The 576,716-nt window shown below is 36.7% G+C and overlaps 3 protein-coding genes and 3 pseudogenes across 25 annotated transcripts, besides 20 other annotated features; 4 read left to right on the forward strand and 2 right to left on the reverse strand.

The window, feature by feature from the left end:
• Positions 1-13,590: 13,590 nt before the first annotated feature.
• On the reverse strand, positions 13,591-290,993 carry DENND1B (DENN domain containing 1B). 19 transcript variants are annotated; one of them, XM_011509249.3, is made up of 24 exons: positions 283,567-283,921; positions 281,711-281,775; positions 244,429-244,639; positions 223,874-223,917; positions 182,963-183,012; positions 180,880-180,999; positions 167,143-167,212; positions 161,078-161,158; positions 155,898-155,957; positions 154,533-154,586; positions 151,554-151,664; positions 126,502-126,602; positions 120,774-120,819; positions 115,916-116,017; positions 104,051-104,176; positions 91,995-92,096; positions 61,865-61,955; positions 55,576-55,616; positions 54,765-54,833; positions 49,802-49,858; positions 48,807-48,914; positions 21,714-21,796; positions 20,571-20,787; positions 13,591-19,815 (listed from the first exon to the last, which is right to left on the reverse strand). In XM_011509249.3, the coding sequence occupies exons 3-24, from the start codon at positions 244,478-244,480 to the stop codon at positions 19,303-19,305; spliced, it is 2,298 nt and encodes a 765-aa protein (XP_011507551.1). In that variant the 5' UTR covers positions 244,481-244,639; positions 281,711-281,775; positions 283,567-283,921; the 3' UTR covers positions 13,591-19,302. The 19 variants fall into 19 exon arrangements, 18 of the variants coding, with proteins under 18 accessions (XP_011507551.1, XP_011507550.1, XP_047303667.1 ...); XM_011509248.3 differs by lacking the exons at positions 244,429-244,639; positions 283,567-283,921 and adding an exon at positions 290,833-290,993; XM_047447711.1 differs by lacking the exons at positions 244,429-244,639; positions 283,567-283,921 and adding an exon at positions 284,500-284,542.
• Positions 81,108-82,307: an enhancer, noted in NCBI's record as "CDK7 strongly-dependent group 2 enhancer chr1:197541395-197542594 (GRCh37/hg19 assembly coordinates)". NCBI's record gives its function as "activates an origin of replication core promoter dependent on BRD2, BRD4, P300/CBP, MED14 and CDK7 cofactors, with strong dependence on CDK7, by STARR-seq in HCT116 cells {active_cell/tissue: HCT116}" and the evidence as "EXISTENCE:reporter gene assay evidence [ECO:0000049][PMID:35650434]".
• Positions 182,528-182,728: a silencer, noted in NCBI's record as "peak643 fragment used in MPRA reporter construct". NCBI's record gives its function as "represses an SCP1 promoter by STARR-seq MPRAs in K562 erythroleukemia cells {active_cell/tissue: K562}" and the evidence as "EXISTENCE:reporter gene assay evidence [ECO:0000049][PMID:32103011]".
• On the forward strand, positions 197,536-199,691 carry EEF1A1P32 (eukaryotic translation elongation factor 1 alpha 1 pseudogene 32; annotated as a pseudogene).
• RPL24P5 (RPL24 pseudogene 5) lies at positions 244,447-244,992 on the forward strand (annotated as a pseudogene).
• Positions 255,398-256,346, reverse strand: FAM204BP (family with sequence similarity 204 member B, pseudogene; annotated as a pseudogene).
• Positions 283,671-284,180: a silencer, noted in NCBI's record as "silent region_1661". NCBI's record gives its function as "represses an Ori minimal core promoter by ATAC-STARR-seq in GM12878 lymphoblastoid cells {active_cell/tissue: GM12878}" and the evidence as "EXISTENCE:reporter gene assay evidence [ECO:0000049][PMID:35858748]".
• Positions 284,331-284,530: a silencer, noted in NCBI's record as "silent region_1662". NCBI's record gives its function as "represses an Ori minimal core promoter by ATAC-STARR-seq in GM12878 lymphoblastoid cells {active_cell/tissue: GM12878}" and the evidence as "EXISTENCE:reporter gene assay evidence [ECO:0000049][PMID:35858748]".
• Positions 284,822-285,116: a silencer, noted in NCBI's record as "tiled region #12429; K562 Repressive DNase matched - State 5:Enh". NCBI's record gives its function as "represses a minimal TATA promoter and a strong SV40 promoter by Sharpr-MPRA in K562 cells {active_cell/tissue: K562}" and the evidence as "EXISTENCE:reporter gene assay evidence [ECO:0000049][PMID:27701403]".
• Positions 285,491-285,540: an enhancer, noted in NCBI's record as "active region_2276". NCBI's record gives its function as "activates an Ori minimal core promoter by ATAC-STARR-seq in GM12878 lymphoblastoid cells {active_cell/tissue: GM12878}" and the evidence as "EXISTENCE:reporter gene assay evidence [ECO:0000049][PMID:35858748]".
• Positions 296,720-297,220: an enhancer, noted in NCBI's record as "H3K4me1 hESC enhancer chr1:197757007-197757507 (GRCh37/hg19 assembly coordinates)". NCBI's record gives its function as "activates a minimal SCP1, AML or CMV promoter by ChIP-STARR-seq in primed H9 embryonic stem cells {active_cell/tissue: H9 hESC(primed)}" and the evidence as "EXISTENCE:reporter gene assay evidence [ECO:0000049][PMID:30033119]".
• Positions 309,081-309,821: an enhancer, noted in NCBI's record as "H3K4me1 hESC enhancer chr1:197769368-197770108 (GRCh37/hg19 assembly coordinates)". NCBI's record gives its function as "activates a minimal SCP1, AML or CMV promoter by ChIP-STARR-seq in naive H9 embryonic stem cells {active_cell/tissue: H9 hESC(naive)}" and the evidence as "EXISTENCE:reporter gene assay evidence [ECO:0000049][PMID:30033119]".
• Positions 311,303-312,042: an enhancer, noted in NCBI's record as "OCT4-NANOG-H3K27ac-H3K4me1 hESC enhancer chr1:197771590-197772329 (GRCh37/hg19 assembly coordinates)". NCBI's record gives its function as "activates a minimal SCP1, AML or CMV promoter by ChIP-STARR-seq in naive H9 embryonic stem cells {active_cell/tissue: H9 hESC(naive)}" and the evidence as "EXISTENCE:reporter gene assay evidence [ECO:0000049][PMID:30033119]".
• Positions 319,585-320,321: an enhancer, noted in NCBI's record as "OCT4-NANOG-H3K27ac-H3K4me1 hESC enhancer chr1:197779872-197780608 (GRCh37/hg19 assembly coordinates)". NCBI's record gives its function as "activates a minimal SCP1, AML or CMV promoter by ChIP-STARR-seq in naive H9 embryonic stem cells {active_cell/tissue: H9 hESC(naive)}" and the evidence as "EXISTENCE:reporter gene assay evidence [ECO:0000049][PMID:30033119]".
• Positions 322,321-323,279: an enhancer, noted in NCBI's record as "OCT4-NANOG-H3K27ac hESC enhancer chr1:197782608-197783566 (GRCh37/hg19 assembly coordinates)". NCBI's record gives its function as "activates a minimal SCP1, AML or CMV promoter by ChIP-STARR-seq in primed H9 embryonic stem cells {active_cell/tissue: H9 hESC(primed)}" and the evidence as "EXISTENCE:reporter gene assay evidence [ECO:0000049][PMID:30033119]".
• Positions 322,622-322,916: a silencer, noted in NCBI's record as "tiled region #8821; HepG2 Repressive non-DNase unmatched - State 22:ReprW, and K562 Repressive non-DNase unmatched - State 24:Quies". NCBI's record gives its function as "represses a minimal TATA promoter and a strong SV40 promoter by Sharpr-MPRA in HepG2 and K562 cells {active_cell/tissue: HepG2 | K562}" and the evidence as "EXISTENCE:reporter gene assay evidence [ECO:0000049][PMID:27701403]".
• Positions 323,280-324,237: an enhancer, noted in NCBI's record as "OCT4-NANOG-H3K27ac hESC enhancer chr1:197783567-197784524 (GRCh37/hg19 assembly coordinates)". NCBI's record gives its function as "activates a minimal SCP1, AML or CMV promoter by ChIP-STARR-seq in naive and primed H9 embryonic stem cells {active_cell/tissue: H9 hESC(naive and primed)}" and the evidence as "EXISTENCE:reporter gene assay evidence [ECO:0000049][PMID:30033119]".
• Positions 399,683-400,240: an enhancer, noted in NCBI's record as "OCT4-NANOG hESC enhancer chr1:197859970-197860527 (GRCh37/hg19 assembly coordinates)". NCBI's record gives its function as "activates a minimal SCP1, AML or CMV promoter by ChIP-STARR-seq in primed H9 embryonic stem cells {active_cell/tissue: H9 hESC(primed)}" and the evidence as "EXISTENCE:reporter gene assay evidence [ECO:0000049][PMID:30033119]".
• Positions 411,358-411,507: a silencer, noted in NCBI's record as "silent region_1663". NCBI's record gives its function as "represses an Ori minimal core promoter by ATAC-STARR-seq in GM12878 lymphoblastoid cells {active_cell/tissue: GM12878}" and the evidence as "EXISTENCE:reporter gene assay evidence [ECO:0000049][PMID:35858748]".
• On the forward strand, positions 411,473-416,205 carry C1orf53 (chromosome 1 open reading frame 53). The gene is made up of 3 exons (NM_001024594.3): positions 411,473-411,756; positions 414,639-414,740; positions 415,992-416,205. The coding sequence occupies exons 1-3, from the start codon at positions 411,493-411,495 to the stop codon at positions 416,061-416,063; spliced, it is 438 nt and encodes a 145-aa protein (NP_001019765.1). The 5' UTR covers positions 411,473-411,492; the 3' UTR covers positions 416,064-416,205.
• Positions 411,678-411,927: a silencer, noted in NCBI's record as "silent region_1664". NCBI's record gives its function as "represses an Ori minimal core promoter by ATAC-STARR-seq in GM12878 lymphoblastoid cells {active_cell/tissue: GM12878}" and the evidence as "EXISTENCE:reporter gene assay evidence [ECO:0000049][PMID:35858748]".
• A 5,101-nt stretch (positions 416,206-421,306) lies between the features above and the next one.
• LHX9 (LIM homeobox 9) lies at positions 421,307-444,321 on the forward strand. Of its 5 annotated transcripts, none has more exons than NM_001014434.2 (6): positions 421,307-421,402; positions 426,722-426,840; positions 428,815-429,017; positions 430,147-430,502; positions 436,434-436,636; positions 437,845-444,321. In NM_001014434.2, the coding sequence occupies exons 1-6, from the start codon at positions 421,375-421,377 to the stop codon at positions 438,100-438,102; spliced, it is 1,167 nt and encodes a 388-aa protein (NP_001014434.1). In that variant the 5' UTR covers positions 421,307-421,374; the 3' UTR covers positions 438,103-444,321. The 5 variants fall into 5 exon arrangements, with proteins under 5 accessions (NP_001014434.1, XP_011508083.2, NP_001397856.1 ...); XM_011509781.3 differs by lacking the exon at positions 421,307-421,402 and adding an exon at positions 424,917-425,594; NM_001410927.1 differs by lacking the exon at positions 421,307-421,402 and adding an exon at positions 424,917-425,594 and having other exon boundaries at positions 440,762-441,431.
• Positions 426,786-427,512: an enhancer, noted in NCBI's record as "H3K4me1 hESC enhancer chr1:197887073-197887799 (GRCh37/hg19 assembly coordinates)". NCBI's record gives its function as "activates a minimal SCP1, AML or CMV promoter by ChIP-STARR-seq in naive H9 embryonic stem cells {active_cell/tissue: H9 hESC(naive)}" and the evidence as "EXISTENCE:reporter gene assay evidence [ECO:0000049][PMID:30033119]".
• Positions 430,318-430,840: an enhancer, noted in NCBI's record as "H3K4me1 hESC enhancer chr1:197890605-197891127 (GRCh37/hg19 assembly coordinates)". NCBI's record gives its function as "activates a minimal SCP1, AML or CMV promoter by ChIP-STARR-seq in primed H9 embryonic stem cells {active_cell/tissue: H9 hESC(primed)}" and the evidence as "EXISTENCE:reporter gene assay evidence [ECO:0000049][PMID:30033119]".
• Positions 540,925-541,099: a silencer, noted in NCBI's record as "fragment chr1:198001212-198001386 (GRCh37/hg19 assembly coordinates)". NCBI's record gives its function as "represses an EF-1alpha promoter that drives an FKBP-Casp9 reporter gene in an ReSE screen in K562 erythroleukemia cells {active_cell/tissue: K562}" and the evidence as "EXISTENCE:reporter gene assay evidence [ECO:0000049][PMID:32094911]".
• Positions 565,538-566,162: an enhancer, noted in NCBI's record as "H3K27ac-H3K4me1 hESC enhancer chr1:198025825-198026449 (GRCh37/hg19 assembly coordinates)". NCBI's record gives its function as "activates a minimal SCP1, AML or CMV promoter by ChIP-STARR-seq in naive H9 embryonic stem cells {active_cell/tissue: H9 hESC(naive)}" and the evidence as "EXISTENCE:reporter gene assay evidence [ECO:0000049][PMID:30033119]".

Consider the following 576,716-nt stretch of genomic DNA (forward strand, 5'->3'; position numbering starts at 1 on the left):
CGTTTTATGAAGCTAGTATCACTCTAATACCAAAACCAGGAAAGGCCATAACAAAGAAAGAAGACTACAGACCAATTTCCCTGGAGAACATAGATGTAAAACTCCTCAGCAAAATACTAGCTAACTGAATCCAACAGCATTTCAAAAAGATAATGCATCATGATCAAATTAGTTTCATACCAGGGATGCAGGGATGGCTTACCATACCCAAGTCAATAAACATGATACATCACGTAAACAGAATTTAAAACAAAAACCATATGATCATCCCAATAGATGCCAAAAAAGCATTTGAAAAAAATCCAGCATTCCTTTAGGATAAAAGCCCTCAACAAAATAGGCATAATAAGGACTTAATTCAAATTAATAAATGCCATATATGACAAACCCACAGCCAACATTATACTGAACGGGAAAAAGTTGAAAGCATTCCCCCTGAGAACTGGAATAAGACAAGGATGCCCACTTTCACCACTTCTATTCAACATAGTACTGGAAGGCCTGGCCAGAGCAATCAGACAAGAGGAAGAAATAAAGGGCATCCAAATTGGAAAAGAGGAAGTCAAACCATCACTGTTCCCCCATGATATGATCATATACCTAGAAAACCCTAGGCTCATCCAAAAAGCTTCTAGATCTGATAAATGAATTCAGTAAAGTCTCAGGATACAAAATCAATGTATACAAATAAGTAGCACTGCTATGCACCAACAATAACCAAGCTAGAATAAAATTAAAAGCTCAATCCCTTTTATGACAACTGCAGGAAAAAAAAAAAGGAATATACTTTACCAAGGGGGTAGAAAGAGCTTTACAAGGAAAACTACAAAACACTGCTGAAAGAAATCAAAGGTGACACAAACAAATGGAAACACATCCATGCTCATGGATGCATAGAATAAATATTGTGAAAACAACTACTGCCTAAAGCAATCTGCAGATTCAATACAATTCCTATCAAAATACCACCATCTTTCTTCACAGAACTAGAAAAACAATCCTAAAATTCTTATGGAACCATAAAAGAGCCCACATAACCAAAGTAATACTAAGCAAAAAGAACAAATCTGGTGGCATCACATTACACAAATTCAAATTATACTACAAGGCTATTGTTACCAAAATGGCATGGTACTGGTATAAAAATGGCATGTAGTCCAATGGAACAAAACAGAAAACCCAGAAATAAAGCCAGATACAGCCAACTGATCTTCAACAAAGCATACAAAAACATAAATCAGGGAAAGGACACCCTATTCAATAAATGGTGCTGGGAAAACTGGCAAGCCATATGTAGAAGAATGAAACTAGATCTTCATCTCTCACCTTATAAAAAATCAACTCAAATTGAATAAAAAACTGAAATCTAAAACCTGAAACCATAAAAATCCTAGAAGATAACGTTGGAAAAACTCTTCTGGACATTGGCTTAGGCAAAGAATTCATGACTAAGACCTCAAAAGCAAGTGCAACAAAACCAAAAATAAATAAATGGGACCTAACTAAACTGAAAGGCTTCTGCATAGCAAAAGAAATAATCAGCAGGGTAAACAGACAACCCACAGAGTGTGAGAAAATATTCACAAACTGTGTATCCAAGAAAGGACTAATATCCAGAATCTACAAGGAACTCAAACCAATCAGCAAAATAAATAAATAAATAAAATAAAATAATAAAAATAATAATCCCATCAAAAAGTGGGCAGAGGGCATGAATAGACAATTCTCAAATGAAGATATACAAACAGCCAACAAACATGAAAAAATGCTCAACATCACTAATTATCAGGGAAATGCAAATTAAAACCACAATGAGATACCACCTTACTCCTACGAGAATGGCAATAGTTACAAAGTGAAAAAAACAACAATGTTTGCATGGATGTGGTGAAAAGGGAACAGTTCTACAATGCTGGTGGAAATGTAAACTAGTACAACCACTGTGGAAAACAGTATGGTGATTCCTTAAAGGACTAAAAGTAGGACTACCATTTGTTCCAGCAGTCCCACTACTGGACAGCTACCCAAAGGAAAATAAGTCATTATAGGCAATGACATGCACATGCATGTTTATAGCAGCACAATTCTTTATTGCAAAGATATAGAGCCAACCTAAGTACCCATCAACCAAAGAGTGGATAAAGAAAATTGGGTAGATATACATAGAATACTACTCAGCCATAACTAGGAATGAAATAATGTCTTTCTCAGTAACTTGGATAGAGCTAGAGGCCATTATTCTAAGTGAAGTAACTCAAGAATGGAAAAACAAGTATCACATCGTCTTACTATAAATGGGAGCTAAACTATGAGAAATGCAAAGGCTTAAGAATGATGTAATGGACTTTGGAGGCTTGGGTTGGAGGGAAATTTGGGAGGAGAGTGACAGATAAAAGACCACATATTGGGTATAGTGTACACTGCTCAGATGACAGGTACAGTAACATCTCAGAAATCACCACTAAAGAATTTATCCATGTAACCAAAAACCACCTGTACCCCAAATATTATCAAAATTAATATGAACAAAAACTTAAAAAATAAAACAAGTTCATAAAGTAATACTTCTTCACGTTCCTTCTAAGCAGCAGAATTATTCAGTTCACTCATTTCCATGTGTTTTGACAATCTAAAAGACATTAGAATGATTTTAAAAATCATGAAATATCTTGCATTTGTGCCAAGAACAATACAATTAATTGAAATCAAACATATCATCTAAAATCTTAACCTGGGAGAAAAAAATGTTGGTAGCAGAGAATACTACACGAAACAGAGGACATAGAAATTTCTGAAAGAAGTTGATTATCTTGAAAGATTTTTTGCCACCATCAAGGTCAAAAGAGCAGCAGAACTCTAAAAGACATGTTCTGTTGTGGAGGGAGGTAATAATGGATTGAAAAGAGAGGGTAGGAGAAGACAATTACATAAATACCGGTGACATTTAAAATGTGACAGGATGAGAAAGTTAAAAAAAAAAAAAAGAAGTTCACCCTGTAAGCAAGGTCACCCAAGATAAATTACAAAACAAGATGCCACTAATTAGATTGAAACTCCAACATTGCTCATTATGGTATTCAAAGTATCCAGCATATCCAGATAATATCATGATCTGCCTTATAATGTGCCAAGGGTCAAATTTGGCCAGGATTCTATTAAATAATTTAAATACATCTAGTTTTAAATGACCTCTAAATTCTTTCCTGCCAGATTAACATTTTAAAAATAATTAAATATATAGAACAAACTAAATGTTAGTTGCTTGTATATACTTTTCACTTTGAATTTTAGAATACATAATGATCTTTACTGTTAACACTGCACTTTATTCACTGACAACATTACTTAAAGAAAGAGATTATGATTGGATAAAAAGTTTCACATTGAAAATACTCTTCCAATAAATCAGGAGAAGCCAGACAATATTGATCCTTTGGTTTGTGTAGCTCTTATAAGTGCATATAATGCTTCCCTATAATTTAATTTGAGAAGCTTTACCCATAATTCATGCACAAAACACTAGAGAATTAACTTCCTCCAGGATTTGGAGCTTTAGAAAGAAGTTCCTGATTACTTGCCTGTGTTTCTTTCACACTTTCAGCGTAACTTCAGAGTTAGTTTTAATTGAGACTTTCAATTTTACTATTATTGAACTCAACAGTATTCCTTTTGGCTTTGGTTTTGCATTTCTGATGTGATGTATAGTAAGCCATTTCCAAAGGATGGATAATTTATTTATCATATTCATGGAGAGTAAACAGATCCTTCCAAAGCTCTGCCATCTTGAACTAGTGGTATTCCATGCAATTTCAACACCAAGCTATTGAGTGTCTGCTATGAACCTGATGTTATATTAAGAGCTGGAGATTCAAAGATAAACAAAACAAAATTTGTGTTTTTAAGGGAATAAGTCATAATAGAGTCATAGGAGACTTGCCATCAAGGCCATCAAGGTCAATGTGGATATCAGATTAATTCATGTACATAAAAATCAGTTACTCACTTAATTTTTTTCCTCTGATTCCTAGCAGAGCATCTAGGAGCAACAGACACAAATAAAATATTTGAGCTACCTGTGAAGCAGGGTTTAGGGAAAGCACAAATAGGTAAACAGTCACAAAACCACAGAGAACTGTCACAATAGAAATTATACCAAGAGGGTATGGAATCTTTACCAAGAATATGGGGAAAAGTGAAGTTATAATTATCTGCAGTTGTAGCTTCATTCAACTTGGCATATTCAGAAAACTGCTTGCTTATCTACACTGCCTTTTTGAATTCCATCTTGTCTAAATAATGAGAATATTTTTCTTCAATTTTATGTTTATTGTATAGTCAATCCAAGTTGCTTTATTTTTCTAGTTTTCAAGGAGCAACATTTTATCACATGATTTATTTTTAAAAATCATCTTCCGTGGGAGCCGTTTGCTGTGGTGGTCCGATGTACTCTGAATTTTAAAGTGCACCTACAGAGTGACTTTTCTTTACTTCTATAGGGGGTTTCAGAGTTGCCACTTGTTGTCGACTACATTTTATTGTAATTTATTAGTTTGGGAGTACTATGCTATGTGCATAATAAACAGAATTTATGTACACTATAATCTACTACAAAACCACATGAAGCAAATACTGAAGTTTGATTTTTGTATACAGAATTCTCTGTTTGTTTGTTTCTAGGTTTATTTTTCCATCCAGATCCCTAGGCAGACAAAAGCTTTCTTTGTTAGTTTTCTGGGTCAGAGATTGGAATGCTTCTAGTCCCACCTTAATAGACTAGGCATTCCATCAAGGGTCTTGACACAGAGGTCTTAATTTCTCCTTCATACCTCTTGAGGATCAAATGCTGTATCTGCCGAATCCCTGAGGATATTAATTTGATATTAACTCATAGGAACTATACCCATACTTACCACCTGCCACCTCGTTAACTCACCGATTTGGTTTGTTTGTTTGTTTTGAAGCCTCAATTATTCGTTTTGGGAGACATAGCAAATACTTTAAATATTTTTGGTATGTTTTATCTAACACTCTTGCCCTAATGTTGAAAGTCATTAGATTCTTCCATGCTACAAAAAAAAAAAAAGCATGATTTATTCGTGACTTTGAGTATAGTTTGTATGGAATCTGTATGGAGTGGGAGAAAAGAAGGTCAGTAAGGAAAAATGTTGACATGTGCATTAGCCTTCCTAACGTTACATGGAAATGGAATGTTTATAACTAGACTTTATGTCAATGATGAACTTAAGGAATACATTTTTGCCAGAAAATTTTAGAATGAACCTTTCTTTTTAAACTGGGAGAGATTTCTGATACTGTATTAGTTCATTTTGCACTACTATAAAGAAATACCTGAGGCTGAGTAATTTATAAAGAAAAGGGAGTTATTTGGCTCATCGTTCTGCAGGCTGTACAGGAAGCATGGCACCAGCATCTGCTTCTGGGGAGAGCCTCAGGAAGTTTTCAATCATAATGGAAAGCAAAGAGGGAGCAAGAAAGGAAGAGGGGAGGAAGTCCCAGACTCTTTTTAACAACTACATCTTACATGAACTCATAGAAGAGAACTCACTCATTACCATGGAGAGGGCACCAAGCTGCTCATAAGGGACGCGCCCTCATGACCTGATCACCTCCCACTAGGCCCCACCTCCAACATTGGGGATCACATTTCAACATAAGATTTTGAGGGGACAAACCTCCAAACTATGTCAGATCCCACTCACAAAAGACTAATTGCAGGCCGGGCGCGGTGGCTCACACCTGTATTCCTAGAATTTTGGGAGGCTGAGGCGGGCGGATCACCTGCGTTCAGGAGTTCGAGACCAGCTTGGCCAACATGCTGAAACCCCCATCTCTACTAAAAAGGCAAAAATTAGCCTGACATGATGGCGGGCACCTGTAATCCCAGCTACTCTGGAGGCTGAGGCAGGAGAATTGCTTGAACCTGGGAGGTGGAGGGTGCAGTGAGCTGAGATCACGCCATTGCACTCCAGCCTGGGCAACAAAAGCGAGACTCCATCTCAAAAAAAAAAAAAAAAAAAAAAAAGACTAATTGCCATGCTGATTGCCCTACCACTATAACAACAGGAAATTCAGACAGAATATATGAAACATTGGTTTCAGATGTAAGACAACACAAAGCAAGGACTTTGATCCATGAGAAAAGAGAAATGAGTAAAGTAAGTTCTACAATTGCATGGACTTACTGCCTAGAGGCAGCAGTTATCACAGTTATCAGGCTGCAACAATGTGAGGGGGACCCTTTCAAAGCCTAGTATTCTCACTGAGCTGAAGAGACAGAGATTGTATTTGAAGAGGCCATGGCAGCTAGAATGTGCGAAGCAGAGTAGAGAGAGGATTGTTACAGATATCTACAGAGAGGTCCCAATGAGTCTTTGCCTTAGATCCACAAATATGTGTGAAGAAACTACTCCAGGTCATAAAGACTTATGAGAAAAGTGTAAACAGAACAATTTCCAGTTGTCAGACAGTTGGGAATAGTTTAGTTTTTCATCTGAGGGGAAAGACCTCCTAACATGGGGGTACTGAGAAGAGTTTTCCAATAGATACTGACTCAGTAAAAGGCCTAAGCTAGCTTCACAATAAAGACCACTCTGGACCCATAGTAATAAAGCTTAAAGCAAGCTTTTAAAAGGTAAATCTCATTTGTAAGGAATTTAACTGCATCCCAGAATAAAATGCCAAGACTATTTAAAGCAATACAATGAAATCTGGCATCCAAGAATATTTGGCATCCCATCAAAACTTACTAGACATGCAAAAAAGCAGGATAATATGTCCCATTGTCAAATTTTAAAAATCAATAGAAACAGGCCCAGAAATAACAGAGATGATACAGTTTGCAGACAAGGACCATAAAACAGCTATTACAAAAATTTGGAGATGATATAATGATAAAATACATGGAAGACACACACACACACATACACACAAACCCAGATCGAATTTCAGGAGGAGAAGTATAACATCTGAAATTTAAAAATATACTGGATATGGTTAATCAACGATCACGAGAAACTGAAAAGCAGCCAAAGATAAAAGACACTATTTATAAGGAACAAAGTTATGAATTACAGCAGATTTCTTGTCAGAATCTATGCAGTCCAGAAGACTGTAGAATGACAATATTAAAGCACTGTAAGAAAAAAACCATTAACCTGTAAAAAAAAAATGCAAAAAATAATTTTTCAAAATAACAGAAATGCAGAGAATCTATTGCCAGCAAATTTGCACTACAAGAGACAGTAAAGGATGTTCTTCAGGTATAAAGAGAAATGATGCATATGCAAATACACATCTACAGAAAGGAATGCAGAGTGCCAGAAATGGTAATTGTGTGGGTAAATATGAAAGACAGTCTTTTTCACTTATTAATCTTTAAAGGTAACAGTTTCAAACAATTTTCAAAAAATAATACTGTATTCTACAATTTACAAGATATTTAGATATATATAAGACAGAAATACCAAGGACAGAGTGGAAAACTGGATGTATATCACTATCAGGTTTTTACACTGTATATGAAGTGATATATTTTTAAAGGAAGATCATGATAAGTTTATGATATGTATTTTAAACCTGAGAGCAAACACCAAATAAAATTTTAAAGAGCGATATAATATAAGCCATAGTGATGACAAAGTATAATCATGAGAATCATTCAAGTAATCCAAAAGAGGCAGAAGATAGGAAAAAATAAATAAATAATAAATGGTACAAATACAAAACAAATATAAGTATAGTGAATTTATTCCAATGCATATCAATGATTATATGAAATGTGAAAGACCTAAACAATGCAATTGAAAGGCAAAGATCATCAGGTTGGACAAAAATGGAAAACTCAGTGAAATTCTGTATACAAAAAACCTTCTTTAAATATAATGGCACAGATTGCTTGAATGTAAAAGGGCAATCGTATACCATGCAAACACAATCAAAATAAGAGTGATGTTGGCTATAATTACATTAGAAATATTTTTAAAATAAGGAATATTACCTTGGATAAAGAGGAAAATTTCATAGTGATAAACAGGGCAATTTATCAATGAGGGTAAAATCAAAAGTGTGAACAGCCTTAATAAAAGAACTTCAAGCTTTATAAAGCAAAAATTGATAGAGCTCAAAGGAGAAATAGAAAATTTTACAATTCTACTTGGAAATTTCAACACTGCTCTCAACTGATAGAACATGTAGACAAAAAAATTAAAAATGATATGAATGACTTGAACATTATCAATCAAATGGATGTCATTATTTATAGAACACAAAAGAATATATATACTTTTTTCAATGCACACAAAATATGCATCATAAAACAAGCCTTAATATATTTAAAAGGATTTAAATCATGCATAATATGTTCTTACATAATCTAATTAAATTAGAAATTAATAACAGAATGACATTTGAAAAGATCTCCAAATGATAGGAAAGTAAACAACACACTTCCAAATAACCCATAAGTCAAAGGAGAAATGTTAAAAGAACATATGTATTTTGATCTGGCAGAAGAAGAAAGGTTAAATATCAGTATCTCCTTAAGACAAAAGAAAAAGAAAAGATTAAACCTAAAATAAGCAGAAGCAGGGAAATCAAAATGTTAAGCCCCTAGGAGAGAGAGTGAAAGTGACTATTTAATGAATAGTTTCCTTTTGGGGTGATGAAAATATTTCAGAACTAAATAAAGGTGAGCTTGCACAACACTAATGTACTAAATGCCACTGAATTGCACACTCTAACATGGTTAGGTTTATATGCTAAGTAAATTTTACCTCAATAAAACAAAATGATAAGAATATAAAGAAGTGATATAGAAACTGATTTAAAAATTGAGAAAACCAATGAAACCCAAAGTTAGACACAAATTATTAATATCAGAAATAAAAGAGGGAATATAGTCACATACCCAACAGATATTAAAAGAATGGTAAAATCATATTTTGAACAACTTAATGCAAGTAAATTTTAAAACTTAAATTAGACAAATTTCTTGATAGATATAAATCATCAAAGCTCACCTGAAAATGAAGAGATGAGCTGAAGAGTCCTCTATCTGCTAAGTAATTGAATTCATAGCTTATAACTTTCCCTTAAAGAAAATTCCATGCCCAGATGGCTGCACTGTTGAGCTAAACCAAACACTTAATGAAAAAATAATAATAATTCTACACAAAATAGTTCAGAAACTAAAAGGGGAGAAAAATTTCCCAAATCATTCGATGAGATTTAGGTTAGCTCCGATACTAAAATTGTAACAGCACTAAAGAAAACTACACACCAATATTTCTCATAAATGTAGACACCACAATTCTTAACAAGGTATCCGAAAATTGAATGCAGCAATAGATTTTTTAAAATAATACACTATGATTAAGTTGAATTGATCCTAGGAGTACAAGGTTACATTCACATTCAAAAGTCAAGTGACATTCTGTTTAGGTAAAAATTTTTTAGAAAACAAAAAGCATAAATGATGAAAAATAAAACTGATAGACATTCTCAAATTAAAAACTTTTTTGTAGACACTGTCAGGAAAATGAAAAGGCAAGCCACAAACTGGAGAAAAGGTTTGCAAAACATGTATCGGGGACTTTTATCCAGAATATTTTTTTAAAAAATCCAAATTTTTACAAGTCAGTAATAAGAGAAACAATACAAAATGCACAAAATAGTTGAATATACTCTTCTCCAAAGAAGATCTATGAATTGCCAATAAGCACATGAAAAGATTCTCATGATCTTCGGTCATAAGAAAAATAAAAATTAAAACCAAAAGGAGATACCACTACACACAAACCAGAATGGCTGAAATTAAAAGGATTGACAATACCACCATGTGAAGTGAAAAAATTCATTTATGTAAAATTCTTGAAAAGGCGAAACTATAGTAAAAACATATCAGAGATGGCCAGGGATTAGGATTGAGAGGAGAGGCAGCTGCAAAGAGCACAAAATAACTTTTAGGGTGAGGAACTGTTCTCAGTCTTGATGTAGTGGTGGTTGCATGACTACGTAATTGTCAACATTCACTGAATTATAGTTATGAAATGGGTGAATTGTGATGAATGTAAACCACATTTTAATAAAGCTAATTTGAAAACATATGAAAGATGCACCTTGAAAGGAAAAGCATCTTCACATAAAACAATAGTTGTGGGTGTCAGGAAAGCAACTTCATAATCCTATAAAAATCTTGAAATCAAAACACCCAAGGACTTTTAGTTCACCTTATAATTGCACATTAAGAATTAATTTTGAGACCCCACAACAATCCCTAAGAACAGTATTCCCTTATTTTTATACAAAATTATCCTTTGCCCAAAATATGTGTATGAGCACCCATGTCTTATCTATAATTATTGATAAGAAATATTGGTTACATTTTTCTAGTAGAAGGTTTTTAAAAGATACCAATTACAAGTCTTATCAATTCTAATTTGCTTAGAAATTCAAATGATTTTTAACAGTTTGTCAACAAGCGTGTCATATATATATTTACATATATATTTACATATATATTTACATATACACACACACACACATATATATATATATACACATATACACACACACACACACACACACACACACACCTATAAGGTAAAGCAGAAAAGCAGAGCATTTCTCCCTAACATCTGTTTTACAAGTTGGGATTTTTGCCTAATGGGTTGTATCCAACTTGGACGTTTATCAAATCTAAGAAAACTTAGCTCTTTTTCAAAAATATATTTTAAGTATTAGATTTTGGAGAAAACAGAATTAAATACTAAATGAATGTTATATATTATATATATGTATTCATAAGATGTGTGCTATTTATATCTAGATATATATTATATATCTAGATATATATTCATAAGATTACATATGTACATATTCATAAGATAGATATCTAATGGATATATATCTGGAAATAGATGATAGATAGATAGATGATAGATAGATAAATAGATATCTTAAAATTAGTCCCTAAATTAGAACTGGAGTTACAAAAAGTAATTTGTATATTTTAAATACATTATTTACAATTAATGTTTAAATGGTGTTACTAAAAAACACATAAATCTGAAATACACTCCATATTTAAAGTAGGTTGATTATAAAATAACAAAACTGAAGAATAAGTAGTTTAAGTGCTGCTCTTGAACATGAGAAAAACAACTTTGTAGATGACATCTGTGGATATTCTGCAAGAGATCTTTAGATGTTCTCAGCAGCTTTAAGTGTCAATAATGGCTCCATATGAAAAAATTCACAAGTTATGCCTTTGTATGTCCTCAAGCATGCTCCTATAGTTTTTAATATAGTTATACAATAATCCAGGTAAAACTCCCCACTCCACCAACTAATATGCGCAAATACAATTAAGAGAAAGAGAGAGGAGATAGATGCCATGGAGAACATGTATATATAAGACAGATTATTTGAGATGAGATTATAAACTATGCTGGAAAGTGTGGAGAAGGAAAGAAAGAGAAAGAGGAAGGAAGGAAGAAGAGGAAGGAAGGAAGGAAGAAGGAAGGAAAGAAGGAAGGAAGGGAGGGAGGGAGGGACTGAACATTAATGCAATCTCCCAAAAAGATTTAGGAAATTCTGTACTCAAGATAAAAACAAACAAGCAAATAAGAAACTTGCATAGAATATTTTGTCAAAAAAGGATTGTCCAATACTTGTAGGAGAAAGTTGAGATAGAAAAGAAAGTTCTGTAGGGAATTTATGATAGTCACGCCATTTGAGTTTGGCCCTGTACTTCTGTCTAATAGCAAGGGGGCTAAAGCCCAGCTGTGGGGTTCAAATCCCAGCTTGGTCATTTCATGCTATGAGACATTAAGGATATAATTTATCCTTTTTCTATCTTGGTTTCCTCAACTCTACAAAAGACTAATTAAGTACCTATTCCAGAAACTCTAGGAGCATGGTCCAGGCATTTGTTTTGTGTTTGTGTGCATGTGTGTGTTTGTGTGTGTGTGTCTGTGTGTGTTTTCTGTATTTTTTTCTTTAAGAAAAAGATCTCCAGGTAAATCTAATGAAAGACTAGGTTTGGGAGCCTGTGGATGAGATAAAAGTCTAAGATTCTATAATTATATTTTGTGGTTGTTGTATTCGACTGTTCTTGCATTGCTATGAAGAACTACCTGAGACTGGGTAATTTATAAAGAAAAGAGGTTAACTGAGTCACAGTTCTACAGGCTGTACAGGAAGCATGGCTGGGGAGGCCTCAGGAAACTTACAATAATGGCAGAAGGCAAGGGGAAGTAGGCACGTCTTACATGACCAGAAGGAGGGAGAGAGAGAAGTGGGAGGTGCTATACACTTTTAAACAACCAAATCTCATGAGAACTCTCTCACCATCACAAGAACTGCAAGGGGGAAATCTGCCCCCATGATCCAGTCACCTCCCACCAGGCCTCTCCTCCAACACTGAGGATTACATTTCGACATGAGACTTGGGCAGGGACACAAATCCAAACTAAAGCAGTTGTACACACCAAACCACCATGAATTCACACTAAATTAGATACTTAGGAATATTTTCTCTTTCAAACTATATTGCAGCTGCTATATACATAGAAGTTTTTCAATAAATATTGAATAATTCATTCTAAGAAGACACTTATTTTAGAGAAATAACGCTTTGGGGGCATGAAGTAAAAAGGCCAAATCAATGGCAGAATCTGGGGAATTTTTATTCATCTGGAACCTTCCACAATATACTCTTATTTTTGTGCTATTAATGCACTATTTTCCATATATGTACAAAATTGTATGCATATATAATAATTCATTGTTACTTCTAGGAAAGGAAATTCCCAGACCTACTACCATAATACTACTCTACGTAGGTTATTTTATTTGTATGTAAACACAAGCTGAGATTTTTTTTCTGCATCTATAAAATGAAGATGTGACCAGGCCTCTCATACAGAGACACTGAGGGTAATGAGACTAATAATCCCTTTGATGGTGGCAGGCAAAGTTTTCACAATCAAAATCAACAAAAATAGCGGAATCTTAGGCTTGCAGGGATAATATTTCTTTTCTTATTGTCAGGCTTTTGCTTCTTCTATATAAATAAGAAAGGTTCAGCATATTAATCCCAGATATTCTGCACCCAGAGGGAAACGTTGTGCTTATTTCAATAGGAATTTGACCTTTGCTTTAGGTGAAACCATCAGAGCTCTTGGATGAGAAGCTCATCTTTCTGGTCCCTGGAACATTGTTCATGTACACTTGACTACATTTCATCTCTGTCCTTAAACCTTAAGTGGGGGTCAATAAACACAGTTGTTTGACTTGGATAGTACAACTCTTATATTCTTAGTGACATTATAATTACTTAACAATTCTCCTATGACTTTAGAGCCTAATAAAATCCGTTGACTATACATAAAAGAATAAAATAAAGTATACCTCTCAGGTAGGCCTGTCAGAAAGATGCAGGCTTAAATTTACACTGCAGCAGTTACAAAGCTCAGAGATAAAGGTATTAGGGTTCTCACAGCAGTCTAGCTAGAACACTATTGGGGGATAACTGGGCAATTGTAAAAGAAGAGTCATCACCATGCAAAGTTTAATTGTGACCAATTTTATTTTAGAACTGCATTTTTGGGTGTTTTATGGTAATGTAGATTTTATTCAATATTTATTTTTGCATATTTTTAAAAAAATTCCCAAAGCGATGCTTTTATACACATCTTCCCAATAGTAGTCAAGTTTGGAGATGATTTATACTGTAGCCTCAAGGATGCAAGAACAATGAAGTAAAATCACAATTCTGGGTAGGTTTTTACAGATATCTGCTACCAAGACGAGCAAAAAGCTCAGGGTTTTCAGTCCTTTTAAATAGTTTTTCATCTAACGCAAGAGAAATAAACTTTGGAAAAGTTCAATTTTGAACCCCTCCTGTGGCTTTTACATAAAAAAGCTTTATGCATTTATGTTGTAGGACTCAGGCAGTTCATATTAGTTGCTGTTTTAGGCACTGCTGTAAGTACTAAACTACAACAGACTCAAGAAATCCACTTTTTCAAATATGATTATTAAATGGCTCTCAAAATAACGTTATGGAAGTTACACTGTCAGAAGGATGGTGACTTGACATGTGATGCACTAAACATGCAGGTTTTAAATTCTGCCTTGTCCTAAACATCATATAATCAACCAAAGTGTAGATTTGATAATGGACCTCAACAAGGCTCACATTTGAGAAATGAAATAACAGAGATGAATAGACTTATAGGTTCATCATATCAAAGAAGTAATCATTTGTGACTTTCCAATATTTTAAAATAAAAGATTGAATAACTTTACTTCATTCAACTAAAATGTGGCTTGAAAAAAACATAGCATTCTGGATATAAAGCATTCTGTTAACATTGCTCTTCAGTACCTTGCTTTATTATTATTTTTTTGGTATGTCTGCATGTTGCATCCAGAGCTACAGATTTTCCACAGTGCTTTTCTGCCTCATTCAAGTATAATAAAGTAGAAATCTATAGAAGCTCTAAGATTAAACAAACTGTACATCATACAAAAAATTAATTTACACAGTCAAAAAGTATTGGCAATGCCCTTTATAAATCTTATCAAAGATTCATCACAAAGGATACTACAATCCACATATGTAATCATCAGCATACAAATGCCATTTTGATTTAGGTGGTGCAGAACTGAGTATCTGTTAAATGTACACATGTAGAATCAGCAATTTGTACCGTATATATTTCTTTTAAAGTAACAGTATTGTCAATCTAATCTAAGGTACAGGATTTTCTTATTGCATATTTATTGTTGCTGAGGCAGTTAGTTATGATACAACAACACAATATCCATAATAATTTTAAATAAACAAAAACATTTCTCCTGGCAACAATATAAAGAATATATTTTTTTCTGAAATCAATGAGAACATTGCTACATACAGATTTACTCAAATACTGAAAAACATGACCTTAAGGCATCTGCCAGAAAAACAGATGTACATATTTATATGAACTAAGTTATGCAAGAAAAATTATTGCACGAAATCCTATTTTCAAAATAAAATATTCTTCTGTCTAAATGTATATAATTCCTTATTTCTTCATCAAATCACGTTAACTGACTTGCTCAAAACCACTCTGCCTCTTAAATAAGGTGTAACAACATACACTAACAATATTACTGGGTTTGACCCAGGAACATTAGTACTGACATAGGGTTTGTAAAAACTATTTCCTACATTAAGAAGTGCTTTGGAGGAAACTAGATTTGGGGATTCATTTTACATTCTTAAATATTCTGATTTACAAATATCTTAAGATTCAGGGTCTTTTATGTCAAACAAAATGGAATTTGTATAAGAAAATTTATTCATGAAAATAATCAGTCTTTTCCTGAAAATCCACATTTTCTACAAGAGAATGAAGGTCTATTGATTATGAGACATTCACAGTGTTCTCCTCTTGATCAGGAGTCTACTTGTTCACCTTAATTAAGAAACAATTCATTAGAATTCCTGAATCCTATTATTAGGATATTCGCATAGAATAGCACTAGTAACAGCAGTCACATAGTTTTTATTTAGAAGGGAGAGACTGTTTCTACAGAACGCTGTTATTCATATAAAAATAGTAAAAATTGGATTCCCATTAACATGCATCCACACCTTCAGTTACTCCTAAACTGAGTACAGTGGCTCTAAGTATTGAAAAGGAGCATCATTCCATTATAGAGAGCCCTGTGCAGCCTGGTTATCTGATAATAAGATAAAGACACTCAGTTTCTAAAAGAGTCTCTAAATCTGCCCCTTAAATGTGGGTATCTTAGCAGCATAATATACTTAGCATAATAATTGAGAAAGTTAATGAAATTAGAAATGATACTATGGTTCATACTTAGAGCATGCTTTAAATTAAGCAGCCAGTTTTTGTTCTTTTTTTTTGAACTTTTTGTGTGTTAGAATCTCAGCTAATAACTTCCAGGCAAAACACATTATTATTATTATTATTATTATTATTATTATTATTATTATTATTTTAATAAAAATTTGCAATTCCTTTTCCTTTGTTCCTTCAGAGCAGGGACTATGTCAGTTATTTTATTTCCCATATCCTCAGTTACTGTACCCTGCATATGACTGGTACAAAAAGTCAATGAATAGTTTTTAAATGAACATGTTATTAACTAATTTTAATTAACTGAAAAAATAATCATGCTATGTTTTGGTGCTTTTCTAAGACACATTAAAGTAGGTAATCATCAAAAGATACCACTTAGTAATATTTTCACTTAAAAAAATAGCTCCTAAATTCCAATATTATTTCTCTATACCCCTGAAATACCACGGATGCAATATCTAAGGGTAAAAAGAAAAAAGTGAGAGTGGGATTCAGAAAGAACCATGACTCCATTGCAGGCCAGATAAAGACTATGTACCAAGGCCAAAAGTCTTTTTAGTTTATACAATTCTGTTGTATAACAGGTGTTGCTTCTTTGAAAAATAATTTCAAAAAGCAGAGGAACTTACAAATATTTGATTTAGTTACCATAGAAAATATGGGCACTGTAGAATATAACACTTTCCTTTATTTCGGAACTCACCCAGTTTAATTTCATTCTCACTATAACCACCATAATACTAGGAAGTCTAAGTTTAAGAGCAGACTTTGAATATTCAAAATTTTACTGGTTTGAAATACAAATACTTGGTAGTATTATTCTGGATGTTTTTAAAGAATAACATGCAGAATTGTTTTTCTGCCTTTGTTTTTAAAATAGAATAAAACTGCTAATTTTGCATTAAAATAAGGCACAAATCACTTTTAAATACCTTGAGACAATTATTTATGAGTGGCTAAATATCCTCAAAGCAACACAGTATTATAACCAAACACCTTGAAAGGTGGCTGAAAAGTAGAACAAAATTTGGATTTCTGAAGCCGTGATGTTGATAAAGCAAATGGACTAAAAACCAAATTTGACCCATGCTACACTCACAGTTGTTTTTCAGACTGAGTTCTGAAAAAAACAAACAAAAAACCATACCTCATTTCAAAATTCATATTAAAATGCTGATTTGCATTCTTTTCACAAATTATGAAGGAATATTTGCCAAGCAGATTAACAACCAGAGTAACCTTTTTTCCTTCTGATTTAAAACAGCTCTTTTGCTATATGGACTTCTTCCATTATAAACTTCAGTAAAGTAAGTTGTAATTTTGTAATAAGCTTATAAAGGCAAAATTTGACAAGAACCTTGAGACTTCTGTATTAAAAAATAAGGATTAAACATTGTTTTCCTTAATGTATACAGTCCATACTTATAAGGGAAACAAGAATTGTCTTCTTATATAATCATAATGAATAAGTGTCCCAAATAACACATATCCATTTAGATTTTGAAACGTAGGTTTTAAAAAAACTTGGTCATTTTCTTTAAATTATTTCAAACCCTCTTCTAGGATTTTAGCTGAAATTATATTCTTTCAATAAATATTTAGAATATAGTCTTATTGGGGTTCTTTAATGATTTCTTGAACATCTTTTCTAAAAAGAAATGTAAAAAAAATCATGATTGGGGATGTATAAAGTGGATATACTGAAAATGCTAATAACAATTTAACCATACTATCACTGCTTTTTTCCCTGATTGTGCCTGGTAATCTAGTCTATCATGAAGTAATTAGTACATGATTCCTTCTCAGATGAATTCCAAAGCTCAACAGTGAATTTGAGAAAGAAGAAACAAATTTTCTATACAGAATTCCCAGTTATTTATGTAGATACTTCTCTGCCCTAAAGAAGGGGAATTATGACTCCTCACTCCTGCATGTAGTGACTTCCTTCCAAAAATGACAGCATGGAAAGGGCAGGAAGAACTTTAGAGTGACAAACGCTACCTCAGCCAGGTTATCAAGGTCCCTGTCAGCATTCACAAATCATGTTGACAGTACGTACCCTTGATATGACCTGATGAAAATGGCACTTTACTTCTGTGATCATCTCCTCAAAACCCACAATCCCAGTCTAATCATGAAAAAAATACCCAACAAACTCCAAGAGAGGAGCATGCTACAATTTATCTGACAGTACTCTTCAAAGCTGTCAATGTCATCAAAAATAAGGAAAGTCTAAGAAACTGTCACAGGCAAGAGGAGCCTAAGGAGACATTCCAACTCAATATAGTGTGGTATTCTGAATAGGATCTTGATGTGGAAAATGGATATTAGGAGAAAACTAAGAAAATCTGAATAAAGTATGGAATATCAATATTGGTTCACTAATTGGGGCAGATGTACCATAGTAACGTAAGATGTTAGTAACAGGGGTAGATGGGAACTCTCTGTACTATCTTTGCAATTTTTCTGTAAATCTAAAACTTCTAAAATACAAAGTCAATTATTTTAAAAAGTAAATTTGAGATGATGATATGAAGCATTTTGATAGAGAATTATTAGTTAAAAAAAGATTTTTTTTTTTTTTTTTGTCAGGACGGTTTATGTTGTATTTGGCTTTCTTGGGGTGGACCCCTAAATAGCAAAGGCATACAGAGAGACTGAAAACTCGTTAGAGTGTCTCATTTGTAAACAGAAGTCATTAACTTCACATTGTAATTCAGCACTTCCTATATTTCACTGAATGAAAGGTAAGTGTATATTTTTATACTTTTTGGAAAACATGGCTATAGTGCTTTATATAAGCAAATTAAATATTTCCATTAAGAGAGCTTTTTAATCTTGAAAAGATGAATTTTGACCTTGATTTGATGAATAGAAAAAGGCATTATTGCTCTGCAGAACACTAATAACTTATCCTTCAAACTTTATACATACTTTCATACATTATTTAAGTATGCTTAAAAAACAGCTTTAAGATTAAGGCAATTAGTGGGTTAACAGTTTCATCAGCTTCAGGCTAGTTTTGATAAGTTTTGATATCTTGATCAGTTCATGCTCAACCAGATTAGTATAGTAGCTACTGGTTATGTGCATGGGTTACATATGCATTCTTAGCTTAAATAAAATAAACGGCATTAAGCACCAAACACTGGGAAATCTCATGGTCAATACATACTTTAAACATACATACACACTAGTACCTGATTTAAAAGCACAGTAGAATTCGCTTTATATTTAAAAATCAATGCATTTCATATATCCTCGAAATGAACAAGTGAGAAAAATGTTGCAAATGCAAAAAAAAATTTAAATAGTATGAGTTGCCATTCCTACAAATAATTCTGTTTATTATACAGATTGCATTGAATCTCAAAATGTCTCCATAGAAGCTTGGATGCAAGATTTAAGTTTGGTTTCCATTTGTGTTTTTGTCTGAAATGTTCAAGCTTTGTTGGAAGTCAGATGTCATATGACATAATGACACTACTTCATGGAGCAGTCCAATATCTTCTGAAGTCTCTTTGGCTTCTTTCCCTTCTTTCTCCCAAGGAACAAAAGTCGATGAATGCCGCCCAAGACCGGGTATAAGCAGATCATCTGAAATCTGGCTTAGTGTTTCCCTCTTTTCTGTTTTTCCTTTATCAGTCTGGGAAACTTCAGGGGAAGTGAGTTGGAAATCCAGTCCTGAAGTAGGGTCACTCACATTGTCAGCACCGAGGTGCTTGTTACTGTTTTCCTCTTTCAGGATAAACAGAGAATCTGTCAAACCACTAGAGGAAACCCGCTTCCTAGGAGATGGAGGGAGGTGTTTGCCATGGAGGGCACTATCGTCTTGCCCAAGATTCCACTCTGCTTGGTCACCAGAACCACCACAGAGGAAAGCCAGGTTATTCTCACTAGGAGCATTAGATTTATTCTGAAAAAAAGAAGAAACAACAAACTCAGAAAACTTTTAATAAGCATTAATTTAGTTCTTTTTTCTCTTTTGAAATAAATGTTAATAGCGTTAAGTTCCTCCCAGAGAAAATACAGCATTGAGAGTCAATTTTAAACATTTCCAAATGGCTCTATTAACAGGGATGAAATGGAATGGACTTTGGTTTCCACTGCCTTGCAGCTGTCACCTAACAAATTCAAACTAGATTATATAATTAATGCCAAGTTCTGAAGTCACTTACTATCAGAACAGGATTGTCATTACTCATACTTCTATCTCTGCTGTTTTTAAGCATTCAGTTAAATTTGCATAAAATAATGTTAAAAAATAAAATCATGTTCATTTTTGGGTAAGAAAAATGATTTGAATGAATACATTTACTGAAGTTTTTTTGAAAACTCAGGAAATATGGGGAAAAAGTGAAAACATTTCACATTTTAAAAATTCCCCAGAGACAAGTATAAAATTAGGTTGCAAGAAAACATTATTGCTTGACAAAATAATTTCAATTAATGACAATAACCACTAGAACTAGATAAATGAAAGGGAAAATACTAGAATTTTAATAATAGAAATAATTTCTAGTGATTAAATTTTATCATATTTTTGAAGTTTTGACCCTTACCTACTTAGAGGTTAAATGCTTCTACCAACAAAGAGTATAAGATCCAGTAATCACAGCCAAGGCAAGAATATTTTCTTCTAATTTTATAAGTAAAAAAAAATCTACTAACCGTAGGTTTGTAATCAATGTCATCCATTGATCTAAAGAAATCCAAGCTCTTTGCAGCTGCCAGCTTCCCCTGATCTGAGCTGTGTGTGCTCAATGTATCAAGAATCTCTCCTAGTAAGTCCATTTCACCTGAGTAAGGAGTCTTCACTCTTGTTTCAACAGAGTCATCACTCTCATAGAGATAAGCAGAAGCTTCTTCACCATCTTCAGAAGATAACCTGAAGAAAAATAAAACACGCAGTAGTAGGTAAATAACCATATTTGCTGCATGTAAGTAATCTCTCACCAGTTACATTACATTAATGAGAGAGTTAACAACAAAATCAATAATTAGTTCATCACCAAATTCTTTACCGTGATGTGTATACTAATTCCAATATGGAAATATTTTGTGCATGCATTAAGAACAAATAAAAAGTTTACGGTACCTTATGAAACTGAAAGTAGAAGCAGGGCTTTTCACAGTTTAATTCTGTGGAATTTGGGACCTTTACTTTAGGAATATTAGACTGAACTACTTGGAAAGTCTGCTATAGCCTAAATTCACTTTCAATATTTAATATGGTTTTCCTTTATTTAATCACTTATTTTAGAGGAGAATGCATATTCCTTTACATAGACAGAGATATAGTTAATGAAGAAAAAAGAATGTTCATTTTGTCATTGTCATACATCAATTGTAAGAAGCTAAACATATATTATTTCCCTTATATTAAAATTAATTTTTAACACTTTTTATTAAATTTTCATCTTCTGATATCACCATAGACTTAAGTCTACTGTACCCTCAATTCCATTTCTTTCTATTGACTATTATCACCATTCCTGATATTTAACCTTCCTCTCTTCAGAATGAGTAAGAGCCTAATTTAGATGGGCTTCTATTGCCCCTTTAACACTATCCCAGATATCTCTGTAGACATTATTGCTTTCCAAGAACAAGATATTTAAGGTCCATCTTAGTTTCCTGTCCCAAGATATCCCCCATAACATTCCAGGAGCACTGGGTCCTTTTGCTGAAGAACACTGTAAAAGGGCAACATCTGAGCTCTAAGAGTGCATACTCTTTGAAATACCCTTTATCACCAAAAACTTCTGCTGTTAAGCCATTCCACTTAATAGGACACCAAAATCCATTACTTACTTGCTTGCTCTTTCAATGTCATCATCATCTTCATCATCATATAGAGCACCATCAAGGCTCTTAAGAGGCCTTTTTAAGCGTGCCTGGAGAGAGAGATTGACAATAAATTGGCATTAGCAGTTTAAAATAAGTCTCTTTAGCAAATTTTAAAGCAACAATGTGATTTCATAAGAAACACTTTTGCAAGAAATATGCATTCAGGGTTTTTGAATATTATCCAATAACTTGACAAACTGGGACAGGAAGAAAGGGAAGCAATAAGGTATATTTATCTCAACACTTACTAACTTCTCAAACCAATAAAAAAAAAAAAAACCCAACAGATCACTGGATTGAATACATATGCACAGTCACATAGACTTTCAGGCCCTGATTTAGGGATACTTGACTTATACTCAATTATACCCTCATGCACCCATCACACAGTTTCAACAATTAACAGTATTTGCCAATTTTGTTTCTTTTATCCCCAGCCCACACTCTCTTCCACCCCAAGTATTTTAAAGCTGTGCTTCTCAAATCTTAATGTGCGTATAAATCGCTTAGGGACTTATAAAAATGTAAAAGTGTAGATTCTGGTTCTATAGTGTTTCTGAGTCTGAATTTCTGCATTTCTAACAAGCTCTTAGGTAAGGTCAATACTGCTGAATCTGGGGGGTCACACTTTGAATCATTAAGTTTTTGAAGCAAATCCCAGGCAACCTATTGATTCACCTGAAGTACTTCACTATGTATTTTTAACAACTTTTTAAAAAACATAACCAAAATATCATTATCATACCTAGCAAGTTAATAATTTTTCTTTAATATCTTATAGTACTCAGGCCATATTCATATTCCTCTATTTCTCCCCATATTTTTTAGTACGTTTCTTTGGACCAGAATCCCAACAAAGTTAACATTGTATTTGGTAGATATGTTTCTCAGGTCTCTTTCAGGGGACTCAGTTCAACCTTCCCTCTCCTATAAGCCATCCATACCCTTTAACATGCTATCCTGTCCTCACTTCCTATAAATTGGTAGCTACCTCTGGAAGCTTACCCTCAGTTTCTTTTTCATCTTCCTTTGATTTTGGCAAGAATATTACATGGGTATTGATATGTGCATTTTTACTGTAACATGTATAGGCACATAATGTTTAAATATCTCATTTTTGGTGGTACTAAGATTCATTAATGACTTCAGGTATGATTCGTCAAGCGATCCATTATACATTTCATTATCAACTTTTGACCTGAAGGTTTTAGCATTCCATGATAACGACTGGCTAAATCCACTATTTCATTAGGGGCTAAAGAATTATGCTTTTCTAGAGCATTCCTTCTATATTTATTTGCTGGCATTCTATAAAGAAGAGCTTTACCTTATCAACTATTTGACTATTCCAAAATACAATGTATGGGACAGGCAGGACAAATCCTTGATTTCTTTCCTTTTAACAATTTTGAGAGTGATGAGCTAAGCTAGTGTCCTAACAATCTCTAAAGGCAAGTCATGAGGGTCTTTTTTTTAAATTCCCATTATTAGTAGATACTTGATGTTGTTCAACCCACCACAATTCTTCTTCTTGATGTTCAAATTGTTCCATCTTTGAAATACACCATGATTATGTTTTTAAAATAGTCCTTATCTTTTAGAGCTATAACTTGAAATATTCCCAGATTAAATGATATGCTTTTGGGTATTTATTTCAAAATAATTTAATGGTGGAGAAAGAGAATAGGTGAGGCTGTGACTGAAATAAGATTGGCCATGAGTTGATAATTGGTGAAGGCTACATAAATGGTTTCTGGGGATTTTTGTAAGCTTCTCCTTCCTTCTGCATATGTTTGAAATTTTCAAAATAAAGTTGTTTTTTTTTAATGGCCCCATCTGTTACCAGTGGTAGCCCTTTCAAGTTGATTCCTGTGTCCTTTGACATAAACTCAGAAGTGTTTAGTAAGTTTCCTGTTTTTGGCACAATAAGATGTCTCATTTCAACTTAGAATTTTTCTGCATCAAACCTGGAATCAGCCATTTCTTCTAAAAAACACTGGTTTCTGTAGATGGGAAATGGCATTTAAATTTCGAGTCTGGGTGCTATGGGTGCTTATGGCTGCAAACCATCCTTTTGAATGAACAACAGTAAACTTGAATTTGGAGACTTCAACCATGACACCAGAGAGGAATAACTTTCTGCCTTCTGATTTTGAGTTCCCAATCTAGATAATTGTCTTCTTTTATTGCAGCCACAAAGAGTAAGCAAATTTATGGAACCTATAGGACTGATCCCTACTCCACTCCCTTTATGCCACTGCTTGTGAGTGGCAAAAAGGAAGGAATGAGTAGTAAAATATGCTCTTATAACCCCTACTCGGAATGTGTAGTGAGGTTTCCATAAGTTCAGGGATTAGAAATGTATCTGGGGCCTCTAACTGTCTAAAACTGGGGCCTATCACTTTATCACTATAAGTTTAAGGTACATGAGTTAAACAGAAATCTGCAGAGTAGCCTAAGAACAAAGCCACCACTCACAGCAATATTTCTGTGGGAAAAATACATTTCATGTACTCTCTCCAAAACTCACAAAATATGATACAATCCTTTGTTTCTGAAGACAAGCCATTAGTATTACACTGAGCTCTGTATATGCTTGGCTTTATACCAGCTAGCAGGTCCTGCATTTAAGTTTTTGTTTACAAATGAAACAAACTGAAACAAAGTCTATGAGGAAGCTGAGACTTTATATTGCTATCAATTAAAATCACTGCTACTTAAGAACTAATACAGGAAGATTAGATAATACATACTCAACAGTGTTTATATTTGTAGAGTACTTTGCAAAACACTCTCACATACACACAGATACTACGAAGTTAAATTAAGTCAAGCCTTTGACACTAAACAGCTCTAAGTCTAATGGACCCTACAATAAATCTGGAGTTATTCCAAGAGAAGTATATAATTTGCCCAAGCACACACACTTTATCAAAACTAGGAACCAGAAAACAGAACTTATGTCTTTCCCTATTGTGTTGCAAGTCCCTTGTTCATTTTCTTCCACAAAAGTTACCTTTATATTCTGTAGCTGTCTGCATATACTATAGCATCTCTATTTTTTAAGTCCAACTTTTTTTATGAAGCTACTGCTTTTTCCACAATCAAACATCTACGTCATGATATAAGCTTCACAGATACATTTACATTTTAGTTTCATGTTTCCTAGCTAGACAAGCATTCTATCCATTTCTATATAGGGATGTTAAACAGTATATCTTATGATAAGTTTTAACACTACAATTAAATTATAAACAGAAGTAAAACTGATTAATATGTTGTTTTCCTTTCCTTGGGTGTTGACCTTTGTGTTATCCATACTTATTATACATGTACTTATGTACTTAAAATTATATACATATATGAAATAAGCTTCTTCTAATTAATAGTCATTGAATATATATCAACCTGCATTAGGAACTGCAGTTTATATATAAGAAATAACAACGTCCAAACAGGTGATAGAATATGTCAATTGCTTGATGACTTCTACATAATTGTGTTAAGGTCACAAAAAAAGAGAAAAAATTAAGGAGAAAGATAATCATAATGTAATCGACATTTAAGACAGAGAAGAATAGCAGTAGAGATAATCTGGGTCCATACAAGCTCAGCAGCTGATGGTGTTCTGGTGGGTTGCGACTCTGAAGCACAGTGCTTTCAGGGGAAATAAAGGACAGTTTTCCCCATGTTCGGAACATAACAACACAGGGAAAAAAGGCCTGGTCACAATCTTAAAAATAAAGGTCTTTTGTGGGGAAATGGTAGTAAGTAAGTTTAGACTGCAGAAAACATATTGTGTATTCTTAAGGGTGCCAATACCCAGCCAGTAACAGTACATCTTCATCTAGGTTAACAAATCACAGACATATCATTATTAAAAACATGCATATTAACTATGCAGGACCTGAAATGTAAATGACTATGATAGAGAAAAATAATCTGAACCCACACAATAAAAATAAAAAATATATACATTATTTTAACACAATTGGGTATAGTGACTTATCCTTCAACATCCAGCTCAAATGTAGCCTCTGGAAAGCTTTATCTGCTAAGTGTTCCTCTGTATGGCCACATATTTGGTAAACATTTGGCAAATGTACTATTAATCTCATTGTGTTATCTGCTCGTGTGTCTGCCTGCACCACTACACTCAGAGCTCTCTATAAGTGGGATTCAAATTTCATACTTCTTTGTGCCCTTTGCACCCTACTGTATGCCTTCCTAGCATGGAAGACAGTAGTAGCATGAATGAGGATGTGCTTACTGGGTGTTTGTGGATTAAAGAGATGCTAGAAATTCAGAGAATAATTAAATGTGGCTGTTGCCTTACTTGGGGGAAGTACAGAATAGCAGCTTACAGAAGTTTCTCAATAACTATTTGCTGATGAAAAGAAAAAAGGAATAAATGACATTCACTTGCCTTTCATTCATTAGGTCCTGCAAGTTCAAGGTCTGCACCCTAGGGTTCCCTTTGTTCTAACCAAAGGTATCACCATGGCCTTCTTCAACCCCTTATATTTGTCCTGATTTGTCCTAGCACAGGACCTTTGCATATGATTCCTTTACAAGAAACACTTTTCTCTTACATTTATCCTCTTTGCACTGTCTTTGTCTATACACATCGATTTTCATTCAAAAATACGTAGTAACTGCCTACCCCATATTGAGTCTCTATTATTCTGTCTTGTAGAATGTTACAGTCTGTAAATTGCTGACAGAGTGATCTTTTTAAAAGGCAAACCTAATCATGCTATACTCCTATTTAAAGAAATCCTTCAATGGCCCCTTACAGTCTTCAGGATAAAGCTCATACTACTTGCCTTGCACAGAGGGATCTGGCTATGGCAGCCTCTCTGGAGGCTTCACCTGCCATAAAGATGTTTGCTCCACACTACTAAACCGTCTCCTTCTCTTGTATACTTCTCAATGTCTTCTGCCTCTGTCCTACACGTGGGCTGACATGCTACCAAAACTTCTTTCTTCCTGGCTCTTCCCCCCAGCCTCCCCATGTTTTGTTTGTTTGTTTGTTTGTTTTTTAGTTATCCTTCAAACCTTGGCTCAAGAGTTTATCTTTCCAGGAAACACTCCCTTGCTCACCAATTAATTTATATGCCATTACATTCTCTCTCCCACCGTACAGTAGGCTTTTGAGGGCAGACCCCTTGCCTTGCTAATTTATCTCTTGTGCCCTCAGAATCTAGCACATTGTGTCATACATACTAGTTCCAGGAAAACTGCAAAAGACTCTGAAAGGAGCAAAATGATTATGAGGTGTCTGACCAGTGGAATTATGAATGCTGTCTAGAAGGTCCTGTGGGGGTTATCAAGTTTTGTAGTGCTCTGCATCTTTCATTGTCTTCAACTATCTTGCCAGGATATAATTGGACAAATTGTATAACCAACGCCTTATCTTAAGTGGCAGTAATGACAATCCACTAGAATGGAACAAAGAGGTTGTTGTATTTATGCAGTTAATGCCCACAAAACCCTCCCAGGAAAACTTACATGCTGTCTGCCTGAGAAAGTCCAACCTTATTGGGGTAAGGAAGGCCTTTTTCTAGAAAACCAGGAACCTTAGCAAATTTGGAGAATCTCAAGAGGAACTCACCTTAATTTACAGATGTTTCAGGTAAACCATATGGTGGCAAGTTTTCTTGGGCTTAGTTGCTTAGCTTCAAGATAGCAAATAGCAGAGACTATATAGGCTCAATCTGAGGTTTCTTATGAAAATTTACATAAGTAAGGAAATTCTGAAGGCTTAGCTAGTCAATACTGCATGGCTCTAGATTTACAATGCAAACTCAAGAAGGCTTAAATGGTTAATTAGCTTTCTGGTTGCCCCAACATAAATAGGCCAAATCTAGTAAGAACAGTCTTCTTTTTGTGACTAAGAACAATCTTAGAGATTATTATGAACACAAGTGGGGAGACTGTCGGGAAAACTGTGAAAGACTTTGAAATGGGCAAAAAAAATATTGCTATCCTCCCAGTGGAATGCTGAGTGCTGTCTAGCATTCTTTTCCAGGTTTTTCTGATACTATACAGGTCTGCACCATTCATAGGTTCTATTTTTATAGCTCTGTAAAGATAGAAATTAACTTGTGAAAGACTGACGGTAATGCAAATGTTTCTTGTCCATAGAGATGCAAGTAAATTTTGTCCAGTGAAGATGTAATTATTACATTGTGGATATTATGGTTTTGTATCTGTCAGCATATACATTTCAGTACTCGAGTGTTTCTCTTTTTCAGATTGTCCTTTATACCACCTTACTGGGGTTTCCATATTAATTAATGAGCTAATTAAAATATGAGTCATAAGTTTATTTTTATTGTAAAATTATTCTTTAGGTCAGGCAGAAATGTTTTCTGAATAAATGAATATCTTTATACATAGTAGGTAGTTTTTGCTGAGAACCTATTAATGAACTGATAAGAAAAACATAAAGGATAAAGTACTATACTAGTTCACTGACATAAACATTTTTAGTGTCCATGAGGCACAGAAGGGTATTATATTCATTCATTCAACAAAGATTAAAGAAATGCCTGCTTTGTGCCAGGCATTGGGCTACACGCTAGAGCACAGTGATAACTAAGAAGAGGCCCCTTGTCCTCATGGATATTATATTCTAGTAAATGAGACATGAATTAAATTGAACAGTCATACAAATAAGCATAAAAATTATGACTTCGGTTAATTTGTACTAAACTATGATTGCTATGAAAGCCCTTCAGGAAGTTGACCTAGTGTGGGAGGTCAAGGGAAGTCTTTCCCTGAAAGATATTTGAGTTGAGCTCTGAAAAGTTAGTAGGTTAGTTAGATGATGGAAGATGTAGCAATATGTGCAAATGTCCAGTGGTGGGACAATCAGGGCAAATACTAAGGAATGAAAGGTAACTATTGGTGCATTGTGGATTGGGGCTTATGTTGGTACATGGGATTTTTTAAGGGGCCCATTAAGACTTGCAGTTATCCTCTTAATCACTAGATGGCAGACATATATTAAGAAGGCAAAAGCTGGAAATTTAAATTCAAGGGGGATTATAATAGTAAGGTGGGGGAAATCATAGATTTAGCAGGGAAGTATGGGAGATGAGAATTTAGTAGGGGCAGGCAGGCATGGGATAGCCTCTGGACTTACAGGTCCTGATAATGAAGAGCAATAGAAATCCATCTAATCAAGAAATATTTATTGAGAACCTACTGAAAGCTGCTACTGCGTATTCCCTGAAAGTCAGTAGCTGTATCTCATTTTTCTTTCAGTTCTTAGCATCTCTTCACTTCAACATCCATTAAGCACTTATTACATGCATACTACTGCCTTCCATGCTGTGAAGCATAACAAAATAAATGAAAAAGATGTTCCCTTTTCTCAAGACACTTAAAAAATATAGGGTGAAATGCCAAAATACTACATATAGTAGAGCAGTTATAAATAAAAACTTTATTCCTCATTGTATGAACATAATTGATAAACTTTTTGATCATAGATGAAAATCTTACATTAAATGACCATTAATACTGATAAGTAGTGTCAAATTGTTGATGTTCCTAAATAATGAAAAAATAGGTCCAGTCAGCTAATAATATAACTGTAACTACATATTATAAACATCGGTAAATTCTGAGATCAAATAAGAAGGTATAGAAGTTTCTGAACTGTACAGACCTGGTGTAGCTATCACATTAACACTGGTTATTTCACTAGTCATGTTGATGCTGTGCAAATTAGTAACTCTCTTGAAAGACAGTACTGTGCAAAACAAGGGTACATTTTTTTGGATGTAAAATACATCATGAGAAAACAAAATAAGCAAAGTTTTATATCATTCTGATACAAAGAATTAAGAATAAAATGGGGAATTGGATGTCACACAACCTCAATTAGACTGCTCCTAGGGCCTAAACACACATAATTGTAAAAGTTTTGCTCCCCTGAAAATGTAAAATGTCAAGTACACATCTAATATATGTAAAAATTCATGAAGTGAACATTCGTATAACAAGGGATGCTTGCTAAGAATGTGAAAAGGTACTAAACTAATGAAAAAGGCTATCAGCATGCAATACAACTTACTAGAGGAGATATTCTACTAGAAACACTGACCCTACAGGTGGACACTAAGTGAAAAAATATATACTGGTAAAGACAAGAAGGAAAAGTATTTTATATGAAAGAAAAAAATGTAAGAAAATGTACACAAAATGTGACAGAGGTAGAAGGACCAAGACACAAAATCATAGAACTTAATGTCTGAGGAGATCTCAAGAAATAAGTTTAGTTTCGTTACAGTAAGCAAAATAAATCTTTCTTTTCACTGCAATGGTTTCCAGAAAGTGAATCAGAAAGTAGAATGATGAAAATCACTCCCCTGATGCACCAAGGAGACTGTTAACCTTGCAGTTACCATTTTGATCACCAGGTGGCAGACAAATATTAAAAAGGCAAAATGCAGGGTAAATTTAAATTCCTGGGGTTTGGGAGGGGAAGGAATAAGGGATATAGGCAGACGAATGAGAAAATATAACTTTTTAGACATAAGAAAATTAAGATGCTTGTAATACATAAATTTTTTGAAAGTAGGTACAATCTGTACTACCCTCCATTTTACAGTTGAGGCAACTGAGATCCAGAAGTGTTACCTTGCTTATCTAAAGTCTACAACAAATCCCCAAGCTTATGTATTTTGCAGCCTAAGAAAAAAATACCTGCATGAAATAATATGTGAATAAATTAAATAATAATGTATAATTATAATAGTGACATCTTAAAATGCATGGCAGTTTATAATTCAAAACAAGCTTTAAAAAGATGTGTTTTAATTTGTATAGGTAATAACTAAAGAGTTAAAAGACTTACCCATGATTGACTTGCTTCAATGTGTTAGCTACTTTATGTACTGTATTTTATTTCATTTAAATATCTACTATACAACAAATTTGGTGAACATTTTCTCTATTTTACATATTAGGAAACCAAAAGATTAACAAAGCAAAGTGACTTGGGCAAGACAAGGTAAATCATAAGTGACAGAATGTGACTCCAACCCAAGTGTTCTGACTCATGAACAGAACTGTTTTCATCATAACTATGCTAGATAAATAAGTCCAGAGAGACCCAGAAGAAATAAATGTCCAAGAACTAGCCTGAGAAAGGCTAGCTCTAAAAATGGCAAGCTATAAATCTCATTTTTTAAGGCAAGTGGTAGTTTCAGAATAATAAGAGTGCTAATGTTCCAGGTAGGTGAGATGTCAGGATGAAGAGACAAGAGCTGAACATACTTTGCGAAATATGCTGAAAACATACGTGTCAGGGCAAAAAGGCAAACTGGAAGATTATCAAGATACGTATTTGGTGAAGTCTGATGAATTCAGTTGATTAAGGGCTGTTATTATTAGGCTAAGGACACAAAATTTTACACAAGCATCAGAATTACATTCCTTGAGCAGGTGACTGCTATGTGAGACTAGGTCACTAGGAAAGATTCTGATGTGGCCGTAACACATCCAAGGACCCTTTACCAATTCTCCCAGTCCATAGTGATTTCAGAATCCTTGTCAGTTTTATTCACTTATTTCTCTACCACTCAACTGTCATCTGATATATTCTCCATTATAAAGGCAGTGTTTAATTTTAAGTACATTCCTCTCTTACCAAATCCTTGAGACTAAGAATCATATCTTTTCATTTGTTTTGCTTCTAATATCACTTCCACTTCAACTTAGAAGGTAAAACCTGCAAGAGAATGTCACTCCCATCCTAACAATGAGAAAAAGCTGGATAATCTTTTTAAAAAATCATAATTTTTGTTGAACCTATGAGACCTGTGTTGCAAGTCAACCAAGTAAACTGAATTTCATATATTAGAAGCTCCTCCAAGGAGAGATGAGAGACAGGATTAATTTCACCATTGGCAAAGCACAAGGGAAGAGGTAGCTGCCATATAAACAGGTAAGAAAAAAATCTGCTAAAATGTCAATAAGGTCTTAAAGGCCAACCATGGGCTAACATGTCAGCTTAGAATAGCTGAGCGTCTCAAAGACAGGGGGAGTTTGCACACGCAAGCTCTTTTCCATATGTAAATTTCTTTAATTTTATTTCCAATTGAGGTAACTCTACTACCTCGTGCTCATAAGAAAAATTGGGAGCAGTACAGGAGACTGAAAAGCACTCCCCTTGGTGGTTCAGGCTTGCAGGAAGTGACAGGCTGCACAGGGACAGGCATGAAGTCCCAATGACCTTTGAGGACATTCATTTATATAAAACAAAAGCCTTAAACTGCTGACAAACTCACTGCCTCCCAAGACTGCTGGGGGAAATGTAGAAGTAAAACCTTTATCTGCCCTAGGGAAGAATAAGAAGCCTTCTTAAGAACAGAATCCTATATTGATACCAAGCAGAGGTCTACTACCACTGAGCAGGGCAGAAAAGCCTCGGCCACCTAAGACCAATCACAGATATAAGGAAGTTTCTCTGCCATGAAAAGAAAGTGGAAGGATGCTAAGAAAGTCCCACTCCTAAGGCACGGGGGCGCATGGCCCACTTAAGACAAGCATAGAGAACACATAAGGCTAGGATCAACTAACTAGTCACAGATGTTAACTGCTTTGGAGGGGCAAAAACATTGAAAGAAAAGCCTCTATATAGCTCAGGGGTTCCAGGACTGCTGATAGCTCAGAGTGAAGCAAGAACACTGAGAAAGCTTTCCAGTACCTTCTTTAGAAGACTCTACTCTAAGCACAAGATAATAGCAGCCCATTACAGGCAATGATATCAACAAAATCAAAATCCAGTTCATTTTCCGATGGACTCAGCCTCTTATACAAACAGCATGATAGAAGAAGAGCCTGCCAGTTTCTAGGTGTAAATACTATTTAACTGTTTCTACCCATTTCTGGGTGTAAATGCTGTTTAACTCTTTCTATACATGGGGTCCATTGTTCAATTAAGAATTATAAGACATGAAAAAGCAAGAAAAATAAAGATGGACAACATGCATGAATAGATGGAACGATAGCAGAGAAATGGAATCTATTTTTTTTTTAAGTCAAGTGATAAAAAAAACTCAAATGATGTAAGACATGAAGAATTCTTCTGATGGGCCCATTGGAAGACTAAGGAAAGATTCTGTGCTCTTTAAGACAGGTCAATAGAAATTATTCAAAATGAAACACAAAGGAAGAAGAGAGCAGGAAAAATAAGACAAACAAAAAAATCAACAAGAAGAAACAAAACAGAGCATCCAAGAACTGAGGGATATTAGAAACCAGTCTAATTCATTCTGCTCCCAACGCATAGTTGGCATTCATTAATTTTTTTTTGGTATGTTGTTGTTAAAAGTTGACAGGATATAAACAATATTACTAATATTTATGAAACTTCTGGTGACTGCTGGAAGAACAAATTCTGTCACTACACTAATTCTAATCTTCACAATAACTCTATGGAAGTGGATATAATTATCAATATTTTATAGATCTGAGGGCTAAGAGGATTAGAGAAGTTAGGAAAGTTACTCAAGTTCACATACCATCCAAGCGGCACACTGTTCTGATCCTGATCTCTTATACTACAAAGCCTGGAATCTTTACATTCCCGCAGGGGGTCTTTCTATTAAGTGATGAGGGTGATGGTTGGATGTAAAAAGGAAGAGTAAAAATAAACATCAATGAAGTAAAGTCTTTCTGAATTTGTAAATAATGGTCCTTAGTAAGTTAAGAGGAGATAAGTGATCTTGAAAGCTCTAGATCAGCAGGCCTAGCACAAAGTAGGTGTTCAGAGGAGGTATACAATCTCGAAAGCTGTAAACCAGCACACGCTAGATACTGGTTGTGTTGAACTGAATTAGACAGACTCTCCATTATGGTATGTCCATTATGTTCACAATGCATTAAATGCTTATTAATGCTAAGTTGGGGTCTGTTCTAGAATTTGACTAAAGAAATCTGCATATTAGATTTTAGAGAGAATATGAGAAATCAGAACTGACCCCTTTACAGACTGCTTTTACTGAACACAGATTAGGAAGTTTAGTTTCTATCTAAAAGATCCCAGAAACACAGTAGTTTATAATTCATTTCCCCATTGTTAATCAGAAACTACATAAAAACCCATTCAATGGCAGCACTCTATCAGGGATTCTAAAAGACTGTCTCTCACTGAAGTGTGTTAATAGGTAGAAAGAAGGTCTTGTATTCACAGGAGGTCTCATTATTCACCTGTGTTTATATGTAGTATGGTTGTGAACTGTTAATACTTTTAGCCAACTTTTAAAGATAGTTCATATGCCAAGTAATTATATCAATTTTAAATTTTTAAAATACATTGTTTCATTATTTTTTTCTGGTCTTTAATATTTGAAAATGCAAATTCTACCAAAGACCCTGCACTAACTTTTCAGGACCAAAAGATTATTGATCAGTGCAAATACAAGTTTTATAAGACTATTAAATAGTATTCTCAAAACAAAATAAATAAGTCAGTAACCCTTTGATAAATGGTAAGCTATTTGCAATTTCACTTTTGTTGACAGGGTTTCAATATTTCAACATTTAAAAAGGTTTCTTAATACATGACAAGTCTACTGTATTATCAGTAAGACACAGAATTCAGTTCCTCTCACTAACTAATGTGAAGATGACTTTTCTAGCTGGGATAAATAATTTAGAAGTCAGTACTGAAGAAAAGAACCATATTATTTTCAATCACCTTAGTAAATTATGTTTTCAAAAAATATACAGCTAAGGGTTAAAATATTTGTTAGTAAAATAATTATAGCTGCATTTTATTTCTCAGATTTACCATATTAATATATAATGAACATAAATGTGTATGTGTGGAATCACACATAAGTAGAGTATTAAAATGCTTCTGGTGTTAAATGAATCAAAGGTCTTAACAGAAATTGCAATTATATTTTGGTGTCAGAATCAAATAATACTAGTTTTCAAAAGCATTTACTATAAACGTCAAAGACACTAATAAAGGCAAAAAGAGAACAGATCTGTGAAATAACTGATATTATATTCATATGTTAGAAAAGCCATAAAGAAACTTCAGAGAAGGTTGAAAAACATAGTCCTATTTTGTAATTAGTATAGGCGCACAGGCCAACTTAAGATATTTATGTATTATTCTAGTGTTTTATGTTAGGAAAACATGTTAGGAAATATAACAATGTGTAGCAGATACAAATCCAGCTCAAATTATAAGATCCTATTATACCCCCATAGTTAGAGATCTATTGACATTTCTGAAAATTCCTTTCTCTTGGGGGACACTAATAGGCAGCAGCAGTAGCCCTACAAAGAAAAGACTGGTTTTTCCTTTCATCAACACCAGCATTGATCTCTGACAAACTTTAAAAGCAGCTCTATATTCAAAACCAGAAGAAAATCAGCATTTCTTTATCCTAAGATTCTTGGAAAACAATAATAATTTGTTTACAAAAGGTAGGCACTTTTGGAATAGAGAACTGTTGTTAATTTAATCAAGACCCCTTACAAACAAAAAAGGCAACAGGGAAAAAAAACAAAGTCAAATAGGACAGAATATAGGGAGGAAAAAATATTAATGATGTGATTACTGATGTAAAGTCTAGAATGGTAGTATTCACTAGATTTACTAAATGGAGAAATTGAGTACCTTTGTTTTTGTTTCAAGACATTGTAATAAATGTCAGTCATTTCTGGCAATAAATTTGAAGAGTAAAATTACAACATTAAGGTACATGTCAACTTTAAAATGTCTCAAAATATATACTGAACATGTTCACATAAAAAGATTATCTTCCATTATATGTTATTAATATACTAGTATTGTTCAGCAGAGCTAAACATTTTAAAAATGAAGTCCAAGCAAGTTATTGAAAGGAGCTGGTTTTGAATTATTTATTTGATAGAATTATGTTCTTGAATAATCTTATGACAATATAAAGGTCTCAATGTGTATTCTGTTGTGTTTCTAAAAGACACACTATTCTGAAAGGCGCTAAAAATTTTTTGTGTAACTATCTTCTTTTAAGGAAAGTACTACATAATGTCCACTAGAGGGCACCCTTGTAATCCATAACTGATTTAAAACAAACATTTAATTATAATCAAATTTAATATTTTGGAAATTAATATTATTTCAACAGAGAAACAAAAGAGAAAAATAACTTTCTGTCACATTAACAATATGGAGAGTGTATTTTTCAAAGTGAACTCAAAAGATCAATTTATAAATTATTGACATTAGTATTAATATAATTAGTCTACATATATCTTTGGAACGCTGACTGCTAAAATGTGTTTTCATTTAGGCAGTATTTTTTTTATGGACATGGACGTGTGTTAAAAGAAGAACATTCACTTAACTTATTTCAAAAGAGTTGATCACTTGAAGGTTTTTTTTTGTTTTTGTTTTTTTTCTGAGGCAGAGTTTGGCATGATCTTGGCTCACCGCAACCTCTGCCTCCCGGGTTCAAGTGATTCTCCTGCCTCAGCCTCCCGAGTAGTTGGGATTATAGGCATGCATCACTATGCCTGGCTAATTTTGTATTTTTAGTAGAGATGGAGTTTCTCCGTGTTGGCCAGGCTGGTCTCGAACTCCTGACCTCAAGTGATCCGCCTGCCTCGGCCTCCAAACGTGCTGGGATTACAGGCATGAGCGACTGTGCCTGGCCTATCGCTTGAAGTTTTACAATATTTTCTTATTACTTTAACATTTCAGCTTGATAACAGTGTTCTCAATACTGAGCCAAATTACACAGTGATAAAAATAAAGATTGTCTTGCTTATCATGATTTGATTCAATTATTTGTATTATTTTGTAAACGTTTATTTTACAAAGTAAAGTATTCTTTCTAATTTTCTGCCCCACTCTCACCCCATGTAACAACTATCTTTCTTTTTTTGATTTACAATCACTTTTTTTTTGGTCAAAAGTAAGTGGTTACTCTCCTCTATAAACACTGAGTACACCATTTCTTTCCTGACCAGTAAGGCAAACTATTCAATAGATAGTATTTTTCCAAAGATCCCAACAAGTATACAGTTTTCCGAAATCTATTACATCATCCGAACAAGAAACATTGTATTTAATTACATTTATTTTATTCCCAGAGTCCAATGAATTCCTATGAATGAAAGTGTTTCATAAATACAATACTATAAACCACACCCTACTAGGTGTGGACATCCCATCTTTTCTTATGCTTAGGAACTAAGTAATTTAAGAGAACCTAAGATATTCTTTTCTTATAAGTTTCACAGAAAATTACATCTGTAGCATTTTAAAATATGACATTTATTATATATAAAAATAAACTATTTGATTGCTCATATTTTTAAATAAGATGCTAACATATTGAGATTTCTCTTAAGTCCCTGTTCAATCAAAACATGGCTTTGAAATGCTTTACTTGTAAGTCTCTGCATGCATAAAAGTATATATGACTTCTGAGCATATTTTAAAATATAAAAGTATGTTACTCATCAACTATAAAATGAACTCATAGCTATTGTGCTATGTTCCACAAATCCATTAGAATGTTTTATAAACCATTAAATACATAAAGATCCAAAAAGACAAAAAGTTTCATTTCTAAGTGTGATATCACCTTGTATAATGGATAAAAATATAAAATCACAGATTATATTTTATGCTTAAAACATTCTTATGGCCGGGCGCGGTGACTCACGCCTGTAATCCCAGCACTTTGGGAGGCCGAGGCGGGCGGATCACGAGATCAGGAGATCGAGACCATCCCGGCTAAAACGGTGAAACCCCGTCTCTACTAAAAATACAAAAAATTAGCCGGGCGTAGTGGCGGGCGCCTGTAGTCCCAGCTACTTGGGAGGCTGAGGCAGGAGAATGGCGTGAACCCGGGAGGCGGAGCTTGCAGTGAGCCGAGATCCCGCCACTGCACTCCAGCCTGGGTGACAGAGCGAGACTCATCTCAAAAAAAAAAAAAAATTCTTATTTGTGCATTCAAAAGATAACTCTTTATACCTCAAAACTATTAGTCTGTATGTGACTATATTAAGTAAAATAAACGTCCACCAGTTTAATAGTGCTTGGTCTAATAGTAGAAATTATGACTATTAAACATATTTCTATTTGTAAACACTTTATTTGGGTAACATTCCAAGTGAGAGTATTTATCAACAAGCATACTGCTTTGTATCACACTGCAAATGAAAAATAACTTTCCACTCATTTTCTCATGCTGTTTTTACATAATTAACTGGAGGTTGAAAATCTAAAAATATTGCTATTTTTCCCGACATGAAATAGTTAAGAGTGATATATATATATATATATATATATATATATATATATATATGTGTGTGTGTGTGTGTGTGTGTGTGTATATGTATATATGTATATATATGTATATATGTGTATATATGTATATATATGTGTGTATATATATGTGTGTGTGTGTGTGTGCACGCGCGCACATGTGTATGTGTGGGTGGGTGGGTGTGTGTGTGCATATGCGTGTGCCAGGGTTTTAATAGGGCTTAACAACAAAAAGCTTCAGTCCCCCACTTTCCCTAGGTTTTGTTGTGGTGATTTTGCCTTGCTTAGGGCCATCCATCTGTTAATGTCGACTTGTAATACAGCTAAGCTCTCATGCTTGTTCACTAGTATAGTTGAGGTGTCTGTGAGTCTCATGAAGACACACAGAAACATACACATTATAACTGCTAGACTAAGCCACGCATGGCTAATATGGAGCAATATCTCAGATATATATAACTTTTACATATTATTTAAAGAAATTTCTTATTCTTAGAAAAGAAAATGTTAGTAAATGTTTACAAGTAAGTATTTTTAAACATAATCTCAGATTATAGATTTATGTTATCTTATATTTTTCACTAAGTCTCCAGTATTCTATTCTAAAATAAAACTGATGAAAGAACATAAGTACATAGGATTAAGACTGTTCTGCACCATGACCAGTGGCTATATTCTCAGTGGACTCACTGGCCCTGTTTTCAATAAAACCAGAGAAGGATCCTTTCCCTGGAGTCCTGTTAGGCTGGGGCTGCTGTTGGAACTGTCATCTTTACACAAAAGGGAAAAGGGTTGGGTTTTACAAATGTGGAGCCTAATTGGGAGATCTTCATGGCTGTACCCTTGACATTTATTTAAGCCTCATCAACAAAACGAGCAACAGCCATACTAATTAGCAGACCAGCACACAAATTACTATTTGTTGGATGTGGACTATAGATTCACAATCTATTCCAAAGATAAGCTAAATAATGGAAAACAGGTTTAAAACACAGGCTTAGAACTTTGTTCTTTTCTACAGCACACAGATTGTAAAACTTCATAATGTTTTACTTTAAAATACATTCTTGGAATTTAAATGATCATAATCCCATTTTCATCTTTTGAAAAACAGATGAAAATAAAGTCTCTCACTGACAAGTCTAGCTGGAAACTGGAAATGTAAAGTTCTTTAGACAACTGAGATCCACTTCTGAAATGAATAATCAAATGGACTAGGAATAGGATGAGTGAAGACTATACTCAATTTTACTCACAATAAAATGACATACTCAAGGTCTTCTAAACTTATAAATAAGATATTTCTTGGTACAATAAGTTTTATATTTCTATTCAAGTCATAAACTGGGATCTATGATCATCCCTACTTAGAATGAAGATGGATAATTTTAGGAGTCCTAACTACTTTAGTGATTAGAGATTATTAGTGATCCTGGACTATAACTACCAAGAGAGAAATCAGATGGTGCCACTGCTACAGAGACCTGGAGTTCAAGATATATGATATGGTAACCATAAACAAACAGCTACCGATTATCAAGTACTTATTATGTGGCAGATATTTTATATACATTATCTATAATGCCTATAGCATCCTGGGAAAATAACTTGTATTATTATTTTACAAATGTAAACATTAAGGCTTAGGGATATTTTGTTTTGCTCAATGTTAAATCCTAGTACCTTTTTCAAAGTTAAGTTCTGTCTGGCTCTAAACTCCATATCCTTATTTCTAACTATCCCTCTTCTACAATCACTCCATCCAACATAAAGGCATGACAATAGTGGTTAGGTACCTAAGTTCTAGAATCAGTCTGCCTGCTTTTTAATTCCTATTCTGCTATTTATTACTTGTAGAACTCTGGGCACATTTATTAGTCTCCATTTGTTTCTAAATCTGAAAAACGCGGATAATAATTCTTGCCCTGACTGGATTGTTGGAAGTTTTAAATGAATCACGTAAATACAAACATACACAGACAGCCTCACTGTTATCAAAAAACTGTCCATCTTTTCCAGGTCTTCTGAGGCTGCTCTAGGGCATTTTTCTACTATTTCAACTGTATAAAAATTGAAGTTTGAAAAATAGTAGTAGGAACATGAAAATTATCTAGATTACAAAAATCACAAAGGTCCCTGCAGAAATTTGCCTTTAGGCAATTAAATTCACCACATAACAAATCTTTTTTTTTTTTTTTTTTCTTTTTTTTTTTTTTTCATTTATTTTTATTTTATTTTATTTTATTTTTTTTATTATACTCTAAGTTTTAGGGTACATGTGCACATTGTGCAGGTTAGTTACATATGTATACATGTGCCATGCTGGTGCGCTGCACCCACTAATGTGTCATCTAGCATTAGGTATATCTCCCAATACTATCCCTTCCCCCTCCCCCAACCCCACCACAGTCCCCAGAGTGTGATATTCCCCTTCCTGTGTCCATGTGATCTCATTGTTCAATTCCCACCTATGAGTGAGAATATGCGGTGTTTGGTTTTTTGTTCTTGCGATAGTTTACTGAGACTGATGGTTTCCAATTTCATCCATGTCCCTACAAAGGATATGAACTCATCATTTTTTATGGCTGCGTAGTATTCCATGGTGTATATGTGCCACATTTTCTTAATCCAGTCTATCATTGTTGGACATTTGGGTTGGTTCCAAGTCTTTGCTATTGTGAATAGTGCCGCAATAAACATACGTGTGCATGTGTCTTTATAGCAGCATGATTTATACTCATTTGGGTATATACCCAGTAATGGGATGGCTGGGTCAAATGGTATTTCTAGTTCTAGATCCCTGAGGAATCGCCACACTGACTTCCACAATGGTTGAACTAGTTTACAGTCCCACCAACAGTGTAAAAGTGTTCCTATTTCTCCGCATCCTCTCCAGCACCTGTTGTTTCCTGACTTTTTAATGATTGCCATTCTAACTGGTGTGAGATGATATCTCATAGTGGTTTTGATTTGCATTTCTCTGATGGCCAGTGATGATGAGCATTTCTTCATGTGTTTTTTGGCTGCATAAATGTCTTCTGAATAGACCAATAACAGGCTCTGAAATTGTGGCAATAATCAATAGTTTACCAACCAAAAAGAGTCCAGGACCAGATGGATTCACAGCCGAATTCTACCAGAGGTACAAGGAAGAACTGGTACCATTCCTTCTGAAACTATTCCAATCAATAGAAAAAGAGGGAATCCTCCCTAACTCATTTTATGAGGCCAGCATCATTCTGATACCAAAGCCAGGCAGAGACACAACCAAAAAAGAGAATTTTAGACCAATATCCTTGATGAACATTGATGCAAAAATCCTCAATAAAATACTGGCAAACCGAATCCAGCAGCACATCAAAAAGCTTATCCACCATGATCAAGTGGGCTTCATCCCTGGGATGCAAGGCTGGTTCAATATACGCAAATCAATAAATGTAATCCAGCATATAAACAGAGCCAAAGACAAAAACCACATGATTATCTCAATAGATGCAGAAAAGGCCTTTGACAAAATTCAACAACCCTTCATGCTAAAAACTCTCAATAAATTAGGTATTGATGGGACGTATCTCAAAATAATAAGAGCTATCTATGACAAACCCACAGCCAATATCATACTGAATGGGCAAAAACTGGAAGCATTCCCTTTGAAAACTGGCACAAGACAGGGATGCCCTCTCTCACCGCTCCTATTCAACATAGTGTTGGAAGTTCTGGCCAGGGCAATCAGGCAGGAGAAGGAAATAAAGGGTATTCAATTAGGAAAAGAGGAAGTCAAATTGTCCCTGTTTGCAGACGACATGATTGTTTATCTAGAAAACCCCATGGTCTCAGCCCAAAATCTCCTTAAGCTGATAAGCAACTTCAGCAAAGTCTCAGGATACAAAATCAATGTACAAAAATCACAAGCATTCTTATACACCAACAACAGACAAACAGAGAGCCAAATCATGGGTGAACTCCCATTCACAATTGCTTCAAAGAGAATAAAATACCTAGGAATCCAACTTACAAGGGATGTGAAGGACCTCTTCAAGGAGAACTACAAACCACTGCTCAAGGAAATAAAAGAGGACACAAACAAATGGAAGAACATTCCATGCTCATGGGTAGGAAGAATCAATATCGTGAAAATGGCCATACTGCCCAAGGTAATTTACAGATTCAATGCCATCCCCATCAAGCTACCAATGACTTTCTTCACAGAATTGGAAAAAACTACTTTAAAGTTCATATGGAACCAAAAAAGAGCCCGCATTGCCAAGTCAATCCTAAGCCAAAAGAACAAAGCTGGAGGCATCACACTACCTGACTTCAAACTATACTACAAGGCTACAGTAACCAAAACAGCATGGTACTGGTACCAAAACAGAGATATAGATCAATGGAACAGAACAGAGCCCTCAGAAATAATGCCGCATATCTACAACTATCTGATCTTTGACAAACCTGAGAAAAACAAGCAATGGGGAAAGGATTCCCTATTTAATAAATGGTGCTGGGAAAACTGGCTAGCCATATGTAGAAAGCTGAAACTGGATCCCTTCCTTACACCTTATACAAAAATCAATTCAAGATGGATTAAAGATTTAAACGTTAAACCTAAAACCATAAAAACCCTAGAAGAAAACCTAGGCATTACCATTCAGGACATAGGCGTGGGCAAGGACTTCATGTCCAAAACACCAAAAGCAATGGCAACAAAAGACAAAATTGACAAATGGGATCTAATTAAACTAAAGAGCTTCTGCACAGCAAAAGAAACTACCATCAGAGTGAACAGGCAACCTACAAAATGGGAGAAAATTTTCGCATCCTACTCATCTGACAAAGGGCTAATATCCAGAATCTACAATGAACTCAAACAAATTTACAAGAAAAAAACAAACAACCCCATCAAAAAGTGGGCGAAGGACATGAACAGACACTTCTCAAAACAAATCTTTTAAAAGAATTTGGATACTTGAGCCAGTTCTAACATGACAGTGATGCTACTCTTCAGTAGCCTTACAGTAGGAAGAAAAGAGTGTATATTATTTCCACTTGTACCTGTTTTCACCTTTTTTAATGAGGTTCAACAGCTAGTAAACTAAGCTGTCTTTGAGAGAGGTATTAATGAGACTGAGCATTTCAAATAATAGAAACAGCACAGAAAAGACTAAATGAAGAAAACTAAATTTCTGTCTTCCAAAACAAAAGTCTTTGTCTCTGCTAGGTACCTCCACCAGAATGTGAACTCTTGTGACACTGAAAAGATTTGTGGATCTAAAACATCTAACCTATTTCTTTGGAATGACTGGGTAATTCATAAGCAACTTTTTAAAAACCAAAACTTTGCGGATTATGAATCATGTAGCTGTGCTTTTCTCTTCTTTTTGGCTGTGCAGGGAATAGGCCTTAACAGCTTCTTAACTACATTTAACATTTTCTCTGCCTTAAAACTTACCTAATTTTAATACAGTTTAATCTTTTTAAGGTTCTTTGTAAGATATTAAAGTATTTTTGGAAATAGGTAGAATATAAATGAATAGACATTAGTTTCTCTGACATACATGCTGATAACTAGACTTTAACCACATCCAAATATTTCTAGAAACATTACATATTTAGTTGAAAATCTTAATATACTCAGATACCAATATTATTATACTTGGAGAGTTAGGAGTAAGAGAATTCCTGGATTTGGTAATCATCATGCGACAGTATGCCCGTGGCTCTAGCATCAGCTTTCTGCCTCTTCCATAACATACTGTATCATATTTCACTTAAATCAATGGGGCTGGATTATCTCCAGAAAAGTGAACCAAAGAAGCTTCTGCAATATCAGACTGCAAAGAAAAGGCAGCAGACTATGGCTGATGCCTTTTGATTTCCTTGCCCAATGTGCAAATATAGTACCCTAAATTCATTTCCACCTGTAGCCTTTTTTGCTAGTGTAAGTGGCTCAATTCTCAGGAGAGAAGGCAACATCAATCCATTAGGGTAGGCTGACCTTAAACTTATCAAACCCCAGATTTGTGGTACAAATTTCCAGCCTCCAGGCATTTAAAAATGCAGATCTGTTTTTGTTATTTTGCAAATATGACTTTTTGGCAAATAGCATTATGGCAGTTCCCCCTTACCCACGGGGGATATGTTCTAAGACCCCCACTGGGTGCCTGAAAGTACAGTTAGTACCAAACCCTATACAAACTATGTTTTTTCCTAAACATACATACCTATGATAAAGTTTCATTTATAAATGAAGCACAGTAAGAGATTAACAACAATAACTGATACTGAAAAAGAACAATTATAGTAATACTCAGAACAGCATGTCATTAAAAGTTTATGAATTATTTATTTCTGGGATTTTTCATTTAATATGTTTTGACCACACTAACTGTAGGTAAATTAAACATTGAAAAGCAAAATAGTGTGAAGCAATCAGAAACAGTAGACATCTTGTGAGATATTGTCACAGTCCTTAAAACCACTTCTCTGAGAACTGCTTCCCCTGTTCACCCCACTCACCTCTACTGCCCTTCCTGTGTCCTTGGTAACATGGTACTCTCCTTGCCTCTCTGGCTGGAGTTTATTGAACGAAGAATTAATGCCTGGTCCAAGTGAGCTGATTACATTCTTCCTTAAGGAACTGGATTCTAGAATTATTATCCATTTCTAGTGGCTGCTTCAACTGAGGGCCTATAAGATCTGTGTCAAGGACACAGAGAAGCTGAGAAAACCAGTCTACAGAATGCACAATGAACAAATAAGCAGAAAGAACAGGCCAAGCATTAAAGGGGGAGTGGGAGGGGAGGAGAGAAATGAAGGAACAGGGGATGGGAGAGGGAGGAAGATGGAGAAAAGAAGAGGAAGAAGAAAAGGGACAGAGAGGGAGAGAGGAAAAGAGGGAGAGAGACGGAGGGAGGGAGAGAGGGAGAGAGAGAGATTGAGAGAGAGAGAGAGAGAGATAGATGAGATGAGATGAGATGAGATGAGATGACATGAGATGAGTAGGGAGAGAAGCTGATATTCTTCCCTGATTACTTTTTCCATTTCCTAGTTCTAATCCTACCGGAAGCCTAGATATATTCCTGCAATTAGATGTCCTAAAGAATGCCTATATCCTTATAATAAATGGCTTGATATTATTTTATTTAATTTGTGAGTTTGCTAACACTATTAAAACTAAATAATTAAAATCAAGGATTTGATGATAATTTCAATGTAAACGTACCCGCTCTGCTTTTATAAATAAACTGTTGGCCACCAATTGGCTATCATTTCAAAGCAGTAACAACCCAACATCAATTCAAAGAAGTAACATTAGTAATGCAAGATAGCATGGACTCTGGAAGCCTTGGGAAAAAAATTAAGGGTGAAATGTAGCAGAAAACAATTGCTAGAGGGCCCAAAATTTAGCTCTTTGTCAAATACATATGTGAATCTAAAACTAAAAAATCAAATTTCAATTACAGAAAAAAATGCAAGCAAAATCCTAAATTATAATAGATATTAGTAGGCAGGATATGAACTCTTAAAAATTTTGCTATTAAGATATATACAACACAGACCAGGCTCGGTGGCTCATGCCTGTAATCCCAGCACTTTGGGAGGCCGAGGCGGGCAGATCATGACATCAGCAGATCGAGACCATCCTGGCTAACATAAACCCCGTCTCTACTAAAAATACAAAAACAAAATTAGCCAGGCGTGGTGGCGGGTGCCTGTAGTCCCAGCTGCTTGGGAGGCTGAGGCAGGAGAATGGCGTGAACCCAGGAGGCGGAGCTTGCAGTGAGCCGAGATCGCACCACTGCACTCCAGCCTGGGGGACAGAGCAAGACTCCGTCTCAGAGAAAAAAAAAAAAAGATACATACAACACACAGATATATTTACCTATTTATATAATGGGACACATAACGAATACAAAGAAACATACATACTGGGTATACATGTTTCCTGAAACTCAGATATTTATCATTTGAAAACTAAAGATTGTTATTCAGATATTATCAACATTTGCATCACAATTCTAAACATGTATGTTTAATCAATTCTTATACACCAGGTAGGAAAATCATGTTAGAATTCTTAAAGAATAAGCCCTACTCCTCTCAATTCCTGTTATAATTATTGCTGTCATGTCTACTGTAAACCATAAAATGCTAATCAATGCAGATAACTGAATTAATGATAATATATAGTAGCCCTGAAGACTTAGTGTAAGTATACACTGAATGGAACCCATTATTCTATAAGGTTTTCCGTAACCTAATACAATTTTCTCTATCAGAATGTACAGTGTGAGGACTATAGTTAATAATATTGTATTGTATACTAGAAAATTACTAAGAGAATAGATTTTAGGTGTTCTTACTTTGCAAAAAAACAGGTAAGATAATAGATGTGTTAATTTGCTTGAGGGCAGTAATCATTTCGTTATGTATATGTATATCAAAACATCATGTTATACACGTTAAATATATATAATAAAAAAAGAAATTGTCTCTAGAAGTTAACAGAAAACAAAAACAGAAATCAGTAATGTATTTTTTAATTACATTATCATAAAAATGCTATGCATGTTAAAGGAAAGAAGACTTTAAAATTTTTTTTTAAGATCTACTTTACAGCATGGTGAATATAATTAATAACAGAGTACTGTACATTTTAAAATTGCTAAGAGAGTAAATTTCAAATGTTCTTCCCGCAAAAAATGTTAAGTATTTGAGGTGATGGATATGTTAACTAGCTTTATTTAATTAGTCCACATTACATTCATGAATCATAACATTACTTTAGACCCTATAAATTTATATAATTATAAACCATCAACTTGTAATGAAAAATAAATTAATTAAAATATGAGGAGCTAATAGTAGTTGTCGTAATTTGAAACTGATATTTAGGAAATGTGTTTCTCCAATATAAATAATGTTTTTTTACATCTTAAAGTATCCTATAGGTAACAAAGATCTCATATTCGTTTTCACAGAAAATCTACTCGCCATGGTAAAGATAACCTAAATGCTCCATATTAAGCCATAAACATTTTACAACAGTATTTGAGATGTTAAAGCTTGAAAACAGACAAGAATTGAACATATTAGTGGTGGGAAAAAAAACAACAGAAAAATCAATAGCAAATCCATTATTAGTTCACACATTAATAAATGTTCTCCAGTTAACAGCAGTAACAAGAAAAGGTTTCTGACTTCGGGAATAATTATTTTATTGAAGGGCTTATTTTAGAACAGACAATCAGTACTGACTATCAGTATGCTACAATCACACAATTCTAATGTGAAAATATCAGCTTAATAAATGAATAATCACGAGGAAATACTCAGTATGTTACAAAAACAGTCCCATGAAAGCAGAGAATTTTTGTGTTTTCCTTTTATATATACCTGGTATCTAGAAAAGTGTGTGGCATATAGTGTTGATGAATGACTGAATTAATGGGATTTTTTTTTTTTTTTTTTTTTTTTTTACAAAGGACTAGAGTTTCAGTACAGCTTCACTATCCTTTCCCATTCTTAAAGACTGTTGTTACGGTTTGAATTTTGTCCTCTCAAAATCTCATGTTGAAATTTAATTGCCATTGTAATGGTATTAAGAAGTGGGACTTTTAAGAGGTGATTGGGCCATGAGGGTTCCACCCTCTTGGGTGGGATTAGTGCTGTTATAAAAGGGTGAGTTTGGCCCCCTCATCTCTCTTGCCTTTCTGCCTTCCACCATGGGATGACACAGCAAGAAGGGCCTCATAAGGTGCCAGTGCCTTGATCTTGGACTTTCCAGCCTCCCGAACTGTGAGAAATAAACTTCTGTTCTTTACAAATTACCCAGCCTCAGGTATTCTGGTACAGCAGCACAAAATGGGCTCAAAGACAAAGACCCTGGAAGCACCTTATGGCCATGTATACTTCTGTGGTGCCTGGCTATCCAGGAAAGCTAACTGAGCATCAGAGATGGCTTTTCGCCTCCTTCTGCCACTGATCAGTTATGAGACTTATGGCAAGTGTTGTGACCATTCTAGCTATCAACTTTCTCATCTGCAAACCTTGGCAACTGTTATAAATGAAGCTTTGCAGCCACTTCCAGTTCTGTAATTTTGTAGCTACAGTCCACTCAAGAATTCTTTTTTGAAGCTAGTTTTCTAAGGCCACTTAAGATACAATTTTGTATATACCAATTTTGTTTAGTTAGAGCCTTCATAAATGTACTTATGAAAAAAAAACCAGGAACACTTATAGCTATGATTCTGAACACTCAGTCACTTGAAACAATATTTTAAGTAGCATCAGCATATAAAAAGAAGCTTTAACTATTTATAGCAAATAAAATAATCTAACTTTAGAATAGGATAGACTTATAGTAGTTCAGATTTTAATTTCTATAGACTATTTTAATGGCCAAATACCCATGTATAAGATTGATTTTATTTTTGTAGTAAAGGAATCCTATGATTTCCAGTTTATCATCAAGCTATTCACACTCTATAAGAATCACACATTCAATTGTCTTTTCCTTCACTGGACTATGAGATCTATGAGGGCATGGGCTAACAAAGCATGTAGAGACCGATATCTGAAACATTTGACTCTCAATCCCCTTGTAGCCTTCCCAGGTTCCACTAACTCCTCCCCTTGACCAATACTGCAGGTTTTCATATAAGATAAAAAATTAGTGGATCCAAATTGTTCCTAAATAATTTACTGGAATTATATAATTTGAGAATGTGGGGGAATGAAGGGTAAATAACCTTACTTACCTGAGCAAGCTTACGCTTTTCTGAGTTTCCTCCCTTTTCATTGTGTAATTTGTAAACTGGTGTATATTGTACAGAACTAGAACAGGTCCCATAATCTTCTTCATTTTCCTACACATGAAAAAATATACAGGCAATAATTGTAAAGTACTCCTTTTATTACTAACGTATTAGATTAATAAACAAAGTATCTGATATACATACAAGTAGCAAAATAACACTTCAGCTTTAAGTGTAAAGAATCTATTTAAGAAGAAAATGCATTTTTCTATAATCAAAATTAATAAATTTAATTAAATAAGGTTAATGATCTTAATTATTTATACTGATAAATTTAATTTAATAAAAATAATTAAAAATCTTTGATTACTTTGAATAATCTGAATAAAATTTATATAAAGATAATTTGCTATCACTACACTGGAAGATTTAAGTAGTATGTTTTCTCCAAAGGTAAAAATTCAAAACATAACTGATAATAAAATCTGTGAAGATACAAATTAAAATCAACACACATATACACATATTTACATATCTGCAATATTCATAACTTAAATACATACATAATATTTTGTAAATTAAGAACATTCTTCATTTTAAAGTAACTACTATTGGAATGAGACTATCAAAACAAATGCTGGCATTCCTGGGTTACTTCTACACAAAAGATATCTTTTAAAAATATTCTTAGCATAAAGCAAGAACTTCAATTGTGATATCAAGGCAATTAACTTTATGAAAACATACATCCTGTTAAAACATCTTTGAAGATTTCCATAGTTCTGTGATAAAATATTCAAACAGTAAAGAGATTATTCAGTGAATGCATACAGAAGAGCAGATAGTTGCCAGAGGGCTTGTTATAAAAAATACATTCTTGAACAAAGGGCTAAGCATATTTCAAATGTCATTAAAAACACAAATTTCTAATTTGGAAGTATAAACTTCAAACTAATACAAGAATCAAGGTAAAATGGAAAAAAATGAATATGACATACCTTGTGTTTTAGTTTACTCTTCACTTCCTTTAGTCCCAGCTTTGCATGATTTTTTGCCTAGAAAATGATAATGAATGTGCCTGGCTCAGGATGGTTCCATTACCATTTAAAGAATAAGTATACAAGATCAAATTTAATGACAATTACTAAATATTCATATGATTTAGAAAAAGAACAGATTATAATCTAACATTCTATTTTCAGGGATACGCATATCACTTACTATTTTATTACACCTAAATCAGTTGGTAAAACCATTAGTCTCTTCTTTGTATACAAGTATCATACAAAGGCTAACATTTAGACTATTTTGTTTCCTAAACTATAAAGAACACAAAAGGAATAAACCAGATTACAATGTTAAAACTGTAACAAACTGGAGGAACAGAGAAAGTACATCCCCGCAGCAAATTATTTGGGTAGATGCTTGAACTTGAAAAAACTTTGGCAATTTTACAAAGCTTTATTAAGAGCTTTTACAGGCAGACACAGAATTTTATTAGCAGAGCCATCTTAATGGAATGGTATTTCATATATAGTTTTTCTGGTAAAACTTAAAAGTCATTTAACAATTTAAAGCTATCCTCATGTTTCACAGGGAACCTGGCCCCAGCATTTGAGTTTCTCACATCCTGCTGTGATTCCTGTGGGGTATAACTTAACTAAAGACAACTGGGGGCTTTCACAAAAGCCTTAGCCTTTGTTCCACTAGAAATTCCTACTCACAGTGGCAAAGGTGAAAAAGAGGAGAAAAGGAATTCATATTTATTTTGTTTCCTAAATATATGACTGTGTGCTGGGTGCTTAGCATGCATTATCTTAGGTAGTTATCACAACAATTCTGTAAGATTAGTACTACTATGATCACATTTTAAAATAAGGAAAGTGACTCAGGGAGACTGTAATCTAGCTAACTATCCTCGAATCCACTTGATCACACTAATCTTTTCAGATGCTCTTTAGTATACAGAGTTGAAGCTACTAGTGTCAGTCTCTTCCATGGTTCTATAATTCCATAGTGCACTGATTCATTAAAATAATTGTTGTCCCATGTCCTCCTCTGACTTCCTTCAGATAACCTGGAAGGCCGGATATAGGTTCTCTCTATCCTTTTCAACTTACCAATTTGAAGCTTAACACAATGCAAGTATTCTCCAGAGAAATGCTCCAAGCAAATGGCTTTGGTAATAATTTAAAATGGAGACCTAACAAGAAAGATGACTCTGAAAACCGTTTAGCCAAATAAAATATGAATTCCACTTTGCTGTTATTCTTAAATTTATACAAGTGTGTATGATAACTCTAGTTTTCTTTATGGCCCCTATCAGCATAGAAAAACATATGCATGAAAAGCATAGGAAAAAAAATTTTAACTATAAAAATAAGTATAAAAATGTTATAAGAACAGGATGGAATCATTATTTGCTTTGACAAACACATATTCAGTATTTCTGTAGTATGTTCAAAGTGCAGAGCAAAGTGATAGGAAAACAAATATAAAAGTAGGGACAGTATCTCTTACTGTACCTTCATGTTCTGCTATAACTCCAATGATGAGTATAAGGCCTAGTTCACGATAGGCACTCAAATAATTTATTGAATAAATGAGATAGAGGTAAAAACATGATTCCTACTTTTGAAAAATTTACTATCTATAGAAAACCAAGGTAAGTAAATTCTGTTATACCACACAACAGAAATTAGGAGTTTTATTCATAGCAATTTGTGGTCAAAGAAGGAATTTCAGAGTACACATTTCAGAAAATGAGCAGTCTGGAAAGATCAGTTTTAGAAACAATTACAAAGATCACAGAATGACTGACTTACCTGCCCCAAACCTCCTGATTCAGGGATGATATGATCACAAGATAAATGATAAAAAAGTGATTAGGTATATTCTAAAGATCTTAATTCACCTGAAATTAATTTAGGGAACAATCCTCCAGAGTAGAAACCTTTTTTATTTATTTATTTATTTATTTATTTTTTTCCCTGAGACAAAGTCTCACTTTGTGGCCCAGGCTGGAGTGCAGTGGCACAATCTTGGCTCACTGCAACCTCCACCTCCCAGGCTCCAGCAATTCTCCTGCCTCAGCCTCCCAAGTAGCTGGGACCATAGGAGCACGACACCACACCTGGATAATTTTTGTATTTTCAATAGAGATGGGGTTTCACCATGTTGGCCAGGCTGGTCTCAAACTCCTGACCTCAAGCGATCCACCTGCCTTGGCTTCCCAGGTGCTGGGATTACAGGTGTGAGCCACAGCACCCGGCCCAAAGAATAGAATTTTTAATTTGAAAAGATTTTACTTCCTTGCAGAGAAGAGTTCAAAATAAAATACTCCACTGATTAGAATGATAAATTTTAAAATAATGAATAGGGTTTTGAACATGTTTGCTTCATTGCTGCGCTTTTGTGAAAAATATGAGTGAAATTAAGGCAAGACACATATTTGGCAAAACAATACAACTTCTCTAAGCCTAAAAAAAACCCTCAACTGCCTGCTCCAGAAGAAAATGAAGGGCTATTGACTGTGAAACCATTTTTAGAATCTTAAATGAATGTGAGAAACAAGGATCAACATTACTTTGCTTTTTCACATGGTAGTTGTGTACTATTTCATTGTAAAAAAAAATCTCTTCAAAAACTGCACTTAAACCACCAGAGAGGTTTCCTAGGAAAGCCATAGAACAACCAAAAAAAACGCAGAGGCTGAGGTTTCTAAGGGAAAATGATAACCTTGTCTTATTTTGGCCTTATGGTTAGGGATCAAATAATTCTAATTTTGGGACTGTATTTTTTAATCAACTCTATAGATTAGCTTCCCTACTATAAAATTTAATATTTGAATGGAATTTTTAAACAGAAAGGGTGGCCACATTCATATCACAATTTTAACTCAAGGAATAACAGAAGTTCTAAACTTTTATTAAAATATACTATTTTATTATTAATTCAATCACATCAACTCACTTACCGAGAAAAGCTTTTGAAGACAAATTCTTACAAAATCAAAACCCTTGCCTTAAATATTTTTAGAAATATAAAATATCCGACCTATTGAATTTTAAAAAATTTATTGAACACAACACACTAGCTTCTCTCCTGGGAAGTTACTAGACTAGTATTGAGAGAGAAATGTACACAGACAAAACAAGTGTTGAAACAGAAGGTCCTACAGATACAAAAATACGTATATAAACATTTTTGTGTAGGGTTGAGAAGACAAAAATATGTATAAAAGCTTTTTTTGTGTACGGTTCAGAAAAATTTTTTCAGGGGAAATAATGTCTGAACTAAGTCCTGTAAAATGAACTGGTGTTGACTAGGTGGATAAAGGCCAAGAAACTGACATTCCAATTAATAGGAATGGCTTGAGCAAGAATCAAAGGGCAGAGGAGAATATCTCACATTCATGAAATGAGGAGTAGCTAAGTGTCTTCAGAGATATGGAACGTTCTGAGGAGTAGGGGGAAAAGGAACTAGACATGAAGGGTTGGGTTTTGAAGGGTCTTAATTGTCATATTAAAGAGTTTTTTTACTTTATCATTTATTATTTACTTTATTATTCTTACTATTATTCCCATTATTTTTTTTCTGCAAGTCTTACAGCAGCGGTGTCCAACCTTTTGGCTTCCTTGGGCCACATTAGAGAAAGAAGAATTGTCTTGGGCCACACATAAAATACACTAACATTAACACAAGCTGATAAGCTAAAAAAGAAAAGGAAAGAAGAAGATGAAGATGAAGAGGAAGAGGAAGAAGAGGAAGAGGAGGAGGAAGAGGAGGAGAAAGAAGAAGAGGAAGAGGACGAGGAGGAGGAAGAAGAAGAAGAGGAGGAAGAAGAAGAAGAGGAAGAGGAGGAAGAAGAGGAAGAGGAGGAAGAAGAGGAAGAAGAGGAAGGAGGAGAAGGAGATGAAGAGGAAGAGGAAGAAGAAGAAGAAAGAAGAAGAAAAGAAGAAGAAAAGAGAAGAAGAAGAAGGGAGAAGAGAGAAGGGAGAAGGAGAAGGAGGAAGGAGGAAGGGGAAGAAGGAAGAAGGAAGACGACGACGACGACGACGAAAGAAGGAGGAGAAGGAGAAGGAGAAGGAGAAGAAGAAGAAGAAGAAGAATTCCAAGAAAAATCTTGGAATGTTTTAAGAAAGTTTAAGAATTTCTGTTGGGGCTGGGCGCAGTGGCTCACACCTATAATCCCAGCACTTTGAGAGGCCAAGGCGGGCAGATCACTTGAGGTCAGGGGTTTGAGACCAGCCTGGCCAACATGATGAAACCCCGTTTCTACTAAGAATACAAAAATTAGCCAGGCATGGTGGTGGGTGCCTGTAATCCCAGCTACTTGGGAGGCTGAGGCAGGAGAATTGCTTGAACCTGGAAGGCGGAGGTTACAGTGAGCCGAGATCGTGCCACTGCACTCCAGCCTGGGTGACAGAGCGAGACTTCGTCTCAAAAAAAAAAAAGAATTTGTGTTGGGCCACATTCAAAGCTATCCTAGGTCACATGCAGCCCACAGGCCATGGGTTGGACAAACTTGCCTTGGAGACTCACTGAAGAATGTTAATAAACAGTCAATGCATCTTTGAGGGAAAAGACCTCGCTATATTTTTCTTTTTTTTTTTCTACTTGAGCCGCAAGTACACAGCAAGAATGTAAAATGTTGTTAAATGAAATAATGACATTTTACAAAATGGTACCCCATCAATAACTGTTTCAATTTGCTGCACAACTTTGCCGATAGCTTTGGAATAAAATGAGAACCATTTTTAGATTATATAAAAGAAACTACCCTCTGCATGCAATGTTATAATTTTAACAATTGAATTTGCTTTGGTCAATATTAATCCTAATTTTTTTTTAGGTTTATTTAAAAGAAAAATAGAAAATATTCAGAATTTATATGTCTATCACCTAGGAAAATGTTTTATAATTTCATAAATAGGATTGTTAAATATCAAAAAAACTTACAAATTTATATGCTGTCCGTACAGCAGGGGTTGCTTTGGTCATTGCTGTGTTGAACAGTGCACCTCCTTTCTGCAAAAGAAAAACAGAAACATATTTCCAAAAACTTTTAGCTAAAATATCCTGAAAACAAAGTATTACAGTAAGTTGCATATTTAAAAAAAGGGCTTTACTCACAACTTAAAGACCTATACAAATTATTTCATGTTCAGTGTTCAGTGTTTTCAAGTTTCTATGTACTTTAATAATTTCAAACAAAATGTACACTTTCCACCTTGTTCTTTAGTTGATATAATACATCACTTAAAAATCATTTCTTCCTTGAAGCTTAGGTAGACTTGAGCAATATGACTAGTAATTTGAATATATTTAAAGCTTAATAAGAAAGAAATACAAGTTTATCAGCTGTTTTAATATCGGGCAAATAAAGTCTCAGTCTGGGGGAGAAAGTTTCATATTTAAAAATCATATTAACAAAACTATATTACCACAAATTATAAAATTGCCATCAAATCCTTCTACCCCACCTAATTTCTTCTTCTGGAAAATAATATAAGAAAAACAACATTTGGCAGTAAAATCTTGCTTTTCAAAATGAGCCATTTATCTTTGGACCAAAACTTTCCATTTAAAAATTATCTTAATGAGTATCAACAAACTATAAACGTAAAATAAGAATATTTAAAATGTGACAAAATATACAAACATTTCAAATATTTCAAATAAACAGCATAAGTATAAACAGCATACTTTTGCTGAACATTTCTCCATTTATATTAGAGTGAAAGAATAACATTTGAAAGCTTATGATTACCTTGACTGTATGCACCCATTGTTGATATGACCTCGGGTTCCCTGGAATATATAAAAATGAGATGCCAGGAATGGTTGATCAAAAATAAATCTGTAAACCAAAATTTATCAAGAACTAGTATTTGCACAATTTTTAGTAGGCAAATTTTATATGCAATGTTGAAAAGTAGTTCTAATAAAATCCAGCGATCAACATATCTGGTTCCAAATTCATAAATAATTTAGTCAATAAGATGATATCAGAAGGTAAAAAAAGAAATACATATACAACTTACCTAATCTTTCCCATCAACTGATCTCAGTTAGATTTCAGCTACCTTCTTGTTTAAAAGCTTAAATACTCCCTAAGTCGCAGGGGTAAAAAGTCACAATAAAAAAACAAAATCCCAGGCCTGGTGTGGTGGCTCCCACCTATAGTGCCAGCTACTTGAAAGGCTGTGGCCAGGGCACTGTTTGAGCCCAGGAGTTCAAGGTTGCAGTGTGCTAAGATTATGCCACTGCACTCCAGCCTGGGAGACAGGGCAAGACCCCATCTCTTTTTTTTTTTTTTAAAGTCCCAGTGGCTACTCAGACACTATCCAATACAAAGAACCCCTAAAACATACTGTTCTCCTCTACTCTGTGGCTGTGGATTTTAAAAGATGTATCACCTTGCTCTTACAAAATAGAGACAAAATGATCTCAGCCCCAAAATTTCTTTCTAGCTGTTATCTTTGCATCCCTAATCAACATCAGGCAAGAAGTGTCCAGCTCTGGATTCACTTCTGTATTTAAAATCTTACTCTAATTTAAAAGAAATATCAAAAAACAATTTTTATTCTGAAAAACATCTCTGACTACTCAGAACACAGCATTGCACCTTTTCTGGAGGATGAAACATGAAGACAAATTTTTTTTCTTAACTTGTGAAATAACTACAGCAAAATGTAACTACCTAAAATAACCTTTGTAAAAATAAGTTGCCCTGTTTAAAAGGTGTGAGTTTCAGGTGGTATTTGGCTTGACCAAACTTTTAAAAGTATATTTCCCTTGTAAAATAATAAAACATTCCAAGTTATTCTACCAATTTATTTCTCAAGGAGATTTTTTAAACAACAACAAAAAAAACCCTGCAGATCTTTATTCATCCAGATTATTCATATATGTTTCTGTATTAAAAAGCTCTCATCAGTTCATATACTTTTTACTTCTCTACTAAAAATGGCTGAGTGGAAATCACATATTTAAGACTTTGTTATTATTCACAGTATTCTGGAAAGTGTTTTAATTATTTTCCCAAAATGAATGTAAGAAAGTGGAAGAAGAAACAAACACCAGTTTAGCATTCTGTAACCTTTGTCAATCCAGAAAACAATTCTTTTAAACCTCTGAACCACAAAGAAACTAGCTATGATAAAAGTTTCAAACTATCGTAGAAAGGTTAGGGTCTTATTTAGAACTATGAGGAATTTAAAAAAGCTAATTTTCAGCTCTGTACAAGTCATCGCATGTTTTTATCTACATTATTTGAACTGTACTTTTCTACTGTAAAATAGGCAAACAGTGCCATAAGCAGTCAGTTCAATGAGAAGGAAGTGGGCTTTGGAGTCCAATGGACCTTTAGAGCTCAGGCCTACTCTATCTTTGTGAAGGATGTGATTTGGGATGAGGTCCTTAACTTGGCTGAGCATCAGCTTCTTCATTCATCAAATAAGCATAATAGTCATTGTCCTTCAGGATTATTGTGAGGATGAAAGATAACGATTAAACAATGTTTAGTATGGTACATAGTATATTGAAGAAATATCATAAATGATCGTTATTACTATAAATAATTTGCCAAAATAGAAAACTGAGGTTCTATGATGATGTATTATTCAGCCATGTTCTCAAGGCTAGCAACTGAAACAGAATAAGAATCTAGGAATTTAATCCCCGGTTCATTATTCCTTCAACTCTGAAAAACTCCCTCTAAGACTGCTAAATAAAATATGATTAAAACTTAAGTTATACAGAGTTTCCTCTGTATCACACCCAAAGCAATTATATTTGAAAGGGAAAGGGGCTGCTCAAGGCTAATACCCTGAAAAAGAAGGTTAATAGAGAGAATTACCGGTAATAATCTAAAATTTCATAGTATAGGGGCAAAGAAGAAGTCCCTTGCTTCGATGTTATGAAAACATGGTACAATTTAGGTAGATTCCTATTTTAAAAGTTTTAAGGGCTAATTGTGCCTTTAAATTTTACTGCTTTTATGATTTAAGGTTCCTATTTCCACAATATTTATGAGAAAAGTACATTATTCTTTAGCAGTGTTAGAAAAAGGCTGTTATTCTAAAAATTAATTTGAATGCTAAAGAAATCCCTCAGAATCCTTCTTTTAAAATAACTGGATTATGGCAATAATAGGCATTACTGAGGAAATTCTTAACATTATTTTTGTTAATAAAACTAGTGATTTTCTCACACTTAAGGACAAAATATCTATTTCTCATTTATGCCAAGACTTTCTCCTCAAATGTACTTGCTTAAATTCCAGTAATTTGTACTCATTTATCTCAAAATGTAAATTGGTCTAAATTGTTCAACAAGGCCAGAAAAATGCCACTAAACTGATATTACCTACCACGTCTTCAAATTCCTTTGATACCTTAGTCAGTAAAACTAAATAAGAATGGAAAAATAAATAAATGAACAAATAAAAGACTCATCAGATTATATGTGTAAACTAAGGAAGAAACACATGCTAGTGATAGAGAGTAACCACATACTCCTCATAAAATGAATCTGAAAATATTTCTCCTGTTTAAAGTTGATGTAAATGTAAAAACTAGTTTTATTTTAAATGAAAAAAAAGTATTTAAAGAAAGAATATGTTCTTAACTACTCAATATTTCTTACCTGCTTTTTCACAGACCAACACTGTGTTTACTTAAATGCATCCTTTGTTCTACTCCTGTCCTGTTTTATTATCTTTTAAACTCCATGGTTACTCTTCCCTTCACACATTCCTTTTAAGTTAAGTTAAAATTTTCCTTTTAAGTTAAGGTGGAAGATTTTGCAAGGGTCTCATGAAGGAATAAGGTATGACGTGGATTTCCTTAATAGTCCTGATGAGGGCTCACAGGGCAGAGGCAGTTTTTGAAAAAATGCATGTATTCACAGATTCTTTAACCATACAGTTCCAGATTCAAATGTGAATCTAGATGTTCCTTATCTGATTGTCCTGCACTGTATATTTTTAATCAGAGCCACAATAATGATAAACCTCCATCATATTCATATTCATTTTATCATAACCATCGGCATTAACAAAAATAGTGTATAAACTACTACTGCAATGATAAAGAGGAGAAAATAGATGTTTCTCTCAAATTTCCTAATTATTGTTGCTTAAAGGAACACAATTTTTTCTTAGCTTTAGTTAATGTTAATTTCTGCCACAGTGGTCTTTCTAGGACTTCATGTGTAAAAAATCTACAAGAAATTCAAAAGAGATGAGAATTTTGCTTTGATTCAATCAGAGTAGGAAAGGGTTAAGTATTACTCTTGTTTACTGAATGTTTTTGCATTAAGAAAATCTACTATAAAAAACAGTATATCTTTGAAGCCACATAGACACATGTGGAATTGAGACTCTGGCCACTACTGGCTGTGTGACCTTGAGTAAATTATTGAGCTGAATACTCAATAAAAATGAGGTAATGAAAGTACCTCCTTTGCTGGATTAAGAAAATGTGGCACATATACACCATGGAATACTATGCAGCCATAAAAAATGATGAGTTCATGTCCTTTGTAGGGACATGGATGAAGCTGGAAACCATCGTTCTCAGCAAACTATCACAAGGACAAAAAACCAAACACCACATGTTCTCACTCATAGGTGGGAATTGAACAATGAGAACACATGGACACAGGAAGGGGAACATCACACACCAGGGCCTGTTGTGGGGTGAGGGGGGGGGGGAGGGATAGCATTTGGAGATATACCTAATGTTAAGTGACGAGTTACTGGGTGCAGCACACCAACATGGCACATGTATACATATGTAACTAACCTGCATGTTGTGCACGTGTACCCTAAAACTTTAATTAAAAAAAAAAAAGGAAGTACCTCCTTGGGTGTTGTGAGGGTTAAATGAGATAATATTTGTAGAGCTCCTGGGAAAGTTTCTGCCACATATTAGTGCTCAATAAATATGAGCAATTATTATATTACTATTATTATGAGATAAACAACAAAGTTAGATCAGTTTACTTCTTTGAAGAACAGGTTAATTTCATGACATCGATATATTCTTCTTTCTCACAAGGGTAATGTGAATGACGTATGTTTGGAACTGACCTCTAGGAACCATTTTATAAACACACACACACACACACACACACACACACACACCCCCTAGATAGATGGATATCTTCTAATTAATAGTTAGAACACTGCTAATTTTTATTGTATAAGTCATCTTTTTATTTCAAATCCTAACACATTTTGCTTTATTTTCATCTACAAAAAAAGTCTATGTATAAAATAACATAACACAGAATAATTTAAAAATAATGCTTGACAGGCACAAATTTCTAACGGACTTTCTTGCTGTACTCACTGGAATTAATATTTGTCAAATTAGGCTTTCCTTTTAGATAAGTACTGGCTCTCTCAAATTAAAATAAGAGTTCAAAACCTTTTCATTTTAATAAAGAACAACAAAGTAGTGGGCATTAAGTTGTATTGAAAATGCAGCAGTTTCTAAGTCAGATACTTATCGGTAATCATATTCTCCTAATCTTTTTTAAACAATAAGGCTTTTCGTGAAAAATTTTAGTGGGCCCTCCCACCAGAAAAGCCACCTATCTCTACTCTATTCAGAGGTACCTGGACCAATGGTTAAGACTACAGAATTTAACTGTACAAAAGGATCATAGTTCTAGCCTCTTATTGTCACAAAATGTCATCTTCAATTCTATAAAAGCTACTAGCCCCACGGGTCATAAAGATAATGAGACAGCAGTTATGTAAATACCGAATAGATGCCTTAAGCAACTTGTCCATGGGCTGACAAAATTTTGCTTGTCTGAGTTGAGAAGTAAAAAAGTGTTATTTTAACACAAAAGTTCCATTGAAGCTAAATTTTTACCCATGAACTGAAGGAAGCAAGGAGCTGAATGATTCCACATTCAGCTTACTTTCTGAGTCAAGCAAACTAACTTTTCCCCAAGCTAAATGCTTTCAATGAAATGCTACACTTACATCAGATAAAGGTCCGCAACTACTGAGTTCATTTGTACCTCCTTTAATGAACCAATTATCTCAATGGTTTCTATATTTTCATGGTGGGAAAATGAATCTTAAAAATAACGTTAAATTTTGTGAAATGTGTAGATGAGTACTTATTACGTTTTGTCTTTTCATGTGTCATTTCTGAATTCCAGCATCTATTTATTTACATATAGACTGAAGTTTTTTTTCCTCAAAACAAACATACAAAGAAGTTTAAAAAATTGCTATTATACCAGGCCAAAAATTAACACACTAAGATACAGAATACAAGGATTTTTGTTTATTTAGTACACTTAATATTTAGAACAGTGCCTAATACATTGTAAGCACTCAGCAAATAATGAATGAACACGACATTTCAAGGACTCAAGCAAAATGCTCTGCAAGTCAAGACTATACACCACTACAATCGTGCAAAAATATCAGTTTGTAAATTATTAATTGCCTAGATAATTATAACAGTATTTGAACATTTACACTAGAAGGATTAATTGTACTTATGGAATGGTAAACTGGAAACTTTCTTAATGCTGCAGTGATCTATAAAGTCAAAAAGGTAAAGACATCTGTATAATAATAATACAGTTACTTAAATATGTATAAAGAATTTTGGTGTTCAGACCCTTCTTTTTGGATTGTATTACCAATCATAACCTCAGTTCTTAAATTCATACTCAGTAATAACCATCACTAGTAGTTTTCTAGCAGAGAATACTACTATTCAGAAGGAAAGACAGGAAGATATGAGTTGATTGGATTTCTGTATTACTAATTTCCAGCAATATTAAGAGATTATCGAGGCCAACAGCTGCCAATTCAGGAGGCCAACTTAATGCCTTGAGTAACAGGTATCAGGCAAAATAAGCTAATTCCATAGCTTTTATAAGATGAAAAATGTATTTAAGACATTACATATTTAGGAGGAAATCATTAGTTGTTTATGAAATAGGTTTTATCAGACACAAGTGCAAAGACCAAGAAAATTGTTATTGAGAAAATGGATAATCATATTGTAACTTGTCTTTACCTCCACAAAAGCCACCTGAAGTGATCTCTTCTTCAAATACATCAGAGAAACCCCTTCCTGCATTTAGTTTTGCCAGTCGACCATCGATAAACTAGAATTAAAAAGTGTCAAATAAAATGTATCAAATAAAATGTTATCCAATAAAATGTTAATTTTTCATTTTATAAGGTTAGATTTTTACTTACATCAAAAACATTAATAACAGACTCTTGTATAAATTACACATATATGGTGTATATATACACACACACAAGAAAATTCTCAAACAATGGAAAGAACAGGTGCTCAGTAGACAGCAGCTAATTAATTAAATTGCAAATGTACAGCAAAGAGTCTAACTCTAACTTATTAGCAAAAAATAGCAAAATGCAGTAGTAAAGATCATAGGCTCTGGATAGGTTGCTCAATGCACAATCTCTACAGAGGAGTTTGTACAAAGGTACTGTTGCCTTGCCAAGCCATTTACCCATGGGGCTCTGTCTTCCCCAGCCAGGCCTGTTTACCCAGTACCTGCCTCACGGTGTTGCTGCAAACAACAAATTAGATTAACCTAGGAAATGTGACACAGCAAGTATCTGTGAGATGTTAGACATTACCTGTTTTCAGCTTATTAACTTCATTCAGTAAAATAAAACACTACTTGTCTAACCTATTATATTCTAAAGCATAATAGAGCACCAAATAATTTTAACCATTTACAATAAAATCAATACAACTTTCATAGTTCCTGGCATACATTCTCACTGAATGACAGGAATTATGATTATTAAGTTAAATACAGTTGAGGTAAATGCATACTGACTTGATATGCATGAGGTTATTTTAGGCAATATTTTTCAGTGTTCTTAAAAAAGAGGTTGGAGGAGTGGGAAACTGAAACTATCAAAAGCACCCGAAGATCTTTTTCGAAGTGCAGAAATCCAGATACCCTGGAGACTATCTTCCATTGCCTGTTCTGCTCCAGTCCTCACCTGTTCCAACATACATAGCATACCAGAATCTCACAGTATTAATGCTGCATTTGAAAAGTATCCTGGGTATTTTTATATGACCAACCCAAGGTGAAAATCAATGATTATACACACACACACACACACACACACACACACACACACACACACACACACGTATTACTAGCAGCACTTGGTTACCTTTTATTTTGTTGATTTGTGGCACCTAGAATTTGATATGTTGTGGTTTACTCCATCCATAATTATGATGAGGTATCTTTAAGTCTTCCTTGCTTAAGAGGCAGGGGATAACATAGGAAAGATTTACATGCTTTTTGCAAGGAGGACTTGAAGATGGATTAAAACTTCCATCTTTTGGATGCATCCAAAAACTAACTAATCCTGACCATTTTTTACCCTAGAAATTTAAATTTTACCTGAACTAAAATAAAGTAGCTGGTCTTTAAAAAGAGAAACTCAGATACTTCCTTGGTTTTCTGTTTGAACGGTTAATGAACAAAACTAATTGAGATGAGTTGTATAGGACAATACAATATTCCTCAGCAGCAATTTAAGATAATTAATAGGCTGGGCGTGGTGGCTCACGCCTGTAATACCAGCGTTTTGGGAGGCCGAGGTGGAGGGATCACAAGGTCAAGAGATCGAGACCATCCTAGCCAACATGGTGAAACTCCATCTCTACTAAAAAATACAAAAAATATTAGCTGGACGTGGTGGCGCACACCTGTAGTCCCAGCTACTCAAGTGGCTGAGGCAGGAGAATCTCTTGAACCCAGGAGGTAGAGGTTGCAATGAGCCAAGATTGCACCATTGCACTCCAGCCTGGCAAGACTCCATCTCAAAAAAAAAAAAAAAAAAAAAGAGGGGGTGGGGAAGAGAATTAACAGCAGTAAGTCACACCAGTTATAAGACTTTGATTCAAAAATCTCTTACAGAAAAAATTAAGAAAGAATAGAAAATGAATCAACAGATTCATGTTCAAAATGTGCTTTACCCAGACCAAGGGAACAGAATAGAGACACCTGAAATAAAGCTGCACACCTACAACCAACTGATCTTTAACAAAATTGACAAAAATAAGTAATGGTGAAAGACACCCTTTTCAATATATGTGCCAGGAAAACTGGCTAACCATATGCAGAAGAATGAAACTGGAGTCTTACATCTCAAGATATATTAAAAAAAATTAACTCAAGGTGAATTAAAGACTTAAATGTAAGACCTCAAACTAAAAACCTTTCTCCCTAGAAGAAAACCTTTCTTCCTAGAAGAAAACCTAGGAAATACCTTTCCAGACACTTGCCTAGGCAAATAACCTATGACTAAGTCTTCAAAAGTAAATGTAACAAAACCAAAAATTGAAAATTGGGGCCCAATTAAACTAAAGAGCTTCTGCACAGCAAAAGAAACTATCAATGGAGTAAACAGACAACCTACAGAATGGGAGAAAATACTGGCAAACTATGCATCCAACAAAGGACTAATATCCAGAATCTATAAGAAACTTAAACCAACAAGAAAAAAACAAGTAACTCCATTAAAAATTGGGCAAAGGACATGAACAGACACTGCTCAAAAGAAGATATAAGTGGCCAAGAAACATATGAAAGAATGCTCAACATCACTAATCATCAGAGAGATGCAAATCAAAACCACAATGAGATACCACCTCACAGCAGTCAGAATGACTATTATTAAAAAGTCAAAAAGTAACAGATGTTAACGAATTTGTGGAGAAAGGGAACACTTATACACTGTCGGTGAGAGTGCAAATTAGTTCAGGCCCTGTGAAAAGCAGCTTGGACATTTCTCAAAGAACTAAAAATAGAATTACCATTCGATCCAGCAATCCCCATATTGGGTATATAGCCAAAGGAAAATAAATAATTCCTCCAAAAAGACACTTGCATTTGTATGTTTATCCCGGCACTATTGACATAGCAAAGACATGGATTCAACCCAGCTGCCTTTTACCAGCAGACTGGATAAAGAAAATGTGGTACATATACACCATGGAATACTTTGCAGCCATAAAAAAGAATGAAATCATGTCATTTGCAACCAATAAATGATGCTGGAGGCCATTATCTTAAGCAAATTCATGCAGAAATAAAATCAAATATTGCAAGTTTTCACTTAAAAGTGGGAAGTAAACATTGGGTATACAGGGACACAAAGATGGGAACTATAAACACTGGAGAGTCCAAATTGTGGGGAAAGGTGGGAGTGGGGCAGAGGTTGAAAAACTACTTATTGGGTACTATGTTCATTATCTGGGATATGAGATTATTAGAAGCCCAAACCTCAGCATCATGCAACATACCCATGTACCAAACCTACATATGTACCTCTGAGTCTAAAATAATGAATGAATGGAAACAACTATTAATGGAAAAATGTGGTTTAATCATCCTTTTATCATCATCTAATGCTTTTGAGTGAAAACTGTGGTAAGACAGGTTTAAATAAACATAGCCTAAAATAATGGAATCTTAGATTTTTTAGAGCATGAGTTGTTCTCACAAAACTTAGAACTATTTGAGGACAAGGACCATACATTACCCATTTTCACATCTTCATTATGCTTGGCATACAAAAGGTTTCCTATAGTATAAATTAACATGGAGTGTGGAGTATCAAAGGCCTGCATCACAACTTGGCCACTTACTAGTTTTATGATCTTGGGCCACTTGTCACCTCTAAGACTATTTCTCCTTCTGTAAAATGGGAGTAATAAAAATACCTTATGCGGTATTGCAAAGAGCTAATTAAAATAATATAAAGTGTCTGCATTGTGTACACCCAATAAATGCTAAATAATAAAGTCCACTTTCCCCAGTACCACCACCTTTTCTATCTCTGTCCAATTTTTATGAGCTTCCCAAGGGAAGGATCACTGTCTTTCACATGTATGCATCTTCAATACCTGGCAAAATACCTGCCATAAAGTTTGAACTGAGTAAATGTTGTGGAAAGACGGAAGTACACTTTAACAATGCTGAAGTTCATATACTTCTACCCAGTTTTAAAGGCAAATAATTATAATGCATAGAACTAATTCATTTCATTCTATCTTGAGGTCAAAGCTAGGAACTTATAATGTTGGCATCTTTGCTATACATAATGGTAATTTTTAAATAAGGTGGTTTAAAACGCATGCAAAATTTGACTTGCACACATTTGTAACACAGTATTATAAATCAAAGTGATCTCATTTGATGGACTAGTTATAATTTTTTTAAAAATAAAGTGAAAGCAAAATGATAAAGTGAAAGTAATACATTACTGACAAATAGAACAAACTAAGACATCCTTTAAAGGACTTAATTTGCTCTAAAAGATTAAGACTAGAAGACTTGCTAAAAGGTTTTCATTTTTGTGTTTACTGGAAATAATCCATCCATTTCAGAAATAAGTGGAACAGTTCAAGTCTAAAAAGCGATAAATCCCAAAACTATTTACTGATTATGCATTTTTGAGTATGAGTAACTACTCTGTCTTACTAACCTTGTGATTTGAGCCAACAGAAATTAATCACTCAGTAAAATGACATGTGTTATCACTGACTTTGCAAACAATCCTGTCAGTGGCAGACACCAATGTACACAATGAGTGAAAATGTTTGTTCTTGTAACAAAAGATTGATTTCATGCATATACATACATATATTATATGTAGATGCATATAAATAGACATCCAGGAATAAACTGAAAAGCGTTATTAATGAGAAGAATGCTGAATTTAACAGTTTTTCAAACACCTTTTTCTATTTTTATTCAATAACAGCTATTTTTCCCCCAAGTGGAGTTGGTTCATGGTTATACCACTTTAATAACTCTGGAGCATTTCATAATAAGTAAAAGAGATAAGAAAATTTTTAGTTACTGATGCAGAGAAATAATTTTGAACTAATAAAAAATCATCTCTGTTGGAAAAGCTGTGACTCTATAATGTGCTATCACATGTTGCCTTATAAACAGTTACCTATTTCATTTAGTAAACACATATCTACAGGTAATTGGAAGACATAAGCTTTGAAAGAATTAGTTTATTATTATAAGTAATGACAAATAGCATTGTTAATAACAATAAAAGTGACATCGATATAACATAAAATTAGGTTGCAAGTAGATTTTTAAAAGAACTTAAGAATTTGCTTTAAGATGATGCTTTTATATAAATCTTAATATTTTTCTTTTTATTCCAAAAGAAAAAAATTAAAATCTAGATCTAAACATGTTAATCACACCAAAACATAAATAACATAACTGGAAATCTTACAAAAATTCATAGATATTATCCCATAGTATGGATTCCATAATTTCATAAATTATAAATAGATAAAATTGATTTAAATAATAATACATGTAATTCTCAAGATCAATGACATTATTCCCTCTAAATCATCAACAATTGCAAGAACCAGATTTTGTTAATCTTTATGACATGATCTTTTTGCTTTCGGAGATGACAAGGATTTTAGGAGCTATGAGCCAGGAACCGTGGACAAAAACAAATATACATGTTACATAACACCAGAGGCCACGCTCTAGTTTTCAATCACGGGTCTGTTACATCAAAATAATATATATATAAAATCATTAATAATTAGTCCAGTCCATTATACTGGAGGGCACTCAGGTTTGCAGGTTTCCTTTCAACCTTGCTTATGACATGATCTTAAAGTACTGTGACAGGTTACAAGATAAATATTTTCAAGCAGCAAAACTGCTTCTGGCTCTTCTTTTTGATATTGATGTCACTAAGGTTTTTAGAAGTGTTTTTATCTTCCAATAGCCACCTAATACGACACTGAGTCAATTTAAAGAAATTATCTGTTGCTTTAAATATACTTCAGTAAGTAATACTGTTAAATGAAAATTAACATTCACTATTCAAATTCATTTTTTAAATACAATTAAATATAAAATGAATGTTTCAAATATGTAATATAAAGAATAGACTCCATAGGAGGCTTCTTTCCAAAAAATATAAAGAATATGTTTTGATCAAAGTCACAGATTACACTTCAATATAGCTGCCAGTAAACTGGTAGGAATGTATATGTCCTCTAAGAGATAAGTCATATGCCTTTTACAATTCTTTAATTATTTACCAGTCAGTGTATTTCCAGCATTGAATCTAAAAATCCTAAAACAAGTTATGCTATTATCAGTGTTCTAATTCCCTTAGTGGTCTAGACACATGTTATATAAATATTTAATTGCAATCACTCCATCAAAACTCTATGACAACTGAATTTCAGGATTCTAGTATCATTTTAAAAGAAATATTTGATCTTTTTTAAATCCTTATAAAAAAGATTCTGGTAGAGAGATGAGGCAGTGGTGCAATTCTCTGCCGAGCTGAGGAAGTAGCAAGATTCAGTGTTGTTTTTTGTGTTAACATGGCAGTCCTGTTACTGAAGCAAAGCTGCAGAAGTGCTGAAGCAACACAATAAACAAATCTACACACCCAAATTCCTTCTTCAGCCTGGAGGAAACATTACCATGGCTCAGAAATTTATCTCACATTAGAAACCCTTCTTAGGTACAAAGATAAGAGGTAACTAATAGATTCAAGTCTTGAGAGCTAGAGAAAAATAGTTTTAAAAATCAATCAGCAATTTAAGGAAAAATAAATACAGTAAAAAATTGCTTTCAAAAATAAACTAATTTCTTATGAATCTTTAAAATTTGCCTTTTTATATAATGCTCCGGGCTAAAAATTTAATAAGTCTAATTTAAATATTTCTTCTTAGAAATGTTCAGTAAACCTTGACAGGTTAGTGAAAACTACACTGAAGTGTTACAATAAATTACATCAACAGATATTTATAGACACCTGCTAAATGCAAGCCATTCAGTTAGTAGCTATATATAAACACAAACTGCCTACAACAAGTGGGAATAAGCAAGGTAGGTCAGCTCAAACTAAGAAAATTAAGTATGTGGGAGAATAGAAATAAATTGTTATTTTTATGCCATTAGGTAATGAGATGACTATCAGGCTCCAGTATACTAAATTAGACTACCATGGTATCATGAACAGGAAAACACTATGAAGAGTATTAAGAGCCCACTCAGTGCAATGTACTATTAAAACTAATAACCTAAAATAACAGTAATAAGACAACAATACTACTTTCAAGGATATGTCAATTGACATTAAATAATGTGCTAAAGAATTTAGTCTGCTGAACCTTATGATCACCAGACCAAAAGAATCAACTAATTATATTATTCAGGGAATATTTCGCTGAATATATATGCTATATTCCAGGCACTTTCCTAGACACCTGAAATACAGGAATAAATGAAGCAGGCAAAAATCCAAGCCCTTGTGATGCTTAAACATGTAGCGGAGGTAGGGGAAGAGAGTTTTAGCATGAAATAAGAAACAACAAATGATGTAGTATGTGAGAAAGTGATGAGTGTTAGAGAATAAGATAGACTTCCTAAGGGAAGTTAGGAAATCTAGGGCAAGGAACTTTCTATTTTAAATAGTGTGGTCAGGGTAGGTCTCATGAAGACAGCATTTAAGCCAAGTCTTCAAAGCCATGAGGAGGTTTAATGGGAAAAGAGGATTCCAGGCAAAGGGAATAGCCAGAGTAAATACCCACACTGGAGTAGGAACAGGCAGGTACTCAGCAGGCCTGTGGCAGGCTCCATGTATCAGGAGAAAATCCCATCAGCCATAATGACTATTTGCACTCAAAATTTATAAACCTCAACCTCCAATAGGATTTGAATACCAAGCAATTCTATTTTACTTTGCAGTCACTCCATTCACTCTCCCCATCCATTTCACAATGTCCTATCTTCTTTCTCCTTAAATGTTTAACGACCTCTCCCATTCTCCTTCAGTTGACGATCTTTCTTCCTAATTTCACCAAAAAAGAGAAAATCGAAGTAATTAAAAGAGAAATTCTACAAGCTCTAAGTCACACATTTACCTACCTCACCCATCTGCGCTCACAGACTGCCTTTTCTCCTGTTATGAATAAACTGCCTGTGCTCTTGCAAAGACTAACTTCTCTAACAATTTTTCCTTCTCTCTTCTGAATATAGTTTTATTTCTTAACTAGATCTTCCCAGCAGCATACAAACATGTTATTTCTTCTCTTGACCCCACTTACTTCTCTAGTTATGTGCTATTCCATTCTTCACAGCAAAATTCAAAAGAGCTGTCAGTACTTTGTGTCTACGTCCTCTCCTCTCATGCTTCAATCACAATTTCTGTCTCACCACGTCAGCAAAATTGCTCTTGCTAAGGTCATCATATATCCATGGTTACTAAATCCAGTAATCAATGCTAGGTCCTTGTTTTAATGAGCCTGTCATGAGCATTTGACAGTGTTGATCCCTCCCTCTTTGGTATTCTTGTTGGCTGCTAATATAAAGTACTCTTCTGGTTTCTGTCCTACCTAATTGTTCATCCACTCTTTCATAACCTCCGTTGCTAGTGCCCTCTTATACTACTTTCTTATCATTTCTATTTATACTTTTTCCTTTGGTAATCTCATCTAATCTACATGCTGATGGCTTTAAATTCTACCTACATGCTGATGACTCCAAAATGTATATACCTCCAGTCCAGTATTCTCCCCTCCTCCTTTATCCATCCACTTACCTAATCAATATCCTGCTTGCATCTCCAATAGATATCTTGACTTAATATGTCTGAAACTCAACTCTTGTTCTTCTTGACGAAATCATCTTCTGCCCACAGTCTTCCCAATCTCAATTTTAATTGAGACAAATACTTCCTTCCAGTTTCTCAGATGAGATAACATGGAATCATCCATGACTCTGCTTTCTCTCATCTTTATATCAAATCCTTCAGAATATCTATTGGCTTTATTTATAAAATAAACCCATATTCTGACCAAATCTCATCATATCTTCAATCAACAGTTCCACACTGCCATCAATTTCTCACCTAGATGACAGCAATAGTTTTCTAAATCTTCTTTCTCTCTGTTTCCACTTTTGGCCACCCCACAGGATACCGCTGAAGTGACACATATTCCAGGAAATCTACATTGACTATATTATTTTAAATTGTAATCCTACCCTCACCTCTGGTAGTCCCCATTTAACATACCCTGTTCTATCTACTTTCCCATAGTACTTCTGATCTTTGAAGATCAACATTAGTTTTAAATTATAATTTGTTATTAGAAATAAAAGTTTCACAAAGTCAGAGATTGTCTTCTTCTTCATTCTCTGATGTACCCCACACAAAACACTTCCTATTATACAATGGATACAGGCATATCTCATTTAATTGAACTTCACTTTACTGCACTTCAAAGACAGCTTTTACAAATTGAAGGTTTGTGGCAACCCTCCATTGAGCAAATCTGTCAGTGCCATTTTTCCAACAGCATCTGCTTACTTTGTGTCCCTGTGTCATATTTTGGAAACTCTTACAATATTTCAAACTTTTTCATTATAATCATATTAGAATTACAGGATTATATTATATGATTATAGTTGTTATGGTGATCTGTGATCAGTGATCTTTGATGTAACTATCATAATTGTTTTAGGGTGCCAGGAACCACCCCCACATAAGTCAGCAAGCTTAATTGATAAATGTTGTGTGTGTCCTGACTGCTCCACTGACTGGCTATTCTCCCATCTCTCTCCCTCTCCTCAGGCTTTCCTATTCCCTAATTAATAACCTTACAATGACCTCCACGCATCCAAGGGAAAAAGCTAAAAATGATGAAGCTTGTTGAGGAAGGCATGTCAAAAACTGAGACAGCCTGAAAGCCAGGCCTCTTGCACCAAGCAATTAGCCAAGTTGTGGATGCAAAGGAAAAGTTCTTGAAGGAAATGGAAAGTGCTACTGCAGTGCCCACACGAATGACAAGAAGGTGAAACAGCCTTATTGCTGAGATGGAGAACGTTTGAGTGGTCTAGATAGAAAAAGTCAAACGAGCCATGACATTCCCCTAAGCCAAAGACTAATCCAGAGCAAGGTCCTAACTCTCTTCAATTATATGAAGGGTGAGACATGTGAGAAAGCTGTAGGAGAAAATTATGAAGGTAGGAGACATTGGTTCATGAGATTTAGGGAAAGAAACCATCTCTACACATAAAAGTACATGGTAAAGCAGCAAATGCTGATGCAGAAGCTGTAGCAAGTTATCCAAAAGATCTAGCTAAGATTATTGATGAAAGTGGCTGAACAACACATTTCCCAATGAGGATGAAACAACCTTCTATTGGAAGAAGATATCATCCACGACATTCATAGCTAGAGAGGAGAAGTCAATGCCTGGCTTCAAGGCTTCAAAGCTTCAAAGGACAGGCCAACTCTCCAGTTAGGCGATAATGCAGCTGGTGACTTTAATTGAAGCCAATGCTCATTTGCCATTTAAAAAATCCTTGGGCCCTTACAAATTATGCTGAGTCTACTCTGCCTGTGCTCTATAAATAATACAAAGCCCAGATGACAATACATCTGCTTACACCATGTTTTACTGAACATTCTAAGCCCACTGTTGAGATCTGCTGCTCAGAAACAAAGACTCCTTTCAAAACATGACTGCTTACTGACAATGCACCTGGCCACCCAAGAAACTCTAATGAGATATAAAAGGAGATTAATGTTGTTTTCATGCCTGCTAAAACAATATTCATTCTGCAACCCATGGATCAAGGAGTAATTTTGACTTTCAAGTCTTATTATTTAAGAAATACATTTCATTAGGGCTACAGCTACCATAGGTAGTTATTCTTCCAATAAATCTGGGGAAAGTAAATTGAAAACCTTCTGGAAAGGATTCACCATTCTAGATATCATTAAGAACATTCATGATTCATAGGAAGAGGTCAAAACAGCAACATTAACAGGAGTTTGGAAAAAGTTGATTCCAACCAGCTCTCATGGATGACTTTAAGGGGTCCAAGACTTCTTCGAGGAAGTAACTGCAGATGTGATGGAAACAGCAAGCAAACTAGAATTCTAAGTGGAACCTGAATACGTGACTAAATTGCTGTAATATCATAATAAAACTTGAACAGATGAGGAGTTACTTCTTATGGATGAGGAAAGAAAGGAGTTTCATGAGATGAAATCTACTCCTGGTGAAGATGCTGTGAAGAGTGTTGACAATAATGAATTTAGAATATTACATAAACTTAGTTGATTAAGCAGCAGAAGGGTTTGAGAAGATTGACTCCAATTTTGAAAGAAGTTCTACTGTGGATAAAATGCTATCAAATAGCACCATATGCTACAAAGAAATCTCTCATGAAGGTAGGAGTCAATTGATGTGGCAAATTTCATTGCTGTCTTATTTTAAGAAAAAGACAACCACCCCAACCTTCTACAGCCACCTCCCTAATCTGTCAGCAGCCATCAATACTGAGGCAAGAACCTCCACCAGCAAAAAAAAAAAAAAAAAAAAAAAAAGATGATTTGTTAAAAGCTCAGATTATCATTACCATATTTTAGTAATAAAGTATTTTTCAATTAAGGTATGTACATTTTTTAGACACAATGCTATTGCACACTTAATAGACTATAGGACAGTATAAACCTAATGTTTATATGCACTGGGAAACAAAAAACTTTGTGTAATTCACTTTATTGCAATATTCACTTTATTGTAGTGGTCTGGAACTGAACCCACACTATCTCTGAGCTATGAGTAAAGAATACTTAAAAAGTGTTTCTTAAATTTTAGTGTTCTTACTTTTTATGGCATTTCATTAATAATGTATATTTCTGGGCTTTAATCCAGGCCTCTTTAATCATTAGTTTTGAAGGTGAGACTCAAGAATATGCATGTTTAACAGGCTCTCCAGGTAAGTCAGTCTTACCATAAGAGAGCAAGCAGTCTGAGACTACACTCTGAGAAACACTATTTAGGATATTGAAATCAGTTAACAAGAGATGCTGGGAGAAAAAGTATCCTTTATCCTGATAAACTGTCTCCTCTTGTACATTTCTTCTGTCATTATGTCTCTATATTCCCCCATGTCACATTACATTTTATCATTTTTTCATGTTATAAAATACATGCTTGATGCAATTACCATCTCCTATCTATTCATAACTCAAATCTTTCTTAACACTCCAAAACTGTTGAATCTTCATTTACTAGTAATACAAGTGCTGACATTAGCTATAGATTACATACCATGAATCACTATCATGAAAAAGAATAATAGGAAAATGTAGAAATCTGTAACAATTTTTTATGTTAAAAGCTTTTAAATATCTTCTGAAAATCTGTAGCTAACATAAAAGGAAATATTTCACTTTGGTCCCACTCCTTTTATTCAACATCTTATTATGTCAGGGAAAGTAGATCACAGCACAAAACAGAGCAAGTGCTCAGGATCTCATAGAATTTCCACTTCTACATGCTACACCACTATGTGACTCCAAGTTTAAAATTGTAGATATCATTTTATTTAAAATACAGTAACACTTTACTCCTATAATTTTCTTTTTTTTCTTTCTTTTTTTTTTCTTTTATTTTATTATTATTATACTTTAAGTTTTAGGGTACATGTGCACAATGTGCAGGTTAGTTACATATGCATACAAGTGCCATGCTGGTGTGCTGCACCCATTAACTCGTCATTTAGCATTAGGTATATCTCCTAAAGCTATCCCTCCTCCCTCCCCCCACCCCACAACAGTCCCCAGAGTGTGATGTTCCCCTTCCTGTGTCCATGTGTTCTCACTGTTCAATTCCCACCTATGAGTGAGAATATGCAGTGTTTGGTTTTTTGTTCTTGCGATAGTTTACTGAGAATGATGGTTTCCAATTTCATCCATGTCCCTACAAAGGACATGAACTCATCATTTTTTATGGCTGCATAGTATTCCATGGTGTATATGTGCCACATTTTCTTAATCCAGTCTATCATTGTTGGACATTTGGGTTGGTTCCAAGTCTTTGCTATTGTGAATAGTGCCGCAATAAACATATGTGTGCATGTGTCTTTATAGCAGCATGATTTATAGTCCTTTGGGTATATACCCAGTAATGGGATGGCTGGGTCAAATGGTATGTCTAGTTCTAGATCCCTGAGGAATCGCCACACTGACTTCCACAAGGGTTGAACTAGTTTACAGTCCCACCAACAGTGTAAAAGTATTCCTATTTCTCCACATCCTCTCCAGCACCTGTTGTTTCCTGACTTTTTAATGATTGCCATTCTAACTGGTGTGAGATGGTATCTCATTGTGGTTTTTATTTGCATTTCTCTGATGGCCAGTGATGGTGAGCAATTTTTCATGTGTTTTTTGGCTGCATAAATGTCTTCTTTTGAGAAGTGTCTGTTCATGTCCTTTGCCCACTTTTTGATGGGGTTGTTTGTTTTTTTCTTGTAAATTTGTTTGAGTTCATTGTAGATTCTGGATATTAGCCCTTTGTCAGATGAATAGGTTGCAAAAATTTTCTGGTACCAAAACAGAGATATAGATCAATGGAACAGAACAGAGCCCTCAGAAATAATGCCGCATATCTACAACTCCTATAATTTTCATACAGCTCTTAGATAAGTTTCATTATATTAATTTTCATAAACTCCTCATCTACTAAAACTGTCAAAATATTTTCATGCATATTCCTTATAATAGGGAATCACTCATCAACTTTTCATTTATTTATTTAATAAACTTAAATGCCTATTATGTATTAGCTATTAGGATACAAAAACACTTAAAGCATGAACCTTGTTTTTACAGAGTCTACAACACAAGAAGGAGCCAAACAAACCAACAAATATCATATGGTGCTAAAAGAAGGGAAATTCATAGAAGTATGAGAGGTAAAAAAAAAAAATTCCTGGAAAAGGTGTATCTGAGCTTGGTCTTAAAGAAAGAATAGACTGAGTTGTGGAATGTAAAATGGAGAGAGGATATTCAAAGCAGAGAAAACAAGAACAACAAGTATATGTGCATTTCTTCATTCATTTATTCCTAGAGGGACAGTAAATCATAAAGACTAATGACAGTAAATAAAGACAGAAATAGTGACAGTAAATAAAGATTAGAACAGAACTAAATGAAATAGAAACTAGAAAGGCAATAGAAACGATCAATGAAACTGAACATTAGATTCTGAAAAATTAAACTGACAAACCTTTAGCTGGTCTAACTAAAGAAAAAAATAAAGAAGCCTCAAATAAGTAAAATTGGAAATGGAAGAGGACACAGTTCAACTGATACTACAGAAATATAAAGAATCATAAGAGTCTACTATAATCAACAATTATACACCAACAAATTGAATAACCCAGAAGAAATGAATAAATTCCTAGATACAACCTATCAAAACTGAATTATTAACAAATAATGAAATAATGAACAAGGAGACTGAATCAGTAGTCAAAAATCTTCCATCAAAGAAAACCCCAGACCTGATGACTCCACTGCTGAATTGTAACAAACATTTAAAGAATACCAATCCTCAAACTCTTCAAAAAAACTGAAAAGAAGAGAATATTTCCAAAGTTATTTTATGTGGCCAGCATTACTCTCACACCAAAGCCAGACAAGGAGACTCCAAAAAGAAAGCGAATTACATCCAATGTCCCTTAAACATAGATGCAAAAATCTTCAACAAAATACTAGCAAACCAAATTCAACAGTGTTTTAAAAGGATTATCCCTGGAATGCAAGGATGGTTCAACATTCACAAATCAATAAATGTGATATACTACATTAACAGAATAAACGGCAAAAACCTTATGATCACATCAACAGATGCACAAAGGCATTTGACAAAAATCAACACTCATGATGAAAACACTTAACAAATTATGTATAAAATAATTTATCTCACCACAATAAAAGGAAAAATATAACAAGTTCACAGCTAATATAATAGTCAATGGTAAAAAGCTAAGATAAGGAACAAGACAAGAGTTCTCATTCTCACCATTTCTTTTAAACACAGAAGTAGAAATCCTAGTTAGAGCAATTCATGAGGAAATAGAAATAAAAGGCATCCAAACTGGGGAGATGAGGGGAGGGAGGGAAGGAAGGAAGGAAGGAAGGGACGGAGGGAAGGCAGGCAGGGAGGGAGGGAAGGAGGGAGGGAGGGAAATTGTTTGCTCATGGCATATTACATGCGGAAAACTCTAAAGACTTGAGCAAAAAAACTGTTGGAACTAATAAGCAAAATCAGTAATGTAGCAAGATACACAATCAACGTATTAAAAAGTAGCATTTGTATACATTAATAACTATCCAAAAAGAAAGCAAGAAAATAATTAAATTTACAATAGCATAAAAAAATACTTGGGAATAAAATTAACCAAAGAAGTGAAAGACCTATACAATGAAAGCTATAACACTAATAAAAGAAACTGAAAATGACAAAATATATAGAAAAATATTCCATGTTCATGTGTTCATGGATGGAAGAATTAGCATTGCTAAACTATCCATACTACCCAAAGGGATCTACAGTTCAACGTAATTCCTACCAAGGTTCCAATGATATTTTTCTCAGAAATATAAAAATCAATCCTAAAATTCATATGGAACCACAAAAGACCTCAAATAGACAAAACAATCTTGAATAAAAGGAGCAAAGCTGGAGACATCACATTATCTGATCTCAAAATATACTATGAAGCCATAATAACCAAAATGGCATGGTACTAGCATAAAAACAGATATACAGACATATGAAATAGAATAGAAAACCCAAAAATAAATCCATACATTTCCCATCAACTGATCTTCAACTAAGGTGCTAAGAACACAAAATGGAGAAGGACATCCATGTGCAGAAGAATAAAATAGGGCACTTATCTCAGATTATATATAAAAATCAATTCAAAATGGATTTATAAACATAAGACCTGAAACCATAAAACTACAAGAAGAAAACACAGGGGAAAAGCTTCTCAACACTGGTCTGAGCAAAGATTTTTTGGATCATGACTTCAAAAGCACAGGCAACGAAAGCAAAAATAGACAAATATGATTACACAAAGGAAATAACAGAGTGAAGAGACAATCTCTGCAATGGGAGAAAATATTTGTAAATTATATCTGATAAGGAATTGATATCCAAAATATATAAAGAACTCAAACAAATTAATAAGAAAATAAATAACCCAATTAAAAATGGGCAAAATATTTGGAAAAAAAACATTGATCATAAGAAGACATACAAATGGCCAACAGTGAAAAAATGTTCAACATCACTAATCATCAGAGAAATGCAAATTAAAACCACAGTGAGACATCATGTCATACCTGTTAGGATTTTTATTATCAAAAAGACAAGAGGTAAGTTTTGGCCAGGATGTGGAGAAAAGCTAACCCTTGTACCTTACTGGTGGGAATGTAAATTAGTATAACCATTATGGAAAACAGTATGGAAGTTTCTCAAAAAACCAAAAATAGAACTATTATATGATCCAGCAATTCTGCTTCTAGGAATATATCCAAAGGAAATGAAATCAGTATGCTGAAGATCTATCTGCATTACATGTTCAATACAGCATTACTCAACAATAACAAATATATGAATCAACCTAACTGTCCATGAATGGATGAATACAAAAAGAAAATGTGGTATACACACACACACACACACACACACACACACACAATGGAACACTATTAACCCTTTATAAAGAAGAAAATCCTGTCAACTGCAACAACATGATTCAATCTGGAGGACATTATGCTAAGTAAAATAAGCCAGGCATCAAAAGACAAATAGTACATGATTTCACTAAAAAAGTCAAACTCAGAGAAGCAGAGAACAGAATGGTAGTTACCAGGGGTTGGGGTAAAGCAGACAAAATTTTAATTAGACAAGAGGAATAACAAGTTCAGGAATTCTATTGTTCAACATGGAGAGTACAGTTAATAACTATAATGTATAGTTAGTAACTATGTATTAAATACTTGAAGATTGCTAGGAGAGTAGATTTTAAACGTTCTCGCCACAAAAAATGTTAATTACATGAGTTAACTGATATGTTACTTAGCTTGATTTAGTCATTCCACAATCAAAATTGATGTTAATTAATTTAGCCATTCTATAATCAAATTCCAATATCAGAACATCATGTTATATATCATAAATATATACAATTTTTATTTGTCAAAAAAATAATGGCCAGGCACACTGGTTCATGCCTGTAACCCCAAACCACTAGGAGGCTGAGGTGAGAGGATCACCTGAGATCAGGAGATCAAGAATAGCCTAGGCAACATAGCAAGATCCCATATCTCCAAAAAAAAAAAAAAATTTAAACCAGGCTATACCATGGTTACTGAATTTTCCTTATGTGACATAGGAATTTATCTCCAAAGAAGTACTGAAGATTAGCTGAGAATGATCTCCCCTCTCCAAAACTACATGGGATTTATTTTATCAAATAATAAGTACTCAGATGTTTCCTCACAATAACAATATAGTTATCCAAGGCCCACCAGAGACTTTCGAAATAAATTTTTATTCAATTACCTGGTAAGAATAATCTTAAGAAACAAAACTAAGATTTTTCAATTTATGTCAATAAAATTACATAAACATTTGATAGAACTGAGGGCATGTTTACAAAATGGAATGGTGATTTTATTAGAGGTGGATGATCTTGAGGATTTTTACCCTAATATTATAATTTATACACTTTAGTGAATGTACTATGTTATCTTAGTGTTCTCTTTTGGTCATAAAGAGGTTACCTTTAATGAAACAGAAATCTCCCTATGTCCCTAATCTTAGAGTCTTTACTTATTATTTATGGTTGTTATCACTGTAATAAGCAAATATTTGAGTATTCAAAATCGCTTTTTATGTGTAATAATAAAAAACATGTTAAGGAGAGATTTGACTGAAATTTATTTAGCACCCAACATTGACAAGGTCCTATGCAAGAAACTGGATATATAGAATGCAATCATAAATGGTCCCAGTATTAGAAAGGTTCATAACCTATTGAGAAAATTGATATGTAAATGAATAAGACAGTTATTTAAAATGTCAATATAAAAAGACATATATGAACATTATCTCTGATTTCTTATTTCTCTCTACTCTAACCCATAAGTAAGAGTTGACAATTCTACCTCTCAAACAAACAAATTCTGTCCTGCTTCACTCCATCTTGTTTACTACCACCATCACTTCTCTCCTGGACAACTGAAAAAGCCTCATAATTGGACTTTTGCCACCTCTCTCTCCTCTAACATATTTTCACATGGTAATCTGGGCAACCTTTACAAAATACAGATCAGATCCAATCATGTGCCAGCTAAAACTTCCCTACAGCATACTGTTCCATTTAGAATAAAAGGTAAACTCCTTATGCCTTCAAAGCCTTGTATGATCTGTCCCTTTTATGCCATTCTAACCTCATTTAGTACAACTCTTTTCCATGCCCACATTTCATTTATTCGGATCTTAGAAAATGCCAAGTTCTTTCCCTCCTTTAGGTCTTTGTAACAATTCTCTCTACCTGTAACCATGTTCTTCTTTTCATATCTCAAAACTGATTCCTTCTTTAGACGTAGCTTAAATATCACCTTTTCAGTAGTGCCTTTTCTAGTCACTCAATCTAAATTGGCCATCCAGTCAATGTCTCATATACTCTGAACTTTTTGCTCACTGATATTTTTCTTATTTGCTGTTTGTTTGTTAACCCATTTCCTTCACTAGAAATATCAGCTTCATAACAGAAGGCTACACATCTCTGAATCTCAAGTGCTTGGAGTAGCAGCACCTGACACAAAATAAATAATCCATATGTAATTGTTAGAGTGAATAAACAAATAAAATGTGTTCAAACTAATAGACACACAGAAAAAAGAGTACAGACTTAGTGACAGGGAGGGACACTCAGGGAAGACTTTAGAGAGGTGAAAATACATATTAAAAAGAGAAATTACAATAACATGGGATAAATGCTACAAGTGAGATATGAATAAAAATCTAAAGGAGGGATCAGTTCCAAGATGGCCAAATAGGAACAGCTCTGGTCTGCAGCTCCCAGTGTGATCGATGCAGAAGACAGGTGATTTCTGCATTTCCGATTGAGGTACATGGTTCATCTCATTGGGACTGGTTGGGCAGTGGGTACAGCCCACAGAGGGCAAGCCAAAGCAGGGTGGGGCATCGCCGCACCCGGGAAGCACAAGGGGTTGGGGGATTTCCCTTTCCTAGCCAAGGGAAATCGTGACAGACTGTACCTGGAAAAACGGGACATTTCTGCCCAAATACTGCGCTTTTCCCATGGTCTTAGCAATCAGCAGACCAGGAGAGTCTCTTCTGTGCCTGGCTCAGTGGGTCCCACGCCCACAGAGCCTTGCTCACTGCTACCGCAGCAGTCTGAGATTGACCTGTGAGGCAGCAGCCTGGTGAGGAGAGGGGCGTCCGCCATTGCTGAGGCTTGAGTAGGTAAATAAAGGGGCCGGGAAGCTCGAACTGGGCGGAGGCCACTGCAGCTCAGCAAGGCCTACTGCCTCTATAGACTCCACCTCTGTGGGCAGGGAATAGCTGAACAACAGGCAGCAGAAACTTCTGCAGACTTAAACATCCCTGACAGCTCTGAAGGGAGCAGTGGTTCTCCCAGCATGACATTTGAGCTCTGAGAATGGACAGACTGCCTCCTCAAGCAGGTGCCTGACTCCCTGTAGCCTAACTGGGAGACACCTCCCAGTAGGGGCTAACAGACACCTCATACAGGCAGGTACCCCGCTGGGACGAAGCTTCCAGAGGAAGATCAGGCAGCAATATTTACTGTTCTGCAGCCTCCACTGTTGATACTCAGGCAAACAGGCTCTGGAGTAGACCTCCAGCAAACTCCAACCGACCTGCAGCTGAGGGACCTGACTGTTAGAAGGAAAACTAACAAACAGAAAGGAACAGCATCAACATCAACAAAAAGGACATCCACACCAAAACCCCATCTGTAGGCAAGCAACATCAAAGACCAAAGGTAGTATTCTCTGACGGTAGTTTGAATTTCTGTGGGATCGGTGGTGATATCCCCTTTATCATTTTTTATTGCGTCTATTTGATTCTTCTCTCTTTTTTTCTTTATTAGTCTTGCTAGCGGTCTATCAATTTTGTTGATCCTTTCAAAAAACCAGCTCCTGGATTCATTAATTTTTTGAAGGGTTTTTTTGGTCTCTATTTCCTTCAGTTCTGCCCTGATTTTAGTTGTTTCTTGCCTTCTGCTAGCTTTTGAATGTGTTTGCTCTTGCTTTTCTAGTTCTTTTAATTGTGATGTTAGGGTGTCAATTTTGGATCTTTCCTGCTTTCTCTTGTGGGTATTTAGTGCTATAAATTTCCCTCTACACACTGCTTTGAATGTGTCCCAGAGATTCTGGTATGTTGTGTCTTTGTTCTCGTTGGTTTCAAAGAACATCTTTATTTCTGCCTTCATTTCGTTATGTACCAGGAAGAAGTTGAATCTCTGAATAGACCAATAACAGGCTCTGAAATTGTGGCAATAATCAATAGCTTACCAACCAAAAAGAGTCCAGGACCAGACGGATTCACAGCCAAATTCTACCAGAGGCACAAAGAGAGCTGGCACCATTCCTTCTGAAACTATTACAATCAATAGAAAAAGAGGGAATCCTCCCTAACTCATTTTATGAGGCCAGTATCGTCTGGATACCAAAGCCTGGCAAAGACACAACAAAAAAAGAGAATTTTAGGCCAATATTTCTGACAAACATTGATGCGAAAATCCTCAATAAAATACTGGCAAACTGAATCCAGCAGCACATCAAAAAGCTTATCCACCACTATCAAGTCGGCTTCATCCCTGGGATGCAGGGCTGGTTTAATATACGCAAATCAATAAATGTAATCCATCACATAAACAGAACCAATGAGAGAAACCACATGATCATCTCAATAGATGCAGAAAAGGCCTCTGGCAAAATTCAACATCCCTTCATGCTAAAAACTCGCAATAAGGTATTGATGGAACATATCTCAAAATAATAAGAGCTATTTATGACAAACCCACAGCCAATATCGTACTGAATGGGCAAAAACTGGAAGCATTCCCTCTGAAAACCAGTACAAGACAAGGATGCCCTCTCTCCTATTCAACATAGTGTTGGTAGTTCTGGCCAGGGCTATCAGGCAAGAGAAAGAAATAAAGTGTATTCAATTAGGAAAAGAGGAAGTCAAATTGTCCCTATTTGCAGATGACATGATTGTCTATTTAGAAAACCCCATCATCTCAGCCCAAAATCTCCTTAAGCTGATAAGCAACTTCAGCAAAGTCTCAGGATACAAAATCAGTGTGCAAAAATCACAAGCATTCCTGTACACCAATAACAGACAATCGGAGAGCCAAATCATGAGTGAACTCCCATTCGCAATTGCTACAAAGAGAATAAAATACCTAGGAATCCAACTTACAAGGGATGTGAAGGACCTCTTCAAGGAGAACTACAAACCACTGCTCAACAAAATAAAAGAGGACACAAACAAATGGAAGAACATTCCACATTCATGGATAGGAAGACTCAATATTTTGAAAATGGCCATACTGCCCAAGGTAATTTATAGATTCAATGCCATCCCCATGAAGCTACCAATGACTTTCTTCACAGAATTGGAAAAAACTACTTTAAAGTTCATATGGAACCAAAAAAGAGCGCGCATTGCCAAGACAATCCTAAGCAAAAAGAACAAAGCTGGAGGCATCACGCTACCTAACTTCAAACTATACTACAAGGCTACAGTAACCAAAACAGCATGGTACTGGTACCAAAACAGAGATATAGGCCAATGGAACAGAACAGAGCCCTCAGAAATAACACCACACAACTACAACCATCTGATCTTTGACAAATCTGACAAAAACAAGAAATGGGGAAAGGATTCCCGATTTAATAAATGGTGCTGGGAAAACTGGTTAGCCATATGTAAAAAGCTGAAACTGGATCCCTTCCTTACACCTTGTACAAAAATTAATTCAAGATGGATTAAAGACTTAAATGCTAGACCTAAAACCATAAAAACCCTAGAAAACCTAGGCAATACCATTCAGGACATAGGCATGGGCAAGGACTTCATGACTAAAACACCAAAAGCAATGGCAACAAAAGCCAAAATAGACAAATGGGATCTAATTCAACTACACAGCTTCCGCATGGCAAAAGAAACTACCATCAGAGTGAACAGGCAACCTACAGAATGGGAAAAATTTTTTGCCATCTACCCATCTGACAAAGGGATAATACCCAGGATCTACAAAGAACTTAAACAAATTTACAAGAAAAAAAAAAACCATTAAAAAGTGGGAAAAGCATAGGAACAGACGCTTCTCAAAAGACATTTATGCTGCCAACAGACATATGAAAAAAGGGTCATCATCACTGGTCATCAGAGAAATGCAAATCAAAACCACAATGAGATACCATCTCATGCCATTTAGAATGGTGATCATTAAAAAGGTAAGAAACAACAGATGCTGGAGAGAATGTGGAGAAATAGAAAAGCTTTTACACTGTTGGTGGGAGTATAAATTAGTTCAACCATTGTGGAAAAAAGTGTGAGGATTCCTCAAGGATCTAGAACTAGAAATACCATTTGATCCAGCGATCCCATTACTGGGTATTTACCCAAAGGATTATAAATTATGCTACCATAAAGACATATGCACATGTATGTTTATTGCGGCACCATTCACAATAGCAAAGACTTGGAAACAACCCAAATGTCCATCAATGATAGACTGGATTAAGAAAATGTGGCACATATACGTCATGGAATACTATGCAGCCATAAAAAAGGATGAGTTCATGTCCTTTGCAGGGACATGGATGAAGCTGGAAACCATCACTCTCAGCAAACTATCACAAGGACAGAAAACCAAACATTGCATGTTCTCACTCATAGGTAGGAACTGAACAATGAGAACACTTGGACACAGGGCGGGAACATCACACACCAGGGCCTGTTGGCAGGTAGGGGCCTGGGGGAGGGATAGCATTAGGAGAAATACCTAATGTAAATAATGAGTTAATGGGTGCAGCAAACCAACATGGCACATGTATACCTATGTAACAAACCTGCACATTGTGCACATGTACCCTAGAACCTAAAGTATAATTTAAAAAGAAAACAGAAAAAGAAAAAGAAAAAAAAATCTAAAGAATAGAAAAGACAGAATGATCAATGTAAGAGTTGACGTTTGAAGAGGCTATGGCGGAATGACAGGAAGCATATTAATACTGATGGTGTAGTATGGCATAGACAAAACCTGACATTGTGAAATGTATGTGTGAAGGAACATTCAATGTGATTGCATATTACATTAGAATAGGAAATTGGAAAGGATTTGGAGCCCAAAGAGGCACCAAGCACCTTATATAGTGTGATACTCCATGAAAGTGGCAGAACCAGGATACAAATCCGGATCTACTGGATTCCAAGCCAATATTCTTCACAGGGGTACAGACCTGCCATTAGTGACACTCAATGGTGTGACCAAGAACACAAAGCCAAAGGATGTATGTGGTATATTTAACTGAAATTTTAGTTTTATTTTAATATGAAGGTAAGAAGAGGGTAATACAACCAGTATTTAAAATGTTTTCACTTTAAAATAAACACTGCTATGTTGTGATATAGAATGTACAACATGTATAAATGTTTTGGAAAAATGCAGAATGCTTCCTAAACTGTGCCTGTCAGTGGGCTTCTACAGCCACCCCCTTATACTCTTTAAAAATATGTATTCTCTTCTGCCATGGGGGGCACTTTTTTGGATAGAAAAGTTTGAGAAATACACATTTTTATTACTCAATGAAAGGTAGAAAAGGTTTTGGGGGAACATTAAAAAAGAGTTTTCCAATTTGAATCTTTATCATTTTCCTCCCTGATAAGAGTTAGAATTTGGGCAAGCAGAATTATTTTGAATATCTATTTAAATATATGTGAGTTCCTTCACTATTAAATAAGTTTCCTAACAGTAATCTAGATTATCAGTTAAAAAGGCCTATATTCATGGAGAGCCCGTAAGTTTATAGTTCTAGATGAGGCTCTTGGATTGACACACTAAATTCAATCAGACTGCATGAATAAATAAAATGTGTTTAAAGTAATATAGGCACAGAAAAAAAGGAGTACAGACTTAGTGAGGGGGAGGGACACTCAGGGAAGACTTTAGAGAGATGAAGTCAATATAAAAAAGATAAATTACAATAACATGGGATAAATTCTATAACTCAGACATGAACAGAGCTCTAAAGGAATAGAAAAGATGAGATGATTGACCTAAGGGTTGACATTCAAACTATTATAGCCACTTGCCATAGCTACATTGCGGTATAGAATATACAATGTATAAATGTTTTGGAAAAATGCAGAATGCTTCCTAAAATGTGCTTATCAGTGAGCTCATACAGCCACCCCCCATACTCTTTAAAAAATGCATTCTCTTCTGCCATGGGGGGCACTCTGTTGGATAGAAAAGTTTGAGAAATACACATTTATATTACTATATGAATGGTAGGAGAGGTTTTGGGGGAAAGGTTTGGTTTTGCCGTGGTCCTTAGCCATGGTGAATGTATGGTAAGATGAGCAGAAAAAACTTCAGTTCCAGGGGCCTTAATAACAAGCAATGTACAGAAGAAAATAATTTCCTTCATTGTATCAGTATGAGATAAAAGTAAGAGACCTGAAAATAATGGCTTAAGTCTTTGTAAAGCTGCTAGCTAAAGAAAGACGGTAATGTCAGAGTTGTGGATTTAAGGAACTGTTTCTGGGATTCCTTCCAAATCCATTACCTGAAGAGAAATTCATACAAATGGAACCCACTATCATCCATCTAAGCTATGTTTATTTCAAAGTATCATGGAATGTTAGAGATGAGAGGTATCTCAAACTCAGTGATCTTTTACTCTAACTCATGTTACAATGCAGAAACTGAGACCAAAAGAGGTTAAGAAGTCAACTGTCAATGAAAATACAGCCTATTACTGGATGACGTATAAACATTAAAAATATATATGTTTTAACACAATACTTTAATTAAATATTAACAGTTTAAATAATAATAATAAAGCAAGGATAGTTGGTAGCTTCTGCTTTGTTGACTGAAAGAAGGAGTGTCCAGGGGAGGGGAAGATTTTGATCAAAGGATACAAAGTTTCAGTTAGACAAGAGAAATAGGTTTTTGAGATCTACTGCATGGTACAGTGACCACAGTTAATACTAATGTATTGTACATTTCAAAATTGCTAAAAGAGTAGGGTTTTTGTTTTTGTTGTTGTTGTTGTTGTTGTTTCTTTGAGATGGAGTCTTGCTCTGTTGCCCAGGCTGGAGTGCACTGGCACAATCTCAGCTCACTGCAACCTCTGTCTCCCAGGTTCAAGCTATTCTCCTGCTTCAGCCTCCAGTGTAGCTGGGATTACAGGCGTGTGACACCTTGCCTGGCTAATTTTTGTATTTTTATTAGAGACGGGGTTTCACCATGTTGGCCAGGTTGGTCTCAAACTCCTGACCTCAGGTGATCCACCCCCATCAGCCTCACAAAGTGCTGGGATCACCAGCATGAGCCACTGTGCCCGGCCTAAAAAAGTAGATTATAAATGTTCTCAGCATTCTAAAAAATGTGAGGTGATAGATATGTTAATTAGCTTGATATAATCATTCTACAATGTGTATGTGTGTATCAAAACATCACATTGTACCCCATAAACACACACTATTGTCAATTAAAATTTTTAAAAAATAAAATACAACAAAAATTATACAATTGAAATATTTTTAAAATGATAAGTAAACTAGGAGAACACTGTCTTTCCTTATACCTATGTAACAAACCTGCACGTTGTGCACATGTACCCTAAAACTTAAAGTATAATACAAAAAAAAAAAGTCCCTCCCTTTAAGGGACCTCCCTAGTTAGCCTCACATAGTAGCTAGAACTACAGGTGTGCACCACACATCCAGCTAATTTTTGTATTTTTTGTAGAAACAGGGTTTCACTATGCTGCCCAGGCTGGTTAGACCTCTTTTAAAGGCTTTCCGAGTGATTCAGATAGGTCCACCAATTAGATTATCTAGAATAGCTTTCCAAGTGATTCAGATAGGTCCACCAATTAGATTATCTAGAATAATCTTCTTTATTTATAGTCAAATGATTAGGAGTTTTAATTTTATCTTTAAAATCCTTTCATAGCAAAACCTAAATTACTGTTTGATGGAATAATTGGGGATGGTAGCCTAGCCAAGTGGACACATTAATGAAACCAACACGAGGGGGGCAAACTCAGTTTTTGTTGGGAAATGTCCTCATGTCACTCATAATTAAAAGGTGTTTTGTTTGGCATAGAATTCTATGTATTTTTTCTCAACACACTGAAGATATCATGCCAGTATCTTCTAGATTCCATTGTTGCTGCTGTGAAGTAAGCTGTCAATATATTGCTCCTTTGAAGGTAATCTTTTTTCTCCTATTTAAATAAATTTCCATTTTGTTTAGTGTTTTATAGCTTTGGATGTATGAATATACACTGTGTGTGGGCATAGATTCTTTCTTCTTTATTCAGTTTGGATGTTAAGACTTTATAAATTTGTAAATTTATGAAGTGTATTTTCATTGGTTCTGGCACTATCCTTTCAACTACTGTCTCTGTTCCATTTTCTGTCCTCACCTATTAGAACTGACTATATGAATTTAAGGACATTCTTAGTCTACCCTCTATGTCTATCAACTTCCTATATTTTCCATTTCTGTCTTTCCATACCACATTTTGTATAACTTCTTTTTCAAATATATCTTCAGCTTAGCAAACCTCTCTTCACTTAGATTTGATCTGCAATTACACACATCAACTTATTTAATTTCAATTATTACATGCTTCCTTAACAGAAGTTTATTTGCTACCTTTTTGAAATTGGCTTTGCACTCTTTGAAGTTTTTCTTCTCTGAACATTTTAAGGCTTGTTTCTTCTTTCAACATGTTAAACATGGCTATTTTCATATTCTATTTCTGATAATTCCAATACTTAAAGTCTTTGCAAGTCAGTTTCATCTGTTGTTTCTGCTAGCTCTCATTTATAATTTCTTTCATTGTATTTTTAATAATTTTTCTTTCTTTTCTTTCTTTCTTTTTTTTTTTTTTTTTTTTTTGAGATAAGAGTCTCACTCTGTCGCCCAGGCTGGAGTGCAGTGGTGCAATCTCAGTCACTGCAAGCTCCTCCTCCCAGGTACATGCCATTTTCCTGCTTCAGCCTCCCAAGTAGCTGGGATTACATGCACCTGCCACCACGCCCAGCTAATTTTTTTTTTTTTTTTTTTTTAGTAGAGACAGGGTTTCACCGTATTAGCCAGGATGGTCTCGATCTCCTGACCTCATGATCCACCCGTCTCGGTCTCCCAGAGTGCTGGGATTACAGGTACCTGTTGCTAGGATCTAATAATTTTCTCCTGTGAGTCACTGCGCCTGGCCCTTTTAATAATTTTTAACAGCAAAATTTCCTTTTGGAATTTTAGCTGGAAGAATTATTTGATGCCTGGCTGAAGGTGATTTCCTGAAGAGGGAATATATGTTTGCCTCTTCCTGAGGTCTGGGGGCACTAACATTTAGGGTCCTTTAAATTTCGTTTGAGTTTTGTCAGCCAAAATCAGAAAATATTAATTCAGGCTGCAAATTTCTGTGCAGACTGACATGTGGTTATTTCTTAACAGCATTTTTCCCTTCCCTCTACCCAGCACTAATGCTTTGGATGTATGAGTTTCCTTACAGATCCCCAGGAAACTGACTGAGAAAGTAAACACCTTTATTTCTAGTTTACCTGTACATTAAGTCTTCTCAGAATTACAGGAACTGGGTCTCCTATTACACTTCTCATCTTGTAAAGTGAGCACTAGGCTTTGTCTCCTGTACTGTCTCAACATAAGGAGTTCTTTAAATATTACGTTTTAAATTGTAGTATGTAGGTTATTTATGGATCCTACCCTGCCATATTATCAGAAATAAAACTTCACTTTAACTCTTTCCTTAAAATTATATGCTGCTCTCCTGGGTCAGAGTCCTCTCAAATTTGAAGCATAAGTTGTTCTAAGAGATAACCTGAATAATTCTAGACCTATAATGGATCACAAAGTCATAGTCATAAATCTTTTGTACCTAATAAATATTTTTATATTTTTTCAGCCATATGAGTAGTATCTTTGAGGATTCATCTGTGTTAGTTTTTTACCAATTGACTCTTCTTTTAGAAGTTTGTGAAACTCTGTCAACGAGAATCTTTTCAATCCTTTCAGGGCTATCTTCACGTATCACTTTTTTAAGAATCATGAGCATATCAAGTTCTAGAAGACAGCCAATTTGTGCAAGTAAGACTATCCACATTGTCCACATAATTAGTTCTTTGGTTGACCATTTTCATATTTTACATTTAACGTCCTTGAACAAACTGTATTTTTTAAAAGTCCTACACAGATATGTATTTTGTTAATGTAATTTCTCTAAGAATGAGGCAGACATTAAGATTTGCTGAGCATCAACAAGGCACCATGCATTGTGCTGAGAGTGTACATGTGTTAATTCACATAAACCTTATAATAATCCTGTGAGGTAGGTGGTAATATTTCTATTTTAAAGAAAAAGAAATATGTACTCATGTAAAACAGATATTCTGCGATACAGTCAAAATGCAACCCAACTATACATGACTCCTAAAAAGTAAACTCTTCTGTAACTATGCAAAAAAATTACTGTTTTATTAACTTTATTAAGTGGTAAGGAACTAGTTACAGAAGTTCATGATCAAAGGGAAATAAGTTAGATATTCTACCTACCCATTCAATCCCTAACCCCCATATAATTTAATCTTCACAACTCAGTTTTGATAATGGAAGATAGTGCCTCTTCTTGATAGAGAAAAATACAAAAAGGTACTGATATTTTACTCAACAAGCATGCACTGCATGACTAGCTTAGGACTGTACTGTGCTATACTTCAGCATTTATAAAGCACTATCACTTGATCTTCCTTTCAACCCTGGGAAGTAATTGAGTCTATGCTTGGAGACCTCTAGGGACAAAAAGCTCCAAAAGCAGCCCACTCTATTTTTTGGAAATTCACAGGACATCTCTGATCCTGAAATCCATGCTCCTTAAGTTTGTGTACAGGATAACCTTAACCCTTTCCTTAATGTAAAACTTCACTTATTGGAAGACAGGTATCTCCCCATGCCCCAGAGTATTTTGTAATCTCAGATTATTTTTTAAAATTTCCTCAGAAGTAGTAGCATTAATTGTTGCCATGCTGACTTCTTTACTGACCTAATTTGAAGGTTATTTTGAGTGATATAGTATCTTCCCTTCTAACAGTTCAAAAAAATTATTAGACTGTCAGCTTCTCAAGGGCATTACTGAGTTTTTATTCATTTTTGTATCCTGGCCCTGAGCACAGTTTATGACACACAGTAGGTCTTCATTAAATGTTTAATTCACATAGTAAACTTTACACTTAACATTGTCATGCGGAATAAGAAAAACAAGTGTTAAGAACTTAATTCAAATTTTGTATACAGAAACTAAGACAACCCAATTTAAGACACTTGCTATGATTACACAATGGAATGACAGAAGCAGTGCATCCAAAATTTCTGAAATCTGATGTCTAGTTACTGCTTTTTTGAAATAGCAATTATATTTTCTGAACCAAAAATCAGGACAAACAGCATAACTATGAGTCTTATTATTAATTCTGAATGTATGAGTATTAAAAAGTCTTACAAAGCTTAAAAAGTTAAATATTCATTTTATGAACTATTTTATAAACTATATTACAATGGAATAATCCTATCAAAATACAGTTTGTTAGTTTACCGTATCAATCCACCATACCAAAATAACTTCTTCTAAGATGCCTTGTATAAGTAAAACTAGTCATGTTGCTGCTTCTTCTGTGAATGTATATTCTTCCTCAATGAGACTTTAAGCTCAGCCACATTTGATGAGAAATTTTTAATAGCAAAGTTATTATATAATATTTCTAGAGTGCTATGTCATAACTAGCTACGACTTACAAAATAAACAAAAATTTCCTGACATTCTAGAAAAGATGCTACTCAGGGTTTGTACATAGTTTTATAGTAATACAAATGTGTAAAACTGACAATGTTGTCTTACAAAAGAAAAATGTGGAGGTCCACTCTTACCTGCTTAAAAAGCTGGAGGTTAATGGCAGTTTCCAGGAACTGTTTCATCACGCTTGAGCGGTGCTTTACAAAACTCTCCTCACAGAAAGTGATGGGCTCACCCTAGATAGAAATAAAGATTTTAAGGGCATCAATAAAAGGTTAGTCAGAGAGAACTAGTCTCTTTAAATAGGTATGTGAAGAGTGATAGAGGAAGCGTAAGGTGCAGAAGCAACAGACCCTTCCTTACACAGAATAGTTTAGGCTAGTAGAAATATTCCTCTACTAATAAGCCTGTACTACACCTTTCTAATCCAGGATCCCATGTACTCTTAAAATTGCTCAATTTTACTCCCTCAAGTAAAAGTAAATCCCCTAAAAATAAAGATTTGACATCATCAGATTGAATTATGAGTATTAAACATAGCACACATACCTGAAAATATCACATAATTTTATTGCATCCTGATTGGAAAACACTGTTACTATAAAAACTGCTGCATGATATTTGACATTCGCACTTAGTTGTTATGATCATTAATTTGTTTTTTAATTAATGAAAAGATTTTACAATCACCTTCTCTTCATGATTGCAAAACAATTCAGGCTGGATACTTTCCAGGATAAGTCCTACTTGGGATCTGCTTTCATTAATCCTTTGCGTTAAGTAATCATATTTTTGCAAGCGTCTTGTGGTAGCTCTACCAAATGCTCCTCCAAACCAGCAAGGACTTAAATCTCAAGTCCTACTGATTCCATTTTTTTTCTATTTATTCCTTTGCATGAATGCAGAAAATCATCACCCACTGGCTAATTCCTACCACCTGCTATTTCCCTCATCAGCCTGAACAGCCCTTTAGCCCATTCAACACAAACAAAGATAAGTGACTAAACTTTATGACAAAAATGAAAACACAGATGAATAAAAATGATTCCTTCATTACAATGCACCTTGTAGCAATATTTATGTCATAGGAAAAAGAAAAAGTGTGCCTGTTTACTTTGTAATAGAACTTTGAAAAAAAATAAGAATAATTTAATTACAATTATAATTTAATCTTAAGGAAGACTCAATATTATTACAGATATCTTTAAGTACAATTCTGAAAATAGGTTCCTGTATAAATAAAATAATGAGAGTAACTAATTAAACTATTACCACTTTCTGATAAAGTTAATACACTATAGAACTGTACTGTCACATTCAGTAGACACTAATCACATGTAGCTATGTAAATGTAAATTTATGAAGATTAATTAAAATTTCAGTTCCTCAGTCATACTAGCCACATTTGAACCGCTCAATGGTCACATGTGGTTAGTGGCTACCATATTGAACAGCACAGATATAGAACATTTCCTTCAGCATAAAAAGTTTTCCTGGATAGCACTGCTATAGAAAAAAGAAAACAAAATTCAAACAAATTATTAAAGAAGACAATTCGATAAACTCTTAAGTGGTGTCACCTACCATCAGCTACCAGCCAATGATTCATAATAAAAATGTCATTACACATTTTTATACAGATGATTGCCAATTTTTTTCAGAGGGGAGGGGTTGGGGAGGGTGTCATTCTGCCATGCAGGTAGGATTATAGTGGTTCATTCATAGCTCACTGCAGCCTTGACCTCCTGGGCTCAGGTGATCCTCCCACCTCAGCCTCCCAAGTAGCTGGGACTACAGGCACATGCCACCATGCCCGGCTAACATTTTGTATTTTCTGTAGAGAAAGGGTTTCGCTATGTTGCCCAGGTTGGTCTCAAACTCCTGGGCTCAAGTGATCTCCCCACCTCGGCCACCCAAAAAGCTGGAATTCTAGGCATAAGTCACCAACCTAGCCTATTATTGCCAATGGTAAAGAGCTACAGATGACCTTTAAATTACATATTTTTTAAACCGGACTAATTTACATAAATATATTTTGGATGATCACAAATGTACTATATTTTCCACTATCACAGAATTTATAATCTATCGGAGGAAGGCAAGCCTGTTAAAAATAAAGGTCTATTGTTTTCTAATCTCTAGTACTAGCATCATCCCTAGTTACACTGGGAGCCCGATAAATGTTTTATGACTGAATTTTAAAAATAAAATAAAAATAGCAAATGAGCTAAGCCTTATTCTATATGACATATCATCTTCACAAAAATAAATACAATTTTAAAAATAAATATAAGTAATTGCCTCTAATGGCAGTTCTGGCATCACTGCTATTACAAAGTAATCAGGACTAATAGTAACTTTAGTTTTTATGGGATAGATTTTTCCTTAAACATGTAAAGATGTATTTCAAGACAAGAAGAAATGGATGAGAGACTAAAGTCTATGCTTTCTTAAGAGTTGGGCATAGTTTAATCATTAGCCTATGTGAATTAAGCTAGAAGAATTCTGTCCTCATTAACCTTTGAGTACTTTCAATCTCTCCAGAGAACAGGTAAAGAAAAAGCTCAGATTTGCTGTCCATCCACTTGTGATGACACAAATCATGGAAAAACTTTGAACTAAACCTTCAATTTGATTAACACGGTTTATTTACTAAGAATCTCTGATAATAACAAAAGGCAAAGCACTGACACATCAGAATTTTCTCTCAAGGAGAAAAATAAGTCTTTATTAATAATGCTTTAAAGTTGTATATATTAATATACAAGAACCTCAATTACTGCCATCACTGGAAGCCTCAATTACTGTCATCCTTAAGGCATATGTTATGAAAGAGATATTAATAAATGACTCTTGAGTATGAGTTCTTTAAAATCAAAGTTGAATTGAATGACATGAGAAGAATTCTGCCTATGATTTTAACCCAGGTTATGAGTATTTGAAGTTCATGTGGTTAACTACATTGTTAAACATTTCGTGGCAAAATCAATAGGACTAGTTTGTCAACTGATATGCAGTGATGTTTTTCAAAGTGTGATCCAAGGTCAGACTTTTCCACAGGATCTGTAACAACAAAAGTATTTTCATAATAATGTAAGTCATTATTGTCACTCTTCACTCTCATTTTCTCCTGAGATCCAACAGTGTTTCCCAAAAGCTACATGGTTGGCAATATTGCAATAGACTGAATACGGAATCAAATATCAGAATCCAGCTGACTTCTATTAAGCCAGATATTAAAGAGATCTGAAAAAAATGTAAAACAATGATATTGTTCAGACTAAATTTTTTTAGGAATATAGCAATTTTTCACAAAAATGTTTTATATTCATATTTAATTAGTTTATATTGCTTTTTAAATAAATGTATATTTTTTCAGTTTTAATTTCTAATATGGTAAGTATTTATACATATACCTCACATAAATTAAGGTTCTTTGATAATTTTTAAGAGTATAAAGACATCCAGAGACCAAAATGTTTGAGAACCACTGATATCGACAGTAACAAGTAGGGGTCAAAGGTGACTTCCAGATTTCTAGATTAAGGGTCATAAAATGACATTATTTATTAGAGACTGAAAATATAGAAAGAAAACCACATTTAAGGAGAAGTTGATAAAATCAATTTTGGCATATGTTTTCTGTAGTATTCCTACTGGAGCCTGAGACAGGGGTTCTTGGTTCAATTGATTTTCGCAGATCACTCTCAGGAAAAAGGTATTAAAGAAAACAAGACGGGGCAGAGGAAAAAGTCAAGCAAGAACATGGTCTCAACTGGAGACAAGCTTCAGCCGAATCCCATGGGAAAGCACTGACTGTATCACAGAGTTAATCCCACTTTGAGGCAGAGAGGCCAGCTTCTTATATCCCATATAAGAAGTGGTCTTTTTCAATGGTGAGAGGTGCAAAGATGAGGGTTGAACACAGTTTTCCTGGTGAGGCACTCCCATTTAGCTAAGTGCAATTTTTCACAAAACGGCAACAACAAGTACAGGGGATCTGGGCAGGGCACCAACAGTATCTACTACAGATGTCTGTGAAATACATGAAGATATGTAGCACAAAGCTAGAAACTCGTGTTAGGAAAATTTGTTATTTAATACATACTTAAGAATTATCTGTACAGACTTGAATATTAAAGTTGAGTTGATCAATCTACTTACAGAAAACGACTTATGCAATTGAGAAATACCCATCTATAATCTATTTTTTTAAATGTTGTATTATTCATTCACAGAAAAGTAAGTAAACATATGATTCTGTAGAGACACAAAGTAACCACGTAGAAACATAAAACAATGGAAAAGAAAATCTCTTCATGAGATAATTCTGACATGAGAGAAAAACAACTGAATATTTTGCTCCATAAAACAGTGATGGGGCAAAAAGAAAGGAATCAAAAGCAGTCATTTCGATGGAAAGCCCAACAAAGGAACATAAACAGCTATCAGGAAAACATAATCTGCAGTAGAATCGGAATAAAGTTTATATTACAGAGAAGAGAAACAGATTTTCTTAGGGACTTATTTTCTGCCATACATTCAAGGTTATTTTCATATATCTTATCTGTGAACTCTGGAGGTCGGGGACTAAATTCTTGATCATCTTTGCATTCCCTATGGCAGTGGTCCCCAAACTTCTTGGCACCAGACGCGGGTTTTGTGGAAGACAATTTTTCCACGGACCAGAGGAGTGGGGAATAGTTGTGGGATAATTCAAGCGCGTTACGTTTATTGTGTACTTTATTTATATTATTATTACATTGTAATACATAACGAAATAATTCTACAACTCACTATAATGTAGAATCAATCAGTGGGAGCCCTGAGCTTGTTTTCTTGCAACTAGATGGTCTTATCTGGGGGTAATGGGAGACAGTGACAGATCATCAGGCATTAGATTCTCATAAGGAGCATGCAACCTAGATCCCTCACATATGCAGTTCATAATAGGGGTTTTGCTCCTATGAGACAGGAGGTGGAGCTCAAGCAGTAATGTGAGCCATGGGGAGCGGCTGTAAATACAGATGAAGCTTCATTCCCTTGCCTGCCACTCACCTCCTGCCATCTGGCCTGGTTCCTAACGGGAGCTGGGGATCCCTGCCCTGCAGCACCCAACCCAGTACCCTGCATTTTGAGTGTTAAATAAATATCTGCTAGTTACTATATGAATTATTTATATAGAATAATTAAGCCACAAGTAAGTTATGGATGAAATACAGCTGTTTTTCTACCCTAGTATGCTGCTCAACTTCAGAGTGATAATCATTATTGACATAATGTTTGTGTTTGTTTGTTTTAAGAATAAGTATCTTTCAAGTTCTATATATTGTACCGGGAGTAGAAAACTTTGTAAGAACAAGAAAATACTTAAAACATAGATTAGATCTTATACTATCAGGACGTGTATGACTTAGCAAGAGTTCACTGTGAAAGAAAATTAGGGCATCAGAAAGAATGATAACGTAAAAAATGTGAAATATAATCCAAAACATCAACATTATACTTATTCAGTTCCTTAATGCACCTGGACTCAATGTAATGTCACCATTACAAAAGGAGTATAAACAAACTAAGCAAAAATGTCTGCATATTGATGGCTATTTTAAATTTAAAATATCTGAAAGACTCTGCTGTCAGATATCTCATGGGAATGTTCAAATATTTGCAGATTCTCACAGGAAATAATAATAAATGATTTTCAGGTTATACAGCATTTTTCTTCTACATGTCCCAATGCTATTATTATGTAAGATACAGCAACTCTACTTTCAGAGTATATTAACCATGGAAACAGTAATTTTCTTCCATTGTTGGCACTTTAGCTAGAAGTCAATGAAAAAGAACCTCACAGTCAAACTATAAAGTTTAATCATCAGCATCAAAATATTCTATTTGTACATATTATTTTATTACTTTATCCTCAAGTTGCTGGATCTGTCTTGAAAAAAGAAAAACTACAGCTACCTACTAATGTTCTATTTACCTATGATTCAGCAACTTAAGACAGAAAAAGGAACTAATTTTTCTAAATTAGACATTGCTGTTTCTAGCTTTTTGTGTGAATTTAAATACTTAGAAAAAATTAATAGATTGTGCATTAACTTTGTTCATACTATTAAAAATTACATTTTTCTTCCCCACAACTTAAGGCAATAAGAAAAACACTCTCCATTCTCATAAAACATATCAGTGATATATAAATGGAACACTTACTACCCAAGTCCCTAGTTCTAACTATTCCAAAGTACTTGAGGAGAAACTGTATATTATTACTGAAGCAATTAAGCAAAATTCTCTCCCTACTAATTAGAAATGAGCAGAAAGAAAGTGCCATAAAACAACTTTTATCCATTAAAAAGCCAGATGCACACCAAATATTTCTTTGGTGGTAACCATCTCTCAAGTCAACAGGTCTATCTGTGCTCAAGCAAGAGAAATGACATGAAAGGATGTGTAAAATGTTTTAGTAACCATAAAACTGTGAGTAGTACTTTTCAACTTGGATTTTTAAAACTCTAATAAGTTGACAATTACAAGTTTCTTAAATGTAAATGTTAAGACAAAGATTTAGTGAATGGCCTTTTAAATTATGGATGCCAACCCTGTGTTTAAATTGCTTGAGCTTAATCACTAAATACAACAACATTACTTACTGATAATGTTTTAAAGAAAATAATCAAAAAATGTTTGAAAGATAACTCCTCCACCTTGTCAAACGGAGGACCGGATTACTAACCAATCTTTATTCTTAAAGTAACTTATTTTTTATCCATTAGCAAGGTTCAAGGCAGCCCAGGAAAGCTTGAGTGATGGAAACACATGACAGCACCTTAAGCATTAAAGGGAATAAACTTGAGTGTTACTTCTGTGCTCTCAGGCAGGATAATCAAGTATGTCTTTGAATATACTAAACAATATTTTAACTCAAACAAACATTTCTTCAGCATTAGCTGTTATTTAAAAATTTGACTTATTTTTTTATAGCTTCTGACACAAGTGATACAAAGAGGTATAACTAAAGACCATTTCTTAGTTATTTAATACAATCATTTAAAAGTATTGTCATGTTTAAGGCAGTGTTTTCCTTTCTGGAAAGATGCTTTGTTTGTGGTTATGCTAAAGGGATTTTCCTTACTAAATCTACTGATTTTAATATTTTATTTTTAATAATGACGACGTAAACAGCATTTACTACATGGCAATCCAAGAAGCATCATTACTTTTTTTTAACAAATGCGAACACCAAAGCACTAATAGGTTAATTTGCCCCAAGTCATACAACTAGTTGGTCACCGAATGAGGATGAATCCAGGCAGTATGGTTACAGAGTCTTGTGCTCTTACCGCTTTTCTTCCATTCATTTAGTACATTAATTTTATCTCACATTTTTCAATTCTTAAAAAGTAGCTAACTTACTGTTGGCTAAAATCCAAAAAAAAGAGTAAAATATTCATTACTTTATTTAAATTTCCAACAACTTTAAGGAGTTTTATATTTTTCTCTGTAATTAAGGGTAGGTACAATTTATTTGCCAATCATGCCAAGGTAACATTTAGAGAGTGTGGATTACACACTGTAAGTAACAACAATTTAGGGTTGCCAGCTTAGACGTTTTAAGTACTTAATTTATAAAATAAGTTACTCTTTAGCAGAATTTAGCTTATGTATTTAGTATCTGTATAGGGATATGCAAATCATCCTAGTGGGTATTTTTCTCATAATCCACATCCACTGGTTCCCCAGTACTCCTGTCTTCCTTCCTAAGGTCTTTGAGATTTGAGCCTTCAGGATATTCACAAAGGTCCTTTCTTCCTCTTCTTCAATAAGACCATAATAGCCACACCTGTCTCCCCGCCTCTGGTCTTGCTCAACTTTGATCTAACATGAACATCATAAAAGTGAACTGTCTAATATACAACACTAAGCACTGCATTCCCATGATAAATAATTGTAAACACTGTGCATTAATTGTAAGATAAAGCTGAAACTCTCCTGATTGAAGGTCATTTATGACTGGTTCTGCTGCCTCTATAGGAGCGAATCCTAACCCTTTTTGGTTTTATTCTTTTTTGAGAACATGGTGAAAGACATGAAAAATGCACATTTTCAATAGTTATCTCCCAGGTTTCTTGTTTCCCATACATTTAGAAGTATAATTTTCTTTTATAATTTTCGGATTCGTTTTGTTTATTACTGCTAGAGAAGAAATGACTATATCACCCTTTATCACTATAAGCTCCTGTGGGGATGGGGGCAGGGCACATGCTGAACATTATTTTTTGGTCCAGAAGCTTCAGAGAGGTCCTATTATAGCTGCATTCAACATATATCTGATAAACATAAATTATATCTATAATGCATCCTAATAAACAGAAGAAGTATATTCTTATACAATGAAGCAGCTTGCCATTGACTTTTACTTTAGATGCTTTTCTGCAGAAAGAGAAAAATAGACAAATCAAAACTCCCTTTCAGTACAATATATTCAGTCCTGCTGTGTAGAGCATTAAGACAAAGAAGGGAAGAGAAGAATTAGAAGACTAAAGGGAAGAGGATGAAGCAGTTTGAGTAGTAGTAGTTACTCCAGGTAAACAAAACCATAAATGGAAAGAGACAGCATAAATATCAAATAATTTCTCCAATTTATATACCCATTATGAGATGCCTATACCACCTGTTTCCATTAAGAAAATTCCTAAGATTTTGTATTCAGTTTGGTCTTTCCATTAGTGAATACTGAATGCCTTTCATGTATCTTCATTTAGAAGTAATGCACGTTCAGGAAACATATCTTAAGAAGTGTATCACGGCCGGGCGCGGTAGCTCACGCCTGTAATCCCAGCACTCTGGGAGGCCGAGGCAGGTGTATCACGAGGTCAGGAGATCAAGACCATCCTGGCTAACGCGGCAAAACCCCGTCTCTACTAAAAATACAAAAATTAGGCGGGCATGGTGGCGGGCACCTGTAGTCCCTGCTACTCGGGACGCTGAGGCAGGAGAATGGCATGAACCCGGGAGGTGGAGCTTGCAGCGAGCTGAGATCACACCACTGCACTCCAGGCTGGGAGACAGAGTGAGATTCCATCTCAAAAAAAAAAAAAAAAAAAAGCATCATATGATAACAGAGGCAAAGTAGAACAGAAATATGCCACACTAGAGCAAGAGAGGGACCGTGAAAAAAACAGATTCAAACCTAAGCCCCACTCTTCACTAGCTAGAGAAACAGTGAGGTTACTTAAATTCTATGAGTATCATTTTCCTCATCTTTAAAATATAAAGAGTAATATTTTGAAGGCTTGTAAAAATTCAGTAAGAACACTTATCTAAAGGGCCTATCAATGCCTGGCATCCAATGGGTGCTCAATGGTCAGTTAACGTTTTAATAGTGATCAAAAATTATGAATATCAGTCAAAATAACAATGTAATTAACAAATCATATATGAATAAGGCTGAAGAAATGTGTTAAAATAAGTATAATTAATTCATAGAAAGAAGGGGTCAGTACAAACACAAACTACAGCTTCCAGGATCATGAAGGAACTAGACGGCTATTAAAAGTGAGGATTAAAAGCGTTGCCAGGAAGAAAGAACACTATAAGTAAATGTGTGGAAGCCTGAGAAGCTTGGGACATTCGAAGCCACAGGCAGAATTCTCTGAACTGAGGTCAAAGTTTAGGAAAAAAGGATAACAGACTGCCTGCCCATGGTAAGGGCCTTGAATGCCAGGTGAAGAGATGGCACCTGAGACTGATCTGTCATTGGTCTAACCTACAGGTTTAGTTTTGTTAAAACTAAGGGAAATAATGGTTTATTTTTATGTGTATAAACAATCATAAAATTTTAAAAAGTAATGTCTAGTAAAATAATTCACATTATTAACACCTACTGAGTAATATTTTCCTTTCCAATTGTACTATAGTAGCAGGATACTCCTTAAATATGTTTTTGAAACTTCTCTCTGCACTTAGCCCTTTTTTTAAATATCAACCAAAATATATTTGATTGATATAAAATATTTTTGGTTGATATTAAAAAAAGGTCTAAGTAAAGAGAGAAGACATTGGTCTATTATATCAATGACCGAAAAGAATTATAAAACAAAACATTAATATACTTTTAATAAATTATGATACAAGTAATGTATAAAGATAATGGTTGAAAAAGCATAGTTTATGCACAAAAAGAAATAAATCATTTTCCCTAAAAACTATCTCTTGTGAAAATAAATGGAAAATAATCATCTAAGTGCATTCAGTATACATTAAAAAGGAAGCTTTCATTCAAAGACTGAGTCAGAAAAAATGTAAAGGCATAGAAAATGAAAATACTCCTAAAAAAAAAAAAACTAGCAGCAGAAATGAAAACAGGAAAATACCAAATGTAAAAAGAAAAAAATGTAGGCAACTAAACAAATAAATTTATAACAAAATGTGATCAATAAACAAGAAATATACTCTAAGATAAAATTAAACATTTTTCACAGATAGTAACAATATGGCTTTCAAGATTTTTTTTTAAAAAGTCACTGAAATCTTATACTCCTATCTGTGCAATGAAGCTTAAAGGGTGAGAAAATTAAACAATGAAATCTACAGTAACTAATATTAAAGATGGGATATTTTATTAATTTCAGTCAGCACCCAACAAACTGATAGTTTAAATCATTTTAGAAAATGTTCTCACTTTGATTTGCTCCTTTCTTCAAATCTGAAGTACTCAAAAAATTTTAAAATAAAAATGAAGTTTAGTTTATAAAGATGAATACGTACTTAAATATGTCAAAATTCAAGTAAAGTGATATTTTTAACTTTCCTTCCCATACTGTAAACTTGAAATCAATCCCTATTTTCAAACTTTGACATAACCAGAATCAATCACCAATTTTGTGTTTCAAACTCATTTTTATGTTTTAACTGATGTTGAACAATTCAAATACGAATATGCCCTACTGTAGTATAGATTATTGGTTTCCAGTCTTTTAAAGAATGAGACCCTTATAACTATGAACAACTTTTTAAGACTCCCCCATGTGAGATATGTATACTCTGTATAGTACTATGAATTATATAATGCTTTAAAAATATACACATATCTCAAAAAGATTAGCAAGTAAACTAGACAAACAAGCAGCTGAACTTATAAAAATAGCAGCGGATCTGCCCATGCATTTAAGGAATCCTTCCAATAATTAGATGACCTTTTAGAGCTATAAGGACCACTTGAGTGGGAACCACTAATTCAGAAGTCAGTTTAGAAAAGATACAACCCATTCACATTTGCTTAGTGCCTCAGAGTTTACAATTGAGTTTAACTGAGTTACAACTGAGTTATCCTGAAAGATAGAGGGGGAAGGTATAAGAATTCTCATTTTACAAACATGAAGATCAAAATCTAGAGAGACTAAGGAAATGGGTCAAGGTTACGCAGTTTAGTAACAACTCCTATTAGATAGCAGGTCTTCTTATTACTAAATCAATGGTTTTATCTCTTACAACTTATTCACCCAGTGAAGGAAGAATAGTGTAATAATTTCTGTAAAATCAGCCTAACATGCTCTAACCAACAATTCAGAGAGAGCAACAAATGTATTTTGACTTGCACCTTTTTGGATACTCTTAAAAACTTGGCTATAATTCTACACAATAATAATTAGGGTATTAAAACAGAAAGAATGAGAAAATGAGCTAAGATATGCTAAAGAGATAAACCCACCTTAGCAAAGGGTCATGAATTAGGAAGACAACAAATTTCCAAATATTGTAAAACCTTCAAGTTCTATTTTTCTTAAGTATCACTTTGTACCTGTCATTTCTAAACTCATTAATCTAATAAGCCCAATTGTCTTGTGAATTTCTTAATGATCTTAACAAGATCAGGTAAGTGTTTTAAAATACAGTAATACAAGTCTTTAATTAGTTAAGGAGTAAGTATTCCAATCCTAGAGCATTAATAATGTAACACAAAGACTTTGGGAAATACTAATGAAAGAGTACTAAACAAAACTAAAAATAAAAAGTCAAAAATTGGAGATGAAATGTATGTTTTGAAACACATTATTTTGGATCTTAAAAGATTTCCATGATATTTTTTGAAGGTGTAATATTAAAATGATGTCTCTTTTTTTCTGTCTCATTCCAAAGAACCATAAAAAAGCAAATTAAAACAGTGATGAAACAAAACGCTTACAGGTTTGTATCTCAGTGCATCTCTGTAGGATCCAAACAAAGCAGCCTGTGCTCTAAGAAAGGCCCTAGCTACTCCATCACCCGTAGCTGTAGACTGCTTCTTCAGTTTATTTTTCAAGGCCGAGACCTGCATGACAGAGAGGAACAGTTAAATTAACACCTCAGAAATTGGTACAGCGAGGTAGGAACCCAATCAGCAGGCAAACCACAGTGTCTGTAGGTCAGCCAAAAATTCATCCTCCTCCCTGATAGCTTATCTTTTTAACTGCAGAGAGCACCTGCTGGTCTGTTAATTGAAACGAAAGCAGGAGAGGAGAGTAACGTGCTAATGCAAATTGGTTTATGCTCTCTTTTTTTCCCAAGGCCTCTTGACATAAATAAGCTTTAATTATTTTACAATAAACTGCTTGTGAGCCACATTTCTACAGATTTCTAGCAATTACAACATGTGTCTACTTGTTTTGAGATGAAGCAGGTTAGGTTTTGTTCGTTTTTGCTATGTAAGGTTATTTGTTACAGGTCCTCCAGGATCACTTACCATTTAATTTTATTTTTGGAAGTCTCATTTGCATATATAATTTTCCAGTCATTTGTTGAATAGTTTTTGTCATTATGAGATAAAGAAGAGGGGAGAAGAGATAAAGTTATTGAAATTATACCATGAGTGGAGAATTTTATGCAAATGTTATACATTGTGTCATTTAATCTTCACCACAGTCTTCTAAGAAAAGCATTCATATTCCCATTTATGAATGAAGAAATAGAGGAACAAAGATGTGAATTCATTTGCCCTTACTATGTAGCCAATAAGTGGCAAAGCTGGGATCTAAACCTAGTTCTGTCCAGTTTTTTCCACTACCACATGGTGGGTTTGAATTCAGTATCATTGCCTCATGAACCGGTAATCAGATTAAAACACTAATGTTTCAAATCAAAGAAAAACTTACCTAAAAATGTGCATAATTTTAAAAGATATTTAAGTTTGTTTTAATTTTTCATACATTTTTCTATCTTTTAAGTGCTATGTATTTTAGAAAATGCATATTATTTATGAACAGAATTTTAAGTGAGATCATACTCCTGATGTAAACTCTTATTTTTTAAGGAGGAGGAGATATAAAATGCTCCTATGCATCCAATTCACTGTACCAATTCCTTTCACACAAAATAGAAAACTATATTCTGTTCACTTAAAAATATTGGTTCTCATATATATTCATCAATGCTTAAAATGGAAACATATTAAGTTGTGTAACAATTCTGTTTTATTTAGAAAAAAAACTGGTACGACAAATTTTGGAAAGAATGCTCACTTAACAGAGCATATTCTTACCCTTATGAAACTATCATATAACAAAATAGTCATTTCTCCTTTTTAGGTATATATGTGCATACATATATATGCAAACATATACACACATACATACACATGCACACATATACACACACACAACACATGCACACATATACACAAATACACATGCACACATATATCTATGCAAGAAGGGTTATTTTTATTTCTTTATGCAAGTAGCCCTGACTTTGCTTGTATATGATTGTAATTGAACTGTCAACCTAATTAACAACTAAACTTTGAATAATGCTAATGAGAAATGAACACAGCATCAGAGGAAAGACCAGCTCTACAGGTGATAAAACTTCACAATAGTGACATTTTCCAGTGTAAAGTCACAGTTACTGTGATCTGATCAAAGAAACAGACCCCCATTGGGTCCAATTATAACCACAGTTTCGAAAAAATTATTGAGTTATGTTCATAATCTATGCAGAAAGGCCTTTGCAGTGTAGGTCTTCTCCCCATAGCTGTGATCTTTTCAATTTATATCCAAGCTCCATAGATTCAGATAAAAATTGAGAGCCTAATTCATTTAGCCCACAAAGTGCATAAATCAGGATTCATTTAAGAGGGATTTTTATTATTAAAATCTAATCTCAATAAATGCATATTTTTTGGTAACCCACATATTCAAACAATAATAATTACAAAAATAAATCTAAATTAATGTCCTTTATTCTGAAACTTCTAATGCTACTTTTAAGTTTCAAATGCCTTCAATAGCAATGGGAGTGCATATCAATATACGTATTTAATTACTACCTCCACCCCCAAAAAAGATTACGATGTAAGGAATATGATTCCAGTCTTTTTAAAGTATTATTATATATAAATAGTTTTTTTAAAAGATTTTTACTTTAGAAAATAAAAAAAAATTAAAATGCACCTTACATCTCTGCAAAAGAAAATTCCTTAATGTGTATTTTTAAAAATAAAACATGAAATTCACAACTCAGTTCTCCACAAATCAAGAACACAATGTTCTCTGGACAATCACAACACATATGCTCACTAAGAATACAGGCAAGTCAAGCCATTCCTCAGCCTTTATTATACCAGATCCTTGACTGCATAATTGTTGCCTGAGTTATAAGGGAGTATTAAACACAATGCCACAAGCCATTCCAAACCAAATCATAAATATGCAGCCTTCACTTCCAAAACTAGTCAATGATAGCTCCTGAGATCCCTGTGGATGTGTAGAAAATAGGAAAAGAATGTACCTGTTCTAGAACTATGCTGGCCAATAAGGTAGCTATCAGTCATATACACACTTGATATTTGACTTGTCTCAACTGAGATTTGCCGTAAGAGTAAACAGACACTGTATTTAGAAGACTCAGTACAAAAAAAACTCAATAATGTTCATATTGATTATATTTGGAAGCAATAATATTTAGGTATAGGGTTAAATAAAATATATCGTTAACATTAATTTCACCTATTTCTTTTATGATTTAATGTGGCTACAAGAAAACACAATCATACATGTGGCTCACATTTTATTTTGGACAATGTTATTCTACATGAGTATACTATCTAATTTCATACAGATTTTAAACTAAAATTGCCTGGCAAGAAATATAGTTATATTTCTCCTTTGCCTCTTTCTACATTATTTCAACTTTTACAAATTACATAAAAATAATTTTTCCTTGACCTACTCTAGTGGGCTTCAATTGTCAGTACATCTGAAGTTGTTCCTGTTTTTCAGAGACCAGAAGGGCAGCTAAGTGTTTCTACATGGGCAAATGAATGCTCAAAAATAGTCTGTAAGAAAACAATTGTTTTTTAAAAATCAGTTTTAGATATAAGGATATTAATATAATATAAAATCATTGCATCAACCTGGCTGTGTTTCTGGTCTTTACATCACTGGAGTAAATTATCACCAGTTACCAATGCCCTTTGCAGTGCTAATTAGCTTTTAGCAGTTTTTATCTATAAAAATGATGGGGTCTGTCCTGTACTTTTTAATACCTGGTCTAGGAAAGAGCATTTTCTGCTTTAATTTCCAAACTTCTAACTTTAGTTATGAAATAAATATATCTCTTCCCATGAAATCCTAAGGCTTATACTCACACATAACTCTGAATTCAGAAAAGCATTTGGAGCCTTAGTCATATGGCTATTATCACATAATCCTATTAATACTGAAAAAGTATCAATTGTTTTCTCTTTTTATTCTTAAGAAAGCAAGCTAGCCTCAACCTCCAATGGCTAAGAATTACTTCACAAAGGACATTTTATTGTATTGTCTTTAGAGATTTTACACTCTGTAAATACATTTTTTAGTCTAATTTAGTATTAGGATAGATCACAAACGAAAAGTTAAACAATGAAAAGAAAATTCAGAAATAAGCATCATTTCATTGCTCTTATCAAATGTTTTAAATTCCTTTCAGTGAGAATTCAGACCTCCAAGCAGCCATCCATGGGAAGAATTATAACCTGGATTTTAGCACGCTGGGAATTCACTGCAGCATGAATAATATTACCACCAATTCCCCACTTTTACCCTCTTAGCACTAAAGTGACTATGAATAAAAGGACAGAATTACATAAGTAAACACAGCAAATAGGTACATGTTAAAAGAGTGCAAGCCATGTGCACTCAGTCTAAGTAATGAAGTAATTATACCAAAGGACAGTAAGCCAGGAAGGCAGAGCATAAAAGGGGGTTGAGTTTTTCTGAGAAGTAACAGATTTTTTCTTTTACTTAACTTTTAGATGTGATTTCTAGATATGCTTTTGCAGTAAAAATATATTAACTGCTATACCTAGAAATTTTTATTTTACTTTTAATGATCACAAAGAGAAGCATCAGGGTAAAGAAGAGAAGATAAAAATAAGTGTTCCAAAATAATATTTAGATAATCTACACAACCTAAAACACTCCTAAGATATTTTTAAATATTTCCTTTCATATAACTAAACTGCTCTCTAAAAACTACATACATTTAGAAAAGTTAAAGTGTCAAATAATCATCTGTAGAACAAAGTTATAAAGTTGAAAACTTTTATTCTCCCTTGAATCATGTTATAGTTATCACATGAATTAGATATTAAATCCCTACACTTTTTTAACCTTTCTAAAGTTCAGTTTATTAAGAAGCAAAATTAACACTTCTCTCTTAATAATTTTCTAACAAGTCTCTATTCGAAGATTAAAACAGTAACCTTTAACATTTATTAAATGAAAAGCATATGATATACTTACCTACAGAGCATATCATTACATTGTTTCATTGTATGTTTAAAGTACCTGTCAAATCCTAACGAATATGGCATCATCTACAAGTATACAATGAATTTCCAATAAAATCCAAAGGTCTTTAACAAGAACTACACATCTTTTATGATCGCCCCTGCCTATCTCTACTATCTCATTTTGCATAATTCTTTTGTTTATTTCACTACAGCTATATAGGTCTTGAATTAACCAACCTCTTCCCCACAGGAAAACCTTTATATATGTTATCTCTCCTCTCCCTCTTCTTCCTCCTCCCATCTGGCTTACTCATACTCATCATCATTGAGGCCAATTCTGCAGAAAGATGTTCCTGATACACTGAGCTTGGCTGGACCACAAAAGGCTGATCTGAGAGTGCGGACTAGTAAAAATGGCATCTCAGTTTGGCTAAAATTATTTTCTTATCAGTTTACTTACAGCAGAGATGGCTTTAAGTCCACCAACATCTATTCTCCCTTTCTTTGCTAATGGAAATCTTAAGTTTGGACTGGTGCATATTTAACAAAACTAGGTTAACTCAGCTAGTTTCCAACATCCCTTGGAACTTGCTGTATCCGTATGGCTGGGTTCAGACAAACGGAATGTGAGTTGAGGAACATGACATTTTCAGGCTGTCCCTAAAAGGGATATGAATACCCCTCTGTGGATTCTCCTCTTTACTCTACGGCAAGGTAGACAAAGAGCATACCTTAAACCTAGAGTTGGATGCTATGTATTGAGGATGGCAGAGTTGTTCCACATCTTTGGAAAACTTACCTCTTAATTGTTATACAATAGAGAAATACATTTCTATTTTGATCTAAGAATGAGTATTCAGGTATTTCTGTTATAGCAGCTTAGCTTGTACCCTAATAAATATACCAAACAGTATAAAGGATAATAAACAGTATAAAGGATAATAAACAAACAGTATAAAGGATATATGAGAGATATGAAATAAGAATATAGACCAAGCTCCTAACTGCTTCCATACTTTCTCATACTGGTGCACCTGAAATCCCATCCTCAGTGCAACTGGCACAGCATCAGGTTCCTGCCACGTCATAAGAAAAATGAAACCTCAGGCTTGCAACCTTTACTATTAAGCTGGAGAAGAACACTTGAGCCCCCGAGAATTTATGCACTACCACATAAGATAATGCCTTGCTGCACCACAGAGACACACATGGTTTTTTTCCCGTGCCACTGAGCTACAACAGGTCCAGCCTCTACCTATCTCACCCTTAATCTAAATTAGGATACCACTGTAATTCTCTCCAACTGCACCCTGTTCTTTTATAACATTTGTCTCTATTTGTAATACTAGATGAGTGTTAACACACCATAAACTCTATGAAATCAGGGTATATGTTTGCTTGTTCACCACTATATACCCAGTTCTTAGCACAATGCGTGTACATAGTAGATACTTGATAAATACCTGTTGAATGAATAAATGAACAAATCTAACAATCTGTTCCATGCACAATTCTACATTTATTCCTCCAGTTGACTCAATCAAAGTATCTGTGATGGTGCTCAGAAACATAATTCATTTAAAAGGTCACCAGGTCATTATGATATCGGCAAGGTTTGGGAACTGCTATTGTGACAGTGCTCACAATATTACACACAAAAAGTTGCTTGGATATGGAAAAATCAAGAATTTAAAGGACCAGAAATAAATTGCAAATAATTTTAACAGCCAAAATCAAGGTTTACCTTTTTTAGAAAAAAAAAATATCTGCAGTAACAAGAGAAAGAAGCATGGGAGGAAGACATTAAAAGAAAGGCTAGGTAATTTAGTTGGAAATGAAAAGCCATGAGAAAGCCAAGGAACTTCATTGAGCACTTAAAATCACTAAAAGTAACAAACAATAAATCAACTTTAGAATGGCAGAAGTACAGAGACATAAAGGGGGGTATTACCAAAGCCTGGATCATTGCTGTGGGAAAGCCAGGTTCTCTTACTCAATTGAGAGAAACTAACAAAAATATTTTAAATGTTTACAAGCACAGTTAAGGTTTTCGGGTTTTGCTTTTGTTTTCTTTGTTCTAACATTTAAGGTTTATATTTTCAAAATATACACCAAGAAAACAGTTGGGAGAACAGCAAAATCTATAATAGTTTACCTACAAACAAAAAAACTACTTTGTAAATAATTATATCTCTGATAATAACTATTTAAAAGAATAGCTGAGTTTCCACAGACATTCAGCTGGGTATGCAGAAGCACAATGATTGCCATCACAACATGGTCTCTTTTTCTAAATACAGGAAATAAAAGGTTATGCTCATAGTCAAAAAGTATACTTTATATATACGTCCAGGTTTCTCATTTTCATTATTCTTATTAAAGTCAAATGGAAATATCCTTATAAAATGTTCTAGGAGGTAACTGTAAACAGACTTTAAAAGCAAGTTTCTATTACAAAAGATAAAAGAAGTGTAATTATATTTCCTTTCAGCAATCACTTATTGAATGCCTATTTACAAAGCACAGTACCAAGGCTGTGTGGTGGAGGCAAGGTACACCTAGATGCCTGAGTTCTAACAATTGAAGACTGAGAGGAGAAAAAGCATGACTATACTTTTCCAAGGGCAAACTGAAAGCAATATTTGTCTCCTGAAGTAATAAAATGTTCTCCAAGTTACTCTAGAAGCTGAATGAATCTTTCTAACCTGACCACCCTAGAAATTTGTTAGGGACTTCATTTACCATTAAACACAATAAAGATTACAGCAGAACTGTGGCAAACCTGGAACTAATATAATATTCTCTGGGGCCCTTTTTTTTCTTTATAACATATATTATGACAATTTAACATGTTAAACCTTCATGTTAGATTACAGGAAATATTCAATGAATTAAACATATCCATTGACAATCTGTGTGGTTCTAAGAGTTTAATTTGCTTACATAACTTAATATTTTTTGAAAAGTTTATTTTAGAATTCCCTGAAAAAACTAATTCTCTCAAACTTATCCCCAAATTAATAAATTCACTTGAATGTAGATATTCAAATATTTGATATCAGAATTTTAGAGGTTTTCTCCAGTTCTTACATGCTCTTAATGATTTTTGGTGATTCAGAGCAATTTGTGTCTTTCCTTTTTTTATCACAATAAAACCACTTAATGCACTCCTTCTTATGATTCCTGAAAGCTTCACCATAATATGTATGATATTTTAGATAGCATCATTATAATAAGGTCTTTTCAACGTTTTAGTAATTAAATATGCTTCATACAAAATATAGCTATCCTGTAACATACAGTGGTCTACAGTGACTTGTACAATAACTCTTAAGTGTACCATATTTTCTATACACCCTCATAGTAGAAAACAGAAAATCATTTTCCAATAGTATTATATTTAAGATGAAAATGAAGTTTTAAAAATAGTGCTGAAAATCCTAATTTAAATCAAATGGATCAAACTGATATTTCTTTAACAAGTTTAAGTGGCAAGTAAGCTTCTATAATATATTTTAAATGAGTTATTCATTACATTGTATATCACATTTATATGAAAGGGACCATGGTCTACTGTTTCGGGCACAGGCCTGAGGATCAACCTCTATGAACTGAATCTATAGATATACCATTAACAGTATACTTTCTGTGCCTTGATTTTCTTATCTAAAATAGGAATAGCATATTGACCTATCAATATTATTACTATTCTTACAATCTAATAAGTTTAAATTATTAGAGACCGTTAAGCAATACAGGTAAAAAAAAACTTGCCTGTTGTAATGAATATTCTAATACATGTAACCTTTTCAGATGTCAATTCTAATGTGCTTTCATCTATAGGAATTTACAATTGTTTAATATTCATATGAGAGAATTCCTAAATATTATAATTCTAATTATTAGCTTAATTCCTAGTAAGAGAGTAATTCTATTTATATTTGAAATAGTAACAACCTCCAAATTGCTTTTTTAAAACGTTAATGATAAAAATTAAAATGAGCAGGAATATCTCAGAAATATATTTTAAATTATTATGCAATTAAAACTAAATTCTATATAGATTTGGAATAGGAGGTTTTAATACTGCATTTTCATAAATTAAAATCAAGTCATTTGAGATTTCAAATGTTATATTTAATTCAATTGGTTCTTTTTCTCACCCTTATAAACATACTACAATAACACTAACTGTGATTGATGCTGTAACTGAGTCCTAACATTTACTTTTTTTTATTTCAAAACATTCAAACTATACTACAGATGTTTGAAGGTGTCTATTTGGCACAGCCACTAAAAAATAAAGTCACAATATATTAATAGACAAAAACTACAAGAGTATATTTTATTGGATCTACTGCCTTTAAAAGTTATTCCATGTAATAATCAATATCATTAAAATCACTCCCAATAAAATATGTTTTTTTTTCTTTTAATGATCCAAATCTATAGTGAAATGATGAAATCAAAAAACAAGTGTTCTTGTCAGAAGACAGGAAAAGAGGTTTTCCCCCTCCCTTAACGAAAACAAAGGAATCCTGAAAGCTTTGCCCTGATTTATTTTTCCAATTTTAAATACCTTAAGAGTAGCGGAACTGCTACTGGCATGGTAGTATTTCTAACAGTCAATAAATCTAAAATATTATGTGTGAATATTGGAATGAAGCCATTAAGAAGATTACAGCATGCAACACAGCAGAGGGTCCACAGGAAAAAAGAACTAGTAATTCAGGACAACTGTGACCACTGACCTTTGAACAGCCAAGACCACTGGTCAATCTGACACAATAATAGAGTACACATGCATAGAAAGTCAACCAGCCTGTAAGTATAATTTAAATGCTTTGGTGAAGGATTTTAAAAGGACCCCCCCCAATTAAATCTCAGTTAACCTATTAAACAATCAAACAATACTAATAGTAACATTTTTCAGGTTTCAAGTATATTTTATCAATTTAAATCACACACAAAAAATTTTAGTAAGATCATTTGTGATTTTAACACAACTCATTTAAGACATTTACAATTGTCCTGTTCTGTCTAGTGGGGCAGGGGAGCTTCTAAAATATGATGTGATGCTTCATCCTATTTCCACCAAAATTGTAAGAGATAACTTTAGAAAACTGATGAAAAAGCTATATTTATTAGAAATGGGTTCTAAAAATCACCCAAAAAATTTTTAGAAAATTACTATAACTTTAAACCATCTCACACTTTCAGTAAATGGTCCTAGCTCCATCTCAGAACTATTTTTATTTGTCTATTCTTTAAATTTCTTTATAAGTCTGTGTCCCTGAATTTCAAGCATATATTTAGTTAATCAATCTACACCACCTTTCAGTATAATTTTTATCTATATTTTTAAATATTTCAGTTATGTTTATATTGTCATTTATGAGTAAATAACAAGATAGTCTCTTCTGTCATTTTATATATTCAGGCCTTTACATGTGTGAATATTATTTACTTCTCCATATATTTAAATACTTACATGTGTGAAATATTATTTAACTTCTCCATATATTTAAATAAATGTTCTAATCATCAAACTAATTCTACTAGGAAAGTAGTACTTTTCAATTTAAAAAAGAATCACCCATCAAAAAAATAAAATTTCAAAGATTATTTTTTCAAGAATCATCTATCATTGATTGAAGCTGCCTATAAAAATTTTAATATCACGTACAGAAAAGCTGAATTTCTTTCTCTTTTTTTTCTTCTTTCTCTTTTTAACAATCTTTCTCCCTAAGGCATTAACGGTAGGAAGTACATGCATATAAGGAAAGCATTCTTAAAAGTTGGGATTCTATTTTCATAATTATTTCTCTATCCATTGAATAATACTTTGATTAGTTTTTAAATGAGTAACTCTAATAATTTCTTTGTGATTTTGTTTTTGCAAAAATTTTATAATGAGGTAATCTAGTTATAATGAGCTAAAAAGATGTAATTTTTCACTGGCCTAGGATTAGATTTGTACATTCATAGCATAAGTTTTACTACAGTAAGATAAGGTAGTTGAATTTTAATATGTCTCAAGGTCAGCAAGTATTTTACGGTATTATGGGCATAAATAATCTGATTTTGACTTTAAAATCATATTTTTCCTATCATTAGACAGAAGGACAATCAAGGCTGGTATTAGTGTATTTTTGAGTTTAGGATTTTTAAATTCACTTTCTCAAACTCCTTAATAATGGATTTCAAAGTAGTTCAATATTACAGAAAAATATGCTCTGAAGGCATTTTTATTCCCAAATTTTAATATCCATATAAAGAATAAATGCTTTGTTTTTTTAAAAAGGAAGTTATTTTAACTTAGAACTATGTTATAAAGATATTTTTAAGTAGCCATTAAAATATATACAGAAACAGTACTAGTTTGCATTTTTGTCCTGTACTAAGGAATATGAAGGCCAAAAATAATGCACTTTTGGAGACTATTTAACGTGACATACAGAATATGTCCCATTATAAGCTGCAGACACACGCACACACACACACAACCCTCCGCAAGATCAAAGACCAGAAGAGAACTGGCACTTAATTTATCAGCCTTTACAGACAAAAGACAGTTTTCGTCATTTCAAAAGGATCAGATGTCTTTTATGACAAACTGGGTTTGCAGTTTAATTTACAAATAGAATTCTAAGTAAGCAGTCTTTGCTCTGCCAAAGCAAATGACAAACAGTGTAGGTTTTCATTCTTGCAGCCCTCAGCAGGATAGAAAAGATTAAAATAAAACTGAAATAATTTAGAGAAAACAAATAAATGTTTCAGAAAGTTGAGGGAGATCAAAGCCAGAATTTTCTGACCCCAACTGTACAAGCATTTCTTATTATATTGACCAGTAACATCAGATCATTAATTAAAAGGAAAAGCGCTGGCAGGTGGCAGGGAAGCAAAAGCCGATAATTGGCCCCCTTCTTCTTCTTGCCTTCAAAAACTCTCTCATTCTTTTGCAAGACATGCCACTAGGCAGACAGAAATGCCTACTTTGTAATATAATGATTAAGATGAGATGAAGAGACTTAGGTTTAAAGAAACTCTGCCTAATGAATGCATCTAGCTTTTTAATTATGATCTTACTTTTACAATAAGGAATATGATGTTCCATTCAAAATCTCAACTGCTAAAAGGTAAAAATATTAAATATAGAATCAACATTGATTTCTCTCACACCCCATGCAAATACCCAACCCTTTTATTTCAGATATTAAAAGTGGGAAAAATAACTTAGTAATTCAGAGGTCCAGGAGAAAACATATATGTTCACCACTGAATAGCCTTCATACTTACCACATCACTTGGTAGGTTGTTCAAGTCACTAAATGGTGATTCTAATGTGTTTGTATCAACATTTAACATAACAACATCTTCCAATGATTTGTTTTTCACTCTCTATAAAAAAAACACAATTATGAATACAAATCAGTATATTTACTTTACAAAGTTATGATGAGTTTGGAAACAGAAAACATTATCTTAATGCATTAGGCTTGGGAAAAGAAAAAAGGAAAATCCTATATTATGAAAGGATAGAAACAACTTTGCCTCCTGAGAAAGTCTGACTACAACTCATACGAAAAGATTTAGTAAAAATGCTTAAAATTGAATATTTCCTCATCTTATATTAAACATAACTACAACAAAAATTCTTATAAAATAGGCACAGTTATATCAAACTGTAAACAAATTATATTCTTTAAAATTTACCCATTTAAGTTCAGTCCCATGAAACAAGAATTCATGGCCAGCTCTATACCTATGTTTAGCATAAAGCATATTGCAAGGATAACATAAACCAATAACTATGACTACAGCATTAAACTATAATTTAAATTTTTTGTCTATATTCTATACAAAAAGGTATATGTTGGTGATGAGGACTGAAAGCTGAATAAGAGAGAATAAAAGGATAGCAATATGGAATTTATTGTTAGTAATATTTCTCACATGAATTTCAACAGAAGGTACCAAATTTAATAGCCTATCAGACTATCTTGACTTGTCCCATTTGTTTGAAAGTTTAATCAAAATAGTCAAATTATCTCAATATGTCTACAAATAATAGTAAATAAGAATTTTATCATAGTTTTCATCCTTAAAGAAAATACTTATGGTTCATTTTTCCTACTTAAACTAATAGGTATACTTAATTCATATAATTTTATTAGTCTTATTTAATTTGTAACAAATAGTATTATTCCTTAATAAGTGCTCATTAATTAAATACATTCATGAACTCTGAATTTCATAATTGTATAAGTCAACTAGCAATAGGTTAATAATTTGAGTGTAGTATTTTTTAAGTGGTGGTCTACAATAATAGTCATTTTTGAAAACTGTCACTTAAAATCTTATTATTACCTTATATTTTAAATTGGCCAAACTGGTTATTCTAAGTTGGTCATAATTAAAATTTCTCTGATTCATTTACAATTTCAAATCTCTGCATATTAGAATGTTAAACTTTCTAAAGCAATGGTAGTCTAAAGCAGAGAATTTCCACATGTTAAGAAAGGCATAATGTCTACAGTGAGGACAGATGATTCTAAAAATCTGTCTTCTTTATTATAAAGACTTAAAAGATGGCCATTTCTAAGATATTAGCAGCGAATCACTTATAGTGATACTACTGCAAAAATATTTACAAATACACTTATTTCCTTTTCTTTTCACATATATGCAAAAAGCTTTAAATACATATATGTGTAGTTACCTATAAAGTAACTATAGTATAACTACAGTAACCTATTTTATAAGTAAAAATATAAATTATGTTAATTGCATTTGTGTGAAAAAACATGTCATAATTTTGATTTTCATCTTCAACTTTAAGTTGTCATTTTATGACAGAAACTATAAAGATAATCTAATAAACCTGATGTATTTGTTAAGGGATAAAATGAGTTAGTCTGTAAATAGCCTAAGATAAAGCTATGTGCCCCCAAAGTGTTTCGTGAGGACATTATCACTCAACTCAGAACAAGGAAATTGGTACTACTATGACATGTACAATTTTTTCAAAACTGCTCTTAGTTTTAAAAATCTGGTAATTGCTGAATATTAAATTTTATTTAAGGGACCACTCGAAAAAGAATAGAAAAATATATTCATTTCAAATTAATAAACTGAGATTCCCTAATATGAAAATAATTCTATTAATACATTAACAAAAAAGGAAAAAATAGAGTGTAACAAATTTTTTTAAATTTGGATTAGTATCACTATTTCATCTATTTTTTCCCTCCAAATTAGACTTCAGCTATTTTTTTTTTCTAAATAGGCATTGGAAGTCATGTGGTATATAAAATGGTACCTCCTTCTGTGTCTCACTGTTACATCTCATAAAGTTATGAGATACAAAATTAAGAAAATTTAAAAAATTATCTTTTTCTTCAAAAATAAGAAAATAATATTAGACATAGACTGAAATGCTTATTAAGAACAACTGTAAGGTGGTGAAGTTAGTGAAGTCTTTCTCACACCCTCTATGTTTAACTTTTCCATACAATATGGCTACAAAGGTACTTTTGCACATTAATACAAAGAAATGACATAGTGGCAGCAATCACATGATCTTATAAACCTGGGTCAACATTTTATTTAGAATCCATTGTATATTAAAACAAACAAGATAATCCTCACATTTGTAGCCTTTACTAATTTATTCCTAATGACCTGCAGGCTTTAGTCTGCCTTGAGTTCATCCCCAAAGTCTAGTTTTCAGGCAGAACAAAATGTCTTTAGCCTTTATTTTAGAAGGAAATTTGTATTTTAAAAAGATCTGGCCATCCTTTACTCATAATTTCATTAAAACAACTGAAAGAAAGATGTTAAGGGATATGAATTTCATGACTTTGAACAACTACATTTAGAAGTTGTTACATTAGGTTGGTGCAAAATTAACTGCAGTTTTCGCCATTAAAAAAAAAAATAGCAAAAACCGCAATTGATTTTGCACCAACCTAATAACACAATAAAATGTGTTGAAACTCTCTTGACCAAGAGAGAGGGAATAAGAAAATATTTTAATTATTCCTTAAAGAAAAAATTGGTTGTAATTGCCAGGCAAAATGCAAACATTTACTCAGTTCAGTCTTACATACTAAATATGTAAATAGCTGTATCAATATTTTAATTATGAGACCATTTTGGTAAAATTAAAAAGCATAAAAGCTAGAAATTTTAGTGAAAAAATCCGCCTAATAGTGGCATAACAAGAATGAAATTTGCAGGATTTACATCATCTTGTAATAGATTAACAAGAAAGTTGCTGAATGATATCCAATTGTTTTAAAAGAATTCCTGAAGTCCCCAGTATAGCTTCTCATTCACTAATAAACCAATTAAATAAAATAAGGCTGACTATTAAGACACTTAGATAAGTCCAGAGTATGAAAAATACAGAGATTTCAACCAGTCTAATAATGGCTTCAAATATTCTCATTTAATAATAAGAGCCAATTTAAAGTTAGAATGGATTATTCTCTAAGACAACACTTTTTAAGGAGCAAATAATTCTTAAATTTGCTACTTAAAAACAGTATTGGTTTTATTTATAGGTATCCAAGAATATATGATAAATTAAATTGAATGTTTAAAATATATACCCTTTTATACAGTATTTTGGAAACGCTGAATCATTTGCTTTAAAAGTTGATGTAGAATCATTATGCAAAAAAAAAATTAACATCAACAGGTAACCAACAACTTTAAATATTTTTCATCTCTATAAATAAATAAACATGTTATAAAAATTATGTATCCTATTAGATTCATTAAGAAGCGACAAGTACACTAATATAAAAATCAAATTTGATGACTTTTTAGAAGAGAATCCAACCAAGGTTAGATTTTAAATGAAGTCAAATTACTGATACATTAAATGCTAGTCATATATTCCACAATCTAATAACAAATTAAGTACCTACTCATTCATATTTTATTTTATGTAATTTATCCTTTCACTGAAAGTACCTTGGCATGTAAGAATAAGTTTTCTAGAAATGAATAAAAAATAAGGAGTCATAAAGGTATCCAACTCAGACTTCAATATTACAAACAAACCTACTAAAGATATTTATTTAAATATGTTTTTTTTGTTATTGTTGAAACAAATAAAAAATGTTGCCCTAGCATTTTGTGATAAGAAAAAATGCCGGAACCTAGAGTACCGGTCGGAATCCACAACCTGGACCTCCTAAAGGGGCGTGACTCTTTCCCAATATGATCCTCAGGAGTTTTAAAATATATCAACAGACTCATCTTTGATCAAAGTAAGGACTGATGGAGGGTATACAGTGATGGCAAGAGGAAAACCAAAGCTAACTCATTTAGGTTGCTTATTAGAAACTGGGTTAAAGTACAATCTGTACAACCAGCAAAAAAAGACAAATTTATCTGAATAAAACTGATAGCATCTAGCATAATGACACCACTCAATTGACCCAAGACTTTGTTTTAATTAAAGCCTTTTGCTTATTTTATTAGATGCTGATCCTATACCAAGACCTTCCTGGAAATCTCACTAATTTCAAGTTCATGGTGTTAATAGTTCAAGATCTTTCACTATAGGAATAACTTAAGTGACAAAAATAATTTTAAAATGATGTGGTAATTGTGGAAAAAAATTACTAAATTTTATATTCCCCAACAGAACTGAAAATTAAAACTTAAGGCTATATTCTAAAGTTCATGATTAGTATATTAAAACCACATTTAAAATGTACACACTGATAAATGGGAACATAATGAAGTCTGCAAAATAAAAAATTTTACTTCATGACTCATAAGTACATAAATTGTGACTTTCAAAATATAGGTCTGAAAAAGAGATATAAATGATCTCAAGTTGCCATAAAAAAAGGCAACTGATCAAGGACTGAAGTTTTAGTATTTAAAACTTACCATATGATTTCTACCAAACATAACCTATTTTTATGGATTTCATGCCATAAAAAATGGTCATTTAGTATGTTAATTTAAATGTAATTATTTCAATGTTGTCTTTTTAAAAATGATAAGCATACTCTAAATATGAAACTAGTCACTTCTTTGTCCTATACCACTGATATTTCTTCAAAACAAAACTGTTTTAACTATTATTTTATGAGTTAATTTTATCACTGTCTCATGTCTGAAAGATACTCACCTCTATGAGGCTGGAGTGTATTCCAATCAGGTATGGCATTGGGGCACTAAATTAAAAATATATATATGCATAGATTCATATAGTTCATTAAAACTGAAACAACAGTATAAGTAATTCAAAATGATTAAAAATTAAATGTATTAAATGCTCAGTTCCAGCATAACACATTATAGATATTCAAAATTATTCAATATATAAAGCTCAAATTTAATCTTAGAGGCCATTAATATATTTAAAATTAAGATTGCTTTTTATAAACATCATAAAATCATTTATAATTTAATCAAGAGTTATAATGCCTAAAAAGTTTGTTTGTTGGTTTGTTTTTACCTTAAGAAGAATATCCAGGTCTAGGCCATAGTCTGAATTGAATCTTTTCCGTATACCTCATAGCAAATATATCTTAAATAATCATCAAATTTATTAACATCCGTTTTGCACATCTTTTCCTATTCAATTAAATTCTTATTTCTATGATATTCTTAATATATATATTCATTGATACATACCTCCTATGTCACCAAATATTTGGATCAGAGGGTCAGTCTGCAAATATCTATCAAGACTTATTGTTTGTCAGACACTGTTCTGGAACTGGATGTACAAAAGGAAACAACTTCCTCACCTACTGTGCTATCTTTCCCCTCATGTACATTGTCTTTTATTTACCTAATTTTATAAATTCAGATTTATCCAACTTTCACTTTTATTAATAATTTTAATAAATTTAAAAATACTCAAGTGTGAGAATAATCTTGAATTAATTAATTCAACACATGATATTTGGAGCATAGCAGGTGCCAGGCCTTAGGGTAGAAACTTGGGAACAATAATAGACAATATAAACTGAATATATTCCCTATGGATTTTATACTCTTGCAAAAAATATAGATGTTAAATTTTTAATACACAGAATAAGAATTGCTGGTTATTTCAGAAATACTTCTCACGAAATACAAGAAGAAAATTATTCAACTTGACATTTCAAACCTAAAATATTATCTAACAGAAAAACATGAGAATTGACAGATATCTACGAAGTCAATAGCAGATATATGAATAAATAGCTATTTTAAAATAAAACATTTTTGGCAATTCTTTTATAGGCATCTTTGTGCTCTATTATGACACTCTTTTTCTGTTAATGCAAACAGATAATCCTCTTTCTCAAAAGATTTGCATAATTTTCTAAACATCATTGTCATTATTAGAACAGAGCTGTCCAAATTTCTGTGTGTTCACTTTGCTACTGAGAACCAGCAATAGATTACACAGCCACCCTGACAGACCCAGAGATTTCAAAGTAACCTTAAAAAGTTCCAAATTTATTTAAAGATGGCTAACCACCAATCTATATATCCAGAATTTACAAAATAAGTGTTAAAGTTCTTATTTTACTCCTCGTTAGCCTGTACATTCTAGTTCATTACTTCTTATTGTACTAGATTCTAATTCCCAGTTGTCTTTGCCCTTTGTAGCTTTGTTCCTTCCTATTTTTTTTTTAATTTGAATGCAAGAGACCATCTGGAATTGATCTGATATTCTGGATACTTCACTTGGCTGAAAGTTGAAAACTGTTTATAGGCCTTGATATCCTTAAGACCTAACAGATTTTCTACCTTCAAAAGGAAACAGGAGGAACAAATGTGTACTGTTCCACTACTTCCCTAATTCAAGTTCTCATCCCTGTATTCCTTCTAGGTCTCCAGAGAAGAAGACATAAAATGCATATCACTAACAAATCTAGGCTTCCACAACAAGGTTTTGATACCTTTAACAAAATGAAGTTAGGCCATAATCTTAAATATCTCAAGCCCTGCCTATGTTCAAAATAGCATAAAATTATTAAAGTCACTGTGTAAACTTCCAATTAACCTCAGGTTAGTTTATTCTATTCACAAGATTTATAATACAGAAAAGCCCATGCTGTCTGAAATTTCAAAGTACATTTTAATGAAAGAGTTTTAAAATAGGTAAGCCTTCTAAAAACAATAATTACTAAGTCCATTTTACAAATGTTGGTGGGATAAATGGGTGGGTCAGATTTTCTTAAAATCAGAAACAGACTGCTAAATAACCTACTGAATACATCTAGGAAAACTTTTTTTTTTTTTTTTTGAGACGGAGTCTCGCTCTTTCGCCCAGGCAAAAACATTTTAAACTTTATGGAAGATATACTTATCTTCAGAAGTATAAAAAACACATTGATAAAAATTGTTAAGCTGACATAAAAATATTCATTAAAAAGCTTGTATGCAAAATTTAATCATATAATAACTTGAAACTTTTAAAATGGGATCACTTGTTATCTCCACATGTTCTCTTCTCACCAATTTCTCACAAAATCTAAAACACAGATGTTAGAACTGTAAACATTATTAACCTAGAGACTAATTTCCTAAAATAATTACATTTTGCAGAATATAGAGTGAATAGTTGTTTCTTTCTCACAAAAACTGGATTGTGTAATCCTAATATGAAATCACCCAAATCTCATGAAAAGTAACTTTGCAAACCTAGCCTTAAATTTCCTAATTAGATAAGGGCATTAACAAGCCAAGAAGAGATTCTTGGCAACACAGATGTTTTGTCCTCTATGTGAAAAACTGTCCTAAATCTTTCTTTCAATGAAGTTATTTTGCAAAGATAGGATACAGAAGCCTCCATATGATTGCTGCTTCTTTTTGGTAGCAATTCACCTGTACTTAAGAATAGCTTTTTTTTTCTTTTTAGGTTTTCATACAAAGAGACCACTCATGACACAGACTATAACAGCAGTCTATTGGGGTAGTCTAAAGAATACAATTTTCCATTTTTTTAAAGAAAAAAAATACCTATTCTCTCAGAAGCTAAATCTGCTCCTTTCATAAAAAGAAGAGTCATATAGCCTAAATAGTGACTCAACCATTCATGAACAAATGATAGATAATTACAATTTTACTAGTCCTACAGTCACACTACCTGCCATGTGTTTATGGACTTAGATAGGTTAAGACTGTCTTGCAACATCATAGACTTGCCACATTAAAGTACTCTTACATTGGCTGATTAGGGGAAAATGCAGATGGTGTCATTTCCTCCCAGGCACCTTCCCTAAGCTACCAGGGACTGTAGGCCACTTCTTCTTATGTGTTGCCATCCATGGTCCTTTGTATGCCTATTCTGTAATACTTATAGTATTGCAGTATTACACTGTGCTGTGTGTGTGCATGTGTGCACATGTAAGTATGTGTGTATTTCTTGCTATCTGTGAATCTTGCAATGGCATAAACTAAATCTTATTCATTACATTACACACTCACAGCTTGGCAAATATTAATAGATGGTCACTAAGTGTTTAATGAACAAGTGAATGGATGAATGAATCAACAAAGTAGCAAGGCTTTATTGGTGGACCAAGATGCGATATCCATCCATGGTCACAAGATGGCATTACGGCTCTCCACAGTCCAACCCACACCAGAGCTACCAGTTGCAAAAACAGAAATACTTTATGGAGGTAGGATTACCTCAGGATTCAGAAAGTTCCAATCGTGCCAAAGAGTTAGCAAAGATATATCTTTTCCTATCAAATCTTCATGACACTATTTTTGAACTGGAATATTCATAAAAAGTATTTAATCAAAACTATGAGATTGAAGGGATGATCTGTAATTTTTTTCCCTTTTACATGTAGATCAGTATGATTTTTTAACCTCAAGGATGGAAATGGAAGAAAACTGTTTACCCTAGGAAACAGTTTAGTTTACCAAGTTTTCTGATGGCTATTCTTTAAAAAAATAATTATATTATATTACTCCGTTCCTATGATAGAAGCTGAGCCTATCATTGTGACCTTAAGGTTCAGGAAGTTTCAGATAACTTCTTGTTTGAATATCACTGACTTACTCTTTGAACCAGGGAGGTTTTTGGCATGCAAGCTCTTAGAACTCAACCCAAAGGCTATTTCAGACATTAGACACTAGAAAGAAAATTCCAGGGACTGAAATATGAAACAAGCTTACTTCATTGAATTTTATGGCAGGGGTAGAAACGATTAGAAAAGATCTGGAAAAAAATTAGTACAGAACTGCCTGTGTCATATAATAATTTCTAAATAACATTTTAGAAAGTCTTAAATGTGTAATTCATTACAGATAATTGAACTTAATTAAAGGTGTGTTATCTCTTAAGAGGTTAGAACATTTTAATAGAAAAATTAAGATGGCACTAACATCATATATAAAACGTAATTCTAAAGATATATTATGTAAAATCATATATCAATATATTTCCAAATACTGCTGTAAAATATATTTTTAAATAAATAAAGTTTAATTACTGAACAGTATATACAAAGATCTACTGCATATGTCAACATAAATAAATGAGACCCTCCCTTTAAGGAATGCTAAAATATTATAGGTATGTTGGTTAAAGGAAAACTCTAAAATGAATAACAAAGGGCCTATTTATTTTATTCTTAGACTTGTGTGTGTGACACTTAACAATATAAACTACATTCCTATAGTTTCCTGCCAAACAGTTTCTCCTTTCTAGTTCTCAAACAGCATAATAGCAATGGTAGGTCACTGGGCACCTACTTCACAGCATTATCAATACTAATAATATTACCATGCTGTGGAAACACACCAATATATTAACGTAATCAATATGTGGCCAAGTACATGTGTTGTCACTACAATCACTTGTTCTGAAGAGGCTCAGTCATAAAAAGTTAATAGAAACCCTCTGTGTATGAACTTAAATCATTTTTAATCCTTAATACTTTCTGCCTTTTATGAAATAAGAAAGTTAAATGAGTGCATTGATTCTAAAAGTGCTGTGTTTTAGTAACATTAGCTGTGAAATAAGCAAACACATTAAGGTCAAAATTGTTTCCTTCTATGTGTGTGCACAATGATTTAGAGGAAAAATCCCATCACATTTCTTAAGAATTAGGCTATACCTGCAGAAGATGATTATGCAATGAAGATAACATTTCCCCCCCTAGTCTTGAAGAAGGCCCAGAAGCTGCTATTTAGAAGTCTAATCCTTGTTTAGACTCATGATAAATATGCAGACTCTTCCAGGTGAAGAGAACAAGGAGGGTCTAGAGGCCTGGTTATTGGGATCCTTTAGGAATTGTGTCTAATGCCAGGAAACTTTTCAGAACTACTCCCAATACTTTTCAACATTGCTTTTCATGGTGGATCAAGGCTGAGACTTTGACTTAAACAAAAAACAAGAATTCTTGTATTAGAGACAACCCCTTTATCAGTACTTGGTATTTGGTGTGCTATTATTGAAAAAAGAGGGGTAAAGAAGTGTATTCTGAAGTAAAGGTAACAAGAGTATGCCCTGACAGAGACAATGTGGTTGCTGGCAGATTTGCCAGACAAATTCTGACACCTGGGATACTGGGTTCTCTAACTGACACCATAACTTCTATACAGTTTTCCTAACACAACTTAAGACTGTTATTTTTTTCTATTTTGCATTGAGTTATCTAAATGACTGCAGAAGAAATTCACAAAATCTAAAGAACTTTATGTTTGCTAGGTATAAACTTGCGCTACCTTTGTACAGAATTATTCTGTCCTTCATAAAAGCCATCTTTACTATTTATTAAAATGTAAGTTTCTGTGATTTCTTTTAAATATGCCCCCAAGTTTACCTAGTTCACAAATAAACAGATAATCTAATCATGAAACCTAAACTTAAAGGAGTCTGGCAAAAGCCAGCTTACCAGCAGTAGTCCAGCAGGTGTGGAGGAAGCACTGGGATGTATATGTGTTGCCAATACATTGGGTATAGAAGAGCAGCTGATCCATGGATACAGGCAGTTAACTGAAATTTGTAAAAGGATAACAAAAATAAGTAGCTGCTGACCTTCCAAACAAAAAGCAATGTTCAATGTATCAACAATGAACAGTAATCACAGAACAATTTACATAACTACATAAATCACATTGTCTTTATCACTTCTACATGTAAAAAGTCTTACATCTCAGAGGCCCCTCTGAAACATATATAAACAGCAAAAGAAGCTTCTTGGGAATCATGTAGATAGTTATAATCATCTGAAAATACCGAGTTTGGGATTGAAAACTTAGAACATAAGTAAAAGTAAAACTGAAAAATTAGGTGTGCATCTTAGAAAAATTGTAGGAAATTACAATTTGTACAGCATAGTTTGTGTATCACTCAGATTAATATAAGATGATTAAATATGGAAAGGAAGAGAGGCTGAAAGCTCCTGAGGGATATCATTAGGGCAAATTGCCAAAGAATGAAACATGAGCCAGTTAGGAGAGTCTGGAAGCTGCAATAATATCAGGGGACTTGAATGTTCGACAGTTGGAGCTTCAGTAATGTGTGAACTGCGGGTTACGGTATCAAGAGACTCTGTTCACTGACACATAGAATGTCACTATTGACCAGCAAACTGCCCAAGCTTGACAGCTGTACTACAGGAAGCCAAGTATATCATAATTTCATATTTAAACTGTTCATTCCAGATTAACATTTTGTTTCCTAGCTTTATATCACAACAGCTGTAATTACACTGTTGCTATTTTAAAGGTAATTGCCATTTTAATTGTTTTGTTTTGGTAAGCAGTTAATTAAACATTTTTTAGTACTTAACAAAAGGATATCACTTTTTTCTCCCATCTTCTGACCCTCATCAGAATTCTTTTAATGTGACTTTCTTTCCATTTTAAATTATATTTCTGTAGATGTAAAGTCATTTTTATGCATAAAGCAATAATTAAATCAGCATTCTTAATCATTTTAAAGTTTTGCTATAGTCTGTATTTCAAGGTTACCGATTAAATTATTTTATTCAACTTGAAGATCAGAATTAAAAAAAAATCTGAAAATGAACCAGACTTTCTATAAACCGTTTTCTCTATTATTATACAAAGATATTTAAAGAAACTAAGTGATAAGCACAATTAATTTAAAAAAATGAATGTACACAAAGCTATCCAAATCCTATTATTAGCCACATTTGTCTATGTTTAAGTGCAAAATAGATCCATTACATAAAGTAAATTAAAATAACTCGATTTGAACCAAAACCAAAAATTTTTATTCAAAGTATATGCATCTTTGCCATATGTATTATATTTTTTCCAGTCATGTTTTTAATCAGTTTTGTATGGCAAATAATGTATTTTGATTTCACTTAGGATGTTATCATTAAAGGATTTTACTACCTTGTACTTACAAGCTTTAATAGGTTATGATAGTATTCCTTCAATAAGTATTACTTTTTAAATTCCTTAATTAGAGCCTACAATATGCCACTAGGAGGCATTCAAATACTTCCATTTAACAATTATAGACCATGGATTTATTTATGTTACAAACTGCAGCTAGAGGGAAATGAAAATGGGGTTGATCTAACTCATTGTGTCAAATTCTCCAAGAGCTCTCAGGTACTCCTTAGTTGTAAATTAGGCCTCTTTAAGACTGTATTAACTCTTTCCACCCCCTTTTTAACCTGATGGGCTAAAAGAGCTTATGAAGCGTTGAAAGGCAGCTAATTATTCAATTTCTCAATCTGCACACAGATGACTTTTTAAACAGCTCATTTAAAGCCTTAAAAACAACAAAAAAGAGAGAGTGTTCTTTTTTTGTTACTGAGCAAATAAAAACTGTAGCAAGAGGAAAAACACGTTCTTAATGTGAGGTATTATATTTAATACCTCACTTTATTTCACTGGGCAATTTATTTCACTGGGCATACCCAGAGTCCAAAGCACTCTACTAAATGCCATGTAAATACTTTCCCTGCCTCCTTACTGGTCATCCTTAAATGAAGTTTTATTAGTTATTCGCTAACAAAATTCAACATTATCTGATGAATTTGACTGATTTCTTAGAGGATGGTTTCTGTAATTATATGCAGAGTCACAAAATTTCTGCAATGGCCAGCATCTGGTAGAGGGTTATGCCTGCTAATCAAGATCTACCAGAAGAGAACCGAGTCTACAGGACTTGGCAACTTTCTGGATGTGGGGTATAGGTGACAAGGAGAGGAAAAAATATATGACAACTCCTTCCCAACCACAGTTCTGGAACTAAGCAACCAGAATGAATTATTAAAGGTAATATAGCAAAAGTGTCAGGTTTAAGTAGAATTATAAGGAATCTGCTTTGGCAAATATTTATTCTGTTAACCATGAGACACCTAAATGGAGATTTCCAAAGAAGACGGAAGCATCCCAAAGATAATCCTCCATATTCACCTAGTAGCATGCAAGAGCTGTGAAACTTAAAAAAAAATGAGAAAATACTATTATGGCATATTCTTTTACAGATGATAGCAAAGTTGCAAGTAAATAAAATAAAACAAATTTACTAGAAAATGTAACACATTCATATGTAAATTGCATAAAATCATAACATGTATATTACAGACACAAAATTAGGGCTCTGCCACCAACAAGCCATGTGATCTCTGGCACATCTACAAATATAACCATGTCTCAGTTTTCTGATCTTTAAAATAAGAACTCTATGCTAGATGATCTGTAAGTATTTTCTCTCATAGATCAAACATTCTTTATTTTTAGATCAGATGAATTCTATCTTTTTTATATTCTTATGTATTGAGATTTCTTCTACCCTGGTGGCTAACGGAATACTATGACTGGACTATAATTCAGATCCACTTTCAAAATATATCTAAAAGTTTAAGTGCTTTAAAGTGCTTTAATAAAGTAGGTGCTCTAAAGTCCATAAGGTAATTATGCAACTGAAAATATTATAATAATTTTTTTGCTTAATTCAACAAAAATTTTGAGTGCCTGCTATATGCAATCGAAATCCCTATGAGGCAACAGGGACACAGTACTAAACAGAACAAAGTCCCCGTTTCTATGGAGCTTATGTGTTAGTGGAGAAAGCAAACAATAAACAAGTAAAATAAATATTGTCAGAGATTAGATCTATAAAGAAACCTAAAGTAGGGAGTGATGGGGGTGGGGAGCTATTTTAGATAGGAGGATTACAGAAGAACTCTAACGTGGTGACATATGAACTGAAACCTAACTGAAGGGAGAGAGTAAACTCGTGGATTTGGGAAGAAGAGCATTCCAGGTAAATTAAACGAGGCATTCAGAAGTCCCAGGTGAGAACATGCTTGGCATCTTCACAGAGCAATGGGGAAGTCAGTGAGATCAGACTGGAGGAAGTGGGAGAATGGCAGGAGATGAGGTCAGATAGAGAAGCAGAATCAATGATGGAGAGCCTTCTAGGACACGGCAAAGACTCTAAATATTATTCTCGATGACATTTTTACATACCTCTGAAGAGAGTGCTATCATAATAAACTATTTACCTGGAACATTTGAGAATATACAAATTAAAGAAAAATATACAAATTAAAGGAAAATAGAGCCTTCTAGGACATGGCAAAGACTCTAAATATTATTCTGGATGACATTTTTACATACCTCTGAAGAGAGTGCTATCATAATAAACTATTTACCTGGAACATTTTGAGAATACACAAATTAAAGGAAAATAAACTACATATTTTAGAAGTTTGGTTTGCAATATAAAGTACTACAAAGAAATGAGAACAATTTAATAAGCCAAGTAAGAAGAATCTTATTAATTTAACATTATTTATGATATATTGAATCTTTAAGCTTAAAGAAAAATGAAATATCATATAGTCTTTCTTTGGGCTAGAATTACCCAAGTATCATATGTCTGATTAGTGACAGGGCCAAGACTCCACATTGCTTTTCTAATATCGTCAGTTGCTTCTTTAATACCACAATTGTTCCTCACGAAAGCAGAGAAAAGGGTAAAGGGAAGAATTTCCATGTTTCAGTTCAAACATATCTCTGGCATTATACCCTGAAACTGAATAATACACTGTTATAATTTTCAGATAAAAATGAATTTACCAAATAAAGGTTTATGGAAAAAAATTTCTTATCTTTATGTGACATATGATATTTAAAATGCACATATATTTTCATAAAGCATACCCAATATATTGAACTAATACAGTTCCAAAGAGCTGACTAATGCAAAATAGAAACATTGGTAATACTGATTTACTATGGACTTCAATTACAACATAAGTATATATGGGAATCATGAGAAGGGACAAGAACTAATGCCTGTGAAACCAGACAGAGAAACCTGACAGCAAAGGTCTGCAACAGTTAACTCAGTCATAGAACAAAGGCATTTGAAACTTCTGGTCCCAGGTCACCAGGTCTAAACATAGGTAGTGCCATTGAAAATAATAGCAACAACAAATGTTTACATAATGTTTACCATGTGCCAAGAACTGTTATGAGTACTTGAACTACTCATACCTAATCCTCACAACAACCTCATCAAGTACTATTATCATTACTTCTACTTATCAGATCAAGGCACTAAGACAAAGTTCAACCAACTGCCCACGATCACAGAGCTTATCAACAGCAAAGCCAGGATACAACTGGAGGCAGGCTAGATCCAAAGTATAGTAACCACTATTTCAAACTGCCTTCAATATACAAAGATTTTAAATTATCATCATTATGAGGCTTTGAATAGCATCCACTGACTGAAAATATTGTGTTTTATACTAATTGTATAATAGAGAATGCATCTTTGGACCGGACAATCAAACAAGAGCCATTGACCTTTGTATGAGAAATCTATGATAGACAGAGATCTGATTTACAAAACTTTCCTCAGGCAACACAGACTGTAACTACAGCAGGTAACTAATAAAACAGACTCTCCCAGAAAATGTTAAAAGGATAAGATCATTGATACAAATTCTACAAGTTATCATCTCAACTTATGTCTATGAGTACACCTAAGTTTGAAACTGAACCAAAGTTGTCCTGCTTTGTGATACAAAATCTGATTTGTTCCTTCTTCTTAAACTATATTTATTAGAAGAAATCAGTCTATTAATAAAACTAGAATTGTTTTAAGCAATTAAATAGGCATGTATTTTGAGGGAGGAGAAAAAGACATTTATCAGATTCCCATGGACACAGCAGAAAGACAATCCATCTAGTATAATCACCACTATGAAAAATAGCACAATTTTAACTAGCATGCCTTACAGGTAAAGGTATCATATAGACACATTGCTACTCACACTATTCTAGCCTCTGTATCACCTATCTAGATTGTGCCTCATTCTTTTGTAGAAATCCTACACTTCAGCTAGAGTTATAGGAGTTACTGCAGGGTTAAATGAGTTACTGAGGGGCAGATTTATATTCCCTAAGAAAGCATTTATTAATAAAATCCAAGAAACATGTATTAGAGACCTCACCTGATTTTTAACTGAATCAATACTTAATTTAGAAATTTAAGCATCATAAATAACTATAAGTATAAACAGTAAACTGTTGCAGATGGGAATGTAATGAATTCCTCATAAAATTTTTAAAAAATTAGTGGAAACCATAAAGAAAAAAACTGTTTAAACACATTTAATTTATATTCACATTTTAAAGTTCAGACCAAAAACGGGAGCAGCAGGGTATCTGAAAACCACAACATTAACTACTAAATAGTCTCACTTAAGAAAAACTCTAATATTCAAATTAAGTGAGACTTATAAGAAAATGTTTGGAGAACAGAAATTTTACATAATGCAAAAACAATATTTTGTACATTTTTTAAAAATAGAATTTATTTCTTAGAATACTTTTACATTCATAGCAAAACTGAGCAGAAAGTACAGAAATGTCCCATGTTCTCCCTGCCCTCACACACCCATGGCTTCCTCCATTATTAACATACCCAACCACACTGGTACATTGTTACAGTCAATGAACCTATATTGATACATCATTGTCATCTGAGTCCCTAATTTACATCAGAGTTCACACTCTAGGATAAAACAAATTTACAGTGACATGTATCCACCATTATAGTATCATAAAAATGCTCTATTAAATAATTACATATAAATCTAACAAAATATGTATACAATCTATATAAGGAAAACTAAAGACTCTGATAAAAGAAATCAAAGAACTAAATAAATGGAGAGATATTCCATGTTCATGGGTAGGAAGACTCAATACTGTGAAGATGTCAGTCCTTCCAACTTGATCTATAGATTACAATCCCAATCAAAATCCCAGCAAGTTTTCTTGTGGAAAACAAGAAGGTGATTCTAAAGTTTCTATCGAGAAGCAAAAGACACAGAATAGTCAACACAATTCTGAAAGAACAAAGTTGGAGGACTGACACTATCTGAGTTCAAAACTTATTATAAAGCTACAATATTCAAAACAGTGTAGCATTTATAAAAGAACATACAATTAGATCAATGAAACAGAATAGAGAGCCCACAAATAGACCCACATAAATATAATCAACTAATCTTTGACAAAGAAGCAAAGGCAATACAATGAATAAAAGACAGTCTTATCAATAAATGGTGCTGGAAGAAGTGGACATCCACATGCCAAAAAAATGAATCTAGATACAGTCCTCACACTTTTCATGAAAATTTACTCAAAATGAATCACAGACCTAAATGTAAAATGCAAAACTATAAAACTCCTAGAGGATAATACAGGAGAAAATCTACATGAACTAGGGCTTGGCAATGACTTTTAGAGACAACACCAAAGTCATGAACCATGAAAAAATTAATTGATAAGCTGGATTTCATTAAAACTGGAAACTCTAAAAAGCAGAGCGCCTCTCCTCCTCCAAAGGAACACAGTTCCTCACCAGCAACGGAACAAAGCTGGATAGAGAATGACTTTGACGAGTTGAGAGAAGAAGGCTTCAGACGATCAAACTACTCTGAGCTACAGGAGGAAATTTAAACCAAAGGCAAAGAAGTTAAAAACTTTGAAAAAATTTTAGACGAATGTATAACTAGAATAACCAATACAGAGAAGTGCTTAAAGGAGCTGATGGAGCTGAAAGCCAAGGCTCGAGAACTATGTGAAGAATGCAGAAGCCTCAGGAGCCGATGCGATCAACTGGAAGAAAGGGTATCAGTGATGGAAGATGAAATGAATGAAATGAAGCAAGAAGGGAAATTTAGAGAAAAAAGAATAAAAAGAAACAAACAAAGCCTCCAAGAAATATGGGACTATGTGAAAAGACCAAATCTACGTCTGATTGGTGTACCTGGAAGTGACAGGGAGAATGGAACCAAGTTGGAAAACACTCTGCAGGATATTATCCAGAATTTCCCCAATCTAGCAAGGCAGGCCAACATTCAGATTCAGGAAATACAGAGAACGCCACAAAGATATGCCTCGAGAAGAGCAACTCCAAGACACATAATTGTCAGATTCACCAAAGTTGAAATGAAGGAAAAAATGTTAAGGGCAGCCAGAGAGAAAGGTCGGGTTACCCTCAAAGGGAAGCCCATCAGACTAACAGCAGATCTCTCAGCAGAAACGCTACAAGCCAGAAGAGAGTGGGGGCCAATATTCAACATTCTTAAAGAAAAGAATTTTCAACCCAGAATTTCATATCCAGCCAAACTAAGCTTCATAAGTGAAGGAAAAATAAAATACTTTACAGACAAGCAAATGCTGAGAGATTTCGCCACCACCAGGCCTGACCTAAAAGAGCTCCTGAAGGAAGCACTAAACATGGAAAGGAACAACCGGTACCAGCCACTGCAAAATCATGCCAAATTGTAAAGACCATCGAGGCTAGGAAGAAACTGCATCAACTAACGAGCAAAATCACCAGCTAACATCATAATGACAGGATCAAATTCACACATAACAATATTAACTTTAAATGTAAATGGACTAAATGCTCCAATTAAAAGACACAGACTGGCAAATTGGATAAAGAGTCAAGACCCATCAGTGTGCTGTATTCAGGAAACCCATCTCACATGCAGAGACACACATAGGACATAGGCTCAAAATAAAAGGATGGAGGAAGATCTACCAAGCAAATGGAAAACAAAAAAAGGCAGAGGTTGCAATCCTAGTCTCTGATAAAACATACTTTAAACCAACAGAGATCAAAAGAGACAAAGAGGGCCATTACATAATGGCAAAGGGATCAATTCAACAAGAAGAGCTAACTGTCCCAAATACATATGCACCCAATACAGGAGCACCCAGATTCATAAAACAAGTCCTAAGTGACCTACAAAGAGACTTAGATTCCCACACAATAATAATGGGAGACTTTAACACCCCACTGTCAACATTAGACAGATCAACGAGACAGAAAGTCAACAAGGATACCCAGGAATTGAACTCAGCTCTGCACCAAGCAGACCTAATAGACATCTACAGAACTCTCCACCCCAAATCAACAGAATATACATTTTTTTCAGCACCATACCACACCTATTCCAAAATTGACCACATAGTTGGAAGTAAAGCTCTCCTCAGCAAATATAAAAGAACAGAAATTATAACAAACTGTCTCTCAGACCACAGGGCAATCGAACTAGAACTCAGGATTAAGAAACTCACTCAAAACCACTCAACTACATGGAAACTGAACAACCTGCTCCTGAATGACTACTGGGTACATAAATAATGAAATGAAGGCAGAAATAAAGATGTTCTTTGAAACCAATGAGAACAAAGACACAACATACCACAATCTCTGGGACACATTCAAAGCAGTGTGTAGAGGGAAATTTATAGCACTAAATGCCCTCAAGAGAAAGCAGGAAAGATCCAAAATTGACACCCTAACATCACAATTAAAAGAACTAGAAGAGCAAGAGCAAACACATTCAAAAACTAGCAAAAGGCAAGAAATAACTAAAATCAGAGCAGAACTGAAGGAAATAGAGACACAAAAAAAACCCTTCAAAAAATTAATGAATCCAGGAGCTGGTTTTTTGAAAGGATCAACAAAATTGATAGACCGCTAGCAAGACTAATAAAGAAGAAAAGAGAGAAGAATCAAATAGATGGAAAAAAAATGATAAAGAGGATATCACCACCAATCCCACAGAAATACAAACTACCATCAAAGAATACTACAAACACCTCTACGCAAATAAACTAGAAAATCTAGAAGAAATGGATAAATTCCTCGACACACACACCCTCCCAAGACTAAACCAGGAAGAAGTTGAATCTCTGAATAGACCAATAACAGGATCTGAAATTGTGGCAATAATCAGTAGCTTACCAAACCAAAAGAGTCCAGGACCAGATGGATTCACAGCCGAATTCTACCAGAGGTACAAGGAGGAACTGGTACCATTCCTTCTGAAACTATTCCAATCAATAGAAAAAGAGGGAATCCTCCCTAACTCATTTTATGAGGCCAGCATCATCCTGATACCAAAGCCGGGCAGAGACACACCGAAAAAAGAGAATTTTAGACCAATATCCTTGATGAACATTGATGCAAAAATCCTCAATAGAATACTGGAAAACCGAATCCAGCAGCATATCAAAAAGCTTATCCACCATGATCAAGTGGGCTTCATCCCTGATATGCCAGGCTGGTTCAATACACGCAAATCAATAAATGTAATCCAGCATATAAACAGAACCAAAGACAAAAACCACATGATTATCTCAACAGATGCAGAAAAGGCCTTTGACAAAATTCAAGAACACTTCATGCTAAAAACTCTCAATAAATTAGGTATTGATGGGACATATCTCAAAATAATAAGAGCTATCTATGACAAACCCACAGCCAATATCATACTGAATGGGCAAAAACTGGAAGCATTCCCTTTGAAAACGGGCACAAGACAGGGATGCCCTCTCTCACCACTCCTATTCAACATAGAGTTGGAAGTTCTGGCCAGGGCAATTAGGCAGGGGAAGGAAATAAAGGGTATTCAATTAGGAAAAGAGGAAGTCAAATTGTCCCTGTTTGCAGATGACATTATTGTATATATAGAAAACCCCATTGTCTCAGCCCAAAATCTCCTGAAGCTGATGAGCAACTTCAGCAAAGTCTCAGGATACAAAATCAATGTACAAAAATCACAAGCATTCTTATACACCAATAACAGACAGACAGCGAAATCATGAGTTAACTCCCATTCACAATTGCTTCAAAGAGAATAAAATACCTAGGAATCCAACTTACAAGGGATGTGAAGGACCTCTTCAAGGAGAACTACAAAACACTGCTCAATGAAATAAAAGAGGATACAAACAAATGGAAGAACATTCCATGCTCATGGGTGGGAAGAATCAATATCATGAAAATGGCCATACTGCCCAAGGTATTTTATAGATTCAATGCCATCCCCATAAAGCTACCAATGACTTTCTTCACAGAATTGGAAAAAACTACTTTAAAGTTCATATAGAACCAAAAAAGAGCCCGCATCGCCAAGTCAATCCTAAGCCAAAAGAACAAAGCTGGAGGCATCATGCTACCTGACTTCAAACTATACTACAAGGCTATAGTAACCAAAACAGTGTGGTACTGGTACCAAAACAGATATATAGATCAACGGAACAGAACAGAGCCCTCAGAAATAACGCCGCATAACTACAACTATCTGATCTTTGACAAACCTGACAAAAACAAGCAATGGGGAAACGATTCCCTATTTAATAAATGGTGCTGGGAAAACTGGCTAGCCATATGTAGAAAGCTGAAACTGGATCCCCTCCTTACACCTTTTACAAAAATTAATTCAAGATGGATTAAAGACTTAAACGTTAGACCTAAAACCATAAAAACCCTAGAAGAAAACCTAGGTGTTACCATTCAGGACATAGGCATGGGCAAGGACTTCATGTCTAAAACACCAAAAGCAATGGCAACAAAAGCCAAAATTGACAAATGGGATCTAATTAAACTAAAGAGCTTCTGCACAGCAAAAAAAACTACCATCAGAGTGAACAGGCAACCTACAACATGGGAGAAAATTTTTGCAACCTACTCATCTGACAAAGGGCTAATATCCAGAATCTACAATGAACTCAAACAAATTTACAAGAAAAAAACAAACAACCCCATCAAAAAGTGGGCGAAGGATATGAACAGACACTTCTCAAAAGAAGACATTTATGCAGCCAAAAAACACATGAAAAAATGCTCACCATCACTGGCCATCAGAGAAATGCAAATAAAAACCACAATGAGATACCATCTCACACCAGTTAGAATGAACATCATTAAAAAGTCAGGAAACAACAGGTGCTGGAGAGGATGTGGAGAAATAGGTACACTTTTACACTGTTGGTGGGACTGTAAACTAGTTCGACCATTGTGGAAGTCAGTGTGGCGATTCCTCAGGGATCTAGAACCAGAAATACCATTTGACCCAGCCATCCCATTACTGGGTATATACCCAAAGGATTATAAATCATGCTGCTATAAAGACACATGCACACATATGTTTATTGCGGCACTATTCACAATAGCAAAGACTTGGAACCAACCCAAATGTCCAACAATGATAGACTGGATTAAGAAAATGTGGCACATATACACCATGGAATACTATGCAGCCAGAAAAAATGATGAGTTCATGTCCTTTGTAGGGACATGGATGAAACTGGAAATCATGATTCTCAGTAAACTATCGCAAGGACAGAAAACCAAACACCGCATGTTCTCACTCATAGGTGGGAATTGAACAATGAGAACACATGGACACAGGAAGGGGAACATCACACTCTGGGGACTGTTGTGGGGTCGGGGGAGGGGGGAGGGGTAACATTAGGAGATATACCTAATGCTAAATGATGAGTTAATGGGTGCAGCCCACCAGCATGGCACATGTATACATATGTAACTAAGCTGCACATTGTGCACATGTGCCCTAAAACTTAAAGTATAATAATAATAAAATAAAATAAAATAAAAAATGAATAAATTTAAAATTTTTGTTCTGTGAAAAACACTGTCAAGAAAATTTAAAAAGCAGCCACGGACTTTAGAGGAAATATTTGCAGAGGGCATATCTGATAAGAGCCTGTTATCCAAAATATACAAAACTCTTAAAATTCTATAATAAGAAAACAAACAACCCAATTAAGAAATGGGTCAAAAACTGTAACTGATGCCTCACCAACCTCAGCAAAGATATACAAATGACAAATAAGCATATGAAAAGATGTTCCCCATCACATGTCATCAGGGAAAGGCAAATTAAAACAATGAGATACCACTACGCACCTATTAGAATGGCCAAAATCCAGAACACTGACAACAAATGCTGATGAAGATGTGGAAAAGAAACTCTCATTCATTTATGGTGGGAATACAAAATGGTACAGCCACTCTGGAAGACATTTTGGTGGTTTCAAATAAACCTAAATTTTTTATACTTTATTTTCTTCCTTTATTCTCTTAGGATGGTATCTTAGTCTCTTTGGGCTACTATAACAAAATACCTCAGAGTAGTTAACTAATTAATAATAGGAGTTTATTTCTCACCATTCTGGAGGCTGGGAAATCCAACATCAAGGTACCAGCAGATTCAGTGCCTGGTAAAGGCTTGCTCTCTTCTCCATAGGATGGCACCTTGTTACTGCATCCTCACACGGCAGGAGGGACTGAACAGCTCCCTTGAAGCTCTTTTATAAGGTCACTAATTGCATTTATGAGGGCTCATGATTTCATTACTTCCTAAATGCCCTAACTCTTAATACTATCATATTAGGTTTTAAATTCCAAAAATACAAATTTTAGGGGACACAGTCAGACCATAGTTGATGGTAAATTCTGATACTTCACTGCTAAAAGTTTATTCTAAACTATTTCCATCATACCCAAGTCCTTTGGAAAGTTCTAATCATCTCACATTTAGTCACTGGTTTATTAGCTCTTCCTAGCCAAATAATTCTAAATTTTTCTTTCTTGCTTGCTTCCTTCAAGTATTCATTCTTTCTTTCATTTTATAGTTGGAGAAACTGAGGCAAAGTTAAGTCAATTGCCCAAGATTACTAAGCCAGCAAGTGGGGCACCAAACCTGTGCCAGACATTATTATTAGTGGTGAGGATACAGTAATGAACAAAACATACAAAAATCTGTACTCTCAAGGAACTTACATTCTAGTTACCCTCTATATACCACCATTACTGCTGTACTCACCTCGTCACAACTCTTTGGATTTCTGTGCTATCACATTATACATAAATGCCAATACCCTCAAATACATCTCCTCACCTACATGACATTTCCCTATCACTAAATTTACTCCTTTCTAATTCTCACTCTCAGAAAGTCAATTCAATAGCAGTTTTTCTTTTCTTAGAGAAGGCCCTTCTACTTTTCCACCAAAATTAAAGAGTGTAACACTACAACACTCCTCAAATCTGTCTATATTTTTTCTTCACAAATATCTAAACTCTACATTCTGGAGGATGAAGGGTTAGGATATGGTTTATACAAAAATTACATAATTTGGCAATCATTTTAAACAATAAATATACAATATAAGAATCATTGTATTTAACAACTAGAAAGGATCCTAGAAATCATTCTTGTTCAATTTCTTCATTTTTTAGACAAGAAATTTCAGGGTAAAAGAAATTAGATGAATTATAAGAAGGTAGCTGATGTACTGTAGAGTAGTTAGGACTAAAACACAAATCTCTAATTTTAGAAGGTATTATTAATATGAACACATTACTACCATATATTCAGACAATATTTCAAATAAATAGTAAATAAAAACTGATTGAAGCTACTCTTTAACTATTAGTCATATTTGAAATCATAATTTAAAATATCTTTCACCCAGAACAAAATAAAACTGATCGCAAACCACCAGCAACTGAAAAAGAGACAATCACAATGGCAGAACAACAACAAAGTAAATTCTAAATCTTTAGAGTTAACAAATATAATAATTTGTAATTAAATAAGAATAAACAATTATATATATTTTAATGTTAAAATTACTATATATAACCTTTATCTTATGTCTGTTTAACATACATGTGTATATTTAGCATGCATATCATATATATGTGAATATCTGTATGTATATGTGTGTATATGCATACACATAATTATAAAGTGAAATTTGCTGTTAGTAAATGATATCAAGAACTGTCCCCTTATAAAGCAGATACTAAGTAAACATTTGGTAAAGACTTGTCCTGTGTATGCCACTCTACATTCTCCCTTTTCTTACCTACTCTTAAGCTAATACCACAGGCAAAAGACTCTTGCCTGGAAATGTTTCTAAAACCCAACCTCACCTCCCTCTTAAGGTCACTGTTCTAGTTCAGGAGCTAATCATCTCTTGCTTTTATTACTGTAACAATCTTTTAACTGATCTCCTGTCAGCTGGATTCCCCCTACTGCATTTCTTCTTTTATAAGGCCACCAGTGTTATCTTCTCCAAAACAAAACTTACCATGTCATGTACCTCATTTGCCTCCCCACAATCTGTTGGATAAAAGCCAAACCTCTTAAATTAGCAAATGTGATTCTTCACAATCTGGCCACTGTTTATATCCCCAGATAGATTTTGTAGTCTGATTTCTCTCTCTCCCACTCTCTCCATATACAAACATACATACACACACACAAACAGTAATATATTAAAGATATATTTCCTAGACATGATACAAATTCCTTTCGAGAATGAGGTGTCATATTGAAGTAAACTCTGTAGTCTGCCACTCTATCTCCTAATATCTCCCATGTTAGAATTTTTATCACACTGACTGTCCTTGACTCACTGACACTGTTATAGAATCACAAATTAGTAACTCTGAAATTCCCAGTACTTAGTACCTGGCAAATAATAGCATTTATCAATGCACAAATGAATAAATACTTATATACCTTATCTTTGGAAACTCTACTCATGCCAAATATTTATTTCAAAATAAAGGCATTTCTTTCCTTCTCAGGTGGTTAACTATTTTTAACTCCTTCCTATTTAACAGAAGAATGCTTCTACTTTAATTTTAAGATGCCACTTGGCTAACTGGGGTACCATATGCCACTGAATCAACAGGCTGAAAAAGAGGAAGTTAATCTACTGGCTTGAGTGATTGTTCTCAATAACCAAAGGGAAACTGGGGTGCTTCTACATAATAGTTTGGCAAAGAGAAACGTGTCTTGAACCAGGGGATTCTCTATGGTGCCTCAGGACTTGCATGCCTAAAGTAAAAGTTAATGAAAAACTACAACCAAAACACAGCTAAATCTTTGAGGATTGAGATTCTTTGAGAATGGGACATTTTACCAGATAAAGATCCTGTCCAGGTGAAGTTCTAGCTGAGGGTGAGAGAAATATGGAATGGGTAATAAAAGGAAGCCATACATACCAATTATGGCCTCTTGACCAGTTACATAAACAAGGGCTTCTCCTTTAGAGGAAAGGGTGAGAATGTCTACATTTGTAAAAAATGATAGTTGTATGTTATTAGGTAGAAATATAGATTTGTTTTATTGTACAGGAATTCAAATATGTGTAGAAGGGTACAAACAGAGGCTGAGTATCCAAAGGGGTGGACTGTACCAATTATCAACTTATTGCCTCTCAGCTCCAAATCTGCCCCTCACTGCCTGATCTGTGAAAATGGATCTGGACTCTGGATATTTTTCCTTTTAGCAACTGGCATGATGTCAAACTTTGTCAGGAGAGGGTACTAAAGGGACAATGCAAAAAGAGAGAACTTGCTCCTGGTTCCAGTGAGACACTCTGCAGGCTCCTGCAAAGCTTATGGCTCATCAAGGGCTGGCTCCTATTGTACCTGCATCTTCCCTAGGGCCCATTTCCTATAGCACAGGTGTCCACCAGGCTCCTATGCAGTGGGCAGTTTCTGCAGTGCCTGGCTCCTGCAGGTACTGGCAGCCAAAGGTTTCCCTCAGCATTCCCCTACCTTATAGCAGAGTACCCCTGGCTCTTGCAGCACTTGAAGCCTTTCTACTGCCTGGTTCCTGCAGCCCAGGAGGCATCTCCTGCACCTGATTACTGGAGTGTACAATTTCCAACAGTACCAAGTGGCCAGCAGCTTCCCTTTGTTAGTTTTTTAAGGGAGTTTCCCCAGTAACACGATCCTAGTTAATAGCTTCACCTTAGGAGGCTTTATAGTAGTCTGCTGCGAGTGAGGCATCTCTTGCAAACAGCTTCCCCAGTACCTCTCATATGGCTTTCCAGCAAGTTCTAAGGAATGGCATTTCTCTGAGGGCAGCTTTCCTGGGCACCCCAAAGGGCAGGATTCCAGAAAATTCTGCCAGTGTGGCACCACAGCAACTTCTCTGCTATCCAATGAGCCACACAGCTGTGCCCTCTCCATTGGAGTCTGGATCTCACACCCAGATAGGGCTTCTTCCCTGGGTGCTCCGTCTCAGCCCTAAGACTAGTAGCTGCTTTATATTTGTTATTTCTATAGTCTTTAGAATTTCCTTCACTTACTAGTAGCCCATCCCTTGTTACCCCAATCCCAATGTTATAGTTTTTAAATTCTTTATATTAAACTTTCCTTGTTCAAATTACTATGTAATTTCTCTTTCCTGGTCATATCCAGACTGATACAAAGGCTGTTACTTTATGATCTTACCTATAGAACACTGCCTGGCATGAGTTAAGCATTCCTTAAATGAGGAACGATTCAATGAATGAACAAATGAACATTTTTTATAGAAAGAAAGTAATGAACTTTCTATTTAGGACTATATGAAGACCAAAGAATACCAAACTAAGTTCCTGTATAGGCTGAACAAGAGTCATAACTGCAATACAAATCCATGAATCTGAAAAGGGTTTAAGATGTATTAATACATTTTTCCCTAAGGCATTACTGTTTTGGCATAGACTTTTAAAAAAAATTATCTAGTAGAAAATAGCTAAACACAAATCTTCTTTTAAAGACAACACCTACACAGAAATTAGTGCCTAGGCCGGGCACAGTAGCTCACGCCTGTGATCCCAGCAACTTTGGGAGGCCGAGGCAGGAGTGTTGCTTGAGCCCAGGAGTTCAAGACTGGCCTGGGCCACATGGTGAAACTCCCGTCTCTACAAAAAAATACAAAAATTTGCCAGGCACAGAGGCACATGCCTGTAGTCCCAGCTACTTGGGAGGCTGAGGTGTGGAAAGATGCCTGAGATCTGCGGGCAGAAGCTGCAGTGGGCCCAGATCACATCACTACACTCCAACACCTTGGCGACAAGAGTGCAACTCTGCGTGAAAAGGAAGGAAGGAAGCAAGGAAGGAAGGAAGGAAGGAAGGAAGGGAAGGAAGGAGGAAGTAATCAGCACCTAACTTGGAAACTTCAAGGTTTACAAAGAAACTTTCATTATTTAAAGAGACAAATGTCAAAGAGATAAATCAAGGGATACATTTCTACTTGACAAAGATACACTTTCTACTCTGGCATTTTCAGTATCAGATGAACACTTTATATTTTACACTATAATGTAATTAATAATTTTTTATTTTAAAAACTTTTCTGACACAATTTAAATGATTAAATTTATTCTTCAATACATACATGAACACACCCACAGATACACACAACCCATGGTTTTATTTATTTTATTTTATTTTTTGATACAGGGTCTCATTCTGTTGCCAGGCTGGAATGCAGTAGAGCGATTATGGCTCACTACAGTACTAAACTCCTGGCTCAAGCAATCCTCCCACCTCAGCCTCCCGAGTATCTGGGATTACAGGCGTGTGACACCACACCCAGCTAATTTTCTTAATTTTTTGTAGAGACAGGGTCTCACTACATTGCGCAGGCTATTCTCAAACTCCTGGGCTCAAGCAATCCTCTCACCTCAGCCTCCCAAAGTGCTGGGATTACAGGCATGAGCTACCATGCCAGGCAGGTTTTTAATTTTTAAAGAGATCGATATCTAATACAAGAGCTTGACATATTCACTAATATTTAAAATTTGAGAAGGGTATGTGGTAAATGCTATGATAATTCAGAGATGAAAGATGTTACACTGGTTACTCATACAAACTAAGCCTTCTGTAAAGCAAACCAGATTTTGAAAAACATTCAGAAGCATGCATGTGGGAGATTTAAAACACATATGAGGAAGAGCAAAAAGTGCAATTTCATCCATTCACTCAGAAAATTATTGTTAAAACCTTCTATGGATACATATCAACACTGTCCTAAGAGACAGATACATTGTAGTGACTGACTGAACAAGATTAAAAAAAAAAAAGAAAGAAAAAAAAACCCGCCCTGATAACTTTATTGTCTAAAGATCTGTGTGGACTATAAGTAATCGAAAAACTCAGAAAGACAAGTTTAGAATCAGATAATGGATAGTTTTTTACCAGACTTAGCAGTTTATAGGCAATGAGTAACCAATAGATTTTTTTTATTCTGAAGGATTAATTACATATAGGATGAATCTAAAAGATGAGAAAATGGAAAATGAGAGGTCCAAACAGAAGATAAGTGCTAGCCCTAAAAGTGGTATTCAAAATGAGAGAAAGGTATAAATATGACACATTGAGAGATAATCGACTAGACCTGCAAAGACGAGGAAAAAAGTCACTTCACTGTAAGTAATTCAAATAATAAACAGAGGTTCCTTAAGGGAAGGGATACTATATTGGGGCAGAAGGTAAGGATGCATTTGGTTTTATAAGATGGTCATTGTAAGAGGCAAAATTGCATAAAGGTTGTAAGCATATACTTTGGAATCATACAGAACTGGTTAAACCAATTCCTAGTACTATGGCCTTGATCAACTTACTCCCTCTCAATTTCAAAATCCACATTTTCATCTGTCTACCGTGGATAACAACTGTACCTACCACATAATACATAATAATTAAATGAGTTAGTTTAAATAAATTTCTCAGTAGGGTAAGTAGCGCAAAGCATGCCCTATATTATATATTGGCTATAATTATTAATAACATCATCATTTTATGTAAGTGAATTCAGTATATATGATCTGAAAATAATATCTGTGGGAAGTAGTAACTGCTGAACTAAGACAGTGGGCAGTTGAAGAACAGGAATCGGAGAAGAAAAGATTAAGGAGGTAGAACCTATAGGATGTAGGTGGGGAAAACAGATGAGAGGGAGGAGTGATTCACCAAATTAGCCCTTTATAGTAGGAGAAGGAGACTATGGGGAAAAGATGGCGAGTTGCATTTTGGCGGTATTGAATGGGATGTCAACAATGAGCTAAACTGCACTATAAGAAAGCTCACTGGAAGAGAAAAACTTGCCTAACTGTAAAATGAAAAAAAAAATTATAGTATGTGAAAACATATAAATATAGAAGGTACATTTTAAAATAAACACACTGCCCTCAATAGTTTTATTAAAGAAACAAAACCAACACATACATTATTTTCTTTTATTTAATGTTGATTACACTATCAGCACAAAATTGTCACTGTTCCATATAAAAAATACTAACATTATCACTGTCTGTAAGCTATAAGGATAAGAAAAAAGAAAAAAAAATGCTTGGTAAACTGAAATCATCCAAGGTCATTTCTGTGGATATCATACAGGAACAAAGCTTACAGAGCCTAGGGGAATGACAAGTTAATAACAACTCTTTGATAATTCCATAATTGTTAAATTAAAAAATTCTTCATTGTGAATTAAAAGCCAATTATTTACTTTTAGAACACAAATGGACTAAATCATAAGGCAGAAATACGTGTTTATTTTCATGAAAAACAGAGCCATTATCACTACAGGAGTTGGAAGATAAAAACACCTCTAGTTTTCCTGTAACAGAAGTCTCCTCCAAATAACCTTCACACATCCCTTCCAATAAACTGCTTCCTGATGACCTCAACAGTACCATTTCCCCACTCCAGTCATATTCACTTAGCACTGACTAAAAATACAATGTTCAGAATAGCTGTGTACCGGTGAAATGATAAACTGGTAAGTAGAATTATTCAGTTTCAGATGACATAACTGGTTGCTTACGGGTTTGGGGAAGAATTAAAAATCTAAAAATTGCTTCTAGAATCTTTCCCTGAGAGATGATAACAATTTTTAACTGCACCACTCTGCTGCAGCTTTAAAAACATGAGGCACAAAAATACACTTTAATAACCTTAACTAGGAAGCAGGACTACGTAATCTTTGTTCTCTCACCAAATGTTCAATTCCTCATCTCCAGAAAGAGTCTCTGCACTTCGGGTTTCAGATTAAATGCTGACACAGGTGGCTCCATTAAGAGACAAATCAAGAATATGTATAATCCAGATGAAGAGGTTAAAATCCTCTGGACTGCCTTTCAGTCTGACTAAACCTGTAAAATCTATATTTAATAGCTGATTTTCCAGAGATCGAAAGATTTCTTTTTACATATGCCCTTGATGGAATTAATGAGAGGAGAGAAAAGCATATGCTTAAATGCCTGGGGGCAACTATAACAAAGGAAGAAATTACAGTTTATTAACGTAATTCCAGTACTCATAACATATTGCTTGCTCTAAATATCCCCAAAACAACATGCACTACACAATCAAATCTCTGTAACTAATATGCTTATAGACTTTCTGAGGGTGAATTTACTAACTAAATAATGGTCAAAATAATAGCTAACATTCAGACATCTGCTTTTAAAAGAAGCATCCCTTCCACCTGCTTCTACAGGCCACAAAGATACACTCTAGTTAACATATTACTGACAGGATGATGAGAAAGCTCCTGTCAGATGCTGGCCAGCCGGGTGTTTGAGACAAAATGCACAGCCCCAGCTGAATAGTTAGAGAAAGTCTGGTGAGGTACAATTATAGAGGCATATGACAAGGCTTCATGCCTGACTGATTTGAGAACCACTGACATGGCTTTAAACAGCAATCCAACCTACCTATGGTCACAAAACAGCAATAAGTCAACTGATACCCCCTTGTAATATCATGATTTATGCCTCTGCTTTGAATACACGAGAATCTAATATGATGTTCTGCTAGTCTACCAAGATTCGCTTGGGGCTTAAACATCTATGGCCTACCTACAGCATGGATAAAATCAATGTTCTTGTTCAGGATTACCAGAAACCGTTCCATGTGTACTTGACAATGTATAAATCAACAGAATAATGTATGAATCAACAGAATAAAAAAAAACTGATTATATCTCAATTCATTAAACTCAAACATGCAAAAATATAATAATAGGTACTAACACAATACCACACTTTAAAATATAGGGAGAAAACCTATTAGAATGTTGAAAACATAACAATATTCTTGATATCTGTGCTTACATATCTTAATTTTTTTAATTTTAAACTTTTCATCTTTTAAAGGTTAATTTTTTTTTTTTTTGACATAGTCTCACTCTGTCACCCAGGCTGGAGTGCAATGGCGTGATCTCGGTTCACTGCAACCTCCGTCTCCCGGGTTCAAGTGATTCTCTTGCCTCAGCCTCCCGAGTAGCTGGGACTACAGGTGCGTGGTACCATGCCTGGCTAATTTTTGTATTTTTAGTAGAGATGGGGTTTCGCTATGTTGGCCAGGCTGGTCTCGAACTCCTGACCTCAGGTGATCTGCTCACCTCGGCCTCCCAAAGTGCTGGGATTACAGGCGTGAGCCACTGCATCCGGCAAGAAATTATCATTTTTAACCACAAACAGCACCTAAAGAAAAGGAACCTCAAGCTAGCTGATTCTCTAATGAGAGTGTCACCACTAAAACCTACAGCAAGCTGTAAGGTTTATAATTATCATTCTCTTATAACTATGAAAAATCATGATTGTCAAAAAGTAAATAACTGAGACAAAATTTCTAAAACTACAATAGAATTATGAATGTTAGGCCACCTTTACATATATTCCTCTAAAAATTAAGAGTTGGGCTGTATACTTAAAAAATTAAAAATGGATAAAACGTTAATTTCGAACATTAAACACATTATAGTCTCCGTGATATATAAAAATATGAGTATAAAAAGCTTAAAAACAAGTAAATTCATTGATTTTACTTTTAATTTACATAAATTACTTTTAATTTATGTTAAGAAATGAGTCCTTGACCTTAAATGCCACTATGCATGGAATTTATAGCAGATATATTTTATATACTGTATATATAAAAGAATTATTCAAGACAGATTCAAGTAAAGCAGCTTCCTCCATAAAAGAAGACTAAGATCATGAAAGAGAACTTGAATTATGTTTCTTTTATCAGCCCAACGGTCCCAGAGAGTGAACCAAAACAGAGCTGGTAACTTAGAGGTGACATCACCATCAAGTTTTCATGAATTGTCATAAACAGTTGATAATAAATTGACATCAAACATAGAAAACAACTCCCCCAAAATACTAAGCCTTTATGATAACAATTTGTTTTTAAAGCCAAATACTAAGTTAAAAGATAGTAATGTTAATTTTTACTCTAACTGCAGATGTAGACTATTATAAAATTAAATGTAGAGGCCGGGTGCGGTGGCTCACGCCTGTAATCCCAGCACTTTGGGAGGACAAGACGGGTGGATTGCTTGAGGTTAGGAGTTCGAGACCAGCCTGACCAACATAGTGAAACCCCGTCTCTACTAAAAATACAAAAATTAGCTGGTTGTGGTGGCAGGCGCCTGTACTCCTAGCTACTTGGGAGGCTGAGGTAGGAGAATATCTTGAACCTGGAAGGCAGAGGTTAGAGTGAGCCAAGATTGTACCACTGCACTCTAGCCTGGGCAACAAAGTGAGACTCTGTCTCAAAAAAAAAAAAAAATTAAATATAAACTATTATAAAATTATAGCTCATAATTACTAAACATATATTCTATGCAGATATCATTCTAAGCACTTTATATATATGTATTTCCTTAATCTTTACATCAACCCTATGAGATTAAGGCTACTATTGCTCCTACTCTACACTTAAAGAAACTGAGTCAAACAGATTACTTGGTCATTAAGAGGTGGATATAAATTAAATAAAACACCAATATTTTTCAAAAACATATACTCAGATTTATTTCTAATACACAAATACAGTAGCTTATGCTTCACTCACATAGCTTATTCCCTCACTTTCTTTGGATCTCTGCTCAAATACTACCTCACTGAGTTGGGCACAGCGGCGTGTGCCTATAGTCCCAGCTACTTGGAAACCCAAGGCAGGAGGATCCATTGAGCCCAGGAGTTTGAGACCAGCCTGGGCAACATAGCAAGACCCTGTCTCAAAAAAACAAACAAACAAAATACTACCTCATTGGAGAGGCCTTCCTTACATAAAATGGAAACCTGTCCATCACTGTCTACCCTGTAAACCCACTCACTTTATCCATTATGTAACCCTAGCTAATAAATAATTGCTATTTGTTTGCTCACTTGTTTACAAACTGTTTCATGCCAGTCGAATATGGTTAATGTCTAGAAAGTGCCTGGCACATAGTATGTGCCTAATAAACATTTGTTACATGAATTAATCCTGATAAAATTTAGTTCCAAAGCCTATTATACAATCTTTTTAATTTTGAGGACAATATCCATTTAAAAATATCCTTTTTAATCTTAAAAAAAAATCATGTTTAAAAAATGAGGAGGAGGAGCTGGGGAGAAAGAAGAAGAATGTTTCACTTCAATAGTAAGTTAAAAAATAGCAGATAGGCAAATTAAAATATCAAATGAGTCAAACTGAATTTCTTGACATCTCTAAGATGTGTAAGAAAAAAATTACTTGTGTCATTGACTAGCACTTATTCTCTGATATTACTGCATCATTTATCCACCCTTACTCTTTTAAATGCATATATTTTTCAATATGTAAAGTGCATTTTCAACTTTTAGGAGTGAGCATATCAAATTACAATTCAAAATCTCAAAATCGTATTTTTGAGATTTTCGTGAATTATAAATTCATACAAATTATATGTACAATTGTATGTATTTTTTTCAATTGTAGAGTAATGGAAATAACCCAAAAATTAGAATCAAAAGACTCAATTTCACATTATCTGTCTCTAACTAGCTGTTTGGCCTTGAAGTGGTCATTTAATCTCACTGAAAATACCTTTCTCACTGTTAAATGTTAAACAGATATCCTACAGAAATCCTGAAACTCCTTCTACTTTAAATGCTAAAATACAGATTAAGGTTTTTATTTCTACTATAGGAGAAGAAAACATTAAAAATATGGTTTTATTTATCAATTAATCAAATTTGTGAGGAAGAAAATTCATAAAATATTGAATAATAGTTTTTGCTAAATAAATACATCATAGATTATCTAAAACTATATTTAAATTTGTATTTAAAAATTTAAGTTGAAAATATTAAATTTTTGAAGCTTAAATGAGAAAAAAATTATAAAATCTAGCAAAATACTTCTGAATATTTTTCTATGACCCAAGAAAAATCTTTCTCTCCCTGCCTTTACCATATTAATAAAGACCTTCCAAAAGAACATTTTAGTGAATGTCATAAAACCTGTGATTTATAAAAAATGCTACTTTGACTTTTAAGTTATTATCAGCCCAAAGAGCTGCTCTAAATCAAACTATTATACAATCTACTCCCAAACCACTACTTGGCAACAAAGATGAATCTACCTATTACCAGGTTAGGATAGCAGCTATTATCATGGCCCCTTGATTTCTTTCAAGTGGCTCCAATGGAAAAAGCCACAAGTGAATAATAAAAATCTCATAATAGCTCTTAAGAATTCTTTATATGGTAGAAGGCACTAAAATGAACTCTGGAGAGTTAAAAAGAAAAAAAAACTCTCATCTCCTGATAAGAAAAAATAATTAACCTGACTTAATGCATCTGAGAAGGCTTCCTATAAATCAGACTTTTGTACTTCAAGAGCCAGATTAAAACCATACATCAAAAACGTATGTAGATATTGTCTTATAAGTACACATAGCACATTTCTAAATCTGCAAAGGTTTTTAGGTCTTTTTGTGAAACACTCAATACCTGCTACTTAAAAGAAGTGTGAAGTACTTACAGTGCTTAATTTGCTCGAGATAATCACGATGCGCCTTTCATGCAGCATACTGGCATACAGCTGCAGCATGTTGTTCACATCCACGGCAACAAAATATTCTGTAAGATTTCTCTGTACAAGTAAAAGATAATTGTGTAAGTTACAGCTCATAGTGAATGTGAAGAAAAACATTTTACACACTTACCAGAAAGTCTTGAAGTTCAAAGGGTATTATTATTTAAAATGGTATTTATTAAAATAATTAAGTGTAATACTAGTCGGCTGCCACATAAAGTACATAATATTCTATTATTAGTTGAAACATAACCCTACTCAAGGTAAGTATTTGCAGAGGATGATCAGATCACAGATTTCCCAACTTTCTTACCCGCTAAGTATTTGAAAAGAAGCTAATTTCCTGGGACCCAACCTAGAGCTGCTCTGTTGAATTGTCATCTTTAGTGTATGTCCCCAAGAATCTGCTTTTTTTTTTTCTTTTTTGTCACCCAGGCTGGAGTGCAGTGGTGAGATCTTGGCTCATTGCAACCTCCGCCTCCCGGGTTCAGGTGATTTTCGTGCTTCAGCCACCAGAGTAGCTAGGATTACAGGTGCACGCCACCACATCCGGCTAATTTTTGTATTTTTAGTAGAGAGATGGGGTTTCACCATGTTGGCCGGGTTGGTCTCGAACTCCTGACCTCAGATGATCTGCCCACCTCGGCCTCCCAAGTTCTGGGATTACAGGCATGAGACACCACACCTGGCCAAGAATCTGTTTTGTAAACAAATACTTCTGGTGATTCTTATATACACTGATCCTTCAGAAACCGCTGCCCCAGACAATACATTTGAGTCTTTTCATGTTTGCCATTCACTATGCAGGCACAATCATCATCTGATACGACACAGCATGCACAACGTACCCAAAGGATGAGGTGAATTTATAAAACAGCCCTTTGGTACTTTATTAAGGAAATTACCTTGTTTATACTTCATGTCACGCTTGCTTTATATCCACTATAATCAAATATAATTTGATGATGTTCTAAATTGATTCCTTAATTTAGCACTCTTATCCCCCACATGAGAATGAAACTGGGATAAGCTACTACATTAACTTTGACTTTTAGATCTTCTCCTTTCTTATTATTTATTTTTAATTTTCTATAATGAAACAAATACATCAGAAAGCAACAAACTAATTAAGGGATTCAACAAGATATAACAAACAAAAACTGTAGCATCAGGTGGGCTATGACCTAGTAGGCTAAAACTTCTAGTCAGGCAAGAATGTAAGAAATCCAATTACTTCTTCAATTTCCGGAAGATAGAAACTTTACCATCACAAATTGGTAATCATGATAGAGCACATCAATAGAACCTGTAACTATCAGTGGGTGATGTTGAATTTGGTGGGAAGAGGTTTATTTCGTGCTTTCTCACCTTCCAATTCAACTCTCCATATAAAAATTCAAGTTATTCAAGATTAGTATATTTCCTATAATCTAAAAGAAAGGTAATTTTTAGATGGGGAATTATTTCTCAGCATAGAGTGCTGCCTTATGCTTATTCTCTTGCTTTCTTTTCCCTAAACAGGACTTTCTGCAAAATAAAACATGTTAATAGACAAGTAAAAATACATATTCTCAGTGGCAGTTTTTCCTTTGAATGTTTGTTTCCTTGAAACTTTCAAAGTAATCATCTTTTTTAAAATGTGACATTTGTTAAATCAAGTTATTAGTTGTTTGTTAGTAAACATAAGAGAAAGGTAAATAGGAGAGAGAGTAGACGGAAGCAAATTTGACTTTGAAACCCTGAAGTGAAGGGACAAGGGTCATATAAGTCAAGACATGGTCAGTCAGCCTTAAAGAAAACATTAACAAGGAGTACCTGGCCTACAGTGTACAGCAGTCAATACTTTAGGATCCATTATGTCACCTGAGAGCTTTGATTATCTATCTCAGGCCCATACGAGCAACTTGATGCAAAGCTTTTCATAAGGGTTTTTTGGATCCATCTGTACTGAAAACACCATCGACAGTCTTGGTTTGGTATCAGAAAATTTACTATTGGCTTCTTGGACTTCCTTCACTACCTACATGCTTTTGGAAACCAAACACTCAGTAGGTTTGAAAACATTTGGAAAAACACTAGAATCCCAAAGTAAATAATAAGTATATATTGAAATACTTTTTTCCTGTTGATTTTTCCTTTACTTTTGATTGAGTTATTCCTACTGATTCATTTTAACTTTCCAAGGGAAGCTGAAGAAAAATTACGTAAGGGAATACTTCATTTTCACATAGTTATCCAAAATCATAAAAGCATATTTGTTACTTCTACTTGTCTATGTAAACATTTCTACAAAATACTAATGTGTAATAACTATTAAAATACTGAAAATAGTTCTAGTATGGCTAGAATTAGGACTCTAAATAAAATGAAAATTTTAGCAATTTTTAAAATTTCTTACAATAGCCATCAAACCTTGCAAGATATGTATTGCTTTAAATTAAAATCAGGAAATTAAGAACAGTTCATCTACGATTTGAAGCATTATATACAAGGAATATAAAATACTATGTCAATTTCACTAAAATAATGATTTGTGTGAAGACATTTCCCATTGCTAGAATTCTTCTCCACAAGTAGAAGCCATCTCCTGAGGTATCTCTTCTATCATATACAGTGAAGCTGAAGACCTAATTGAATATATATATGATCCTACCTAATTACTACAAATGATAGAAATAGTTTTCCTTATATTATTGTCCTTAATTTTCCTTATCCACAACCAGATATTAAGAAGAAGGTAAAGGGGCAGATATATAAAGAAGAAAAGAAAATAATATCTTTATTTCTTATTTCTTCATTATTTCTCACAAACACAGATAATTACAATGTATCCTATTTCTCTATATAAAAACGCATAAACAGTGAGACCAAAATAAACAAAATTAATAATATAAGAATAATTAAAGTAGAAAATAGGAAACTTACACTCTCGGGTATTGTTGGGAGTCCAGTTACATCAGGGGCAATGAAGTAGGAATGCTAATCAATACAAATAAATCACATATGAAAAAGATAATTAAAACTGGTAACATATAATTTGTAATGAAAATCAGAAAAAAATATATTGAGTAAATTAAAAAATGCCATGGACTGACATTCAGGATTTGTTGAATTTGAGAGATTCTTAAATGAGTTAGCGGGTTTATATGAGATTTAACAATTACATTGCCATACAAAAAGTTAAGACTTGGTTAAAAATATTTGACCCTAAAATTAAAATTAAAATAGGGAAAAAATGTTAAGGCAAAAAAAGAGTATATTGCTGAAAGGTTTATTTTGTACATATATACATATACACGTATGTGTATATATACAGTATATAGAGACATACACACCTATACATACATATAAACATATATATTATTAAAACACATTTAGTTGAGGTGGACTGGAAAAATTAAAGCTTGCTAACCAAATATATCAAAATCTACTAAGATTCCTGGGCTGGGTTTCTATGGTAAGTCACAAGAAATCTCTTTTGTAAACATCAACCACCCTATTATTTAGCAAATAGCAATAAAGCATAATTTTTCAATGTTTAAAATTTCTTAAACACGTAGTAATCCCAAAATATGATTGTTACACATCTGCCAAATATTAATTAGCTTCTATAATGTTCAAAGAAGTAAAACAGTTCATCAGAATACTTACATAAAGAATACATTGTGTATATATGCCTTCATGTTTCCCACAATGTTCCCAAATTTTACCACCCAGAATCAAAGTGCAATTTAATCATCAAAAGTTTTATTTTCTGTTCATATTAATCTCCAAAATTATTTAATATCTGAATCACATAAGGACATATTTAATAATATCTTATTATTAATGATTAGAAAAGAAACATTTTAGCCAATATTTGAGCACAGTTGAACTAGTCAGAACAAGGATAGTTAACACAGTCATAATCTATAATTTTCCAGGGTAGAAGAACAATAGGAGATAAATCACAAGATCTTTTGTGATCTTGGGACCAAAAAATGTGACAAATCTTGTGCTGTGAATATACTTTAAAATTACTACTACTGAAAATGGAGAATATGCAAAGATTTCGGTCTCTATAACCTACTTTTATTTGGAATAGTTTTTAATAGTACTATATTTCATAAAACTATGCTTTAAAAGATAGTATAAACAGAAAATATTATATATTCCAAATGATTAATTTTCTTAAGAGTCAAATTCACCATTTCCCAAAGGGCTGGAGTGAAGCTTAAAGGCATAGTGAAATAAGTGATTATTTTTCCTATTTAATAGTGATTTTTAGAAGCCAATGTCCTTTTAACTCACCGGTACTAGAGCAGGCTGATCTTTCAGAACTTGCTCACAGGCAATAAATATCTCTTGGTTCTTATAATACATGAGAGAAAAAAATGAATATTTTACTTTCATGGGAGAAGCTTACACAACAATTTGCTGTGTAATTGAGACAAACCCATGTAGCCAAGTTAGCCACTAAAAAATACTTGAATAATACTAATTATAAGTATTATTTTAAATGCTGATTTGCTAATTTTATGCTAGAAAAATCCTAATGAAAGTATTTTCATATTACAAGAGTAGAGAATGCTGTGGATATTTGACGATTTTGAAATGTTTCAAAAAAAAGCATTCTCATTAGACATTAACTTTTTATAAAAATCTCTGATTACTAATGGCCATTATCCACTTGTACAGGAACAAAAACTTACATAATCATCCATTTTAATCTTACATCATAAAACTAAAATCTCCTCTAGTAGCTGAAGATAAGTGTCCTAGTCCCAAATTTGTCACTTATTTAACAGTATAACACTAAATACAGTACTTTAGGAGTCTGTTATTGAAATCAAATGCAATTAATAATTCATAGTAAACAAACATTAACAGCTGATTTTATCAATACTTAAGATATTATAACTAGGCCAGATGCAGTGGCTCACGCCTGTAATCCCAGCACTTTGGGAGGCCAAGGCGGGCAGAATACCTGAGGTCAGGAGTTTGAGACCAGCCTGACCAGCATGGTGAAACCCCATCTCTACTAAAAATACAAAATTAGCCCGGTTTGGTGGTGGGCGCCTGTAATTCCAGCTACTCAGGAGGCCAAGGCAGGAGAATCACTCAAAACTGGAGGCAGAGTTTGCACTGAGCTGAGATCACGCCATTGTTTTCCAACCTGGGCAACAAGAGCGAAACTCCACTTCAAAAAAAAAAAAAAAAAGATATTATAACTTTAAAATAGGTATACAAGACTTGAAACTATAAGACTATTAATTCAAGTGTGTATAAGAAGGCTTAATTATGAAAATAACTATTATACATAGGAACAGAACACAGCCACTCAAATTCCTTTGACAAGATTATTTCAGCTACAATTTAGCTATTTCAGAAGAAAGTATTTTCTCCATATGAGATGAAACTTCAATTTGCTACCAACCAACACCTGAATAGCTCTTCACAGTATATCTAGATATATCATTTTATTTGATTACCAAAACAACTTTCTCAAAAGTTGACATGCTCAATTTCTCAAATGGAAAAAAAAGGATCATCTAAAGAGATTAACTTTCTTGACTAACATTACACACTTAGTGACTGTAACTTAACCCAAAATCTTCTAATCCTAGGTAAAAAGGGGTAGAAATCTTTAATTTATGGTTCTTATTAATAAAGATGAAGTGTTTCAATAGCTGGTTTTTTTGAGATGTACTTTTGTATTTATTTACCCCTGAGCAAATATGATACTCAAATTTAAAGGGAGAACACATTTGTATTTCTCATTAATGCCACCTCCATTGTCTTAGCACCTTTATTTTCCTTAACTCTTTAAGAGTGTTAGAATAACTTTATAAATATAACACTTTCAAAGAGAAATTACCATTTTTTGGAAAATCCCAGGCTCTTCTTTATTCTCCTTGACCTTTCCCTTGGTCTTTCTATTGTATTTCCACTGACCATAAACCTTGGATTCTTTGGGCATCAATGACCTACAAGTCTAAGTTTCTCCTTAACTGCTCTTTCCCCCAATTCTTTCACTGGATCTCCTTTCCTTTTCCCTATAGCCTATTTGGGCAATTAGAACTTAGCCTCTGCTCTGTGCTCTTCTATATTTTATCCTTTAAATAGCTACAATGATGTCTGCTGCTGACTCCCAAATTTGGGTTAAAAATTCCAGGTTATCCTTAGTTTTTTATCACCCAGTCTACAAATGACTATTAAACCTTTCCACTTTGACAGTGTGCAACAAAAGAAGATGCAAACATAAAGCAGCAGAGAGGGTCACAGGAAAGAAAAAACACTGCATTAAGTTGTATGACAAGAGGTTTCACAAAGTTGAAGACTGAGCAAGTTCTAGACTAACAACACATAGTCAACAAAGAGGCTTTAGTCCAAAAGGAAAGCATGATGTTCATTCAAGAAGCTGAACAAAACAATGTGACCAGAATAGAGGAGGAAAATTAAAAGTTGGATTGAATCTAAGAAATGGATGGTCCTGAAAGCCTGGCCAACGTTTTAACAAATTCTATAGAAAATGGGGAGCTACGAAAGGTTTTCAGCAGGGGACTTTATATAGCTTAAGTAACTTTCATCTGACAGTCTTTTGTAGAAATGACTGGAAGGAGAGAGGCTCTAGACTAAGAACTCTTTGAAGTACTAAGCACCAGAACTAAGGTGCTAACCACCTTAGTCTACTACTAATAGTAGTGGTTAAAGAATGGAATAATGTAAGAGAACACTACTATCACATGAAATCACAGGATGAAATTTGCTCAAGACACATGGACCAATGGAACAGAATAGAGAACCCAGAAATAAACCCAAATACTAACAGCCAACTGATCTTCGACAAAGCAAACAAAAACATAAAGCAGAGAAATGACACTCTTTTCAACAAATGGTGCTGGGATAATTGGCTAGCCACATGTAGGAGAATGAAACTGGATCCTCATCTCTCAGCTTATACAAAAAGCAACTCAAGATTGATCAAGGACTTAAATCTAAGATCTGAAACTATAAAACTTCTAGAATAAAACACTGGAAAAACCCTTCTAGACATTGGCTTAGGCAAGGATCTCATGACCAAGAAACCAAAAGCAAATGCAATGAAAACAAAGATAAATAGTTGGGACTTAATTAAGCTAAAGAGCTTTTGCAGGGCAAAAGGTACAGTAAGCAGAGTAAACAGACAACACATAGAATGGGAGAAAATCTCACAGTCTATACATCTGATGTTCAGAATCTACAATAAATTCAAACAAATCAGTAAAAATAAACAATCCCATTAAAAAGTGAGCTAAGGACATGAATAGACATTTCTCAAAAGAATATATTCAAATGGCCAACAAACATGAAAAAAAAGCTTAACATCACTAATGAATCAGGGAAATGCAACTCAAAACCACAATGTGATACTACCTTACTTTTGCAAGAATGGCCATAATCAAAAAATCAAAATACTTTTGTAAACATCAGCCACCATATTATTTAGCAAACAGCAATAAAACATAATTATTCAATGTTTAAAACTTCTTACACATGTAGGTATCCCAAAATATGATCCTCACACATCTACTAAACAAATATTAAACTGATCACCTGATCACCGCATCCCACGTCAATAGTAGATGTTGGCCTGGATGCGGTGATCAAAGAACACTTCTACACTGCTGGTGGGAATGCAAACTAGTACAGCCACTATGAAAAAACAGTGTTGAGATTCCTTAAAGAACTAAAAGTAGAACTACCATCTGATCTAGCAATCCCAGTACTGGGTATCTATCAAGAGGAAAAAAGTCATTACATGAAAAACATACTTGCACACACACGTTTATAGCAGCACAATTCACAACTGCAAAATCGTGGAATCAACCCAAATGCCCAGTAATCAACAAGTGGATAAAGAAACTGCAGTATATATATATGATGGAATACTACTCAGCCGTAAAAAGGAATGAATTAACAGCATTTGCAGCGACCTGGATGAGACTGAAGACTATTATTCTAAGTGAAGTGCCTCAGGAATGGAAAAATCAAATATCGTATGTTCTCACTGATATGCGGGAGCTAAGCTATGAGGACGCAAAAGCATAAGAATGATATAATGGACTTTGGAGACTTGGGGAGAAGAGTGGGAGGGAGGGTAAGGGATAAAAGACTACGAATATGGTGTAGTGTATACTGCTAGAGTGATGGGTGCACCAAAATATCACAAATCACCACTAAAGAACTTACTCATGTAACCAAATACCACCTGTACCCCAATAACTTATGGAAAAATTAAAAAATTAATTAATTTTTAAAAAGAAGAAAGTTATTACCAAAGAAAATACAATAAAGATAACAACTTCCCTGTCTCATAAAAACACAAAAGACTTATATATACTTTGAGTTAGCTTTCCTCTCATTTTCTCTTGCGACATTATATTTTTTATTCTTTATTAGGAAAAGTTTATTATTTTAGAAGAAACAAAATTAATATAAATAAATTTTAATAGTCTAGCCCATATGCCAAAACCATGAAGAAATTAATAAAAAATCCATATTTTATGATTTTGAACTTTAAGCATTTACAAAAACTCCCAAAACATGAGTGTTTTTAGATATAGATGGTACACTTCGTTAAAAGTTTCAATAGTACAATAAATAATCTATCCCATCACAGGCTTGTTGTCTGACAAACAAAAATTCAATCATATTTCCAGTATTTTGTGATTATACTAGAAGACATATTACTGTATAGGGAAAACAGATGAAACTTTTCACCCAGAATTTTTATCACATATTTATATGTTATATGTCATTTTCTATTCTTACTAAGTACCGTTTTCATTTTAGGAGGGTTATTAAGCATGTGTGTATATTCCTTTATTATGCACGGATTTCACCTGAAAATCAATGCTTCTTTTTTTTTTTTTTTTTTTTTTTTTTTTGAGACTGAGTCTCACTCTGTCACCCAGGCTGGAGTGCAGTAACACGATCTCGGCTCACTGCAAGCTCCGCCTCCCGGGTTCACGCCATTCTCCTGCCTCAGCCTCCTGAGTAGCTGGGACTACAGGCGCCTGCCACCACGCCCGGCTAATTTTTTGTATTTTTAGTAGAGATGGGGTTTCACCGTGTTAGCCAAGATGGTCTCGATCTCCTGACCTTGTGATCCACCTGCCTCAGCCTCCCAAAGTGCTGGGATTACACTAGCATGAGCCACCGGGCCCAGCCAAATCAATGTTTCTTAAAAATGAAATATCCTCATAGATTTGGTTACTTTTAGTTTACAATAAAATTTTTTAAATTCAACACACCTGATATATGAAGTTATGATAGTTACAGCATGTTAAAAAGACACAATATTATCACCTTGTTATGTTAGTACTAGCAATGAAGTCTTCCTGGAAGCAGAGATGACTTGGTAAAGAATTGCCTGAAGGTACACGTGCTCTTAACGAAATTGAGACATAGCTATGACTCCCAAAAACAATTACTGATTGAATACTTACCACACTCAAATTTACAGGAGTATTTGCCTTTGGTACTGGGTGGTTATACAGTGATCTGAGAGTTTCATTCAAATCATTTTCCTAGGGCAAAAGAAAAAGTACATTTTATAAATAAAACATATACCAAGCAACTGCAATTAAAACTATTTGATAAAATAATCTACTATGGCTTTTCATATTAGACATATTTTATATAAATGTTTTCCACAGAAACATTTCAAATACCTGAAATTCAAATATTTGAGTCTAAAAATATGAAAACATATTTAAATCCCTTTATCCAGAAGAATAATGGCAATATTTCTATTTAGTATAAACATGTATTTGAAAAACTTAATTATTATAAAATATACTAATGCTATAAAAGTAAATTATCTAAATCATTAAATCCAATAAGAACTGGATTGAATAAAAATAGTAATACAACTTTTTATCAGATCACAGAGTACTCTTATTTTCCATTTCATTTTAAAATCCCAAAGCAATTTTTAAGGAATAGAAACAATTTAAGTAAGATTATTTCACTGAAGTGCAATGTAGAGGTTATTCTAAATATTTCTTTTCTACATTGCTACTGGTCACTACTTGACCCACAATAAATGGGATTAAATAAAACATACAACAAATCTACTTCATAGGATTTGTATAATAATAATGTGCCTTGATGTGCACCCTCAATTTTTCTGCATCACATACTACAAATCCAGTAATAAATATACAAAGATTTTTATAGACATAATTATCCTTATTCTCTATTTTCATATTGGAAAGAATAAATCAAAGGAAAAGGCAATTGTTCAGAGAAGTTAGCAATTTTAATAAGTTTGGATACGAGATATAGACTTCTCACGATCTTTCTTATGCCTTGTCTATCCACTTATACCAAAACTTAATAAATCAGAACTCTGTAACTACTTTCAAAAGTATTCATTCAAAACTACCTATTTGAAGTACTCTTCAGAATGACATAAAAAGAACAAAAACAATGTATTTCTTGATCATTTAAACAACGAAATGTATCAGAGAATACTGTAGATAATACCATTCCCCTTTGTAAAAGAGGCTCATATGGTTGTTTTAGAATTACCTTGTGCAAGGACTGCAAAATAAACAATTTACCTCTTGGACTTTTAAACAATGAAGTATACCATAGAAAATTGTGGCTCATATTGATATTCTGTTTATACAAAGTTCTTATAGGTATAAAAATTTTTAGACTAGCTTTTAAAAATTCTTTGCACTTTCTTACATTGATCAAGTAAGGATAACTTGAACTGTAAAAGTTACTTAAATAACCTATGGCACTGAATTAGAAATGAACAGAAAAAAGTACTACAATTACAGATTTATTTCTGGTTTAATTAATGCTATAAACTTATTTCTTCCTCAAATAAGGAACACAAATGGAGCCTCCCCTATTTCCTCTTCTCAGAAAGCCAAAATTATATAAATTTTCTCATAGCTATTTTCTTTTATGTATTCCAGTATTACTGATGGTTTCAGGAAAAAAAAAGATACACACTATGGAGATAATAATAATTTATCAGTAAGAGTTACTAAAAGTTACTAAATAAAGGAAAAGTATTCAAAATTTGGACAACTAATATAATTAATGTGAATTCCACATGTACATTCACAAAAACAAAGAACAAGAAATTATCACGAATAATTTAACCAGAATTCTGGTTTTGACTTTTCATTGCAAAAAAATAAATAGTAGTATTTCCACTTATTTTCTTAGGCAAGTGAATGTCTGTACAGCTTCAACATAAAATTATTCAACTGTAAAATGATGTTAAGATATACTTCATAGAATTAAGCAATCAAATATATACAGAAAAATATTTACATGCACAAACACATACACATAAACAACTAGACTTTTGACAAACATTAAAACTTGCAATTACATTATAAAAAATTGGTTGACAATTTTAGAAGAGTAAAAGGACTACCTTAATTTATTAATAACACATTTAAATCCTATTTATATAAATAATACCTCCCTTACTTTCCAAGTGACAGAACTGATTATCTGACTGATAAACACTGTACTTTAATCAAAGTCACAAGGATATTAGAAAATATAACTTAGGCCGGGAGTGGTGGCTCCCGCCTGTAATCCCCAGCACTTTGGGGGGCTGAGGTGGGTGGATCAAGAGGTCAGGAGTTTGAGATCAGCCTGGCCAATACAGTGAAACCGCGTCTCTACTAAAAATATAAAAATTATCCAGGCGTGGTGGTGCATGCCTGTAGTCCCATCTACTTGGGAGAGTGAGGCAGAAGAATCTCTTGAACCTGGGAGGTGGAGGTTGCAGCGAGCCGAGATCGCACCACTGCCCTTCAGCCTGGGCGACAGAGCGTGACTCCGTCTCAAAAAAAAAAAAAGAATTTAAATCCAGGATTTCAGGGTTCAATCAAACCACATTGCCAAAAGTCCAGTTACCTTTGTATTACCAATACTGCATTAAGCTTCCTGGGAACATTTATAAAGATTTTAATTCTAAGGTGACTATACTCACCTTTACTTGCGACCACCACCACTTAAGGCAAATGAAGGATTTCAGCTGATTTATCAAAATCATTAATTTTTATTCTTACAAGCTTATTTTCAAATATAGTCTGCATCCATGTTTAACATAGTGCCTGTTTCACCATACTGGGCAGACAGAAATGTCTATACCATTTTAGCTGAACTGTATCTACCAAAGCTATATAATTTTTAAAAATTAAATAAAAATTCAAAATACTATGCCCAGGAGGATATTTTGCTCCAGACTCAGTCAACAGAAGTTTTAAAACAATATAAAGAAATAAATGATTGTATACTGAAAAGCTGAAAACAAGCTTTTCCTATGGAAAAATTTAGAGTGAGGAAAATAACATTCTGTCTTACTATATTCCTATTTTAAAAATTCCATCAACAATTTTGTCTATCATTGACGTTAAAGCATGGGCACACAGAATCCAGTGAACAAAAAAGTCACAATAGCTGGATATTAGTTTCTACAATTATAAAATGGAGAGCCAAAAACTGAATATTAGAAACTTTCTAACGTATTTTTACTTATTCTACACCTTTTGACTCAATATCTATTTGCTATGGGAGACACAGAGATAGAACAGTTCCAATTCTCAATTATTACTTTAGTTGTGTAGACACAGAGTTACAACCCAGTGTAAATGCTCTTGAAACCTACAGAAAGCATCACCTAACTTAACCTGGAGAGTCAGGAAAAGTCTCTAGAGAAGTACTTGTGCTGAAATTAGGTTTGTTTCAAAAGATAGCTACATTAACTTTTTTTTTTTTTTTTTGAGACGGAGTCTCGCTCTGTCGCCCAGGCTGGAGTGCGCTGGCGCGATCTGCGCTCACTGCAAGCTCCGCCTCCCGGGTTCATGCCATTCTCCTGCCTCAGCCTCCTGAGTAGCTGGGACTACAGGCGCCCGCCACCACACCCGGCTAATTTTTTTGTATTTTTAGTAGAGACGGGGTTTCACTGTGTGAGCCAGGATGGTCTCGATCTCCTGACCTCGTGATCCGCCCGCCTCGGCCTCCCAAAGTGCTGGGATTACAGGTGTGAGCCACCGCGCCCGGCCCATTAACTCTTAAAAGATAAGTGTTCTACCAGTAACAATTAGTGAGTGGTCTGTAATCTATCACAACTGTATAGAGTTATGTTCTGGGAACTTTAAGTGGCTCAAAATAATTAGATAGTACATTATGTGCAGCAGATGAGTGGGAGCAGATTAATTTGAAGAGAAGGTCAGAAGCCAGATCATAAAGTTATTATATGTCATGCTGCATACAAGTTTAAATTTTATTCTAAGAAAAAGAGGAGACTATGAAGCGATTGTAAGCAGTGGAATAAAATCAGTTTTCAGAAAGTTCATCTTGAAGAGAAAAGAGTCTTCAAGACTCTTTTCATCTCTTCAGACAAAGAGTGTGTCTGAAATACCCATAAATAGTATCTAGAGAAAAGAGAACCAAGAATATAACATAAATAACACCAAAATTTTAGGTGTAGATGGACAAAAAAGGCCCAAAAGAGAAGGTGAGGACATAAGTAAAACAAAGAAAAGACAATGTCAGGAAAATCCAGAAAAACACAATGTCAAGAGTGACAGAGTACCAAATAAGAATTTAAACAGATAACCAGAGAATGGAAAGTACACCCTAAATGTAAAAATTAATAGACAATAGACAATTATAAAGAATTTTTAAAACACATTTTATTTCAATTAAATTGTATCAAATAGCATAGCTAATATTTTAGTAAATTAGCTCTTGTTAAAAACATCAAAGAATGGCCAGGCTTGGTAGATGGGAAGCAGAGGCAGGAAGATCCCTTGAGGCCAAGAATTTGAGACCAGCCTAAGCAACATAGTGAGACTCTATCTGTACAAAAAAAAATTAAAAAATTAGCTATTTGTGGTGGCACACACCCATAGTTCCAGCTAATTGGGAGACTGAGGTGAGTGGATTGCTTGATCCTAGGAGGCTGAGGCTGCAGTGAGTGATGATTGTACCACAGTGCTCCACCTCTGGGCAACAGAGCAAGACTCTGTCTCCAAAAAAAATTTAAAAAAAAAATCAAAGATTAAGGGAAAAAAAAATTAAAATCATTATCCCATAGAATTTTGTTCATTCAAAAGCAAACTACAGTTTTAATTTTATTTTTTAAGAAAAGCATAAAGACTTTTATTGAGAGCTAAAACTATAAAATTCTTAGAAGAAAACATATGAAGAAAGCTTTGAAAGACTGGATTTGGAAAAGATTTCTTGGATATGACACCAAAAGCACAGGCAACAAAAGACAAAAACTAGATAAATTGGACTTCATTAAAATTAAAAACTTTTGTGCATCAAACAATACTATCAAAAGAACAAAAAGGCAGGCAAACCATAGATTGGGATAGAATACTCGCAAATCATCTATCTAATAAGAAATGAATATTTGAATATATGAAGGACTCTTACGATTCAACAACAAAAAACGCAACATGATTTAAAAATGGGCAAAGGACTTGAACAGACCTTCTACAACTTTTGACTCAATACCTATTTGCTATTGAGACACAGATAAAAGAGTTCCAACAAGTACTTCTCTAGAGACTTTTCCTGACTCTCCAGGTTGACTTAGGTGATGCTTGCTGTGTTCCCAGAGCATTTATCCCAGGTTGTAATTTTCTGTCTGCACAATTAAAGACCTTCTCCAAAGAAGCTATAAAAATGGCAAGTAAATGTCCAATATCACTAACCATTAAGGAAATGCAAATTAAAACCACAACAATACACCACTTTGCACATACATTACAAAACTATTAACCAAAAAAGAAAAGAAAAGAAAAGAGCGAGTATTGGCAAGATTGTGAGGGAAACGGAACCCTTGTACATTACTGATGGGAATGAAAAATGTGGACACTGTGGAAAATGTGGACACTGTGGAAAATGCTCTCATGATTCCTCAAAAAATTAAATGCAGAATTATCTTACTACCCAGTAATTCCACTTTTAGGTATATACCCAAAAGGATTGAACCCAAGGGCTGGAACATTATTTGTACAAACATTTTCATAGCTATATTATTCACAATAGCCAAAAAGTAGAGGAAGCACCCCCAGTGTCCATTGACAGAAGAATGAATGAACAAACTGGGGTGTATTGATATTCAGTCTTAAAAAGAAAAAAATTCTGACACATGCTGCAACATGGATGAATCTTGAAGACATTATGCTAAATGAAATAAGCCAGTCACTTGGCAAATAAGGACAAATACTGTGTGAGTCCACTTATATGAGATACATAGACTATTCAGATTCATACAGATGATACAATGGTGGTTGCCAGGGATGGTAAGGGTTGGGGAGGAATGAGTAGATACTGTTTAATGGATACAGACAGAGTTTTAGACTGGCAAGGAAAAAAGATGTATGGTATTGATGATTGCAGATCAACATTAATGTACTTAATGTCACAAAACTATACACTTAAAAATGGTTAAAATGGTAAGTTTTGTGTTATAAGTATTTTACCACAATTTAAAAATGGGGAAAAAATAGCTTACCAGTTCCTTAGCCAAGTAATCTGCAAGAGTATTTAGAAGCTTGTAATACACTTCAAACCAGGGAAGGTAACTGTAAAATAATTATTTTAAAATGTATATACATAAAATTCAGAATCAGAAAACAGACAATATAAACATTTAATTCATATTAATTCAAACAGGTTAATCCTGGAGGTCAAAAAAGAACTATACCCATTTTCTTTACTTTTTCAGCAAAGTTTTACATATTATTTATTACTAGTTTTCATAAAACAAATCAGAATCTAGAGTTCTATTTAAAAAGCTGTTCATTACATACTTCTATTTTACATCAGCAATATTTAAAATTATTTTCATGGTATTCAATAAAAGCATGCATAAGATAAAAATTAACCACTGTAAAAAAATCATATAAAAACTAGTTTTAAAAAGCTTTTAAAACAAAAGATATCAAAAATATCTCCTTTTAATATGTTACTGGAGTATATAATACAACAAAACTATGTGTTTTTCAATTCTTCAGAAATGATGTTTAAGAATGATGGCAAATTTCAAAATAACTCAATACACATATCAAAAAGACTATTCTAAAAATTATAAAAAATTTTAAATGACTTTTATATATCAAAACCAAATATAATTCAAAATTTAATTCATTGTACTAGATAAAACTATAATTTTTATGATAGCAAAATATTAAATCCAAAAATCATTTATATAAAACAAAATCTATATTCCTTATTAAAAATTAAAATAGTATATTTTTTAATGTCTAAAGATTTTAATGTTAAACTGTACACTTTTCATGTAGAATAAGAGGAAATCACAAAATACACTGTTGTTAATTATCAATTGACAAATACTCAAGACTTTTCTTCAAAGCATTAATACAACATGCTACTTTTAAGAGAAAATATTGTGATGCTTTTACTACATAATTGTACACAGATTAATAGTACATACACATAACATGTAAAATTTAAAAATCAGTAAGTAGAACGTAAAAAAAGAATTCTAACAGGATTTTTTTTCATATAATGTCTGATTTGTTAGTGACTATGAATGATGCCATTTGAATCAGAAACTGAAAGTAGTAATAAAAGAGGAATTTAGGTAAACTACAGTATCTTTACTCAGCAGAATGTTATAGCGTTATTTAAAATGATAATTACAAATACTACGTAATGATATGAAAACTGATATGATACTTTAAAATATCTACCCAACTCTGGTTAAATCTAACATATTGACTGTATGTAATTATCTCTGTGTCCTCTGGAAATAACTCCAAAATGACAATAAATGAATAAAAAGGGTATATATTAATGAATACAAGCAAAATGGAGGAAAAAACAATAGCAATGCAGGTGGATGACTTTGTAAATATGGTAAGCAGAAAGATAACTAACAGCAGAAAAGAGTAAACCAAAACCTAAATGCCATTAGAAAGGAAAAGGACCAGCAGAAGTGCTCCCTAAAGAGTTCTGAAACACTGATTTAACAGTATCTCAAAGAAAAAAGCCCCTCGAAGTCCTATTTTCTTGGAATGAAACCCACTACTATACATGCAATGTTTCCAAATCAGTTTAATACCTTCCTTTTGAATACAAATTAATAGCCAACCACCAGATATTTGAGGAAACACAAATACAAAATGTTTATATTGAACATAAAAGGAACTACAAGTAAATATAGACAATACAAACAGCTGAAGAGAACTCCAAAACTTATATTTAATATCCTTAGGAGCTGAATTAAGAGCAGGAAGCTATTAAAAAAAAACTAAACTTTTCTAAAAAGTAAAGATAGAAAGTTTTAGACAGGAAGAAAGAGCTTTAAGAAATTCTAAAGTCAGAAAAAAATTAAAGTCAATAGAAAGTTTAGATGATAACTCCAGAAAATCTCCCAGAAACTAGAATAAAAAGATAAACAACGCTTGTAAGTTCTATTCCTAGGTATTTTATTATCTTTGTAGCAGCAAACCACCATGGCATGTGTATACCTATGTAACAAACCTGCATGTTCTGCACATGTATCCCAGAACTTAAAGTATAATAAATAATAATAATTTATGTTCATAACAAAAAAGATAAATAATAAGAGAAAAATATTACACTATCAGGCCATCAATCTCAACTATCATATAGCTATAGTCATTCCATAAAGAAAAAATAGAGGAAAGAAATGAATGAAAGTTTCATTTTAAAGAATGACTGGAAATTTTCCCAGAACTTCAGACATGAGTCTCCAGACTGAAAGAATGAGTGAATGAACAGCACAAAGAATGTTCCAAACCAGAGTATCACTGTGAAATTCCAAAACAAGGGATAGAAGAGTGCCTAAGAGTTTCCAAAGAGACAAAACAAGTAACAAAGGGATCAAGTTCAAAAATGTCATCAAACCTCTCAACAGCAATAAGGAAAGTTAGAAGATAATGCCTTCAAAATACAAAGGTTAAATTCTTTGCACTCAAGACTTCTATGTCCAGACAAACTATCAATAAAGTGTGAGAACAGATTAACAGCATTTTCAGTCAGGCAAGGACTCAAAACTTCACCTCCTAAGACATCCTAAAGGATGGCTAAAATAAAATAAAGGAGATGAAAAAGAAGGAATACACGGATGTAGGAGGCAAGAAATCTAAGACCATGGAAGAACAGTTGTGCAAAGGCCTCGAGAGCAACCAGCCCAGACTGAATCAGGAATGAAGGCTCTAGGAGGGAGATGCTGGAACGGGGTGTTTACAATAAGCATATTGACAACTTTGCCTGGAAGCCTGGAAAAATCTGGACAGGTATGTGACACATCTGTGACAGTTTTTGGGGAATCTAAAAATTAGAAATTACTATTGGTAATCTCAATTTTCCTACTTAAATTACTTAACTCTTCAAGCCCCAGTGCTTAGATCGCTATTTTACTATGTGTATCTTCCACTTACAAATAAAACCCTTAAAAATTACTAATACTTTTATAATACTAACTAAATATAATGCAAATCAGCACATCATAGTTTCTGCATTCACTATAACTCAAAGAAATAGTTTTCATGGCAAATTTCCTTCCACCAAGACACATAATCCTTAGTTAGAGCCTAATTGCTTTCATTTGTAGTCATTTCAAACTCACATTTCAACTTTTAATAGCCTGAAGAAATTGCTATTTCCAGACAATTTCAATGTGTCATGTAGTTCAGACCTAAAAATTCAGATGAGACCTAATCTATTCAAAGAACATGCTGGTCTGTTTCTATCCAACTCTCAAGGAGCTTTAGATAAAGCAAAATGTATTGATTGTAGGTGGCTGCATGTCTACCTGTTAATGCTTACATTGTCATTTTCACCTTATTTAAATAAAGTGAGGCCTTTGGTAACCTTAATTTTTCTTTCATGGTCTACTATAAAAACTATATACATAACAATAATTATGTTATTAGAAAGTGAGATAATGTTTTTCATTCTAGACCAAAAACCCTTAACATTTCTTTCAATGTTCTGGTTTTCTGAACTTTATATTATTGTTTTTCACTGGTTATCTTCCCCTTTTAATTTCCTTTCAAATTGCAAAGGCACATCAGAATCAGATTTTTCATTAAGAAGCTAATTTATACAGATAAATATAATTTATCTGTAAGACTATATCCTTGTCTTTGAATAAATAATTAATATATCCATATTTAAGTTACTTTTAAAAATTTAAACAGTTTTTATTTGTGCTAGGCATTTTGGTATCTACGTAATTATTACTGTTTTTTACATGTCCAAGATAATAAGCTTTATTGAATTTCATCCTGGTACCAGGCTATGACTTCATCTATAAATCAAACTATGACTTCATCTATAAATTAAACTAACACTGTTTAGAAATAAGCTTTACCCTTATGGGATATTTCTCATAGTCATCTCTAAGGCCCCAAAATACTTTATTATTTCTATTTGGGGAGTATAACTCACTAGTTAGTTATACGTCCATCTAGGGGTTGAGAGCAGAATCTAAGAATCATAGAATTTATGTGTTAAAACAATTGGAAGTGCAGGAAGTAAAATTACTTAAGGAGTAACTATATGAATGACAGTACATTGGATACTTATATGTATTATCTCATTTAATTCTTACACTAATGCTTTGATACATACTTGACTAAGATAAAGCAACTTATCTAGGGTCACAAAGCTATGGAATGGCAATCTTGGGATTAGAACCCTAATCAACCTGAGTAATATATGCTCAGGGGTCTACCACAGACAGTCTATCACCCTATCTTGGCGTGTATTTCTATATAGCGAGCCTTTTTTAAAAAATATATACTTTAAGTTCTAGGGTACACGTGCACAATGTGCAGGTTTGTTACATGTGTGTGTATACATGTGCCATGTTGGTGTGCTGCACCCATTAACTTGTCATTTACTTTAAGTATATCTGCTAATGTACAGTGAGCCTTTTAATAAACATGTTCAATGACCAGGCATTTCAGGCAGCTAAATGAACTGAGACAAAAATCATTCTGTTGTAATCTTAAAACAGCCTGCCTATATGTCCTATCCACTGAAGCAAATTCTATCTTCTAAAATTCATTTGTTTATTTAACATTCAGAGCATTACCTTTATGACTTTTAAATTATAGTTTGTTCATAGGGGCAAATTTCCCAACAAATAAAGGTCTATTCAATGTGATTCTTTAAAGTAACATTTTGGTAAACCCTTCCAATTTTAAGTTTGGTATTGCTTCTGTGTTCATCACTGTGGATAAAAATTTTGAAAAGGATATGGCCTGCAAAAGTCTTCAAGATGCCTCCCAAAATAACACCAATTATTTATCAACATTCTAAGTATGAAATTTTAACCTAATCAAAAGACTCATAATTGTATCATCTAACCAACACTTTTCTCTGCACATAATTTGTTTGTGAAATATTAGAACAGACTCAAATTTCAACTACAGCACTCCCTGTTACATCAGTATGTACTATCACCATAATAAACCAAGCCTAGTTATAAACAATGCTCTCTTTGTAAACATGTACTGGCTCTCAGTGATAACTTTCTCCTTTTAAAGAGTACATATCATTCATTTTTTAAATAAAAACATCACATATAAAAGTGGAACTACTCTATAACGTAGCCATTGCTCCTAGAAACGTCAAGAAAGCAAGGACATTTTCTGTTGTAAATAAACAAGCATCTACAGCAAACAGTGCTAACTGGCTATTTGCAGGCTGCTTCTATCCTAAGGGCATATTTTGTTTGGTCAACACTGTACTGTTGTTTAATTAAATAAGTTGCCAACTTCCAAATCTGATATAATTCACTGTAAAAATCCAGACTTCTTGTTTCTCTTAAAAGTCAAAAGAACTGGTAATACTGGCCACACATTTTTCACTGTGCAACAAATTCCTAGGGCTGAGTTGTGGCTTCTGTCTTTGAGTGTGGCATGTACTATTCAGATCACCGTACTTACCCCAACTTCCTATTGTTAGGCACCTAACAGGTTTCTCTCATTTGAGCCCCTTACCTGGTCTACATAGGTAATTGAATTCACAACTCCTGATAAGAAGCAACTGCTCAACAGGAAATCCTACCGACTACTCACTTTCTTATCTGACAAGAAAATGATCCAGGGTATACAAAGTAGTCCAGTAATTCCAATTTTAACTATACTCTAAGTACACTTTAAGTCTAAATATATGGCAAAAACAACATCATTTTTAAAAAGAAAACTTTTGAAACACACACATACACACACACACACACACAGAGAGAGAGATAAAAAATACTGTAAATTATATAAGCTTATGTTGCTAGAGTAAGAAATGTTATTTTCAAGTCTTTATTTTGTGGTTTCTTAGGGAATTTTCAAACGATACATGCTCAAAGCAACTAATTTTAAACTGATTATCAATAAGGTAAAATGTTAAAATGTTTTTCACTAAATTTTACAGTCCCAAAGACAGTCAAAGTCTGTATTCTTACAACAGACCACAAAAATCCTAGGAAGTTAAAAAAAATTACTCGACATATTGTAACAAGTGAATAAGACACTTCACTTGAATTTTTAAAATTGAACAAAGAATAACTGTGACTCTCGCACTCTTGCCAACATATATAAATGTAAAACATTATGAGCAATTATTTTAAAACAAAGTACAGGAGATTAGTTAAAATTTAATTGTAAGATCATTTCCTTAATTTTCTGTAAAGACATAAGGCAAAAGAGAGAGATATACATAAAGTCATGAGTCCATTTTGTGGTAGTAAGAAGACTTCCCCCACACTTCTACTTCCACTATAGAGCTGATAAAACTTTTACATTCAAAAGTCAAAGGTTAAATAAAGGAAAGGAAATGTTTTTTGTCAAATAGTCAGGTAACCACTAAAGTCTAAGCAATCAGCAGGAACCTAACTTATAGTAATCAAATAAAACTAAGGAAACTGCCTTTCCGTAGGAAAACATCTAATGTCTAGAGGCTGTTTTTCTGTCTGGAAAATTGACACAAAATGTGTAAAATTGAAACATTCTGCTTCTAAGGGATTTGCCCAAAGGAAGAGTGTGAAAGCTTTAGGTTTGGAATGAGTTAAAGGGGGGAGGGGGAACTACAAAGGCCCTAAACATAAATCTGTCTTCCTTATTGGAGTATTTCATTTTGAACCCTTGGCGACAATTTTATAGTTATAAAATTATGTTAATCAAATTAGGTTAAAAAGTTATTTCTTGCATTTTTGCTAGCATATGAAACAATTCTAAATACAAACAATTGCCAGATTTAAATTAGTAATATCTCAGGATATTTTTGAAATCTTGTTAAAAGTAGGATAGACATGTCATAGAAAGAACAAAAGAACAGAACAGTGGCTCAAAATTAAATATCAACTTTTGTATTAAATAGGCCTAAATTCTAATTTTTTTTCTGAAAGGTGAACAAAATAAATAGAAATCAAAGAAATGTACTAACTTTCAAATCTTGTAATGGCATAAATCCAGGAGAAAATGGACACGTGGTTTATATAGCATAGCATGCAATTTTCTCGGAACTCCGAGGTAAATGCAGATTACAGTAATTTCAAGTCCTATAATAGCATCATCCAGGAGTAGATAAAAGCAGCTTTAAAGCATTATATACAAATGTTCTAGCTTAGAACTCTAAGGACTAGAATAGTTTTTTGGGTTTTTTAAAAAATAATGCATACATGTCACTAAGCAGACCACTTGGCTATGGTAAACAAACACTAAATGATGTTGCTGTTAATTAATTGCCACATAGTATCATTAGTATCAACATCTTTAACCAAAAGAGTCTCTGCCAGTCAAGAAATCCAAACAAAATTATTTTCTGCTATTTCTAATGAAAATATTCTATCAATTTGTACTGTTTTACTTTACTTTGACTTGAAATATCTTAAAGCTTCTTAAATGTATGGCATTTTAATTATGTCTATGCTTCAACAAAAGCTCAAGAGACATTCATAAATATTTTTCTTTTACAATTTTTGGATTAAAAGACAACTTCAAACAGTAGAAGATAGCTCACAAATGAGAAGATTTTTATGAAAATATATTTTATCACAATAGAAAAAAATTAGTGTTTAGGATATTGGAAAGACAATAGGAGAAACATCAATTAATTTCTGTCCAAGAATCTTAATTCCTTTGCTTCTGACAATGAACTCTGGATAATCAAGCCATTATTATCTCACAGTAGAATACCTACAAATGGAGAATGCTTCAGTATAAAGGCACTAACTTTGCACAAAAGGCACCTTTAAGGAGAAGGTATTAACATATTTTAACATCCAAAAGTCATAATACACTACTGGTAAAGATATAAGAAAGTGATTAAATATAACCTATATTCAGAAGGGAAATATTTTTGTGTGAAATCTCAACTTACAAGAAAAGAAACAACAGCAATGAACAATTGTCAGATTAAGCATGTGTAAACATTCTAGGCACTTATGGACAATATGAAAGCCACTGTAGCTTTTTCAATTTATGAACTGCTTTAGATGCATTCATTCATTTTGCAAACTGTGAATAAAGACTACAGTTAATCATTTATTTTGACACAGAAAAATCTGTAAATGTATCTTAGCAAGTCTTTTGAAATAAAACTAGAACTAAATACCAAAACATAAGTGACAATTATGTGTTCACAAATATAAGTGATTTTTATTTTATCTTTTAAACTTCTCTGGATCCTCCAAGTTTTCTATAGCAAATAAATTATTTTTGTTATCAGAAATATGGTTAAAGGCATATGTCTATGTCTTGCTTATGCAAGGATTTTATCAAACTTCTCAATAAATTTTGGCCCTATTAAGCACATGAATTCTAAAAGTGAGGTCACTCCTACAAAACTGATTGCAAACAAAAAGGCTTTTGCCAGCTACTCATAAATAACTCAGAAAATGAGCATAGTTGATCTTCTCTCATATACTTCTGGAAGCAGCACAGTCTGTTATAAAGGAAGCTGGCCTGTAAATTAAGAGACCTGACTACCCTAAACCATTGTATGAATAGCTCATTAGATAATCCTACCTTCCTTTTCCCCCTAAAATTACTAGTTATTCTAAGTCTTGGTTACATAGTGAAATAAGGCAAACTAGGCTGGGGGCAGTGGCTCACGCCTGTAATCCCAACACTTTGGGAGTTCAGGCGATTGAGACCATCCTGGCCAACATGGTGAAACCCCGTCTCTACCAAAAATACAAAAATTAGCTGGGCGTGGTGGCGCAGGTCTGTATTCCCAGCTACTCTGGAGGCTGAGACAGGAGAATCGGTTGAACCCGAGAGGCGGAGGCTACAGTGAGCAAAGATTGCGTCACTGCATTCCAGCCTGGCCGCAGAGCGAGACTCCATCTCAAAAAAAAAAAAAAAGACAAACTTTTTCAACCACATCTTAAGGGTACAGTAAAATTAAGTAACCACTGTTGAAGAAGGAGAAAAAAGAAATTAATTTTAGGTGTCATAGAATTTCTCCAAGCATCTTACAAATCATTGCCATCTGGTTGAACATTTTGTGTTGAAATTACAGAGAAACATCAATATCTGGCTCAAAGATTGTAAAGCCACCCCATCAGCAATATTTTTTTCTCTTTAAATCCCAATTTTCAAGGACACGGAATGAAACTGTCCCATTCCCATTCTTTTTATTTTTATTTATTATTATCTTTTTTTTCCGAGACAGAGTCTCTCTGTTGCCAGGCCAGAGTACAGTGGCACAATCTCAGCTAACTGCAACCTCCGCCTCCTGGGTTCAAGCGATTCTCCTGCCTCAGCCTCCCAAGTAGCTAGGATTATAGGCGTGCGCCACCACGCCCAGCTAATTTTTGTATTTTTAGTAGAGACGGGGTTTCTTGACCTCGTAATCCGCCCGCCTCGGCCTCCCAAAGCACTCGGATTACAGGCGTGGGCCCCTGCACCAAGCCCCCAATTCCATTCTTAATTCTGCTATGTCACCATGATCACCTGACTTGTATGGAGTGCCTATACTAAAACATACTAGTAAGATAATTTCCCATCCTGCAAACACGCACATATTTTACCTGGTAATATAGCTAAATTCCTACTAATTTTTAATATGATACCTGTGGTTCCATATTTATAGTTTATTATCTATATCATAACATCTCAGAGTTTTAGAGCAGGAAAAAATTGAAATGATTTTTGCTTATTGTAAAAAGTAGATAAATGCTGAAGTGAATAAAGTAAAAAAAATTCAGGGTATATCCTTTTAGACTTTTTTATAAGTACATACAATCCCATATTAAGATACAAATATTTATGTGTTAGCTATTTCTTAAAATACATATACATTTACATACACATATAACTTGTTCTCTACAAATATAACAACATACTATAAATATTATTTTGAAATTTTTCATCATGTTACAACAGATCATAAACAATTTCTCTAAGTCAGGGTGTATATATGTGTATGTTTTTCTTAATAGCAAAAACTGTTGCTGCATTATTCATTTATTTATTCAATAATTATCTATCAAGTCTATTAAGAATTATGTGCCAGGCACTATTGTAGACACTGGGAATATATGAGTAAACAAAAGACAAAAATCCCTGCCCTCATGAGGGTAACATTCTGGTGGGAAAGAAGGGAAGGGGTAGTGGGACAGAGAGGAGGTTACAAAATGTACCATAATATACCTAATCAATTCCTACTGAGGGGCATTCATGTTGTCAACACTTTTAAATTTATTTTTTATTATTTCTTTAAATTGACAGATAAAATTCTACGTACTTATTGCGTATACTTTCTTTTCAAGTATAACCTCCTCTCTGTCCCACAACCCCTTCCCTTCTCTCCCACCAGCATGTTACTCTCATTGTTTGTATATACTTGAAAACATTGTTTTCAAGTACATATACATTGTGGAATGACTAAATCTAGCTAATTAGCATTTTTCCTACTATAAACCATGCTGTAATAAATACCTTTGTTCATACTTTTCTCCTCACTCTTAGAAATAATCCTGGATTTAAATTCCTAGAACTGAAATTACTGACTGAAGAAATATGAGATTTTATAATTTTAATAGATATTATTAAATTTTCCTTCAAAAGCTTATACCATTTTTTAGTCCTACAAACAGCACATGAAGTGTGTTTTCCCTCATGCTTATTTAAAAATTTTTTCAATTCTGCTAATCTTAATGGGCTCATTTTTTTTACCCTCAGCAATGCTGAGCATCATGCATAGCTGCATATATTATTTACATTTCCTCTGTAAGTTATTAGATGCTTTACTTATTTTTCTATCAGATTATTTTTCTTATTAACTTGTAGGTGCTTATTATGTATTTTGGCTATTAACCCTTTCTTATAGTGGTTGTAAATATATTTCCACCAGTTTATTATTTGCATTTTAGATTTTATTATACTTGTCACCATACAAGCATTTTCATCATTATGTGCTCAAATACACAAATCTTTTAGGGATTCCATGTATACTCTCACTGCCACAGTAATTTTTTTCTTCTAGTTGACATTTATAGCTTTATCCATCCTTTCAACAATTTTAAAGCTAAAAGTGGTGAAGGACCCATCAAACTAGGTGGATAAACTCGGACTAAAAGCACCATAACTCCTCTTATTGTAGCACTTACAGAAACCTGCCAAAATTCCTTTCCAGGGGATACACTGATTATAGCTTACAAATAGACATTTACCTATCTATAATTTTCCAATTTTCTGAATAAGATGCTGAATTCTATTATATTTGAATCCTCCATTCATTATTAAAATTAAATAGTTATCTAATTTGCTGGTTATTCTCTAAATCAGCTGTTCTCAAAGAATCCCTTCACATACTGTCTTTCAGAAAAAATATTAAGATATGCCATTAAAATCTTAAAAGGGCAATATTTTTCTAATTTACTAGGAAAAATAAGCTGAAGAATAGAATTTTCTAAATTTAAGATTTTCCTCTATGATTTTTTCATAAAGTTTTGACACCTCCTACTTCTTATCTACCAAAAGCACTGTCAAATGACAAAAATAAATATAAAAGGAAACATTATTTTAAATAAAAGATAAAATATTCAATAATACTGTGAAATGTTCTCTTTATTGGAATACACGATTTTACTTTTGGTTTTCATTATCTTTATCTAATATAATCATATTTTCTGCAGGTTAAAAACTCTTCCTACTTCAAAGAATATACCACAAAATTCAGGCGTTCTTCTACATATACAAGTTTAGAACCGCAGATAAAAATAATTTGATTATTGTATTTGCTTTAGAGTTTGTTTTCTACAAATTAATGACAATTGGGTTGTCGATATGGACATTATATTATTCTTTCAGTCGATTAACAAATAGTTATAGTTCATGTTTTGTATAAATATTTTCAAGTAATGATGGCTTTCCTCAATTTAAACAGAAATTCCTAAGAATATTTATTCCACAAGCACATTTATAGAAACTATTCTAAACATTCAATAATTATTTGTGAATGATTAATAAGTTCAATGTATTCAAAGTATTTTAAGAGTTCAAAACAAAAGGCTCAGACTTTTAAATTATAAATATCAGGAGGTCAGTTTAGAGGCAGTGAGGTAAGCTATAAAATACAGACTCAAATCTTACCTGAAAATGATGTTTACTCTCAAATGGGTGCACAAAAACAACAATAAAGGTGGGGGGAAGACTGTGTGTGTGTGTGTGTGTGTGTGTGTGTGTGTGTGTGTGTATTGAGAGAGAAAGGAAGAGTAGGGGAGAGGGGGAGAGAGGAAGAGAAATGCATGCTAACAACTTATGAATCTAGGTAATGTTTATATAAAAGTTTATTGTACCATGAAAATTTTTCTGTAAATCTCAATTTTTTAATGAAAAGTTTCAAAAATGCATTGAGAAAAATAAGAAAGCATATACAGCTTTGGTCTTTCCATTAGGGCAAATCCATCTCGGGCACAGTGCATAAAGATATACTCCCCTTTAAACTGTAGCTTTTAAAATTTCAGCAGGAAACAATGATAAAAGGAACTCTCCCCACCATTGCCCACACTGTCATCTCCAACCCCACTGCCCAGCCAACCTGCTCCAAGTTCAAAAAAATAACCTACAGTTTTAAGCATGACATTCTTTTGGATAAAGTGTAAGTTTTAAGCACAATTTTTATCCAGATGAAAAAGTTGTGCTAAAGAGAGAATGGGGGCACATTCACGATTCTATAACTTCTAAAGCAGTTAAGCACTTACTTTTGAATAAAGATAGAAAAAAACTCTCCAGCTCTAACCAATGTTGTAAGTAAATTAACAACCTCTCAATGAATGATATAACTGTAGCTAAATATGAATAGCAAATGAACAGGAAGACTGATTTTATACCAAAGTTTTCTTTGTAATATGTTATTTCATAAATTGTTATTTCTTTTCCTATAAGCATTTCTAAGAAATCCAGTTTGACCAATATCCATGTTATAATAATAGTTTGGAGTCCTATTTTTATAGACTACATCTGGATTTCTGATTCATCAGGACATATTGCAAGAATGCTAACCTTTAGAACCCTTTCTTCCTAACAGTCAGCAACTCAGATCCCAAGTCCACAGGCAGGAGACATACTCTAAACTACCTACTGAATCAAGGCAGATAATGTAAGCAATTAGGCAGGACAGATAGGACCTTTGGAAACTAGCAAGCTCATGACACAACTAAAAATCTGCTATTCAGTTCCAGCTTATTGTTGCCATGGCAGAATTAGTAGATAGCCTCACTTTTCAAAAGGAATTCGAAATATGAACTATATACAAAACTTCCTCAAATTCATAAGGTTAACGTCCTTTAAAATTTTTAAAACACCCAGTAGCCAAACGAAAACCTCTAAACGCTTCTACCAGGTTCATCAGTTTGCAACCTCTGTCTTAAAGCAGCAGTTCACTTTTAAAAATCCAAGTTCTGGTTCAGTGACAGAAAAGGGCATACATTAATTTAACTTATTTTTTTTTGTATTCCATTTAATAGGTGAAACTCATATTATTTGAATACATCTCTTTATATTTAGTTTTCAAAAATAACTCTACAAAAAACTAATCTTTAAAAAATCGATTATTTCAAGGAAAGTTCCACTATGTTAATGGTAAATCTTTAAACTTAACTGATTCTGTATACAGAAAATCAGGAAAATTATTTTTCAACTTGTTTTTAAAGAAAACAAGTTTTTCTTCATCCCAAGCATAACAAAGTACAATAGAGAGATAGTTACCTATTTTGCATCTAATTTTTTTTACTACAAATACTCACCTAAGGATGCATAAACAAATTGTGCCTCCTGACGTCAGTCTGCAGAATCCAAATCTCTGTTTACTTTCAATGTCTGTCAGTACAAAGGTAAAGTGCTGTCCAACTTGATTCTGAGACACCCTAAAATATAGTAACATTAGGAAACATTGTGCCTTGTTTGACAATTTTCTTCAAGAAAAACAAAAATAAGAGTATATTTATATGTGACATTGGTTTCATCTTTCTAATCAGTTGGTTCTTGAAGCTAGAACTATGTTCTAAAACTAGAGGAAGTGTGAAACTTGTAAAGTAAACACCAAAATAAGTTGTAATACCTCATAGACTGAACAGTTCAGCATATATTAATCTCTCACTAGGAAATCATAAGGTAGTCTACCATAAATGATCATAAGACTAAAAGTGCTCATATTTCATAAATTATCAAAATATTATTACTGAAACTGTAGAAGCAGCTAGAAATCATGACTAAGTCCTTTTCTTCAACTTTAGCCTCTTTTCTTAATTATTCTAAAATTGCTTAGATAGCAAATCATGTCGCTTTAGAATCTAATGGCAGCCACCACCAACTCTGTTTAATTGCTTCTCCTGTTGACATTCTCATCCAATAAAGTACCCTACAAAAATACCCTTGTTATATTTTTTCTAGAATTCTCTTGTACAGCTATCAATATACTGAGGAATACATTTCCAAGTATAAAATAAGAATATAATTTCTACCAAAATAAAAGGCTTATCAGCTAAGCTGTAAAGAATTCTAGTCAACTTTGAAGTATCATACTACCATAATATGTGTCACACTTTGGTATAAGGGGCAATATAAAACGTTAGATTGAATCTTTATTTCTATTTAAAATATATGAATATATTTCCTAGTACTGGCTGTAATCTTGCCATTAGATAACCATAACCGAACTTTTGCTTCCTTGTCCCAAAATAAAATATCCATGACGCCTACACTTTGGTTTTGAAATAGCCATAGGGATTGTGCAGAAGGAAATAAATTACTGCCAGTATCAATGCTACAAACAGTTTTGTCAGGAAATGTTGCATTTCAAATGCTGAACATTTAACAACTACACTTTTCAGTGGATAGGTTTTTCTTACACTTTAATAAACTTAAAATAAAAAAAAAACCCTCTAGTGACAAATGTGACCTCTAGTGCCCAAGATTCATAATATCCTTTTTGTAGCTGGATCCTAAATCTTCCTTACTATTAATATGAAACGTGTAACTTTTTTTGGTAGGGGTAGGGCAATGATTCCTCAGATAAGGTAAAACAAGGAGTATCATTCATCAACAATGCTTATTAGTACTGATTAGTCCATCATTCAGAAGGCTTTATCTTTAATACAGTAAAATCATAAAGTCTCACTAATACTTTAGCGAAGTATTTTCCTAAAATAAACATTCTTTCAAAAACCCTTCATGTCACCCTCTTAAGTAAACTGAAAATAGAGTATAAAAATCACATGAAAAACAATAAACGATCTGTTGTTATGCTCACAGGGCTGTATGTTCCAAGAAATTTCAACTCTATGCAATTTCATCATTCAGTATTTGTTCAGTGAAATATAAAAACAAGATTTTCAAAACTAGAGGAGTTTCCCTATAGCTTTCCATAATATTACACTACCTCTATAAAGCTATTATTGAGAGACAAGTAGCCATGAGTTTTACAGCATGACACAGATGGTCTTTTCAATGAGGATGAAGTGAGATAGAAACCAGGAAACATACATCAAGACATAATTCTAAGACTCCAATCAAGGTCATATTAGTATTTTTTTCCACTAGTGATCACAATTTCTACCTGAAGAGAGAACAAAGGGAAAAAATAGAACCTGTTGGTAATGTGTTTTCAAACTTGTCTTAACTGGTCATAGTAGAGAAAATAAAAGATGTGATTTAAAAGGCTTCCTCTTCCACATATTAATTAATTTTCAACCTCTTTTCAATCTCTAGCCTTTTTGTGAGAAGCAATAAAGAGAAGGGACATTTTATTTTATAAAAAAGCACATGTAATCATTTTCAAGTATGTACTATAAGAATCTACATTTATTTTAAATGATACTTATACTGTACCTTTCAACGTCAAAGGGAAAACAGAACTTTGGCACACTCTGTAGTATTTCCTACAAATGGAAATTTCAAAAAAAAGAAATAAGTTTTAGAATATTTTTTAAGAAGCAGTTAAAACTTCTTTGAGACATTTTCTAGGAGAAAAAGATGCTTTCTTTGTCCTTAAGAAAAATAGCACAGGTTCCTAGACTAAAATAATTGATTATTAAAAAGGAATTAAGTTTGTGCTTTGGCAGATTGCACTGACAATGCCACAGAAACCCCAGGGGGGAAAGGCCTGGCCTGAAGGGTATTAACACCCTTCACATCCCCGCTGGGATTCCCTTCAACAAGGCCATATGGATTTTACAAGAAGCACCGCACCATATGGGTAAGCTACGTCTGCTGCTACTTGTACCACAGTCTAGCCATAGGGACTTCTGACAGATCCTGGCTCAAAAATATAAATGTTGTTTCAATTAAAATGCAGGCAGAGAAAAGGGAATGAAGTTGGCAGCAGAATGAATTACTGAGAGGTATAACAACTCTACATGTCCCATAGTCAAACAGTTAAAAAAAAAAAAAAAGAGAGAGAGACTTTCTATAGCCAAAGAAACATTTACATGATTCAATTCTTGGTATTAAGTTTTATCTTAACACTCTTAAAGAAATGTGTATCTAAAAACAAGCTGTCAAAAATACAGCTTCTATTCTGTGCACTTTCATTTAAGGATTGCCTAATATGAAAATCAATGCTTTAATAAAACACAGAAAATAATCTGAATGATTTTGAAACCTTCAGTTATTTAACAGTCATTAAAAATAATTTCAAAATCTTTTAGAAACCATACACATTAAAAATTATAATAAAATACAAATAATTATCAGCTACTTGGCAAACAAAGTCTTAATAATCTATTTTGTTATATTTGAAAAATAAAATTAAGTCTGATTCAAAAGTTAAACTTTAAACTTGAAGACAACATCATACAACTTCAAAGTCAGGCAATTTTACAAGACAAAGAATTTTATAAGGATGTTTCCCATTAAAAAGAAAAAAGAGCAAATATCTTAATGCAGCAGTCATCCTCACTGAACAATATTTTTGCTACCACTTCTTTGCCACTAAAACTAAGGTCTACAGAAGTCATCAATATCTGAATATTTAAACCGTATACATAAATATAGCATTGAGTGTTTTAAAGTAGAATTTCTTGCATTCTTTTAAAAAGGTAGACTACAATAAAGTGTCAACTAAAAATAAAACATTATAAAATTCCAATACCAATACCTAAGAAAGCTTCAGTGCCTTAATGCACATAAGCAGAAAGAAAAGGATCTTGTAAAAAAAAAAATCATCTACTCTTAGGGCAGGGTACCCTGGATTGCTTATAATCATAATCATGTACCTTTAAAAATATGAGCACAGACTCTATATTAAGCGAAAGCTAACTGTTTCACCACTGACAATATTTTGTTAAATGTAGTTAAAAGAGTCACTAAACTTGCAGTAAGTTAAATTCTGTAAACTGAAAAACAGTTCATTGCAAATGAGACCAGTTCATTTTCATTTGACCATTGCTTAATCCTTATCTTGTACTTCATAAAGTGAAACCATTCACCATTTTTACTATACATGTGAACACTATTCAGACCTCCTCCTATAAAATTGTCCACATAATTTCTGTAACAATAAAGAACATATATTCAAAATTCAATATCTCCCTCTAAATACACAAATTAGTAATATATTTCACATCAATTTTAAGACTCAAGACGAACGCTTCCCAGTTAGTTGCTCAATCTTTCACACCCTCCCCCTCCCTTCTTCCACAAGCAACACACGTGCATACACTTCTGTGAAACAGCCTCAGCTCGCTTCCCAACTGGCAGAAGCATCCCTCAGGGGACAAGTCTTTAAACCTCCGCACTCTTTAAAATTCAACCAGCCAGCAGGTCTATAGACTAGTGTATAAACAGTATAGACAAAAAAAAAAAAAAATCCTCTCTCAGCTTATGTCAGTGACAAAGCAGCTCAGCAGTTGACTGTTTCTCCCCTGACAGTATAAACTGGGTTTACACAGATCAATAGCTGGAAGTCCTACCTAGCTCCCAGGGCTTGGTTTTCTTCCTTAATTACAGGTGCTATTGAAACTGAAGTGTAAAAAGAAAAGAGAGAGACTTGGAAGGAGGCATAAAATGCATGCAAATAGCTTTTATGGATCCTCTTAGCAATAGTATTAATTGAAAATTATACTTCCACATTTATTACAAAAGTGTGTGTGAAGGCTGGTATTTTCACTACACAGTGTTTTTAATATGACACATATACAAACACACACACACACACGCACACACGAAATCCTAGGTTAGCATCCACAGATTATGTGAAAGGTTTAAGACAATACTCTCCAGAAGTTATCAATTTTTCCTTTTTCTACAGACTTTTGCATTTAAAGAAAACAAGAAAAATTATTTTGGATTCAGAATCCTCCTAACTCTCCAAAATATTTTATTTTTATGCCAAAAGAGTATATTGGCTAACACATGTCAAATGATAAAAATAGGAATAATAAAAAGAATGGATGGAATAGAATACAAAATTATGAACAGCAAAATGAAAGAGGTAATAATACATATTTCTGTGTATGTCCTAAAACAGCACTTCTACTATCATGTTAATGACTGGAAACAAGGACTGATGAAAATTTATATTTTGGGGGGTTTTGGGTTCCATACCAGTGTATCTCTAGTAATAAGCATTACAATGAAATTGATCTTGTAAGAGAGAACTAGGGCCAATTGCTAGTGTTAGAGTGGTATATTAATTATTTATCCCATCAGGTTACCATTTAGCACCATAAATTGATCAACTGAAAAGGAAAACAAGCATTTAAGAAAGAATTTACTTCAAAAAAAAACACTAACGTTTACATCTTGATCAAAGTTCTTAGAATTTATTCTTAGAACAAAGGTCTTTGAATTTATCTGAGAATAATCTAAGATAAAATGAGATGTGTCATTGTCGATACCACTAATTGTTTTTCCTCCTTCTCAACCACTTTTGTCCTCCACTGTACACTGAAATTTCAGAGCGTTCTCTGAAATTGCATAGTTTCTTCTCTTCCCTACTCAGTAAGATATACCTGTAAGCAATCTCATCTATACCCACAGTTTCAACTACAACTACTAAATCTCTTAGTCTTGTAGTTTAGATATTTCTCCAGGATTATGGCTCTAACTACTTTCTGGTATGACTTTCTAAATGTTCCCAGACACCTCTAATGAAGAATGTACAAAACCAAAGTTGTTCTTTTACTTACGGTCCTTATCACCTAAACTGGCAGCACCATCTACCTAGTTACCCAAATCAGAAACACGGTAGTTACCATGACCCCTCCTTTTCCCTGACCCCCACATATAATTAATCACTCACCAAGTCCTTTCATTCAATTTCATAACTATCTTGCTCCAGATGTTCTCAATGGAGGGTGGAAAGGATTAGAAAGAAGATGAAGAGGTTTTAGAATCACTTGGGAGTGTTTTTCAAAACACAAATTTGATTGCCTACACGAAACCCACAAGGGTCCTGAGTCTTTAACTTCAGTTTGAATACCACCAATAATTAAGGACTAGGAGTAACTACATCAGTTAAGGGTGCTTAATGTATATAAGGAAAAGTTATACTCTCATAGCAAGAAATGACATGGTTGACTTGTTCAGAGACTGTTTAATTCAACAGCTACCTCATGGACCCAGAAGTCTTCCCTCCTGCCCTGCTGGGCTAAATTCGTTGGCTTTTTCCTCAGCTATCTCTACTCATGATCACAAAATGAGCTTCCAGAGTTCAGCACATCTCATGAAGATACAGCAGTGTTCAGTGAAGGAAGCCTCCCTTTCTGTCAGTCTTTTTATCAGTGAGGAAACCTCTCCCAGAAGTCTGATCCCTGACTTTCCCATTACATTTAATTAGCCACAGGGTCATAAGCCACTCCTAAACTAATCCCTGGCAAGGGAAATGGTTATCTATGCTCAGTTTAGCCTTAGACTAGTTAGAGTAAAAGTCAGAATTCAACCCATTCGTCTCCCGATAACCATGACACATGTAATTACAGAGAAATACGAGTGAAGTATATTATATTTTATTTCTTAAGAATCCTCATAATGATATTAATCAAATATTATGTTTATACTAAAGTTCTCAATAAAAATATTACACCATATCATATAAGGACAATTTTAAACTATCTGTAATTTTATTTCATATGAATAACACTTTCAGAATCATTTTGCTACAACTAAATGAGCTACTTGTCCATTTTAATCGAATTTTTCACAAAGGCCATGAATTTCTGAAAAGATGATTACTTAATTTTGAATATTATCCCCCAAATAAGTGAGAATTACCTAATACTACACATTCATTCAATTTATTTATACTTTACACAAGAGAGTAATAACTGAGATTCCCGAACAGCACTTAGATGTTCCAGGGCACCACAGCAAACTCTCAGGGACACCGTCAGATATTTTAAATTTTCAAGGGAAACAAAGTTATATTAACAGGGTGATTAAATCAAAATGCATTTTATAGGGAGAATTATATTAATTTGTCAAATTACAGAGACAGCCTATCATCTTTTATTTTTAAGAAGTGTTCTGCTCCCACTTATGAGTGAGAATATGCAGTGTTTGGTTTTCTAGTCCTGTGTTAAGTTTTCTGAGGATGATGGTTTCCAGCTTCATCCATGTCCCTTGGAGAATATATTTTTAAACTTAGGGCCAAAAAGGAACTGTCAGGACAACTATGCCCAGTGTGGAATTTTTCTCTTGGATTTTACTTTTACGTAGTGTTTTTGTTAGAAATAAATCCCTATTTTACCCCTCCTCCTTAAATTAGGGAAAGCACTCTAAGTCTGTGAATTCCAACACTAAAACTACATAGGTTATTAAATCTGATCAAGTTATTTTTCACTATCAAGAATTTAAAATAAATTTATATTATTAGAATATTAAAATAACTGCCATGAAGCAAATACATTCTGCCATAAAAAGAACTATGTTATAAAATATAAATTTCAGAAATTTCAGTTCTATGTGCATAAGTCTTAGGTGATGAAACCTATGCAATCACTTTAGTTTGATCCAATGTCAATGAAAAAGACTAGATTGGAAGCAGTGCAGAGTGACATTACCAAAAAAAAAAAAATCAGAAGACTATGCATCTGCAGATTCAACCAACTGTGGATTAAAAATATTTGGAAAAAATACAAATAATACATATAAAAAACCAATATACTATAACAACTATTAATAGAGCATTTACACTGTATTAGATAGTATAAGAAATCTAGAGATGATCTAAAATATATGGCAGGATGTGCATAGTTACATGCAAAACAGAAGTCCCATTTTATATAAAGGACTTAAGCATCTGTGGAATTTTGGTATCCATGGGGATCCCAAACCAATAGGATTATATATACACACATATATTCCATGTATTTATGTACTTACATATATTATAAAAATATATATGTATCTAAATATTTTGTGTATGTATATATTTATATATATTATCTATATTTACAACAAGACAAGTGGTGTGCTTGGCAAATAAAAGGCAAAATACATTTATTCTCATTAGTTTAAGAAAGAGAAGTATTTTAAAAAATCAAAGTGTATATATAAGAATATGGGTTTCCAAGGGTTGTTTTTTTTTTTTTTTTTTTTCAAAAATTCTATTAAAAACTGTCTTCAAAGTTATGCCCCAGCCAGGCATGGTGGCTCACACCTGTAATCCCAGCACTTTAGGAGGCCAAGGCAGGCGGATTGCTTGAGCCAAGGAGTTCGAGACCAGCCTGGGCAACATGGTGAAACCCTGTTTCTAAAAAATATATAAAAATTAGCCAGGCATGGTGGCATGCACCTATAGTCCCAGCTGCTCAAGATGTTGAGGTGGAAGGATTGCTTCAGCCCTGGAGGTGATCGCACTACTTGACTCCACTTCACTAGGTGACAGGGACCCTCTCTCTTAAAAAAAGTTGTGTCCCCAGGTTAACACTAGCTTTTAAGCAGAGATTTGAATAGAAATTACCCAGCTCTATCTAAGAAAAAGACATTTGGGAAGACTACCACTCTTTTCCCTTGATGACCATATAACGTCCTACCCCCTTCAGACTAAATATATCTCCGCTTCATTCACTCCTATACTAACTAGTAATATTTTCTAGATCAAAGGAAATAGATCATAAAATAGAACACTCCCCATAATATTTGCTTACATTTCTAGATACTAATGTATTTTTAAATGAATATCAAGCAATCATTTAAATCAAGATAAGTAGACTTAAGATAAGTAGGAAAATGCTTCAAGTTTTAGAAAAAGTTTTACAGCAGTTGACTAATGATCAGTTACCATGACTCCAACCCACAGTTATGTGCTATCGAGAGTAAAGGAAATACAATTCCTAATTTTCAAAACTAGGGAGACTTGAGATCATTAGAAAATAGATGTGTGCAACCCAATAAATATGTACATTTTAAAGTATGTGTTTTATTGAAAATAAAATAAAATTATATTCTTAGATTTAAAAAAGAAAATAGATGGATATTCACATGTACACAAGCACACACACATTAGGCAGCATATCAAAGTAGCCAAGTGTATGACGTACTTAACTCATTCAAATTCTGGTTCTGCAAACTACTGGTTATGTGCTCCAGTTTCCTCATCTAGGAAATGGGCAAAAATTACTGTCTATCTCATAAGATCACACAAGGATTTATTTGAGGAATTTATATGAGGATTAAGTGAAAATAAAATAAAAATCCATATAAAATGATTAGGATAATATCAAGCACATTAACCACCCCCAACAACTGTTAGCTCTTTTATTAGTCAGCTATTTGTTCTAATAACTCTTGTTATATGAATTTAAATTCATATATATTTAACAAGTGTTTACTAAGTACAGTACAATATTAAAGGTCCTGTGTCCAATGCCTGTTGCCAAAACTTTAACATACTGAGATATAATATGATGAAAAGCATTATACTGAATAACTTATCTGCTCTTTTGAAGATTTTTTCATGCATTTTGTAAGTAGGTATGGATATAGATACAGATGTATGTACAAATATATATTTGAATATATGCAACTACTTCTATCTAACCAAACACAATAGAAGCAAACACTGTTAACATTGCAAAGTTATCCGATGTACATATCTGATGATTTCATCACACACAAAAAGCTTACTTTGGACTACTACATTAGCTGCTTTCTTTCAAATTAAAAATACCTTCAGAGTCATATCAACAGATATTTTCAATTTAAGGGGGACATACTGATCAAATTCTTTTATTCATGTACTTATTCAACAATCCAATCATAAAGATTAATCACCAACTCTACATAAGGCACTGGCCAGTTTGAGAAACAGAAGTATTTATTGGTCTCATCTACAACCTAAAAGTAGGCTTTGTCTTCAGACTTTGTCTTCAACTATCTTGACAAAGGGTATTGCTAAAGATAACCTTAGAGAACATCCTTTTTCTATCATTGCCTTGTATTACAGAATTTTGGTTTCTATTTTACTTTTGAAGCAATCATTCTTTGTTCTTTGTCAGTCTCTATTTTACATTTCTCCTCAGTCTTGTAGACACCAAACCACCACATTATTTCTCTTAGTCCTCACACCTAGTCTATGTTCATACTATCTTTCTGTCATCATATTCATGCAAATATTCTCCATTAACTGCCCAGGCCATATATTAGAAAACTGATTTTTGTGCAACAGATGGAACATAGTGATAAAATATGTTTCAGAGCAATAAATTATAATTAACCTTGGTTTTTTTGTTTTTGTTTTTGTTTTTGTTTTTCTGGTCCTGCCTGGAACCTAGTTCAGAACTATCCCTAAACTGCTTGTTTTCCCGAAATAGTAAATCCTGTGATAAACCAGATAGGACTCTTGTGGTTTATCTAGTTGCTTCAAGAAAAAATAAGGCCTTTAGTTTTCAAGAATAAATCAGGGACCCTACATTTTAAAGTGTCTGAAAATATACCTTTAGCTAGTTCTTATATTCTGGCGTCAGTGGCATATTATTAATTATTTATTTAAGCCTTGAATGTCCTGGAAGTCTATGAGATCACCCAGTAGAAATGAGATTCATGGTGTATTTGAAAAGTTTGGAAAAATCATAACTGATTGTTCATTCAGTTATTTGGAAGCTTTGTCTAGAGGAACTAAATTATAATTACACAATTTTTAAAAACAGATTATTTAATGAAGACTATTTACTTAAAAGGTATAAAGTCTAGTCAGTTCCACTCATATATTTACAAACTCAATGTGAAATTATACAAATAACTAATTTTTATGTATATTCACTTTGCAAATATTTAATACATTAGAATAGCAATCGCGGCTAATAACAACATAGAGTAAGAAGAGCATTGGTAGGAAAATTGAAAAATAGTAGGGACTCTAGAAGACAGACATATAAATCAATGTGTGGCAGGTCTAGGAGAAAAGTCCCAAAGGAAGAAATCCTATGTAAATAGAGAAATGAAGAGCGAATAAGAAGTTGGCCAGGCTACAGCATGAGGAAAGAGCGGTGGAGGGGAAGTAGGGGTGGTCCTTCCATCACAGGAAAACATATGTGCAAAGAAAGGTCTGGAGTTGAAAAAGAAGTACAAATGTTGAGATAGTAATAAGACAAACTGGATTGAGAAATAACCAGGGGACTGATTATATAAGGCCTTTAGGCCAATTAAAAATTTTGGACTTAATACAAAGGGTAAGGAAACCATTCCTCCTGGCAACACTTTACATGTATCTTCTCATTATAATTATCAGTAGCATTCTCTTTTACTTTCAAAAGTATCTGAGTTATAATTTACATCAGTGGAAATCAGCGAGTGTTTGTCTGGGGTAGGGGGAGGAGTGGAATGAGGAATCAGAATGGATATTAAATAGATTAACCAGGAAGCAGCAGGAGGGGACTTCCTGGAGTGATAGATTAATACAAGGTATCTTGAAAAGAATATGGGTTACACAGTTGTATGCATATGTCAAAACTAATCTCATTGTATATTTAAGATCTGCATTTGACTACATCTAAATTATAGCTGAAAAATAAATTAATAAATATCTCAGTTTGAACAATAAATCATATGGCTACCCTAAGAGAAATAAAGGCAATTTGAAGGGTTTAAAGCAAGGAAGGGATATGATTGGACTTCAATTTTAGCAAGATCACTCTGGCTATAGTGTGAGAAGGCTGAAAAGGGGCAAGACTAAATGCTGGGGGATCAGATATAAGGCTTTTACAGTAATTGAAGTGTATGGTGCTGGCCTGAAATAAGATAGCTGCAGCAAGAATGCAGAAACAGGCACAAAACTGAGATATACAGAGGAGTAAAAACGGAGACATACAAGAGGTAGCTGGATAAAATTTCTGGTGCTCCACAGAGAGAACCTGGTCTGGGACTCGCACTGATTAAAAGATATAAAAGCAGTAAGAGATATTAGTATTGTATTCTCCAATGTTACGAAAGATAAATATCCTTCTTCATATTTTTATACTCCCATCAATAAGCAACTTTATTATCATATTCTCAAGCATGAAATCACTAAATTTTCTCTTACAACGATGAAAACATATATCTTTATTTTCCTAACCACTTGTATCAAGACATAGGTTTTAATGTGTTCAACCACTTTTGATTTTATAATCACAATATGTGATTGATTAGTTAGCAACCAGATCAATGGAGTTAGTGGTGAATCAGAAAGCTCTATTTGTTACAGTTGGAAAGATCAGTTGGAACAAGTATGTCTCCAAAGTTTTTGCGGCTGTTTTCAACTTCGGAGGTGCCCTAGGGCCTAATCAGTGCCTGGCACATTACTCATGCTAAGAAAAAATCTGAACTCATGTAAAACGACACCACTTTAGCACCATCAGAATCAATTTGCCCTGATAGACATTTCAAGTAATATGATTTAAAAGAGTCTGCATGCTTGCTTTATCTTCCTAATAAAGACAAGATAAAATAAATGCTTACTCTGTGCCAAGTTCTGACCTAAGCACTTAGCATACATTATCCCATTTAACCTTACAACAACCCATGTTTCATTCCCTTTTATGTGTGAAAAAAAATTAAATAGAGCGACTGAGAGGCTAAGTAGCTTGTCCAAAGTCAAACAGCTAGCAAATAATAGAGTTAGGATTTGAAAACAAAGCCTGAAGCTTCAAACCATTATGCCCCAACCCTATGTATTTTTTTACATTGTTTTCATCGAGATTGCAATCGATAATCAGCAGATGCCTAAATGTGATGCCTCCTTGATCCTTATACAATGTATATTATCCATATATATGAAGAGTTAAGATTATGCAATAAATACTTCAGAACCAAGGTTTAATCTGGTGTATAAAAAATAAAGGGATGGGGTATGAAAGAATGGTAGGAGATGAGACAATATGTCATAACAAATGTGAGTCTTATCTGCCATAGATTGTTCTATTCCCTTGAAATTATACCGTGAGGCCAAAAAAAGATGCTACTTATATCTCTGCTTATCTGTTACTACTAAGAATATCAGATTTACAGTAAAAACATATATTTAACTCTTTTCAAGTAATAGACTTATAAATAAGAGCTTAAACTGATTCTCACAGATGAGCAAAACACCAAGTAATTAAATTTGAGGCATTTTATTTAAAATCTGGACCAGGCACAGTGGCTCATGCCTGTAATCCCAGCACTCTGGAAGGCTGAGGCAGGTGAATCACGAGGTCAAGAGTTCGAGACCAGCCTGGGCAACATGGTAAAACCCCGTCTCTACTAAAAATACAAAAAATTAGCTGGGTGTGGCAGTGGGTGCCGGTAATCCCAGCTACTCGGGAGGCTGAGGCAGGAGAATCGCTTGAACCCAGGGGGCAGAGGTTGCAGTGAGCCGAGATCGCACCACTGCACTTTAACCTGGGTGACAGTGTGAGACTCCATCTCAAAAAACAAAACAAAACAAAACAAAAACTGAAGCAAATTATATGTCATATTGAGAACAAGAGTCATATCAGAACAAATAAATAATACTAGAATAACAGGCAGGATGAGATTAAGCAAGGTCAATAATAATAGAGAAATATATGGTTGACAGACTATTTCATCTTAAGCTCAGGATTGGGAATCTGTAAATAAGACAAAGCTGTCTATACCTGGTGGTCAGATAAAGACAAGTAACTTGGAAGGGAGACAACCTGGGGTCAGTTGTTATACTTTCAGCAATTTTATTCAGTAAACTTTGTTAGACTTCTTATAACTCCTTCAACTTAAAGCAGGAACTAAGTACTTAGCAAGTAAAATAAAATTATATTCAGGTTTTATTTAGTCAGCAAGGTGTACTAAAAAAAAATCAGGAATCTAGGAGATCCTAATTATGTTCTGTATTTTTAGGTTATCTTAAATTACACAAGATTTTTCTTCTACAAAAATGCACATGCCCATTAATGTTATTTATGTATTCATTTTTTAAGGCTAGTCAAACGAAGTAGTGGAAGTAGAGAAGGAACAAAGAAATGTTAACTGATAGTGATCAATTAGTTGTAAGAACTACTGCACTCAGACCAGCCCCAAAATTTAAAATCTGAAGTCCTAAGTGTTTTTTTTTTAATTGAGTGTTTCTTGAAATTCCAAATAGAAATATTGGGAGCTAATATTTTGCAAACTTATACTACCTTATCCATTATAGAAGACCAACCTCTTGGAATAAAAATTTAGTTCACACTTCCTGCTGATGTAATCTTTGGCCTCTTGCTGAGTTTATAAGTGAAGATGCCAATTTTGTTCTTAGTTCTTATCATGTAGAATGCTTTCTACGATAAACTGAAATATGAATACCAGTTGTTTTTACATAACAGAAAGCCATCAAAGAGCCCTCACCAAATAGCAATGAGTTTTGATCACTCCAGTCTAGTCTGCTTTGGCACAAGAGAACTTAAAGAGAAAACACAATTTCCTAAGTCTCTTACAGAGGATTTTACTCAATAAGGGAGGAACTATAAATAAAATTCCTTAATAAGCTTTCTCAGTTAAAAATAAATAATTCTCCTGAATAAATTATATCATGCCTTCTACTTATTCTTACATTTTACGGAAATATATCATAAATAAGGGACAAAATAAAACAGGAATGACTAATTTATAAAAGCAGATTAAGGTAAATTCTGTAAAGTTAGACTTAACCTTAGATCAGCTAAAAAGAATAACTAAAATAGTTATTCCTTTCACTGAAAATGTCCTTGAAAGCATAATACATTCAACAAGTCTCTACCACATTTTGCTACTGAGTTTTCTCAGCCTGCTGCCACTAGTAATCTCTAGTTTCTACATTTAGTAGCCCTTTTCCATTCTTTATCATATTTAACTTTTCTACAATGTGTGACACCTCGCTCAATGACTTTAACATGTGTTTATTAAGAAATGTACTAAGAAATGTACTATGTATGAAACTAGGATTCAAAGATGAAAGTACTCTGCTCCTTAATCTAAGAAAACCAAGATGTTAGACTAATCTCCTCCCACTGAAAAGTATCTTCCTAGATATCTGTCTCTTTTTTTTTTTTTGTAACTCTCTTCCTATCTTTGTCATTTCTTTTCAGGCCGCTTCACAACTCCTTCTTCATATTGGTGTTCCCTCTGGACTCTGTATTCAGCTCTTACCTTTCCATGGGGAATCTACTCTCACTGCTATACACAACTGATAAAAGCTTGGGCTCTCCAGCCAGAATGCTAGGTTCAGAATCCAGTTCAACGACCTAACAGCTGTGTAAAATCGTTCATGCAACTTTTCCTCTCTTTGCTTCAATTTCCTATTCTGTGAAATAAAAGAGCTGTATTGAGGATTAGATAATTGATATGATACAAATAATGTTCAATACAATGTCTAGCATGTTAAAATGCTTAGTAAATGGGAGTCTTTATTTCTGAAGCAGAATAGTATAAATAGTTGAGAACATGAACACAGAGTTCAGAATGCATTGACTCAAATCAATGTTCTGCCACTTAAAAGCCGTGGAACCTCAGGCGAGTGACATGGCCTCTCTGTGCCTCAGCTTTCTCATCTATAAAATAAGATAACAACTAATAGCTACTTTGTGGTGTTACAGTGATAATTAGATGAATTTACAAGAGTAAAGTGCTTGGGGCAGCATTAGGTAAGGTTTTTCTAAGTATTATCGATGCTTCCAATGTCTCCTCAGAGCTGCATATTTTTTCCATTTGCAACAACTGTTACTTTGATATTTTAACCAGAATGTTTGAAGAAATAAAACACATTATGTCTAAGACTTATCTATTTATCTTCTTCAAAAATTTCTACTTTCCCTTAATTAGTAGCATCACCATTTATCTAATCTTCTAAGCAAGAAATTTCAGTAACTCTTTACTCTTCACTTTCTTCAAGATCTCTTAATAGATGCAGAAAGGCATTTGACAAAATTCAACACTTTTTCATAATAAAAAATCTCAACAAACTACAAACAGGGTGAGACTATCTCAAAATAATGAAGGCCATATATGAAAAACTCACAGTTAACATTAGACTTAATAGTGAAAAACTGGAAGTCTTTCCTTAAGATCAGAAACAAAGCCAAAATGCCTATTCTTACCACCTCTATTCAATATAGTACTGGAAGTCACAGTCAGAGCAATTCGGCAATAAAAAGAAATAAAGGGCATCCAAATTAGAAAGGGAAAAGTAAAATTATTTCTGTTCACAGATGACATGACCTTATATGTAGAAAACCCTAAAGAGTGCATCAAAAATTTATTAGACATACTAAACAAATTCAGAAAAATTTGTTGTAGGATATAAAAATCAACATACAAAATCAGCTGTGTCTGTATACAGTAACATCAAACTATTTGAAAAGCAAATTAAGAAAACAATCTCATTTACTATAAGATCAAAAAGAATAAAATACTTAGGAATAACATTGACCAAGGAAATGAAAGATTTGCAAATGAAAAACTATAAAACACTGATGAAATAAATTTTAAGAGACACAAATAAATAAAAAGACATCCCATGTTCATGAATTGGAAGACTTCAACATCATTACCATAGCCATAATACATAAAGCAATCTACAGATTCAATGCAATCCCTATCAAAATCCCAATGGCATTTTTCATGGAAATAGAAAAAACAAACCTAAAATTCATATGGAACCACAAAGGACCCCAAATAGCTAAAACAATCTTGAGAAAGAAGAACAAAGGTGGAGGCTTCATATTTCCTGATTTCAAAGTATATTACAAAGCTACAGTAATTAAAACAGTACGGTACTGGCAGAAAGACAGACATATAACCAATGGAACAAAATAGAGAGCTCAGAAATAAACCCATGCAAATATGTTCAACTAATTTTCAACAAGGGTACCAGGAACACACAATGAGGCAAGGATAGTCTCTTCAACAAACACTTGGGAAAACTGGATGTCTACATGTAAAAGAATGAAATTTGACCCTTATCTTACACTATACACAAAAATCTATTCAAAATGGACAAAAGACCTAAGCAGCTTTTTGGCAAAGGGTTTGCCACCAGAATACAGGTGTCATGAAAACTACCCCTAAATCAAACCGAAAATGGGAAAGAAAAAGACTCATATCAACATCATCATCACTGGACATGTAGATTCATTCAAGTCCATTACTACTTGCCATCCAGTCTATAAATGTGGTGGAATTGACCAAAGAACCATTAAAAAATGTGAGGACAAGACTGCTGAGATGGGAAAGGGGTCCTTCAGGTATGCCTGGGTCTTGGATAAATTGAAAGCTGAGTTTGAGCATGGTATCACCACTGATATCTCCACATGGGAATCTGAGACCACCAAATACTACTATGTGACTATCATTGATGCCCCAGGACACAGAGAATTTACCAAAAACATGATTACAGAAACATTTATTATATTAGTCCATTTTCACACTGCTGATAAAGACATACCTGAGACTGGGTAATTTATAAAGAAAAGGAGGTTTAATGGACTCACAGTCCCATATGGCTGGGGAGGTCTCATAATCATGTTAGAAGGCGAGGGAGGAACAAAGTCATGTCTTACATGGCAGCAGGCAAAGAGAGAAAGAGAATAAAGTGAAAGGAGAACCTGTTATAAAACCATCAAATCTCGTGAGACTTACTCACTACCATGAACACAGTATGGGGGAGACTGCCCCCACAATTCAATTATCTCTCACCAGGTCCCTCCCACAACATGTGGGAATTATGGGAGGTACAACTCAAGATGAGATTTGGGTGGAGACACAGAGACAAATCATGTCAATATCAAATTGACTGTGCTATCCTTACTGTTGCTGCTGGTGCTGATGAATCTGAACTTGGTATCTCCAAGAATGAGCAGACTCATGAGCATATCCCTCTGGCTTCCACATTGATTGTAAAACAACCAACTGTTCATGTTAACAAAACAGATTCCACCGAGTCACCCTACAGCCAGAAGAGATATGAGAAAATCATTAAGGAAATCAGCACCCATATTAAGAAAACTGGCTACGGACCTGCTACAGTAGCATTTGTGCCAATTTCTTTTTTATTTTAATCCATCCTTTATTAATTCAACAAAACTTAAGGAGTCTATTACCTACCAGGCACTATGCTTGGCACTGAGGTGCAGCAGTGAACAAGAAACAGTCCCTGCCATCAATGTTAGAATGGTGACAATATGCTGGAGTCAAGTGCTAACATACCTTGGCTCAAGAGATGGAAAGACACCTGTAAAGATGGCGATACCAGTGAAACCATGCTGCTTAAAGCTCTGAATTGCATCCTACCATCAATTCATTCAGTTGACAAGCTCTTGTGTCTGCCCCTACCTGATGTCTACAAATTGGTGATATTGGCATTGTCCCTTTGGGGCTAGTGGAGACTGCTATTCTCAAACCCAGCATGTGGTCTACTTTTGCACCAGTTAACACTACAACTGAAGTAGAGTCTGTTGAAATGCACCAAAAAGCTTTGAGTGAAGCTCTTCCTAAGGATAATGTGGGCTTCGATGTCAAGAATGTGTCTGTCAAAGATACTCGTCATGGCAATGTTGCTGGTGACAGCAAAAATGACTCACCAATGGAAGCAGCTGACTGCACTGCTCACATGATTATCTTGAGCCAACCAGGCCAAATAGGTTCTGGTTATCCTCCTATACTTGACTGTCACACAGCTTATGTTGCTTGCAAGTTTGCTTGATTGAAGCAAGATTGATTGCCACTCTGGTAAGAAGCTGGAAGGTGACCCTAAATTCTTGAAATCTAGTGATGCTGCCATCGTTCAGATGGTTGCTGGAGTGTTGAGAGCTTCTCTGACCATCTCCCTCTTGGTCATTTTACTGTTCATAATATGAGACAGACAGTTGCTGTGGGTGTCTTCAAAGCAGTGGACAAGAGGGCTGCTAGAGTTGGGAAGGTCAGCAAGTCTGCCTGGAAAGTTCAGGAGGCTAAATGAATATTATCCCTAATACCTGCACCCTAGTTTTATTCAGTGGTTGAAGAACAGTCCCAGAAGTATTTGCCTGAATAGGCCATTTTAAGTTTAATAGTAAAAAACTGATTAATGATAGCAATGCATTATAAAACCTTCCGAAGGAAAGGAGAACATTTTATGGAACATTTTTGGGTTTTTTTTGTGTGAGAGTTCTTAAGTTGTTAGTCTTTAAAATAATTACTTCTTAATGGAAATAACCTGACCAAAAAAAAATCTGTCATAGAACTTTGAAACCCATTAAAATATATTTTAATGAAAAAAATAGACTTAAACATAAGACGTGAAAAGTGTAAAGCTCTTAGAAGAAAACATGGAAAAACTTTCATGACATTGGTCTTCGCAATAATTTCTTGGCTACAACACCAATCATGGATATATGATACGGATGTTTATAAACATATGCACAGGCAACTAAGGCAAAAATAGACAAGTGGAATTACATCAAACTAAAAATCTTCTGCACCTCAAAGAAAACATCCTGAAGAGTGAAAGGCAACCTATAACATCTAAGAAAATATTTGCAAACCATACATATGATAAAGGGTTACTATCCAAAGCATATAAGGAACTCCTATAACTTAACAGCAAAAAAAAAAAAAAAGACCTGATCAAAAATTGATCAAAGGACTTAAACAGACATTTCTCCAAAGAAGTCATACGAATGGCTAAGAGTTATATGAAAACATGCTCAACATCACTAATTATGAAGGAAATGCAAATCACAGTTGGATATCATTTCACACCTGTGAGAATGCCCATTATCAACAACCAAATAAACAAACAAACAAAGATAAGTGTTGGAGAGAGTGTAGAAAATTGGCACCCTTGTATACTGTTGGTGGGAATATCAAATGCTACAGCAGCTATGGAAAACAGTTTCCCAAAAAATTAAAAATAGAACTACCACATGATCCAGCATTCCCACTCCTGGGTATTTATCCAAAATAACTGAAATCAGGATCATAAAGGGATATTTGCTCTTCCATGTTCTCTGTAGCATTACTCAGAATAGCAAAGATGTGGAAACATCCTACATGTCCATCAACAGATGAATGGATAGTGAAAATGTGTTATATACATACAATGGAAAATTACTCAGCCTTAAAAAAAGAAAGAAAATCCTGTCATTTGCCACAACATGAATGAATCTGGAGAACATTACACTAAGTGAAATAAGCCAGTCTCAAAAAGACAAATACTGCATGATTCCACTTAAATGAGACATCAAAAATAGTCAAACTCACAGAAGCAGAAAGTAGAATGCTGGTTGCCAGCCAGGGTCCGTGAGTAGAGAGAAATGGCAAGTTGCTGTTCAACAGGTACAAAGTTCAGTTATATAACATGAATAAGTTCTAGAGGTCTGATATACAACACTGTGCTTATAGTTAACAATACTGTACCATAAACTTAACAATTTGTTTATAGAGTAGATCTCATGTATCTGTGCCTCCACAATAAAAAAAAAAAAATCTCAAATCCATTCCCTTTCCCACTTTCTCTTTAAGCTTTCTCTAGTTGAGGTTCTCAACAGTTCTACTAAACAATTACCGTAGCCTTCTAACTAGTCTCTATGTCTCCAACAGGCTCCTTTTATCCAATTCAAAGCACCTAAATCTAAAGTTACCTCTTTAAAATATAGATGTGATGTGGAAGCCTCCTAAATATATACCATTTTATGGTTATTTCCTATTAGTCAATGCCAAAGCAGTTAGCATAGTATACAAAGTTCTTCATAATCTGACCAAACTACCTTTGTAGCCTCAGTATCAAGTTCCATAAATCCCACACTCCAACCACATGAAATTAGCAGTTATTTGAACAAGTTCTTGTGCTTAATTTAATATTTTGTTACTTCTTCCATTCCCTATGGCTCAAATTGGAGTTATCTGATGTTAATCTTCCTCCTTAATGCCCCATATCCTATAAATAATAACTCCACAGACAATCATGTAAAACTTCAGACTATTACAATTTGCAATGCAAAACATATTAAATAATCCTAGCTGGTTATATCAAAAGGAGGAAGTGAAATATATTGTTTACCTCTTAAAAACCAAAATATTTACAAGGGTCATAGGGTATGATTATCAAATTATATTTTTCAGTATGGATTTAAAGACATAGGTTGGGGCCTATAAAAGCAGTTGTTCTTGGAGATTCTTTTCTTTCCCTAAACTTTGCCTGGTAAGTTCATCCACAGAAGTAAATTCCATACCATCATCCTCTTCCTGAACTCCAGTCAGAGGTTTCCTTCTACTTAGAAGATATTCCTATTAGAATACCTGGCACATCCAAAATTAAAAACATCATCTTCCCTCAAAATATGATCCTCTTACCATATGCCTTATTTTTACATTTTCATGCTAACTTTTCCCTAATCTAACCTTTTGCAAACTTTAGAATCAGGGAACAACCTTTCCTTTATTAACACATCAATAACTAGTTAAAACCACATGAACTCTGTGTCTGCATTTTACAAAAATGACCACTAGATTGCATTGTTGTCTGGTCAAATAGGCTAAGGATATAGCTGTATGTTACCACTTAGTACTAATTCACCAAGATAAGCTGCAATATTGTCACTTATCTAGAAAAATAAACATAAGTAAACATGTGACTGTGTGTTTAAATAATTGTTAAAAGGTAACAAAATAATTCATACTTTAAATAAAACATTCACCATCACAGTTAGTTAAAATGCTTAAATTTAACAACCATGAAGTTAATTTTTGAAATTAGGTTCATTTAAAGGTGCCCAAATATTAAGCAAATATTGTATACTACTTAAAATATTTTTATGAAATATCATACCTAACATTATGTCTTTAAGATTTAAAATGTCTAAATATGTAAAGGTCTATTAAAATGCACATAATTTATCTGAATCAAAATGAAAATATATCTAATAAGTAATACCATTCATCTGGACTCTTTTAGCTGTCTCTTAATATACAAATGCATTCCTTTTCTCCAAAACATGGCAGCTGGGAATGAAAGATTTCAAATTATCATTTTCACATCATATTCCATCATCTTTTCATCAGTTTCTCCTAGCTTTTCTTTGAGCTCCATTCTTTTACAAGAGGTCTCTTTTTAGATCAGTCCATATTTCCATAATCCACACTGCTGTTTCCTCCTCTTCTCCCCAGGGTAGAATAACCCCCACATCCAGAACTATGGCCTACAACTGTCATTAAGCCTTATAACAATAACAAGATAACAAAAGATCGGGTGGAGAAGAGGCTAGCTGGTAACATATGTTGATCAAGTTCAATATTTTCAGCTAGTACACAATAATTTTAAACTTAAAAATTTTAATAATGAAGTACCTTCATACCTACTTCTTATCCTAAAGTGTATTTCAGGCTTAAATTTTAAATATTAATAAGTAACCTGACAATACTTCCTTTAAATCGTTTATCTATTAATAATGTGAAAGGGGGAAGGAAAAATAGAAATCACACCAAAGAGAAAGGTGAGATGGCAATTCATGGATAATTATTCATTTTATAACCCACTCAACTTAGCCTTATTTTGCTAAAAAAAAATTAGAAAAATTCCCCTAAAAGTCATTTTAAAGCAATATACAGTTATAATAAACAAAATTATTTCAAAGTAACATATTTTATGAGTTAATAATGAGTTTATGCCAATTTTGCAAGACTTTATTTTCTACCGAGTAACATTTTAAATGCTACTCTTGTTGTTTCCATTATTTGTTTCACTTCACAGTTAACTAACTTTAACTTCTTTTCAAACTAAAGATAAATTTGAAATGCAAAACTTTGAACTAGAAGAGAGATTTTCATGTCATGTTATATTTATGTTTTTTCTCCCGACTTCAGGAGAATTGCTTCTAATTCATCAGCCTATGTTAGGTAACCTTGAAAAAATAATTTCTCCACTCTATTTCTCTCAAAGATTCAGAACTCTTTATAGAACTAAATTCCAGTTTCACTTTTGACAAATGTTTACAGCTTAATAAAGAGTAAGCTTTTGGGAAACCAGATTTATTTCTTTCAATCAGAATCATTTATCATTATTTAATTTCTATAGATTGCTGCATAACATCAGACCTTCCAGGTCTGGCTTGAATCATTTATATAGTTAGAATGTAAATTTCACTGCCATAAAAATAGATATAAAAACCTCACCTCTAAGAACTCATTAAAGTAAAAATCTGTTCACCCTTCAACAGAAAAATAAGGTCATTTGTACAGGGGTTTTCAAATACAATTTTATTATCTAAAATGTACGCAAAAATATTCTTTTCAATGGGAGTCTGCTAGATGAAATATTCCAGCAAATACTTCAACTATAAAGCAAAGTTCATAAAATATCACTATGTTTTTCCAAATTAGTTTCCCTGTTTGCATTAAAATTTTAAAATTTTAGCAGTAGAGAATATAAAATAAGCATGCAGGTAAAATAAGAATGTGATTATGTTTTGCCTTGAGCTTCCTAAACTGCGCCTGCTAAAGAAATAAAAATCTAGTCTACATAAGATAGATAGATACAAAGATATGTTTATGATGATGATTTTAGATTTACTTTTATACATTTTTCCACGTTTGCCCCTTATAATGTTTCGTTCTGATTCATCTTTTTTAGTCATAAGAATATACCAATAGTATATTGGTATAGTGGTTATACCACTATAGTGGTTGTATGTACAAAGAAGCCGATAGGAAATAATTGCTATTTTAGCATTACTGAAATATATAACTAATAAAATTTTTGGAATATGAAACCAAGTAAACAGCCATAATATAATTATAATTATCTTACATTTACCCATCATCTCTACAAAATTTATAAATTTTTATTTAATTAAACATTAAGAAATCAATTTGTTTTAGAAATACGAGTTTATATATAATATTCACAGGGTTAGAAAAAGGAGTTTATATATAACATTTATAGGGAATTTACTATTACATATCAAAAATTGGTTCAAGACATTTCATTCTTTACATTTGAAAAAACAATAGTTGATATAGAATGCAATGAAATTATTTCTGTCTCATGTAATTGACTGGTAGTTAAAAATGACAGAATCAAGCCCAAACAACCAAAAAATATCCAATTTTTAGAAATCCACGATCATTTAAATATTTATTTTCAGAGTATTAGAATTTAATAAATTATTTCTGAATAATTTATATCTTCTTTATGATGATGCAAGAAGCAAAATTATAGAATACTCAATGTGTCTCAATTTCAAATAATGAAAAACTAATCATTCCTACCAAATACCTTTTAAATAATACAAAATTTTTTAAATTATGAATGTATAAAAAAATTGTTTACTAATAAAACAGGCATTCTTCCTAAACTATGCAGACCTTAACTCCTACCTGCATCCTTTTTTTATTCAATAATGACCCATCCTTTTTATATTCAATAATGACCCATTAGTCATTATTAAATATAAAAACAAAACTGTATATAGTACTGAGTAGACTGGATTTAATGTCAGCTAAGTAGCTGGCTGCCTGCCATTCATTCCTATGAAGATGCAGCTGAAGGGTAAAATTTAAAATTCTCTGCTGTTTTTGTATAATACATAATTTTTACTACTATTCATTCTTACAGTTATACTTTAAACTGTTTCCAGATAATTTCTACCAAGATTTGATTAATTAATGGAATTTTTATTATTGTTATAATTTAAAATAATCATGTAACATATGCACTTTTCTAAAAGCATTTCTTAATGCATTTTCATTATTTATCATGGAAGCACATACTAGGTTGTCAGTATATACTGAAATTTAATTTCACCTCCTACAGAAATGAGGGACAGAGGAGAGAACAAACAAGTCAGGTACTATCATGAACAGTCAAGGACCTATTAAATCTTCATGCTACCTAACCCCTCTGCTAAGTTACATCATTTCATTCAAACTTTGTTGAATTCCTACGATATGTGTCATAACACCAGTTTGAAATCTTTCCAAATTTAAGGTGAAACACCACTCTTAAATCCATCCTTCTTAAATTACCTTGCCTATTATTTTTCCAAGAAAATTAAGATAAGTTATCATGAGTTTATTCAACTTCCTCTGACTTGTCACTCATTCAACTAGCCGTTCAAAAACACTTATTCATATCTTATGTTCCAGCCACTCTACTAGATGTGGAGATTGAAAAATGAGAAAGTTCTGCCCCTTTTCCTTCAAGAAACATACATACAGCCTAGGAGAGACAGAGACATGCAAAAAAAAAAAAAATGAAAATATAGTTAAAATTAGAGGTACATATAAGAAGCTACGGAAGTACAGACAGGTTGCCTTGGAGGCTCAGGAAAGCCTTCAAAGAAGGATTAATTTTCAAACTGAGTTTTAATTAACAGAACTGGACCACACAAAAGAAGAAACAGAATGGAAAAGTAAAAACAGAAATTCCACAAAAAAAAAAAAAAAAGGAAAAGAAACAAAACCTAAGAAGACAGGGATAGTGTGTGAAGGAAGTCTGACCATGCCCTCTCATTTGCTGAATATCTTCCACAGTGCTTCAGACAGACCTTAACTCCTACAATGAATCCTGTGAACTATCATGTCACTGATAGCAGGGGATTTTTTTTTATGGCAAAACCCATATAACTGACAGGGTTAGGATTCAAACTCATGTCTATATTACCAAAAATTTATGTAAATCTTCAATTAAATAAAAGAAACAACATTCCAACATCTCTATCACTCTACTACAACTTCAAATCATGAATTAATTTCATCATTCTGTCTTTCTGCTACAATAGGGTATCACACTCAATTATCTGAACTATATGGCAGTGTCCTCCACTCTCACCCTAAAAAGAGGACCAACTAAAGGACAAAACTCAGTGATCAAAAAATAAGGCTTAAAGATCACCTTCTATGTACTCCTCCTAAACACCAGCATTTCCTCATGAATCTCAGTCTTGCACTCCAATTAGAAGTAGAGCCAGAACACAAATTGGATAGTCAAGACCCACTGGTGTGCTATATTCAGGAGACCCATCTCACATGCAAAGATACATATAGGATCAAAATAAAGGGATGGAGGAAAATTTACCAAGCAAATGGAAAGAAAAAAAAGCAGGGATTGTAGTCCTAGTCTCTGACAAAATAGACTTTAAACCAACAAAGATCAAAAAAGACAAAGAAGGGCATTACATAATGGTAAAGGGAACAATTCAACAAGAAGAGTTAACTATTCTAAATATATATGCACCCAATATAGGAGCACCCAGATTCATACAACAAGTTCTTAGAGACCTACAAAGAGACTTAGACTCCCACACAATAATAGTGGGAGACTTTAATACCCCACTGTCAGTATTAGACAGATCAACAAGACAGAAAATTAACAAGGATGTTCAGGATGTGAACTCAGCTCTGGATCAAGTGGACCTGGTAGATGTCTACAGAACTGTCTACCCCAAATCAACAGAATATACATTCTTCTCAGTGCCACATCACACTTATTCTAAAATTGACCACATAATTGGAAGTAAAACATTCCTCAGCAAATGCAAAAGAACAGAAATCAAAACAGTCTCTCAGACCACAGTGCAATCAAATTAGAACTCAAGATTAAGACATTCACTCGAAACCCCACAATTACATGGAAATTGAACAACCTGCTCCTGAATGACTCCTGGGTACATAATGAATCAGGCAGAAATCAAGAAGTTCTTTGAAACCAATGAGAACAAAGAGACAACATACCAGAATCTCTGGTACATAGCGAAAGCAGTGTTAAGAGGAAAATTTATAGCACTAAATGGCCACATCAGAAAGCTAGAAAGATCTCAAATTGATGCCCTAACATCACAATTAAAAGAGCTAGAGAAGCAAGATCAAACTAATCCAAAAGCTAGCAGAAGACAAGAAATAACTAAGATCAGAGAAGAATTGAAGGAGATAGACACATGAAAAACTCACCAAAAAAAAAAAATCAATGAACCCAGAAGCTGTTTTTTTCTTTAAATTAACAAAACAGACCATTAGCTAGACTAATAAAGAAGGGAGAAGAATCATACAGACACAATGAAAAATGATAATGGGGATATCACCACTGATCCCACAGAAATACAAACTACCATCAGAGAATAATATAAACACCTCTATGCAAATAAACTAGAAAATCTAGAAGAAATGGATAAATTCCTGGACACATACACACTCCCAGGACTAAACCACGAAGAAGTCGAATCCCTGAATACACCAATAACAAGTTCTGAAATTGAGGCAGTAATTAATAGCCTACCAACCAAAAAAAGCCCAGGACCAGATGGATTCACAGCTGAATTCTACCAGAAATACAAAGAGGAGCTGGTACCATTCCTTCTGAAACTATTTCAAATAACTGAAAAGGAGGGACACCTCCCTAACTCATTTAATGAAGCCAGCATAATCCTGATACCAAAATCAGGAAGAGACACACAAAAAAAGGGAAAACTTCAGGCCAATATCCCCAATGAACACCAATGCGAAAAATCCTCAAAAAATACTGGCAAATCGAATCCAGCAGCACATCATAAAACATCCACCATGATCAAGTGAGCTTCATCCCTGGGATGCAAGGCTGGTTCAACATATGCAAATCAATAAATGTAATCCATCACATAAATGGAGCCAAAAACAAAAACCACACGATTATTTCAATAGATGCAGAAAAGGCCTTTGATAAAATTTGACATCCCTTCAGGTTAAAAACTCTCAATAAAATAAATATTGATGAAACATATTCCAAAATAATAAGAGTTATTTATGACAAACCCACAGCTAATATCACTGAATGGGCAAAAGCTGGAAACATTCCCTTTGAAAACTGGTACAAGACAAGGATGCCCTCTCTCACTACTCCTATTCAACACAGTATTGGATGTTCTGGCCAGGGCAATCAGGCAAGACAAAGAAATAAAGGGAACTCAAATAGGAAGAGAGGAAGTCAAACTACTGTGTCTGTTTACAGACAACATGATTTTATATTTAGAAAACCCCATCATCTCAGCCTAAAAACTCCTTAAACTGATAAGCAACTTCAGCAAAGTCTCAGGATACAAAATCAATGTGCAAATATCACAAAGTATTCCTTTACAAACTACCATCAGAGAATAATATAAACACCTCTATGCAAATAAACTAGAAATAACCAAGCAGAGAACCAAATAAATCATGAATGAACTCCCATTCACAATCACTACAAAGAGAATAAAATACTCAGGAATACAGCTAACAAGGGACGTGAAGGACCTCTTCAAGGAGAACTACAAACCACTGCTCAAGGAAATAAGAGAGGACACAAACAAACGGAAAAGCATTCCATCCTCATGAATAGGAAGAATCAATATCATGAAGATGGCCATACTGTCCAAAGTAATTTATAGATTCAATGTTATTTCCATCAAACTACCATTAAATTCTTCATAGAATTAGAAAAAAACTATTTTAAATTTCATACGGAATCAAAGGAGACTCCATAGAGCCAAGTAAAAAGTAAAACCCTAAGTAAAAAGAACAAAGTTGGAGGCATCACGCTACCTGACTTCAGACTGTATTACAAGGCTACAGTAACCAAAACAGCATGGTACTGGTACCAAAACAAACATATAGACCAATGGAACAGAAAAGAGACCTCAGAAATAACACCACACACCTACAACCATCTGATCTTTGGCAAACCTGACAAAAACAAGCAATGGGGAAAGGATCTCCTATTCAGGAGCTAGGAAAACTGGCTAGCCATATGCAGAAAACTGAAACTGGACCACTGCCTTACACCTTATACAAAAATTAACTCAAGATGGATTAAAGATTTAAATGTAAAACCAAAAACCATAAAAACTCTAGAAGAAAACCTAGGCAATATCATTCAGGACACAGACATGGGCAAAGACTTCATGACAAAAACAACTTCAACAAAAGCCAAAATTGATAAATGAGATGTAATTAAACTAACAGAAAAAGAAACTATCATCAGAATGAACAGGCAACCTACAGAATGGGAGAAAATTTTTGCAATCCACCTATCTGGCAAACGTCTAATATCCAGAATTTACAAGGAACTTAAACAAATTTACAAGAAAAAACAACCCCATCAAAAAGTAGGCAAAGGATATCAACAGACACTACTCAAAAGAAGACATTTATGCAGCCAACAAACGAGAAAAAGCTTAACATCACTGATCACCACAGAAATGCAAATCAAAACCACAATGGGATACCATCTCACGACAGTCAGCATGGTAATTATTAAAAAGTCAGGAAACAATAGATGCTGGCGAGGCTGTGGAGAAACAGGAATGCTTTGTTGGTGGGAATGTAAATTAGTTCAACCATTGTAGAAGACAGTGTGGTGATTCCTCAAGGATCTAGAACCAGAAATAACCATTTGACCCAGCAATCCCACTACTAAGCATATACCCAAAGGAATATAAATCATTCTACTATAAAGACACACGTACACATTTGTTTGTTGCAGCACTATTTACAATAGCAAAGACATGGAACCAACCCAAATGCCCATCAATGATAGACTGGATAAAGAAAATGTGGTACATATACACCATGGAATACTATACTGCCATACAAAGGAATGAGATAATGTCCTTTGCAGGGACATGGATGAAGCTGGAAGCCATCTTCCTCAGCAAACTAACACAGGAACAGAAAACCAAACACCGTATTTTCTCACTTATAAGTGGGAGTTGAACAATGAGAATACATGGATACAGAAAGGGGGACAACACACACCAGGGCCCATTCGGGGGCCAGGGGTGAGGGGAAGGAACTTAGCGGACAGGTGAATAGATGCAGCAAACCACCCTGGCACATGTATGCCTATGTAACAAACCTGCAGGTTCTGTACTTGTATCCCCCCCTTCCCCGGCTTTTTTTTTTTAAGAAAGAAGATAGAAGAAGAAAGAAGAAAGAAAAAGGAGAAAAGCCAGAACAGCTCACATCTGATTCCCAGTCCAATCTTCCTTCTCCTAACAGACTTCTGGAGGGCAAGAACCACATCGTCTTCTTTACAGCTTTATTGTGCCAGACAAGCACCTTTCAAAGTACTCTACGAGTAATTTTAAATTCTTAAGACAACTAGAGCTACATGCTAATTGCCTAGGCTATGTTCATTTGTTTAAAATTTGGTAAAATTTTTCATCTCTAATTTAAGAGTAACAATCAAAAATATAACTTAAAATACCTTAAAAATATAGCATTACTTTTATAATTCTTACAATTTTTCTACATATCTATTCACTCTGTTTATTATACACAGTATAACTAAAAACACCACCAAAAATATTGATGCTTGTGAGACCGTATGTCTATATTTCATAAAGACCTTTGCTCTTGTGTTAGTATGAAATGTTTCCCTATCTCTGGAGTCTATCAATAAAGTAGATTATAAAGCCTCATAAATTAAAGACACTGTTCTGACTAACTTCTAGAGAGAAATGTACACAAACAGAATATTCCCAAAACATCTATAAAATAGGAAGTTGAACTTCTAATATTTCAAATGAGCTAGACTTTCAAAATAATTATTAGAGGATTCAAATTCACATTATTAAGGTAAATCTTTAGAAAACTCAAGTTTTATAACTTTGGCTTAATAAAAATAGCCATGTCTTCTCTGATTTAATAATGTTAAGGACAGAGCAAGTACACATTTTATTCTACTTGGGTATGTTTTTTCCAAATGTATACAAGTTATTGAACTAATAAGCAACTATGACACGTTAAGGTTATATAACATGTAAATTTCTATTTAACCAAACTTAATCACTATTCTGGAAAACTTTATGTCAGCAGTGATTATATTATGTAGTACATCTACTTGAATATAATTTCCAAAATCTTTAGGTAACCAAAATGTGGAATTGATATTAAATTGACTTAATCAATGGATAATTCCTCAGAATGCTAAAACATTAATTACTAAGCACAATTTGTCTATATACTTTTTCTTCTTATTTTTGTATGCCATCAAAAGGCAATTGAGTTATGTTAACAAATGTGTTCACTTTTCCTATTTTACTAAAACATAAAAGAGATATGGGCAGCTCTGGCAGTCTGTTAAAATGCTTGTGTATGACTGAAAGTTCTCAATCATCTACCCCTCAAGTGTTGTTGTTGTTGTTGTTTTCCTGTAAGACATTAGTTACTTAGATTAAAAGTTGTAATTATAATACTATGAGTGTTTAAGACTAAACTAGGGGCAACAGTGTCAAAGAAACAACTGAGTATATACTTTTGTTTTTTAAAGAGAAAGAATTATTTTGCCCTAAATCAGCAGTTCACTTCAGCTTTGCTTTTTTTGTTGTTTTGTTTTTATTTTTGAGATAGGGTCTCACTCTGTCGCCTGGGCTGGAGTGCAGTAGCAGCATCTCAGCTCACTGCAACCTCCGCCTCCCTGGTTCAAGTAATTCTCCTGCCTCAGTCTCCCAAGTAGCTGGGATTACAGGCCTGCACCACCAGGCCCGGCTAATTGTTTTGTTTTTAGTAGAGACAGGGTTTCACCAGTTGGCCAGGTTGGTCTCAAACTCCTGACTTCAAGTGATCTGCCTGCCTAGGCCTCCAAAGTGCTGGGATTATACACGTGAGCCACAGCACTCGGCCCACTTCAGCTTTGCTTTTACAAAAAAAAGAAAAAAGAAAGAAAGAACAAAAAAAAAACACCTCTATACTCCTTTTCTTTATTGGGACTTATTAGGGACCCTGGAGAGCTGTTGTTCATGTATAACTATTGAAATGTATTATATTAGAAATTAAACTTGAAACATTTTTTAAGAGGTATGGATCCATATAATAGCAATCATGAATCTGTTGGATGTTAACACAAATACCATAAATGATTATGGTATTACTTTTCATCATCATCATTTTGACTTTGCAGACCTCTGAGATGTCTTAAAGTGTTTGGTCTTGAACATGAGCACACAAGGGAATAAAATGTGATTTTTGTCTTGTTTGATAATATCTGATTCTAAAAAGAAGCTACAAAAATTGTTAAAATAAACTTCAATCAATTTTGATGGGTTTGCTTCCCTGGCTTACTGATTAATTTTTTTGCCTACAATAACAAAGTTATTCCTACCTCTGGCAATTCTCAAATTTGAATATTCACACTTTTTTATTTTCTTAGGTTGCAAACATTCTCCATTCTTTTCAAATCTCTGATGCCTCCTCTCTTCACTCACATAGAAAATTGTTCAACATTTCTTGAAATGATAAAAATCAAACTCATCCTCTCTTCTTTAGTTTTCTCCATCTCTCTCCAGTCCCTCAAAAATAAACTTTTTGGTCAGACTCATGCCTGTAATCCCAGGACTCTGGGAGACCAAGGTGGAAAAAATCACTTGAACCCAGGAGTTCACGACCAGCCTGGGCAATAGGGTGAGACCCCATCTCTACAAAAAATAAAAAACATTAGCCAGAAGTGGTGGTACATGCCTGTAGTCCTAGCCACTTTGGTGGCTGGGGTGGGAGGATTGCTTGAGGTTGAGATGGGAGGATCGCTTCAGTCTGGGAGCCAGTCATGAGGGCACTACTGCACTCCAGCCTGTGCAACAGGTTAAGAAACTGCCTCAATCAATCAATAAAAAATAAAAATTGTTTTCATGCAATCTCTTTTTTCCCTCACACTTATACTCTTTTCCATTCCTAATGTAACTGACTATTTCAGATCCTTCTTACTTTTCACTGAACTACTAAAATAACTACCAAACTAATTTCCTCGCCTCTAGTTTCTACCAAAACCAATCCATACTGAAATCTCTCCCACTTGAAGGACCAACTCTTTAGCAAGGCAAACTGTGCCAAAACCTAGCTCATTTACTTTTATAGTTTTATCTCCCAATACTCTCCTGTACAAAACCCTCCACTGTATCAAAAAAAGAAAAAATATATAATCAAAGCTCCTGAAATGCCATGTCAGTTGTCCCACTGGTTCCTCAATTGCCAAAAGAAGGAAAACATACTGCGAGAAGCGTATAATAAACCAGTGCCTACGGGTACTAACAACTCCATGTTATGAAAAATGGATTGATATTATTTCTTTGGACTAAATTACATATTGCTTTTAAATTCTAAAGATACCAAGAGAAAAATTATTACAATAATCTTTTTTAAGGGAGCTAAAATAAGTGAGGTAAGTTTGAGACAACATTCCAAGCAGAAAAAAAAAAATAAAGCTAAAAATTTAAGAGTAAACGCTTTTGAGTCAGACAAACATGTCTTCAAATCTTAGCTCTGCCTCTTACAAGCACTGTGACCTCAGGTAAGTTTCTTACTTAAGACTCAGTTCAGGTATAATACTATCTCCTATTAGCCCTGGGAGGATTTAAAAATAAAATGAAGTATGCACATAAAGCACCTAGTATAGTGCCCAGTGCATGGTAAGAGTGAAACAAAGAGCTTTTTAAGATTATAATTACTGAGGTAGCCGCACATCCAGAGAAAAGGCTAGTTAAGGAGAATGCAGTTGGTAGAGAAAAGCAGTAAAAGGGAAAAGGGTTAAGAAATATACACAGAGTACTTGTCTCTTCTGTACAATTCAATAAATTCCCTAAAAAGTATATAGCAAAACAATTATTCAAGGCCCTTGACTAGATTCCCATGTAAAGCTTGATTTCTTTAGATGTAAAATGACATAGATACACAAAATGGTATCTAAAGTTCCTTTCAGCTCTAACCTTCAAGAAGGCTATAAGAATTGTTGTAAACTAGAATCCTAAGAGTTATGAATGTTCACCACCATTACATGGTTAAGCGCTTCTGTATTTCACTAAGCATATGAGGGCTTATTGATGTCCCAGTGATCTCACAATTTCAGAAACAGAACAACAATTAAGCCCCAAATGAAAAAAATCCAAGCTGGACCTGACAAGTACATTATCACTCTCATGTGAACCCAAAGTTAGCAGTCTTCAGAACCCCTAAAAATGCTCAGAGGCAGTTTATAAAGTAAAAGGTAGAAATTTAAAAAAAAAAAAAAAAGACCTGAACAGGAATAGGAGGTTTGTAATTGGTTGAACAGACAAGACAGAATTGAGAAGACTAAAATATATATATATATATATTGGAATGGTAAAATGAGTGAGCAAGGCTCTAGTCTAACTACAAGCTATTTGAGAACAAACGCAAACTTCTTATTCCCAAGTCATGTCTTCACTGTAGGGAGTTCTTTTACATACTTAAGATATTTATAAATCTAAAAAGCTAAAATCAAATTATAATTCTATACCCTCTTTTTATGTGAAACCATGGTCAAAGGTTGTACTAGACGTAATTAATATTTATCACGCCCATTTATCAGACTTTTTGAGTGTAATTTCTAAGTCAGATTGACTTTCACATCTAAAAAAGTATTCTTTCATGTTTATTCAAAATCACATGTCTGTAGGCTTATTTCTGAATGAACTGCTTTAAACACATACTTTTATCAGCTTTCATGTTTGCAAATGGTGAGAACTCCATCTGTGGACTTAAATTATAGCTAAGTTTGTGTATTCTGAATTTAACAGTGACAAGACTGTCTTATCCCATTTATTTGAAGACATAAGAAAGGAACCTGCTCATCAGGCATCCAGCAAAAAGTACTTATTTCTATCAAAACTTAAATTTGTATAATATAAAACCTGGAATAATGCGTGAAGCTAGTAGGACAAAACATAGGATAAACACTTCAGGATGTTGCGTTGGGCAAAGATTTCATAAAGAAAACCTTAAAAGCACAGGCAACAGAAGCAGAAATAGACAAATGAGATTATATCAAACTAAAAAGCTTCGGCACAGCCAAAGGAACAACCAACAGACTGAAGAGACAACCAACAGAATGGGAGAATGTATACGTAAACTAATCATCTGACAAATTATTAAGATCCAGAATATACAAGGAACTCAAACAACAGCAAAAACACAAACAATACAATTTTAAAATGGGCAAATGAGCTGAATAGACATCTCTCAAGAAAAGACATAAAAATGGCCAACAGGCACATCAAACAATCTCAGCATCACTAATCATCAGGGAAATGCAAATCAAAACCACAAAGAGTTATCATCTCACCCCAGTTACAATAGTTATCATCAAAGAGACAAAAACTAACAAATGCTGGCAAGGAGGCAGAGAAAGGGGAACTCCACACACTGTTGGTGGGAATGTAAATTAGCATAGCAATTATATAAAAAATAGTATGGAAGTTCCTCAAAAAACTAAAAACAGAACTATCATATGATCCAGCAATCCCACTACTGGGTATATATCCAAACGAAAGAAAATCAGTATACCAAAGAGATACATGTTTATTGCAACACAAGAGCCAAGATATGGAATCAACCTAAGTGTCCATAAACAAATGAATGGATTAAAAAATATGGTATACATACAAAATGGAATACTATTCAACTATAAAAAAAGAACAAAATCCTGTCATTCATGGCAACACAGATGGGCTTGGAGGATATTATGTTAAGTGAAATAAGTCAGGCACAGAAAGACAGATGTCTCATGTTCTCACTCATATTGGAAGCTTAAAAAATTGATCTCATAGAAGTAGAGTAGAATAGTGGTTACTAGAGGCTGAGAAGGGCAGGCAGGGGCTTGGGGCTGATAGCCAGAGGTTAGTTAATGGATCCAAAATGACAGCTAGATAGATAGGAGGAATGGTGTTCTAGTGTTCTATAACACTGTAGGGTGATTATAATTAACAAGAATTTATCACATATTTTCAAATAGCTAGAAGAGCAGATTTTGAATAATCCCAGTGAAAGAAATGATAAAAGTTTGAGGTGATGGATATGCTGATTACCCTGATTTGATCATTACATATTGTATACATGTATCAAAATATCACATATATGTATAATATCTATATCATTATCACCCATATATATGTGTAATTATATGCATATATTTATATACATATATTATATACATATATATACATATATAATATAATACATATATTATATAATATACATATATTATATACATATATAATATAATAATATAATATAATATAATATAATTATTATATTAAAATCAGAGGGAGGAGCCAAGATGGCCGAATAGGAACAGCTCCGGTCTACAGCTCCCAGCGTGAGCGACGCAGAAGACGGGTGATTTCTGCATTTCCATCTGAGGTACCGGGTTCATCTCACTAGGGAGTGCCAGACAGTGGGCGCAGGCCAGTGTGTGTGCGCACCGTGCGCGAGCCGAAGCAGGGCGAGGCATTGCCTCACCTGGGAAGCGCAAGGGGTCAGGGAGTTCCCTTTCCAAGTCAAAGAAAGGGGTGACGGCCGCACCCGGAAAATCAGGTCACTCCCACCCGAATATTGCGCTTTTCAGACCGGCTTAAGAAACGGCGCACCACGAGACTATATCCCACACCTGGCTCAGAGGGTCCTACGCCCACGGAATCGCGCTGATTGCTAGCACAGCAGTCTGAGATCAAACTGCAAGGCGGCAACGAGGCTGGGGGAGGGGCGCCCGCCATTGCCCAGGCTTGCTTAGGTAAACAAAGCAGCCGGGAAGCTCGAACTGGGTGGAGCCCACCACAGCTCAAGGAGGCCTGCCTGCCTCTGTAGGCTCCACCTCTGGGGGCAGGGCACAGACAAACAAAAAGACAGCAGTAACCTCTGCAGACTTAAGTGTCCCTGTCTGACAGCTTTGAAGAGAGCAGTGGTTCTCCCAGCACGCAGCTGGAGATCTGAGAACGGGCAGACTGCCTCCTCAAGTGGGTCCCTGACCCCTGACCCCCGAGCAGCCTAACTGGGAGGCACCCCCCAGCAGGGGCACACTGACACCTCACACAGCAGGGTATTCCAACAGACCTGCAGCTGAGGGTCCTGTCTGTTAGAAGGAAAACTAACAACCAGAAAGGACATCTACACCGAAAACCCATCTGTACATCACCATCATCAAAGACCAAAAGTAGATAAAACCACAAAGATGGGGAAAAAACAGAACAGAAAAACTGGAAACTCTAAAACGCAGAGCGCCTCTCCTCCTCCAAAGGAACGCAGTTCCTCACCAGCAACAGAACAAAGCTGGATGGAGAATGATTTTGACGAGCTGAGAGAAGAAGGCTTCAGACGATCAAATTACTCTGAGCTACGGGAGGACATTCAAACCAAAGGCAAAGAAGTTGAAAACTTTGAAAAAAATTTAGAAGAATGTATAACTAGAATAACCAATACAGAGAAGTGCTTAAAGGAGCTGATGGAGCTGAAAACCAAGGCTCGAGAACTACGTGAAGAATGCAGAAGCCTCAGGAGCCGATGCAATCAACTGGAAGAAAGGGTATCAGCAATGGAAGATGAAATGAATGAAATGAAGCGAGAAGGGAAGTTTAGAGAAAAAAGAATAAAAAGAAATGAGCAAAGCCTCCAAGAAATATGGGACTATGTGAAAAGACCAAATCTACGTCTGATTGGTGTACCTGAAAGTGATGGGGAGAATGGAACCAAGTTGGAAAACACTCTGCAGGATATTATCCAGGAGAACTTCCCCAATCTAGCAAGGCAGGCCAACGTTCAGATTCAGGAAATTCAGAGAACGCCACAAAGATACTCCTCGAGAAGAGCAACTCCAAGACACATAATTGTCAGATTCACCAAAGTTGAAATGAAGGAAAAAATGTTAAGGGCAGCCAGAGAGAAAGGTCGGGTTACCCTCAAAGGGAAGCCCATCAGACTAACAGCGGATCTCTCGGCAGAAACCCTACAAGCCAGAAGAGAGTGGGGGCCAATATTCAACATTCTTAAAGAAAAGAATTTTCAATCCAGAATTTCATATCCAGCCAAACTAAGCTTCATAAGTGAAGGAGAAATAAAATACTTTATAGACAAGCAAATGCTGAGAGATTTTGTCACCACCAGGCCTGCCCTAAAAGAGCTCCTGAAGGAAGCGCTAAACATGGAAAGGAACAACCGGTACCAGCCGCTGCAAAATCATGCCAAAATGTAAAGACCATCGAGACTAGGAAGAAACTGCATCAACTAATGAGCAAAATCACCAGCTAACATCATAATGACAGGATCAAATTCACACATAACAATATTAACTTTAAATATAAATGGACTAAATTCTGCAATTAAAAGACACAGACTGGCAAGTTGGATAAAGAGTCAACACCCATCAGTGTGCTGTATTCAGGAAACCCATCTCACGTGCAGAGACACACATAGGCTCAAAATAAAAGGATGGCGGAAGATCTACCAAGCCAATGGAAAACAAAAAAAGGCAGGGGTTGCAATCCTAGTCTCTGATAAAACAGACTTTAAACCAACAAAGATCAAAAGAGACAAAGAAGGCCATTACATAATGGTAAAGGGATCAATTCAACAAGAGGAGCTAACTATCCTAAATATTTATGCACCCAATACAGGAGCACCCAGATTCATAAAGCAAGTCCTGAGTGACCTACAAAGAGACTTAGACTCCCACACATTAATAATGGGAGACTTTAACACCCCACTGTCAACATTAGACAGATCAACGAGACAGAAAGTCAACAAGGATACCCAGGAATTGAACTCAGCTCTGCACCAAGCAGACCTAATAGACATCTACAGAACTCTCCACCCCAAATCAACAGAATATACATTTTTTTCAGCACCACACCACACCTATTCCAAAATTGACCACATAGTTGGAAGTAAAGCTCTCCTCAGCAAATGTAAAAGAACAGAAATTATAACAAACTATCTCTCAGACCACAGTGCAATCAAACTAGAACTCAAGATTAAGAATCTCACTCAAAGCCGCTCAACTACATGGAAACTCAACAACCTGCTCCTGAATGACTACTGGGTACATAACGAAATGAAGGCAGAAATAAAGATGTTCTTTGAAACCAACGAGAACAAAGACACCACATACCAGAATCTCTGGGACGCATTCAAAGCAGTGTGTAGAGGGAAATTTATAGCACTAAATGCCTACAAGAGAAAGCAGGAAAGATCCAAAATTGACACCCTAACATCACAATTAAAAGAACTAGAAAAGCAAGAGCAAACACATTCAAAAGCTAGCAGAAGGCAAGAAATAACTAAAATCAGAGCAGAACTGAAGGAAATAGAGACACAAAAAACCCTTCAAAAAATCAATGAATCCAGGAGCTGGTTTTTTTGAAAGGATCAACAAAATTGATAGACCGCTAGCAAGACTAATAAAGAAAAAAAGAGAGAAGAATCAAATAGACACAATAAAAAATGATAAAGGGGATATCACCACCGATCCCACAGAAATACAAACTACCATCAGAGAATACTACAAACACCTCTACGCAAATAAACTAGAAAATCTAGAAGAAATGGATACATTCCTCGACACATACACTCTCCCAAGACTAAACCAGGAAGAAGTTGAATCTCTGAATAGACCAATAACAGGCTCTGAAATTGTGGCAATAATCAATAGTTTACCAACCAAAAAGAGTCCAGGACCAGATGGATTCACAGCCGAATTCTACCAGAGGTACAAGGAGGAACTGGTACCATTCCTTCTGAAACTATTCCAATCAATAGAAAAAGAGGGAATCCTCCCTAACTCATTTTATGAGGCCAGCATCATTCTGATACCAAAGCCGGGCAGAGACACAACCAAAAAAGAGAATTTTAGACCAATATCCTTGATGAACACTGATGCAAAAATCCTCAATAAAATACTGGCAAACCGAATCCAGCAGCACATCAAAAAGCTTATCCACCATGATCAAGTGGGCTTCATCCCTGGGATGCAAGGCTGGTTCAATATACGCAAATCAATAAATGTAATCCAGCATATAAACACAGCCAAAGACAAAAACCACATGATTATCTCAATAGATGCAGAAAAAGCCTTTGACAAAATTCAACAACCCTTCATGCTAAAAACTCTCAATAAATTAGGTATTGATGGGACGTATTTCAAAATAATAAGAGCTATCTATGACAAACCCACAGCCAATATCATACTGAATGGGCAAAAACTGGAAGCATTCCCTTTGAAAACTGGCACAAGACAGGGATGCCCTCTCTCACCGCTCCTATTCAACATAGTGTTGGAAGTTCTGGCCAGGGCAATCAGGCAGCAGAAGGAAATAAAGGGTATTCAATTAGGAAAAGAGGAAGTCAAATTGTCCCTGTTTGCAGACGACATGATTGTTTATCTAGAAAACCCCATCGTCTCAGCCCAAAATCTCCTTAAGCTGATAAGCAACTTCAGCAAAGTCTCAGGATACAAAATCAATGTACAAAAATCACAAGCATTCTTATACACCAACAACAGACAAACAGAGAGCCAAATCATGAGTGAACTCCCATTCACAATTGCTTCAAAGAGAATAAAATACCTAGGAATCCAACTTACAAAGGATGTGAAGGACCTCTTCAAGGAGAACTACAAACCACTGCTCAAGGAAATAAAAGAGGACACAAACAAATGGAAGAACATTCCATGCTCATGGGTAGGAAGAATCAATATCGTGAAAATGGCCATACTGCCCAAGGTAATTTACAGATTCAATGCCATCCCCATCAAGCTACCAATGACTTTCTTCACAGAATTGGAAAAAACTACTCTAAAGTTCATATGGAACCAAAAAAGAGCCCGCATCGCCAAGTCAATCCTAAGCCAAAAGAACAAAGCTGGAGGCATCACACTACCTGACTTCAAACTATACTACAAGGCTACAGTAACCAAAACAGCATGGTACTGGTACCAAAACAGAGATATAGATCAATGGAACAGAACAGAGCCCTCAGAAATAATGCCGCATATCTACAACTATCTGATCTTTGACAAACCTGAGAAAAACAAGCAATGGGGAAAGGATTCCCTATTTAATAAATGGTGCTGGGAAAACTGGCTAGCCATATGTAGAAAGCTGAAACTGGATCCCTTCCTTACACCTTATACAAAAATCAATTCAAGATGGATTAAAGATTTAAACGTTAGACCTAAAACCATAAAAACCCTAGAAGAAAACCTAGGCATTACCATTCAGGACATAGGAGTGGGCAAGGACTTCATGTCCAAAACACCAAAAGCAATGGCAACAAAAGCCAAAATTGACAAATGGGATCTAATTAAACTCAAGAGCTTCTGCACAGCAAAAGAAACTACCATCAGAGTGAACAGGCAACCTACAACATGGGAGAAAATTTTCGCAACCTACTCATCTGACAAAGGGCTAATATCCAGAATCTACAATGAACTCAAACAAATTTACAAGAAAAAAACAAACAACCCCATCAAAAAGTGGGCGAAGGACATGAACAGACACTTCTCAAAAGAAGACATTTATGCAGCCAAAAAACACATGAAGAAATGCTCATCATCACTGGCCATCAGAGAAATGCAAATCAAAACCACTATGAGATATCATCTCACACCAGTTAGAATGGCAATCATTAAAAAGTCAGGAAACAACAGGTGCTGGAGAGGATGTGGAGAAATAGGAACACTTTTACACTGTTGGTGGGACTGTAAACTAGTTCAACCATTGTGGAAGTCAGTGTGGCGATTCCTCAGGGATCTAGAACTAGAAATACCATTTGACCCAGCCATCCCATTACTGGGTATATACCCAAAGGACTATAAATCATGCTGCTAAAAAGACACATGCACACGTATGTTTATTGCGGCACTATTCACAATAGCAAAGACTTGGAACCAACCCAAATGTCCAACAATGATAGACTGGATTAAGAAAATGTGGCACATATACACCATGGAATACTATGCAGCCATAAAAAATGATGAGTTCATGTCCTTTGTAGGGACGTGGATGAAATTGGAAACCATCATTCTCAGTAAACTATCGCAAGAACAAAAAACCAAACACCGCATATTCTCACTCATAGGTGGGAATTGAACAATGAGATCACATGGACACAGGAAGGGGAATATCACACTCTGGGGACTGTGGTGGGGTCGGGGGAGGGGGGAGGGATAGCATTGGGAGATATACCTAATGCTAGATGACACGTTAGTGGGTGCAGCGCACCAGCATGGCACATGTATACATATGTAACTAACCTGCACAATGTGCACATGTACTCTAAAACTTAGAGTATAATAAAAAAAAAAAATTAAAAAAAAAATAATTATATTATATTATTATATTATATTATAATATTATTATATTATAATATATTATATATAATATATTATATATAATATATTATATTATATTATTATAATATATTATATATAACTATTGTTATATATAATATATAATATATTATATAATATATTATATGCATATAATATATACATATATTATATACATATACACCAATAATAAATATCACCCATATATATGTATAATTATATATCTTTTTTTTTTTTTTGGGACGGAGTCTCACATTGGTTGCCCAGGCACGATCTCGGCTCACTGCAACCTCCACTTCCCAGGTTCAAGTGATTCTCCTGCCTCAGCCTCCCAAGTAGCTGAGATTACAGGCGCACGCCACCACACACGGCTGTTTTGTATTTTTAGCAGAGACGAGGTTTCACCATGTTAGTCAGGCTGGTCTCGAACTCCTGACCTCATGATCTGCCCGCCTCAGCCTCCCAAAGTGCTAGGATTACAGGCGTGAGCCACTGTACCCAGCCTTATCAATTTTTAAAAAGCAAAAAATTGGCAAAAAAATCCTTAAATCTGTATTATTTACCATATATTACATATAAAGCAACATCAAAATGATAAATCTATAACATAAAGTTTAAATGATTTTTCTATTTACATATATCATGTAAAACTACTGCATCATTTTGGTCATACTAAATATTTGAGGAACTACAGAAGACTATAACATAAAATGCAAATGGAATAAATTCATCCAGTAGTCTTGCATGCCATATTTTTTAAAGAAAGTAAAGCTATAGGTAAGAACTATTTTAAAATAAAAAAAGTGATAATTCAACTTCTATATGTAAATGACTCAGATACTACTGTGACAAGGAGAGAACTGATCACTTATTTATGGCAGTAACGCTTACTTCTAAGTACACAGAAAGAATAAGAGTATATTTAACAAAGATTTCATATTGTCAACTTTTTATTGTTTTTAATGTTTTCAAATATATAGTCTATAGATAAATTAAACAAGTATAAAATAAGTTGAAAGTTTAAACATCTAGCTCCTATGAGTTTCAATATAAGGACTCCTTCATCACCCATCTACTTGGTAACTTTAAAAGATTCTTCCATATATTCCGCACACATGCATTTTTGTCTCACAGTTGATCAAGAGAAAATAATTTTAGCAATCCATGTTCACTAGTAGTTATACTAGCAACAGCAGCAGTAATAGTAGCAACAATCATAATACTTCAACTTTAAATTTTTTAAAAAATTATGTGGTACCAACCTGGTCTCCAAAGTCCTCTGGGAATTTCCACAATACCACAGGATCTGTAAATAATTGACATGTATAATTAAACAGCAGCAAAAGAACACATTTAAAGGAACAGTCTTGGTTAAACACTCTTAAAATTGTCAAAGCTACTTTAATTACAACATTTAAATTTTTCTTTAAACATTTATAGTTGATGACATTCACTTCTCTTCCTTTCTATAATTAAATATTTTGATTTTTTAAGAAATGTAATGACCTTCAAAATAGAAATAAATGATATTAATAACTTGGTCAGGTTATTAAAAATCATTACTGTATTTCTTTTAGCAACTCACTTTTTATTGACATACTTTAGATTTTAAGATTTTAAACTCTGAATTTTCTATTTTAACTACACTTTTAAAATACTGGTATTCCTTTGAAAAGAAAAATACAAATGTATCAAGTATGTAATAAAATATATTATAGCTCTCAGAGACTAGACCAAAATACACCTTAAATATCCATTTAAAATTCCAATTAAGATTTACAAAAACTGTAATAATATTTGCCTTATATCAGTTTTTAAATCTCATATTTGCAGTAATAGATAAGTTGGTAAGTAGATATAAAGCAGTTCATTTAAAATACAATTGATATTTGCAGGGCATTTCACAGAAATTTTTCTAGCATGTTTTATCTAGTAATTAATATATATAAATCAATATTGTTTATAAATATTCACACCAGTTTTTCATTTTCTTTGTTTCTCACAGTATTTCTCTTCTACTTAGCACACTAAAATGCTAAGATCTTAGTTTAGTAAGCACTAATAAATATTTTAGCCATATACTTATTGTTTAATTCTGTCAAAAATAAACTTCTGAATACTTCAAATGTGTTTTAAAGGGATAGTGTATAATGGATTATTTCTTCTGGGCAAAAAAAAAACAAAACTTGAAAGCCCAAGATAAGACTAATGTGTGTAACAAGTACCACCCATATGACAGGGTTTGAACTCCACGCCAAGTAAAAGGACTTGTGGATCAAAGATAACACTTCATGTACCAATCAGTGAAAACTTACAGCTTGATTCCATTATTTCCAATATTTCATACCATTTTCTAAAAAACACAACCTAAGGATACATATATATTTCAAAATTTTTAATTATAAAACTCAATAAATGTCTAGCAACATTTTTAGCATGAGCTGGCTCCTCTTGTGTTTATACTTAAGTTCCACAGAATTTTTTTCAGGTATTTTAAATTAAAAAGAAAAAAGTAAGCTTTCGACAATTAAACTTTTTATTTATTAAGGACTAAAAAGTTTCCATATAAATAATAAAAATCAATAATTTAAAACATCTTATATAAGAATAATACATTACAAATTTATGAAGGTAATATTAAATGATTATATCCTCATGTAAAACAAAATGCATACATTTCTAAAATGAATGTGGAATGCATTACACATCACCTAAAAACACTCAAACATAAATATCTTGTGGATAATTATATTCCCAATTAAAAAAAATAGACATATATTTATATGGCAGTTTTACCAAAATGGTAGCTGCTAAAATTTGAATCTCATAAAACAAAGGCATATGACAGAGTTTTCATAAAATATTAAATGAAAGTTTTTATCTTCATAAAGTAATACAATTACTAACAGCTACATAAACAAATCCTCATGCAGAAATACAGAACAGTTCTTTCTCATGAATAATGAAATTACAGGGTTTCAATGTGAATATTTAAAATCTCCCTTTTAAGTAACCTCAACTTTGTAATTACTATTTGAGAAGATGTTTGTGACAACTTTCTTACAACTATGTCTTAAATAAGTATACTTATGTTATTGAATAGCTTACAGTTTGCCCTTGCTGTTTGTAGCATTTACCTAAATATGTTTTGCTGCCTGACTTTTCCTCACTACCATTTTTTTTCTGTATACTCTGTTTTTTCGGAGAGAGAACAAATAAGTACATGAAAACTGCATCTATTGGTTTAAGCACAAAGTAGAAAATATCCCAGCTCTTTTCATTAAATGAATTTTACCCTTCAGCACGCAAAAAATTATTATAATCATGTGCATCCATATTTTGAAATGGATTAACTTAGTTACTGCCTATGTGATTAGATTTAGACCACATCTGACACATCTTTGTAGCAACTTTTCAGAAGTACTGCAAAGGAAGAAACAAAAGGGCTCTGAAAAAAATAATCCGATTCAACAACTTTATGCACAAAGACTGAATTTTCTGTTCCCTGAGGATTACTTTCCAGATACTCAATCTGATCTGGCAATGTTAGGTCAATTTTATGCTGATTTTATGGGTGAAAGGATGAGAACTGCTGGTGGGAATCATCGTTGCCAGTTATGACTGATATACACTGTGTTTCTCTTTTTTCCAATGCCTACCAGTAAATCAAAGGAGACTCCATATCGTAATTAAAGAAAAAAATTTTACTGCCAACATTCTAGAAACCAAATAAATATAAAAGGAAGAATACTTGATTTTGACATAAATATATTTAATCTCTTAGTTTAATAAGAGATAATGTTACAGCATAGTAAGAAAAAAATACAAATTTTTATTAAATCAGTAACTTTAGAAGATGAATATTTAAAGTATGATTTGCACATCATCAACATAAGGATTCCAAATTCACTATTAAGGCTTTTTTAAAATGTAAAGTAAGATAAAGTCAGCAATATTTTATTTTCCCAATCAAATATTTCACATTTCCTGGCCCTTAACTGAAAACAAAATTAAAATAACTTAGAATACCAGTGTGATTCTACTACACTACAAAAAGAGTATGCAGTAAAAGAGCTCCAATTTGCACAAAAGGATAATATTTACTTAATTCTGTGGAATTCAAAGATGATTAAATGTACAGTATCTTCAAATTTATGCATTTGTAAAATCTCAGTTCAGAGACTACATACTTTTGGAAAAGTATAATATACAATATTAGTATTTTTCTTGATTACGGGTTTCAGTGCCTAATATACCCACACTGTAGAAGAATATGTATGAAGAAATTGAGGTCAAAACAATGAGAAGTGTGATTTACTCACGTAGCTAGGTAATGTCTGAGGTTACAGCTTTCTTTATTGAGATGTGAGGAGCATATGTTTTAAATAATTTCCAATAATTCACAAATTTTTGTGGCCCATTTAACTTAAGTTCAATTTATTTCATTCAAAAATCTATGCAGTGCTAAAGAAAGAGGAAAAGTCCCTGCGTTACAATGCCCTACAACATTCACAGAGAGAAACGTCAAAGGGCAATTTCGTTTTTGTACAAAATATTCTTTTAAGTGAGGTATCCTGTAGGAACATTTGAACTCAACTTGAAAATTCACTGGCTTAAAAATGTAAAAAAAAAAAAAAAGTTCCTAATGAAGCAATGAAATGAGCAAAAATCATTAAAGAAAATGTGTAATTTTTTGGTAATGTATGATTTTTATTCTTTCACCTGTGGACACATAATGGTGAACTAAACAAAACAGGGTCTACCACTTACAGAGAAGAGGAGCATCTATATATATAATGTAATAAAACTTAATGCATTTTTATGATACTAGAAGAAGGGGTACTGCAGGAGCACATAATAAGGAAATATAATTTAGAGAGTCACTAAAGGACTTCAAAAGGAAAGGACATAAACTGACACAAGTTAGACAAGCAAAGAATAATCTGGGCCATAAAGTGGGCAGGGGAGAACATTCTAGAGTGAAGAACCAATATGCATGACATCTTGAAGGTTAAAAGAAAGCAGAATACCTTTTAGAAACTGAAAAATCATCTAACATATCTGAATGTAGACTAAGAGGGAGACAATGTCTAGAGATAAAGCTGGATTGGCAAGGGAAGCCACTGAAGCAGACAGTAGTATAAATCAAGTTAGAAAGAACAACCAGAAAGGGAGAATGCAGCTAGAGTGTGTGTTATTATGAAAGTCAAGAGAAGAGGGTGTATCTAAAAGAAATCCTCAAACAAATGCTGCAACACATTGAGAGATGATGACTGAAGAATGGCAACTATATTAAAAGACATAACACCACAGTAAGATGAGCCTCAGTGGAAGGGTAGGAAGGAGGTGGCCGATTTAAGATTATGGAATGAGTGAGTATGATGAAAGAGAGGCAGTATGTACAGAGGCAATTTACTTAAGAAAGGATACACAAAGTAGAGGAAAGTAAAGGTAGACAGAAAGCTTAAGCTAGAGATATTTGTTTTTTTCTTTTGACTGGTACAGACTTGAACATGTTTAAAAGGCTATGGGAATTCATGAGCTAGCAGAGAGCCAGCAAAGAAGGAATACAAGATCCCTGAGAAGACAGGAAGGTTGGAATTCAGATCAAGACAGTGAGAGGAGCCTAAGACAGAAGCTGAAGTACGTTTTCCATTGTTATAGGAAAAAGAGAAGAGGAAAGACATAAAGCCAAGTAAATCTGTAGTGCAAAAATATGAGTTTTGTGAAAAAAAACTGCTAATATTTTTCTATGTAGTAGGTAGTTCTCTAAAGCAAAGCTTTCTGCTAAAACACACAAAAAAGCTGTTGGAGCTTTAAGGAGGAGGTATGAAATAACCATTTCAGGCAGAGTTCTCAATATAGGTAGATATCCAACATGGCATTTAATGGCAGCAAAGTGGCATTTCTCTCAATTGGTGGATTCTGTCGGGGTGAGGTTTCTGTTAGTCAGGTGGATGGGAAGATAATCTAAAAGAGTGGCTGCAGATCTGAATTACGTATCTAAAGCTAATAAAAAGGAAGTCATATTTTCTGAAAAGTCCATTAATATTATATATTATACCAAATGATACAAATGTATTTTAAAACAGCATAGTTTCAGTTAAAGGTCTACAACATATAACTGAAGACTGTAGGATTCAGAAATAAGATGACATAAATAAATGGAAGTAGAATTATGAAATCACATAGCTGAAGTCTGGGTCTTCTACTTATGAATAACACAATGCTTTCTGTGTATGATCAGAAGTAGGTTTTGAAAAATAGCAAATCAATTTCCTTGTCTCTTTCTCCCTCAGACTCTCTAGGTTGTTCTTAAAAGAGTCTCATCTATTTATCCAAGTGTACTATATAAATACCTTTTTTGACGTGTGCTATTTTTGAAAAAGTTTGATAAGCATGTAATTTAATAATTATGGTTAAAATGATATTTTATTACATCTTCCAAAATAATTTTCAAACTCATTAATTATTGTAATTTTTTTTGAGACAGGGTCTCACTCTGTCACCCAGGGTAGAGTACAGTGGCATGAGCATGGCTCACTGCAGCCTCACTCTCCCAGCCTCAAGCAATCCCTTCCATCTCAGTCTCCCAAGTAGCTGGGACTATAGGCATGCACCACCATGCCCAACTAATTTTTTTTTTCTTTTTTGTAAAGATGAGGTCTCGCTATGTTACCCAGGCTGGTCTTGAACTCGTGGGCTCAGGTGATCGTACTGCCTCCGCCTCCCAAAGTGCTAGGATTACAGGTGCGAGCCAACATACTCAGACTTACCATAATTTTATATTCAGCCTGATTAAAAAAAACGGTTTAAGGAAACAATTCACTCAATCATTTAGGGCCACAAATGACTTTGGTGAAGCCAGAGATTCAGAAGATCGACACTTTTGCCATTTTTCCTTGGCACAGACTCCGGCAAAACACAGATTTACTGCATGATAGAAAGATATCACTCATTTTGACAAAGTAGTAATAAAAAGCTTCACTGATCCACTCAAAAAAGAATAGTATGATAGACTGTACTATAAACCTTAAGACTATAAGCAACAGTGAAAATAAAAACAAATTCATTGCTGGAAAGTCTTAAATTCAGACTACATCTAATCTTGATAAAACATATATAAGCAGATGTTTGTACAAATTATTTTGAAGTTAACCTATAGATGACAATATTTAATTTTATCATCTTCTTAAAGGTCTAATTCAGTAGTTCTCAAACTTCAACAAAAATATCTACACAAACAGACTGCTGGGTCCCACACACAAAACTTCTGAGGTGGGCCTGAGAAACGGCATTTTTTTTTTTTTTTTTTTTTTGAGACGGAGTCTCACTCCGTTGCCCAGGCTGGAGTGCAGTGGCACAATCTCTGCTCACTGCAAGCCCCACCTCCCGGGTTCATGCCATTCTCCTGCCTCAGTCTCCTGAGTAGCTGGGACTACAGGCACCCACCACCACACCCAGCTAATTTTTTTTTATTTTTAGTAGAGACAGGTTTCACCATGTTAGCCCAAATGGTCTCGATCTCCTGACCTCGTGATCCGCCTGCCTCGGCCTCCCAAAGTGCTGGGATTACAGGCTTGAGCCACCGTGCCTGGCCGAGAAACTGCATTTCTAAAAAGCTCTCAGGTGATACTGATGCTACTGGTCTCAGGACCACACTTTGAGAACTAACAGCATGGACTATGTATCTCTCACAATGATTAGCATTATGCGTCACATGTTAAGAAATTTAATATTTCCTTCAAAAGGAAAGGACATAAATTACACAAGTAAGACAAGCAAAGGATAATCTGGGCCATAAAGTGGGCAGGGGAGAACATTCTAGAGTGAAGAACCAGTATGCATGACATTTTTATATATTTATAAAAAATATAAATATTCTTTAAAATATGACAATAAATAATTTATATTTTCCTTTATTACATATAGACTTGATATGACAACAAATATATCTTCATAGGGCTAGAAACAAACATCAACTATACCACTTACAGCAGAAAATAATTTTAGCAAGAAAAATACCACCAAAATGTTTTTAAAACCCAAATACTACTGATACTATAATTCTAGTTCCATATCCCAATGAAAGAATTTTATTTCAAAATTGAATGTTTTGTGACACTGGAACCACATGATTTAAGGAACAATTATGGAGGACTATAGTTATGTGTACACAAGATATACTGCCTATTATTCCCTCTAACTTTATATGCTGTATGCTGTATACATACATATTGGTAGTCCATATCTAAACAAGATAGATGTCCTTTTGTACTTTTCCAACTCAGACATGTGAGAAAATTTTTCTTGCTGTAATGTCTTACAATGCTTTCTTTCATGAATTTAAGCAATTAGTTCCAATATGGACAACAGAAAGACTATCTGTGAATGCAAAATATAGTAATAATAATAATAAGGCCTCTTTTATTTACTTATTTGGTATTTCAAGAAAAGGTTCATTATATATGGATAGAAACTTTGTATTTTCTGAATGAGAAAGGACATTAAATATTCTTTTTTTTTAATCACCCAAAGTTACACTGTATCCTGTGTCTGGAGCTAGTAACTATTGAAGCCAAGACTAGGATTCAGGTATCCTTGCTTCTTATATAACATCCTTTCTAAAATATGCTGCTGCAATTTGCTATACTTGGTTGATCTTTGATTTTACTGTGCATTCATTAGACAGTAATTTAAAGAACATCCACAAGTCTAAAAGTTTCTTAGTTATCTATAGGAAGACATTCTCACCAAGCCAAATATTTGTATTTTGTAAAACAATGGCCTAAATCTTACAGACTTCCTTTGAACAATACTTGGAAATTTGTATGTGAAGAAACCTAGACAAGGAGATTAATTACTAATAATACTCAAATCAATACCTTCTCAATCTGAAATTAAAATAATTCTTCATTTAATCATGTAAGTTTGATTCACACAAAGACCTCACAGAAATGAAAACATTATTTCAAGATCTTTTACTTTATAATCACTTGCAAAAATAGAGATCACACTTCTATTTGTTATTTTACATAATGCATACATTTAAAATTAAAACTAAGCAATTTTGAAAATATGTCCATTTGTTCACCATTCTAAAAATGCACATAAGCAATGGTGGAAATAAAATTTAATGTAATGATCCACTGTGATTATCTTCATTCGAATAAGCCATCCTGGAAAATCAAACTAGCACTTTAAAATAATTTTGGTGTTTTTGAAACTCAAACCTTAAAAAAACAATTTGGATAATGGATAATTCTAACCTTTCTAAATATTTCTAGAAAGATGTAAAATCAGCATCACAACTTAAAACAAGGAAGCTCTCTTTTGAGCAAATATTAGCAAATTCTAACTAAGGTAATGAAAATGGAACTTCAAAGAACCTTAAGAAAATATAACTCATAGCATGTTAGATATAACATTTTGCTACATCCATTCCTTTTAAACAAGACCTATTATAATAAAATGAAAACCCTCATCAATCTCCTGATAGAGTAATTCCAAACTTAACCAAACAGGGCTAATGGGTGAGAATTGAATTGAAAACACCTTGACAAAGAAAGCAATTTCTTTTCTTCGCACTCCTCTGAAGCTGTGGGTGATCATGGTAATCGAACCATCAACAGTGAGGGGCCATCTGTCCCAAGGGCCCTTCATGAGAGTTTTAAAAAAAACATCAACAATAAAGAAGGGAAAGAAATGCTGTACCACAGATGTTCAATCTTGATTAATCTATCGCAAGGAACTTACAACTGAGAATCAAATGTTTTGACATTTTTCAGATACTAATCATTAAAAGCCAACACAAACGTTTTTATAAGAACACAGGGAAAAAAAGTTAATAGGTTGCTTGTAGAAAGATGATCTGTCATACAGAACCTAATATACCTTTGAGTCAGCTAAGATCTTAAAGTTGCTTTAAGATCATATCCTAAAGCAATAGCTTTTATTATGATTCCTTTAAGGAGGAAAGAAGGTAAGAGGCCATGCTTTAAGTTAGCATGAGACTGTTGTTTGTTATAATTCTTTATAATTTTTATAATTATAAGAATTATAAAAAAGCAAGTATATGGTTAAATAAAAGAAGACATATATTTTTATTCACAACACTCATTATACTTAACTCTTTGAAGTAAAATATTGTCAAGAAACAGTCTTAATGTGAAACTTCAGAATGTAAAATTAACTGAACTGCTCATAAAACAGCTTCATTTTATTCATGGCATTTAAAATCATGTTCATATTACACCAAAAAGTAATTTTGGGTAGATGTGCAAATGCTTCAAAGCTTTCTTGCTTGATATAAAGATGGTCTGAAGTACAGTAAACTTCTAATACTCCTGGATATAACAGACACAGTTCCAATGACTTGAGAATAAGCTAAAATTCATGAATAGAATCATACTAACTACAAAAATGACTTAAAGTTCACTAACATAAAAACATGTGTAAGCTACATTAAGAATAACTGCTAAAAATATTTTAAAATTAATTTTAAAATGAAAAATACATTAAAACAAAACATCAAAGAACCAAATTAAACCATGCATGACCTTTCTTTCAGGATATTTTCAAGTTACAATAAAAGTAAATGTAGAATAAATTTAAGATTCTAATGAATATAATAAAGTCACTAAGAAACTTACTGTAAATGCAATAACTCTTATTTATCTTTGTATCTACAAAGCCTAGGAATGGATCCTGTCACCCTAAAGAGATGGCACCTCAGGCACATGACAAAAGGAAAGTACAAATGCCCTCTTGAAGAAGAAACACTTGATCAACTCAGGTCTTGCCTAACATAAATGGGTAATTCAAAATTACTACAGAAAATCTAAACACCTGTGATTATAACCATCAGACACAAAGAATGGAATTAAGATACTAATTTTTTTTGTTCCTCCCACACAGGCTTCAGATATTAAAATTACCTGAAACAGCATATATTGTAAGGATATTTAAAATGTTATACAATAACATAACTCAAAACATGAACTAGCAAATTTTGAAAACTAGAACTTTTAAAAATATAAAAATATAATCTATGAAATTAAAAGCTCAATGAATAGAACAGCATATCTTATAAAACTGAAGACAGAAATAGTGAACTAAGTCAGACACAAATGATATTAAAACAGATTGAGCCATAAAGAGGCAAAATAAATGAGAAAAGAGGTTAAGAAAAATGGAGACCAGAATAAAATAAATCTATTTAAATTTCTAAAAGATCAGACCAAAGATACCAGACTGTGTATAATGGAAGAGGGAAGAAAATAATATTAGAAGAAATAAAGGCTGATTTTCCAAAACTGATAAAAGACACATCTTTAGATTTGGAAATGACAACAAACCTAAGCAAGATCTCAAGACAGACATGACTAGACACATCACAATGAAATTGCAAAGTATAAAAAGATATGGATACCTTTCAAAGCATCCTAGAGAGAAAAGAGGTAAGTAGAAAACTACATACATTATTACATCGACAGCAGACTTCTCAATAGCAGCAATGGAAGCCAGAAGACAGTGGAATAATATACTCTACAACTTAAGAACTGTGCAAACAGGAATGTAGGGAAAATAAATACATTTTCAGAAAGACAAAACTGAAAGATTTACCAAGAATAGACCCTTTCTAAAGGAGCAGCTAAAGAAATTGTAACAGAAAAATTCTTTTTTATAAAATGCAAGAAATTATATATTTCTTATATGCAAACATATATATAAAACAATGTTTACTGAAGCACTGTTTACAATTAGCAAAGTTTTGCAAGATAACCTATATGCCCATCAATATGAAAATGATTATACCATTATTATTCTATGAAACACTATACAACTCTGAAAAAGACTATAGCCTTGAAAAAAAAAGTTATATTTGTTCATATGAAAAAAAATCTAAAAGAGTGATAAATGAAAATAATGAGACAAGGTGAGGTCAGAGAGTTAAGGGGGAACAAGCAGAACATAAAGGGCCTTGAGAGTGATAAAAAGGAACCTGCTTACACTCTGGGAAAGGGAGCCACAGCAGCATTTGAATAGAGAGGAGACATGCTCTGACATATTTTAACAGGATCACCCTGGCTTCTGTGTTGAGTATAAACTGAAAGGTAATAAAATAATGAACCCAGTTATGATGCTACAGATAATATTTAAAATGAACCTCTTAGGAAAAGAACTTACATCATTCATATATATATGAATGACTCAGATATATATATATACATATACACACACACACACATATATATACACACATATGGATATACACACACATACACATATATATAGACAATTTGTGGTAAAATATCAGGGAAGGAAGCAGATAACATAAAATTTACAAGATGATCTACCCTCTTGAGACAGAATTCATGGCAAGGGCAATAAGGGTCCAAGAGTCCAATGGAAACTCTCCCAGTAGATTATAGTGGGTGTTTTATGAACCTGACGTGGACCCAGTGATCTTGCTGGCATGTAAATACTCTGGAAAGAAAAGAATCGTGTTTTATACAACTAAATGAGTTCTAGATCTGCAGAACTTCAACATAGATGATGAGAAGCCCTCCCTACTCACTTTGCAGAACCGCAACCCAGGCTGTGAAGGATCACATGACATTAAAACTGCAAAGACCTGTGACTAGCAACATCATTATGAATGGCAGTCCAGGAGCCAAGTGCAGCAATAATGAAATAGGATATACTTCAAACAATGGGCTAAGATGAGGGTGAATATCACTGTCAGCACCCACCAAAGTCAGAAGCATAATCCTAGGTGAAGCACTAAAACAAGGTCTAGACAAATGATTGCATCAGTGATATGGAAATAATCGCAGTGAGACATTAAGAGCAAAGGCATGAAGCATAGTAGTTGAGGTAGACAAGCAATTCCTCAGTACTTATGAGATACCCCTGGAGGGCCACAGAAATACTAAAAGAGAATGAATACCTCAAAATGGGATCGAGACCCAGAAGGTACTCAAGAGGTTATCAAGCTGGAAAAAAACTGATTCTAAATATCAATGTGATGTGATGTCATCTATACCTTCATGTTAGAGAAATCTAAGGACTTGTGGGGAACACCTTTCAAATGTTCATAGTAAAAACTAAGAAACTTGTTAACATAAAACTATAATAATAAAATGAACACAACATAGCTATTACATTTCAGTTCACAGGTCTCTGTTGATGTAGAATGAAAAGCAAATGAAAGTAGAGATGTGAATATTTTATTCTGTTTCTAATTAAATATGTTGTTTTATTGCTAAAATCTTCCCTGATCATATCCAGAATTTCCTTAAACTAATAATGGATAAATATCATTAACCTTTGAGGTCAAGATTATGACTGGTAAATACAACACTGTGATACTGGCAAAAAGAATCATTTCCTTGAAGGGGCAGAAAACTATTAGTCTGAACATGCTTACTAATAATTAAGTCCTACAGTAATTTTCACCCATTTTTCTTAAAACATAATTAGCGCCGGGCGCAGTGGCTCACACCTGTAATCCCAGCACTTTGGGAGGGCAAGGAAGGTGGACCATGAGGTCAGGAGATTGAGACCATCCTGGCTAACACAGTGAAACCCCATCTCTACTAAAAATACAAACAATGAGCCAGGCGTGGTGGCAGGCACCTGTAGTCCCAGCTACTTGGGAGGCTGAGGCAGGAAAATGGCGTGAACCCGGGAGGCGGAGCTTGCAGTGAGCCAAGATCGCGCCACTGCACTCCAGCCTGGGAGACAGAGTGAGACTCCTTCTCAAAAAAAAAAAAAGAAAAAGAAAAAGAAAACATATAATTATCAAGTTACTGGGAATTATATTAAAAATGCTATGTATTTCTAATAGAAAACAGTGATCTGATTTTGAGGCCAATTGGACTGGATTCTACTAAGCAGAATTCAAGAGCAAACACAAGTTCACAAAGATAATTTGTCATGTGACATTACACAAAATTGCCATATATCTTAGATCAGCGGTAAGAAGGATCACAAGAGACCTTGTTTCCTCTCCCTACATGGCAGGCTCCTTTATGTTCCACTAAAAAAAGACACATCCTTTTATATTCTACACATATACAGGGACTGCTCCAAATCTCCCAGCTTCCCTCCTAAAGTGTAAACTAATAGTTGAAAGTTCTTCCCAATGTCCAACTAAATATCTCAGAAGATAATTTAACTCTTTTCTCTCTTGTTGAAGAGCTGTGAAAAAAAAAAATGGATCGCCCCTACATATAATTTAAAACAAATTCAAAAACTTTTACTGAAATTCTATTTCCCATTGTTCACAAATTATTTCCTATATATCTACATAGCAGTTCTCAACCCTTTCTGTTCATTAGATTATCTAAGGAAGATCATTTAAATTTTTAAAAAGTGACCCTTCACCCCACCCAATACCATTCTAGACACATCTACAATTGTTTAAAAACTCCCCAGGTGATTCTTATGTGCTGTTCTGGTTGAAAACTACTGCCACAAATCTTTCTGTAAAGAAATTTTTCTCAAGCCTTTTAAAAACCTTCTGCCATTTTTCAAGTTTCAAATATTGTTTTAAACTGGACTAAAAACAAGAACATAATATATAATGTGATATCTAAAACTAAGTGTTTTTGTAGATATTCATAAGCATAAATGAAGCAAAAATTCTATATCTCAAATTCAATTTTCCCAATGACTTGATTACAACATCCCCTTGACTAGTGTCCAACACTGAATCATATCCCTCTCACTCTACCTATGGAACCCAGACACCAATGCTAAAAGTTTCAGAATCAGCCTTCACACGCCTTCATCCTCTACGTCTAATCAGCTGCCTAACCATGTTAGTTATTTCTTCGAAATGCAGTTGTCATCCATTCCTCCTCTTCCATATTCATCTTACTCTAAATTCTTATTGCCTAATTAGTCTTCTTGCCACTCAGCTCTTCTCAACTCACTGCCACTAAATTAATCTTAAGAGTTCTTATTATTCCTCCCTTCACAGAACAATATTCAGTGGCTCACTACTGCTTAACAAAACCCAACTCATCAAACTGTGTTAATATTTAATGCCTCATATAGAACTTTAAAATTTTAACATAACTCCATATACTAAAACCAGTGTTGCAAAATTCTGCACTTCCTACCCAATTCCATCCTACCTATCTAAATGTATTTCCCACCAACTCCAATGCAAATTTTCTACTCAATCCCAGTGTCTTTTCACATAAATAAAATTTATTCCCAATTTCAAGGATTTACTTATACTCCAACACATGCTGCACCCCCTTCTGAAATCCTATGTTCACTTTTCTCTGTCTCTCTAAAATCAATACATTATTCCTGATCTATGCTATGAGACCTTCCCAAAATACTACAACCACACAGACTATCCCACTTCCAGACAATAACCATCGCTACCAAACCATCTTATTTGTGTCTCCTCATTTAAACAAAGCTCCTAAAAGCCAGAATCATGTTTCAAATTTTAATGTACACTTCATAAAGGCAGCTTTTTCAGTTTTTTATTGAGTATATTTTCCATTCTTTCCATTCAATGGATATATATAATGCAAATAAAATTATTCCCTATCATATCAATTTTTCACAGTAAATGTCATAAACTTTATTTGCTTATTTTAATGTGCTTATTTTAACAAGTAGCTGGCTTACCCTAACATAAACCTGATCAATTCTGATTTAAAGGTAATATAATAAATCAAGTAATCCTTAACACCAAAGAGAGGGAAGTGATCTGCCCTTATTTTCACTACATATTTTCACTAAAGATAACAAGCAAATGAGCAGAGTAAAGCTATTACTAATTAAGAAAGCCCCATACTTCAAGAAAGAAATAGGCAATTAAATAGTAATCATGTAGAATAAATAGTAATTATACAAATTATCCTTGGGCATTTGCCACTGACGTGTTTTTAGTTAGCCCCCATAATGTACAGCACAGTACCTCTCAAGCTTTTTGGTCTCAGGACTGATTTATTCTCTCAAATATCACTGAGGTCGTCAAAGAACTTTTGTTTAGGTGAGTTATAGTAAATGACATTTATGTATTAAAAATCAAAACTTAAAAATTAGTAAAGCACAAAAATCTTCAAGTACACACTTCATTAGTCATCAGAGTTATAACTTCATCATGTCCTGAAGCCTATGCAAAAATCTACCATATACTTGTGAGAAATGGGAACGAAAAAGGCTAATAATGCCTCACTACTACGAAAAAAGTTCTGACCTCACAGAACTCCTGAAGTACTCCAGGGAACCGCCACAGACCCCTAGACTACACTTTGAGAGCCAGAGGTATATCACAAAGAATTTTAAAAACAGATTAAAATAATGTTTTTATGTATGGTATAAAACTTGTTTTCTAATTAAGATTTTCTTTAAAACCTGAGAAAAAGTCAAGGTATAATTATTTATACCTTATATATTACACAAATATAGTCCCTTTTTACAGGTAGAAAAGACAAAGGGGAGATTTCAAGGTTAAATGCCTTTAGGATATATAGGTAATAAAAATGAGTAGAGTGAGCCTACAAAAGACAGACTATAAAAGGACATGTAGTAAAAAATAGATCCCATTCCCCTTCCCAAAAAAGCAACCATTATTCAGCTCCATCCATGTGGAATGTGGGCCCAGTGTTGACAGATACTTTTGATTTTTCAAGAAAATCCAGAATATTTATGAAAACAAAATCACCTAATTTTTAAGTTGGGAAAAATAATTAAACATTTCATGAATACCATGTGAGCCAAATAAGGTGTGTCAGGGGGCCATTATTTTTTATCTCTGTATTATGACATGGGAACTTAAATTGGAAAAGAAAAAATTCTTTACGGTTAATCACATGTTTAAAGTAAAGGGCTACTTGAATTTTTTAATCTGTTACGGTGGCTTTTAGACTGAAAATAGTTTTTATCTAATTTTTTTCAAATGTGCCACACTAAATGCAGGAAAATTAATCCTAATTTTGCAGATTCTAAGGTTAACATTTTAAAAGAAAATGAACATGGACATTATTAAACCTGTTTCCTTGACCTTAAGAACTTTTAAAAAAATAAGTTAGACACAAGTTGTTTAATCAGAATTGGTACATATATAAATTATATATGTATATTATTTGACATTTTTGAGATGTCTGAATTTTATAGGCACACTATCAAAAGAAAATACAATCTCAGAATAGGGTTGATCACTTTAAAAATTAGCTTACTAGAGCCCATAATGTTGATATTACCATATGACAACTTCATGATTCAACATAAAGGACAACTGAAATCTGGGAGGATACTGGCTACTAGAAAGTTTCGAGGAATAGCAGACACTACTTTATTCTGGTAACTTCTTGAGAGTATTTACATCACAACTTGTAAGAAACAATGAGAAAATGAGACATCCAAAAGGATTAAAACAGATTAGCAAAGAACTCATAAAGAGAAGAATTATGTCCTTTGGAACAACAAACAGAATCACACATTTAGAAAAATAATTATTGGCTGAGAAACTATAGCAGGAAAACAAACTGAAAGAAAAAGAATAAATTTGAAATTCATGACCTCAGACCAAAAATATGCTTATATTTGTTGTATATTCTAATACTAGTCTATCCTCTAGGAAAGTGAGCAATTAATTCCCATTTAGGTTGTCCTAAAAAAAAGTAGTAAGGAAGTAAAACAATAAAAGAGTTGGGGGATTATCATTTGAAGTCTAAAACTTTCAGTAGTATATAATTATATCTTCAGTGAATTCTTAAAGCATTCACGGCATGGTAGTTACGTGGCTGGATACTGAAGTCAAACTTCATATAGACATGCCATGCATTGTCATTCACTCATTATACACCAGGGGCGTCCAATCTTTTGGCTTCCCTGGGCCACAGTGGAAGAAGGAGAATCATCTCAGGCCCCACATAAAATATACTAAAAATAGCTGATGAGCAAAAAAAAGGAAAAACTTTTAAAATGCTGTAAGAAAGTTTATGAATTTTTTGGCCACATTCAAAGCTGTCCTGGCCACATGCAGCCTGCAGGCCATAGGTTGGACAAGCTTGCTATACATGATCTTTCTCAAGCTACACAGCACTCTGTGCCTCACTTTTCTCCAATGTAAAGTAGTGATAATAGCAGTACCCACCTTGAGAGATGTTGATAGGATGAGTGGAGATTACATATATTCACTATATCATTATATGCATTCACTATCACTATTCGCTATCACTTTATTCATCATTGTAAGGCGAGATGGAAAAAATGCTGAGATACTGATGCAGAAATTTGACCATAGTGAACAGAGGTAATGCATTAAGCAAAATGGTAGGTTATTACTGGCTCTTTCTTTCTCTTCATATAAATTTACCTCCCCTCACCCAGGACCTTCCCAAGTCTGGTCACTTGTTTTGTAATGCCATCCTTCTATACTTCTGTCTTAAAAGAGTAATTCCTTAAGAAATTTTTACATTTATGGTCAACTAATTATTAGTTCAAAACTTAAGAGTGCTGCACAACAGCTCACCACCCATTCCTAACTGGCCCACCTATGTGTTTCACGTGTTCTTCTTTCCTTCAACTCACTCTCAACTTCTATTTTCTATACTTATCTCTTTGCCCTTACCTCATTATCACTCAATGGCCAGCACAATCTCTCCTCTCTGTCACCTTCTCTATCTCCTTTCCTCATTTTCTGTCATGGTAAAAGTGAAACTGGGTAACTACAGGAAGAAATGTGTATTGTTACCAAAGGGAATCGGAATAATAGAAGAAACATTAAGTTAGTTAAAAGACACCATGGCAGACTGATCCTTAGAATATGACTCAAATAATACAATATAAGCTGCTGCTTCCCCATATGCATAGTTATTCTCAGGAATAAGTTACATACATTAATACATCCAAGCAAGAAGCCCAAGTGCATAAAACCTTAATTATTGCTCAAGATTGATATGTGACTGACAAGAGGAGAAGCAATTAGTCCAGGTTGGTAAATAAAAGCAGACAGATGACACAGTTACTAGCAACTTAACTTCCATCACCTCTAAATGGACTGTAACTACATTCTTGGTATTGACAATGCCAATATAAGATCAGACAGAGCCTCCGGATTCTTTGTACACTAAGATGCAACCATCTCCTCCAAGGAGTTGTATAATAACACTGCCCACCAGACCTATGTATCAACAGAATAGGTATCAAAATGCCAAATACCAAATTGGAAAGAGTCTTAATTATGTACCGCAGATATGCAGTGTCCTACTTCTTTATTTCTATAGACAAACATGATCATATTAAACAAGGAAATTGGGGAAAAAAACAATGAAGAAAAAGGATCAAGATTTTGTACTCACACAACAAGAAAATAAATATTCAGAACTTGACAGAAGTCTATAATGGAGCTTTTTAGGAAAAAGAGTAAATACTAGACATCTACTGTTTCCTGCATTTATAGTGTGGTCTGCAATATACACTCTTCAAATTATGAAGTTTAAACACCTATGTTTAAGAATAAGCACAAAAAAAAATTAGAAATATGCATGTATTATTAGACCTCAAGTATCCACCCCTGACAGTTATTTGCTTAACCTGTTTTTATAAACACAGCATACAAACCTTGATGAATGTTTCTCCTGTTATTCTTCTACCTTACCCAACACTTTTTCCCCCTTACCAGCTTATTTTACGGTCAGAGGTTAAACTGCTAACCCTTCACCTTCCAGGAAAGTTTTTTTTCCTCTCTCATAAAAGGTTTTTCACAGTGTGCAGCAGTCGGATTAGCTCTTCTCTTCGAGAACAAAAGCTCTGTCTTTGTCTTCGTTGTTTGGGCATGGAGCCCCTACATCAGAGGAAGCTGCTCCTACTCAACATGCACAATAATGATATTGTGAGGCCCCACGAAAGCCTGGCCTCTCAGTGTCTAGACTCTCATCCAACCAGCTAGCCAAAGAGAAAATCCTGTCAAGCACTCAGCTGAAAATTAACTAAGGTATCCTGTTGAGAACCTGATGAAGATGTTATTTGACCATACGGTAAAACTTTCTATTGTTGAACATAAAGATAAGAGAAAAACTTTTAGAACTCAATGCTTTAACAATCCTGGTCACCAATTCACACATGGGTCAGTAAATGTATTTTACCAACATACAACCCCTTCCTCTATACGTGCTCTTAAAATAATACACAGGCTTATTTATGATATTCTAATCTCTTGCATTTAAAAATCTGTGCAACTAAAAGATACATTCAAAAAATTACAAGAAATTATATTTTATTTGCAGTATTTACATTAAATATTTATCATTAGAAATTCTGCTACTGTATTTTTCACTGAAGGACCCAATCAAAATGCAGAAGTCAAAATAAAACTGTCATATCTTTTCATATTCCTGAATAAGTTTTAAAATATTGAACAGAAGAGAAACAGTAAACTAAAAAGTAGATAACTGATTAAAACTTAGAAATGAAAAGAGTATATAAACCAAACCATTCTTATAAAAACTATCTGTAAATTTTTTAACCTGTAAAAAGTTAAACACATTAGATAAATTTAAATTCAGTCATATGATGGTAGTGAAAGATAATTCTCTCAAGTATATTAAGTTATGGTTGAGTTCATGAATATTTACAAGGGGCTTTGGGGACTGCTGCAGTTTATGAAATATTTTGTAATTTAAACCAATAGCAACAACAAATATTGAAAATTAAGTGAAAACTATATATGATTACAACCACATTTAATAAGCTCATATTGAAATCTAAAAAGGAATACACAAAAATAGATGTTTTGTGTTATTGGTATAAAAAGAAAAATCTTTTTCCTTCTTTCAAAATTGACTGCAATACATTACATTCGTAATTTAAAAAAAAAAACTTTGCAAAATAATCAGAATAGTTCAAAACCCTACAAACAGACAGCAATTAATGAAAGATAAGGGTGTAACTACTGTATACAGGATTCAGAATTAAAGAATACATCATTTGTTACATACTCCATAGAGTAATATAAATTGATTTCCCAAATTTTAGGAGAAACATAAATATGCTTTTTTTTTAACCTACAACAAACTTAACAAAAGAAATACATTTATTCATAAGGGGGAAAATAATCAATGCTTATACATAGCAGATGTCTGGCATGGAGGAGTATGTTCCTACTCTTTTAATAGACACATGAAAATCTAAGCCTGGCAAACAAAAATATTTAAATTAAAGACTCTGGAACACAGTGGATAAGTAAGAACTGGCAGAAAATGTTAAATATTTCATTCCTACTTCTGTAGAAAAAGCGGACAAAATTTTAACAAAATTTAAAAGAACATTTCATAAAACAATAATATGCAATTTTAAGAAAATAGATTTGGTTAAATCTATATTATATATGAATAATACAAAAGTTAACAGAAAGGTACAAAAAACAATATTGAATGGGTCCAACATGCCTACCATTGAGTATCTTTTACATCAATGAATTAGCAATCTGTAAAATGATTACAGTACCAAATACATCCACCCAAATACTGGAGGCAGAATGGCTTTATTCTACTATACCTCTGCTTCAAGTGGTTTTATTTCCTCAGAATGCTACACAGCTCCACCTTGGCTTTTGGCAATTAAACTAAATAAAATTTAAAAGTCCAAGACCTCAGAGAATTCACTGTTAAAAAAAAATACTCTGAAGCTACTTCTCATGGGTTCTCGGGTACATTTCCTTTGTTAGAAGAAGTGATCTAAAGTTTTGCTTAACAGTTTATGTTTACTTTAGTGTGAACTATGAAACATTCCATTTACAAAGTGTTCTTAGACTTTTATGAATTCTAAAGGGTATTACTCGAAAATACAGGTTGGGGCCATCTTTTCTCCTCCCGTGGAGCTGCCGCCATGAAGGTCGAGCTATGCGGTTTCAGCCGGTACAAGGTCTACCCCGGACACGGGAGGCGCTACGCCAGGACCGACAGGAAAGTTTTCCAGTTTCTTAATGCAAAATGCGAATCGGCGTACTTTTCCAGGGGGAATCCTCGGCAGATAAGCTGGACTGTCCTCTACAGAAAGAAGCACAAAAAGGGACAATTGGAAGAAATTCAAAAGAAAAGAACTTGCCGAGCAGTCAAATTGCAGGGGGCTATTACAGGTGCCTCTCCTGCTGATATAATGGCCAAGAGGAATCAGAAACCTGAAGTTAGAAAGGCTCAACGAGAACAAGGTATCAGGGCTGCTAAGGAAGCAAAAAAGGCTAAGCAAAGTATCTAAAAACACTGCAATGGCTGCTGTTAAGGCACCTACAAAGGCAGCACCTAAGTAAATGATTGTGAAGCCCGTGAAAGTTTCAGTTCTCGAGTTGGTGGAAAACGCTAAACTGGCAGATTAGATTTTTAAATAAATATTGGACTTAAAAAAAAAAAAAGAAAATATAGGTTGGAATACTGCAAAACAACCCACTCTTTTGATTTCAAGCTCAATTTTAAGCTGCAGATTCCAACTTTTATTGAACTTGAATAGCAAAAATTTTGAGTCAGAGATAACATAAGATCTACTCATTTTGAGACTTGGGATTAAATGGTTTGCCCAATTCTTTCTACCTGTCTGTCTGTCTCTCTATCTATCTATCTATCGAGACAGGATCTTGCTCTCTTGCTCAGGTTGGAGTACAGAGGCACAATCATAGCTTACTGCAGCCTCAGTTGAGGCTGCCTCAGCCTCCCAAATAGCTAAGACTACAGGCGTGTGCCACCACACCCAGCTAATTAAAAAATAATAATAATTTGTACAGACAGGGTCTCACTATGTTGTCCAAACTGGTCTTGAATTCCTGGCCTGAAGCAATCCTCACACCTTGGCCTCACAAAGCACTAGGATTAGAGGTGTGAGCCACCATGCACAGCCTCTTATGTTTTAAATTAAAATAATAAATTCTATGTATGTCATAAAAATCATCCCTGAGATAATCTGTGATAAATTTGTTACTGTAACCTTTCCTTACAAATGCCCATACTGCATTCCTGTTGTACTGGAATGTCTATTCATTAGCCCCAAGGCTCTACTGATCTTGCTTGCCTTTCTCTTAGACTGCTATTCAGATTTTTGTTATACCACTCATTCTGAAAACAGCTTCCTTTTTATTTGCGACTGCTGAGTACACACCCAAGCATCTATTCTTTTGAATGTCTCTTTGAGACTACTTCATAAATGAGATTTCTCAATACTAGCATTTATGCAAGACATCAAAACTATTGCTATGTCTCTTGAAAATCACTGAAGACTGACTAATTGCACATAAAAAAGCCTATTCTGAGTCTAAATCATACTTCATCTTTGATAAGCCCTCATCCATTCCTAACTCTATCCCAGTTCTTCCAATTGCACACATAGGGCATATCAGAGACACTGCTCCTTTCCTACAATCAGCTATAAGGCAGCACACCAATAAACCTGACAGCAACATCTCCAACAGAATAGTGGGAAAATCATCTGCCCTATGTCGAAGTGGTTGGATCTAAGCACCACCATAGCCCTATTCCTTTAGACAATGGCTTCAAACTTTCAGATGCATAACAATCACCTGGGAAACTTTTTCCAAAATGTAGATTACACTCCCACCTCCATCCTTAAAATAATCAAAGTATGTCCCAGGATCCTGACTTCTCAATAAATCATCTATAGCTCTAAATCACATACTGACAAACACTGAATAGCAGCTCTTTCTAAACACTTGTGGACATCTGTCTAGCAACATTAAACATTCCATCTTGGAGGTATGACAAAACTCCACAGGCCCCTGAAAACAAGGAGATTTTTTGCACTCTATTAGACTTGTTTGCCTCTATCTACTAAGCATTATAGGAGATTCTCCTACTTAATCATTACGGTGAGAATGCAACAATGATTCTTATTCATTTTTAGGCCTTTTCTTAGCTAGACAAGAAAAACATTCACATAGGTATCCAGGATCTAATTTACTACAGGTAGGGAAGCCTCAAGATTCTAATTATGTAAAAATTGGTGAATTTAAAAATAAATACTTAGAATTCTGCTTCAAAAAAAGAAAAACAAGTAAAGCTATGTCTTCCTGTTGAGTTACAATACACATCTCCCTTTAGTCTGGTAGAACTGTGTTTTCCAATCACCTTGAGGAAATAAAGCATTACTTAGTTCTAAGATAAAATTTCCAGTATTATGCTGAAATTTTATTAGAAAGGAGAGGGTAACATAGATATCTGACCTGGAAGCAGATAACCCAGCTCATTTTCTTCCCGCAGGTTTTGATTGCCTCCTAATTTCCTATAATTTATTGTCCCTATTTACTTTCCCCTTCAACTGTATTTACACAGATTTCTCTGACACCTGTTTATTACATTTCTTCTCCTCTCTGTCACTGATCCAGTATGAATTAGCATGCATGAGTACCCTCTGTTATATAACAGGACAAAGGGGAGTATCTAATATTATAACTGGAAAAGAAGCTTTCATGACAAATGATTTTGAACCAATGCTGAATTTTGAATTTAAGGTGCTATTTTTCTCATTTAGACATAGAAGTATTTTCCTTTCAAAGCCAAAAAATATCAACATTAAATCCACATAGAGAATGACAGCCAGGTCACAACAATTCCCTCGTTTCTGGGAACTACATCTTATACCCAGGGTGGGTTTTCAGTAGTTGCATCCACAATTGGTGAATGTGACCTCAGGCCAGAGCTGATAAGTCAAACACATGACCTAATCTGGCCAGTTTCTTTCTCATAGAAGACTTGGGTTATTAACTGTGAAACACAACATGGAAGATGCTGATGCAGAATCACTTTTTGGCAGAAAGATGACAGAAGATCCTCAGAACTTCCATGGTAACTATATTCCCAAACATTATTTACCCATGTACTTAGTTACCATAGCTTTTCTTCTAACCATAGATGCAGAATGTTAAAGCAGCACTTTTACATCCATAAACAGGACATCTGCTTCCAGCCAAGAGAAAGTACAAACTGTATTTGCTCTCTCTCTAACAACTAAAAATCTAAAAAAATACATTAAACAATTTTCAGACATTAGTAAATGCAGGACAGTGATCCCTGACAGAGATAAAACAAACAAGGTAAGCCTTACAATTGGTCTTAATATCTGGAGTTTCCAGGATGTGGCACAAGGTGGGAGAAACCCAGGCAGAGCCCAGTGGTCTTCCTGAGATGAGGTTGGAAGGCCAAAGCATCTAGACTCCACAAAGAGAACAGAGACGAAGCTGCACAGGAATAGAGCTCTGGAGAGCTGCAGAAGGTTCACCACCAACCCACCCAAGACTTTAGTGCTGATGATCAGTGCACACATATGAGGAAACTACCAGACACTGAGGAAAGAATCACCCAAAAGAAATGGGGGGGAAATCCCAGGATCAGCTGACATTCACACCACCCAGAGTGGGAAAACCTCATAATCAACAAGAGTATCCTGTACAGTACTCAGAGGGTAACACCTTAGCAGTGGGACAAAATCAGCACTGGACTGAAGATGACTCTGGTTTCACCTACCAAAGCTTAAAAGCAAGCCTCAAATGTTCAAACTGTTTCCAAATAACTTAACTGTAATCTAAAACAAAACCTTAAGTGCATATGGGACATATACGAGAAGAAATCATATAATGCACCATAAAGCAAGTCCTAACTGATTTAAAAGGATTCAAGCCATACCATGATATTCTCTGGAATTACATTATCAAAATATAACAGAAACATCACAGGAAAATCCCCAAATATTTGTAACTTAAATAACATACTTCTAAATAACCCAACGGTCAAAGAAGAAATCAAAAGGAAATGAAAATCTAAATGAACTCTAAATGAAAATAAAAACAAAACTGATAAACTGATCAAAAGAAAGGACTATTCTCTGTGAAAGACAATGTTAGTTAAAAGCATGAAAAGACAAAATACAGATGGGAGAAAAAAATGCAAATCCAACAAAGTCATTGTATCCTGGATATATTAAAATCTTTCAAAACTCAGTAATAAGAAACCAACCCAATAAAGAAAATATAAGAGAAAGAGCTGAACAGACATTTCACCAAAGAAGATATACAGATGGAAAATAAGCAAATGATTTCATCTTAATAAAACATAATTGAGTCTTAAAATGCTTCCACCAATTTCTAAGAAATCAGACCTTTACCTCTAAATTAGAATATGTAATGTGCTAAGATATTCTTAACAGTTCCTTTCAGTTACCCTATGAAAATTTTGCACTATCAAATATAATTTTGCATCAGCAAAGACAATCACTACAGCCCTGAACTTGTGTTTGATTTGGGGCTGGGCAGGCATATAACCTAATTATGAGCGCAAAAGGAAGGAGAGTGCGATTTTAATTCTGTTAAGTTGGTTAAAGTGAGACTCACTGACAATGAGCAAAAACTTGAAAAAGGTAAAGAAATTACTTGTGCAGATATCTTGGGAAAGTGTATTAGAAGTAAACAAAAAATGCAAACCCTTGAAGGAGCATGCTTGATGTTGTTCCAGGGATAGCAAGAAGCCAGTGTGGCTGCAGTTAAGAGAGCAAGGGAGAAAAGTGGGAAAGGATGAGGTTAGAAATGTAAACAAGGGGGATTTGAGCCAGTTATATGGAGCCTTGTGGGTCCCTGGCAAGTCTTTTATTTGAATGATTTGAAAAGGCAGAGGGATGAATAAAAAAGGAATTATGAGCAAGAGATCCCTATATGGGGAAGACTGAGTCTCAGAAAGTCAAGGTTTGAGAATTGAGGTTGTAGACAAATTTCTATTACTGTATCGAATATGCTACACAATATATTTTGAAAACTATCAAAAGGAAGATGAAATCCTTGCTTCAGTGAGTTGATAATGTAGTTGAAGAACTAAACAATAATACAATTAAAATGACAGAATGTTTAAATTACAAGGGGCTTTTGGATAGTCTATAGCTTTTGTTTACCTGAAGGAACTTGAGTCAAGAAAGGAAAAATGATTTATGCAAGATCATATAACTAGTTGTTGGTTCAGGCAGAACTAAATTGCCACCTTCATTAATAAGTTCTTTAAAGTCCAGTTTATCAATGGTATGAAGGACAAGCTGAAGAAAAGACTATACTTATGAAGCACTTTTGCAAGATAAATAAGCATTTGTCACATTCACTTGCTTTCCTGACTTCCAAATTTCTGTCCTACAATTTTGAAGGAAGGAGTGAAAAGCAAAGCTAACACCTATGTTGATAAGTAAATTTAGTAGATCAAAAGATAAAAATCCTTCTGTATTTTGATCAGAAAAGCACACAAAGCTTTTCATATGAAGACTATATTTTCTTCCTAAAAAAGAAAAAAAGACTATTTTCTGGAATTTCTCTAGGCTACAAAGAGAAAGGATAAGACAAGTAAATCATTATCCTCTATGTTGATAAAGCTTGCTTCCTTCAAATCAAGATAAACACCGCTGGCTGGTAAAAAATAACATCTCCTGCCAGAGTCCTCTCACTGAAGCAGTAGTACTTCTGACATATCCCAAGATAGAGTAACCAATTAATTCATGTGCATATTCCAAAGATCATCACTTCCAACTCAACCCAACTAAGGATGTATTACCCAAAAAAGGGTTTAAAGCGATTACAATGATGCCATCCTTATTTATGCATATTTATAGAGCAAATAATCATTAAAGCAGTTTTAAACTACAAATATACTTTTAAAATTCTAATGTTAGAATATTAATCTTCAAAGTAGAACAAGCCTAATGTGAGAATGTCAATACACAATCTTTAACACATTTCTGCACAATCGTTTGAACCTAATTATCAAATTGACAATTTAAAGTAATTATAAAGTAACACAAAAACATACCTTTTATGCCATTACCAAAGATTTACTATTTAATAAAACTTCTAAAAGTAGTTTCAAATATTTAACAGGCACAAAACTTAAAACATTGGTATCTATACAATCTCACCAGGTAAAGAATTTAAAATTTCAGTTTCATAATCCTATACACAGAATGAATAAAATGGGCATAAACTACATACACTCAAAAAGAAAAAAAAGAACTAAAATAAACGTGGCAACCCACACCTATGGTATGCAGAAAGGCAGAAAGAACATTAAACTTCATTTAGAGATTCGATTTGCAGTCTCAGCTCTTCCACTTTATAACTTTGGAATCTTAAGTATGGAAGAACTTCACTGAGCTTTAATTTGCTCAATAAAATGAGGATAGCTACTGAACCTAACATAGAGAGTTGCTGAGAAAATCAAAATTAATTTAAAATAATATATGTAAAATCCCTTTCAATCCGTAAATTAGTACACAAATTTACATTACAAGGAGAAATGTTAAATATAATACAATGGCACTATTTCAAGTCTTGGTCGATACCATCTAACATAGCAATCTAATTTCTTTAGTAATTTTTTCTTTCAAAAACTCAGTTCATAAAATGCTTTATGTTATCAACTGTAGGCATATGTTTACCTAGAGGTAAATAACCACAAACTAATCTGTCATATAACATCCTAATTCTCATCATTACCATAACAATAATATCAAGGGACAGAATTTTTATACTTTAGTCTCATATTTCTACTGTGTGCTTTGTGGAACAAGACACATTTACTGAGTACCCACTTATATAATACTCTAAATAATTTTTAAAAGAAGAAAAGATAACATCTCTGACTTTACCAATCTTGCAGTCTAGCTGGCATAATACTGTATATTCATAAATAATGCAAATTAAAGTGATAGGAGACTTCACTTTTGGTCATGAGGCAGTAACAGGCACAAACCAGCTGGCCCACTATAAACAATGTAAAATAAAGTAAAACTGTACAAAATATTTGAAACAAATATTTTTAAAAGTTGAGCAACAGGAAAAGCAAGACTGTGGTCTCTGGGAAAAAAAGCACTACAATCTCCCTGGCTTTCTGTCTGAAGGCACTTTCAGAACTGTAGCACACAAAAAACTACAGTCTTTCTGAGCAGCGGAAAAAGAGAATAAAGTCTGGAGATGAAGCAAAATTTGTGGAAGATAATATCAAATACAAGGAGCATCAGAAATCTGTATAAGGGTCATATTAAGTCTCTGGCCAAACACTAGGTTGCATATGTGCAGGGTGACACTCTTGACAATGTCTGGCAGTGAATAGCTGAATGGAGATTCTGGTGGTCACATAGAACCAAGAGACAGAACAAGCAGATAAAACCATGGACATGTGAGGAATTCAACTGAGACACCTCAGAAAGGTCACACTGTTAGGAGACAATTCCAGGGGTCTCTCACTTCACTTCACTTCTTTAGAGCCCAGATAGATGACTGGGTTTTATTCCAGACTATCTTTTCCAGGATGACTGACTGACAAGGGAAGTAATCATTAACAAAGTTTTAAGTTATTAACATGATATTAACAAGATTAAATCAAACACCCTTAGAAAACAGTCTCCATCCCAAGCAGAGCGCACATTACCTTATAGCCTTGGAAGACAGAAATACAGATATACCTTGAAGATATTGCAGGTTCAGTTCCAGATCAACTCAATAAAATGAGTATCACAATAAAGCAAGTCACACAAATTTTGTGGTTTCCTAGTGCATATAAAAGTTATGTTCACACTATACTGTAGTCTATTAAGTGTGCAATAGCATTATGTCTTTAAAAATGTAAAAAACCCTAATTTAAAAATATGTTATTGCTTTAAGAAATGCTAACAATCTTCTGAGCCTTCAGCAAGTTGTAATCTTTTTTTTGGTGGAGGGTCTGCCTCAGTGTTGATGGCTGCTAACTGATCAGCCTGGGGGTTGCTGAAGGCTAGGATGGCTGTGGAATTTCTTAAAATAAGGCAACAATTAAGTTTGCCACATCAATTCATTCTTCCTTTCACAAAAGATTTCTTTGTACCATAAGATGTGGTTTGATAGCATTTTATCCACAGTAGAACATCTTTCAAAAGTAGTGTCAATCTAAGCTGGTTACAATAGTGCAGGCCTGAAGTCCTAGCTGCTACGGAGGCTGAGGCAGTAGGACTGCTTGAGCCCAGGTGTTCAAGGCCAGCCTGGGCAACATAGCAAGACCCCATCACAGAAAAAAAAATTGGAGTCAGTCCTCTCAAACCCTTCCCTGCTTTATCATCTAAGTTTATGTAATATTCTAAACCCTTGGTTGTCATCTCAACAATGTTCAGAGCATCTTCACCAGTAGATTCCATCTTAAGAAATCACATTCTTTGCTCATCCGTAAGAAGCAACTCCTCATACATCAAAGTTTTATCATAAGATAGCAGCAATTCAGTCACATATTAAGGATTTACTTCTAATTCTAGCTCTCTTGTTATATCCACCACATCTGTGTTACTTACGCCACTGAAGTCTTAAATCCCTCCAAAGTCATTCATGAACGTTGGAATCGATTTGTTTCAAACTTCTGTTAATGTCGATATTTTGACCTCCTCCCATGAATCATGAAATATTCTTAATGACATCTAGAATGGTGAATCCTTTCCATTCACCAAAGAGATTTTTCAATGTGCTTTGCCAAGATCCATCAGAGGAATCAGTATCTAGGGCATCTATAGCCTTTCAAAATGTATTTCTTACATTTAGACTTAATGATATAAAACTTGAAAGTCAAAATTACTCTTGGATCCATGGGCTGCAGAATGGATATTGTGTTAGCAAGCATTAAAACTTTTGTCTTCTTGTATATCTCCATCAGAGCTCTTGGTAAACAGGTACATTGTCAATGAGCAACAATATTTTAAAAGAAATCTTTTTTTCTAAGCAGTAGGTCTTAACAGTGGCCCTAGAATATTCGATAAGCCATGCTACAAACAGATGTGCTGTCATTCAGGCTTTGTTATTCCATTTATAGAGCACAGGCAGAGTAGATTTAGCATAATTTGTAAGGGCCCTGGGATTTCTGAATTGATAAATGAGCACTGGCTTCAACTTCAAGTCACTAGCTACATTAGCCCATAACAAGAGTCAGCCTGTACTTTGAAACTCAGAAGGCAGTAACTGACTTCTTTCTAGCTCAGAAAGCCTTACATGGCATCTTCTTTTAATATAAGGCTGTTTCATCTACACTGAAAATCAGTTGTTTAATGTAGCCACCTTCATCAATGATCTTAGCTAGATCTTCTGGATAACTTGCTACAGCTTCTACATCAGCACTTGCTGCTTCACCATATACACTTTCATGTTACAGAGATGGCTTCTTTCCTTATCTCATGAACCAACCTCTGCTAGCTTCAAATTTTTCTTCTGCTGCTTCCACATCTCTCTCAGCCTTCACAAAATTGAAGAGAGTTAAGACCTTGCTCTGGATTAGGCTGTGACTTAAAGCAATGTTGTGGATGGTTTGTGGATGGTTCCATCCAGACCACTAAAACTTTCTCCACCTCAGCAATAAGGGTGTTTTGCTTCCTTATCATTTGTGTGTGCACTGGAGTGGCACTTTTCATTTCCTTCAAGAACTTTCCCTTTGCATTCACAACCTGACACAAACAGTTAGTCGGGTGCAAAAGGCCTGGCTTTCAGCCTATCTCAGCTTTTTAAATGCCTTCCTCACTAAGCTTTATCACTTCTAGCATTATATTTCAAGTGAAATACATGTGAGTCTTCCTTTCACTTGGACACTTAGAGGCCATTGTAGGGTTATCAATTGGCCTAATTTCAATGTTGTTGTGTCTCAGGGAATAGTGAGCCCCAGGAGAGGGAGAGAGATGGGGCAACAGCTGGTCTGGGGTGCCCCATCTCTCTTGTTAGAACACATACATTTATCAATCAAGTTTGCCATATTATATGGGCATGGTTCATGGTACCACAAAACAATTACAACAATAACATCAAAGATCACTGATAACAGATCACCATATATATATTATATATATATATATATATATATAATATATATAATAATAATGAAAATTTTTAGAAGGTTCAAAGTTATATTATCTTGAGTTATAACTGTCTGCTTAATACAATTACACCATTTTCACTTCTAAGAACCATCCCATAATTTAAAGAATGGCATGGCTGAGAAAGATACTTAGGAAGACATTTTTAGGCATTGCTGAATTTAAATCATCTTCCAAATACTACATTCTGCCCCTTTCTTTATTGTAACAGTTTATCTGAAAGTACAAAAAAAATTAGTAAATTGCTTTTACTATGCAATTCTGAAATATCAAGTCTACTGCTTCCAATAAAAAAATTAGTAACTCCTTTTATAACATTAAGGTCAAGTCATTTGTAAAGACAGTGTCAATTGAAACTTTTTGGCATTTACGACTAATCCATTATAAACAACTGTTAATCTTAAAAACACAGTACCAGAAAACGTGTAGTTACACTGGATACAGATAAGAAAGTACAAGGCCAGCATGTTTGCTCATGCCTGTAATCCCAGCACTTTGGGAGGCCAAGGCAGATGGATCATATCAGGCCAGGAGTTCAAGACCAACCTAACCAACACAGCAAAACCCGTCTCTACTAAAAATACAAAAAGAAATTAGCTGGGCATGGTGGCACTTGCCTGTAATCCCAGCTACTCGGGAGGCTGAGGCATGAGAATCACTTGAACCCAGGAGGCAATGGTTGCAGTGAGCCAAAATCATGCTACCGCACTCTAGCCTGGGTGACAGAGACTGTCTCAAAAAAAGAAAGAAAGAAAGTATGAGAAGATCACTGACTACACTAAACCAAATGAACGAAAAACAGCAAAACTGATTTTATACCATGGGTCTATACAAATAAATAAACAAAATTCTATCCTATTTTTCTATATTTTTTCTTACATTTCTTATACAAATATGAGAATGCTTCATTTTATTCACTTCAGTACGACAAAGCCCTTAGAGAAAGATTGAAAAGAGCTGATAATCAAACTCCCAAATTTTATGCTTATTTTTGTTCTAGTGCTATCAATTTTCTGACATATTTAACACAGGCTGGAAAACGTTCTCAGTAAATTGAGCATTTGAGTCCACAAATGTCTTGAAGCACTCTGGCAAGTTATGCATATCCCATGTCACTTTGGGTTTCCCATCTCTTCTTTGCTTCAAACCCCCATGCAAGTTTCTTCTTTTTGGGGGCAGCCTGTGAATTTTCAACCTCCTTTTTGGCTTTTACAAAGTTGTGGCAGGCAACTGCTTTGGCAATCTTTACACCAAGCTCTCGAGTAGCTAGCTGGTTTTTCTGAGTTCCTCAGTCTTCTCAATATTCCACCCCTCCACAGCCTGGTCTATCCTCTCTTCAAGGCCTGATTTCTCAACATTTTTCCTTTTAACATGGCGTTCAAATCAATCATTGACTCCAAAATACTGAGTAAGCTCCTTCCACTGGGTTTCATTTGAGAACTGTTCACTGTGAGATTCTTTTTCATTCCTCAATTTATCTTTTCTGGAGCGTTTTCTTTTTTTCCCTCTGAATCTTGAGGTTGCGTTTTTCTGTTCAGAATGTTTTTTATGCAATTCTTGAAATATATTCTACATATCTAGGGGAATTCCAGAAGGACACTCTTCATAGGCATTTACATTCGACTCTGTTTCAGTTTTGGGTTCATCTATCGAGAATCTATGATTTCTGTTTTTCTGATGCTCCCATCCTCTTTATCTTCTTGTGAGTTAAGTCCAGAGTTCTGCAATGTAGCTTCATCTTCAGAGTTTCACTCAACATCACTTTCATTTAGGCCAGGAGGTAGCAGCCCACTCCACATCTTTTCGTCTGTCAGGAAGCGGTCACCTGGCAGCCATCTTAAGACCCCGTCAGAAAATGTTTTAAATATTGGGAGAGTTACCAAAATGTGACACAGAAACACAAAGTGAGCACATGCTGTTAAAAAAAAATGGCACCAGTAGACTTGCTCAAAGCAGGGCTGCTACAAACCTTCAGTTTTTAAAAAATGCAATACCTAAAAAGCACAACAAAGCAAAGTGTAATAAAACAAGATTTGCCTAAAGTATCTGCCTCCAACAGCAAAAAGCAGGCATGCTTACTGCACACTACATGCTACTTGGGTTTCCTACACTCAGGGTTCCTCTTCTATAACGTATCCAACTGCATTTGCAGGCAACCACCTGGGTGCATTCACACCCCACTCCTGTGATTCAGGGGCAAGGAAAACTGACACAAATTATTGATGCTCATGTCACTTGTGCCATAGATAATAAAGTCCTCTATTTCTGATCATGGAAACTCATGTCTTCTGATAGCATCAATGAAACCATAAGAGGCTAACCAGTTAGCACGTAAATAGAATAAAATCTCAAACTCTACACAGTTGTTGACACACAGCTTAGGAGTAAGGCTACTTTAGCCTTAGAGGTAAAATACTCTAGACCCACCTAAAGATTAAAAACAAACATTGAAAAGATCTAATTGGTCCATCAAAAATTTGATTGCCCAACAAAACAAAATGTGATACTTAGTTAAAAAAGATAAATTTCAAACGGTCAATAATATGATATCCAAAATATTCAGCGTGTAACAAAAAATTATCAGACATGCAAGGAATCAACAAAATATCAGGGAAGTAGGGGTGGGGGGGTGGGGGCATGAAAAGTAAACAGAAACAAATCCAAAATGAAACAGATATTAGAATTACCAAAGAAGAATTTTTAAAAAGAGTTATGCAGTAGGCAGAACAGTGGCCTCTCAAAGATATCTATATCCTAATGCCTAGAACCTGTGACTGTATTATATAACATAGGAGAATTAAGATTGCAGATGCAGTTAAGGTTGCCAATCAGCTGACCTTAAAATAGGGAGCATATCCTAGATTATCCAAGTGGTACAATCACAAAGATCCTTAGATGTTGAAGACAAAGCAGAAGTGTCAGTATCAGAGGGACAAACTAGGAAAAAGACTCATCGGCTATTGTGGGCTTTGAAGACAGAAGGAGGCCAAGAGCCAAGGAAGGCAGGCAGCCCCTTAGAAGCTGAAAAAGGAAAGAAAACACTTTCCTAGAGCTTCCAGAAAGAAACACAGCCCTGCTGACATCTTGGTTTTTGCTCAGTGAGTACCATTTCAGCCTTCTAATTTCCAAAACTGTAAGATAATAAATTTATATTATTTTAAGCCACTATGTTTATGGTAATTTGTTATGGCAAAACAAGAAATTAAAACAAGCTATTAAAACTACATCTAAGTATTTAAAGGAAAAGATAGAATGAATTAACAGATAGAGATCCTCAGTAGAAAAACAGAATCTATTAAAAAGATTCAAAACGAAAATCTACAATTTAAAAAATACATTATTTGAGACAAAAACATTCACTGTATGGGCTTAACAGCAGATTGGATACTGTAGAATAAAAGATTAGAGAACCTAAGTACAGAATAATTGAAACTGTACAAACCGAGACACAGAAACAAAAAATACTGAGAAAAATAAAACAGAGTCCCTGTGACTCATGAAACACTATCAGTCTAACACACATGAACTGTGTCCCCAAGGGAAAAAGAATAAAGGAGGATAAACAGAAAAACAGCTTCAATAAAATAATGTTCAAAACTTTTCTGAATATGTATGTACATATATATAAATTTATAGACCCAAGAAGCTCAAAAAGTCCCAGTCAGGATAAATACAAAGAAAACTAAACCTAGCACATAACAACCAAATTTTTGAAAACCACAATAAAAAGGGAAAACCTTAAAAGCAGACAAAGGAAAAAAAAAGATATCACATAGATAATGATTAAAAACTTCTGCTTAGGTATCATCAAAAACTATGCAAGCCAGAAGACAACAGAACATTATTAAAAATGCTGAAAGAAAAAAACTAGAAATCTATTCCCAAGTAAATTATCCTTCAAAAATTAAGATATAATAAAGACATTTTCAGATAAAATCTGAGAGAATGTGTCACCAGCAGACTTGATGTACAATTAATACTCCAGGCTAAAAGAAAATGAGGCCAGATCATACTTCAAATTTACATAAAGGAAGAATGCAAGAAATGGTAAATAGTAGGTACATAAGATTTTTTTTTTCATTTCTTAACTTTTTAAAAAAGGAACTGATTGTCTAAACAAAAATAATTATGGGGATTCTCTTACTTAATAATTTCAATTTATAGTGAAGTTTTTTGGGTTTTTTTGTTGTTGTTTGTTTGTTTGTTTGTTTTTGAGACAGGATCTTGCTCTGTCGCCCAGGCTGGAATACAGTAGCACCCTCAGGGCCCACTGCAGCCTGGAGCTCCTGGGCTCAAGGAATCCTTCCCCTAAGCCTCCAGAGTAGCTGGGACTACAGGTCCACACCACCACACCCAGCTAATTCTTTTATGGTTTGTTGAGATGAGGTCTCGCTATTTTGGCCAGGCTGGTCTCAAACTCCTGGTCTCAAGCAATCCTCCCACCTCAGCTTCCCAAACTGCTGAGACTATAGGCGTGAGCCACCAGGCCTGGCCAGGATTTTCTTTCATATAGAAAAAATAGTGTATGACAGCAATAGCACAAAGGAAGGAAAGGAGTAAAATATAAGTGAACTCTTGGAAGGCTCTTATACTCACAGTGGCATAATTTTAATTCACTGTAGATATGATCACAATAGATATGACATAATCATCAAGTACAATGTAATCCTTAGAGCTACTAAAAACAAAGCCAAGAGAAGAGAAAAGCATAAAATACTAAAAAAAAGAAAAATACATTAATCTAGAAGAGAAGGAAGCAAAAAGGTAACAACAATCCAAACAAAAACCAAAAGTACAACCATAAAACAAATAAGATAATGAATTTAAACCTAACCATATCAATAATTACACTGAATACAAATGTATCAAACATTCTAATTAAAGGCAATGATTGTTAGACTGGATAGAAAAGCAAACCTAGATAGATAGATAGATAGATAGATAGATAGATAGATAGATAAAGATATAGACATAGTTTAGACATAAGACAATTTAGAAAACAAGAATGGAAAAAGAATTTCATGCAAACACTAATTATGAGGAAGGCAGAGCAGTTCTATTCATATAAAAGTAAAGACAAAAAGCATCACAAGCAAATTTCTGAAAACCACAATAAAGAAACAACCTTTTGAACTAACCCTTTTAACATATGAAATTTCTCTGTCAGAGAAAAAGAGACAGAGACAGAGAGACAGAGAGAAATTTCATATGTTAAAATGGTTAGTTCATAAAGAAGACATAATAGTTGTAAATGTGTATGCTTATTACAACAGAGCTTCAAAATGCATGAAGCAAAACCTGACAGCACTAAAGGAGGGAACCAAGAAACCCACAATTACAGTTGGAAATTTTAACACTCTTCTCCCAGTAAGTGAAAGAAACAGATCCAAAAAATAAAAACATAAAAGGTTCGAAAAGCACTATCAATCAACTTTATCTAACTGGCATTTAAACAATACATCCAACAACTGCAGAATATATATTCTATATAAGTGCACACTGAATTTTAACCAAGATAGACCACCTCGTGGGCCATAAAACAAATCTCATATTTCCAAGGATTGAAGTCATACAGAGTATGTTCTCTGACCTAAATCAAATGAAAAATAACTAATAAAAATATATCACAAAGAATCTCAAATATCTGGAAAGTAAGCACTTCATTTCTAAATAACCCACGGATCAAGAAAGAAGTCACAAGTGAAACTAGAAAATATTTTCAACTACATAACTATGAAAACACACTATATCCAAATTTGTAGGACACAGCTAAAACACTGCTTAAAAGTCAATTTACACATTTATGATTACATTAGAAAAAAAGAAAGGTTTAAAAATTAACACTCTAAACTTCCACATTAAGAAGCTAGAAAAAATTAAATCCAAAGTAGAAGAAAATAATAAATGTCAGCCAGGCGCGGTGGCTCACACCTGTAAGCCCAGCACTTTGGGAGGCCGAGGTGGGTGGATCACTTGAGGTCAGGAGTTCGAGACTAGCCTGGTCAACATGGTGAAATCTTGTCTCTACTAAAAATACAAAAATTAGCAGGGCGTGGTAGCATGTGCCTCTAATCCCAGCTACTCAGGAGGCTGAGGCAGGAGAATCACTTGAACCCAGGAGGCGGAGGTTGCAGTGAGCCAAGATCGTGCCACTACACTCCAGCCTGGGAAACAGAGACAGGGGAGGGGAGGGGAAGGGAAGGGAAGGCAGGGGAAGAAGGAGGAGGAGGAGGAGGGAGGAGGAGGAGGAGGAGGGGAGAAGGAAAAGAAGGAGAAGAAAGAGAAGAAGGAGGAGGAGGAGGAAGGGGGGAGGAGGAGGAGAAGGAGAAGAAGAAGAAGAAGAAGTAGAAGGAGGAGAAGAAGGAAGAGAAGGAGGAGGAGAAGGAGAAGAGGAGGAAGAAAGCAGAAATCAATGAAAACAGAAAATGGAGACATGAACAAAATACTCTATTGGCTCTCTGAAAATATTAATGAAATTGATAAACTCCTAAACAAGACTAATAAAAAAAGAGAGGTGATATGCGAATTATTAATATTGGAAGAAAAGGGGGCTTATCACTGCAGATCTTATGAAAATTAAAAAGATAAATATTATGAATGGTTTTGTGCCAATACCTTTCACAATTAAATAAAATTCCTGAATTTTGTTTAAATTTCAAATTCCTTGAAAATTACCAAAACTGACACAAGCAGAATCCAAAAGTCTGATTAATCATTTATCTGCTAAAGAATTTGAATTCATAATTAAAATCCTTCCCACAAGAAACATTTGGGCCTAGGTAACTTCATGGGTGAATTCTATCAAACGTTTAAAACAACAGTATCAGTATAATTCAACTAAATTAAGTTTCTATATACATTGAAGATGTAATTGTAATAAAGCAATTTTATCAGAAATATATTGAAAACACTAACTTCTGATTTTCCCTGAGTTTAGTAGCTCTTTGGCAAAAACACCAAAATAGAAATTTTTTTCAAAGACTAATTTTTTTTCTTTATTATTATTATACTTTAAGTTCTAGGGTACATGTACACAACATGCAGGTTTGTTACATATGTATACATGTGCCATATTGGTGTGCTGCACCCGTTAACTCATCATTTAGGTATATCACCTAATGTTATCCTTCCCCCTCCCCGACCCCACGACAGGCCCCGGTGTGTGATGTTCCCCACCCTGTGTCCAAGTGTTCTCATTGTTCAGTTCACTCTATGAGTGAGAACATGCAGTGTTTGGTTTTCTGTCTTTGTGATAGTTTGCTCAGAATGATGGTTTCCAGCTTCATCCATGTCCCTGCAAAGGACATGAACTCATCCTTTTTTATGGCTGTGTACTATTCCATGGTGTATATGTGCCACATTTTCTTAATCCAGTCTATCATTGACGGACATTTGGGTTGGTTCCAAGTTCAAAGACTAATTTGACTACAAAAAAATTTAAACTTCTGAATAAAGAACATAAAACAAAATTAAAAGATAAATGTTAAATTGGAAAAATATCAATATGCGATAAATAATTGGTTGCTACAGATAAAATTAAAGCCTTTATCAAACGTGCAAAAGACAAAAATATAAAATGCACCAAAGAATTATTAATGCCAACATGAAATACTGGCCAACTTTTCTAATTAATCGAAATATAAAGTAAAGCAAGACAGGCAAAAATGCTTTCAAAAATTAAAAAAGGGAAATATCTCTGGAAAAGGCAAACTGTAGAGACAGTAAAAAGATCAAGGGTTGGAGGTAAGAAGGGATGAAAAGGTGAAGCACAGAGAATATTTAGGGCAATAAAACTATTTCTGTTTGATACTATAATGGGGGATACGTGTCATTATACTTTTGTCAAACCCATATAATATACAACATGATAAGTGATCCCTAAACTATGGCTTTGGGTGATAATTAAGTGTCAATGTAGATTCATTGCTTGTAATGAATTTACCACTCTGGTGGGGGATGTTGATAGTGAGGAAAGCTGTGCAGATGTCAGGGCAAGTGATATATGGGAAAACTCTTTACATGCAATTTTGCTATGAACCAAAAACTGCTTTAAAAATAAAGTCGATGGCCACGCGCGGTGGCTCACGCCTATAATCCCAACACTTTGGAAGGCCCAGGCAGGCAGATCGCCTGAAGTCAGGAGTTCGAGACCAGCCTGGCCAACATGGTGAAATCCCGTCTCTACTAAAAATACAAAAAAAACTGGGTGTGGTGGCGCACATCTGTAGTCCCAGCTACTCAGGAGGCTGAGACAGAAGAATCGCTTAAACCCGGGAGGCGGAGGTTGCAGTGAGCCGAGATCGTGCCACTGCACTCCAGCCTGGCAACAGAGCAAGATTCTAAATCAAAAAAACAATAAAATAAAATAAAATAAATAAAATAAATTCTATTTTTAAAATACATATAGGACTTAAAAGACTAAAAAAAACCTGTAAATTATTTTAATAATATTTCAATATTGACTATTAAAATTATGTTTTGGATATATGGAATTAAATAAAATACATTGTTAATATTTTTAAAAAGAGGATTAATACCCAGTATTGTGGAGAACTGTGGTACACAGAGGCTCTCTAACTATTGATAAGACTATATATCTTTTCGGAAAGGCAATCTGCCAATACATATCAAAAGTCCAACAATGATACTCAAGAACTTATTTGAAGTAGATAATAATACAAGTATAAATGAGATACATACACAGTCGGCCCATATAATAAAATTCCAGGTAACTATTAAAACTGATAAAGTAGGCCAGGCACAGTGGCTCACACCTGTAATCCCAACACTTTGTCAGGCCGAGGCAGGCAGATCACTTGAGGCCAGGAGTTCCAGCCTGGGCAACATGGTGAAAAATCAGCCAGATGTGGTGGTGCACACCTGTAATCCCACTTACTCAGGTGGCTGAGGAATGAGAACCACTTGAACCCAGGAGGCAAAGGCTGCAGTAAGCCAAGATCGTGCTACGCCGCACTCTAGCCTGGGCAACAATGCGAGACTCTGTCTCAAAAAAAAAAAAAAAAAAAAAAAAAAAAACTGATACAGTAAATCTATTTTCAGACATGAGAAGATGTTCATAACAAATTATCAATTGGTAATGGTTAGATAATAGGATACCATGAACAGATGAACCAGTTTACGGAAAATGCATATTCATGCAAATATACTCATATAGAGATGTGTAACAGATTGTTCAACAAAATATTACCCATTATATTCTCTGGGTGATAGAATTTTAGTCTCTTCATGTTATTTTCTTCTTCTATTTGAATCTTTTGCAATGGGCCTGGAGTTTTTTGATAAAACATAAAGGCATTTACACTCATATACATACATAGGCATACATATACAGACACACATACTGACAGTATTTGGCTACCCTAACTTCCAATTTCTCCTAGCAAAGAAAAACTTCATTCTACCTAAAGAAATCGTTCACTTGAATCTGTAATTCCAGGCAAGTCTCTCAAGTTACTATACTTATCTGATACAAAATTGAGGTTTACTGGAAAAAGTGTGGGTTTTAGAGTTGAAATCTTGGTTCAAGTCTGCCAGTTATATGTATCAGCCTGGTCACTTCACTTTTCTGTGCTCCAGTTTCCTCAAACATAAAATAGGAATACGAGTATATAGCCTACCAAAAGATAGGTATGAGAATCAAATAAATAATTCATATGAAAAATACTTTCTCAACATACTTTCTAAATTAGTAGTAGTGGAAGTATCTAAATTATTAATATTGGTAGTATACACTTAAGAGTAGTATACTGCCCAACAGAAAAAAAAAATACAATGGTACAGGATGCCAAAACAAAAGAAAAAAAAGATCGGACTTTTAAAAATGGGAAGAAAACTAGTAAAGAGAAAATATGTGAAGAAATATATGCAGACAATAAGGAAATAAAATGAGCTTAAACTAATAAGAATTTCCATTTTTTAAAAAATCAAATAAATGAAGAAGTAGTTGTATTAGTCTGTTTTCACACTGCTGATAAACACATACCCGAGACTGGGCAATTTACAAAAGAAAGAGGTTTATTGGACTTAACAGTTCCACATGGCTGGGGAGGCCTCACAACCACGGTGGAAGGCAAGGTAGAGCAACTCACATCTTCTGTGGATGGCAGCAGGCAAAGAGCAAGCTTGTGCAGAGAACTCCCGTTTTTAAAACCATCAGATCCTGTGAGACCCATTTACTATCACAAGAACAGCACAGGAAAGACCCATCCCCAGGATTCAATCATCTCCCAGCGGGTCCCTCCCACAACATGTGGGAATTATGGGAGCAACAAGATGAGATTTGGGTGGGAACACAGAGCCAACCCATATCAGTAGTTACAAAGTAGTCACATAGAGAATAAAAAATCTGTACATTTAAAAGTATAGGGAAATATACACAATGTATAGTAAAACCAAAAAATCTTTTTCACCAATGGCATCAGGCTAGTTCTTCATTAAGAATGCCAAGAATTATCCTACACATAGTCTAGGAAGGAAGAATTAAGGAACAGAATATTTTGATTAACTAACTGATTGATAGAATTAATACATTCACCTGTTCCTCTGTGGATTTTAGCCTACCAGGCCAGACGCTGTTTGTTCCTAAATGTTTTTCCAACAATTAGAATATGCTTTTATTAGGCTGGGCATGGTGGCTCAGGCCTGTAATCCCAGCAGTCTGGGAGGAGGAGGCAGGCAGATCACTTGAGGTCAGGAGTTCAAGACCAGCCCGGCCAACAAAGCGAAACCACATCTCTACTAAAAACACAAAAATTAGCTGGGTGTGGTGGCATGCGCCTGTAATCCCAGCTATTCAGGAGGCTGAGGCAGAAGAATCTTTTTGAATCCAGGAGGCAGCAGTTGCAGTGAGCCAAGATCGCACCACTGCACTCCAGACTGGGCAACAGAGCAAGTCTCCATCTCAAAAAAAAAAAAAAAAAAAAAAAAAAAATATGCCCCCATTAAACAATTAGATTTACTATTTAGGGAAAACAATGGCATAAACAGCCAGACTTTCAGAAAAGCATGGGTCACTAATAATAAACTAATAATAAATTTTATTCATTATCCTTTTTATTTAAAAAAATTCATTAAAACAGATGAACATTAGATACTTGTGTGTAATAATTATCAGAACCCATAATTAGAGTTAATCATTATTAAAGAAAATACTATGCCTGAAAGGGAAAGAAATATTTGCATAAATGTAATACATCTCTCATAATCCTTAATTTTTATTGCCAGTGTTAAATTTTGCAATCCTCTCTCCTAGCTTTGGAGTCAGAAGTCCTCACTGATATACTGTGACACTATGCCATTATATGTTAAATATATTTATATATATATATACACACTATATATATACACAGACACATATATGTATATAAAACAAAAGAATCTATTTCTTCTTGCAAGTTACAAAAGAGATGTACCTGCAGTTTGCTTAAATTATATTAAAAATAACCTTCTATTTAAAAGCATATTCATATAATTTATTATCTCTATTGATCATCATAGGTTTACAGAAGAAAGAAAAGGAGGATCATAACTTTTCTCATTTTAAGACAAAGAAACAGGCTCAGAGTGGTTCAACTGGAACTCCAACCCAATTTCTAACTCCAATCTAACTCTAGAGTTCTGCCATCCTACCTAGTAGCATAAAACAACAGTGAACAAAAGCAGTGAATAAAAAGCCAGTCTCACCAAAGAAACCATAAAGAGAACATCCCAGCCTGTGCCTCTCTAATGGGTAAGAAGAAATAAGAACATATTGATCCCCTCAACCCTAGCAGACCCCAGGCCATTTACCTCCTATCATTGCATGAAGTCCATTTGCCCAGAAGTACCATACAAATATTGTCATTTTCTATGTGTTATAAATAAAATTAAGAAACACTGTTATTGAGAACTCAGGAATCTACAGAAGGGTCTTACATAAATTTGTCTGACAAAATATAAACTTCATCAACATTATTAAATTACCTATAAAAAGGAGATTTATATCAATGATATAACAGAATCTTGCTTCAAGGATAATTTCTGGACTTAAATTCAGCATTCACTCAAGAAAGTTATACAGGAATTCAAATAAATGGGAATAATGTCATTACCAAGATAGCCTTGAATTTTCTGTATTTTTTAATCATTCAGAAGTTGCAATACTTAGTATTTGTTTACACAGACCTCACAACCAATTGCACTATACCTCTCAACTAATATTTCCTTTGAGAACCCTACACTTTTGTAATATTATCCTTAATTTTAGCTCATCATCATTCCTTCAAGGATATAAGCCCAGTGTTATTTCTATTCTAACAACTTTCTAGCTTATCAATATTAGCTCTTAGAAGTTTGAAAACTTACACATATATGGAATTCTAACTTTGTTGCTGAAGTTGTACATGTGAAAAATTTGGAAGAAAGGAGCGCTAAAGAAAAGTCACATTGTAATTTTCAACTCCTGTTTGACCTCTCTGGACCTCACCAAATATTTATATGGATGCTGTCAGATTCGGTACTACAAACTTATTCTCTGCTAAATATCCTTTTCAAAGTGAAATTCACTAATCACAGCGCAAAATACCAAAATACGTGTCTTCTATCCTCCTTGTTCCTGACACTTCTGCAATATTAAAGAGGGGACTTGGAAGTTACTATGTGACCTTTCTTTAGCATTCCTGTCTTCCAGATTGATCACATACATCAAAATAGGAGGAAAGTTTTTTACTAACAATTTCTGTTGAAGTGATCATACCTTTTTTCATACGGCTAACAACCACAACACAGAAACCAAATAAAAGTTTCTATCTACATGGTGCAATTTATGAAGCATTTTCATGCTATTATGTATTTGACTCTCATAACAATTAGAGATATGCAGTGCAAATATTTTACAAATGTGAAAAATGAAAGTAATAGAATTTAAAGGACTTGATCAAAGTCAGACATCTAACAAGTGATGAAGCCAGTACCAAGAACTATGTTTCAACTCTCGGTCCAGTATCTTCCCATTCCACCATGATGTCTATCAGGTAAAATATCTGTCTTATCTTTAAGAGGATTCCAGAGTTTAGGCTTTTAGAAAATCGTGGCATCAAACCCATTACTCCTGTTCACCTTGAAACAGAGATTTAATTACTTATTCACAGTCCATTAAAGCATAAGTATTAGTTTTATTAAAATGTGTCTGCTACATCTTATGAAATTCTCTCTCCTTGTTTCTCACTAAAAAGGAAAAAGGTTCAAAAGGCACACTAATTAGAATAAGAAAAAGCACAACTTTTCCCAAAGAATAGAGTACTTCATTAATTTTTTTTTTTTTTTTTTTTTTTTTTTAAGATGGAGTCTCTCTCTGTCGCCCAGGCTGCAGTACAGTGGTGTGATCTCGGCTCAATGCAACATCCACCTTCTAGGTTCAAGCAATTCTCCTGCCTCAGCCTCCCAAATAGCTGGGGACTACAGGTGCACACCACTACACCCAGCTAACTTTTGTATTTTTTGGTGGAGATGGAGTTTCACACGTTGCCCAGGTTGCTGGAACTCCTGGCCTCATGTGATCCACCCACCTCAGCCTCCCAAATTGCTGGGATTACAGGTGTGAGCCACCATACCTGGCCTTAAATACTTCTTTAAAAAATTTAAAAAACCAAATAAAAGAAATTAATATAAAATAATAAAAAGAAGCAAAATACAATTAAAAGTAAAATTAGGAACTAAAGAATTAAGCTAAAACATTTTAAAGTAACATAAAAATATTAAATATATAATAAATGAAAAAAAAACACCAAATATATTCAAGATAAAAGTGAAACAAGGCAAAAATACAAATTCCAAAATGAAAGTATCTGCACCATCTTCATGCAGGTGGCATGAGGTGGTGCAAAGAACCAGCAGGCCATCTTTGGTGAAACTCCGTCTCTACTAAAAATACAAAAAAAAAAGTTAGCTGGGCATGGTGGTGGGCGCCTGTAGTCCCAGCTACTCAGGAGGCTGAGGCAGGAGAATGGCGTGAACCCGGGAGGTGGAGGTTGCAGTGAGCTGGGATCGCACCACTGCACTCTGGCCTGGGTGATTGAGCAAGACTCCGTCTCAAAAAAAAAAAAAAAAAAAAAAAAGCATGCGGGAGGAAGATACCTCTTAGAGAGCACCAGCTTATTCATCTCTTCCCCATAAACTAGGCAAAAGCACCCTCAATCTACTCTCCTCAAACCCAGCTTTTAAATTTTTAACTCAGAATGAGATTGAAAAATCCCTTAACAGCAATACATAAATAATTTTTGTGTTTTGACCAATTCAGCCATACCTTAAAAAGATCGACTTTAATCATACTTAAAATTGTTTTAAAATAAATTTAAATTATATGTTTAGTCTGTCATATATATTAAACACAATGTAAATTATACGTTTTTGAAGAACTAAGATACCCTGAAAAGGTAAAGTGTAAGCCATCTTAAAATGTATAAGATGACTAGAAAGCAATTCTAATCTTCATGATTTGGAAGGCATTCCAGAAGAGTTCAGTGACTTCAAACATTTTTAATGCTTTGATCAATATTTTGAGTATATCATAAGAAAGTAGCAGTAAGTGATGCAAGGTTTCAGGTAGAAAATTTGATATGAATGCCATCTCCTCTCTTTCTCTCCATATCCATTTATAAACAAAATGGTCATTGTTAATCTGGACAATTACTGAGAGAAATGAATCAAAAAATTACTGGCCAGTCATAGTGGCTCACACCTATAATCCCAGCACTTTTGGAAGCTAAGGTAGGCAGGTCGCTTGAGCTCAGGAGTTCAAGACCAGTCTGGGCAAAATAGCAAAGCCCCATCTCTACAAAAATTAGCTGGGCATGGTGGTGTGTACCTGTAATCCCAGCTACTCGGGAGGCTGAGGTGGGAAGATCATGCTGGGCCCAAGAGGTGGAAGTTGCAGTGAGCCAAGATCACGTCACTGCACTTCAGCCTGGGCAACAGAGTGAGACCTTGTCTCAAAAAAAAAAAAAAAAAAATTACCCACAGATTTTATAATCCCCCAAGAAGAGTAAATTATTAGTCAATGGGTTTAGTAATGGGCTTTATAATGAATTTTAAACAGCTATATCAGCTCTATCAAAGGCAAAATTTAGAACAATGACATCTTAAACATTATACTGCGGGCTCATTTATGTCTTCAACTATTAAGCTAAAATGAGACAAATATTTACAAATTAAAATTTTGTCTTTCAACTAGCATTCCATTTCAATATTTCCACGTTTAGGGTATACAGTCAACATCCCTAACAAACACTACAGTAATCATTAAAAGTTGGAAGCTAGTATTTTTGTACGTAACAGTTCTTAGCTTATTATTTCTTCTCTAACATGTCTAAACCTGTACACAGTGAAAGAACCAACACATAATCTTGATGAAATTGTGCTGCTCCTTATTGTCAGTGATTACTCTGCAGGTATTCATCAACAAAATCACACATTTCATAGTAAAACTAAGACTCCAAAACTTAGTTCTCAAGTCTTGAAGTAATAAGAACAAAAAAATTTTAAAGACATTATTTTCTAAAAACCAAAAAAATTAACTTCATTAACTGCTTATAATTATTAAACAGAAATTGCTCTTTTAATATGAGTAAAAATGATGAAGACCTTCAAAAATATTTTCTAAATATTATATTACTTCCTCTTCCAAATATCATATCTAAAATACACTGTAATCTTGAAGAAGAAAAAAAAAGAATCCTTTCTGAACCACTTCCATGCAAGTTTAAGAGCACCTATAATTTTAATGCATAGACCTTGAGGACATATGATGTTCCCGTGTATTAAAACACATTTGAACTTATTTGGCTTTCATTTGAACCATGTTTCCTGTATAAACATGTAAGTTAATTTCAAATAACTTATAATTAATTTGATGATAATCTTAAGAAAATAAAAGTCATCTAAGTTTTTATAACTACCCACGTGATAAAATTTTAAAGGACTGCTTAATTCTAATTAATAGTAAATTTGTATACTAAACACACCCTCATGCTGGTGCATTTCTGCTACCAAACCAAGATAAAATTATTATTTTAATGAGTAATTTCTGGAATCATATATATCTGCAGAAGGCTATCAGATGAACTAAACTGGTTGTTGTGTGCTTTTCTTCAGATTCGAGTGATAATTAAGAAGGAACTGAAAAAGGAAAAGGCTCTATCTTGATCTTTACCAGTTCTGCCTACAAAGTTACAGTTTGTGGTTTTTCAACAGCTCTATTTAAAAAAAAAAAAAAAGTTTTTTTTAAATAAAGTGCCCGTTGCTTGTGATGACAAAAATCTGCAAGCTTTCAAAGTCCTTTACATTCAATTTTTTTTAAGATTTAAGAAATCTTCAGTAGGAATTGATAATCAGAACAATCTTTTACTAATTTCACTGTAATAACAATATAACTTATAGCAAGTAATCATTGAACACCATTCTCGTGTAAGATACCTTCCCAAAATCTACAAGAGATTCAAAGAGGTACTTGTCCTTAAAAGCCTGAAATCCAATAAACAACATAAATCAGGACAATAAAGACCTAGCTCAAGATAGACTATAACTTCCACGAGACAGACACCAAAAGGCTTATTAGTCAGCATTTTTTTTTTTTTTGAGACGGAGTCTCGCTCTGTCGCCCAGGCTAGAGTGCAGTGGCACAATCTTGGCTCACTGCAAGCTCTGCCTCGCGGGTTCACGCCATCCTCCTGCCTCAGCCTCCTGAGTAGCTGAGACTACAGGTGCCCGCCACCAAGCTTTTTAAATAAAATTGTACTGTGTTTATTTGAGGTGCTCAATATGATGAAATACATATAGATAGTAAAATGGTTGCTATAGTGAAGCCAATTAACGCATCTATCATCTCACATACTTACCTCTTTGCAACAGGAGCAGCTAAAATCCATGTATTTAACAACAATCCCTAATACAATACAATTTTATTAACTTTGGTCCTCATATTGTATATTGGATTTCTAGACTTGTTCATTCTATATATCTGCTATTTTGTGTCTTTTGACCTACCTTGCCTCATTTCCTCTACCCCCACCCCACCCATGGTAACCACTGTTTCATTCTCTGTGTATCCGAGCATTTAAAAATATATATTCTACATATAAGTGAGATCATGCAACTTGTTCTTCCTGGGTCTGACATATTTCATTTAGCATAATGTACTCCAGGCCCATCCATGTTGTAGCACACGGCATTATCTCCCCCGTTGTAAGGCTGAATAATATTCCATTGCATATATGTATACACACCACATTTTCTTTATCCATTCTTCTGCTGAACTACTACAGGACCCAGCAATCCCTCTTCTGGAAAAAAGATAAAATCACCACCTTGTAAAGACATCTGCCAGCTTGGCGGTGGCTCACACCTGTAATCCCAGCACTTTGGGAGGCCAAGGCAGGAGGATTACTTGAGGTCAGGAGCTCAAGACCAGCCTCCACAACAGAGTGAGACCCCATCTGTACAAAAAATGTAAAAATTAGCCAGACATGGTGACATACGCCTGTAGTACTGGCTACTCAGAAGACTGAGGCGGGAGGATCCCTGGAGCCCAGTTCAAGGCTGCAGTGAGCTATAATTTTGTCACTTCTTTTTATATATATTTTTTTATTTCTGAAGCTTCACTTTAACAAATCTTACCTGTTTAATACTGTAATTATACTTCTTTTAAAAGAAAGGAATTTAACAAAAATTATTAAGCCCATAATACCCTACACAATTTCCATTCCTTTTCTTTAAAAGCCATCTCAGTACCTTTATCAGTTTAACAATCCAACAAATATTTACTGAGCACATACTATGAGTCAGACACTGTTTTAGGCTCTGAGTAAACAAAATTAAATGCAACAATCCCCTGCCAAGGCAAGTTACACTGTAGCAGAGAGATTCTTTATCTTCTTCATCAGATGCAACTATTTATACCAAAAGCAATATATTCTTTACTCTTAATTATTCACACAAGATTTTGAATATGAAGTAAAACTCCAGTTAACTTTAGAAAAAGATAACCACCTGACAACCAATTGTCTCTCCCTCTATTATCTCACAACTACCCGCAAGATCTCCCCACTCCTCTACTGTTCCCTAAGCAATGAGCTGAATTAGGTGCCTTCTTCGTACTTCAGTGCTATATGCACTATACAACCTCTACCACAGCCTTTACTACTCTTACAATTATTGACTTGAAATTGACGCTTCCCCTTCAAGAATGCCATCTCAATTGCATTTCATCTGTGCATGACGCATAACTGGCACTCAGAAACATTCACTGAAGGAATGAGAGGGCTGAATACTTTCTATGGTGTTTAAGCTCTTCTTCTGATGTCTGTTAAGAATATCACAACAATTCTGGTCAAGCCTAGAATCAGTCAGGGGTTTTCTAAAACGAGTGGCTTTTTAAAGTTGCTGCAGAAGATTTCACTGCTATTGTTCTAAAGGTAGCACAGCATAATTGTTAAGAGCTCAGGCTCTAGTACCATAGAGACAAGTTCAAATCCTAGTCTTACTCTTAAGTCTGTGTGCTTTGGGCAAGTTGTTGAACTTGCCTCAATTTCCTTATGCTTTGAAAAGAATAACAGTCAGTAAATTTTATAGCTGAAGTGAAGACAAATGGAAGATGTAGGCTCTTGGCACATTTTCTGACATATTATAAATACCAAATAAATAGTTTCTATTACTATTTATGTAGAACATCTAACTGGAAGCCTAATCAGAGAAAATAAATTGAAAAATAAGGTCCTGTAACCATGACATTATAGCTTTAGCTCATTAACTAGGAACTTTAAGCAATAAAAACAAGTCTTTATGAAATTCACTGAATTAATACTCTGACTAAATATACTTATACACTTACTAAAGTTGTTAATCACAATTACAAGAGTATCAACACGTATGGTGGAAAAATGGTAAAATGAAACCAGGATTTGGCAGTTACAGATACATTTGACCCTTAGTCAACAGATCTTTCCATTATAAAAACTGCTTCTTTTTAATTGATTTGAGTTTACAAGGTTTTCTTTAAAATTAAAATGTTCCCTTAAAAAATACATAATAAAAAATAAAAATAAAAATAAATGTTTCCCTGAAGGCTATCAGTTGTTCACACCTCACTGTTAATTAATCAGATACACACTTTAAGTAACACCGGTGTACTTAAAAGGAATTGTTAGTTGAAAAGTGGTGAGAAGAGGGGTAATCTTAGTGGAGCAGGCCTATATAATGCTCATTGTGAGAATTTTTACCAGTCACCAGGCAGCATGATGATAATGGCACCTACAAGGTGACAGCAGAGGGGATCCAGGAATTGTAAAAGGCATCAAAGCAATTCCCTCCATACTCCATGGGATTATACTAAGTGCTCTTTAAGGAAACTCAAGTTCTGTTATTCTACTCTTCTCTTATTCAGTGTCATAAGAATTAGTACCACAGTCTCCTAAATAAATACTTTTAAAAGGTCAAGTCAGGATCACCTTTTAGCAAGTTCCCCCACAAGGCCAGTGACTGACCTATCACAGAAACGTGAACCAAGACATTACTTTCTATAGATAAAATTAAATTACTACTTGAGATAAATCAAGAGTTTGAAAGTGGGAAAAGTTTTTCAATGTTAAACATTAAGCTTATTTCCAAGGAAGAAGTATTATTTTGGAAATGATTAAAAATCCAAGAGCTCAAATGTGATATTCTCATTGTTATCTGAAGTACCATGGCCATCTGCGTAAAGCACTCTAAACATGTCTATTGCTAGTATTATATGAACACTTTAAAATGTATACTGTACACAGTAAATTATTATCCCCTAACTTGCAAATAAAACATGAAAATTTAGAGAAAAAGAATATATTATCTGAGCCTAAGAAAAATCTGAAAATGAGAGAATATTATCAAAAGCACATCAGGAACATATCACCTTGAAAGTCAAGAAAACAAAGTTATAAGAAAAAACCTGAACAAACTTGCACTGTGGCAACACAGCAGTGACAAAACAACAGTCTTAAAGCATACCACTGTGAAATCTGCAGCAGAGGCCAAGCAGCCTCTGACATTTTACAGTGGAAATCATGAACATCAAAAACCAAGAGGTCACCTTAGATTAAAGCGGCAAAAATAAAGAACATGTAAACAAATGAAAGCACCTAATGAGAAAGTGATAACCAAACTATTAAAATGTAAAATTTGCAACACACCTATGAAAGTAATAATCAACAAATACTGAACAGTGAAATTTGATTTGCTTTTTACACTTGCAGGCAGCTATGTGAAGGAGGATGTAATGCACCAAGCCACATATAAAAGTACATATATTCTCAACTATTTTCTATATAAATCAAGAAGGGCATAACCCAAGGACATGGTTCTGAAGAATCACATTACATTTTGTTCCTGGCTAGCAGTGCAAAAGAAAAAACAGTTTCATTTTATTTTATTTTTTAATAGAGATGGGAGCCTCGCTATGTTGCCCAGCCTGGTCTTGATCTTCTGACCTCAAGGGATTCTCCCACCTCTTCCTCCCAAAATGTTGGGATTACAGGTATCAGCCACCATGCCTGGTCACAGTTTCATTTTCTTCAACAATTTAGCTTATACAGTTTGCATTACTCTAATTTATCCTAGTGCATCTGAATTGAGAGACTCAGAGTTCTTAAATGAACACAAAGTTACAGCAAAAACAACTATCATGGTAACCACATTTTACTCAGACTTTTTCCATGTTGGACAATAATGCAATACCTCCTAAACTACTTTATTATCTGTATGATTCCTCAAGGTTCTATTTTCCAAATGTTAGAGTTTTGTTGGGTTTTAGTATGTATGAATGGTTATAGATGAGTTTTAAGGTAAATTCACAAACATATATAGCAACTGTTCTTATAAATATTTTGCTATGAAGAGAGGAAAGGAGACATAAGCACTGAATGAAAAGAGTTTGAGGATGGGGTATTCCAAAACAGCCCATTCCAAGACATATATGGACTTCTATTTCTAATGCCCCTGTACTGTCATACCAGCACACATTTAAAATCATTTCTACAAGCAGCTCTCTGTGGATTAATGTAATCAACATTCATTTATTCAATGGCCAAGCATTAAGCTAGATCCAATTTATTTTTATTTTTTATTTTTTAGAGATAGAGTCTCCCTCTGTCACCTAGACTGGAATGCAGTGACACAATCTCAGCTCACTGCAATCTCTCTCCGCCTCCTGGGTTCAAGTGATTCTCCTGCCTCAGCCTCTCAAGTAGTTGGGACTACAGGCTCTTGACACCACACCCCGCTAAATTTTGTATTTTTAGTAGAGACAGGGATTCACTATGTTGGCCAGGCTGGTCTCAAACTCCTGACCTCAAATGATCTACCTGCCTCTGCCTCCCAAAGTGCTGGAATTACAGGTGTGAGCCACTGCACCCAGCCCCAGTTTCTTTTATTCATTCTGTAAATATTCATTAAACATGTCAGATGTGTTAAGTTTTTTCTTAAGAATACAAATTAATAAGTTCTGGTTCATGAAGAACTTACCTCAAGCAGGGCAAACATACATTTAGACACATCAGTATTTCTCTAAATGACCATATTAAACATATCTATAATAGTACAATAAGTGCTAAAATACCAAGCAGAAGCAAAATGTTGTAGAGTCTAGTGTAGATAGTATCACTATAGACAAAAAGTTATCAAATGCAAAAAGTAAGTTTAGAGATACCTTTCTTGTGCAGGGCATGGAGGACACTAAGAATTCTTTGGCTTAAGGCTCTAATTTAACAAAAAAGTGAAAGGCAGTTAAACTGTTAACATAAGTTGCAGATAAGAAAAATTGATAATTTGAGACTGGGTTGGATAGGCAGATCAAAGTAGAAAGCTGGTAGCAAAGAAGAATTTGTTCCTAAGAGAAACTGTTCTAGGTAAAAAGAAAGGAATAAAGAAAACAAGACGTGCTAAAGATGTTTTAAAACTACTATTAAATAGCCAGAACTATTAGATCAAAGATTCACTAAATATGAAGATGCAAATCCTAAAAATGAAAAGTGACAGGGAGGGAAATGGGATGAGTTAGGCTCTGCAACCACAAAGAAAAAACTCAGTAATTGTTTTAGGTGGAATTATATTGGATTCATTAATTTTAGGGAACACACTGTATTCCCATTTGGAAAAAATGATTTGTACCACATACAGTTTATACTCAAATATTTCCTCGCATGATAAAACCACCTATACACGTGAAGTCACTATGCAATGGGAGGCAACACAGCAGTAGTTAAAATACAGACTCTGGACAGACTACCCTGCGCAAGTTTCATCATTTCTCTGTTCTTCAGTTTCTTCATGTGCCAAATGGAAACAAGCATTTCCTATATCATAAGATTTTTGTGAGGCTTAAATAGTACATGAAAAATATCCAGAATTTTGCCCAGCACAGAATAAGTACAACATATTAGCTGCTGCAGCTGCTGCTGCTGCTCCTCCACCTCCTTTTCCTCCTCCTCCTCTTCGTCGTCCTCCTCCTCGTCCTCCTCCTTCTCCTCCTCCTCTTCCTCCTGCTCCTCCTCCTCCTTCTCTTCCTCCTCCTCCTCCCTTTCCTCCTCCTCCTCCTCCTCCTACTACTACTGCTACTATTACTACTTGGAATAAACTATCAACAAAATTAAAAAAGAGAAAGCTAGAGTACCAAGGCCACTTCCCAGAAGAGAAATGCTTAGAGGCATACCCAATCTTTTATTGACGAAAAGTTACTTTTCATTTCCCTGAAGTCTTAAGTCACTTTGGGGAAGGTGGGGACAGTATGGTAACAATGACTTCTGTTAACAGAATTGAGGAGAGGCCATCACTGCTGGCTGTACTTCCCTGCCTGCTAAAAGGAAGACAGACAACAAAAAGAATAAGAACACTAGCAATTATCTTGGAGATCTACCAGGAAGAGCATTAAGATCTAAATTTTGGCACTTCACTTTTGGACAGCTGGAGCAGAAGTTACTGGGAGGTTGTTCTGCCAGGGAAACCTCCATTAAAAAAAAAAATGCCACAACTAATCTGTCAGACACCACCAGAACAAATTCTACTAACACATAGGGGACACTATAGGGAAATACTACCAACCCCTCTTATGGCATTTTTTTAGATTTGTAGAGCACTCCATATGAAACTAACAAGCTATTTTCCAGAATGTTCTGAAATGTGTTGTTCTCAAAAAAAAAAAAATCAATATAATGCCTCTGAAACAAGTCCAAATAGCAGTAGACCAGATAAAGATCACAATCTTACCAGAGGAGCTTTATCAAGTTATATTTTAAAAGCTAATGTCATTTCACACTGTTAACTAAAATTTAATTAACAACCTGTCTCTGAAGATACTTATCTAAGCTATTCAGGATAAATGAAAACATTTAGACTTACCTATGAAAAATGAACAAGAGAAGCATGCCAAATACCTTAACATAATGTCACCAATCTTAGTATAAACCAAATTTACTCTAAATACATTTTCTATTTGATCAGTCAACAAAAAATTATATATTCTAAAAGTTCTTTAACAAAAGCATTTTAATTGATTTCTCAACATCTATTCATTGCCAATTTAAATAAATCAATCACAATAGTCTTGCCACCAACCCCTTTACCTCTACCCCACCAATGATAATTTCAGGAGTGGTCAGGTGCATGCCAACTTAGGCTACCAGGATCTAAGGAAAGGCTTTCTAGGGGATTTGAAAAAAGAAACTTTCTGGCTCTAAATAGAGACATGTAAAGCCAGTGTCTGTCACCCCCAGAGTCACAAACAAAAAAGCAGAGTTCCAACTTCCACTGACAGTCTTATAACCGCAAGAAATCTAAGCCCTCCAATGACACCATTACTGTGAGTGGCAGAAATGAGAAGCAGAAAGCACCTGGATGTTTGACGACTTCTTGTATGAACTATATCGATGTTTGACGACTTCTTGTATGAACTATATCAAGTTTCTCTAGTTTCTCTATTATTTAAACCAATCTTATGTTTGTACTCCAAAGCATCCTAATTTATACATTTTGTTTTCCAATCTATTACTATTTAAGAATTTCACCCATGATCATTTAATGTTAGCAAAAAAAAAATTATCGTACCTTAAACAAGCTGATAATGCACATATCAGAGCCTCATTAAAACAAATAGGTACTAACAGTTAAATATGAGGATTCCAATAACTTTTAAAATATTTTTCATATATTTTTCTATTTAAGATTTAGCTGTAAAGTAGAACATTGATAAAATATTACAGAAACATAAATCTCTCAATTTGGCAAAAAAATTTACTTTTATAGCCCTCTTATAGTTATTGATTTTATTATTTATAGCTACTAATTTATCATTTGTTATTTATTATAGTTACTGATTATAGTTATTACTTGTTAGATCCTAAAATATTAGCCATATTCATACTATTTAAGTCATAATAAAAGAAGAAAGGTTACTGCTGCTTACATGGCTGAGTTTAGTTTTTTAAAATATCTTTAGAATTTTCTGCCATTTAGCCATATAGAATGGATTATTTGCAACCTACAAAGAAGCCAACATTATTTACTTTAACCATTTATCATATTTACAACTTTACCAGGCTAGATATAAACTGTTAAAATACAAATGAAGATGTTTCTAAAAAGTAGTGATTTAAATAACAACAGCAAAAAGACAAGGTGTAATATTAAAGCAGGGCAGAAGTAGAAGATACAAACTGGAATAACTAGCTCATGAAAAGTGGAAAAGAGCAAAAAGAGGAAGAAGGGAGTAAACCACTCAAAAGCCTTTATAAGAAGACCACAATCTCTCTGACACATGCATAGATTGGGTGTTATATAAGGCAAATTGATCTTTTAACAAGATCACTTTAATACACATTTAAAATTAGAGAATCCATATTTTCCAAGTGAAATTAGCCTGTTGTGTGTGTGTGTGTGTATATATATCTATAAATATATATAAAAATATATATCTATAAATATATATCTATAAATATATATCTATAAATATACATATCTATAAATATATATCTATAAATATATAAATATATATCTATAAATATATATAAATATATATATCTATAAATATATATAAATATATATCTATAAATATATAAATATATATCTATAAATATATATATAAATATATATGTAAATATATATCTATAAATATATATAAATATATATCTATAAATATATATCTATAAATATATGTATCTATAAATATATCTATATATCTATATAGATTTTTTTTTTTTTTTGAGACAGAGTCTCACTTGGTCACCAAGGCTGGAGTGTGGTGGTGCTATCTCGGCGCACTGCAACCTCCACAACCCCAGTTCAACTGATTCTCGTGCCTCAGCCTCCCCAGTAGCTGGGATCACAGGCATAGGCCACCATGCCTGCATAATTTTGGTATTTTTAGTAGAGATGGGGTTTCACCATATTGGTCAGGCTGGTCTCGAACTCCTGGCCTCAGATGATCTGTCCACCTCGGCCTCCAAAAGTGCTGGGATTATAGGCGTGAGCCACCGTGCCACGCCTTTACAAGCAATATCAGATGAGCGTTACTTCACGCACCTTCGGTAATGTTGTGGTAGATATTTTTTAGATTAACTTATATCATAAACCACTATAGAATAGAATTAAATTGGAGCTGAAAACATAATGTATCCATTTGAGTATCCATTCTACCTAATATATCCATTCTTCAAAGAGGACCCGGTTGGGGCTCAAAATAATGCAAATGGACAAACTTTACTACATACAGGACAATAAAAGATAACTTCATCAACTAGAAAAGGCTCCCTACAACCTAGGATCACTCCTTGCCAATAGACAAACCTGACCACAGCTGCAGTTCAGATAGACCAGGAGTACAGTAGTAGGGCTGGTGGAGCCAACAATATGTGACTTCATACTAAAATTAGCCATGCCCATTTCACCACAACTGGGTTGGGCTTCTCTATTTTAAGGTGTGCAGCTCCAAATTACTTAAGAGTAGGTAATTGCTGGATAGTTTCTGAAGCTAAAATTGTCAGCAGACTTTCCTCCAAGGCTTTAGGATGGCCAATCAGTCTCCACGAAACCCCTATGCTTAATCATCATGCTATCCAGGGTCTAAGCACACAGCAAGTAAAGACATATACTTTAAGTATCTAGAAAGACATACCATGCAAGAACACATTAAAAGAAAATAGGCAAGAAAAGAATTCCTTATTCTTGTCTGCTAACCCTGCCGCCTACCACACATATGCACAATACACAATATGACAAAAGTGGAGGGAAATGATGAAAATCATGACATTAAAGTATTATGCTCTCATCTTTTCAGGAAATTGTACGGAACTGACAGCTGAAACCCTTCCAAGTAATTTCACACTATCGTTTACCTCCCTGCAAAAGTGCTGTGCTATTGGAGTAAATCCAACAGAAGGGGCTACTCAGTCTGCATTCTGCGTTCTGGAAACATCAGAAGGGAAGTGGTGTAGTTTCCATTGGTACTAGCAGGAGAATGTGCACTAATGTTTAAAAAAAGACACTAAATTTCCAAACATAAATGAAAGAAAATGAAAAGATTCGCCCTTTCACCAAAACTAATGATAACTTTACCAACGAATGGTGAAGCTGAGTTGTAAGTTATATGGGCTTAACAACACACCTGAAATTCAAGCTGCACTGATAACATTCATGATTTTTACAATCCCAGGGCAAAGACTTAACACCTATTTTATTACCAGCAACTTGAGACACTCAATGCAGAATACACATTTAGTAGTATTATTTTCCTATTACTACCATGTTCCAGCAGTCCACAATATTAACACTTGCTTTGACAGATTCAATCAATTATTTTAAGAATTAACAGAACAGGCCAGGCACAGTGGCTCACGCCTGTAATCCCAACAATTTGGGAGGGCAAGGTGGGTGGATCACTTGAGCCCAGGAGTTCAAGACCAGCCTGGGCAACGTGGTGAACCCTGTCTCCACAAAAAAATATACAAAAATTAGCTGAGCATGGTGGTGTGCATTGGTAGCTCCAGCTACTCGGGAGGCTGAGGTGGGAGGATCACCTGAACCCGGGAAGGAGAGGTTGTGGTGAGCCCTGATCATGCCACTGCACAGCCTGAGGAACAGAATGAGATCTTGTCCCAAAAAAAAGAGACCTTGTCAAATAACAGAACACAGAAGACACATACCTTCATTTTCAGAGGCATGACATTTCACTTTCAACACCAAGTCAAAGGTTCTGTCTGGATTTGCCCTAAAAGGAAAAAGTTTAAATTAATTTCCTATGACAAATAAACATCTCCATGAAACTTGTATTTTCTTAATTCTAAAACTAATCTTGTTTTTGTCTCAATACATTTCACGTGACTGTATTACTACAGTATAGTAGAAATAACAATGAAACTGTTTTCTCAATTGAGCAACTTAAAAGAGCTGAGACTTAGGAATTCTGAAACTTGGGGCAAAGCATTTAAACGCTGAGACTGTTCTCCCTTACCTATGAGGTGCCTTGTCCACTTCACAGAATAATAGTGAGGATTATAAATCAAATAACATATGTGCAAGTACTTCATTAAGTACTAAGTGCTACAAAAATGCAAAGTATTGGTTTTATCTTATTGGATCAAATTTAAAAGCCAGAGTGTCCCTAAGTGTCATTATACCCTGCCAACAGAGTTTGACACAGGTTCTCAGGCTGTCTCCAAAGGACTTGCAATATAAGTGTAAATGATGAATACATGGTTCCACCTGCCAAGTTCTAGATCACCATAAAACATTGATAATGCTCCATGAATGTGATACGTTGCATATACTTTTCTTAAAATGTATTTACTGTACTTATGCATATTTAAAGTAGCAAACTATTCATAGCTCTAAGGCTAGCAACATAAAAAGCCTTCTTTTTATCCATTATCTTTGGAGAAACCAGCCATCTGCTTCCATGTTAGATTTTCCCACTAGAAACTGTAAGTTTACTTTGCTTAATTCAGAAGTTATTGACTTTTTTACTAACTTGCCATATTTGCAAAATTTCAAAGCAACATTGGTTAAATTTCAAAAAGTGAACTGAAATATACTGAGACACTTTTTCTTCATAACATTGCTGTTTAAATCTCTCGTTCCATCATAAGGTAAAAGATTAAGTCTGTTACCACAACGGCCAATGTGTTAATATCTCAGTTATTCCTGCTAACAAGACCTTAGTGCCTTTGTACATTGGCTGTATTTAATATGTACTTCCTTCAAGAAACGAATGCCAGCTCTGACTTTAAAAAAAAGCATTTCTTTTTTTGGAAGCTTTTCTTATAAGATATGAATCTGGAAACATAGGAAGTGACAAGACATATAAATTAACATGCAAATATACATTTTTTTAGCCTTTCCGCTATTAACTTGTTTCAATGGGAATAATCTGGGCTCAGATGACTTCCTCCCTCTTAAAACAATTAATGTCAAGAAGCATACTATTTTTACTCACTTACCCTGCCCACCATGATGTCAAACACACTGAAGAAAATAATTCTATTACATAATTTCCCTCTTTCCCTAATATTCTTTAGAATTTCTCTTAGGTGTAAAAGTTAAATATTGACTCAGTTTTACTTCTGTGAAATTCAAACGGCCTTTCACAATAATACAAATATACATGGCATTATTTTAAACTTTTTGAGAAGGAGATAGTAAAGGGTGGGTAAGCGAAGTAAAAAGGAATTCTTTCCAAAGTTAAGTTTCAGAAGAAAAATATAAAACTCATGCCTCTAAGATACCTAGAAACAAAATCACCACCGTTATTAAAATTGCTTTTTACCTAATCTCCTGAGCAAAGTAGTCGTTGATAAATACTTTAGCACACACATAAAAGTACCCTCTAATTGGATACCGTTTTGCAAGAACCATGCATCTACAGTTGCTGCATAAAGAAACACCAGAGACCAATCTAATTTTATAAGCAGAATCATAAGAAAACATCCAAGACAAAAGTAACAAACGGACTTAAGAAAACACCGGTTATATTTAATGCTCAGAGAGCACTCGGAATAATAACCTCTTAACCTCAACGCTGACTCCCTCCCGGACACCACACGCACACAGGCAGCCCCAGGAGAGTCACATCTGACACACTCGGGGGAAGCACGAGAACCCCTCAGCGGCGGTGTCAGGGGCCGCCCGGCCTCCCCTGTCCCCCGAAAGGCGGGCGTCGACAAGGCGCTAGTGGCCTCTCCGGGAGGAGCCGCGCCAACCACGGAGGGCCGGGGACGCAGGGCGGGCAGGCTTTGCGGCCTAGCGCCGTCCCGCCGGCCGGCCAGAGGCTTGGGGGCCGGACCGCACCCCCAGCCCGCCCGGCCAACCTCGGCCGCCCGGGGAGCCGGTTGAGCGCGGAGGCGCGGAGGAGCCGAGCTGGCCTGGGAGGGGCCGCCGAGGGACGCCCGCCCCCGACGCGCCCGGGCCCCCCCACTCACTTGGTCCTGCAGTCCATGGTTACATGTCGGTGTGGGGCTGTCCGTCCGGCCCCCGCGCGCTGGCCTGGAAGCCCGCAGCCCGGCCGCGCGAGGGTCGCGCCGTCCCCGCCCACGCCGGCGGCCACACAGGGAAAGAGGCTGCTCACAGCAGCCGTGGCGGCGGGCCCATGTCGGCTGCGCCCCCGGCACTTCCCCGCCTCCCACCCCACCCACCAGAGCCTTTCTGTGACAGCAGCGGTGGCGTGGCCGCCGCCCCCGTCTCCGCCGGTAGCCGCCACCAAAGCTGAGGCCTCTCAGTTCCTGCGACCGGGGCCGCCCGCTGCGGCTCCTGCACCTTCTTGCAAATCAGGAAGTCGCCGGGAGGGGGAAGGGGCGCGCGGGGACGCGCCCAGCGGCTTCACCTGGGCCGTGCGGCTCGCAAGTCGGAGACTGTGGAGGAGGCGGGGGCCAGGTCCCCGCGCCCGGGCGGCCAGAGGGTGCAGGGGGAGCGCTAGTGCCTGCTGGGATGGCCCACGTACCGCTTTGCCACCTAGCCAGAAAGGCAAGGTGCCCCCTGTGTCCTCAGCATGAACCAAACCGGCTTCCTTTCTGGGTCCAGTCCAGATTCCAGGGCGTCGGGGCTGCAACCCCACAAAGGGCGAAGTACCTGGAAAAGTACCTCGACCTGCAGTGTTTTCCACACACATACACACGGACTTGGGTTCCTTTCATTTCATACTACAAATTCAGAGCTCAAGTTGATGCCCCTGGCTCTTGCGTCACTCCAGCTGTGGCCTGCTTACAGCTCTCTGAAATCCAGAGCTACCCCCTCCTGATTCAGGAATGTTCAGACATGTGCACCTGCTAAATAGCCCTGTCAAGTAGCCAAATGGTAGTGCCCCACTTGTCTGCGCATGTGGGAGGCAGACATTCCTATACCACAGACTGCAGTGATAACCAAGGACTAACTTTTGAACACATGTACATAGTCGCAGGCCTCATAGTCTGGCAGTTTAGGCGAGTTCAGAGAGGGCACCACTGAATAAGCGTGGGAGGGACTGATTTACACAGCCCTAAAGCACATGTGAAGCAGGTTATGTGCACTCTCACCCAGTACTTGTCATAGGTGTGTGATAGATACTTTCATCAGCATTTTACAGATGAAGAAACCAGGGAGTAATGGCAAAGCTGGAGTTCACACCAGGTCTATCTGATGCTGATTATTTACTTCTACCTCATATTGCCTGTCTCCCTCCTCTGCTGTCTCATATTTAGGATCTACTGAGAAGACAGGTAGAAAAGTCTTATGATGGACATTCAAATGACTGTGGAAGGCCAGGCTCTTACACAGAGATCTTCTGGGAAAGGCCTTCTCCCAGCTAACACTGCCACCCTTGACACATAGCCACAGTGTTTCTTCCAAAAGGTGGTTACTTCAGACTTTATTCATGCAGAAGTTAAGATGATGAGAGGAAACCAAATGTGGTATGAATGTAGTGTGAGTCATAAGACATAAAAGTCAGAAAAGGAGTCTTAAGAATTAAAAAACTCAAGAGTCAGAGAACCTGAAGTTGCACTCAGTTATATAACCTTAAACTTTCTTGCCAAAATTGGGTACTACTTGGTCAACAGGATCAGAAATATTGTATAGCCATGGGCCTGTTAGTAAAAAATGAGGACGGGCCATAACTGGGAAACAAACAAACAAAAAAAAAATGTGTTTATCATAAAGTGTTGTCATAGCTTGACTCGGGGTGAGACACTTCAGTTTCTCGGTTCCTACATTTGTAAAATGGGAATTATTACTTGTACATCACATGAGCAGTGTGATGTTCAAGTAAAACAGGTGCTACAAATTTGTATTATCTTTTGAGAAATTATTCTGTGAATTTCAGTTTCACAATTAGGCAAACTATACTACATAAGTTTTCTTTTCCCAAATAAAGATTTTTCTGCATAAGTGACCATACTCCAAAGCCTTGAAAAAAAAAATTCGTAAGCTAAAAGCCACTTCTGCCCCAACTGTTACTGAATTTCTCAAACTTCTCCTTTCATTATAATTAATTATTTCCAAAGAAAGGAACCCTACTTGGGGTGACCATATTGAGGACTTTTTAATTTGGTGTGAGGAGATAATAATACAATTGTTTTCCTCATCCATTGTTGGGATTTTATTTTAAATGACAGTCATACCCTTGAACAGTATAAAATTGTTCTTCATTCCATTTATGTTAAGTACATCGAGGGAAATACTACACATTCGCATCCCAAAGCAAATCTTTTTAAGTGAGCTTTTAGGCTGACCATAATGAAGAGATTTATCTGTTCTGTTATTACTGAAATAAAAGGGATAGGAACATAGGTGTACATGATCTACATGCATGAGGTGTTAAAAAATTAGAAAACAAATATCATACACTTACCTTGGTAATAGCTTTAATGAAATCGATGGTATAACTTTAGTAATACTCATTTCATATAGAACTTCCCATATGACTGATAGAGAAGTGTACAAAGGGCAAACCTTCAAATTAGTCTTAAATCTTCCCAAGATCATATTTCAGCAATGATATTTCCTACTCGACAATTAATATTAACAGTTTTCAGGACCATACCAGTCAAAGAACATAGTCTGTATTGTTGTCAAAGAACATGGTCTTTATTTATTAATTAATTTCTTATTAATTAATTAATTTAGTTAATTTTTTAAATGTTTCAAGACTTAAATGTTGTATGTGGTTTGTAAAGAATATATATTCTGCAGCTTTGGGGTACAGTGTTCTAAATATATGTCCATGATCAAATACGATGATTGTGTTGTTGACATCTTCTATTACTGAATTTGCATCTGCTTGACATAATTCAATTAATGGGAGAGATGAGTTTAAATATCCCAACATGATGGTAGATTTTTCTATTTCAGCCTATAGTTCTTTCAGGTTCTACCTTACACAGTTTGGGGCTGTGTAATAATATACACATCAGTTTATAATTTCTATATCTACCTAATAAATACAACCATTCATCATTATGTTGTTACTTTCTTTACCTCCAATCGTACTTTTGCCTTAGATTCTAAACAGTTTTCTTCTGAATAGTATTTGTCTGATGTTAGGATATCTCTTTTCATCCTTTTACATTCAAACTTTCTAAACCATCATGTTTCAAATTTATCTAAAATTTTTAGTCTTGATTTTTAATCTAGTCTGATCATCTTTAGCTCTTACATCAAACCCCTAGACAATTTGCATGTATTAAAACTGTTGATAAATTTAGGCTGGGCGCAGTGGCTCATGCCTGTCATCCCATCACTTTGGGAGGCTAAGGCGGGTAGATTAGTTGAGGCCAGGAGTTCAAGACCAGCCTGGCCAACTTGGTGAAACCCTGTCTGCTAAAAATACAAAAATTAGCTGGGTGTGGTGGGTGGTGCAAGCCTGTAGTCCCAGATAATAAGGAGGCTGAGGCTTCAGAATCACTTGAACCTGGGAGGCAGAGGTTGCAGTGAGCCAAGATCATGCCGCTGCATTGCAGCCTGGTTGACAGAGTGAGACACTGTCTAAAAAAAATTAAAAAAAAAAAAGAGAGAAAAATGCTGATAAATTTAAATCTATTTCTGCCATCTAATTTTGTACTTCCCGTTTGTTTCTTCTGATCTGTTTTTTTCTTTCACTTTTGCATTCTTTAGGATTACTATTTATGCTTTCATTTCTGCCCCCACCTCTTCTAGTTTGGAAGTTATTTACTCTGTTTCTATTCATTTAGGAGTTATCCTAGAAATTTTAATAGGTACATTTTAACTGATTAAAGCCAGAGTTCACAAGGATATCCACCCTCTCTCAAACAATACAAGAACCTCTAAAACCCCCTCAAAACTAAAATCCCCCCAAAAATGCATTATGAATGTTGTTTTATACAGTCCATGTTTGTTTAGATTTACTCAGAACTTTACCATTCTTTTGTATTTTCATTTTAGATCTTCTGTGTAGGATCACTTTCCTTCTGCCTAAAATTCTTTCCCTTTTTGTTTGAGTTGGAATGTATTTATTTATCCCTCACTCTTGAAAAATATTTTCACTGATGAAGAATTCAAAGTTTACTATTATTTCTTTCTGCATGTTATCAATATCATTACACTGTCTTCTAAGTTCCCTAATAACAATTGGAACTTTGAAAGTAATCTTAAAATGTCATCTGTTTTTTCTCTCTGACTGCATTTATGATGTTTCATTTTTGTCTTTAGTTTTCTATAGTTTCACTGTGAAGTATCTAGGTGTAGATTTTTATTCATCCATGTTTCTTGGTTTCTTTAATTTTCTTGACTCTGGATTGGTGACTTTCATCAGTTCTGGAAAATTCTGGACTCCTTTCTTTCCATTCCTTCTGGGACTCTGATAACACATGTGTTATTCTACCCTCCATGTTTGTCAAACATCTCTTTTATAGTATGTCTCTCTTTATCTGTCTACGCTGTATTCTGGAAAATTTCAAAAATATTCTGTTCACTAATTCTTTCTTCAGCTTTGTCTCATTTTCTGTCAAAGTCACCCATTTAGTTTTTAATTTATATTATTTTTATTTCTAAAGTTCTGTTTGGTTATTTTCCAAATCTGTATTCTCTTAACTCATATTTTCAGCATCTCTTTAATTTATTAAAAATATTTAATATATATACTTTAAATTCTATTTCTAAAAATTCCAATATCTGAAGCATTTGTGGGTCTGCTTCTACTAACTGATCTTTTTTCTACTTGTTCATACTTATGGTCTCTTGATTTCTTCTATGTATGTGATTTCTTTTTATGTTATGTGATCCTTAGAACTTTATATATAGAAATTGAGTGACAGCTGAAATGAAAATGAGTTCTCTGGAGAAGATATTAATTTACTGCTGGTAGATGCTTGGGATCACTAGCAATTCAGAAACATAAACACTAAATTCTCAGCTTGAAATTCTTCAGACCATTCATGTGAGACCTGGTTTGTAGCTATGAATCCTCTGGGAAGCTTTTTTCCCCTTAACTATGCTCCATTGTTTGAGACAATTGTCCTTGAATACCTTTGGGGTGTATCAGCTTTATGAAGAGTATCCTGTTGGATTTCCCACATTAGGAAGGGTCTGAAGACCCATAAGACCATGATAACAGTTCATGGTCTTCCAGTTCATCCAGCTTAGGAAAAACCCTAAAGATGAAGATGAAAGGTGGCTTTTCTTTTTTTTTTTTTTTTTGAGATGGAGTCTCGCTCTGTCGCCAGGCTGGAGTGCAGTGGCGTGATCTTGGCTCACTGCAACCTCCACCTCCTGGGTTCAAGCAATTCTCCTGCCTCAGCCTCCCGAGTAGCTGGAACTACAGGCACCTGCCATCACGCCTAGCTAATTTTTGTATTTTTAGTAGAGGCAGGGTTTCACCATGTTGGTCAGGACGGTCTCCATCTCTTGACCTCGTGATCCACCCACCTCGGCCTCCCAAAGTGCTGGGATTACAGAGAGAGGTGGCTCTTGTAGCTACTTTTATTTGTCCCCCATCCTCCACCCCTAAGTATTCTCACTTGATTGCCTGCTCTTCAATGCATTGCAAGCTTTTAAAAATACTTAATTCTGAATTTTTAGTTGATTTTCATGCAAGTTTTGATCAGACTATAATGGATAATTACTTGGTTCTGACTATAGTGTCATGTAAAATGGACTAATTGCAACTTTTTAATCCACCTAATAAGGTCCACTTTCCTCAAACCAGGTCCAAAAAGTCCCCAACTTATATATCCCTATATATTAATGGTGTAGAGAAACCCAAGTTCAGGGCTTTTAGTGAGCCAACTGCCCTGATTTCCAGTGTACTATGACAATTAGAAAGGTAACTCCTGGCTTCCCAACCCCAACCACTTATTCATTGAATCCTTGTAGTAATATGCCTTAAACAAAAGTGAAGAGTTACTGATACCCAGGACTACTAAAGTTGACAGCTCCTTTCCCTTCTGAATGCGAAATAATAAACACTATTGTAAACTCTAGAATGGTATTTTTAAAAATAATAATACTATTAATAATGCTTCAGGTTCAGTATAAATTAACTCGACTAGACTCATAAGCCTCACCAATGTATATGAAGATTTTGAGTTCCAAACAATTAACTTAGAAATGAATTTTTTGAGGCAAGCATCTCATGAGTTGTAGCTAACATGTATCCAAGTCAGGCATTTCCTAGACTAACTCTGCACAACCTCTTATTACTATTCTTAGGTGAAATTTATTAATAGTATTACCACCTTCATTTATTATAGAAGAAAAGTTATAAAGTATTTAACAAACTGAATTTATTGAAGCTCTTAGGAAACTATCTTTAAATTATTTTATCAGGACCTGCCTTTTAATATTGACTGAGATAGTGTTGTTAAGGAAAACATCCTCCTGGCATGTTGTCCTTTTTATACTTAGCAGCAATATCATGAATTTCAATCTGAAGGTAAAATCTCCCTCAACAAGACATGTGAAATACTTTTAAAATAAAGAGAAGATGGAGGTGGGGATTCGGGATCAATATCTTCCCTGAAAGTTTGCCTTTCTGAGTTGTTTCACACCTCAAAGCTCATAGAGTTAGCATTCTATGTTGATTTAAAATCCAGTTTAATAAAAATGTTGTCTTCCAGTTTGTGGACAAAAGAACTCAGATAAATTTTGACACCTTTACTACCAAATCTGAACATATCCAAATATTTCTAAAATTCAATGGGTCGATGATGATATTTGTATATCTTGCTGTTAAACTTTTAGTAAGAAAATACAGTAAAATTCTCAAAAATAATACAGCACAGCAAAAGATCTTCTTCTGCCTTTTTCAGGTGATTTGCCAAAAATTGTAAATAAATTTTCTTACCTCTGACCAGTTTCTGCTTGTTCTCCCTTATCTTTGTTCCTCAATCTGCCAGACATTGTAGAACTTAAAACAGTCCTTGGAGTTCAGAACAAAGAATAATTGAAGCAGAGTGTCACCAACAGATGGTAATCAGTGGAGTCAAATTTTCTTCAGAGATTCTTTGAGGATTCTCCTTTGGACTTCAAGAAAGAGTGCTGTGTTTGTGTAACCATGTGGCATTGCATGGGAAATAATTTCCCAACCCCACCTACAAGATACTCCACGTAAATACAGTCTTCCTTGTATGGCAGCTCTGCTCACACCCATTTAACACTCTCAGGAGAATGAGTAATCACATCCAATGAGCAATGTCATTAGAATTTTCTGGAAGGAAACATAAATGATCATCTAACATGATGATAATAGTTCAACAAAATCAGCAGCCCCATAAGCAACCCTAATCCTAACGTAAATAGAGAGATTATCAAAACAAATTGCTGTGTGCCAAGTTTTGCTTTCCTAAAATATGAGAAAATAACTAGCCAAACATTACATGCATTTGTATATGATCAATTCTAGAAGGGGAAAAGTGCAACATTCCAGCAAATAGAACTCAGTCAAATACCAGGTCAAATGGTATAATTCCACAGCACAAGTTCATATGAAACAGAGACTTGTAACTCCAAAACAGATGACAAACTCTCCCCATCTCTTACTATTGCAAATTATAACAAGATAAAAATGAACAAGGACTGAGAGTTCTTCTGGGCTTCAAAAGTATGGACATCATCTTTCTCTCTGCTGTTGTTTCTGATGTCACAGACCCAAGTCTTAGGCAAGTAAGACTTGCCAAAAAATGGTCTGGTAAGACCATTTTTGCTTGTAATCTTCTCTGGGAAAGAAGGAACAGAAAGAAGGATCTGTGAAACTGATCAACGTCTTCTTAGTTTGGTGAGAACTTATATGTTTCCTTTGTAAAAAGGATGCAGTCTCACCTGACTTTCTTCATTCACGGTGCATAATTCCAGAAGTTTCTTCCCTTCTTCTCGAGACTGCCAATCAGGACAGCTGGGCTTGGCTGGAATGGAAAGGAGGAATTTGGACCCATGATCCTGTCCATTTGCCTGACTGTATGCAAGTGACTTAATAAAATTACTGCATCAGTGTGTAGTGACTTCTTTCTGCCTGCTGCACAGCTGTTTCCTGGGCCTTCCCTTCACTTCCCTCTTGGACTGAGTTGTGGATCAGGAACATATGACATTAGTATGTATACTGTGCATAGTAATTATACTGTGTTCTCCCTATGGTTACTTAATAAAACTACCAAATAGGTGCTGCTAATTCAGATTCTGTGATGATGTAGGTACAGCCATTGATTACTACACAACCCATTTATATGCCTATCTGATTTTTGACACAAACATGTTGTACTTCCTCTTTAAATAAGCAGGCATTAATTATTACATAATGTATGCAGGAATTCATGAGGATAGGCTTAATATTAGAATTAGTAGGAAGGTTTTAAATCAAGTGGCCTACTATTGAGCTAGAAACAACTCACTCCAGCAAACCAGCTGGCTTAACTACTCCCAGTTTGTGAAAGAAAAAAAAACTTTAACATTTGAGTCACTGTATCATTTCATGCACAAAGACTTCATGGACATACCAGAAAGACAAGCTTTACCACATTTGCATTTATTCTTTTTTATAGTTGTTGTGATTTTGCCAAGTGCTTTATGACCATTTTTTATTAGCTAGGCCTCTCAATAGTTCTGTGAGGTATAGATTAGGAGGTAAAACAGGTACTATAAATGATGAAGCAGGAAGCTAACTCTACAGGGACATTTTATTCCAAGAACGCCTGTGTGGAAGAATGCACTTTCCCATGTCTGCCAGAGGCACCAGGAAATAAAAGTCAGTCTGCATACTACTGAGTCATTTACAAAAGCCATTTTCTTCATAAAGCACATATGCATCTCTCCTCACTCACTCACTCTTGCTTTCTCTCTCTCAAATCAAAAGCGAGCAAAGCTCAAGTGAGTCTATATTTCAATTCAGAAACATTTATTATCATATGTCATCTCCCTTGTTAATATCGTATTTTTTTAAAATCCTCAGTCAAGGTGATACCTTGTTGATATCTTTAAATATGAATTATAAGCCACACTAAACACTTCTGTAATCATACCTTTCTTTAACAGTTTTTTGTACAAGTTGGAGGATTAAAAAAGGCATTTATGGGCTGGGCATGGTGGCTCATGCCTGTAATCCCAACAGTTTGGGAGGCTGAGGTGGGCAGATCACTTGAGGTCAGGAGTTCTAGACCAGCCTGGCCAACATAGTGAAATCCTATCTCTAGTAAAAATATAAAACTTAGCCGGGCACGGTGGCATGGGCCTGTTGTCCCAGCTACTCTGGAGGCTGAGGCAGGAGAATCGCTTGAACCTGGGAGGTGCAGGCTGCAGGAAGAAATCATGCCACTGTGCTCCAGCCTGGGAGCAGAGCAAGACTCTGTCTCAACAACAACAAAAAAGGCATTTATGTAAGAAACTGAAAGAGATATTTGGGTTTTTTTTATTACTTGCTATTACTGTCTCATTTTACAGATAATGAAAGCTAATGTTGAAAGAACGTTTCTAATGAAATTAGTCTATAGACAAACTCCATCTTTTAGAGAAACTCTTTGTCCAAAAACTGGATTTCATGGTTCTTAAAGATGAAAATAGAAAACTAAAACTAAAGAATAATTCTCTATGGACATTTATACAAATTGAAAATAAATCTGTCATGATTCTGTTAATGAACCCATTGACTATTTTTCATTTTATATTCATTTTATTGTGTATTTGTGGTATGATACTTCACTTAACATACAGTTTTTAACCCTTATGTAAAAAATATATGTGAAATAGTTTTGTTCTTTAATGGAGCATGGGGGCCTAAAGGGAAAAAATGCCAATGAAGATAAGCCATGTACATAGTCAAGATGTACATTATTGAAATGGATTCTAGAACCAGCTGCTAGGGTGGAATTGATTTGGCATTATTTTATGATGGGCTCAATCACTTGCCCTGAATCAGTGTTCAAATCTCATCTTTTTTGGTTTGCCCATTGTGTTTTCTACTTCTTCTCCAAGTTGCCTCCTCTGGTTCTAGGCTATGCTATGTAGTTGCCCTTGACTTATCCAGATCTTGCCCTATTCCTTTGAATGAACAAAGCCTTCAAAGATAGCTTCCTTTTGTTTTCAGCTATCTTGCGTATTTTTCTGCATGCCTTCACCTCTCCCAGATGACCATATGTGTCTTGGCTCCCAAAGCCAAGGAGTAGTTGATACATATTCTTTACATGGTTATAAAACTAATAATATTCTTTGCTAAAGTTTGGCTTCTTTGCCTAAACTAGTATTATTTTCATCACTAGAGACCATATAGTTTCTGCCCTCATGGAGATTATAGTCTAGTTAATAAAGACCAAATATAGGCCGGGCAGGCAGATCACGAGGTCAGGAGATCAAGACCATCCTGGCTAACATGGTGAAACCCCGTCTCTACTAAAAATACAAAAAATTAGCCAGGTGTGGTTGCAGGCACCTGTAGTCCCAGCTACTCGGGAGGCTGAGGCAGGAGAATGGCCTGAACCCCAGAGGCGGAGCTTGCAGTGAGCCGAGATCGTGCCACTGCACTCCAGCCTGGGTGACAGAGTGAGACTCCATCTCAAAAAAAAAAACTATATATATATACACACACACACACATATACATATATATAAGCATGTAAATATATAAATAATAAAATTTCTGATGGTAATGAGTGCTAAAACAAAAAGAAACAGAATAATGAGATAGAGCGATGGGCAGAAGACTATTTTGGCTAGGATAGACAAAGCAGGCCTCTCTAAGATGAAGATATTTGAACTGCATCTGGAATGATGAGAAGACAGCAGTTGTCTAAGGATTCAGCGAATAAGCCTTCCTGGCAAAGAGAACAGGTTAATCTAAGTCCCTGAGGCTGAAACAAGCTTGGTACATTTAAGGAAAGCTAGGGCGACAGGCAAGGGTAGTGGGAGATAAGGCCAGAGAGGTAGGCAGAGGCTAGATTGTGAAGAGTTTTTGCAAGCCATGGTAAAGACTCTATTTTGTTCTACTTGCTATAGGGAGCTACTAGAAGGAAAAAATCATGGGGCAAAGTCAGGGTTTAAGGAAGGCTATGAGGGTGCTGCTGTGTAATTCAGGAGAAATAATAATATTCTGGATTATACTTGCAGTGCAAATGATAAGAAGTAGACAGATTTCAAATACACATAGCAATCTACCCATCGGAATTACCAATGGATTGGATGTGGATAGAAGAAGGTGACTATTAGCTTTTGGGCCATTTGATAAGGAATAGAGGTATGGATAGATGTGTGGGTATGGGGTGAGAAAGGAACCAAAAGTTCTACTTTAAGCATTAAAATGTTGAGATGTCTATTAGACACCACAGTAAAGATGTGTCATAGACAGCCTCAGGGACTTGGATTAACCTGTTCCCTTTGCCAGGAAGCCTTATTCTCTGTCTTTAAGCATTAAAAGGTTGAGATGCCATTAGACACCAAAGTAAAGATGTGTCCTAGACAGTTGTCACTCAAGGAAATCACCCTGCATATTCCATCCTATGAACCTCAGCTAATAGCATTATAATTTCCAGGCATTGTAGGAAGACAACTGAAGTTTTTGAGGCATGCTTTTGGCTTACTGGTACACTAAGAGCCCATTGCTTGGTAAGGCTTTCCAGACTCAGGTTATCAGAAAGACAGATGAAATTTTCAGACTTTATCCTCTTCCCTGGGCTTTCTTTAATGATTGATTGCCCCCAGGAGACCCTTTGCAAAAGTGAAAGATAGAGCCCCATTATTTTGGTAATATGTACCAAAAAGCTTAAAACACATAGCAATAACAGCAACCATAAATTCCACCAAAAGAAGAGGACAGTAGTGTCCTTGCACTCACCATGGAGGCATTAAGATGCTCTCTGATTGTCTCACATTCTATGACACTAATTCAGGGGTACTGTGGGGGTTATGGGAGTGGGTGGGTGCTTGGCATCTTAATAAAGCTTGGATAGGATCTATAGAATCACTAAAATTAATTGTAAGAGCACCCCAACATGTCCTGAAATCAGGCCTTAAGTCCTGTAAACATAAGGGCAGAAGTCCCCCCAGCCAGACACACACACTGCAATGGGCACCTCTGGTTATAAACAGTTCCTATAAGAAGCACAGAGTAGATTAGCCATTGTTGACTCACTCTGCCCTGGGCTGTCCAGTCAGATTCAGGCATGTGCTAATTAGTATGACAGGACAGAAGCTTCTTGAGCTGAGATCTTCCGTTTAGACCCTCCATTTAGTTTGCTTGGCAAGCACAGAATCAAGTTCAAGTGGTAAGTTTAAAAACACGATATTAAATGCTACCAAATACTAAGGCCAGCATAGGTGAAACTCGAATCATCATAACAGAAGGTAGAAATATTCCTATGGAAACTTTACTGTGTCCCTACTCCCATCTTTTAACAAAGAAGTCTAAAAAACAAAAAAAAGTGAAATAATAATGAAATGTCAAAAAGTCTCTAATAATTAAACTATTCCTATGTGTTACCTCACTACTTTATGCTACAATGCCCCTAGAAACCCCTCACAGCAAAGGCCCTCAAATTGGAGACTGGTTAGGAGCCTAGGACTGTGGATAGTGGCCTCATGCCTGAAGCCATGGGGGCCGACCTGGAGCCTGGGGCTATGGGGCCAGCCTGGAGTCTGGGTGTTTGGGTGCTGGCCTGGAGGTTAGGTGCAAGATCTGGCCTGGATACTGGGGCAATGGGAGCTGGCCTGGACTTGGATCCACTGGGGCAGTCCTGGATCCTGAGTCTGTGGGGCTAGCCCAGTACTAGGGTATACTGGGAGAGCCTGGACCATTGGTATGCTGTAGTATAGGGATGTAGAGCCCAGCTTGGAAGATGGGGCTGCAGGGACTGGCCTGGTATTGGGCAAGCCTGGATCCTGTATCAGTGGGTGCTGGCCTTGGGCCTGAGGCCAGAGGACTTGCCTAAAGCCTGGGGCTGTGTGGGCCGACCTGGCTCTGGGCTGGTCTGGAACCTGGGGCACGCATGAAACCTGGCGCTCCAGGGACTGGCCTGGCCTGCATGGGCCTGGAGTCTGACTGGAGGCCAAACTAGAGGCTGGGAGATTATATCTGCAGGGAAGTTCTGAGGCTGGAGTCTGCAGAAGCTGGCCTGGAGCTGCGGTGGGTGGGCCTGGAGCCTGGGGCCTGGGGCAACAGAGGCTGTACTGTTGGAACCTAGGGCTGTCTTGGAACCTGGGACAGTGGAGGCCAGCCTGGTGCTGGAGTGGGCCTGGAGCCCAGGTCTGCAGGTGCCAGGCTGGTGGCTTGGTCTAGCCTCGTGCTGGGGTTCACTGAGATGGGCCTGATGCTGGGGTGTGCAGCAAAGTTGGGTGCTCACTTCATTCTCCTTCCCTCATGCGAAGGGTATCTCTCTCTGAGCTGCTCTATCTGAGCTTGGGGAAGGGTGTAATATGAAACTGTCCTTCCTACCCTCTTCAATGCATCTTATTTCCATGCTTCACCCAGGTGGCATAATCTCTCACCTTAGTTCTTGTGAAGGTATTTTCTTGCATGGATGGTTGTTCAAATTGATATTCCTGTGAGGGGATAAGCCCTGGAAAGTCCTATTCTATCATCTTGCTGATGCCATTCTCTATTATATTCTTTATCTGCAAACTTTCTGGCTACTCTGTGAAATTAGGGAGACCAGTAATTGGAGGATAAAAGGGCCAGATCGCTATATATTTAGATTCTAGAGTGATTAAAGTTTGGGGACACAATAGATGTAAACTCACAAACCCAGGCTCAACACCTGCCCCAGCAGCAGGCCAGCCCCAAGCTCCACACTGGTCCTTGTGGTACTAGGTTCCAGTAGACTCACGGTCCAGGCCTGCTCCAGGAGACTCAGGATCCAGGCCCACCACCATAGTATACCCTGGTGCTAGACCAGTCCCTGTAAACTGAGACTCCAGGACCACCCCTGCAGATCTATTTTCCAAGCCAGCCCCTATGGACCTAAGACCCAGGCCTTCCCTCACAAATTTAATCTCCAGGCATGCCTTAGCACCAGATAGGCTCCTGTGGACTCAGGCTGCAGGACCATCCCAGTGGACCCAGATGCCAGGCCAATCCCAGTACCTGAATGACCCCTGTGGACTCAGGCTCAAGGCTCACCCCAGCACCAGGTTAGCTCCTGTAGACCCAGGCTTCAGGCTAGGTCACACAGACATGGGTTCCCAGCCTGCACTCACAGACCTAGACTCTAGGTGCACTCCCATGGACTCAATCAACAGGTTCCACCCCAGTGAATTCAAGTGCTAGGCCCAACTCCATGGACCTGGTGCCAGGCCCACCTACCTGCTAACCCAGGCACTAGACCATTGTGCCTAAGAATGAACAGTAAGCCTATCCACAAACCATACCAGACAGCTTGCCAAGAATTTCTGCATAGGCTGACTGGTGAAGGGCTTTTCCCAAACCAAGTCAGTATGCAAAGACTGGAATAAATCTCTACTTCAAATGTGCAGACACTAACAGCCACAGAGATCAAGCACAATCAAGGAAATAGGACACCACCAAAGGAACAAATTAAAGCACGAGTAACCAATCCTAAAGAAATGAAAATTTATGAACTCTCTGACAAAGAATTCAAATTAATTGCTTTAAGGAAGCTCAGCAACTTTTAAGTTGTATAGCATGGTGCTTTATTATACATATACATTGTAAAATAGTCACAAAAATCACACTAAATAACATATCCATCAGTTCAAACATTTGGTTTTGTTTGTGTGTGTGTGATATATATACTTGAGATCTCTTCTCTTAGCAAATGTAAAGTATACATCACAGTATTATTAACTATAATCACCATGATATACATTAAATCCCTGGAATTCATTCATCTTATGATTGAAAGTTTGTGCTCTTGAAGCAACATTTCTCCATTTCTCCCACACTTCAAACTTTGGTAACAATCCTTTTACTCTCTGTTTATATGAGTTCAAATTTTTTAGATTCCACATATATGTGGGATCAAGCAATGTATGTTTTTCTGTGTCTAGTTTATTTCCTTTAACATAATATGCTCCAGGTTCATTCATGTTATTTCAAATGGCAGAAATTCCTTAAAGCTAAATAATATCTCATTGTATATAAATACATGACTTTTTTTTTTTTTTTTTTTTTTTTTTGAGACAGAGTCTGGCTCTGTTGCCCAGGCTGGAATGCAGTGTCATGATCTTGGCTCACTGCAACCTCTCCCTCCCAGGAACAAGTGATCCTCCCATGTCAATCTTCTGAGTAACTATGACTACAGGCACGCACCTGGCTGATTTTTGTTTGTTTGTTTATTTGTTTTGTAGAGACGGGGTTTCACCATGTTGCACAGGCTGGTCTTGAACTCCTGAGCTCAAGTGATCTGCCCACCTCAGCCTCCCACAACGCTGGGATTACAGGCATGAGCCACCGCACCCAGCTGACATTTCTTTTTGTCCATTCATCCACTGATGGACACATAGATTGATTCTGTATCTTGGCTATTGTGAACAGTGCTGGAATGAACATAGAAGTGCAGACATCTCTTTGACACAATGATTTCATTTTCTTTGAATATATACCCAGTGGTGGAATTGTCAAATCATATGGTAGTTCTGATTTTTATTTTTTTTATTTAGTGTTTTTTTTTTTTTTTTTTTTTTTGAGACGAAGTCTCACTCTGTCGCCCAAGCTGGAGTGCAGTGGCATGATCTCAGCTCACTGCAACCTCCACCTCCTGGGTTCACGCCATTCTTCTGCCTCAGCCTCCCAAGTAGGTGGGACTACAGGTGCCTGCCACCACGCCTGGCTAATTTTTTGTATTTTTAGTAGAGACAGGGTTTCACCATGTTCACCATGTTAGCCAGGATGGTCTTGATCTCCTGATCTTGTGATCTGCCCACCTCGGCCTCCCAAAGTGCTGGGATTACAGGCGTGAGCCACCATGTCTGGCCGATTTTTATTTTTTGAGGAAACTTCACACTGTTTTTCATAATGGCTATTCCAATGTAAAATCTCCCCTCCCCCAATAGTGTACAAGGGTTCCCTTCTCTCCACATTTTCACCAATACTTGTAATCTTCTGTCTTTTTGATAACAGCCATCCTAACAGGTGTGAGATGACACCTCATATTGGTTTTGATTTGTATTTCCCTATTGATTAGTGACGTTGAGCCCTTTCTCATACACTTTTTGGTCATTTATAAAAGTGTAGTTTTGCATGCAATAGAAATTATGTTCTTATCAGCTTAAAATATACTTTTTTAAACTATGAGATATTTATGTACTCCTCATGGTAACCACAAAGAAAAAAGCTGTAGTAGATACACAAAAGACATATATAAAGGAATCAAAGCATACCAAATCATTAAATGGCAAAGGAAGACAGTAAGAGGAGGAAAAGAACAACAAAGCAATACAAAAGCAACTAACAAAAATGCCAATAGCAAATTCTTACCTATCAATAATTATTTTAAATATAAGTGAATTAAATTATCTAATCAAAGATATACAATTGCTGAATGGATTTTTAAAAACTATATCTGACCATATGCTGCCTATAAAAGACTCACTTAAGCTTTAAGGACACATACACATTGAAAGTGATGGAATGGAAGAGAATACTTTAAGCAAATGATAACCAAAAGAGAGCATGAGTGTCTATAAATATACCTGACAATATAGACTTTGGCCAGGCACAGTGGCTCATGCCTGCAATGCCAGCTACTCGGGAGGCTGAGGCAGGAGAATTGCTTGAACCTGGGAGGCGGAGGTTGCAGTGAGCTGAGACTGCACCATTGCACTCCAGTCTAGGCAACAAGAGCGAAACTCTGTCTCAAAAAAAAAAAAAAAAACTTTAAGCAGAAAACTGTAATGAGACACAGAGAGGGTCATTATATAATGATAAAGGAATCAATCCATTAAGAGAACATAACAATTGTAAATACATATGTACCCAATATCAGAACACCTATATATATATAGTAATTAACAGAACTAAAGGGAGAAACGAAGAGCAATATAGTTGTAGTGAAGGATTTCAATATCTCACTTTCAACAATGGATAGAACATCCATACCAAAAAATAAAAATAAAAAATCAATAAGGAAAGAGTGGATGTGAACAACACTGTATACCAAATAGACCTAACAGATACATATAGAATATTCTATTCAACAGTAGCAGAATACACATTCATTTCAAGTGCACATGAAATATTCTGTAGCATAAATCATATGATAGGTTACAAAACAAGTTTCAGCAAATTTGAGAAGATTGAAATCATATCAAATATCTTTTCTGACCACAATGATATAAAACTAGAAATCAATAGCATAGAAAATTGGAAAATTTACAAATATGTGGCCATTAATACATGTCTGAAAAGTCAAAGAGGAAATGAAAATAAATTTTAATTGTATTTATTTATTTATTCATTTATTATTTTAACTTTTATTTTAGGTTTAGGGGTACATGTGCAGGTTTGTCGTATAGGTAAATTGCATGTTACAGGGATGTGGGATACAAATTATTTCACTACCCAGGTAATAAACATAGTACCCAATAGGTGTTTTTCCTGATCTTCCCTGTCCTCCAATCCTCTGCCCTCAAGTAGTCCCCAATGTCTGTTGTTCCCCTCTTAGTGTCCATGTGTTCTTGTTGTATTGCTCCCACTTACAAGTAAGAGGATGCAGTATTTGGTTTTCTGTTCCTATGTTAGTTTTCCCAGGATAATGGCCTCCAGCTCCATCCATGTTGCTTCAAAGGACATTATCTCATTCTTTCTTATGACTGTGTAGTATTCCATGGTGTATTTGTAACACATTTTCTTTACACAATCTACTGTTGATGGTTATTTAGGTTGATTCCACGTATTCACTGTTGTGAATAGTGCTGCAATCAACTTATGCATGCATGTATTTTATAGTAGAACAATTCATATTATTTTGGGTATATACCCGGTAGTGGAATTGCCGGATAGAATGGTAATTCTAAGTTTTTTGAGGATTTGCAACTGTTGTTCACAATGGCTGAACTAATTTACACTCCCACCACCAGTTGATAAGCATTCCCTTTTCTCTGCAATCATGCCAGCATCTATAATTTTTCTTTTACTTTTTAATAATAGTCATTCTGACTGGTGTGAGATGATATCTCATTGTGGTTTTGATTTGTACTTCTCTAATAATTAGTAATGTTGAGCATTTTTTCATATGCTTCTTGGCCACATATATGGTTTCTTCTGAAAAGTGTCTGTTGGCCAAGCACAGTGGCTTTTACCTATAATCCCAGCATTTTGCGGGACTGAGACAGGTGGATCGTTTGACCTCAGAAGTTTGAGATGAGCCTGGGCAACATGGCAAAACTCCATCTCCACCAAAATTACAAAAATTAGCTTGGTGTGTTGGTATGTGCCTGTGATCCCAGCTACTCTGGAGGCTGAGATGGGAGGATGGCTTTAGCCCAGGAGATGGAGATTTCAGTGAGCCAAGATTGCACCACTGCACTCCAGACTGGGCAACAGAGCAAGAGCTTGTCTCAAAAAAAAAAAAAAAAAAAAGAGAGAGAGAGAGAGAGACAGAGACAGAGGCAGAGAAAGAGACAGAGACAGAGGAAAGTGTCTGTTCATGTTCTTTACTCACTTTTAGTGAGTTTTTTTTTTTTTTTTTTTTTTTTTGCTTGTAATGTTTAAGTTCCTTATAGATTCTGGATATTAGACCTTTGCTGGATGCATAGTTGGCAAATACTTTCTCCCATTCTGTAGGTTGTCTATTTACTCTGTTGATAGTTTCTTCTGCTGTGCAGAAGCTCTTTAGTTTAATTAGATCCCATTTGTCAATTTTCTGTTTGTTGCAATTGCTTTTAGCATCTTCATCATGAAATCTTTCCCTGTACCTATGTCCAGAATGGTATTTCCTAGGTTATCTTCCAGGGTTTTTATAGTTTTACATTTTATATTTAAGTATTTAACCCATCTTTTTTTTTTTTTTTTTTTTGAGACAGAGACTCGCACTATTGCCCTGGCTGGAGTGCAATGGCACAATCTCAGCTCACTGCAACCTCCGCCTCTGGGGTGCAAGCAATTCTCCTGCCTCAGCCTCCAGAGTAGCTGGGATTACAGGTGCCTGCCACCACACCTGGCTAATTTTTTGTATTTTTAGTAGAGACAGGGTTTCACTATGTTGCCAGGCTGGTCTCAAACTCCTGATCTCGTGATCCGCCCGCCTCGGCCTCCCAAAGTGCCGGGATTACAGGTGTAAGCCACTGTGCCCGGCGTAATCCATCTTAAGTTGATTTTTGTATACGGTGTAAGGAAGGGGTCCAGTCTTGATCTTCTGCATATGGCTAGCCAGTTATCCCAGCACCAATTATTTAATAGGGAGTCCTTTTCCATTGCTTGTTTTTGTCAGCTTTGTTGAAGATCACGTGTTTGTTGGTATGCAGCCTTATTTCTGGGCCCTCTATTCTGTTCCATTGGCCCATGTGTCTGTTTTTGTAGCAGTACCATGCTGTTTTGGTTACTATAGCCCTGTAGTATAAATTTGAAGTCAGGTAGCATGATGCCTTCAGCTTTATTCTTTTTGCTTAGGATTGCCTTGGCTATTTGAGCTCTTTTTGCATTCCATATGAATTTTACAGTTGTTTTCTTCTAATTCTGTGAAGAATGTAATTGATAGGAATAGTACTAAATCTGTAAATTGCTTTGGACAGTATGGCCATTTTAATGATATTGATTTTTCCTATCCATGAGCATAAAATGTTTTTCTATTTGTTTGTGTCATTGCTAATTTTTTTAGCAGTGTTTTGTAATTCTCATTCTCATTTTGTCACCTCATTCTCAGGTGACAGTAAAAATTTGTCACCTCCCTGTTAGCTGTATTTCTAGTTTTTTTATTCTTTTTGTGGCAGCTGTAAATTGAATTGCATTCCTGATTTGGTCCTCAGCTTGGATGTTATTAGTGTATAAAAATGGTACTAATTTTTGTACATTGATTTTGTACCCTGAAACATTGCTGAAGTTGTTTATTGCTCAAGGAAATTTTGTGCAGAGGCTATGGGGGTTTCTAGATACAGAATCATGTAGTCTACAAACAGGGATAGTTTTGAATTCCTCTCTTCTCATTTGGATGCCTTTCATTTCTTTCTCTTGCCTGATTGCTCTGGCCAGGACTTGCAATACCATGTTGATCAGGAGTGGTGACCGTGGGCATCCTTGTATTATGCCAGTTTTCAAGGGGAATGCTTCCAGCTATTGCTCATTCAGTATGATGTTGGCTACAGGTTTGTCATAGATGGCTCTTATTACTTTGAAGTATATTCCTTGAATGCCTAGTTTATTGAGGATTTTTAATATGAATTGATGTTGTATTTTATAAAAAGTCTTTTCTGCATCTATTGAGATAATCATGTGGTTTTTGTCTATAGTTCTGTTTATGTGATGAATCACTTTTATTGTTTTGTGTCTATTGAACCAGCCTTTCATCCCAGAGGTAAAGCCTACTTGATCACGGTGGGTTCCCTTTTGGATGTGCTGCTGGATTCAATTTGTTAATATTTTGTTGAGGAATTTTGCATCAATGTTCATCAAGGATATTGGCTGGATGTTTTTATTTTTGTTGTTGCTTTTCTCTCTGGTTTTGGCATCAGGATGATGCTGGCCTTGTAGAATGGGTTGGAGAGGAGTCCTTCCTCCTCAATTTTTTTGGAATAGTTTCAGTAGGAATGGTACCAGCTCCTCTTTATATATCTGGTAGAATTCAGCTGTGAATTCATCTGTTCCTGGACTTCTATTTTTTGGTATGTGTTTTATTACTGATTTAATTTTTGAACTCTTTATTGGTCTGTTTGCGAATTCAGTTTCTTCCTGGATCAGTCTTGGGAGGTTTTATGTGTCCAGGAATTTACCAGTTTCTTCCAGATTTTCTAGTTTGTGTGCATAGAGGTTTTCATAGTGGTCTCTGACAGTTATTTGTATTTCTGTGGAGTTGGTAGTAATGTTTTCTTTGTCATTTCTAATTATGTTTATTTGAGTCTTCTCTTTTTTTCTTTATTAGTCTAGCTAATTGTCTATCTTTTTAATTTTTTCAAAAAAGCAACTCCTGGATTTATCTTTTGTATAATTTTTTTTTTGTCTTAATTTCCTTCAGTTCAGCTTTGCTTTTGGTTATTTCTTGTCTTATGCTAGCTTTGGGTTTGGTTTGCTCTTGCTTCTCTAGTTGTTCTAGTTTTGATGTTTAGTTGTTAATTTGGGATCTTTATAACTTTTTGATGTGGGAATTTAGTGCTGTAAACTTCCCTCCAAACACTGCCTTAGCTGTGTCCCAGAGATTCTGGTATGTTGTATCTTTGTTCTCATTATTTTCCAAGAATTTCTTGTCTTCTGCCTTAATTCATTATTTATCCAAAAGTCATTCAAGTGCAGGTTGTTTAATTTCCATGTAATTGTATGGTTTAGAGTGATTTTCTCAGTATTGATTTCTGTTTTTCACCATGGTCAAAGAATGTGGTTGGTATGATTTGGGATTTTTTTAATTTGATGAGTATTGTTTTATGTCTGATTGTCTGGTTGATTTTAGAGTATGTGCCATTTGGCAATGAGAAGAAAGTATATTCTGTTGGTTTGGGGTGGAGAGTTCTGTAAATGTCTTTTAGGTCCATTTGGTCAAGTGTTGAGTTCAGGTCCTGGATATCTTGGTTAATTTTCTGACTCAATGATCTGTCTAATACTGTCAGTGGGATGTTAAAACCTCCCACTATTATTGCTTAGGAAACTAAGTTGCTTCATAGGTCTCTAAGAGCCCGCTTTATGAATCCGGGTTCTTCTGTGTGGGGTGCATATATTTAGAATAGTTAGGTCTTCTTGTTGAATTGAACCCTTTACCATTATGTAATGTCCTTCTGTGTCTTTTTTGATCTTTCATGGTTTAAAGTCTGTTTGGTCTGAGATTTGGATTGCAACCCCTGCTTTTTTCTGTTTTCCATTTGCTTGATAGATTTTTCTCCATCCCTTTAATTTGAGCCTATGTGTGTAACTGCATGTGAGATGGGTCTCTTGAAGACAGCATACCATTGGGTCCTGGTTCTTTATCCAGCTTGCCATGCTATGCCTTTTCTTTTTTCCCTGAAATAGCCCTCAGGAGAACCTAAGAACATGTGCCCATCACTCTGTCTTTTAATTGGAGCATTTAGCCCATTCACATTCAAGATCAGTGTTGATATGTGTGGGTTTGATCCTGACATGTTGTTAGATAGTTATTATGCAGCTTTGTTTGTATGGTTGCCTTAGAGTGTCACTGGTCTATATACCTGTGTTTTTTTAGTTGCTAGTAACAGTCTTTCCTTTCCATATTTAGTGTTCTTTTAGGGAGCTCTTCTTTAATACATGTCTCATGGTAATGAATTCCCTCAGCATTTGTTTATCTGGAAAGGATCTTATTTCTTCTTCAATTATGAAGCTTAGTTTGGCTGGATTTGAAATTCTTGATTGGAAACTTTTTTCCTTAACAACACTGAATATAGGTCCCCATTCCCTTCTGGGGTGTAGGGTTTCTGCTGAAAGATCCACTGCCAGTCTAATGGGGTTCCCTTTGTAGGTGACTTGTCCCTTCTCTCTAGCTGCCTTTAACATTTTTTCTTTCATTTTGACCTTGGAGGATCTGATGATTATGTGTCTTGAGGATGGTCTTCTTGGATAACATTTTGCAGGTGTTCTCTGCATTTTCTGAATTTGACTGTTGGCCTCTGTAGCAAGGTTGGGGAATTATTCATGGATGACATCCTGAAATATGTTTCCAAGTTGCTTGCTTTCTCCCCATCTTTTTCAGGGATGCCAATCTGTCATATCTCTTTCCATAATCCCATATTTCTTGGATATTTTGTTCATTCCTTTTTATTCTTTTTTTTTTTTAATTTCTGTATGACTGAGTTGTTTCAGAGAGTCATTCTTCAAGCTCTGAGATCCTTTCCCTTGCTTGGTATATTTTGCTGTTAATATTTGTGATTAAACTATGAAATTCGTATAGTGTGTTTTTCAGCTGTATCAGATCAGTTTCGTTTTTTTATGATGGTTATTTTGTCTATCAGCTCCTGTATGGTTTTATTGTGATTCCTTGGATTGGGTTTTGACATTCTCCTGAATCTCAATGATCTTCATTCCTATCCATATTCTGAATTCTGTTTCTGTCATTTCAGTCATTTCAGTGCAGTTAAGAACCCCTGCTGGGGAACTAGTGCAATCATTTGGAGGAAAGAAGACACTCTGGCTTTCTGAATTGCCAGAATTCTTGCACTGGTTTTTTCTCATCTGTGTGGGCTGATGTTTCTTTAACTATGGTGTAAATTTGAATACAGTCAGTAGACTTCTTTTCTGGATGTTTTCAGAAAGTCTAGGCTTTGTGTCAGGTCTTTATTTGTAGCTGAATTATTATCCTTGGTTTAACAGGGGGGTTATATTAGCAAAGTATTTTTAGTGTTGGAGTTTTGGGCTGTGATCCAGTAAGTGGCACTTAAGCATAATGGCCAGTAGTTAGGCTGTCACTCAGTCTGTATTTCCTCATGATTGTGGCCATGTTCCCTCTCAATTCTCTGAAGTTGCTGTTCCTCTCCCACTTGAGTGCGGCTGCAGATCTTGGGTTAGCCCTCCAAGGCTGCACACTGCAGTTCTGGGGTTCCCTCCCAGCTTGGAAACAGCAGGGGAAGGGACCTTAGCAGTGGTTATGGCAGATGATCTTTCACTTGTCTCTTGGGGCTCCACCCCAGAGAGATGCAGAGCTGCAATCAAACAGTGCAACTGGTCTCAGATGGGGCAGTTGTGCTATTAGCCCAAATCAGGGGATCCCTGCCTGATGATAAGCAGGGGTGTGGGTGGGACTCAGGGGAGACAGACTGGCCTCTTCTCCTTAGAGTAACTGTGGCTTGCTGGAGGTGTGGTTAAAGTACTTAGGGTCTTTGCTCCTTTCCCAGTCTGAGGGCAGCAAGGGCAGTACCACGGCAGTGGTACTGGCAGAGGGGCTTCTGGGAGCTCCACTTCAGAGAAATGCAGAGCTGCTGCTACTCAGAATGTTCAGCCAGGGGTAGTGGCAGCTGAGCTGCTGGCCTGAGCTGGGGACTCCACTTATTGAGGAGTTGGGTGTCGAGGGCTCACAGGGAAGAGAGACTGGATTCCTCTAAGTATGGTGACTGTGGCATGCTGTAAGTGCAGGTAAAGCCCTAAGGCTCTTTGTTTATTCCCCAGAACAAGGGCAGCAGGAAAACTGCTGCTGTGGCTGTAGAGGAGGGACTTTTGGTTGCCTCTGGGAGCCCATCCCCAGGGAATCTCAGAACCACTTCCAGTAAGTGTTCTTAGCTGTGTGTGGGGTGACTCATCTGCAGTCCTAAGTTGTGGGCCCTGCCTGGTGAAGAGTTGGAGGTGGGGACTCACAAGAAAGAGAGACTGGACTCCTCTCCATGTGGTAGCTTTGGTGTGCTGGAGTTGCCAGCCTATCAACCAGGCCCTTTGTCCCTACCCCAGCCTGAGGGTAGTTAGGGCAGTACCACTGCAGCTGCAATGGCAGATGGGTTGTGAGTTGACTCTGGGATTTCCTCTTCAGAGAAATGCAAAGCCACCTCCAACTGACATGTTCAGGTGGGGGCAGGGTAGTTGTACTGGAGTCCCAGACCCATCCAGTGAGAAGTGGGGATGGGGACCTATATGAACAGTCAACCACTTTTCCAAGGGGTGGCTGTGTTGTGCTGGGAGTCCATGCCAGTCCCTAATCACCATGCACCCTTCAGAGCCTGAAACAAGAGTGACAAGAGCTGTAGGACAGCAAAAATGGTGGCCTGTCTCTCCCTCTGAGAACTCTGTCCCAAGGGAGTCCAGAGCTGATGCCAGCCTGAGAGGCCTGGCATGGGGTAAAAAGAAATTTTAAAAATCTTGAAACAAAGGAAAATGAGCCCAACATATTAAAACTTATGGGATGCAGTAAAAGCAGTTCTAAGATGGAAGTTTATAGCAATAAACACCCACGGTATGAAAAAGAAAGATTTAAAATAAACAGCCTAACATTATATCATGAGAATAAAAAAAGAATAAGTGATTCCCAAAGTTAGTAGAAAAAAGGAAGTAATAAAGATCAGCGCATAAATCAAAGGAATAGAGACTAAAAAAAAAAAGAAAATATAAATAAAACTGAGTTACTTTTTTGAAAGATAAAATTGACAAATGTTTAGCTAGAATAATTTTACAAAAAAAGAGGGAAGAGACTTGAGTAAATAAAATTATAAATGAAAGAGGAGATATGCAACTAATACCACAGAAATATAAAGGATCATAATGATGGCAGTGGTGGGCTGTCCAGAGTGCTGGCATCATGTTGGCTGCAGCAGGGAGGCACAGAAGGTGGTGGGAGGAGCAGCAGTGGCAGCGATGGGACCCATGTGCCCCAGGTCCCCAAGGCAGCCAACTGTGCTGCCCCCACCCTTGCAGGACTGGGCAGGACCTGCTCCCAGGCCTGAAGCCTCTGCCACAGCCTCAACTTTGCTCCTTACTGCATCTTGGGAGCCTGTGAGCACCTGGCTAAAGTGCAGCCAGGACTCATGGGGCCAGCCCTGAGAGCGTCGGGTTCATTTGTGCAGGGTTGGCCAGGGATACCACACTGTCTTCACTTTGCCTGCCACCACTGCAGGGAAAATGTGGAGAGGAGGCAAGCAGTCCCTGGAGCCTGCCCCTGGGAGCCACTGTGATGAGGATGGACCAAGTTGCCCACCAGTGAGGGAGCCACTGCAATGGGGCCAGGTTGAGTCACCCACTGGTGGAGGAGCAGCGTGATCAGGCATGGAGGGGCAGGTATACAGGAGCCCTGAGGTGGAGCTGGTCCTGGGACAGTGCCATGCTCCACGAAGCCAGCAGAGCTGCAAGCAAGTAGAAGCCTCACCCTCCCAGGCACAGCTGCAGCTGCCCAAGTTGCAACTGCGAACCCAGGAATCTCTGCACTCTTGGGGGCCCAGGAAGACTTCCCCTTTCCAATGCAGGCTTGATGGTGTCTGCTCCCACTGCCTACCTTCTCCCCACTCCCAGTGCCCACTCTGATCTCAGAGCAAGGTTGGGGCTGAGCCTGGGTGCTGTCACAGCACAGCTGGGTGTGTGCACACTCAGGGCAGTACTAACATGCCAGGCCTCTACTTGGCTCCCTCCAGACTTTGGGCACCAATGAACATGGGAGGGAGGCCAGAGGGTGCTGAAAGCAGCTCAATGCTGGCCTGCAGGCACTCCTTTGCATGAACAGCCTGGGTGACATGAATGGTGGCAGGAGGCAGACAGGCTCCTGGGCAGAGAGGGATGAGTCTCCAGTGAAACCCCACCCAGGGAGGGCCTGAGGCCTAGGGGCTGGGCTGGCGGTCCTGTGGACCAGAGTGGCAACTTGTGTTGCTTTTTCTGGGCCCACCTATGGCCACCCATGGACCAATCAGCACACACTTCCTCCCACTGAGGCCCATAAAAGCCCTGGACTCAGCTAGACCAGAAGGGACGATGGAACAACCAGCTACAGAGGGCCAAGTGGGCAGAACGAGCCCAGTGGGCCTGAGCTAAGCTAGGGCAAAGGCGCCACTGCTCACAGAGATTTCCATGGTCCCTGGTGTCTCCAAGCTTACAGGCACCATCGCATTCTCCAGTGTCAGCCATGGAAGCTGCTTGTGGTACGCCTGGTCCAGCCACAGCCTCACAGGGAGCCAGCACCCATACTGCTGCCTGGAGCTGCCTATGCTGCTGCAGCTGGCATGCCTGGCTATGTGCAGTGGCAGGACCCCATGCTCACTCACACACCCCTTGCTGCTCTGTGCCTGGCTGACCTTTGGCAGGCATGGAATCCAGGCCAGCAGCACAAGCTGAGTGCAGCCTGCAAGGCCAAGTGTGCAGAACGAGCCCAGTGGGCCTGAGCAAAACTTGGGCAAAGGCGCCACTGCCCACAGAGGTTTCTGGCTGGCAAAGAGACACCCCAAGAATCCTGTAACAAGAGACCACTATGAATAATTATATTTCCCCAAATTGGATAACCTAGATGAGATGGATAAATTCCTAAAAACTTACAACCTACCAAAACTGAATCACAAAGATATAAAAGTCTAAACAGATCAACAATGAGCAAAGATAATAAATTTATAATTTAAAAAAATCTGCTATCAAAGAAAAGCCCAGTACCTAATGGCTTTACCTGTGAATTCTACCAAACAATTAAAAATTAATGTCGGAATTCGAGGGGAGGAGCCAAGGTGGCCGAATAGGAACAGCGCTGGTCTACAGCTCCCAGCCTGAGCGATGCAGAAGACAGGTGATTTCTGCATTTCCATCTGAGGTGCCGGGTTCATCTCACTAGGGAGTGCCAGACAGTGGGCGCAGGTCAGTGGGTGCACGCACCGTGCGCGAGCAGAAGCAGGGTGAGGCATTGCCTCACTCGGAAGTGCAAGGGGTCAGGGAGTTCCCTTTCCTAGTCAAAGAAAGTGGTGACAGATGGCACCTGGAAAATCGGGTCACTCCCACCCAAATACTGCGCTTTTCCGACGGGCTTAAAAAACGGCGCACCAGGAGACTATATCCCGCACCTGGCAGGGAGGATCCTACACCCACGGAGTCTCGCTCATTGCCAGCACAGCAGTCTGAGATCAAACTGCAAGGCGGCAGCAAGGCTGGGGGAGGGGCGCCCACCATTGCCCAGGCTTGCTTAGGTAAACAAAGCAGCCGGGAAGCTCCAACTGGGTGGAGCCCACCACAGCTCAAGGAGACCTGCCTGCCTCTGTAGGCTCCACCTCTGGGGGCAGGGCACAGACAAACAAAAAGACAGCAGTAACCTCTGTAGACTTAAATGTCCCTGTCTGACAGCTTTGAAGAGAGCAGTGGTTCTCCCAGCACGCAGCTGGAGATCTGAGAACGGGCAGACTGCCTCTTCAAGTGGGTCCCTGACCCCTGACCCCCGAGCAGCCTAACTGGGAGGCACCCCCCCAGCAGGGGCAGACTGACGCCTCACACGGCCACCTGGCCGTGCTGCAGGGGGGTCCTGTCTGTTAGAAGCTACCAATGACTTTCTTCACAGAATTGGAAAAAACTACTTTAAAGTTCATATGGAACCAAAAAAGAGCCCGCATTGCCAAGTCAATCCTAAGCCAAAAGAACAAAGCTGGAGGCATCACCCTACCTGACTTCAAACTATACTACAAGGCTACCGTAACCAAAACAGCATGGTACTGGTACCAAAACAGAGATATAGATCAATGGAACAGAACAGAGCCCTCAGAAATAATGCTGCATATCTACAACTATCTGATCTTTGACAAACCTGACAAAAACAAGCAATGGGGAAACGATTCCCTGTTTAATAAATGGTGCTGGGAAAACTGGCTAGCCATATGTAGAAAGCTGAAACTGGATACCTTCCTTACACCTTACACAAAAATCAATTCAAGATGGATTAAAGACTTAAACGTTAGACCTAAAACCATAAAAACCCTAGAAGAAAACCTAGGCATTACCATTCAGGACATAGGCATGGGCAAGGACTTCATGTCTAAAACACCAAAAGCAATGGCAACAAAAGCCAAAATTGACAAATGGGATCTAATTAAACTAAAGAGCTTCTGCACAGCAAAAGAAACTACCATCAGAGTGAACAGGCAACCTACAAAATGGGAGAAAATTTTTGCAACCTACTCATCTGACAAAGGGCTAATATCCAGAATCTACAATGAACTCAAACAAATTTACAAGAAAAAAACAAACAACCCCATCAAAAAGTGGGCAAAGGACATGAACAGACACTTCTCAAAAGAAGACATTTATGCAGCAAAAAAACACATGAAAAAATGCTCACCATCACTGGCCATCAGAGAAATGCAAATCAAAACCACTATGAGATACCATCTCACACCAGTTAGAATGGCAATCATTAAAAAGTCAGGAAACGACAGGTGCTGGAGAGGATGTGGAGAAATAGGAACACTTTTACACTGTTGGTGGGACTGTAAACTAGTTCAACCATTGTGGAAGTCAGTGTGGCGATTCCTCAGGGATCTAGAACTAGACATACCATTTGACCCAGCCATCCCATTACTGGGTATATACCCAAAGGACTATAAATCATGCTGCTATAAAGACACATGCACACGTATGTTTATTGCGGCACTATTCACAATAGCAAAGACTTGGAACCAACCCAAATGTCCAACAATGATAGACTGGATTAAGAAAATGTGGCACATATACACCATGGAATACTATGCAGCCTAAAAAAATGATGAGTTCATGTCCTTTGTAGGGACATGGATGAAATTGGAAACCATCATTCTCAGTAAACTATCGCAAGAACAAAAAACCAAACACCGCATATTCTCACTCACAGGTGGGAACTGAACTATGAGAACACATGGACACAGGAAGGGGAACATCACACTCTGGGGACTGTTGTGGGGTGGGGGGAGGGGGGAGGGATAGCATTGGGAGATATACCTAATGCTAGAGGACGAGTTAGTGGGTGCAGTGCACCAGCATGGCACATGTATACATATGTAACTAACCTGTACATTGTGCACATGTACCCTAAAACTTAAAGTATAATAAAAAAAATTAATGTCAATCATTCTCAAACTATTCCAAAAAATTGAGGAGGGAACACCTTTAAACTCATTTTATGAGACGAGAATTTATCCTGATACCAAAGCCAGACTTTGGGCGTTTTAAGAAAATAAAATTATAGCTGGGTGCGGTGGCTCATGCCTGTAATCCCAGCACTTTCAGAGTCTGAGGCGGGCAGATCACGAGGTCAAGAGATCGAGACCATCCTGGCCAACATGGTGAAACCCCGTCTCTACTGAAAGTATAAAAATTAACTGGGCATGGTGGCATATGCTTGCAATCCCAGCTACTCGGGAGGCTGAAGCAGGGGAATTGCTTGTATCTGGGAGGTGGAGGTTGCAGTGAGACGAGATCACGCCACTGCACTCCAGCCTAGTGAAAGAGCGAGACTCTGTCTAAAAATAAAATAAAATAAAATAAAACTCCAATATTCACAATGAACATCATTGCAAACATCACCCTAAAAGCCACTCAACAAAATACTAGCAAAACAATTTCAACAGTACATTAAAAGTATCATACACCCTGATCAAGTGGGATTTATCCCCAGGATGCAAGTGTGATACATAGACCAGTAAGTGTGATATACCACATTAACACAATGAAGGACAAAAATCATATTATTATCTAAATAGATGGGGTTGACTAAACTCAACATCCTTTTATGATTAAAAAAAAAAAACCTCTCAACAAATTAGGTATAGAAGGATTGCACCTCAACATAATAAATGTGACAAGCTCATACCTACCATCATATTCAATGATGGAAAGCTGAAGGCTTTTCCTCTAAGATCAGGAGCAAGACAAGCACGTCCACTCTTGTCACTTCTATTTGATACAGTGCTATAAGTCCTAGGCAGAGCAATTAGGCAAGAAAAAGAAATAAAAGGCACCCAAATCAGAACACAAGAAAAATTAACCCTGTTTGCCAATGACATAATCTTATATATGGAAAACCCTAAAGTCTCCACTATATCCATCTTTTCCTGCTGCTATAACAAAATATGACTAACTGGGTAATTGATAAATAATAGAAATTTCTTTTTTTTATTTCTTTTTATTTTTTGAGTCAGAGTTTCACTCTTGTTGCCCAGGCTGGAGCATGAGTGCAATGGCACGATCTCGGCTCACTGCAACCTCTACCTCCCAGGTTTAAGCAATTCTCCTGCCTCAGCTTCCTTAGTAGCTGGGATTACAGCCATGCACCACCACGCCCGGCTAATTTTGTATTTTTATTTTTTATTTATTTATTTATTTATTTTTTATTATACTTTAGTTTTAGGGTACATGTGCACATTGTGCCGGTTAGATACATATGTATACATGTGCCATGCTGGTGCACTGCACCCACTAACTCGTCATCTAGCATTAGGTATATCTCCCAATGCTATCCCTCCCCCCTCCCCCCACCCCACAACAGTCCCCAGAGTGTGATATTCCCCTTCCTGTGTCCATGTGATCTCATTGTTCAATTCCCACCTATGAGTGAGAACATGCGGTGTTTGGTTTTTTGTTCTTGCGATAGTTTACTGAGAATGATGATTTCCAATTTCATCCATGTCCCTACAAAGGACATGAACTCATCATTTTTTATGGCTGCATAGTATTCCATGGTGTATATGTGCCACATTTTCTTAATCCAGTCTATCATTGTTGGACATTTGGGAGCCGGGGTTTCTCCATGTTGGTCAGGCTGGTCTCCAACTCCCGACCTCAGGTGATCTGCCCGTCTTGCCTCGCAAAGTGCTGGGATTACAGGTGTGAGCCACCATGCCGAGTCAAAATTTATTTCTTATAGTTCTGGAGGCTGGAGAGTCCACGATCATAGTACCAGAAGATTAGGTATCTGGTGAAGACTTGCTCCTGCTCTCCAAGATAACACTTTGCTGCTGTGTCCTCACATGGCAGCAGGTGGAATATCAAAAAAGATTAGCATGCTCCCTTTAAACTCTTATAAAGTCACTAATTCCCTTTATGAGGGTTTCACTCTTATGACCTAATCATCTCCTAAAGGCCCATCTCTTAATATTACCACATTGGCAATTAAGTTTCAACATATGATTTGGCGGACACATTCAGATGGTAGTATGTACCAAAAAATGATTAGCACTAAGAAGCATATTTAGCAAAGTTGCATGATATATAATCAGCATGCAAAAATCAGTGGCATTTCTATACACTCCCAATGAACTATCTGAAAAAGAAACTAAGAGAACTATCTCATCAGGGAAATACAAAGCAAAACCACAATGAGATATCACCTCACACTTGTTAGAATGGCTATCATCAAAAAGACAAAAAATAACAAATGTTGGTGAGGATGTGGACAAAAATGAAGGCTTGTGCACTGTTGATGAGAATATAAATTGGTACAGCCTTTATGGAAAATGGTGTGGAGGTTCCTCAAAACATTAAAAATACAGCTACAATATGATTCAGCAATTAATTGCACCACTAGGTATATATCAAAAAGAAATGAAATTAGTATGTTCAAGAGATGTATGCACTTCTATATTCATTGCAGCATTATTCCCACACTGATGGGAGCTTCTTTAATCACTAATTAAGTATCTTCAGCACACTTGTTGCAGGCACAAAACATAAATACTCAAATTAGTCTCCAAACAATAACGCCACCTATCTATTTACTGAAGCAGCATTTCTCCTCATGTATTAATAGCCTGGTACTTTCAGTCGGTTACTTGTTGTGAGAGTCACACCTCACTTTGGCTTCTAATGGGGGAAGTAAGTAGCAAGCGTCAGCATTGTTTTTCTTCCAGCTTCCATGCCTGTGTTCCTGCTGACCCATCCCATTTATATGACCCTGCCTCTCCCTCCTACCCATCCTTCTGGGTCCAGCTCAGGTCTTCTCTCCGTAAAAACTTCTTCCACTAGTTTAAGTCAATAGTAATATGTCTCTCCTTTGTGTTCCTATGGCACTTTTAGCCAATTCTTAGCTGTTCAATATTTAACTGCTCCTTGCTTTATTATATGTACAATAATTTAAGCACTTCCAACTATAAATACCTTAGGAGCAGGAACTGTGGTATCTACTTTGTGTGTGTGTTCCCCCCTCTTTGGGGACCATTTGATATTCAGTAAATGTTTACTGATTGATTAATACAATAGTGTGACAACCACCAGGCAAGGAAAGGAAGAATGGTAAACTGTTGCATGGTAGACACACCTGACAGTGATAACTTGACTTGGGCATACCCTGAGAATGACCCTGTATAGCAGATGCACCTGAATGTACGTTCGGAGTTCTGAGCTAAGGGAATCCAGAAGTGGCAAACCTGCAGATCCATTCCTTATCTATGAAGAGCCATACAGCCCTCCACCCCTCATTTCCCCATGGAACACTGGCCATATAGAAGCTCAAGGCCCTGAATTTTGCATTAAATAAAGGTTGCCAGGTGGAAGTTGTTAGGGAAAGTGTTAAGTGAAAATGCTATATAAACTGCATGCCTTTTGCAAGAAGTTGCTGTTCTCCTGCCAAGCGGGCCGCCACTGGGCTCTCTTTGGTGTATGTAAAAATAAAACCCCATGTCTCATTTCCTGGCTCTAGGTTTCTTCTTCAGCCTCTTGAACCTGGTGCCGTGCTCACTGAAGTCAATAGGGATTTGGCACAACTATTATTGTTATTCTGAAACTTTTAAGACTCTGGATTTTACTGTTTACAGGGTGGGGTTTATTTGTAAAACTTTGTTTCCTTAAGAGTTTGATAAAAGGCATTCAGCTCAATGCATAAAATTATGCTTGAGTGAATTAAAAAGCTAAAAGCTGAAATGAAAAATGAATATAAATATTAACTGAATATGAATTTTTCTGTAAAAAGATTTTAATCCATAAAATCAAAATGGCTTAGAATATGAATGCTTAATTATTTTATTGTTCTAATAGTTTGAGGATGGGGAGAAAAGGAGCATTCCTCAGCAAGTAATAAGGATACATCAGTCAATTAAAGTTTAGAGATTTCTCACAAAGGCACCAGATTAACCTTATCGAATATAAGTTTCTGTACCTTCCAGACTCTTCTGCTTCTCCTTTCCCCCAAATTTTACCAAACCTACTTAGCATTTCATTCATTCGTCTCTTTTTGAGTACTATCTTTTAGTACTTATTTTCCTAGCTTCTTGGTATTTAAAAACCATAGTGACTGAGCTGCATAACCCTAGTATTTGTTGTTAGAAAGCAGTTAAGTTTTGTTTGAAAAATGTGTCTTCTGTACTTCCATAGAGCAATGAGTTGTGAACCTCTCACAGTTGTAGATCATGTTGGTGCTGCCCCTTAGTCACACCTCGCCTTTCAGCCTGATGAAGTATTTTGCAGCAGATGTGGCAAATGTAGAAGTGGAGCTGTTATGAGCATTTTCTACATTAAGTGGTAGGGGTTTCCCCTGCTGTTCCCTTTGGCCGACTGGCTCCTCTCAGGGTGTTGTTGATGAAATTTGGTCTCTTGTCACATCATCTTCCGAGCTTTGCAGCAGCTACTCCCTCATGGTTTCTCATGCATGATCATGAATTTATGGATAGAGTAGCTCAGCTGTGATGTTAAAACCTCCAGTTAACTGACACATTCCTTAATAGAACTTTGACCAACATGATCAATAGCAATCAGCTTTTGCTTTCACATAAATAGTGCTTTGTTCTTTAGGTACACAAAAAAGCTTACTTTTCTTTTGATAACAAGTGTACCAAAAGCTTACTTTTTCTTCAAGCATTTCACTATGTCAGAATCTTTGCAGTTGCATTTAAACCTATATTCCCTCTGCAGCACCACGTGAAATGTACAATAATCATGATCTCTCACCATGCATTTACACTAGCAGGGCCATCAATTAACACGTTCCAGCACACCTGTTACCTGCAGTGCTTGGTATCTACATTCAAAACCTTTGCCTGATATATTCTAGTGAACAACATCTATGTAACTAGTCCATAGTGTTTTATATTCACAAATTGACAGGAAAAATACAGTCTTCTATCCTATCATCAGGCACGTTAACCATGCAAAAATAAATATCTCAGCTATCTGGTGTATTCCTGTCAGCGGTTCTTTAAAATATCACCCCTAAAAATCATTATTTCTATCAGTGACTGAACTTACAATTTCTAGAATGAAAATAATCTATTTTAATGCTAACTTTTTTCTCTTAAATATTTTGTTTTTAGATTTTAATAATTACCAAGTATATAATTTTTTAATAAATTTAATTTAAATAAAACAGCTATGATATAGAATAGCCTAGAAAGGAAATTTGACATCATTTTTATGGCACAGGCTAACTTTGAAAATTGACTTAAATAACTTGTGAGTCCATAAAAATTTTAACGTTGATCTCACTTAAGCTGCCTTGAACCTTACCTTTTTGTGATCCCGTATTACTGTCTCACATTTCTAACAAGCCTTTGCCTAATGACCAATTTACAGGTAGATTTGCTTCAATATTGTGTTAGAATCTCAGACTACATGATGTAATTTATGTGAATCAATGTGGATTCAGTCTCCCCTCTTAGCCCCTAAGAAGGTGGCATATATAGAAACAGGTGGAAAGACTTCCTCATTGGAATCCTATACATCCTCAAGAATAGAGGCTTCTCTTTGTTCTTTTAGTCCTTTCACATCAATCAATCTGCAAAATATGTACTCAGCCAATGCCAACAAAATAGAAGCATATCCATTTAGTTTAGTTGTTAGGCATGAGGGTGTGAAAGAAGAGTCATTAAAACACTCACTAAATTCACATATTGGTAACTTGGATCCCTCAGTCATGGACCCAGAGGCAAGAAAAAAACCCAAGAAAAACCAGTCCTCAGCAGGGCGCAGTGGCTCACGCCTGTAATCCCAGCACTTTGGGAGGCAGAGGCAGGCGGATCACGAGGTCAGGAGTTCAAGAACAGCCTGGCCAACATGGTGAAACCCTGTCTCTACTAAAAATACAAAAATTAGCCAGGCATGGTGGCAGGCGCCTGTAATCCCAGCTACTGGGGAGGCTGAGGCAGGAGAATCGCTTGAAGCCAGAAGGTGGAGGTTGCAGTGAGCTGAGATTGTGCCACTGCAGTCCAGCCTGGCCAACAAGAGGGGAACTTAGTCTCAAAAAAAAAAAAAAAAAAAGGAAAGAAAGAAAAAAGAAAACCAGTCCTCTCTCCAACCTGTAGTACATCAGTCCCGAAGGCACACAGCCCAAGTTGTTTACAACCATTCAGAATGTCGACATTTTACATCCTGTTTGAAAGTTCAGGTGTAGCCCCAGCCGTATTTCCCAACAAAATTACAAAGCAAGAGGAGATGCTATTTGCATGATAAGAAGGGGTGAGTAGGCTATAAGGAGAGTGTCGTGTAAATGGGGAGCCTTGAAAGAGCAATCTCCTTTGGAGAGGGAGAAAGGCAGCTGGAGAAGATACTGCAAGGAGGGAGTCAGAGGAAGAAATACCTTGTTCATTTCCCCTTCTTTCTTGAATCTCCTGTTGCAGCTTTCCTTAGGTTGGATCCAACAACAACAACAAAAAAAAACAGCTGGCATAAGAACTTATCCAGTCCAGGTGCGGTGGCTCATGCCTGTAATCCCAGCACTTTGAGAGGCCAAGGTAGGCAGATCACCTGAGGTCAGGAGTTTGAGACCAGCCTGACCAACATGGTGAAACCCTGTCTCTACTAAAAATACAAAATTAGCCAGGCATGGTTGTGCATGCCTGTAATCTCAGCTACTTGGGGGGCCGAGGCAGGGTAATTGCTTGAAACTGGAAGGCGGAGGTTGTAGTGAGCCGAGATCACACCATTTTACTACAGCTTGGGCAATAAAAGCGAAACTTCATCTCAAACAACAACAACAACAACAACAACAACAAACTTGGATCCAAGTCAGTCTCCCAGAGCAGAAAGCAGAGTAAAGAAGACTAGACGAGTCATCTAGAGGGGCAAATAGAAGATATTCAGCTCATGGTTCATTTTGTATTATTTAACATATTAAACTACTTCTACCCTTTTGAAGTAAGCAAGTCATAAATCCTAGATTCAAAATTGATGTATACTAAAATAGCAGCATGAATGCATTTGCTTATTTAACTTCATTTTTTTTTTCATCCAGCATTCAAATAGGCATTGAGGGAAAAACATTGAAAAGGAGAAAAAAAATCTTCTTGATGACATGCTTATTCAATTTGTTTCTTCTTTCTCTCAGACTGGTTAAAGGCCAAAACTTGCCCTTCCTATTTGTGTCCTCATGTTCTATGTATTTATTTGAATCATCCAAAGAATGTTAAGTATCATGCTCTCCTCCTATCCTGTACTTTCTTACCTCTGGGCCTTCTTGGGTAACAATTAACTCATACTGAATTGTACTATATGACCAGGCTGTTCATGAAGTCTCAGTGACCATGTCTTTTAAATGAAAATGATACTCTTTATAATGTCCTTGAGCATGAAGCTAAAAGAATGAGACTCACATACTCGCCCTCAGACTGTCATTTAAAATGGAAAAAAAGGGAGACATAAGAGAGACTGTCATTTAAAGAACAAAAACATATTTCCACTCCCTCCTCAAACCCTGCTACAAGGATTGCAAAGAGGAAAAATGGCAAACATACACATAAACTAGAAAATATAATATATGCCAGCATACAAAAGATAAAATCTTGAAACAGAAAAGGGAATTGACTTAGGAGTCCAAAAGAAAGCTGAAATGTAAGCATCTATGTCCAAAAGATGAAAACCAGTTCCCATTGCAGATTTGTGGAAAGACAAAGGAATTGGAGGCAATGGGTACTTCAGAAGACAGGGTTGTGGATGAGACTGAAAAGAAGAAGACTTGACAGTCTTTTAAAGTAAGTGGAATTTTAACCCTGATCTCTCCTACCTCATACAACAAGACAAATATGACTTCCTAACAGAAGATGCATTTACTCTCTACAGCAGTCAAACCACAGGGGTTTAAGTACATCTGGCAGAGCTAATGTGGTTGGGGGGGTGGGGGGGAGGGTAAAGTAAAAGGGAGACACCCCAGACTTAAAATGAGAATTAGTAAAACTTAACATACTAAATGTTGCAATCTCTGGCTCCTTTTTCCCAAAACACTAGCAGCCAGGTCTGGACATGGTGGCTCACACCGGTAATCCCAGCACTTTGGGAGGCCAAGGTGGGAAGATTGCTTGAGCCCAGGAGTTCAAGACCAGCCTGGGTAACAAAGCAAGACCTCATCTCTATTAAAAATAATAATATACATTGCTTCTACCAGCATCCCAGGAAGTTGGAAGATAATGGAAAAATGCCTTTAAAATTCTAAGGAATTTAAAATTCTATACCCAACCAAACTATTAGTCAAGTATGAGAATAGAATAAAGACATTTTCAGAAATATAAGCTCTTAAAATTTACCTCCCATGATCTCTTTTCCAGAAAGCTATTAGAGAATGTGCTCCGATAAAACCAAGAAAGACAAAGATATGGGATTCAGGAAACAAGGGATACAACTTAGGGAAAATGTAAAAGGAATTTGCAGAATGATGGAGAACAGAAATACCAAGATAAAAGCAGTCAGCAGACATAGAAAAAGACCAGAACAGAGCAGGACAGAGACCTCTAAGAGCAATGTCTCTAAGATGAATATAAAACTGATTGAGTATAGCTAATATTTACGAACATGTTTAGAGGAGAATTAGTTCTAATATTGGAATGAGATAATTGCTACAAAAACTAAGGAAATAAAAATATGAGGCAACTGTTTGCATCAAGCAAAAAAAAGTATATGAAATAAAATATAGAGTAAACTATAAGACTCAGCCATGAATATTATCCTGTGATTATATTGCATGTTGATTTATCTAAAAATGTCACTATCACTACATAAAGAAGGTGAAATGAGGGGAAGCTGTGGTAGAGACAGAGGATAGAGAAGTGCTATGCAAAATAGAAAAATCCTCATCTACCATAGCAGAAAGTCAGTGGGTAATGCCCCATATTGAATTTCCCAAAAGCAGACTCTGAGACGGAGATCGACATGCTAGAAGTTTATTGGGGAATGTTCTTTGGAAGGAGAAAAAAAGCAGAATTGGGCAGAAGGAGCAGCTGGGCTGTAGTAGAGTCTCAAAGAAGGCCTCTGCTAATTCTACAGGGAACTGTGATGCTGGATAGTTCCACAAAGTTGTTTGGCCCACGTTGGGGCAAGGGGACTAGTCATTTATGCTCCTGTATATATAACTTCACTGAATGTAGGCCTCCCTGGTAAGAGGTTGTGGGGTGCGGGGGGCGGGGGCAAAGGCATTTCTCTTCAGATGCAGACGCCTGAAAACTTAGGGTTGTCTGACAGAAGCACTCACAGCAGCTAGGAGGGTAAGTCTTTTTATTCCTAAAGGTGCAGCTCATCACAGCACCCTCAATCAGTATATCAAAAAAGCTAAAATCCGGAAGTTGCAGACTAGGCATACTTTTTAAAATTACAGAAATATATAAAATAAAAGAACTAAAAAAAAATGAAGGTACTAAATGGAATGGGAAGAGAGAGTGGGGAAGAATGGGGCAGGTACTGACTGCTGTTTTTCATTGTAAGGCCAGTACCATAGGACTTTAAAAGCTTGAAGGTCAGAGCTTTGACCTTTTTTTTCTTTTTTTAAAAAAAATTTTAAGTGTAGCTAAGGCAGTAGCCATTGAGATGAATATCACTATAATGATCATGGTCCTTAATCCTATTAGGACTAGAGGTCACAATGTAGAAAGGGATAGTGGTAGAGTTTGGGAAAGGAGGAACATAAATAACTTAAAGCATTCTGCATAATAATGTGGAAGGTTAACTCCATTGAACATGAGCAATTTAAACATTTTGCATAGTAATGCAAAAGCTAACTCTGTGGACGGCAGGGGTAGATAGCCTTGCAAAGGAAGAAGTTAGGAAAGTGATTATCTTTCTCCTTAAGGGTCTAAAAAGTCTGTACTCTTAGAACTAACATCTGTCTTGATTCAGAGATTACTATTTGGTGGGCGCTGCACTCAGCCTCATGAGATAAAGGCAAAAGGTTATTTCAAATGCACTTCTCCACTTTGGCTTTTTGATGAGATTTGGAGGGCCAAAGCCTGTCCCGGACTGGTCTGCTGAAGTTATTAAAACTGAATACCAGCTGGGCGCGGTGGCTCACGCCTGTAATCCCAGCACTTTGGGAGGCTGAGGCGGGTGGATCACTTGAGGTCAGGAGTTCAAGACCAGCCTGGCCAACATGATGAAACCCCGTCTCTACTAAAAATACAAAAATTAGTCGGGCATGGTAGCGCACGCTTGTAATCCCAGCTACTCAGGAAGCTGAGGCAGGAGAATCGCTTGAACCCGGGAGGCAGAGGTTGCAGTGAGCCGAGATCGCGCTGCTGCACTCCAGCCTGGGCTATAAAGCAAAACTCCATCTCAAACAACAACAAAAACCCCTGAATACCCAGGTTTAGGGATATTAACTATAAGACAAAAGAGGCTGGATCCTGGGATAATAACAAACTCTGATAAGTATGCAATTATGAATTCTCCAGAGACAAGTAAAAATTTTGCACAGAATTTAAAGGAAACAAACCCCCTGGAGGGGGACAAGGACATAAAACACAAGTTAGAAACTGAGACCATTTTCAGGATAATTCTAGGTAAACCGATCAACTTCTTTGGTGTTAGAACATGAGAAATGGTGTTTGAACCTTTGTGTCCCTTAAGCACGGGAAAGTTATAGCTGAGGAATCTTTTGCCTATTTATTTTATTTGTTTATTTTTTCCTTCAAACATTTATGTCCCAGTACCATAAGGAATCGTTTTACATTGTTTTCTTCCTCTGCTGTTATTCCTTTTATTTTCCCTAATCTTCAGTAAAATTAAACATGTCTACCCTATTGTCAGGAATCTCCTTCTGGACTGTATGGCCCTTCTGTGGTCTTTGCCATCACTTCAGAGTTTGCCATGACCCTGAGGGATACTGTGTAGTCCGCCCATCCAGCAAGACCTCCACAATAGCCAGTGGTCCTCCAGATTTAGACAATTCTTATGCTTGTTCATTCTGGTGTAGCAGCGGATGATGGGATAGGAAACCAACAGAATGGCCCTGTGCCTCTGTATCTCTCATCCATACCCAATTGAGCTCCTTGGCTCCAAAACATGTTTAGAGTTACTCTCCTGAGGGAATTTGGGCATAGCCAGTAATCTCTAAATTGAGTTATCAGTTGGGGGTCTCAAACAGGAAGCAGATGGCACTCTCAAATTGGGATCAAATTCAAGGAGGGTTGATTTGCAGAGGGACTAATTGAGAAGGTGTGGCAGTATTGGAAAGCCACAAAAGAACTTGGGCTAACAGCAGCAGAACTATCCCACCTCTAGGGCCAAAAGGCTGAAGGCAGAGATTATCAAAACCCAGGAGAGAAAATTAGATTGAGCAGAGCAGTGACCTGTAGAAGAGGGACATGGCCAGCTCGAGGGAGCTCCTCAGGAGAAAAGGCAGGGTTATTGATAACCTGTCCTCATTCTCTTGCTTCCTGCCAGGGATTCCCAGTGACTAAACCCTATTGCTAGTCAGAGGGCAGAGGCCCCTATTGATTTAATCCATTAAAGTTTAGCCTCATAGAGTAAGAAGCAAGGTGAAGGGTGATGAGTGGTAACAAGGGACAAATGGAAGATACCCAGCACACCATAAAACCATTCAGATTCTGATAATTGACCGAAGTTACTAAGTAGCTCAAATTATGAATGATTAACATGTTTTAATACAGAATTTCTCAAATGAAGGTTAAAGAACTTACATGTGTTCCCACATGTAAATGCTTTCCAAGAGGTATACAGGCAGGGATAATTGTAAAAGAATCAATTTCCAGATGTTCAACTTTCATATGTGTACATTTTTAAAATGTTCAGCTTGAAAATGAACCTTTCATTTTGCAAAGGCAAGTACTATATTTCATTTATCCAAAATCTTAAAAAAAAGATATTTTACAAGGATATATAAAACTCCTTGGGCTCCAAATAAAGGGAGAGCATTTCTTAATGAGAAAGCCCCATAAATCTCTGGAGCTTCCTGCCTCTTCCATTCTTACATTTATTTCTGTAAATGTGAAGCCTGTTAGAAACAGGGTATTTTGGACCATATTGGGATATTATTAATTTAAATATATGAAAGAATGGATTGTTAAAGTGGTAACAAGTTTTGTTATATGATTTTGCCTCTTCCTGTGTTTAAAATGAAAAATAATTCTTTTTGGCCATTATCAACATTCATCCATATAACATAGTTACTTGAAAACTACAGTTAGAATGTCATTAGTCAAAAAGTCAGGTACTTTTGAACTGTTGAAGAACTGTATGTTCGTGATAACTCTTAAATATAACAGAAATACTTCTTGTGTTAAGAAAACTTATCCACATTATGAAAATAAGGCAAAATGATAATTATGTGCCTTTTAAAGTCATTCTGAAACATTGTCTTGTCTTATAGACCAACCTAAAGAATGTCTAATTCTCTCAGGGAATGTACCTTCATAATTTTTTTTAATGTTTATCTTTTTATAAAAGAGACAGTAGTCTCGCTATGTTGCCCAACCTGGTCTTGAACTCCTGGCCTTGAGTGATCCTCTGGCCTTGACCTCCAAAAATGTTGGAATTACAGGCATGAGCCACCATACCCAGCCATAAATGCACATTTGACTTGCAACTTACTGGTTTTTGAAGAGACAGGGTCTTTCTATGTTGTCTAGTTCCAAACTCCTGGCCTCAAGCAATCCTTCTGCCTTGGCCTCCCAAAGTACTGGAATTATAAGCATGAGCCACCATACCCAGCCAATAAATTATGTTAAATACACATTTTAATATTGACTGCTTTAATAACTTATTTATTTATTATTTGTTTATTTATTTTGAGACGGAGTCTCGCTCTGTCACCCTGGCTGGAGTGCAGTGGTGCAATCTTGGCTCATTGCAATCTCCGCCTCCCGGGTTCAAGCGATTCTCCTGCTTCAGACTCCCAAGTAGCTGCGATTACAGGCATCCGCCACCACGCCCGGCTAATTTTTGTACTTTTAATAGAGATGGGGTTTCGCCATGTTGGCCAGGCTGGTCTCGAACGCCTGACCTTATGAGCTGCCCACCTCGGCCTCCCAAAGTGCTGGGATTACAAGCGTGAGCCACCGCACCCAGCCAATAACATATTTTTAAAGCATATCTGGCAATATATTCCTGAGAGTTTTTTTTGAAGTGCATTGAAATTCATATTACACATTTACTTGAAGAATATAAGTAGACACTTTACAACATATTTGGCTATAAGATCTGGCTTTGGGAGGCAAAGCTTCAGAAATGGGGGTAAAGGAAGATGACCCAATAGAAGCCTCCAGCGATCATTCCCTGCTGCAGGAACACCAAATTGAATGACTATCCACACAAAAAAGCACCTTCATAAGAATCAAAAATCATGTGAGCAATCACAGTACCTGGTTTTAACATCAATATTAAGGAAAGTGGCACTGAAGAGGGTAGAAAAGACAGTCTTGAATTGTCTACACCACCTCTCCCCCATCCTCCAGCAGTGGCTGCATGGCACAAAGAGAGAATCTGTGCTTTGGGGGGATGGAGAGCATAGTGATTGTGGGACTTTACATTGAAACTCAGTGCTACCCTGTCACAGCAGAAAGCATCATAGGGCAGAATTTAGCTAGAGCCTGTGGAGGGGGCATTTAGACCAGCCCTAGCTAGAGGTGATTCGACAATCCCAGCTATCAAAACCTAAGATCCAGCAAGTCCTGCCACCATGAAGGAAAATACTCTGGGATCCTAAATAAACTTGAAAGTCAGTCTAGGCCTCAAAGTACAATTCTTGGGCAAGTCCCGGTGCTGTCTGCTGGGCCCACAGCCAGTGGACCTGGGGGACACATGACCTAGCCTGGGTGGCTAAAGGAGTACTTGCATGGCCCCTCTTCCAAGTCCAGGCAATACAGGTCACAGCTCCAGGGGAGAGTCCTTCCTTTTGTTGAGGAGAGGAAAGGGGAGAGGAAAGAGAACTTTCTCTTGCAACTTGGAAACCAGCTCAGCCATAGTGGAATAGGGCACCAGGCAGAGTCCTGAGGCCCCCATTCCAGGACTTAGCTCCTGGTGACATTTCTAGACACACCCACAGCCAGTAGGGAAACCTCTGCCTTGAAGGGAAGGACTCAGTCCTAGCAGGATTCATCACCTGCTGAATAAAGAGCCCCAGGGCCCTGAATAATTGTGAGTGGTGGCCAGGCAGTACTCACCGTGGGCCTTGAGTGAAACTCAGAGCAGTGCTTGCTTTAGGTGTGACCCATGATGTTTCCACTTATTGCGGCTACAGGAGAGCCTCCTTTTGCTTGAGGAAAGGAGAGGGAAGAATAAAGGAGACTTTGTCTTTCAGCTTGGCCACAGTGAAGTAGAGCACCAAGCTATCTCCTGGGGTTGCCAGTTCCAGGCCTTGGCTCCTGGATGGCATTTCTGAACCTGCCCTGCGCCAGAGGGGCACTCACTGCCCTGAAGGGAGAGACCCAGGCCTGACAGCATGCACCGCAGCTGACTGAAGAGCCCTTGGGCCTTGAGTGAACATCAGTGGTAGCCAGACAGTACTTGCTGTGGGCCTAGGGCGGTGGTGCCCATGGGGAGAGACTCCTCTGCTTGAGGAAAGGGAAGAGAAGAGTAGAAAGGACTGTGCCTTGAGGCTTGGGTGCCAGCTCGGCTGTACTAGAATAGAGCACCAGGTAGGTTCCTATGGTTCTGAACTGCAAGCCCTGACTCCCAGATAGCATCTCTGGATCTGTCTAGGGCCAGGGGAATCTCACCACCCTTAAGGGAAGAACAGAAGCCTGGCTGGATTCACTCCCTGCTGATAGTATAGCTCTTGGGCCTTGAGTGAACATTAGTGGTAGCCAGGCAGTGGTCACTGTGTGCCTTGGGCAAAACCCAGTGCTTGGCTTGCTTTGAGTCTAACCTAGCACAGTCCCAGTGGTGGTAGCCACAGAGGGGCTTGTATCACCTCTCCCTCAGCTCCAGGAAGCTCAGCCCAGAGAGAGACTCCATTTGTTTGGGGGAAAGTAAGGGAAGAGAACAAGAGTCTCTGCTTGGTAATCAAGGAAATTCTCCCGGATCTTACCCAAGACTACCAAGGTGGTACCTCTGTAAGTCTGTAAGAGCCACAGCATGACTCAGCTTTGGGTGCCCCCTAATGCAGATATGGATGCAATGATTAAAGACTTAGATCACAACACCTAAGTCCCTTGGGATATTTGGAAAGCCTCTTCAAGAAGGACAAACAAGCCCAGACTGTGAGGACTACAATAAATACCTAACTCTTTAATACCCAGACACCAACAAACAAGCATCAGGACCATCAGGAAAACATGACCTCACCACACAAACTAAGTAAAGGACAGTGGCCAATCCCAGAGAGACAGAGATATGTGACCTTTCAGACAGAGAATTCAAAATAGCTGTTTTGAGGAAGCCCAGTGAAATTAAAGATAAGAGAAGAAATTCAGAATTCTATCAGATAAATTTAACAAAGACATTAAAATAATTACAAAGAATCAAGCAGAAATTATGGAGCTGAAAAATACAATTGACATACTGAAGAAGTATGAAGAGTCTCTTAGCAGAATTGATCAAGCAGAAGAAAGAATTAGTGAGTTTGAATACAGGCTATTTGAAAATACAGACAGAGGAAACAAAAGAAAAAAAATAACAAAGAATGAAGCACGCCTACAATATCCCGAAAATAGTCTCAAAAGGGCAGATCTATGAGTTCTTGTCCTTAAAGATGAGGTAGAAAGAGAGATCAGGGTAGAAAGTTTATTCATAGGGATAATAGAGAACTTCATAAACCTAGAGAAAGATATCAATATTCAAGTACAAGAAGCCTATGGAAAACCAAATTTAATAAAGAAAATGTGGTACATATAAACAATGGAACACTATTCAGCCACAAAGAAGAATGAGATCCTGTCATTTGCAACAACATGGATGGAACTGGAGGACATTATGTTAAGTGAAGTAAGCCAGGCACAGAAAGACAAACTTCATATGTTCTCATTTATTTGTGGTAGCTAAAAATTAAAACAATTGAACTCATGACATAGAGAGTAGAATGATAGTTACCAGAGGCTGAGAAGGGTAGTAGGGGGTAGGGTGAGTGAGGATGGTTAATGGGTACAAAAATATAGTTAGATAGAATGAATAAGATCTAGCACGTGATAGCACAACAGGGTGACTGCAGTCAACAATAATGTATTGTACATTTAAAAATAACTGAAAGAATATCACTGGATTGTTTGTAACACAAAGAAAGATAAATCTTGAGGTGATAGATACCCATTTACCCTGATTTGATTATTATGAATTGCATGTGTGTATCAAAATATCTCATGTACCCCATAAATATATACACCTAGTATATACCCACAAAAAAAGATCTGGCTTTGCCAGTTAGGTTACATAAAAGCGCTTTTTGTAAACTGAATAATAATGTAATGTTTTTTAATAAGATACATTTTATTATACTAAAGAAAACAAAAAACCCAAAAGTTTCATGAGATTAAACATTTCTATTTTCCGAAACTTTTCTTAATATATAAAAATAAACAATATGTCCCTAAGTGAAAGAGTAACTAGTACAATTAACAGGTATCTACTTCTTGGTAACAACTATTTGGTGTATATTCCAAAAATAGAAAAATGACTCTAAAAACTAGTAATAAATCACCTTATACATAAGATGTTTTCCAGTTGATTGCTCTTAAAAAGGCAAAATTGAAAAAATAAGATCCAGTACAATTGTTAGCTGACATATTACTAAAATAATTTTATTTTTAAATTGACAAATAAAAATTGTATATATTTATGGTATACAACATGATGTTTGAAATATGAACACATTGTAGAATGGCCTAATGAAGCTATTATAATTCACATATGCATTGCCTCATGTACTTTCTTTTGTGGTAAGAACACTTGAAATCTCTTAGCAACTTTCAAATATACAATATATTTATAAAATAATTTTAAATGATAGATCAGTTTTTGATTTTTGATGTATAACTTGAAAGACAGTCAAATAATTGAGTGACACTGCTACAACAAAACTTCCTTTCCCACCTATGTATTTGCACGGGCAATTAATATTCCCGCACTTCCATCTATAAAAACTGTTCAGGCTGAAACTATGACAAATTCAGGTTTAATTTTGTTTCATATTAGCAAAAAGTCATATTTATCCACAGAGACATACACTATCCTTAAAGCCTATTAATTTTGTTAAAAGTTGCATTTCCATTAAAAATTTACTCATTTAACAGCATATTTATTTTTAAACTTAAAGAATTAAAACATTCACATTTAAATATTAATATTACCATTCATAGCAAGTATTTATATTACATTTTAATCCTCTTGTACTAATCAAAATTCAGTCCAGAAAAAAAGTTTAACACTATGTCTAATACATGCAGCAGTTAAAATAAAATTTTAATATCAAATAAATATTTGAAAATATTCATATTTCATGTTGAAAATATGAATTTATACACATTTTTGTGAATAGAAGTATAATAGAGTGTTCAATAAAGACTATAAAGCATAAAAATATTACATTGTGATAAAATGTAAATATGAATTTAAGGCAAAAAAGGGAAGAAATTAAATTTCCATATGTGGAAGCAAAGCTTGTTCATATATTTGTTAATTAGATGAAAGTAGGGATCAAATTGTCAAATATTTGTATTCCAATTAATACATTTATGAAAGTAAAGTAAACAGGTTTTTCTGGTGGTTGTTGTTGGTCTTGCTATGTTGACCAGGCTGGTCTCAAACTCTTGGGCTCAAGATATTTTATTAAAATTAAGAAACATTTTTATTAAAAGAGATTAAAAAGTCAAGGTACAGATTGGAGAAAAGTATATATGTGTATGTATATTCTCTGATATACAGATATTTGACATAGCTATATCTGGTCTATATAAAAAAATATGGCTAACAGACTGGGTGCAGTGGCTCATGCCTATAATCCCAGCACTTTGGGAGGCCAAGGTGGGTGGATCATCTGAGGTCAAGAGTTCAAGACCAGCCTGGGGAACATGGTGAAACCCCTTCTCTACTAAAAATACAAAAATTAGCCAGGCGTGGTGGCAGCCACCTGTAATCCCAGGCACTCGGGGGCTGAGGCACAAGAATCACTTGAACCCGGGAGGTAGAGGTTGCAGTGAGCCAAGATTGTGCTATTGAACTCCAGCCATGGCAACAGAGCGAGACTCTGTCTCAAAAAAAAAAAAAAAAAAAAAAAAAAAGCTACCATATATATACATATATGTCTTCATCTGACATATATACAATTAAACCCAACATATATATTTTGGTATCTTACAAATGGCTTATATTCAAAATGTTTCAAAATCTCCTACTAACCAATAAAAAAGCAACTCAATAAAATGGGCAAGAGACTTGGTCACTTTGTAAAAGAAGATATCCAAATGAATAATAAGCACATTAAAAAACTGCTCAACATTATTAGTCATCAGGGAAATGTAAATTAAAACAAAGAAATCTTACAGTATATTTTTCAAAAGACTAAAATTATAAAAAGATTGATAATACCAAGTGTTGGCAAGGATTTGGAACAGCTGGAACTCCTATACCTTTTGAGTGGGAATGTAACATGCTACAACCACCTGGAAGAAGTCTTTGGCAGTATCTATGGCAATATGACATGTACAATACCCTACAACATGAAAAATTCCACTTCTAGGTATACACCCAAGAGAAAGAAGTATACATATCCACCAAAAGACATGTCCGAGAATGTTCATAGCAACTCCATACATAAGAGCCAAAACCTGAAAACAACTCAAATGTCTATCCATAGGAACTTATATAAATAAATTTGAATATATTCATATAACAGAATACTACTCAGCAATATAAAGAATGTACCTTTTCTATATGCAACAACATGAATGATTCTCACAGAAATAATATTGAGCAAAAGGAGGTAGTCACAAGAGTATATTCTGTGTGATTCTATTCATACAAAGCTGAATAGGGAAATTTAGCTACGGAAGAAAAGCTAAAAAATAAATATGGTATCAATAAAATAAATTAGTAATGAGTACTAATGATAGTACTTCTATCATTATAGACTAAATGAGCAAAGCTTTTTAAGTGATGGAAATGTTCTAATCTAGATCTAAGTGGTGGTTACTTGGGTGTATATATATATGTGAGAATTTATTGAACTGTTTTCTTAATATTCGTATACTTTACAGTATATAAGTAATGCCTCAGTTAAAAGGTTAAAAGAAGATTATCAAGTATAAATTCTTGTTTTCCTCTTTTCTGTCACAAAGTTAACATTTTCCACATTCCCAAATTACCATACAGAGGTACACTATTTAAGATGACAGAAGATCTCAGTTTATAATGGCAGATGTATTCTAAAATTTGTAGCCTCTTAAAGATAGAAAAGGCCTAATATAAAAGGACGATATCATAAAAGTACAATGGTATATAAATCAGTGAAGAAGAAATCTTGGCCCATCATACATACACAGTGGTACATAACAATTGTACATTCACAGGTTTAGCAATAAGTCATTCAAAATGAAAGGATGAGGTACACTGTGGAGGAAAGATGATGGAGAACTCCAGAGCAGCCAATTAGGGTTCAAAGAGGAGTCTATTTTTGGAACTGTTCCTTAATGATTAGGCTCACCCTAGTCTGTGGGGAGAGGCCAGTGAATTGCAGAGTATTAACATCCTTTCTATTCTCATTCTGGATTGGAATTCTTAGAATGATCATATGGGACAGATGAACAATTGCAGCTATAGGCTGAGGCCATTTCTGTAATCCTCAGCCGAATTGTCCAGACTTTGAAGAGAATGAGGATCTACGACTTCCTAGACCAACGTTACTTCTAAGCAACAATAAAGATGACTGGACCAGGCAAAATATATTCATATTTAATCACAGGATTTATTATCTACACTTAGCCAAAGTCTCCAACATCCCACAGGCACTTGAGCATGCAGGCTTTATTTTACCTTTATAACCTATAACTTCACTTCTTTTCTTCATGATTTAATCTTTTTTTCTGTAGCACCACCACCTCCCAGACTAACCCCCCTTAACTAGACATATGTTACTCAGTTATAATTACTATTTGCTTAATTTGCGTGCATCTACTTTCATTTTAATGTCATTATCATGGGGAAGAGCCTTCTGCAAAGGCAACTAGGAATGCAGTATTTTTAATTCAACCTTTACTAAAACCCTGAATCTACTTGGGTACTTGGCTCATCTTATCTCTGTGGTTCAAAGAAAGTAAATACTCTAGAGTTTCTTTTCCTGGTGTTGTCTGTTTCTCTTCCAGCCTTGGTAACCTACTTATACTTCCCTGAATTCATACATTTTCTTTCTAGTCACTAACCCTGATAAAATATCCTCTCCTTCCGACCAAGACTACCAGTTCAACAAAGGGCATCTGCAGCAGGTTATCTCAGGGCTAAGAACTCTAACTAGTGCACAGCAATGAACTGCACAGTTCACTTCTGACCAGCCCTTAATGAGACAAGACTGCAAATCCAGGATGGGGAGAAACAGGAAGAGATTAAAAATATTATTCACCAATTATGTAAGAATCATATGTTAAATGTATGAGTTGCTTTCTATGAATCCTTTTACAAAACAAAATTTTATACACACACACATACATATATACACATACATATGTATATACTTATATACACACATATATACACACATACATACATCGGTATAATCACTCTCTAATTCGTCTCTTTTATATGATGTTTTCCAATTTTATGACTCATCTGTACAGCTGATACATTATGCCTAGAACTGACAATACTGTAGTGGCCAGCTTTCTACTTTAAGACAGGGTTAAAGTATTTCCCCTCTAATCTGTACCAAGAAAACCTCACAATATCTACAATTTTAAGAAATCTTGCCATTTGAGTCTTTGTTGCAACTTAGACATTGCCTCAGAGTCCCTAAAGAGGATCTGATTTCCCTGAGATTTATTTCAACACAAAACCGTAGAATCAGATAATCCCCACCCAGATGCTACCATGCTGCTGCCTTGGGGTTTGGGATTTAGCCTTGGGGGCTGTAGCAATATTCTAATTTCCAGAAATACATGTTGACAACCAAAAATTTCCTGGACTTACCATTAATTATCATGCTTTTCTTTATATCAAGTCCTTATCCATGTGTTAATTATTTCTTTGCTGGGTTAAAGAGGGGCTATGTTGTAGTGAAAAAGAAAAGGTGCGAGAACATAGATGAAAACATTTAGGGAGATCAGGTGAAGATAGAGTTTAAAGAATATTAATAGGTTCTGTGTTTATTTTTCTTGTCTTTTCCAGCTGATCGAATTAATCTTGTCCAAACTTAGATCAAAAACAAGTTTAATTAAGATAGAGTTCAGAGAAGTTAATAATACAGTGATTTTTTCCAATCTAAAATTCTCTGTGTTCTGTGCCCACCAATTCATTTACTGAACCATATTTTAGAAATATAACTAAATGAGGCCCAAGAATTATTGTTTACCTAAATTTCAGCACAAAAAGTTGCTCTTCTGTATCTGATGTTGAGAGTGGCAAACTTTTGCCACTTCCAAGAAAGTGTGGTCTTGGAATATAAACTGAACTATAGAGAGCTTTAAAAAATGGTAGGTGACAAAACAAAATAGAGAAAAATGAGTATGTGGGAAAATAAAGCTACAGAAGAAAAGCTAAAAAATAAATATGGTATCAATAAAATAAATGCAATATTTTCAAAATAGCTTTCAAAAGTATTTAGTTGAAATAGCCAGGCGTGGTGGCTCACACCTGCAATCCCAGCTACTTGGGAGGCTGAGGTAGAAGAATTGCTTGAACCTGGGAGGTGGAGGCTGCAGTGAGCCAAGATCATGCCACTGCACTCCAGCCTGAGTGACAGAGTGAGACTCCATCTCAAAAAATACATAATATATAAATAAAAGTACTTGGTTGAAATTAACTTATGTTTATTCAATATTATGCTGTAGAATTTAACATACAAAAGATGAGTTATCATTAGTGTTAAAATGAAACTATATATTAAAATGAAATAGGGATTTCATTAAGAAACATTTAAGTAGAGCTTAGAATAGCTGATTATTAAAGGATCACATTTGATATTGCCTTATTTCCTATGGCTGCTGTAACAAATTACCACAAACTCAGTGGCTTAAAACAATGCAAATGTATTCTCTCATAGTTCTGGAGGTTAGAAATCTGAAATGGTTTATGGGGCCAAAATCAAGATTGGCAAGGCTGTGTGTCTTCTGGAGGCTCTTGGGGGAGATTAGGTTCCCTTGCTGATGACCCTTATAGAAAGAATCTGTTCCCTTTCTTGTCCAGCTTCTAGAGATCACCTGTGTTCTTTGGCTCATGGCCCCTTTCTCTGCCTTCAAAGCCAGTGGTGTAGAATCTTCAAATCTCTTTCTCGCTCTCTCTCTCTCTCTCTCTCTCTCTGACCTCTGCTTTTTTGTCATTGTATCTCCTTCTCCATCCCTGATCTTCCTGCTGCCTATTATAAGGACTCTTTAAATTATATTGTCCCCACCTGGCTAATCCAGGATACTCTCCCCTTTTCAAGACAATTTAATCACATCTTCAAAGTCTCTTTTGCCATGCAAGGTAACATTTTCACAAATTCCAAGGGTTAGGACCTATGAGAAGATGGGAGAGACATTATTCTGCCCACTACAGGTATATTCATATTCTTAAATGAAATACAGTATACTATGTTTCTATTAAACACTGCACATTTGAAAAACATTTAATTTTAGCTTTGTTGGACAATCAATAGAATTCCAACATAGTTTAAAAACAGATTATACCATAAAATTACACATGCTCTATGACAAAACCATTCTACTCCTAGATATACAGCCAACACATCATGTATGTTATGTTCATCAAAATCATGTACTCCAATCTTTAGAGCAGCATTGTCCAAATATCTGCAAACTAGAAACTATCTGAATTCCCACCAACAATTGAACAAATAAATAAGTTGTGGTGTATTCATGTATGGAAATATTATGTAGCAATGAAAAAAATACCTAAATCTACACAAAATTATGAATGAATCTCAGAAACATAAGGTTGAGTAAAATAATCCAAACAAGAAATTAAATAGTTCAAAAACAGGCAAATTAGTCAGAAGGGTGATTACCCTTGGTAGGAGGTAGTGACTAAAAGAAGGCATGGCAGGAACTGCTGAAGTTCTGATAACATCCTATTTCTTAATCTGGATGAAGGTAAACTGAATGTGTTCATTTTGGAAAAGTCATAGAGATGCACACCTATGATTGATGCATTGTTCCGTAGCTGCATTTTATTTCAATAAAGAGTTTAATAATATAAAAAGTATTGCTCTCATTTTTCTTTTCTTTTCTTTATTTTGAGATGAAGTCTCTCTCTTGTCTCCCAGGCTGGAATGCAATGGTGCAATCTCGGCTCACTGCAACCTCTGCCTCCTGGGTTCAAGTGATTCTCCTGCCTCAGCCTCCTGAGTAGCTGGGATTACAGGCACCTGCCACCACACCAGGCTAATGTTTGTATTTTTAGTAGAGAGGGGGTTTCACCATTTTGGCCAGGCCAGTCTAGAACTCCTAACCTCAGGTGCTCTGCCTGCCTCGGCCTCCTAAAGTGCTGGGATTATAGGCATGAGCCACTGTGCCCGGCTGCTCTCATTTTCTTAAAATATAAATAAATACAAATAGAGACTTCTTTCAAGTTGTAAAACTTAATGCCAAAACTTACTGCTAAGATTTTTTAATGCTATTTTTATATGTTCAAGTTATATACATTGTACCAAGAAAAATAAGCAAGTTAGTTCTTACAGTTTTGTCTTGTCACAAATAAGGCTGCAATTGAAATGCTATCTCATACATGGCATTTATGAAAAGCCTAAGAAATATTTGCTAATATTCAAAAATATTAGCAAATAAAATTGGAAAGCAAGGTCTCTTTTTCTGATGCAGATATTGACAGTTGTAATATTCATATTAGCAAAGTAGAACCGAGCAAACAGCTTTTACACAACTATATCCAAAAGGATTTGATTGAGTCTATTTATTGAGCAAATAATTATGGACTTAAAACAATCTACTAAGGCACTGTGCTAAGCACTGGGGATAAAATGAACAAGAAAGATGAGTCTTTGTCCTCACAAAATTTATATTATTGTGGGTGAAACCAAAAAGTACATGAACAAGTGACAACAAGGAAGTGATAATGAAATGTTTCTATCGAGCCATGAAAAGACATACCTGCATCTTAAATGCATATTGCTAAGTGAAAGAAGCCAGTCTGAAAAGAATCTACACTATTTCATTTCATTTATATGACATTCTGGAAATGGCACAATTACAGAGATGGTAAATAGATCAGTGGTTGCCAGAGGCTCAAGGGAGGGGGTTCTGTAGGTGATGTGGTTTGGTTCTGTGTCACCACCCAAATCTCATCTCAAATTGTAATCCCCATGTGTGGAGGGAGGGACCTGGGCGGGGCAATCAGGCAAGAGAAAGAAATAAAGGGTATTCAAATAGGAATACAGGAAGTGAAATTGTCTCTGTTTGCAGATGACATGATTGTATATTTAGAAAACCCCATCATCTCAGCCTCAAATCTCCTTAAGCTGATAAGCAACTTCAGCAAAGTCTCAGGATACAAAATCAATGTGCAAAAATCACAAGCATTCCTATACACCAATAATAGAGAGCCAAACCATGAGTAAACTCCAATTCACAATTGCTACAAAGAATAAAATACTTAGGAATAGAACTTACAAGGGATGTGAAGGACCTCTTCAAGGAGAACTACAAACCACTGCTCAAGGAAATAAGAGAGGACACAAACAAATGGAAGAATGTTCCATGCTCATGGATAGGAAGAATCAATATCGTGAAAATCAGAGGGAGAAGCCAAGATGGCCAAATAGGAACAGGTCCGGTCTACAGCTCCCAGCATGAGCAACGCAGAAGATGGGTGATTTCTGCATTTCCAACTGAGCTTTGAAGAGAGTAGTGGTTCTCCCAGCACGCAGCTTGAGATCTGAGAACGGGCAGACTGCCTCCTCAAGTGGGTCCCTGACCGCCACGTAGCCTAACTGGGAGGCACCCCCAAGTAGGGGCAGACTGACACCTCACACGGCCGGGTACTCCTCTGAGACAAAACTTCCAGAGGAACAATCAGGCAGCAGCATTTGCGGTTCACCAATATCCGCTGTTCTGCAGACACCACTGCTGATACCCAGGCAAACAGGGTCTGGAGTGGACCTCTAGCAAACTCCAACAGACCTGCAGCTGAGGGTCCTGTCTGTTAGAAGGAAAACTAACAAACAGAAGGGACATCCACACCAAAAACCCATCTGTACGTCACCATCATCAAAGACCAAAGGAAGATAAAACCACAAAGATGGGAAAAAAACAGAGCAGAAAAACTGGAAACTCTAAAAATCAGAGCGCCTCTCCTCCTCCAAAGGAACGCGGCTCCTCACCAGCAATGGAACAAAGCTGGATGGAGAATGACTTTGACAAGTTGAGAGAAGAAGGCTTCAGACGATCAAACTACTACGAGCTACAGGAGGAAATTCGAACCAATGGCAAAGAAGTTAAAAGCTTTGAAAAAAAATTAGATGAATGGATAACTAGAATAACCAATGCAGGGAAGTCCTTAAAGGACCTGATGGAGCTGAAAACCAAGGCACGAGAGCTACATGACAAATGCGGAAGCCTCAGTAGCTGATGCGATCAACTGGAAGAAAGGGTATCAGTGATGGAAGACGAAATGAATGAAATGAAGCAAGAAGAGGAGTTTAGAGAAAAAAGAATAAAAAGAAACAAACAAAGCCTCCAAGAAATATGGGACTATGTGAAAAGACCAAACCTATGTCTGATTAGTGTACCTGAAAGTGACAGGGAGAATGGAACCAAGTTGGAAAACACTCTGCAGGATATTATCCAGGAGAACTCCCCAACCTAGCAAGGCAGGCCAACATTCAAATTCAGGGAATACAGAGAACGCCACAAAGATACTCTTCGAGAAGAGCAACTCAAAGACACATAATTGTCAGATTAACCAAAGTTGAAATGAAGGAAAAAGTGTTAAGGGCAGCCAGAGAGAAAGGTCAGGTTACCCACAAAGGGAAGCCCATCAGACTAACAGCGGATCTCTTGGCAGAAACCCTGCAAGCCAGAAGAGAGAGGGGGTCAATATTCAACGTTCTTAAAGAAAAGAATTTTCAACCCAGAATTTCATATCCAGCCAAACTAAGCTTCATAAGTGAAGGAGAAATAAAATACTTTACAGACAAGCAAATGCTGAGAGATTTTGTCATCACCAGGCCTGACCTAAAATTGCTCCTGAAGGAAGCACTAAACATGGAAAGGAACAACTGGTACCAGCCACTGCAAAAACATGCCAAATTGTAAAGACCAACAAGGCTAGGAAGAAACTGCATCAACTAACGAGCAAAATAACCAGCTAACATCATAATGACAGGATCAAATTCACACATAACAATATTAACTTTAAATGTAAATGGGCTAAATGCTCCACTTAAGAGACACAGACTGGCAAATTGGATAAAGAGTCAAGACCCATCAGTGTGCTGTATTCAGGAAACCCATCTCACATGCAGAGACACACATAGGCTCAAAACAAAGGAATGGAGGAAGATCTACCAAGCAAATGGAAAACAAAAAAAGGCAGAGGTTGCAATCCTAGTCTCTGATAAAACAGACTTTAAACCAACAGAGATCAAAAGAGACAAAGAAGGCCATTACTTAATGGTAAAGGGATCAATTCAACAAGAAGAGCTAACTCTCCTAAATATATATGCACCCAATACAGGAGCACCCAGATTCATAAAGCAAGTCCTTAGTGACCTACAAAGAGACTTAGACTCCCACACAATAATAATGGGAGACTTTAACACCCCACTGTCAACATTAGACAGATCAACGAGACAGAAAGTTAACAAGGATACCCAGGAATTGAACTGAGCTCTGCACCAAGTGGACCTAATAGACATCTGCAGAACTCTCCACCCCAAATCAACAGAATATACCTTCTTTTCAGCACCACAACACACCTACTCCAAAATTGACCACATAGTTGGAAGTAAAGCACTCCTCAGCAAATGTGAAAGAACAGAAATTATAACAAACTGTCTCTCAGACCACAGTGCAATCAAACTAGAACTCAGGATTAAGAAACTCACTCAAAACCGCTCAACTACATGGAAACTGAACAACCTGATCCTGAATGACTACTGGGTAAATAATGAAATGAAGGCAAAAATAAAGATGTTCTTTGAAACCAATGAGAACAAAGACGCAATATACCAGAATCTCTGAGACACATTCAAAGCAGTGTGTAGAGGGAAATTTATAGCACTAAATACCCACAAGAGAAAGCAGGAAAGATCTAAAATTGACAGCCTAACATCACAATTAAAAGAACTAGAAAAGCAAGAGCAAACACATTCAAAAGCTAGCAGAAGGGAAGAAATAACTAAGATCAGAGCAGAACTGAAGGAAATACAGACATAAAAAACCCTTCAAAAAATTAATGAATCCAGGAGCTGGTTTTTTGAAAAGATCAACAAAATTGATAGACCACTAATAAGACTAATAAAGAAGAAAAGAGAGAAGAATCAAATAGACACAATAAAAAATGATAAAGGGGATATCACCACTGATCCCACAGAAATACAAACTACCATCAGAGAACAGTATAAACAGCACTACGCAAATAAACTAGAAAATCTAGAAGAAATTGATAAATTCCTCGACACATACATCCTCCCAAGACTAAACCAGGAAGAAGTTGAATCTCTGAATAGACCAATAACAGGCTCTGAAATTGAGGCAATAATCAATAGCTTACCAACGAAAAAAAGTCCCAGACCAGATGGATTCAGAGCCAAATTCTACCAGAGGTACAAAGAGGAGCTGGTACCATTCTTTCTGAAACTATCCCAATCAACAGAAAAAGAGGGAATCCTCCCTAACTCATTTTATGAGGCCAGCATCATCCTGATACCAAACCCGGGCAGAGACACAACCAAAAAAGAGAATTTTAGACCAATATCCTTGATGAACATTGATGCAAAAATCCTCAATAAAATACAGGCAAACCGAATCCAGCAGCACATCAAAAAGCTTATCCACCACGATCAAGTGGGCTTCATCCCTGGGATGCAAGGCTGGTTCAACATACACAAATCAGTAAATGTAATCCAGCATATAAACAGAACCAAAGACGAAAACCACATGATTATCTCAAGAGATGCAGAAAAGGCCTTTGACAAAATTCAACAACGCTTCATGCTAAAAACTCTCAATAAATTAGGTATTGATGGGACATATCTCAAAATAATAAGAGCTATCTATGACAAACCCACAGCCAATATCATACTGAATGGGCAAAAACTGGAAGCATTCCCTTTGAAAACGGGCACAAGACAGGGATGCCCTCTCTCACCACTCCTATTCAACATAGTGTTGGAAGCACTGGCCAGGGCAATTAGGCAGGAGAAGGAAATAAAGGGTATTCAATTAGGAAAAGAGGAAGTCAAATTGTCCCTGTTTGCAGATGACATGATTGTATATCTAGAAAACCCCACTATCTCAGCCCAAAATCTCCTCAAACTGATAAGCAACTTCAGCAAAGTCTCAGGATACAAAATCAATGTACAAAAATCACAAGCATTCTTATACACCAACAACAGACAAACAGAGAGCCAAATCATGAGTGAACTCCCATTCACAATTGCTTCAAAGAGAATAAAATACCTAGGAATCCAACTTACAAGGGATGTGAAGGACCTCTTCAAGGAGAACTACAAACCACTGCTCAAGGAAATAAAAGAGGATACAAACAAATGGAAGAACATTCCATGCTCATGGGTGGGAAGAATCAATATCATGAAAATGGCCATACTGCCCAAGGTAATTTATAGATTCAATGCCATCCCCATCAAGCTACCAATGACTTTCTTCACAGAATTGGAAAAATCTAATTTAAAGTTCCTATGGAACCAAAAAAGAGCCCACATCGCCAAGTCTATCCTAAGCCAAAAGAACAAAGCTGGAGGCATCACACTGCCTGACTTCAAACTATACTACAAGGCTACAGTAACCAAAACAGCATGGTAGTGGTACCAAAACAGAGATATAGACAAATGGAACAAAACAGAGCCCTCAGAAATAATGCCGCATATCTACAGCTATCTGATCTTTGACAAACCTGACAAAAACAAGCAATGGGGAAAGGATTCCCTATTTAATAAATGGTGCTGGGAAAACTGGCTAGCCATATGTAGAAAGCTGAAACTGGATCCCTTCCTTACAACTTATACAAAAATTAATTCAAGATGGATTAAAGACTTACATGTTAGACCTAAAACCATAAAAACCCTAGAAGAAAACCTAGGCAATACCATTCAGGACATAGGCATGGGCAAGGACTTCATGTCTAAAACACCAAAAGCAATGGCAACAAAAGCCAAAATTGACAAATGGGATCTAATTAAACTAAAGAGCTTCTGCACAGCAAAGGAAACTACCACCAGAGTGAACAGGCAACCCACAGAATGGGAGAAAATTTTCACAACCTACTCATCTGACAAAGGGCTAATATCCAGAATCTACAATGAACTCCAACAAATTTACAAGAAAAAAACAAACAACCCCATCAAAAAGTGGGCAAAGGATATGAACAGACACTTCTCAAAAGAAGACATTTATGCAGCCAAAAAACACATGAAAAAATGCTCACCATCACTGGCCATCAGAGAAATGCAAATCAAAACCACAATGAGATACCATCTCACACCAGTTAGAATGACAATCATTAAAAAGTCAGGAAACAACAGGTGCTGGAGAGGATGTGGAGAAATAGGAACAATTTTACACTGTTGGTGGGACTGTAAACTAGTTCAACCATTGTGGAAGTCAGTGTGGTGATTCCTCAGGGATCTAGAACTAGACATACCATTTGACCCAGCCATCCCATTACTGGGTATATACCCAAAGGATTATAAATCATGCTGCTATAAAGACACATGCACACGTATGTTTATAGCGTCACTATTCACAATAGCAAAGACTTGGAACCAACCTAAATGTCCAACAACGATAGTCTGGATTAAGAAAATGTGGCATATATACACCATGGAATACTATGCAGCCATAAAAAATGATGAGTTCATGTCCTTTGTAGGGACATGGATTAAACTGGAAACCATCATTCTCAGCAAACTATTGCAAGGACAAAAACCAAACACCGCATGTTCTCACTCATAGGTGGGAATTGAACAATGAGAACACATGGACACAGGAAGGGGAACATCACACACTGAAGACTGTTGTGGGGTGGGGGGAGGGGGGAGGGATAGCATTAGCAGATATACCTAATGCTAAATGACGACCTAATGGGTGCAGCACACCAACCTGGCACATATATATATATGTAACAAACCTGCACGTTGTGCACATGTGCCCTAAAACTTAAAGTATAATAACAATAAAATTTTTTTAAAAATCGTGAAAATGACCTTACTGCCCAAAGTAATTTATAGATTCAGTGCTATCCCCATCAAGCTACCATTGACTTTCTTTACAGAATTAGAATAAACTGCTTTAAATTTCATATGGAATCAAAAGGGAGCCCATGTAGCCAAGACAATCCTACACAAAAAGAACAAAGCTGGAGGTATCATACTACCTGACTTCAAACTATACCACAAGGCTACAACCAAAACAGCATGGCACTGGTACCAAATCAGATATATAGACCAATGGAACAGAACAGAGGCCTCAGAAATAATGCCACACATCTACAATCATCTGATCTTTGACAAACCTGACAAAAACAAGTAAGGGGGAAAGGATTCCCTATTTAATAAATGGTTTTGGGAAAACTGGCTGGTGATATGCAGAAAACTGAAACTGGACCCCTTCCTTACACCTTATACAAAATTTAACTCAAGATGGATTAAAGACTTAAATATTAGACCTAAAACCACAAAAAACCCTAGAAGAAAACCTACACAATACCATTCAGGATATAGGCATGGGTAAAGACTTCATGACTAAAACACCAAAAGCAATGGCAACAAATGCCAAAATTGACAAATGGTATTTAATTAAACTAAAGAGCTTCTGCACAGCAAAATAAACTATCATCATAGTGAACAGGCAACCTACAAATTGGGAGAAAATTTTTGCAATCTATCCATCTGACAAAGGGCTAATATCCAGAATCTACAAAGAACGTAAACAAATTTACAAGAAAAAAAAAAACCACATCAAAAAAACAGATACTTTTCAAAAGAAGACATTTATGTGGCCAACAAACATATGAAAAAAAACTCATCCTCACTGGTCATTAGAGAAATGTAAATCAAAACCACATTGAGATACCATCTCATACCAGTTAGAATGGCGATCATTAAAAAGTCAGGAAACAACAGATTCTGGAGACAATGTGGAGAAACAGGAATGCTTTTACACTGTTGGTGGGAGTGTAAATTAGTTCAACCATTGTGGAAGACAGTGTGGCAATTCCTCAAGGATCTAGAACCAGAATACCATTTGACCCAGCAATCCCAATACTGGGTATATACCCTAAAGGATTATAAACCATTCTACTACAAGGACACATGCACACGTATGTTTATTGCAGCACTATTCACAATAGCAAAGGCTTGGAACCAACCCAAATGCCCATCAATAATAGAGTGGATTAAGAAAATGTGGCACATATACACCATGGAATACTATGCAGCCATACAAAAGGATGAGTTCATGTCTTTTGCAGGGACATGGATGAAGCTGGAAATCATCATTCTCAGTAAACTAACACAGGAACAGAAAACCAAACACTCCATGTTCTCATTCATAAGTGGGAGCTGAACAATGAGAACACATGGACACAGGAAGGGGAACATCACATACTGGGGCCTGTCAAGGGGTAGGGGAGTAGGGGAGGGATAGCATTAGGAGAAATACCTAATGTAGATGACGGGTTGATGGGTGCAGCAAACCACCATGGCACGTGTATAGCTATGTAACAAACCTGCACGTTCTGCACATGTATCCCAGAACTTAAAGTATAACTTAAAAAAAAAAAAAGAACTAGATATACTCTTAATAATTCCTGTCAATCAAACTGATGCCCAGTATTTAAAAATTGAGAATTCATATATTGGATCTTTTAAGATGTTCTCCTCTCCACACACTAACCTTTTGTTAGGTCCATATAAATTAATTGTATATTAGTGATGCCTGCCAGAAATTGAGACTGGTGAACTGAAAGAACTCATCCATAGCCAACCAGGTATTCCCACAACCTAGTCCTGAGAGAGGTATAGAATTCTAACTCATAAAATTTAAAGGCCCATGAAACTTGATTTTGATCCAGACTAGGGTGGATATCTAAAAACTACAATGGGTGGCTTTCCAAGGAAGAGAAGATTCTTGTCATCAGGTGGGTCTCAGAGTCACCATCCCATAGAAACCTGTCTTCATTGGTGCGAGAGCCAATCCATACTTGGAGGATCCTGAAATTACCATCTAGAACTGGGATGAGGGAAACTGAATTCTGGTCAAACTGAGAGAGTAAGAATTGTGGTTCACAGTGAGGCTACTAGACTAAAAGAGACCTGAATTTAAATCAGAAATAAGGAAAAGAGTTATTGAAATTTGACACATAAAATAGCCATTATATAGAGATGCTTAGGGTCAATGCTTCCCCTGTTGCTCAGGGAGATAATGTATATAGTGGTAATAATAATATTAAAAATAAAGACATATGATAGTAGCTAATATATATTGATCAATTATATAATAAAAATCATAATCACTTATTGGCTGCTTTCTAAATGCCAGGTACTATTCTAAGTGTTTTACTTAAATTAATTTAACCCCCCTCATCTATGGGGTAGATAGTATGTATTACTCCTATATTGCAGATGAGGAAACTGAGACACAAAGAATATAATCAACTTACCTAAAATCAAATGGACAACAGTTAGCAGAGGTAGAATTCAAACTCAGGCATTTTGGCTCCAAAGTCTGCTTTTAATTAGTTTGTTATGTGTTACTTCATTTAATCTTCACAGCAACCCTCTAGGTTAGTTACTATCATTAATCACATTTTCTAAATGAAGGAATTGAAACTTAGAAAGCTTAATTTTCTCAACATCATACAGCAGGATGCATAATCCAAAGAAAAGTCCTTTTGATGACAAAGTCCACACTCTTAACTATGACAGTGTGGCACCTTCTATGGCACATTTCAGGGAGGAGTTACAAACACACTGACAAGACCTGCTTTCATTAGCCCTGGGTGTTGGGCAAGGAGTAAACAGAGCCTATGGATGATATCATCATGGGCTCTGAACAAAGCTAGGGTAGACAGGATTTGTGTCATTAGATAAGGATCTGAATGTTAAATTTTAATTTATCAATCCTACAGCTTGTATTACTTATTTTGGCCCAATTTTCCAATCTGTAAAATTTTTAAAATCATGTTAGCTCGTTGCTCTGCCTATGCAGTAGCCATTCTTTAGTCCCTTAACTTTCTTAATAAACTTGCTTTCACTTAAAAAAATCATGTTATCCCTTCCAAAGTTTGATCTTCTGAACATTTAACTTATCAATGTTTTGGAGTATTCATTCAAAAACAGTCAAAGAAACAATCAGGGCTGGGCACGGTGGCTCATGCCTGTAATCCCAGCACTTTGGGAGGCTGAGGTGGGTGGATCGTTTGAGCCCAGGAGTTTGAGATCAGCCTGGGCAACATGGCAAAACCCCTTCTCTTCTAAAATTACAAAAATTATCTAGGCATGGTGGCACACCCTATAGTCCCAGTTACTCATAGGGGCTGAGGTGGGAGCATCCCTTGAGCCCGGGAAGTCAAGGCCACAGTGAGCTGTGGCACCACTGCACTCCAGCCTGGGCAACAGGAGTGAGACCCTGCTTCAAGAAAAAGAAAAGAAGGAGAAGAGGAAGAAGAAAGAAAGAGAGAAAAGAAAAGAAATAATCAAAGAAAAACTTTCCCAGATGTTGTAACTTTCATTAAAATTTCTATAAAATTATTCCCAGCCACTCTAAATTAATACGGAAGAAGCAATTCTTTTAAAATTTCTCTCCTTCAGCTTCCTTCTTTCTCCCCTCTTTCTCTATGGACTTCATTTCTCTTCCCATCCCCCTCTTTATTTTGCCATTTCTCCTCATCATACCACTGACTCCTGAAGCTGAATCCTGTGAGTCAGAGACATGTACTTCTGGCCTTACTTCTGACTAATAACATTTCCTTGAGGACGTAACTTCCTCCTTTTTTTTGTTTTGGGTTTCTTGATCTTAAAGATGGCCACAACAATACAAGATATCCTAAATATCTCAAGCAATGATATAAAAAACAGAACCACTGCATTACTAAAAGCAGTATTTTTCCTCGTAAAATTTAGATTTAGAGTTCATCAGGTGAGCCATTATGACACTTCCTGGGTTGCCTCCTGGGGCTATAATATTCCATTTTTAGTTTTACTTTGCCTTGCAGCAAAACAATCATTTAATTTAATGAGTGCTAGTAGAACAAGGCTCCATTCAATTATCAGGTCAGATTCCTCCTATTTTTTTTTCCTCATAGAAATGTGGTAAAATGCACAAAATTGAATTAAATTTATTTCTATTAAATATCTTACCCAATGGCACCTGAGTCATTGCTTCATATTTTAAGCTTCTTTCTAAGGAAAAGAAAATCACTTGTCAAAGGATTTATGTTTTGGGTAACACACCAAAGCAGTATGGGGGAACACACACACACACACACACACACACACACACACAGAGAGAGAACAAAAAAGCCACTTACATGAATTCCTTAAGATTTATTTATACCCAAGAGATATACTGAATTTGAGTCCTTGAAATATTTTCTACCTCTCCTCAAGGTAAAGCACAAGCTACATGAAATTCTTCACTTTTCTTATGTCAGCTCCCTGAATGAGAAGACTGCTATCAATTTTCTGATAGGCAAGCAAACTAAAATAGCAATCAGAGAACTTTGGTACTGGGGTGATATAGTTTGGCTGTGTCCCCACCCAAATCTCATCTTGAATTGTAGCTCCCATAATTCCCGCGTGTTGTGGGAGGGACCTGGTGGGAGATACTTGAATCATGGCGGGGACTGTTTTCCCCATACTGTTCTCTTGGTAGTGAATAAGTCTCATGAGATCTGATGTTTTTATAAGGGGAAACCCCTTTCACTTGGCTCTCCTTCTCTCTTGTCTGCCATTAAGTAAGATGTGACTTTTGCCTCCTGCCATGATTGTGAGGCCTCCCCAGCCATGTGGAACTGTGAGTCCATTAAATTTTTTTCTTTATAAATTACCCAGTCTTGGGTATGTCTTTATCAGCAGTATGAAAACGGACTAATACATGGAGTTTTGTTTTTGTTTTGCCAGTTTATGCATTAGCCAAGTAGCATATTTTCGGATTCAGCTTGCGTTTATTGAACCTACTATGTGCCAGTCACATTTTGTCATTTAGGACCCACAAGAGCAAGCTTAGGATCCTCTGCTACGAGGAATCAATGTCTGCTGTACTGTTCCTTCTTGGCACTCATCAAAACTACAACCAACTCATTATTAATGCAATTGTTTGTTTAGTATCTATTTTCCTCCATAGGCTATAAGCTTCACAAAGGCAGAATCTGTGTGTAAATTGTTCATTTCTATAACTTCAGTGCTTAACTCAGAGCACACAGTAAATATTGCTTGAATAAATGAGTTGACAAAAACAAAAACAAAAACTGAAGCTCAGAGGTTAAAATTGTACAAGACCATACTGTTTTGTTTTGTTGTTGTTGTTTTTTGAGATGGAGCCTCACTCTATCACCCAGGCTGGAGTGCAGTGGCGTGATCTCGGCTCACTGCAAACTCTGCCTCCTGGGTTCACGCCATTCTCCAGCCTCAGCCTCCCAAGTAGCTGGGACTACAGGCGCCTGCCACAACGCCCGGCTAATTTTTTTGTATTTTTGGTAGAAATGGGGTTTCACTGTGTTAGCCAGGCTGGTCTCGATCTCCTGACCTCGTGATCCGCCCGCCTCGGCCTCCCAAAGTGCTGGGATTACAGGCGTGAGCCACCACGCCCGGCCACAAGACCATACTGTTAAATGGCAGAGCTGTGTCTAGAACTCAGAGCTTTACTCCAAGAGGAGTGCCCGTTCTCATGTTATTTTCACTTATGTTTATCAGCTGCTTTTCAGAGATTAAGAGAATACAAGAAGGAACATGGAGGCGAAAGATGGCATCCCTGGCTTAACAAAGCAGTATAGAGGGTGTTTTATTCTCCCTGATTGCCCAAACTCCAGGTCTACAAGTCCTCTGTAGACTGTTATTTATTATTTTATTTTTATTTATTTATTTTTTATTTATTTTTAGAGACAGTGTCTCACTCTGTCATCCAGGCTTGAGTGCAGTGGTACGAGCATAGCTCACTGAAACCTCAAACTCCTGGGCTCAGATGATTCTTCCACCTCAGCCTCCTGAGTAGCTGAGACTACAAGCAAACGCCACCTAGCTGATTTTATGTTTTGTAGAGAGGGGTGTCTCACTTTGTTGCCCAGGACGGTCTCAAACTCCTGGCGTCAGGCGATCCTGCTGCCTCAGCCTCTCAAGGCACTGGGATTACAGGCTTTAGCCACTACATGTGGCCTTTTCTAGACTTTTAAAGAATACTATTTCTGCAGAGAAAGACCTCTGGACTTGCACACGCTACTTACTATAGAATAAGGTGGAATTCGTCAGGTTCCCTACTGTACACTGCCAAAAGAAATCAACTAGGAAAATGGCAAAACTGTTTCACTTGTAATTTGTCTCTTTTCTGCTGTGGGGTCCTAATTACAGGAGGTTCTAGGTTAGCCTGACTTGCTACAACAAGTTTAATACTTGAAAGTGGAAATGTTTAAACCATAAACATTAGTAGATTCTAAATATATTGTGTTTTTTATTTTAAAGCATTTCACAGGAATACATTTATAACATTCTTCAAAAGAAAAATCTTCATAGTGAGAAAAAGAATTTAAAGTTTTAATAGCACACAATAAAGTCTGAAATTGTTTTACAGCATAAAATCCTTCAAAGTAATTCAGGAATAAACATCATTTTTCCTGCAAGTGTGAGTCAGGGATAAACATTACAGTAAAACATACTGTAGAGGAGTTTGTGGGACAAAGTCTGCTACTTTGTTCTGGGTTAAGATTCTGAAGTACTCTCATTCACAGTAATGATTGCCAAAATATGGGGTCATTTTCCAAGAAATTTATGTTTCTTGGACTTTCTGCCCAGCTGGTGTATTGACTTCACAGTGTTCTGTTCCAAATCTCAGTTACAGCTCATCACCAATTCAATTCTGTAGTGATCACAAAGGATGGTGGTACAGGATCTTGAGCATGTGGAGGAGGGAAGAGGAAGGGAGGTGAAATCCATCTTAACTTTGAAAAGCCCAGTGTTGATCTGCATTTTTTAGGGTGATATAGTCATTTAGACATGCTGATTGACTACAGATCCTCCCTGCTTCTGTTTTTTTTTTCCACGCAAGAGAAGACAGGCTGTTTTCGCAATAACTTTTCTCACTTCTGCCCACACTGGTGACTCCACTCCATGCTTTAAATCATTGTGTTCATGAGGTTTAAGTAAACCTCCTTCCAAAGCTCTTCAATTCAGTGGCATATTGTAAATCACCTGCTGACTTTTTCAATTGCCTGGGTATTATTTTGAGGGTCTATGACTATTTCTTTTTAAGCAGCAGATTTGTGGCAAAAGCTTGGCTGAATTTTCTTTATCATTCGTCCGATTTTAAATTTTAACCACAGAATTTCCATTAATCTCAGTCGTAGTTTAATGGATGTGCTCTCTCTCATGTTCACTAAATAATTATTTCATTTCACTAATTATGACATTGTTCTTCAGACACTTCTTGGGGGCTTATAATGCCTCACAATGACTCCTAATCAGGTTCAAACTTTTCATGTGTCTTCCTAAAGTCTAGCATTATGAAATCAAATGGTCACCAAGCTTACCTCCCACTCCTGCAAAATTACTTTCACCCTTTCAGGGCCACCGTCCTCCACATACAGCATGCTACTGCTACTTTCATGCTTTTTCCTCATAGTCTCTACAGCTTTCTAGTATGCCGCCCCCATCCTCAAGTTCCATTCAAATGCCACTACTGGGACCCATGTTGGATTCTAACTCAGATTTCTCTTTCTTCCTATTCTTCCCTTTATTGTCCACAAGCGTTTTAGATATCCATTGTGTATCAGCTTGGGCACCAGACAGACCTAGGTTGAAGTATATGTTCTACCCTTATCAATGTGACCTTCTTCACATTATTTCATACCTTTCACCTTTGCCCAGAATCTTTATCTATAAAATGAGAACAGTAATAGATTATTATGTGGATTACATGTGTATCTTGAGCGAAATGCCTAGCTCATATTATGTACTAAATATGCAAATCCCATTCCTTTTTACCCTATAATTTAATTGTTTTATGTGTCTAAGTCCTGGTATTTCAATGGAATCCCCCAAAAGAGGAGTAATTATATACACTTTTTTTTGCAACCTACAAAAAGCCTATTCTATATTGAGGCATATAGGACATGAGGAAAAAATAATAAACTGGAATAGAAATTGATCTGCTTCCTAAAAGCAAATAAATGAAGAGTGTTCAAAGCCTGTGGACACTGGGATATGAGATCTTATGGTAGCAGAGGTCCCTAGTGAAGGTTGCTAATTCTAGTACGGGTTGCTCAAGACTCTGGAGCCACACTGCCTGCCTGACTCAATGCTGACTCTGCCACTGACTAGCTGTCTGCCCTTGGGCAATGGCCCTGTGCCTCAGTTTCCTCTTTTGTGAAATAAGGGTAATGATGGTACCGACCTTATATGTGTGTTGTATTAAATGAATTTAGATATATATAAACATTGTGTGGCACATAAATGCCATATAAGTGTTTGCTGCTATTACAACATTGCTATTGTTGCTGTTGTTATTGAAACTGGATAAATGAGAAGCAATGTAACATAGTGGAAAGAGAATAGAGTTTAGAATCAGATAGACTTGGGTTCTAGAAGGCCTTATTTCTTACAAGTTAAAGTCTACTGGTCTCAGTTTTCTAATACATAAGGTGACACTGATCCTCATATGTTTTTGTGAAGATTACTTAAGATACTAATTGTAAAGTACTTAGCACAGTGACTAGTACAAGTAAGGTTCTCAAAAAGGCAGCTATTTTTGTCATGAATATTGCGTTATTTTTCCTAATCTATTATAAAATGAACCATTCTTTTGTTTCCCACCAAGAACAAAAGGAAATATTGCCAACTAAATAATGATGGGCCATCAAGGTAAATTTCATTTCACATGAATAAAAATGTGAAAAAATATTAAAATAGATGAAATGTACTAGTTTTGCTAAGTGAGGGATCACAATACAGCCAATTTCAGAGGCGCCATGGATTAGGAAGTTTAGGAAGTAGAGATAGTGCGAAGAAATGTGTAAAGGGCAGTCCCTTGCCTTGTCACGGATTTCAAGGCCTGAATTCTTAGGTTTCTAGCCTGAGTTTGTGACAGTACATCATGTTCATGGCTATATGCACTGTAGAAAGCTACCAGGAACTCATGACTTTGCACTCATTCTTTTTTCTTTCCCAAATATCTGGCCGTAAGAGTTTCAACTAAGTAAACACCACTAAACTAAACTCTCTATGAAATATTTTATTATTGTCTCTTCTCAGGCATCTCCACTTTAAATTCAAAAATAGCCCAGACACAGAAATTGCATAGAGGATTTCTTAGTTTTTGAGGTTTTTCTTTTTAACTACAGCTGCACAAGGTTTTCATTCCATTTCCTCTGAGTGACCATGAGAAAAGGCTTTCCTTTGTCTTTTTCTGGTTCTAAGACCCTAAAGAATAAATTGAGTTTTTGGGACATTGCCAGATACGTGATAGGTCCACAAGGAAAACAATAAGCAATCTTTTCTGTTTGGAAAGACTAAATTCAGAGACTACTGCCCTGACAGGTTAGACATAAAACTAGTCCTCTCTCCTCTCCTCCAGCTCCTCTTCTGATTAGCTTTCCTTTGAAGGTTGACGGAGATGAGTTAGAGTATCTTTTCTAATTCAGATCCAGTGGGTGTGGGGGCGTTACAATTTACACACAGAACTAAAAACTTTGCAATGCCAGATTCTAAATCATCACTATCACTGAGTTTAGTCTAGTGCCACTGGCCTCATCAGACACATATTTCTCTCTGTCATAAGGGATTTTGGTCAGCTTATTTTAAAGTTTTAGAACACAACTGTTTCCTTTTCATTCCTACACATTCTTTGTTCAATATTAATCTAAACCGCTTTTTAAAAACTGTACCTTATTTTATTGCCCAGAAATGCTGCAATGTTCATTCCTATTCCTATTTCTAAACATATGGCACTCATCTTCTTGCCATTATAGGGAAGGGAAGAAAGGGCTGATTATCAGAGATCAGGAAAGGGATTTCAGAACAGTAACGTGTGTGGTAGAAACAGACGAGCACTCCACGCATATTTGCACAGCCTTTCTATTTATAGATGCAGCAGCACTTAGATGCTGCCCCCAGCAAACGGGGACACGGCTGATGTAGACAGCGGAGTCCCAGCTAACTAGCTAAATATTGGAAGAAATTTTCTCACTCACATAACAGTCATTTCCTAGGGCCATTTTGAAGTAATGTGGGAAAGATTCTGTTTCACCAATAAGGAATGATTTCTCCCCTTAAGTAAATCTAGGGACAGTCATTTTCTAGAGGTAATGGTGTCACCACGTAAAACTGGAAATAAAAAGTTTCTCAGCAAAGCTAATTTGATCAAACCAAATAAGATAGAATACAATCAATTGGTCAAAACACTCCTACAAAGTATCTCTCACCTTGATTCTAGTTTGTAAGATTTTTCATAGCAAGGACAATTTTACTTGTATTTGAATCCCCTTACTGTTCTAGAATGACACCTGGCAACTTGTGAGTTCTCAACAAATGTTTGTTGAATTGAATAGAATTAATGTTCAAGCTCCCAGCCATTGTTATAAACACCCATCCTAAAGAAACATACTTTTTTACATAACTCACATAAAAGTAGAGTAAGTTAATTATAGATCAATGATAAAATACAGATAAGTAAACAAAAATTTCAGCCACAATTTTACCAACCAAAGCAACTTCTTTCTTTTCTTTCTTTTTCTTCCTTTTTTCCTTTTTCTCCTTTTCTTTCCTTTCTTCCTCCTTTCCTTTCTTTTCTTTTTCCTTTCCTTTCTTTTTCCCTTCCCTTCCCTTCCCCACCCTTCCCTTCCCTTCCTCTCCCTTCCTATCCCCTCCCCTGCCCTCCCTTCCCCTCCCTTGCCTTCCTTTCCTTTCTTTTTGAGACATGGTTTCACTCTACCTCCCAAGCCGGAGTGCAGTGAGGCCATCATGGCTCACTACAGCCCTGACCTCCCCGGCTCAGGCGGTCCTCCCACCTCAGCCTGTGTAGCTAGGACTACATATGCGTGCCACCATGACCAGCTAATTTTTTGTATATTTTGTAGAGATGGGTCTCACCATGTTGCCCAGCCTAGTCTCAAACTCCTGGGCTCAAGAGATCCACCTGCCTCGGCCTCCCAAAGTGCTGGGATTACAGGCTTGAGCCACTGTGCCCAGCCCTGACAACTGCACCTAATATTTCAGCGAATAATTACTTTTAGAATCAAGTCTGAATTCAGTGTTCAGAATTCCAAACTCAGTGGAATTGTATGCAATCCCTACCATAACATGATCATGATCAGCAATTCCAACAAAAATGCAATGGACTCATGTCATAGAACTTTTTAAATAATAAAGGAAAAAATCCTGTTCTAACTCAGTTATAAAAATTAGTGAAGGTGGGGTTCCCCAGGAAGCAGACCCTGAGATGAAGTCAGGTGTGCAAAAATCTTACTGGGGTTTAACATCTAAGAATGAAAAAAAGAGAGCAGGACTGGCTGCCAAACCAAAAACAGATTTGATACATTTCTACAAGCCCAGGAGGGACTCCAGAGCAAAGAGTGCCTATCCAAGGAATCCCGTGTTGGGTGGAAATGGCTTGAACATTGACTACCATCTTGCTCACTCATTGTCTGGTGGCCCCTACAAGAACAGCATGAACATGAGCTAAAAGCTGACGTGGATCCAGACAAAGCTAACAGCTAGAGGCTGACAGCTTTCCACACTTATTGCAGCTGACCAATGAGACCTTTACTGAAAATGGATCTGGGTGATACCTCCTTGTTGGCCACATAGACTTTCTCTTACATTTTCTTTCAGAAGAAAAATGTGGGCTGGGCACAGTGGCTCATGCTTGTAATCTCAGCACTTCGGGAGGCCAAGCGGGGAGAATGGCTTGAGCTTAGACGTTTGAGATGAGCCTAGGCAATATGGTGAAACCCTGACTCTACAAAAATCTGAAAAAAATAGCCAGCCATGATGGCAAGCGCCTGTGTTCCCAGGTACTTGGGGGGTGGGGGTGGCGTTGCTGAGGTGGGAGAATCTCTTGAGCCTAGGAGGTCGAGGCTGTAGTGAGCCATGTTCATGCCACTGTACTCCAGCCTGGGCGGCAGAGTAAGACCTTGTCTCAAAAAAAAAAAAAAAAAAAAGAAAAGAAAAGAAAAGAAAGAAGGGGGAGAGAGAGAGAGAGAGAGAGAGAGAGAGAAAGAAAAAAGTGGAAACGTGGGATTTCAAGACCAACCAACCTGGGCAACATGATGAGACCCCATCTCTACAGTAAAATATACTTTTTAAATGCATTGTCCTTTGATATCTTTAGTCAAATATTGGAAGAACGTATCCTCAAATTTTTATGCTATTTGCAATCAACATAATGGCTATAGACATGAAACACTTTTTTTATTATTATTATCATTTTGAGACAAGGTCTTGCTCTGTCAACCAGGTTGGAGTGCAGTGGTGTGATCATAGCTCACTGCAGCCTCAAATTCCTGGGTTCAGGTGACTCTCCCACCTCAGCCTCCAGAGTAGCCAGGACTACAGGCCTGTGCCATCACACTCAACTAATTTTATTGTATTTTATTTTATTTTGTAGAGATGGGGTCTTGCTTTTTTGCTGAGTCTAGACTTGAATTCCTGGCTTCAAGTGATCCACCTGCCTTGGCCCTCCAAAGTGCTGGGATTACAAATGTGAGCAATCATGCCCAGCATGGCATGATACACTTTAAAAATTAATCTGCATTATTAACATTTTCCCCTCACTTTCTCAAATCTAGACCATCAACAAAACAATAAATTAAGTGCTGCTTTGTATTATAGAAGTGTCCAATTTCTGTGGTGTAAATACTCCCATCATGCTAATTTCAAGCTACCAATGTGATGCCACTCAGCTCAGAGTTGGGAAGAGATGAGTGATAGCATGCTGTTACATAGTATTTCCTCCATACAGATTTACAATAGATGTACGTAACCCCAAGAGCACAGATAACTGTAGTATGTACAATAGGAACATAGTAAATCGGAGTAAAATAATTAGCAAGTGATGAATTTTAGGTATTTATTACTTTTGTTCTTAATATAATTTGCATAATTATGTTTATAGAATTTAATTTTTAATAATTTTTATTTTTAATAACCACCTTACAGAATTTTGACAATTTAATAGGCTCCCATGAGACAGCATGAGTTAACTCCAGCACATGACTGCAACTCAGAAATTTCCCTTTTAAGTACCTACCCTGGAGTAACTTGAGTCCATATGCACAAGGACTCAGGCACAAGAATATTCATTGCAGTGCTATTTATAATAGGAAAAAGTGAAACTGACATGCTTGTCCAAAAGTAAAGATATTGATAAAATAAAGTGGGATTCATTCATATAATGCAATATTAAACTATAGTTTTAAAAGATGAATTATATTCTTATATATTGACATAGATCAAACCCAAAAGAAAGCTGTAAGTGCCTTCATGCAATGTGACAACAAATGTGTTAAATTTTTAAACATAAAAATACTTTTTTTTTTAGATAGGGTCTGGCCCTGTTGCCCAGCTGGAGTGCCATGGCATGATCGTGGCTCACTGCAGCCTCAACCTCCCAGGCTCAAGTGATCCTCCTACCTCAGCCTACCAAGTAGCTGAGACTACAGGCATGCATCACCACACCTGGCTAATTTTTTTTATTTTAATTTTTGTATAGACAGAGTCTCACCATGTTACTCAGGCTGGTCTCAAACTCCTGGGCTCAAGGGATCCTCCTGCCTAGGCCTCCCAAAGTGCTGGGATTACAAGAGTGAACCATTGCATCTTACTGTAAACACAGTTTAAATCTAGTTTATAAAAATCTGCATATAAAGCCCAGGTGTAAAAACATGTATGGACACAAAACATACAAAGTTCAGAATAGTATTTACCTCTAGGGAGGGAAAGAGGGTGGGATAGGACTTTAATGGTATCTATAACATTTTACTTCTTTAAAGAGAGGATGATAAAAGAGAAAATGCTCAGATGATCTTAGCAGTAATCACAAGAGAAAGACAAAATCAACATTATATGCCCCAAATAGAAGTACACAAGGTATTTATGAAATATTCTTGCTCAAAAAAAGAGAGCTTATCTCCATATAAACGTCTAGATTCAACCCCCAATTTTTTGAAAAACAGGGAACACAGAAAAGTGTTAAATGGAGCTATTGGGATGCAATCAGAAAAATTTAAGAGTGTATAAATTATGAGAGCTAAGCAATTTATCAACTAATTGCAATGTACGGACATCACTTCGGTTCTGATTCAAACAAACTTATAAATTATGAAAAACACAGGAATTGTTGAATACTGAGTGAATACTCAAGGATGTTAAGGAATTACTATTAATTATTTAGGTGAAATATGGTAATGTAGATCTTTTTTTAAATTAATCCTTTTATTTTAAAGATCGATGTTTAAAAATGTATGGATGAAGTGATAATGATGTCTAGGACTTGCTACCAAATAATCTAAGGAGATAGAGAAGTGGGTAGTTATAGAGATGAAACAAGATTGTTGTTTCTTCTTTTATATGTTTGAAATGTCATATTAATACTTTTTTAAAAAAGGAGGAGGAGAAGAAAGAAAAATGGATGCAAGCAAGAAAAGTGTAAGCATCTATTACAACCAAGTGGTTAAATATGTATCATATCTAAGTGAGTGTCATTTTATTTTTTGTATATTTGGTGAGTGTGAAATATTACATAATTTAATTTTTTAAAGATTTAAATTTGTATAAATACCTCCATAGTGTCACAAACATAAAATATACTCTGACTATATTTTAAATACCATGATCCAGCCTCAATGCAGGGAGACAGATATGTTATCAGCAGTCAAACGAGGGCTTCCCACAGCCTGCTGCTCATATACACCAGACACTTTTGATTTACCCTCCTACCGGATTCCCCCGGCCCCTCCTCAGATAGTGAACCACCACTATCTAGTGCCATGAACCAGAAATTAACCCTTCACATCTACCTAAACAAAAAAGCCTTAGTTCTAGCTGAGTAGATTGACTGTCTCTTTCAGTTAAATATACCTTCAAATTATTTATACTTTGCTCCCCGGTGAATGTCTAAGTTACAAGATTAGTTCATCAAAGACAGTGTTGTGTCCCTAGAGTGCAACGTGCCTCGTTCTTGTGTATGTGAAGAGGGTATTTTCATGTTCTGTTGTGTTTGCTGCAGTGTTTATAATTTAGGTATTTGAGTTGACCATAATGGACCCCCATCAGAAGTTTTCTATAAATTAGTCACGTATTTCTAAGTCTGTCCAGCCATCTAGGATGAGAACAGAACATTAAAACATCTGGTATGTTACTCTGAAGTGTTATCAGGCCACTTAATTGTTGCTGAATAGTTTCAAACTCTAAAGAATGATTTAAACATTCCCTATGCAACAGATACTCTCATATTCATTACGACATATTAAAGACTATAAGATAATCTCCTTCATAGCTATTCATGAAGATAATAAGTAAGGCATCTTCAAAATTAAATTAATTTTAAAAAATGCTGATCAGAGGCAGAGAATAGCTTCCACATCCTTCCGAAGACATTATGCTTGACTTTTTTTTTTTTTTTTTAATGTAAAAACCTTCTTTCTGAGCTTGGAATCATCAGAACCTTGTTAATCTAATTTTGCAGTAAAAACAAAGAATTTTCCATTCATCTGCAGATATATAGAGGTGCCTGAATACATCTCCAGGTGAAAAACCAAAAGGTACAGAGGTCACTGGGTCAGGCTGCTCTGTGACAAATGATTCACTGGAGAGGCAATATGGAGTTATTCAGAGTGCAGATTTAGAAACCAGAATGCTTGTGTTCAAATTCCATCTCTATCATTACTAGTTAATTGACTTGGGAAAGCTACCAAACTTTCTTGTGTCTCACTTTCCCTTCTTTATAATATGGGGATAATAAAGTTAATATATGTAACGTACTTAGAACAATGCTTGTCATATAATAAATGCTACATAAGCATTAGCTATTGTCATTTAATTCTCCAAATGACCAGCACCATTTCACAGATAAAGTAACTAACTTATTCAAGATTAAAAATTTATTTATTTATTATTATTATCTTTTTTTGTGAGCAACATGGCTGTTTATTTCACCTGGGTGCAGGCGGGCTGAGTCCGAAAAGAGAGTCAGTGAAGGGAGATAGGGGTGGGGCCATTTTATAGGATTTGGGAAGGTAATGGAAAATTACAGTCAAAGGGGGTTGTTCTCTGGTGGGCAGGGGTGGATCTCACAAAGCACACTCTCAAGAGTGGGGAGAATTACAAAGAACCCTCTTAAGGGTGGGGGAGACTACAAAGTACCTTCTTAAGGGTGGGGGAGATTACAAAGTACATTGATCAGTTAGGGTGGGGCAGGAACAAATCACAATGGTGGAATGTCGTCAGTTAAGGCTGTTTTTACTTATTTTGTGGATCTTCAGTTACTTCAGGCCATCTGGATGTATACGTGCAAGAGTCGCAGAACAAGGGTTTGAATCCAGGTTCTGTCCAAAGCCTGTGTTTTCTTCACTGCACATCCTGTCTTCCATGTCTTTGTGAGTACATACCAAGCTCCTGTGTCAACAGGAGAGCCATACTTATAATATGACATGACATTTAACCTAAAACTTAAGTGACTTTGAAATATTTTAGAATAAAGGAACTGAAAATGACAAAACTTAATTGTTCAATTAATAGATTGAGAGATTCTGATCAGACATTGAGAGAGATTTGGAAGAGAGTTTGGGTATCAGATGATGAACACTTTGATGTAAATGTTCAGAATATGTAAACTATTTCATGTTGCAAGACTTTTAGTGAAGAAGTTGTATTTCACATACTAGCAATAAATATTAATGGTTCCAGGATTAAATATGAGACAATTATGAGTCATAATAATTCCCTTCAATTCATCATGAAAAGAAAGATGCATAGTGAAAGAAATGACAAGTTTGAAAACAAATGAGAAAATGTAAGAAACGTAAGAGATAGACACAAGGGAAAATACTGTGTGAAGAAAGAGGAAGAAATTGGGTGCATCAGCAAGCCAAGGATCATCAAGGATTCCAGACAACCACCAGAAGCTAGAAAAGAAACATGGACAGATCTCTTTCAGAACCTTCCGAAGGTACCACCCCTGCTGACACCTGGACTTTGGACGTCTAACCCCTAGAAGTGTGAGAGACTAAATCTCTGTTGTTTAAAGCCACCCAGGTTGTGGTATTTTGTTAGGGAACCCCTAGGAACCTAATGCACATATATACATAGGCTAATTCAATAACCACTACCAATAAATGATCAATGATTTAATAGAAGGTTTCTGCACGGAGAATACTCTTCTTTAACACACTATTTTTAGCTGTTCTCATTTGAAGTGTGTCAGAATAGTTTAAACCACAAATGAACATGTACATAAAAAAATTGTACTTGAAAACCTAAGAGATGACAGAAGTATGATTTGGCATTAAAGACTATTTAATATTAAACACATTAAACATGCACCATTCATCAAATAAGTAAAAGAGTATGCCGATAAGAATAGTGCAATCATAAGCACATTTTTTAAAAAAGACCAAAAAAAGCCTGCTGACAGAATGTGCAATTACTTGAAGATGCCTTTAAAAACAAAGGCTTTAGGGCGTGGTGGAGGGCGCCTGTAATCCCAGCTAGTGGGGAGGCTGAGGCAGGAGAATGGCATGAACCCGGGGGACGGAGCTTGCAGTGAGCGGAGATCGCGCCACTGCACCCCAGCCTGGGCGACAGAGCAAGACTCTATCTCAAAAAAAAAAAAAAAAAAAAAGGAAAGAAAAAAAAAGGCTTTAATTATCCTTACTTTAAAAAATCTTATAAAAACATAAATAAACACTGAAGGAATAACTTGAACCTAAAGCATAAAGATTTTATCAAGTTACCTTCTATAGAGTACCATCTTAAGTCTTTTAGTAAACAATTTGATAAATTCCTGACAATTTGCTTGCTGCCTAGGATAAAAAGAAAGATAAATAAGTATCTTTAAGGGGCATCGCACAGATTAGATTAATACTTTGTTTCCTGTGCTCTCTGCACCTAAGCTATATCCAGAGCATCTTTAAATATAAGTAAACAAATACAAACATCATTTCTTTGCTTGTTTATATACATTACTTAAAGATGCATATGGCTACTTGCAGTGAACATAAATATGGAAAACATAAATGTTGTAAACATAAAAATTATACTTCTGAGGTTTGCTTTTAGATTTGTTTTTGTATTTGCTGTGTTTTTCTTTGAATTAATTATTTATTTCCTTATCGACAAGCCAGTGATATAACATGTTTAAGATTTTCACTGAAGAAATAGAAAACTCATAAAAGGGAAAAAAATTTAAACAGTATCTTAGGGATTCAAATCCAGTTATAAGTATGGAGATGTTGGGTTCATGAATTCTGAAAGACAGAAGAACATGAATCCAAAATCTATACTATTTTCTTTTCAGCAGATGCTACGTCAGGAGAAGAGATGCAGATAAATCTCTTGTGCAACCTCAGAAATCAGGCATTTCAACATGTCAAACATATTCTGTTCAAGAAAATGACATGAGAAAACATTATACAAACGGTCCCACTGAAATGGCAATGAAAAATCGAAAATACATAAACTTCGTTTTTCTTCCATTAAAAAATTAAGCAATGTGAAGCAGAATTAGAGTTATATAATTAATTCTGTAAAAAGTTTTCACAGCATTTGTACACATTTAATTTCATCTCCTATACTTTGTAGCATTTGCATCAGACTTACTTAGTGAATCTTTAAATATATATATAGTTTACCCTTGAACAACTGCAGGGGTTGGAAGTACCAACACTCGCGTAGTCAAAAATTGGTGTATAAATTCAACTCCTGAAAACTTAACTACTAATAGCCTACTGTTGAACAGAAGCCTTACCAATAATATAGTCAATAAACACATTTTATATGTTATATGTATTATATACTGTATTCTTATAATGAAGTAAGCTAGAAGAAGAAATGTTATTAAGAAAATCATGAGGAAGAGAAAATGTATTTACTATTTATTAAATGGAAGTGGATCATCATAGAGGTCTTCATCCTTGTCTTCACGTTGAGTAGGGGTGGCAGAGATGGAAGAAAATCCAAGTATAAGTGGACCTGTGCAGTTCAAACCCATGTTGTTCAAGGGTTAACTGTTCCTGGAGTAGTGAGTTTACATAGAGCTGACACTATATTGGGTCCTCTAAGAAGCAGATACTGGTATAGGGTTAGGAGAGCCAATAACACCAGTGAAAGATTAAAAAGAGGAGGCTGAAGAATTGGGCAGGGAAAGCCTTCAGACCGTGATGCTCATGTGAAAGGAAAGGGAGAAAGGAAGAATGTGGTTCTAACCAGGAGGCATCTCTGGCAAAGTCTCAAGCAACCCAATGGATAGCTTGGAAAAAATATTGCCTGTTAGAAGAGTTCCATGTTGGACAGAAATGACAAGGTCTTATTACCTCTTTAGTGTTCCGTAACTGGTTGGAAGCTGCCCAGGAAGAGCATCTCCTCAGCCCCAAAGCTAAGATGTATCCTGAAGACACTGCAACTGGAGGCTGGCAGCTAGCTGTACTCCTTTTAGCTAAATTGCCTTTATTCTTGAAGGTAGAGCTGAGTAACGCCTGGCTGCTACACATAGAAAACCTTGCAGCTCTCCTTCCCACACCACTGGAGACTTGATCTCACACCCTGTCCTGCATCGCCTTTACAGCCCTACCCCCAATACTCTCACTCTCTCAGCCCTCTATAAATGTTACCATTTGTACTGTCTATTAGAGAGAACCCACTTTTCAGACACCCTAAACCACTCCTTACCTCCACTCTCACTCATATACACGTTGCGAACGATTGAAGACCACACAGGCTGTCAAGAATTGGAAGTTGTATTACAGCCAACTACTTATGGGTTAAAAAGGCTTTTGCCAGATGGCCTAGCATTGCATTTTAGGTAAAGATGTAGTTCAATCTTTTAACAAGTAACAAACAATTTCATACCCTGCCTACTTGCTGGTAAGTTAGAGAGAAAAAGAACTTCCTACTTCCTATCTCATTTCTTTGTTTTACATGTATCTATTTACATCATCAACAAAATAACTCTATATTTTCAAATAAATTGAATTAACTTTCTATTTTTTAAAAAAGAGCTCTGCAACATCACGGATCATTAGAGAAATGCAAATAAAAACCATAATGAGATACCATCTCACACCAGTCAGAATGGCTATTACTAAAAAGTAAAAAATAACAAATGTTGGTGAGGTTGTGGAGAAAAAGGAACACTCATACACTGTTGTTGGGAGTGTAAATTAGTTCAACCATTGTGGAAAGAAGTGTGGCAATTCCTCAAAGACCTGAATACAGAAATATCTTTTGACCCAGCAATCCCATTCCTGGGTATATACCCAAAGGAATATAAATCATTCTATTATAAAGACACATGCATGCATATGTTAATTGCAACACTATTCACGATAACAAAGACATAGATTCAACCTAAATGCCCATCAATGGTAGACTGGATAAATAAAATGAGGTATATGTACACCACGGAATACTATGCAGCCATAAAAAAGAAGGAGATCACATCCTTTGCAGGGATATAAATGGAGCTGGAGGCCATTGTCCTTAACAAACTAACACTGAAACAGAAAACCAAATACCACATGTTTTCACTTATAAGTGGGAGCTAAAAGGTGAGAACACATGAACACTTAGAGGGGAACAACAAACACTGGGCCCTTTCAGAGGATGGAGGGTGGGAGGAAGGAGAGCATCAGGAGAAATAACTAATGGGTACTAGGCTTAATATCTGAGTGATGAAATAATCTGTAAGATAAACCCCCATGACACAAGTTTACCTATGTAACAAACCTGCACGTGCACCTCTGAACTTAAAATAAAAGTTAAAAAATAAATAAGTAAAATAAAATTTGAAAAACAAGAGTTTTGACTTTGAACTAATAACTATAGTGGTTTACTTCTTACACAAATGAGTCCATTATACTCTGCTCTCTAGATTCCTCAGAATATATCTCAGAAGAAACGCTCACTTGAACATTTATACAGTAGCAAGTTGGTGGCAGGGTAAATTATCTCATGATTCCTGAATCATAGCTCCCATATCCTACTACTGATGAACAGTCTGGCTTTATTTATTTATTTATTTTTTGAGACGGAGTTTCGCTCATTGCCCAGGTTGGAGTACAAATGGCGCAATCTCGGCTCACCGCAACCTCTGCCTCCCAAGTTCCAGCCATTCTCCTGCCTCAGCCTCCTGGGTAGCTGGGGTTACAGGCATATGCCACCATGCCCAGCTAATCTTTTTTTTTTTTTAGTAGAGACGGGGTGTCTCCATGTTGGTCAGACTGGTCTCAAACTCCTGACCTCAAGTGACCTGCCCGCCTTGGCCTCCCAAAGTGCTGGGATTACAGGTGTGAGCCACCGTGCCCGGCCAGTCTGGCTTTCAAAATCTAGTTGCATTTTCAAAACCCTGTATAGATTTTACCCATTTATTCCCCCCACCCCCGCCCCCAGCTTTTAAAACTACAGAGGAGGAGTTGAGCAACCATTTTTTTTTCTGGTTATTCCAAAAACAACCACTTATTGGGAAGTGGTTGTTTTTGTTTGTGTGTTGTTGTTGTTGTTTGTGTCACTGTTTGTGTGCTATGTGTTAAGGCAGGAGTTGCAAACTCAAGGCCTCATGAACTACGTAGGTATCTCAAATTAAAGAGACAGGCAGTAGGGACGGGGGGGGCACAATAATAGTGAACTGGACCACACAGGCCCAGTTGAAAGCCTGAAGCCCTTGCTCAACTGCTGCACATTGGTTACCTAGTAGGAATTTAGGCCCAGGATGGCCAAACTTTCAATTTTCCAAGAGAAAACAGAAATACAGATTTTTATGTGGCAAACATTTTTGGAAGGCAATTTGTCAATCTATCAAATTATAAATTGTGCATTCTCTTAATGTTTCCTGTAGAAAAACCCTATCGGGTACACAAGGATATATGTAAAATTGCACTTATTTATAATAGTGAAAGTGGATGAAAAGTTAAAAGGCCACCAATATAGGATTGAGGAAACAGATTGGGTATACTACAAAATGAAAAAACTATAAACGTGTCTATCAAAGCATTTTTAATTTTTTTCTTTCCTTTTTCCTTTTTCTTCTTTTCTTCTTTCCTCCCTTCTATCAGTCTATAAGTGGAAGCACCTAAATTTTGCTCATTAGAGCATCTGTCACAAAGAACAACTACAAAAAATTGTTGCCTCCAAGCTGACTTCCCTTTTCTGCTAGCCTTCAAGTGGTACTATTTAGTTATGCAAATGTAAGACAATAAGTCACCTGCTTTTGGAAAGAATAACAGCACCTTTTATTTAACAAGGTTGTCCTCTTCCTGGCACATAAAGAACCAACTTGCATTAGACGCCACTGAGAAGGAATGACCTGTACCCCCATTCCTATTCTCTGATACTCAAAGTCTACAAGAATTCTGGAAAAAACAGATGGGCTCCTTCCAAAATGCAGTGGTAGAGCAGGGTGGTAAAATCCTATAAATAAATTTACCTTGAGGTAACAAAGAAAGAGCATGGATAAGCCAGCCCCTGCAACTGAGTCTTTGAGAGAAAGGGAACTGTAGTTCTTGAAGCACTGTTGCAGTCCTCCTGAGGCTGACTTCAGCACTGGGCAAAGTGACTGTGTGGAAAGTCAGAGCGGGTCATTAAGAGCTATAGGCCTTGAGATCCCAGGCGAACTTTTCTTTCCCTGAGGAATCACTTTCCCTCCCAGGGCTGCTCTGGAGGGGCAGGGCCTTGCCCCAGCATCTGAGATAATGGCCAAACTGGGCACTTAGTGTAATTCTTTTTTAAAAAATATCAACTTTTATATTAGATTCAGGGGGTACATTTGCAGGTTTGTTACATGGATGTTGGTTACATATGTGATGCTGAGGTTTGGTGTATGAATGATCCAGTCACCCAGGTAAGAGAGCATAGTATCCAACAGTTAGTTTTCTAATCCTTGCCCCCGTTCTTCCCTCCTCCCTCTAGTAGTCCCCAGTGTCTATTGGTCCCATCTTTATGCCCATGAATACCCAATGTTTAGCTCCCACTTATATATGAGAACATGCGGGATTCGTTTTCTGTCCCTGTGTTAATTTGCTTAGGATAATTAATTGGATAAAGGAAATGTGGTACATATACACTATGGAATACTACACAGCCATAAAAAAGAACAAAATCGTGTCCTTTGCAGCAACATGAATGCAGCTGGAGGCCATTATTCTAAGTTGAATTATTTACGCTGTGGATTACACCCTTGAAGATGGCTGCTCCTTCAGAGAGAAAAGTTCCTGTAGGCTAGAACCTTTGGAGACATTTTCGGGAAGTCATTAGGCATTTGAACTGAGTCAAACACTAATCATCCCAAGAAAAATACTTTAACTATTTCACAAAGTTTGACCAAAATAAATAAAAACAACCATGATAAATTTAATTCAACAAATATTTGTTGAGACAACAACTGAGTCTGCTAAGTATAAAGCTATATACTGGGCACGATGGGATATAACGGGGTAAAAAAGATAACCCAAAGTTGGTCACTGGCTTCAGGGAACCTACTGTCTAGAACTAGGCTGTCCAATATGTAGCCACTTGTCTCATGTAGCAATTTAAACTTAAATTAACTAAAATTAAGTAAACTTTAAAATCCAGTTTCTCAGTCACAGTAACCACATTTCAAGTGCTCTATAGCCACATTAACATCACAGAAAGTTCTATTGGACAATAGTGGTCTAGAGTTGAGGGGCGGTGGCTGTGGTTTTCAGCTTTGCAAACCATAAAATCACTATTGTAACAACTCAGCTCTGCTGCTGTGGCTCAAAAAGCAGCCATATACAATAAGTAAATAAATGAGCATGATTATATCCAAATAAAACTTTATTTTCAAAACTAGGTGGCAGGCCAGCTTGTCTTGTGAACAATAGTTTGCTGAGCTACTATCTACAGAAGGAAACCACTAACTATAGTAAAAGAGTGCAAGATAAGAATAGAGAATTGAGTAACTTTCTGTGGGAATTCAAACGGTCTTTATGGATGCATTACCTACAATAATAAAGTATTTTTGTCTTAAGCCACTGGCTTTGGGGTGATTTGTTAGACAGCAATAGATAACAGATAGAGTTAATCATACTATGCCCTTAATACCTTATATAAACAACTTTCCGAATACCAAAATATAGTTTATTTACCATATTTTATATCTCCCAATGCTCAAAATTCATATCCTTTATGGAGCCTTTGCCACTTCTCCATGCAAATCTGTGAGTCTACCCTCTAACATTTTAAAATCTCTACTACTGCACATTGAATTGTAAGTATTTGCTATATGCCTTTCTCCCTATGTATGGAAGTAAGCTCTTCAAGAATAAAGTTTATGACTTTATCTTTGAATCCCTAGTGTCTAAGACAAATTTGGCACCTAATAGGCATTTAATAAATGTTTGTTAAATTAGTACAGCCAATGACTTGATATTATTGTCAGCAGCCTCAGAGCTTACATACTTAGCATTTTATACAGCTTTTGCACACTAGGTATATAATAATGTTTATTTAGCCATTGCTTACATCCTTGCAATAGCTCAATATTTTATCTGTTCAAAGAATCACTGAAGGCCAGGCATGGTGGCTCATGCCTGGAATCCCAGCACTTTGGGAGGCCAAGGCAGGCAGATCACTTGAGGCCAGGAGTTCAAGACCAGCCTGGCTAACATGGCAAAACCCCGTCTCTACTAAAAATACAAAAAAAAAAAAAAAAAAAAAAATTAGCCGGGATGGTGGCACACATCTCTAATCCCAGCTATTTGAGAGACTGAGGCAACAGAATCACTTGAACCAGGGAGGCGAAGGCTGCAGTAAGCCGAGAGAGTGCCGCTGCACTCCAGCCTGGGTGACAGAGCCAGACTCTGCCTCAAAAACAAACGAACAAATTAAAAAAAAAAATCACTGAAGCCATAAATCTCTATGTATTGTGCTTGATTTATCTAAATTTTCAACCCATGCCCTTTTTTTTCATAAATATAACAGTCTTGAAAGAAATTACAGTTACAGTTTTTGTGTTTTTTTTCTGAAGAAAATTATGCAGACTTATTTTATAAAGTGGCATGATTTACATTTTGGCATTAGCTGAAAGGTAGTTTTGTTTTCACCTAAAGCTGCTGTGAATATATTTACCGAAGTGAATTTAATTTGCATATTAAATTTGCATTTTTATGACCAGGAGTTGTAATTGAAAACAAGAGAATTAGACACACACAAGAAAATGGGAATTATTTACTGTTTAATAATTCAATTGTATCTAGTTGAAATCCTTCTAGTATAGTAAAAGCAATCACAGTGTTAGATTATAAAATATTACCAGATTAAATGTATTTTCACAAGAAACGGCCCAAGTAAATGATTGTATTCATTTTTCACAGTGGAGAAACCCATTCTGTTGTAAGTGATCGCATTATGTTAAAAGTCTAGGTAAATGACCAGAATTGTCTATTATTGAACAAATAAATAAATGACTTCCTCCTTAAAATTAGTGTTTCTTAAAATGAATAAAGTTCATTATCTGGTTGATATAACTTTAAATCTTTGATTAATGTTAAATAATAAATCAGAAAGCAAATAGACCAGCAAAAAAAGATATTATAAGGGATACATTTTTAAACACACAGTTATTACTTCAAAGTAGATATTAAAAAGGGGCCATTCATAACGGCCTTCCAGAGTCACACAGAAATATGAATCAGATAAAACTGCCCTAGACTGTATTTATTTTCTATGTATTAAATTCAAATATTATTAATTTGTATCAAGTGATTTACTCTTAAAATTTGCAAATTATTGAATATATGTATCAGAAAAAAAGCAGTCAAGAAATAAACATTTACATCTCTAATTGTCTAAAAAACACTATCACATTAAATGTTTCCTATGATTTACAAATAATTGTTTTTATTAATTTGTGGCTCCAGTTATAGCAACTACTGCAGATGTGTCTTTTTCCTGGAGCAAACTGATACCACTGGCACATGACATGCAGCTATTGGGGCGGTAAATACTTTCATTCTATGCTAATCAAAAAACACAGTTTCTTTCACCTGAAAGGACAGCAGGATACCTTTTCTATCTTGTTCCAGAGTGGTGACAACTCACTGGTTCTGTGCCACAATTGAGCTCATGGAGACATTTATTGTATTGTCATTTCACAGGAGCTCATGCTGGTCCCTTACATTGATGTCAATGTAGTGGCAGATATGCATGATGCCTTGATAAAATTCTTGTGTGCCAGAGCATTGGATACTAATTCCACCAAAATACAGGGATCTGCCACTTCCATAAAATTCCTGAAGAGCCAGTGAAATTTAGTATGTCAAGATACCTTCTCCAAAGGAAAGGAGAAATTCTTGTACCTTCTCACTGCCTACTATTAAAAAAAGGCACAGGGCTTGGTAAACATCTTTTCATTTTGGAAGTAATGAATATCATATTTAAGCATATGATTTATATCCATTTGTCAGATTTGCCAAAAGACTGAATACTGTTTTTTTGAGACAGAGTCTGGTTCTGTTGCCCAGGCTGGAGTGCAGGGACAGGATCTTGTCTCATTGCAACCTCTGCTTCCTGGGTTCAAGTGATTCTCCTGCCTCAGCCTCCGGAGTAGCTGGGATTACAGGTGCACGCCATCACACCAGCTAATTTTTGTATTCTTATTAGAGACGGGGTTTTGCCACGTTGGCCAGGCTGGTCTCGAACTCCTAGCCTCAAGTGATCCACCTGCTTTGGCCTCCCAAAGTGTTGGGATTACAGGCATGAGCCACTGCACCCGGCCAAGACTGATTATTTTTAATGGATCCCAGGGCAAGTGTAAACTGAACAAAAATGCAATGCAATTACAGTGAAGCTTTACTCATACTCAAGTGTCTATGATCAGTTGTGACACTTTTGGCAAATCTGGAGGAAAAAAGTCTAGTGTTGGCTCCCAAGGTCTAAGAGCAAAGCCATGTATTTTAGCAATAACAATCCTCTTTTCAGAAACAGCTCTTAACTTGATTGGTCCCTGGCAGAGAATGAAGTCTGACTTTGGTATGTTCATAATGTTAGGTTCAGAAATAAAAACAACAACAAAAAGAAAGTCTGACTTTGGAACATCGGGTGGCAACATGACACCATTGCTATAACAAACCGGGGTTATTTGACATCCTAGTCATAGATTTAGACAAACTCAGTGGCATTACATTATTCAGATGGAAGTGAAATATATGGCTCCAGAGAAAGTAGACCCTGAAAACATAAGCAAATTGAGTTAACAACTGATTTTCATTCCCAACTTGCCTATGTATTTTGCTCTGCCATCCTCCTTCAATCTCTATTTATGACTCATGGGGAGTTTCTTATTATTAATTGACCAGAAGGGGAAAAGTTCAAGCCTTATTTACAGGTATTACTGTATAATTTACTCACCAGACAGAAATTCACAACTGACACTTTACAGCCCCATCCTGGGTTGACCCTTTAAAAAGCATGTGTGGGAGAGTATGAAGACAAAACCTTTTAATGGTTTATCTTGTCCCCTCTGCCTTGAAGGAGAGATAGCCTTAGGCAAATATCTATGCTTTTCTTTCCTTGAGTAATCACCTTCCCTCCTGGGACTTCTCTGGGTCCTGTCCTAGCATCTGCGGTGGTGCTCAAAGCTGGGAACCTAGTTGGAGCCTCCGTGTGATGAACTAGAGGTTTGTAGGTGACATACTTTCTGTAATGGTGAATCTGGGATCTAACGTTTTGGAAACATCAACCCTTAGGGAAGAAATGGTTCCTCTAGGTACACAAAAATGGTACTATTAAATTGGAAGCCAAGACTACCACTTGGATATTTCAGATTCTTCATGTCTTTAAGCAAATAGACCAAAAGTGAGCTGATCTTTATTATTGGTTTGGATGATGAATCCTGGATATTAAGAGAAAAAGAAATACTAGAGACAATGGGATATGAAGCTGTATAGACAGAAGCCAGAGAAAACAATAGATCTTCAATTTTCAGTGTTAAAAATTAATGGCATTTTAATTTTGACTACCATGGAGTAACAAGGGCCAGATTAATCCTCCAATGTTAAAGAACTGGAAACATTAGATGACAAGCAGTATAGAACAATAATCTTTGAGAAAAGGAAACAAAAGAAGCCCCCTATAATCACCCCAGTTTATTGTTTAAAGAGAGGGCTTCCAGACTATAGTAGTGAGAAGAGGCCCCAAACAGACCCTGAAAGTAGTGCTGAGCTGAAAAGACAGAATTCAGAGTTAAGAAAGGCAAAACAGCTAGATTTCTGGGTGTAACTTCAGGAAGAAGAGTGCTGCACAAAAAACAAACAAACAAACAAATAAAAAAATGGGCTCCAAAGATCTGTCCAGGTCCAGGAGTCTGCTTTAGTCTATGGCAGAGTATTGATCTGCACATGGAGATTGTGGAGGAAACTACATAAAGCCTCAGAAAGGATCAACGGAAGGGAATAGGTGGACTTTTCCCTGGAGATCCAAGGGACAGGAAATCTTTCATGTTCTAATCAATCAGAGGGGAAAGACTCCTGATTAAGTAGGGAATTGAGTAGACTCCTTAGACGGTTATTACCTCAGCAGTGGAATTGCATAAGTCCTCAGAGGAACAGCTGCTCTGGACCTGCCCTAACAAAGTTTGGGAAAAGAGACTTAAAAGGATAAAATTGTTTACAAGTAATTTAGCAGAATCCTAGAATAAAATCTAATAATATCTAAGGAGATTCAGCAAAATACAACAGCAACTACAATGTTTGGAATTCAGTCAAAAATTTGCCATACAAAGATACCACTACATACCCACTAGCATGGCAAAAAGTTAAAACTGTAAAAAAAAATTAACTCTTTTCAATACTTTTATTGTTGCTAGTGGGGTTAGCACTGTTATTGTGTGTGTTTATTGAGAATATGGCAAATAAGCAAGTATGACATAGTCTAATTATATTGTCCTTCATAGCCTTAAGAACTAGGATTATCAGCAGTGTAAAGGATATATTGATGTGAAATAGAAGCACTACAGATGTAAGACTGCTCTAACTCTGAATTGAAAATATAAATATGAGCTCATAATATATTTTGTTTGAAAAAATAATCCCTACTGTGTTCACTGAAAAGGCCTGGAAGTAGTCACCCTAATAGAACTAAAAACTCACTAAAAAAAAACAAACTAAAAAGAGCCTTGGCTAGTGCTATTATTTTGCTGTGTCCTCATCCTAATCTCAGCTTGAGTTGTAGCTCCCATAATTCCCAAGTTTTGTGGGGGAGATAAGGTGGGAAATTGAATCGTGGAGCAGTTTCCCCCATACTATTCTCATGGTAGTGAATAAGTCTCACGAGATGTGATGGTTTCACAAGGGCAAACCCCTTTTGCTTGGTTGTCATTTCTCTCTTGTCTACCACCATGTAAGATGTGCCTTTTGCCTTTTGCCTTCTGCTATGATCAGGAGGCCTCCCCAGCCATGTGGAACTGTGAGTCCATTAAACCTCTTTTTCTTTATAAATTACTCAGTCTTGTATATGTCTTTATCAGCAGTGTGAAAACGAACTAATACAGCTAGTTCTAAGTGTAAGACAGCAAAAGTACAAAATGAGTGTGGAACACCTTGTCATACCAAGTAGCAAAGAAACCATCAAAGGTTATTAAGATCATGTCGACAGGACTCACACCATTTAGAACATTGGCCAAGAAGAGCATCAGTACGAATAATAGCTGCATGCCAGGCGTGGTGGCTCATGCCTGTAATCCCAGCACTTTGGGAGGCCGAAGCAGGTGGATCGCATGAGGTCAGGAGTTTGAGACCAGCCTGCCCAATATGGCAAAACCCCATCTCTATTAAAAATACAAAATTAGCCGGGCATGGTGGCAGGTGCCTCTAATCCCAGCTACTTAGGAGGCTGAGGCAGGAGAATCGCTTGAACCCGGGAGGCAGAGGTTGCAGTGAATTGAGATTGCACCACTGCACTGCAGCCTGGGCAACAAGAGCAAAACTCCGTTTCAAAAAAAAAAAAAAAAAAGAATAATAGCTGCAATGGCTTAAAACATAACTAAAATATGTTTAAACCCATATGTTTGTAGTGATGAAAAAAAAACTCTTAAAAACCTAATTAATCACTGTTGGATGATTCTAGGGAACAAATACATTATGAAAATTAGTAAATAAAGGGATACGATCAAACATTTATCTTGCTTTCTTTATATGAACTGTAACGCTGAGTAACTAAATGATAGATAAGTAGAATTTTTCTCTTTAGAGAGATATTTCAGCTAATAAAGAACAAAGGTTACAATTAGAATATCACTATTTTGTGATAAATTAATGGAAGTAGATACTAAGCATTAACAGCCAATAACATCACAAAAAGAGAGCCAGTCAAATATTTTGTGCCTCCCAATAAAATATAACAATATCTATAAAGTGTCTTGGCAAGAAAAAACAAACTAATCTAAATCTGATCAGTCTCTAGAGCCGAAGTAAAAACAACTCAGTTTATTCAACAAATAAATTTCAAAAGGGAAAACAGTGTACTATAAAAAGTTATGGCATTTAAGAGACTATTAGGAATTTTAACAGTACCTGTTTGTTGATATTAAGAAAATATCCCTCTTTGTTTAGGTACACTTATAGTATTGTGATTATGTTTTAAAAGAGTTCATATCTTGTAGGCATAAGTACTAAAACATTTACGGTGTTTGGTATCTGCTACAAAATATATTTAGAGGATAGATGGGCTGTAGATGAAACAAGAATTGCTGTGATACATGGGGATTCATTACATTTTTTCTGTATGCTTTTGTATTTCTACAGTAAAGATTTTAAGGTAATAAAAAAAAGAACAAAAATAGAACTCAGAAAAGTAATGGAAGACATGGCCAGGAGCGGAGGCTCACGTCTGTAATCCCAGCACTTTAGGAGGTCAAGGGGGGCGGATCACTGGAAGTCAAGAGTTTGAGACCAGCCTGTTTAACATGGCAAAGCCTCATCTCTACTAAAAATACAAAAATTAGTGGGGTATGGTGGCACGTGCCTGTAGTCCCAGCTACTCATGAGGCTGAGGCAGGAGAATCACTTGAACCTGGGAGGCAGAAGTTGAAGTGAGCTGAGATCCCGCCAGTGTACTCCAGCCTGGGTGACAGAATGAGACTTCAAGTCAAAAAAGAAGAAAAAATAAATAAATAAAGAAAGAAAAAAAATAAAAAGAAAAATAATGAAAGACAATAACAACCCTAAAAAGGTTCACCCAGAAATCAAATCCTTCAGAAATGATATAATTTGTTCAACTACAGAGTTTACATAATTTTTTAAAACCTTAAAGATATACCATTTTAGGAAAAGAAATTTCAATTAGTTTATATGAATGTTTAATAATAGTTAATTGTTACTACTACATGAAAAAATCTTGGTTATATTTGCCTCTTTTTAATGAATTTCAATTAATTAATGTATTTTAGTCATTTTTTTGCCCTTGTCCACATAAAGTCAGAGTCAAAATATTCTAGTTTTCTTTTAGAGCACATGCCATTATTACTTACCATAAGAAGAAATACTGCTGCTGCTCCTAATATTTATCAACAAGGAAGGAAGGAGGGAAGAAAGTAAGGAAGGAGGAAGGAAGGAAGGAACAAGGGAGGGAGGGGGGGAGGAAGGAAGGGAAGAAGGCATTTGGTTTTTGTGTTCTTTCTGAACAGCATGATCTAGGAAGCTCTATGTCACTAGAAATGGCAGAACTTTACCGTATAAGAGTTGGAGGGCCTGTATTCTACTTAAAAATAGTTTTTTACAAAATATTTTTAGAGTTTGAGGTGAAAAAGGGAAAAAAAATGAACTGCTTTTTGTATCACTTTCAGACTTGTAAAACATTTTGACTGGTAATATGTTTCCATTTTCACAAAAATACTTTATTTTTTTGAGGTGAAGTGGGAATGAAAAAGCATAAGGAAGAAAGTTATAGAGGAGGCAGAAGAAAAAGGAATAATGATAAGCACAGGAAGGGAGAGTGGGATTATTTTTCTCAAGAAATTTGCATTGTGCCAGAAATTTCAGAAGGAATCAAGTCTCCAGCCTTAAGACATAAAACATTAATGGGAAAGATTAACATAATACCATTATATTTTCAAAGTCCCAGTCAAATCCATCAGTGAAATGCATGTTCCTATTGTGCATGTATTATAATAGGTACATTTTTGTAATTATTAAGTTCTTTAAATAAAATTATTTCCTTCTACTTTTTCATTCCAAAAAATTTCATTTATTGCATGTAAAAAAATGCAAAAACATATATAGAAAACACTGATTCTCTTTTAGCCCCAACACTGAGGTAACCCAGGTCATCGACCTGGTGACCACCCTCACTTCTCCCTTTACATATAAAAGCATGCAAAGGCAATTTGAAGTTTTTGTTTGTTTGTTTGCTGTTTCAAACATCAAATATACCATAAATATTATGCTGGAACTTACTTTATTCACTTAGCAGTACATCACGGACCTCTCATGTCAATAGATAGAAATCTAAATCATTTTTTTAAACAGTCACTTAATAATATTCCATTGTAAGAGCTTACCGCATTTAAATATTGCCCTATTAATAGATAATTATATTGTTTCCATATTTTTACTACCACAATTAATGCCACAATAGAGGTTTCTTAATGTGGCCTTAAATAATGATATGCATATATGTATATATATGTATATATGTATATATGTGTACATATATGTATGTGTGTATATATGTATGTGTGTATACATGTATGTATATACACATATATACATATATATACACACATATAGGAAAGCCATTTAAAAGTGGAGTTGGCAGGTCAAAGAGAATATATATTTAAAATTATAATAGACATTGACAGCTTTCTTTCCAAAATGTTTGCAATTTATATTCCCACTAACAATATATTACAGTGTCCATTTTCCCATTTATGTCTTATCAACAATGAATATTATAACACTTTTTAATTTTTGCCATCAGATAGGAAAGATTGTAAATTATCAAAAGAACCGTTCTGCAGTGTTTTCCTCAAATTGAATTCACAGTCTATCTGTTTAGGTCTCTGGCATCTATAGCTGGTTTGCTTCATAAGGTCAGCATGTAGACTGGACTTAAGCAGTGGTTTTCTTTGCCGTACTCTGAGGTCCCAGATTGACTACAGGAGACTGTATCATTGGAATTGAACTACCAAAAAAAAAAGCATGTTATATAGGTTAATACCACCAATTGTCATATATGAAAGATACCTTGATATTCACTGGAAACAAAATAATAGAAACACAAATCTGAGGGGTTGAAGGAGCTATCCAATGCTTAAATCTTAACTATGAAATCTCTACCAATTTATTATTTCACCTCTGCTTAAATTCCTCTAATGATGGAAAACATACAAAAGCAGACAGCCTATTCCATAATAATAAAGCTAACTTTTATTGAACGTTTATTCTGTACCAGACAGAATTGTAAGTGCCCGGCAGGAAGTATCTCATTTAATCCTCACAAAAACCCAATGGGGGAGGATTTACTACTATACCTATTTCACAGAATAAACCAAGGCACAGATCACACAACAGGCGAGTGGTTGTATTGGATTTGAAGTCAACGGGAAGCCGTACTCAACCTCTACACCCTACTGCCTCCCAGAGGCAGGTTTAGAAAACTGTGAATGCTAACTCTCTATACAAAGCCCAACATTTCTTCCTGTAGCTTTGTTGCATTGCTCTTACTTCTACTGTGCTGGTTTCCAAGAATTCTCTTTAAACCTTTGCATACGAAAATACTACCAATATTTGCAAATAGCGATGAGATTATCTATTTGTCTTTAATTCTAGAAATAAAAGTGTGTTTAATGGAAGCCAAAGAAAAATCAGCTCATAGAATCCACCCAATGGCAAGAGAGAGAAAAGATAAGTGACCAAATCTCTTACTTATTGCAGACACCAAATCAAGCTAGCTATGAGTCTTTATAGGAAATAGGGCTAAAAATTTCAGGAGGAGGAACCAAGTCTCTAGTCTTAAGACATAAAACACTAATGGGCAAGATTAACATAAAACCATTATATTTCCAAAGTCCCAGTCAAATCCATCAGTGAAATGCATGTTCCTAAAAGGACTTCCAAGAATACCTCAAATACCAAAGGATTAAGGTCCTTTAGTAGTACAATGACAAATGAGAGTACAGCACTTATAAGAGACAAGTTTAATAATGTTCCAGTTAGAGGAATTCAAAGATAATGGAGGGTACAATCATAAAATTAAAACAACCAAAATTTCCACATTTATCACAAGAGAATGGATTCCGTAGAAACACAAATAGAAAACAAACAAAACTAGACGGCATAAATCAGCATAATAGAAGTAAAGTGTGCCTGTGATGAACATCTGGTATGTCAGTCAAAGATTCAGCAAGAATACACTAATGTAAGGCTGACCTTACATATGTAAGGACTCTCTCTCTCTCTCCCTCTTTCTCTCTCTCTCTTTATCAACATATGCTTTTTGCTCTTAAAATACCTCATATTTTCCATTTATAATCTCTTTAGTCACAGAACTATTTCTCCTCACTTTTTTTCTCTATCCTTTGCACTCTCAGAAAAGAGAATAAAATTAGCATTTTTCTTAAAATCCAGGCCACATTAACATTATAGCTCTTTTATTTTGCTAAATTAATTTGTACATATGTGAGGTCAAGAGCTCATGGAGTTTTATTCCTGCAACTGCCTTGCATTTTTTCACTACTTATTTTTCAATGCATTCATCATCACTTCTTTACATTCAAGATAACAGCCTAACCTGTATTGCAGTCTTGCATTGCAATAATTTAGAACTAAACACTAAACATTCCTTCCAAACACTAAAATAAAAACTACAAAGGAGGAGCTTTGTTAGGTGATTATGGACTTTGTGTGTGTGTATTCCATTTATCTGTAATTTGTAAAAAAATTTATATATTTATAAAAATTTGGTTTTATTTATTTTTAAGTAGTGGACTCTTAAGATAATTGTTAAATCTATCTGAATATCCCTTTTATTGGTTTGCTTTCAACTTGGTTATTAATTATTAATTGAATAAATTGAAGACAATTTAACCAGATACTATCACTTTGGAGATTTTGAAATATTTTGTTTTCTAAATTTAAGTGAAGTAAATAAGCTTTTTAAAAATATGGACTTTAATGAAAAATAATATATGTATTTTCAACTTCTGAACCACTATGCTACAGATAAAACATAACCATTGATGTATCTATTTATTTCATAACTTTTAAACAATTGTTTTGTAGAACATATAATAGAGAATTGGCTAGCTTGAGACAAACATTTTAAATATACTTACAGAATAACTTTTTTCCTCTTTGCATCAGAGAATGTTAAGGTTAAAAAGACTTACAATTTTCAAAAGTTGTGCTATTCTTATTACTTGGAATCCTTTTTGTCAAGTCTTTTACCTATTCTTCTATTGGCTGTCAGGATTTTACTTAATGCTTTGTAAAAAAAATTAATGTATACTTTGGAAAACTTGCCATATTTACTAAAGCTGATGTATTAGTTAATTTTCATGCTACTGATAACTGGGAAGAAAAAGAGGTTTAATTGGACTTACAGTTCCACATGGCTGGGGAGGCCTCAGAATCATGGCGGGAGGCAAAAGGCACTTTTTACATGGTGGCAGCAAGACAAAAATGAGAAAGATGCAAAAGCAGAAACCCCTGATAAAACCATCAGATCTCATGAGACTTATTCACTACCATGAGAACAGTATGGGGGAAGCCACCCCCATGATTCAAATTATCTCCCACTCAGTCCCTCCTGTAACGTGGGAATTATGGGAGTACAACTCAAGATGAGATTTGGGTGGGGACACGGAGCCAAACCATATCATTCTGCCCCTGGCCCCTTCAAATCTCACGTCCTCACATTTCAAAACCAAGCACGCCTTCCCAACAGTCCCCCAAAGTCTTAACTCATTTCAGCATTAAGCCAAAAGTCCACAGTCCAAAGTCTTATCTGAGACAAGACAAGTCCCTTCTGCCTATGAACTTGTAAAATCAAAAGCAAACTAATTACTTCCTAGATACAATGGGGATACAGGCATTGGGTAAATACAGCCATTCCAAAGGGGAGAAATTGGCCAAAACATAGGGGTTATAGGGCCCATGCAAGTCCAAAATCCTGCAGGGCAGTCAAATTTTAAAGCTCCAGAATGAATCTCCTTTGACTCCAGGTCTCACATCCAGGTCATGCTAATGCAAGACCATGTTCCCATGGTCTTGGGCAGCTCCACCTCTGTGGTTTTTCAGGGTACAGCCTCCCTCTTGGCTGCTTTCACAGGCTGGTGTTGAGTGTCTGTGGCTTTTCCAGGCGCACAGTGCAAGCTGTCAGTGGATCTACCATTCTGGGGTCTGGAGGACGGTGACCCTCTTCTCACAGCTCCACTAGGCAGTGTCCCAGTAGGGACTCTGTGTGGGGGCTCCAACCCCACATTTGCCTTCCACACTGCCCTAGTGGAGGTTTTCCATGAGAGCCTCACCCCTGCAGCAAAATTCTGCCTGGGGCATCCAGGCGTTTCCATACATCTTCTGAAATCTAGGTGGGGGTCCCCAAACCTCAACTCTTCACTTCTGGGTACCCGCAGGCTCAACACCATGTCAAAGCTGCCACTTTGGGGCTTCCACCCTCTGAAGCCATGGCCCAAGCTCTACATTGACCCCTTTTAGCCATGGCTGGAGTGGCTAGGACACAGGGCACCAAGTTCCTAGGCTACACACAGGTTGGGGACTCTGGGTCTAGCCCATGAAACCACTTTTTACTCCTAGGTCTCCAGGCCTGTGATGGGAAGGGCTGCCGTGAAGACCTCTGACATGCTCTGGAGACATTTTCCCCATGGTCTTGGGGATTAACATTGGGTTTCTTGTTACTTAGGCAAATTCTGCAGCTGGCTTGAATTACTCCTCAGAAAATGGGATTTTCTTTTCTATCACATTGTCAGGCTGCAAATTTTCCAAACTTTTATGCTCTGTTTCTCTTTTAAAACTGAATGCCTTTAACAGCACTCAAGTCACCTCTTGAATGCTTTGCTGCTTAGAAACTTCTGCCAGATACCCTAAATCATCTCTCTCAAGTTCAAAGTTCCACAAATCTCCAGGGAAGGGACAAAATGCTGCCAGTCTCTTTGCTAAAACATAACAAGTCACCTTTGCTCCAGCACCCAACAAGTTTCTCATCTACATCTGAGACCACTTCAGCCTGAATTTCATTGTCCATATCATAATCAGCATTTTTGTCAAAGCCATTCAATAAATCCTAGGAGGTTCCAAACTTTCCCACATTTTCCTGTCTTCTTCTGAGTCCTCCAAACTGTTCCAACCTCTTCCCGTTACCCAGTTCCAAAGTTGCGTCCACATTTTTGGGTATCTTTTCAGCAACGCCCCACTCTACTGGTACCAATTTACTGTATTAGTTCGTTTTCACACTGCTGATAGTGACACACCCAAGACTGGGAAGAAAAAGAAGTTTAATTGGACTTACAGTTCCACATGGCTGGGAAGGCCTCAGAATCATGTGGGAGGCGAAAGGCACTTCTGATATGGTGGCAGCAAGAGAAAAATGAGGAAGATGCAAAAGTGGAAACCCCTGATAAAACCATCTCAGATCTCATGAGACTTATTCACTACCACGAGAACAATATGGGGGAAAGCACCTCCATGATTCAAATTATCTCCCACCGGGTCCCTCCCACAACACATGGGAATTACAGAAGCTACCATTGAAGCTGAGATTTGAGTGGGGACACAGAGCCAAACCATATCAGCTGAGCACATGCATATAGTGTGATCCAGCAATTAATTCTACTCACAGTTTTATACTCAGCAGAAATATGTGTGCATGTGTGTCACCAAAAGACATGAACAAGAATGTTTATAACAACACTGTTCATAGTAGTAAAACTGGAAACTAAATGTCCATAATAGTAAGTAAATAACATTTAGGTGAAAATAATCAATTGCTATTGAAAGTGGAGATATAGCAGCTAGGGGCATAAGGGTGTTTGGAGGGTATTGGTAATATTCTGTTTCTTAATCTAGGTGCTGGTTAAACAGGTGTGTTCAATTTGTGAAAATCTGTCAATCCATACAATCTATTTACAATCCACATAATCTATTTTTGACATATACATCATAAATCCTTAAAGATCATCTGGTACAAACCATTTCTTCAGGGATTTACAAATTACTCACTTATAAAACTATGAAGATTTGTTGCCCATTTTGCAAACTGAAACTCATATGTATTAAATAGAGATAACTTTCCTGTGTTTAAAAGAGAATGGATGGGGTGATTGAGTGTCTATCTGGCTTTGGCTTTAACTTTTAGGTAAAGATTTATGCAGTCAACTTTCCAAGGTTTTAAAGCTAGATCTGCATTCAAATCCTGAGCTTACTACTTACTATCTACATTTCATTACCTGAAAAATGGGGGTAATAATAGTTAATTTGAAGGTTATTCAAAAAGTTAAAGATAATGTTTGCAAAATGTCTGCCACAGGTGGGCAATCAATAAAGAGTAGGCATTAATTTTAGAGAGTCTCACCCAACAAAGAATAGGCCATAAAGAATGTAGCCAGAGTGTACTAGTGAAGCAGAGAAATGTTTTCTTTCAAATGGAATCTAAAAACAGAAAAAAAGTACACCTATTAACACATGTGTTTAAACCAAAATTAGATCACCCAAGTAGAAAAGACAAGATTACACCACCCTCCTATCATTTATTATTTGGGGAGAGGAGGAAACTAGGGGGCATAAATATTTCCAACATATTTTCTTCCAGTGAAAACAAATTATATGAAGCAGAGAACTGACATGTACATTGTTTTGAACTAATAAGTACTTCCTCTGAAAAAGAACATTGTTTTAGAACAACAGGGTTTTTAAAAGTTATTTTTATTTGTGGTAAATACTCATAATATAAAAATTATCATCATAACCATTTTTAAGTGTACAGTTCAGTGGCATTAAATACATTCATACTGTTGTGCAAATATCACCATCATCCATCTCCAGAACTCTCCATCTTGCAAAACTCTGTACTCATTAAATGAGAATTTCTCATTCCCCCTCTACCCAGACCCTGCCAACTACCATTCTACTTTCTGCCTGTATAAATTTGACTACTCTACATACCTAGTGTAAGTGAAATCACAATGTTTCTCCTTGTGTGACTGGCTTATTTTACTTAGCGTAATGTCTTCAAGGTTCGTCCATATTGTATCATGTCAGAATTTCCTTCTTCTTTAAGATTAAATAATATTCCACTGCTTGTTTATACCACATTTTGTTTATTCATCCATCCATGGACATTTGGGTTGTTTTTACCACTTGGCTATTGTGAATAATGCTGCTATCAACATGAGCATACAAATACCTCTTCAAGCTCCTGCTTTCAATTATTTGGGGTATATACCAAGAAGTGGAATTGCTAAATTATATGATAATTCTATTTTTAACTTCTTAAGAAACTGCCACACTGTTTTCCAAAGCAGTTGTACCATTTTACATTCCCACCAACAAAGCATAAGGGTTCCAATTTCTTCACATTCTCACCAACACTTATTTTCTGTTCATTTTTATATCAGCCATCCTAATAGGTAAGACGTGGTATTTCTTTATGGTTTTAATATGTATTTCTAATGATTTGTGTTGTTGAGCATCTCTTCATGGACTTATTGGCCATTTATATGTCTAGTTTGGAGAAATGTCTGTTTAAGCTCTTTGCTCATTTTGGAATTAAATTGCTTGGGTTTTTTGGTTGTTGAGTTTTAGGAGTTCTCTATATATTCTGGATATTAATTTCTTATGAAATAGATGATTTGTAAATATTTTTCCTTTTGGTTGTCTTTTTACTGTGTTGATAGTTGTCTATTGATGCACAAAATTTTTACATTTCCATGAAGTTCGATTTTTTTTTTTCTTATACCAGGATAGGGGCTTGCGATGTTGCCCAAGCTAGTCTTGAGCTCCTGGGCTCAAGTGATCCTTGCAATTTGGCCTCCAAAAGCGCTGGCATTACAGGCATAAGCACCACACCTGGCCATGAAATTCAATTTCTCTTTCTCTTTTTTTTTTGAGACGGAGACTTGCTCTGTCACCCAGGCTGGAGTACAGTGGTGTGATCTCCATTCACTGCAACATCTGCCTCCTGGGTTCAAGCGATTCTCCTGCCCCAGCCTCCTGAGTAGCTGGGATTACAGGCATGCACCACTGTGCCCAGCTAATTTTTTTGTATGTTTAGTAGAGACGGGGTTTCGCCATGTTGGCCAGGCTGGTCTTGAACTCCTGACCTCAGGTGATCTGCCTGCCTGGGCCTCCCAATTTGTCTTTTTGTTATTGTTATTGCCTATGCCTTTGGTGTCATATCCAAGAAATAATTGCCAAATCCAATGTTGTGAAACTCTTGCCCTGTGTTTTCTAACAGTTGTCCAGTTTTAGGTCTTACATTAGCTGGTGGATCCAGTTTGAATTAATTTTTGTATATGATGTTAGATAAGGATCCAGCTTCATTCTTTTGGATGTGGATATATCCAGTTTTCCCAGCCCCACTTCTTTAAAAAGACTGTCTTTTCCCTATTGAATGGTCTTGACACCCTTGTCTAAAATCATTTGACAATATATGCAATGATTGTTTTGGAACTGTCTATTCTATTCCATTGGTCTATATGTCTGTTTTTATGCCCCACTGTTTTGATTCCTGTAGCTTTGTAGTAAGTTTTGAAATCAGGACATATTCTTTATTCTTTTTTTGCAAGATTGTTTTGGCTATTTGGGGTCACTTGAGATTCCATTTGAATTTCAGAATGGGTTTTTCTATTTCTGCAAAAAATAAGTCATTAGGATATTGACAAAGATTGCATTAAATCTGTAGATCACTTTAGGTAGTAGTTACATCTGCACAATATTAAATTTTTAGATTTATTTATGCTTTCCACTTATTTATATTTTCTTTAATTTATTTTAGAAAGTCTTTTTAGTTTTCAGTGTACAACCTCCTTATCCTTGGTTAATTCCTGTCTTTATTCTTTTTAGTGCTATTGTAACTGGAACTGTTTTCTTACCTTTTTTTTTAGATTTTTCATTGTTAGTGTATAGAAATGCAACTGATGTATGTTTACTTTGTATCCTGTTATTTTGCCGAATTTCTTAATTAATTCTAATATTTTTGTGGAATTTTTTGTTTTCTACATATAAGACCATATTATTTGCAAACAGAGATCATTTTACTTCTTCTTTTCCATTTGGATGCTTTATTTCTTTTTCTTATCTAATTGCTCTGGCTAGGACTTCCAGTACCATGTTGAATAGAAATGGTGAAATTAAGCATTCTTGCCTTCTTCCTGCTTTTAGAGGAAAAGCTTTCAGTGTTTTATCACTGAATATGATATTTGCTGTGGGTTTTTCATATGTGACTTTTATCATTTTGAGGTAGCTCTTTTCCATTCCTATTTTTTTGTGTTTTTGTCATAAAAGAGTGTTGATTTTTGTCAAATAATTTTTCTGCATCAATTTAGATGATCAGGTTTTTTCCCTTTCATTCTGTTAATGTGGTGTAATACTTTGATCAATTTTCATATTTTAAGCCATCCTTGCATTCCAGGAACAAATCCCACTTGATGAATAATCCTCTTAACATGCTGCTGAATTTGGTTTGCTAGTATTTTATAGAGGATTTTTGTATCAATATTCACAAAGGATATTGATCTATAGTTTTCTTGTAATGTAATTTTCTGGCTTTGGTATTGGGGCAATGTTGGCCTCATAAAATGTGTAGAGAGTGTTTCCTTCTCTTCAATTTTTTTGGAAATGTTTGAGAATGATTGGTGTTAGTCCTTCTTTAAATGTTCGGTAAGATTTACCAGTGAACCCATCAGGTTCAGGGTTTCTCTTTGTTGAGATATATTTAATTACTGATTTAATCTACTAACTAGTTATAGGTCTATTCAGATTTTTTACTTCTTTGTGGCTTAGTGGTGATAGGGTTTGTATTTCTAGTAATAGGTCCATTTTATAGGCTTTTCAGTTTGTTGGCATATAACTGCTAAAAGTATTCCTTTTTGTTTCTATGGAATTAGTATTAACATTTCCACTTTATTTCTGATTTAGTAATTTGAGAATTTGAGTCTTCTCTCTTTTTTCTTATTTTGTCTCATATTAGCATAGTCACTCTTAATCTCTCTTGATTAATAGCTAAATATTTGTCAATTTGGTTGATCTTTTCAAAGAACCTATTGGTTTCATTGATTGTTCTCTATTTTTTTTACTCTGTACTTTATTTAACTCTGCCCTAATCTTTATTATTTCGTTTCTTCTGCTGGCTTTGGGTTTACTTTGTTTTTTTTCTAGTTCCTTAAATTGTAAAGTTAGGTTGTTGATTTGAGATCTTTCTTGTTTTTTAATGTGAGCATTTATAGCTATATTTTTTTTCCTTAGCACTGTTTTCACTGTGTCCTATAAGTTTTGGTATGTTATTTTTATTTTCATTTGTCTCTTAGTATTTTGTATTTCCCTTATAATTTAGTCTTTGATCCAGTGGTTAAGAGTATTTTGTTTAACTTCCACAAATTTGTAAATTTTACAGTTTATCTTTCATTATTGATTTCTAATTTTGCGCTGATGAGGTCAGAGAAGATACTTTGTATGATATCTATCTTTTTAAACCTATTGAGACTTAATTTGTCTCATGTGGTCTACCTTGGAAAATATCCCATATGCACTTAAGAATATGTATTCTGTGTTGTTAAGTAGAGTGTTCTGTATATGTGTTAGATCTAGTTGGATTATTGTGTTGTTCAAGTCCTCTATTTCTTTACTTACGTTCTGTCAGGGTGTTCTTTTTTTTTTTTTCTTTTTCGAGACAGTGTCTCGTTCCATTCCCCAGGCTGGAGTGCAGTGGCACAATCTCGGCTCACTGCAGTCTCTGCCACCTGGGCTCCAGCAATTCTCCTTCCTCAGCCTCCCAGGTAGCTGGGATTACAGGCACGTGCCACCACTCCTGACTAATTTTTGTATTGTTAGTAGAGATGGGGTTTCACCATGTTGGCCAGACTGGTCTCAAACTCCTGATCTCAGGTGATCCACCTGCCTCAGCCTCACAAGGTGCTAGGATTACAGGCATAAGCCACCATACCTGGCCTTCTGTCAGGGTGTTCTATCAATACTGAGGGTGGGGTATTGCAATATCCAGCTATTATTGTGGAACTGTCTATTTCTCCTTTCGATTTTGTTGATTTTTTCTTCATATTTTGATGATCTATTATTGGGTTCAAAAATGTTTGTAATTGTTGTATCTTTTGCTGTATTGAAGCTTTCATTTATGAATGATGTCCGTCTTTGTTACTGTAATTTTTTTGGTTTTAAATTCTATTTTGTCTGAAATTAGCATAGTCACCCTTAATCTCTCTTAGATACTAGTTGCATGGTACATGGAAAGAAAATATCCTTTTCCCTTACTTCACTTTCAACCTATTTGTGCATTTGGATCTAAATTGAGTCTTTTATATTCAACATATATTTTGGTCATGTTTTTTAAAATCCATTCTTCCAATTTCTGTCTTTTGATTGGACAGTTTAATCAGTTTACATTTAAAGTAATTTCTTTTTTGTTTTGTTTTTTCACATTCTTTTTTTTTATTATTATACTTTAAGTATGGCATACTTATACTTTAAGTTCATGGCATCAATCACCTGCCTCTCTACCAAGATAGTTATCCAAAGATGGATAGATTGCAAAACTTTTCTCCCATTCTGTAGGTTGCTTGTTCTCTCTGATGATAGTTTATTTATTTATTTATTTATTTTTCTGAGATGGAGTCTTGCTCTGTCACCCAGGTTGGAGTGCAGTGGCGTGAGCTCGGCTCACTGCAAGCTCTGCCTCCCATGTTCATGCCATTCTCCTCCCTCAGCCTCCTGAGTAGCTGGGACTACAGGTGCCCGCCTTCACACGCAGCTAATTTTTTGTATTTTTAGTAGAGACGGGGTTTCACCGTGTTAGCCAGGATGGTCTTGATCTCCTGACCTCGTGATCCGCCCACCTCGGGCTCCCAAAGTGCTGGGATTACAGGCGTGAGCCACAGTGCCCGGCAATATTTTCTTTTGCTGTGCAGAAGCTCTTTAGTTTAATTAGATCCCATTTGTCCACTTTGGCTTTTGTTGCCATTGCTTTTGGTGTTTTAGTCATGAAGTCTTTACCCATGCCTATGTCCTGAATGGCATTACCTAGGTTTTCTTCTAGGGTTTTTACTGTTTTAAGTCTTATGTTTAAGTCTTTGATCCATCTTGAGTTGATTTTTACATAAGGTGTAAGGAAGGAATCCAGTTTCAGCTTTCTGCATATGGCTAGCCAGTTTTCCCAACACCATTTATTAAATAGGGAATCCTTTACCCATTGCTTGTTTGTGTCAAGATTTGTCAAGGATCAGATGGTTGTAGATGTGTGGTGTTATTTCTGAGGCCTCTGTTCTGTTCTGTTCTATTGGTCTACATATCTGTTTTGGTACCAGTACCATGCTGTTTTGGTTACTGTAGCCTTTGTAGTATAGTTTGAAGTCAGGTAGCATGATGCCTCCAGCTTTGTTCTTTTTGCTTAGGATTGTCTTGGCTATGCGGGCCCTTTTTTGGTTCCATATGAAATTTAAAGTAGTTTTTTCCAATTCTGTGAAGAAAGTCAATGGTAGCTTGATGGGGATAGTATTGAATCTATAAATTACTTTGGGCAGTATGGTCATTTTCATGATATTGATTCTTCCTATCCATGAGCATGGAATGCTTTTCCATTTGTTTGTGTCCTCTCTTATTTCCTTAAGCAGTGGTTTGTAGTTCTCCTTGAAGAGGTCCTTCACATCCCTTCTAAGTTGAATTCCTAGGTATTTTATTCTCTTTGTAGCAATTGTGAATGGGAAATCACTCATGGTTTGGCTCTCTGTTATTGGTGTATAGGAATGCTTGTGATTTTTGCACATTGATTTTGTATCTTGAGACTGCTGAAGTTGCTTATCAGCTTAAGGAGATTTGGGGCTGAGACGATGGGGTTTTCTAAATATACTGTTATGTCATCTGCAAACAGAGACAATTTGACTTCCTCTTTTCCTAACTGAACGCCCTTAATTTCTTTCTCTTGCCTGATTGCCCTGGCCAGAACTTCCAATACTCTGTTGAATAGAAGTGGGGAGCAGGGCATCCTCGTCTTGTGCCGGTTTTCAAAGGGAATGCTTCCAGTTTTTGCCCATTCAGTATGATATTGGCTGTGGGTTTGTCATAAATAGTTCTTATAATTTTGAGATACGTTCCATCAATACCTAGTTTATTGAGAATTCTTAGTATGAAGTGGTGTTGAATTTTGTCGAAGGCCTTTTCTGCATCTATTGAGATAATCATGTGGTTTTTGTCATTGGTTCCGTTTATGTCATGGATTACATTTATTCATTTGCATATGTTGAACAAACCTTGCATCTCAGGGATGAAGCTGACTTGATCGTGGTGGATAAGCTTTTTGATGTGCTGATGGATTCAGTTTGCCAGTATTTTATTGAAGATTTTCGCATCGATGTTCATCAGGGATACTGGCATAAAATGTTCTTTTTTGTTGTGTCTCTGCCAGGTTTTTGTACCAAGATGATACTGTCCTCAAAAAAATGAGTTAGGGAGGAGTCCCTCTGTTTCTATTGTTTGGAATAGTTTCAGAAGGAATGGTACCAGCTCCCCTTTGTACCTCTGGTAGAATTCGGCTGTGAATCCCTCTGGTCCTGGACTTTTTTTGGTTGGTAGGCTATTAATTACTACCTCAATTTCAGAACTTGTCATTGGTCTATTCAGGGATTCAACTTCTTCCTGGTTTAGTCTTGGGAGGGTGTATGTGTCCAGGAATTTATCCATTTCTTCTAGATTTTCAGTTTTTTCTTCTTTTTTCTTTTTTTTTCTTTCTTTTTTTTTTTTTTTTTTTTTTGCTTAGAGGTGTTTTTAGTAGTCTCTGATGGTAGTTTTTATTTCTGTGGGATCAGTGGTGATATTCCCTTTATCATTTTTTATTGCATCCATTTGATTCTTCTCTTTTTTCTTCTTTATTAATATGCCTAGTGGTCTATCTACTTTGTTGATCTTTTCAAAAAAACAGCTCCTGGAGTCATTGATTTTTTTTGAAGAGTTTTTCATGTCTCTATCTCCTTCAATTCTGCTCTGATCTTAGTTATTTCTTGTCTTCTGCTCGCTTTTGAGTTTGTTTGCTCTTGCTTCTCTAGTTCTTTTAATTGTGATGTTAGGGTGTTGATTTTAGATCTTTCCTGCTTTCTCTTGTTAGCATTTAGTGCTGTAAATTTCCTTCTACATACTGCTTTAAATGTGTCCCAGAGATTCTGGTACGTTGTGTCTTTGTTCTCATTGGTTTCATTGAACATCTTTATTTCTGCCTTTATTTTGTTATTTACCCAGTAGTCATTCAGGAGCAGGTTGTTCAGTTTCCATGTAGTTGTGCGGTTTTGAGTGAGTTTCTTAATCCTGAGTTCTAATTTGATTGCACTGTGTCTGAGAGACTGTTATGATTTCCATTCTTTTGCATTTGCTGAGGAATGTTTTACTTCCAATTATGTGGTCAATTTTAGAATAAGTGCAATGTGGTTCTGAGAATAATGTATATTCTGTTGATTTGGGGTGGAGAGTTCTGTGGATGTCTATTAGGTTCTGTTGGTCCAGAGCTGAGTTCAAGTCCTGGATATATTTGTTACTTTTCTGTCTCATTGATCTGTCTAATATTGACAGTGGGGTGTTAAAGTCTCCCACTATTATTGTGTGGGAGTCTGAGTCTCTTTGTAGGTCTCTAAGAACTTGCTTTATGAATCCGGGTGCTCCTGTATTGTGTGCATTTATATTTAGGATAGTTAGCTCTTCTTGTTGCATTGATCCTTTTACCATTATGTAATGCCTTTGTTTGTCTCTTTTGATCTTTGTTGGTTTAAAGTCTGTTTTATCAGAGACTAGGATTGCAACCCCTGCATTTTTTTTTTTACTTTCAATTTGCTTTGTAAATATTCTTCCATCCCTTTATTTTGAGCCTATGTGTGTCTTTGCACATGAGATGGGTCTCCCGAATACAGCACACCAATGGGTCTTAACTCTTTATCCAATTTGCCAGTCTGTGTCTTTTAATTGGGGCATTTAGCCTATTTACATTTAACATTAATATTGTTATGTGTGAAATTGTTCCTGTCATTATGATGCTAGCTCGTTATTTTGCCCACTAGTTCATGCCATTTTTTCATAGTGTCAATGGTCTTTACAATTTTTATGTTTTTGCAGTGGCTTGTACCAGTTGTTCCTTTCCATGTTTAGTGCTTCCTTTAGGAGTCCCCCTCTCTCTTCTGTCTTGTAGGGTTTCTGCTGAGAGATCTGCTGTTAGTCTGATGGACTTCCCTTTGTGAGTAACCTGACCTTTCTCTCTGGCTGCCCTTAACATTTTTTCCTTCATTTCAACCTTAGTGAATCTGACGATTATATGTCTTGGGGTTGCTCTTCTTGAGTAGTGTCTTTGTGGTGTTCTCTGTATTTCCCGAATTTGAATGTTGGCCTGCCTTGCTAGGTTGGGGAAGTTGTGGATAATATCCTGAAGAGTGTTTTCCACCTTGATTCCATTCTCCTCATCACTTTCAGGTACATCAATCAAATGTAGATTTGGTCTTTTCACATAGTCCCATATTTCTTGGAGGCTTTGTTCATTTCTTTTCACTCTTTTTTCTCTAATCTTGTCTTCTCACTTTATTTCCTTGAGTTGATCTTCAATCTCTGATATCCTTTCTTCCACTTGGTCGATTCAGCTATTGATACTTATGTATGCCTCATGAAGTTCTTGTGCTGTGTTTTTCAGCTCCATCAGGTCATGTATGTTTTTCTCTAAACTGGTTATTCTAGTTAGCAATTCCTCTAACCTTTTTTCAAGATTCTTAACTTCCTTGCATTCGGATAGAACATGCTCCTTTATCTTGGTGGAGTTTATTACCCATCTTCTGAAGCCTACTTCTGTCAGTTCATCAAACTCATTCTCCATCCAGTTCTCTTGTTGGCGAGGGGCTGTGATCCTTTGGAGGAGAAGAGGCATTCTAGTTTTTGGAATTTTCAGCCTTTTTGTGCTGGTTTCTCCCCATCTTCATGAATATATCTACCTTTGGCCTTTGATGTTGGTGACCTTCGGATAGGGTCTCTGAGTGGACATCCTTTTTGTTGATGTTGATACTATTCCTTTCTGTTTGTCAGTTTTCCTTCTAACAGTCAGGCCTCTCTGCTGCAGGTCTACTGGAGTTTGCTGGAGGTCCACGCCAGACCGTTTGCCCGGATATCACCAGCGGAAGCTACAGAACAGCAAAGATTGTTGCCTGTCCCTTCCTCTGGAAGTTTTGCCCCAGAGGGTCACCCACCAGATGCCAGCCAGAGCTCTCCTGTATGAGGTATCTGTCAACCCCTGATGGGAGGTGTCTCCCCGTCAGGAGGCACGGGGGTCAGGGACCCACTCGAGGAGGGATTCTTCCCTTATCAGAGCTCGAATGCTGCACTGGGAGATCCGCTGCTGTATTCAGAGATGTCAGGCAGGGACGTTCATGTCTGCTGAAACTGTGCCCATAGCCACCCCTTCCCCCAGGTGCTCTGTCCCATGGAGGTTTTATCTATAAGTCCCTGACTGGGGCTGCTGCCTTTTTTCAGATATGCCCTGCCCAGAGAGGAGGAGTCTAGAGAGGCAGTCTGGCCACAGCGGCCTTGCTGAGCTGCAGTGGGCTCCTCCCAGTTCAAACTTCCAGGCAGCTTTGTTTACACTGTGAGGGGAAAACCGCCTACTCAAGACTTGGCAATGGCAGATGCCCTTCCCCCCACCAAGTTCAAACGTCCCAGGTCAAGCTCACACTGTTGTTCTGGCCATGAGAATTTCAAGCCGGTGGATCTTAGCTTGCTGGACTCCATGGGGGTGGTGACCGCTGAGCCAGACCACTTGGCTCCCTGGCTTCAGCCCCCTTTCCAGGGGAGTGAATGGTTCTGTCTCGCTGGCGCCAGGTGCCACTAGGGTATGAAAAATAAACTCCTGCAGCTAGTTCAGTGTCTGCCTGAATGGCCACCCAGTTTTGTGGTTGAAACCCAGGGCCCTGGGTGGTGTAGGCATCAGAGGGAATCTCCTGGTCTGCCAGTTGTGAAGACCCTGGGAAAAGTGCAGTCTCTGGGCCAGAGTGCACCATTCCTCCCGGTACAGTCTCTCACGGCTTCCCTTGACTAGGGGAGGGAAGTCCCTTGACCCCTTGCACTTCCCATGTGAGATGACACCCCACCCTGCTTTGGCTCACCTTCCATGGGCTGCACCTACTGTCCAATCAGTCCTAATGACATGAACCGGTTACCTCAGTTGGAAATGCAGAAATCACCCGCCTTCTGCATTGATCTTGCTGGGAGCTGCAGACTGGAGCTGTTCCTATTCATCCATCTTGCCAGCCTCCAAAAACTTTTAATAATTGGAGAAACTGGCTTTCAAAATGCTTGTATTAATCCGTTCTCACACTGCTATAAAGAACTACCTGAGACTGGGTAATTTATAAAGAAAAATGTTTAGTTGACTCACAGTTTGGCAAGCTATAAAGGAAGCATGGCTGGGAAGCCTCAGGAAAATTACAATCATGGCAGAAAGTGAAGAGGAAGAAAGCACATCTTACAATGGTGGAGCAGGAGAGAAAGAGCTAGAGTGAAAAGCGGGAAGTGCTACTACAAACTTTCAAGCACTAGATCTCATGAGAACTTACTCACTATCAGAAGAATGGCAAGGGGAAAATCTGCCCCCATGATTTAATCACCTCCTATCAGGTCCCTCCCAACAATGGGAATTACAGTGCAAGATGAGATTTGGGTGGGGACACAGAGCCAAGTCATATGAACGCTTAAAGAGACAGTTGTAAAATCACGCTGTGTTGCATCTTACCAGATTTCTGAACACCAGTGATTGAGGGATATTGACTGTTAACCAAGCATTTTCATACTATGAATGCTCCCATTTCTCTTTATAATTTTTGAAACATATGTTCATAGGTAAATAAGTTTGATGTTTGCATGTTTTTTGAACTTTATATAAATGATTTTGCATGTACATATTCTTCAAAACTTTTTTCATCAATATTATGTTTGTGAGATTCTATCATGTTGATTTGTGTAGCTGCAGTTCATTTGCTTTCATTGCTGTCCAGAATCACATTGCTGGATGACATTTTCATGGTCTACAGGTTTTTGTTTACAAACTATGCTCTTAGGAACAATCTTCTACAAGTTTGCAGACACATATTTATGATATTTTCTTAGTCTTCTCTAGCTGCTATAACAAAATACCTTAGACTGGGTAATGTATAAACAACGGAAATGTATTGCTGACAGTTCTGGAGGCTGGAAAGTCCAAAATCAAGGCACCAGCAGATTCAGTGTCTGGTGAGGGCTCTCTGGTTCATAGATGGTGTCTTCTATGTGTCCTCACATGGTGGAAGGGCAGTTCTCAAACCTCTTACATAAGAGCACTAACACCATTCATGAAGGTGGAGCCCTCATGACCTAATCACTTCCCAAATGCCGTACGCTTAATACTATCACATTGGAGATTATGTTTCAACATATGAATTTGGGGGAAACACAGCAGATATATTGTCAAAAGTGAAATTATTGGTTATAAGATATACACATCTTTGCCTTTATTAGAGTTCCAAGTTGTTTTCCAAAATACTTGTGCCAATTTATACTCCTACCCACAGAGTATAACTGTTTCCTTTGTTCCATTCTCTAGGCAATACTCAATATTCTCAGACTTTTTTTTTTTACAATCTGTTGGTATAAAATAATAACTAATTGTGGTATTAATTTGAATTGTCCTAAGGAATTTAGTCTCAGCATTTTTTCATACTTTTATTAGACATTTATGTTTTATTTTCTTGAAATAACTGTTCATGTCTTTTGACATTTTATTAATTTGTATTGTTCTTACCAGTTTGTATGAGTTTATTATATTTCTGGACAATAATCTTTTGTCAGTTATATGTTACAAATATTTTCTCCCAGTTTGTGGCCTGCCTCTTTACTTTTATGGTGTATTTTGAAGAACAGAAGTTTAATTTTACTTTAGTCAAATTTATCTATCATTTTCTTTATGTATTGTGCTTTTTATATCTTGTTTGAAAAAAATTCCCCTAACTCAAAAGTCATAAAGTAATCTCATGTATTGTCTTGGAAAATTTAAAGTTTTACTTTTCACTTTGAAGTATTTTATTCAGCAGAAGCTGGGTTTTATATATAGTGTGAAATAGACATCTTTTTTTAAAAATATACTTATCTAAATAAGCTAGGACTATTGATTAAATAGTCTACATATTTCTTCAATGCCACTACTGCATTATATCAAGTTTCTATATATTTGTGTGTCTGTTTATGAGATGTATGCTATGTTCCAATGACTATTTGTCTACTACCACTTATCCAAGTCCATGTTGTCTTAATTGCATTACTTTTACAATATATCTGGAAATCTAACAGGGTAGTACCACCCCATATCTTGTTCTTTCTTTTCAAAGTCTTCTGTAGTAGTCTGCCTATTTCTCTTCCATATAAAATGATTACACTTGGAATGATTTCATTTTAAAATCAGCTTTTCATGTTCAGTGAAAATCCCTGTTGGTTTTCATGATGGGAAATACACTGAATATAGAGATCAGTGTAAGAACCATTGATATTGCTATTATATTGAGTCTCTATCTATAATGCTTTTCAATGGTTTATGCTGTCTTTTATGTCCTCGTATAAAGTTTTAAAAGTTTCTCCAAAACGTTCTTGCACATTTTTTGTTTTATTTGTTCCTGGATACTTTATATTTTTGATGCATTATAAATCCGTCTTTTAAAATTGTATCTTCTAATTATTTGTAACATATATAGAAATAATAAAGTTGGCTTTTAATGTGAATTTTGAACTCCAATAACCCTGTACATTTTCATATTAGTTCTAATAGGTAATTAAACTTTTTGTGTATTTTATGACAAATTTATGATATTTTATTTCTATATTTTCAAAGTTTATACTTTTTATTTATCTACGTTGTCTTAATGCTGATAAGGAATTTCAGTACATTGTTGGAAACAGGTGGTAATAGCAGATATCATTTTCTCATTCCATGTTTTAAAGCAGTCTTCTAAACTTTCACCATTTAGAATGATGTTTGCAGTCGATGTTTCCAGCTACATTTAAATAATTTTAGGAAGATTCTTTCTAATCCTATGTGCACAGTTGTTTAGAAATACTAGTTTTCTGGTGAACTAAACCTTTTGTGTTTATATACCATTCCTTTACATTCTAGTAATGTTTTTGTCTCAAAGTTTATTTTGTCTGATATTAATATAACAGCTTTCTCTTGGTTAGAAGTTGCCTGGTATATGTTTTTCTTCTTTTCTCTTTCAACTTTTCTGCATTCATATTTTATTTGTGTTTCTTTTTAATAATATAGAAATTTGAAAACTCATTCTAGTAATTTTTATATTTTAAGAGGTTAGTTCACTTTTACTAATTATTACTGATATATTTTAGTTTATTTCCCTAATTTTATTCTTATTCTTCCATTTTTTTTCTCTCCCTGCCATATTTTGGATTGACTGATTTTTTTGCTTATGACTTTTTTTTGTTTTCAAAATTGTATACTCTGTTTCTATACTTTTTGTGGTTACCTTTGAATTTTAGCAAGCATATTTAACTAAATCTAAGGTTATAATAACTTTTTCCTCCTCCAAACAATTCAAGATTTTAAAACTCTTTAAATCTGCTTATCCCTCCCTAGGCTTACATCCTACTGTTGACTATTATTTTAGCTTTATTTAATAGTGTTTTTTAAATCCCATATATTATACATTAGGATCATAATTTCAAATAATCAGCCTTTGTTTAGCTTTACTCACAAATTTACAATTATCATTGCTTACCTTCCCTTCACACATCTCAGTCCTTTCTGCAGTACATAGTTGAGGAGTTCCTTTACTATCTACTGTTAGTCAGTATTTTAAGCTATTGTCTGAAAAATATTTTTCACCCCTATTCTCCAATAGTAGTTTACCTTGATATCCAATTCCAGGTTGATAGATTTTTTCACAGCGTTTAAAAAACAGTATGCCATTATTGCCTTCTGGTTTCTATTGTTGCTGCTTTCAAGTCAGCTGTTAGTCTAATTGTAATTCCTGAGTAGATAACTTGCCTTTTCTCTCTGGCTTTTTAAAAAGATCTTCCCTTTGTTTTAATGTTCTGCACATTCACTATGGTGTTCATAAGTGCCTATTTATTTTTTATCCTGTTAAGAATTCAGTGTACCTCCTGAATCTCAGAATTTATGTGTTCTATCAGTTACAGAACAAAATTCTTTTTTTTTTTTTTGAGATGTAGTCTCACTCTGTTGCCCAGGCTGGACTGCAGTGGTGCAATCTTGGCTCATTGGAACCTCCACCTCCTGAGTTCAAGTGATTCTTGTGCCTCAGCCTCCCCAGTAGCTGGGATTACAGTCTTGTGCCACCATGCCTGGCTAATTTTTGAATTTTTGTATTTTTTTAGTAGACACGGTGTTTCACCATGTTGGCCAGACTGGTCTTGAACTCCCGGCCTAAAGTGATCCACCCACCTTGGACTCCCAAAGTGCTGGGATTACAAGCATGAGCCACTGTGCCCAGCCATTACAGAACAAAATTCTTGCTCTTCTTTCCTATTCTCTCCATTATCTCCTTTTAGAAGATCTGTATTATAGATCTTCTAATTCTGTCTTCTATGTCTCTTTACCTGATTTAAAATCTTACATTTCTTGCTCTTTCTGTGCTTCATTCTGGATTTCCTTGTATATGAATTTTTTTCTAATTCTTGATTAATTCAAATTCTTTTATTTTTTTTTTTTCAGAGATGATGTCTCACTATGTTGCTCAGATTGGTCTCAAATTCCTGGGCTTAAGCAATCTTCTCACTTTAGCCTCCTGAGTAGCTAAGACTATAGGCACAAGCCACCACTCCCTGTTTCTCTAATTCTAATTAACGAATTATTGTTTCACTTGTGCTGAACCTGCTCTTTAACCCACTCATTGAGTTTTTAATATTAGCTATTCTTCTTTTCATTGATGAATTTTCATTTAGTTGTTGTTTACATCTATCTGGCTTTTTAAAATCTTTTATCCTGTTCCTTTCTCATGTTCCAATTCTAACTCTTATTTCCTTACAAATTTAAAGCATTATTTTATATTCTGTATCCACTATTAAATTAAGTTTGGCCTAAGGCTGCCTCCTTATGTATTTTAAGTTTGGCCTACAGGTTTCTGCATACATAATAAACTGTAACAAAACTTGATGTGTAAGCAGAATGCAACCTACTCTTGTAACAAGTGTTGGAGTATCGGCCAATCACAGTAGCTAAAATTTAGTCAACCATAGGCAGCCAACTGTTCAAATCATATAAGGTAAAATCATGTAAGTTTCATATAAGGTAAACACCTAGCTGTAACCAATCCAGCTGTTTCTGTACCTTACTTCTGTCTTCTGTATGCAACTTTTTTTTTCTCTCCATAAATGTGATCCAACCATGTGGCAGCCCTGGAGTTTATCTGAACCTGTTCTGGTTCTGGGGGCTGCCTGATTCATAAATTGTTCTTTGCTTATTTAAACTCTGTTTAATTTGTCGAATGTTTTTCTCTTAACATCAGTAATGTCATTTTTAGAAATTTTGGTTGTCAAATTATGCTGTTTGTTATCTGTGTTTACATGATGCCTGAATTCCTCATGTGTTTTGTAATTTTGGGCTGTGGGATTATGTTCAGCAGGGCTTTTTCTTTTTTTTTCTTCTTTTTTTTTTTTTGAGATGGAGTCTCACTCTGTCACCCAGGCTAGAGTGCAGTGGCGCCATCTCGGCTCACTGCAACCTCCGCCTCCCGGGTTCACACCATTCTCCAGCCTCAGCCTCCCGAGTAGCTGAGACTACAGGTGCCCGCCACAACACCTGGCTAATTTTTTGTGTTTTTAGTAGAGACGGGGTTTCACTGTGTTAGCCAGGATGGTCTCGATCTCCTGAGCTCATGATCCTCCCGCCTCGGCCTCCCAAAGTGCTGGGATTACAGGTGTGAGCCACCACGCCCGGCCCAGCAGGGCTTTTTCTATAGAAATCTTATGAGACAAGGATTAAGGTTCATTTTCTTTGGTAAATTCTCTAGAGATAATTTATTTCTCTCTTGTTTCTCTCAAGCAACCACGGATTTTACCAACCTAAGAGAAGTTCTTGTTATTGGATTTTACTGGACTAGGGTTTTCCTGATGTGGGTTTTACTTAGGAAACATAAGTTTTAGTCTCAAACTCATGTGTGAGCGGACATCTCTTCATAAATTTTCAGGGGAGCTTAGACAGAGATAGACAAGTGTTCTGCCTTGTCCCATGATTGGCAGGCAGATTTAGTTTATAGTACACCCATTCACCAAGGGCCGGGCTGTGACTAAGGTATGTTCCTTACTTGCTTCACCCTAGTGCTGGCCTGACTAAGGGTATAGCTCTTTGAATGTTCCAATTTTACAAAGGGATCTTGGCTTAAATTCCTCGCCTGGCACAGACCAAGGCTCTTACTCCTGACTCCATTCAGATGCTAAAACCCAATCATCATGGTTACAAAGACTGACAAATTTCTCCAGGGCAACAGTAGTGCCAGAGACAAATTACCTCTCTAATGCTTAGCTCAGTTTTCAATTTTTAGTGCCTAGATTTTCTCTACTTTATGTAGGCTCAGCTATACATTTTTAAGATATAGTTTTAATTTTCCATTTTAAGGATATCTGCTATGCCATATTCTTGGAAACCAAAATTCCCTTAAGAAAATCTTTCCCAGTAGTCTCCCTGCAGAATTTCCTCTCATGTGTCATTGGCCACTTGCTTGCATAAATCGATCAATGGCAAGAAAAGTGTGGTTTCCAAAATTTAATTAAAGACTAGTGAGGATTTACCTCAGGGACACATAGGAAAGTGATGGACAATGAAACAAAATTGGGGAATGGGGAAATAGCTTTTGGGGAGACAAAAATAGCATGTCTGCAATATGGATAATTTAGGGGAGACTGGGCAGATTAGTCTGACTAGAACCTTGTGTTTGAATTAGAAGGCAGCAGAACATAAGACTGAAAAGGTATTTCAGGCGTCAAGGTGTGGGAGTACCACAAAAGCCTAGGTAATTAGTTAATATTTTATCCTACATGTACAGTTGTGATATTGAGGATTTCTGAACCAGAAAACGACAATAAAAATATGTGTACTATTTTGTAAATAGTGTTGAGAATGAATTAGAGAGAGAAGAGACTAGAGGCAGTAATTATAATTTAGGGAGCTTTGCAGTAACTTAGGCATGAAATGATAATGAACTAAACCATGTTAAATTATAATAGAAATTCAAAGGAAGGGAGACAAAGTATGAGAGAAGAATAAATAGAATTTGGTGATTCAGTTGGATATAGGATAAGTTACGGGAGAAAAAGGCAAGTATTTGGTGCCCTTAAATATATTTGATAGTGTGATAAAGACCAGTTCTCTCATTTGTAAAATTGAGATGATTATATATTTAATACTTATCTTAAAAGAATGTAAAAATTATAGTTTCTGAATGTACTTCAAAAATTATGTAAGACTATATAAATATTAGGGCATCTCGACCATATATAAGGATTTAATTTGGGTACTGCAACAGGAGCTAGTAGGTGTGTCTCTATTCCTTAAGGCTGTTATAGCTCGTTGTGTTGGGAACTGCTGGGAGAAGGGACATATACATTTTCCTGTGTTAAAGAAAGGTGTGAAGAGCAAAGGATAACAGTGGTAAGTCAGGAATGCAAAGTAGAGTTGAAGAATGAGGGAATATGAATGGTGAGTGAAGTAAACTCACTTCCAGGCTGAGTAGGTTATGTATCTTTCAGCAAACCTAAAGGATATATCTTACAAATAATTGCAGCAAAAAATAAAAGGAGCCTGATTTCTTGGATTACTACTTAATGGAAAACTGTCCAGGAGAACTGACTGATGAGAAATATCAACAATTGATTTTGGATAAGTAAAAAATAAACTTTTTCCCCTTTGCAGCTTTATCAAGGTAGAATTGACAGAAGCTTATATTTATGGTGTACAATGTGATGTTTTCCTATATGTATTTATTGTTAAATGATTAAATCAAGCTAATTTGCATATCCAACACCTCACATTTTTTTTTTTTTGTGGTGATAACTTTAAGATCTAATCTCTTTGCAATGTTTCAGTATACATTATTGTTAACTATAGGCACTATGATGTACAGTATATCACTAGGACTTACTCATCTTGCATAACTGGAACTTTGTACCCTTTGACTAATACCTCTCTGTTTTCCCCTCCCCCAAATCCCTAGCAACTATTCTATCTCTGCTTCTTTGAGTTTGACTCCTTTAGATTTCCCATATAAGTGGTATCATGTTGTCCTTCTGTGATTGGCTTATTTCACTTAGCATAATGTCCCCCAGCTTCATCAATGTTGTCCCATATTGCAGGACTTCCTCCTTATGGCTGAGTAGTTCTCCATTGTACATATATACCACATTTTCTTTATCCATTCATCTGTTGATGAACATTGTGGTTGCTTCTATGTCTTGGTTGTTCTGAATAATGTTGCAATAAATATGGGTATCTCTTCAAGATCCTGATTTCAATTCCTTTGGATAAATAACCAGAAGTGGGATTGCTAGATCATATTGTAGTTCTATTATTAATTTTTTGAGAAGCCTTCATATTGTTTCCCATAGTGGCTGTACCAATTCACGTTCTCACTGACAGTGTATGTTAGGGTTCCCTTTCCTCCATATCCTTGCCAACACTTGTTATTTTCATTTTATTATTATTGTTGGATAATAACCATCCTAATAGATACAATATCTCATTATAGTTTGGATTTACATTCCCAATTATTAATGTTGAACACTTTTAGCTATATTTACAAAATAGAATCCTATACATGATGAAAAGGAATGTGCTAAAGCTACATGAATTAACATAGGTGCATCTCACAAAGTTAACTGAAAAATCAAGTTTTATAAGGTTGTATAGCTGTATGAAATCATTTATGTAAAGTTGAACAACATAGAAAGCAATACTATATTGCTGAGGGATACTATATTGTTGAGCAATACTATATTGTTGAGGAGCAATACTACATTGTTGAGGGATATACATGTAGTGAAAGGGATATATGGTATCTTAGTCTGTTTCTGCTACAACAAAATATTCGATACTGGGTAATTTATAAATAACAGGAATTTATTTATCACAGTTCTGGAGGCTGGTTAGTCCAAGATCAAGGTGCCAGCAGATTCAATGCCTGGTGAAGGCTGCTGTTTCCAAGATGGTGCCTCTTGCTGCACCCTCACATGGGTGCAAAAGGGGGACAAAAAGGAATGAACAAAAAGGGGGACAAAAAGGAATGAACACTGTGTCTTCACAAGGCAGAAGGGAGGGAAGGGTAAAAGAACCTAGCTACTTCCCTCCAGTCTTTTTATAAGGACATTAGTCCCATTCATGAGGGTAGAGTGCTTATGACCTAGTCACCTCCCAGAGGCTCCATCTTATAATACCATCACATTATTGATTAGGTTTCAACACATAAATTTTGGAGGACCATATAACTAAAGCCATAGCACACCAGAAATGATAAATTCAGAATGTGGGGAGAAGAAATATGCTTGGAGTGGTATGCACAGGGAGTTAAAACTGTGTTTCTAATGTTTTCAACTGGGTAACAGGAATATGGGTATTGGTTATACTCTCTTCATATTTGTATGTGTGTTTGCATATCCATAATAAAATTTAAGAGGCACAAGAAAACTCATCCTTCCTCTTTCACTGGTGTGACAGTCCATCTGTATTGCTATAAAGGACTACCTAAGGCTGGATAATGTATAAAGAAAAGAGGTTTATTTTGGCTCACAGTTCTGCAGGGTGTACAAGAAACACAGTACCAGCATCTTCTCCCGGTGAGGCTTCAGGAAGCTTCCAATCATGGCAGAGGGCAAAGTGGGAGCCAGTGGGAGCCAGTATTTCACACGGTGAGAGAGCAAGAGCGAGGAGAGGAGAGGAGAGAGAGAGCACACGAGAGGGAAAGGGAGGAGGTGCCAAGCTCTTTTAAACAACCAGATCTTCTGTGAACTCATAGAGTGAGAACTCGCTCATTGCTTTGAGGACAACTTGAAACTATTCATGAGGAATCTGCTCCCAAGACCCAGACACCTTCCATTAGGCCCATCTCCAACACTGGAGGTCACATTTCAACATGAGATTTGGAGGGGACAAAACATCCAAACTATATCAACTGAACATTGCCATGTCTGGATATGATGCCTGAAACTGCAGCAAGCCAGGCTGTCATTCTAAGGCAAGCAATAAGAGTATCACGTGGGCTCACTCAGAATGCCAGGGCAAAAGACAAAGAACTTAGGTCCTTGGGGCTGCTACAAAGCCATTGAGCCAGGCTACCCTGCAGCACTTAGCTCTGGACTTCTTGTTTTGTGACATGATCAATGTTCTCATTTTATGCAAAGAGAGTTGCCATTTGCTGTCACTTGTAACCAAAAGCATCCTAATAGCATCCACAAAAGCTCTCTTCTTCAAATCTTTTTCTTGCTGAAAATAAGGTGTTCATTCATAGCTCTTAGCAAAATTATAAACATTCTTTAATACTCAGTTCAAATTCTTCTTCTGTCATACAACTTTTTCTCACCAAGAAACTTATAAATATATCTCCCTATTCTGAATACCTTTATCACTTACTGTCCATAACTATTTAGGGCTACTCAAGGAGTGTTATTTATATTGTTACAGTCAATATGCTTTGGAAACATGATCTCTGGAATCTTAACATATAACTTTAGCTCACTGTACAAAGCTTTTAATTAATGGAAAAATCTGCTTGATTATGTATGTATATAACAAGCTTTTGTCATTTATTAAAAAAAAAGTCATCATTCAAACAACCTAAGTCTCATCTCATTAAGGATTGATGGTAAAACAGGCAACTATTAAGCAGCTGAAGGCTAACATACAAAAAGGCTAAAAGCACAAAAGTGGTTTCCCAGTTCAGTAGTAACAACAGCTAATATTTATGAGCTCCCACTATGTGCTAGACACCATGACAGATGTTTTATATATACTATGTCATTTAACCTTCACAATAATTCAGCTTTGAGATACTATTCACATTCCACAGAGGAGGAAACCAAGGTTTAGTTTAAATAATCTCAATGTCACAGAATTAGAAAGTGGATAGGTTAAGATTCAATTCACGTCTTCATGCCTTCAAAGACAATGCTCTTTCAACATTCCATGCTACCACTCAAGAACATATTCATTCAGTGAATTATGGGTGAGTCACTGTCCTTTACAGTGGAATAAGATGATAGGCAGAATATACATGTTTCTGTCATAAAACTTAGATTGTATATGAATTACATAATTATGTTACAAATGTACCACTGACCATTTCAGAAATCACAATGTGGGCATAGCACTTATATTTTGCAGCACTCAGTCAGCCATGAAACTTTGCTTTTTCTATTTTTATTGGTCCAACAATGCAACACAAACAGGTTTAGTTCATAATAATGCTGTCTGAAATGTGCCATCAAAAATATCATCAGATGGAACAACTGATGTTGATGACATTCTTACAGAAATATACAAAGAAAAAAACTCACATAGCAGTAGTACAGTTTAACTGCACAGAAGAATCACATTCCACAGGATTTCAAAGATGCATCAATTTCAATTTTACACCTGTAGAAAACCTAAAGGGGTTGTGCATGCTGTGTTGATCACTGAGGCATATCACTTGTGCCCACCACTGGGAAGATATTAACATGTATCATACTCAGTAGACTAGTCATACACGTCAATGTCATGGATATTTGACCTAAAACTCAGTGTGCCTTTCATTCCAGTCATGGAAGAGTGGACATGGTTTTCTCCCTCAGGCAGCAACATGAGTGCAGAGAACAACGCTCTGATTTGTATGTTGTATTTATGGCCTTAACCAAGATCTGTTACAAATGTGTTGGTATGTGGGAAATCCTACAAAACAGTGGCTGCCCATGCAATTTTAAAAGCATGATGCTAATCCATTTATCTTAATAATGTAAAAATTCTTCCTTTTTTTTTTTCTAATGATGTTCCTGGAGATTTCGCTGTTATACTTAATATACCTAAGAGTAGGTTTCATCTCTAATACTTGCATAACAAAAGGGCTAGAAGTAATTAGTCTGGATATTTTATGTGACAGTGATTGTGTACATGTAGTTTATAATTGAAATGATTGTTCAGGGTTAACAAGGCTACACTTCACTGTCAACATACACTTACTTCATTTGGAATGCAGCTCATACACTGCAGTTATCATTAATTCAATGACTTTGGGGGAACTTACTAAATAGATTGCCAAATAAAATCACAGTTATGTTGTTATTTTGGTATATTGTGTCTCATAAACAATAGCCAGAGAACAACTAATGTATTTGCAAAACACAATACTGCTTCATAACCATAAAATATTAAGGAAAAATACATTTCTATAATTTATTTGCTATGTTACTCATATGTAGGTTTTTGCTGCCATTATTCATTCATCTATTCATTTAAACAAGCATTTTTTAAGCATTTCCTACGAACTTGTGCTACTGGAGATACAGATTATTAAGACAATCTTTATCCTTAAAGACCTCACAGTCTGGCAGTAAAAACTCATAAACATAAAATTATACAATAGGAAAGTGCAAATGTAGAGTCATGCTTTGGATATTATGGGAGCCTTGGGGTGGCGTGCCTAGCCAGCCTGCAGAGAAGACTGGGGAAAGCAGACAAGGAGCAGAGTAAGCAGTCAGGAAAAGCTCACTAGAGAAGGTGACGCATAGGCTTAGGCTTTAAAAACAGGTATAACTTCATCAAAGACATGAGCTGAAGACTGAGGTGGAGATGAGAATAGGGTATTTTTTGTCAGACTAAACAGCATGTGCAAAATGTGAATAATAAATCTCCAGCACTTATCAGAGTGCCCTGATACACAGTAAGCCCTCCTTATATATTATTTCCATTAAGAAACCATTCTGTTATAGTTGTAGTCAGGGGAAAGAAATGATAATGATAAAGATAATGAACAATGATAGAAGCAAAGGAAAGGACCAACTTGAGACTTTTTGAGAAATTACAGACAATTTAAGACTTTAACTGCAGACAAAACTGACAAGAGTTGGTGATGGTCTGGATGGGGAGATGTAGAAAAAGTGTAGAATTACTCCAAGATCTCTGAATTTGATGAATGATTGGGCACCCATGCCTTTAAAATTGAAAATAAACGGGAAAGTAAGATTTCAAAGGTAATGGTGATTAAGTCTGTTTTGGACACGATGAGTTTGGGGTAATTTTAAACATCTATGTCTAGCAGGCAGATGGCTAGATAGGTATGTTGCTCTCAAAAGCTTTGAACCTGATGAAGAATCATTACATGGTAATAGATTAAAAACATAAGCATGGGTAAAATCACTTGGAGAAGTATTATACAGTGAGAGCAGTGGGCTGAGAATTGCTGAAGAAATCTGAAGAAAATCAACATTTAAGGATGAAGAGGAGAGAAGAAGCGCTTTTTAAAAATTCAAGGAATAATCCTAAAAATAAAAAGCAAATTTTAAGAATATGGGGTCCAAGAAGTCAAGAGAATAGCTTTGAGGGGCAGACAACTGACCACCTTAAAGTACAAGCAGTGTTAGTTAGGGAACTACTGTATAAGTGCACTGGATTTAGTAACACTTTAAGTTGGCAGTGCAGGTAGAAGCCAACTACCATTCCATTAGAGAATGACTGAGTGGATGAGGAGATGAAATGGCTAGATTACTTCATATCATATAGCTCATCTATACTTGTCCAAAATAACAAAAACAAAATGGAAAGATGGGCGCCAAATGCAGCAGTGCTCTAGGCATGTAACACTGGCGGAGTAGCATCTTCTGTGAAGTCAGCAGAGATTTGCTGGGCTTGCAAATAGAAATGGTTATAATTCCCAAAAGAATTTTCTAAGACCAGCTCTGTGAAACAAAGTGTGCCACTGGATGTCCGATTAAATGAAACAAAGATTCCCTATAGGCAACCTTAGGGGCATGTAACATTTGCTCTCAATCATAAGAATTGATAGTGAAAATCCACTCTACGTGGAGCATGACACGTCATAACACACCATTCGGCTATTTGGAAAACATGAAATACATAATCAGTGTCCAAATGGAAGTGTGCAAAACAGGCAGTAAACGGACAAGAAGTCTGTTGGTAGCTCTGTGGCTCCAGCAATAATTTGTCCACTACCAGCTCAATACATTCATAATTCATTAAAAGATAACACTTAAAGTCAATTAAAGGTAGCATTTCAAGGGCTTAGATCAGATCATTTAATATATGCATCTGTCTTGTCTGTCAGTAAAATAGCTCGCTTTATTTAATAATATAATTTAATAAGATTTCAGATTTAGTACCTCTTTTCACTTAGTTTTTTAAAGAAATATTTGCAACTATATATGTTCAAATATGCAATACTATGTATAGAAATTTAATATTAAAATTTCATGACATTTTTGTCCAGTAATTAGGAATATGTATTTGAGAATAAAAAACTGCTGACTCATTTATCCATTCAAAAATTCATTATTCATTATTCACTATGTGCCATAATACTTTCTGCAGAAGTACAAGTTGGGCTGTAGAGATAAAAAGATGAAAATGACATGTTCCCTATTATCTTATGATCTGTTGGGAAAACAATGCAAAAAATATAAAAAGTTGAAATGGCACAAATAATTGTGAGAAATCAAAAAGGAAGGCTTCTAGAGGGGACAGAGGAACATAAAAAAACTTTAAAAATGAACATTTAAATACTAAGTATTAAAAAGGACTGGGTGGGCTGGTGGAATTTTCTTTGCTTTTGAAAGTCACGCTGTAGTGGACTTTTGTGAACTGTGTCCTCAGCACTAATACAGGCCATTTTCAGCAATAGGTTTGGGTTGGTTGCCCATAGGCAGATCCAGGGATAGGCCCTGATTGGCTTAAGTATAATCTATACTCAAAAGACTGGTTCTGAAATGGGCACATGATAAAGATATGGCTGACGGGACTTTCAGAAGGGAAAAAGGGCTTCTCTTATCCTAGAGCTTCATAACAGGACTCTTTTTTTTTTTTTTTTTTTTAACTTGGACAAGGACCAGAAAGGATGAAACCATGGGAGCTGTCTGCAGCTATATTTCACCAATGAGAAAAACACCTGCCTGAAAAGAGAATTAGCATTGAAGAGACTAAGCAGAAAAATGAAAACCAAGCCCTGGTGAATCCTGAATCAAGTCATGCTTCATGGTTATATGAGCAAACACATTCCTTTTATTGTAACCAGATTGAGTTGTATAATCTATATCTTGCAACCTAGAGAGTCCTAATATACCTATTTAAAAATTAATATCAATGAAATCTAGGGGAAGGCATTTCTCTGATCACCTCACCTCCATCATAACAAGCATGTTCAATGTTAACACAAGTATCCCAAATGATATAATAAATGTTATAAAATATATCAACTATTACATGTTACACACAGAGTTGTGGCACAAAATGACTCTTTCTAGAGCAAATCTAAATGTAAATGCTTTGTAAATAAAGTTCAAACTTTATGTACCACTCTAAGGTGGGACTTAGTGCCCCACTTTCATACAGTTTTGTCTACTTTGAGCACAGAGAATCTGAGAAATGAACACATGATAGAATAAGCTAAGGGTAAAGCCCTGAGGAGGCTTTCTAAAACAAGAGACATAATGAATGAAAGTTACTTGGTGAGAAATGACACCGGCTCTAAAGTATGACGATCAAATGAAAATTGAAGGGGGCAGGTAATCTATTCAACATCTAAATGACACTGGGAATGGAGAAGACAGAAAAAAAAAAGGTTAATTTTGGTTAATTCAGTAATCTCCTTACCAAATAATCTGAAATCCATTTCTACATCTCTTTAAAATTGCTGTTTTTAAGCCAGGTGTGGTGGCTCACACCTGTAATCACAGCACTTTGGGACGCCGAGGCGGGAGGATCCCTTGAACCTACGAATTCAAGAGCAGCCTGTGCAACATTGGGAGACCGCATGTCTACAAATAAAAAGTTAGCCAAGCATGTTGGCACACACCTGTAGTTCCAGCTACTCAGGAGGCTGAGCTAGGAGGATGACGTGAAATCAGGAGTTAGAGATTGCAGTGAGCTATGACTGCACCACTGCACTCTAGCCTTGGCAACAGAGTGAGACTCTGTCTCAAAAAAAAAAATACTGTTTTTAAATTTTGAAATAATTACAGGTTCACATGCAGTTGCAGATATGGTACTGTGTTTACTTCACCCAGGTTCCCCCAATGCTTACACCTTACATGCTTACAATATGAAAACCAGGGATTTGACATTAAAACAATGTATGTATAGCTCCATGGCATCTTATCACATGTAAATTTTTGTAATCATCATAGTCAAGATACAGAATTATTCTGTTACCTACAAGATCTCTGTTGTTCAAGCCCTGTACAGTCCACTTCCACCCTCTCATCTTCACCAAAAGAAGTTTCATGTAACAATATGTACTCTTGTACATATGTATCTATATAAGATATGTATCTATATAAGATAGTTCCATTTATTTTCTATTTAAATCTGGTCTAGTCTATTTCATTCCTGTAAAATGCTGTCTCTACCCTTTGAATCGATGTCATGGCCTATTAGTGGATCCTGATCCTTAATTTTAAAGACAATGCAGTAAATCAATCTCAGGTTTTTGTTGGTGCGGGGACCTGACTTATGGTGAATGTGAATAACATCACAGTTGTTCATTTTTGGTGATCTCATGTTTGGTCCCACTCTTCCACAGCTTTCTCTAGGGTCCCTCCTTCGCTTTCCAGATTTTAAACTCTCCTCAGATTACTTAACAGTCTCCAGATCCTAATTTTTTATTCCAACAAAAAGAAAATCAATTTGCAAAATATAATACCAATTTATTAATTCACTGAGATTTTTAATGAACCAATAGGGTTGTTTCAATCACCTCCTACTAAGATTTAAGAAAATGAAAATATGACTACAGGGTTGCATGGTAAACACAGAAACCAAAAAACACGTAGTGATGGTCTATAGTGGCTTAGTCGCCTTTCTCCTGTACAACTGAATAATCTACTTTTGTCCTCAAAGATCAATTCCTGCCCTCCCAGTATTGAAGAGCACTAACAAAATTGGTACTCTTCAGCCCTCCTTTTCTTGAAACCCAGACGGGGGGTAGGAAGATGGGGTGGTGTTAATTTAATCCTAACACCTGAAATTACTTCCCGGGCTTGCCGTAATTTTCTCAAATACAATTATGTGACGGTATCAAGATCACTTTCATCCATCAGAAAGGAGATAATAGTTTTAGGTTGGATTTTGTAAATATTCAGCAACATGAACACAACACCTTTTCTTATTCAGTGTGCGATTTTACTTTTGGCCCTTATTCTAGGGTGGGCCAAAGAACCAAGCAAAGAAGGCTCCGCTTCCACCTTTATTCCTATCACATACTACCTGGAAACACTCAGCCTTTTCTGGATAGGCCCAAGGTGGTTATTCACAAACCTCGGGTCTTTTGATCACTTTCTGGGATCTTAACAGTTGTGGAGATTATACTGAATGATCCCAAGTCCAGTCTGACATAACAAAAAATGTCCACCTTTCAGCTGGGTGGGCGCGGGGGAAGAAGGAAGAGCTTAGAATTTAAGTCCAAAGATGTGGAAACACCAGGCTCTTCCCCGTCCAGGCAGCTCATCAGAGCCTCGTTAGCTGCCTTAAAAGCCCATTTTATTTCCGCAGCGGGCCCGCTGGTGAAGGCAGAAGGCTCAGTCCGTCCGCCTCCACCTGCTGCCACGGCAGCGCGAACCGACCCCACGCAGCGATGGCCACGAGCTGCCCAAGACCGGCTCGCCGCGCCCAGGCCCGCGTTGGTCGCCCCTCCGGGCCCCAGCGCCGGGTGCTCCGCCTCCCAAGGCCGGCGGCGGCATGGCGGCCAGGCAGATCTGGGCACGGACGGGTGCCGCGCTCTGCAGGCAACCTTCCGCCGCCCCGCCGCCAGCACCTCTCTGGGTAAGAGCTGGGTTCCGACAGCAGCTCAGCTTAACCCTCTGCCCTGCTAACGAGGGAAACTGCGGCGGCTCCGCGCCCAGCACGCCCGGTAGGCCGGAGAGAGCGGCGAGGCCTTCGGTGAGCGAAGAGTTAACCGCGGCGGAGCGACAGATCGCGGAGCTGCACGCTGCCGCCTGCGCGGTGAGACTCCCTCCTGCCCGCCCCGCCCCGCCGCGGCCGCCCCGGGCTCGGCGCGCCTGCGCATCCCGGGCCTCTCCGGACCCGGAGGCCGCCCGGCAGAGGCAAAGGTTGCTGGATACCGGTGCGGTCCTGCCTCGGGCGACATTCGCGCACGCACACGAACTTCCAGCCCCGACATTTTCGCGGGAAACCTGTGTCTGTCTTGAGTATGAGTGTGATTTGTTTTCCGATCAGCGTCCGAGCTAAACTCCGGTCGCAGTGTGGGACCCACTACCACTCTTTTGTGGTGTATGTGTGTGTGTGTTGCGGAAGGGGGTGTTAAGGAATTGATGGAGAAGGTGGAGGGACTGAGAAGTCACAACAAAAATGTGTTGTGTGTTTTTCTGCATTGTCAGTTGAACACTTAGCAATCCAGTGATTCTTAGAGTGAGAAAAAAAGACATTGACACATTTATTTTAATTTTTCCATTGCCTTCTTGTCCTTTCTCTTAACTCTTAACGGAGCAGAGGGAACTACAATCTGGCATTTGTAGACACTCAGCTGTTTTCTCCTGTTTTGCGGATTTGACAATTGTCTGTTAGTACCAGTATCTAAACTTCTCTCCCTTTACGCCTTCTAACACAGTCTGCGTGAGTTTAAAGGCAGCATGGTTACCTTTACAAAAGAAACAGTGAGAAAAAAAGAGAAACTGACTATAATAAAGATAGAAAAGCAGTATGAAATGAACCCATTTAATAAGCTATGTGTGTGTGCCTCCAGTACTTGATGGGACTAATATTATATGGTATGACTTGAGCCAAAGGGGTAGAGAAGAAAATCCCGGAGGTTGCCTAAAATTGACTTATTTAAATAATGACAGTTAGTAGGCCCTGAGAATCCACTGTCGGTCTGACCCATTCAAGTGCTGAAACTGAATAAAGACTCATTAGGAAGTGACTGGCAGCTTTTGATTGTTCTTGTTTATGCTCTCCTTTTAAAAATAATGTATATAATTTGTTCTCATACTTCGCAATATAGATATGGTGGATATTAAAGAAAAGTGTCATTCTCCTTAGAGCAAACACCAGTATCATGTGAAGAAATTTTCAATCAGTCTAGGGAAGGAAAGGAACTTTTTCTCACTCGGGAAATTCACATTTGTTTCATCAGTGTCAGTATCACAGGTTAAATGACTATCCAGGTGACCATAAGTAAGCCCAGTAAATAACAAGCTGCTTGTTTTTCTTTTTCGACAAATCTGAGCCCCCTCACTATGGTCCTTCTTCCAGCCTCAAAGCAGATAGCTCTCTTACCTTTCTCCGGGTACCGATGCGCATCACTGAGCATCTTGCTCTCCAGTCAAACTGTCAGCACCCTTGCTTCATCTTTGTCTGTGGCCACCATTACGTGAGGCTCATTTACTGAGGACAAATTAAGTTTGTGTGGGCAGCCAGCAAGCTCAGAGGTGCTCAATCAACATGGAAAGCTGTAGAGCAGGGGCATGCGCAGGAGCAATCTGTTAGGCTTCCAGGTTGCCAGATAATTGCCCTCAGAAGACTCCCAGAAGCTATGAAAAGTAAAAAGAAGCCTGCTACAGAGTTCCTAGTGTTTTTTTGTTTTTCTTCCAAGTCTCCAAACACGAGCTTCGTAAATAAATAAAGAAGTGAGGCCCTGACAATCGGTCATTCTAAGGTAGTGCTGAGTGCTCCTGATTTCATGTAATCTGCTTCTGTGGTCTCCCTGGACTTGGGAAGTCTCTCTCAGACCAGCCTTGGGACTTGCTCGGATTTCTGCTGCCCTGTCCTGCTCTAGCTTTGCTGGGATGCCTTAGAGTGAGGCTAGATTTCAACTGTACCCGTCCTTTTGCTACACACTTTTCTCATGAAACATATTGGGTTAAAACCTCAACCAGAATAAAATATTCTGCCATTAAATGAGACACTGAAGAAGTTGTTGGTGGTTCATACAAAAATGTGTTTGTCAGAAGACATGCAAGTTTCATGTGTATTTTAATGAAAAAAACTCTGTACAAGATTGATGCACTGAGTTACTGCGTGGTAAAAAGGTTATACAAAAAGTCCATGGGAGTTCCTCTACAAAAACCCAAGGCTAAGTAATATCACCCCAAAGACCCAAATCCACAGAAAAGATTATGTTATTTACTTTTCCCTTCCCACAAAGTACTTGAGACACCGTTTTAAGTCATGTTTGAATGTAGATAGAATATACTTCCTTGACATTTGAAATAGTACAATAAAAGTTTCTTTTGATCAAACTTGTGAAAGCTGTGAGTGTTAATATGTTAAAACAATACTTTTTTCACTTAAAAATACAACTAATAACACACCAGCAAAAAAAAAAATAGTATAAAATGTGCAATGAAGTAACACATGAAGGTAAAGAAAGTGTTCAATAATAGCAAAGGTAATACTTTTCTATAAGGACCGTTGGTTTTGATTAGCGCCTTTTCTGTAAGTTTAAATCATTATCCACATATTTTAAGTACTGAAATTCCAACTGCAACTTCTGAGTGAAAGTTCATTTTCAGCCTCTTAAGCTCTTAAAATCATTTAAATCACCTGTTATTAAGCTTGTTACCTAGAAACCAAATGAAAAATATCAGAGCAGTGGCTACATAGTTATTAGGTACAGAGGAGTTCTTGTTTTTCCATCAACTTCTCATTTTTCTCAAACTGTATATTTTCTCCTTATGTCACATAAAGTTGGATTGTGTATAATGCTGGAGTGCATTTGGTCTTTAATTGCAAGTGCCACTAAAACTGCTGGGAAGAAGTTTAATATTGTTTAAAATTTTTCTGCAGTATTTTATGTGTAGACATTATGGTGAAGAGATATGATGAATATTGAGATTAATGAATTGTTTCATTTTATTGCACTTCAGGCTGGCCAGCTAAACTATGTGGATCCAGCTACTGGCTATGTGGTGCTCACACAGATTGCCCACTTGCAAAGAGGTGAATGTTGTGGCTCTGCGTGCAGACATGTGAGTAGCAATTCTTGCATTACAGCAGCAGTTTGCGGTGCTTCTGTAACTTCGTAAATACCTATTATTTGAACAACAAGTCAAATAAAAAACCAAATAGACCTGGAGTGAACTTTTCACAAGCTACTTTAGCCAACGACAATGAAGTCCTTAGTACCAACATAGGACTTTTAAAGTTAATGGAATTTTGTAAAGTTTCACTGTGAGCATCAGTTCCTTGAAATGCTGTGATTTGAAATTCATGGGAGCTCTTTATTACAAGGAAACTTTTCATGGGGTTTCAAATAAGTTGTTTTCATTAGGCAAGTACAAAGAGGGCAGGAAAAGAAATCTAGAATGTTGCAGATGAGATCCCTCTTCTTTATTAGTTGAATAAATAGAAACTCGCCCAGCATTGAGAGGTAGGTTTCCTTCAGATAATGATTTTTTCTTTTCTTCTTTCCTTCCTTCCCTCCCTCCCTTTTTTCCTGTCTTCTTTCCATCTCTCTCTCTCTCATTCTGTTCCCCACCCCCCGCCACCACCTTCCTCTCTCTGGTCCTTTCTGTGGCTCTTTTCCAGTCTGTGTTTGAAATAACTGTGAAACTAGATTATACTGCATGTAGTGCCTGTACATTTCCTAAAATGTTTATTTCAATAGATACCTCTCTATGTTCACTAATTAAGATAAACAAACCTCTCCTTCCTTATTATAAGCAAAAAATAAATGGGAATGAATCCTTCACTATTACTTTTTAAAGGCATAGTAGTGAGGTAAATTGTTATAGGGTCAAGATTATAAACAGTAACAACCTCTGTTTACAGAACACTTTGTATGTTTTGGTGCAAGAAGGTGTAATTTCCTTTAACTAGCCACTCTATAATTAAAGAATAGACACTAAATGCATGTATTAACTGTAGCCAGGATTAAAAATTAAACCTTCCGTTTTATGTATGTTCCTGTGCCCTTAGCTGTTTCTAATCAAATGCATAAGAGCTTTTTGTAAATTGAGGATTTGAGGATTTTCTAAAAGTGGATTTTTTGACAGTAAAATTCTTAAATTTGGAAGGATGAATTTAGGAAATGGTTCTTGGACCCTAATTAGGATCATTTGCCTGAGGTTGCCAATATTTTTCTCTTAGTCTGCAGGACCTGATAGTTCAAATGATCTATATAAAATTGTTAACAGTCTCTTTTTGTCACCATGAGAAGTGTGCTTTTTCAAGATGATTGTTAAATAATTTAATAATAATTTGTTTTATTTCTTCTGCAGTGTCCATATGGTCAAGTCAATGTTAAAGATCCATCTAAAAAGAAGCAATTCAATTCATATTTTTATGTTTGACAAGAATTTCATCTCTGTTCCCTAACTGTGCTTGTATTTTTTAAAAAATAAAGCCCCAATTCAGAATTGCTGGATTATTAGTACTTGAACACTAGTTTAATCCTAAATACATATATTAAAAGAACATCAATAAAATGAAAAAGCTAACAAATGTTTGTGTGTTTCTGAAATGGCACATTGATCGTTATTTTCCTTTCTTTTTGCCTCATTATCAGACACATATGTTGAAGAAAAATAATGGCTGTTCCATTAAATAAATAGTAGCAATCGGGTCACATTAGTAGCTCTTGGTTTTTCTTAGCCTCCGTTCTCCTACTGTTTTCTCATCAGTGTTAGCAATCCCAGGGAGGTTGCTGGCAAATAGAAGAGTTTTGATATATTCTTCATTTTATTTATATCTTGAGCTATACGGAGATTATAATATATCGTGCAGCATGTGAGTGCCCAAGAAGTGCCATCCTGCATCAAGAAATGCTCTCATCTTCCATCTGTTCTTTCAATAAAAACTTTAAATCATTTTGACTTGAGGGTCAGGCAGCTGAAGATGTGTCACTTAGACCATCCTTTCTTTTCTCCCCCACCCTTTCCTCCTGTATTTCTTTTGGCACTTCCTAGGCAAATCTATCTTTGAACATTTTATTAGCTGTACACTTTTTCATTCACCACGGTGATGCCCCTGGGCATCAGTCTCCAGCCTGAGTCAGGAGCTTACAGGAGCTTCTTTCCACACCTTGTCTGCTTCTTATGAGGACAGCAGTCCCCAGGAAACCCTTTGCTAACCAGTTGCAGCTACTCAGAAAAATGTGGGTGCTTCCCACTTGGAAGACTGGCTTTGCCCAGAGCTGACTCCCAGCCTTCCCTCAGTGGAATCTGAAAGGTTCTCAGACATCTCGGGGGTCTGCCTCAGGTTCTGCCTGTGGCCCAAATAAGAGCTTTAGAAATCTTAAGCAAACAAAAGGTTTTGGTACTTTCTCCCACATTCAATTCAAAATAAAAGCCATTCTTAACCGTGAAATGAGTGAGAAGAAGCCCAATAAAGTTCTAATTTTCCTCCTGATTATGTCTTTTATTTTTAAATGTCAACTATTAAAATGTCTCCCCAAATTGTTGGCTTTTTTGTTGCCCTACTTTTGCTGGTGCTCTAACCATGGTGCCCAAGTAACACTGCCCATGAGCCCTGAGAGGTAACAGCAGGATGTAAAAGAGTAGTGTCTGTGGACTGGTACTGTCCTATCTGGAAATTGCTTTTAGAGGAGTAGGAGAAGGTGATCAGCATTGTGATAATTGAAGCAGTTTTCCAGAAAAGCATAGGGATTCCTGGGAGCCAGTTTCCTTTCCATTTTTTGGTCAAGAAGCAACCAGCTATTTCCATGTTTTCTGCTCCATTCTGTGTGTGGGATAGATAGATAGTGTTTCTTTAACAGCCCCCTCCCCCCGCAAGAGAGAAGAGTCTAAAATGTCATCTTTCTGGAGAATGGTGGAACGAAGAAAGGAAATTCATTTTGAAAAGGGGTCTGAAGTAAGACTGTTCTGAGAAAGCCCCTTAGCAGGTAGAAAGATGCCTCCTTCCTACCCGCAGCTCTTGCCTCTTCCCAGCGCACTTCCTGTAGTAGGAAACTGGCTGAAAAAGAAAGGATGTTTGTCACGGAGGACCCTGATGTGGGACGTTCGTAATTCTTACCCGCAATTCTTCCTGGCAGAACTTCAAGCCTTGAGGGCAAGAACAGCAAAGGAGCCGCTGGAGGGCTGCGGCGGGGACTAGGGAAGAGAGATGCTTATAGTCTTCCGTGCTCCTGGAGCCAGAAGGAGGGCTGAAGTTTGCTGTAGTTCTAGAGGAATGCATGCGAACTACACGTTAGAGGTGGCAGCGGGGGCGAGTGCTCCCACATTAAATAAAATATGGCCACATAAATGGGTCTCCCTGTAAGAGCTTTAAGCTATATTGTATTTGCACATTGTAAAGTAAAATTCAGGTTTCTTATTAGGTGTGTGTATACAAACACATGTGGATGCCAAGAAATAGAGACTTTAGAGTTTAAATCAACTCTGGTGCTGCTTCACTTTCAAGGTTTCTGGAGACTCCTTCTGCCCCAGGGTGCAATAAATCAAGGGAAAATGATTTTTAGATTGTTTCGTATGTGAAACGACCCAATGGAAACTGGGGAATCTTGTGAGGGTTGCCAGGGTGGGGTGTGAAGACAGATTCCTGCAGCGTTGATTGTCGTGGCAGGTGGATCATGATGCACACTCCTGTCTCTTCAAGCAGCAGCACTGCCCCCACTGTTTATTCAGAGCAGGGAAGAGAAGGGCTTTTATTTTTTTCAAGTAAAATTTAAGGTTTTCAAACAGGGTGTGTTTGAAACAGACAGCGCCCTGAGAAGTGGAGGCGCTCTCTGGGCCTGGCGCAGGTCTTTGTTCCAGCGCAGCACCCCTTCTCCAAAGGCACTGGCAAAGTCTATTCCGCACACACAGTTACACTGTCAGAAATCTGCGGATCTTAGATTTGTCTCCAGACAAGGCTGGAGAAGAGAGCTCACTACCAGACAAATGGCAATTGGCATGTTGCCTTCCTATGAGCACTTTGAGATCCCACAGCCCCTGGCTAGTGCAAAAGGAACCTCGCCCTCCACTCCTTGCTGACACCTGCCATTTCATCTTTTCTAACATTCAAGCCATAGCTTGAGTTTGTGGAATGGATGTCTGTGGTGGAGAAGTGAAAAATCGGTGCTATTTTTTCATTATCATGCAAAAATTAAGACATAATCCTGGATACCAAAACTCCTCTCCCATCATTAAAAAAGTAAGATATTTAAGTCGGGGGTGGAGGGCAGAGAAAGTCTACATCCTTTTTGCGAGTCTCTGTGAAGAGCCTGATTTCTGAGAAAAAGGTTGGGGAAGAACACGCAGCTGTCTTTAGCCAGAGACTGAGCTATCCCTGGAATGTCCAGCGTACCCTGGACCTCTGGATGCTCTGATGTGTGCTGGGGTGCCCAGGGCACTGGGTTGACCTCTGTCCCCACAAACAGCTTCGAGGTTGGGCTCATGACACAAAACGCACAGATTCACGGCTTTCCTTCCTGACACTGCAGGCATAAAAGACAGTGTTAACCAAAGAATCATGGACTCTAGAGGAATTGGAAGATCCTTAACGACCACATCCTCCTAGCAGAAATTTGTATTCTAAAGTGTGAGCTTTGGTGCGCGTTTCAGTGTGCGTGCGCCTGCGTGTGTGTGTGTGTGTGTGTGTGTGTATAGAATGCATGTCGTTACCAAATACCTAGAACGGTATTGGACCGCAAAGAGGTTAAACCCGGTTGCTTTCGACAGGAATGAGTTGAAAGCACCCAAGCGTTTTCGGGTGGGTATCGCCGTCCATCCATTCGATGGCCTCGCTGATGAGCATAGAAGATGAACCCGGGAGGACTGTCCCTTCCTGGCTGCGAAACCTGACCGATATAGGGGAGATTCTAGAAGAAAGAGCTAAGGAGGCCAGGGCGGAAAGAGGAAAGTCAGGTGTAGGGGAGATTAAAAGGTAAACTGGTGGGACTGACCGGGCTGGTGGGACTAGTTAGCGAAGCCAAGTGTTTGGGTAGAAACAGAGATCTTGTAGGAGGTGCTCCGAGCTACATTTCGGGATTTGGGATGAAAAGAGAAAGCCAGGGGGTTCGCCGCTCCTGGTTTGTTCCTTACCGACCCTAAACTGTATGGCGGAGCTTGTGGGTCAGGCGTGGAGGCGGCATCCACTCCCACGTGCCCCACATGCAGCAGCAATCCCACGCGGTTTTCGCAAGCGGCTGGGAGGCAAGCGGGCGTCCCCCCACACCCCCCCCCCACTGCGCCCTGGACCCACGCCACGCACCGCCAAGGAGTAGCTATGGTGGCACGTGGAGGAGGGGCGGGTAGGCAGGGCGGCACCATCACCGGGACCAGCATCTTGGAACGGTCAATCTCACTGCTCATACTCTCCTCCCTACCGGCGCGGGAGCCTTGCTGTAATCCCCTGCCACCCCATCTCCGACTGTGAGGGGCGCACCGGGTGGGGGAATGGGTAAATAACTGGCCCAAGGCCCAGCTTCCAGGTCCTCCCTCCACTTTCCCGCGGCCTGACTGCGCCCCGGGCAACACAGCCCCTTGGGAACCTGCGACCAGGTAATGTGGCCTCCGCCCCGTCCCGGGTCTGGCTGCATCCCCTCTAACCCCTGCCTGCCCGGGTCCAAGTGAGGGTTTTCTCCCGGAAGGTTAATCACCACCCCCATCCCCTAGCCGGGTCCCGGGAGGAAGAGATGCCCCGGCTCTCTCGTTGACCCGGCCTCGAACGCCGACCTCGAGCGCAGAATACTCCCGAGTGCTGGGTTCCTGATACCCAGCCCGGGAGCGAGGGGAGTGAAGGAGGGACCGGGACAGGAAGGCGGGGACGCGGTGGGTGAACAATCAATGGCTTAGCCTAGTTTCCCCGCAGGAGCTACCGCCCATTCACCGTCTATGCAAGCACCAGCTGGCGGCAGCATCTTTTAGGTACAAGCTGCAGGGAGGCAAAAGCTGGCTGGGGGGCCGGGAGCCCAGGGCACGCCGCGGGACTCCAGTCCCCCTGCTGCGCCCCAGCCTCAAGACGCTCTGGGCTTTATGAGGTTCAGTTACCGCCGAGTCCTCCATTAACACCTCCTCTGATTATTGAGAGGCTGGAAGGGCTGAACGCAACCTCAGAGCGTTTCTCTGGGCACCGGCCCGCGTCTGTGCCCTCTGCCCACCCCTTCCTCCTCCCCCTCCCGATTTGGAAGCATAAACAGAAAATAAAAGACAGGTGGAGAGAGCTAAGGGTCAGAGGTGAGGGAAACAGATCAACTCCAACGGGGTGGGGGAGAGAGAGAAGGGAGAAATTAATTTTCATCCAATGCTTTATTTATTTATTTGGATTAACAGGGGGACCCTCAGCGAGACGCAGGGACTGGCCCGCACCTCTGGCCGCCGCCTCCCGCCGAGAACCGAGTTCTAGTTGGGGAAACGTCTGACATCTGGACATCAAGGTAAGACCCTGATGGAGATATTTTAGTCGGAGCAGTTTTCTGCCCTCGGAGTGCGCCCGGACGCCCGGGAGTTTCAGGGACTTCTTGGGAGCCTACCGGAGGAAGGCCCGGCTTTGCTCCAAGCCGCGTCCCTACCTGAGGTCTCCACGGGAGGAGCGGTTTGGACGCGCCCCACCGGATGGGAGGAGGTGCTTGGGGAAGCCGGGCCGTACCGCCGGTCTGACTCCCGGCTTTTCTCTGCCAGTGCAACCACCATTACGGCGTGATCCACTCCTTTTCCTCTAAGAATGCTGAACGGTACCACTCTAGAGGCAGGTGAGTTATGTGCCAGGTTCCTTCTGATGTTCTCTGCCCCTTGGGCCAGTGCGTATACCATGTGAGTGTGTGTGCGTGTGTGTGCGCCTTCGTTGGGTGGAACGAAGAGGAGTGTGTGTTTGTCTTAAAAATTAAACCGCGCTTCGTAGGCTCAAAAATACACATTCTCTTTCAGAGTCTCCTGATAGGACTCCTGAAACCCTCCTTTTGCCTTTCTCTTTGACTGTCTTTGACTTTCCTCAGGATCAGTGTCCGGGGCGCCAGGCAGAGGTCCTGGTTCCACTGATCCTCCAGTAGTCAGTGGCTCCAGGGACGCGCTCCTGACCCTCCGGGGAGCTGCTGGGGGTGTCTCTTTCTTGGAAGGGATGGAAGGGGGGCCGAGAAGACACTGTTTCTCACACGTGTAGGGGTTAACTGGAAACTGGCTTCACCCACATTTTTTTGTTGTTGTTCAGTCCTAACCCAGCGCAGCCGTTTCTGCGCCTGATCTCAGCGGACGCAGTGCGGGACTTCTCCCTTTATTTCTGCAGAGCTGAGGGCAGGCGGCGCAACAAATCTCAGGTAAAAGAGCATCAGATTTCAGAAGAGCTGTATTCTAGACTTGGCGCAGGCCCCTTTGGGGAGAAGAGCCCAGGGGCTATAGAGAACAGAGGTTTGAAGGAAGCAAAAGCTGGCGAGAGGTTTTTTTTTTGTCGCGAAGGGTGAGGGTAGGCAGAGAACGCGCGAAAGGGCAGGGCCTTGGCCGGGAAGTACCGCCCAGCGAAAGGCTGGCAAGGGTGCGCAGCTGGAGCGTGGCCTCGGGTACCCCTTTCCAGGCAGCCGAACTCCCCGTATCCCAGCTCTGCTTGGCTGACTCCCATTTGTCTTGAGGGAGGATCCCCTAGTAGGACTGAATCAGAAGTGCGCCCGTGCAGCAGCCCCAGTATGGATCTGCCAACCTCAGTGTAGGGGGAAATTTTCCACATGGAGTATCTCAGTCTCCACTGTCTGGAGAAAGGCCCCAGCGTGTCCCGGCAATCCGCTCACCTTCCATCCAGCGCAGCCCGGGCATCCAGGGCCAGGTGGCGCGGCACTGAACGCATGGTTCCCAGCCTCAGGCTGACGCTGACGTTTCACTGGGCCTTGGGTGCTCAGGACAGTGCCAGACGCTGGATACTGTTTTAAGAGCCGCGCCTTTCAAACCGAAGGGGCTCCTTAACCAGCTTAACAGGGTCTGGAGGAAAGGTAACGCCTCCTTCTTAAAGGGCAAACTTAGAGGCGCAGAATCATGGCCTCCAAAATTCAGGTAGAGAGAGACCTTAAGTCACCTTTGCTCTCAAAATATGCACATTTGTTGGGTTACTTCTTCCCTCTCAACCCTAACTGTTCTGTGGGTTTAATTTCCCTTTCCTCCCCCCTAGGGAATTCTACTGGGCTCGGGTTCTTTGCCCATGTAGACCCACCTGAGCCGGCGACAAGGGCGCTGCAGTCTTTTTGACCTTCATAGAGATTCTAAGATCCCGAACTCTCAGTTCCAACTATTATGCTCCACTATAGTCCGGCCGTCCACTTTCCTAAAAGCGGCAACAGTAGCGGGATGGGTGCTGTCAGAATAGAAAGGAAAGAAAGCTTAGTGGACTGCGTGTGCTCAATTGTGAGGGAGAGCAGTGCTGGTCAAGGGACCTGCCCCATTATACCTGGTAGAACTTTGAATTTAGAGGAGACTTAAGATCTTATCCCCGACGCAGGCTAGAGAGAACCACATGCACCTGTCCCTCAGCTCAGGAACTGAAAAAATGAACACTGTAATTTTTATGGAACACTTGCGGGCCATTCAGACTACAGCTGGGAGAAGGGGGAACATTTTTTTTTTTGTCCCCAGCCACCGGGCCTCAGCCCCTCTGCTGGAGAGGTGAAAGAAAGCAGAGGTACAAAGATGCTTTCCTTATTTAAAGTGCTTATTTAAAGTCCTTTGAGAATGAGGAGCGGGGAGCTCTTAGGCAATCTTTCTTGGGGGCTCCAAGACAAAAAGAGTAGAAAACCCAGGGTCACACACCCAATTCGAGGGCATTCCTTCCCACCCTTCCTGGGCTTCCTCCTTAGGAACTGTGAGAGAAGGCAGGGCTGGACCCATGGGGACGTATTTCCGCAGAGCTAACAAGGACCTCCCAAACTCCAGCTGACCCCCACCCCACCCCCAGCTTTCTCCAGACTTCCTGCGTTCACTGAGAAGGAAGAATCCTGGCAGTTTGCTTCTTTACAGGAAGTAGCAAATGCCACTGGATGCAGGAACTTATAACCTGAGTTTTATAAGAGCAGGAATAGCTAGGATTCAACTTGGAAACTGATTGCAGAAGGTGTTCTGCCTTGCCTGTACCTAGATGATTAACAAACTTGTGTGGAATAGAAGAATGAATGGATGATTGGAGGGCTTACAAAACCTCTGTGTTTGGCTTCCCTGGAGACGCTGTAAAGTTCTGGCTTTTTCCTGGAGTTGTTTAACTTTCCCTGCATGCAGTCTCCAAAGTTTTATCTCTTGCAAGGAAGCAGTGGTATTCTTGGGTTCTTCATTGTTGATTTTGCTGAGCAGGGGCAATATGCAACAAGAACCAAACCTAATTTCAAACACCCCCATTTGGGGGTTGGGAGAGGTTTTAGCACAGAAACTAGACAAAGTAGGTTGAAGTCCTGTATTTACTTTTTGCTTGGAGCTTCCTTGGGTGAATTGACTGAGGGGACTTCTCAGAGACTCCTCCTCCTCCTCCTCTTTCTCCCTCTCCTCCTCCAGCTCTGAGCCAGTTTAGCCTCTGACTTGTGTGAAGGCAATCTGCCCTTTTGTGAGAGGACCTGCTGTCTCTGAAAGGACTGCTGCCCCCAGCCCCTCCTCAGGGCCCTTCTTGTGTGCACGTGGGTTTGAAAAGCTCATTGATTCCCATCCAAAGGGGCTAATTACATTACTTACAGTAAATAGCAGCCCTGCTGTCAGGTATAGCTGCCAAAGTAAGGAGGAGGGGGATGTCTCCAGCTTAGTTCACTTGATTGGCTTCATTTTTGTGTGAAATTGCGTTTTATGAGCTGCATTTTGGCACCCGGAGGACTTAAACTGCGTCCAGTCTGCAAATAACATTATTTTTGACCCTGAGAAAAAAGGAGGGGAAGCAGTAGTGTCTTCAGTTTCATGGAAGAGGTCACTCCAGGAGCCTCAGAAGACAACGCTTTGGGACAGGAAGTCAGGCTGCTGCACCAGGGGTCGTTTCCTCTCTCGCTTTATTTCTGCCTTCCTTCCTTCCCCTTCTTCTCATCCTCTCACTTCTTTTTTTCTTTCCTTCTTCCCTCTCTCCCTCTCTCCCTGGCTTTTCTCCCGTCATCTTTCTAGCTTTGGCCACAGTTCCCGGTCGGGCTCCCCCGGGCGGAGGGAAGCGGGTCTGCGGCCGGGCGGCTCTTGTGAGGTATCTAGGATGTGCCAGGACACAGGCACCGCAGTCCTGGGAAAGGCGGCGGGAAGTAGTGGGGAACGCAGGCTGACGAAGGGGACGGAAGGAACAGAGAGCGGCCGGCGCGTCCTCCTCTCTGGGTAAAGCCGCGTTGGTTCCTGCCGCAGCGCTGTGCTTCGGACTCCTAGGGGGCCTCTGGCCGTTTGAATGAATCGACAATATCAGAGTATTGTGGACACTTTTTAATGGGGCCGGGGAGGGGCCGCCGCTGCCGAGAACTGAGGGCGACAGAACAATCCCACCTCTTGTGAGGAGCAGGTCTGCCATTCTGCTTGTCAGTTCTCACCTTCCCCTCCTCCACGGCAAAGAGTCCCTTTCACACCCTTCTGAGTGTGCGGGTGCGCCCAGTTTTACAAGTCCTCTGTCCTGCCAGGGTAGTGGGAGAAGCACGCGATGGGGCTAGCGCCCAGTCCTGCGGGGGCAGGCGCCAAGCTCCCGGGAGTCCGCAAGTCGCTTCCTATATTGGCAAGCTTCAAATGAGACATTAGAATCTCCGGCAACCTTCCTTCAAACCTGAACCGGGGAAGAGAATAAGCCGCCCTATGGCCAAGGCGCAATTGCGTACCCGTGTGTACAGGTCCATGCCCTGTCCCCTACACTCTAATTTTCTCAAAGAAAATTGTTTTGCCAAAAGTAACCCTGAGAAATGCAGACGCTCCAAACGCCCTCTCCACTTCGGATGAAGCCAGCATCTAGTAGGGTCTCCGGCCCTCAAGAAGGTGAGGCAAAGAGATGAATTGTCAGACAGCTGCTTTTAAAAGTGGATTGAGGAAGATGGGATGGGGAGGAGAGGAACCAGCATTATCTCCACCTCAGTAAATTGCTTACATTTCTGCTCAATATTTATGCATTTCGGGTGACAGTCCTGCAGGCTGGGGATGAAAAAGTCCACAAGGAGGAAATCCAAAGTTTGAAGTTGATATTCTCTGTGTCCTGAGCCAAGGTCTGATCTTGAACTCGGATCAAATAGGCGGGTTCTAGGCCTTCTGCAACAGGGCGGGGACAACAAGAGCTCCTTTTCCCCTTTAAAACATGACTGCTGGGAACTCTTGGAAGGATGTGTGTGTGTGTGTGTGTGTGTGTGCGCGCGCGCGCGCGTGTGTGTGTTTTGTGGGGAGGTAAATGCCCCCTCCTCCTGCCTCCCCGCTCTCTATCCCCCCACCCCTTTGTAATGTTTGTCCTGCTTGCCCATCACCAGGGGGTTGAGAGGAGTATGACAGGTCTTTGTTGTCTGAATAAAAATCCGTGGCAGCTCCGGGGAGAGAACTCCTCCTACTAAATTATCAAAAATGGGCTGGCTTTAGTCTCTTAACAAATTGGACACAGCTCAGGCAGGAGCAGTCCCCAACCCAATCTACAGGCACTGGGAACTTGCAAGCAGCCAGGGAACGCTGAAAATAGCACGTCTTTTTCTTTCTTTGTGTTCAAAACTATTTTCTTTCTTCACCAGATTTTGTTTTCCTCCCCCCGCTGCAGTTGTTTCCCATTAGTAACTCGATCTCTCAGAGCAGTAAGATTCGCCTTCTACGCCTCTTTTTCCCTCCGCCCGAATTGTTTGTTTTCTGCACATCTCCTTCAGGGAGCCGCTGAGGCTTCCCCCCAACTCTTCCCAGTTCTTTTTGCTTCCCCTCGGCCCCCCAAGCAGACCGATTTCCACTCCATCTGTTTCTTCTCCTCCTTTCTCTCCCTCTTTCCCTCCATCCTCGAGCGTCTCTGCGCTCCTACAGGGCAGCCCTCTCTGGTCCCTTGCCTCCTTCACTCGGATGAGCTGAAAGCCCCGGGCGTGTGTATATGGAAATAGTGGGGTGCCGAGCAGAAGACAACTCGTGTCCTTTCCGCCCCCCAGCCATGCTCTTTCACGGGATCTCCGGAGGCCACATCCAAGGCATCATGGAGGAGATGGAGCGCAGATCCAAGACTGAGGCCCGTCTGGCCAAAGGCGCCCAGCTCAACGGCCGCGACGCGGTAAGGAAGGGCTCCGCCGCGGCGGTAGCCGGGCACCCCTGCGCCCTCTGTTAAACCAAGCCGACTCCCTGGCCGGTGGAGAACCGGAGCGGCGGGTCGTAGAGACGTCCGCTTGAGGGTGGCGGGTGAGTTTTCTCCCGTCCACCTATGCCTACAGGGCTAAGAAACGGTCGTTTTTCTGAATCGAAATGTCTGCAGCTGGCTATCCTCCGTCGCAGCTGATTCCGAAAGAGCAGGGAGAGGAACTGGGAGGAGGTGGGATGGGGGGTGGTGGCATTCTCTTCTACAGACCTCAAGGTTCCCTTGATTCCGGGGCAGGCGTCTCCCCGGCGAGGATCCGCAGCTCCGAGGGCAAGCTGGGCATAAGCAATAGGAGGACGGCGCGCTGCCGAGGCGTCCGAGCCAAGCAGGAGCCCAGGTGGCCTTAGTCTCTGGGCCTGATGACCGGACCTGTGGAGTAGATTCCGACGCGACTGGGTCATTTCCAGTTCTCTAGACGCTCGGGGCTTGGGACCCCTAACCGAGAGAATCTCAGGGTTTCTGGCATCCCGACTCAGTCCCTCTAAGGAGACAGCACTACGTTTAGCGCCAGGACCCGGCGGGTGTCATGTGTAGGGGGAAATCAAATAAAACATACGGAGGAGCGCGGCACCCAGTCGAAACGCATGAACTTTATAACCAACCCTTAAACAAGCTAATCAACCACCACTGTTTCTACTATCCATAATAATAAAGTCATGTCCTCTTAATAAAGAAAACTAATTACTTATCTAAGCGCTTCCCTTTCCAGATTACTAACGGGGGGGGGGGGGGACTACAGAAGTCTCCGGAAATTATTTCGGCCAAACATAGCTGTGTAGATCCTTTGGTACCACAGTAGGACTTGTAGCCCAAACTAATCAGGAGACTGCTCTAGCCCTTATCAGCTGGGTTTTGGGTCCGGCCAAGTAGCCCAACTGGTGAACGTGTCTATATTTGTAACACTCATTCAGTGCCGGGGCCCCTGGTCGGAGTAAAGGGCTAAACTTTACTTTTTCAGGCCCGCTGAAGTTTCGTGGGGAAGATCAACCCATTTCTGCTAGTCGTGAGGGAAATGTCCGGAGGTTAACTCCTTTTCCCTTTTTCTGGTCATCACTTTTAAAAACAAATAGTAGCAACCCAAACCCAAATTTTGCAGCGGGGCTGGGCTCCTCAAGGTGGGGCCACTGGGGCATCCCGAGTCGGGTCAGTGGGACCCAGAGGGAAGCATAACTTGGGCACTAAACAGATTTTCAAGACAAAGGTCTCAGTACGCCTGTTGATGCTAGGGAAAGAGGGGACTGTATACAGCGGGCTGGACAGCGGACCCTCTTTGGGAACAGCCACTTTACACATTTATTGGGAACGGCACCAATAGCCCTGAAAATTAGGGAACAGCAGGGGCTGCCAAATATATCTCAATCAAAACAAAGTCGACCAAATTATGAGCAGAGGTCCAATAATCTCCCCTTTGCTTTTGATTTCAATGCTGCTTATAAGAATTTAGAGAAATCGAACTGTAATATTTTTTGTTTAAAAATAACCTGTGCTCGTTGAAATTTCCTTTTCACTCCCTTATCATTTCCGTTGTTTTATTTTGTGTGCGTCGAAAACCACAATTTTTAGCTTGTAATTATTTGAATTCGGAAACGATCACCAAACTGTAGTCAATATTTTCCTAGTCCTTTTTAAGCGAGGCTCCGGATGGCTGGGATGTCTTTAGGTTAGTAGTCCCGGGAGGACGCGAACGCCGGTTCAGGCAGACACGGAAGAAAGCAAGCGGGCCGCAAAGAGAGAAATCACAAATGTTTCCCCTGACTTTTGCCTTTGTGCAGTGGACCCTGGCCCCTGCCGCTCTCCCTGCACACCCTGGGCTTGGTCTGCCTGGGGGAGAACCCCGCGTCGTGCGGCTACACCGCGCGCCCTCCTCAGCCTTGCGGTGTGCTTTCTTTGCAGGGCATGCCCCCGCTCAGCCCGGAGAAGCCCGCCCTGTGCGCCGGCTGCGGGGGCAAGATCTCGGACAGGTACTATCTGCTGGCTGTGGACAAACAGTGGCATCTGAGATGCCTGAAGTGCTGTGAATGTAAGCTGGCCCTCGAGTCCGAGCTCACCTGCTTTGCCAAGGACGGTAGCATTTACTGCAAGGAGGATTACTACAGGTACTCCCCTACACCCCCACTTCCTACGCCCGAGTACACCTGGAGGGGCCATCTGCCTGAGCCCGGAATCCCCTCTCCGTCCCCTACCTTTTGCCCCATTCCGGGTGCTGTTATCATTTCGGAGACCAGGCAAACCCACTGCATATGCCTTCAAGCTGTAATCTCCCTGACCGACGGTGAGGGTGGGTGGGAGGGACATTAAAAATCTAGAGCTTTATCAGCGAATACCACGCACTCCCATCACTTCTCAGCTTGGCTGGCGGAACTTGGGGAAATCTGGGGAAGAGTAAATGGACGTGGTCTCCGTCTACCGAGACTTGATTGGGTGTTTGTTTTCCGCTTGCTACGAATTGGGCAAGTTCTGCGCCTTGAAACTGAACTAGTGGCTCGGGCAGCAGCAACAGAGTGTTAGGTTTTCGTAGGTGGCAGGAGACTCTGTAAATGACTATGAAAAGGAATAAATGCCATTGCCAAAACCCAAGCCACTCAGTTCCGGGTTCCTTTTATCGCTAGTTACAACCATGCCCCCCAGATTGGAGAAAATCAGCAGCAGGCGTCTTTATTGATTCTTCTCAGTTATGTTTCTGGATTGGGAAAGACAGGACTAAGTGCAGGTGACCTAGTTCCGCTCTCAGCCCAAGCAAGATAAGTTGTTAAAAAAATAATAACCTTTCCTTTACAAAATCGTCATCTTCCAGGACTGTGTCCGCATGCTTTCCCACACCCGCGCACATCCAGGAATAATTATATCTTCTTTCATTCATATGTTTTGTAATTGATTAAGTGTTTTCACTTGGCATGGCAATTTAATATTCTAGTACCGTGAGTTAGCTAGTGCTAACTAGTGGTTTGCTTTTTTAAATTTTTTTTAATGTTTTAAATTTTCACTTTGCAGAGAAGAAAACTAAGGCTTAGTTGCCCGATTCTTCTGACTTTAATGTAAAGATCCTTTGTCTTGGTTTATCAGAAAAGGTCGATGAGCAAATAAAATTAATGCCTACTCTCCTGTCCCCCTGGAACCCTCCCAGGTCCCAGTCTCAGGCCACTGCAGACCAAACCCAGGTGTCGCGGGTGGGATATGGCTCTGCCTTGCTTCAACTAGCGCCCTGACTCAACTCTTTCCTTCCAGAAGGTTCTCTGTGCAGAGATGTGCCCGCTGCCACCTTGGCATTTCCGCCTCGGAGATGGTCATGCGCGCCCGAGACTCTGTCTACCACCTGAGCTGCTTCACCTGCTCCACTTGCAACAAGACTCTGACCACGGGCGACCATTTCGGCATGAAGGACAGCCTGGTGTACTGCCGCGCCCACTTCGAGACCCTCTTGCAAGGAGAGTATCCACCGCAGCTGAGCTACACGGAGCTGGCGGCCAAGAGCGGCGGCCTGGCCCTGCCTTACTTCAACGGTACGGGCACCGTGCAGAAAGGGCGGCCCCGGAAGCGGAAGAGCCCAGCGCTGGGAGTGGACATCGTCAATTACAACTCAGGTGTGCCTCCTATCCTCACCCCCGGCGCAGCCCCGGCCTCCCTGAGGAAAATTCGTAGAGCTCCTTCCCCGTCCAAAGTCTTGCTGCAAGAGTGTGTTTTGCCCAATGCCTCTGTTCTCACTGCAACTCCCTCTCACTCTGAAGGAAGGGAGAGAGGGAGGAGGAGGGGGGAAGGGAGGGAGAGGCAGCACTTTATTTAGGTTGTGGCAAAAAACACATTCATAACTATGGGGCTGTAGTGACTTTCCCCAAACAGGCAGAGCCAAATCCTTGTTGCCCATTAGTTAATGAGCCCATTAGTTTCTGGCTCTCAGTTGGAGCAAAACAGCCCCAGGGCAATTTCTTTGTGGAGGCCAAATTATAGATCCTGTAGGAGGTTTCCTAAATACTGAAGAAAAAAAAAAAAGTCTACAGAGCCCAACCCTAGTCTGTCTAGAGGGGTCAGAGGCTGTGGTCACCAGCCCAAAGTTAATCAGGAACACAGTTGGCAAGAGTGTTGAAAAACCTAATCCCTGATCTTGGCAAAAAGCAGTTGTAGGGGTGGGAATCACTCTCCACAGCTGAGCTAGCCTGTGTCTTTCCTAAGCCAGGATATTCAACCAGCCGTCTCATTCCCGGTGTGATAGACCATCCAGACATCCAGACCCCTGGAACTGAAAGTACCTCCAGGTCAGGCCTCCTGAAGAGGCTTAGTGGTATCTCAGGCCATTCATCTATACTCAACCACCTTCTCTCTTCATTAAAAACAACATGCAGACAACAAGTCAAGAACACATTCTTCCTTGCTTTGGGGGACACGCCTATCATGTATCAATCTCTCACATGCAGCAGTTTCCCATTGTTGGTAGCCTGCCCCCACTCCCCATCCTCCAGGTGAGGATGGTGATCGGCTCTGCAGATGATAATCTAACTCTGAGCAGAACAGAAGCTATTCTTGTGAGTCCCAATCACTGGAAAAAAAGAGGTTGTAGAAAGCCCTGGCGCACTTTTGGGGAGCCTAAGGACCTTAACTGCTTTGGCTTTCAGTGCCCTGGCCCACATGTGGCTGAGAATCTCAGCAGACTCAGGACAGGGGAGACCATTCTGTTGGAAGGAACCTTGAGGACCTTATTATGGCAACCCCACTCTATTACTATGAATGCCCCCAGATACCAAGCATGGGCATCTCAGAGCATGGGATCTTGCCTGTTTTTCTCTTCCAGTTCCCAGGGCCTGGTATGGTGCCTGACATTGCTAGTCAATGGTAAAGAACAGTGTCCAGCCAGTTAAGTGATTTGCCCAAGATCACACAGCCAGTGTGAATGTGAAGCTAAGAGTCCTGCTCTGAGTTTAGAGTTTTCAGGGGAACCCACACAGGATGAGTGGCCGCTCTCTCAGACCTCCGTTGGGCTCTCTCCTGGGGTTCTCTACCGACTGATCTAACTGAAGAGGAGAATCCTTTATGGGCAAGCACAGCGGGTGGCCTTGCAGGGAGAATGGGGAGCAATGAGGAACACTGTGCGGCAGCACTTGTCCCTAGGGGGTTCATACCAGGGCTGCTGGACGAAAAGAAAAGGACCTGCCGGCTCACTGCAAATCTCACCAGGGTCGGTCAATCTGTGTGAGGGCAGCGGGCGAAGCCCCGGGTTTTGGCAACCCTCAGTAGTGGCCATGCCCTCACACTGGCCCCTGCTGTGCTGGGGCAGGAGATTTGGTTAGGGGCCACTTTGCCCAGCATGCTTACTTCATCTTCTTTGATGCGTGGTCCCCGGGGCAGGGCAGGCAGGGCACTAATTGTTCTTTATTAATAGAAGGTGACATTGGAATCTCAAGCCACTCACCAAGGCCCTAATTCCCAGAGAGAGAGAGAGAGAGAGAGAGAGAAAGCAAGCCACTCATACATAAACTAGTGAGTTTTTTTTTGAAAGAAAGGATCTCTCAGCCCGGATAAAGTCCAGAAGGGTGAAGATTTCTAGCCAAATAGTAGGCAAGCCTGACTTTTTGATTGTTTATTTAATCTAATTTGCTAAATTTGATTTCGCCTTGGATCTTCATGTTAGATCCAAGGAGCTTTAAGAACAGTAGAATTTAGATTCTTTTACTTCTCTGAAAATAACTAGAGAGTACAAATTTATTTTTAAGAAGAATAAAAGAATCCTTCTGAGCCACTTAGGTCTTTAGTTTGCAGATTAATGCTGCTACAAGTTGTTGTGGAGAAGGTCGCTTTTGTCTTGGTCCCAAAGGAGGGAAAAATTGCTTAGGCCCCCTTAGCCCGAAGAGTTTGTACCTCGCACCACTACAAACTGGATGCCTCTTAGTTAACATCTACTCCATCCTTTCTGGACTTTTCCCAGAGATACTATTCAATAGTATATATATTTTAAAGATCAGGTTAAAATTATCTATGGGAATTGGTTTGAAGATGCCTGACCAGAAATCAGGCCATCATTTAAAACAGTGCTTGCGAATCTGATGCCACTTTGTTCCAAAACTAGGGAAAGAAACCCTTCAGCAAATTAAACACGCGTTAAAATGTAAAAAAATAAAATAAATCCAGTTTTAACTCGTTATTTTAGCCTTCTTTGGATTTTGTCTTGCTATCTTTCATTAAATGTAAACATTAAATGTAAACAAGTCTCATAAAGGGTAAGGTTGATACTAAACTAAGTATAATTTACACAATATGTTTTCAAAATGTGCAGAAAACATGTTTGTGATTCAAAGAATCTCAGAGAAGATGTGAAACTTGGCAAAGGCCAGCTAGTGCTTGATAGGGCAAATGCCTTTTAATGAGAATGTCCCTAGTTTTGTTTATACCTCTGTGCAAATTAATCAGGCAAATATTTTAGAAAGAGACATGGAAAGTTTACCTGAAATGCTAGCTTGAAATAAAGCCCTCTAGGGATGAGAAGAAGATTTAGTTTAGGATAGGAAGCTCTTATTTGTGTAATTTAAACATTAATTGAGAGATTAAACTTTTGCCACTTCTCAAAATATCCTTTCCTTAAGCCCTTTCTTCCTATCCAAACTTTTAAGGCTCCTGGTGGTTAAATTAGCCTGGCACTGACCCCTAGTGGTCTTCCAGGGATCACTTCATTCTCAGAAGGTTACATACCTTCACAGCGACACTCACTTTAGGATGGGTGCCCATCGCATAAGTGACTGGAAATAAAATACTTAGATCTTCTCATTAACTTATAATACTGGATGTGAACTGACAGGTAGATATTTAAGACAGTTTTAAGAGTTATCATTTCATCTCATAATTCGGGGAGTGGGGGAATCCCCTACAGCTTTAGCAATAGGCCTTGGAGAAACAGTCATTTGCAAGTTTATATAATGCATGTGTAGTTAAACATAAATAATATCAGATAATGCACTGTTACTCTGTAGAAGAAATAGCTTTCTCTATTAAGTTGCATAATATGAGATAACAGTCACAGGAAAATCATATATAGTAATATCTGTTTAATAAAGACCCAACGAGCTATCTCCTTACATATTGGATTGTGTATTTTATGTGGAAACAGGGCCTATAACTGTATTTTACACACTAAAAGGCTCTGCTGAGTTTTTAATCAGCAATAATGGATATAGAATGCGTTTTAAGGGAAGCCATTTCATTAAATCTTACTACAATTATTTTTCATAAATTTCATTTTAAGAACTAATGATTATATAGTCAGGTTGGGAATCATATTCATTTCTATATATTACCTTGGTGTGGAGTGGGGGAAAGATGGCCAAGGGCATTATTTAAACACCAAGTCCTCTGTCCCAAGTGTGAAATTCAATTTGATGTATTGTTCAGGAAAGGTTACATGTTACATATGATAGGAAAGAAATCTGAGTTGAAGAACCCTCCGATGACTAACATGTGCCCCTTTGACTATTTTTTGTGGGTATATTTATAATCTGGTTATGAAATATGGCTGAGTTTACTGGAGATAAGTATAGTTTTATAGTAGGTCATAGAGATGCTGTTTCATCCATTTGAGGATATGAAAGTGCAATTCTGTAGAATATTTGAACTTGACATATCCCCACTGGGCCAAAATAGGATAAAATGTAATGCATACTCTTTCTGTTATCTCTGGACATATGGTAGCCTTTCTGGTGGAGTTTAGGAAGCCTATGTTTTACATTCGAATGTATATATCTGACTTGGATTCCACTTCAAGTTGATTTAATTTCGCATTAATACTCACTTGTAATTTACTGATGAACAAAGGGCCCAACATCTTGATTGAATGCTTCTTGAGCTCCTACCCCTGTGTTTGACTCAGGGAATCAATTCAAAGTTGAATATGGTATAGTCAGTTCCCTCAATGAACTCACCTGTTCTTTTGCCAAGTGTGTCCTCCTACTTATGCGTCTTATGGAAATACAAACAAAGGAGACATTTGTTTGTGTCTAGTCTTTTTACATTAGGAAGAATTTCTTGTTAAGTGAGTTTTATATGTGGCTGCCTTCTTGGGTGATGACTACAAAACTTCTGTATTTCTGTAAATATGCTGATTTGCTGAATATTTTTTAAAAAGTAATTCTAAACAGAGCCTAGCAGGCAGATAACATTGTATTAAGCAGAACATTTTATTAAGCAGATTGGAAGAGCTCACATTAAGGGATGCCTCCCTTTTTTAAGATTCAGGTTTCTTTCTCCCTGGAATGACATGATCAGGTTGGTTTTAGATTTTCTATTATAAAGCAGTACAAGGCAGGATGATCAGATCTAAATTTATATAACTATCTGAAGGAAGAATTTAAAGAAAAAAAATTACCATGCTCTTTAATTTGTGAAGTTGGCTGAAGTTGGTTGTGTAAATATTTCACAAAATGTTTTCATTTTACAATTGTATTTCCTATGCAGAGCCAGTAGATTCTTGGAAATGACCCTTTAAAAGTGTAGCTTTACATCCTGGGGATAATGACTTTCTGGCTGGTTTCAAAGACTGGGTTGTTTTGCCCTTGGTGCTAAGAAAGTCTTTGTAAGGGAAGAGAAAATGCCGCCCTCTCTCTGCCAGGCCAGCCAGGGGCACAGCTCACATCCCACTCACACACATCTGGAGCAAAAGGGACTAAGATCTGAGCCTAGAAATAAGCACCATCAGTATCTCTCAACTGTGAGCTGTGGGGAGCGCTTCAGGCGTGAACCGTGTGAAGGGAAGTCTGGGCTCATTCTCTTTCAGAAATATTTATTAAAATCACTCCAGGGGAAAAATATTTTCTTTCTGGTATAGCCCTGTGTTAACCAGTCATAGCTAAAAGCTGAAACAAATAATATTCTTATGTTTACATAAGAAATTCACAAATTTTGAATTTCTAACTTCTCCTCCTTTTTCAGCCTTTTCTAACTTTTTCCTGACTGACGGAGCTCTAGGAATATGAGAAAAGGCTAACCCTTAGAATTGACCTAGATGCTTCCTTAGTTGGTGGGCTCTCAGAAACTTTCAGACTTGAGGGAGTAGTAATACTTGTTTCTCTACGTCTCATGACAAAAAGCAATACCTTCAGACAGTGTGTCTCATTCCAGAAATATAGACAAAAGGTAGAGTCTTAAAACACTGTGAGTGTGGGCAGTGGGGAGCTGGTACAAATAACTATATTAGAAAAGGGTTTCTTCTTCTCACTCTCGTAGGTCTCTCTCACTCCCACCTTACTACTTAGGGTTTGTTCATATTCTCAAATTCTTCTAGCAACCATTAAACAAAAGAGAGGATTTAACCAATATTTTTCTATTGCATAAACTTTGGTTGTGTCTACATTAACAGAAGAGTTCAGCTTACTTTAGCAATTATCTTCTTTCTTTTTGTCTAGATACTACTCATAATTGGGTTGACAACCTTTTTCACTGCTGCTTTATTACCATAGCAGTGTCATACAGCCTGCCATCATGTCAGCTAATGCAAGAATTTCCACTGAGCAGTTGTTTGTTCACTGTTACTGCAACAGGTTGTAATGAGAATGAGGCAGACCACTTGGACCGGGACCAGCAGCCTTATCCACCCTCGCAGAAGACCAAGCGCATGCGAACCTCTTTCAAGCATCACCAGCTCCGGACCATGAAATCCTACTTTGCCATCAACCACAACCCGGATGCCAAGGACCTCAAGCAGCTTGCCCAGAAAACAGGTCTGACCAAAAGAGTTTTGCAGGTAAGACACATGCATCATTGACTGTGCATACATTTCCCTTCCCCTTCCCAGTAAAAATAGTGCTCTTCCCTGGTTAGAGTGACGCAGATATTTCCTATATTGCTTCTTACTAGTTTATCTTAGCTATCTCCCTAGAGGGTGTTCTGAGATTTTGCAGGGGCTTCCTGGAGGGTTCCCAAACAGAGACCCAGGGTCTTTTTAAATACAGCCACATTCTCTCTACATATGTGGAGATGGGCCCTCCAAAGGCAGCACAGCTTGTCTCACTGCTGTGCAAATGCGAGTGATGTTATTTGCACAGGCCGTGGCTTTATCGATTTCCATTAATATTATGCTCAGTGCACGGACTTGAGAGGGACCTGTTGGCACTGCCTTAACTCGGCAAACTTTTGGCAGCCTCACTCACCTTCCAAATTCAGGTGGAACCTTTTTTCCACTCCTGAAAAGCCAAAAGTATGGTTAGTGTTTCAGCAACCAATTGGAGCAAGTATTTTCCTGCCTTAACAAACCATAATTAGAAACAAAATATTGGAAGTTAGTTCTGCTGTCCAATTGATTTCCTAAACTCATCATGGCAAGAACATATAACTAATGAAATTATGATAGGTTGCTGTGAGTCACCTGTGATCTTCTCTCACTTCTTGGTGACAAATAGCAGGCATTTTAAATTCTGCTAAACAGTTTCAGGCTGTTCGAGGTCTGTGGCCCTGGGAGTTTTTTCTATGTGAAGAATATATACCGTGTGTTGGGCTCACGAATGGCTTGAAGTCTGTTTCAGTGATGTCCATTTCATATGAGTGATTCTTACTTTGCCATACTTTCAATGGCCCTGCTTCTACCTCTTCTCAAAAGATAACAGTTGAGGAATCACCGTGTATTTCCCCCTTTTTATCACCATGTGTTCATTTCCATGGTATATCCACTTAAGCATCAGTTGTTCCAAGTGGCACTTGTTAATGCTACAGGGTGGAATAAGTGCAGTTGAGAGATAATAAATCTGTAGTGTTACTTGAATAACTCTGTTTTAAAAGAAAAGAAAAAAAAGCCCCTTTCCTCCTAAGAAAGACAAACAATGATATTTAAAAGGAGAAACCTATATCAAAAAAAAAAAAGAAAGAAAGAAAAAGAAAAAAAGAAAAAGTGAGAGAGAAAGAAAAGAAATATAAAAATGAACATCGGTAAAGAAATCAATTGGGATTGGTTTGCAGGTTTGGTTCCAAAACGCACGAGCCAAATTCAGAAGGAACCTTTTGCGGCAGGAGAATGGGGGTGTTGATAAAGCTGACGGCACGTCGCTTCCGGCCCCGCCCTCAGCAGACAGCGGAGCTCTCACTCCACCCGGCACTGCGACCACTTTAACAGACCTGACCAATCCCACTATCACTGTAGTGACATCCGTGACCTCTAACATGGACAGCCACGAATCCGGAAGCCCCTCACAAACTACCTTAACAAACCTTTTCTAACATTGGTTTTTTTTTTTTAGTTTTTAAATTCTTCCTCTTCTTTTTATTATTATTCTAATTATTATTATTTTATTATTTACAAGACTTTTTTTTTCTTCTAACCCACAAGATATTTGGGGAATAAAAATAACAGCTTGGTGTGTAGCATCTGCAGCCACTTGGCAAATGAGTTTACAGTATTGTCTCCTTTAAGTGAATATATTTTGTCTACAAAGTGTATTTGGATTTAAAAAAATTAATTAGGTCTTTCAGTTGGTAAGGAGAGTTTTTGAATAATTCTAATAAGTGCCTCTTAAAATTGTATGTTACTTATTTCCAGAATCTCGAAGAAAAAAGAAAAAAGAGTGGTATTATTATGGGCAAATAATCATATTCCCACTTAAATGATTAGGTTAATAAAGAACCAGATAATTAATTAGTTACTTTTTAAATCTTGCAATTGTATGTGTGATTATGGAGTTTTGAAAACGTTACATTTTTTAAATCTTAAAACTGAAAACTTGTTTTTAGTATTTCTATTTCTTACCTGAACTGTTAATTCAAGTGAGGAATATGATGAAATAAAAGCATTAACTACAGACATTTTAAATAGTAATGATTAATTAGGTGAGAAATCTATTACAGGAATGTGACTTTTCCTTCTCTTAGGGGTGTACAACTCTAAAAACTTTTTACTTGGTTATTTGTTTTTCAACATTTGAAAAATACTTAAGCTCCCTATGTATCCATGAAAATTCCGCATTGATTTTGACATTCCATACTTTTAACCTCCTAAAGCTAAAAACAATAGCTCGGAAACCATTCTTTCTAGTTACTTTTTTTCCCAGGGAAAATGGAAATAAGCAAAATATAATGTTTTAAGAAGTAAAAAAATCAATATAATTTAATTAATAGCTCTATTAATTGGCTTCAGCTGTACCATGATATTGTATCTGGCATTCTATATGAATAATGTTTAAAATACCCAGCCTGGTAGACTTATACCAACAATTGGTTTTGTTTTGTTTTATTTTATTTTGACATAGGTTGACTTATGTATTGAAAATAATTTTTCTGATATTAGAGATTTGAAGTTATTAGTCTTAAAGTAGATAAACTCAGAAGCCTTGTGGATGCTGATCTGAATATATTTCCTAGTTTACAGTAGCATTTTTTTCTTTTAATTTAAGCTAAAATCTTAATGGTCTGGGCAGTGGTGAATGTTCATCTATTACGCTTCTGTTGTAGTTAAATACCAATTAGATTGTGGATTTCCTAAAAAAATAAAAAAGAAGTCAAGATATATGTCTTGCTTTAGTGGATTGTTAAGAATAACTTTGCACATATTTTCCACTTTTTGGACCCCTTAAATCTCCTTTGGTGGTCGAAGTGGCTATTTAATAGATTTTAAAGGTGTCCTTCTGGCTGTATAAATGTGTGGTTACATATTGACAGTTCACTGCCCACATTAAAGTGCATTATTGTAACTTTTGCTCAGGGTCTTTAGAAAATTAGCACAGAAAGTAGCTTATTTTTTAAAAAAAGATGATGGAAGATAAGTTAACACTGTAACAGAAGAAAGGTGTGATTGCCATTATATATTTAGCAAGTATGGTTATCATCTTATATGGAGCTTAAATCTTGACTTTTCATACTTCTATTACATTTTGGGCATTTACCACTAACCAGACCAAACAACCTTGGTAAGGCTGAGATCTTATTAATACACTTTTACAGGTAAAATATTGACACTTATAAATTTTGTTCTTTGACAGAACAATATATGGTACTATATAGATCTACTTTATTAAGTAGACTAATTATAACTCAGTTCTCCTATGTGCCTTATGATATAACTTGGAAGTAAGTTTGTGAAAAATCAGGATATATGTGTTGTTTGTTAAATTAACTGTTTTAAGCCCTTTTAACACCTCACTAGTTTTGTACTGTTTTACCTCTTATTTCTGAAACTCTTTTTATGGTGTATCCTGTTAGAGGGGACAAACATGTCATAGAAAGCAGTTGTGCACTCTTTCAAATATAGTTGATAAATTCAATAATCTTATATATTGAGCTTCGTGTTTATAGTACAGTAAGTGGTCTAGCAAAATTGTCCATGTTTCTTTGTTTATTGATAAATGCATTGTATAGAAACTATTTCCCCTAAATATTTATGGACCAAACAATTGTGATATATCCTATTAAATTTGTGTGAATAAAACATTTTGAATCTAAGGAGTTTTCTTTCCCATCAGTTTTATTTAAGTTTTAACCGTACTAGTGTGTTCCAGCATCTATATGTAAAAGCTTTTCAAATGGTAATACAACATTGTTAGAAATATTTAAACATACAAATAGTTTTTAGACTTCCAAACTTCTGATTCATATGAAATGTTACACATTGTTGCACAGGCAGTGTAATTCAACCTAGAAATACCTTTGAATATATTTGCTTATAACAAAAGTAATGCCCCACTGATTTGACTCAGTCCAATTTTTAGAATAAAAAGGCTAATTAGCATATAAAGTAATTGCATGGAACGAAACCTTAAATATGATTAAGATTTCATGTTAGGTCTATTGAGCACAAATGGATATTTGTAAATCTAAATAGAAATTGCAGACCCCTAAAAGCCAAGTTGCTCTGTAGTTAATAAATTGTCACTATGATTTTTTTCAGGGAGAACAAATCTTGGGGCATTACAGCCAAACATCCCGACGTTTGAAAATTCCCTAAAGTATTAAAAGAAGGGGAAAAGTTTGATCGGAAATCCACTGCAGTGAAGACAAAGACACTATTAGGTTATGATAATCATACATTAAAAAATTTATTAAGCCAAAAAAAAAGAGAGAGAGAGAGACTTAAATGTCATTTACTGAATGTTAACGAAACTTGTGTTCTTTATGGTGTCTAACACAACTGAAGGCCTAAAATTATGTGGTTTAAACAAAATTAGATAAACCATGTACAAAACCAGAGCAACCTGGCAGTAATATGCCCACCCCATATTTGAAAAAAATTATTATTGAAAAAAATTTCACACATTTGTCAAGCACAGTTGTAAAATAAAGTCCAAAACATTCATTTCACCTGCTTGCTAATGTGTATTAGTCCTGTTAATGGCATTTTCCAACTGTAAATTCAAAGAAAAGCTATCACCCATTTAAGAGTATAGGGATCAAACCCCAGTAATTTTAGCATTATTGTTTATCACTTCCTTTTTAAACAGAAATCTCTGCATGCACTTTTACATATGTCACCTCTAGTGTACACCTCTGTATGATGACTTATCTTTGCTGTTTCTTGTATGATAAATAGCTTTCATTAATAAACATTTATTTGATGCAAACATAGTTAACTTTATGTTAAACACATGCTGTTGAAATTAATTTTGAACACTTAAAGAGGCAGCACAGTACATTTACAACTTGTTATACTAATGAAAAAATACAAACAGCATAGTGAGATTAAATTCTGGTAATCTAGGATAAAATTACTTACTTGGTTTTTACCTTTTCATGACTTATTTTCATTTGTTGTATTCAATTGCCACATGTATTAAAAATAAAAAACAAAGTGAACCCAAATTACAACAAAATAAACCTTAGAATAAACTATTGTGTAAAATTTCAGCAACTTTTTTAGATTACTAGGGTAAAATTTATAGATCCTATGTGAGTTTACATGTTTGCTATGCAATGAACAAATTTATTGATGTATACAAATATATTCTGAACTATAAAAAGATCCAATCTTTGCATAGTTCAATTACATATGATTATTACAAACAAAAAAGCAAATGGAAAGACAGACAAATATTTAGGAATGAGGTTTTTTTTAATTGTTAAAGGGAATATTTGAAGAATAAAATTTTAGCTATTCCTATTTAGCCGTATATCCAAAGCATATGTTAAACAAACTAACATATACTTTCCAGAAAATTTTTCATTATGATGAAATTTTTATTATATACAAATGAACCCTATGTAAATGATGTAACTTTTATGAATGACAGACATTAAATATTTCACTTACATGTATTCTCAGAATTTTGAATGTTTTCTTAAATGCTTTCACTTCCTGAATAATAAAAAGAAAAAATTTTAAAGAAGAGAGAGCAACTTACTAATAAAAAAAAGCAATGCACCATGACAAGTAGACTATTTTGAGTGATCACAAATCATGCTGGTTTTGTCAGTAACTTGAATGTTTATGCCTCATTGAAACCTCATCCACAGCTATAGCAACTTAAATAGATTTTCCAATGCATTTCCAGCCAGTTTATTCAAATCTTTGCCCTACAGTCTTGCCTTCTTTCCCTGTTCTGTCACCTGTGGCAATTTCATTTAGAAGTATTTTGGAACTTCGCCTGGTTTTACAGACCTTTAAATATTTGTCTGGTATGTGAAATGCAGGAAGAGACCAGAGAGGGAAAGAACATAACTGAAATTAGACATCTGAAAAAAAAATACAAATTTGAAACAGGCACATTTTTTAAAACCAAAAAAAAAAAAAAAAAGAGAGAGAGAGAGAAAGGAGTACTAATTATGTGAGTGGGAAGAGGAAGCGTGTGATGCAGAGCTGGAAGGTCTGTTGTGCTTTACTGTGATGTAAAGCAGTCTTTGAGTCTGGGCAACTGCACATTTACTGTTTGGTGTGGAATAGAAAAATGTGGACCTCTTAGTTGAGAGCAGGACACTAAATTTTCATAGCTTCTACCTCCCAGTTGCCTGGGTTAGTCTAACTTCTGGCAGATTGATCTTGGGCAAAAAGCTTCACTGAGAGTTAGTGTCTGTGTGCTTTGGTTGAATAGCCACCTTAATACTGACTTACATAGTGGGTAGGTTTTTGATACCTCAAATAAGGATAAAACTCCATAATAAAGGACCCAAAGCAAATACTTTTAAAACTTAGGTGATTTTTCATCACCTAAAACATAAATAGCTTTATTTAGCAAAATCCCAGTGGAATCTACCACACATTCTTTTATAATAACCCTTTTTTGGGAGTCAAAGTATTGTTTTTTTATTAGCCACATATAAATATCATCTCATTTTCTGTTGCAGTGTGACTGCAAGGCATGTTGTGGTGGAAATCATTAGAACTGGGAAGCTCTGGAATGGAAATTTGGAATCGTGTCATTCTAGGCTCTTAAAGAGAATATTAGGGATAATACTGTTGTAAAAAATAAATATAAACACCTAATTTTGTATGAAGTTTTGCTATTTAAATTTTAACTATGTTATAAACAAAGCTAGCTTTACTTGTAGAGAGTTCGTGTACTCTTGAGCTCATTCAATAGCTTTTACATTTTGTAGTCTCTTCCACAACAGGGCAAAATAAGCACAGTAGGACTTAGTCCAAATTGACGAAATATCATTGAATTTTCTTTGAAAGCATATATATAGATAAACTCTGGATTGGTCTTTTAGATCTGTTTTCTGTTTTTAGTAATTGGGAACAAACTCTTGATATTAAAATAAATAAAATGCCTCTAATGTAAAGCCACAGCCCTGCTTCTAGCCAATGTCAAAAATAGGAAGTTTTTTTAATGGTTTACTGTTGATTTTAAACATTTTAATAATAGTGCTCTGCCCTCACAACAGTTTTTTTTTCAGAATAATATTATGATTTACCTTATTTTAAAAATAAATTATAATTCTAACTTAAAATATTATTTTAAATGCCCCTCTGGGAAGATTTCCGTTTTATTTTATGAGGTTCCCTGGCAGTTGGGGGGGTGGTGAGGTTGGGAGAGGGAAAGTTTAGAACTGTGCATGATACTCAAGGAAAAGTCTATGAATATGATGTAAGTAGTAACATTATTGCCACAACTAAATTTCTGTTTAACTGTGTTGCAGAATATGATAATGTCATCTAACATCACTCCCTACTTGCAACATTCCTCTGTGAATATTAATATAGTTAACCCTCCCTTATTATGTATCATATCAATAAGTTTCTCTTCCCTTGGATTAATTTTTGCTTCTTTGCATTACATTTTATCTTGTGCTAAGATAACAAAAAGCAAGCAAGAATAAAGATCCAGATATTAGCCATATGTAGAAAGTTCCTGGTGTGCATTTCTGTGTACTTTTCCCTCACATATTAGAATTGTCAGGAAAGTTTTTTTCTTTTGGAACTTTCTGTTTACATTTTGCATGATCTTATAAATTAACCTGAAGAGTAATTGGATACCTTTTATGGTTATTTGAAAATAAAATTTGCTACAAATAAGATGCTTCAGTCTCTGTTGCCTCATATTATGCCTGAATATATTATGTTTTTCTGTACTTTCATATCAAATCAGAAAATATTAACCTTAGAGGATATTTAAACTGTTATTTATGACAAATATACAAAGATGAAGAAATTCAAAGGTGAAATTGCCTTTACTTATTCTCATTCTGCTTCTTTTCCTTTTCCAAAGCAGCAAAAATTATGAAGGGCTATCAGCTTTAACTTCAACATTCAAGGGTTTTGACAGCTTGCATCACTTAAAGTATATTTATTATTCAGTAAACTTTAATTCTGTAGAATAAATGCCCTTTATGAAGTGTGATTTTTGAAAGCACAAAGGCATTTCAGGATTTCAAGCAGTCAAAGCTGCTTGAATTCTGCAAACAGAGTAGTTTTTCAGAAGAAAAATATAATGGAAAGTAATTGTAAATATAATATTTGTAACATTTTACCTGATTGGTCCAAATACTGCACATGAAGTTTAAAGAGTTATAAAAGCCTCCAAAATGTTAGGATGTAATTATGTGATGATTATTTTTGTAACATAAATTGAGGCAGTTTATTTTATAAATACAATTACCTAGTTACTTTATTGAGTACAGATTCTGAGGTCTCCTTCTGGATATATTTTTTCTTTTATTATTATTATTATTATTTTTTGAGATGGAGTCTTGCTCTGTCACCAGGCTGGAGTGCAATGGTGCCATCTCGGTTCACTGCAACCTCCGCTTCCCGGGTTCAAGTGATTCTCCTGCCTCAGCCTCCCGAGTAGCTGAGACTACAGGTGTGCGCCACAATGTCCAGCTAATTTTTGTATTTTTAGTAGAGATGGGATTTCACCATATTGGCCAGGATAGTCTCCATCTCTTGACCTTGTGGTCCACCTGCCTCGGTCTCCCGAAGTGCTGGGATTACAGGCGTGAGCCACCATGCCCAGCCTCCTTCTGGATATTTTAATAACAAGATGTTTATATTTCCAAGGTTCTGATATATTTCCCTAGTTTTCTTCTTAAATTCAGCATCATGAGCCTGTGTATGTATGTGTGTTGTTTATTTTCATCCTAACACCCATAGAAAGATATATATTTTTAAGAAAGAAGGCTCATCTCTTCTAAAGCCAGTTTTTAGTTGAAAGCAAAAGAAAAAGCCAAAATAATGGCAATTTTTCTTCAGTTGAGATATTGTAATAGGCCTACTTTTTGTTAGCCTAACATAAAGCCACGCTCCCCAAAGCCTCCCTGCTAATGCAATAGGGGATCTTTCTAGGTTACTTTCTTCATTGAGCTTGGCCATAACTTTGCTTTTTACTGGACTTGTGTTGCCATTTTGAACTTTTCTGTTCAACAAAGTTTGGCAAATGCTTATAGTTCAACATAAACAACCACAACAAAAAAGGTAATTTTTGTTGTAATGAACTGTATAATTTACTTCATTTATTAAAAGAGGCACAGTAGAAACAAAAGGTTATATAGGCCAGGCACAGTGGTTCACACTTGTAACCCAGCAATTTGGGAGGCCGAGGTAGGAGGATCGCTTGAGACCATGAATTCGAAACCAACCTGGCAAACATGGAGAGACACCATCTCTAAAACAAAACAAAACAAAAAAAAAAAACAAGAAAAAAACCCAAAAGGATCTTTCACAAATCAAACGGACTATTTTGGTTTAATTTCAACATTATGGGTGTATTAAAGTGGCTGGACTTCAATGAGTTCCTTAGTAAATATCAACTATACATTTATCAATCAATCCATATTTATGTACACATAAGTATCCAGTATGTCATGCTTAATGTGTGTCTTATGTAATAAATGCAGCTAGATCCTGAGACTGCACCACATATGCAACTTCAGTATCCCGAATACCTAACTATTAAGTGTTGGATTATGAAGCCTTTGGGATCAACACTGATGTTTTCTGCTTTTCCAGAGTGTCTTGTATTGGAATTTATCACTAATAAAAGTTTCCACCATAGACTTTGTTTCTGTTTAGAATCGGATATTGATAAAAGCATAGAATCATTCTGTGTACAAGAAAGAGGGTTACTAAATTGTCTGGCTCAAATTCTCATATTTTTTCAGTTGAAATGGAAAGCACCCAGACAGATGTGTATTGTTTCTAGCTCAGAGACAATTTTTGGCCTTCCTCAGAAAAATGTGTGTGTCAAGAGTTTCCACTTAATCTCTGCAGATTTACACTTTTTTCTAACCAATGCTGAAACAATGTAATTGCAATAATTTGGCACTATCGATACCTCTTATTTATTGCCCCTGAATTGTTACTGGAAGTTGCAATTCATTTAGATAGATTACAGTTATTATAAAACACGGATGGTTATTACTTCATTGAATTTTCTATAAATGTTCATAGCTTCCATTACCCATCAGTGGCTTACCACCATTTCTCCTAAATTCTTGTTCATATCACTTCTATTCCCATTACACTATTGAAACCACTTTTCTTAAAGTTAGCAATTACCTTTCTCTTACCCAAATCTTGGTATTTCCCTTCTTTATTCACATTTACATTTGTGCCAGATTTTACACTCCTTATTACTTGCTTCTCTCCAAAACGATTTCCCCGCAGGCCACGCACCTGCTGCTTCTCCCTGGGGTTCGGCTGACTCAGAGCCAGCACATCACGGTCCAGCTTCAAAATCTCCTTCCACTCTTGCACTACTTGCTTCCCGGGAAACAACATTCTTTCTTAAAGGCTCAACATTTTAGTGATGACTCCAAATATATTCCTTGAGACATTTCCACCTGACTCTTCTGCTGTTGTTTGAAGGGCAGCATAAATAATATTGAACTCAATTTTCTCTTCAGCAAACTTCTGGACTTTTTGCCATTTTTGTTAAAGACATTACTGAAGTTTCTCCCAGTCACCCAGACTGGGAGTCATCAATTTCTCCATCAACTTCTTCTCCTTCTTTTTTTTTCTTTTTAAAATTATCTTGTATCATTTTGTTACCAAATCCTATTGATCCTTTCTTCATTCTATGTTTTTCATCTCAGTCTTGATCTACTTCTTTTATTTTATTTTATTTTATTTTTGACATCCCCCTGATCATTGTACTCACTAGAACCAAGTTTTCTTAATTGGTGGGAAGATATTCTCTATAGGACATCATATGAGTTGTTTCAGGTTTTGTGCTGTTTCCTCCATCTTCACTCTCTGCAGCCTTAGAAGAGTAGAACCAATGATCAGACTTTTTAAAAAGACTGTATCTAAACTATATGAAATAACTTTCTTACTAATGTAGAATCATATGATCTAGAAGATTTTGATCATTCTCTGCAGGGATTTAAAAAGAGCCTGGGCCAGGTGCGGTGGCTCAAGCCTGTGATCCCAGCACTTTGGGAGACCGAGGCAGGCAGATTACCTGAGGTCAGGAGTTCAAGACAAGCCAGGTCAACATGGTGAAAACCCGTCTCTACTAAAAATACAAAAATTAGCCAGGAGTGATGGCACGCACCTGTCATCCCAGCTACTCGGGAGGCTGAGATGGGAAAATGGCTTGAACATGAGAGGTTGAGGTTGCAGTGAGCCAAGATCACGCTACTGCACTTCAGCCTGGGTGACAGAGTGAGACTCTGTCTCCAAAAATAAATAAATAAATTAAAAAACAGAGCCTGATTATCACTTATTTGCAGTAGCTGAAGGAGAGCTTTCTCAGCCCATGTATAATTAGAATAGAATATGCAGTCATGCATTGCTTAACAGTGGGGATGGATTCTGGGAAATGCATTGCTAGGTGATTTCATCATTGTGTGAACATCATAGAGTGCACCCAAACAATCTAGCTGGAATAGTCTACTACATACCTAGGCTATATTGTATAGCCCATTGCTCCTAGGATACAAACCTGCATAGCCTGTTACTATACTGAATGCTGTAGGCAATTGTAACACCATGCCTAAACATATCTAAATACAGAAAAGGTAAGGTAAAAATGCTATAATCTTCTTTTTAAACTTTTATTTTAAGTTCAGGGGTACAACTATAGGTTTGTTACATAGGTAAACTTGTGTCTTAGGGGTTTGTTGTACAGATTATTTCATCATCCAGATATTAAGCCTAGTACCCATTAGTTATATTTCTTAATCCTCTCCCTCTTCCCATCCTCAACTCTCCAAAAGGCCCCAGTGTGTGTTGTTCCCTTCTGTGTGTCCATGTGTTCTCATCATTTAGCTGCCACTTATAAGTGAGAACATACAGTATTTGGTTTTCTGTTCCTGTGTTAGTTTGCTAAGGATAAAGGCCTCCAGATCCAATCATGTTCCCGCAGAAGACATGATCTCATCGTTTTTATAGCTGCACAGTATTCCACGGTGTATGTGTCACATTTTCTTTCTTTCTTTTCATTTTTTTTCTTTTTTTTTTTTTTTTGAGACTGAGTCTCGCTCTGTTGCCAGGCTGGAGTGCAGCAGTGCAATCTCAGCTCACTGCAACCTCCGACTCTCTGGTTCAAGTGATTCTCCTGCCTCAGCCTCCCGAGCAACTGAGATTACAGGCATGTGCCACCACACCCAGTTAATTTTTGTATTTTTATTAGAGACGGGGTTTCACCATGTTGGCTAGGACGGTCTCGATCTCCTGACCTTGTGATCCACCCACCTCGGCCTCCCAAAGTGCTAGGATTACAGGTATCAGCCACCACGCCAGGTCCACATTTTCTTTATCTAATCTATCATTGATGGACATTTAGGTTGCTTCCATGGCTTTGCTATTGTGAATAGTAAAACTGCTTTTTTTAACTCTCTCTATGTATGTAGTAAAACTGCTAGTTTTAAGGAACCACTTAAGATAGTTCATACATGCAGTCCATCATTGACTGAAATGTTGCACAGTGCATGATCGTACTTGTTAATTTTACTTGATAAAATTTTAAATATTAATTTTTTATTAAAACAAATATGAATACGCAATATAAGAAAATAAAAGTGTTTGCTTGAATTGTAAAGATAAAATCTGCTACTTCAAAGAAAGTTTTGGTTTGCAGGTGGGTATCCTAAGATTGTACTCCAGGTTCTCAGGAACAAATTGGTGGAAGAGTTTGAGAAGTGGGGAAGGAGTAGAGTAGAATCAAGATTCCTCTGGTTCCAACCACATGTAACAGGTGTGTGAAGTAGAAGAATCAGCCGGTGCAGTGGCTCATGCCTGTAATCCCAGCACTTTGGGAGACTGAGATGGGAGGATTGCTTGAGGCCAGGAGTTCATGACCAGCCTGGGCAACATAGCAGGCCCCTGTCTCTTTGAAAAAGAAAAGAAAAGAAGCAGAGAATCATAGGATTTGGACAGACAGACAGGCCTGGGTTCAGATTCTACCTCTTCCACTGTAATTCTAGTCCAATCCTTCAGTTGCTCACATTCTTCATACTTCAGTCCTTTATTTGTGGATTCTCTTATGTCTAATTTCTCTTGGCTGAAATATTTACTGTATGTTGCAAGAGTAATCTTTCTAAATATCGCCTTTCAATGACTCCTTCGTCTCAGGAACTTTAAGAGATTCCCATTGTAGATATGATTAAATATAAACTCCTCTGTGAAACAGTAAAGGTTCTTTGTAATATGACCCTGTCTCACTCTAACCCCCCGTTGTCCGCAGCACGTGATGTGTTAATTCTCTGTCACGTTTTTGCATACAATATCTTCTCCAATTATAAAACAGATTTCATTACTTCTTATGTGCCCAAATCTTACAAATTCTTTTTCATTACTTATTGCATGCACAATACAAAATACTAACAAAGAAAAACGTTTAGAAGAAATAAAATCATCACCGGCCACCCCCATCATGATGATAAACCATTATATATCATAAATACACATTTTTTCAAGTTCTCTTCCAGTCTTTGTATTTTTTTGAAAAATTATAATAATTTTGTTAAAGTTCATAGTTTGATATCTGGGACATGGTAAATAGTAAGTGGTAATTGAATTTGAATCTCAAAGCCATTAATTATTTACATTATTCTGTAGTATCTTCATGAAAATTCCCTCTATTAACTCTTGTCATAATTGATGCCTTCCTTTTTGACCCCTCCATAGCATTCATTGTGTGTCCCATACATTTGACCTGAATATTAGGCCTTTATTATATACATAGCACAAGTCTAGTTATTTCCTATGTCTTCCCCAAATATTAAACCTTTTTTATTTTTGAGAAAAGAGGTTTTTTTATACCTCGATTGTATTTTTAAACATATGAGGAAAATAGTAATTGTTCAACAAGCATTTTAAAAATTGAGTTGTGATGTAGTAACTCTTTCATAGATAAGACATTTTGTCAAGAATTCTGGGGAAAGAGAAGCTTTCATTATGAAGAGCTACTGCTGGCACTTACCATTCTTCATAATGTAAGTCAAGGGAAAGGCAATGACGTGGACCCAGCAGGACTTGTTCAAGTCTTACTTTCCTTCTCTGAGACCAGTAAGTGCTATGTGGGGTTATCCTCTCGAGAATGGAAGTCAGAGTGCTAACTATTTTCATCCTATTCTGTAGCAAGCAACACCCAGCATCATTATGAATTTCTCATAGGGAGAGCATTCCAGGGACCAGTCCTGGTGCTTTGATTGGGAAGGATAAAATCTTTTTGCCCTGAATATTTTAGTTATGTTACTGTAGTAGTTCTTTCCATTTTGTAAGAACAGTTACCACCATAGAGTTTCAGGAGGCACACTTGAAAGGAATTAAGAGACTCAAAGGAGCATTGAACAAGTCACTAATGATGACCGCAAAATCACTACTACTGAATCATAACGCCTTTCATTAATGACAAAGGCATTTAATTGTACTGTTCACTTGTCTATCCTTCAGTTCTGAGTCTTGGTTTGAGTAAGAATGTGTATTGCTCTGAGCAGACTTTCTTATGTATTCATAAGGCAAAATCTCACATTTCAATAAGCATAAATATTTCTTTGGTGCCAGATTAGTGTTAAACTACATTTTCTTCTGTTGCTGGTATCAAGCATATCTGGCTAAACATGACCTGAAACCAACAGCATTACCTTATCAATATATAAACTCAGAGCAGAAATAAATTCTGCACGTTAGTTAAAGCATGGCATCAAATCCTTTTTTTTTTTTTTTTTTTTTTTTTTTTTTTTTTTTTTTTTTTTTGAGATAGAGTCTCGCTCTGTTGGGTAGTGGTGCAATCTCTGCTCACTGCAACTTCTGCCTCCTGGATTCAAGTGATTCTCCTGCCTCAGCCTCCCAAGTAGCTGGGATTATAGGCACCCACCACCATGCCTGGCTAATTTTTGTATATTTAGTAGAGACGGGGTTTCTCACCATGTTGGCCAGGTGACCAGGCTGGTCTTGAATTCCTGACCTCAAATTATCTGCCTGCTTTGGCCTCCCAAAGTGCTGGGATTACAGGCGTGAGCCACTGGGCCCAGGCGGCATCAAATCTTTGAGGTGTTCACAGCATAGCTGGGAAGGGTTTGCCATGCTTCCATGGCTGCATCATCCTGGTTGAGAATTGCTTTGTAAAAGAAGGAGGTGTATGCTGTTTTCTCCCCAGGAGCCTACAGCTCACTGGTGTTTATTATTTTTCAAGGTTGGTTGTAGATTTTGTATTTTTTACATTAGAAAATAGGTATTAAACTCCTCTACCAAATTGATGCTAAGTCCTTATTAAGTATGAACTATTTGAAGTGCACAATGACCAATAATTGGCTATCTCTACATTAATAAAATACATATGGCCTTTAGATAAGTGTACATAGATGTTACTAGCAGGGAGATTAATGAACATTGAATGAACTTTGAAATAAGAGGCTCTGGAACACTTTTTCCTTTTGAGGCAGGTGAACTTCTAAAATTGATCAGGCTTGCAGATGAAAATATTTTATATCGCTTATTCTCAAATTCTTCTTTTAAGTAACAAACATTGCTCATTGAACTTTTCCATAAAACTGAATTTATAAATCAGATAAGAGTAAAGCTATTCTGGTGGAGAGAAGAGAGCACTGGAAAAAAAAAAATAAAAGCCGTGGTTCCACCATTCTGTCTCCAACACCTTAAGCCTTGCCATGGAGTCTGGAAACTTCTAAGTGAACACTTTGGAAACCACAATTTTAGATCCAAACATAAAATCCTGTCAAAGACTTTGATATATAAAGGAACAAAAGTGATACTCTTGTGGCAGTCAATTATATGGGGAAAATGTAAACATGACAAAATAAAGCTGTAACCTCAAGTGAATCATTTGAACAGTGTTGGCATTGGAGAGGCCGCCCTAACTCAGCTTCCAAAACTTACTTGATCTGAAGGTTTATCTCGAGGGCTTGCTAAAAAAAAAGCCGGGGGGTGGGGGGTTTCTGGCCCTCACTCTCCCCGATATAAGACTCCTGAAATCATTTTCTTTTTCTTCATAAATATACCCCAAGTGATCAGTCAACTTTGGGAAAACATTGGATCAGATGCTCTTTACTTTCAGCACTAACGTTTTGATGATTCCATTCAATTCCTTGAGTTTTTCCCTAACCTGTGGGACAGGAACATTTTTCCTCAAATTAGTAAGGGTAGAGCAGCTCTGAAAAGCAGGAATTGAAACATGATGGAGTAATGGCAGTTACACAAAGGTGTCTCATTCTCAGAGAACTTGCCCAGACAGCTGTCAGGAGACTTTTAGAAAGTGGCAAAAACTAGGGTGTACAATAGAAGGCAGTGCTTGGAGTTCAGCAAAAGCTATTAAAGTGTTTCATGAGTTTTTTTAGGGTAAAATAATTTCTGAATAATAACATACATATCTCTGCATCTTTCCAGGCCTGGTCTATCTTGGGGTACCAGAGGGCATCATATAACTTCAGACACCCAACTTCCACGGTTCTCTTAGACCCCCTACTGGAAACATGTTAAAGTCCCTAGGGATGTTTCAAACATACTCATGCATCTGTTGAGTACATAATAGGAGGTGATTTCATGTTCTCCCCTTCAGCTCTGTTTTCCCCTGGATGTCTTCCTCTCATAAAGCTGTGTAAGGGTGCCTTTTAAGAGAATGTACCATTTGCATCAAAGGTTCTGCTATTCCCTAAATGTCCCCAGAGAAGGAAAATGACTCCTTCCCCACTCACTGTTGCACTTTTCAGGTCAACTGGGATCCAAGCAGCACTGTGGGAACTCCCTTATCATAGAGTCCTTCCCTCAACTTCTTCTGGTTTCTGCTATCCGCAGACCTTGATATCAACTCAGAAGACTGTGTGGGAGAGATACCATTCTAACTCCACCTCACCGCAGGCAGCTTTATATAATCCTCCTCCTTCATTTATTCCCAAAAAGAGGTCCTCAAACAACTAACGCCTGCAAATCCACTCTTGTCAGATCTCTCCATTTTGCCAGACATGATTCGACATGTTGGAATCTGAATTTGGGCTCAGGATTGGAGATTCACTATGTATAGTTGTGTAGATTGGTAACTGATTTGAAAAAGAATCCCAGAGTACCTATTAATGAATTACTATACCCTGTGGGATGTGTCTAGGGGCTTGTTCAATGACTTTTTTTCAACATTTTTATTAGTGAATTAGTTTGAGGACAGAGCTGTCAAGCTAATCACACTTGTAGATGGCAGAAAACTGGGAGGGACAGAAAATAAAGTGGATGGCAAAATCAGAATTAAAAATATACTAAGAGATTGGAATGCTGATCTGAGTCTAAGAGATAAAATTTATTAGGAAGAAAACGTAAAGCTACATGTAGGTCCTAAACTCCACCTGTATAGATATGAGCTATAGCAGTGACTTTCACATTTATTTTACCATGGACTACTTTCTTTTTTAATTATTTATATTTATGTATTTATTTTTTATTTTACTTTAAGTTCTGGAATACATGGGCAGAACGTGCAGGTTTGTTACATAGGTATACGTGTGCCATGGTGGTGTGCTGCACCTATTGACCCATTCTCTAAATTCCCTCCCCTCACCCCCTACCCCCTAACAGGTCCTGGTATGTGTTGCTCCTCTCTCTGTGTCCAAGTGTTCTCATTGTTCAACTCCCACTTATAAGCGAGAATATGCAGTGTTTGGTTTTCTGTTCCTGTGTAAGTTTGCTGAGGATGATGGCTTCCAGCTTCATCTGTGCCCCTGCAAAAGACACGATCTCATTCTTTTTTATGGCCGCATAGTATTCTACTACCATGGAATACTTTCATCAAATAAAATCTTGCCAGAATTCTCATATGTAAGAAAAACTTGTTCTGGTTGAAGTGGGAATGGAGGCTCTGGGAACCCACTCCTTACTCCTCTGCACCACTCTCCATGGCCCCTGAGGACTTTCTGTGAAACACAATTTGAAAGCTCTTGGGCTCTGAGGTGGCAGGCAGAGTGAGGAGAAAGAGACAAGAAGGCTGAAGAGATGGCTAAGCAGCACATATGGGAAGAAAATCTGATCAATTTTAGTAGCAGACAGACTCAATAAGAACTAAAGATGTGATGTGGTTATCCCTTGAACATGGTGATTTTATTTGGGTTGAGGTAAGTGACACAGTGTAGTAAGACTGGGGAATGTTTCTCTCCAGGACAAACCACACAGGGACATCATGTTTTCATACCATTGTGATCATCTGAAAGCTATAATTTTACAACTTATATTTTCATTAAGATTTTATTATTATAGCATAAGGATTTTCCACATGGTTAGATTATTATTTGTAATGGCTGCATACTATGTCATCATGTAGGTACTTCATGTAACCACTCTCCCACTATTGGAAGATTGGGCAGGGCTGCCAAATACAGCTGCATAGACTGTGCACTGCACAAGTCCAAAGACATTCTCAGAGAATATAATGATTACAAAAAGTTGTTCTTATTTTTTTCTCATTATTCCTTTAGGTTGCCTGCTATTCAGACCTCTAAAATTTCATTTTAAAATTATTTATATAAATTTAAGGGGTACAAGTGTAGTTTTGTTATGTGGATATATTGCGTAGTGGTGAAGTCTGAGAATTTAGTGTAACCATCACCCAAATTATGCACATTGTACCCACTAAGTAATTTACCATTCCTCATCCCCTTCCCATTCTTCCACCCTTCCAGGTTGCCAATGTCTATTATTCCACACTCTGTGTCCATGTGTACACATTATTTATCCCCCACTTATAAATGAGAGCCTGCAGTGTTTGATATGCTGTCTTTTAAGGTCAGACATACACCAATGGGTATAGCCGGAAAATAGTAAAAAATATATTTGTTCCTCCAGTATTTAAAGAATTCTAGTAATACCTGAGTATGGTGTTTTCTCATTGGTCTCGGTAAGAAGAATGACTGAAGCAGTTAAATATTCCAAACAGGTTCCCAGCATTCTTTCTACAATCCACAAATGAGAAGAATTTTTTTTTTTTTTTTGAGATGGAGTGTCACTCTATTTCCCAGGCTGCAGTGCAGTGCTGCCATCTCAGCTCACTGCAACCTCTGCCACCTGGGTTCAAGCAGTTCTCTTACCTCAGCCTCCTGAGTAGCTGGGATTATAGGTGCCTGCCACCGGGCCAGGCTAATTTTTCTATTTTTAGTAGAGACAAGGTTTCACCATCTTGGCCAGGCTGGACTTGAACTCCTGGCCTTGTGATCCACCTGCCTTGGCCTCCCAAAGTGCTGCGATTACAGGCATGAGCCACCACGCCTGGCTGAGAGGAATTATGAGTTTGATTCTCCCAAATGAGCAGGATGGCTTCAGGTTTACATATAACTCACCTCTGACCTTGTTCAGTACTCTGTTTCCTTTTCTTAAATATAAGTGACTGAGATGAGATTATCTCAATGTTCTTATCAATCTTAATGTTTCATGATTCCATTATATTTTCCAGTCAGTCAAAAACATACTTTTAGAGAAAGAGGTGATAATACCTCATTCTTATAATTGAATCCATCTATTCCATGTCAGAGTCACGCAAACTCCTTGCAGAGATTCTAAAGCAACGGTTCTCAAAGTATGGTCCTGAGACTGCTGTGGGTACCCCAGACACTTTTCGGGCTTCCATAAGGTCAAAGTATTTGTATAGTAGTATTAAGTTGTCATTTGTAATTTTCATTCATATTTTCTAGTGAATATTCAGAGTATGAGAAATTTATTGTTGTGTTGCCAGATTCCATATTGCAACTGACCTTTAAAAAACATTGTCATGTTTTGGTGTAGTGTCAAAGAAGACTATTGGCAATTATATGGCTCTTAAAATATTCCTCTATTTTCTAATTACATATCCTTATAAGGCCAAGTTTTCTTTATATAGTACAACCAAAATAATGTCTTAGATTGAAAGCAGAACCAGATATGAGAGTCAATTTCTACTACCATAAATAGTGATATAAATAAACTTCAAAAACAGACATCTTCAGGATCCTCAGTAAATATTGAGTGTAAAGGTGTCTGGTGTTCTAAAATGTTACCAGAATTGCCACACTACCTTGTGAAAGAGGCTGGTTGCTACTGTTACTCCCCTGAACTTCCCTCCTTTTCTGTCCTCATTTGTTTACATGAAGGTCCATCAGGAAGAGCCATCAGCAATTCGAAAAATGATCATCCTGCAATACTCCTTGAATTCTTATATTTTGATTTATTTGAAGCTATGACAGCATTCCCTTTCGTTCCTTCTCTAGCATTTTATTCTTATATAGAGTTCAGAACTTATTTTCTGAGTTTTGTTTCAATTAAGGGCATTCTTTAGAAACTCTATATAAGAATAAAATGATAGAACATTCGTTAGATCTCAAGGGAATAAAAATGTAATGTAGGGGATGGAGAAGAGGATTGGAGGCTGAGTTGAGGGTGGTAGGCAATATGGGAGGTCCAAGATTCAAGGAAAGAGATGATATCCACCACCCTTTCGTGTTCCCAAAACAAAGATGCAGGAAGGACTAGTATCATATAGTCATTGTGGTTGGAAGGGTCCCACAGAAAAGAGATGGAAGTTTTTCTCTGGATTACTCTATGTTTTACTCTTTTTTAAAGGGCCAGGATAGGCCCAGATCAGTGCATGATCTGTATTGGAGGGACCCAAAGGTGCACTCAAATGAAGGGCCAGTTTTGTGAGTGCTACTGCAGAGCCTGAAAGCTGTAAGGTGAATGCCGAATGCCTTCAAATCCTTGCATTCGCTTGGAAGTGACTCATTAGTAGGACTTCTGGTTGGGTATTCAACATGCAGGGATCAGTGGAGAAGGGAAGGGACAGTAGGACAGAGTATACACATAGATATAATTTTTGTACTTTCATGTAACTTCTTAATGGATTTTCAGATGATTCCTAGCCTGTTGAGCTCCCCATCCCTTCCCAACTCCCCTTTTAAAAACTTTTTGAAGGACATATCTCTGTTTTTATCTGATTCAGAGTGAAGACACATATCACCTAGGTGAGGCAGACAGAGGCTGGCTTCGACCCCTGCTAGAGAGCATTTGAAGGGACACAGTGGCTTTTATCAATGCCACAGGCATAACTCAAGCCTTTTCATTCTCAATCAGGTCACCAGTAATGAGATCCTGGAACCTATCCCCAGGGTCAGCCCCTGATGCTACCGTCAAGCTCACTGCAATTTGGGCTCATCAGATGGAACATATAAAGAGGGGAGGTGACAGCCAAAATCCTAAGCAAATGCTAGAATGATTACATGAGGGCGGCCTTCAAGCAAGGTTACAAGTATTCTAAGGTTACTATGATATGCAGTCATATGTGAAGTGGTCTAGCAATGATTATTTTCATACATGGATTTTAAGAACCTGAGTAAAATTTTTATAGAATAGAATTCATTTATCTCTCTTCATTCATTCACTCATCTATACACTGTTTGTTATACTCCAAGTCCTCTCACTCCACCTTTTCAGCACATTTGAATGACAAAAGTTAAAACTTGGCTGAGCCTAACTATGCACTTTCTTCACGACCACAGTAAAACAACTGCCTCTGTGAGAGAACTTTGCATGATAGGTCAGATGGGTATTATGATAAGTTCTCAGTACTAACCTCAATATTTCCTGGCAATCCTACCTACTATTTCTGATTAATCTTACTCTCTGCAACAGCTTTTCAGTTGTTCCACCCTTTTCAAACCTCTAACACCAACTTCTCCACAGTACCACCAATCCTATGTTCCACTTATTCTAAGCAAATGGCCTGGCTTATTTCCTAGGAAATAGAATCCATTAGATGGGAACGGCATCAACTTTCTGCTAAAACATACCAACTTAGCCACATCAAAATTCAGCGTTTCCCCTCGTGTCATAATAAAGGAGGGGAAATCCATCTAAGCTGTGTGCAGTGCAGTGTGCCAGGTACGTGGGAGGATCACTTGAGCCTGAGCAACCTCGTGAGACCCCACCACACACACAAACACACCCTTCCATCTGTGGACCCACATTCTTTAGCCTTTTCATGAAATTTGCACAACAATTTATTCATCTTTTGTCTTGTATGCCAACTGATCTCCTGATTGTCCCTGTATTAGTCTGTCCTCACACTGCTATAAAGAAATAAATACTGGAAACTGGGTAATTTATCAAGAAAAGAGGTTGAATTGGCTCATGGTTCTGTAGGCTGTACAGGAAGCATAGCGGCTTCTGCTTCTGGGGAGGCCACAGGAAACTTACAATCATGGCGGAAGGCAAAGAAGAAGCGAGCACTTCACATGGGCAGAGCAGAAGGAAGAGAGAGGCGGGAGGTGCCACATACTTTTAAACAACCAGATCTCATGAAAACTCACTCACTCACTATCACAGGAACATCACTGGGGATGGTGCTAAACCATTCATGAAGAATCCACCCGCATGATCCAATCACCTCCCCCAAGACCCTACCTCCAATATTGGGGATTAAAATTTGACGTGAGATTTGGGTGGAGAAACAGATCAGTCCCTAAGCCCACTTTCTTTTCTTTTTTCATATATAATATTTTTTATTTCAAAACATTTTTGCAAACTTCAGTTTATGACACTTAAAGGGCCAGTTAAGATTGCTACTTGATATCTCAGGACTGTAAACAACATTAAAGGTTACCCAGATAAACTACCGACACAACCATTAAGCCACTCTACTGTCCCCACCACACCTCTGTTTATGTTGGGCTTGATAATTCCAACAATACATGTTTACCCTCAAAGGTAGTAGATTTTATCTGTGAACTTCCTCTACTCCAAAATGATTAGTGTAATTCCATACATAGCTCTTAGAAATGCTAATTTTTCTTTGAAAATAGTAAAGGCTTTTTTATATTCTTTTTTAATATTTCAAAATTGCTATAAAAAGTAGTATATTCTTTTTTAATATTTCAAAATTGCTATAAAAAGTAGGTTTTTGCCAAGTGCAGTGGCTCAAGCCTGTAATCCCAGCACTTTGGTAGGCCAAAGTGGGAGGATCACCTGAGGTCAGGAGTTCGAGACCAGCCCAGCCAACATGATGAAACCCTGTCTCTACTAAAATAAAAAAGATTAGCTGGGCTTGGTGGCATGCACCTGTAATCCCAGCTACCTGGTAGTCTGAGGCAGGGGAGTCACTTGAATCCAGGAGGTGGAGGTTGCAGTGATCCGAGATCATGTCTGCACTCCAACCTGGGTGACAGAGTGAGATTCCATCTCAAAAAAAAAAAAAAAAATAGTAGATTTATTTTTCTTAAACTTTTTTTTTTATTTTAGGTTCAGGAGCACCTGTAAAGATTTGTTATATAGGTAAATTGCATGTTGTGAAGGTATGGTGTACAGATTATTTTGTCACCCAGGAAATAAGCATAGTACTTTATAGGTAGTTTTTTGGACCTCACCCTCCTGCCACCCTCCCTGCTCCAGTAGGCCTCAGTGTTTGCTGTTTCCTTCTTTGTGTCCATGTGTACTCAGGTAAATCCACTCTCTATCCAATGTTTGCTATTTTAAGGAATGACCCCATGATTGCCTGTTATGCAAACTAGAAACCCTGGAGTGGTCCTTGACACTTAGTTTTCTTTAATATCAGATCTGTCATCACATTCTACTTCTTAATGTTTTTAAACATTTTACTTCTTAAATGTTTTTCAAATTCACTTTCCCCTTTGCTGTGGTATAAGCTAGCATCTTTATTTTTTTAGACTACAGCAAACATTTTTAACTTGTCCTGCTACAGCTACTCTTGACCCCTTTAACTTATTTCCCAAATTATGTGATGTGTTCAAAACATAACTCTAATGTTACGACCCCAACCCCACCCCAGTCATCCTGCTTTAAACCCTTCCTAGATTGCTCTCCAGCATTTTACAAAAAAAGGCCAGAGTTTTATATTTGAGATGGAAGGACCATCTTTTATGCTCCTGACTTCCTGGGCTTCAGCCACACTGGCCACGTTCTCCTTCAACACAGGCCTTTGCAGCGCTGCTCCCTCAGCATGGAATGTGCTTTGGTCCCTTTTGACCTGTTAAAACACATACTTATCCTTCATTTCCAGCTTAAGTGACACTTTTTCAGAAGCACACCTAAGACAAGACCAATTTTCCACAATAAGCTTTCACAGCATCACGTGCCTTTCCTTTATACAACTTATGACAGCTGCCATTTTATGTTTATTTGTGAGATTACTTAATAATGTCTGTCTCCCTCACTAGCCTACAAACTCATGCATGCAGCCAGGGACCATTTCTACTTTGCACTGTATTTCTAGCATAATGCTAGGCATGTAGTAGGCACTTCATAAATATTTATCGAATGGATATGGATTGTATAAGTGTTCAGGGCACTGTTTTAGATGCTCTAGGGCACTGATTCTCAAACTTTAGCATCAGAATCACCTGAAGGCTTGTTAAGGCACAGATTGCTGGGCCTGAACCCTAGAATTTCTGATTCAGAAGGTCTTGGGTGTCACATAAAAATTTACATCTAACAATTTCCAAGGTAATGCTGATGTTGCTGGTCCATGGACCACAATTTGAGAACCATTGCTTAAGGGAATTAAACATATGACTATGATATGGTCACCATCTTCAAGAAATTTACAATTTTATTCTGGGTGTGAAACCAAAATTATAACTGAGAAAATTATTACAGTGAAAGACGTCTGACCTGACTAACTCCATGTTGCTTCTAACTTCCAGGCTGTCCTTGTTCATTCCTGGGCATAGGCCCAACTAACTTTGGGAGGAACTTAGTTTATAGTTTAACTTTGAAACAAAGACAATAACAGCCCTTTGTCAAAATAAAACCCCTTTCTACCTGGAGACTAGACTGCCTTTGCAGGACTAAAAAATTAGCCACAAAATTAGATATTATGGTTTAGGAGTCATGCAGCTGGAGGCTACAAGATTCTGACTCTCCCTAAATTACTCCTCAGGATAACCTCACTATTGTAAAACCTAAGATCAGTGCTTGAGATATTCTGCAGACCCTGCACTTAATGGATCAGCCGGCATCATCCAGATAAATAAACTGGTGCATCTGGTCTTGTGGCCCCACAAGAGGACACAGCACAAGAGGACAGCTTCAACTCCTTATGATTCATCTTCAACCCAACCAATCCACACTCCCTACTCACTGGCCTCCCACCCACCAAATTATCCTTAAAAACTCTGATCCCCAAATACGTGGGGAGACTGATTTGAGTAATAATAAAACTCCGTTCTCCTGTACAGCCAGTTTTGTGTGAATTAAATGCTTTCGCTATTGCAATTCCCCTGTGTTGATAAACCGGCTCTGTCTAGGCAGTGGGCAAATTGAACCTGTTGAGCAGTTACAGGGTCAAATAGTAAATAGGAGAAATTTCGTAAAAAATACAGTATTTAAAAATTGTGGCAGCCAGAAATAGAAAAGACATTACATGATCTTGCCTCTTGTTGATGCACGTAATTGATGGCTATATCAATTTTATGGCCAATAATTATTATTGGTGTTTATGGAAAACAAAGATCATTTCAGATTGAAATGATCATACAACTAGTTCATAAGATATAAAGTGAGTCTTAAAGGAAATTTAAGAAGAATTGAGGGGTTGAATTCTCAGGGTGGAGTAGGATGAATAAATACATGAAAAAGGGACAGTTAGAGCTGATAAAATAAAAACTTCAGCCAAATTAAATGTAAAGGAGTTTAATTGAGCAATGAATGATTTGTGAATCAGGCAACCCCTAGAATCACAGCAGATTCACAGAGACTCCAGCGCAGCCACGTGGTGGAAGAAGATTTATAGACAAAAAAAGGGAAATGACGTACAGAAATCGGAAGTGAGGTACAGAACGGCTGGATTAGCTACAGATTGGTGTTTGCCTTATTTGGACACAGTTTGAACACTCAGCAGTGATGAATGGTTGAAGTATGGCCACTGAGATTGGCCAATACTTAGCCATTGTTACAGGTGCATACTCCTGAGTTAGGTTTTCAGTCTGTCAACCTATTAAGCTAGGTTGCGGTTCCTCCACAAGGACTCAAATATAGAAGTTCAGAGAACTTCTTGGGCCATACTTAGTTTGCTTTAACAGAGCAATAGTACAAAGGAGAGGAATCAAACAATGTGCCTGGAGATAAAGAGAATAAGTTCATTCACCTGGAACCTGGGATTCATGCAAAGGAAGAATGTAAATTTAGGTGGAAAGTGGAGAGAAAAAAGGAAAGGTTTGAGCATGAGAGCAATAGTATAAGAAGAGGTGGGCTAGTAACATTTTTTTGTTTGTCTTGGAGGGGGGTGATGAAATTATATCTATATTGATTTTTTGTTTCTTATCTGTTATCTGTCTTATTTATAAAGAAACAATGGTTCTGGGAAATACCAAAGCCACCTCCTGTACAGAAGCACATATTCCAAACTAATATGTGCTCCACTGAAACTGCCTTTGCAAAGATTGTATCAGTGAGAAAATTATGGCAGTGGGGAGATCTGGTCTAACCCAACCTCCATCTTGCCTTTTCCTCAATTATTCCTGGGCTTTTGGGCCTAGCTAACTTTGAGAGACATTTAGGTTATAGTTTAAATGATAATAGCCCTTCCTCAAAACTCAACTTTGTAAGCTAATGAAAGACCACCAGGCTATGGGGAGGAGAGGAATCTGAATTCTGCTAAGGTGTAGACTGGTTACAAGATACGCAACTTGTCAGTTACCTTTGCATATAACCTCACTATGTAGATTGGCCTTTTGAGGTATCTTTTCAGGTTTTTTGCATGTCTCACACCCATGGCTCTACCTGGACCCATTGACCAATGACTCTTCTGTGGCCCCACCCAGAAGCAACTCAATGCAAGAGGACAGCTTCAACCCCCTATGACTTCATGTTCTCCCCAACCAATCAGCAGTTAAGCACACATTGCACAGCCACCCCCACTCCTTCCCCCTAACTAATTAAAAAAAAAAAAAACCTAACCTGTGAGCCTTTAAGGAGATTAATTTGAGTAATAACTCTGTCTCTGGCATGACATGATTGGTCTTCTGTCAATTAAACTCTTCCTTTACTTCAATGCTGTGGTCTTTACTTGTGCAGCAGGCAGGAAGAAACCATCAGGGGATTACACCATTTCTATCACTACAGTCTCTTGTATGATGTTGACAAAGCCAAATAGCAGGACAAAGAGTGTCAAAATTTTTGTAATGCTTGGTTTTTGTGTGATAAAAACCAGGCCCTGGAACAAGTTATCATAGCCCATTAAGATTCTACTTTTTAAGGCAAGGTGCTGAAAACATCGCTATTGTCTGAGAAGATTCTACAGCTATCGTTGCATCAAATCCTTTTCAGAGATAAATTGCAAAATACTCAGAGCTGCTATAGAACGTGCACTGTTCAAAGTACAAGGACTTGTTATAGGGAAGTACTGTGCCTTGAAAGTGACTGACTTTCCCTTGTACTCACACCAGGTGACAGAGTGTCAAACCTGGCACAGTCCAGTTGCCATCAATATTCATTAACAACCAGGAAATACACAGAAACGCAGCCCTTGATTTTCTAAGCAGGGAAAACTCTTTGTTTTAGAATATATCTCTTTATAAACAATATTTTTCAATATAACAAACTATCAAAATATTTTGTATCCATTCATTTGTGTAATGAATACTCCATAGATATAGAATTAAATTTTACAAAATTGAACTAAAATAAGTCTAGGGCTTTTAAAAAATGTGATTAGATAATTTTAGGCATATTATATTTCACATTCTCCTACTGGTTACACAGTAACATTCTGCCAGGAAATTTGCCAAATTTTTTGTGCTCATTCCAGTAAGTTAGGTAGGAGACAACATTTTTTCCCCCGAAAGACTGCAAACACTTCATCATCCATTCACCAGTGTGAAAACAATATTTAAGAAGAAATTCTCTTCCACCCACGCATGTACTCCTCAGGATAACAGTTTGTCTTATGTGTAAATTCCTTCTGGTGACTGCCACGTGGGTCTTGATTTTAAAAAGCAATGAGCCTACACTCAAAGGCAAACATTTCTACCAGTATCTCGACTTTTCCTCCTCTCCCTTAAATCTGACCAGTGTCAGAAGAGAAGATATCCTTTCCTCCCTGGCTATCAGAAAGCAGAGCTGTGGGGTGTTTCTCTTCTCCTGATCAGGACACATTGGCTTTCAATGTGTTCACTTTTGAAATTCATGTCACATATGACTAAAGTTCACTGGGATGAACCAACACTATTTTCATATGTAGAAATGCCACCAAGAGGCTTTATTTAGTTCAAAGTGCACAGAAAACTTCTGATATTCTACAGCATGTATTGTCTGTGGCACCTTGTCATGTCACTCTATCATGTATTTCACTATTTGAGTGCTGTGTGCTCTGTGTAAATATTTTCCCCTAAGATTGTAGGCTCCTTCCATCTGGGGACAGCACCAGGTGCCTCTTTTGTGGTTTTTGGGGCCTGTACCTGTACTTGAGCATAGCAAATACTTGTACATAGATAGATTAACAAATTAAGGAAAGCACTTGTAAATTCTGGACCATTTGTTAATTACTAGGGAATCAGATAATGAGTAGAACCTTAAAAGTCAGTACTAAAGTAATGCTTTTATTTTGTTTTTGTGGATGAGATAATGTGACAGATTTGTGCATCTTAAACAAACTTATAATAATTATATCAGGAAAGAAAAGCATAATCATATACCATCAAACAATATCATGTGTGAGGACAAACAGAAGGATATTCTAGGAATTGAATCCTATATATGCTATACTCATGAAGAAAAATACAAGTTGGCTTACTTTATGCTCAGCCTCAACCAGGTCATGTTATAGACTGAATGTTGTGTCCCCCGCAATTCATATGTTGAAGTCCTAACTCCCAGTGTGGCTGTATTTGGAGATGGGGTCTCTAATGAAGTAATTAAAATCAAATAAGTTCATAAGGGTAGGTCCCTGGGGTTGAAGTCTAAGACAAGACACCAGAGAGCTGGTTTTCTTTCTCTCTCTAGGTATTCACCAAGGAAAGGTCTTATAAGGACATGGAAAGAAGGTGGCTGTCTAGAAGCCAGGAAGAGAGTCTTCATCTGAAACCAAATTGGCCAGACCCTTGATCTTGAACTTCTAGCTTCCAGTATTGTGAGAAATAGATTTTTGTTGTTGAAGTCAACAATCATGTATTTTGTTATGGCGGCCTGAGCTGACCAATACAGTCTGCCATATCTGATCTCTATTAGCTGTCTTCTATTTGCTTCTAATTTTTATCAGTCTGCATCCTACCAGCCCAAAGGTGAGATAGTGAGAGTGACATTTAATTATCCTTGCTTTAAAGGCAACAAAAGGGTACCACCTAAGACATGGATGCACTGCAAGCTAGGGTAGTAAGTGACCTGGCAGCTATCACATCATTCTTGATTTACTCAACAAGCTTTTTTTTTGAGGGCCTCCTATGTGTCAGGCACGGTTCCAGGTGCTGGGATATGGTAGCAGGCAGACTACATGAAGCTTGTATTCTAGTTTATTGTCTATTATGGTCAAAGAGAGCTTAAATACCAACCTAAGCACAATATAAAAATAGTATTCAATGACAGTTGATGGCAGCTGAGTAAAGACCTGGAAGAGGGAAGAGAGAGAGAGCCATGTAGCTATCTGTGAAATGAGAATTCCTGTCGTGAGATGGCCTGAGTGCTCCTGAGGAACAGAAAAGAACAGAAAACAGGTCAGGGTGGTGGAAGTGTGAGAGCCTGAAGAGTTGAGCTCAGAGCCTTAATGGGTGCAGGGGAAGCTGATGATGCAGGGTCTTTTCTGTAAGGCATTCATCACACTGTAGTTTTAACTCTGTGTGGGATGTGAAGCCACTGGGGGGTTTGCAGCAGAGATGTGACCCAAGACGTCTAATGTCTAACATTTTAGCTTGATTACCTGGGCTGTGGTGTTGAGAAAAGTCTGAGGAGCTGATAAACTTTTTAGGAGACTATTGTGATAGTTCAGTTGAGAAATGATGGTAGATTTAACCAGGCTAGAGTAATGGAGGTGGCAAGAAGTGATCACATTTTGAATATATTTTGAGAGTAAGATTCAAATAATTTGTTGACAGGATTGGATATGGGATGTGAATGAAAGGAATTAAGAATCACTCCAAAAATTTTAAACTCAGCAACCAGAGGATGGAGATGCCATTGGCTGAGGTGGGGAAGCTGTGGGAGGAAGGATCTGGAGTTGGGGGATGGGACACCAGGATCTTGGCTTTAGACAAATTAAGTTTGAGATATGTATTTGATATTCAAGGGGAGATGTTGAGTGAGCAGGTAGTAAGCAGTAGTTAAGATGCAATCAGTGACAAGATGTGTGTCTGCTGGTGGGAAAGATATCTCAGAGATGGGAAAACTGATAGTGGGGAAGGAGAGGAGAGGTTTGCTGGAGTGACATTCTCCAATAGGTGAGAGGAGATGGAATGTGGTGTCCCCCCCAAAACTCAGGCATTTATTCAGACTAACAGGAAAAAGAGTTTGTAGCACAGATGCAGGGGGTGGGTAAATGTGATGTTTGGGAGTTTGTGGAAATTCTCTACTGACTACTTCAGTTTTCTCAGTGAAAAAGGAAGAAAGGTGACAACTGAGAGAGAAAATAGGTAAGGAGGAGTGAGAGGTTTGATGAAAAAGAAGATATGAAACAATGGTTTGGGAAAGCGAGAATGCATGGACTCAGAAATGATGGCTGAATTTCCTGCCAGTTGGAAGGGTCCCCTTTAAGGTTACGGTTGTGAATTTAAACAGAGACTGGCCTGTCTCCAGCCACAATCAGCTGAGCAGGTGCAGGCATGGATTAGGCAGAGAGCTGGAGTTTTGCCAAACAAGGAAGACAAGGTGAGAGAGGGCCCATGGAGTGAAGGGTCTAACCAAGGGAGCAATTATCATGATGAACTACGAAGGCTGAGCTGTTACAGAACAGTGATGACACGATGGGGCTGAGGGACCTTGAAAAGGTGGCGGATCAACAGATTGAGGTTCCCTGGGCTGGCAAAGGATTGCTGGAGTCATGGTACCAGAGGAAGTGAGCTGGTGTGAGAGGAGGTGGAGACCAGAGAGTGAAATTCTTAAAATGGAGACTGTGGCCACTGTGTCCTGAGTCCTCAAATCCAATTTACAGAAAGGCCTTTGACTAACAGGTAAAATCCATTAATTAATGAGAGTCTTAAAGTTTTAAAAGTGCCCCCAAGGCTGCAACTTCTGTTTGTTACTGTTTCCACAAGGAGAGGGCAGGCTAATAAAAATGTTACTGTATTCCTGGAAGTTAATGAATAATAAAACCACATGCCTGGAAGCAACTTCAAGAGGTCCTAGTTCAGATGACTTCACATTCTCCCACCAATTCTGAACATCTTGGGGAAGAAAATGCCACCACCCAGGTGAGTTGGTCATTTGCTGCCAAACATTCTTGTTCAGGTGGTAGATTTTGTAAAACACTTTTATTGAATTAAAATCCTATGTCCTTTTTTATTTTCTTTAGGGAAGAGAGAGAAGAGCAGGTCAACATTATTTTTTAGTAACCCTTGACATTAGAAGGCAATTTTAAATTCGGATTTCATATGTACAAGGTGTCACCTTGCCAGGTGGTTTTCACCTGGAAGAGAGGTAGAGAAAGACCTCTAATGTCAAGAGACCAAAAAAGTTTGTTAATGTGCATTGAGATGGAAATGTCCCACCCTTCATATTAAAAAAAATAGACCTTTATGTGTATTTATAATGATAGCATGTTATCTTAGCCAGAAAAATTGTGAGCCCCACATCTGAAAAAAAGATGCAATTTATGTTTCCAAAACTGTAATGTCAATATATATATTTTTAAAGTCCATATTGTTTCTGAGTTTGGAGGTGTCTCCTTGCTAATTCTTTGCATTGGCTTGAATTGTACTTGGAATTCTCTGATTGCTGGTTTGTGCCTGGGAACACTATTCTCCTTTCTGGTTTTGCTGAGATGTGGAGTAGGAGGGCTTGTTAGGAAACTTGTTACATTTTGAACCAGCTGACTCAGGTGCTCTTGAGGAGAAGTTTGTTCTGAGGAGAAACTCTATTATTATAAGGCCTTATTAGGGTTTTTAAGCCTTGGGATTTTTGGCAGGTCAATGTGCTAAATCATTAAAAATATGGAAATTCAGGTAGAAAGTCTTTTCTCTTTATTTTTTAAAGGGTGGAAACAAGCACACCAGACAGACTAACCAGAAATCAAAGTGAAGGGAAAAACAACTGCTTCTTAGTTGTTGCTATTGCTGTTACAGTTATTGAAAAATGTTGATTGTATGTTTCTGGTTCTGATTAAAGGTAAGTAGATTTTAAAAGGAAATTCCTTTTAATAAAGGGGCCTAAAAGTCCCAAATTCAAGAGAGAAGTGAGAACAAATATTGATTATTCTCAAACTTGCCTAATTTACTGCAGCAATAGATACCTACATAAACATTTTCACAAAATTCTACCTGAAAAGTATGAGAAGGGAGCAGTTAGGAAGAAGTATGTGATTTCTAGGTGGTATGCTTCATGTGGTGGGAAGAGGATAGGACATGATTAGATGTGTAAAAGAGGACGGTAAGAAGAGCTGTAACAGACTTAAGTTGAAAACTCATTCGAACTAGCTTAAGGGAAAACGAAACGGGAAGAAATAAATGCAACTTCCCGTTCCCTACCTCCCTACCCTGCAAGCCCTTAGTAACCATCATTCTACTCTTTCTCCTATGAGTTGAGCTTGGTTAGATTTCACATGTAAATGAAATCATGCAGTATTGGTCTTTTTGTGCCTGGTTTATTTTGCTTAGCATAATGTCCTCTAGATTAATCCACATTGTCACAATTGACAAGATTTTCTCCCTTTTAAAGGCTGAATAATATTCTATGGTGGACATATACCACATTTTCTTTATCCATTTATCTGTGGGATAGGGAGTAAGCTGTTGATCAAAGGGTACGAAGTTTCAGATAGACAAGAGGAATAGATTTTGAGATTTTATTGCACACCAGGGTGACTATTGTCGATAATAATGTATTATCTAATTCAAAATAACAGAGTAAATTTCAAATGTCTTATTATAATTATAAAAAGTGATAGGAAAGCAAGGTGATAGATATGTTAATCAGCTTGCATTAAACATACCACATTGTATACATACTCAAAACATCACATTGTATCTCATAAATGTATACAATCATGATTTGTCCATTTTAAAAAGTAAAAATAAGAAGAAATAATTGTGGTTGAATCTGAGGGACTAGAAATAGGGGCTGGAATGACATTGGGACCAGGTAGCGGCTCGCTTTTCCTCCCCTCTCCAGCCCCACAGGGTCTTTTGCCTCGGCTTCTCTCTTGACTTTTACTTTCTCCCACCCACCTCACTTTCCTGTGGTTGAGTGTTTGCTACTCAGCACGTGTTCAACATGGTTGCACCACTGCCCCTGAGTGTACATGGGCTGAAATGAGGGAATAGAGTAGCTAACTGACTTGCCTCTCTCACAATTCCAAACCACTGAGAGAAATTCTGATAGGCACCACTGTGGTCACAAGATGAGGCGGTGTCATCTGGTACAAATCAGAAGGCCAAATTTCTCTCTGTAGGTGGGGGTGGATAATGGAAGTTTTCTGAGAAGACTGTGGGATGGGGTAACACCCCAGGTGTGATGACTTTATATTACTAGGTTGGCTTAAATGGGGACTTTGGAAGATGTATAGTTTGCATCGTCCAGTTTTTTTGCACAACTGCGTTTCTGTTGACATGTTGAGCAATCTCTCTCCTGAGACTTGAGAGCATTTGGGGAATAGCATATATCACAGTTAATTGCTGGTTCAGGCTGGCTCTTGCCAGTGGATCACTATTCTGTCATACTCAAAAGACTTTGGGTGATGTGGTGTGAATTCACAGAGCTCACTGCTGGTAAACAGGGGCCTTCTTCATCCCTCTTTTTCTTTAGTAGAATGAGTTAAAATTATTAAGTGGAGTGTATTTTTCTTTTATCTTTGAACATATTAAAACTAATTTAGTAAATGTGTATTTAAATATATTAATTTTATTACATTTTTAAAATATTTGGGAACATTGCAGCACAAAGATTTTCAATAAATATGACCATAGGCCCATTTCGTAGCATATTTCTATGCTAGAAGTGTGATAAACTAAAAGAAAATTTGTATTTTTGGAAAAGATTTCTTGGGAAAGATTTCTGAATTTCATAAGTAACCTGGAAACTCTTTAGTGAACGAGTGGCTGTGTATTTCTGCATCTATTTGGATTAGTATAGTAACAAACGTGTGAAACCACGTCGTCTGCTGTGAGTCAAATATTGCTCTCTGGGGGCTGCAACATTTCACACATCCTCCTTTTTGAGGGTAAAAAGGGGAGGGGAGCGTCTCTCTCTTTTTCTTAATAGAATATATGTTTTCATTTAATAGATTTTGGAAATAAAATTTAGGTCGTGTTTTTCTTCTCCAAGTTTTGCATGCCTTTTGGCTCACAGGTTTCTCTTGCCAGGAAGCTTTTTAAAACTAAACGGTCCATATTTTGAGATACCATCCTCAACTAAGAAGTAAACTGTGAAATTCTCTGTAGTTCTTTGATTTAAAACACTTGGAAGGCATTCCATTTGTGTTTGCTTATGTTGATATGTCTATATTTTAAACATAAAATGCTAGGTTCCATTTTCATTTAAATATATATATATATACACTATACATATATACACTATACATATATATACTATACTATATATACTATACATACACATATATATACTATACATATATATATACACTATACATATATATATATATATATATATATATATTTTTTTTTTTTTTTTTTTTTTTTTTTTTTTTGAGACGGAATCTCTCTCTGTCACCCAGGCTGGAGTGCAGTGGTGCAATCTCGGCTCACTGCAACTTCCGTCTCCCAGGTTCAAGCGATTCTTCTGCCTCAGCCTCCCGAGTAGCTGGGATTACAGGCACGTGCCACCATGCCTGCCTAATTTTTGTATTTTTAGTAGAGATGAGGTTTCACCATGTTGGCCAGGCTGATCTTGAACTCCCGACTTCAAGTCATCTGCCTGCCTCAGCCTCCCAAAGTGCTGGGATTACAGGCGTGAGTCACTGTGCCTGGCCTAAATAACTAATTTTCTTGTGGGTGAGTTGTCAGGAGCATCTCAGTGAAGACCAGAGAGGAAAGATGGCACATAGTTCTTTCTTCATTTAATTAACCAAGTGGTATGAAACATTAACCAAGATTAACATACCTGTATTGGCATTATTAATACAATCCTCCTTACTATTGGCCCATTAGCAATAACAGGTAATATCTTATAGAGATAAATGACTATAAATATGAAAGTGCATTTGAGATGATATCAGAGTTTAGGGTGTAGTAAGGATTTTCATCCCTGCTCTGTTAACACCTTGATGTACAGACTTGAACAGGATACCCAATATTATGCCGAGGTTCTTCTCATTCTATCTCATGAGAAAGAGAGTATCTAAGGGTTGATCTTTTCAGGGATGGAAATCTGCAAACTGAGTCATTCACAACACACTCTAATGGTTGGTTTTAAAGACATATTGTCAGAGTAGAGATGTCAGGGGCGCAGGTAGGCTGGCCAGCTAGACAGATTTTCACAGTGAAGCAGTAGTTTGATGGAGTTTCCATACCCTGGGACATGGGCCTCTGGTTTGAAGGCAAAGCATCTTGATTTCTTTTGCCATGTCTTCCAGACTTTATCAGGTTCTTCAGGTCTGGCTCATGTTAACTAAATTAACAACAATAACAGCAAACACCTGATTTTATTAAAAGAAACAAGTTATTAATTTCCAGAGAATATGTCCTTTCAACATTCAGGTATTTGTTTCTGCCATTCAGGGATCCCAGTTTCTAGAATTAAGTTACCAGCAAGAACATATTTATAAATAGAATACTGCTTGGAGATTGTGGAATCAGAGCAAAGATAATTGGATTAGTTTAAATGATACTTCAGTGATGCCGTGGTAAATCCTGGTGAATTTTCCCTGCTTCTCAATAGGGCATAGTTTTTCTGTGACTCTTCCTCTAGATTCAGCATCTTTTTTTCTGATTCGGAGCGAGGTAAACTCTGTCAAAAACTTGGACTTCTTGTTTCCATGAATTCTGCATCTCATGCAGATTGTAGCCCTTCTGCCAACACATTCTTTTATTAGACCATAGGTGACTTTAACAGTCAATCATATTTTCCTGTAGCTAAGTAATGTTGATTGAACTTGGGGGTTCTAAATATCTCTCAGTCACATAGTTTTAGGCCATATTTTAAGGTGGGTTTCTTCCACAGATGGCCAATTTCATGATAATAATAACTGCTGGCCAGGCATGCTGGCTCATGTCTGTAATCCCAGTACTTTGGGAGGCTGAGGCTGAAGAATTGCTTGGGGCCAGAAGTTTGAGAACAGCCTGGGCAACACAGTGAGACCTTGACTCCACCAAAAATAAAAATAAAAATAAATAAATAAATAAATTAGCAGGGCATGGTGGCATGCACCTGTAGTCCTAGCTACTCAGGAGGCTGAAGTGGAAGGAGGATGGATCTCTTGAGCTCAGGAGGTTGAGGCTGCAGTGAGTTATGATCACTCCACTACACTCCAGCCTGGGCAACAGAGCAAGGCTCTGTCTCTAAATAATAATAATAATAACTGCCATTTTTTTAGCTTACAATATACCACCAGGTTCTTGTTTTCACAGACTGTGTATTATAATATCTATTTCTGAAGTAAGAAAATTGAGACTCAAAGAGTTAAAGGACTTTCTTTTTGTACACAGCTTGAAAGGGACCAAGTTGGGATTGATTGATTGAGTTTTTCTGAAACAAGGTCTTTCTCTGTCACCCAGGCTGGAATGCAGTGGAGCCATCTCAGCTCACTGCAACTTTTCCTTCCTGTGCTCAAGAGATCCTCCCACCTCAGCCTCCTGAGTAGCTGGGACCACAGGTGTGCACCAAAATGCCCACCTAATTTTCGTATCTTTTATAGAGATGGGGTTTCTCCATGTTGACTAGGCTGGTCTCAAACTCCTTGGCTCAAGCGGTCTGCCCGCCTCAGCCTCCCAAAGTGCTGGGATTACAGGCATGACCCACCATGCCTGGCCCCAAGTTAGGATTTAAGACCAGTTCTGCCTGACTTAAAGCTTGTGCCTTCTAATGTTGACCCATCCTACTTTTACTTTCAGGGAATAACTAATATCTAAGTTTTCAGAGAACTCTATTTTCCCCTTATATCCTGATTATAGTACAAAATCTATATTTTGGTATAAAAAACATGTAATGCACAGTCTTTGTATCAATATGACAGAAGTTCTGTATGTCTAACATTTAACAGATATTATTGAACATGCTTGACAAGCATATTTTCCTGAACTATTAGGGAAAATTGTTTGAAGTTGATAGTACTATTATTAACAACATACAGTTGAGAAGATTGAGTCAGAGAAAAGTTAAATAACTTCTCATAGTGACACAAGTCATGACTCAAACTTATTCTGTCTGCCTAGATTTGGACTCTTACTTAGTATACTATACTGCCTCTTCGGTTAACAGAAACTTTAGATCTGAAGGTCCAAAAATCGTATTGCCTGCCTTGTGTTTACATAGAAGTTTCGTTTAATAAAATCAGTATGTACTTCAAGCCAGACTCAGTGCCATGATGCAATAATAAATAAGTCTTTTCTTTTAAAAATGTTGTGGACATGTAAGTGACATAACCATAACACAAAGTGATAAGCAAGGAGCTATATGGTGCCAGGAGAATACAGATAAGCAGGAAATTAATTCTGCCTCAGGGATGGGAATGAGAGGGCACTACACAGAGGAAATGAGAAGTGATGAGTAAGGTGAGTCCTAAAGTATAAGTAGGACACAAGCAAAGGAAAGGGGATGGGAAAGAGAAATATCATATTAGGCAGCAGCAAGAGGCCTGGAGGCAAGAAAATACAGGGCTTGTTACAGAAGGAATTGAGGGATGTTGCTGGAGCAACCAGAAGGTGCTACTGCGGGCCTGGAAAATAAGGCCAGGCAGTCAGACTGGGACCAGATTTTGAAGAACCTTTTGTGCCTGGAATTTGGATGTTGCTGGCAATGGAGATCCATGGAGAGTTTTGAGCACCATGGTAACATGATTAGCTCAGATGTGTATGCAGACTGGGAGTTGAAGTGAAGCAAAGACTGTGATTTAGAAGAGCAGTTTATAATAATACAGGAAAGAATAAAGGATGAGGGTCTAGTCTAGAAAGTAAACAATGGATATGAAGATTGCTAAAGCAGAATCTAAAGGAAATAAATGGTGGCTGATTAGATGGAACCAGGGAGCCAAGGACGACCTTGTGATTTCCAACTTGGGCAATAGAATGAATGTTGATTTTCTTAACCAATATTGGCAATTTAAGATGAGGAGCATTTTGGTAATGGTGTCTAGTTATTGTTGCTTTTTTTTGACATATTTTATTATCAAATATCTCTTAAAAATTTCTAAGTTGTTAATGTAAGTTCTAATTTGTAGGGTCTAACTTTTTCCCCAATATAACATTTTCTTTTTAATCAAAATACTTCTAGAAACTGATAATTCAATTGATCAGACTTTTATTGAGTATCTACCATCTATTTAACTGCAACAGCTATTCAATCTTTAGAAGAAACAAAGGCAATTGTCATAGCTGAGAATCCTTAGCTGTTCTCTGGCCAACTTGTGATTTTAAAGTAATATTACAATACTTACTCAATGTCTACTTACTAAATACAAAGTCCCTCCTATGTTCTTTGGACTGCACAACTGGTATTTCTCATAATGTCAACTACTTGAAGAAGACTAATTAATTCTTCTTTAGACTACTCATTTTTATGTTCAGAGGATTTTCTTTTCAAACTTACCTAAGAATTTAGCTCCAGTAATTTATTTTTCCCATAGTTATTGGAGTAATCCTGGTTTTGCAAACTAGGGTCAACATATAACAAAAACTGGACTTTAGAGACTAGAGGAAAAATTCTGACAATGAGAAAAAGGCACTTCCTTTAATCCTCTACTTTCTGATTTTTGAACTATTTATGGATACTCTGATCTAAGGAAACATTTATTGCAAACATGCAGACTGTATTGATTCAGGAGCCAAACAAAGCAGCATTTGGTGAATAAGATATCTTGTTAACAAGATATCACAGTTCTGTCAAGTGAGCCCAGGCACAGGATTTGAAGATGGAAAAGACTATGTTTGGATGATACAATTTAGGATCATTGCTGATTTATTAAAAAGGGTCCTTTCATGTTCCACAGGTGGAAGAAAGCTAAAGCACAGGCTTCTTGTTTGTGCTGGGTGGCTGCTAACATATGCCATCAGAGCAGGTGGACTGGCAGGATCAGAGACAGACCAGGGGAAGGCAGTGGCAGGCCAGTGTGCCCTTCCCTCCCCAGGAATTTGAAAAATTTTACTTTGATGACCTCTAACTATGACTATAGTCCTTGTCTCTTCCAAATGTGGGGATACTTTTTTAGCTTCTGTGTGTGTGCGTGTGTGGGATAAGGGTCAGTAGTCATTCTTTCTTTTCTGACCTATATGGTAAACAGAACAACAGTGATATTTATTGCATTCTTGGACTGACAATCCATGAGGTTCAGAGAAAAAAAGCTAAGGTCTTAGAACATTTTTGAAAAGTTTTATTGACATATAGTTAATATATCATATAGTTCATTCACTTAAAGTATACAATTTAATGGCTTGTAGTATACTGACAGATATGTACAACCATTACCACCTTCAATTTTAGAACACTTTGACCACATCAAAATACAATATGTATCCTTTAGCTATCAGCACCTTGTTCTGTCTACTCCCATCTCCCAGTCCCTAAGCAACCACTATTCTACTTTCTGACTCTATAAATGTGTCTATTCTGGACATTTCATATAAATGGCATCATATAATATGTAGTCTTTTGTAACTGGCTTATTTCACTTAATACATTTTCAAGGTTGAGCTGTGTTGTGGCATGTATCAGTATTTAATTCCTTTTTATAGCTGATTATTATTACATTGTATGATTCTGCCACATTTTGTTTAGCCATTCACCAGGTAACACACAATTGGGTGGTTTCAACTTTTTGCCTGATACAAATAATGCTACTATCACATTTGTGAACAAATTTCTGTGTGGACATTTGTTTTTCATTTCTCTAGGGTGTATACCTAGGAGTGGAATTGCTGGATCATATCTTTCTTTAACTATTTGAGAAAATGCCAAAGTTTTCCAAAGCAGCTGCAATATTTTACATTTCCACTAACAATTTATAAGCATTCCAATTTCTCCACATTCTCTGCAGCACTTGCTCTAATCTGACTTTTGGATTATAGCCATTCTAGTGGATATGAAGAAGTTATCTTATTGAGGTTTTGATTTGTATTTCCCTAATTACTAATGATAACAAGCATCATTTCATGTGCTTATTATTTGTGTATCTTCTTTGGAAAAATAGCTTTACCCATTTTTAATTTGGGTCAGTTGTCTTGAGTGACAAAGATTCTTTATGCATTTTAGATATAAGTCCCTTATTAGACATGTGATTTGCAAATTTTTTTTTCCATTCGTGGATTGTCTTTTCACTTCTATAGAACACAGTTTGGAAAATGATGAATTAGAGCCTAATGTTAGCCCTCATTTGTTTAAAGTCCAAAATGTGGGGAACAGGTAACACATGATAGTTTATAAGAGGGCAGAATCTGTTAGTGGTATAATCAAGGAATATATCACATAATAAACATGTCATAATTGGAAGGGCCCTTGGTGTGAAAACTTGGACTACTGGGACCTCAGTGGCAGGCAGATGAAGAGAAGAAGCCAGAGCCAGGATGAATTAGTGCCAAGGGAAGTGATCAGACTAGATAACTGGTTTAGTCCTTCAGTAATGTGTCTCAGACATCAAAGGAGTCTTGGTCCAAAATAGCATGTGTGTTCATTTGGCCTTATCTGAAGGAAGAGGTATAGGAACACAACTTTCTGTCAGAGTTGACACTTGAAGTCAAGAGAGTGGCAACAACATGGTTCCTAATGTTGTATCTTGAAACTTGATCTAAGACATGCCTGAAGCTGGCCTCAGGACCTCCCTGGCTCCTGTTACTGCATTAGCTGTTGTGTCTTTCATTGGGAAAGCACAACTCTATGTACCTTCTTTCCATGCTCTGTTTCTTGCCTCATGGACTGATCCTGGTGTTCTGTCCCTGCTTCTGCAGGATCATATTTTCTGTCCCTTCCATGTCAGTATCTGTATCCTGCTGATGCGTTATGGCAGCTGTGAGATAAGCAAGAAATACAAGAGTATTTTGTGGATCCAAATCTGCACTTTGAGTTCCCTCAGATCAAATTAAGGTACATGGGAATTCATTAATTAGGCAATTTATTTTTTATCTCTTATAGTGGAGGTGAATGTTGGTCCTTATCCAAGCAGAGTACAACTGACTTTAGGTCAGCGATACTTAACTAATTAGAATTTAATTTACATTAATTGATTAAATTAAATTATCTTAATTTAATCATAAGTTATTTTAATTTCTCCCTAATGAGAAGAATTAATTACTAAAGAGTAAGAATTTTGTCAAATAGGATTAAGCTTTGGAAGACTGCAAACCACTATAAAACACACATATTTTTCTGATACCCCCTCACCACCAGGAATAGATTTTTGCTCCGTTTGGATGACATCTCCCCAGTTGAGAATGCATACTTTATGTCTTGATGTGTAACATCTGACTTGGTCTCTTGACTTAGAAAGATATCAGGTCATGAAATCACTTTAGGGATTGACACTGGCATTTAAATTTGTCACAGAGCAGCCCCGAAGTGACACAATTTCCAACCTTCTGGCAGACTTCTCCAGGAATGGATCTGGTAATTCATTCAATTAATCAATACACACTTACTTTCAATAAGCACCTATCATTACTGCACCATGTAGGTTGTACTACCTACACCATGTACATGCACCATGTAGGTAGTGAGAATACAAAGATGAATAAGATAATACAGTTTACTGGGGAAGATACATGTGAAAGCTAGCACTTAAAATATAACCTTCCCAGTTCAATGTTAAAGTTATTATGGGAACATTGAATAGGGATGCCTACTAGCAGGCGAGTGGGAGAGTTGTTAAGGAAGGCTTCCTGGAGAAGGTGACACCATCAACAACATCAGAAAGACTTCATGGACTACTTGTCCAGAATCAGACCGAGAAGCTCACCTCATCTGGACCCACTCCTGAGATTAGGAAGGGGAAATGTCAGGTTTGCAGGGCAAGAAGTGGGAAGCATGCTGCTCCCAGTATATTTTACTGTTAGCTGAATAGTGCAATGTATGAATGTATTGTATATAATGTTCATATATAATGTGTGTGTATATAGATGGAGTAGTGAATATACATATATATTCTCTACTCTTCTCCTTTCCTATCGTCCTGTCCGCAGCCCCACTTCAACTAATAGTAAGAATATTAACTATCTGGTGGTTGGTTTTCTTTTTTTAAATTTTTGCCACTACAAACTATGTTGCAACAAATTCCCTTTTACATTGCTTTTTTCTTCAAAAAATGTTACTTTTCTGATTACAAAATAATCGATGTTTATTATAGAAACATTGGAAAACTTTAAAAAAAGGATAATGAAGAAAATAACAAAGAAGAAAACAAATCAACCACAGCCTACCCTCCAGAAATAGACCCTTTCCATGTTTAGGTGGCTATTTCAGTTTTTCTCTATACAAATACATGTGTGTACTTGCATGCATACACACATTCTTTTTTTTATTAATATGACATTGGGACCATGCCATGTGTGCTGCTTTGAAATATTTTTATCTCAGTTGATGTATTGTCAGTATCTGCCATATCACTAAAGAATCCTCTGTATTTAAAAATTCTTAATTGACCTGGCATGGTGGTCTGTACCTGTGATCCCAGCTACTCAGGAGGCTAAGGCTGAAGGATTTCATGAGCTCAGGAATTTGAGGCTGCAGTGAGCTATGTTCACACCACTGCACTGGTGTGAACCTGTGCCCAGAGAGCCTGGGCGAGAGTGAGACCCTGTCTTTAAAAAAATAAAATAAAATTATTATTTCATTTAAAAATAAAAGTTATTTAAAATAAAATAATTATTTTATTAAAAAATAATTATTTTATTAAAAAATAAAATAAAATACAATTATTATTTTTTTCTTTTTTCTTTATTTTAAATTAAATCCATAATTTTTTTTCCTCTTATTATGAAAATTATACATACTTATTATGTAGGTCTATCTATATGGGTGTGTGTGTAAGATACAGATTGTCTTTGTGTATATATATGTACTAATTTTAGGTTAGATTTCCAATTTAAAATATTTAGTATAATTAATTTTGCATATAGGTAAAAGAAGTGAGGTCACATGGCAATACTACTCAGTAAATTGCATTTTTTATTAGATGATACATCTTGTACAAGTCAGTTTATACAGACCTATTTTTAAATGGCTGCCCGGTAGTACATTATTTATTAATCCATTTCTTTTCCATTGATTATCAATTAGTAATTAGCCATCAATGGACGGACATTTTAATTATTAACAAATTTTTTTTCCTTATAAAGAGTGCCAAATGAATAACTGATTAAACATCTTTTGGCATTAATGACAGCATTTGAATTGGAGTAATCCTTAGAAGTTTCTTGTTTGATTTTTTTTTTTTTTTTTGATACAGAGTCTCACTCTGTCACCCAGGCTGAAGCGCAGTGGCATGATCACTGCAGCCTTGAACTCCTGGGCTCAAGAGATCCTCCTGCCTCAAATTCCTGAGTAGTAGGACTATAGCTGTGTGCCATCACACGTGGATAATTATTTTTTACTTTAAAAATTTTTGTAGAGATGAGGTCTCACTATGTTGCCCAAGCTGGTGTATAATTTTTAGGATGTTTGTTTTCTTGTAGATTAAAACTTCATCTTACTTATGTTTGTTGTAACATGTCACAAAGTGCCTGGCACATAGTAAGTGCTCAAACCATGCTGTGAGCATTTTCTAAAGAATAAATATAGAAGCTTAGAATTTTTTGAATTAAATCTTCCTTATTTAAGGTTTCTTTCCTTCCCCCTCTTGTTTCACTTTACTTAAATATTTCAATATTAAGAAGAAAAAAGTAGGAGATAGGGAAACCACAAAAATGAATGTTTATTCCTTATAGTTTCCATGCCTCACAGAAAATAATACAATCATGATTTTTATTAAATATTTCTCAAAAATCATCAAAGCGAACCATGTGTTAGATTGATTTTTAGGGATCTAAATTGACTAAGTATAATTAATAAACATTATCTCATTTTTGGCGAATCATAATAAAAATTTCAACTTTTAGTCATGTGTTGCCATAGATTATAATTATATGATTGTAATTATACACATAGTTCAAACCAAACTTTCCTTAGATGAGAGGTGTTTGACCCTCTAGCAATTGTAAAGTGCAGGCAGCTGCAGCAAAGACAGAGGCCAGTTTCATGGTTAGCAGTAAAAAAGGAGCATCAAAGTAACAGGGGAGCCTGGTACGATGCTATGCACCCTGTTGGCAGTCATTAAATTCCTGCTGACTACTGACTGTTATAATTTTTTAAGCCTATATGGGGAGATGGGGGCAAGAAAAAAAATGGTCCCAGGACAAATGCTGTTAGAAGGGGCCATTTCTGATGAAACTTGAACCCAGAGAGAAGTTCCTCGACAGTATAAGTGAGGGATTTCTAACCACGAGCCATTCTGCTCTGACAATGCCTGGAATCACATCACCAGGAATAGCTAAGTTGTTAAGGAAGACCTAATGGAATTTGCTATTTATAAATTACACATTTGCTCAATGCTTTTTTCAAATTATTTAACCAACATGACATTGCCTCAGGGATTTGACCTAAATCATAGTCATAACTGCGTTTTCTTTTGGAGAAAGTTGGGACTCGTTTTCTCCTTTCATAAGGTGTTGATGTCCTAAGAGGTCACCTTCAGTGTTACAGGTGACAAATTATAGCAAAAACATTTAAATACATTGTTTTGCATAATGTGGTGTAAAGAAAATGCTTTTTATAACACCACTAATGTATACTTTGTTGGCGTACAAATAAAACTCTTTGTAAGAATTTAATTAGAATGCATTATACTTATTTATTAAAGGTTTTCATAAAATGTTACTTTCATAATCAAGATCATAAAATGCACGTTTGAAGCATCCCTATGCAGGTTTAAGATGGGAATAATGAAAGGTGGCTTATAAACTGGTGACATTTTCAGAAAAATATATCGCTATGCCAAAATATGCTAGTCAGAGCTCTTTGATGAATGGCTTTCATAATTATGATGACTGTGAAAGAGAAAAACTAGTGAAAACATCTACTCTCTTTTGGTTAAAAAAAAATTAACTTCTTTTTCCCCAGTAAAAGTAGAGACACTTTAGATTTTAGGACCCTCTTGGCTCCTAAACCTAAGTGCTGCTTGAAAAATGGCCCTTTCAGCTTGTAGCCAGCAGCCACAGTTTAAATCCACAAGAGAGATGCCTAACAACTCTGCTTTAAATGGCAGTCTGCCATTTCGGAAAACTGTAGCTTTTTGAAAAAAGAAAAAAAAAACTAGTAAGCCATGTAATTCACCCCCTTGGAACTGGATGTAAGTTAAGGAAAAAATAAGTAGGGTGAGCAAAAAAATCCTAATTCTTATCTTAAAACTCTTTTAATACTTGGTATAAATGGAGTCTACAGTCACAGCATCCAGAGTTGTAGGTCAAATACAACAATTTTTAGGAACCTAGTTTCTGTTAAAGTGAAGAAATGTAGGTACCATTCTTCCACTTATATCTGGACATATTGAGAGTTGGCGGACAAATAAGAAATGGGCTACCCCAAAATGGTATAATTTGTAAACTATGGGAAAAAATGTTTAATACTGAATACCAAGTTTTTCCTACCTTACTTGTGCTGCATATTTATCTGGTCTTTTGTATAGATATGTTTATTCATATCTCATTGTCAGGAAAAGGCTCCTAAATGTAAAAGCACTCTTATGACCAGATCAGCATTCACAAAGGAAAAGAGTAAGCTCATTTAAGATTTGATTTCAAGACTAAGTATGTGATTGCCAAAGTCACATAATAAAATGTGATCAGAGACTCTGCAGATGAAAGATATTCCAAATTCAAATGCCCTTAAGAAACATAATAATTTTTGCAAGCGTATCCACTTCTTAGAATGTCAACATCCAACATGTGTTTATTGAGCACTTACACTGTGCGATCGTCTGCTTAGGCACTGGTGATACGAGACTGAGCAAAACCAAACACTTTCTCTGTTTTCAAAAAGTTTAAGTTGTAGCGTTAAGTACGCTAACAGATTTTGGTTTCCAAATTCCACTGCCTTCTTAAAGGAATCGGGGCTCCTTTGAGAGATGGCTGATTGGATCCTGAGGGCAGGGAAAGTAGAAGGTAAAACTGGAACATTTTGTTGTATCAGAAAGCAAAAAAGTATACAAAGAATGATGGCTATATGTTGAAAGGACACAGGAACTGCCTTGAAGAGGATCTAACAAGACACAGGATGATTTGAGCACCCACCCCCCAATAAAGAAGGGTAATGTATTAAGACTATGATTAAAAAAATAATGTGTGGGTACTTCAAAAAACAGATGGATGGTAAGAGAGCTTCTGTACAGAATAATGCCAGTTTATAAATGTAAAAAAAGTATAGAATTTAAAAAATTGCTATTCTTCAATCCCATATATAATAATTGATTCAGGCAAGGATTATCAATGGATATTAAACCCATTAAGTAAGTTTCTGATGGAACAGGATATTCACATAATTTCAGGGCATTATCCCCAGACTATGATTAAATACAAAGAAGGAAAAGTTTCCTTTTACAATGGATAAATCTGGCAGACATCATGTTAAAGAAGAGATCAAATCTATGATCACAAATGATTGGGTAAAGTCACATTATGCAGGTACTGATGCACTATAATAGAAAGTGCATGCCATCACCCATGTAATATTTTTTCAAGGAATGTTTAACCTGAGTATAATCCTGAGGTAAGAAAAAGCAATTCAGATTATGAAACATTCTACATCAGCAAGACAATTAGCTGGATTCTTCAAAAATACCAATGTTATGAAAGACAATAAAAGACAGGGGGAGTTTCCTAGGTGGGAGGAGACTAAAAAGAGACATGATGGCTAAAAGTCATGTCCTTGATTGGATTCTGGATACCAAACTCACACACACACACACACACACACACACACACACACACACACTTCATAACATAGCTAGAAAGAACATTTTGATGACAGATGGGGGAATTTGAATGTGGACTTACGTTTGAAAATGTTATTGTGTAATATTACATTTACTGAGTGTGATAATCATATTGTGGTTTTGAAGGAGAATGTCCTTGTTCTTAGGAAACACGTATGAGGAACTTAGGGTAAAAAATCGTGATTACAACGTACTTTCAAATGGTTGAGAAACAAGTTGAAATACACACATACACATATATTTACATACACACACAAATATTTGAGACATATATAAAGCAAAAATATCAAAATGTTGAAAATTAGTAAATCTAAGTAAACGGTATATGAGTGTTCATTGTACTATATTAGTATTTTTGTAGGTTTGAAGATTTTCAAAATAAAACATTGGGTACATAAAAAAGAAGTTAAGTCTAATGAGAGCTTCATTAAAACAAAGTCATTCCTTTCCTTGTAAACGGACATGAAAACTGGCCTAGATCACAGTGTGAATGGGATTGATCCATCTTCCCTCCTGAACCTTACCATATATAGAGTTTTTACGCATTGTACAAAAATACAAAATTTTGTCCAGCAAAATTAGAATCATTTAGCCAAAAATAATTGTAGGCATATTATCTGTTCTAGTCTCACAATCAAAGGCAGATGGTTGAAAAACATGTTACGACTGGTAATTTTTGACCTTCCTTTTATGGTCCTCAAGGGTTGATTCATTAATTCATCTGTTCACTCAGTCAATGAGCACCATAGGCCAAAGCCTTGTGCTAGGCAACAGGGAGACACAGGAGGCCAAGACAGGAGCCTGGCTATCTGGGAGCCCCTCTTCAGGGAAAGTTAGAATAATAAGTCAGATTGAGATCCATATGCATACACTTTAATGCTTTCCTATTTGCTGCAATGCATATGGATTATTTTTTTTTTAATTGTACTTTCAAAATTTTTTTTTTTTTCTGAGATGGAGTCTTGCTGTGCCTCCCAGGCTGGAGTGCAGTGGCACAATCTCAGCTCACTGCAACCTCCACCTCCCAGGTTCAAGAGATTCTCCTGCCTCAGCCTCCCAAGTAGCTGGGATTACAAGCGCCTGCCACCACACCCAGCTAATTTTTGTAGTTTTTGTAGAGACGGGGTTTCACCATGTTGGCCAGGCTGGTCTCAAACTCCTGACCTCAGGTGATCCACCCACCTCAGCCTCCCAAAGTGCTGGGATTACAGGTGTGAGCCACCGTGCCCAGCCCCAAAATTTTATATGAAGAAGTGTTCAGAATTTGAAGCATCAGACTGCCAGGGCTCTATAACTAGAAAAGCATGTAGAAACATGACACTTTTTTGAAATTGGCAGGTGCTAACCTGTGTTGTCTGCTAAGATGAACATGTGACTTGGAATTGACTATGTAGAAATGTTTGTTTTGCTCTGTAGAAATGTTTATGAAAAAATGACTCAGCTCTTTGAACAGAAAGTGTCATCTGAAAACCAAGAGTAACTTCTTGGAAAAAGAATCTGTTTACTGGGAGATGGAAGCCAAGTTTTTCTAAAAATTTTAGCAACTGTACCCTGCATAGACATGATCCCTTAAGAAGACAAGGATATTTCTAAACCAAGTGAATGGAATGAAAGATTGAGAAGACTGTGGCTGTAACAGCTGTCACATATTGATCAGATAGTTTATATAACAATTCCAGTTGGCTAAGTTGGTGTTCAATTAATCAATTCAATGAAAATTTATTGAACACCCATGAAATGTCAACAATGTTTTAGACACTTGGAATGCAGAGATAAATAAGGCTAATTTCCCATTTTGGAAGAGAAAGAGTGGTGTAAGAAGAGGCAAGTGTCTGTATATTATCTATGTAGCTGGAGGATGGAACACAGGAAGCAGTGTCAATGTAACTAGGAGTGTAGACAGAAGCTCAGCCATGGAGAGCCTCAGCAAGCTTATTGTGTCTGGACATCAGATGATGGGGGCAACTAAAAATTCCAATACTCTTAAGTGTGGAAACAGAATGATCAGAGTTGCATTTGCCTGCTTTGGCAAAAATCACTGTAGATGGGAAGAAAGGTATATATGAGACAGATGCTGAGAATGTGGAATCCAGAGGACTTAGCAATAGATCTGTTGTAAGGGATGAGGAGTCAAGAATGAATTCAAATTTGTAGCTTCAATGTCTGGGAGTCACTGAGAAAGGGAGTACAAAATGGAAACAGGTTTAAGTCAGAATATGATTTTACTGTGTTCAATTTTAGGGACAGTCTAAAATTTGAGGTTAGCCAATAGTTAGTTGGATATATAAACATTCAGGATTAGAGAGTAGTTTTAACTAGGAGGTGTGGATTCATGGGTCACTAAAATATTACTAGAGTTAAGAGCTGAAAGCCCGAGAGTAGATAAGATGACCTAATGAGTTACAGAGAGCCAGATATGAATAAAGGCAGAAAACGTGCCTTTAAAGGATGGTTGAAAGACCAAGAGTCATCAGAGAAGACCCTGAAACAGAAGAGTCCCTGATCTGCTTACTTCACAGAAATCCAATTGAGAATCTTTACTGGTAGGACTGTTCTAGGGTCCCCTGTGCAGTCCAAAGTCAGATGGCCAACAGAGGCTCTCCACTGCAGCACCATCCTACAGCTACATGGTATGTTTCCATTCAGACTGATACCTTAGAAAGAGCACTGGAATTAGCAAACCCGGGATTGAGTCCCAATTCTTACATTTGCTATACGACCTTGGTTATGCCACTTAACTTCTGAGCCCCGGGTTTTCATTTATTAAATGGAGAATGGGGTAGTGTATAGTGATTATTATTTCTATTTCATGGGCATGGTGACAGGTGGATAACATATTTGATAATAATTTGTAAGCTGCAAAGTGCATTAGTAATGAAGAGCCTATATTACCATTGGCATCACTGGAGTTTTACAGCATACCTTGGCCTACATTTGTGGATTGGAATTGAAACAGAATGGGGCAAAATAGGGTCAGAGTGGGCACAGGGGCTTGCTTAATCTTTAGTCTGTCTTTTCCTTTTTAAATTTTTAATTAAAATAATAACTGTATATACCTCTAGGGTACCATGTGATGTTTTGATATATCCATATATTATGGAATGATTAAATCAAACTAATGAACATATCTGCCATCTCACATACTTATCATTTTTCTTGTGGCATGAACATTTAAAATCTATTCTCTTTGCAACTTTGAAATACAGATTATATTATTATTAACTATAGTTACCACATTATGCAGTGGATCTCAAAAACTTATTCCTCCTGTCTGACTGAAACTTTGTTTCTTTTCATTAACATCTCTCCCCTCTCCCCCATCCCCAGCCTCTGGTAACCACCATTCCATGCTCTACTTCTATGAGTCTGATGTTTTAAGATTCCACATATAAGTGAAATCATGCAATAATCATCTTTCTGTGCCTGGCATATTTCACTTAGGATAATGTCCTCTGGGTTTATCCATATTGTCACAAATGTCAGAATTTCCTTTTTTTTTTTTTTGAAATGGAGTTTCACTCTTGTTGCCCAGGCTGGAGTGCCGTGGCGCTATCACGGCTCACTACAACCTCCGCCTCCCAGGTTCAACAATTCTCCTGCTTCAGCCTCCCGAGTAGCTGGGATTACAGGCACCCACCACCACGCCTGGCTAATTTTTTGTATTTTTAGTAGAGACGAGGTTTCACCACATTGGCTAGGCTTGCCAGGCTGCTCTTGAACTCCTGAACTCAGGTGATCCACCTGCCTCAGCCTCCCAAAGTGCTGGGATTACAGGCATGAGCCACCGTGCCCAGCTAGAATTTCCTTCTTTTTAAAGGCTAATATTCCATTGTGTATTTAGACCAGATTTTCTTTTGATTTATTTATTTGTTGGTGGACACAAGTTGATTCCGTATTTCGGCTATTGTGAATAGTGATATAATAAACATGGAAGTGCAGCTCTCTCTTAACATATTGACTTCAATTCCCTTAGATAAATACCCAGAAATGGGATTGCTAGTTTGGATAGTAGGTTTATGTTTAATTTTTTGAGAAACTTCCATACTGTTTTCCATAATGGTTGTACTAATTTACATTCCCACTGCGTAGAGGGGGTCTTTTTCCTTCACAGTCTGTCCAACACTTATCTTTTTTTTTTTTTATAATGATAGCCATTTTAACTGGTGTGAGGTGATAGCTTTTGGTTGTAATTTGCATTTTCCTGATGATTAGTGTTGTTGAGCATTTTTTTTTTTAATATACCTGTTGGCCATTTGTATGTCTTCTTTTGAGAAATGTCTATTCAGGTTCTCTGTCCTATTGTTAGTTGGATTATTTGTTTTCTTGCTATTGTGTTGTTTGAGTTCCTATATATTTTGAATAGTAACCCTTTACTGTATATATGATTTGCAAATATTTCTGCCCAATCTATAGATTGTCCCTTGACTCTGAATTGTTTCCTAAATGGTGTTGGGAAAACTGAGTAACCACATGCAGAAGAATAAAATTGAACCCTATCTCACACCATATTAAAAACATTCAAAATGGATTAAAAGCTTAAATGTAAGACCTGAAACTGTAAAACTATGAGAAGAAAACACAGGGAAAAAGCTCCATGACACTAGTCTGGGAAATGATTTTTTGGATATGATCTCAAAAGCCAAGGTAACAAAAGAAAAATCAACAAAGGGACTGCATGAAATTAAAAAGCTTCAGTCTTCTTTTCTCCTTTAGTCCCTTCCTGTTCCTTTTGTTGGATATTTTCCTTAAAAATATTTTAATTGATATTTAGTAATAGTATATATTTTGAGGGTACATGAGAAAGATTTAGTCTTCCTTAAGTGAGGACATTCTTGGACAATTGCAAAGCAGGTATATTTTATTTCTTTGCTTGGCTGCTAAGCAATTAATTTCATTCAAGTAAGGGCATCAAGCTGCTGTCTTCTTCTCCTTCTCCTTCTCCTTCTCCTTCTTCTCCTTCTCCTTCTCCTTCTCCTCCTACTCTTTCTCCTCCTTCTCCTTCTCCTCCTACTCCTTCTCCTTCTGGTTCTCATTCTCATTCTCATTCTCTTCCTCATTCTCGTTCTCATTCTTATTTTTACTTTTATTCTTCCTTTCTTCGACAGGGTTTTGCCATGTTGCCCAGGCTGGTCTTGAAATCCTGAGCTCAAGCAATCCACCTGCCTTGGCCTCCCAAAGTGTTAGAATTACAGGCATAAGCCACCATACTCAGCCTGGATCTTGTATGAAGTTGAGCTTATCAATGCAATGTAAGATGTGTGACTATAGCAGACACAGTCAGTGCTCCACTCCACTCCCCTTATATTCCTTGATGCTTTTTACTGTTGCTGAGCACACATCCCACCCTATTCCTAACTGCTCCCCTTGCGCTTCTGACTGGTTTGGGTTTTTATAACCCACCTGCCACTCTGCATGGAAGAGTGCCTTTGGGCTACCGGAGCTGCTTTGTCTACATGCCACAGAGCCCAGAGTGCCTGGAGTTTACATTCCCCACCTTCCCATCCTCCACTTCACAGCCCAAAGACTAAAGAGTGCCAAGCCCAACTCCCTTTGCCAGGAGCACCCTTGGCACACAATTTGTACTCCAGAGCTCCCCCCGTAGGATCAGGCTAAGATTGGGACTTGGCTTGAAATGGCCCCTTGCCCTCTCCTATTCAGCTTTCCTCCTCCCTTACTGGTGTCTCCTGGAATCACTTCTTTAATAAATCACTTGTACATGCTTCTTTATCTCAGGGCAGGGTCTGCTTTTGGGGCACCTGACTAAGGCAATGACAACTCGAGTAACTGAAGGTATTTCTATCCACATGATCCCTTCTAATACCAAATCATTTTAATTTAAGCTTAGTTTATATATATAATTTGGTGTTTATTTTATATAATTTTTAATAAAATTTTAATGATGATATAAAGAAGTCCATGAATAAAAATGCATAGACCTAACCGGAGTCCCATAAGATTGCTCTTTTACCAGTATCTCTGACAATTTTAAAAGTCTAACCTAAACCATTATAATTGTGCAATGTTTTGATTTAAATCTATATTATTAACTCTATTTGTTAATGCATGCTATATGTTAGGCACTATGATAACTGCTTTTTTTTTTTTTGGTATTTTTAGTAAAGATGGGGTTTCACCGTGTTGGCCAGGCTGGTCTCAAACTCCTGACCTCAGATGATCTGCCCACCTTGGCCTCCCAAAGTGCTGAGATGACAGGAGTGTGCCACCATGCCGAGCCACACGTAATCTTATTTAATCTTCTTAGCAAATCAGTGAGATTGATCTTATTATCCCCAATTTACAGATGAAGAAACTAACGCTCAGGAAGCTAAGTAACTTGTCCCAGATTGCAGAGTAGATAGCTGTATGCTGTTTGAACTCAGGATTGATTCCTAAACCCATGCACTTGCCTTCACACTTCAATGCATTGAAATGAAAGAAATAGCAAGAAACATTTAAATACTGTCTCTTCCATTTTCAGTAAAATTACACGGAAATGTGTTCTTTTGCAATCTTTTTGATTTCATAATCCTATGAAAATTTTTATACAGTGTAAAGTATTAGAAGTTTCCCATGAATAATCTTTTCCTCAACAGCTGTTTGGAAAGGAGTACTCTCTAGTAGTAATGAGAGAACCCCTCATGAACAGACTCCTGGATTGTATGTGCACATGAAGAAATTCTTTGAAAAATGATCACTTGGGCATTTTAGGCTATTTAAAAATATTAAATCAGCTTCCCTGGGACATTTGAATGATGAGACAGTAGAAAACCATAAGTCAAGAAAGACAGTCATTTGAATGACTAGATTCTTTCTGTCTCCAGCTATCTGAAAGATGGATTAAATAGTGCTTTTCTTTTGGGATTGTTTTAAGAACTGTTAAACATACTGTTTCATAGTTTTTCATCAGTTTCTTTATCATTCCTTGGCCTCAGGAAATGCTATTGATAGAACTTAATCAGGTAGAGAAATGGGCACCATCCTTGCTCTGGGAGCTGTTTGAAAACTCTCAAAGGAGATGTGGTCAACTCTGCTTTTGTGTGATGACAGATGAGCCATATATTTCTCTAAAAAGTTAGCCATTGGTTGTAGATGCTAAGTGATAGTAACAAAAACTGCAGAAATTTATCAAGAGGAATTTTATGTTACTTTACAGAATCCATTGCAACTAAATAAAAACAGTGTTGTAGGAAATATGGAAAAAAAATATCTGTGTGCCAATGGAGGATAAGACTAAAGAAAGGAAAAGAAAGTTCAGAGACAGTCTGGCCCTGAAAGTCTGATTTAGCTTCTTGCCTGGAAGTTGAGTATACAAATGAAAGAGGCATGCAATCCAATGTGCTGAGAGGAAAAGAATTAAGAACATCTGAGTTTCTGTGAGAGAAGAAATGGCCTTCCAAAATCCACTCATTTCTTTGGGAAGTAACTGCACAAATGTTTTACCATTCAATAAAAGTTCCCAAGCATGTGCTTGTTTCTGTTGTTTTAAATGTGCTGATTGAATACTGTACCTGAAATAGCTCTGTAGGCTGGTATCTGACATGTGTCTGTTTTAAATGGAACCAGTCATGAGAGCGGGCTAGCAGTGCGCGTGCTTGAAAAAGGGGACATGGATGTGAATCATTTAGAAAAATGATGCATCCAGACTAGCCAGAGAAACAATAGGGTGTTGAGAAGGAGATGATGGAACTATGGATAGAAAAGGAATGGGCAATAGAAAGCTAAAATGCAGGGAGGAAGGAGTCAGAGAGATGTGCCAAAAATAGTTAGATGTGTGATGAAAACTTAAATTTCAAATTGTATCTTTTTAGTTTGAAATCCTCTCTGCCCAGATCCTCACATGCTTAGCACACCTCTTTGTCTGTATATATTGGCCTTGTTTTTGACCGATTGGTTCATTCTAAACCTTTAGCCTTCTATTTTCAGCATTTTACTTGAAATGATTCAATTCAAGGTAGATGTTGCTTGGGGAGAAGCATATCCAAATTCATATGACAGATTTGAAATCATATTCATTTAAATAGACACTGTATTTCCATGAGACTTCTCTGGACACTGGAAAAAAAAAAGCCTGAGTAACTCTCCTCATTAAAATATCTCTTCCTGTGTGTGCTGAGAATGTCAAATGGCCACTGCATTCTCCTCCAGGGAGTTTATAATCAAGCCCAGGACCCAGTTAGATGAAAAATAAGGGGGGCTTTTTTAAATCTTAACAAAGTCATATTCTTTCTTCCACCAATCCTTTGCCCTCTGTAAAAAATAAAATAAAAATTTTAAGCCTGTTTATAAAAAAATGTTTCCACCTATTAGGCCATAATAAGGAACAGGAGTTTTATTTAGCATAGAGGCAGAATAAAGTCATATTTTCACTCTGTTCTGCACACACGCATAAGAAACTCTTAGGAGCATAGACTTCTAGACGTTTTTCTGATAATATTTTTTTTCCTCAAATATTAAGGGTTTAACAAAAGCCTTCCATTATTCAATGTCTAGCATGGTTTCGGATGTTAGAAACCATGCAGTAGATATGAGATATATGCTATCCTAAGTTTGCAGTATGCTATAGAGACACACAAACATGCAAGTCAATGTGGAAGTATTTTGCATAAAATTCAGAGATGCAAATTCAAATGGTCACAGGAGCCACACAGGTAATATAAAGGTGTGAATGTTAGCCTAGGTAAGGTATCTGGGACTAATGGGATGTATGGTGAAACAGAAGACTTAACTTTGAAATTAAAATTAACAAAAAACTTAAAGCACTGATCATAAAACGACATCAGGTTTGGCAGATAGGGTCTGCAACTATAAGTTTGCCACATCTGGCATAGATAAATGGAATAATTATGTGATTATACGAATGCACCAAGAAGAAATAAAGAGGTATTAAAAATACTAGCAGCTTGGAGATTAAATGAGTGGCCTTTATCAGGGAAGGTTTTTCGGAGAAAAACCATTAGCCATGGTCTAAACTAAGGATGCATTACTGCACTCAAGACCCTGAGAATGCAGGAGAGAGCTACGGGCTGAATGACTTGTTCTAACTGGTATTTTTCTCTAAATATCCCTCTCAAATTATGACTTTTTCTTAGTTGTGTCTAATAAATTTATTTCGAGACTGGGAAAGTTAAAGAAGTAGAGATAGGGAGAACGGATGGTGGGACTGACATCAGAGGGAGGTACATTCCCCCCTTTTCCAAACAAGTAGATGCAGGAGCTGGTTCTGGAATACAACAGTCTCAACTCTAAAATCTTGCCCACTGTGAGTATCAAAATCAGCTGTGCACTGCAGTAGAAATAAACCAACTAGCTGAGTGCTAGTTTCTAATTCTCTGATGATGAATCACATATATTTATTTCAGTGTCAGAGAAAAATTTCCCAAGAACCTCTGTGAGCATTAGGATGTCATTTATTTCAAAGGAAAGAAGTCTCCTGTATTTATCTCGGTGAAGGCATACTATTCTCCATCACGTTAATTGGCCATGTTAGATTGATTTTTGAAAAATGATATCTTCCTGAGGAAAAATTCTGATTTCCTGGTGCAATTATCTTCTGGGTACTTATTTTTCCAGTAAAAGCTTTTCATCAAAAGCTCTTCAGTAGGTTTTAAAACATGTTAACAACAAACAGCATTTGAAAAGTGAGGTAAGAATGGCTTTGTTAAGGATTTAAACTTTTCTTTACAAGAATCTTAGGTGTTGGCAATTGTCTGAATACCAGAGGCTAAAATAAATTAGCAAAGACCACCAGAAAGTTAGACAGTGAGTCTGCCAAATCAGAAGCTGAGGATACTAAGGCATCTCAGAGATGATGCGCTCCAATTCAAGTCTCAAGTTTCTTCTGTGATATCCCAACTGGTAATACAGCTTCTGTTTCAAGTGTTCCAGTATTAAGAGAATTCACTATCTCTTAATGAAACTCATTCCATTTTTCTTGACTCCTCCAGTCATTCATACATTCTTTCTCAAAGTGAAAAAAATACCCCTTACTTCCACTCACCAACGAAATCACACTAAATTAGTTTCAATCTTTTTGTAAATGGATTTTCGTGTATTTAAAGATAACTATTATCATAATTTTCATAGAGTCACTAAATCTTAATTCCTTTTCTGTTTTATTTTTCTAGTTCAATGACAGTGTCGCTTGTGTAGAAGATGTGAGGATGTTTTCTATGGACAGATGGTTATTTTTTTCTAAGCTCGGCCAGGGGCTGGGTGGAGTGGGTATAAATGGTACATATCTATGAAGGTCACCCTCCTGGTCTAGGAGCTTGGAAAAAATAAAATTAGTAATAGATCTGATTCCTGTGCTCACAAATTCTACAATCTACAGAAGGGAGCACAATGCACTGCTCAGGGCTACTTCATAAAAGATCACTTGAGGATGACGTCATGTAAACTCAGATGGGGTTAATCCCGGAAGATGTCATGAAGGAGGTGGGGGTGTAGTCATGAGTTGCGACAGTGAGGTGCATTGTTACAAACTCTGGGTCAGAAATAAGATGTCAAGAGTCACTTTTGAAGTGGTGGCTTTCTTAGTATTTGCTTACGACAGAGATTGATAAATATAATTAAACTCTGGCAAGGCAAAAATGCATTTCACACCCAAGTGTTGTGTACCTATGAAGTGTGTATAATTTATTTGTCACACTGTTCTAAATGTAGTTGGTATTTTTATTCTGAGTATATACACATGGATTTTTATCATAGAGTGAAAAGAAATTTCCCCAAATTATTTGATAACATCTCTGAGTATGTAACCAATTCATGTAGAGATTCTAACACAAATATCTTCCATTAACTCTGTTTTCCCAAAATAATTTCTTTAGGATAAAATTAAAAACTTGTTTTACCCTTCATAAATCACTAGGCTTTGCTGAGCGTTTTCTTCAAGTCTCCATCAATGTTTCCCCTTTGGACCTGAAACTGAGCATGGAAAATTTCACCTTACCAGACAGGCCTTTTTGGAAACCATACACAGTGGGACGGGGGGTTAAATTTATATTTAACTTCAAAAGATTTTTTCTTCCACAAATGATATAATATGGGGTACTGAGCAATCATTTTTTGGTATAATTGAGCTAGCTTGTTGGTCTGTTCAATTATTTATGAGCCACTTACAGATTTATTTAGGTATTTCAGCATACTCTGACCTCCATCTCTCAGAACTGAACATCGACAGTTTTTCTTTTTTCCTTTTTGGGTGCATAAATAAGAGAATTTCATGTCAGTAAAAAATATTTCCATGTTGCAAAACAATAAGGTGATTATGTATTATGTGAAGTTGTTGGAACCCCTAAAACATAAAGAATGAGAAAAAAATGACATAGATCTCACTGATACTCCATATTGATATGATCTGAAACTGAATTAAGGAAAAGGTGGGGACAATGTTGGGAGGGCAAGGAATTTGCTTCTCTATTTTCTCATTTAAAGTTTTATGGTTTTAAAAAATGGACAAACTAGGGATTTGAGCATTTGGAAATATTAAATCAAAAGTACCAAACTTATACTCTAGAAGTACCAGGAATTAAACATTGAGTTACAGAGATGAGGGCACTGGTTATTTATTTGCATTTATATATTTGTTTATTTTTTGCTTTAAGTAATATAGGATAAAGACTAGTAGAATATAGAAATTAAATCTTTTGTAATAGAAAGGGAGAGAAAAGTGAACATAGGTGGAGAAAATTAAGAAGTAATAAAAGCAAGTTGGTGAAAGTCTAGAATACTTATTATTAGATACAGGAGGCAGTGGGAAGTAATAACTTTGATTGGTACTGCCTTTTTGTTATAGGTGTCCTGGAATTCTTTGGGAAGGTGCAGACAGAGCGAGGTCATGGAAGTCATAAGTATTTGGAATGAAATGGGGAACAATGCTAGTGGAGCAGTTGCCACTTATAACTGCTAGAAGGTGTGCCCTGAATCTGTCAGCGAGATTTCTGACTGGGTTGAGTTGGATAAACAGCAGGGCAAGGAGATCAAACCTAACTTACTTTTACTCTGAGTCTTCATCGGCCCCTGGAGAAAGTGACAATCTCATTTACATTATTTTTTATTATGATGTTTTGGTTTTAATTCTGCTGAACTTATTCAATGTTAAGTTTTAATATCACGGTTTTCAGGCCTTATATGAGATTAGCACCTTTTTATGCCTATAGTTTTCCCTGAACTACCTACAACTATCACTGCATCAATTATAATTCGGTAATTCAGGATTTTTGATCACACCACTTATGGGATTTCACTTGTTAGTTTATAGTACAGCTTGATTATTTTAGATAATATATTCATTCACCACAGCTTTGTGGTGGCTAACTCCCTCCACACTTCCTTCCCCACGCCCTGCCAAGTGTAGGCGCTACTTGAAGAAACTTTAGGACAAAAAAGAGCATGAAACTAACCCCCAAAGTGTCAGAATGGTAGGACATATCTTGCATGACTTCTAAGCAGTAAGAATTATTTAAATAAATCAAAAAGGGAGAAATCAAACTGCCTCCACAACAAAAGTCATGGGAAGAAGGCAGAATTTTGGTTCTTTTTTTCATAGTATATTTCAGGAATTTAATATACTAATATGCACTACAAATTATCAAGAAAGAAGGAATACTGTGTGCCACATTTCCAAAATTTATTTGAGATAAAAAAGAATTTTTGGCAGAACATCTAATAGAGACAACATTGAACATAATATGCTTTGAGAAACGTTGCTCTACATTAATTGATTAAAGCTTTCACCTCTAGGGAAGGGCCTTGTTTTAATATAAAAAATTCAATGCAGAAACCTGACTATCATACACACGTAAGGTTTGCCAAGTCTGCTAAGCTAGAAATGCGCAGCTCTTTATTTCCCCCCTGTCCTAGAGCCTGAGGTGGGACTAGACATAGGGAAAGTAAAGTGGGTCTAGGCTCTGGAGACATATTTCATGTTACCTGCATGGCGCTCCTGACTGTATCTGTCAAACTTGGAAACAACATCATTTGCCTAATTTCAGCAAAAGCCAATTCAACAAAGAATCAATTCACCCAAGAACCAATTTTCTTTTTTTTCTTTTTTTATTTCTAAAAGAATTTTTATTTTTTATTATACTTTAAGTTTTAGGGTACATATGCACAACGTGCAGGTTACATACGTATATATGTGCCATGTTGGTGTGCTGCACCCATTAACCCGTCATTTAACATTAGGTATATCTCCTAATGTTATCCCTCCCCCCTGCCCCCACCCCACAACAGGCCCAGGTGTGTGATGTTCCCCTTCCTGTGTCCGTGTGTTCTCATTGTTCAATTCCCACCTATGAGTGAGAACGTGTGGTGTTTGGTTTTTTGTCCTTACGATAGTTTGCTGAGAATGATGGTTTCCAGCTTCATCCATGTCCCTACAAAGGACATGAACTCATCATTTTTTATGGCTGCATGGTATTCCATGGTGTATATGTGCCACATTTTCTTGATCCAGTCTATCATTGTTGGACATTTGGGTTGAGAACCAATTTTCTTAATTGACTGATTTCTAAACACTGGCTCCTTATAATTATGCATAAACTTGATATGTCGAATAAAACGCTTTGTAACAGTTTTTGAGCATTTCACAAAAAGCTCCAGTGACCAGGTTTTTTTTATTTATTTATTTATTTATTTATTTATTTATTTATTTATTTATTTATTTTTCTGAGATGGAGTCTTACTCTGTCGCCCAGGTTGGAGTGCAGTGTTGCGATCTCGGCTCACTGCAACCTCCGCCCCCCAGGCTCAAGCAATTCTCCTGCCTCAGCCTCCCTAGTAGCTGGGATTACAGGCGTGTGCCACCAAGCCCAGCTAATTTTTGTATTTTTAGTAGAGACGGGGTTTCACCATGTTGGCCAGGCTGGTCTCAAACTCCTGACCTCATGTCATTTGCCCACCTCAACCTCCCAAAGTGCTGGGATTACAGGCGTGAGCCACCGTGCCCGGCTTTATGTTTTCATAATTGATTTTAAATATTTAACCTGTTTCTGGCTCAGCTTCTCGCTGCTGTGTCTGGAGGAGGTGAGACAGAGTGGAGACTTAGTGCTAGGAAATGAGGCTAGAAGGCTGGGACATAGCCCAGCCTGTGCTGCCGGCCCTGGGGGACCATGGGGGTGGAGGAGCAGAGAGTCACAGCAGCATCTGAGAGAGAAGTCTGGGTTCCAGAGAGTGGAGGAGACAAAGTTCAGGGACAAGGGGAAGTGAAAGTCAGAGAGGGGAGAAAAAGCAAACAGGAGTGAGAGGAAAGAAGAGTTTAGGTAAGGGAGGACAGTCTGAAGTCCCCAGAGTCCCATCCTCCTTCTCACATATCTCTCAGGCTCTGCCAATCCATCCAATATGAATTTCTCTGACCCTTAAACATATTTTATTTAAAACCATAGTAAATTAGTGAATTGGTAATTTGGTGAATAGTCCAGTCAATGAGTCAATTGGCTTTTGGTAACTACATAGATCCTGAGCCTCTTGACCTGCAATATTAATTCCAACTGTCAGTATTTTGTTCATGGTTATAGTCCCTGTGCCTTACAGTGTCAGACACAGAGGAAAAGCAATAAATATTTCTTAAGTGAATAAAGGCAAGAATAATTATATGAAGGTGTGAAGTATCCAGAGCTGATTAGTCTCCAGATGATACGCCATTTGGCGTTCCCTATGCCTAGACCTACTGTGGGTGATTGAAAAAAACTGAGTTGATAACTACTAATTTAGTGGCCTTAAGAAAGCAATGTGAGGCTGGGCGCTGTGGCTCACGCCTGTAATCCCAGCACTTTGGTAGGTGAGGTGGGCGGATCATGAGGTCAGGATATAGACACCATCCAGGCCAACACAGTGAAACCCCATCTCTACTAAAAATACGAAATATTAGCGGGCTTGGTGGCGTGAACCTGTAGTCCTAGCCACTTAGGAGGCTGAGGCAGGATAATTGCTTGAACCCGGGAGGTGGAGGTTGCAGTGAGCCGAGATCGTGCCGTCGCACTCCAGCCTGGCAAGAGAGAGAGACTTCATCTGGAAAAAAAAAAAAAGAAGAAGGCAATATGAAATACAAAATAGAAATGTGGAAGGTTGATGAAATTTAATTACCATTTAAGGAGAGAAAGTGCGTGTTTGGCAGTCTTTCAAATTATCTCTGAAACCAAATTGGTTTGCTCTTTTCTTCATCTTGTGCTTTTATATTGTGTTTTTGGTTTTTTGTTTGTTTTTTCGAGACAGGGTCTTGCTCTGTCACTCGGGCTGGAGTGCAGCGGTACGATCATAACTCACTGCAGCCTCGACATCCCGGGTTCAAGCAATCTTCCCACTCCAGCCTCTTGAGTAGCTGGGACTACATGCGCACGCCACCAAGACTGGCTAGCAATTTTTTATTTTTTTGGTAGAGACAGGGTTTTGCTATGTTGCCCAGTCTGGTCTCCAACACGTGGGCTCAAGCAATCCGCCCGCTTGACATGAGCCACGGCACCTGGCCTATTTTATATTGTTAATAGAATTCTTTACAATTCATTGATAACCAACTGCTGTGACTCCTCTCATTTAATAGCGATTTGTTCTTTGAGGGGAATTTGAGTTTTTTAGAATCACTTCTTTCAGCAATTCTCTCAATTCAGTTCAAATAGGATGCCCCACTATTCTGGTAAGGAACTCAGCTCCGTAATATTTAAATACGACTCACATCCAAATTTTATACTTTAATTTTATTTCATCTGAGTGGCTTATACTCATTTAATTTTATGTTTTCAGTGATTATTGTTATTTGCTTTTCAATAATGCGAAATTCTTTAATTAAAGAAATGGGGTCTTTATGTATTACCAAATATGTTGCATTAAAAAAATAGCCTTATAATGAATACTTTCACCAAACTGCATAAAACATGCAGTAATGCAGAATGATTAATATATAGGCACTATTTCTGAAGCAAATAATTTTTTAAAACCAACCTTTTTATTGCAAATTTCAAACATTCACAAAAATGAAGAGAATACTATAATGAGCCTACATGTACTCATCACCCATCTTCAGCGGTTAACTCAAAGCCAGTTGTGTTTTCTCTGTACCTGCTAACTCCCACTGGATTATTTAAACCAAACCCTAGACATCATATCATTTTATCCTGGAATATTTCAGAATGTATTTCTTAAGAGTAAGTAAGAGTGCTTTCAAAAAGTATAACCATAGTAGCATTATCAACTTTAAAAAATTTGTTAATATCCACTTTTAACTTTTCCCTGATTATGTCATACTTTTTAAAAGTGTGTTCAAATTAGCATCTACATGAGGTTGAATAGGCTTGAATTTTCAGACTTCATTTCTGCTTGGTTAATCCATTCTAGTTGAAATATTTAAATGTTAAATATTTAATGGGGTTATTTTCTAGGCTTATAAAACATGAAAGATTATCCTGCCTGACAAGGGTTTAGAAGTCTTTTGTTGTTGCTGCTATTACTGTGATGTTTCTAATCGCATTAGTAATTGTTGTTGTAGTTTGCTTTTAGTAATGTGGTACAGTTATGCTATTAGAATTAATCTTTTGGGTTGCTCCAATTATTCCCACACCTTAATTCAGAATCAGTTTTGTTATGTTTTTATAGTACAGTATAATTGAATACAACTGAAGCACCTATACAACAGTTAGAAACATATTTATCTACAAGGAGGACTATTTATATCAGTGGCTCTGGGGCAAGCTTTTCAGATCTTAATTACACCCAAGGGAAATAACCGAACTCAGCAATATATTAAACTTTTGATGCCTCTGAAGTTCATTACCATACAATAACCACATTATCTCTCATAACTTATTTTAAAATTTTTGCATTCCAAAGCCTCTTTATTGGCTGCGTTACTTGGTAGTAACAGAAACGAAAAGGAGCTGCTATATTGTAAACCTGGTTTCTTGTGTGGGTGGAGTACTGAAACTTACATGTGTGGGATATTTCATGTTTTCTTCAACTCAAAGGATGATTATATTTTTAATCTAGATTTTCTTCATGAAAAATAGGCTTGCAAAAAGTATCTGCAGCCAAATAGAGATCAGTAATTAACCTCTCTCCCCACAAAACTCTCTTTCTCTACTATGTAAGCAATAAATATTCATTATAGAACAATTAGAAAGTGCACATAAGCACCAAGAAAAAAAGATAGAGATAACAGTTAACCTTCAGTTAAGTGTTCACTTTTTTCTAAACTATTGTATAATATATACAATATATCATAATATACATACAATATACAGAAATATATATTAATTTATAATAATTCAATTTCTACAAACTACTATTAATATACTTTATTCAGTCAACAATATATTATGAACATCTTTGCATATTAATTAATATGCTGATACACCATCATTTTTTTGTTGCTGTTCCACTGTTAGACTGACACGATGTACACATTTATACTGTGTCTGATTTTTTTATCTTATAAACTGTGTAAGAAACATTATTATACATAAGACTTGTCCAATTAATTTTTTATTATAAATTACTAAAAGGGGAATTGCTAAAATTTGGCAATTTTAAAGGTTTTTAAATCACAATGGAAAATTGACTTCCACAAGAATTCTACCAAAATATTCTTCTAGGCTTTCTTGCGTCTAAAGGCACTGTTTCCTCACATGCTAAGCAACCCTGAGTAGTATGATTTTTAATCTTTTTCGATCAAATAATGAAAATTCCATCTTAGCGTGTTAATGTACATTTGCTGTATTATGAGAGAGTATTTTTTTGTACATTTATTGGATATTTGTATTTTTCCACAGTGCACTGACACTTTGTAATTTTAGACTTGTTTTCTTCTATAGCATGTCTTTTAAAAATTAATTTGAAAAAATATTTTTACATATAAGGGGTTCTTTACATATATTATATTTTGTAAATGTTATCCTACTTCTTGCTTTAACTTTGTGGGGTTTGTTGCTGTTGTTACATAGAAGCTCTTTAAGAGGGAAATTTTACCAATTTTTTTCAACACAGTAAAAGGAACAGTTGTTTCTCATATAGACTTAATTCTGTTTCTGGAATTTCTATTCTCTTCAACTGACCTGTCTTTTCCATCCCTAGTGCTTTAAACCTGTGTTTTATTCTCTGGTAAGAAAGACCCCCTATTGCCTACTGTGTCTTTACTTTTTCTGTTTTGTTTTAAAAATATTTTTATTACTTAGCATATTTATTTTTCCCAAACATTTATTTTTAAGTATAATTTAGAATCATTTTGTTGATTGAAATTGGAACTGCAGTTGAGGTAATTTAATAGCTGAATTTGGGGAGAAGCAACATCTTTATAATATTAAGCCCTCTAGTGAGGAAACATGTTATGTTTCTCCATGTATTAAAGTTCCAGGGAAACAGAACCAATAGATATAGATATAGATATCTATATCTATATAATATGTGTGTGTAGATATATCTTTTATATATCATATATAACATGTCATATGAGATATATCTTTTATATATTATAAGATATATCTTTTATATATTATATATATCTTTTATATATTATATATAAGATATATCTTTTATATTTTATATATCATATAATATATATCTTTTATATATTATATTACATATATCTTTTATATATTATATATTATATATAATACGTGTATATATATCTTTTATACATATTATATATGTGTATAAAGATACATTTGTCTTTTATATATGTATCTATATATAATATATAATATACATATTATATATACATATTTTATATAATATGTAATAATTACATATATAATATACATGTATAATTACATATAGAATATGTAATAATAAATAATATACATATTATATATAATATATAATATATAAAAAAGATATATATACACACATTTATGTGTATATATGTTTTATATATAAAAGATATATATTATATATAAAAGATATATAAAATGAATATATAAAATATATATAAGAATATAATAAAATATATCTTTATATATATCTTTTTTATATATATATAAAAGATACTTATAAGAATATATTGGTCCACATGATTATGAAGGCTGAGAATGTACTTAATCTGCCATTTGCAAGCTGGAGACTTAGGAAGGCCAACGGTGTAGATTCCATTTCCATCTGAGGCACTGAGAACCAGGAATGCCTAGGGGAGGAGACAGAGGAAGTGTATTTAATCTCCCTCTGCCCTTTTGTTCTATACAAGACCTCAATGGATCGTGTGATGCCCACCCGTATTAGGGAGTGCCATCTGCTTTACTCAGTCTACTAGTTCAAAAGCTAATCTCTTTCAGAAACACCCTCACAGTCACACTCAGCAATAATGCTTAATTAGATATCTGGGCATCCCATGGCCCAGCCAAGTTGACATATAAGATTAATTATCGTACACCAGATATTCAAATTTGTCTTTATGACTCCCAGGAGTGTTTGGGAGTTTTATGTACATGAGTGGTATTTATATCCCTTAAGTATTTGTGGAGCACTTAGTCTATGCCAGGCATTGTTCTAGTGCTGGGGATACAATGAACTAGACAAGCAGGTGGATGTTCTGGTATGAGGAGATAGAATGTAAACATATGAATAAATTATTAATTTTTTAAAAATACATAGTGGGAAGTATTAAGAAGACAACAACAAAACAGGGTAGTGAGATAGAGTGCAATTGGGAAGTGGGGTCCGGGAGCTACTTTAGTAGGTGGTCAGGGAGTCCCCTCTAAAGAGATGGCATTTGAGAAAAGAAATGTTGCTAAAGATCCGGTTAGCTGAGGACATTTCAGGAGAGTGGCAAGCAAATGTAAGGCATAGATTTGATTGAGATTATTGTATCTGGGTCAGCATGAAGGCTGGCACGGTGGAGCAGATTGGGCAAGGGAAACAGTGTAATAAGTAATTGATATCTGAGGCAGGCAGTATCCAGATCACGGTTGAATTTGTAACCTGGGAAAAGGAGTTTCGCTTTACCACCTTGTTGCATCAGGAAGTCACTGAAGTGAGTTCTAAGCAGGGGAGAGATGTTATCAGATTTATGTTTTAAAAAGGTTATCCTGGCTGCAGTGTTGAAGACGAAGTGTTGCGTGAGAAGAGTGGAAGCGAGGATACTTGTTAGAAGGCTGTTGCAATACTCGGAGTGGAGAGCCAAGGTGAAGATGAAACCAGTAGCAACAATGAGCAAGAGCAGTTTACTTAGGTAACCTGAGTACTTATTAACCAGAGGAAAATCAAGATTGTGATTTCCCAAGAGGTTGCCTTCAAAGCAGTCTCTGATGCCTTTCAGGGCAAGAGATAGGACCCAGGAGGCAGGCTTAAAAAATTTTGGTAAGCAAATGCTAAATTGTGCAACAATTCCAGACAGCTATTTTGAGAGTACCATAGTGCCCCATTGTCTTCAGAATATATGTTCCAAGACCCTCCGTGGATGCCTGAAACCACAGATAGTACTGAACTGTATGTATGCTTAGAGTTTGTTTGTTTTTTTACCTGATAGCCTACATGACTATTAAGTGACTAACAAGCAGTGTATTAGTTTGTTTCACACTGCTGATAAAGACATACCTGAAACTGGAACAAAAGAGGTTTAGTTGGACTTACAGTTCCACATGGCTGGGAAGGCCTCAGAATCATGGTAGGAGGTGAAAGGCACTTCTTACATGCGGCAGCGAGAGAAAATGAGGAAGAAGAAAAGCAGAAACCCCTGATAAACCCATCAGATATCGTGAGACTTATTCACTATCACGAGAATAGCAGGGGAAAGACCAACGCCCATTATTCAATTAGCTCCTTCTAGGTCCCTCCCACTAAACATGGGAATTCTGGGAAATACAATTCAAGTTGAGATTTGGGTGAGGGCACAGCCAAACCATATTAAGTAGGTAGTGCATACAGTGTGGACATATTGAACAAATGGAGGATTCACTTACTGGACAGGATGGAGCATGAGGGCTTGATATTTCATCACACTACCCAGAACAGTGCACAACTAAAAACTTATGAATTGTTTATTTCTAGAATCTTCTATTTAATATTTTTAGATTGTGGTTTACAATAAGTATCTGAAGCTGGGGATAAGAGGGACTACTGTATTTGTTCCATTTTGAGTTGAGATACTTATTTTTTTCAAATCTTGCTGTGGGTTTTTAATATCTTTTTTTTGGAGACATAGTCTTACTCTGTCACCCAGGCTGGGGTGCAGTGGTGGGATCTTGGCTCACTGCAACCTCTGCCCCCTGCGTTCAGGTGATGTTCCTGCCTCAGTCTCCAGAGTAGCTGGGATTGCACGCTGCATCACAATACCTGGCTAATCTTTGTATTTTTAGTAGAGACAGGGTTTCGCCATGTTGGCCAGGCTGGTCTCAAACTCCTGGCCTCAAGTGACCTGCCAGCCTTGGCCTCCCAAAGTGCTGGGATTACAGGCATGAGCCACCATGCCTGGCCGATTTTTCATTATCGTTTTGGTTGTTGTTTAAAGACAGGGTCTCACTTTGTCATTCAAATTGGAATGCAGTGACAATCCTAACTCACTGCAGCCTTGAACTCCTGGGCTCAAGGGATTCTCTCCCCACAGCCTCCTGAGTAGCCTTCTGAGTAGCTATAGGGTCAGGTAACCACACCCAGGTAATTGTTCTGTTTTGTTGTCTGTAGAGATGGGTCTTACTATGTTGCTCAGGCTGCTGTTGAACTCCTGGCCTCAAGTAACCCTCCCACCACAGCCTCCCAAATGTTAGTGTTACAGCCAATATTTATTATCTATTCATGACTAGTAATGTAAATTATAAAGTTTCATTTTGATGAAGAATAAGCTTCATCTAAGCTCCCCGGTCCACATATATCAGATGAGAAAACAACAACCACCCTATAAATCAGTAATACAGAGAATGCAGGAGTATTCACCAGTGAAAATTTTAGAATCTGCAGACACTATGCCTTAACTGGGGATTTAAAAAATATGCATGTATTACTGATATAATTCATATAAAGGATTAGATAGTGGTACAATTTATCTATTTAGAAAAATATTTTTTATCTCATACTTGTAGAGAACCCAAAATTTCCCCCATTAACTTTCATTCTTCTTTGGTTATCATTGTTAATAGCTTGCATTGCTTAGTACTTCACAGTTAACCAATGTATTTAGTGCAAATTTATTTAGTCTTTCTTGTTATGCTGTGAGCTCATACATTATTACTTTCATTTCATAGATAAGAAGAAATTCAGACACATGAAATTGTCTGCCCATTAAAAACCTCTCAGTTGGAGAGTGGTTGACAGAGTATTAAAACTCTGGCCCTCTCTCTCCAAGACCAAATTATTTTTCCACCAGTCTACTGTCTAAAGATGTTAGTATAATTTTATGTTATATCAGAAAATAGCTCATTAATATTCATGGTTATTTGTTTAAAATTCACTTTCATAATCTAGAAAAAGCAAAATCCTGAAGGGATGAGGTAGGTTTTAAAGGGGGTGGGACTTGCAGGAATTCTGAGGGTGAGAAGGTTGGTGACATTTGCCATTTGACAGTCTTGTAGGCCCCTGGGATTCATTTGAGACTGCTAAGTCCAAGACTCTTCCCAGAGAAACAATTCACTGCTCTGAGGCACCTTGTGAACCTGCTCAGGCTCCCTGGCATAGATGGGGCAAGAAGGAAAGGGTAAGCACGCCTTGCATTGAGTCTGGTCTATTAAACTCTGGTCTATTTCATTTAAGCTCCTCAAATGCTGATTTTATTTTTTTCTCCTAGTAGTAAGAAATACTTTTTAGATATCCTTTGTTTATCTCACTAGATTTGGAAAAAAAAAAAAAAAAAAAAGAATACTTACCCTTGGTGGAAATCTGCCTTATTCCTAATAACACTATTGGTTATCTCTGACTGTTTTTGTCATTTTTGTTATCCCTCAGTATGAAAGTTCATATGGAAAAGTGTGAGTGTAGTAGGCCCCAAGATAAGTTTATTCTCCAAATGTTATCGTCTGGATGTCTGTCCCCTCCAGATCTCATGTTGAAACGTGACCTCCAATGTTGGAGGTAGGGCCTTGTGGGAGGTATTTGGGTCATGGAAGTGGATCCCTCATGAATAGCTTGATGTCATTCCCATGGTAATGAGTAGTAATGAGTTCACACAAAAAATCTGGTTGTTTAAAGGAGCACAGCACTCCCTCGTTTCTCTTTTGCTCCCTCTCTTGCTATGTAATACTCTGGCTCCCCCTTTGCCTTTTGCCAAAATTGCAAGCTTCCTGAGGCCTCGCCAGCAGCCGATGCTGATGCTACGCTTCTTGTACAGCTTGCAGAACCATGAGCCAAATCAACCTCTTTTCTATATAAATTTCTCAGCCTCAAGCAGTCCTTTATAACAAAGCAAATAACAATGCAAAACGAACACACCAAGCTACCCCAGGAACTGAGGTATTCAAAAGTTTTCTTCTCAGACTGGCATTCCTTGGATACATCTTGTCCTGAGTTACTCCTCAAATTCTATTTGTTTTTTTCTGTCTTGCCTTGCTTTTTGTTCATGAGAGTCTAATTCTAAGAGAGACTTCCTTTCCACACTCCTTGTTGCGATTTTGTAATTTTGCAGGGGTCTGGGACATGAGCATTTGTAACATTTTGTAAAGTTGTAACGGGAACAACTTTTCCCATTTTCCTATGGGTTTGTCTCAATTTGAACTTAAGTCCACTCCCTCTTTGTGCTAGACTTCTGCATCGTCCATGTATTTATGCTATAATCCAAATTTGTGTTCTTCTCTTTCTAAATGTCATAATTTCCCAGTTTCCCCAAGAGTAGTTTAGAATTGCAGGGGCTACTGTGGGGAACTTTTGTTATGACCAAGATTATTTATTAGAAAGGTGCCTTAGAACAAAAAGGAAACACAATATCAAATATCCAGTGTTCTGCATTTTTTCATTGGTATAAGGAGGCATCCGAAAGAAATTCAGATTTCAAAACTGTGGCCTTAAGATAAGAAAATATAAAAAAACCTAAAACTATCTCTTTTTTAGATCCCCTTAATTCAAAATTCAGACCTAACAGCCTTTATTGTACAATTATCATACAATTTCTCTGACCCTAGTCTTCCCTCCTCTGTTTTCCCCTGCCTTCATCTCTCCCTCTGACCAGCTCCCCATGCCTCCTCAGTCACCCCAAACCCCAACACTCAGTTACCTCTTAGAGTTAAACATCCCTCAGAACAGAGAAAACTTCTTAGAGCTGATTTTAAGTCCTGTTCTTGCTCAGAGCTCAAAGCCACGTGAAAGATTTTCCATGGTCCAGACAAGATAGACAGCAATTTTCAGAAGAATATGGAATAGTTTTAGGAACCTATAAACCAGGACTCCCAAATTTATACCAATTGGTTCATAGGTTGGTGGAAACCTCAGATGTTAAAAATTGTATGAAAAAAGGCAGGATGGGAAACCCCAAGAGTTACTTAAAATATTTTAAATTGAATAGGAAACCAGAGGGGTTCAGTAAAGCTGTAGATTTTGGCTAAGCTCTTTTAGAAGCTGTCCCCAGAGTCTGTTCTATGAAAACAGATTACACACCAATCCAGTCCTGTGAGTAAACAAAGGATGCATCCATGGAAGACTTCAGGGATCGGCTTTTTAACATATTTAGACTGCATTGAGGAGCAGATTGTGAAACAAATGTGACTCCAGCTCTTGCCTTACTTTTTGCAAATGGCATTAGCCCTAAATGGAGGATTCAATAGTAAGCATTAACTCTGATGGGAATTAGCCTCTTTGTCAGAACTCTAAAACCTCACTGAACTTTTGAAAGAGCCTTAGAACTTAGAATAAACAAGTGACCTTACAGATTGTTTTAGTCAGGGTTCTCCAGAGAAACAGAACCAATAATAAAATGTATATACTTATTTAGTATGAGGAATTGGCTTACATGATTATGGAAGTTGAGAAGTCCCATGATCTGCCATTGGGACTAGAGACCCAGGAGAGCTGGTGGTGTAATTCTAGTCTGAGGGCACAAAAAGAGGAGATGAGATGTTCCAGTTCAAGAGGACAGATAGAAAGCAAAAAGGGATAAATTCTTCCTTTCTCTGCCTTTTGTTCTATTCAGGTCCTCAATATATTGGATGAAGACCACCTATTCAATGGGTTGGATGATGCTCATCTACACTGAGGAGGACAATCTACTTTACAGAGTTCACCAATTCAAATGCTGACTCTATTCAAAACACCCTCACAGACACATCTGGGAATACATTTAATCTAATGCTCCCTAAACTCTATTCAAAACACCCTCACAGACACACATGGGAATATGTGTAATCTAATGCTCCTTAAAGACTCTAATGCTCCCTAATGCTCCAACAGTCAAGTTGACAACATAAAATTAACCATCACACACATAAAACGTCTATATCAAGCTTGTGCAGCCTGTGGCCCACGGGCTGCATGCTACCTAGGATGGCTTTGAATGAGGCCCAACACAAATTTGTAAACTTTCTTAGAACATTATGAGATTTATTTTTATTTTTATTTTTTAACTCATCAGCTATTGTTAATGTTAGTGTATTTTATGTGTGGCCCAAGACAATTCTTCCAATGTGATCCAGGGAGGCCAAAAGATTGGACAACCCTGATCTACATGTTCCCACTCTGGTTATTAAACCCTGGGAGAGGGTCTCTTGGTAAAGATACTTTTAGATACAATAAACAGAAAAGACCTAGGGAAAATAATTACCCTGCATTAGCAAATAAACTAAACAATGAAACAAGTACTCAGTGAAGGTGCTCAGAGGAGGAAAAATCAAGCAACCAATTTCCCATTTTGTCTTTGAATTCCTAAGAAGAAATTTATCTATTAAAAATAAATTTGATAATTTTTAAATTGATATAGGCGCTATGATAGATTTATCAATCTTAAATTCTAGCAGTGTTATACAACCTCTGTAGGAGTCAACAAACTACTCAAGTGATGGATACCTCTAAGAAGCCTCATATATTTTCTATGTCCCAGCCCTTAACTGTCACCCTGGAACTTTTACTCAAGGAATATTCTTTCGTCCTTTGCAATACCACATCGACTAACTGTGCAGGGAGGGATTTACTGTCCAAATGGAACCACCAGATCAAATGCTTTCCTTCCTTGTAGCCCCTGTGGGCTCCGATATTCATAGTGAGATCATAGCTGATTGAGACAATTCATTTATCAGCATCCTTATGTCTAAATCAAAACTAAACTAAAGATCTCAAGAAAGTACTGGCTTTTGGAGGGCCAAAAAGTTCTACTGGGATAGGCAGGATTATTGAGGCCAAATACACTAAGGCTCACTCAGATTGAGTCATTGACATTTCTACCCCAACTTGCACAAGACTAAGCAGACTAAAAGCAATGGTTGAAACCCAAAAGTTGAAAGTCTAATAGATAAAGGTTTTACCATATTTTATACAGCCCTTGTTACACTCTTATGTTCCCAACTAAAACCAAACCAAACCAAAACAAATGGGCAAACAAAAACAAACAAACAAAACCCAATGGGTGTGGATATAGGCTTTTTTTTTCGGGACCTCAGGACTGTAAATAGAAAAATCATTCCCCACTTCCCTGTAGTGCTAAACCCCAATATTATTTTATCTCTGGTGCCTCTTGAGATAGCGTATTTTACAGTTGCAGATTTATGTTCTATAATTTTTTAGTGTTCCTTTAGAATCTATAGTTTAAATCAAAACAGTCAATATTTATCCTTCTCCTGGGAAAATCAACACTATTCCTGCACTATTATGCCCTAAAGATTTGCTGAGGCACCATCCTATTTTTCACAGTCCATCAGCCAGAACCTCAAAGATGTTCAAGTTCCTTTTGATTCTAATCTTATCCAAAATGTGAATGACGTTTGTTGTGTTTTAAAGAGGAAGTGAGCTCTAAGATTGATTCTATTGATTCCATCTAACAATAACACTTACTGTTTTAGTTCAGAACAGATATGAGGTTTCCAAAGAAAGTTACAATTTTGTCAAAGTAAGAGTCATTATCTAGGACATGATTTTTCGCAAGGAGTTGAATTCCTGATTTCTGACAGAGTACAAATAGTTTGAAACTTTCCTAAGCCAGAGACTAAGAGATAGTTAAGTGTATTTCTGGGTCTCACTGGCTACTCAAGGCAGCAGTTTCACTTTTCTGAAATCATGGCCCCACTATGACATAAGTAAGTTCTTGCTAACGGAACCTCTTCACTGGGAACCTAAACATGAACAGGGCTTTTATGACTTAAAATTAGTCCTCCTTCTACCACTCACTCTGGGTTTGACCTAGACCTAGTTATTATAAGACTTTCTGTCTACTTCTATGTGAAAGATATGGATAATTCCTTGGACTTCTGATTCCATTTTGTGGGAATTATCAGAGATCAATGAATGGTCTCTCTCTTGACCCAGTAGCAAACCCTACTCACCTTGTCTAAGTGCAATAGCAGGAACAGCTGCCCTAGTGGGGGCTTCCACCAGCTTGACATTAGGCTCTTTAAATCTAATAGTTCTTCATGGTGTACAGATTTTGTTGCTCACAGCAAATGCACAATATTACTTAGCAAATAGACTTACCTCCTGTGTAATCATATTATTTTCTTGTTCACGTATTTTCATCCATCATTGCAACACTTTGAATTCTGAAATTATTTTTTTCATAACCTGAAAAAGGGGAAAATCTTGACCGTCTAACCTCTAGTTATGATGTATGTTCAAAATAGATTTATTATAAATGACTTAGGAAATCTATACTTAACCTTTGTTGGTATGCCATATCTTTGTTCTGAAACAGGAAAATATCAGACAGAATATGCTGTAACAGATCTTACTTTGCTCCTGGAATATGACTTCTTGCCAGTGGCAAAATCTACCCAAATGGTGGAACTTGTACACCCAAGAATTTGTAAATAGCTAGAGATTAAAGGGTTAATAAACACACAGCTAATAGATCTCTTTTGGGAGGGTACATGATTTTGGAATGCTTTGGAAACAAAAAGCATGGACACCCCAATTAAGAGTATTCAGCAAATTAAATAACTTTAGAGTGCTATAATGCTTCCTAATGAGATGCCAATTACAAAAGTAGGTGCTTATACGAAATAAGCTAGTGTGGAGGCTAAGAAAATATAAAATGTCTAGGCTGATCATTATGCCAGGCCAGTAGCACTCACTGAGATCCTACCCAAATCCTTGAAGAAGTTCAAGGAGGCCTTTATAGAACTTCTGCAGCCAATTCTAGTCAGGAATGGGTACTGGGAGAAATATGGGTTCAAATTGGATGTAAATCAGCCCCCTTCTTTGCTCTTTTGCAGGTTTAAAGCTACCTTTATCTATGCTAGTTATAAGTCACTATTCTTAATGTTGTTTCTTGTATCCTTAACTACTCCTTGATATGAGCCCAATAATTAGCTACAATTTGCTAGTGAACTGGTTAAGCATACAACTAAACTGATTATTGGGGTTGTATATGTTTTCATTTGAGAAGGCATTACTTCCCTAGGGCTGCCATAACATATTACCACCAACTAGGTGGCTTAAAGTGACAGAAAGTTATTCATTAACAGCTCTGAAGGCTAGAAGTCTGAAATCAAGGAGTTGGCAAGGTTGGTTCCTTCTAGAGACTCTAAGAGGGCATCTGTTCCCTGCCTGTCTTTAGCTTCCAGTAGTTGCTGGCAGTCACTGGTATTCCTTGACTTGCAGCTGTATCGCTCTAATCACTGCCTGTGTGTCTCTGTCCAGATCCGTCCCTCTCCTTGTGGAGATATCAGTCATTGGATTAAGGATCACCCTAATCTAGTATAACTTCATCTTAACTTGATTATATCTTCAAAGACCCTATTCCCAAGTAAATTCACATTCCCAGTTTCCAGGTGCACATGAATTTTGAGGGGACAATATTCAACCAAGAACAGAGAGCCACACAGCTTCCCTTGCTTCCAGTCCTTGTAATAATCAGTTGGTTTTCTGGACAGATGGCTTCAAGTACTTTGTGACTTTTTAGATGAGAAACATCACAAGAGCCCAGGTAACCAGAAACCCACAACTCTCTATTATGCCATACCTAGAATAGGAGGTTTCTATCTCCCCTAAAAAATACTTGGTGACATTTTGTGGGAGCTAGCTTTTGTAACTAGACCTTTACAGAAATAGAACTTGAAAGAGGGCTAGGGAACAGATGGTATATATTTGGAGTAGTGTCACTTTCACAGATCTTACAAGTAAGACACATTATTTGCTTTTAAACTACCTAATGATGTCTATACTACAAATTTCATTGCCTGGCACCAAACTATTCTTGATAAGTGTTGTCAAAATATTACAGCACTGTCTGTCAATCCAATAAATGTTTTTTGGCCACAGTGAATCATTGAGTGGCTCCTAATGACTGGGTTTTAATTAGTAGCACAACAGCCTACTAGCTACTGTTGTTCTATTCCTAAACTAAATAGGAACAAATTATCTTGATAAATGGACACCTTCTTTCAGTATACTTCTTAACATCATCTAGGGTCTGCTTTGGCCTACACATTTTTCCTTTAGGAAAAATAGATAATCAGAAAACATGATTCAAGGAGAAAAACTAGACCTTGATGTAAGAACCCAAATTGTAGCCTCTCAAGGGGAATTTTGAGTTGCTTTTTATCTCTTTGGCTTCTTCACTTCATGATTTACCAAAGGCCCAGAAAGTGGGAAAGTGCCCTACATGCTGTGATTAGGAGAATAACAGATGAATTGGATTAGACAATGTCTCCTCATCCGAGAAGTTCAAGAAATTGGCAGGCGGTAGGTTAAAATAGAGCTGCCTTAGATATAGCATTGGCATCTCAAGAGGGAGCAAGTGCAGCTGTAAGAGAAGAATATTGTACTTATATCTCTGCATATTAATATTACTAAAAAGAGCTGGGATTCACAAAGAAAACAGAAAATTAGGTAATTTGGTTAATAACCTCATAGCTGGTTCTGTGGGCCATTCACATTGGGGATGGGATCTTTTCTATTGATTTAATGGTGAAACTCTTAGCTCCTGCCTGGGAAGTGGACTATAAACACTGATCATAATATTTCTCTTAGCATGTTGTGACAATTAGTTGTGTGAGCTTCAAAGTCTTCAATGCTGTTGTATAGTCTCTATTTTATGAAACGATCCAACAAATAATCATCAGCAAAAAGAACAGGAAAGCCTGACATTTATGGAGGTTGGAACAATCAATCACTGGTATTATGGGTTGAGGGTGTTAGAATCCTAACTCCAAGTACCTCAAAATGTAATCTTATTTGAAGATAGGGTCTCTATAGAGATAATCAGTTAAAATGAGGGGCTACCTGGGTGGATCATAATCCAGTACTGGTGTGCTTATAAAAAATTTGGACGTTGAGACAGACATGCACATAGGGAGAACTCTATGTAAAGATGAAGGCAGAGACTGGAGTGATGATTCTACAAGCCAAGGACTGTGAAAGATTGCCAGCAAACCACCAGAATCTAGGGAAGAGGCATGGAACAGATTCTTCCTCACAGCTCTCAGAAGAAATCAATCCTACCAGCATAGATCTTGGACTTTTAGCCTCCAGGACTGTGAGACAATAATTTTCTGTTGTTTAAGTCACCCAATATGTGGTATTGTATACTGAGCCCTAGCAAATTAATGCAACTGGAAACTTGATACATGATTGTGACACTTCTAGTAGCAGAAAAGATCTGGATTGATCACACACTAAGATATTAATTGTCTATCCCTCAGCTCAGGCTGAAGATACTTGGATCCTATAATTACAATTACTTATCCCTATACAGCTTACTGTCTACAATAATGTAGCTTTACTATTTCATTGTCTTTATTAGTATAAATGTACTATTTCAGGAAACTCTTGCTTAGAAGAATGAAAGTTGGAAATAACTTTATTGTTATTGTTATTATTGTTTCTGTATTCCAGAAAGTTCTTCAAAGAACCATCAACTTTTCAACAGAAAGCATCCACCAAGGATAGTCTATGCCCTAAGACTCTTTGAACTCATGCCTTCAAAGTCCTTGTCTTGCTGAATGAAATATTCTAATCCTATCACTAATCCTAAACTACTACATCATGACTCTTCCTGAATCTTAATCAAGCCCCTACCCATATTGAAAGACACACCTTAAGCCAGGCTTCAAATTCCTGATAAAATCTGACCTTGTATCTCCCTGTTTGAGATACTCCCAGAGCTCTGTTGAGATGCTCTCCCTTATAAAGGTTAGCAATAAACTCACTCTGCCTTATCAACAAGATATGTTGTTGATATTTAGGAACCGTCATTCTAAAGAATGAGGCAGATTTTTAAGTGGCTAGCACAAGTAGTGATTCTGAGAGAGAGAAGTGATGGAGCTAGAGTGACAAATGATGAATTTGAGTCATTTGAGAACCCTTGCCAAAATAGGTGGGACCTAAAGAAACCAAAGTATCTAAGAGGTGGTGGTAGTTGGAGGGGAGGGAGTGACGATGAATATCAGTTATATTAACAATAAACCTTTGATCTTGATTGCAATACTAATTACTTATATTGAAATTTTAAATCCATGTAAGTATTCTGTAGACTTGCTACTCAAAGTGTAGTCTTGTAGTTGAGCAGCATCAGTACCCCTTGAGAGCCTGTTAGAAATTCAGCAACTCAGGCCACCCTCAAGGCTACTGAGTCAGAATCAGCATTTTACCAAGACGCCCAGGGTGATTTATATGCACACTAAAGTTTGAGAAGCACTAGACCCCAGCAGATCTCAAATGGAGCCAAAGAGCTTTGTATAGATACTCAGGTTTTCCTGAGGCATGCTGTGTTAGAATTTTTGTGTGGAAAGTCCTAGAAAATGAGGACAAGTTTTGATCATTCTTGGAAATTGAAGCAAGTAAATGAACATATTATAGGTGGGATCTGTCATTGCTACATGGAGGCAGCATATTAGAGTAAAACAAAATCAGAGAACTCAGAGTTCAAGTTCAGTTTTGGCCATTTATCTTCTGGTAACCTTGAGTTACTCCTTTCTTAAATTTTGAGCTTCAGTTTTATCTCAGTATAAGAAAATAACAACATTTCCTTAAGGAAGATCTCAGAAGAGTTAAATGCAATTATAGGTGAAAAGTGCTTTGTAAGCTATAAATTCTTATATGCGTATAAATCAGTTATGTTATTTGACAAGTAGTGTAGCCCAGAGGTAGTTTACTCTTATGTTCATGATAATGGTCTTTCTTAAAATTATCTATCTGTGATCTTAGGGTAAGACAACTACAATATGATTTATATTTTCCAGATATTTTCTAAAATAATTTGTTTTGTTCTGTATATATTTTCATAGGAATATGAGTGTATGGATTGATTTCTTCTCCCCTTTCCCCTTTTCCCTCCTTGCCTTTCCTTTCCTTTCCTTTCCTCTCTTTCCTTGCTTCCTTCCTTCCTTCTCTCTGTCTCCCTTCCTCCCTCCCTTACTTCCTTGTTTCATTCAGCAATTTCTATTGAATGTCAAACACTGTTCTAAGCACTGTACTGGGACTACAATAGTGAACAAGGTTGACAAAGTTCCTATCCTCATGAAACTTATATTTTAGTGGAGAAATAGATTATTAAAAACAATGAGAATATAATTTCAGCTAGATGAAATTCCTATGAATAAACTAAAGCAGAATTAGGAGATAGAAAAGGATTGAGTCATGTATGTAGGGAAGGAGGAGCATGCTATTTTAGACAGAGTTGTCAAAGAAGGCCTCTCTTGGAATGAAGTTTTATCAGATAATTAAATAAAATGACAGTGAGTCATATTAAGATCTGAATGAAGAAGATTTAAGAAAGGAGGAAAAATCATTTGTAACATTCTTCTCATTCATCATGTTTGAGGAAAAGCAAAGATACCATTGTGGTTGGGGGAGACTGGCCATGGAGGGCCTTATGGCAGTGGTGAGAAGTCTGGAGTTTCTCCACAGTGTGGAGTGGGGCAGGAATTTTTGTTTATAAATAAGTATACCGTCTTTTATGAGTTTGGTGTGAATTAGTTCCCCCAGAGTCCGGACAACTCTTGATAAGCAGATAAAGTATCTGAACCTGAAAAGCTGAGGACTTGCTCCTAAACTTGACTGTGATGTGGCTATGATGCTGCTGAACTATGTGACCCTTTCTGAAGCAGACAGCTAGTTGCCCTCTTTGACTTTTTAAAAAACGTGTCAAAATTCTTTTCATTGTAAGAATAGAAACCTATCCAAAAATGTATCCTAAATAAGCTAAGCAAAAAAGATTTATTGACTCATATAACAGAGCAGATTATGGTTAGCTGTTGATGAGGTTCGATTTAACTCAATGGCCACCTCAGGTCATTACATTGGCTCCATTCCCAGGCTTCAAAAGGTGGTTTCCTGGAAGCTACAGGCTTTTTCCCTGACTGTGGCAGTTCCTAGTCTCAATCCTCATTCCTTGAATTATCAGAGGATATGCTCTCTCTTCTCGAATGGCTTGGGGTGTGGAAAGGGTAGAAAGAAAAGAGGGAAAGCTTATTTCCCAGAAGCCCTTTCAAATATTCCTCAAATCTTGTTGGATTAAAATTAGCCATGGGCCCATTCCTGAATCAACTCTGTGGCCAGTAAGATGAAATTGTCTTATTGGCTAAAGTTAACAGAGCCCACCTCCAGAACTAAGGATAGAGTCCATCTTATCCAAACCAAACAGCATAAAATGTGGAAAGAAGTGAGTCTCTAAAGAAAAATCTGTGTGTGTTTGCAGAATAGTAGAGTGAAAAGGATGCTCGGGGGACACCAAAAAAAATGAATGTTAGACCGGATTTGGGCAAACTACAGCCTATGGGCCAAATCCTCCCCATGACCTGTTTAGCATAGCCCTGGAGCTAAGAACAGTGTTTACAGTTACAAATGATGGGGGAAACTGGAAAGAAAAATAATACTTTGTGACATAGGAAATTATATAAAATTTGAAGTTTAGTGTGCATAGTAAGTTTTATTGAAAATAATCACACTTGTTTGTTTATATATTGCTTATGGCTATTTTCACACCACAATGACAGAATTGAGTAGTTACAATAGAGTCTATAGGGCATGCAAAGCCTAAGTAAAACCTAGTTACTATCTGGTCCTTTACAGAATAAAAGCTTGCCAACTGCATTAGTCCATTTTCATACTGCTATAAAGAACTGCCAGAGACTGGGTAATTTATAAAGGAAAGAGTTTTAATTGATTCACAGTTAAGCATGGCTGGGAAGGCTTCAGGAAGCTTACAATTATGGTGGAAGATGAAGGGGAAGCAAGGCACTTCTTCACAAGGCAGCAGGAAGGAGAAGTGCCGAGTGAGCAGGGAAGAGCTGCTTATAAAACCATCAGATTTTGTGATAACTGACTCATTATCATGAGAACAGCATGGGGATACCACCCCCATAATTCAATTACCTCCACCTGGTCTCTCCCTTGACTTGTGGAGATTATGGGAATTATGGGAATTACAATTCAAGATGAGATTTGGGTGGGGACATAAAGAGTAACCATATCATTCTGCCCCGGCCCCTCCCAAATCTCATGTCCCTTTCACATTTCACAACCAATCATGCCTTCCCAACAGTCCCCCAAAGTCTTAATTCATTCCAGTATTAATCTAAAAGTCCACAGTCCAAAGTCTCACCTAAGACAATGCAAGTCCCTTCTGCCTATGAGCCTGTAAAATCAAAAGCAAGTTAGTTACTTCCTAGATAAAATGGGGACACAGGTATTGGGTAAATACAGCCATTCCAAATAGGAGAAATTGGGCAAAACAAAGGGGTTACAGAGCCCATGCAAGTCTGAAATCCAGTGGGGCAGTCAAGTCTTAAAGCTCCAAAATGATCTCCTTTGACTCCAAGTCTCACATCCAGGTCACACTGATGCAAGATGTGGGCTCCTGAGGCCTTGGGCAGCTCCACCTATGTGGCTTTGCAGTGTACAGTCCCCATCCTGGGCTGCTTTCACAGGCTGCCTGTGGCTTTTTCAGGCACATGGTGCAAGCTGTTGGTGGATCTACCATTCTGGGGTCTGAAGGATGGTGGCTCACAGCTCTATTAGGCAGTGTCCCAGTGGGGACTCTGTGTGGGGGTTCTGACCCCACATTTCCATTCCACACTGCCCTAGCAGAGGTTCTCTATGAAGGCTCCACTCTTGCAACAAACTTCTGCCTGGACATCCATACATGTTACTATAAATCCTCTGAAATCTAGGTGGAGATTCCCAAACCTCAATCCTTGATTTCTGTGCACCTGCAGGCCCAACACCACATGTAAGCTGTCAAGGTATGGGGCTTGCACTCTCTGAAGCAATGGCCTGAGCTGTATGTTGGCTCATTTTAGCCACAGCTGGGATGCAGGGCACCAAGTGCCAAGACTGCACAAAGAAACAAGGACCCTGAGCCCAGCACAATAAACCAATTTTTCCTCCTAGGCATCCAGGCCTGTGATGAAAGGGACTGCCAGGAAGGTCTCTGACATGCCCCAGAAACATTTTCCCTGTTGTCATGGTGATTCGCATTTGGCTCCTTGTTATTACACAAACTTCTGCAGAGGCTTGAATTTCTCCCCAGAATATGGGTTTTTCTTTTCTACTGCATTTTCAGGCTGCAAAATATTTAAACTTTTGTACTCTGTCACCTCTTGAAGGCTTTGCTGTTTTGAAATTTCTTCTGCCAGAAACCCTAAGTCATTCAAGTTCAATGTTCCACAGATCTCTAGGGCAGGGATAAAATGCTACAGTCTCTTTGCTAAAGCATAGCAAGAGGCACCTTTATGCCAGTTCCCAACAAGTTCCTCATCTCCATCTGAGACCACCTCAGCCCAGACTTCATTGTCTATATCACTATCAGCATCTTGGTCAAAGCCATTTAACAAGTCTCTAGGAAGTTCCAAAGTTTCCCACATCTTCCTGTCTTCTGAGCCCTCCAAACTGTTTCAACCTCTGCCTGTTACTCAGTTCCAAAGTTGCTTCCACCTTTTTGGGTATCTTTATAGCAGCACCCCACTCTCTGTGGTACCAATTTACTGTATTAGTCCATTTTCATACTTCTATAAGGAACTGCCCAAGCTGGGTAGTTTATAAAGGAGGTTACATTGACTCACAGTTCAGCAAGACTGGGGAGGCCTCTAGAAACTTACAATCATGGTGGAAGGTGAAGGGGAAGCAAGGCACATTCTTCACAAGGCAGCAGGAAGGAGAAGTGCCGAGCGAAATGGGGAAGACCCCCTTATAACACCATTAGATCTCATAAGAACTCACTCACTCTCATGAAAACAGCATGGGGAAACCACCCCCATGATTGAATTGCCTCCACCTGATCTCTCCCTTGGCACATGGGGATTAGGGGGATTACAATTCAAGATGAGATTTGGGTGGGGACACAAAGCCTAACCATATCATCAACCCCAGTACTAGACCATCTAAATCAGCATAAGCAAAAAAGGGGAGGTGATGGCTAAAACAACTGAAAAGTTCAGGGATGAATATGCATTTAGGTCTGGCTAGAAGTAAGAGCTACAAATGTGCCCACCAACATTTTTCTCTCTCTCTTATTCTTGCTATTCTCATCCTTTCTCTTGCATTCCTTCCTCTTTTGCCATGACTCCCCTCTGCTTTTTTCTGTTAGCTTTGTTTTTGGGAATGTTCTTCCCAGGTGGTAGCAAGTGCACCACGGATAGCTCTAGATTTATGTTGTTCCTACAGCTAGTGAATCCAAAAACCATGTATTTCCCAAGAGCATTAGCAAAAGCCCAAAGGAAAATTCTGACACCTCTGCCTTGGAACTATAGCTCCTCCCTGGGATGAATTATTGTGCCTAAAGAGTGAAGGATTCTGATTAGCTAGGCTGGATGATGTGCTCACTCTGTATCTGGGGTCCCGAGGTCACCAGTGGGTAGCAGGAAATTTCCAAAAGGGAAAGATGACAGAAGACAAAAAGCATCAGATGTTTACTAAAAATCTGCCCTTTAAATTTTATAAAAGATTAATTCTTGTTTTAATACATATTAATCAAGTTCTTGATTTTATTTCCATGCACTTGTTTTTAAAAGTATTGTTTTCAATACATGTGTATGATGCAAACATGTCGAGTGATGCCCATTTCCCATTTTGGAGAATTTTTTTAGGATCTATTCAATGATAAGTAGTTGGCATTGTAAAGTAGATTTTTTTTCCCCAAAGCCCATTCAGGGGAATCTATGTCTGTTTATCCAGTCGAAGCATGAGACAAAAGGGAACGTTTCACAGCAAACAGCTTTTAGAGAACAGTTGCTTGGGCAGTTTTTCCAGAGCAATGGGATTTAGATGTGGTGGAAAATACATAAGGCCGAAATACCTGATGAAACTTGTCAACACTTTTAATTCTACATCTGTTGTTGATCACACTATGGGACTTGTTAATATGTTTATGATCATGTTGCCACAATGGAAAACACCAAGTTAAATTGTCATGTCTAGTCAGGTAGGGCACCAGGTCCTTCATGTATATTTGATGACAAACAATTCCATTAAAACATGGCTGGGTTATTTCATTAATGTAACTCATAGAGAGCCTCGTGTTTGGTTTTGTTATTCTTTGTGCCCCAGGCATAAGCAAGTAGAAGAATTCAAGACACTTAAGCCAAGAAAGTGGAATAGTAATTAGCTCCCCCATTAACAAAACATCAGTTTTGTGTGAAGTGCTAGTTAGGTTTTCAGGGTTGTCATCTCTCATCTGGTTAGCAAGTGAACAGAAAAGCTGGCTTTTTGATATGGAATGAGCTAGGGTTCAGGTACTTGCTAAGCACTTCTGGTTGTTAAAATTGAGAAACTACCAGGGGCTTGTATTATCATATTGCAATTAATGTTCCCTATCAACACTAAAGTAAACCTTTTTTAGCAATAAGTTAAAATAGTTTTTTTTTTTTTTTTTTTAATGCTGGCTGGGTGTAGGAGGCTGAGGCTGTGGATTGCTTGAGCCCAGGAATTCGAGACCATCCTGGTCAACAAGGGCAAAACCCTGTCTCTACAAAAATACAAAAATTAGCAGCTTGCACCTGTAGTCCCAGCTACTAGAGAAGCTGAGGTGGGAGAATCACTTGAGCCCAGAAGGTTGAGGCTACATTGAGCTGGGATCACACCACTGCACTCCAGCTTGGGTGACAGACCAAGACACTGTCTCAAAAAAAAAAAAAAAAAAAAAAAAGATTTTTGTCTTCTAATCTGCAATATGTCTATCTCCTCTCTCCCTGCCCCTCCAAGCTCCCTACCCCTACAACAATTTGTCTTTGAATGAGTTACTAATGAGATAGAGTTACCATTCAATAAAGCCTATCAGGTTTGAACACATCACATGGAACATCTCGTATGTCTCACTTAAAATACTTCATACTTTAACAAAATTATTAAATAAAATCCATGTAAAGTAATCAAAGAAAATGAAATTTAGTGTTGCACAGCCAAGTGCCATCTGTAAGGTTTATGTAACTGAATTCTCATAGACTGCAGCAATGCCGGACCTTTGAGGAACCTTGTCTAATGCACCCTCTCCTTCTATACAAAATGCCTAGCAGAGTACCTGGAACACAATAAGCGCCACATAAATGAATATATAAAACTGCACCTCTTCATGCACACATCAACCTCCATCTTGCTATGCTTTCATACATATTTTAACTTCTACACTAAAAGCCATTGTCCATAAAGGCAGAATTCATTATGAACCACAGTATCGTGCCTTTCATGTCTAGTATACGTTAAATATCTATTTTGAAGTGAAAATATAACATTAACTACATCTAAAATGCTTTACCTATAGGAAATAGAAAATGTAAGTGTACCTGATTTCCTCTTAATAATGGCTTATCTTATTTTCTCATGAGAACTATTTTTAATTGTCTTCATTAATGATCTGGACAAGGTAGAGGGATTTAAGCAGATGGTACTCATAGCTGGTCTTTTATTCTCAAACATTTAAAACAAAGTGAAGGCCGGGATAAAGTTGTAAGACAGGAAGACATGGAATCCCAAGTTGAAATACCCCATGGTGTTTTTCAGCTGCTTTATTTGGGAATGATCTTTCCCCTAAGGTCTACTGGCTGGAAGATCAAGTGAGGGATAACTCTCTCAGAATGACATTTAGGTAGAAAATAAAAATCCTAATGAGAAAATACTAATAATGTACTTAGAAGCCTTGACTATGGGTAGAAAATAGGAAATGAAAGGCAAGAGACAAAACTAAATGGAATGCCATTCATAAAAACAATATGGATGGCAGGTATTATGGCTCATAAGAGGAAAAAACAAGAAAAAAAAACCCAAATTTCACAGAATTTTGTAGCAAAATGTGACACAGTAGGTAATGGCCTTTCAGGTTGTATAAAAAAGAGTTTTTAGTTTCTTTACTATGAGCTTAATGAAATTATGGGCAGTGTCCATTTTTGCTCACCATATTACACGTAGTACCTGTGACAATGCCCAGCACATAGTAGGTGTTTCACAAATAATTGATGAATAAGTAATTCATAGGATCAGAAGCCTTCAGCTCAAACTCTGCTTAGCCTTGATATTGAGGTATGAAGACAGAGACAAACCCATAGTAAATAAAGCATTGGGAGAAAACTGTTTATTTTTATATTTCTGCCCTTTTCAATGTTTCTTTCATTTGTAATATTTTCCACCTTCTCAAACTTATTCTTTTTAATATAAAGAGAGGTGCAAAAGAATTGCTTAAGGAAAGAACTTTCCTCTTGGGATCTACATAGATTTCTGGTAGTATGAACATATACTTTGGATAATAATAATTATTGTTTTATATGTGTGTAACACCTTTCCACTAGAGAATATTTTTTTTTGGTTTGTGAATTTCCACATTTTCTGTAAACAAAAAAAAAATTATTCTCCTTTGTGGCAAGGACTTGAAAAAAGAATTATTCCAAAATAGGTCTCATTAAGACAACAAAATCAGTTTATGTCCCAAGAGCTTCTCTCTCTGCACCATCTTGCAGCAATCCCATCTGTTTTTGGCTGTTGGTGTAACAGTTAAAGTAGTATTTTAAGTTAATACATAGCAACAAGCTAATTTAGCAGGCGTGTTAAAAGAATATGCTTTTATAAAAGCTTGCTTGTCAAAACTGATGGAGTTTGACTAAGAGAAATGGTTAAAGAAGATCTAGCTGTTAAAACCAATGTTTACCTTTACAATTAATATCTTTTAACAGTAAAGGAAGAAGCCATCATAAATAGATGATTTGAAGTAGATTACATGCTCCTAAATGCTTATTTCATGTGAAATAGCTCAGTACTTAAATTATTGTCAGTTAAATAATAAGATCAGGCTCACTTGTGTTCCTGGTACTATGCTAGATTAAAAGAATAATGTTTTGAACTTACCCCTGTTTCTTTGACCTCTTCCCATAAAGCATGAGGGTTACTAAGCACCAAGATAGTCTACCACCATATTTCAAGCTGACTGAGCATTTAATGTAAACAAACCTTACAATTCTGTGCTTGTCTATGATCAAATCCTTGCCAGAGTATTTTATATTGGCTAGTGTTTGAACATAATCATTATTTTCTGCCTTCAAAATTATCTTAGTGAGGGCTATAAATTTAAGATATGCAAATATTTAGTGAATAGGTACTATCTGCAAAGCAAAGTGGAATATGAAAAGTAGAATAAGATTTATTATTTAAACCATGTATAATTTCACAAAAGGACTTAAAGCAGAATGTTCATTTACCTCATTTGAAAATGGAATATGCCCACATTGCTTATTTCCAAAAGGTGTCGTAAAGATCAAATGACATAATTTGTGCTAAGTATGTGTCAAGTACCATACAATACAAATGCAGTACACTAATTGTGTTAGTCCATTCTTGTGTTGCTATAAAGAAATACCTCAGACTGGGTAATATATTTTATTTTTTTCATCTTGAAATCCTTTTTTTAAAAAAATTTTACTTTAAGTTCTGGGATACATGCACAGAAAGTGCAGGTTTGTTACACAGGTATACATGTGCCATGGTGGTTTGCTGCAGCTATCAACCCATCATCTAGGTTTTAAGCCCTGCATGCATTAGCTATTTGTCCTAATGGTCTCCCTCTCCAGTGTGTGATGTTCCCCTCCCTGTGTCTGTGTGTCCTCATTGTCTGACTCTCACTTATGAGTGAGAACATGAGGTGTTTGGTTTTCTGTTCCTGTGTTAGTTTGCTGAGAATGATGGCTACCAGCTTTATCCATGTCCCTGCAAAGGACATGAACTCATTATGTTTTATGGCTGCATGGTATTCCATGGTGAATATGTGCCAGATTTTCTTTACCCAGAGACTGAGTAATATATAAAGAAAAGAGGTTTAATTGGTTCACGGTTCTGCAAGCTGTACAAGAAGCACAGTGCCAGCATCTGCTCAACTTCTGGTGGGGGCCCTAGGAAGCCTACAGTCATGGTGGAAGGTGAAGGCAGAGCAGGTGCATTGTGTGCTAAGAGTGGGAGTGAGAGAGAGAGAGCAGGGAGATTCCACACTCTTTTAAACAACCAGATCTCGCATGAACTACCAGAGCAAGAACTAACTCGTCACCAAAGGGATGGCACTAAGCCATTTATGAGTGATCCAGGCTCATGATCCAAATACCTCCCACCAGGCCTACTCCAACATTGGGTATCCCATTTCAACATGAGATTTGGAGGGGACAAACATCCAAACCATACCATTAATATACATTAATAATCTGTGTATTAGGATTCTCTGAAGAAACAAACCCAATTGTGTGTGTGTGTGTGTGTGTGTATACCTATATATCCTAAAAACTTTTTATTATAATGTATCAATTCACACAATTATAGAGGTGAAAAAGTCCCACAATAAGTCATCTACAAGCTGGAGGCCGGGTAAGGCCAGTGGTGTAGTTCAAAGGCGTGACAGCCAGTGGGTTGATGGTGTAGATTCCTTTCCAATCTGAAGGCCTGAGGACCAGGAGCACCAAGGGCAGGGGAAGGTCAATGTCCTAGCTCAAGCAGTCAAACAGAGGGAGCAGGAATCCAGTGTTCCTCCTCCTTTTTGTTTCATTTGGGGCCTCAACCAGTTGGTAGTTGGCCCGTCCACACTGGGAAGGGCTATCTGATTTGCTCAATCTACCAATTTGAATGCCGATCTCCTTCAGAAACACCCTTAGAGACACACCGAGAAATAATGTTTAGTCAGACATCTGGGAATCCCATGGCTCAGTCAAGCAGCTGCATAAAATTAACTGTCACAATCTGTAATTAAATAATGTTAAATGTTTTAGGAAGTCTTTTTAATTAGAACATTTTAACTTTTCAATTCCAGAGCCGAAGTTTAAGTATGCCCTGGGAATTTTGGAATATTGGGTTATGAGCAAGGATCATATTTAGGAAGATGATTTGGGCTCAAAGTATTAGAAGCCCTCACTCAACTCAATCTTACTTAAATAATAGGATATACTAATTTCACAAAACAAGCAGTTCAGAGTTACGGAAGGATCCAGGATCTTCTCTGGCATTCCTTTTCTCTGACCATGCTCAGATCCTCAGACATGATAACAAGCAAAGGAAAAAATATAGGGACAAAGTCTTTCTGCCTCTTTAAGGAAATCTTTTTTTTTTTTGTCGAGATGGAGTCTCACTCTGTCGCCCAGGCTGGAGTGCAGTGGTGCGATGTCGGCTCACTGCAAGCTCTGCCTCCTGGGTTCCCGCCATTCTCTCGCCTCAGCCTCCTGAGTAGCTGGGACTACAGGCACCCTCCACCACACCCGGCTAATTTTGTTTTTGTATTTTTAGTAGAGACGGGGTTTCACCGTGTTAGCCATGATGGGCTCCATCTCCTGACTTCGTGATCCTCCCACCTCGGCCTTCCAAAGTGCTGGGATTACAGGTGTGAGCCACTGCGCCCGGCCTATAGGAAATCTTTTTACGATGCACCCCAACAGACTTTATCTCCTGTTCCCTGATGGGAATGACATCATATACTCAGTCAAAGCCAGTGAGAATGGGGCTCCCATGACTGTTTTATACAAACCAGGCTCTTACTTTGGGTCTGAAACAGGAACCCATGAATGGATTTGGGATTCTGTAAGAAAGGAAGGGGTGGGAAATGAATGTTGGGTGAATAACGAACAAAATTCACTATGCATAGGTCTGGGTTCTTAGGCCTCCTCTCATTAAATATGTTGTTTTAATTACCCCATGCATTTATTAGTTTATTTCTCTGATAGGGACTATTTCTCATACTTCAGATTCATGTTGCCAGGATTCTGCTAGGTACCACAAATTTACTTTTTATAAAACAAATTTCATTATCTAAACTCTTAAGCCTATTTATCCTTGACCTTGGCTAGTAATGTTATCCTTTTTCCAGGGTGGCCAATTTAAAACATTGCTTCCAGGGTGGCCAATTTAAAACACGCCTTCCATTGAGGGAGGGGATTATATCCCTGCCCCTTACATCTGGGCAGGCTTATGTCTGCTTTGACCAATAGAGTACAGTGTAAGTGATGCTATGTGACTACTAAGCAGGTCATAAAAAGCCACAAACTTCTTCTTTACACACTAGAACACTTTTTCTTGAAGGCTTGAGTCACTATGTAAGAAGTCTGACTTCCCCGAGGCAGCCATCAAGAGGCCACATGGACAGACAAAAAAGAGAGAGAGAGAGAGAAACCTAATGAGTTCCAGCCATTAGTCACACCAGCCTAGGTTCCTGACATGAGAGTGAAGTCTCCAGATGATTCTGGCTCCCAGCCATCAAGTCAATCCTACTCATTGCTCTACAATGACTGGGAGGGGCTGAAGCTCCAGACACTGTAGAGCAATGACAAGCCATTCCTATAGTATGTACCCTGTCTGAATTCTTAACCCAAAGAATTCATGGGTGTGTCAATTTGTGTCTTCCAAAGATGACTGCAATATTTCCTATTCTAGATGGTCCTCTGCACTGATGCTCCTCCTATTGAGTAGTGGGGTCTCTGTCCCCTTCCCTTGAATTTGGGAACGCTATTGACTGCACCAACCCATAGACTACAGAAAAAGTGATGCTATGTGACTTCTGAGGCTAGGTTATGAAATGCCATGCAGCTTCTGCCTTGGTCTCTAGGATCACTCACTCTCTGCATGCTCCCTTTTGTGGTTCTTTGTCTCAGAACCCAGCCATCATGCTGAGAGGGGCTCAAGCCACATGGAGAGGCCACATGCAGGTGCCATGGTCAACCATCCCAGCTGAGTACAGCCTTTGAGTCATCCCAGCCCAGGCAGCAGATATGTGGATAAATATGCCTCCAGGTGGCTCCAGACCCAAATTCCCACACATTGGAGACTTTCGGCTGAGGCCCCAGACATTACAGAAGAAAGACAAGCCATCCCCACTATGCTCTGTCTAAATTCCTGACCCACAGAATCTACAAATATAATAAAAGGATTGTTCTGTGGCACTAAGTTTGAGATGGTTAGTTATGCAGCATTGAATATCAAGAATAGTGAGTACAATTGGTTATTATTTTAACCCACCATAGTTTTGGGTGGTTTGTAATAAACACAACACCCAGCTACTCAGGTTTGAAAACATGTTTCATTCTTTGCTTTCTTTTACTGCTTGTCCATTCAGAATTCTTATTTCATGAAATCTACCTTTGTTATATCCCTTGATGTTATCTTCTTTTTATTCCCACTACCACTGTTTTGGTCAGCTATTTTGCCCCTTTTCTAGATAATTGTAATAGTCTCTGAACTGATCTCCCTGCTTCCCAGCAATCCTTCCTACTATCTCCCTACACACCCTGCCCAGTCTATGCCATCCACTGCCACCAGAGTTGTCACCATAAACCTGGAAACATAAGGGTGGTACTGAGCTCCTGCCCCAAAACTTTCCTTGGCTATCTCATAGGGCATTCAGAACTCCCACAATTTTATCTTCTAGCCAGAGAAGTCACATATCTCTTCCAACATGCTCCTTTCTTTGTCTTTACTCAAGATGTGTCTTTTCCCCTGGAGTCTCCCTTCTCCAGTGTCCCCTCTTCAGTCTAATTCACATCTTCGCATCTTCTAATAAGGTTGGTAAGGCTTCCTAGACCTCCTATGGACAGAAATAGTTTCATATCTCTAGAAGACTTCATTTATACCACTGATAAAGAATTTATTAGGATGGGCACGGTGGCTGACACCTGTAGTCCCGCACTTTGGGAGGCTGAGGTAGGCAGATCACCTGAGGTCAGGAGTTCGAGACCAGCCTGGTCAACATGGTGAAACCCCGTCTCTACTAAAAATACAAAAACTAGCTCTGTGTGGTGGCATGCACCTGTCGTCCCAGCTACTCAGGAAGCTGAACGCAGGAGAATCGCTTGAACCTGGGAGGCGGAGGTTGCAGTGAGCCGAGATTGTGCCAGTGCACTCCAGACTGGGCAACAGAGCGAGACTCTGTCTCAAAAAAAAAGAAAAAAAAAAACGAATTTATTACATCTTTCTCATATTATAGTTATCTGTGTAAATGTTCTATCATCCTCACCACTGGGATCTCCTAAAGGTGGGAATTAGTTTTTATTCATCTTATCACTTTTAACCTGTGGCGGTACATCATCACGATACAATAAACATTCCACAAAATGAATCCAATAACTTATTTGTTCTGTCTGTTGTCAGATGATTCCTTTATCATACATTGACTCTTCAATTAACTTTTGTATTCATTTTCTAGAGTTACCATAACAATCACCACAAAAATTTGGTGACTTAAAACAATAGGCACAGTTCTGGAGGCCAGAATTCTGAAATTGCGGTGTGGCAGGGCTGCACTCTTCTTGGAGGTTCTGGGGGGAATCCATTACTTGCCTTTTTCTATCTCCTGGTGGTTTCCCAGCATCTTTGACACTCCTTTACTCGTGGCCATACCACTCCAATCTCTGCCTCTGTCTCCACGTCACTTATCCTCTGTGTGTCTGTGTCAAATCTCCTATCTCTATTTTATAAGGACATTCATGATGACATTTAGGGTTCACTCAAATCATTCATGATATACTCCTCTCGAGAGCCTTGCTTAATCATATCTTTTACAAAACAAATTAATAATCTCAGGTTCCAGGGATTTGACATGGATATCTTTTGGGGGGCCATTTTTTGGCCTGCTATACTTCTTACAGCTACTGAAATGTGCTCTCTTTATAATTCTTGTCCTCTTTTTTTTTTTTTTTTTTTGGAGACAGAGTCTCTCTCTGTCACCCAGGCTGGAGTGCAGTGGCACAATCTCGGCTCACTGCAACCTCTGCCTCCCAGGTTCAAGCGATTCTCCTGCCTCAGCCTCCCGAGTAGCTGGGACCACAGGCGCTGCCACCATGCCCGGCTAATTTTTTTGGTATTTTTAGTAGAGACGGGGTTTCACCGTGTTAGCCAGGATGGTCTCGATCTCCTGACCTCGTGATCCGCCCGCCTCGGCCTCCCAAAGTGCTGGGATTACAAGCGTGAGCCACTGCGCCCGGCCTCTTGTCCTCTTTTTGTTGATTTTTTTTCCCTTTCCTGGGAATTCTTATTAAATAGAAAATATTTGCAGGTCCTTTTTCAAGTTTGCTTTTAATCTCCTTCCAACTCTATTTTTAAGTATTAAGAACCAATATCCATTGTGTGGAACAATCTAGTGGCAGTGAAATAATCTATCTATTTATATTTGTATCTCCTTGTCCTTTCCTGGTTTTCATTAATAAATGTTGTAACAAATGAAATTCCTTTGTGGCATATGCCTGCTAAATAAAGTTTTGGTTTTCCATCCAAAACATACACCTCACAGAACATGACGAGCATGCTCAGTATGTCTTTTACAGGTGACAAGAACTAGAAGAGGGTAATAGTTAGAAATATTTATATCTGCAAGAAACAGAAAAGCGACATAGGCCTTAATAAATGGGAGTTTATTATTTTTACTAACAATATTGCTGTTGACCAACTGGCTTGACATTTCAGTTAATGATCTCTTAGATTCTTGCGGATTTTCTTCAGTCAAGAGATGGCTTCCCCAATAACTCCCAACATCATATCTGTGTTCAAGGCAGGAAAGGAGTGCAACACTAGTCATGTTGCTTCTGCTTATGAGAATAAAACAAATGCCTTTTGGAAATCCCCAGCAGACTTGTGGTTATATCTTATTGGCCAGAGCTTTCCCTAGTTTCAAGGAAAGAAGGGAAATTAGTATTTATCCTCTATAGTGAAGGTGGCAAAGTAGAAGGGGGTTTGGAATGTCTTGTTAGAAGAGCTGCAAACCAGAACTGCCTTAGAGTTAAAAGTGGCCTGCTGGTATAGAATTAGCATTCTAAAGCTCATCTATCAAAGATAGAACTGGTCCTGATTTTTCAGTCTCATGTAGACATTGACCACAGAAAACCTGTGTTAGAGTTTAGCTTTCATCACTTGAGAGGCCTGCCAAAAACCTCCTCATTATCTTTCAAATGACAGAATAATGACACCAAAAGGCTTCCCCTGCTCATGAGTGTTGGACTACTCTATACCAAGAGCTGTGAAGGGGCTGAGAACTTTACCCTACTTAAAAGAAGACAAGTTAATCTGTTACTTATATGGAGTATCATGTAAGTGACACTCGAGGACACATGAGACTTCTAGGTCAGAGACAAGGGAATCTGTTATTCACACCAATAGTAGTAGCCAAAGTACCAACATTTTCTTTCTCTCATTCCCTGAGTCCCAATTGCCACAGGGTGATGTGAAGAGGGCGAGATGATACTGGCACATTTACTGGATTGGAGGAGAAACTCTGAGCTTATGAAACCTGAATATTTTATACTGGACAGTAAATATGCCTGCCCTGTGCTCTAGAGGGAAGCATTATCAGTACCTTCCAAAGATGCTCGCTACGAACGACCCCTGAAATGATAGTCTGAAACAAAGGCAGTCAGTGCCTCTGCTTAAAAAATATGCAGAAATGGGGGACATCCGTGGGGAAGTGTCCCAGCACTTCAGTCCCTCACACACTCTTGTCTGCTAACTCCACTCTGATTGGCCATCACCACCACCATTGCAAAATCAACAGAATTGGTTTGTATGTGCCATATCGATTTGGGAAGCTTGCTAACTCTTTTTATAATGCATCTAATGATAATCATGTAATCTAATGCCCAACTTCCCTTCTCACTTCCCAGTCCCTCCAAAGACCTCGTTCCAGGGCTTCCACCATGTCCATTGGCACTTTCACTAGCATTGAATAAGTGCATTACTTTCACATTTGTATACTGAACAAGTTGTTGACTGAAAGACAAAAGGGTCTAACCTGAGCAAAAAATATGTCAATTATACTATCGGTAATGAGTAGTGTTGATTAAGTCTTCTGACAATGGGGAAGTGAGAATTCATCAACTCTGTTAAAAGGATAATGAGTGGTTTGGGGCATGCTATGCAGGCTTGAATTAAATGGATTTATGGGAGAATCCGATTGTAGAAACTTCACAGCAGGTCACCTTCAGCTGAGCAATATAGCTGCCTATTGACTAGTAATGAGATTTCTGTTGAAAGCATAATAAGTTAACAGCTCAATGGGATTTTTTTCCCTAAAGCTAGAAAAAATAGGTTTTAAAAAGTGAAATTTGCTCCATTTTACCACAAGTACAGGCCAAATTCTTTGTTAAAGGTAACACCTCTGAGAAAAGAAAATGGCATCTTCAAGTTATAAAGTAAATCATATAGATTATATTATAGGAAAGAGGTTTTAGCTTTTTTTTTTTTTTTTTTTGAGACAGGGTCTCACTCTGTCACCCAGGCTGGAGTGCAGTGGCACGATCTCAGCTCACTGCAACCTCCGACTACCAGGTTCAAGGATTCTCATGCCTCAGACTCCAGAGCAGTTGGAATTACAGGTGCACACTACCACACCCAGGTAATATATATACATATATATATATATATTTGTTAGAGACGAAGTTTCACCATGTTGGTCAGGCTGGTCTCGAACTCCTGACCTCAAGTGATCCACTTAAATAAAATGCTTTTAGCATTTTATTGAGCAAATATGTTTTAAAAAAACTGGTTAAAGAATTTCCATTAAGAATTTCAATAGTACCAGAAACTAATAGGCCTAGAAAAGTCATTCATATTTAGATAGGGACATACTGGACAATATTATTTAGGACTGAGCATTTAGTGAGTGCTCAGCAGTCAGTAAATCATGCTTCATGGTCAACGGCAAGACCTTTAAAAAATTAAATCTGCCTACTCATGCTTCAGTCACTGTGATTTATCAGAAATCATGCCTGGGAAGAGAATTGATCTAGAAACAGTAGCCATTTCCGTTCATGCTCTTTAAGCACTTTATTGATAATTGATAGGTTCTCACTATGATCTCAGATGCTTAAGGATTTGACAAGTAGTTTTCCCATATAAAGAGGTCAAGGAGCTTGTTCTGAACAGGTATCCAGATGAATGCATCCAGGAGCTTGCTGACTGCTCTGACCTCGTATATTACTATTTTACAGCCAACTCCATTTATACCATCCTCTATACCACACTCTGCACTTTCCACCCCATGTCTTTGCTTATGTTGGTTTTCCCTTGCTTGGAAGGGAAAACCTTCCCTTCTTCTTTCCACCAGTAGAAACCGATTTTTCACCAATCTATGGCATCCCTTACTTCCTCCAAGATTTTCCTTACTTTGTGTTTTTCAGCATCGTGATTATAATGTACTGCATTGTCAGCTCACGTGGTGTTGTTGCAAACTGCTGTTGTTACTTCTATTTATTTTCTATCTCTCTCACAACAAAGTCTCAGTGTCTACTATAATGCTAGGCATTTTATGTTTAAAAATCTTTTCCTTGCAAAATGAATGACTTTTAAGCCCACCAAGAGCCAGGAGGTGAGAACAAAAGCAAGAAAAAATCAGTTTCATCACTCTGAGATCATCAGAGCAGCTGAAGAGATTCTCACCTTTGTGTGAGTCACACTCCCTGCAATCTGCCAGCTGCAGGGAAGCTCTGATACAGATGGGAGTGGAAAAGAAGATTTAAAAGCAGTTTCTTTTATATATTCTTAGGAAGCATTGATTCATTTTTTCCTCAGTTTTCATAATTGAGATTTTGGTGTTAGGTAATGTCACCTATTTTAGGGTGGTGCTATACACTAGGACAATGAACTGCCATGGTTTTTCCCTGGAGCAATATTTATATCTGCTCAAAAGTAAAATATTCATATTTCTGCTGCCTGTTTGACAAAGGGGCAGTTATCTTATGCAAGTCAATGTGAATAAAAAGGGGAGAGGGTGCAGGATGCAAGAGGAGGTCAAAATGCATTCATCTATCAAACTAAGAGATCAAGGAAGAAAGTGTGATGGAAAGCTGTGGTTCTCTGACTTTGGGTACAAAACAATCATTTGCAGAGCTTATGAAAAAAGAAGATTCCTGAGCCTCCACTCAGACTTCCTATATCAGAATCTGTATGTGTGTGTTTGGGGGAGAGGGAGAGCAGGAATCTACATTTTTAATAATAATAATAATAATAATAATAATAATAAATGGAATTCTTATTCAGAAGATCTGAAGACCACATTTTAAGAATTGGAGACAGATGAACCTAGCTTAGTTGCATTCTAGCAGCATGGACTTAATTACTCTAAGCCTCAGTTTTCTGTCAAAGGGGGGTAATATCAACGTATCCCATGGGGTTATTGGGAAGTTTGAAGTGATAAAACCTGCATGGTGCCTGCACAGGGTATATTTGAAAATATTTACAGTTTTGACATTTTAGAAAAGGTAGTAGCTTTATCTATCTGAAGTAATCCTCCATTTGAAGTGATGTGAATTGGCAGAACCTTTTTCACGAGGACCTGTGTCAAGAGTGAAAGGCTGAAATGCCTGCTTTTTCATTTCTATATTGCTGGTGATGCAGAAGCATCCCAGGTTACTAAATTCGCTGGGGAAAAGATAATCTGCTTATTGGAAGCATCACCATCTACTGTTTTTTTTTCCTTCCCATTTTCCACGAAAATAATAGAGCTGAGGGTTAGTTCTAAAACTAGGCAGTAAAATTTAAAATTTTTAGAACACCACACTGGCTCAGGGCAATGGTTTCTTTAATAGTGTAGAACTAAGGGAATATTCTGGGGATGCACAATAATCTTCTATGAAATCCAAATCCAAAAGTTAAAAAAAATCCCAAACCACTCTTTTTCTTAATCAACTATTAGGAGCTAATTGTTACATGACTTTATATAAGCCTTTAAATAAATCTATAATAATGTCTCATTATGAGACACTGATACACAAAACCTCACACTTGGAAAACTGGCAATTTTGAAAATGATTGAGATTCTTGAGAAAAGTGAGATGAGTTTAACTTCAAATAGCCAGTGTCTCCTACTACATTTGCAATGACAGTATTTACCAAAATTTAATTTTTCAATTTTTGTATGTACATTGCTTTTATAAAACATGGCTTAAGTTTATTTAAATTTTCATACAGACCTTTGAATAATAAACTGCATTTTTATTGCCTGTCAGATAAAGTAGTATTTTCTTTTATTTTATGTCTCTTGCCATATTTAAGTTTCAAATATTTGCCATTTTCCTTATTCAGTCTTTAGCTTCAGCATTAATCATTTCAGGCTATGAAACAATAATTTTTTCAACCTATCTTCATAAGAAGCCCACTGAATCCCTTGGGTCATTTTAGTTACTTTCCTGGATTATTTCCATTGTGAGTTTTTTTAAATAAAGAGAAAGAATATGATGCCTTTAATTTGCTTTTCAGTGCATTTTTTGACATCTTCACCTGACAGATAGTTTCCTAAATATTAAAAATTCATTACATTGATTTCTCAAGCTAAAGTAAAAATAACAAAAATGAATAACATGATTCAATTGCATATTTCCAAAATTTGCCTTCTTTAAAGGATATTACAAGATATTTGTTTTGCAGAATATTCAGCTTGCATGATATGCTTTGGCTGGGTCCCCACCCAAATCTCATCTTGAATTATAACTCCCACAATTCCACATGTTGTGGGAGGCACCTGGTTGGAGGTGACTGAATTATGGGGGCAAGTCTTTCCTGCACTGTTCTCATGATAGTGAATGAGTGTCATGAGATCTGATGGTTTTAAAAAGGGAGTTCCCCTGCACAAGCTCTCTATTTGCCTGCCACCATCCATGTAAGACTTGACTTGCTCCTCTTTGCCTTCTGCCATGATTGTGAGGCCTCCTCAGCCATGTGGAACTACAAGTCCATTAAACCTCTTTTTCTTCCCAGTCTCAAGTATGTCTTTATCAGCAGCATGAAAACAGACTAATACACTGCAAATAAAACTATATCTGAATGTAAATTTATAGGCTCAGAATGTTAGAGTTGAAGGTGATCTAAGTCCTTTTTTACAGGATAAGTAATTTTAAAATTCTAGTATAATGTGTTTTCTGTTATTCTTAAGCCTCATTATTTACAAATATCTTAGTCAGCCTCGCTATTAATAGTAAATTCCCATCAAGACGTCTATGACAGTTTTCGGATGTCCCCAAATTGTCACTTTCTTTGCATTGTTTTGTACTGTTAATATTCAGAAATACATTTTCTCTTTTTAATAGCTATATCTGGTATTTAGATATTCTAAATATTTAGTATTTAGATAGTAGATGTCATTCACCTTTACCAGTATTTACATAGTTATTGAAATAAGCAAAATATAATTTAAGTAACAAATATCAAGATAGCTTAGAAGTGACAAGTAAAACATAATTCAAGAATGTTTTAAAAGTAACATTTTCCTGATTATAAAGGTAAAATTTGTTCATTTTAGAAAATTAGCATACTGTACAAAAGCAAAAAGAAGAAAATACATTTCCAGCATTCCACTATCTTAAAAAAAAAAAAACCTTTAATGGCTTGCTATGTATGTAAGTAAATTGAGAGAGACAGAATGCAGGGATATACTTGTACAATTTTTTTTGTGTAATTATTTACACACTACAATTTTTTTAACTATAAAAAGTTGAGGCTAGGCATGGTGGCTCACGCCTGTAATCCTAACACTTTGGGAGGCCAAGGTGGGTGGGTCAACTGAGGTCAGGAGTTCGAGACCAGCCTGGCCAACATGGTGAAACTCCATCTCTACTAAAAAAAAAAAAAAAAAAAAAAAAAAAAAAAAAAAAAAAATATTAGCTGGGTGTGGTGGCAGGGTGGCAGCTGCCTGTAATCTCAATTACTTGGGAGGCTGAGGCAGGAGAATTGCTTGAGTCTAGGAGTCAAAGGTTGCAGTGAGCCAAGATTGGACCATTGCACTCCAGCCTGGGCAACAAGAGTGAAACTCTGTCTCAAAAAAAAAAAAAAAACTTGATATATGTGTGTCTTTAATTATTGATAGACACTTTTTTGGTTACAGCAGAGTTTGGTTTTTAGATAATTGGTACTAACTCTAAATACTAGAGGTTAGATCTAATTTTTTCCTGTTATAATAAGAAATTAAATGATTGACTAAGGGACAGACGCCTGTTCTGTTATAGAAATCATTACAAGCATCATCTTAAAGCTACAAAAAATGCATCTATAGGTGCATTTTTAGGTTACTCATCATACAATCTTCTAGTGCATCTATAACTAATGCAAGAAGACACTGTAGGCTAACTTTGTTTAATAATATATTATCATTAGCTACTATATAAAGTTCTTATTTATGTAATTTTTAAAGCCAAAAATGAGCAGGTAAATGAGGACCAGGATTCCTAATAAAGGTGTTATTTATTAGGAATATAGCATTCAAGAAGGATTCTTTAGATTTTAGAACGATTTAATGGGCATCAGAGATTTAGTGTCATTTGATTTTTTAATAAAAATCTTCACAAAAGTTGATATTACTGGTTTACTTTTCTCATTGCAATTTCTTCATGCTAACATTAAAAATAAAGTCTCCTGAAATATTTGAGATAGGCTTTTTTACCTCACATTGCTTGGACAATGCATAGTTGTTTTCATGCTAAGATATTGGAAGAGCTTTAGAATTGAGAACTGCCTGTAATGTCTTTACTCCTCTCCTTGACTCTTCACCTTCTTTACAATTTTCTATCATCTTTAGGGAAGGATTTTTATTACTTTTATAATAACCCACTATCTATGGCCATTAGACATCTCTGTCAGCTTATCTTTTACCTTCTTCTCAGCGTGAAAAATATTTATCCTTCCTGTTGTTTTCCTGATCGGTCTCCAGCTTGCTTCTTCATCCTTTTCCCCTGCCGTTTCCCCAGTTTTCTTCTACTTCTTTACTGAAAAGGAACTTAGGAATAGTCTGATTTTGGAGGTCCCTGGAGACTTCTAGATTGCCATGGCAAGGTTAGAATGAGAACAGCCTACTGTCATGCCCTCAGAGGGCCCCTTCTCCAACTTGTATGGTCACTGAATACCCAGTAATGGGTTAAGTCAAAACTGGTGATAATGAATAATGATACCTGACTGCAGGGAGTACTTAAATACTTGGAGATGACAGAACCATATATACCATATCTTTTTGTTCCAAGGTTGCATTGCTTGAGAGAAAAAGTGGTACCCTTTTGGGAAGGAAGTTACAAATTATCTCTGAAAGCAAAGTGCATATAAGACAAAATTTCCAGTGTAGTTTGGAGTAGTGATAGTGACTCAGAACATGCTGTTCAGAAGAGAGTTCTAAGAACAAACATGGAAATGACGTTATAAGTAAATTTAGGAAATGGAGAATCTAAAGGATATCTGAGAAGAGTCTAATGTAATGTTCGCATACAATGAATTTTAGGTGGCATCTTTTTTGTTAACAGAATGCTATCATAGTAATTATACTGTTAGCTATAATTTTAAGTTTAGAGGAGAATTGAAGTTTATTTAATGAGTCCCAAGCCTATGAGACCTAAAGCAATTTCCCCAATTCACAGTAAGTAGAAAGTTTACATGGTACTGTTGAGATTAGAACCTGTGTCTCTTGTCTCTTAGTGTGTTGCTTTCCTCAATATTATTTTTTATACATATAGGGAGGTGTGCGCTATTTGTTAGCTTTTGTCTTGTTTCTCCTTAGTACATTTATATAAATTCTCAAGAATTTAGTACTGGTCTGACATAGTCCAAACTGATCTCTTTAATGATCTATATAGTAGAGTAGCCAAAAATGATGACCTTCAAGTAAGACAGATCTGGATTTTAATTCTCGCTATGCTATTTCTTAGCTATGCAACCCTGAGTGAGTTAATTTACCTCTCTGTACTTCATTGTTCACATCTGTAAAATGCAGCTAGGAAGAGCTACCTTGTGTATATAGGATTGTCTCATAGTAGCATCCACTACATGCTTTAATGCATTTAAAGTGCTCAGTGCATTGTCTGGCCCTTACTATGTGACTCAGTATCATTGTTGTTGTTGCAGTTATGGTTCATGTCACATTATTGCATGAATTATTTCTTAAGTAGGAATTGAAAGCAAAAATAATAAAGTTTGATTACGATTTAAAAATCTGCTGTCAAACCTTAAATTGCCAATGGAAATCTGTCCCAATGTGTTTCAGTGTAAGGAGAGCTACTGCCAAGAAGGCAACAGGGATCCAAAACCTCATGAAGTCCCTAAGCCCATGAAGTCTCCAAAGAGGTGGACTAAGAGAGGACTCCTTATGGTGTCCTAGAGAAGCAGACTCAAATAACAAATCCCTGTGTAACTGCAAAGGTTTATACAAAGTGGCATTCCATGCAGAGTAGAGAATATGATGTAAAGAGCCATCAAACATTATGAGATCCCTCCCCTGCAGCACATAAACAAAGTGAGGTGGAAAACAAAACAGAAAGTCTGCATGATAATCCTCAGCAATACACCGCTTTATGAAAGGGCATTTTAGTTCAAATGTGGGAAGCTGTGCCAAAAAAGCTGAAGGCAGGCAGGCCGAGCCAAATTAGAACAGAGTAAAAAATTTGTCATACCTTTGTAATTCACACAGCAGCATATTCAGCTCAACTACAAGCTGTCCAGATGTTGGCCATCTGACTCTTTATAGCTGTGGTCTGTTTTTTCTTTAAAGCCCCCTTTCCTCCCTGAGTTCCCAGACACTTGGCATTTCTCTTGAAGTGGAACCTGAGTTGAATAAAGAATTAGTCTTCTTTTCAATTTTCAGTCCAATTTATCTTTTTAAGAGAAATATTTTGAAAACAACAAAGTCCTTGATTAAATTTACATCATAGCAAGAAAATTTTGCCAAGTGATTGCTTAAATTGATAGCCTTGGAGCCAAATAGACCTAGAGTAGAATCTTGGATCAATCATTTACAGGTTGTGTAAGTTTAGGCAAGTGATTTAATCTGTCTATGCCTTAGTTTTTTCCACAGTAAAATGAAGATAATAGCAATAATACCTACCTTATTGCCTATGATTAAATGAGACAATGTATTAAAACATGAGCCATAGTGCTTGGCACATAACAAGCTCTCAATGAATGGCAGTTGTTTTTGTTACAGTATATTTTAAAATCTGTTTTATTCTTAAGGTCATTACTTCCTATGACTTCTGTAGACAAAAGCTTCCAAGACAGTGAGGATAAAGGAAGAATCATTTTGTATCAATTTATTGGTAACTTTGTAATTTAATAAGTATTGACTTCAAAAGAGGATGTAGCTCTACTTTTGAGGTGTAAAAAATATGCGTGTGTGTACATATGTATCTTAGCACTAGAATTAGGCACTGGAGAATTCATCACTGTCATATGGCAAGGTGAATACTTACTGCCATGCAGAAGTCAGTTTTCACCATTTGATCAGAGATTAGCCTTGTCCATCCTCCTTTAAGAGAATGACTTGGAGGCTGTAAGGAAAGACCTGTAACTAAATTCTTTCTATTGATTAGAGGTGTGAGGTTAGGGCAAAGAGTTGGGCTGATACTTGGAGGCACAGTCAGAATTTGTTTACGTAGAATAGGTCATTTGATAATTTTGAGCTTGTTTTTATTCTTTTAAAATAATTAGGCCAAGTGCAGTGTCTCACACCTGTAATCCCAGCCCTTTGAGAGGCTGAAGCATGTGGATTTCTTGGGTCCAGGAGGTCAAGATAAGCCTGGGCAACATAGTGAGATACCATCTCTACAAAAGATACCAGATTAGCCAGGCATGGTGGTACATGCGCCTGTAGTCCCAGCTACTCAGGAGGCTGAGGCAGGAGGATCTTTTGAGCCCAGGAGGAGATTGTAGTGAGCCAAGTTTGTGGGACTGCACTCCAGCCTGGGTGACAGAGCAAGACCTTCTCTCAAAAAATAAAAGTAAAATAAAACAAAATAATGAAAGTAAATCATAAAACTCAACTATTTCTTAGAACAAAATTCCTCTTTATCAAAGAAAATGGAGCTCACCCTAAATGCAACGTACCAATGTTAGGTACCTATGTAATTTACGGAAAGCTAGAGAGAAAACTGGAGATGTCTTTTGTGCAGTAAAATAGAATCTTCCCCTTTGATGATGTTAAATGCCATCACATTTCAATGGATAGCATAAGGTCTGACAGCAGGCAAAATGAGCTCATCCAGTGATGTGTGTGGCAAAACAACAGCTGTGATTGTTTTAGGTAATAGAAAAATAATTAACATATAATACACCATGCTGAAAAGCCTTGCATTTGATCACAAACAAAAATATAACATTCCTTCTGAAGTTTTTAAGTATATGAGCAAAGAAAAACAAGTGGTTCCCAAATCCAACTGATCTTCAGCATTCCTTAGGGCTCTTCTAAAAAATTCTGGCTCTCAGGCACTGGGTCTGCAAGTGGTTATTCTGAAGGTCTGCAGAGAAGCCCAGGGTATCTTTTGTGAAACTCTTCAGGGGACGTGATGATCGTATAGTTTGGAAACCACTTCCTGAACTATACTGTGCTGTCTGCTTAATAGGTCTTAAATCTTTTTCTGACCTGCTTCATGGTGTCTTAAACCAAGAGATTTGTGAGTTAAGATGTATGTGTGTTGTCAAAATGGATAATAATTGAAATTTCAAAGTCAGAATATGATGATAACCACTGTGGAACACTTGTTCTCCTCAGTTTGTGTGAAATAACTGGTTAATCAAGTTCGTTCAATAAGTAGTTACTGAGCAGTCGTCTTTCAGATGTCGTCTATGTGTTAGTGATATAAGGTGAATACAAGTGAAAGATACCCCTGTTCTCATAGGCTTAACATTCCAGTAGAGGGAAACAGCAAAGTAAATAAATACTTAGACTATTTAAGAAATAATAATATGTAAAAAGTTAAGGGAGAAGGTGAGTGCCAGAATGTGTGTATAAGTGCAAGTATATGATATGGATTTTAAATAGAGTAGCTAGAAAATGTCTCTCTGAAATTATATTTGTTCAAAGACGTGAATGAAGTAGGGGAGGTAGCAATACTGATATCTGGTGGAAAGAAATTCTTCACAGAGGGAATAGCAAGAGATGAGTGTGTTAGTTTCCTGTTTCTGCTGTAAAATTAGCTAAAAACAACAGAAATTTATTCTCTCACAGTTATGGAGGGCAGAATTCCAAAATCAGTATCATTGGGCTGAGATCATTGGCAGTATCACTGTCAGGGCTGTGCTCCTTCTGAAGTCTGTAGGGGAGAAGTCATTCCTCTGGTGGCTACTGGGCTTCCTTGGTTTATGGCCACATCACTCTAATCTTCAAGTCTAGCATCTTCAAATCTCTCTCTCCCCCATCTTCATTGTGTGTGTGTGTGTGTGTGTGCGCGTGTGTGTGTGTAATCTTTCTCTTTCTCCCTCTTAGAAGAATATATGTGATTGCATTTAAGGTCCACCCAGATAATCCAGTATAAAATTTTCACCTCAAGATTATTAATTCAATCACATATACAATGGCTTTGCCATAAAAAATGACATTCACAGATTCCAGAGATTAGGACACGGATATCTTTTGAAGGCCATTTTGCAGCCTACCACAATGAGGATATGCTTGATGTATTTGAGGAATAGCAAGAAGGTTAAGTGTGGACAGGGAAGAATAAGAAAGAAGAGTATAAGGAGATGAGATGGAGAGGGAATGGTGAGGAGATCATTAAGGGTCCTGCAGATAATTTTAAGAACTTGGCCTTTTGCTTCAAATGAGACAGAGATACACAAGATGGTTTCAACAAAGAAGCGACATGAGATATGATTTATGTTTTAACAGAATTATTATTTTGGCTGCTGAGTTAAGGCTAGTCTGTAGGGGGCAAAGACAGGAGCAGGAAGGTTGGTTAGATGGTTTTAAGAATAACCCAGGCAAGAGATGATGGCAGCTGGGATTAGACTGGTGAGAAAGGGTTGGATTCTGGGTATCTTTTAAAGGTAGAACCCACAGGATTTGCTGATGGATCATATATGGGGTATGAGTCAACAAGAGATCAAGGATGACTTCACAGTTCTTCGCCTGAGAAAATTTAAGGATGGAATAGCCATTAACCAAGATGAGAAAGGCTGTGGGAGAGCTGGTTTGGGAGATATCAGGAGTTCAGCTTTGCACATGTTAAATTTGAGAAGCTAATTGATTTCTTAGAAGAAGCTTAAGGGAGAAAATCAGGCTAAAGACAAAAATTTTGGAATCATCAGCATGTGTGTAGTATTATAGACTAGGAGACTAACTATATTCCCAAGTTGGTGAGTGTCAGGCCTCTGAGCCCAAACTAAGCCATCATATCCCCTGTGACCTGCACGTACACATCCAGATGGCCAGTTCCCGCCTCAACTGATGACATTCCACCACAAAAGAAGTGAAAATGGCCTATTCCTGCCTTAATTGATGATATTGTCTTGTGAAATTCCTTCTCCTGGCTCATCCTGGCTCAAAAGCTCCCCTACTGAGTACCTTGTGACCCCACTCTGCCCTCCAGAGAACAACCCCCCTTTGACTGTAATATTCCTTTACCTACCCAAATCCTATAAAATGGCCCCGCCCCATCTGCCTTCACTGACTCTCTTTTCAGACTCAGCCCGCCTGCACCCAGGTGATTAAATTTTTATTGCTCACACAAAGCCTATTTGGTGGTCTCTTTACACAGATGCACATGAAATTTGGTGCCGTGACTCGGATCGGGGGACCTCCCTTGGGAGATCAATCCCCTGTCCTCCTGCTCTTTGCTCCGTGAGAAAGATCCACCTATGACCTCAGGTCCTCAGACCAACCAGCCCAAGAAACATCTCATCAATTTCAAATCCGGTAAGCGGCCTGTTTTTACTCTCTTCTCCAACCTCCCTCACTATCCCTCAACTTCTTTCTCCTTTCAATCTTGGCACCACACTTCAATCTCTCCCTTCTCTTAGTTTCAATTCCTTTCATTTTCTGGTAGAGACAAAGGAGACACGTTTTATCCGTGGACCCAAAACTCCGGCACCAGTCACGGAGTAGGGAAGGCAGCCTTCCCTTGGTGTTTAATCATTGCAGGGACACCTCTCTGATTATTCACCCAGGTTTCAGGGGTGTCAGACCACGCAGGGACGCCTGCCTTAGTCCTTCACCCTTAGCGGCAAGTCCCGCTTTTCTGGGGAAGGGGCAAGTACCCCAACCCCTTCTCTCCGTGTCTCTACCCCTTCTTCGCCTTTCTGGGGGGCAAGAAACCCCCAACGCCTTCTCCTTCACCCTTAGAGGCAAGTCCCACTTTTCTAGGGGAGGAGCAAGTACCACAACCCCTTATATCTCTGTGCCCCGATCCCTTATTTCCATGCCCCAACCTCATATCTCTGCACCCCGATCCCTTATTTCCACACCTCAACCCCTTATATCTCTGCACCCTATCTCTAATTTCCGTGCCCCAACCTCTTATATCTCTGCACCCCGATCCCTTATTTCCACGCCACAAACTCTTATATCTCTGTGCCCCAATCCCTTATTTTTGCACCACAACCTCTTATATCTCTGCACCCCAATCCCTTATTTCTGCGCCCCAACCTCGTATCTCTGTGCCCTGACCCCTTTCCCGCTTTTCTGGAGGGTAAGAACCCCTGAACCCCTTCCCTCCGTGTCTCTACTCTCTCTTTGCTCTGGGCTTGCCTCCTTCACTATGGGCAACCTTCCACCCTCCATTCCTCCTTCTTCTCCCTTAGCCTGTGTTCTTAAGAACTTAAAACCTCTTCAACTCTCACCTGACCTAAAATCTAAGCATCTTATTTTCTTCTGCAATGCCGCTTGACCCCAATACAAAGTCGACAGTAGTTCCAAATAGCCAGAAAACGGCATTTTCAATTTTTCCATCCTGCAAGATCTAAATAATTCCTGTCGTAAAATGGGCAAACGGTCTGAGGTGCCTGACGTCCAGGCATTGTTTTACATATCAGTCCCTCCCTAGTCTCTGTGCCCAGTGCAACTCGTCCCAAATCTTCCTTCTTTCCCTCCCACCTGTCCCCTCAGTCCCAACCCCAAGCATCGCTGAGTCTTTCTAATCTTCCTTTTCTACAGACCCATCTGACCTCTCCCCTCCTCCCCAGGCTGCTCCTCGCCAGGCTGAGCTAGGTCCCAATTCTTCCTCAGCCTCTGCTCCTCCACCCTATAATCCTTTTATCACCTCCCCTCCTCACACCTGGTCCGGCTTACAGTTTCGTTCCATGACTAGCCCTCCCCCACCTGCCCAGCAATTTATTCTTAAAAAGGTGGCTGGAGCTAAAGGCATAGTCAAGGTTAATGCTCCTTTTTCTTTATCCCAAGTCAGATAGCGTTTAGGCTCTTTTTCATCAAATATAAAAATGCAGCTCAGTTCATGACTTGTTTGGCAGCAACCCTGAGACACTTTATAGCCCTAGACCCTAAAAGGTCTAAAGGCCGTCTTATTCTCAAAATACATTTTATTACCCAATCTGCTCCTGACATTAAATAAAAATCCAAAAATTAAATTCCGGCCCTCAAGCCCCACAACAGCATTTAATTAACCTCGCCTTCAAGGTGTACAATAACAGAAAAAAGTTGCAATTCCTTTCCTCCACTGTGAGACAAACCCCAGCCACATCTCCAGCACCCAAGAACTTCCAAATGCCTGAACCGCAGCGGCCAGGCGTTCCTCCAGAACCTCCTCCCCCAGGAGCTTGCTACAAGTGCCAGAAATCTGACCACCAGGCCAAGGAATGCCTGCAGCCCAGGATTCCTCCTAAGCCATGTCCCATCTGTGCAGGACCCCACTGGAAATCGGACTGTTCAACTCACCTGGCAGCCACTCCCAGAGCCCCTGGAACTCTGGCCCAAGGCTCTCTGACTGACTCCTTCTCGGCTTAGTGGCTGAAGACTGACGCTGCCCGATCGCCTCAGAAGCCCCGTAGACCATCACGGACGCTGAGCTTCGGGTAACTCTCACAGTGGAAGGTAAGTCCGTCCCCTTAGTCAATACGGAGGCTACCCACTCCACATTACCTTCTTTTCAAGGGCCTGTTTCCCTTGCCTCCATAACTGTTGTGGGTATTGACGGCTAGGTTTCTAAACCCCTGAAAACTCCCCCACTCTGGTGCCAACTTGGACAGCACTCTTTTATGCACTCTTTTTTAGTTATCCCCACCTGCCCAGTTCCCTTATTAGGCCAAGATATTTTAACCAAATTATCTGCTTCCCTGACTATTCCTGGACTACAGCTGCATCTCATTGCCGCCCTTCTCCCCAACCCAAAGCCTCCTTCGCGTCTTCCTCTCGTATCCCCCCACCTTAACCCACAAGTATGGGACATATCTACTCCTTCCCTGGCAACCGATCACATGCCCATTACCATCCCATTAAAACCTAATCACCCTTACCCCGCTCAAAGCCAATATCCCATCCCACAGCATGCTTTAAAAGGATTAAAGTCTGTTATCACTCACCTGCTACAGCATGGGCTTCTAAAACCTATAAACTTACAATTCCCCCATTTTACCTGTCCAAAAACTGGACAAGTCTTACAGATTAGTTCAGGATCTGCGCCTTATCAACCAAATTGTTTTGCCCATCCATCCTGTGGTGCCCAACCTGTACACTCTTTTGTCCTCAATACCTTCCTCCACAACTCACTATTCCATTCTCGATCTTAAAGATGCTTTTTTCATTATTCCCCTGCACCCCTCGTCCCAGCCTCTCTTTGCTTTCACTTAGACTGACCCTGACACCCATTAAGCTCAGCAAATTACCTGGGCTGTACTGCCGCAAGGCTTCACAGACAGCCCCCATTACTTCAGTCAAGCCCAAATTTCATCCTCATCTGTTACCTATCTCAGCATAATTCTCATAAAAACACACGTGCTTTGCCTGCTGATCGTGTCCACTTAATCTCCCAAACCTCAATCCCTTACAAAACAACAACTCCTTTCCTTCCTAGGCATGGTTAGTGCGGTCAGAATTCTTACACAAGAGCCAGGACCGCATCCTGTAGCCTTTCTGTCCAAACAACTTGACCTTACTGTTTCAGCCTAGCCATCATGTCACCGTGCAGCGGCTGCTGCCACCCTAATACTTTTAGAGGCCCTCAAGATCACAAACTATGCTCAACTTACTCTCTACCTTTCTCATAACTTCCAAAATCTATTTTCTTCCTCATACCTGACGCATATACTTTCTGCTCCCCGGCTCCTTCAGCTGTACTCACTCTTTGTTAAGTCCCACATTATTCCGGATACCACACCTGACCCTCATGACAGCATCTCTCTGATCCACCTGACGTTCACCCCATTTCCCCACATTTCCTTCTTCTCTCTCACCCTGATCACACTTGGTTTATTGATGGCAGTTACACCAGGCCTAATTGCCACTCACCAGCAAAGGCAGGCTGTGCTATAGTATCTTCCACATCTATCACTGAGGCTACCGCTCTGCCCCCCTCCACTACCTCTCAGCAAGCCGAACTAGTTGCCTTAACTCAAGCCCTCACTCTTGCAAAAGGACTATGCGTCAATATCTATACTGATTCTAAATATGCCTTTCATATTCTCCACCACCATGCGGTCATATGGGCTGAAAGAGCTTTTCTCACTACACAAGGGTCCTCCATCATTAATGCCTCTTTAATAAAAACTCTACTCAAGGCCGCTTTACTTCCAAAGGAAGCGGGGGTCATTCACTGCAAGGGGAATCAAAAGGCATCAGATCCCATTGCTCTAGGCAACGCTTATGCTGATAAGGTGGCTACACAAGCAGCTAGCTCTCCAACTTCTATCCCTCACGGCCAGTTTTTCTCCTTCACATCGGTCACTCCCACCTACTCACCTGCTGAAACTTCCACCTATCAATCTCTTCCCACATAAGGCAAATGGTTCTTAGACCAAGGAAAATATCTTCTTCCAGCCCCACAGGCCCATTCTATTCTGTCATCATTTCATAACCTCTTCCATGTAGGTTACAAGCCGCTAGCCCATCTCTTAGAACCTCTCATTTCCTTTCCATCGTGGAAATCTATCCTCAAGGAGATCACTTCTCAGTGTTCCATCTGCTATTCTACTACCCCTCAGGGATTGTTCAGGCCTCCTCCCTTTCCTACGCATCAAGCTCAGGGATTTCCCCCTGTCCAGGACTGGCAAATTGACTTTATTCACATGCCTCGAGTCAGAAAACTAAAATACCTCTTAGTCTGGGTGGATACTTTCACTGGATGGGTAGAGGTCTATCCCACAGGGTCTGAGTAGGCCACCACGGTCATTTCTTCCCTTCTGTCAGACATAATTCCTCGGTTTGGCCTTCCTACCTCTATACAGTCTGATAACAGACCAGCCTTTATTAGTCAAATCAGCCAAGCAGTTTTTCAGGCTCTTAGTATTCAGTGAAACGTTTGTATCCCTTACAGTCCTCAGTCTTCAGGAAAAGTAGAACAGACTAATGGTCTTTTAAAAACACACCTCACCAAGCTCAGCCACCAACTTAAAAAGGAATAGACAATACTTTTACCACTTTCCCTTCTCAGAAGTCAGACCTGTCCTCCGAATGCTACAGGGTACAGCCCATTTGAGCTCCTGTATAGACGCTCCTTTTTATTAGGCCCCAATCTCATTCCAGACACCAGACTAACTTACACTGTGCCCCCAAAAAACTTGTCATCCCTACTATCTTCTGTCTAGTCATACTCCTATTCACCGTTCTCAACTACTCACACATGCCCTGCTCTTGTTTACACTGCCGGTTTACACTGTTTCTCTAAGCCATCACAGCTGATATCTCCTGGTGCTATCCACAAACTGCCACTCTTAACTCTTGAAGTAAATAAATAATCTTTGCTGACAGGACTATGCTGAATTTCCTTAGGCACTCTAATTAGATGTCCTAGGTCCTCCCAATTCTTAGACCTTTAATATCTGTTTTTCTCCTTCTCTTATTCCGTTTAGTTTTTCAATTCATACAAAACCGTATCCAGGCCAACACCAATAATTCTAAATGACGAATGTTTCTTCTAACAGTCCTACAATATCACCCCTTACCACAAAACCTTCCTTCAGCTTAATCTCTCCCACTCTAGGTTCCCACGCCGCCCCTAATCCCGCTCGAAGCAGCCCTGAGAAACATCGCCCATTATCTCTCCATACCACCCCCAAAATTTTCACCATCCCAACACTTTACCACTATTTCGTTTTATTTTTCTTATTAATATAAGAAGACAGGAATGTCAGGCCTCTGAGCCCAAGCTAAGCCATCATATCCCCCGTGACCTGCACGTACACATCCAGATGGCCAGTTCCTGCCTTAATTGATGATATTCCACCACAAAAGAAGTGAAAATGGCCTGTTTCTGCCTTAACTGATGACATTGTCTTGTGAAATTCCTTCTCCTGGCTCATTCTGACTCAAAAGCTCCCCTACTGAGCACCTTGTGACCCCCACTCTGCCCACCAGAGAACAACCCCCCTTTGACTGTAATTTTCCTTTACCTACTCAAATCCTATAAAATGGCCCCACCCCTATCTGCCTTTGCTGACTCTCTTTTCAGACTCATCCCGCCTGCACCCAGGTGATTAAAAGCTTTATTGCTCACACAAACCTGTTTGGTGGTCTCTTCACATGGAGGCGCATGAAAGTGAGGGTAGACAGTGAAGAAAACTCTTGCAAAGACTGAGCCCTGGGGACATCCCATGTCTGAAAGGTTGAGGAAAAAAGCAACTAGCAAGTGAGGCTGAAAGAGGGCCACATATGTAATAGAAAGAACAAGAAGGAAGTGGTGCCCAGGCAGAGAAGTGTAAAAAAGGTTTGAAAAAGGAAATGATAATTATGACAAATGCTCCTTATAGGTGAAGAAAGATGAGAGCCTGACTGCAGTCAGTAACTGTAAAAGAGAAATGGAGGACAGGAACTGGAGAGATGGAGAAACCAGACAAGACTTTTGAGAATTTGCTATAAAGAGGAGAGAAGACACAGTGGGGTCATTGGAGGGGGAAGTGAGGTTCTTTGAAGCTTTTTTTTTAAAGATATTTATTGCTAAAAGGAATGATGAGTATAGAAGGAAAACACATGATGTAGGGAAGATAAAAGAGAACGGAATCTAGTGCAGAAGTGGATGAGTTTGGCCTCCCCAGGAGGAGGGCAGACCATCTCCAGTAGTACAAGGAGACAGATGGTGAGAGGTGGCAGATGAGGTGTTGGAGTGTGCAAGAGTTCTCTTCTCAGTGCTTACATTGTCTCTCTGAAATACGAAACAGGTTACCAACTGAGAGTGAACACAGCAGATCCAGTGTTGCAGGTTTGAGAAGAGAGAAGGTATGACATAATTCTCTGGGAGATATGACAGTAATGTGCTGGGGAAGTGAAGAGTGAATGTCAGCAGCATTATGGACATACATGAGGTTCCTGGCCTTGAATCTGAAGTCAGAGAAGCCAGTGTGGTTGTGTGGTTGTTCTCCAGCTACTTTCAGCAACAGCAACACAGGTGTGGAGTTGACAGACAGGTACATTGAACCAGAGCTGTGATTTAGACAAGCCAGTTTTATAACTTAAAAGAATGACATGGAGTTGAGGATGAATGTGAGGACATGATAATAATGCTTGATCATTGAATTTAAGCTAGGTAGGAGGGAATTGAGGACATGTGAGAGTGTGGTCACATTGGAAAGGTGAGATTGATAGATTGTAGGCCTGGTGCTGTGAAAGGATGTAAAATCAGGTTTACAGAGGGATGTGATAGACTGATTGCAAAAAAAAAAAAAAAAAAAATGGCCCCATTATCAATTCCTCCTTAGACCCACACCTTTCCTCCCATCAAGAGGTGAAGTCCATGTTTAATTCTCTTGTATCTAGGCTGGCCTTGTGACTTTCCTTCACTGATAGAATAGAGCATAAGGCCTTAAGCACTTCTGCATATTCCCTTGGGCATTTGGCTCTGCTGTGAGAACTGACAACCAAGCCTAGGAGTAAGGAGATCACATGAAGCAGAACCAAATCATCCTAACTGAAGCCAGCCATGCTAGCCCACAGCATACATACCAGCTGACCACATACGAACAAGACAATGGGAGATTAGCTAAGCCTAGACCCGCTCAGCAGCCCAGCTCAGGAGAACTGTCCAACCAACTCATAGACTCATGATAAATAATAAAGGACTGTTACCTCAAGCTGCTAAATTTTGGAGTTATATGATTATAAAACAATAGCTAACTGATAAAAAGGAGGAGCTAGAAAGAAAAACTGTAGTAATTAGAAAGTTACAACACTTTCTAAAATTGAGATGATGAAAGCATTTCAGTCTTTGGTAGAAACAAGGTCTAGGGTATAACTATGGGATGAGTGGTTGAGGTAAAGTAGAACATGAGATCAGGGGAGGAGAAGAGCTCAAGAAACTGATCTTCTATGTGTACTGAAATCACCAAAAATCAAGGGAAGAGTAGTGTTAGAGAGTGTTATAGCAAATCTGGAGCTAAAATCTTCAAGAAATGAGACGGCCTGACCAGACTCTAGCGACTGATACAAAGGGTAGGAGTGGATGGCAGTCTGGTGATATGAGATCCAAAGCAGGAGTATTTTTTTCTGGAAAATGGAGGGAGAAGTTTCTAGAAGTAACAATGAGCAACAAGGAAAACTCTTAACTCGTCTCCTGGCCTAGTGGCATATGGTCTATGGAACTAAAAACAGCTACCACTTGAGAAGGCTGCAGGGGAAGCTGTGTCCTTAAAGAAATGTAAGAAAATGAAGAAAACAATCAGAAAAGAGAGACAATAGAGGAGATTTTGCTGATGATGGAATGTTCAATTCAAAGGGCACAATGAATGGGTTTTAGGGGTTGGATATGGGTGGGAGATGCTAGCATAATAGAGAACGTAGAAAGCTTCATGAAGACTGAAGTTTGGGAGGTGAGGAGTGCCTAAAGTTTGTGTGGTAACTGACATACACCAGGTAAATAGAGAGTCCATACATCCCATTTTCCCTCGGTAGTCTTGGTTTACATCGATTATCACAGTCATGGCCAATTTAGCACTGACCTGGACAAGTGCTCTGATTACGACAATTTATGTGGGTATTTCACAGATAAAGGGCATGACATCAGTCCTGGTAGGCATGACTGCGGTGATGGTGATGGTGATGGTGAAAGAGTTAGGCTTGTGGGTAGGGAAGAGTGAATTTTCAGCTCTACTAGATGGAGCTATGGAGGACAGAGGGGGTCTTACTCCAAGCATGAGGGGGTTCATACTTAACAAAAGCTAGGAGAGGGATCAAAGGTTAAAAATGAACTGGGATAAGTTTATGCATATAACAGTATGTATTTATATTTTGCATGAGATTGGAGTTCCTTAATTGAAATGAACTAAGAATGAATAACTTAAGCTTAATTTTGGAAAAACCTTGACATATGCTGAGTCAAATGTAGAACACAAACTCTTCTCTCCCACAGTCAGTAAATGGTACCACCATTCATCCAGTTATATAATCCTGAAGCTTCAGAGTCACTCTCAGTTCTTCACATTATCTTCCTTCCCTCACCTAGTTCATCAGCAAATTTTATAGGCCCTATCTTCAAAATATATCCTGAATCTGGTCACTGTCCACTACCTCTACCACCTCTACCACCACCATCCTAGCCTAAGCCACTGTTATCTCTTGCCTGGGGTTTGGCAAATGTGTCCTAACAAGACCTCTTATTTTCAGATTATGTTATTCCCTTGTTGAAAATCCCCCTAAAGCTTCTTGTCACTCTTAGAACAGAAATCAAAAGTCATTATTATACGCAAGTTAGAGGTCAACAAGCTGTAACCTTCAGGCCAAATCCAGCCCACAGCTTGTTCACATTTAAAATGCAAGCTAACATTTTAAATGATTTTTTTAAAGTAAAAAAATAATAATTTTATTGACTCTTGAAAATAATAAGCTATTCTCATTTCACTGCCCATGAAAAAAGTTTTATTGGAACAGCCATGCTCATTCATTTATGTATTCTCTTTCACACTGCAGCGGCAGAGTGAGCAGCTTCAGCTGAGCCCATATGGAAGGAAAGCCTAAAGTATTTATCAATACTGCCTGGTGTTTTATAGAAAAGTTTGCCACCCACTGCCCTACGAGATGCCTGTATTATCTGGATCCTGTAACCTCATCTTCTACCACTTTCCCTTGTTTCTTAAACATATTTTGCCTTAAGCCCTTTGTATTTGATGTTTCTTTTATGCAGGTGGTGTTTCCCCTGATGGTTGCATGGCTTCTACGTTCTATCATAGTTAAATCTATTACTGTGCTTAGCCTCACCTTGCAAGGAGAAGCCATGGAAAACAAAGTCTGGGGAAACCCATTCTTCATTCAAAACATAGCCTTCAGAGAAAATCAGTTTTCTGTTATGGTTGTTAATAAACAACCCAATCAAATTAAGTAGAAACTTATAGGGAAAAAATGTGATGCTCCCTATGTTAAATACTTTTTAAAATCCAAGCTCAGTTTATACAAATTTATGATACAATGTACTACTATCAAAGACACCTAGTGTTTAATGGTGAAGGTCAAGTCCTTAGCCATTGTTTTTCTTAGAATTATTTAGAAATTTAAATTTTAAGTTGGATCCTATAACTTAATCCTAGAGATCCTCAGTGTCTGATGTAAGACATGAACAGACTGACCTAAAATGATCTTTAGGTTTTGCTTCTGACAAAAATTGTGTAAATGTGGGATGTATTGTTTTTAGAGGAAAGAGGTTAGAAAGAAAGTTTGTTTTAACATAATAAAAACTTTTTTAATATAAAGAAGAATATATACAATAGTAATTAATGAACAATAAAAGAATCTCTATCCCAATGATTATTATATATCTTTTCAGCTGGGTCCCAACTGCACTTAAACCTACCCATCAAAAGATTCTTGTTTTCCTTATTTGAGGTTTAGTTGACATACAATAAGCTATTTGTACATTTTAATATGTACAGTTTGATAAGTTTTGACCTAGGTATACATCTGTGAAACCATCACCACAATCAAGATAATGAACATATCAATTATCCCTAAAAGGTTCCTCATGCCCCTGGGTATTTTCTCCATCCTGTCACTCCCGGTATTCCCTTTACCTGTTCCCAGGCAACCACTGATTTGCTTTCTCTAACTATAGATTAATTTGCATTTTAAAGAATTTTATAACAATGAAATAATATTATATTCTGGCTTCTAAATTATTTGCACAGCATAATTATTTTGAATTGCACTCATGTGTTTATCAGTAGTTCATTCCATTATTATTCAACTGACTTTTATAGATTATATGGATACATCACAATTTATCCATTATCTGTTGACATTTGGCTTGTTTCCAATAGTTGGCTATAACAAAGCAAGTTTTTCTGAATATTCATATACAGGTTTTTGTATAAATACATTCTTTTATTTCTTAAAAAAATGTAAATTGATTCGTAATATTAGTACATGTTTATGGGGTACATGTGATGTTTTGTTAGATGCATAAAATGAGTAATTATTGAGTCAGGATATTTGGGGTATCCATTACCTTGAGTATTTATCATTTCTATGTGTTGGGAACATTTCAAGTCCTCTCTTCTAGCTATTTCAAAATATACAATACATTGTTAACTATAGTCACCCTACTCTGCTATCAAACATTAGAACTTATTCCATCTGACTGTGTGCTCGTACCCATTAACCAACCTCTTTTATCCCCACTCCCACACACACTCTTGCGAGCCTCTGGTATTTATCATTCTAATCTCTATCTCTATTAGATCAACTTATTTATCTCCTACATATGAGTGAGAACATGTAATATTTGTCTTTCTGTTCCTGGCTTATTTCACTTAATGTAATGATCTCCAGTTCCACCCATGTTGCTGCAAATTACATAATTTCATTCTTTTTTATGGCCAAGTAATGTTCCATTGTGTGTGTGTGTGTGTGCATGGAATACACACACAATGGAATGAAATATTGTGTGTGTATATACACACACACACTATATATATATATATATATCTCTATATAGTAGATAAATGGATGAACAAATTTATCCATGGATGGACGAACGGATGAATGGATTTAAAAATGTGATATCATTTAAATTAAATCACCTTAAATTAAATGATTTTAAAAAATTAAATCATTTTTTTAAACGTGAGATATATTATGCCCTTTATCTGTAAAATATTCATGTAAATTGTCCTAATCAGAGCACTTGTCCAGGTCTATGTTGAATTGGCCAGGACTCTGCGACAATCGACATAAACCAGGACTACTGAGGGGAAATGGGGATGTATGGACTCCCTATTTACTTGGTTTATATCAGTAACCACAAAACTTTTGGCACCCCTCACCTCCAAAACTATGGTCCTCATGAAGCTCTATCTGTTCTCTATTATGCTACCATCTCCCACCCACTTCTACCCCCTAAAACCCATCCATTGTGTTCTCTGTATTGAACATCCCATCGTCAACAAAATCTCCTCTATTGTCTACCTCTTTTCTGATTGTTTTCATCCTTTTCTTGCACTCTTTTGAGGACACAGCCTTCCCTGCAGCTATCTCAAGTGGTGGCTGTTTTTAGTTCCATAGTCCATATGTCACTGAGCCAGGAGATGAGTTAAGATTTCCCCTTGTTCTTGATTGTTACTTCTGGAGCTTTTGACTTTAAGAAATCTTGGAGACTTTTTGTGTGTCCTAACACATGGTCTATCCTGAAGAACATTTCATGTCCTGATGAAAATAATGTGTGTTCTATAGCTGTTGGGTGAAATGTTCTATAAATGTCTGTTAGGCTCATTTGGTCTAATGCACAGTTTACGTCCAGTGTTTCTTTGTTAACTTTCTTTCTACATGATCTGTCTAATACTGAGAGTGGGATGTTGAAGTTCCCAACTATTATTGTATTTAAGTCTACCTCTCTTTTTAGACCTAATAATATTTATGTATCTGGGTGCTCTAGTGTTGGGAGTGTATTTGTTTAGAATTGTTATATTTCCTTGCTGAATTGATCCCTTTATCATTATATAATGAGCATTTTTATCTCTTTCTACTGTTTTGACCCGAAGTCTGTTTTATATAATATGAGTATGGCTACTTCTGCTCACTTTTGGTTTCCAATTGCATGAAATATTATTTTCCATCTCTTTACTTTTGGCCTTTATGTGCCTTTCAGGTGAGATGAGTTTCTCGTGGGCAGCATGTAGTTGGGTCATTTTAAAAATTTATTCTTCCAATCCATATCTTCTAAGTGGAAAGTTTATCCATTTGTATTCAAGGTTATAATTGATATGTGAGGGCTTATTTCTGTCATCTCTGGTTGTTTTGTATATCCTTTGTTCATTTCTTTCTCTCTTACTGTTTATCAATGTGATTTGTTGGTTTTCTGTAGTAGCAACATTTGGGTCCCTTCCCTTTCTTATTTGTATGTTTGTTCTACCAGTGAGTTTTATACTTTCATGTTTTTTTAATGGTAGATATCGTGGTTTCACTTCCAGATTGAGGACTCCCTTGAGCATTTCTTGTAGGACCTGTGTAGTGGTGATAAATTCCCTCATTTTTGCTTGTCTTAGAAAGACTATATGTCTCTTTCCTTTGTAAAGGATAACTTTGCAGGGTACAATATTCTTGGTACTTTAAATATATCATCCCATTCTCTCTTGGCCTATAAAGTTTCTACTGAGAAATCCATTGTAAGTGTGATGTAGGTTCCCTTATAAGTAAAAGCCACTTATAAGGGAAACTGCTAGAGGAAACTGTGGTGAGGTTTTTCTGGGTACTAGGGTGCCAAGTGAGCCAGTCCTTTGTTCCCTAGATGCTATCCCCTTGTTGGTTTTAGAATTCTCTCTTCATCTTTGATTTTTGACAGTTTGACTGTAAAGTGCTGTGGAGAAGACATTTTTGAATTATATCTGTTTCAAGATCTCTGAGCTTTCTGTATCTGGATGCTTAAATCTCTTGCTAGACTTGGGGAAGTTTTCAGCTAGTATTTTGTTAAATAGGTTCTCCAACACTTTTGTTTTCTTTTTGCATTCTGAGACACTGAAAGTTCAAATATTTAGTCACTTTATTGCGTCTCATTTCAAAAGACCTGTTATCAAGTTTTAAAATTCTTTATTCTGCTTGATCTAGTATATTATGAAACCTTTCAAATGTATTTTACATTTTATTCAATGGATTCTTCATTAAAATTTTTTTAATTTTTAATTTTTGTGGATATATATAATAGGTGTATATATTTATGGTATACATAAGATATTTGGTACAGGCATGCAATGTGTAATAATAACACCATGGGAAATTAGGTATCCATTCTTACAAGCATTTATCTTTTGTGTTGCAAACAATCCAATTATACTCTTTTAGTTATTTATTATTATTATTTTTTTTTAGACGAAGTCACACTGTCACTCAGGCTGGAGTGCCGTGGTACAATCTCAGCTCACCGCAACCTCCACCTCCCAGGTTCAAGCAATTCCCATGCCTCAGCCTCCCACGTAGCTGGGACTACAGACACACACCACCACGCCTGGCTAGTTTTTTGTATTTTTTAGTAGAGACGGGGTTTCACCATGACGGTCAGGCTGGTCACAAACTCCTGACCTCAGGTTATCTGCCCGGCTTAGCCTCCCAAAGTGCTGGGATAACAGGCATGAGCCACCATGCCCAGCCACTTTTAGTTATTTTTAAATGTACAATTAAATTATTATTGACTACAGTACTTCCGTTGTGCTATCAAACACTAGGTTTTATTCACTCTTAATATGCTTTTTTTATACCCATTATGCATCCCTACCTCCCACCCTGGGATCCCACTACCCTCCCTAGAATCTGGTAACCATCCTTCTATTCTCTATCTCCATGAATTGTAATGTTTTGCTTTTTGGTTCCCACAAATAAAAGAGAATTTGCAACATTTGTCTTTCTGTGCTGGGCTTATTTCACTTAATATAATGATCTCCAGTTCCATCCATGTTGCTGCAAATAAAAGACTCTCATTCTTTTTTATGGCTGAATATTACTCCATTGTGTATAAGTATTACATTTTCTTTATCCATTTATCTGTTGATGGAACACAGGTTGCTTCCAAACCTTGGCTATTATGAACAGTGCTGCAACAAACATGAGAGTACAGCTATCTCTTCAATATACTGATTTCCTTTCTTTTGGTAATATACCCAGCAATGAGATTGTTAGATCATATGATAGCTCTCTTTTTAGTTTTTGAGGAACGTCTGAACTCTTCTCCATAGTGGTTGTACTAATTTACATACCCACCAAAAGTGTACAAGGATTCCCTTTTCTCCACAGTCTTTCCAACATTTGTTAGTGACTGACATTTGGATGAAAGCCATTTTAACTGGGGTGGGATGATATCTTATTGCAGTTTTGATTTGCATTTCCTTGATGAACAGTGATGTTAACCACCTTTTCATATGCCTGTTTGTCATTTGTATGTCTTCTTTTGATAAATATTTTTTGAAATCTTTTGACCATTTTTAAATCAAATTATTAGATTTTTTTCCATAGTTGTTTGAATGCCTTATATATTCTGGTTACTCATCCCTTGTCAGACGGGTAGTCTGAAAATATTTTCTCCAATTCTGTAGGTTGTCTCTTCACTTCATTGATTGTTTGCTTTGTTTTGTAGAAGCTCTTTAACTTGATATGATCTCATTTGTCCATTTTGCCTTTCATTGCCTGTGCTTGTGGGGTATTACTCAAGAAATTTTTGCCAAGACTAATGTTCTGAGCTCCCCCAATGTTTTCTTACAGTAGTGTCATAATTTGAGGTCTTCAATTTGAATCTTTAATTCATTTAGGTTTGATTTTTGTATATGGTGATAGATAAGGGTCAAATTTTATTCTTCTGCATATGGATATCCAGTTTTCCCAGCATCATTTATTGAAGAGACTGTCTTTTCCCCAATATATGTTCATGGCATCTTTGTTGAAAACAAGTTCACTGTAGGAGTATGGATTTGTTTCTGGGTTCTCTATTCTCTTCCATTGGTCTATGTGTCTATTTTTATGCCAATACCATGTTGTTTTGGTTATTATAGCTCTGTAGTATAATTTGAAGTCAGGTAATGTGATTCCTCCAGTTTTGTTCCTTTTGCTTAGGATGGCTTTGGCTATTCTGGGTCTTTTGTAATTCCATACAAATTTTAGGATTTTTTTTTCTATTTCTGTGAAGAATGTCATTGGTATTTTGATAGGGATTGCATTAAATCTGTAGATTGCTTTGGGTAGTATAGACATTTTAACAACATTGATTCTTCCATTTCATGAACATGGACTTACTTTCCAATTTTTTGTGTCCTCTTAAATTTCTTTCACCAGTATTTTAAAGTTTTCATTATAGACATCTTTCATCTCTTTGGTCAATTCCTAGGTATTTAATTTTATTTGTGGCTATTGTAAATGGGATTAATTTCTTGATTTCTTTTTCAGATTGTTCACTGTTGGTATATAGAAATGCTACTGATTTTTGTATACTGATTTTGTATCCTGCAAATTTACTGACTTTGTTTGTAAGTTCTAATAAGTTTTTGGTGAAGTTTTTAGTTTTTTCCAAATATAAGATCATAGCATTTGAAAGCAAGGATAATTTGACTTCTTCCTTTTCAATTTGGATACTCTTTATTTCTTTCTCTTGTCTGATTGCTGTAGCTAAGACTTCCAATACTGTGTTAAATAACAGTGTGACAGTGAGCATCCTTGTTGTGTTCCAGATCTAAGAGGAAAGGCTTTCAGTTTTTCCCCATTCAGTATGATGCTGTATTAGTCCATTATCACATTGCCATAAAAATACCTGTGACTGGGTAATTTATAAAGCAAAGAAATTTAATTGGCTCATGGCTCTGCAGGCTGTACAGGAAGCATAGTTGTGGAGGCCTCAGGTAGCTTTTATTCATGGTGTAAGGCAAAGCTGGAGCAGCATCTTCACATAGCCAGAGCAGAAGGAAGGTGGGGGTAAATGCCCCACACTTTTAAACAACCAGATCCTGTGATAACTCTATCACGAGAACAGCACCAAAGTGGGAAACCCATCCCATGATCCAATTGCCTCCCACCAGTCCTCACTTCTAACATTGGGGATTACAATTTAACATGAGATTTGGACAGGGACACAGATCCAAAACATATCAGATACTACTTGTGGGTCTGTCATACATGGCTTTTGTTATGTTGTGGTATGTCCCTTCTATATCCAGTTTTTCGAGGTTTTCTTTTATCATGAAAAGATGTTGAATGTTATTAAATGCTTTTTCAGAATCAATTGAAATGATCATATGGTTTGGATCCCTCATTCTGTTAATAAGATGTATCACACTGATTGACTTGCATATGTTGAATCATTCTTACATTCTTGGGATAGATCTCACTTGGTCATGATGAATGATCTTTTAAATATATTGTTAAATTCTGTTTGCTAGTATTTTGTTGAGGACTTTGCATAAATGTTCATCAGAGATATTGGTCTGCAGTTCTTGATGTGTCTGTCTGGTTCTGGTATCAGTGTAATACTGGCCTTGTAAAATGAGTTTGAAAGTATTGCCTCCTCCTCTCTTTTTCTGAATAGTTTAAATAGGATTGGTATTAGTTCATTAAAAATTTGGTAGAGTTCAGTTTTGCAGCCATTGGGTCCTGGGATTTTCATTACTGGGAGACTTTGTATTATTGCTTCAATCTCATTACTTCTTACTGTTCTTTTCAAGTTTTGGATTTCTTCATGATTAAATCTTAGCAGGTTTTATGTGTCTAGGCATTTATTAATTCCTTCTAGATTTTCCAATTTATTGGCATATGGTTGCTCATAATGGCTCTGATTATCCTTTAAATTTTTGTAGTATCAGTTGGAATGCATCCTTTTGTATCTCTGATTTTTAAATTTGGATCTTATCTCTTTTTTCTTAGTCTGGCTAAAGGTTTGGCAATTTTGTTTATCTTTTCAAAAAAACAACTTTTTGTTGCATTGATCTTTTTTATTGTTTTCTTCATTTGAAATTCATTTATTTCTGCTCTGATATTTATTATTTCTCTATGCTAATTTTGGATTCAGTTTGCTCTTGATTTTCTGGTTCTTTAAGATGCATCATTAGGTTAGTTATTTGAAACTTTTCTTCTTTTTGGATGTAGGCTTAAGCTATAAATTTCCCTCTGAGTACTACTTTTGCTGTACCCCTTAAGTTGTGTTATGTTGTGTTTTCATTGTCATTTGTTTCAAGACATTTTTCAATTTCCTTCTTAATTTCTTCACTGACCCACTGGTCATTCAGAAGCATATTGTTTAATTTCCATGTGTTTGTATAGTTTCCAAATTTTCTTTTGTTATTAATTTGTAGCTTTATTCCATTGTGGTTTAGCATTTTTTTGTAGGACAGGTTTGGTGTTGATGAAATCCCTCAGCTTTTATTTGTTTGGGAAGGTCTTTATTTCTCCTTCAGGCTTAAAAGACATTTTCATCAGACATACTATTCTAGAATAAAAGTTATTTATTTATTTATTTATTTATTTTTTCCTTTAGGGCTTTAAATATTTCATAGCACTCTCTCCTGGCCTATAATGTTTCCATGGAAAAGTCTGCTTCCAGGCTTATTGAGGCTGCATTGCATGTTATTTCTTTCTTTTCTCTTGTGCTTTAGGATCCTTTCTTTATCCTCGACCTTTGGAAGTTAGTGACTGTTAGTTGCCTTGAGGTAGTCTTCTTTGGGTTAAATCTGCTTGGTGTTCTATAACCTTCTTGGAGTTAACTGTTAACATTTTTCTCTAGGTTTGGGAAGTTCTTTGATATTATCCCTTCAAATAAACTTTCTACCCCATCTCTTTCTCTACCTCCTCTTTAAGGCCAATTACTCAGATTTGCCCCTTTGAGGCTATTTTCAAGATCCTATAGGTGAGCTTCATTGTTTTTTATTCTTTTTCCTTTTGTTTCCTCTGATTGTATTTTCAAGTAGCCTATCTTTAAGCTCACTAACGCATTCTTCTACCTGATCAGTTCTAATGTTAAGAGACTCTGATGCATCCTTCAGCATGTCCATTACATTTTCAACTCTAGAATGTCTGCTTGATTTTTAACATTATTTCAATCTCTATTAAATTTATCCGATTGAATTCTGAATTCCTTCTCAGTGTTATCTTGATGGAAGCACCCCTATGACACCCACTACTGGGACTGCACTGGGTCAGACCTGAAGCCATTACAGCACTGGGCCTTGCCCAAGGCCCTTCTGTTGAGGGTGGCAACTTCCTCTAGTTCCTGGGTGTGTCCAGATGCCACACCCTGGGAACCAGGGTTTGGGGTTAAAACCCTTAGCTGTTTACCTGATATTCTATACTACTGCCACTAAGGTGGCACTCAAAACCACAATACAAAATCCTTCCCATTCTTCCTGCCCCTGTTGACAGGCAGAGGAGCTTCTCCCTGTGGCCAGCACAACCACCAGTCCACAGGAGGTTCTTCTAGGCCACCACCTATGTTCACTTAAAGTCCAAAGTCTCTTCCGTAAGCTTGTGGTGAATGCTGCCAGGCTAGCAACTCACCCGTCAGGGCAGTGGGCTCCCCTCTGGCCCAAGGCAAGAGCAGAAATACTGTCCAAGAGCCTAGGCCTGGACTTGGGGAACCCAATATCCTGCTTGTTGCTCTACCCAACTGTGACTTCACTGGTACCTAGGATGCAACACAAAGTCCCCTTTGCTTTTCCCTCTGCTTTTCTCGAACAGAAGGAGTCTTTCACCATAGCCACCACAGCTGTGAACGTGCTGGGTCACCCCTGAAGTCTGCATGTCTCAGGGCCCAAGGCCCACAGTATACTCCATGGGTATCACTGCTGGTTATTTAGAGCCCGTGGGTTCTTCAGTTGGTAGATGATGAATCTTACTAGGACTGGGTACTTTCCTTAAAGGTAGCAGATTCCCTTTTGGCCCAGGGTGTGTCTAGAAAAGTTGTCTGGGAGCTAGGGCCTGGAATGCGGGCCTCACAACTCTACCCCATGCCCTATCCTACTGTGGGTGAGCTGGTATCAAAGATGCAAGACAAAGTCCTCTTTACTCTTTGCTCTCATTTCCTTAAAGAGAAGTTTTGGTTGCTCTGAGCTGCGCTGCCTGGGGTTGAGGGAGGGATGGCACAAGCACTCCTTTAGCCTCACCAGCTGGTTTCTCCCTAGGTAATATGTCACCTTAGTTCACTTGCTCTAAGCCCAGGCTAGAACTAAGAATTGCCTAGGAATTACAGTCCTTGTGTCCTAGACTGCCTTTCAAGTTTACCTAGGACCCTAGAGTGCTTTAGCCCTCAGTTGTAAAGCTTGCCAAGAAACTCAAGTTCTGATTGCTGGGTTGGGCAATTTCCCTCTGGCTAGGACTGCTCCAAATGCTTCCTCTGTGCGCAAGGGTTGTGGCTGAGCCCAACATGGTTTTGCTCTTCACTGTGACAGGGAAGCACTGAGTTCAATGTAAAGTCCCTCCAAGTGATCCTCCTGAGTAGCTGGGACTACAGATGTGCGCCACCATGCTTGGCTAATTTTTTTGTATTTTTTATAGAGACAGGGTTTCGCCATGTTGCCAGGCTGGTCTCAAACTTCTGGACTCAAGCAATCTTCCTGCCTTGACCTCCCAAAATGCTGAGATTACTGTTGTGAGCCACTGTGCCCGGGCAATATCTATGTCTTTGGTAAATTTCTCACTCATATCCTGAATTGTATTTGTTTATTTATTTATTTATATTTTTTATGACCTGCCACTTCAGGAAGGGCTTCTTTATACCTCAAGAAAATAAGACATTAAAACAACAACAATGCTTTTCCGAACAACCACAATAAAATTTTCTTTATTCATTTCATTAAGTCCTATTAAGTTAATTTCTGTTCTGCTGGATCTTGGATTAAAAGTCTCATAAATCCTGGGCCTAGTGGTGCACGCCTGTAATCCCACCTACTTGGGAGGCTGAGGTGGGAGGATTTTTTGAATTCAGGAGTTTGAGATCAGCCTGGGCAACATAATACGACCCTGTCTTGTTCTGTGGGCTATACAGGCTTCTGCTTCTGGAGAGGCCTCAGGAAACTTACAATTATGGTGGAAGGCAAAGGAGAAGCAAGCACGTCTTACGTGGGTGGAGCAGGAGAAAGAGAAAGAGACGGAATTGTTCTTCTAATTTTTTGTATTTTTCTGTATTCTCTTATATCTCACCGAGCTTCTTTAACATTATCGTTTTGAATTCTTTTTCCAGAATTTCATAAATGTGTTGTTCACTGGGATCTATTGCTGGAGATTATTATGTTCCTTTGGAGGTATAATAGTTCCCTGTTTTTTTCATGTTTCTTTGTCCTTATGTTGATATCTATGCATCTGGTGTAGCAGTGGCTTCTTCCAATTTTTTGAATCTTCTTTCATAGGGGAGGTCTTTTTCCTCAATATGTATCTATAGTGTTAGTTGGGTAGAGCATTTTGGCTTTGATTCTAAGTGCATGCAGTAGGGTAGTCTCTGTATGATTTCTTTGGCTGTAAACAGCATCAGTGGTACCTTTGATTTCCTCAGTGACTTAGGTGTGGTTGCTAGTGGCAACTGTGGTGAAGTTTTTCTGGAGACTGGGATGCCAGATGAGCCAGTCCTTGGGCCCTAGTGGTGACAGTGGTGAGCTGGACATGCCAGTAGCTGGGCCTTAGGGTGGTATATGTTGGCAGCAGCATTAATGGGTCCAACTGGGTTGATTCTCGGGTTTCCAGGCAACTTGCTTGGGTGTCAGTAGTGACAGTGGTGGGCAGGGCCAGTGGCTGGGTTCTTGGTCCCCTGGGCAGCCTGCATGATGTGAGCAGTGGTAGTAGCAGTGGTAGAACAAGCCTTTGGTTCTGATGTGGTCTGAACTGGTGTTGGTACTGGTTATGATGAGCAAGGTGGGCTAGTTCCCAGGTCTGCAGATAGTATGTGCAGGTGGGTGTCTGCTATGGCAGTGGTGGCAGGGTGGGTGGGCCCAATCTCAGGCCCTGGAAGGAGTGCTTAGGTACCAATGATGATACACCAGGCTGGACGATCCCCAGACCTCTGAACAGCATGCTTAGGCACTGCAGAGTTGGAGCCAGGTTGCAAGAGCCTGTCCTCACGACCCCCAGTGGTGTGTGCAGGTACTGGCTATGGTAGGCAGGGGAAGGTTAATCCTCAGGTCCCTGGCAGAATGCTTGGACAGGGGCAGCAGTGCCTGTGCTGGAGTCCTGCTACTGGACAGATGGGGTTGCTTTCAGTGGCAGCAGTTGTAGGCAGGTGGCTGGAAAGCATGCACTTCCCTCATGTTTTGAATCTAGCAGTGGAAGCCCATAGCAGCAGTGGCTGCAGGCAGGTGAGTCTGTTCTCAGGGCAAGTGAAAATGCATGGTGACTCCACTGCTGGGGGAGTCAGGTTAACTGCCAAGGGCTTAAGCTTTGGTACTGGTGGCAGCAGCCAGCCACAGCAGTGGCTGCAGGCAGGAGGTATCAACAGGGCTTCAGGGATGTGGAGACGTAGGGGCTTTGGAGCTCCAGGGCAGGATGCAGTTAGGCGGGGCCAGGCTCTCAAAATGACACCTTCCTGTAGCTACTTAGAACTCAGTGGGTATGTGAGGTGCAGCACAATCTCCCTCTCTGGAGCAATGCTTTTCTGTAGTCTCCACACAGCTTCCCATGTTAGTCTCAGGGCCCAGGAGGATTGAAGGGATCACCTGTGCTAGGATTTCAGGAGTCCATGGTGGGAATGTGGACCACTGGGGATTTCATACCTTTTTCCCACAATGGACAGCCTCTCAAGGCTCATAGCCAATCCTGGCCAAGCAGGCTGCCTCCCTTTCCACTTCTTTCTTGCTTTAGGTGTTTCCTCTCAGTTCTTTGTTGAATTTCAGTGTTCTCTGTTAGATGATCTATTCAAAGAGTGATTATCTACTCACTATTTTGGTTCTTCTTTGTGGAGAAGACGGGTGCCAGATTCCTCTAGTCAGCCGTCTTGAAGACCTCCTCAACATATGCTTTTATCTCTTGTGAGTATGTACCTAGGAGAGGAATAGCTGGACTGTGTGACTCATTGGTCATAGATGTTCTCCTTTTAAGAAGCTGCCAAACTATCTTCTGAAATGGTTGAACCATTTTACGTTCTCATTTGCAGTTTACAAGATTTCCAGTTCCTCCTCATCCTCAACAACACTTGGAGCAGCAAATCTTAGTAATTTTTGCTAGCCTAAGGTAGTGTGTAATGGTACCTCATTGTGGTTTTCATTTGAATATTTCTAATGACTAACGATGATGAGCAACTTTTCATGTGCTTATTTGCCATCTTTTTTGTGAACTCTGTTTAAATCATTTGCTCGTTTCTTAATTGGGGTATCTGTTTTCTCACTTTTAAGTATTGAGAGCTCTTTATATATTCTAAATTTAAGTCTTTTGTCAGATACATACTTTGAAAATATTTTTTCATGGTTTGTGGCTTTGAAAGTCTGTGGCTTTAAAAATGTCTTAAAATAGCAGAAGGTTTCAATTGTGTTAAAGTATAATTTATCAATTTTTTCTTTTATGGATTGTGCTTCTGGTGTTCATAGTTAAGAAATATTTGCCTAACCATAGGTCACAAAGATTGTCTCATGTATAATCTTCTATAATTTGTATAGTTTTAGGATTTACATTTAGGTATATAATGCATTTTCTTTTAAATTTTATATGCAGTGCAAGGCATGGATGGAAGTTTATTTTTGCATATATATATATATCTCCAATTGTTCCAGCACCATTGTTAAAAAAAGACTATCCTTTTCCCACTGAATGGACTTTGTGCCTTTCTTGAAAATTAGTTGACCATATATGTGTGGATTTATTTCTAGATTCACAGTTTTGTTCCATTGATGTATTTATTTGCCTTTACACCAATAGCACACTGTCTTGATTATTTTGGCTTTATAATAAATGTTGAATCAGGTACTGTTACTCTTCTAACTTTGTTTTTATTTTTCTAAATGATTTGACTTTTCCAGATAATTTGTATTTACATATGAATATTATGATTAGCTTGTTTATTTTTAAAAAAAATAAAGCTTGCTGGGATTTTGAATGGGATTGGTAAATCTATAGCTCAATTTGGGAAAAGTTGACATATTAACAATATTGACTCTCCTGACCCGTGAACAAGGGGTTCATTTATTCAGGTCTTTAAATTTCTCCTAGAAACATTTTTGTAGTTTTCAGTGTATAGGTCTTAACACCTATTAGGCGAATTTATCCCTGAGTATTTCTTATTCTTTTAAGCTACTGTAAATGGTATTGTTTTTTAAAATTTTACTTTATGATATTTCATTACTGGTAGATAGAAGTATAATTGATTTTTGTTTATTGATCTTGTATCCTGCAACCAAGCTAAATTTACTTGGTAACAGTTTTGGGAGATCCCACCAAAATTTTCTGAATAAGCATATTGTTTATGAATAAAAACAGTTTCAATGTTCTATTTTCCTTTTCTTGTCTTGTTCCACTGGCTAGGACTTTTGGTGGTACAAGTTTAACAAAATGTACAGACAGCAGACATTCTTTTATTGTCTGCACCTTAAGGAAAGTGTATTTGTATATTTGGTCTTTCACCATTAAGTGTGATATTAGCTGTAGGTTTTTTGTAGATATGCCCAGCATCAGATTAAGGAAAGTCTTTAGTATTTTTAGTTTAGTGAGAGTTAAAACATTTTCTTTTTTATTTCAATAGTGTTAGGGTAAAGGTGTTTTTTGGTTACATGAATGAATTGTACAGTGGTGAAGTCTGAGATTTTATCGCACTGGTCACCAGAGTAATGTACATTGTAACCAACATGTAGTTTTTTATACCTCACCCTCCTCCCACCAAGTGAGAGTTTTTATAAACAATGGATGTTGCCTTTTCTTAAGTGTTTTTTCTGTGTCTATTGATATAATCATATTAAAAATTTAAAATTCTTTTATTATGCTCAGTTACATTGGTTGATATTTGAACATTAAACCAACTTTGCATTTCTGGGATAAATCATACTTGGTCATAATGTATTACCTATTTTATAGATCATTGATTTAGATTTGTAAAATTTTGTTTAGACATCTTGCATCTATATACATAAAGAATATTGGTCTATAGTTATTTTTTCTTGTAATGTCTTTGTCAGGTTTTGGTATCAGGGTAATGCTGACCAGAGTAGAATGAATTGAACAGTATTGATACTGCATATTTTAGAATATAAAATTTAAGCCTTTTTCCATTAAAAGTAATGCAATGGTGTTACAAAAAATGGAACAAGTAAACATAAAGTAAATGAGGCATTCCTCTACAATATAAAGACATAAGAGTCACTTTTTTCTGGTAGAATTTTAAAAACTAGAGATACTTATGCTTTTTATATATATCACTTATATTTTCTTAAGATATCGTAATCCTTGTTCACATTTCCTTACAGTTTTAAAACCATTTTAAATGTTTGCCTCATATTCTATTGAGTGGATATAATATAATTGTACATATTGCCTAATGTCAGAATTTCCCTTATTATATTGATAGTATAAATATTCTGTAAAGAATGTCTTAGAGAATATCAATTTCCCACAATTCGGATTCCTCTCTTAGAATAAATACCTAGAAGTAGAATTACAGCACAAAATTTGTGAATATTTATATGACTTTTACATGTTTTTGTAGAATGTTTTAAAACAAAAATAGGTGTCAGAGTCCTTGACTCCAATGAAAATGCATAAAAACATGTAGAATTTAAGGTATGTAGCATTAAATGTTCTGTAAGAGCAAATTGAGGGAAATGTTAACAAACTTCCAAAATTCTGTGTATATTTACTGAATAATTTAGCTTTGGCTCTATATGTTTTTAAACATACAATAATTCACTTAATATTCATAATTTTGAAAAACCCAAGAACAGTTTTGGAGGCAAAATTCCCAAACAATAATGGTCCCAGTGGATTGATGAACACAAATAAGTAGATGTACGTTATTAAATGCATTAGGCAAGTATGGCAAGCTGTCTTTTGCTAGCTATGGAAGACTTGTCGAAAATTCTTTTTATTATTCTCCAAATTATTTTTAAAAAGAAACTCTGAAAATAGGTTAGTCATCATTAAAGTGTTGGGTAAGATGTCTGAATAAGGTTATTTCTGATTTCTAGAGGTTATTTTCTAGGAATGTCACAGAATTATATGGCATTTAAGTACATTTATCTTACTTTTAGATATAACAAGATTCATACGATTTCTGAAAAGCAAATGGAAATAAGGAGATAACTTATTAAAATAAGAGTTTTTTTTAAAAAAAGAATATATTATTTTGATTTCTGTATTAGTCAGGCTTCTCCAGAGAGACACAACCAAAATGAGATAGATAGATAGATAGATAGATAGATAGATAGATAGATAGATAGATAGATAAAGAGAGGATTTATTAAGAGAATTGGCCTACATGATTATGGAGGCTGCGAAGTCCCACAGTGGACTGTCTGCAAGCTGGAAATCCAGGGATGTTGGTAGTATGCTTGGTTCAAGTTCAAAAGCCTCAGAACCAGGGAAGCTGATGGTGTAACTCTCAGTTTGGGGCCAAAGGCCTGTGAACCTGGGGGACCACTGGAGCAAGTCTTGGAGTCAAAAGGCTGAAGATCCTGGAGTTCTTACACCCAAGGGCAGGTGGAGAAGAATGTCTCAGCTCCAGGAGAGAAAGAGAGAGAGAGAGAGAGAGAGAGAGAGAGAGAGAGAGAGAATTTGCCTTTTTACTGCCTTTTTTTTTTTTTTGCCCCAGGTGATTGGATTGGTCTATCTATAATGAGGGCAGATCTTCTCCACTCAGTCCACTGACTCAAATGTTAGTCTCTTCTGGAAACATTCTCACAGATATACCCAGAAATGATGCTTTGCCAGCTCTCTAGGTATTCCTTAGTGCAGTCAAGTTGACACCTAAAATTAAAGATCACAATTCTACCCCATGTCAACCAGGCACCCATATGCATCTCCTTAAACCATACCTAATCTCAAATAATAATAACAAGGTGATAGTTCCACCTAACATGCAACTATCCTGCATACAACCAGAAATGTACAAGTCTTTTCCCCAGAAAACAAGATGAAGTCCTTGGGCAATGTTTTACTTTTCTCCTGATCTCCCGTAACTTAAATACTATGATCTAAAATTAGCAATATTTAAATGCTGATATAAAGTCAATAAATTTTATGTTACATGATGAAGGAATAAGAGGAGAATAAAAACAAAGAAATTTGCATAACATATGCATATATTCAAACATATTTCTAACAAAATAAGGAAGAAATGCTTATGATGATTATAGTCCTCATTTCTGTAACTGGTCACGCTGTTGTAGTTGGTATTTATAACTACTTTATTCCACTCAATCTGTATCTTCCTTGCCTTTAGGCAAGCACCTTAGCTGCTTGTGGTTCTTTACCTGGAATAGTAACCCAACCCTTCATTCCTGGAGGGTCTGGGCCATTCAAAGTCTTGCCTGGATTGGGTTGTTATAATTTCCCATTGATCTTAGTCACAGGACATGATAACACTAAGGGATGCCCTAAGGAAAATCCTGTATTCCAGACATACTCTTCCTTACCTCCATTGCAGAATAGTAGTCCAATTTCCACTTGGTAGTCTGGATCAATCACCCAGTCCAATGTTGTAACTCCCTGCTTAGCCTATTGATCCAGAGGCATGAGGAACCCAAAGTGGCCAGGTGGCAAAATAATTTCCAGTTCAGGGGAATCATTGTATCTTCTGGTGGAAGCATTCCTCCCTCTGGAACTAACAGCTCTAGACCAGCAGAGCATAAAGTTGAGGGAACAGGAAGCAAAAATTTTGCTAGTGGGTCACTAGGGGTAATTGTGAGTGGTGCCATTCCCGTTTCAACCCCATTGATTCTTGGACCTGTGGATCTTTGCTATTGGAGAAATAATACTGTATTATTGGATACTGACCCAGGGCATATACAGCCTTCTGGAGAACCTTGCCCCAACCCTGGAAAGTACAGTCATCTAGTTGGTGTCATAACTGTGACTTCAAAAGGCCATTCTACTATTCTATCAAGCCAGCTGCCTCAGGATAATGGGGAACATAGTAAGACCAGTGAATTCCATGAGCATGAGCCCACTGTCACTTTTCTTTGACTGTAAAGAGAGTTTCTTGGTCAGATGCAATGCCCTGTGGAACCCCATGATGATGGATATTTATTGTCTTATCTGTTTTTACAAAACCATTTTCAATACTTAATATTTGAAATTTATATATCATTACCATTTTGTTTTAAATCAAGACACATTTTCTTTAAAGTCAATACAAAAACATTTTAAGTAAAATGTTATTATAGCATTTAATATCATAATTGATTCAATATAATAACACTAATGTTTTAACAATGACCTTTATTAGAATCTTTATGAGATTTTTTAAAAAAATCTGACACTACAAGTTTTTCCCTAATCAAAAAAAAAAAAAAAAGTAAAGGAGGCATGATGGTTTATGCCTGTAATCTCAGCACTTTGGGAGGCTAAGGTGGGAAGATGGTTTGAAGCCAGGAGTTTGAGACCAGCCTGGGCAACAAAGTGAGACTCTATCTCTTCAAGAAAAAAAATAAGTCACACTGAAAGATTGTTGTAATGATCGTCTTGTCAAAATCATGTATTTCATAATTGTGGAAAAACATTTTTCCCCTTAATGGTATGCATTTATGACAGCCAAGAAAATACACCTTGCTGACCTCCAGCTATGGGGATTATAATTGACCAAGATTATAATTGACCCCAGCTGCCACCCTCTGAAATCCATTACCATGTTTGCACTGAGGCCACTCTTATCATAGGCTGCTCTAGTTAATGGCTGAGCTTGACAGAGATGTTAAGGCAGACCTGTTATTGAGAGATACTGGGCTCCTCTGATGGCCTGCTTTGGCTCATGCTCCCTAATGTTTTTCATGGAACTTCAGTAGATTACATGGCAGTCTAAGAAGCTGCCTTCCCTTCACCCTTTCCTCTTCCTCTGTTCTCCCCTTTCCTTCATCTGTGGGTACACTTGCATCTTGGTTTGACAACTTTTGACTCCTCCCATTTTTTCTCACATGGGCATTTTCCTTAATAAAATTTTTGCATTATTAATCTCATACTAATCACTGCTTCTCATTGGAACCAGGCTAACACATCAATATAGAAAAATCTGAATTAAAACCATAAACAACCATAATTGCTATTTGTTTACTTGAAAAATTATACATAGGGTTAAATTTATATTGAACACACACACACACACATATATATATATAAATTTTTTTTTTTGAGACAGGGTCTCACTCTGTCGCTCAGGCTGGAGTGCAGTGGCACGATCTCAGCTCACCGCAACCTCCGCCTCCCAGCCTCAGGTGATTCTCTTGCCTCAGCCTCCTGAGTAGCTGGGATTACGACATGTACCACCATGCCTAGATAATTTTTGTATTTTTAGTTGAGATGGAGTTTCACCATGTTGGCCAGGCTAGTCTTGAACTCCTGACCTCAAGTGATCCTCCCACCTCGGCCTCCCAATATGCTGGGATTACAGGTGTGAGCTACCGTGCCCACCTGAACACATACATTTTTAGATATAGTGCATGTTCCTAAGTCTTGCCTATAGTTTCAGTATGACAGATACATTCGTCAAGCATCATCTACCAATTAGATGTCTTGTGCTTCTGAATGAAGGTGCATGCTCAATGTCAAGTTCAGCAGGGGGACCTAAACAAAACTTTTTGAAGGGCAAACACATTAACAAAGCCAATGAATATTTTTAAAAACTTTTTTTGTGTCCCAACATCAAAGAGCCTAGGACTCAGACAGATATGTTCAAATTTTAAACATAGAATAACTTTATGGTGACATACTGCCACTTAAATATAAAGGGATTGTATACAAAGGGCTACAACAAGTTACTTGGGAAATAATACTGATTACAAAAAGGGAGCTTTTCTTTCTAATGTAGCAATGCTGTGAACTCAGTCAGTAGGATTGCTACTCCGAGTTGTTTTTCTGATGATGACTACATTTTGCCCTGGAGCCATTTATCTGGTTTCCTTTAAAACCAGCAATATTGGCTTCCAAGATGGCTGAATAGCATGTGGGTGCAGTCCGTGGTCATGGATCTTTTCTCTTTACACCCCTGTCTTATTCAGTAAATGCTCAAACTATGACTTCACTGTCATTAATAGTGGGCTCTAAGCAGCTAATTAAAAGGCTCACACAAAAGAACTACAAATAGCAAGACCCATAACATTTGTCTGGAAAGTGGGGTGTTTAATGGGCCCACTGTTCCTTCCCTCCAGCCTTTGGCTGGAAAGATTCCTCTTGCACTACCCATCAGAATTTTCTTGGATTTGCCTATAGGCTGTGCAGGGCTTTCAGAGAGAGTAGTAGGTTCAAGGTGATTGTAAAATTAAATTTTAAAAGATTTTTTAAAAGGAACAAAGAATGATTTTGAGTCGATGGGTCATTTAAATTTTAGAGTTAGTTTCACCATAAAAATTAATCAAACCATCTGGTTTTCACTGAAAGGTATAACATAATACAATTTTAGTTCTGAATTTTAAGTAGCTTGTGTAAATAAACTTTAAAAGCAATGTTACAACTTTACGTCAGGGAACTAATTTACTGTTACAATTTTATTGTGGAATTAATATTAATTAACATACCTTAAAGAAATGTCTGGCATTTTCTTAATATATCAAATGTATTAAAAGGTAAAATGGGAGGTTCATTAACCTAGCAGCACCACAAAGATAGTATAAAAAAATCTTTTGTACTAAAAATAATGGAATATGATTTATAATTCTAGGGAGAATTCTGAAAATAAGCAAATTAAGCATTAAAATCATCATTTTTCAGCACTTTGGTTGAAGGTCCTCTCACTGTTCCAGTTATACCTGCCTCGCCTTTGTCTCTTTTAATCATCATGTATCTTCCTTCCTCTGGTTCCCGGCATTCAGAGCTGAGAGTGGCATGAGAGGTGTCTCTGAAGCCTCAGGGTGATGTGATGGGAGCCCTGGTGCCCTCACTGCCAGCACTGCCAGGGGCTTAATTGGCTCAGCTAGTATAACTTAAGACAAACTCCTCTAAAGCTGAGACTCATGTTACATTAGCCTTAGTGACACCTTTTAATGCATATGGGATTTTTCTCCCTGTATTTCAAAAGTGCTCGGGGATTTGCAGGATTGTGCATAGAACTCAGTTTCAACTACATTCATGTATATACAGACACACACACCACACAAATATGTTTATATACCTTTCAGAGGAAAATGTAAATTTGGAAATAAATTAAAGAATGAAATCAACAGTATTTTTTAAATGTTTTACATTGTCTTTTTTTCTTAAAAAACATTACGAATATAGTTCTATTATTCATTATTGAATTGCTTACTCTCAGTGTCCCCAAAGTGCATGCACGTTGGCTCCAAGAGGCTTGAGAATTCTTTTCTCTTTTTATTACTGTATCTTGAGATTCTGGAATGATGCGTGATGCATTTGTTGAATGAATAAATAAATGAATGAAAGAATGAATGAAGTCTTAAAATGACAGTTATGTAATATCTCAGTTTTCTAATCTTCTAAATGAGGAAAATGATAACTCCCTCACAAAGTTGTGAAGAAGATTAGATGATACAGGACAGGTATGCTCTTAACCTAACTATTGGAAAAAAAATATTGGTTGCCTTTTCTTTCTTCTAGGGAGTGGTCCTGCAAGTGTTTGACGTCAACCCTGTGGGAGGCATTTTGGAAATTAGTTGGGGAATCCTTGGTTATGGAAGGGAGAAGTCACTGTTAGTGTCAGGGATTCTAGATGTCCTGTACTGCATGGGAGAACTACACACAATAAAAACTGCCCCATGTCATAAATGACTTTTGATTGTCTCACTGGACATTCATGTAGCTGAAAAACTTGTTTATACTTATTGAAACTAGGACCTCACTCCATATTACATATAAAAACAAAATATTTGTACTGAATGTAAATTGTCAGAAATGCAACTACCATGCAAGTCAAGCAAAGATTGAACTTTAAAAAATATTTTCAATGGAGAGCTTAGTATTTGGGGTATTTCAAAATAGTTTTAAAACATTTGAATCATATGAAAGGATCGAAAATGAAAAACAAAAATATCCCTTCTCTCACTTCTATTCCTAGCTCCAGTCCTAAAGATAATTCTTTTTGAACAGTTTCTGGTTTTTTTTTTAGGTCCTTTTGCAATTATAATTGTCATTTCACATAAATGAAACAACTGAAATTTCAGTATGAGCTGAAATTTATACTGACATTTCTTAGTACATCAACCTCAAACAATGTCAGTGTATTTAACACTACTTTCCCTTCCTCTCTTTCTATCTGCTGGTTATCTTATTATTTTTACATTAAAAATTTATAATATACACTCTGTATTGTATGGGTCTTCTGTGCTTTTTTTCTGTAGCCCAGTTCTTTAAAATTAAATGAAACTGTTTGAAGTGTAATTTGGATGTAAGTATTCTATACTGCAGAAAAACTGATATGAATGGGCCCATTAAAAAAAGGAATGTTGCATAGTATTCCATGTATACATATGTAACTAACCTGCACAATGTGCACATGTACCCTAAAACTTAAAGTATAATAATAAAAAAAAGGAATGTTATTTTATGTTACAATTCTCTGTTTAACAATAATACAGTCTCACAGTCCAATAGAATCCCTTATTTTCCTGTCAGCTTTTCTTGTTCCCACTCATTCTTGTTATCTCATTCATGTTTTTGTGGGTATTCCTCATGTTTTTCTGGAGTATTTATTCAAGCACTTTTTTCATATGAGTACATGAAAGGTAATTTTCTTTAACTTGGCTTTGCATATCCCCAAATATCTTTATATCTTTCTCTCTTAATGTCTTCTCTTACATTTGATAGTTTTAATTTTGTCTCAAAATGTGGAGAGGAAGTTGCTTCAGAGTGTTCTAGCACTCATTGATGCTAAACAGAAGACTGGTATCTATGAGTTTGTAAGGTGTCAGATTTTCCACTATGAAAGCTTTCTTGATTTTTCTCTTTATTTTTAGAATCTAGATTATTTACAGGTATAGACATTTTCTTCATTTATTATTGGTAGGCTCTTGTAATGAGAATATGTATCTGTTTTTTAACTCAGAAACTTTTGAGTTAAAAATAAGAATTTCTATTTTATTATTTTTTGCTTCTATTATTTCTGTTTTCTTACATCTGGAGCTGTTATTACTAGATATTTAAACTTTGGAATCTCTATATTTCTGAAATTTTCTTTTGTCCTTTGGGCAAATGAATCATTCTATGCCTCAGTTTTCTTATATATAAAATGGAAATGATAACAATAGTGTCTTCTTAGATTGTTCAGTAATGCCAAGTGCTTACAGCAGTGTCTGGCATATATTAGGAGCTAGATAGGTACTCTGTGGCATATAGTAGGCCTATACGTAACTCTGTATTATGGGAGGTTTCCTTGATTTTATCTCCCTGATTAGCTTTACTTGAGAACTGTCCTTTCT

Source organism: Homo sapiens, chromosome 1 (genome assembly GCF_000001405.40).
Source record: "Homo sapiens chromosome 1, GRCh38.p14 Primary Assembly".
Taxonomy (NCBI): domain Eukaryota; kingdom Metazoa; phylum Chordata; class Mammalia; order Primates; family Hominidae; genus Homo; species Homo sapiens.

What these genes read in the sequence shown, in the direction of transcription:
- DENND1B (XM_011509246.3), bottom strand. Translation starts at nt 283,490, where the DNA reads ATGTTTTCTTATGATTCTGCTTATAAAATTAGATTGGTCTCTGGTGTT. An exon ending in TTTCCCTTTGACGTTGAAAG is followed by an intron (nt 181,000 to 182,962) that starts GTACAGTATAAG and finishes ACTATATTTTAG; the next exon opens with GGTGTCTCAGAATCAAGTTG. An exon ending in ATCAGCCTGCTCTAGTACCG is followed by an intron (nt 154,587 to 155,897) that starts GTGAGTTAAAAG and finishes TGTATTGATTAG; the next exon opens with CATTCCTACTTCATTGCCCC.
- C1orf53 (NM_001024594.3), top strand. Translation starts at nt 411,493, where the DNA reads ATGGCGGCCAGGCAGATCTGGGCACGGACGGGTGCCGCGCTCTGCAGG. An exon ending in TGCACGCTGCCGCCTGCGCG is followed by an intron (nt 411,757 to 414,638) that starts GTGAGACTCCCT and finishes ATTGCACTTCAG; the next exon opens with GCTGGCCAGCTAAACTATGT. An exon ending in GTGGCTCTGCGTGCAGACAT is followed by an intron (nt 414,741 to 415,991) that starts GTGAGTAGCAAT and finishes TTTCTTCTGCAG; the next exon opens with TGTCCATATGGTCAAGTCAA.
- LHX9 (XM_011509781.3), top strand. Translation starts at nt 425,522, where the DNA reads ATGCAGACGCTCCAAACGCCCTCTCCACTTCGGATGAAGCCAGCATCT. An exon ending in TGCAAGGAGGATTACTACAG is followed by an intron (nt 429,018 to 430,146) that starts GTACTCCCCTAC and finishes CTTTCCTTCCAG; the next exon opens with AAGGTTCTCTGTGCAGAGAT. An exon ending in TGACCAAAAGAGTTTTGCAG is followed by an intron (nt 436,637 to 437,844) that starts GTAAGACACATG and finishes ATTGGTTTGCAG; the next exon opens with GTTTGGTTCCAAAACGCACG.